Source organism: Anser anser (genome assembly GCF_964211835.1).
Source record: "Anser anser genome assembly, chromosome: 1".
Classification (NCBI taxonomy): Eukaryota; Metazoa; Chordata; class Aves; order Anseriformes; family Anatidae; genus Anser; species Anser anser.
Window position 1 is genome coordinate 192,964,063 of NC_139720.1, and position 429,255 is coordinate 193,393,317.

The 429,255-nt window shown below is 42.2% G+C and overlaps 7 protein-coding genes and 2 long non-coding RNA genes across 27 annotated transcripts; 5 read left to right on the top strand and 4 right to left on the bottom strand.

The window, feature by feature from the left end:
- Positions 1 to 33,733: 33,733 nt before the first annotated feature.
- On the bottom strand, positions 33,734 to 61,989 carry FGF9 (fibroblast growth factor 9). 7 transcript variants are annotated; one of them, XM_083834070.1, is made up of 4 exons: positions 61,701 to 61,989; positions 60,697 to 60,960; positions 54,286 to 54,389; positions 33,734 to 35,429 (listed from the first exon to the last, which is right to left on the bottom strand). In XM_083834070.1, the coding sequence occupies exons 1-4, from the start codon at positions 61,840 to 61,842 to the stop codon at positions 35,184 to 35,186; spliced, it is 756 nt and encodes a 251-aa protein (XP_083690196.1). In that variant the 5' UTR covers positions 61,843 to 61,989; the 3' UTR covers positions 33,734 to 35,183. The 7 variants fall into 7 exon arrangements, with proteins under 7 accessions (XP_083690196.1, XP_083690194.1, XP_083690193.1 ...); XM_083834068.1 differs by lacking the exons at positions 60,697 to 60,960; positions 61,701 to 61,989 and adding an exon at positions 60,457 to 60,475; XM_083834067.1 differs by lacking the exons at positions 60,697 to 60,960; positions 61,701 to 61,989 and adding an exon at positions 59,797 to 60,207.
- Positions 61,990 to 86,385: 24,396 nt separating this feature from the next.
- MICU2 (mitochondrial calcium uptake 2) lies at positions 86,386 to 242,041 on the top strand. Its single transcript, XM_083833955.1, has 12 exons — positions 86,386 to 86,820; positions 175,467 to 175,614; positions 202,343 to 202,374; positions 202,495 to 202,570; positions 207,394 to 207,441; positions 212,073 to 212,155; positions 216,875 to 216,937; positions 226,773 to 226,870; positions 235,174 to 235,345; positions 235,631 to 235,739; positions 238,414 to 238,571; positions 238,880 to 242,041. Exons 1-12 carry the CDS (start codon positions 86,401 to 86,403, stop codon positions 238,982 to 238,984), a joined length of 1,512 nt encoding a protein of 503 aa, XP_083690081.1. The 5' UTR covers positions 86,386 to 86,400; the 3' UTR covers positions 238,985 to 242,041.
- LOC310898709 lies at positions 240,519 to 267,645 on the bottom strand. 2 transcript variants are annotated; one of them, XR_014583570.1, is made up of 3 exons: positions 249,908 to 267,645; positions 245,222 to 248,971; positions 240,519 to 243,835 (listed from the first exon to the last, which is right to left on the bottom strand). It is a non-coding gene; the product is annotated as an uncharacterized lncRNA (long non-coding RNA). The 2 variants fall into 2 exon arrangements; XR_014583571.1 differs by having other exon boundaries at positions 240,519 to 248,971.
- Positions 249,439 to 305,567, top strand: ZDHHC20 (zDHHC palmitoyltransferase 20). Of its 4 annotated transcripts, none has more exons than XM_083834006.1 (13): positions 249,439 to 249,691; positions 275,378 to 275,404; positions 279,286 to 279,380; positions 282,659 to 282,779; positions 284,094 to 284,163; positions 285,311 to 285,343; positions 286,161 to 286,281; positions 292,746 to 292,878; positions 294,448 to 294,574; positions 295,807 to 295,896; positions 296,852 to 296,967; positions 297,395 to 297,472; positions 299,857 to 305,567. In XM_083834006.1, the coding sequence occupies exons 1-12, from the start codon at positions 249,574 to 249,576 to the stop codon at positions 297,430 to 297,432; spliced, it is 1,089 nt and encodes a 362-aa protein (XP_083690132.1). In that variant the 5' UTR covers positions 249,439 to 249,573; the 3' UTR covers positions 297,433 to 297,472; positions 299,857 to 305,567. The 4 variants fall into 4 exon arrangements, with proteins under 4 accessions (XP_083690132.1, XP_083690129.1, XP_083690130.1 ...); XM_083834003.1 differs by lacking the exon at positions 299,857 to 305,567 and adding an exon at positions 298,400 to 299,850; XM_083834004.1 differs by lacking the exon at positions 297,395 to 297,472.
- A 543-nt stretch (positions 305,568 to 306,110) lies between these two features.
- MRPL57 (mitochondrial ribosomal protein L57) lies at positions 306,111 to 307,597 on the bottom strand (the record flags this gene model as incomplete). Its single annotated transcript, XM_083834041.1, has 2 exons — positions 306,111 to 306,589; positions 307,417 to 307,597. The coding sequence occupies 2 exons, from the start codon at positions 307,595 to 307,597 to the stop codon at positions 306,273 to 306,275; spliced, it is 498 nt and encodes a 165-aa protein (XP_083690167.1). The 3' UTR covers positions 306,111 to 306,272.
- SKA3 (spindle and kinetochore associated complex subunit 3) lies at positions 307,594 to 328,258 on the top strand. 6 transcript variants are annotated; one of them, XR_014583501.1, is made up of 11 exons: positions 307,594 to 307,728; positions 309,993 to 310,057; positions 310,939 to 311,104; positions 312,764 to 313,190; positions 315,964 to 316,064; positions 316,851 to 317,023; positions 317,236 to 317,445; positions 317,633 to 317,754; positions 323,129 to 325,575; positions 325,673 to 325,740; positions 325,829 to 328,258. XR_014583501.1 is itself a non-coding variant. In XM_083833970.1 (9 exons), the coding sequence occupies exons 1-9, from the start codon at positions 307,596 to 307,598 to the stop codon at positions 323,196 to 323,198; spliced, it is 1,467 nt and encodes a 488-aa protein (XP_083690096.1). In that variant the 5' UTR covers positions 307,594 to 307,595; the 3' UTR covers positions 323,199 to 328,258. The 6 variants fall into 6 exon arrangements, 2 of the variants coding, with proteins under 2 accessions (XP_083690096.1, XP_083690097.1); XR_014583498.1 differs by having other exon boundaries at positions 323,129 to 326,084; positions 326,166 to 328,258; XR_014583499.1 differs by having other exon boundaries at positions 323,129 to 325,740.
- SAP18 (Sin3A associated protein 18) lies at positions 327,828 to 331,030 on the bottom strand. Its single transcript, XM_083834047.1, has 4 exons — positions 330,870 to 331,030; positions 330,613 to 330,722; positions 329,098 to 329,220; positions 327,828 to 328,315 (listed from the first exon to the last, which is right to left on the bottom strand). The coding sequence occupies exons 1-4, from the start codon at positions 330,939 to 330,941 to the stop codon at positions 328,159 to 328,161; spliced, it is 462 nt and encodes a 153-aa protein (XP_083690173.1). The 5' UTR covers positions 330,942 to 331,030; the 3' UTR covers positions 327,828 to 328,158.
- Positions 331,031 to 333,008: 1,978 nt separating this feature from the next.
- On the top strand, positions 333,009 to 342,198 carry LOC310898718. Its single transcript, XR_014583589.1, has 3 exons — positions 333,009 to 333,594; positions 335,664 to 335,756; positions 339,533 to 342,198. It is a non-coding gene; the product is annotated as an uncharacterized lncRNA (long non-coding RNA).
- Positions 342,199 to 359,091: 16,893 nt separating this feature from the next.
- Positions 359,092 to 406,335, top strand: LATS2 (large tumor suppressor kinase 2). 4 transcript variants are annotated; one of them, XM_083833923.1, is made up of 8 exons: positions 359,092 to 359,502; positions 363,797 to 364,375; positions 392,265 to 392,397; positions 396,000 to 397,537; positions 400,206 to 400,788; positions 401,354 to 401,536; positions 402,823 to 402,929; positions 403,695 to 406,335. In XM_083833923.1, the coding sequence occupies exons 2-8, from the start codon at positions 364,037 to 364,039 to the stop codon at positions 404,187 to 404,189; spliced, it is 3,378 nt and encodes a 1,125-aa protein (XP_083690049.1). In that variant the 5' UTR covers positions 359,092 to 359,502; positions 363,797 to 364,036; the 3' UTR covers positions 404,190 to 406,335. The 4 variants fall into 4 exon arrangements, with proteins under 4 accessions (XP_083690049.1, XP_083690051.1, XP_083690048.1 ...); XM_083833925.1 differs by having other exon boundaries at positions 363,847 to 364,375; XM_083833922.1 differs by having other exon boundaries at positions 359,092 to 359,497.
- The last annotated feature ends 22,920 nt before the right edge of the window (positions 406,336 to 429,255 follow it).

Consider the following 429,255-nt stretch of genomic DNA (forward strand, 5'->3'; position numbering starts at 1 on the left):
TTTACTATATTTAGGTCTTTAGTAGTACACTTGTGAAAAACAACAGAATTTGAACTCACTTTGTTAAAACTCAAATAGGTTAATAACAAAATTTCCAGCGGTGTTTCAGATATGTTTTTTGAGAGTACCTGTATTTCTGGCAAAGAGTTCACTCCAGTGCTTTTCTTTAGTGGGATTAAAGGAGTTCTCCCATATCAAAAGTTCTACATTTTGATGGATATTAAAATTAAAGTCATACTTTATTAAATCACTGTAATATAGTAAATGTAATGAAACATGTTTTGAATTAAATGGTTTGGAAGGAAAATCTGTATAACCATTGTCAAGCAAGGTTCTCTTCAGAAGTAAAACTGCAGTTTTAATATACAATTCTGAGTCCTATTTGAATTGCCCAGTTTTTCTGTAATAAAAGACTGAAGAAAGCATAAAAAGTGTCCATGTGGAAAGCATTCACTTTCTTAATTTTAAAGCATTTTTGTCTAACTAATTCAAATACTAATTTGAAGTGCATAAAACTGAGAGGAAAGTCACTGAACATCTGCAAACCAGGAAGGACTTAATAGGTGGCATTTATTTACATGTCTTCAATGAAACACAATCATCTTTTTCAATGGAAAAGGTTACGAAGCAGCTCAAGTTGCACAAGTGAGTGAAAGCAGTCAGCTTCTCTTGACAAGGGGTTCCAGTCACAGGGGATGAAGCCTGATGTAAATACTGATTTTCTTTTAATAGGTTTAAAGAGCACATAACGGAATTTTATTTCAAGTGGTAGTACTGACAACAGTTAAAATGAGAGAAGAAGCCATTTCACAGTTTTATTGAATGGATCCTATCAATAACATTGGAAGAAAAAATTATCTTAATGTAACTAGCATTTAAAAGCCAGTGAAAGCAAACCACGCACCAAGTGCATTGTGCATACAAAGAAAATGCATTGCCTGTCTTCTGCCTGGTTTCCACAGATGTACCTGGTGTGGTGCCACATCAGACGTGCTCAGTCCAGCTGCCTGGGTGGGCATGAGCACAAAACCCTTGAGGTGGGTAGAGAAGAGGCTCATGGAGTCGACAGTGGGTCGTGCAGGTCAGGGAAGGCACAGACCTAAGGGAGTTTTGTAGGAGCAGATTTGGGGGCATACCTCTGTGCAGCAGTTCCAAGGATGGCTTCAGCACAGAAAGGAAGAGCATGGTAATGAATTCACAACTGACATGATGTTAGGAGGCATGTCATGTGCATAGAAGGGCCTCTCTCCTAAAACGGTTTAGGATAGCTCCAAAAGTCTTTTCCATCTATGAAAAACATGGGCACCAACATCTATAGCAGGCACTGGAGGGCCAGGCTGGGTCAGTGGCTCAGAGCTGTCAGAACACAGCTAACACAGCTGCCCCAGGGATGCTACCTCCTGCCTGTGCATCTTCTTTCAGGACTGTCTGTCACACCAGGTCTTTCTATCATCTTTGCAACCCATTCACCCAAAGAGCTCTCAGACATCACTGACTGGTACTTAGAGGAGTGTTTGTGTCAGTACTTCCCAAGCCCTCTCCTTTATCAGGTACTCAGAGTTAAGCACATGCTTAAATATTTTACTGGATCCAGGCCCATTCTCACACGTAGAAACCAGAGAGAGACAACTAGAAATGGTCAAGAAGTGATGTGACAGTGCTCTCTAGGAGAACACATGAAATGTCATCAAATGGGATAAATTGTGAGAATTCTAAAAAGCACCAATGCCATAATCCAGCTGCTGAGTGGCCAGGTTTCCAACATGCACATACTTCCAAGAAAAATTAAAATGTGGACATAAGGCAAGCAGTTGCCTAGCGGACCGCTGAGCACATGGGATTTATGTTGGAGTAGTTAGGATTATATTACACTCACAAAGTAGTATCCAAATAGCAGCAGCTGTGTCTTGTATCCATTATTTCCCTTCTCCCCCAAATATAAACCTTCTTCACCTTTTTAATTAGAAAAGCTGTTTATTGACTATGACATGGAAACATTTTACATGTTGTTGTCCAGAAATGACATTATTAAATAAGCAGGAAAATATGTTTAGTGGAAAATAGAGATGACCTTTAAAACAATGTCAAGCCCACACACTCCATGATTTGTGCGTAGGTATGTGATACTTTATGAAGAGAAGGCACTGTATATTACCAGTTACATGACATGGAAAGCTGCTATGGAAAGTATCCTTGGTTGAAGAAGTGTAGGGCAAATAAATAATTAAAAGTGCATAACAAAACACAACCAACTTACCTAGTAAACTACCAGATTCAAGTTTGATCATGGGAGGCCTGACTTATATTCACAGTAACTTGGATTAAAAAAATATATATTTTTTTATGTTGAAAAAATATTTTATAGAAGTTAACTGAGGTCAGGACATCTACTTTTTTGGCTGACTCATTCACCGTTTGTACAGGCAGCCTTCTCGTGCGTAACAGAAAAGCACTGGAGTCACACAAGGAGAGAAGTGGCACTGAGAAACCCATGATGAGGGGCTGAATTCACCTGTATAGAAAGTGATGTCATCTTTCAGAAACCATCTAAAATGAATTAGGCAAGAATGTGTCCTCCTCTCCTTCCCCCGTGACCTGCCAGTGAAATGGAGGGATTGTGTGGGGGTTACTGGTGGTGGCACTTAGACCTGGCAATTCCGGGAAACCAGAAGATATTTGCATTTCATTACTGTGTGTGCTGCCATTTGTTTCAGTTTTACTTTGTATTTAGAGGGGAGAGAAGGAAGAACAAGAAAAGCTGTCTTTATATAAGACAAGAGAGCAAAATAGTGACTTTGGTAAATTATTTTAAAAGTGTTGGGAACTTATACCAAGAAGCTTCAGAATAAAGATGCAAATGTAACAGGGTAAGAGATCCTGTGTTTCACATCTCTCATAGGTGGCAATACTGGGTCTGTACGAGTTTTCCAGGAGTCACCACAGGAATATCAGACTTCAAGGCCTGTGATGCTAGGCATCTCTGCCAACATGTATGTCTATCCTTATCAAGGAAACAGTAATATAACTACCCTATAGGCATCTTATTTCGTTAGCTGCAAAGGATGGTACCTGTTACTTCTCTTATAGAGCTGTGGCTGGATGGGAGAAACAAGGTGGGTCATTGCCTTGGCTGCTGCATGGGGCTCACATGAAGGAGAGGACCCTGTGCTTGGGAGAGCACAGAGTGAGGCAGCCAGGTGGGCCATGGGCTGGTGCTCCCCACGTGGTGGCGCTTTGCAAAGCAGAGTTTGGGAGGTTGCTGCAAGTAGCATGGAGTATGCATCCACCAGAGATGGATGACGGATGGATGGGTGGGTGGATGGATGGATGGGTGGGTGGGTGGGTGGGTGGGTGGGTGGATGGATGGATGGATGGATGGATGGATGGATGGATGGATGGATGGAGCTTGCTGTCATGATGTGGACTGACTATGTGGTATCACTGCACCTCCAAAAGTCATCAAGCTGGCAGCGTGCAGCCATTCCCGGAGGAGAATGTCCACCCACAGAAACTCAGGATGTGAAGGAAGACAGGTCCATAAATCTCTTCTTATTTTTACTTTGTCTTATCCAATAGATTTTGAGCTTCATTAAAAAAAAATACCATTTATGTTACCTGTTCAAACCACTCTGCACTTTAGCATCCCTTCGCACATCTTTGGTGTCCTCTGACTGAAGGGAGGCTTCCAGGGAGCCCAACCCAAAAGCCCTGCCTGAAGCAGGGTCCCACCACCCTTGCTCTCCATCCCCCAAACTGTTTGGGTTGCCCAGGAATGGGCACTGCTGCTCAGAAAGCACCACAGGGACTAAGCTGTGGGAAAACGGGTCAGACTGAGCTCCAGCACGCCCAGGAGTTAACCAGACCCTTGTGAAAGGAAGGGAGTGCCAGGGTGTGCAGGTCCTCGCAGACAGACTTCGAGCTCAGCGCAATCCTGACGCAAGAGCTGAATGTTTTACAGGATCCTTGTTCCCAGGCGTACCATGGGAACTGCACATGGAGGGCAAGGGTTGACAGAAGGAGGGAGCAAGATGTAAATAAATAAATGCTCTTCTTTCATAAACATGAGAGGTCTGTGGAGAGAGGGTGGCAGGCCTGTCTCACAAGGGATAGACCAGAGGATAGTGCAGATATGTAAAGGCAGTCCCCCTAAGGTACTTTCTCCCCCAAACCTTTGGCTGTTTTTCAACTGAGCAATTCTGCTCTGCAAAATTCTTATTCAGCAAAAATCACCAGTTTTCATGGAAACTTACCTGTTCTGATTAAATTTCACTCAGAAAAGGGCTCTGAAGCAGTAAACAAAATATGGAGGCAAAGACAGGGAAAGAGCCTTTGCAACGTGTTGGTATTCAAAGCATCCAGTCAGCAGACAAAAAACGTTTGACTCACTCTAGAGCAGAAGTTTGAGCATGAGTTTTCCACCTCATGAGTGAATCCAGTGACAACCATAAGATTCAGGAGAGCTTTTTTTCTGTGTTTTTCCCAAAGAAAATGACAATATATCTTGAGGATATGTCAAACTGGAACGTCTTTTAAATCGCAAAGCCTCACAGGATAAGAAGATCATTTCCCAGCAAAGATATCTGATCTCTGGCAGTTTTCATGCTGCAGGGTGAGTGCCTCTTTGAGCAGATACCCAAAAGCCACAAACAGCCCATTCCCATGCACAAGCAATGCCAGCTGGGGGCAGGATACGTGGACCTGAGGTGTGTGTCTTGGTACCCTGCAGATGTGCAGATAGTGACAGCAAATTTCCTAACCCTATTTTGCAGCTCCACTTGGGCAGTCCTGAATGGTTGCAGGTCACGAGGGGCCGAGGAGAAAGAGTTTTAAGGTATAGGCTACAGCTCGGCACAGGGGGCGAGGGAGATGTTTGTGCTGACCCTGAGACAAGGAAAAATTGCTTTGGCTTTCCTGAGCTAAGTAGGCTGCTTGGGGGGCTGTTTCTTGTTTTCACAAGTGACCTGTGTTGTGAACTGCCTAGCTCTCTCGGTGAGCATCATGTGCTGTGCTCTGGTGTAGGTGAGATGATCAGAAATGGGCTGTCAGTGTGTGCTGTGCCTCCCTCCTCCTGCCATTCCAGCAGGAGGTACCAGCCCAGAGAGGCAGGAGCAAAGGCTGGGATCAAAGGCCATACCCTTCAACACAACTCGTGGAAAATCCAGTAGCAGTCCAGGAGGAAAGTTTGAACCTTGGACTCCTTCAGCAGTGCAAGATGTGAATAATGACCCAGGGGTGACAGCTCATCCTCCTGTGTCTGTGCAGCTGTTACTCCTTCACTCATCTGAAAGAATTTTAAGCAGCCCTGTGGTCAGACCATTGTGGTCGTCAATGGATAAACAGAAAAGAGAGAGGTCCCACAAAAGAGATAGAGATTTAAAACCTTGAAAACCTCCTGGACTTAAATTCTTTGTCTTCTCCCCACCCTCTGGGGCATTTTGTTCTTTCTCATGCGTGTTTTCTCCACCACCCCAAAGGTCCAGGGCAGCCTGACCAGGAAGTCCTACCACTTCCATTGGCTTTGCTCAAGACCCTGCTGCTTTTGCCACACTCCCTGCCACCCTCACCCACTTCCAAGCACCCCAGTCTTGGCCATCCTCTCCAAGCTTCACTTCCCAACACGACAGCCCTCCCAGGCCACTGCATGTCATCACTTTTCTTCTGGAAAGTAACCTCCTCCGAAAATCCTTCCCATCTTAGTTTCATCTCCATTGCTGCTTCCACAGCTGATTTTTTCACCCATTTTGCATCTGCCTGTGCTAAATTATACACTCTTCTGCAAACAAGGCCTCATTTTATTTGCTTTGTAAAGCATCCATATAGATGGATGGAGCTGTATAAATAATTAATACATGCCTTAATTTAAAGATTATGAAGAAGAAGGTGGTGATTGCTGCAGAAAGATTAATGTGCATGAAATAACTCAACCAGACTATAATTTTCTCTGGCTACCCATGAAAGACTTAACCCAAAGGAGGCCCCCTTAAGTACTTTTGCAGATAGCTCAATGAATTCCAGGTATGGCTTCACTTTGCAGTCTTCATTTTCTTCTTTCTTACAGCATATATCTGCCTACTTTATAAGCAAGTATACACTTATCCTTGCCTGTCCCCTGTGGATAGTTTCCTCACGTCATTTCATGCTGTGGCTTCTGCTAAATAGTGTAGTTGTTTTCATGGTGCAGGCAGGGCAGTTGAAGAGCAGGAGGGGTGGTTACCCACTTACCTTCTTGCAGAGACCTCAGGTGCAAGGGACTTGCACAGCTCTCCAAACAAGGCCCCTGAGCCCCGTGGAAGCTGGCTGCAGGTTTGCTTACTGGTCCTGGTCCTCTGGTTTTCTAAACATGTCCTCAACCCTTGAGCTCAGCACCCACTGAGAGGTAGAACAGGCAGAGCAGCACAGGTGGAGGTCCATCAGAAAGCTGCACAGACCTCTCCAGGATAATTTTGTCAGCCCAGTGCTTTGGCCAAGTTAATGAATCTTGCAGAGGGACTCATTAACAAGGAGCAGCCTGGTGCCAGACAAGCTATACTGCTTCCCAGATCCCAAACTTACTACTTCTCTACATACCGTCTTATCTGGGTTCAGCTTGGATCTGCCTAACCCTTAGGGGACCTGAGACAGCTCAGCTGGGTGGGAGCAGTGGGTGTATTGCAGTGCAGAGGTGTTTTGCCACCCAGAAAAAAAAAAAAAACAAAAACAAACAAAAAAAAAAAACCTCCTGCAACTCCCAGCATGACAGCTCAGTGACCATCAGTGGCAGCACAAGTCCAAGCCTGGCTTTTTCCCTGGGATCAAGTGGGTTTTTCTGTAAACCCTTTGTTTTCCCTGTCCTTTCCTCCAAGAAGCTATAAGAACAGATGAGACTGGATGGGCTGCGTGGACTGTAAAGAGGGAGAGGGACAAAGAAAGGAAGCACCTGTGTTTGGGGCAGCTGAGACTGAATCCGTCCAGAAAGCCCAATGCAGCTGTGAGAGGGGAAAGGTCTCTTTTCACCCTTCTGTCTTTCTAGCAGTGCCTTATAGGGAGAAATTAATTTTATAATGGCTGGAGCTTTCTGATGCCAAAGAGGAATGAAGGAAAGTTACTTAAAGCCAAGAGCAGGCTTGTACCAGACATCATGGTAGCAACGACTGAGCGCAGGACTGAAACTTTCCACCCATGGAAAAGCCTTTGCAAGGAATAGGACAAAAGTGCTTAGGGCCCTCAGGGCTGGCGAAGGAAGCTGAGCACATATAAGCCTGAGGTTTTATGACTAGGATGGGAACTGGGTCCTGTTAAGGACTGCAGCCTGGGAGCTTCAGGAGGGCATCTGCAGCTGGATTTGGTGTCTCTGTGAGACACAGCTGCATGTCGTCTGATCACAATGAAGAAATGCAGAGGAGAGAGGAACCTGGCAAAAAGCAGGACTATCCAAAAGGCTTTCAGACAGCCCTGGGGGCCCCTGCACCCCGGTGCCTCTGGGTCCTACATGAGCACATTGCTGCTAGTTCCTGCCTTTCCTTTCAGCAGCACCAGCTCAAGCCTAGTGCAACAGTGAAATGTGAAAAAAGATGCAATCAGAGACCACAGAGAATAATGTAAAGCATGTGGGGCTGCTTCCAGCTTTGTTAAAATCCTCCTTTTTTTTCTTTTTTTTTTTTTTTTTTTCCAGGTGAGGCCTTGCACTGTGTGCAGGCCCATGTCATCCGCTCACCTTCCTGGTTAGCTTAGTCAGGGACACAAGCACCTGCCAGCCTGCCTGCTGGGGACATTGTCACCACAAATCTGTCACTTTCCTACCCCTCAGCAGGAAGCAAAGGAGGCCCAGGGACCCAGCAGTGTAGCTCCAGCAAGCCCCCATTTAACCGTGTCACTGGGGGCTCACCCTCTCTCCCAGGCCCTCCGAGTCTCCTGCTGCTCAAACACCACAGGTTGCTGCTCACAGGATTCTTCTCACAGGATTTTGACCTTCCTTCTCACAGGGTCTTCTCACAGGATTTTGATCTTCCTTCCAGATCTTTCTGGAACTTTCCTCTGGTCTCACAAAAACACCCCCCATTTTTAATGCAATAAACCATTGAAGAAAGCTGATTGAGCTTTTTGCAGATGTTCAGCTTCCATTGATTTTACTGGGAGATGGGGTTATTCACTGCTTTGCTAGATCCTTAAAAGCAGGCTTAATGGTAGTCACTGAAGTTCAGCTTTCTCCTTGGGTTTACATTAAGTGATGGTTACCATTTGTTTTCCTTCTCTATAAATGTGCAAATCTTTACCAAAGACACTAATTTTCATGCCAAGGTAACCCACCGCATTCCATTTATCAACCTATTAAAAAAAGATGGGTGCAGTAATTTCTTATATGGATTAGGTGTCTCAGATAATTTCCAGATACTGCTTTTTGTATTTTGCAGATTTCTGTGCTCACCTGCAAGTTCTGTCTTGATCCTTTTCTCTGCTTGGCTCCTTCACATGAAAAGAGAGGCTCAACTGCCCAAACACACATTCCTCACCAACAGTTTACATTAATGTCTCTCTGCTTATCCTGTAATTGCAGTGCATGTACTCCAGCTCTTTGCATTCATGTTTGTAGAAGTGGATGTATCTTGTGTGTACCTGTTTTATCTATCATAGCGCCAAGAAAACAGAGACACTTTGAAGTACACATTCGGAAAGTGTATGGCCGAACTGTTCGTAAACATGCTGGCTAATCACTTCACCCAGCAGTGAAAAGGGCTGCCTTAGTCTTAAGATATGTTGGGTGTATGGGGTATGCTGTGGATGCAACTGCCTTAAGTTTCAAGATCCAGAAGATGGATCAAGCTAGGAAGATTGTTCTTACATGTAACTTCTGGCCTTTTGGTTTACAGTCAATGCTGGTGTTTGGGAATCAGCAGCAGTAGCACTTTTTGATCACACAATCAAGCTGTCCCAACTGTACAGTAACTGTACCATGTTGCAGTTTCCATTAACATGGTGGTCTTTGTCTTCAGTCCAAAAATGTCTGAATAGTAGTGCATTGAGTTACTGCATTGAATCCGTAGATAACAGCATTGAGTAGCTGCTGGGGTGAATAAAATGGCTTTTACATGAAATGAAGGGATCGGTGCTCCATATGTGCCCGGCTATACCCTGCATTGCAGCACGTGTATGCATGAGTTTCGGAAGGAAAGGTTCGATCCTGAAGTGTGCTACGTGCTCTGGCTGCTCTCCCTAAGCCTTAATTTCAACCAAATGACTAGGAACACCAACAATACAGCTAGGTATGCCATTGTCAGGCTGAAGTTTCCCCAGGAGGGCAGGATGCTGGGCCAGGGGGAGCACACCACACCACGCCATGCTCAGCACTGCAGGCTGGCATCCCACGGAGCTGGGGGGTATGAGGAGGGGGGAGCCTGGTCCCCAAAATAGCCCATGCGCAGGCTCCCGATCGAGTCAGTGACTGGGGATCAGATCAAAAGGGATTTAAGCTATAGCTTAAAAACAGATGGGGAGCTGGTGGGGAGCTGGTGAGGTGGAAGGAGAGAGAGCAGTTACTGCAGACAGCTGGCAGGGCAGCAAGGCGGCTCTGGCCACCAGCAGTGGAAGGGAGTGAGCAGAGAGCCAAGGGACGGCCAGCACTTGTGGGGGATAGGCACAAGAGGATTGGTTTTTAGAGTAGAAAATGAGGCTAGTAAAGCTGGTGGTGGTTCTGATAACCTGTATCCCGTTATGTTGGCAGTGGGAACCTTGTATGTGAGCAATGCACCTAGCTAACGTGGGGCCCCTGCTTTGGCAAGCAGGGAGGGACCCAGCAGCATCTGCAGCAGCCTGGCTTCTGCGGGGCTCTGGAAAAGTGCCCAGTGAGGGACAGGAGCTACAGGAGCATGAAGTGTCCAGCCTGCAAATGAGCGATCAGCAGAGCATGATTCAAGGGAATCAGATGTGCAGAAAGGCAACTTGTGTTGTAGAAAATGGGATGCCAGTCAGAGCATCATCCTGTCACCTGTGTGCTGAGGCTTGCACGAGTGCCACCATGATAGCTGATCTATGAAGCATCATGAGCAAAACCATCTGCAAGAACCTCTCTGCCCACAGGGAGCTGCCTGGGGCACCCAGGAGCCTGTGGGCTTTCCTGGCCTCCTTGGGATGAGCTTTATGTCCTGACAGCTGGAGTTGTTCTTACATAGTGGAATTTCAGCCTTCTTTTTCATGAAGAACCCATCTGGGATGATGTTGTTACAGAGAAAAGCTTGAAAATGCTAAATGTAAAGCAGCTTCTGCCTTTGGCCCTCCTGGGCAATACAGCAACCTCTGATTCATCACTTTTGTGTCGACAGAATGATGGTTTCCACTATTTTATAAATATTAACATCAGCTAGCATGGACTTTACATGTATCTCTTTTGTTTTTCTCCTTCTCTTTTTGATCAGGACTGCACGTGCTCTGCAGTTAGGGTGCACTCACTATCAAAGGCCCTGGGGAGTGGGGAATGCTTTCTGAAGACTTACAATCCCTTCTGAAGGAGACCCTGTGATGTGTTTGTGCACGGTAGCAGAGCAGATTCAGTGACCTTTGCAGTCCTTCTGGTCCTCCCTACACCTTCCTTCCGCAGTACAGCTTAATTCTGGGGTGTTTTATTTTTAAATACAAATTCTGAAGGTTTTTTTTGTGCAACATTTAAAAGCTGCTGCAAACCCTATGAAACTGCAGGTGGTGATCTGATTTGTGAGGTGGACTTCAAAAAAAAAAAATGTGCATCCCATCATCCGATCCATGAAACCGACTCAGCTAATTCCAGCCCTTCAGCAGGAGCAGCAGAGCACTGTGACACTGCAAGAGCATTAAAAGGTGTCTAATAAAAGGATGTGCCAAAGCTAGGCAGAACAGGGAGGTACCTATTGCTGCCATGCTATAACAAACATTAACTCAAAAACTTCAGCAAAACCAAACCAAACCACCTCTTCAAGCTTCTGGTTTCGTGTGGCTGCTTTCGATAAGGCTCTGTAGGACAGCAGGGTTCAAGCACAGCTATTTCCATTCGAAGGTTTTTACTGGCTGAAGCTCACCGTATAAATCTAGATGTTTGGTTACATGTTATTTTAGCATTCTGCAGTAAAAATAATTTTTGGAAATAAATTAAACAAAACCAACCCCACGAGCCTAAATTACTAATGGTTTCTGCCAGCACAATTGCTGAAAGCAGGACAATTAATCCAATTTTCAACAGTTGTATGGCATGAAGTAAAGCGTATATTCTAAGTTGTAAAATCCTTTTCAGTGGTATAAAAATTAAATTCAAGCAAATTTTCTTTTGTGCCACCTATAAGTGGAAATATTTATTTTAAATTAAATCTGCTAAACTCAACACTAGAGGTTTTTTTGATACGTAGCTTAATTTTAAATTCTAATGGCTCTTGCTTCTCATATGCAGCATGTGGAACTTGTTAATTAAAAGCTACTTCCTTGTGTTAGGTCTTGATCATGTTCCAGAGTCTCATACTTAATGTGCTATTAAAATCACTCTTTGACAGCCCGAACCTGGGAGGTGCTGAATACCATCAACTCCCAGTGAACTTTCCAGGTCGCTTTGCACTTTGGAGGCTTTCCGTGGGTGAAGAGTCAGGCCAGACTGTTGTGATTGTCCTGGCTGGTTGAACATCTATCCCCCGGCTCTGCATACTCCCCAGAGCCTCATGTCTGGGGCTGTTCCCTTGCCAAAATTAAATGATGAGTAGTCAGGAGAAGGCCTGGAGTACGCACACACTAGCCACACTTACCTGGTGGCTCCTTGTTTTGCTCATGGACTCCTAAAGGAAGCAGTGTGGATGTTGGGCTCAGATCTCAGGGCTTTCTCAAATAAAATTATTATTTTATCAGCTATGGAGGAAAGCTCTGGGGGAAACAGCCTATGGAGAAATGCAGTTTCCTTACCTTCCTCCACTGGTAGCTGGAGGAGATTTATTCCTTTTATTGGCATCATCTTGGTACCTCTGCCCATACATGCGTCATCAGCCACAGCAACCAGAGACTCTCTGGTCAGACTGTCCTCTCCTTGGCAATCCAGATTTAAGTCCTAACTGTGCAAACTGATGGAGGAAACTCAGCATTACCAGGTTCCTGAGATCCCTGTGTGCCACCACTGCCTTTCCAGCACTTTGCTTGCATCCTTTCATGCCTACTGGCACAGCAGGCATTAGACAGCCAGGTCAGAGCATGGCATTCCCAGACCTTGCTGAGCAGCAATAGCACACTGAACATCTAGCTGAGTGCTTGCATAAAGCTCACCACACAGTTTGCCCCGATGATTCCTCTGTCAAGAGCAATATCTGCCTAGGGAGACCACAGACAGTGTTTTAAGGTTTCTAGAACTGAATTAAAGCCTTCAAATGACGCAGTCTACTACATCCCCTTCACAAGCCTTTCCAATGTTTAATTGCCCATGCCATTAAAATGCCCACCACCTGTAGTTGTTGTCCTAGCAGCATTCATGCTCCTATTTCTTTACTTCTGAGGGCTCAATTCTGCAACCTTATTGTGGTTTTAGTGTATTTTTCTACATGGTTTCCTTGCCATTTAAAAAAGGAAAATGAAGTTGTTCCTGATCTCACACAGCTTCCACTTCCATTTACCCTCACAGATTGCCATTTTTGGTCCCATTGACCAAATTGTCCCTATTGACCCTCAGTCATTCCCCATTCTCCCCCTTCCCCCCTGCCCAGCTCCCCCTTCACCATCCCAACCAGCTTTCACCTTTCCTGATTTCACTAAGAACTCTGTGGTTGGGGTGCTCTCACCCTCAGATCCCATCTTGAACTTACAAATGTTATCACCAGCATGTCAAGTTCTCAACGTGCAGACATCTGAAATGGGTTCTCCAGCCTGCCTGTACAGCTACTCCCCCTGAATGCTCTCCTTGAGCTGGAGAAGAGCAGATACCACTCTGCCATCTGGGTGTAGGGCCTTGGGAGCAAGGAAAACTGGATTCAGTTTCTGCTCCTCTGCTACTTCATGTAAAAATGTGAAAAAGCAACTCAGGTCTTGAACTCAAGTCTCTCCCTGCACGAGTAAATAGGTTCCTCCTCCCTAATAAATAAATAAATAAATAAAAAGACAGAAATGCTGCATGAATTCTTTTGTGATTAACTCTAACTTGTATGCAATCTTCATGCACATGGAGGGCTGAATTAAAGAGTCTGCTTGTGCAGTTTGGGGAGAGGGGTGCCAGCAGGTGTCTAAAATCCACCCTGTGCCTTCCCACTTTGTCTTTGCCCCCCCTCACTTCTGAGCTGCTTATCTGGGGTTATCTGGGGACTTGCAGAGCTGGAGGACCAGGACTGTTGGTGGAAAGGTGGCTCTGCATGTGGTGGTCCTCAGCAACCATCCTCGGGGACCTGGCAGGACGGTGCCCACCAGCCTCGGCACAGCGCGATGTGGGGACTCAACAGAAATTAACTTTTTTTTTGAGGCAAACCTGTGGGTGAGTGCTAAAGGTCAGGATGCTGGCAGGGAAAATCTACAGCGAAGCATAAAGGAGCTTTTCTGCGGAAGCGCTCTTGGATAAATACACTTAGTTCTGAGGAAATGCCAAGAGCAGGCAGTGAGGGGATTGAAAGCCATCCAGCTCGCTGAGCAGCAGGCAGTGGCACCCACACGGGGGGCACCCCAGGGACCCGCAGATAAAAGCCATGAGGAGGGCTGGGAAATGCTGGCTGAGACACGGGGACCAGTGGGGATGTGCCAAGGGCAAGCTCCAAGCACGGACTCGCTTCCCTCCGGCCCCTGAGCACGTGCCATCAGATAGCAATGTTATTTGCCTGCTACTGAACCACGCTGGCCTCAAACCTCAATGCCACCCAAAACCTTGTTTTTTTAAAAGAAAAAAAAAATAGTTACAAAGTTGTATTACACCTGGCAGGTTAAGATTAACACTATCGTTTTCGCCAGACAAATAGCCATACATTGCTAAAGGTCAATAAACTGGCAAAGGAGAACCTCCAGCTAGTCATAAAGGAGCTTTTCTGTGAAAGTGTTCTTGGATAAATAAACACGAGTTCTTGTAAACACTGTGTACTCTCCAGATGTAAATATTCAGAAGGTGTGTTCAAAACGCCTGAGATGGTTCCAGCTCAGCATTTTATTAATAGGAGATGGTGAATTTTTGGTCAGCTATTAAGTACAGCTTAATATGAAAAAGTGTTTGTTTGCCTAAGAAGACTTACTACTTACACCAAGCTGCCTCCAAGGTTTTGATAAGAGAGAAAGATACTTTGGATGTTAGCAAACACCTTGTGCAATATGAGGAGATTAGATAGGGAGCAGGTCACCCAACACAGGCTGGAATGGAGACCGGGGGGGTTTACAGAGTTCAAACGGGGGTAGGATGGGTTTGTTTGGGGGATATTGTTTCCTATCACCAGAAAATTAAAGGCTAGCAGCTAATTTTCTGCTTTTTTCCTTTTAACTTGGAACTTTACTCAAGCCTGAACCGTTTGAACCCAGGGTCTGTGTTTGCTGTGCTAGAGTGAGAGATGGATAACTTGTCTGCAGGAGGGAAACGCCGCTAGGCTGGGTGGGGGACACAAGGTGATGTCCCAGCTAAGGAGCACACCCAGGGCACAGGTTTAGAAGCTCTGGGCTGCTCACAGGGCACAGAGGAGCTTTGAGGCACCACCGGTGCAAGCAGCCCCTGCTTGCTGGCAAGGGCTGGCATCCTCACCACGGCCCCACAGGGAGATTCAGGAGGGGACACTGCCCTGCATGTAGCCAGGCAGTCCCAGCTTATTAAAGTCTGTGGTTGTTTTCCTAGCTTGTCCTCAGAGTCTTAATTGCTGTTGCTCTAAGCACACTGCCATCCTCCTTCCCTGCAAGCTGGACAGAAAGCACCTGCTGGGGTCAGGCGGTTCACCTCCCTCCTGCATTGGGAGTACTCCTACTGTATGCTTTCAGGCTTTTTTTTTTTTTCTTGTTATTTTTTTCCCCCAGGAATAACTCCAAACCTCCAAGCAGCAAGGATGCTGCCCAGTCCTTCGCTGGACTGGGAGAGCTCAATGCAGAAGCTGGGATTGCCCATCCTGTCCACTCTCAGCACAAAAATGGGAGCTGGGGTGGAATCAGGACAGGGACTGTGCAAAAATAACTGGATGTGGTTGGACTCCAAGCCAACATAAGACATACATCATATATAGTACGTATGCAGTCCATAGCTTAAACACAGGGTAGGTGCAGGCAGTGCAGACATGCATCGCCAACAAATGACAATGACACCCATGCATGGTCTGGCACTATGTGTCCTTCTCCAGTGGGAGAACATCAGCCTGGTCCCCATCAGGGGTGTGGGAAGAGACACATATCCCACCCCATGTTGCACGTGTCTGGTCAGGGGGGCACTGTGCATACCTGAGGTCCTCTGTGGTCATCCCTGTTGGGTGCTGCAGCAAAGCGGGGTGGCCCTGGGACACCCCAGGCTGCTGTGAAGGGCACAAAGCACCGGGAAAGGTCTAAGAGCATCTCCTGCTCCTACAGCACAGGCCAGCTCTGCTGTGCAGTGATGGTCCACCTTGGAGGATGGCAATAGGAGAAAAACTTGGTAGATATGAGGTCAGTTTGCCTTTCTTCTTGATGTGTACCAGAGTCACTTTTTGTGCTTTTAAATCCATTTGTTTACCAACCAGAATGGACTTTTTTTCCTTATTGCTTCTCTGCCGTAACAAAAACTCATACCCTTTCCTTTTTTTCAGTCAGGGACAAGAAATATTCACCAAAATCTAAGAAACTCAGATCAGGAGATACTGTTTGATGAAAATTTGTACTTCTATCTTATGAAGTGTCATGCTACCAGGGGTTCCTCTTCAAGGTAGGATGAACGTGTGGCACTGTCCCATTTGTTCCCATCTTTGTTCCCAAGATGAGAGGCCCTCAGCCTCAAGGCAGGCTGTATGTAAGAAGCTGCCAAAAAATGGAAAACTCTAACTAGATCTGGAGAATAAATGGCTTTGCACAAGTCTTCTTTTGTTCACGAGCTCTCATTTGAATTGAAATAAATTTTTTCTCACTCTTCTCCAAGACTAAAGCTGAGTCTAGGGAAAGCCTGAAGTGACAGTGTAAAAGGGAAGAAGCAGGAACAACAAAAGCACAGTCCCCACAGAGAACAGCAAAAAAACAGACAGACAAACTAAATCTGAAACTAACCATTTCTGAAAGCCAGCCAGCCTTCCCGCTCTGGCTATGCACTCGGCCCCTCTGATTGCTGCCTCCATCCCACTCTCAGTTCTTCTCCCTCCATCTGGGGGACTTTCCATTTCTTCCTCCCCAGCATGGCTGTGTGACCTATCATCGCCAGGACAAGCTGCCTTCCTCCACCTCCCTGCAGATAGAAACCACTGGGGATATCACCCACTAGCCCATTCTCTCCTCCCCAGAAAGCTGGCAGAGGCTGCAGCCTCCAGCCTTTTCTCCTAAGCCCATTTGTACTTCCAAAACAACCTCATTTGGGGCATGCCCTGGAGATACCTGCCTGAAGTGGACTGAATTCCACCTCAGCATGAAGCCTGACACAGACTAAAGCAGACAGCCCGAGCCACCTCCCTCCTATTTTTTCCCCTGGGTCATATATTGGTAAACTCCAGACATCCCTTATTATACTACTTTAAATCATAGCATGCAGGACTTTTTAGTTTATTGACTGCTGCCACAAATCCTTTATATACTGTGGCATTAGAGGCAGTTTTTGGCTCATTCTTCACTTCTTTATGTTTAGAGCAAAGAAACAAAGGCAGGGGAGGGTGGAGTAATCTTTACACTGTCTATTTAAAGGCAGAGATGGCTGCATGCAAACCAAAGCACGCAGCAATGGGAATTACACGGCTGGAGAAAACAGTTGGATGGGTGTCTTCTGTGATGATTTTTTTCCTAATGTGTAGTGGAGTAGCAGAGGTGCAGAATTTACACGTCATGCAAACTACCAAAATTGCCTAGAATGCACTAATGAGAACTAAGTGCCAGTAGGTGCTCTCAGATGTCATCTGAGAAACCAAAGTGGTGAGTCCCAGAAATAGGTTGCCAGCTGTCTCTGGTCATATTCTTTGTACAAGAATGCTAACAGTTCCCCCCTCCTACCCACCCAGGGACAAACTCTGCTGTCGTGTAAATCCATGCAAGCCTCCAGCTTCTCCAGGACTGCACAGCTGTAAAAGGAATCTCACAGTTTTATTAAAGGCTGAGGAAAAACGCTTGGCACTGCTGCCTGCTGTCAGCCACCACCTTTCTGGGAAGCGCTGGCACTCCAGCCCGGCTTGCAGCATCTTGCCCCCTGCAGCAGGCTCCGTATGGGCTCACACAGGGCAAAAATGAGATGGGCGCTCAAGAGGCTGGGTGTAAGTTCCCCAGGTTAATTGTGGCTGCATTATTCCTTGTGCTTGCTCTCCCCCTGGGTGGTGCAGCCTTCTCCCTGCTGCATTGCTGTTCTTTGCTCCATTTTGCTGCTGCATGGGGAAACCCAAGCTGGGCTGGCACAGAGCAGACTCTACGCCTTCACCAAAAGCAGCCAGGGCTGTCTCAAGGCATGCATCCTCGGGACCTGCACACATCTGTGCTGAGAAAGGTACTACCAAAATCCCCCTCTTTCTCCATGATGATGGCACCGGCTCCATTCTTACTGTGACAGGACATGTATTTAATTTTGGGTCTGACTATGCTCTGATCAGAAGATGAACTGGTTGTCTTACAAGCACCAAAAAAATCCCCTTTTTTCTCCTGTAGTTTCATCCACTACTTCTGCTTTACATCTTATTTCTAAAGAATTTGCCATCTCTGAATATCCCTCTGCTGTTCTTTAGCACCCAGCCACTTTGTGACTTGAGCGACTAGACGAAGTTCAGTGTCCTGCACATTGTTTCCACTGGGAAGAGAATGACGCAAACAAGGATTTATTTTATTTTCTGCTGTAATCCTGTTTATTTAAAGACCATGCATAAAGCCCTGCTTTAGAAGGACTTGAACCTCAGGCGATGGTTTCTTTGCTTATTGACCCAGTGATTGTACCAACCCCCAAGACACCCCAAAACATGTCTTGCCCAGGTCCCTCGGAGGCTCCCCGCTCACCTGCAGCCCTTACCCACTTCCCTACCCTCTCCCCTCTGGTTTCCATTCCTTGTCCTATGCCCTAGGTCACTGCCTCGGCAGCCCCTTCCCTCCAGCCTTGGTGGTGGCTCCTGGTGTTTTAGGTGGCCGTAAGGCACGGGCTACTCCATTCTCATGGTATGCTTGACTTGTACTTTGTCACACCCACCAGAAGTAATGAGGCTTCTCCCAAGTTATCAATTCCAAAAAATTGTTATCTCTATTGAACTGTTCACCTCTGTTTCCCTGATGGCTTTTTGCTTCATTTGTCAAAATTTTGCTGGAGTCCTCAGTACGTCAATATTTATGGCAAAGGGGACTGCATTACCATGGCTGGGTGCAGCCTGACACACCGGCTGCTGTCTCAGCTCTCCTGCAGTCAATCTGACATTTCTAGAGGCAACGAAGGAGGCTTGCACTGGGCAAGCTGTGCACAACAAACAGAAACCATTTCTTTGATAAAAACCTTTAACAAACAGGAATTGGAGGAAACGTTGCCTAGTTGTTCTTTTGAAAGTGGAAATTGCTGCCTCCTAAAATTAAATTACAGAAAGCTGGACAAAGAAAGATAGCAAACCATGTGCCAGACAAACTGCCACTCAGCTAATACATTACTTTCTAAATATAAAATCAACCTACTGCTTGCAATGACAATTCAGCACATAAGCAAGAAGGGAACGATGTAAAATGCCAGACTGAGCTGAGGCTGCAGAAGCACATACTCGTCTTAGTTTCCTTTCTGTAATTATTTATGGAAGAGTACTGGAAAGACAGGGGAAAGCACATCCAAAGAAAAGAAGAAGCAGCACAGAGGTTGAGCCCATTAACAGCAGGAGTTGTCCAAACCTACAGCTGACACTGATGGCACAGGGACTTCTACCCCACTACCCACAAGATGTCTTGCCCTTGTTCCTTCATCTAACTGCTTACAAGCACTCAGAAAAATAATGTACATAAGCCACAGCAGTAGCTTCTGGCTTGTCTGGCCACAAAGACAACACTGGGCTCTCCCCACAGTTACCCTAAATCCCATTTGTGGAGACAAGCAGGATGTAAAATGCTCATACCCTCAGACGTTCGTACCCTTCACTGTCCCACTCAGCTTATTCAGCACTGCAGATAACAGATAACCTTCCTCACTCTCCACCAATGTCAAGTATAGGACACCCTGCAGACTGACAGGTTTCTCATTTTATTCCAATTCCCTAGTCTCATTCAGCCACAGAGTAAAACAGTGAGGAGAAGAAAGGAGCAGATAATTTCCTTACTCTTAGTTCTGTAACCTCAATTTCCAATCTGGCCAGCCCCAGCAGAATGCCATTCCTACAGTGGGCTTCTCATTCCTTCTTGAGTTATAATAAAATCAATTCATTCGTGTAGGAAGTTATTTTTAGATACTGTTTTACAGAATTAAAAATTAATCTGCAACACTGCTCTGTAGTTGAATTATATTTAAGAAACAGCTTTCTTCTCTGTAGTTGAATTATATTTAAAAAACAGCTTTCTTGGAGACCATGATTCATAATACTGAACCTCACACATAAAATCCAATTGACAACATAAAAACTTATGGAATTACATCCTTTTTTGTTTGAAATTTAAAGCAAAATCTCAGATCTTGGGAGATCTTGAAGGTCTCTGGTTAGCTTACATGTATGTCAATGCAAAGTGAAATCATTCTCCTTATAGGAAAAAATGAATTCACTTTGGCTAGCAGTTCAGGAACTGCCAGATTTTACCCTCCTGCTGCTCCAGCACCATCATACGTTCTCCTCCAAGCTTCACATCTCAGCAAATTTTCAATACTGCACTCTCAGACTCTGAGAACCAGAAACATCATCATTAGGTGCAAGCTTCAGTTTCTGATGCGGCAGCTACAGCCAGGTTAAACTGAAAACTGGAAATGAGAGTGTTAAGGGAGCTGGGAGCAGCCCTACTTTAAAATGTACATTTTTAACAAGGTAAGGTAATAAATTAAAATCTATTTTCACTTGGTGCTGAATTTTAGTGTTATAAAAATTACTAGTTCACAAAACCTAAGTTAGGGTGGGTCCTTTTGACACATCCCTGTGCAAAGCACACAAACACAGATTACTGTGAACCTGGAGAAAGCTGAAAACGAAAGCTGTTCCCAAGCCTGCACTTTGGTGGCTATTTGCACAGAGGCAGGGTCTGCGTGTGGCAGGGTCTCAGTGAAGCCACTTAGATTTGTAGAGACAGGAAACTCAGCAGCTTCTGAATTCTTCTCAGCAGCTTCTGAGACCTCTCTAAATTCCAGGAAACCGTTGATACTTGACACAATTTAGCATTGCAAAAATGTAGAAAAATTATTTTGATTAATTAGACAGCTCCTGCATTTTGAGGCTCAGCGTTGCATAACCTGTCTGGGCTAGAAATATTTTGGTAGATGAGGACAGATAACTTTCAGCATCAGTTTTGACAGAGCAGAAGTGAAAAATCTGCACCACTGGCATTCTAGATCTTTTCTGGTGAACAAACCTGAAAAGGACGAGTTTGGTTTCACGGCTACTTTCAGCAGCTGGATTGCCAGCCAGCAGGAGTGCTTTGTATTAATTTCAAACGCCTGCATCATGATTCGAACATTTTCCTATGCCAAGTGGTTTCCACTAAGTTAACAAACAGAAGTATTCAGCCTCGTGCTGGAAATCTATTTGCATTCCAGAGGACTTGAGTCGATGGGCACCAGGTTGTCATTCACATACTCTGTCTAGCAAAACAACGTTCCCTGCTTACTTACACAGAGCAAAAGTGTTCTAGGAATTTGCAAGTGTGGTGTTCTTAGAAACAGTGACCTGCAGCCACTGCTCCTTAAAGCATTAACTTTACTGGTGGGATGGGGGTACAGTCTCCATAAGGAACATTTGCATGAAAAAGGTCAAGCGAGTAAAGGGTGAAGAGCTTCGAGAAAGTCACACACAGTGCTACTTTTCCCCTCAGGGATAGCTCATGATGTTGCAAGCAGTGGATGCAGGAAAGATTTCCTGATTCATATCAGGATGAGGTGGGGGAACTCACCCCCTCCAGATGTCCCTCTTTCGTTCCACCTAGCTGGACGCTGTAGCTGACAAGGTAAAACTTGATGATACCAGATAGGAAATACCGTATCTATGCTAGCAATTCTCCAAAAATAGAAACATGGTGTCAAACAGAAAAAATATAGGAAGAGAAATCAAGCTCAGTATAGAGCTGGAAGGAATAAACAGTTTGCAGCACTGAGCCTTTTGTGTAACTTCGACTACAGACGTGCAGGTACCACATCTCAGCATTTCCTATTCTGCAACTGAAATGGCATCAAAGTGGGACACATCAGGTAGATGCACTGATGCTGCATTCAGGTGGTTTTCACCTTAAGATAACGTCCAGCCTGTGAGAAATGCCACCTTCTGCTTCCTCTGGTTTTATAAAACATCGCTCAGCAGCGAGGAGAATCATCAGCCAGGAACTGGCAAATTCTCTCTGGGAAAATTATGAATTTTGATCATAATAAGAATGACCAAATAATTCATCATTTTGTGACACTGTCCTTCAGACCTCCTTGTGAGTTGCAGGAACTCCCAAAATCACCTTTTGAATTGCTGAGTCCTATTCTGTCCACTGGGGAAGAAAAAGGCATGCAAAATGACAGTAGTATGTGCGGCCTTCCTTGAGCTTAGACTCCAGTCTTACTGAAAATGGCCAACTTAAATATTGCTCAAACGTTGCACATCCAAAATATATATTCCACACAGGACTCTCCTCTTGAACTGTCTAGTTCAGCTCAAGTTTTCTCATTGAAGACTTTGAAGGCTGTTGTTTTTCCACCACTAGCAAATGAGGACTCCAAAGCTTCTGAGATGGAAAATTTTCACTTTTGAGGGTTTAAAATGTAGAAAATAAATAAATAAATAGATACAATAAGAAATAATTCTTGTTCTTGTGTGATGTCCTAAAAAGTTTTTTGATATCTGCGATATATGTTTTCAGATAAATTCTGTAATGTTCCAAAAAATAAAAAATTAAAAAAAAAATGCACCAGTTCTAAATAACAGGGTGACCTTTGGGTATATTTATAATCAATTGAGTTGGTAGAGTGACTTGTGTAGCTTCCCTCTTTTTAGTTATAGAATGAAAAACTGAGACCCTGCTGAAGTCAACAGCAGAACTCTGATTGGCATAAGCAGCAACAGGAGCTCACACATAATCTATATCATAAAGTCATAACTGGCCGTCTCCATTAGGACTAAAGTGACAGGAATGCTGTAGGTCAGGATGAAGGTGTATTTGCAGCCTGCATAGTTTCTGCACGCATTAATAGTCCTTCATGAGTATTATGTTCACATTTTTCAGAATGTATTTGTGGTATTTTATTTGCTAAAGCCTGGCCGGGTGGTCACTGCTGTCTGAGACATAAAATTATGAAAGCCCCTGGCCTAATCTGCAAACCAAACAGCGTGGAGCTCACTCAGGTTGCTCGACAAGTCATGCCCAGCCAAGAGCAGTGCCGTCCGCTGAGTATCCCTCTTGTTCTGCCTTGGCTGGAACATCAGGAGTCGGAGAGGAGAAAAACCTCTTCAGGAAGGATGTGAGAAATGCTGAAAATGCACAGTACCCACAGCAGCAGAACTGTACCGTTTGCTTAATTTGCCTCTTTTTTTTTTTTTTTTTCTTGTCCCAGCAGGAGAGGAAGCTGAATTTACAGAAGGAAAACAACCTAACAGCAGGGAACATGCTCGCCGAGCCCTGACTCACACTGCTGGTCTTCCCTGGGGTCAGGAGCTCCGCTTTTGCTTACTCACTGCAGCAGCAAAGAAAATCAAACCTGGCGCATGAGACAAGATCCCATCTCTGCCAGAGTGTTGTGCCTGGCAGCTGGCACCATGTTTGACTTTCAGGATCATCAGCTTCGGCAGGTATTTTTTAGCAGCAAAAACAAGGGCAAGAAAGGCTGCCCTGAGCAGGAGGTGAGGCAAAGCCCACCTCCAAGCCTGTGAGACCCTCCCTGGTCCCCCCATAACACCCCAGCTGTGTCCCCACCATGGGAGCTGCCACCTTGGCCTCCGTGCTGGCCCTGGGGCTGGGCTTTGAGGACAACCACACGCCATCCTCCAGCCTCCCTGTGGACAGATGGGCCCATTGGACACAGACAGGCTCTGAGAGCAGCCACTTTGCCCCCCTCATCACAGAGCTGGAGACCTGGGGGCTCAGGAAAGCAGTGCCGTGCACCAGGGCTCTCAGCTGCTGCCATTCCCGCTAGCTGCAGTGCAGAGCCAGTGAGTTTCTGGAGCACTACAGCAATAAATGTCACATACAGGGCAATTATGTGTTCATCTCCCTCTCTCTCTTTTGCTTTTCAGCTACCTTCTGATGCAATTCAGACAGCTCAGTCTGAAAAATGGCTGTTCAAAAGCTCCAGTAAAAGCAACCCATGTGTAGCAAAATGGGGAAAATTCCCCTAAAATTCCTCTGGTCCAGTTTTCATGGTCAGCATGGACTCTTTTTCAACTGCTTCTCCTCAAATATGTGTTGTCATTAACACAAACTAAAGCCAAGCCTGTTAGCCTGCTAACTGCAGATTAATTAACATTCCAGATTAATGTTTTTTGTTTTCAGAGAAAGGACCGAGCTGCTGAAGGTCACTTTGCTCTGAAGGAGATGGGAAAAATGCACGCTGCTGCACCACACTCTGCAGAGAGTGCAGAGATGTGGCCCTGTGAACCGAGCACTTCCATCAGATCTCCACGTCTTGATATACATAAATAAGGACATGATGCGCTAATGCAGTGCTTCAGAGCAGGGACAAGGAAGAGGATTAGGGTTCAGTAATTGCATCTCATGCTATGAAAGGGACTTGGCTCATTGGAGCCCCTGGGGATTATTTTTAATAAAGGGGATGAAGCAAATCTGCAGTGCGTAGGACTAGGGCATACAGGAATGCTGTGTCCAGTTTTGCACCACACACACAAAGGTCAAGAGGGACAACAGGAAACCAGAGAGGGTCTAAACTGCAGAGTTACTGAGATAGTTACAGCAAATGAGCTGCAAGGACAGGTGAGCATCCTACAGCTACCCAAAGGACAGGGGCAACAAGACCTGAGCCAAGATCAGAGCAGAGAATAAACCAAGGGGAAGCCAAGGAGAAGCAAAGGCTGTGCAAATAAACCATTTGGGCCCTTCTACTTCAGCTCACTATGTAAAATAGCGATCCATTTTTTGGTTGCTGTTTAAGTCGGTTTTCTGATGGCTTGGAGGTTTCAGAAGCAACCGAGCTCTTTTTTAATGGAGTTTTGGTGCTGAATGCTCAGTCCCAAAAAGATTAGGAAAAACTTTAAAGCCAAAACTGCAATCACAAAGGGCAATGAAACAACAGTCAGAAAGCACAATAGCTCTTTCCAATGCTTCATTATTTCAATGTTGCACTTTTGGCTGAAATTTTTTTTTTGATTGATTTTATTTAGGCTCAGAAATCCAATGTTCTCGTATGTTTTCATTTAGCATATAGTCAAATATAGGCTGCTTGGCTGAGGTTATAAACAGCTGCCTCTCAGAATTACAAAATGTGTTCAGATACTGGTTCATCAGTTCCTGTTCCAGTCCTCTTACAATTACTCAGTTTGTGCAGGTCATTTCCAAAACTTGTTAGGCACAAAGTATGAACTGTGTGTTTTCACATTTCTGGGAGACGTCCCTAGCCACCTCTTCCCAGAACAGGAGTGACTGGTGCAAAATTCCCAGTCCTTTATCCTCAAAATAAAAAGGTGCAGGCAATTGCATTTTGTTCCCTGTGATTTTCAAAGCATTTCAGGGACAAGTTCTGCTCAAAATTTCTTAATTTGATATATTTAAGATTGCTGTCAAAACAAGCGTTCCCTGTTAGAGATCAGGGCCCCTTTAGCCCTGGTGCTACACTAAGAGCCATAGCCGATCCCAGCAAGATGAGCCATTCAACAGGAGCCATTCTGTTTAGATGACCGACGTCTCCACCTGTGTCACGGAGTGCGCACGGCTTCCAGCCAGGGCAGGAACATCAGCGAAGCTTCATGGCCACAGCATGAACATCGTAAGGTTCAAGAAATGAAGAATTGCCTACTCCTGTAGGAGGTGAAAGGGTAGAGAGTGCTACAGGATCAACGTAAACTGTAGCTCCTGATGAGGAAACAATACCAGAAAGTGCAAGCTTTCAGCAAGGGTCTACGGGTAGTTTCTTTGTTTGCTTTGGGAAGGAGGATCAATTTGAGAAGGGTGAATTCATTGTCTGGATCTTCTATAAAATAGAACCAGTAAGAAGCTGTGCGCTTCTGGTATTTCCCAGCATGGTAACAAAAACTTCCGATATGGGACAGGTGCAGGTAGAAGCCTTCTGCTTCCTGCTCAGTAACCAGCTACCACCTCAGGTTATCAAACACAGCTATTGCTGACAGTCAGTGTTTGGAGAGATCATAAGGAGGATCATCCTCTTCTTTTGGGAAGGAGATGCAAGTCAAAATGCCAGCTTTTTACCTTAATCACATATCTCCTGGTTTGTTCCTAGAAAACCCATGCTGCAGTGGATTTCTGGTAGTCTTTAAAGACTAATTTAGGCACTAGAACTACAGATATGATTAAAGCCCTGCCTACCCGTAGACAAAAATTTTAAGTTTGAGCGTGGGAAGGAAAGGAGGCACAGAAAGCTCAAGGAAAGCTGCTGTTCAGCTATTCTTACTAGGAAGAGTAAAATACAAAGAAAAGAGAAAAAGAGAGAAAAAAAATAAGCTGATTCAGAGAGCTTGAAAAAATAAGTGTGTGGGACATACAGTTTCCCTTTTATTTTAATCAATTTTTAACTCTAGGAGAAACACCCCTTTTTAAACTGGCACTAATTTTGAAACCCAGACAGTTTTGGCTGACAGGGAGCCTGGGGATATTGATTCTGGCATTAAAATGGCTTTGGTCATGTCCACCAATGCCACTGCTTGTGTGCATGGATGTTCAGTGAGCTGCTTTGTGAGCAGGGGTCCATGGCATCCCCTGTGCCCAGCCCTGGCCCCCAGCCCACCAGGGGGGCACAGCCAAGGGCAAGCAGTGCCCCGTGGGGCAGCATGCACCCCTCCTGTTGCCTGCTGCAGCCCACAGGGATGAGAAGCCTGAATGTCCTGCTACAAAGGTTTGATTTTTGGTTCGGGATGATATAGAACTAACGGTTTTGTTTCCAGGTTATATTCAGCCAATGTATTTATTTCTGTGGCAGGCTACAGCTCCAGTAACATATCCTGACTGGCCACTGGGGACCAAGATGTCAACAAGCACGAACCCAGCAAGAGGAACACCTCTACCAAAAACATTGATTCACGTCTGTGAAGAGCAGCATTACAGAAGAAAGGAAAACTTCAAGGTTACTCTCTCACCATTAAGCCTTATTCATTACTCGCACCAGTTATACTGATCACACTCCAGGCCAGGGCTCAGTTATAAACCCGTTTACACAAAGATAAATTAAGAACAGGCTGCTCACCCCTTCACTAACTGCCTGTGACGACCTGGGGATGCCACAAGGAAGGAGCACAGGCATCTCCTGACACCAGGCTCTCTCTGCACTCAGCAGCCACCTTCCTTTCACCACCACACCTAAGCACAGCAGGCACAGCACCTGCTTATGCCAACTGCGAGCCCGTTACAGACCTCTGGACATGGAGAGAGGTCCCCCAGTCCCAGCAGGGCCGGACTGCTTGCCAGCCAACTCTCCTCTTTGGTCTGAGTGCTTTCAGTGTCGTTTGAATCATGGAACTAGCCCAGGAGGACAGAGATCACTTGTTAAAGGCGTGCAATCCATGATCTAAAGCTGCTAAGAAGAAAAAAATCCACAGTATTCCTCTCTCCCTGTTTCTACACTGTGCTGGTATTCCCCAGGAAAACCTGAAACCTTCCTTTCATACCTTCTGAGATGAACCCCGATTTCTCCAGCTCTCTGCAGGGCCAAGGCCTCACCTGTTTGAGAGGGACATTCCCTCAGCCCAGGAGAGCACTTTGCTCCGGTGGAAGTTCAGTCTCACAGCCGGGCAACGGGCAGCTGAGGGGAAGGTTTAAGCAGCAGGTGGGCAGTGAGCACTCCTGCAGTGCATTAAAGGCTCAGCATAGCCACACAACAGCCGGACACAGTCTCCAAGGCTACATTTCTCTGAACAAATCTCGTTTTCCATCAAGAAAGAAAGCAATGCTCATCTGCACATTGCTTCATAGGCTGTGGAGCTATTATTATTATTATTAGCCCTGACTATTATCAAAACTGCAGCTACGACTATAAGGAACACAGCCTTGAATTTAAAGCTTCAGCTCGGGAGTAGCTTGACCGATTCTTAAATGATTATTTAACTAATGCAAGGGCGGAACTGGAAAGGAACTTGTTCACATGTACTCTCAAGCCTGCTGTCCATCTAGGGCAAGTTTTTTAACATGCCACAGCCGTCAAGTTTGCGTAGCAAAAAAAATTTACTGACGACTGAGACAAGAACTTTGCCTGTTTTCCATGATACACTCCAGGAGAATAGGAGTCCCAGGATGGAGTACGCTACCTTAGTCCAGGCAAACAAGAGCCTTCTGGCATACACCAGCAGTGCAGTTTTCAGACTGATAATTAGACCATAAAAATGGAAACATTAATTAAGTGCATGGAACACGGGTGAGGTGGTAAAGATAAGAGGTGCAAACTCTACTGAACCAAGTATGAAGTCCTTCACGTAGTTCCGGAAAGAGGAATTTGTTCTCTTCCCAAGGGAACTCCTTTAGAGTACAAGAAACCGAGAGACAGCATCTTCTGTTCTATACCAAGAAAAAGCCTGGCACAAACACTGTTACAGAGGCTGAAACAAGCAGGGGACACTTGACTTGGAAACGAGCAGGCTGATCTTAACAGACAGAAATTGTCTGTGGCCATGGCATTATATGAGAACACTCTCTTAGCAGAGCATTCAGCATTGTACCAGAACTTTATAGACACTGGAAAAAGCTTTTGATAGGACAACAAAGAATGTCACTTGCAAAATAATAGGGTGTTATCGACCCCCTCTAAAAAGACAGTTAAGAGTACAGAAACTTAAGATGGATCTCAACATAGGCAAGTTCAGATTAGCACTTCTTCAAACCCACTTGAGAGAAGGGGTAATATCATGTAGTCTTCTTTTCCTTCACTGTTTCTTTCTTTCCTTTATTTATTTATTTATTTTACTGGATAAAGACTGGCTTGCTTATAGATAAGATTACATTGGATCTAACCACAACTATTTCAAAATATAGGTTTCATAGACAGTATCTGCCTCAACACCCACATACCACAAAATGATATTAAGACTAATATTGGAAGAAGCATCTAGAAATGTTGGTTGGAAGAGGATAAGAAGGAAAAGGGTTATTACAGGAGAGCAGGTGACACAGCAAGTCCTTTGATAGTGATTTCCATGCACACTGAGAAGGCCAAAGAAACAATTTCCTCTGAAGGATGGTGGCGTGGACTGGCACCTGTGAGGCAAATATCCTTACTGGAACTGGGGACATGTATATGACTTTTGTTCTTCAGAAAACTGTTCGTGCCTTACAACAAATATGATTGACAACCAAACTTTACATCTTTAACATGTGTCAAATCATTATGATTAAGTGACTTGCAAACATGAAGTAATACAAAACAGCTGATGAAGAAACTTGAAGTTAATATGGTGATATCTACACTGTATTTTTAGATATCAACTGATCTTAATAGACGATAAACAAGGGTTTACGCAGAATGAAGAAAAATCTTTGTGGAAGGAGAACTGAAAATGGGTCCACCACATCTGAATAAACTGACATTATGTATGAGACAACCTTCTAATGAGCCTGTGGGGAAGCAAGGAGGAAGACCCAAACCATCACGAAGAGGAAGATATGAGCACTGATTTCATCCGGAGTTAAACCAAACAACATCTCAAGGATGAAAAAGCACTGAGGATAATTACCAGCAAGTCTTCTGCTTCCCTGAAATAAAAAGGAGACTGGACACACAGTCTTGGCACACAGGTTCTTTGTGAAGGTCTGTGAAATTAACTTCAGTCCCCAAATAAGGAAGACTGATTGTATAAGGAAGAAAAGAAAAAAAAAAAAAAAAAAAAGAAAAGAAAAAATAAGGGTCCTAGCTGAGAAGTGTTACATAATATTACTGCTTTGCCTGCCAAAACATAGAAGGATCAGAAAGGGAGAATTAGCTTATCTGAAGAAGACAGTGGTACATAATTCGGCTGTAACTAAGTCATTGTGCGTAGGACATTTATACCAAGCAGTTTCTAAAAAGCAATAGAAATTATATTACGTAAAAAGCATAAAATAAATAAATATTTTTCAAGAGCACAGATGAGAGAGAATATTTTGAGACACTGTTTTAATGTTTATATCTACCCTCTCTAAAAGGTTTGGAATAATAATAGTTTTAATTAAAGCTACACTTCATGTGGGAGGATTTCAATAAAATTAATGAATTGCAACATTGCAGAAATGCTCTTTTCACCTAGACTTACTGTATGCAATGGTAAGATATACATCCAGGCCCTCTGGCCATGGAAAAAAATCTACAGGACATATTTTGCATATCACCATAATTTGATGGTCTGTGATTTCTCAAGAAAACAGAAATGTGAGAAACATGTTGACAGTTCAGTCTAATTCCAGAATTCTTCTGACTATGTCACAGTTGCTACTTGTGAGTATTGCACATAAAAATAAATTCCCCTGACCTAAAGAAAAAGGGATTTTTTTTTGCTATGAGATGAAACCCCTCTGCATCACTAAGCAATATGCAGCTAAATTCAAATTTATACACTCACTGTTGTCCATGATAGAACATTTGTGATTGTGTGTTTAAGAGACAGATACTGATTTAATAAAGCCTGCATGACCAGGGGATAATTTGAAAAGATCTCTCCTGTGATAACAAGAACATACAATGCTTTAAGGAAAAAATAATGTTGTAGCCCTCTGTTAGTAGCTACAACAGGACAAGGTCATCCTTTGGACTACACCACCTAGTCTGAGCACCACAGCAGCATCCAGCAGCATCTTTGTAACGTGCTTGATCCTCTGTCAAGAGGGTCTGTCCAAGAAGCACATCCTGACTTTCCTGCCTCAGGGTTCAGACCAGAATAACTCTGAAAAATCATACATAGAAAACTGAAAAAAAAAATTGAAGTGTCTTTTCTGATAGCATTAGGTAGGACAAAATGCACACACAACCTATTAGAAGTGTATAATCATTAGGAAAAAAGGTAACAGGACTGCTTTATATACTCCATTGCAGTTGGAACTTGATCATTATTCTCATTGTAAATTTCCTGACCATTAAAAAATATTTTCTGTTCTCAGTCCCCATGTCAAGCACACAAGTGAACCATCAAGACACATTGTACAATAGCATTTATCTGTTTTCAATCACTGTCTTTTTTCGTCCTTGATAGATAAATTTTATAAATCCTAAATTTCAGACACTAATTAGCCATTCTCTCCTCACTTCATGACACCAAACTGTTCAGCTGCAAGCTCCTGGGCAGGCCTGTCCAACTTCCTTATAGCGAGAGGTCAGGTTATACCCCTAGTACTGAGTCCAGGGCCAGATGGCAAAACCCCCTGGTCATGGTATTGAAGGTGAAAACTAACACCAAGGCAGAGCAGAACTGAGCTGTGAGCAACCCATGGGGAGCTCTAGCTGTTTAAGAACAGAGATAAAAGGAAAACAGAAGTCTTCTGGTTTCTATTTGCAGATCCGTAAATGATGTGCTGTGTGGAAAATATATTGAGGACAATGTTGTTTGATACTACTTCACCCAGGTTCCCTGCCTCCAAATTCAGCTGCCTACATCTACACAGCTACACGAGTAGGGGCCAAGTTTTCAAGATTTCATCAAAATTTCAAAGAATCCAGAACTTCCCTCTTCTGCAAAACAAAGTGTGGTTGTAGGGTGCCAAATCTCCACATCTCCAAAGCAACGAAAATGTCTAAGGGACCTCACAAGGACCTCATACGAAGTCATGAGCTGGGACATGGGTTTGCACAGAGGTACCCAGGATGGGGACAACCCGTTTATTTCTGCTCATATAACCATGGGTAGCAGAGCCAGAACTTGTATTTCCTTCTTTGCTTGATACAAGAATAAACAGAGCAGAGCATAAACTAAGGAGATGGTGGAAGTGACTCTGAAAGACAAACAGTGAAGACATGGAAGGTCCAGGTGCATCTTCTCTTACCTCCTGCCATTCCATTTCCAGAGAAACTTAAGACTGCCTTGGAAGCAGTCTCTTCAGTTCCCTTCTATTTATGTGTTTATTAAACACACATTTATCTTTTTTCCATGAGGACAGTAGCAGTGCTTGACTTTTTCAAAGCCCAGAGTCCCATGTCCAGCCTCCACACGTTACACCCAGTCATTCAGGAAAGGCATTTTTTTTCCCTTGCAGTTGGCAGGCAGCTTCAGTTCTGCACAGATCGGTGACAGTTTGAGACAATTTTCCTCTGATTTTCCTCTTCCTGCTCTCTGCATTGCTGAGGTTGCACCCACCCAACTCAGCTGGGGAGCGTTGCCTGCCACAGCATGTTTGCAGTCCAAAACCAGACGATACAGTAACCTTGCTCTGGATCTCCAACACCTTTTTGCCCATGCTGCTTGCCCAGTAGTTGACAAATCCATTGCAGGTGAGATGCTATAATCCAATTCTTGCCAAAAATCTTTCCCCTCTTCCTTCCAACTTAGCAAAAAACAGGAATAACATTTTCATGGTCTTGGTCATCCTGGAATTTTCTCACACCCTTTCTAGGAATACAAAGAGGATGTCTTTTCACAATCCCATTCCTACACATACTCACAGTTGTAAGAAAATGCTCCGAAGGCACATCAAGCAAATAATACCAATTTTCAAAATTCTACAGCAATGTATTTATACAAATTACAGAATCCTGTATATATTTTACACTCCATTACAGAATATCAAGTAAATAACACCAATTGCTTTTCTCCCCCTCTCCCTCAGATTTCTCTTCAAGTGAATTTTAGTGCTCAGGAGAGGTGCCAGACCGTCAGAGCTAGGAAATGAAGACTCCTGAGTGTGCACGGCTGAGGGGCAGCGGCACTGCAAGCCTGGCTTTGCCAGTTCAGCTGTTTTCAGCCCTGCTTCAGGGAGGAGCCGGAGGGTATCTGTACCCCTCCAGGCCTTGGCACAGCAGCCAAGCAGCACCCAGGGGGTGAAGGTTGTGCCCATCCTCCGCCAAAAAAAAAATAAAAAATAACTAATTTTACACAACTGACCGAACAAAATCTGTTGTTCACTACTTGAGCCAGGCTGGATTTGGCCCAGTGAGGCTCCACTGAGTGGTGAACTGCCAGCTCCCGGACCATCCAGTCTCGCAATAATGCCTATGTTAAATTACATGTTTCTATATTTACAGAAAGTCAGTATTTACACACCATTATGGGTTATTAGAGTAAATTGGTTACAGTTTATTTATATGGACTGCCATAAACTCATAACATTTTCCTTGGTTTTAATCCTTTCTTTAGAAAAGTACAAAAAAAATAAATAAATAAAACATGTTAATGAGTAGTAATGATTTTCCTATGTCTAAAAATCCAAATCAATTTAACATTAAGACTCAAACCATGGCCTAGTATCCTGGCCTCGACTCCTAGTATTTTTAACCTTTGCAATTCATTTCCCAGCATATGCAAGATTTTCTGGAAAAACAGAGTTGCAGCCTTCCTTCGCTCCCTCCTCGCAGTACAATTGCTCTGTGTAACACTGAGCCCAGCACTTCCCAGGAGCTCACTTACTTGCTCTAGGTCCAGCAAGGCTTTGTGCCTCCTGGTCCAGCGATTCAGCACCTGGTTAACCTGTGGCACATCTACGTGCAGGTTATGAAGGGTTACACACCAACCCCCGGGCTGCAGGTTGGGCTTAGATCCCTTGGCAATAGCAGTCCCTAGTGAAGTCATTGTCTGACTGCATCTTACAAATCTGCTAACTGAATTTACACGTCTTTATCACTCAAAACCAGTTATAACAAAATGCCATGTTTTATTGAAGGTTGCAGTGTCTCCCAGTCGAGGTGTGGCCTCTCCTCCCGCAGAGCACAGGAAGGTCCCACTCGTTCAGGACACCAAGCCATGGGTTATTCCAGAACAGATTCACATTTCAAATAATATCTGTTTATATCACACGGACAGGTGTGCATTAGAGCAAAAACAAATCAGGATTATATAATTACGAATAGGCTACAATTCCGGCTATGCCAAAGTACATTTCCACCCAGCCTCGATGCCTCTGAGGGCAGCATCACAAGCCCTGCAGGCCCCATGGCAAAAGCTATGCTCATTTTAATGGCACCAAGTTCAAACCCTAAGGGATGCAACAGCTACAAAATGTATTTATCATATGGGTCTTACATGATTTTTCTCTCTTTTTTTTTCCCCTTCACGATACTGGGGGAAAAATGACTTTCTATGTGTTAATTCCCAAATGGTAATTGCTCATCGACGTTTTTGTGTGCTTAACATAAAATGCTACAGTTCCTTAAATATTACATACTGCATCTCACTTACAGTTCATGAATATTTGAACATACTTCAGGAAGAAGAAAAAAAAAAAAAAACAAGTCTAATACTTTCCCCCCATTGTCGTTATTGATAGATTTATTAGTTTCATTTTGCAAGTTTTACTTTAGGAAGGGTGCTAATATCATGTATTATGACAGTCACACTGAAAGCAATTTTCCATAAAAGATGTTACAATGACCCCTATGGAACTTGTATAATTTCATAGTAGATAGTCAAGTGCACAAATAAACATGTTTACAAGAGTGATCCTGTTAGCCTGGTTCTTGCCCTCTGAAACCTTTATGTGCTATTTGTGGAATCTTAAAATTAGTACAATTGTTGATATTACTTATGTTGTTTCTGGCATTCTGCTTTAGGAAGAAAAGAAAAAAAAAAAAAGCATATTTATCATTTAGCTTTGGTATAATCTGCAATAGGTTTTAACAAGTAGAATATATTCCAACCCCTATATTTTCCACAGCCGTGAAGTTTACAATGATGTAATAAGTCACTTTATCAGAGAGGAAATATTACAGACACAGAAAAAAAGTTGAAGACCCAGTTTTCTTTTTAATCCTCTGGGGGTAAGCTATGAAACAAGCAGTCAGAAGAGTGAGTACTCAGTGTCATGAGTGGTGTGCATACTTTTACAATAATACAGGCACAAAAGAGATTGTCGCCTTTAGTACATGAGGGTCACTAGAATTTATTATTATTACCTTTTTATTGTTTTTTTTTTCTTTTTATCCATGCACCTTTATATTTACTTGCATGAATTTACCACAGGTTCATAGTGGCCTTTGCCGTTTTAATGCTTACAGAGCCTAAAGCTTCCAAAATGCCTATCTGGCCTGTACATATTTCATTAAAAATAAACTCTATATAATAAATAAATATATAAAATAAATAAAATGTTGCCTTTGGAATTTCTATAAATAAATTTAACTTTTTATTTTTTATTTTTTTTTTACTAAGAGGTCTTTGCTTTAAACTCAGCGGGGTGAGACCCAGCGAGCGATTAACTGAAAAGTCTCTTGTCTAAGTAAGACTGCACCCTCCATGCCTTTTGTAAATGCAGCGTACACTTGAGCAGGCCACCAGCCAAAAATCCCGATGAATCAAAGTATGGCAGCTATGCTGATATATGACGAAGTACAACTGATCAAAAATTTAAAAGCGTGTCCATTCCCCAGCATGCATCAGGCCGTTCTCCTCCTCCCTCGGCTCCCCTCTCTCTCACTCCCATTCACGCTCTCGCGTCCTCTCGCGCTCTCTCTCACTCACTCTCTCGCGCTCCCCCTCTCGTACTAAATCAAGCGAGTGGGCATAGGCTCTCCTCCAGGAGGACAAACCTTTAAGTGCAGAACAAAATCAGCATGTTCCATCCAAGCCTCCATCATACATTATGCATGCGACAAAGTTTGGCAACAGTGGAGCTGATGTGATGACACAGCTAATCAATAAGAACCCACCGCATGAAACCTTTATAGTGGTTACTTTTTAAGGGCTCAAGTGAAGGAATTGTCTTTGTCAACTTTGGCTTAAAATATCCTTATATAGTTCAGGTACTTTCTCAGGGTCCACTGGTCTAGGTAAAAAATGTGTAAATTTTTGATGCCGTTTAGTCCTAGTCCCTTCTCTTGGAGTCCCATCTTTATTTAACGCAACGTAGTATCGTCTTCCAGTGTCCACGTGTTTATATAGATTTGATGAATATGTGTTATACCAGTTTTCTTCAAACTGCTCTCTGAATACACACTCCTGGGTTAATTTTTCCTATGAAAAGAAAAGAAAAAGTGGTGAGGAGCCAGACACAAAAATAATCTATTTTTAAAAGAATTGCTAATTTCACTGCTGAAAATCAGTACCTCAATGCTCACTTCACGGAACAAAGCCTTGCAATATTCCCAATTTTAACTAAATAAAGCCATATTTCTGGGTATTTCATAAAGCATTCACAAGGGTGAATAACTGTACGTGAAGCAAAAATGATTCTCCAAAAGCTTTGTTGTCAAAATCAAGACAGCACTAACAAACATGAAAGCAGGTGTTTTAATTTCTGATCATTTCCAAGCAGCTCACAAGACATTACTGGACTTGTATAAGCAATTGCTCGAATCATGAGTGCAAGCACTTGAACAGACATTATAAAAGGGAACCGTCACTGTTTTGCAGGGTGGTAACATCATTTAGGGTCTTAAAATCTTTATATCCTTTCGTTACAAGGAGTACTTAATGCATCTCATTCATTACGAATGATAGATTTTAATACCCATGATTTGGTTTATTATTTGTACTGCAGAACCACAACCCACAAGAGCCTCAAACAGGTGCTGAGATGATCAAGTTAGGCGAGGAAAAGCCCTCCGGGCTTTACGAGGGTTGTCATTGTGTGTGTTTTCTCCTACAGAAGACACCCACTGAAGGCATCAACCATTTCATCGGCTCCCCTGCCATGGACTCCCGTTCCTTCCAGTTCACCCCCTCACTGAGCCTGCACATACAGCCTTTTGGTCTAAATGGACAGGATTGGCTTAAAAACCAGCCACCTGATAACCTGATTCATTTTGAATTAATTGGGCAATGCTCACACAAGTGACTGAGCAGGGGAAAAAAAAGTGTTAGCTTCTAGCATGGGAAAGCTGAAGGAAAGCTGGGAAGAATAAGCCTGCGAATAGTCTTATCAGCTGGCACAAAAAATATACTGATAATTTAATATTTTTACGTAACTAGCATTGTCACTCAAATAGCACTCATATCTACCAAATCCAGCTTCCAGTTGAGGATCATCTCCTCATTAATACAAAACTCCACACCATGCAGAATTCTCTGCATGTGTTTTTACAGAAATTAAAACAGTCCTTTTAGGCAGATACACAGAGAAGGGAAAACAGAGATCAAGGCCCAGGTGCAGCAAAGCTTTTATGGCACCTACACCCACAACCTGAGCACAACCAAGGAGCCACAGCTCAAACTCCAGTTCCTCCAAGGAAACCACCATCCATGGCTTAATCCAGGAGCTTCACAAAACCTACCATCACCTAATCTTGCAACTCAGTCTGGAGCTGAAAGTATTTTGGGGATCACCTCTGCAGCTCAGGACTCACAGCTCTCAAACTTTTCTCAAAGCAACGTGCTTTGGCAAAGAGGTTTTCCGCTGCTTCAAGACCTGCTCAGAAATGCTTTCTCCTTGACAGTGCCAAGACACCTTGGCTTTCACTGCATGCCCAGTGGGTTTTTTCCACTGGTGTGGAGTGGGTCCAGTGGGAGGAATACCCACTGACCCACGAGAGCCCCTGGCACCGAAGCGCCACGTCCTCAGGGTGAAAAACCACCTTGCTGGCTGCTAGGCAAGCATGATTCTCCCCAGGAGGGGTCTGCACCCCACCGGGACTGGGGCCTGGGGTCCTGCTTGGGCCCCTACATACCTCGTAGGATTCATCCAGGAACTGTCCCACATGGGGAGAGCAGCCAGCCAGAGCTCCCCCTACTAACTGGGGACTGGGCTACAAAGCCAGGGTCCTCCTCAATGCCTAAATGTTTGGGATTGAGGTATGTTTTGTTTTGTTTTGTTTTGTTTTCTGAATTTAAGCTGTGACAACTCTGATAGGCTAGAAAGGCAGCAAGTAAGCAGTTCCTGACTCTCTCTGATGGGTGTTGGGAACCTCATCACCCCTCAGGAAGGAGACATTGCCTCCAGGGCTGGGTGCGGGGACACTGAACACTTGCATATTCACTACGGCAGCAGCTCTGTGTGGATCCAGGTGGCTGTGGCAGAAGAGAAGATGGCCACCCCATCCCTCCCAGCATCTCCAGCTGTTCCACCACCAGATGTCCCTCCCTGCAGGCTCAGCTGAGCAGAGTGCACCAAAATGTGAGCAGGTCCACAAAGCTGCTGCATACAATCATTTATTTCATTTTCTGACTATGACACTTTTACTGTGCGAGGTAGAGAGGTTGTGGAGTCTCTGTCCTTGGAGATTTTCAACCATGGTCCTGGGGAAGCTGCTGTAGGTGTCCCTGCTTGAGCAGGGGTTGGACCAGATGGCTTCCAGAGGTGCCTTCCAACCTCACCCCTCTGTGGTTCTGCAAAGTAGCTCAAACCCAGTAACACCCCATGCTGTTTATAGAAGGAAAAGAAAAACATATCTGTTTACATTAATTCCTCATCTATGGGCCAAATCCTGCAATCAGCTATTGATAATTGCCTCTGTATGCTTTGACAGCTAGAAACAGCAGCAGTAACGAATGCCAGCAGACATCTGCAGCAGCTGAAAGTTAGGCACATTGCAGTAGCCCCTTGCACAGCCTCAAAGTATTAAAAAAAATATTCAGCTGCTATAAAGATCATCTTTAAGTACAGCTCTCATTAATATTTTATTTTGCATGAGGTTTAAAATCACTTTGTTTGCTTTAATGCAAAAGCAGATGCTAAGAGATGTTATATGCTGGGTCTATAGGTCCACCGGGGAAAGAGAAACTAATTCAAATTGTTTTCCTGCTCTCAGAAGGCAATAGGATCACATGACAAGCACTGCAGAAGCACTCTCTACTAAAAATAGCAACATTTTAGGAGGATATTTCAGTCTTGTCTTGAATTCATTAATTATTCACTTCATCTGCATTTTTTTTAGCATCATCATAAATTTCTATCTTTGCACCAACAGTACTTCCCCGTGCCCTAAAGGAGAAATTTTAAAATAGCCTGTCTTTATCTGGCAGGTTTGATCAATTATGACAGTGCAGTGGTGCACCTAGCTGGCAGACCTTGAATAAGGGCTTGCACTGTACCGCATGCTGGCTGAGTTCAATGGATTTCAAGCTCACAAGCTGAATCTTTATTTTACAAGTTCATCCTGTTTTTACTTTTCATCCTCTTATAGCTAGATCTCTTTGGGCCTTTATTAAAATTCTAAGAAATTCAGGTATAGACAGTAGGGAAATACTTCAATATGAACCTCAGAGGGCAATCAGGACACAGGTTCAGATTTGTAGGTACACTAACAGTCACACTTTCAAAGAAGTGAAATAATTTCTTTGGAAATTCATTAAACTGTTCCCTTTTGGGACACCTACAAATGCTGGTTGTAGCAAACGACCACTGAAACAAGTCTATGCCAATGACTTTGGATCAGGCCCCAGAAATAATCTGGGGAATAAAATCCCAGCATATCCTTCATTCCCATACCCTGGGAGATCCTTATGATGATGGTTTAGCTAGTAGCAAGACAGACAGGATCTGAAAGGCACTAGCACACTCACCTGTACTACCACAACATGACTTAACACCCTTTTACACTCATGCGTTGAACACACGTGCATTTTATTCAAGCCAGAAATTAGGATAATATTGGGGTGAGGCTTGTCCATCCTGCCAACACACACCTTCTTGCCTCACTAGCTCAGGATGGGAAACCTGCTGAAAGCCTCCTCTGCCGGCACAGGGAGGAGATGGTGCTTGCTGACTGCAAGGGGTTGCATTTCCCCTTCTGGCTGTGACTTTCACAAAGTCCCTACACACACAGTCAAAAAGTAAGACTTACACCTTGAATTTAGCAGTTTTCCATACTTCTAGAATCAACTGATTATCATTTTTCCAGTGCCAATATTTCGTTGCACCACGCTTGATGCCACCAGACACTTCTGTCGAAGGCTGACACAAATACCAAACATACCCAAGTGAAACAGTAGTGGAAAGTAACCTGCATTCCTGTGGAAGGGGAGGCTGCCTGCCCTGAGCAAATCATTCAATCCAGGGACCAAATAAGGAGGTGACCTCAAAATTATATAAATCAGATGTTGCACCACATAGCACATGTTTTCAATGAGGACTCTTTATAGAGTATTCCACCATAAAGTGATCAATCCCCATTTTACTACACTTACACACTCTACCTGTGTTTTTAAGCTTTTATTTAACTCAAAATGTTTGAATAATTGAACTGTTCAAAGATGCACAAATCAGAAGGACAAACAAACCAAGGTGGGTTTAATTCAGAAGTCTGATAACATCTGGTCAGTGCAAGTAAGCCCAGAAACCCTTTCCCTTCCTTTATTCTCCATCAGCTAACTATGGAGCAAAATAATTATATTATCCTATTTGCACGTAGACCCTTAAAGAGTGAGATAAATTAATAAAGTAGAGAGTTACAGCCACCACAATGGAAACTTTACCAATATGTTTAAAATAGGTACCCCTGTGAAACAGCTAACTGGAAATAACTGGAAATAGGAAAAACACTGCCAAAAGGATGGTTTCATGACTTTAAAGGGTGGTAAGACATTAGTGCTGCTTCGTAAATGAAAGCACAGAACAGAGTCCTGTATAAAACTCATCAATATTATTTTCTTTAAAAAATAACCTTGCAGGGCTAAAACTAATTTATTTTGTAACTTGACAAAAGGAAACCTCTTCTGACCATCATGCCTATTACCACAGCAAAAAGGTTTCATGTTTAGCCAAGTACTCTATGCCACATATAGTTTTACCTTATGCAAACAACTACACTGATTCAATATAGACACTTCACAAGAAAATGCCTAGTCCGGAATACCAAACAACTATTAAAGAGAAGTGTATCTGATGCAGTCAGCACTTCCGACATATCTACTGCATGTTATCACTGTGTTAATCCACCCTGTCTTAATAAAATCACGTTTCAACATATTGTCTCCTAAATAAGTTCATGCAAATCCCTTATTATGGCTATATGACATTAATAAAAACTGCATATGCGGTGAGGAGAAGCAAGCAAAAAAATCCCCTGTTGCCTCTGAAGTGGTTTTCTTTGCTCCTCTGCCTACAAACACATGCATTTTACATATGGTTGGCCCTTCCCACGCCATAATGCAAACAGCCTCTAGAACACGCTATCTTCAGCTAATAATTAACACTCATCCAGAGTGGTCATAAATAAAGGTGCAGTTTAGCATTTGGCCAATGCTTTGTCTGATCTCCCGTGCTAAGCTGAGAAGTCTCTGGCTGCAAGGACAATCTCCCGCCACGATCAGAAGCCAAATCCCAGTGTCTAGGCAGTGCTGCTTTTCCTCCTAAATTAGCAGAGAGCCCTGCAAGGCAAGCACTGCATAGTGAACACCTGACCTAGAGATTGTCACAAAGCTTTCTCTGAATGGTTTCTTTTAGCAGTATTTTTCATAATGCTGTTTATTTAATAATTTGACAGAATATGGGGGGAAAAAATGTCTGCAAAAAGGACTAGTTGGCTTTTTTATGCTTTTGCATCAGTGCTTCTCCATGAGCCCTTAAAGAGATGGCAGGAAACCCTGCAGGGCCATAAGAGAGACCTAGCAAACAGCCAGGCATCCATGCTGCCATTCTCATGCAATTCATATTCCACAGCACTTTTTACAAGACAAGAGAAGTTAGGCAAGGCGGTCATGGCAAAACCACAGTTGGGCAATTGCATTTTCCCTTCCTGAGGTCACCTTGTACTTTGGCATAGATGGAGTGTTCCTCAGCTTCTCCTCCCAAATTTTTAATTCATTCGTATAAGGTTTTTATTATACATACACCCCCACTTAAAAAAAAAAAAAAAAAAAAACTCGAATACTGCTACAATGAAGCAGTTGTGAGAGTGCTTAAAGAGCAATATCTTTCTTACAGAAAGTTTGTAAGACCTGGCAGAACCTGGTCCCCTTCAAAGTCGTATTATAAAAAGCAGCTACACAGACACAGAAACCGTGGTGCTTCCATATCCTGATGGAGGTAACAGAAAAGCAGAGCTTCCTGAACAAAGCAGGCAGGCTTTAGCATCAATAATGAAATCTCAGGAGATGTCAGTACAGCAGGGACTTCATCACTTCTCCCTTTTTCCCTTTTTCCCCTTCTCCCACTCCCATGCCTTCCGCACCATCACAGACCTCCCCTGGACGGAGCAGACAGGGATCCAGCACTAAGTTATCCCAGCTCGCCAGGGAGCTCTTTTGCCATGAGCTGCAAGAGCCAGAGATGCCAATTAGGCCCCCATCCATTTTCACCACTGCCGAATCCGCAGCTCTTGGTTTTAGGGATAGCTGCTCCTTGGAGGTTTCACGTTTGCAGCAGCTGTCATGCTTCACGCACGCCCTCCCCGGACACGGAGCCATTAGAGGAAGAGCAGCCCCGTGGTGCCAGAGCTCGCATCTGCCTGCATAGGCTGCCTACCAGCAGCCACGCTCCTGTCTGCAAAGATTTGCTTTAAATCTGCCCAGCCAAGCGAACTGGAGGAAGCCTTGTTGCCACCTTAACACCTGCGGTCTGCTACCCCTTCTGCGGGAGGTCAGGACAAAATGCCAGGGAAGGGTCTGGGGCCCCACTTGCTGTCACAGCGCCTCTCCTCCGAGAGCTGGAGAGCTTCCCTCTCCACATTGAAACAGCACAACCTCAGGAAGAAGTCAACCTCTCACAACCCAGCAAACAAGCAGGTGTGTTCCCCTCCCTCCCCGCCAGCAGGACCGGACCCATACCGTGCCATTTACTATTCACACTTCTGACCTCTATTTTATTTTTGGTTCCCCTGGCACAATCAAGAACTGCAGTCATCAATGTTATCTAAGCATCTAATTCATCACGCTTGGCTGAACCCTTCCAAGAATCAGAAAGCAAGGTGGTATGCAATCTGATACAGGGCCTGAGCCAATTTTTAAAGACGACAGCAGAAAAGTTCCCATCGGCTTAAATGGAACTTGGATCAGGCTTGCAATGATAAAAAGACAGCAAATATTTTAAGACACTAAAAGAGCCATTTCAGGCACGTTCAGATTTACTGAAAGCTGTAACCTGACCCAGCCCAGCTCCCCACTCCACAAATTCTCTTCCATCATAAGACAACATGTATGTCAGCCCAGGTCTGCTCTCCTGCAGCTAGACGCACACCCTTTAGCCTGTGCAACTGAAATACTAGTCAAGCTTTTCACTGAGTAGAATTTTTAAATAAATCATGCTTTGTAGAACTAAGATGAAGCACAACATCAAAGGGTATCATCAGTATTTTTTTTTCCTTTGCAGTTCTGGAAGCACAGAACACCAGGTTAAGGAGAGAGAGCCCTCCTTGAGCAGAAAGTGCATGGCTTCTGTAGGAGCAGCTGAACTCACACCCTGAAAGACATTACAGCATGGGTGATAGAAGTACTTGATCTGCCTGAGCCTTTACACTCAGCAAGAACCCCCCAAAACCTGATTTACCCATCATTAGAGAAGCACCTGATCTCTCAGCTCCAAGGTGTCATCATAAAAGCAGAACACTCAAGGCCCTTCAAAAAAAACTTTGCCTGGGGGACCAAATAATTATAATGCATACACCGTGATAAAAATTCATCCCATTGAAGTACTTCATGTTTTATTCTTTCAGCAAGACAATTTGGTCAAGGACTGATGAACAAAAGCCTGTCCCCAGATTTTGTTATTGTTTTTATTTAAAGCTATCAGCTAGGGAATAGTTCGGAGGACGGAGACATCGCTGCCCACAGTGTCATTCTGGAAGGGGGGTTGATCTGGATGCACCTTAAATGTCATCAAAGCAACAAAGCATCCCAGGCTGTTGCATTTTGGAAAGATCCTGTCCTCCTCTCTGAAGTGCCATGCATCACTGGGGTCTTGGAAAACAATAAATTTTCCAACGAGGCTTTAAAAGCTGCAATGCTTTGGTGGGTGGCACTGCAGAGGGCTGTTACTCTGAGATTTCACCCAGTGGATTTAATTGCATATTCAGCTGAAGTTGTTTTAAAATGAGGCCTTTTAATATCCCACCTTTTCTGGACACAAGGGAAGGCCAGCCTTTCAAAGAGCAGCTGCTGAAGAAAGCATGTCATATTTGCCCTTTTACACAGCAGTTCTCATAAGCTTTCTCTCCAAAGATGCCTCTTTGGATGCTTCTCCCGTTCCCTTTCCCAGAGGCAGTCCCACCATAAAGTCAAGGGTCCAGATACACAATTTTTAGTATTTCACTTCCTGAGTAGGAAAAAAAAAAAAAAAAAAAAAAAAACATTCCCAGAGATTTCCACGTATCTTTGGTGCTGTTATGGCCTGATTTAAGTTGCCAGTGACACAGCTGACCCGGCGTTCAGCAAATGCTTAGGCAAGTCAAGTGGCTCTTCGGCCACCTGCCCTGCTCCCCCCCAACACACACACACACATCAGTGAAACCTGTCTTTTAATAGGTCAACCTTAAGCCATGCAGTTAATTTCAGCTTTGATGAAAGAAGTTGTCAATCTGCCCAAAACCGAAATAGATATATAGTACCAACTTCAAGAGAATTGGTGAATAAAGAGGTGAAAGACCACACAGTTGGTCTACAGGGTACCAGCACGTGGACCTTCCAAAGAATTCAGTTTTTAAAGTGTGATGGAAAAAAAAAAAAAAACCTCATGATTTTGTTTAAAGCTCACAATATTGTTTTCCCATATCTGTATATTCTAAACCGACCCAAGGGATTTTCCTCAGATCTCCCCAACTAAGCTTCCTGTTCTGAGTCCAAATTATACACTAGACGCTGTCCTAATGAAGGCATCAGCAGGCCAGAAATCTGCCTAGGTATTCAAGGGCTATAAATGTTTATATGTTAAAAGACTATCTTTAGATTGCAGAGTTACTGGTAGGAACCCTGTCTAGATCTAGGTTTTTAAAATGATGAATACAGTAGGGCTCTTATCTTGATTGGGGTCTGCTGACATAACCATAAAATTAATAGGTGGTTTTACAGGAACCAGTCCAATCCTGCTTCCATTAAAGTCAGTGTCATTTCAACTGTAATAGAATCAAGTCAAAATTTCTCCTGAGTCACAATTACAGTGCCTCCGTAATTGTGTTGAAGTGTAAAGTTGAGCAGATGAAAGATGCCCAGCCTGGGCCAGACCTCAGAAGCATGTGGCATCCATAACAGAAGCCAAGTTTTTTCCTCGTCAGCGGTCATGGAGCATGGATTTAAAACTTCATTTTTCGATCAAAAGCAACAGCAGAAGTCTGCCATTACAAAAGGAATGAAAAAGAAGTCGAAGGGCTTTATAAAATGAAAAAAAAAAAAAAAAAAGGATTTACACTGTAACAAGCTTTATTTCTTAGCCTTTCTGAATGCGACACAAACGAACTTCATTGTTGCACATCGCCAGATCAGCCCAAGCACATTCAAACTGCAAAGCCAATCCCAACGTAGACAAAATCCCTAATGAAGTCCCTGCAGGGCAAACATTTTCTACTCTGCCTTTGAAAATGATGAATGGTGAAGTGGAAAAGAGTGCCACGTTCACATCCCACTGGCTCCTGAGTCAGAAACAGAGCACATCAGATCTTTATCTGAAGCAGCGAAAAATCCCCAAGCACATCTCAGTATGTCACTGCTGATGATGCTCTTTTAGTGTGTCACTTCAACATGCTATTCTCAGATCACCTCAATGCACAGAACCTTTTCACACTCCCATATCGCTAACAAGGCTGGCTCCAAAAACATTCAGGGCGACAGTAACTGTGGAGCTATACAACTGCAGAGAAGCAAATCTGAAGAAATTCAAGCTGAACAAGCCCAGTGCTTGCTGGCTGGGTAGGATTCAGGTTTATGGTGTTGTTCTTCCACTCTAAGACTGTCCAGTGTCAACAGCATGGCACCCAAACCCTCTTCAACCCAGCACTGCAGCCAATTCCCCCCCCAGCAAACTGCCCAAACAGGCAACAAGCCAGTTCAGGGAGCTAAAACAGCAGAGAAGCAACCCTGCAAAAAAGGTAAGCCTTCCTCTGTGGCTGTAGGTCCCTGAATTATTCTCCTGACAAGTCTGGCTAGCGCTGGTATTGAGCAAGGAGGGACACATAACTGTTTAGGGGAGGCAGGGAACCAGGGCTGCCCTTCCTGGAAGTGGCTTTCTGCAGCCTGGTGGTGGATCACCTTGGCTGTCTCCTCAAGCAGCACCTCTAATCTCCCATTTCTTAAGAATACAAAATTCTATACTTCTTTAATTAGGGGAAAGCAAATCATTAAAGTAAGGTTCAAGTAAGATCATTAAATTAAGGTTCAAGATCTTTCTTTATCAAAGCTTAGCTATACATATAAATAGTGTCCAACAAATTCTATTTATTTATATATAAATACACCAGAGATATTCTAACACTCTCCTGCCCCAGGCATGTAGTGATAATCCAAGTCCAGCATGGAACTATGGAGACCAAGGTAAGGAGATCACTGAAGGTTTTCTCTCTCACAAAACTAACCTCAGACCTGGCAAGCACCTGCTATGAAGTCCTCTGAGGAAAATCAAAGACCAGAGGAAAAGTGTAACACCTATCCCACAGGGCACTATTAGAAGGTGTCCCTCTCTGGTGACAGGTGTTAGAATCTGTAAAAGTCTGATTTAAAAAACAGACTCCATTCTTACTCTAATAAAACCACGGTAGCTGCAGTTTCACACACAGTTTTCCCAGATTCCCTGTGTTAAGTGTACAGATTCACCTATCATTTTTTTCCTACACCAGTACTCACATTTCAAAAGATCTTTCTTCCCATGGGGTCCTTCACACCTTGCTATCATTGTACTGGCTAGGTTGCAGTTTCTGCTTTCATCCCTAATGCTGGTACCTCTGAGGGTCACCATTTAACAGCACCCAGCATTTGGCAAGCCTGCCCATCCAAATTCAGGGATGCTATCTGTAAAGGTGAAGGAGAGGAGGTTGTAGACAAATTTTCCTAGGTAACTCAAGTTTCAGGGCTTTCCTCAGACCTGCAATCCCAATGAAGAAAGCATCCACAGAGACAAGCCTGTTTCCTACCATACAGTGTTTGGAGAAAGCAGCTGAGGCTTCCCCTCCCACCTCCCTGCAAACATTCTTTGCTAGCTCAAAGTCTCACTTCCTCCTGACCTGAAACTCCCTCATTATCCAGCCTAGGCTTTTCTTATGACCCATTCAAACCAATTCATCCTTGTCCTTTATTTCAAGGACTTTTTTCTCTCTCTGGCATGAAACCTCAACTTATTTACAGAGACCAAGAGTGTATCCTCTCAGTTTTCATTCTGCAGGCTAAATAAGCCAAGATCTTTAGACTCTACCACTTAATAGCATTTTCATCCCCTGTATCACCCGCTTTTGCACCTGTTTCAGTTTCAATTCATCTTCTTTAACACAAGTGACCAAAAGCCCACTTTGCATTTAGACCAGTTGTTACCAGAAGCACTGACAGCTCTCCCTGAGCCCCAAGTGTGCGAGATCACATTTTGTGCACTTCAGGTCACAGAGTCCCTTCCATGAGGCAGATTTCTGGGCTGAAAATACAGCCCGACTTTGCAACATCTGCAAATTTCAATAACACACAACTACTTTTTTATGACAAGATGTTTAATGTCCCTAATAAAAACAGGGCATAAAACCAGCCCAAGGACCAACCCATAAAAACTCCAGTAATAGCTTCACTCCAGCCTAATACCTTTCAACACTCCCCACTGCTGTCTTCTCTTCAGTTCTTTCGTCATCTATCACACAAGTCTTCCACTAACCCCCATTTAACCCACTGTAGCAAATACTCTCTTCTGCTGGGTCATAACTTAACACAGCCCTGCAGATTAGAGCAACCGTATTTCCTACTTATAGAAGAAGAAATTCCAATGGAAAAGAATAAAAATAAAAAATAAAAAATAAAAAATAAAAAATAAAAAATAAAAAATAAAAAATAAAAAATAAAAAATAAAAAATAAAAAATAAAAAATAAAAAATAAAAAATAAAAAATAAAAAATAAAAAATAAAAAATAAAAAATAAAAAAAATAAAGGTAACTTGCCTAAAACTATTTTTCCAACTTCAGTAGACCCATCTCACAGGCCCTCCTCTCTTCTTTCATTCAGTTGTGTCCTCCCATGCCCTGGGCAAAACCTAAGCCAAACCGAGAGCCCTGCAGCTTCCTAGGTCCTGCCCCAGCCAAACACAAACCAGGCAGCCAGAGGTTCACATACACTCAAGGCTGGTAGACACCTGCATTGCCCCTGAAATAAGCAACCCCTCCCCTGGCCAGCTTTGCTCCCACCTTTGTACGAGGTCTTATGGCCATACGCAAATGGGAAGGGGAGCCACTGTGGCTGAACACAACCCTCCTGCGTGGCCAGCCTGATTTCCAGTTCCCTGCTTCAGTTCACCACGCGGCAACAGAAAGGCTCACACCAGCAAAAGGGAGGGAAGGAGTGGTTCAGGGGGAGACAGCCATTTCTTTTAGCAGTGGTGTCTGCTGCCCCCACTTCGTTGGTTCATCAAGTGACAGCGAATCCTCCAGCCTTGTGTTACCAGTCCAAGACATCTATCAGAGACATTCGCTAGCCCAAGCAGTATATTGTACAGCAGCAGCCAGCCTAGCCTGCTTCTGCACTTCACCCTGAGCACACAGGTTATTGTATTAGATCCTCTATAAGTTATACATCATATATTATATACATATGTATTACATTATTTTACATTTTTTTACATTATTTTACATTACATTTTACATTATTTTACATTACATTACATACATTTATGTATGTAATACAGGGTTTGTAAAGACTCCTGTTCCCATTTCATTTATATAGCTTAAAACTTTTTGCCTAACACTTTTTCAGCTTCACTCAGCGTCATCACAGCAGTTTCTGTCCCTGTGCCTCTCTCCAAGCTCCATGCTTTTCTGCAGCTTGCCTTTCTTCTATTCCTTGCAGACCCTCTGCCCAAGGCCTGTTAGACCCCAAATCCCTCCCTGCAGCTTTAGCCTTTCTTGGATACTGTTTCTGCAGAACTTCTGACAAGTTTTGAGTTTCCTTCCCATCCAGGCCCGTAAGCGCCTTTATGAACCCATCCTCTTCAAATCTCAAAGTCTGCTCCCTCAGATCACGTATAGACCTGCTTCTTACAACTCTCCTGCTTAAACACAAGTCACTGTTGCTGGTAACCAACACCACCAGCTATCTCATCAGGGGCTACCACGTCTTTCTGAGCAGTTCTGCTCATGCCAAAAGCCAAAGCTCTCCCCACAGTTCGGCTGCCCCAGGAGCTGCCCTCTGCCTCCGACATCCGCATCATGCAGCAGAAGGCACTTTATTTTACACACAAGCAGAAGGGTGTTTAAGAGACTATTGGAGCAATTATCCCTGATGGGCTTTGTCCACTCTTAACCTGGAAGTCTGCACCTTCACTCGGGGAACCTACATTTCATTCTCCCTCCCAGGCTCACTTCAGGCCCAGGTGCCTGCATGCACACTGATGGGCAGATAATCCAGGTTATAAAAAGAATAAATAAATAAATCGGAAGCCTATGGAATCCCTTTAGATGAGAGGTGTTTAACATTAACAGGAAAGTGTGAATGACTCTGCAAAGTAATTTTATTATCTATCTTATTCTTAGATACCTGCATTGACCATGTACGGCTGCTCCCAACATGCACCTGCAACCTGTTTATTTCTTCGTGTTGTTTCCGTGCACCTTGCCCTGTCATTTGAAGGGCTGAACAATTCCCTTCCCTTGTTTGCATGGAAACATAAAAGGTATTTTTAGAGTGCAGCAACACCTACACCAAGTCATTTTCAGTAAACTACAAAAATGTGTCCCTTTTTCCTCAAAAGCTTCTGCTCACCCATCTCTGTAGCTGCAGAGTCCTTCCAGCTCTGTAGGGACCCAAACAAAGGCACAAAGCCCTGCAGGTGCAGCTGCTGGGACAATAAAGAGGCGTATCGTCACCTCCCTGCATACTTACTAGGAAAACATGTTTCTTCAAGGGCAGCGCTCTCTCTCCCCTCCTCCACCTTCTGCCTAATAGTTTTAGGAGCAAAAGGCAGGTTCAGTGTCCTGAAAACATCAGGACAAACAAGATTTCAGTTCTGAAGGACAGCAATGTGTTACCCTGATATAAGCAACCCTAAGTCTCGCTGTGCCACACGCACCCTCTAAGTCTGAATCTCAGAGGTGAGGAGCCTTGCTCCCCAGCCCCAAATGTGGGCTCCTCAGCTCTCTCCCAGTTGCTCCATGGGCAAGTTGAAGTCTATCTCTACCTTCCCCTCTCCTTCCAAGTACTCCCAGCCGTCTTCAACAACCTCACCTCCTTCTTCCATTCTTCCTCCTCCCCACTGCGCAGCTGCCCTACTTGTAGGTGCTCCAGATCTTCCCACTCCCACTTTTCCTCCGGACCATCCAGCCTGTGCTGCCTCTTGCCACGTTCCAAGGACACAAGGAGCAATGGAGACACCAGTATTTGTGGAGAAGAGGAGAGGGGCAGCTCTGTGACCATGGGGAACTGGTGGGGCAGGGATGCCAGCAGTGAGATGCAGCACAGTTCTCCACTGCAGGAGACCCCAGGAGACCTCTCTCCTAGGGTATCTGGGGTATCTGGGTTGAGGGCGTCCCATGCTCCTGCCATGCAAGGACAGTGTGGGGTGAGAATGATGGGAACCCCATGCCATGGGTGCTCATCAATGCCTGCCATGGGGGCACCAGCTCCCAAGGGCAGAGGTATGGGACAGCGTGAGCTTGGGGACAGCCCATGAAGACATGAACATCATGGGTCTGAGCAGAAAAATCTTCCCCACAGGGCACCAAGGAGCACAGCTACAACACATTTGTTGACACTCTTGCCAGAGGTGTTGGCTAGACCCATTTGGCACTTGGGAAGAAAAAAGGTCTTCATGTCTTGTGTTAACACACTTCGGATCCTATCTGGAGTTTGGATTTTTCCTCCTCTCCAATGAGGAACATGGAAGCTGTTGTGAAACATGATGAGTCATGGCTGCAGGCTGCAAGGGGAAGGCAAGGTAAATGGAGAGCAGGAAAAGAGCTAGACAGAGAAGAGAAAGCTGCAGTCACTAATCAGTTCCAAGTCACCACTACCTAGCCACCACCGGCTTCCTCATACCACACACATGTACCTTCAGCATTGCCTAACTCAGTCCATGGGGTGGGGAGGACCTTGGGAACAGGCACCCCATGTGCATGGTCCTGAGAGCAGCACAACAGTCGATGAACTTTTTGAAACAGAAGATGCAAGAGAACTGCCCCCTGTAAAGGTGGCAAGTTGGGAAGAGCATTTGTTGGGTAGCTAATTCAGATTTACGGGGAAAGCAGCATTTTCAGAAAGACAAGAGCATCATATCTGGATCAAGATATGCTGAAGCTGCCTTTACTGTTGCCTTTCATGAAAATTGGCAGCAATCACCCATCCTGGCTGCTCTGCTTCACCATATGTCCAATCTCCAGCGGCACCACAAATATGCTGGGAAAAATCCTCTTGTGCCAAATGTTTCAAATACATATATAGAAGGACATGTCTTTCAGGGAACTAATTTGATTCACACCTGATATATATATATATATATTTCTTTTTTTAAAAAGAAATCTGAATATAAATTTGATACTGTCACAGACACCAGGCACCTATTCCTGCACTGCCAAGTGCTGTGGTGCTGAATGCCTGCAGAAACACACCTGTGTATATCCACAATGCTGAAGTAGAGCAGGACCAGGAATTTCTTACGTTGCTATTCAGTTGTGAGAGGGAAACAGTTTTCCCACCTTAGAGAACACGTTCACAGCCTCACAACTGTACTTGCTCCATGGCAAAGCTGATGCTATTTGTGCCCTTTTGTGAAGAAACCAAGAGAAAGGCACCCACCGCCCAGCACAGGCAGTGCATGGGGAACTTGCTGGTGCTACAGAGCAGTCCAACTTGGGTGACCCCCCTGCGTAATTCGGGTGAAAACTTTGAACCTCAGTCTGTCACATATCAGACGCTCATTTCAGCAGAACTGATCTTCTCTACCACTGGAAAGCAAGTCCTGTCCTGTATGTTACTTTCTTCTGGCTCAAACTGTAGCATTTATTCCCACCAGAGAACTTCATTTTCAGTTAACTGCCCTTTTTTTTTCACCAAAACCAAAAGCAAAATGCTGTCACTTAAAAATGTCCAGCCATTTCTACACGAAAAACTGCTCAGAGGCCTGCTTATCTCAGTGTTTCTACCAGAGCTGACAGTTGCTGAAATATAGGCACTAGGATTGCTAGTGTTGACAAGGCTTTAAAGCATCATCACACTGAGTAGCCATTAGAGGTTATATTTCATTGGAAGTAATGTAATTCAATTACCATCACTCTTCAGCATGTGCCATCTCTGGAGGCTGACAATGAGCCATATCATCCATCAGACTTTAACCTGAACTTTGCATTCTGGCCCTATAGATTGCCAGTTCTCCTTTATAAATGGCTTCATATTTTTAGCCTCATTTATTAGGGAAAAGAGGTTATCCAATTACACTGTCCATCCGTCTGCCTGCCTGTCAGTCCCTCCTCAGCTTTTCAACCAGTTTCAATTAAGAGGCAAAGATCTTCAAGAAAATTAAGTCCCTATCAGTTTTGCAACTAATCAGGGATCGGGTAAAGAAGAGAAATCATTTGCACGTCCCACCTGGGAGTGGTGAGCTATGCAATCTGTTCAAACCGACCATCCAGTGGTCGTGGACAGCTGACACCATCTCTTTCTAAGTGCAAGACACACAAAAGACTTGAGAATTTGTGTTACTGCAGGGAGAAAAGATAAGGAGACTTATGTTTGGGACTGTGAGACACAAACACTTTGCAAAGCAGGCTCCACGAACACTGCTGTTCATGGAACAACTATTTCATTAACACAATGAGCTTAGTAATTTACAAAGAATTTCTTGTGCATATTCCTTAAGGGAAAAAAAAAAAAAAAAGTTTTGAGTAATTCATTCCAGCAGTCAAACATACTGCAAACATGAAATATAAATTACACTGAAAAGCAATGTAATGTTTGCTTTCCAAAGTCTATGCATTTAAACCCTATCAATAACCTGAGTCATTTCCAAATTTCCTTCTTTTTCTGGACATCTGAAGTGCAGAGTAACTTAACTGATTCACTGACTAAGTTTATCTGTTTAAATAATTACTCTTATTGGTGATTTTCAACATTACTGGTTCCTACTACTCTTGCTCTTCTGCCTTTTTGCTGCCTGCCTGAACTATGCAAGTACTCATGACGTGGCTACCTCTTTATGCCATCGATAAGCTGCACAGGACCCATGATTTATGCCAACTTATCCACTCTTCCCAAGCAATTTGTTTACATCTGCCTTTGCATCCATTCCTTCTCTTTCTTTCCCTTCACGCTTGCAACCTTTTCCTCTCCCATATTGCCATTTATTCCAAATTCTTTTCCTTTCACTTTTTCCACTCACTGGTTCCCACCATGTCTGCATCTCCCCTTTCCCTCCTCATCCACACGTTCTCCATCCCAGCCTAGCCCTTCATTCTACCACCTCTTCTACCTCCCACATACACTTTCATGATATGGACTGGCTTCCCCCTCTAACTTACTCTTTGCTCGGAAGATAGTCACCTTCCATCTCTCACACAAGGTTTTACCAGAAAGGGATCAGTCAACCTGGATACTTTTGTGAAAACACTTCTGCTGGACCTTCCTGGTCTTCCTCACACTCCTCTATGCATTGTACATCGGGAAGCTGGCCTCTCACTTCTGTTTCCATCCATCTGCCCATCACCATCTGCTCACTTCATGTTCCTCCTGCTCTCACCATTGTCCCAATCAGTTCCTCTTTTTCCCAGTTACCATTACTCCCCTGTGCAACAGGGGTCTTCAGCTACACCCAAGGCCACACAATTAGTTCAACTCCTTTCTGAGTGTCTCTCCGTGCAATGTTTATGCTATCAGGCCCTGCCCAATGGCCATTTGACCATCCTCGCCTTGATGCCTCTGAAGAACCCCTGTGCATTTCACACATTTGCCTTCCCTCCAGACCTACCACCCTCTTCCCCTGATATTGACTGCTCCTCTGCTCCTTGTCAGTTGTGGAGGTTGATGCTTGACTGCTAGAAATGGTTGCCTTCCACTCTTTGAGGAGTTACTTACTCAACTTCAGTTGCCTTCTGCCTGTGATCTACCCCACATGTGAGCCCCTGTGTACACCAGACGTCCGAATTGCTCCAAGGAACAGACATTTCACACACACGCACATGTGTACATACACACACAAACTCCTCTGCAGCAAAGCAGCCCATGCTGCCAAGGACGATCACCCATTAGCTCCACATAGGCTGGGTGGCCATTCTAACTCCAAGAAAAACCAAGTTTTACTCCTTCCCAAGCCAGTTACTCATTCCTGCTGCCACCCTGCAGGGAGCACCAGCTGAACTTTCAGGACAAGACCACCAAGCCTCTTGCCCTCATTCCTTTACTCTTTATAACTTTTACCCACTCTTATTTCTCATTTTCTCATCCACACATGCCACCCTTTGCCTCCCCCTCGACTTGCTTTTGTCAATTCCTAGCATGATCTCTGCCTACACACAAAAAGCAACAACTTTGTCTCGTTTAAGCCTCGACTGAAACAACAGTTTTGCAAATTCTATAGTACATCCTTCAGTCTGCAGTGGCCAGCAGTCTCCACTGTTCATACCTACGTTGTCATCAGCCCACATTATCACGCCTTCCAGATTTTGTCACCTTTTCCTCTCCCTTACTTGCACACCACCTGCAGAGTCTGGTTTCTCATTAGACGGCAAGATATCTCAAGCAGAAGCTGTGCGTGTACACAACAGAGCCTTGCAGGAGCCACCAAGTATTTTCACCACAAAACATAAGGATTTAAACTGCCCAGAACAACCGAGGACTTACCGAGCCGTAGAGTTCCCCTTTCTCGTTCATTCCAAGGTAGAGTCCACTGTCTACTCCTCGAATGCTGACCAGGCCCACTGCTATACTGATAAACTCCAGTATACCTAGAAAATACAGGAAAAAGCAAAAGGTGTAGATGTTGTTTCCACTGGAAGATCTTTCCCAGATGTGACTGATCCCTGAGTGGCAAGCAGCTGGTGTCAGAGGTGTGCTTTCCATTTTCAGAGTTATTTGGAGGAAGATGAGGAACAAATGAACACACCTTAAAATACGATCCTTGAACGGTTAGGTTCTTTAAGTCTCTGCTAGAGTGATGCACTGCAGACAGCATTAAGGTATCAAATTAAACATTATTCTCAATCTTTCTCACCGTTTCTAAACAAACCTGAAGCTCAGCCATATTGCACTTGTCAGTCTTCCAATTTGCACAACACCCATGCATTCAAAGAGAAAAAAAAAAAAAGTCAAGTTTTCAGATAGTCAAAATTACCATTATTAAAGAACCTATGAAATCTGTCTTGCAAAGTAAAATTAAAAAAAAAAATAAAAAAAAACCACACTTGAACCAGTATTGTGAGATGAAAATAAAGTAATAAAGTTACACATGGCACCAAAATATCTACTTCCAGGCATCAACGAATCAAGAATACGTGAAAAGATTTACTCACATTGTCATCTTCCAGAAGCTTGAGAAATGGAAATCTGAAATACAGTTCAGAGGCTCACACTGATTTGTCTAGATATTAAGCATCTACTATGATATTTTTTTACTTATCTCAAAATTGAAAATTAAAATATTCTAGAGCTAAGTGATAGCATATAATTGATTGCATCTTCCTGTACACACAATAGCAAGCTTGCCGCAGATTGGAATATTTTGCAGAAAAGCACTCCTGCAAAGCTCCCAGGTTCAGCATCCCTGTGTACAGTGGAGTGAGCACCAACTCAAACACCAGCTCCTCTGCTTCTGAGGTCTGGGGTTTTGTTGGCAGCCTTCCCTGAAAGCTGCTTGCCTCCTCGGTGAGGATGCTACCAGCCAAACCTCACAAAAAGCTAGATTTCTTGTGGAACACGTGGAAATTGCTTCCTATTCTGGAGTTTTCATGTAGAGATCTCACAGGAGTTATCCAGCAATGTTCAGAAGCACACTGCTGCACAATGCTATTCTCTGAGCCACAAAATAAGGCACAGAGTAGCACTTTCCATATATTCTGTGAATTTTCATGTCTAACCACACCACGTAACTATTTTAAAAGCTTATTGGGAATTGTATTTGCATGAAACAATAAAATAACAGTATAGTATGTGTTGAGCCTCACGTGGCCAATAAAAAAGCACTTTCATGGATTTTTTGAACAATTAATTTGGCATCTCCCACAAAATAGTTGGGCACTAATCAATAACAGGCTTGGATCACATAAATCTAACAAAGCACAAGTTGAAGCCAATAGGGAAAATTTATAGCTAAGCTAATGTAAAGATGAAATGTATTCCCTGTAAGGGACTATTGATCATTACCTTATATATTATTCAGTACTACAAACACCATAGTCTTATTGTTTTGATAACCCTGTTTTAAGGCCTGGGCATCTTAAATTATTCTTTACATATGCACTAATCCTAAAATACGGGGAGGAAATATCTAGTAATTATGGATTTTTTTGAAGTAATAAAAAGTGGCAGTGTGCTGTTTATCTGGTATGTGTAGTATCTCAGATACAATCGATCCATTGAAACAATTTAATCATTCCCATTATATCCGGACATGCAATACATCCAGATTTCTTACTAAGGCTTTTTCTGTAAAGCTTTTACCAAACTATCATATTACTTGATACATATTACCAAGCAATTTTAACTGAAGTTAAGTCTTATGTGAAGTGTATATTATACCACACTGCAGCTAAGTCAGTGAGTCTGGCATCTTTCACATCAATATCAATGTAGACTTTAATTGCTGTCCTTGTTTCAAATATTTGTGTGCATGCTGCTTAGTGAGTCAAAAGAACAAGAACAGCACTGTCACATCCCATTGTAAGTGCACAAGACAAATTTAAGGTCCTTGGCAAAAAGCATCCACACATTTGAGATCAGAATAGGGACTTGTTCATTTAAAATATTCAGCAGCCTATTCACAGCAAGTTTTACATGCCATGCTGTTAAGGCTTCAAGAGAATATCTGGGGACAACCATGCAGTCATACAAAAGTTTTGACAGTTTAAGGATTGCATGATTTGGCCCAACACTCCTGTGAATCTTTTCGCTTTATCGTTTCTGTAATGCACCAACAGGCCATAGGATCTGAACCAGATATTAAAATAGATATTCCTTTCAAAATGAGGCTGGACCAAATGAAAATCAGGACAGACCCAACCTTTAAAAGCTAGGTCCCTATTTATAGCTAAAAATGTGGGAGAGAAGAGAAAGAGAGAGGAAATACATCTCTGTACATGGACCCTGAGTATTGTCTTGTCAGGCACTGGACATTTTCTTTAATGAAACCACTTCAAGGCAAAGACCCGCTCCTCCACAAAGAGGTTAGGAAGAAAGTTTGGGGGAAAATTATTCCTTGCATATTGCCATCAGCCTCCTCTGCTGCATGCCCCAACTCAGGACCCGGACGGACACCAGCGGGACACCACCCTCTGACCGTGTAGGGCCGGTCCTGCCACGGGTCACTTACAACACATGAAATTGTCACTTTTGTCCCGTTGAGCTCTGGCGTTGCACAGAGCTACAGGATGCATTTGCCTGGGCTCTAAGCAATGAGCATCTTCCCAACGACGGACCTTTGTGGTTTGTTCCGCCCTTTGCACATTTTTGTCTCTTGCTATATATAGGCCCCTTTTGTGCTGCCGGATTGAAGCGGCATAGCTTCCACTTAGCATCCCAAGCCCCATCTACGACAAGGAGTACGGCAAGCAAGGACCTCTGCCAGCCTCTGCAGGGTTCCCAGAGGCAGCAGCGAGGTGCCCAGCGTGGGGAAGGGAGGCCGCAGAGGCAAGGCCACGCTGCCCTCTGTTCAGTGAAGTGCAAATGGGGCCAGGGTGATAATAAGCGGAGCTGGGAGCAGAGTGGGGGCTTCCCTGCCCCCCCCCCGACCCTAATTTGGGTGCTCAGCTGGAGCAGAGCCCCCCAGCCGCGACGCTTCCCCCCTGTCACAGCTGTCACCACTGCCACACAGGATGCCCATGGGGAGGCCGGGCCGTAGACGGCCACAGTTCCCCCAGGGGCAGCAGGGCCCTGCTTCACGCTTAGGCTGTCACAGTGAGCCCCCAACCCCAGTGCACCCCCTTTTAGGGGGCACCACAGCCTCTCCTTACTGCTGCCACCACACCCCCTCCACTGGGACCAGGCCAGAGACTGGGTGAGGGGTGCTTCTCCCCCACCCTAAAAAAACTGCCCCCCTACAACCTGCCCCCCATTTCTCCCAAGGGCCCAAGAGCTTTGTAGGGGTTTGGGGGACAGAAGCAGCCTGTCCTCCCGCATCCAGCAGTGGACTGGGGGGCAAAAGGGGGGGCTGCAGGGTCCCCCCCCCCGGTACTGAAGCCCCCCCCAGAGCCATGCAGGGCAATGGGGGAAGCAGGAGGGCAGGCGGCTGCTCAGCCCCTGCAGCTGATGAACGCAGCGGGTCCTTGCAGCAGCAGGTCCCGGGGAGCGGAGGTCACCTGCTGACGAGCCCTTTTTTTTTTTTTTTCCCTGCATGCTCCTATTTTTTTTTTAATGCTGTGCATGCAGTACTTGTGCTGACGCACAGAGGCACGCCTCTCCGCTGTTACAGAGTTCCTGAATTTACAATGACTCCACTGTGTGGCAAATGCCCTAGACGAAAGGAGACTGCATCAAAATAAATAAATAAATAAATAAATAAATACGTCTTTTGTCACCTAGCAGAGATAAGGCTTTGATCACCTACGACCGCGTTCCCGGGGGGGTGACACCGAGCTGTGCTCCCCCGGGGAGCTTTTCCCTCCGAGATGGACATCTTGCTGCTGCTGCAGGAATTGCGAAATGCCAGGGCTCCCAGAGCCGGGCGAGTATAGACACACAATATGGCTCGGTTTATTGTATGCAATCGGCACGCATCCAACATAGCATCACAAAAGAATTACTCTTATCTGATGTCTCTCCAGAGGTGTGTGCGTGTGTGTGCGGGGAGGGGGATTCCCACCGGGCAGAGCCCCGAGCAGAGTTTCCTTGCAGCCCCCCCCGGGCTTCTCTTTGTCCTCCTTATTTTCCCGGAGGAAAACTTCCCCCTGCCTCGTTCCCCCCCCCGCAGGTTTCCCCTCGCAAGCTCGGAGGCGACCAAGTTGGCTCCCTCTCCCCCGGGCAGCTCCCGCGTTGGGATGCAGGAGCTTCCCAGGGGAATCGCAAGGCTTTGCCATCACCGAAACCCAAATAGCAGCTGCTAGCCGGTGACCTCCCGACAAACACAACGCTACAAAAAGCCCTCCCCTCTCCCCAAGAAGCCCCGGAGCCCCGTCGCATCCCACGGCTTTGGCGAGCATCCCCCTCCTGGGCGAGGAGTTAGCGCCGGGGTGCTCCCTTGGGGGGGGGGGGGGGGGGGGCAAAGGGATTGGGGCAAAAAAAATCTATTTAAAGCCCAAGCGCTGCAGGGCTGGGGGAGCTGCCCCTCGGCATCCTCAGCTCCCTACAACTGCGGCTGGCGAGCCATTTTTAACCACGGACGCCTCGAATAACGCGGTCACCGCGGAGGGGGGCAGCAGCTGGCGGCCTCCTCCCGAGGGGGGGGGACAGGGGACGGCGGCGGGGCCCCGGGGGTGCCGGCCCCAAGCAGCCCCCGCTGCCGGTGCTCGCCGCCCTACACCTGCTGCCGGCAGCCCCCCCCCACCCCCGGACCCCCCCGCAGCAGCCCCCGGAGCCCCCCTCCCCGAGCCTGCTCCGCGCCCGCAGCGAGCAGGGGGAAACCTGTGCCTGCGGCTATTCGCAGCGTCTCAAAAAATAATTAAAAAAAATAATAATAATAAAATAAATCAAATCAGAAAGCCTTGATGCCGAATTGCTCCGGTCCCCGCGCTACGCCACCGCCTTTCCCTTCCGCCCGGCACTTTCCGCACTTTCTGTGCCCTCCGCTCCCCCCAGCACGCCCGGGGGAGGGAGGCAGAGCCTGGAGCCGGCCTGAGGGTGGCAGGGAGCTGGGGATGGAGGACGAACCTGCCACCATGCGAGCCCTAGCCCTCTCCTCTCCTCTCCTCTCCTCTCCCCTTCCCTGCCTTTCCCTTCCCCCCCCCCCCCCGCCTCTTCCCTTCTGCGCCCTTTCGCGATCATCCCCTGCAACACCGGCATTATCTAAACAGCTTCACCGAGCAATAAAATACGGTTTAGATATGGTTCAACATCTGGCATTAAAACGCGAAGGGGAAAAAAAAAATGAAAATAAAAATAAAAAGCACCACGGGACTTTGTTTTTACGACCGAGTGTAAGCGCTGTCAGGTTGCTTCGCTCCCAAGTTAACTCCTTCCAACAGCTGGGAGCGCGGCTTAGCTAACCTGGTGCAGTCGCCTCACCCCTCCTCAAAACCCCAAAAGAATCGGCTCCTCCGGGCTGCTTTAGGTAACTTGCAAGCTTGCCGGGGCTGGGGGGAGTCCCCCCGGACTCGCGTGTGCGTGGCCGCGGGTGCGTGCCCGTGCGGTCCCAAGCACCCAGGCTGCGGGAATGAAATGGCACGGAGCCGTGAGCCCTCCAGCCCCGGCTGCTGAGTCACAAACAGAAAAGCCATCCTGCCCGGTCCCCGGCGGCTCGCAGCGGGCAGGGAGCGTTTTGCGGCGGGGCTGCGAGCCCCGAGGCCGGCCGGGGGCTGCCCGCCGCCGGGGGCTGCTCGCAGGGAGCCCGGCGGGGGCCGGATCTGCCACCGGGGCAGGTGGTGATGGGGAGAGAAACCGAAAGGAAAGCCCTCGTTCATTTGCGTACAGGGCGACAGCCACTCCCTTCAGGAAACTCGGGGCGTTTGAAATCGTCGTGGTTAATGATTAAAAACCCCTTTAAACTCGCCAAATCCAAGCGTTCCGTAGAAAATTTCTGCTGGTTCCTAAGCAAAAAAAAAAAAAAAAAAAAAAAATCCCCCACACACCACCGCCGCCGCCACCGCCACAGCCACCGCCCCCCTCCCGGCCCCGAAGGGGACCCCGGAGCCCCCCGACCACCGCTACCGAGCACCCGGCGACTTTGGCGAGGGCTCCTGCTCCGCTGCGGCGGTGCCGCCTGGCTACGGCCCCGGCCCCGGCCCCGGCCCCGGCCCCATCCATTTTTCCCCCTCGGCTGCTCAGACCCCGTCGCAAACCCCCTCTCCTCCCGCTTGACACCCCCTTCCCCCCCCGCCGTCCCCCCGCCCGGAGCTGGAGCACATTATTTCATCACATGACCCCTAAAGGGTTAAGGATAATACCTACCAAATCTGCTGTGGTCTTGCCTGGTTCCCTGGATAGTACCATTGGGGAAGATTTCTAAATGAAATCCAGTCCTGCAGTATAGCTGCCTCCGCCTGAGGATCCCCTTTAAATGGTCCAAGTCCGTGACCGCAGGCCCCCTGGGTAGCCCACCTGCCTCAGACTGACCCAGGTGGTCACTTAACAAAACCGGACTATCCACCGGCAAAACGGGCACATTCCCAAAGGGTACTGCATCCTGCACACCGAAATAGTTCCCAACTTCACCTAAGGGAGCCATCAGAAGATTCTGCTTTTAGAGAATAAGAATAAACAATAATGATGGTGCCAAACCCAGGAGATATAAGATTAGGTATATTCCACTCCTCTCCCCTCCCTAGCGCAGTTACAGAGAAAATGTTCTTTCTTCAATCCATTAAATGCATAAATAAAAGTAATATTCTGTTTTGACTGGTACAGGTTCAAGGTCAAACCAGTTAGTCTAAGAAACCACCACTTTATACTCACACACTGACATATTTATAAACATATAGATGTGTATATCTATATAAATGCATATATCCCCAGCTCTTAGCAAGCAATAAGGTCTTCAGCCCATCCAACTGTAATAAAGAAAAAAATCCGTAGTTTCTCCATTTGGTTTAAGATAAGAATGACCATAGCAACTTAAATACCTAGGCGTTATAGGGATTTTTTTTTTTAAGATGCACAGGCTACGTCAGGATTTATGGATTCTGACTCCAGAAAGGCATGCGCTGTTTTTACTCTATAACAGACTGCATACATCAGCATGAATCCTGCAAAGGGGGAGGGGGGAAATCTCACGTTGTTGGCTGAGATAAATCCAAAAAAAAAAAAAATGGAAAGGAAAAAAAGGCAAAAGGCACAAAAAAATTAAAAAATAAAACTTTTGACGTCCAAATCTATTATCCAGAATTCTCAGGAGGCTCAGCAGATGTCCACTGGTTTAGGGTTATTGCCGATCCACAAGCAAAGCAGCAACATACAAGTGCTTGTGCCTTTCTTGGCTGGCTCGAAACAGGTGTTGCTTCTGCAGGGCTCCCTGTGAAATGTTGTACTCCAGCACTGAGCTGCAGCTCTTGACTGTGGATCTCCATCCAGCACGCAGAGTGGCGCAGGAAGAGGCATTGGGCTGGGTTTAAGGTAGTCCTGATTGCTGCTGGAAGGATTCTCCGAGGTCCTAGCGCTCAGCCCTACCTGCTGCAATACAGACGCGCTCCCGGCGCCGGGCACTCTTACTGCTCTGCGGCAGCGCAGGGGCTCGGGAAGAAATAATAAAAGCTGGGGGAGAAAGGGGGGGGGGAGATGCTACGTGCCCCGGGGTCACCCCGCTGCCGGATCAGCTCCGGGGGGTGCCCTCGGCAGCGCCCGCCCCAGGCGCCCCCCCTCCATCCCCCGGGGGCTGCAGCCCCCCGTTGAGCCCCTGCGCCAAGAGGGGTGCAAAGTCAAACCGGCGTGGTCACCGAGAAGTTTGGGAGGGGTTTTTTTCTTATTTTTTTTTAGGGGGGAGGCATGGTCATGGGCCACGCTGCGCGGTTTTCCTCTCCTCTCCTGCTCCCCTTGTCCCCGGAATCCTAAAGCCCCTGTCCCCGGAACCCTGAAACCCCTCTCCCCCAGATCCTAAAGCCCCTGTCCCCGGGATCCTAAAGCCCCTTTCACCCAGGATCCTAAAGCCCCTTTCACCCAGATCCTAAAGCCCCTTTCCCCTGGGATCCTGAAGCCCCTCTCCCCCTGGTCCTGCAGCCCCGCTGTGCCCCCGCACCGGGGCTCGGGGGGCGTTTTGGGGGGATGCCCCTTGTGGCCGCGGGGAACCCCAAGCGCTACGGGCACAAGTCCTTCCGAGCAGGGTGAAGGGGAAGGAGAAGAGGATCGGGGGGAGGCAGGGAGGAAAAATCATCCCCACGGCGCCGAGACGTAAGTAAAGTGTTCTCCTCCCGCAAGCAGAAGTTATTTAAAACCGCCAGGAGAGAGCCGGTGGGGGGCATTAGAGGAGGGGGGGGGAGAGGATTTATGTTTCTTCTCGTGATGCCGATGATTGATGTTATTGTTGTTTTGCCGCTCTCCAATATAGCTGCATTCATTAGCAAAGCGGCAGAAGGGTCTCCTGCCTTTCCAGAAGGATTGCTCGAGCAGAGCTCAAGGACTGGGCACAATGCGGGGGCTGCACGGAGGGAGAGGACGGCTCCCGCAGCCCCCCGGAATTAAATGCAAAACCTGAAGGCAGGCGTGGTTTTTTTTTTTTTCTTTGCGGGGGGGGGGGGGGGGAGAGAAGGAGAGAAAGAGAAGAAATATAGTATCATGGGAGCTGGGGGGAGAGATTGCACGGTGGGAATGATGCTGCACGTCTCAGAGGTGGCGGGGCCCAGGAAGGTCACCCGGTGGAGGCTGGAAATGGAGCTCAGGAAAAGGAGGGTTTTGCAAGGAGGTTAATTAAAAATACTTGACTCTCTGCATGTCTTCCTGAGGGATGGGCATGCAGCAGGGGGAGCGGCTCTCCTGGCCTTCCCCAACACAAAAACCAGCAGCCCAGCTCCCAGCCTTTCAGCAGCCCCCCGCTTGCCACAGTGACTTAACACTTGAGAGGAGGGATAGAGACTTCCAGTTCCCATGTCCGTGGGGGAACCGCAGCAGGGACAGGCTGTGTCCTCAATCCCCAGGGGTGTTCAGGGAATGGGCAAACCCCACGCCAGTGGCACAAGAGCCACCTCCCCTTCATTCGCCTCCATCAGTCATTATTACTATTTGAAAGATGGGTTTCAGCAGCATCAGAGCAGGGTCCCATCCTGCTAGACCCACAAAAACCCACAGAAGAAACAGTTGCTGCACGTCAGTCCGTGCATTTCGAAGTGCCAGGCCAGGCCAGCACCCCCACCCCCAAATCCAGGAGGGACTGCTGCAGCGCTCCCCGGTCATGTTCCATATATATCAGGTTTAAGGACACTGCTCTCACACACACAATGGATGTATCAGTGTGAACAACTGCAGAATGACTTGGGAAAAACTGCAGAACTCGCCATGTCAAAAATCATTATTCTTTATCAACTTGATCACGGCAGTACCCAGAGGCCCCCGCTCAGGGATCACAGTCCCATTGTGCTGGATACTGTAGACACATGTAATCAGAGAGATGGTCTATGCCCAAAGAGCTTATGATCTTAACCCATGATGAAAGACAACAGGTGTATACCACAGACACATGGGGGAAGGATAAGGGAAAAGCAGCGTTGAGAATAAAAAGCAACAGGCCTGGCCAATGACAAGTGTTTTGTGGCAGAAGGAAGTTTTAAGGAGATTTGAAGGAGAACAATAAAGGAGCTTTATGGTTATTAATGGGAAGCTTTTTCCATGCATAATGTGTAACTTGGAAGGGAACATAAAATTGCTTGTTAGGAAATTGGGCTGCTGAGAAGTGAAGGCTTGCGCCACTGGCAAAGCAAAAGGAGCTTACCGCAGAGAGACCAAGGGGCCTGCTATCTGCTGTCTGGTGCTGCTCATTCTGGAAACAGCCTTGCTCCTTCCCAGTGCCTTAAAATTTACAGTTGTAGTCCCAGTGAAAAGTACAACAGGGATTTTTTTTTTCTCTAGCCCAAGCTTCATTATTTTCTAGCTTGTACTTCAGACCAGCATACCTTACGAAAAATATCTGAAGGTAAGGAGGAAGTATTGGTAGAGTTGGTTTTATTTGTTGTTGTTTGCTTTTTTTTTTTTTTTTTTTAAGGAACTCAAACGAAAGCCCACATATTATTGGCTCTAGGAAGTTTAGTGTTATAAAAGTGTTATCTAAGTTGAGGCTTTGATGTCTGAATTACTCATAAGTATCAAAGCCACACATGAATTATGCAGGACATCCCCAAAATTATACCCATCTGTGAGTAGGTGGTGTTCCAACCCTGCTTCACATAAAATCTATGTGTGATGTGTAATGTCAAACTTACCCCTTACAGAAGTATGGCTTTACTGATAGCTCAGGCTGTATTAAAAACCTACACTTTTATCCCCAAGACACGGAGGCAGGAACATCCCTAGCTCCCCTCAACTAGAGATTCACACCCACTTCCCTTATACCCTCCTGGAATTAAAGACTGCATCTGCCACAGTGAGTCATCAAGAGCTTACTCATCAGCTTTATGCAGGATTTTAACTCCTGCTAGCAGAGCTGGTAAGAAGAATCCTGCATTTCTTAAGTAGTTCCTGGCACACATTCTCCTCACATGCACCACACTGATGTGACACCTCTGGCAAGCTTTAAAGTCATGATTTTTTTTTTTACTGTCTTACCTGTACTCTGCGAACCCATTGAACTTAACAAGAACTCTTCACATATCAAACGATGAGTGTCATTTAAAAAAAAAAATCAGCCTACCATAAGAAAATGTTTGTTTGTTTGTTTTTTCTTTCCCACAGATTGCATAATTTCACCAAAAGTACAGAATCCTTTCCTGGACCTACAATAACTAACTCGTTTACTTCCAAGCCCTGCAGATGAAGAATTGGAAGATTTATACTATTAAAAAAAGAGGTTCTACAACTTTCCAGTGAAACGCATGGCATTTGCCAATTTTACTAAAATGTCTTGAGTCAGCAAACTTTAAAAAGCTGCCTTTTCATATATAGAAAATAATACAGAATGTAACGTTACATTCATATTTTTTTTTTTACAAGCAGGAATTCTCAGGGTACTTTGGGAGCATGATATAAACCTGAAGATGACAAGAGCATAATTTATCTCACCTCACATCAGGCTGCTACTGTGGAGACAACTAGATCTAGATTACTTGTTCTTTAATGCAGAGAAATAGGAGCAATTTTAGGGCACAAATCATCTGACCTATTCTAGGCGTCTACTTTAGGATGACATGACTCATGCACTAGAGATGCTTAATTCTTTCCTGTGTATGAAGGGAGCCTATATTAGATGGAGACTTCTCCCTGACAGAGGTCTAGATAGGACTCGATGGATCCCACCTGCTGTGCTATACATGTGATTCAGCATTTCCCCAGAAAGGATGGTGAGGGCATTAAACTATTAATACAGCTGCACAGATTAATTCTCCAAGGAAAACTCTTGTCATCTCAACAAGGAAAAGTTACTGAAACACATGATCATGAAACATTGGGTTACCTGGCAATAAATAAAATATTTGTGAAAACCTATTAGCCATGCAATTCAGGTTGATTGGATTAACATAAGAAGTGCCCATAGGTTTAGGAACATTGATCTAGAAGAATGTTCTTGCTTTTTCAATTCAGAATCAGTAGGAAAAAAAGTAAGGGTACATACTACAAAAAAAAAAAAAAAAGAGATTACCAGAATTTGGAATCCCACGGAAAGGTCTGTTTCATGAGGTACGCTCAGTTCACCAAATTTTCAGATCAGAGGACTGTAAAACATAATGCAGTTTAGGATATAATGCCGTTTAAAACATCAGCATCAGTGTCAGCATGCACATACAGCTGCAGCAGGACATATGACATGGATTTCTTATGCCATTCTGTTATTTTGCTGCATATAAGAATCAGTGAACCTACATTTAATAAGCATGGCAGAATATGATCTTTGGGACTGTACTAGGGAGTAAGCTATCAGGTTACATATTTTAAGATAACTTGATTTCAGTAAAAAAGTAATAATGTCATTATTAGTCAGATTTAGTCCAGTGCATTGACACAGACACAAAGACAGCCTCTTGGAATATATTTGTAGGCAATACTTGAAGGCAGATAAGTGATGAAAGTGTTAAAACTACCAAAGATATTTAAAATTTCTCTGATTCATATATTTGCACAGGGTCCATACCTGCTGATTTTAAAAACAGAATTAACTGATGTTGTAAGTCCCTTCAGCTCAAGAGTGAAAGTGGCATTGACTGGAAGGAGAAAAGAGGAAGAAATCACATTTGCTGCTCATGCATCTGCCTGGAGAGGCCTTCTCATGGCAAGCAGTGCTTGCGGCACAGCTCAGTGTCAGAACTGGTCTGCTATCGCCTGTCCCAGTTTGCATATCTCCTGCCCGGGCTCACTCTGTTTGTGTTCAGAGATTTCTGCCTTCTTCACGCTCACGTGCTGTTGCTGCTCACTTGCGACTGCGAGCTCGGAAGAGTTTGGCAGCAGGCTGCAGTCAGTCGGAGCAGCCTCTAGGGTGTCCCTGAAGTTCTTTCTTAGCCAGCTGTGCTTCGTGCTCGGATCATTCGCTGTCTGAGCGATGGGGTGGCATTCGTACACCAGCCAAAGCACTGATCAAAACCACCCGCTGAACCATACCTCCCAGTGCTGGATCGGGCACGCTGCTGGCAACCTGCCTTGAGCAGCTCATCGCCACCGCCCTTGGGGCCGGGAGAGAGGGTGCCAGCCCTTGGGGGCTGGATGCATGCCCCAACTCACCGCCGCAGCCGGGATGGCAGCCTGGCACCCCTTCATCCCTGTGGAGGACATGGTCCACGCCGAACCCATGCCCACCTTCTGGGATGGCCGACGGCCTCGACGTGAAGGATCGCACCTCCATCGGTGGTAAGGTGGCCACCCAGGGCGTGAGTCCTGCACGCCCCAGAGCCCACCCTCCTCCTGAGGACACCTCCCCGAGGCCGGAGGACGCCTCCCAGACGGGCTGCAGGCGGCTGCTCGCCCCAGCAGCCCTCCACGTCCCCCGGCCACGTCCAGCAGCGCAGGGCCGGAGCTGCGGGAGGGCAGGCGAGGGCCGGGGGAGGGCGCCAGGGCTGCCGGGCAGGGGCAGCCGCCCCGCCGCGCTTGTGCGGGCCTCTCTTGCCCTCTAGCGGGCAAAGCCAGCGGGGCGGCCCCGCAGTGCCCCCTGCGGCCTCCTCCTCCTCCTCCGCGGTCTCCTCCTCCCCTGCCTGGGCAGGGCTCCCTGTGGGACATCAGAGTGTGGGGCACACCTCAGCCCTCACCCCCCCCCCCGTACCAGGGGACACCTGTGATGACCCCCGTCAGCGCCCCACGTGTGGGCTCCTGGGGTCTCCCGGGTGGGGATGGAGGGCTGGGTGCTGGTCCCTGGGCAGGGGTATGCTGTTTTTTGGGGCGGTGGGTGGCTGTGTGCCATATGCAGGCCCATTGGTGATGGATGACCTGGGTGGGGAGGACGCCAAGAAGAGCATGCACTGAAAAGTCCCTAGCCAATATGTCACCACCACAACAGGGACAGGGACCAAGTGCTATGGCCCCAGAGAGCAAATGAGTCCATGGCGATCAGAGGCCATGTGTCTGGGTAGTGGAGGTATCATCCATCTCTGGTGGTCCCTCCAACTGGTTGTGGTTGCCAACCGCCTCCCTATTGCTTGGGCCAGGCGATGGATGAGCCCCAAGGGAAGCACGGGGCTCAGTGCCCCCCACTGCTGGGCAGACATCGGGTACCTGCTGCTGCCGCTGAAGAAAGGAGCAAAAGTTGAGGCCAAGGGTGCCCCAGCCATGGTCCTGCCCCTGGGGGAGATGGGGGCAACTCTGCAGTGAGCCCTTGGCTGAGTGGGGCTCGAGACAAGGCTGTGCTTGGGAAAGGGAGAATGTCCATGCTCATGTGGGACCTTCTGGTGTACCATAGGAAGACTGGTTCTTCTAGTTGTTTAGCCTTTTTATACTAAAAAAATGTCCTTTTTTGCTAATGAATTAGCAATATTTCAGTATCATCATCTCCATCGTCTTCTTCCTTCCCATATACAAATCAATGAAAACTTTGGCTTTTCCTACATTATTTTAAAATTACTACCTCCTTCTAACAAAAGATCTTCTGCCATCTCTAGGAACTCTTCCATTGCAAGTATGCTTTCAAAAATTTTCATTTCTTTTTAAATATGCCTGCATTTGATTTTCTTCCTACAGTTTTCAACTTGAATTTATATTCCTGTTTTCCCTATTTTGTAAATCACTTTATTTTTGCACTCTCCCCATTTTTTAAATTATCACTGAACTACTATAGGCTATTAGAAAAAGTTACCTTTTTTTTCATGAAACACACAGTTTTTATCCTTTTTTTTTTTTTTTTTTGTAATTTCCCATTCTTTGGGAAACCCTGATACCTGTGGGATGCCTGTCCCCTCTCGTCATGGCTCCCTGAAGTTGAGCACTGACAAGAAAGCCCTCTGTTTGCTGGTAGTGAGCGTAGTCAGGTCACTTGGAATGTAATCACTTAGAAACCTCCACTCTCTGCTACAGTATTATAATCCTTTGTAATATTTTGCATGCCTGTGTCTGTTTCATTTGCTTAAACAGTATCCAATTACTTTGTTGATAACTAACATATTTTGCATGTTTTTGCGTGTTGATTTCCTTAATCATTCTGCCACTATTTCACTCAGCAGTATGCAAACTGCACTCTGATTTGGTGACGTGAAGAGACAGAAAATAATATAACCATTTTCTTCAAATAATTACTGTGGATATGTACTAATGTTTTCCTTTTGACCGGCCAAGGCAAAAACATCTCTGACTGCTGTCTGGGCTTGGTGTTACCTCAACTGGGTACTCCTGAACTTCTGCTTTTACAGCGAGACCAGAGACCCTTCCCTCTACAGGGAGGGAAAAGGCTGCTCAAGTAAAGGCAGCAGTCATGGGGAGCTGAGGAACTGTAAGATTACTAAACCATTCCCCATGAAGGACTGCCATCTTCTGTTTGAGCTATTTCTGTTTGCCCAATCTGAAGAAGTTTATAAAGGAACCAGGCAAAAGTATGAGAATAAATGCTTTACATTTTGGAGAGGGTGGGAGGTCATGGAAAATGCATTCCATATTTTGGGTTTGAGAGAGCGTCTGACATATTTGATTGCCCAATTCAAGAAATAACATAAGAACATGGTTATAAGAGACTGGCGTACAGCTATGCCACTGCCTTCTTTGTGACAGTGGCAGTAGGAAACACCAGTTAAGGAGTACCTGTGTTCTTGGCCACCTTGTACAGTTTGTTCCTCTTGTTCTTCACCAGCAACCACGACCATTGGGTTAGGGACATCAAAAGGTACATCCCTGCACATTCTTTCTAGTATCTGCTTGTAGACAGGCTGTTCCTGAATTTGCCTAATCCCAGTTTGACCCTGCCTCCACACTTTGTCTCCTATGAGAACAAATTCCAGAAGTTCACTATCCTCTGTGTAAAAAAACAACTTTCTTGTATTGGTTTAAAACCATTCTCTTACCAGTTTCATTGAATGACTCCTAATCCTTGTGTTGCAACAGTAGAGCAATAGTTATGCCCCATTCCCTTCATGATTTTGTAAACCTTACTCTTTGCCCTTAGACTTCTCCTCTCCTTCTTCTTCTCTTAGGTTTGAAGAGTCACAGTCTATAGAGCCTCTCATCAGGCACCCAGAGGTTCAAGAGTCCTACTTTCCCGTGAGGAGACAATAAACATTTTAAAGATTACTGGAAACTTAGGTAATATCAAGCAAAACTAAGGGGTGATAGAAGATAGGCTCGTTAAGCAGGCTCACATGACATGTTAGATGCAGCTCAAAAGGCAGATTATCAAAAACATTTCAACCGGGAGAATCATGTTGGACATGAGGACATGTTTTTGTTTGCTCCCTGTCAGGTCAGTTTGCCAGGCACTGGTCATGTGTATAGTATGTCAAAAGTTTAGTGGAACCAATCATTGCCAAATTCCTTAACAATACCTGCAATGTGACCATCATCACAGACGGAGAAAGCAGTGGACCTTTCACGTCACGTATCTTGTAGTGTACTAAAGTACCCAGGTGTTGGCCATTATATAACTCTGGTTGGCCATTACATAACTCTGGTAAACACAGTTTTAACCATGCAAACCATATCAAAAATTATCTCAAGTGTTGATTGCTTGGTTAACTATGCTAATGCTGTGTGCAAGTAACTTTTAAGTTTGACCCTGGCAGAAAGACATTAACAGGGCGGAGTGCTGATCCTCAGACAACAGCAACATCAGAGGCAATTAAATGACATTGGGTAGACTTTTTATGTTTGATGGTATTCACTGTATTGCAGTATTATATTGATGGTATACACAGACAAGGTAAAGGGAGAGAGAACGGACTGCACTGTACAAATTGCCATCCGTGTAAGCTTTTCACGTGCCACTGTGTGCCACCAGAAGTATTTTATGTATTATTTCAGGTGCTGGTTAAGAGTTGGAAATGCCAGTGATTTAGCATCTACCCCAGTGTTTCAGACACAGTTTTTCTCCTCTAGACCTTCAGCATGCACAGCTGCAACCCATGTCTGATGTTACTCAGGGAGTTAACCAATGGTAATAATGGTCCCTTCTAGGTTTAAGATGTGTGCAAAATGGGCTTTCAGGAAAAGAACCGAACAACAGTGGTTCTGAGCTACTACACAACCTAAATGTGACTTTCCCTCCCTCTCTCTGGCTGTCAACACACTTTTTATCAGGGTCACCAACACACGTCTGTGTGTTAGACTGGCTTGCTTTTTCTCCCCAGAGGTTGTACCTCCCTATGGAGGAGCTGAACAGAAAAAGTCTCTGCACCTCTGCCCCCAGCCCTCAACATTCAAACTACATTTCCACATCCTGTCCATTTCTCTGAAAAATGGGACAAGGAGATGAAAAGCTCTTAGCTCATAAGAGTTTGCTTCTCTGCCTTCATAGCTGCCCTTGATAAAAAACAGCTTTCCCACCCTGTTGTTGTTTAGAGATTTTGTCAGTCTGCGAACCTGAAATCCACCATGGGGATTCCAATCCTCTCCCTGCAGCTGTTATTCCAAGGGAGCTTAGAAATTCATCAGAGGCTCTGAAAAACATAGCAGCACTGGCAATTCACACCAGAAATAGATGTTGTCTGAACAGCTTTGCCTTCTCTAGGCATTGCAGTGAAAACCCTGACAGGCAACTGAGGAAGAAACCATTCAGGAGGTTCCTATGCTTCCTCCACTTTAAACATCGATCTAGGTTTGAGGAAGAGAATTACAGTGACCATTAAGGATTCTCTGGGACTGAATTTATAGCACAACCAAGCACTGAGAACTCACTTCTGCAGATATGGACAAATTGGCTCGGACTACCTTGCCCTTACTGCAGTAGCACTGCAGCCAACAGAACTACGCATGTAAATGTTGAGACATCAGACAGACCTCTAGTATTAGGTATCCTACTTTTTTTAGTGCGGGCCAGGCTTCTAAAGAAACACATGGCAAAACTGAAGGAAAATTATCTTGCCAAGCCTCAAGTTATGCTATTCATATAAATCTTGATATGAACAAGCAAAAGGAATTTGCTTGAACTTTCTGGAATTCATACCTCATATTCTTGTAATCATCTGATTGTTCCAGCTCTGTATCTGGGAACGTGGTGCTGCTGCTCTGCCGAGGGCTGAGCTACTCAGAAACACAGAGCTTGTAAGCTTGCTCCCTTGTTTAGAGTGCGTCTTTTCTGGTTGTGTCTCCCAGCGGGTTAATGGTCACGCTGCAAGCCCCATTCCTCCAGAAAACTCTGGAGCAGATTCTCTGCTGTGGTAGATTGTCAGAGCACCATGACATTGCTGAAGCTCTGACAAATGATATGAAAAGAGTACAAGCACATTTGGGTCCTTTATTTCCCTAGGTAAAAAACCCTCTTACAGTTCATCATTGTAAACCCTCAGAATCTGTGAGCCATTCTTGGCTGCATTGTCCATAATTATGGAAAACAGTACTCAACTGTAGAAGTGTGAGGACTGAGTCCTTTGTAAATGTTCGTGAACATTCCTTTCCGAAGATTTGATTGTCACTAAGTTTTTCCCACATACAGACTTTGGTCCAGTAGTGCCCATATTTTATTTATAATTTGAGTCACATGCTGCTTTCATAATTTTTTGTCTAGTCATTTTAAACATCTCTGTATAGTACTCGGACAACAATGGCGAATCTTGTAGCTATTATTATATTTGCAATTTCCCTTGGGTGTTAGCAATGTCTATATAATGCAGAGGCTACCTAATACTTCAAAGTTATTGCATTCCAAAGCTATTAAAAAGTTGAAGCTTTTATTAGAGATGTCTATTAATCTAACAGTGGGAATTAGGCTTATTTCTCGGCGTTTTTGAAAAGTGAAAATAAATCTATAAGACACACGCAAATGCCATGCTTGAAAAATAACAGCATTCTGGTAATGTGCTTGAAAAGAGTTGCTCATTTATAAGGATATTTTACAAGTAGAGTGTCTCTGTTCAGGAACACAGAATCAAATAGTTTCCATTACTAAAATGATTTGAAATTTTGTGTTTTATAAGGCCAAGGACAAATATTCAAAAGACGGGATCTAAATTAAGTCTGAAAGGCTAAGATGTTCAAAACAGCTCTTTGGTGTCTCTTTTTTGGCAATTAAGTTTAAAAATTCTGCAGATGCCTCATGTGATTGCTATGTAAGTGAACTTCAGAAAGTGCATATAGAAAATTAGATCCATTAAGATCTCTTCAATATCTTTAATTATTCACTTACTTATATCCTAAGTAATGCTGAGGATTGCAGTGCCTGATTTTAAGCTCCCATTGTTTTAAATTCCTGGCCTCATCCTTCTGTAGTGAGATTACTCTTTCATTAATCCGTGGCATTTTTTTCACATGTGAAAATTTCAAATACTCTCTTTACATCACTTCATACCTCCTTAGCACTTCAGAAAATTATGTCAACCAAGTCTAAATCACTAAAGGTTTCCTATTTCATAGGATATACAGCTACGATGTTTGCATTAGAGTAGTTTGGGTAGTCACCGGGGCTAGTCCTGCCAGGTTATGGAGAACAGACATGAGCTGCCAAGAAGGCAGATAAGCACGGTACTTTTTTATTCATGGTACCTTTTTATTCACATTTTACTTCTTAAGTAAACTGAGAAGAACAGCCAGTGCAGGCAACAAGACAGCACCAAGCCCGTATGCAATGTACACCACAAGACAAAGAACATTCGTTTCACACCAAATTCTGCCTGCACCTGGCCTTCCAGCTTGACCTGGCAAGCAACTCCTTTCAAGACTGGTCCATAGATAAGCTATTTCTCAGCAGAAGGTTGTAAAATCGTGGGGAGGTGGGGTTATTGGTTTTTATTTTTTCATCTTTTAACCAGCATTTAAGCACACAAAGATCACAGTTTTTACCCATCTCCCTTACAGATACAGAGCAGTCCACTTCCTTCACCCTCACTTCAGGTAGGCAGCATGGGCATATTGCTCTGGGCTACTTTGTGCCTGGGGACACTTTCTGACCAGGCTGAATGCAAGAGCTTTGACCCTCGGTACTTTATCTACCTTTGGCAGGCTGTAAGTTCATAACCTACTTCTATGCACTGGGCAAGTATTGGGCAGTGACCTCAAACCTCTTGGTGGTAAGCTTCACACAGGTGGCTTTAGTTGCAACTGGTTGATAGTACAGAACTGCATGAGTTTACCTAATTTCCAGTCTTAATCCGATTGGGAATATGAACAGTACCTAATTACTCCTGACATTGTACTCTTTCTCAAGGACATTCACACATGCAGACACCTCTGCTAGTCCTAACACTGACATTTAGAACATAAGTAACTGCAGAAAAGTAATATCAACTAGGATATACTAAAAAAAAAAAAAAAGTCTGTTCAAGCTTCTCTGGGGACCAATTTGGATACCTATTGAAAAAAAAAAAGTGGGGGAAAAAATCCTGTGTAATGAGAGATATATTTCCCGGTCCACAAAACAAACCATCAGTTTAGATGGATGGAAAAGGATTTTCCTCACATTGCAGAATGCTGGCTGACGCTCTTCTGAGGACTTCTGCCTTCACTCACTGCTGTAGTTGATTCCCATCCCTTCCATCATTGCACATAGTACTAACTGCTGCTGCACGGCCGTTATTGTTGAGTCTGCAGAAACTAAGGCCATCTTTTTGCTGACAGCATAACCCGTAAGACTGCAGTGTCATGCGAGCTGTTTTTCAGGTCATGTCTTTGGGATTTGGTTTTGTTTTGTTTTCCCTCCGTTTTCTTAGTCATTGAAAGGTTCTTACCTTCTCTGCTTCCTTACCTTTTAAAGAAGGTGCAGTCAACTGAACTCACCTTTGATTTCAGCTCCAATTCCATTCCTACTATGAAGCTATATCACCAGCTCCACATTCCACCACAGCCTTGCATTTCATCTTAGTCATTCTTTAACGTGGCTGCTTGATGACTGGAGCAAGAACTACTCATTCATGTATGGAGTCCTCAAGCTCTTAATTGCTGAGCATTTAGAGCAGAAATTCTACTATTTTTGCCCTTAATAATAATACCCAGTGACCTTGCACTGGTGATTACAAAGTTTCATTTTGTTCCTACTGCTCTACTAAGAGCTCATTTAGTTCTTCTCATGTAACAATCTGATCCTCTTCCATTTTGCTTCTCAAATTTATCATCCTCAACTTATGAGATTTCTCCGTGTGTGTAAAAGAGACTAAAAGAACAGAGTGAGACCCTATATCTTCATACCAACTACAGCCCATGCCATAACTCTCTCAGAGCTACCTTCAGCACCAAGGGCTTTGCATTTTATCACACACATCTTCTGAAATGTCAGAGAGAGTTAATATATCCACCTCCTTCCCTTCCTGGTGTGAACATTGCAAGCTCTGCAGAACTAGAGTGAACAGAGCTGGATGAATGACTGACTTACTCTGTCCTGCAGATGATCCACCACATCCACTCAGAGACAAGCCCTTTGTGCAACGAGCTCAGTAGGAATGCTCACGGCTCAAGCTCTTCAGTTAAGCTTTTCAAAATCAAGCAACACTTCATAGGTCTCTGGGGTTCTCTTTTTTTCTCTTTGTGTGAATATTATTCTCAGTGTTTGCTAGGTGGCAACGTACCTTCAGGAAAGAAGTAGTGTGCCATATCCTGGTTCTCTGGAATACCACTTTTTTCATCTTGCTTAACTCCTTTGCCAGTTTTAGTATAGCCAACATTCTTTAACAGAAAATGAATCAAAGAGACCCGCAACTACAGATTTTGAATATACGAAAGTCAGTAGAGGTCTCCAAGAAGAGCAAAAACTCTGCATAAGCTTAAATTGTGTACACAAAAGCTGGCAGCACCTTTTGGAATTAAAAAATCTCCACAGCACAAATGCAATTAAGGTGAGCACAAAGTTACAGCCACATTAGCATCTGTAAATTAAATATGATCTGTGCCACAGACTTGGCTAACTAATAGGAGAGATGTTTCACAGACCAAGACTCAGAGAAGACTAATGTCAGCAATAGGAAAAGATAGCTATTTGTTTTGTTTTATTGTTGTTAGTTGGCTGGTTGGTTAGTTTTGAACAGAACTTTTATTGAGCTTTTTCTGATGTGAGAACCTTGAACTGGAAGCCTTCCAAGCACAGACCTCAGCTGGAATTCTGCAGAAATTCTGTGGATGCAGAACTCGTGTGGTTACATCAGGTACACAGTATACTTGCAGCATACATGTACGTAACAGCATCTGCTTCTCTAGAAGTAGTTTAGGTATTTCTAGGCAAAATTGCAGTGCTAAGTTACAATGGTATGTTGTATGTTATAGAGAAATCTAAAAAGAAGACACTTTCCCCTCAACTGAAGCTTTGGAATGAGGTTCTAGCCTTCATTTCAGCTTGTACATCATATAGAAGTTAAAGACAAAAAAGATCCTCTTTCTCTCATCACTATAAAACTCTTGATCACAGCATTATTAGACATTTTTCAGGCTGCTCATGCAACGCCCACTGGCAGTTCTGTTCTTCTTCAAATGCATCATAATGGTATCCTATCTGAAATTCAAGTCTGGTAAATATAATAAATTTGATTGTAACTTAGATTCCCTAGCTACTAGGGTGTGGGGTCGTTGTTTGTTTTTTTTTTTTCTGTAGAATGCTGAATCTAAAGATGCTGAATCTAAAGATTCAGCAAGAATGCTGAATCTAAAAGAGAAAAAGCTGCAAATTATACCTGACAGTTCTAATGTGCTTATAACTATTTTAATAAAAAGTGTTGTGATTCATCATAGATAACATGTCTTGTAAAAACAGCTTGGGCGAGCTGAGAAAATAATGATAACAGCTCTGCAAAACTTAATATTACAGTTTAAAATAATTTGGGTGATGCGGAAAATGGGGATGACTCTGAAGACTACAAAGTGTTCCAAACTACATTAAATTGACACTTGCAGAATCTGTTTTTGTGTAAAACAATGACTGTAATTTCTACTTTAATAGCTGCCAAGGGCAGATTAATATCAAGCATGGAGAAACTAGGCAAGACACCTTTTGTGAGTAAACATCTTGCAATTTTTGCCATTTGCTAGACTGAAGGATGTAGTTTAAAATAAACACTTTGTATTCATAGGCCTAAAACATAGTACTATTATCAGTAAGAAAATAGGGTTTTATATTTTACAGGGTCAATGTTATAACTCCAAGATTCATAGGAGAAGGCAGGGCAGAGGACTTTGATGGTAAAGGTAAAGGACTCAGAGAGAAATGAGTGGGAACCTGAAGTACAAATAGTGGCACTCTTGTCCTTTGACCCAGGACTTAATCACCTGAACCAAACTGCGTCACTTCTGTTTATAGATGACCTAGAATTACAGCACATCTAGGGGAAGCAACATTTTATTTATGCCATTTAGATAGAAAGCTTGAGATTAAAAAAAAAATCAGCTGCATCTTGCAACCAAAAAATTAATATTATAATCTTCCTACTTCAAGATTTAATTTAAAAAATCAAACTATGGGCTAATGACCTAGAATCTTCCCATTCCATTTCATAGGGGAAGGAATCTTTAAGGATCTATTTTGTATCATTTGCATATCTATCTACAGATTGCATAGAATCACAGAAATTCAAGGCTGAAGGGATCTCAAGAGATCACTTTCTCAAACCACTTCACTGGGGCAAATGAAATATGTATAAAACAGTCCCAATAGATTTGTCCAGAAAAAGTATTCCCATGAAGGTATTTTGCAGCCTTTCTACATAGCTTTTTCCACTGCTTCCCTATATTTGTAATGAAAAGGATTTTGCAAACCTAGAAATTAAACTGATTCCACTTGCATTTTCCTAAGTGGTCAGTGAAGAACAATTGATCACTGTCCTTATAAATAGATGGGGTTTTTGTGTGTGTTTTGTGCGCGTGTACTGAAAAATGCCAGCACTTCCCTCCTCTGTTTTCTATTTACTGTTTCATCAGTATCTTGTAGGCAATATATAGAAGAAGGACATTGGTTTAACATGACCTGTTCCTGACAACAGCATGTCAGCAAGTTTTTATCACCTTATCATGTTTTAGGCATTTAGAAACTGCTTTTTTTTCTTTTTTTTTTTCCAGAATCCAGGAAGTTATTTAAGCTACTTAATTATAATTTATTTGGTTTCTCTTCAATCTTTTTTTTTTTTCTAAAAGAGTTGTTATGTTTCCTTTTTTCAGTCTTGTGTTGTTTCAATTCTCCGTGAGTTTTCAAAGATATCAGAAACATCTGGAAATGGTTCAGAGCTTACTTGGGCTAGTTCCTGAACCACTTCAGGAGGCAGATGCAGGAAGTGTGACTGTATCTTCTACCTAAGTATCTTCTATCTCTTTCTTAAAAGACTATAGTCTCTCCTCTCTCTTCAGAATGTAAGTTACAACAAAATAAGATCAGTATAGTTATAGCTAGGAAAATTTAAAAACAAAAGGTAAGTTGAAGATAAGATAATAGCATTAATCTCTTTTTATATAGTCTCTGTTTTACTGTAAGTCATGTTAAGTGTGTTCAGGCTGGATATCAGGAAGAGGTTCTTCACTGAGAGGGTTGTCACGCACTGGAACAGGCTCAGAACAGATGAACAGTAGCATAAGACAGCCACAGACATCCTTGGATTTAAAATCAAATGTAGACTTCAAGAGATCAAAAGAGCAGAAATTTTATTTTTTTTAAAGTCCTCAATAATCAACTAGAAAATATTCCAATAATGTGATAATATTTGCAAAAAGTTTTACAAATAGCTTTTGTCTTTGAAGATTATTTCCAGTTCTATCTCTGCCTTGCTTCAATATCACAGACAAGTCATTTCAGCCTACTGTGCTTTGTATTACCACAATAACGCAATCAGCCCCTAGCGACCCTCCACAGATGCTATAATGCTTGGTCCTTGATGAGGTACCCCAGTCCTTCAGAGTAGTGGAGTCCCCTGTTGCTCTCTCTGCAGGGAGTCTGGTACATCCCCAACTACCAGTGGTAGCTGAGCTTCTGGTCATCAGCAATCCAGTTACTGAATGCATGGAATCATAGAATCATAGAATATCCCGAGTTGGAAGGGACCCATACGGAACATCAAGTCCAACTCCTGGCTCCACACAGGTCTACACAGAAATTCAGACCATATGACTAAGTGCACAGTTCAAACCCTTCTTAAGCTCCGACAGATTTGGTGCCGTGACTACGTCCCTGGGGAGCATGTTCCAGTGCGCAATAACCCTCTCGGTGAAGAACTTCTTCCTGATATCCAGCCTGAATATATTTAACATGACTTACAGTAAAACAGAGACTATATAAAAAGATATTAAGGAGCAGAGGAACTAAGAGAAGGAAAAGAAAACAGACACAGATTGCATGGGCATTAAGTAATTTAGATCCTACTTCATATGTAACAACTGCCAACCCATAGTTTATTCAATGCAATAATGCTATACTTACCCTTCAAACTTGCTTCCCACTTCCTCCATCCAGGCCTGGTAAGAGAAGTGGGCTCTTTTGGGTGCCAGGATGTCATCAAGTGTCACAAACAGCTGTCCTGTGTAAATATGGGGTAATATCACGCCATGGACAGTCCCGGGTTTCCAGCAGGTGGCCTATAGGCTCTGCTGGTCCTCAGTCCTCCGCTGCTGCCACAGCCTCCTGGAACTTCTTGGTGCTTATGAAGTGAGATGCTCCAGGCTGACCTCAGGTCCTCTGAGTCAAAATAGCAGTCTCTCTTGCTGCTGTGGAGTACAACAAACAGCTTGCTTTCATCAGACCCCTTCTCTCTACCCACAGAGCCCTACTCACCTAAACTTAAGAGCAGCCTAGCATGGTAAGTAGCCCCCTAAATAACTTCCTCTACACCACGCAAGCAGTCAGGCAGCCTCTGCAACACTGGGCTGTCTGCCTTTGCATTACAGATGATTTGCTGTGGATCCTCACACTGTATGGATACCTCTTTTGTGTTGCATAAACGTGAGGCAGGGCCTGCGCTCAAGGACCAGAACCAGCATCATACAGGTGTCCTAGCTGTGCTCTGGCCTGCTCCAACGAAATCTCTCTTTTACAGATCAGAGAGAAGCTATACCTAAGCTATGCGAACATAAGATCTATAAACACTGTGAATGCCATGTGCACACGTGACCACCCCAACTTACGAACATGAGCCAGCCTGTGGGCCTTGGTATCCTTCTATCAGCATAGCTTATGTCTCCTTGGACATCCACAGTTCAGATCCCGGAGCGTACTGACTCCCTCGAGTCCCTCAAGACCCTTCACCTTTCCAGATGGGGTCCGGCAGTGGACTAGAAGTCCTCTGTGGGTGTACTCGGATGTACTCCTCACACAGCCAACAGTTCCTGCCCGAATGGAGCCAGGTGGGGACCATTCTCCAAGGAGCAGCTTCATCCATTGTTCCTGCAGGGATTTGTATCAGAACCACGATTATTATGCTTTCACGAGTGGCCCCAGCAGTCTCTTTTGATATAGCTACAGACTAAGGAAACCTTCACTAGCAAATACACAAAGACTGCTCGCAATATTTATACAAATAGTATAGCTACTTTTCAACTCCCTAAGAGCCAAACGCAGACATCAATGGAAACAGAAAGACTCTGCCAACCACAAGGAACTTTGTATTAGGACTTTTAAATTTTTATGAAAGGATCTCAGAACCTTTTATAGTGAAGGTATGTGTCTACCTCACACACGTACCAGTGCTATTAGCTTAGATCAGACCCTATACTAATTTTAGTTACTACACTACCAAACACACATATTTGGAAAATAATCGTTCCTTCCCCTTATACAAAAATAGGTGTAATCAAAAATCATAAATGGTATTCTGAGCAAAAGAAGTAAACACTACTTAAAATAATGGAATACATTACAGAAAACAGTAATTTAAAGTTCTGTAACTCCTTTCTTTTCCAAAGAAATAATTATATATACTTCACCATCTTCAGCAGTATTAAAGATGTTATAATTTAAAATAACTTTCATTAATAAATCACAGGAGCAGTGCAAACTGTTGTTAATAGTAGCTTTAGGCAGTGGTCTAGGAAAGAAAGCAAGGAAGAAGGTTTATGATGCTTCTTCATTTTCAGAAAACATGTATTTTTAAAGTATTTTACAGATTAAAATACTGATAATTCTACATTTGTTTCTTTAGTAATACTGTGAAGTATTCTTTACCATCTTTTTGAACTACATAACAATAATTATTTACAATTATATCAGTCGCATCACACTTAAAAATATGAGTCTGAGTTCCCAATAAATCGCTCTGGTTTATGAAGCAACACAGATAAAATTAACTTTGCTAATCTTGACTTGTTTTATTGTACCATCTCTCTTTATTTTTAAGTACAGAATCTATACAATGGAAAGTGTTAGGCAACCTTAACTATAGTTATTGCTGCCAACTCTTCCTATAAAACTTAGGGTGAAATACTGGTATAATTAAAATTGATGGCAAAGCTCACACTGATTTCAGGGAATGACAGAAGAGAAAAGAAATGCTCCCTAAAATACAGTAACATCTCCAAAACAAAAAAGTGTTATTTACATGGGAAGTACTGGTAATAATATTTTGGGAAATCCTCTTATTAATATCTTATATGCAAAATACATATACAAATATGTATATATATCTATATAAATATGAAATTAAAGATACGTGTAAAAAGTCCAAATAAGACGATTTCAATTGGATACAGATTTATCTTTTTAATCAGTGCCAGGAACACTACAGAAAAATGTTTAGAAGGGAAAAAAAATGAAGTATAACTTCTTCAGCTGGAACCATGAGGAAAATATTAACCACTAAAGTACATAATGTAATTCCATTACTTAAAATGTTTTCAGAGGACCATGGGACCTCTATTATTGTTGCAAAAGTGCTATGGGATCTTATCACTGAAAGATAAAACAGCAGTTAAACCACAGTTCTCATCTAATAGTGAGAAAGTCCCTAATCTTCAAGGATTTATGTATACAATTTTATGCAGTAGGAGTAGTCTTACTTCAGATCACAGAACTTTTCAAAACACGTAATGTTAGGCATATATCTCTTCACAGAACCAAGATCTACAGCCTAAGCTGCAGAGCCATAGCGAATATACTTATCATATTCCAAGAAGTGCACATTCCTTTACAACAGAGTATTAGTTTTGACCTGCCTTTTTTTATCCACATGAAAGCATTATTTCAATAGTCTACATACCATTTCTTTTATGAATCAAATATTTATCACAAAAAGGTAACTGCCAACTTAGAAACTACATTTAAAAATCTTTCCAAATATGTTACTAATATCTTCAAATGTAAAAATTCTTTTTTTTTTTTACATTAAAAAAAAAATTTTTAACTCTTTTCGCTGATTTTTTAACTTGACTTCAAAAATAGTTCCAAAGTCTGAGGGGACTTGTTACATACAAGGTGCTTTTCAGCTAACAACATCAGAACAGTGTGGGAAGACAGTGTGTTAGAAAGGTGAATATAAATTAATGCTATGAGAGGTATCTGGGGGACACATATCTTAGATAAATTTTAATTCTTTTCCTTTCAAATGGACTCTATCATGATAAGCTTTCAAGTAACTTCAGCAAGTTGAAAATATTTGAAGATAGGCTATATTTATGGCCAAGCTCCTAAATGCAATGATTGCTGTGAACTCTTATTTATGAGATAAACGGTGCTATCTAGCCACAAAATGTTCATATTTATTTTTGCTCTTACTGGTGGATGAATGTTGACTGTCTAGTAATGAAGTCAATATTCATGATTTGCATGTCCTGTAAAATAACTGGACTTTCTGTAAACTAACAGTACAGAGTCATTTTAAGGCTTCTTCATCACAGGAGGATATTTCAGCTTCTTTGAAACTGACCTCACAATGTTTTTTTTCTTTGGAGGAGGGATCGGTAGGAATTATGGAATAAGTCTATCTAGTGAAAAAAGCGGCTTTGGAAATCCCTGAAGTCTCCTCCCAGCCTTCACAATAAACAACCTTGGTAAAGAAAATTTGAGACTCTGGGTAAATATTAAGATATCAGCTGGCCAACTTTAAAGATTGTCCAGTTTTATCCAATCACTTTCTAGTTTTCAAGGTGTGCAAGAATTATTTAGTTATATTACTTTTAACAAAACTTGTCTTCATTGTACTTATATTATGGGCTTTGGAGCATTTTCCTTGTCATCATAGGCAGGCAGATTGCTCTCACCTCTGTTAAAACAAAATACAAGTGATATTTTAAAGAGGACCAATGTTCTCTTGAAGGAGCCATAGAAGGCCTGGGTTTGTAAGACCTCCTGTTTCAAGTCTTCTGTCTGACTTTGGGCAGAATTTAACCTATGCTCCAGTTCTTCACCTACAAAAATAAAACAGTGATATTTCCTGTCTTTCAATTATCTTGTCTGTTCAGCTCCTCCAGGAAAGAAGTACCCCAAATATTGTTAGCGCAGTGCCTAGCCTACTAAAATCTTACATTTGGTTGGAGCTAGCTGTCAAATAGTACACATAGTAAATAAACCAGACCAACCCCACATTATTTCTCCTGAAATAAGACCACATATATAAAGGGGGGCTTGCCAACCCTTCCCTCAATTCACAACCAGCTTGTTGTCCCCTTCCCCAACCCTGTTTACGCAGCATTTGTAGTCCCCAGAGACCAACTAGCAAGATGGGTGGCCCTCACACTGGATGACTGAATCCACCTCTCAACTCTTATTCTATCTAAAATAGTAAGAAAGGGTTTAGATTGAATGTAACAGGAGTTAATTTAAGCCGTTACAACAGTAAATGAATGCTGGCACTAAGCCTAATGCTCTTGAGGGGATTGGAGTTCCAGCAGAGACTGAATCCGTGCTGGAACTTGGCCTAACACTCTTAAAAGACACTGAGATGCAGAATTGGACATTCAGGCATGTGGAGCTGTAGGTTTACTTGGTATTTTTACCCTCTACATTTTACTTTATAACAAAAACATGGAAGAAAATGAAGTTTATGTCAGACATCATTTCCTAAATATCAAAGGAGTTGCATGGGCTTTGTTTCACCGTAGTACGTTTTCACTTGTGGATGTGATTTCACATTATGCTCATCATACCTAACAAGAAGTAACAGCATTTAAGTCTTATTATATAATGGTTCAGTGGAGCATTAAATCTCACAGGAAAATCACATCCTTAAACATTTAAGAAAATCTTTTATTAGGCTTTTAATTTGCTTTTGCAGATTTTCAGCAATGCAACCATCTCTAGAAGGAAGTCTGAAGTCAACATGCAGAAAGCACATGTTACAAAAGCAGGTATGTCGGCTTGCTAAATGTAATGATTTCTGCTTACGAAAGGCAAGGAAGAGCAAACTGTACAGGATGGGAAAGAGAACCTCATTTGCACAGTGGTAGTTGTGTGCTCCTCTGGGACGCTACACGTGGGGGTGAATTTACTGCAGGGAGAGAGAGGTTGGCTAAGGACACCTCACCTCCCTGTCAGCATTGCGTGCTTGCAGTCATAGGAGAGTAGTTGTCCTTTCACATTGCAGCTATATCTGTTTCAGTCAGGAATGTCATCCAAGGAAAGGCAAATGACCTACTTATTTGTTCTTACTCAAAGAAAAACTGAAAATGCCTAGCAAGGTGCTGAACTAAACATGCTTACCTGTGTTGCAGTCACATGTTCAAAATTGTGGGATCTGGCATTCAGAATGCAAATCCCTCAGCCATCCTCTACAATGCTTCTGGGACGTTGCCAGCATCCACAAAGTGCTTGTTATTGGCTTACACAGAAAGGGAAGTATTCTTAAGGTGTTTGTGCAAATACTCTGTGTCAAACTTTAAGGCTGAGACAGAAAATACTTTGTCTGGAGGAAAGGAGGAAAAGGGGAGAGGAATTTGCTGTAAGTTTTACATCTCTGTAAGAGAAATTGGATTTTTCAGTATGCGTTTGTGCATGACAGAAGGATTTTGCTGCTATGTTTTATTGTATCTGAGGATCAGAAAGGATTTTCTTGTATGACTTACTTTCTAGGTCTCTGGGGATAGGGAAAGATTTTGCAATGTACATTACAGCCTGTGAGGATGGAAACCACTCATCCTGCATGTTGCACTCTTGGGTGATTTTGCAATGAGCAGTCGTTTGTGTTTTCCAGAGGTGTTTTTGAAGAGTTTGTATCCTGCTAAGTATTCAGGTGGCACATGCCTGAAGATGTCTCAAACACTTCACTGAATGACATTCAACGAACAACACATGCTAATGGAAGACTGGATAAATTCTGAGATGCCATTAGTTAAATGACTGAAATTAACATGTACAAAATCAAATTCATGACTATGAATCCAGATCAGGAAAGGACAGCAAACTAAAAGTACTTTAGTGGCATGGACGTATATCACTGTATATCAGTGGTGAGAGGGGAAAAAAGGCATTTCCATGTATCAGAGCCGTGTTTCAGATGCCGCAGCGCTTGTAATGCTGACAATACAGTACTTGCTGTTGTAACAGAAAGAGGTGAAAGGTACAGCTTGCTAAGATGAACTGAGTACTTTCTGAAGGCCTTTAACCTAAGCAACAGGAAATCTCACTTTCTCTGCCAGATGCCTTAAGTCTAGAATTGCCTGAAACAGTTATCTCTCCAGTCTTTTTCCAAATTCACCAGGTGAACTTCAGGTGAACTTCTCCAAAAACACAAATCCCAGTACTACCAACCTAAAAAAGGCTGTTAACTTCCTCTCAGCTTTACTTCATGTGCACATATATCATAAATTCCCAGGCAGCCCAATGTTTGAATGTGACTCATTAACATCAAGCTCAACCTAACCAAAGCCTAGAGAGCTTCAGTAGAACAATGGTAGTGGACCAAAAATAAATAAATAAATAAAAAATGGAGGCATTCAGGGTAAATAGTTGTCTCTGACATAAGTAATTACAGCTGGTCAATTCAATCTGTCATGCTTTTCAGTTATCACCTCTGCCATGACAGTTTGTGTAAGCAACCTCTTCTATCGTCTCATTCGTAAGAAACTCCACCCTTGAAAAGGATGTTTTAGACTTATTCATGTTTCTGTTGTTACTTGTTCTGGAATATACTGTGTTCAGTTTTCTGTCTCTCACTACAAGAAGGACATCGAGGCCCTGGAACGTGTCCAGAGAAGGGCTACAAAGCTGGTCAAGGGCCTGGAGCACAAGTCCTGTGAGGAGCGGCTGACGGCACTGGGGTTGTTTGGTCTGGAGAAGAAAGAGGAGGCTCAGGGGAGACCTTATTGCTCTCTGCAACTGCCTGAAGGGAAGGTGCAGGGAGCTGGGGGTCAGCCTCTTCTCACAGGTAACTAGTGATAGGACTAGAAGGAATGGCCTCAAGTTGTGCCAGGGTAGGTTGGATGGTTGGCAATGAGGAGACATTTCTTCTCAGAAAGAGCAGTCAGGCATTGGGTTGGGTTGCCGAGGGAGGTGGTGGAGTCACCATCCGTGGGGGTGTTCAAGGAAAGGTTGGACATGGTGCTTAGGGACATGGTTTAGTGGGTGACATTGGTAGTAGGGTGATGGTTAAACCGATCTTGCAGGTCTCTTCCAACACGAACGGTTCTGTGCTTCTACGCTTCCCCTCCACCGACACCCGACCTGTCACGCTAAGCCGGGGGAGGCCCACAGCCTTCCCCCGCCATCCCGCGGCCCCAGCCCGGCCGCCGCGCATGCGCCCCCCCGGCGGCGGAGCGGCCGCGTCCATGTCGGCGGCTGGCTGGAAGATGGCGGCGTGGAGAGCGGCGCTGGCGGCGGCCGCCCGCGCTCCGCTCCGGGGACGGCTCGCCGGGCTGCGGCCCGCCCGGAGCCAGCGGCGCCCGGCCGGCTGGAGGGTGGCCGCCGCCGCCGCCGTCCTGCTCGGGGGAGGCTCCGTGGCGGCGTGTTACGGCGGCTGGCGGGGGCGGCCGGGGGCGGGCGCCTTCCTCACCGTCCTGGCTCAGGTAAGGCGCCGGCAGCCCCGCTCCGGGAGCCCTCGACGCTCGCCCCGGGGGGCGCCTGGGGCCGGGGCGGGAGGGAGCCGGGGAACTGGGGGAGGCCGGCGGGGTGTGCGGGGAGCGGCCTGCGGGAGCCGAGCGCCGGCGGTGCCTGAGAAGTGGCCTGGGGGAGCGGCTGCCGTGACGGGGTCAGGCGGGGAACGCATGGCTCCGGCCCCCCGGCAGCTGTGTTTGGCCATAGGTGCTCCTGCTCCGCTTGGTTCTCGGTAACTTGGCTTGTTACCTGCGGTGGAAGCAAGCAGGGGTCCCCTGACAGCCCTGGGGTGTGCCCTGAGGGGTTCGTGTAGTCGTCGTGGGTACCTGACCTGTGCTGAGCTGCCCGTCTGCTGGCAGCTTCCAGGACTTGGCTTCTGGTCCGCGATGCCCAGCCTGAGCTTCAGGTGCTCTTAGGCATTAGCACGCTTCCCCCCTTAACAAAGAATATTCCCCCAAAATATCTCTTCTGTATTCCCCCAGAAATACGTGACACGCAGCAGTTAGGGTGATACCAGTTGGTACGTTCAGAATCTGGGCGATGAATGTTACGATGCCTTGGAGCATCAGTATTCATGCAGAAGGTCAAGAACACATACTCGTTATTTACAAAATAATCACCACAAGTTCCAAAACACAGTTATGCTTCCCACTGTTATTCATTTTGTGTAGTGAACTTTTTCCTGTTCTTCCTTCAGGGAAGAAATGGCTGTCAATTAAAGTCAGATAGGCTTCCAAGATGGGAAGACCCAGAAGTGATCTGGGCCAGCAGGTTAGGGTGGGATGGGGTTGGGAGGTCAGTGTATGATTGCATTGCCATTCAGCTGCTTCTGTCTAGGAAATTTTGGAAGAATTCCATGGTTTGTATGCTTTGAGATCCTGTCTCTTAGCAAATATTGAACCGTTTGAACTGCAGGCAGGTAAATAGCGATCTTATTTATTCTCAAATCAAGAGCAAGGAGTGATTTTTTTTTTTATTACTTATTGATGTTGCAGTCTTAGGTGTTGCAGTGGAGGAAACTCCACTTTTAAAATAAGAATGCTTCTGAAATAGGTTAAGTGTTAGTCCTGATTTCTTGGACAGCGCTTGTTAAAACTTTGGTTTTATGTACATACTCCCATCGAGGAAGGCAAACATTATTGCACTAGAATTTCTACTGGAAATGTATCTTCTTGCTGTAATGAGCCAGCAGAATAAGATTTTATATTTAGCTATGACATTTTTCAGCAGCATTGCATTATGTTTACAAAAAAATCCTGTCCTTGAGGCCTATTACCTATATGTATGGGACTCTTGCATAAGTACACTGTGTGTGGGTGTATATAAAATGTGTTAACAGGAAGTAACCGCTTTTAAAGACTGTTGAGTTGAAGGGATATAGCTTTGGTGCTTGTGTGTTCTTGGACTAGCTTCCAGGTAACACATGGACAGTCCTACAAGTACACCTTATAACTCTGTGGGGGAACTGAAAAGCTACAGCTTCTTGAATTGATTCGTTATCGGTGACAATAAGTTGCTGGACTCTGCAAATGTTAAACAGTTTATTCAATTTAAACTTTTTAGTTTCCTGATAAAAGACTGTTGGACATCCCATCGTAGTTGCAGACAAAAGTTCTCCGTACATCTCAAGCTCTGCGTTGCTGCAATTGATGTAGTGACACTTCAAAAAGTACTTAAGAACTGGCCATGCAGAGCATGGCGCTAAGGGCAGTAAATTGAAAGCAGAAGTGGCCTGTAAAATCCGCGAGGACAGATTAATAGAACCAAAGCAGCATGCTGCGTTTCTTTTAAGCAGTTTGGATGCTACCGGTGGCTTCTTACAGACAGAAATAAGAAACAATCAAAAGCATTGCAAAGTGTTGAAACGTGTATCGCCTTTATTTTTATGTCTTGGAGCACTCTTTTTTTCAGTTCAGAGCTTTTGCTTAGATTGAGATACATTTCACATTCTACAAGTGGATGACCTGACTTTATATTATTCCTTTTCACTATAGTGGATCTCAGGCAGCTTGGTTTGAGATCTCAAGCTTTGCTTGAGATTAGGCTTGCAAACAATTATGTACTGTTAATGTTGCTGTAGGTTATATAGGGGAATTGTGTGCAGCATGGGTATTGGAAATTTTATAGATTAAGGTAAGTATTTGAAATTAAACAGCACAATTTCCATGAGCATTGTGGTAATAAAAGTATACGCAGTGGAAATATTTGTACATCTCTCTCATGTACCAGGCCTAGCATATGCTCTTGAGAATGCTGAGTCCTTTAAGCTACAATGCTTCCCTGTTTTTCTTAGTAATACAGTCTTGACTGTTGAATCATAAGAATAAATCACTGCAAAATGGGTGGTAATTATTTAAGATGCCTGACAGAGTGAAGTTGACAAAGTGCCACTATTTCAGCATAATTTGAGCCACCGATTGAGTTTGTGTTCTTGTCCTGACAGTGAGATGTAACAACCACTAATAGCTTTATTGCAGTCAGTGTTCATTGTAAATACTTACTAGTTGAAATTGATAGCTATTTAGGTTTTCCTTTAGTGTCAATCAAACTAGTTTCCATCAAACTAATTAGAAGTTGTTCAGCATTATGTGTGATTCATGTAGTTACTTTCATTCTCAGTATTTGCTGACCTACTGTTTAGAAAGGTACAGGGAATATATTTGAATAAGTCCTTATTTATGATAGTAAATCTCTGCTGTACAAAAATTTTAGAGCAAAATTAACGTAATCTCTTTTTTTTTCCCCCCAGCTTTTATAGATACCAGGCCCTAGTTCTAGATATTCTTGTTATTTACCAGTGAAGCTCCATTGCGTGTCATAGAAGAGATATAGCCTGTGCTGCAAAATCTAGATCAGCTTTTCCAAATGAAGGGAGCGAGGCAGCTTTTATAGAGGGGCAGGGTGGTGGCAGTGAGTGCCTTCATTCTGCCAGTGTGACTGAAAATGGTGATTGTATTGAAGTTCACCGAACGTATTTCTTCTGTTATCCTGAACAACATGCCTGGGTCAAAAACGTACACACTACACTACACACTGCAGTGGTACATCATAGGTTGCTTTTCGGTAATTCCAGAATGATGTGTAATTGGGAACCTTGATCAGACTTGCGGTATTGTCCCAGATCTTGCATTTTCCAATACTAAGGTGGCATTACACGTCCTACAGCTCTTGGAATCCTTTGCTTAAAACACACTGTTCATTGCAAGTCAGTTTGCAGTCGCTCAGGTTGTCTTTATCAGGGTGAAAAATCAAGTACAGGATTGCCACAGAGCATGCAAGTGGATTTGGGATAGAACACATCAGGAAACTGTACCATCAAACCTGGGAACTTGCCAAGGGACCGTAGCTTCGATCATTTGCAGCATGTGTGAGCATGAGATAAGAGAGCTCTGAGAAGCACCAAGCTGCCACAGGCAGCGTCTCCTACCCCTGCTGAGTTTTTTAGGGATGTGTTTAGTCAGTTTCAGCAAGAAGAATACAATTTGATTCACCCGGGAGAAGTTGCCCTCTCTGTAGAGTGTTGCATTTTGTGCTCAGTCTGAGTCACTCTTTCCAACTGAGACTGGCTAAAGTTGTTACTGGTGTACATATATATAATAACAACATGTGGAAGTCCTGTCTGTTTGGTACTGATAAAGGTGATATTGTTGCAGCATTCTTTTCCTAGGAGTATGGGAGCACTAGCTGATAATTAAATATTTGATCCGGCTTCCCTGAGCTAAGCGGAAAACACAACTTGACCTCCAGAGGTCCCTTCCAACCTCAACCATTCTGTGAACTTAATGATAGTTCTTGCTACTGGTTTCTGTTACGTGATTATAGCCTAGTTTGTTCTCTTCATCTTCCCCTTTCTTCTGTTGTTTGTGTTGTATTAGCACTGTGCTATGGTTCTTCCAGATAAGAAGAGACTCGATTCCTGTCCTAGAGGTCTTAAATACATATTGTATTTGATCATACATTTGGTCTTAACGTTTTCAGTTGAGATAATCCTATTCTTTCACAATGGATAACAAACCACTTGTGCCTTTTTTAGTGTCTGATATTGATGAAATACTTATTTTATTTTAAAATGTGGGGGTTTTTTTGAAGCAGAAAATAGCCTTTTTGTGTTTGAAAGTGGGAGGGTGGGGGAAAGTCCAGGAATCTCTTTTGGACTTGTTAAACTGTGTGGAGCGTTTCACCCTTTTCCACTTTTCTAATGATAGTGATTCTTAACAGAGCCAAAGATAGGCACACATGCGAGTGGTGACTGTGTGTGGCCATTTCATGAAAACTGTTACTCCAAACAGCTGTGAGTAAAATACTTTTATTGATTAAAGTTGGAGCTTCAGTTCATTTTCTTGGGCTATGTATGTAACCACCACTAAAATTTACTTCGGAGCTATTGCCTTATACTCTTCGGTGAATGCAGAATACCGTAAAGGATACCCTGAACACCAGTTTTGTTCAGGGAAGGTGCCCTTGGATCTGGCACAGTGGTAAAGACAAAATAATCCACTGGAGGACCTCTTCACAAATCCTGGCTGATAGAGAGCTCAAAGTGCTGCAGTTCATAAGATAATCTAGGGAGACTGCTGCAATTAAATGTAACTCAAAAGTTTATCAGGTTTGTAGGAGAAGTCTTTGGGCTTCCAGATGTGGAAGCTGATAAAAATGGTTTTAATAGTTCTGAGAGCAGACTGTTTCTTGGTCTTACTTTGAGTGCTGGGATGGATTTGTTTCAGACGAGTTCTAGTATATTGTGCATGGTTTTCATCTGGGTAAAAATTTCAATCCTGATCAATAGATGATTCGCAAACTAATGTCAGCTATGCATATGTTACCTTTTTAGTTTATTTTCACTTGATTGGTAACTTCTGGCATAGACATGAATGCGGTATTACATTCTTGGTGTCACTGCCCCTCATTATGTGCTACCAAAGCAAATGACATCAGTTGCATGCATGTCAAAAGCAGCTTTTTGTTTAAATTGTTTGAAGCAATTTCTTTAGAGCAGTGGAAGGAAGAAATGAATAGCTCTGGGATTCTGATATTTTTGCATATTCCATGTATCCTGGACCCCTTGATGACTTATGTTATGCTTATACAACTTTTAGCTCACATTTCCTCAGTTTTATTTATTTATTTTAATATAGATTATATCTAGGAAGGTAAAATGTATATTAACTGCATGTAGAAGGTTTTCAGTATTGGCAGGTAGGATGTACGTGTGTGGTATTTGAATTCAGTCACCAAATAGAAAAAAAAAGCGTATTTTTTTTGTAGGAACCATTGGTTAATCTATAGTTCACATGTAGGTGCTTTAAACTGAGAGACTGGTTGGCAAATCTCGTTAGAATGGGAATTTTTGTGGGGGTTTCTGTGCAATCTGTTCTAAAAGCCTGGTTCATGCTAAGGAAGAACATTGCTGTTAAGATGAGGTGTCTGGATAAATATAGAAGTCTGGATAAAATTGCATAAGGATTTGTAGTGATGTATGGAATTGCTCGGAGGAATCTGGTTCTAAAATAAAACCGGTAAGAATATGTACAGCCTAATCTGAAAAATAGACAAGAAGATTCTTGTGCTTACTCTGTCATAAAAATAAAAAAAAAAAAAGCCAGCTTTTGTTTGATCAAAAGTCCTGGAATAATTTTTGTGTCCTAAGTAATAATTTAAAAGCGTTTGTCTTTGAGTCTTTTTTTCTATTAGAGTTCGAGAGGTGTTTGGACAAAGCTCTCAGACACATGGTCTGATTTTTGGGTGGTCCTTTGGGTACCCAGGAGCTGGACTCAGTGATCCTTATGGGTCCCTTCCAACTGGGATATTCCGTGATTCTATGAAATTAATTGCAAATGCAAATGTAACAGCACATCTAATAGATTACGAGGATGCTCACAAAAGAATAATTAAGCATGTATAAAATACAAGTCCTCAGTGAACGCTTTAACAGGCTTTTGAAATTTAATGCAAATGTTTTTAATCCACATCAGGCATGCTACTCGCTGATAGCTTGCAGGCCTCGGAGAAGCTTCGTGCTGACCTGACCACATGGCCCTATGGTTAATGCTTAAAATCTGCCTGGTGAAACAAGGCCATATAAAAAACCATTAAAATCACAATTACTGTTGTGGGCTGGAGCCACTTTAAGTAAGGCTTATGCTTTTTTTATTACTTATTTTTCCTGCTTTACCTTGTCCGTTCCACACCATGGTGGCCTTGGATTTTCCTGCTGCTGACAGAAGCTGTCTACGTGCGATGGGCCACGCTACGCTGTGTGAGGTGGCCAGGGACCACGTTTGCCTGCCCCTGCCCAGCATCAGGTCAGTGTTGGGGCTGGAGCACGGCAGGGAAGGCGTGAGGGGCTCCAGGCTGCCTTTTCGGCTTCAGCCTTGAACCACCCCTCAGGTGGTGCCTTTAAATCTTCCTCCCACTGAAGCATCTGTAAAACCGTCAGCCTTCAGGTGGGCACCAGGTCTGATTCAAGGTCTTTCAAAGCACTCATGTTTCTTGACAGCAGTGCCCAGTGCTGGGAAGTCTTTTTCTTGGTGAGCAGTGAGTGCAGGCAGCGTTCTTGTCAGCATCGGTAACATCCTTCTATTGGCTTCATATTTTGCCTTCTGATGCATCTTTCCTGCTATATTTACAATGTCAATAAATATGACATATAATTTACAATCTCAATAAATATGACAAAATGATGATCATGACAAGGTAGTTAAATATTGTAGGTAAACACACTGAACACTTCCTATTTTTGAAAGGAAATGAGTACTCAAGTACCTCGAGTACTGTGTTCAGTTTTGGGCCCCTCGCTACAAGAAGGACATGGAGGTGCTCGAGAGAGTCCAGAGAAGGGCAACGAAGCTGGTGAGGGGTCTGGAGAACAAGTCTTACGAGGAGCAGCTGAGGGGGCTGGGGTTGTTCAGCCTGGAGAAGAGGAGGCTCAGGGGAGACCTCATCGCTCTCTACAGATACCTTAAAGGAGGCTGTAGCGAGGTGGGGGTTGGTCTGTTCTCCTACGTGCCTGGTGACAGGACGAGGGGGAATGGCCTAAAGTTGCGCTGGGGAGGTTTAGGTTGGATGTTAGGAAGAACTTCTTTACTGAAAGGGTTGTTGGGCATTGGAATGGGCTGCCCAGGGAAGTGGTTGAGTCGCCATCCCTGGAGGTCTTTAAAAGACGTTTAGAGGTAGCCCTTAGTGATATGGTTTAGTGGAGGACTTGTTAGTGTTAGGTCAGAGGTTGGACTCGGTGATCTTGGAGGCCTCTTCCAACCTAGACGATTCTGTGATTCTGAGTAGTCAGTTTGTCATTGCATTTCTGGGATATCGACAGTCAGTGGCTACATAAGATATTTTAACACAATTCATGCATACACCTTCTAACTGGTGTATCACGCCGGTTTATTCTTACTAATTTTTTTTTCTCGCCATTGCTTCTAGAAGTAAACTGAAGTACTGGGGTTGGGTCTGTGCACATAAATAAATACCTTAATAACGTTGTTGCCTCCTAATTCATCTAGGAGTAAGTTAGAGTTAATAGTCCCAAATATTATGAAAATGGTGTGTTCAAAAACTCATTTTAAAACATCATTCGTCCAATATTTAAGCATCAATAAATCTATGAATCTTATCCACAGGGAGAGCTTTTTAGAATTGGATTAACAGCTCAGACTTCCCTAATCTTTTTTTTTCTTTTTTTTTTCCCTGAAAGATGCTTCAGTCTTTCTGAGCTGTTCCTCTTGCGCAGCCAAAGAGGGTAACCTTAGCTACCTCTTGTTTAATTCTGTATTTCACTGTGTTATGGAAATACTGTGTGTATCAGGTATCCGCTAAGCGGTCTAAATCAATAACGGAGATATTAAATATATCACAAACATCATTCTCTGCATTGGTGACATACAGACATTGTCATGTTGTGTGCCCAAAATAGAATGTGGTATAGAGAGTATGGAATCTGTAGGGCCATGATGTTATAATTAATTATAGACTTAGATGTTGCTTATGGATATACATTTGTTTCACAACTTTAAATATACGGTATCCATTTCAGCCTTTTGAATGTGAGATATTTATATCCTGAAGTTTTTGGCTTTGAAAATATTTACATTTATTCCCTTCTCTGTGTGCACAGAGATTCTTTGTACAGGTGTCTTCATTGATACTAAAACAACATGATGTCAAATGTAATCTTAGGGGTCGAGGTTAAAATTTAACTATCTTTCGTCTGATCTGTCACCTTCTACTTCGATTTGCTCCGGCTGTATGACTTGAGTAATTAAACAAAATTTAACTAGCATTCTTTAGGCACTTTGATACATGTGGACAGATTGGGTGACTTGAAGTTGCATGATTTTATTGTGGTTTTAGCTATTATTTTGATTTTGGTGTAATGAAAGGTTAATGTTACAGTTTGAAAGTCATTGGCTGCTTATGCTAGTGGACAAACATGAATGAGTAAGAAAATAGTTTGACTGCAAGTTAAAAATACTGTTCTGAATAGAAATAATTATACAAAATAATTGGATTTTTAACAAATACCCCAGGAAGAAATTAGTATTTATTTACCGGGAATAATAGACCCTTTCCTTGCACAAAACAGACATTATAATGTTTCTTTATCTCCTTTCTTAGATGGAAGATGTATCTAAAACGATGTTGTTTCTAAAAACTTTGAACAGGCAGAGTGATAAGTAGCCTCTTTTTTTTTTTTGTAAAAAATGATCAGTTGTGTCCAAACAGTAGCATCAATTCTGTTATTGTGTTTGCAGGATGAGCATAAGAGCTCTGTATTACACTTCCTTGTAGATTCTTGTCTACAGACACAAATGGCTAAATATGGCTATTCCCAGGAAGTGGGTTAGCATCTTGCAGCATAATGTAACCAGAAGAAGAGGTAGTAGCTCAGAATCTACAATTAATTTTTGCTCTGGGGAAAGTTACACAGATTTCACTGGTGACAGCTGTGACAATAGCATTAGGGCTGTTCACGTTACGTACATCTGCTTATTTCCTGCACTGGGTGCTTCCAGGTCACTCAGTGTGAGTACTTTGTAATATCTAATTTATTTCTTTTTTTACTATTGTTCTTTGAATAATGTTACTTTATTTGACATAAGTAGGCTTAATTTAGTTTAATTAATATTCCACAAAGACACTAACTAAAGTAATCATCAGAATTAATGACAGAGAAAATGGTGTGAAATGCTCATTCAGAACACATTCAGTTGGCTCTGTCTCCTTACTGTTGCTCCTGACCATTGTTAACTACACTATGGGCCGAAGGACAACAGAATAGTCTTGTTAGCTTTAAACACCAGCCAGCATTTAAATTAGTTCCTCAAGTCCCATTCAGCGTAGGGGAAATTTCGAGAGTGACTGTCTTGCAGTGATGAAGTCTATAAAAAGCAGTTGTAGCAGATGTAGCTAATAAATACTGTCTTATCAGCGCTGATCCCTTCCCTGCTGCTGCGCCAAATCAGCAGTAAAACTCCTTCATCTGCCTCCAAAAACTGCAGACTAACTCTAGCGGAGATGAAAAATTGATATGAACTGAAGGAAATCAGTGTTTCCAGAAATTATTTTTTCTGAATCTCTTTTTTTTTAAAGTAGACATTTACTTTGAATAAGGCCTATTATTGGAGATACTGCCATAGTAATAATATATTAACGAATTATAATGCAATATTAAAATGCAATACACTTAAATACATATATAGCTTTATATATACTTTGTTATATGTAAATTTACATTTTATGCATACATTTCTAAGGATATAGTATTATGCATATGTATAAGATGCGCATAAAACACTCATTATGTAAATACAAGAGAAAGAAAATAAATGTAATGGTATGATAATAATGAAATTATGAGTTTTATTTTGAAAGTTTCTGGTCTAACTTATAAGCTATGCCCAGAACAGGAAGGATGGATTCTGCCTGAAGTTCAGCTGAAGGCTGCTCGTGGTGGCTGCTCACCACCAAGTCAGGCCTGGCTTTGAAACTCACGCTGTGCGCACACTGCTGTGCAGCCTTGCTGAAGAGAAATTGGGAGAGTTCTGTGCTGTCATGTTGCTCTGATGATACAACTTGGTAACAGTGTTATATTCTCTCACAGATTTGCCAAAATGAACTTTATTTTTCAGTGCAAAAGTTTTATGGGTTACGCACTGAGCACATTGCTTGACCGTTTGCTTCTCCTTTTCCAAAGCTTTGGAAGTTAGAAGACAGCAGAGCTGAGTGCCGCAATAGACAGAAGAGTGGTTTAGGGCTGCAGTACAACCTCTGTCACAGTTCTCTCTGGATTTGTTTTTGAAGCAACTCTGGACTTACCTGGTAATTTGGCTTTTTTTTTTTTTTTAACGGACATGCAAGTCAAAATGATGCTAAGATGCTGTATTTTACCATTGCTTCATAACCTCATAGTATTTATATTTAAAGTAACAGTGGTCTCAGTAGCCTGAAATTGTCACAAAGGGAAATGTTTTCCCTTGCTCATTTGCCTGAGGAGATGGCATTATTAGAGTGTGGTTCTTGTTTAGGAATGCAATAAAGGTGGTTGATAAAACATCTGGCAACCCTTTGTACTGAAGAGTATGCTTGATGGCCTTAGGAATATGGAGTACAGTAGTACTTGGGAATAAGTAGAAAAGGACAGGCTTTTGCTGAAGATGGGAATCAGCAGGAATAAACACTAGTCTCCAAAACAAAACCCGAAGTGAAAAAAAGAATAAAACAAAAACCAACAAACCCAACAATACAAAACATGAATCAGTTTAAAACCTAGGCTTCCCAGAGCAATTCAGATACTTTTATCTAATATAAAGTATTATTATAAAATCTAGATTTTTTCATATGGAACAAATGAGGAGAATTAATATATGATTTAGTTGCTCACATTCGATGGACTCCTGTTTCGTAATACAAAACTGTTTTTCATGAGATCCATCTTCACTTAGGAGTAGCTTACTGTTTTTTGCAGTGAGTTGTGTCCACAGTAGAACATGGGCAATTAATAAATTTTGGATGGTTACATGTATGTATCAGAGAACACAAACGTTTGTTTCAGTACTTCAGACAAGTGCAATATCTGGTTTGTCTTCATGAAATGTCTGTGTCGCTAATGTAATTTAGAGGAAGACCTTATAAAAATGCAGTTACAGCAGCTACTTTAAAAATGTGGACAAGTTTGAATATAATGTTTGCAGTGAAAGAAACAGTCTTTCATATTCTGATTCTGTGGTTAGGCCTGGGAGGTTTGTAAGCACGTGAGAAACAACTGAGTAATGGAAATAGAGCTCCTTAAACAAGATGCAGATTCTATTTGTGCTCAGCTGGGTGAGTCCTACAATGTGCAGATACTTTTCTTGTGCTGTGACTTACTTGGTCTGAAATTATTTTCTTAGTCGTCCACCAAATTATTTGGCAGTGCATGCTGCTATTTTTTCCTTACTTAAGCGACAATTTTTTAAGCTCTGAAAACTCTTTTCATTTAAATTGGATATAGCTGGACCTTCCCATATGAAAGCTTCTCCGCAAAACCTTAAAATATGTTGAGACTAATTTACAAGAGCTAAACATGCTCTATGTTGTGGTTAAAATACACATTTTAATTTGCCATTCAAAGTAAATCATTTTCTGTATTATAACAGAGCTGTAGTTCTGTGTAGCTTGCTTGGTTAATGCGTGTGTGTGTTGCTGCTGCAGTACCTTCTGAGAAAAAACAATTGCTCCTTTTTTCACACAGAGCTGTAGTTAAGCACTTCTGTAAATAAATTTGTGCTTGTCTTAAGCTCTCTCCAGTGACTTTATTGAAAAGAGTGCTAAAGACCTTAAAGCTAAATACATTTAGGCTGTGAGCTATGGGAAGGACTCATCATCAAGAACAAAAATGGCAAAATCTAAAGCAACTCTTATGCTTCTGGATTAAAATAAGTTAATTAAACTTCGAATTTTCAACTCGGCTGAAGAACCATCATGGACAGCAAATAGTGTAAAGTATATAAAATTGCTTTTCCTAGAACACAGTGTTTTCTTTTATTGTGAATATGCCTGTTGTATGGAATGTTCCTACTCAATCTCCCAGAAAAACATCGTAGGAAATTGCTGACATACTTTTTTCCCAGCTGCTGTTAAATTTGGAAAACTGACAATGTCATATTGCCAAATGGTGTTGCATTGTTTAATTTTAAGATTCATGTTCTTATTCCTCTTCAGCCTCAAAAGTGTAAAACACAAAGCAAAATAAGAAAATTTCAGTGCACCAGATATGTTGCATGTGCTAGTTGAACATAGTTTGTATAGCACTATATAGTCGATTCTTTATGTGAGCACGTCTATAAAAAATAATGTAGTTTCATCTGTGAATATGCCATCTGTTTGCTGTATGTTTATCATCAGTACCTCATTTCATTGTTTGTGATGAAGAGGTCCCTGGACAGTACTGCTTCTTGAAATGACAGTGATGCATTCAAGATGTATTGTCAGCAGTAGTGAATCGTAGTCAGATTCCTTGCTGTAAAACTCTTAGAGCAGTATATAATGTTACACTGCTGATACCTTTTCCTTCACACTGTACACTCATTCCTAGTGGTAGCATTTCCAGTGTTTCAGAATAGTGATACAGACAGCACAGAGTGCTTATACCAAGTGCCATCGCGTGATTGACTCTTCTGGGAGAGGGATTTCTGAGAGCGTAGTTGCCGACCTGATGGCACATCTATTTCACTTCTTCTTCCCCAGACGGCTAGTTAACTTGATCTTTCTGGGGATCTGGGAGCTTTCCCTGCAGGACGCTTTCCTCGTAGCGGGCTCTACAGGTTGAAGTTGTGCAGAGGGTCCTGGGTCCTCTCTTCTTCACGTAGCGTGTGAGTTGGGTACCTCTCCCAGCATCACTTCCAGGACCAGCAGCCTCCACACCTCGAACTGCCCTGCACTGTCGCTTTCCAGGAGGGAAGGAGCTTGCTTCTACTATCTTCATTGCTTTGTTGCTGAAGCAATGGGTTTAGCTCTGAATACAGAGTTAGAAGGTGGAGGGTAATGTGAGGTAGGTAGAGAGGCTCTGGGGTCAGACAACGTAGGGCTTAAATTCTGGTTGTGGTGTACAGACCCTTCTGTATAGTTCAGTAGAGTTCCCGATTGCATATCACCTCTATAAATTCATGTTGTGGGCATCTCTTTCTAGCCACTGGAAATATCCAGTTGATCTGCTAGACCAGCAAAAGTGGATTCAAAAGTTGTTTGCAGTTCTTTGAAGTGTATTACACTTCATGCATAATGTTTCTTGTCATCCTGGAGGCCATACCTGGGATGTTATTTTGCCTCTTCAGGCCTGGAGATTCTCACATTTCTCATCGCTTCATGCTTGAGGGAAGCTTCCAGCCATTTAGTGTCCCTATGAATGTGTTTGGCAAAATAAAGTTCGTAGAGGCAATACCCTTTATCAGATGAGATGCTGTAAATGGGAAAATTCCACAAGTTTTTGGTCACCACACAAGCTCTTAGATCTGAAGTAAAAGTAAATTTAAAAATTGAGCAAAAGTTGAGGAAAGATTGCTCTGCTGGTACTTCAGAAACTGGAAAATGTGCCTTCTCTGTCAGCAAACCTTGAATAGACAGGTGAGGAGTTACTGGTAGTGATCAGCTTATGTTCAGGTAGTCATGAGATAATAGGGATGTGCTTTTGATTGTGAATAGGGCGTGGGCCCTGGAGCTTGTACATTGCAAAGAGCAGAGTCCAGGAACAGTTTCATAAGAATGTGAAGATAGCATGCTTGCAACACTCATGCCCATACATCAGCTGAATAATTTTTTGTGTTCAGATATTTTGCTGAATGCAACAAACTTCAGCTATAGACAGCTCAAAAAAGCCTCTTCTGTCTTTGCAGGAAAAATATCCTTTATTCTGTTTTGGTACTGCAGTCTTTCTACTTAATGTAATACTTTTATAGTAAGGGAAGCATGGGAGGACAAAGTGTCTCTACTGTCCTTCAGAGTTTGTTCTGCTGTATTTTTGGAGCTAATGTATGCATAAGGCACTGAGTAAAGTATCCTGTGTTATTCCATGCAATAAGTACATAAGATAGCATAATTTAAAAAGCGTTTGTCTTTGAGTCTTTATTCTATTAGAGTTTGAGAGGTGTTTGGACAAAACTCTCAGACACATGGTCTGATTTTTGGGTGGTCCTTTGGGTACTCAGGAGCTGGACTCAGTGATCCCTATGGGTCCCTTCCAACTGGGGTATTCTGTGATTCTGTGATTCCATTATACATAAAATAAGTGTTCATGAAATATCTGACAAAGAAACTAAATTTTATTTTTATATATATATATATATATATATTAGCAATTTACCTACCGCATATCCAACCTATTACAATGCTTTGACTAGAGACTAAGTTGAGCTTTGTGGTGTGGTGGTGTAGTGGTCATAAATGTTCAGTAATCATAAATCATGCCTTAAGATTGGACTGGCCAAAAACGTAAGGTTTTTATTTAAGATCATGTGGTTATTTTTATTGGTTTTGAACCTCCAGGGTTGACACTTCCCAACTGTAAAGGCTAGAAGTTTTTCAGGGAAGTTAAGCTACTTTCTCAGTGTTAGGAACAGTAATGCAACTTTAATAAAATTGAATGTTTTGTTAGTATTCTTGATGAAACTAAGTGGTAGGTTCAATATATACATATATATACACTTTTTGATTTGAGAATCAAGAGTAGTGAGAGTCTTAATGAGTTCTTTGGTGGCTTTTGTTAAATCACAAGGTGAGAAACATCTGTTATTGAAGTGCCAAGTTGCACTACTCACCACCATGAAAAAAGCAAGCTTTTAACAATAGAAAAATGGCTGCAAAAACTGATGACTGCTTTCAACTTGTCGAATTCCTAGTTGGTCATCTATTTTATATGCTGTCTCCTTTCCATGTAAGTTTCTTCCATATGGCTTACTTTCGTCATTTAAACTGAGGGCTAGTGACCCTCAGTTTCTCCAGATGGAAGGAGGGAAAGGATTACTTCCCACACAGAAGAAATTTGAGAAAATTGTAAGTTTGAAGGAAAAAAAAGGGGGGAAGGGGGGTCACTAGCAGCCTAGTGTTAAAAGTAACAAGGCCACACTTGATCATAGCAATAACTATACTGAAAAATCCTGGGCATTTATATTTGCCTACAAAAAGCTTCAGATTTTTCTGTAGTAGTAAGGCTGCTGGAGAACTGGTAGTTCTGTTTGGGGTTTGGGTTTTTTTGTTGTTTTTTTTTTAGTTGAAAAAGGAGGCTGTTGTAATCTACACAACTGATAGAGTATTCAGGAGATTTCTTCTGTGTAAAAGAATGATAAAGAAGAGAGATCATTTTTCAGAACAAGGAAAACCTGAAGATTGAGGTGTGGAATATTTAGGCTCAAACCCATGCTCCAGACAGAGCACAACACAAAGCTCTATAACACAAGTAAGCATCTTACCACCCATGTTACTACATGTGCTAGGATGATCTTTTTAAGTTGAACAACGATAAATAAAAAAAAACTGGGAAGTGATGAGACTGTGATCTTTGTTTCCAGCCAGTCCAGAAAGTTCAGGGCTTAAAACCAAACTTGTATTCAGACCAGTTTACTAAAAAGAACAAGCTTTCTGGAGATTTGTCTTTTTTATTTATTTTTAAGTAAAATTATTTAGGTTGTCATGGTATTGTTATGTGTGCTAAAAACATGATTCTTGTAGGTCCAGAGTGAAAGATAGGCATATAATTTTAAACATATGCTATTTCTCAGCTAGATTTGGATATAACTGGATACAGAAAAAATAAATAAAGGAAATGTATCATGAGCTTTTCTATACCCTATCAGTTTGCAAAGAACTTGCTCAAGAAAGACTGTTTTCAGAAACAGGAAGAGTCAACATAATTGTTTTTATGGACGATTTAAAAGGTTCACGCACAGATAACTTTGTGTGAGAGTACAGTACTGTAACTCATGTAAGCATCTGTGTGAACTATATCATTACTTCAATTTGCCTGTGTTTTTTTTTTAAATACAGTGTTAGATTAGAGGTGGAAAGATAACACAATAATTTACAAAGTGCTAAACTGGGTTTAAAATCCTCCTTGATGGTGTAGCCTGAAGTATGTATCTCAGTTGTGTTAAAGATACCCAAGTTAAAAATAAAGGGGAGGAGGAAAGGCATATCTGTGGTGTCACCGAGGCATGTGGTAAGTTGATGTATAAAGGGAACGTAATGGATCTGCTTGGATTCCAGCCAATGTTGCTGGACACAGGCATTCAGCGAGGCACATTCCGGGGCATTAAGTGCAATCCCTTCCCGAAGCGTGGTGAGCCTTCTGTGTAATTCATCTTCTCTGCAGTCCACTCCGCTAGGGGCTGGACACGCGGCTTAGCCGATTTCATTACCACTGTAACTTCTGTGTAGTCGCTTTTCAATTCAAGGCAGCATTCAACTTCTAAATGCTTACAAATGGGTTAGCTCTATTTGAATATACTATATTCACTTTAAACTTGGTCTTACTTGGAGTAGGGTACTTGAATCTTGTTTCTGCTGTACATTGTGAACGAATCATTGGAAGACGATAGCTTTTCAATCTGCATTTTTTAATTTATAAAAGCTGTTAGTTTTAGCATGCAAAAATTAATTGTAGTGGGCTTTCTTTTTAAATTCTGTCATGTTAGCAACTTACTCTGATACTATGACTTTGCTACCTTGTATAGGGGGAAAAAAATGTGTGATCCGTTTTAGTGAGCACAAAGAGAAGGAAAGAGGAATTCTTCAGTGGAAGTCATCTGTGAATAGCAACAATAAGTGAAGTGCTGCAGTAGAACTCACTCTCTAAAGGTGTCCGAGATGGAAGTTTTCCTCCTCCAGACTTGAAGAAGCAACACTCCCATTTTCCCTACCAGCCTAATTTTCCACGTATTTCCATTTTCTTGGCCATCTAAAGTCAATATGCACTAAGCATACATCTTCTTGTTATGTCTTCTGGAATAAAAACCTTACAGACGTTCAGAAAAATTTTAAGTTTCTTTTGTGAACCACCTGCAGGATGAGCTTGGTGTCACCTCGTGCCGGGAGGTTTGGGTGCTATCAGGTCGTGTGAGGCTGGAGAGGAAGCAGAGCTGTGCTGACACCAGAAGGGTTGCCTGCCTACTCCATCCTATCCCCTCAAAAGGGTGGGTTACCTCCGATTGCCTTAAAATAAACAAATACCATTTTTTGAAATGAATACCCCCAAAGTCATCTTTGACTACCAGGATTATTTGGCCACTTATTTTATGGGATAGCCAGAGCAAGCGTGAATGTATAGACTATAGCTTTGTGTGTTTAATTGTGTGCAACCCATTTATAGAAAAAGAAATGTTATGAAAGCATTTAGCAAAACTATAAATGTTTATAATATTATAGCTTTTACTATCAACTCATCATGCTAACAGCTATGATTACTGTTCTTTGTTAATTAAAAGCTGTTTTGTAACAAAAAGCTTCAGATAAATATTTAATGTCAAGCTGGGCTGAAATTAATCTAAAAGATATTAATATGCGCACAGTATCTGTGACCTACTCTTCGTTGTGACATTGTGCTTTCAAAATATAAAATGACCTGCTTTTCTAGCATATGAATGTTTATATTCACTTTTTAAGAGCTTAATGTCCAAAATCTAATTTTAAAATAGCTTTTTTTTCTGATGTGTTGACAGCAACTAATTGTTATTCAAAGATAATACTGTTGCAAGCTAAGCTTGTTAAATTAAACTGTTTGATTTACCTTTCATTTCTTTTGCCTCCTTAGAAAATCTTCCTAGTTCAGTGCTGCATGATATTTTCTCTAGTTGTGCGTGTGAAGAACTGTAGTCACTGGACCTTGGAAAGTACATAGGAAGGGGTGGTATTTTTCTTCTCTAGCATTAGGCGCATAGGGCACTAAAGTCTCTTCTTTTCTTTGTTCCCTCTACCTTGCTTCAAAAAAAAGCAAAGGTCCAAAAAAATCATTTAATGCTGTCATTTCATATTCTCCATACTTCTGGAACAAAGCTATTTAAGCCTGCGATCTAAATAGCTGTTCACAGCTGCTGCCAGCTTATACCCTGGTGCTAGTTAGAGCTGCTCACCGTAACGCTGGAGAGACCCCTTTTAAATATAGTATTTTGACAAACTTTAAACACTGTGTTCCTTAGTTAGATTCCTTGTCTAAGCCTCTTTGTATTTCACACATTTAGGAGAACTGACATTAAGCTTATCTCTGTTAAATGTGGCGAGCCATAATCACTTAATGAGAAACAATTTTTAAGAACAAATAGAGGTAATTCAGCACTACTAGTATGACATTGCATAAAATGTTCTTTGCACTAGTCAATTTTCCAAACAGCACAGTCATGTTTGGTTTTGGCAAGGTCCTCTGGTTCTACACTGCCGTTGTAGCTGAGCTAGTCTGTACCAGGTTTTTAACTACACTTTTCCAGTAGCTTTTACTCAGCCTTCCTGAGCATTTAGACCATTTCTAAAGAGAAAATACAAAGCTAAACCAAAGGCAGTTATGTTTATATTGGGAAAATATTTGTAACATTGAGAAATAACTTTTCATCATCTCTCTCAATTCTTATCTATTTATTCCATAATCCTATCAAAGTAAAGATAAGAAAATAAATGTCTGGATCTTATGTTGGTGCTCTTGTGTAGAGTATGTAAAGTGGCCCACTGAAACTTCTGACCTACTGGTCTCACTTCCCAGGTAAGGATTTTCTAACTCTTTCTTCCAGTTCACTCTTACGTTGCCTTCTTCTTGACTTTGAGAAGCATCACCAGTCTCTGTTTGTTTTGATTTAAAACTATTTTATTTTTTTTGAGGAAGAGTGAAGAGAAAAATAAAAAGTTAGAGATAATGAAACTTTCTCTTTCTGCATAAAGTAGGATAGCTTAGTATTATTTTAAAGAACAAAAGTATGTTGTCCATGTTTTAACCAAAACAATTAACTTTTAAAAAATTCTTGCTACTAATTTGCATCAATATCGTTGTACCAAACAAATTGTACCACTGTGGGATTTACTACTCATCATCACTGCAGCATCACAGACTTCAAACTTCTTTTATACCAGAATGGATGAGAAGGATTTGAGTATCTAAGTAGCATATAAGTGCAAAATATTCAAAATAAATACTAAGAAATATGCAGAAAATATTAATAGGAAAAAGAATGGCAATTGTTAAGAGTTTGTGTTGACATGGAAAGGAATTATATACGTTCTGTTTAGTGGACTTCTGTAACGCATTAGTTTTTTTTAGCTGCTGTATTAAAGATGGCTTGGGCTTCCCTCAGTGGAAGCTTTAATGACTGGCTTGAAGCCATTTTCTTTTAAGGAATTAATATTTAGACATAACATTAGCTATGGAGGTAATTAGAATAATTAATGAATAAAATTGCAAGGACTGTAATTTGCATTGCCTAATATCAACTTTTATGGCTTTCTTTAAAGGTTTTTGCTAATTAAAATGTTAAATTGGTTTAATTTCAAGAACAGGATATGGAAAAAAGCATTGTGTTAGTTTCTTTGTGGGCTGCATTTGATTTGACGCTTAATTGAAATCAAGCCTGGATTAATAATTCACTCTTTTCTCTAAGCACATACACTGATTAAAAAAAAAATGCAATTGCTTATTTTAAAAAAAATCTGAAATTTAAGTTTGTTTTCCAGTTGTATTTACTTGTTTTTACAAGGATTAAATATTTCACCTTACAGCGAGTGTTGGTGGAGAGAGAGAGAGGGAAGGAGAGAGATGGGCTTCTAGATGGGCCTTTGAGTTCAGTTTTGTGCCAAAACCAGATCCTCCCAAGAGTAAAAAATGCCCTTAACAGGTCTTGAAGTGATTGGCATGCTGCATTGGTGTTTGAATTGAGCAAAGGTAACAACATTTGTATCTGAGAAAAACTAGAAGCACTGCAGATATTTTAAGCGTTGATACTGTATCTAACTTTCTGTAGTTTGGTATTCCTCCAAATTCATGATTCTACTTAGGAAGTTCCTTTCTGGTCCTCGAAATCATTGTAAAAAATGGACATTGCTCACTGATGTGGGAGTGGCATCCCAGAGCTTCTGATCTCTGGTGTTAAACCTTTTGAAGTAGAAAAAATAATAGCTTAGAAAAACCTGGTTGAAGATTACTTTAAGAAAAATGGATTTAATAAGTGGTTGCTTAATTGACGTGTGACCTATAAGGTTAGAGATGCCAGACAGCAAAAATACAGTGAAAGAGCTGGGCTAAACTTTAAGTAATGCTTTCAAATGCTATTACACATACAGATTGTAATCAAAATGACTATTTTATCTAAAGCCCAAGTAGAGACCATAAGAATTGGTACTTTATAATTATCAGTAAATTGCTCAGGCTGTTGTTCAGCCCAGCTAATTGCCTTCTTTTCTATGCTTTCTTCTAATCAAAGAGAAAACAAAAGTATGAGCCAGCTCAGTAATGGCCAACGTTGTGTAGCAGCAGCTGTCAAGCTCATGGGTGTTTGCCTGGTGAAGCAAGTTTGGGGCCGCCTGTCGGAATGGGGTGCTTTTGGGTTTAAGGTAATTATTGTCTTTGGGTACTGCTGGGTATGGCAGGGCCTTCAGCATTTATTTTGGGATACCATACCCTGTTCCTGTCCTTAACTGTGTATAGAAGAGTTGCTTTGCTTGTAGTATGTGTCTAAGTTTTGTGGATAATAGAACTAAATTACCATTTTTTCAATCTTTTAGGTATTGTCATGCTTCTAAAAACATTCATGAGATAATAAAAACCGTTTTTTATTTCAGTGATACACTGACGGTTGTTGCTTTTCTTGAATTACTCGGTTCATGTGTGCCTGTACTTGATACCTGCATCTGAAAAAGGATAATGCCTGATGATTACTAACTTCTATTAGCATTGTTATGTGATGTGATGGCATGTAGCAGTTGCGAGAGAAGATACTGTGGTCTGACATATTAATCCTGACTTAGCTGGGATATTCACAGACCATTCACATAGTCTTCATTACTGATCATTAATCTTCCATGTCACACTTTCTTCAAATATTTTGTTTGTGATCATTCTCTACTTGGAATCCAGATTTAAATATACAGAACATGAAATTAGTAAGTAATGTGCTGCCCAGGGAGGGTTAACGGAGCACTGGCTCCTCTTCATCTGGGGTTTTCATCAGGATCATTTGAATGTTTTGTCAGACTGGGCAACTGAATTCTGCTGCCTAGTTTTTGATGTAAAGTCACAAATAATTGCAGGCTTTCCAGACATTACCTATAAAATTATTTATGAAAGTACAGTTATTCTTATCAGATTTGTGTGTATTTTTTTTAAAAAAGTATGTTGTTTTATTATCAGTTGTTCTATTTCAGTCTCTTAATAACAGTTAAATGATTAAATTGGCATCTGTGAAGTGATTTGTAACTCTTCTAAGCCTGTTCCTCGACCATGCAAAACCACTAAGAAATGGGGAAAAAAGAAATAATGCTAGCAATTTAATATGGAAGAATTAATGTGTATGATACCAATATCAGTATGGTATCATTAATACCATGATTCTCTGGTGTTTCTTGATCGAATACCTTATAAAGTGTTAGAAGAGAAAATGTTTTTTGTGTAATAGTGTTTTTATGAAAAGTTTAATTTTCATTGTAGCAAATGCCTTTTTCAATACCTTTAAGTAACTGTGTAAATTGTTTCTTAAACTATCAGCAGTTTACTTTATATAAAGATCAATATATAGGTGATTACAATTTAAGTATGAGGAAAAACAACAGTGCTTTAAACAGGTGTGGAAGAAAGACATCGGCAACAGGTACATTGGGATGGAGTGCACCCTCAGCAAGACTGCCGATGACACCAAGCTGTGTGGTGGGGTCAGCATGCTGGAGGGAAGGGATGCCGTCCAGAGGGACCTGGGCAGGCTTGAGAGGTGCGCCTGTGTGAAACTCATGAGGCCAACCAAGCGCAAGGTCCTGCATCTGGGCAATCCCAAGCACAAATACAGGCTGGGTAGAGGATGGATTGAGAGCAAGTCTGAGGAGAAGGCCCTGCGGTTGGTGGTTGACAAGAAGCTCAACGTGTGCCACCAGTGTGCACTTGCAGCCCAGAAAGCCACCCGTATCCTGGGCTGCATCGAAAGCAGCGGGGCCAGCAGGACGAGGGAGGGGATTCTCCCCCTCTGCTCTGCTCGTGTGAGACCCCACCTGGAGCCCTGCGTTCAGATCTGAGCCCTAGCACAAGAAGGACAGGGACCTGTTGGAGTTGAGTCCAGATGAGGACCACAAAGATGATCAAGGGGCCATAACAGCTCTGCTAGGAAGACAGGATGAGAGAATTGGGGTTGTTTGGCCTGGAGAAGAGGAGGCTCTGTGGAGACCTTATAGTGGCCTTCCAGCACAGGAAGCTGGTGAGGGACTCTTTGTCAGGGGGTGGAGTGGTAGAACTAGGGGGAATGGCTTTAAACTAAGAGATTAGCTTTAGATTAGACATAAGGAAGAAATTCTTCACTGTGAGGGTGGTGAGGCCCTGGCACAGGTTGCCCAGAGAAGCTGTGGATGCCCCGTCCCTGGAGGTGCTCAAGGCCAGGCTGGATGGGGCTTTGGGCAACCTGGTCTGGTGGGAGGTGTCCCTGCCCATGGCAGGGGGGTTGGAACTGGGTGGTCTTTTAGGTCCCTTCCAACCCAAACCATCCTGTGATTCTATGAAAGGTGGCTGAAATTGGTGCTGCCTGTCATTCCAAGGGACAAAAAGAAGCATCAGTACTGTTGAGTTGGGTTGTGTGTGCTTGGTAGGGCAGTAAGACCTTTCTTATGCAGAGCATCAAATATGAAATTGTGTTTTGGAGCTGGGGGGGACAGGCTGGTGTCTGTGTGGTGTGAAGGTTGGTTTTATCTTAGTACATAGGAAGTAGTTTGTACCTTTTTGTCACTGACAAAAAAAAAAAACACCTGCAGGTGATGAGAAACAATAAAAATTTGATGCAGAGATTTCAGAGGACTTAACCTAAGTTGCTTGCTACTAAGGGAGTATTTAAGTTTACTAGTAACATTGCTAAGTATTTATGTATTTTATTATCTGTGTGCAATAGATCGTTTCAAAATGGAAACGTATCCTAGTGTGTATATGTAGAGACTTGTTATTGGTGAAGTCCCAGTTGTAAGTACCATCGATTTCTAAGTTCAAACAAAGCTGTGAAGCAGACCAAAAAGTAAATGGTATGGATAATAAAATAATAGCAGTCTTGAGGTCTGTAATTCTTGCATGGATTAGATACATGATATTTTGCTGGCATTGAGTTCAAAAACCTGTTCTTTACTATTTGTAATTTGACTTCAGTCATGCATAGACTTGTTGACAGCTATTTACTAGAAATCTACCTTTGCAAGAGACTAGTACCCTGCTGTGTAGCAATAAAGGTATCAGCATACCAGCTGCAAGAACTGTTTTTCAGCTTTATTTATATGTAAGCATTAGAAAATGGAAAACACTTGCACTTTCAACAGAGCCTGCAAATAAACTTAGTTTTTCAGATCAATTGCTTGGCTGCTTGATTATGCTGTTTTCTTTAGGATTGTGCTTTATCTTCTATAGTTTAATAAATGCCAATATTCAAATTACTTTTTCAAGTTACCTATATGATAAGCATGTTCCTGTGGAAAAAGTGATCCTGCCTAACAAGTCCCAAGCCCTTTTTAGAGCCTGTTGTGTTACTACGTATTAAACACTCCTGCTGGCTGCTTGGAAGGGCACGGTTGGGAGTTGTATCTCTCTGTGGCGATGTTATTCTATACAACCCAGTGCAAGTCATGGTATGCACCAGGCAATGCCATTTTGTAGAATACATTAGCAAAACCCTTGAGTTTTCATCAAATAAATGAAAATACTGGTTTATAAAACTTCAGGAATTGTCACGTCACCATTAGGAGAAAGCTGTGTTGCTATCGCCTCCTGCCACACACACCCTCATCCATGTCTTTTGGTCAGTTGTATTTTTGATTACACCAGATACCTTTGTATTATTACCAAGGCTTTTGACTTTCTTTTTTTATAACCAGCTATTATCAGGACTTTTAGGAACTCTAATGGCAAAATCTCTCATAAGTAATTTTTTTTCCTCTGTTTTTGCTCTGTTTTAGCAAGTTAATTTTATGTGGACCTTTCCTTTTGTCCTGCATTAACACAGTTTGTTTGGGAGATTCCTTTTTGTTAGGTAGCTTGTCCAAACTTCTTTGAAAACTCCAGTCTGTTCTGTCAGCAAAATCACGCTTAGGCACCTGCTTATCAAACCTTCAGCTAATTCTAGTAGTAATGACTTCCCTCTACAAAAGGTGTTGACTCTTCCCCTGTATTCATCCATATGCTTAGTTTTGTTATAGTTTAAACTGTTTGCTTTGGTCCAGGCTTGACTTATCTGTACCCAAATTCCCTGTCTCCTCCCAGAGAACTAATTCTTGGTTTAAACTATACAATATTTCACACTTTCATTGCTGCAGTTTTAAGGAATAAATCTCACACCACAAGTGTTAGATAGATAGTTTTCTATTTTACTTTGTCTGGAAATTTGGGGTAAATACTGTCTTACCCCAGACAGTTGTCACTGGCTCGTTGTTAATGGCTTTGTCTAGAATATTTTTTGCTGATGACTGGTTGAAATGCTTTCTCTGTTCTGTCCCCTCTAGAGAAAGACTCCATTGTGCAACATCCATAAGTTCTTCTATAGCGAGCCCCAGAGAAAAAAAAAATCAGTGTAGCTTTTCTGGTACTATTTTTGAGCTCTGCCTTCAGGTCTCGGTCACACACTGACCCTACTGGTCCTTTTGAATCTTTGTACTTTTGATATTCTTGAAACAGGTTTTAACTGCAGTTTCGAGAAAGTTATGAGATTGGATTATTATTAGATTTGATCAGTTAATAGAAAGTTAGTTTTAAATCTTTTTTATAAAGCTTTGCTTTTTTATGACTTCTAGTTAACTTGCTAAAAGTATATGGGGAGTCCTATGCTCCATTTTCAGCATTTAGGAGTGAAACATCCAGTTAAAAAGATGCCTTTATACACAAAATAGCCTTCTCAAGTGTTTGTTTAAGCAGGCTGCCTTTTATGGGCCTTTTTTTTTTAATGCTTGTTTTTAGTAAATGATGCGTGTTTATTGTGAGCTCCTAACAATTTTGCAGATGACCCCTGTCACCTGCAGGGATTTACACTTCTAGATGCTCCTTTCAGCTATCTTCTATGTTAAAATATAGCTTGCTTTTGTGAAATTTAACTTCACAGGAATGGATGTTTTTATTTTTTCTTTTGTTGTTATTCCAAAGATGCTTAATATGAATATATTACAGATACTGTTAGTGGCTCTTTGGTTCAAGATATAGCTGGCTTCGTGAACAGTTTGCTCCTGCTTCAAAAGTTATTTCTGCTTTTTATGACAGCTTGCAGAATGTATTATTTGTCATCAAAAATACTGCACTTCTCACAAATGTATCATATTTACATGTCTAACAGTGAGAGATTTCAATTACTGTGTAGTTGCTCTTCTGCTTTCATAATGTTCATTAGTGTTTAAGATTAGCTCTTGGTCGCATGGTTTATAGTACAGCTGTAAATTATCCTGTTCCTGCTTAGACAAGGAGATAGAGTTTGTGGACATTAAAGCACATATTAATAAAATCGGGTTACTTTATTTGTTTCTAAGTGTTGAAGAATGTGCAGTGTCACTTGTCTGCCAGTACAGACTGGTCCATTTTCACACTGCATTTGCCGTGTCTCACTTGTTGTCTTCCATCTGCTGAGTTTTTAGGATGTTTCTTATAGCCTCGTATAGCATCATGTCTTCTGGTTCACCTGGTAAGTTGTTTAGACTTCTTGTATTCATACAGAAGTTCATGCATTTCATCCTGGTCTGAATGGCTATTTTTATTTATTCCACTTTTAAATCAGTTCTTTATTTTATATCCAGATTTTATTGCCTTCTGTCCTGTTCACCCTGTAAGGAATGCTTTTTGACAATATGCAGAAAGGGAGTGTTATTATGAATTGTGGACTCAAGCTTCTGTTGGTTTTCCCATAGTATTTTAGTTGAAGAACACCTCTCTAATCTGTTAAACTCCAAGTGCAGCAGCATGTTAACTTTAGATAGAATACATCTGTCCAACATGGGTGATACTCTACATGTTTCTCCAGTTCTCTGGCAAGGGCTGAGTGTCTCCAGGTATTTATTCAGATCATTTCAGAAAGTTCTACCATGAAAGCCTTGGTACTTTGTCGCCTAAGTTACAGCTTATTTTTTGCCTCCAGGATTTTTTTACCCTTCTGTATGGTGTTGTTACCTTTGTGGGACCTGACCACTTCCAGTGCTTTGTGAAGTCTGTCAAACATACTTCTGTCAGCCAAGTTGTCCTCTCATCATCAGATCAAGTAGTTTACGTTCTTGCTAACCATCTCAGCCATCCTCCCTTTTGTTGATGGGTAGGATATCTTTCTTCTAGTCAAGTTGAAAGATCATCTACCTGATAGGAAGGTCATGTCTCTAGGACCATTCATTTCTAAGCTAAAACTTTTCTGACTAAGGTGGTCTGGTCTGGACAGGAGTAGATGATGGTAGTTCTGGGACAGATTTCTCATTTCTCTAAAAGTCTCTTAACATACCTCCACGTCAGCAGCTGGTATCACTAGCTTCAAGAGGTCGTACTTTGACTTCAGGAACCTGTGCACATCCGCAGCTTCTACATGCCCATGTCATGCAGCATGGAACTTGGGAAACCTGTTCCCTCCTCCAGCAAGCAGAATGCTGCTGCATTTAGTCTCCCTTCCGTGGTTTGTGAGACAGAATTGTGTGTTCTTTTACTGAGTTTTTAATCTATATACTTGATGCATTTGTGTCTCTCACACAAGTTGAGTATTAAATGTATTAAAGCCTATTTGCACCACAGCAAAATTCCTTTTCACCTGGTTCTGTCACTCATTACCAGGACTTTTTCTGTGGTGAGGTTCTAGGCTGCTTACTAGCTTCAGCCATGGTGGAATGGTTACTTGTTTTTCTCCACAGTGGGATGAAGTGTTCTTAAGCTTGGGCAATGCAGTTCCTGTGGACCTCTTGGCTTTCCTGAGCTCTTTTTTCTTTTCCTTCTTCGGAGCTGTGTCCCAGAGGATACAAAACAATCATCATGGGTTTACCAAGGGTAAATCATCCCTGACTTGACTTGACTGTTTTCTATGATAAAATGACTGGAATTGTGGACGAGGGTCCAAGAACAGTAGGTGCCATATACCTCAATTTTAGCAAGACCCTTCAACACTGTCTCTCAAAATATTCTTGCATCGAAGTTAGGATGTTTCAGTCTGAATGTGTGGACACGATGATGGGGGACCAGTTGATACACTGAAGAGCAGAAACCTACGTAGGCTGAAGCAATGGGCCAACAGGAACCTTACAAAATTGAGAAACGAAATGCAAAGTCTTACACCTTTGAAGGAAGAATTGCAGCCTTATAATGAAATAAGCCTTATAATTACAGGGCTTTGGTTGTCCCAGGGAATTTTGACCATCCTATTACCTGCTGGAAGGACAACACCACAGAGCACAACCAATTCAGGAGGTTTTTGGAGTGCATTGGCCAACACAGGAAGATGGTGTGCTGGACATCATACTTGCAAGCAAGGAAGAAGTGGTTGAGGATGTGAGGGCTGGGAGCAGCCCTGACTGCAGAGACCATGAAATGGTGGAGCTCACGTTCCTGAGTCGGGCACAAGGCAAAAGCAGATCACAGCCCCAGACTTAAGGAGAACAGACTTTGTCCTGATCAGGGATCTGACTGGAAAAAAAATGTCATGGGATACAGTCCTAGAGCAAAAGGAGGCCTGTGTGGATGAATAAGGAGCTCCTGACTGAACTTAAACATAAAAAGGAGATGCACAGGAGATGGAAGAAGAGACAAGTGACCTGGAAGGGATATACAGACGTAGTCTGAACGTACAAGTTCGGGGTTAGGAAAAGCAAAGCCCAGCTGGAGTTGAGTCAAGAGAGGGATGATACGAAAGGCAACAAGAAAGGCATATAAATGCCTCTGAAAGATGTCAGTGAATGAAAGGGATGCAAGTGAGAACAGAAGGAGAGCAATATTAATAGTTACGTTACTTCAGTGACACTCTTGGAAGTTAGTTTCTCTCCCTCCCTTAGCTGCAGGTATCAAATCTGATGGTAGGGAAATACAGAAATTTTTCATGAAGCACTAGTCAATCCTCTTCTGGATTTCCAGGGGAAATACCTGGCACGTAGCTTGCGTAAGTGCTGAAGACTTAAGTTACAATTAAAATTAAACACAATTGTTCTCCCTGTATGGAAAGAATTATAAAATACTAACTTAGCTGAAGAATGGATGTCTGAAACAGAGCTCCCAAACTGAGCATGCATTCATAAAACCAATGCCTCTTGCTAACATTAAAATAACAGTGGTGCCATCTTACCCACAGGGTTTCAAGTGTAGGAGTTAAAGTTTAGAAACATTCTTAGTGCAGCAGGGATTGCACGTCAAAGAAAGGATCGTGAGGAAATTAATAATTACACGTTCAAAATGGATTTAAAGATGTGTTGCACAATAAGGATGAAACACTTTCTGATTCAATGAATATTTTGTCTGTTCTTCAGGGAATAATAAATGTAACGAGTATAGTAGAGGTGCACAGTGGGATTTTACTGCTCTTACACTCATGTTGAATTTTTAACTTTAGTCTACTTGATATGGAAATTCTAATGTTCTTTTAACACTGGTTTTGTTGTAAGAAAAGAAGCGTGTACTGGGAAATTATGGGAATACTTTGGGCTGCTGCTGTTGCCATTAGATGGTATTCCCATTAGAGTGCTGTTCAGCATTCAGAACCTGATAGTATTGTTGGACGATATCGAGTCCTGTGGGTCTGGGGTTAGGTTTTTGCAACTTACATGTCTTGATGTGGAGTGATAACATTTAGAATTAAAGAATCGACAGGCAATCATTATTTCAGCATTAATGTTTCAGCTATTCAGCAAACAGATTTAGAAAAAGTAGAGTTATGAATACAGACACAAAAAAATCTTAACAGAAAGTATGTATTGGCAAAAACAATTCCTTTCAGGCAATTCCAGACTTGCAAAAGTACAAGCCTAAATGGAGAGATGAAAAATATCATTAGATCTTGGTAAGTAACTTGGAGATGTCAAATACACAGGAGCCCTACCTTTATTTGTTGTGGAAAATCACATTATATTTAATCTGTCATTTAATATAGAAACTTTATCCAGACTATTAGTGAAAACTCGCTATTGTCTGAACTGTTCTTAACATGCATAGGCAGTATTACTTCCTCCATTATATCCTTAAACACATTTGTCAATTAGAATTTGGTACTGTATGATAGATCCTCTTAAGGAAGCTCGCTTAATCTCTGATTATGGTTGTATTAGATTGTAGCCTTCTTTTTCTGGAACTTGAAATAAAAAAGTAATATGGGTTCCACTGTTTTTCATGGTTGCCTTAACAAAAGTGTATCGCCTAAAATTCCCTGCAAGATCTATGGTGATTATTGATCATTTTAAGAAAGTGATTCATAGCAACAGTGTATCAAAGCTTTTTTTTTATATGTGTTTTGCTGACTGAATTCCCTAACATTTCTGATTTCACAGTTGAGAAGTGATCCTTTTCTCATAAAAACATGAGAACAGCCATACAGGTTCAGCCAAGTAAAAGGAGAGGAACAGGGCAAGTGTATAAAGGCACTTTTTTCCTGGTATTTTAGCCACCTGTGGTTTGGCAGCCTGAGGAGAAACCATCTTCAGCTCACAATGTCTTTTTTTTTTCTTTCTTCCTTCTCGTTTTCAGTAAACCTCTCCAGATTGCACTTGAATTCAAAAACTTTTTGTGTTTACAGCATACAACAGCAGTATTTAACAGCTTAATTGCTTGCTGTGTCATGAACTATGTCTTGTTGGATTTGAGCATTTAGAACCCCAGACAGTTACCACTTTTTAATATTTTACTTATAAGTCAAATCTGAAGCTAGAAACGGACTTCAAAGTTTTAACAAAAGTCTGTATTTGCAATTGAATACAGTGTGAAGTGTCTCAAGTGTAAAAATTAAATGAAAAACTGTAAAATTAAATCAAAAACTTCTTTGTAACAATAATGTTAGCTTTCATAGTGAATCATATTTCTGATAACTATCAGAAGTCTTTTGGAAATCTAGCAGAACTGATTGCAGAAATATGAAAGAGGTGCTGCACTTGTTTCTGCACCCAGTACCCTGAGCTGGTGGAAGGGGATGGGGAGCAGGATGTGGCCCTCACTATCCACGAGGAAATGGTTGGCGACCTGCTGCAGCACTTGGATGTATGCAAGTCGATGGGGCCGGATGGGATCCACCCGAGGGTACTGAGAGAACTGGCAGAGGAGCTGGCCAAGACGCTTTCCATCATTTATCGGCAGTCCTGGCTATCAGGGGAGGTCCCAGTCGACTGGCAGCTAGCAAACATGACGCCCGTCTACAAGAAGGGCCGGAGGGTAGACCCGGGGAACTATAGGCCTGTTAGTTTGACCTCAGTGCCAGGGAAGCTCATGGAGCAGATTATCTTGAGTGTCATCACGCGGCACTTGCAGGGCAACCAGGCGATCAGGCCCAGTCAGCATGGGTTTATGAAAGGCAGGTCCTGCTTGACGAACCTGATCTCCTTCTATGACCAAGTGATGCGCTTGGTGGATGAGGGGAAGGCTGTGGATGTGGTCTACCTTGACTTCAGTAAGGCTTTTGACACCGTTTCCCACAACATTCTCCTCAAGAAACTGGCTGCTTGTGGCTTGGACTGGCGTACGCTTCGTTGGGTTAAAAACTGGCTGGATGGCCGGGCCCAAAGAGTTGTGGTGAATTGAGTCAAATCCAGTTGGAGGCCGATCACTGTTGGGAGTCCCCCAGGGCTCAGTGCTGGGGCCAGTCCTCTTTAATATCTTTATCGATGACCTGGATGAGGGGATTGAGTGCACCCTCAGTAAGTTTGCAGATGACACCAAGTTAGGTGCGTGTGTCGATCTGCTTGAGGGAAGGAAGGCTCTGCAGGAGGATCTGGATAGGCTGGAGCGATAGGCTGAGGTCAACTGTATGAAGTTCAACAAGGCCAAGTGCCGGGTCCTGCACCTGGGGCGCAACAACCCCAAGCAGAGCTACAGGCTGGGAGATGAGTGGCTGGAAAGCTGCCTGGCAGAGAAGGACCTGGGAGTACTGGTTGATAGTCGGCTGAATATGAGCCAGCAGTGTGCCCAGGTGGCCAAGAAGGCCAACAGCATCCTGGCTTGTACAAGAAGCAGTGTGGCCAGCAGGTCTAGGGAAGTGATTGTCCCCCTGTACTCGGCTCTGGTGAGGCCGCACCTTGAGTACTGTGTTCAGTTTTGGGCCCCTCACTACAAGAAGGACATGGAGGTGCTCGAGAGAGTCCAGAGATGGGCAACGAAGCTGGTGAGGGGTCTGGAGAACAAGTCTTACGAGGAGCGGCCGAGGGAGCTGGGGTTGTTCAGCATGGAGAAGAGGAGGCTCGGGGCGACCTTATCGCTCTCTATAGGTACCTTAAAGGAGGCTGTAGAGAGGTGGGGGTTGGTCTATTCTCCCACGTGCCTGGTGACAGGACGAGGAGGAATGGGCTAAAGTTGTGCCAGGGGAGGTTTAGGTTGGATATTAGGAAGAACTTCTTTACCAAAAGGGTTGTTGGGCATTGGAATGGGCTGCCCAGGGAAGTGGTTGAGTCACCATCCCTGGAGGTCTTTAAAAGACGTTTAGATGTAGCCCTTAGTGATATGGTTTAGTGGAGGACTTGTTAGTGTTAGGGCAGAGGTTGGACTCGGTGATCTTGGAGGCCTCTTCCAACCTAGATGATTCTGTGATTCTTTCTGTTTGTTACTTGTTTGTTACTGTTTCTGTTTGTTACTTGTTCCATGCAGGTTAGTTGAACATAATGATGTGCTTAGTCATTTCATCCTATTTTCAGCAGTTTTGCTAGAGCAAGAAATAACACAGATTGTTGTTGCAAGACAAGGTCACTTCTGGTGTTCTTTATAGTGTGCAAAGAAAACAATGGATTCTCGAGATTGTTCCATGTTGTGATCCCCAAATTGCAGTCTAATCAAGATCTGCAGAAGCTGTGCTTAAATTGGCTTACTGCTAGCCCAGTGTCAATAGCACATTTATTACCACAGCATGAATGTTTGGTCCTGCTGAGAACCTTCAGCAAAAGATACATTAGGGAGAAGTTTGAATTGTCTTAAATTGCATTTAACAAATGAAGAAACAGCTGCACTGGAATTAGGAAGTACTGTATTCTGTGCTGAAGACTTTTTTGCCTCTCCTCAGCACTGGTGAGGCCACACCTGGAGTGCTGGGTCCAGTTCTGGGCTCCCCAGTACCAGAGGGACCTGGGCATACTGGAGAGAGTCCAACACAGGGCCACCAGGATGATGAAGGCACTGGAGCATCTCTGCTGTGAGCAGAGGCTGGGAGAGCTGGGGCTGCTCAGCCTGGAGAAGAGGAGGCTCAGGGGGATCTCATCCGTGTCCCTCAATCCCTGAAGGGAGGGTGCAGAGAGGACGGAGCCAGGCTCTGCTCAGTGGTGCCCACTGGTTTCTGGTTGTACGGTGAGGAAGGGCTGCTGGGAAAGAAGTGGCAGAGTGCTCTGTCAGATCAGGGAGAGTGACCCATGACCTGTTGCCTTCCTGCATCCAATGGGTTCCTGGCAGAAGGGCCAGCAGTGAGCAATTTTCTCCTTTTGTCAAGAAATTAATGTTCTTTAATGTTAAAAGTGATATTCTAATACTAAAATTTCCTCATTTCCCCACACACTGTCACCATCCACAGAAGTACATACAGAGATTAGGGCCATCAGTATGACAGAAAACGATTATATTAATGGGGGGAAAAAATGCCTTCAAACACCTTCTCCACTAAAAGAAACTTATCTTTCATTATCTGTAGACAAGTCTATAAACTTACCTGCCTTTACTTAATACCCAGCAATCTTAGGGCTTTTTCAGGATGCATTAATGCATTAATTCTTCTTTTTTTTTTTTCAGCCTACACATTCCCGTTCTAATTTTGTAAAGCATCTTTCCTGTGTCCTGAACCGTGCTTTTTGCACTGCTTCTGTTTCCCTTTTAAGTAGCACTCATCAGTCTTACATTTGTTGATTATCAGTCACTTACCAAGGCGTAACTTGGAAGGAAATACACTTAGCTGTGCATGATTCTATGCACTTTCTTCTTCCTTTTAATTTGCCTGGATTTGATTTTCCCTTTTGCCAGTGGTATTTACAGGCAGGCTGTTGCTTGCACCATTTTGTTGAATGACAAATCTATGAGGCTGCTGCTGCTACGCTAGAGTTTGTTGCTGAATGAAATCTGAAGCTCTTTAAAAACAGATATGTCTCGGGATGATTGTTTTGTTTCAGCTAGGTGGTCTGACCAGAAGTGGAGAAAGAAATCACAGCTCACTGAAGCAATCCTCTCTTCAGGTCCGTGTGTCTGCAGTAGTTTCTGCTGGTCAGTCAGAACTGCCTAGCTAAATGTGCTACAACTTCTTCAGAGATGCGTGTGGATCATGATTACCTGCTAGCACACAATGGGATAATGTATTGCCTCTGTAGTCTGTTTAAACAGAGGAGTAATGAAATAGTTGAATTTTCTGTGTTTTTTCACTTAAAATCAGCCCTTGGATGTGTTATTTAGCAATTCATATTATTGGTGAGCACCAGTGAACATTCCCTTTGTTATTTCAGTTCACTTAGCATTTCCCTTTCCTCTGTTATGATCTTTCTTATTCCTTTCTGGTTTTATGCATGACTTCCCTCAGTCCTCCTTGATTTACATTGGATTTACATTGGATTTCAGCTGTTAGGAACTTTTTAGTTGCTTGATGCACAATTAGCCTTAGCTTGTGGGGGTAGCTGGAAAAATTTCTCTCAGACTCCTTGTTCTTACTGCAGTCTGGCATGGAGTTTATTTTTTGCCAAAATTATCTGAGTTGAAGAACCTAGCTATACTCACATTGCTGGTATGTCTTGGGATCTGTGAAATTTCACAGATACTTGCATCTTCAGCCACATTCTTTAACCCTGAATACTACCCACCACCTGGAGATTCTCTTCTTCTGGTGTCTCTCGTGTGCCATACAGCATTTTCTGCAGTTGTTCCATTTTTATTTATCATTTAAAATGTTGTATGTAGGTTTTATGGGAAAATGCATATTGATGTTCATGTATTTTTCCGTTCTCATATTTTGTCATATTTGGTTCCTCAGTTACTTCTACTTCTTCCACTTGTATCTTTCTAGTATTGTTTGGTCTGATTTACTGCCTTTCTTATGGCTTTTGCAATTGCCATTGTTAATTTTGTGCTTCATCAGTTCTCTCTCAACAGTGACAATGGCTCAATCAAATTAAAGTGGATGATGTTAATAGATTCACTCGCATTGTTAGAAGTCAAAGAAAGAAAACAGAGCTTAGCATCTTCATTTAGCATTTTATCTTCCTTAAGTACATTTACTCTGTCATTGTTACCGTAGTTGTTTTCCAGAACCTCAGCCGTTATGAACAGATGACTCAACAAAAGTAATGTTTCAAGTACATTTTCTTGTACATATGCCATTTTCGTTGTATGTATCTTTGGAGAAAATGGTACCTAAGTCTATAGTTTTGTATCTTTGGAGTGTGAAGTCATAGCAGTTTTGTATCAGTTAAACTATGTATGTTGCCTGGTCCTACAGTGAAGTAGAGAGGACACTACAGATAACCTATACAGGGAGATCTCCAGATTATTAGTTTCTGTGGGGTGTATTTGGTGATGCTGGGAGGCACGTTGTTCAAAGCTGAAGTATTCTGAAACACAAACTGTCTAGGAGTAAGATGTTGCTGGTTCCCTTGAACAAAAGGGTGAAAAAATTATGCAGGTTGCTTATCTATGTATGCCAATGCAATATACAGAGTCCATTTAAAATTCAAGTGATGCTTTGCCAGACGTCAGTTATAAAGAAATAATAGCAATATAACATCTCTTTTTCTGCATTGTATTACACAGTTTTTATTTCTAATTGAATTTGCTGCTCTGTTTCAAGGGATAGTTAGAAAGCATGTAAATATTTTTAAATACCATTTCGTTTTGTTTTCCATCTTACTGAAAACAAAACACACAAAGTACTTGACGCCATGTATTTCATAAGGTACTTGTTTATACTACTGCCATTATTTTCTAGTCAACAGACTGCGGTGTATAGCTGTTTGTATATAGCTCTGTGTGTATGTATGTCTGTGCATATACATACACACACAAACAGCATCTACCCGTATTTAAGTCCTTAAAAACAACTGTGGTTTTTATCAAAAAATGGGAAATTGTTACATATTTCTTTACAACTAAAATGCTTGTAATTTTGAATAGAGACTGTGTAGCATTTTATTCTCACAAGAGGTCACAGGCAATTCTGTCCTCAGGTTGGGCCCAAGGCCTTGGTTCCTGATGTCCTAGCAATTAGTTCCATGCTTTTAATAATTTTAACATATATAAGCACTACACTTTGTCAGATATGGCAAAGTGAAAGCTTTCAATGTCTCTCGTGCACTGTTTCTGGGAGGGAGAGGCACGCGCTCCCCGGTATTTCACAGTTTAAGCCAACTGCATGTGTGTAGGTTTTGGCCACCTGTGATGTGCATCTAAAACCCACGTTACCTGCAGTGATCAGTCACGTGCAGGAAGCTTGGTGTTTCTGGTCCTGGGCAACTAGCGTGCTTGAGATTTACAGTGATTTTAGCACTTATGATGATCTTTTTCAGTGTTACTTGTCTTAAATTATTTCTGCAAGGTATGAAAGAGCAGAGCAAGGTGTGTATTGCCATCTTAAACTCTTTGTAGTTTTTTACTTGTTTGTTGTAGAGCCTGAAAAAGCTATCCTCGTTGTCACAGCATCAGCTCACCTGTTTACTATTGCCATTTATGCTCCCTTCCCAATCTGGAGCCTTTCTGCATCTTCCTGTTTAGTCTTGCTATGCCTGTAGATTACACATCAAAATAAAGAAGCTTTAATAATTTTCTAGATAAGAACTACAGTAAAATAAATTACTCCATAGTCTTTTCAGAGGGGTGGAATAGATTGAGCTCTAGGTATCTTTTACAAGACAGAATCAATATTTTAGCTCATCTTTGAACCTTAACTGCCCTTATCTGCTGTTTTGAAGGGCGTGGGGAGTGTTTGTGGATGTTTGGTTGTTTGTTGTTGTTGTTTTGTTTATTGGTTGTTGTTTTTTTTGAATGAGTTCCAGAATTAAACTCAAGTTTTAGTGGTTTCATCAGCTCGTGTGTGAAGGCAATCTGATATCCATACTCTTATTCAGGATTTCTGTTGTTCAATTTCCATTGGCACAAAATCTTAAATTTATAATGTTCAGCACTATCTATAAGAAGGCCTGAATCAATACGTTAAGTGGTGGTGAGGAAGCTTTTCAGGGAGGTGAATGAATCTAAATCATAGAATGAGAAGGGTATAGTGTTTGTCTGGAGTGAGAATGGTATATGGGGATACAAGATGGGAAAAAGTGTTGTACTGTGTGTGTTGAGGAGAAATAGATAACTTTTGCCATGATAAATGACATTGCCAGATTGCTGTTGAAGTGATGAAGTGAGTCTAGGGCAGGTTGTGAAAGATGGTCAGAGACAGATGTTCTGGTGACTTTCTATCCTTCTCCATCTCAGAGAAGGAAGGAAAAAATGCAACAAAATCAAGAAATCAGTGGTGGTAATGGCAAAGGTTTGGGACTCTTCAGTTACTGGAAAACGGTCAGGAAAGCGACTCTGATGGATATGTCCCAACTAAATAACTTCTGGATTGCAGGATGTCATGTCCAATATAAACTTAAGAAATAAGTTGAAAGTTTGGGAGAAAGACATAAAAATGTCTTTGTGTGGACTCCCCTGAAGGAAGAAGTCAAACACATGAGAATATAGCCATAAGTGAGTCGTTAAGAGGAGGACATAAATGGCAGAGAGCAAGGACAATATAGAAGCAATAGTTAGATAAGTGGGCAGACTTTATCTTCTGTACAGTTTGTAGAAAACGTCACCACCTCTCATCATTTTTCACCATTCATCAGCTGATGATTGCTCTCCCCACAGTCAGCCCGTGTGAGCATTCCCAGTCCTGCTTCAGGCAAAATCGACTGCAGTCGCGCGCATCCCTGGCAATAAAACAGTAATGAACGGTGGAGAAGGAGGGAAGGGAAACAGCCTCCTTCAGCTGGAACATCTGTTTGCAGGGTGGGTGTCTGTGATCTTAATGAAAGGGCACTGTGTCGGTTTCAAAAGAGACCTGCGATATCCATAGGGCAAAGCATGGAGTCAAGAAAATAACTAGAATTGCTGGGTCAGGTAAAGAAAGCCGATGGTACACTGGCAAATTTATCATTTGTTTGTGAGGCACAAAGTGGGGAGAGGGAAAGGTAATGGCAGAAAGCAGAAAACAATTCAGAAAGAGCAGTAGATATTTAGGAACCAGCAGGGTAGGGTCCTTTGGGACCTCAAATCTAAAACCCTTCTGTAGCAGGTAAGCACATCATGTATAATTCAAGACACAAATTGCTCAACCTCCACTTTAACCCATTATAGCTTGTGGCTTTTGTTTTCCTAATCTCTTAATTGGAAGACTGTTCCAGAATTTCATGTTGTTTGGGACCATCTTATTATTAAGCTACATTTATTTCTGGTCAATGTTTTGCTCTCACATTAACGTTTTCTAAAGCTATATTCATTCTTAATAATTGATACCTTTCCACCACTACCTCAGGTTTTTATATGGAACAATTGCATCCCCTTTAGCTTTCTTTTTGGTCGGCCAAGGAAGCCAAACTTCCCTAATATATTTCTCTCTTGATATATTCTTTGTTCTCTTGATCACAGTAATAGCTTAGCATCGCCTACAACATTATAAAGTGTGCTTTAAACCCTCAGGGTGTGATTTGGATTTGAAGGGAAATATCTCATTGAGAAAGGGGTGCTTACAGGAATCTTGATAAAAGCATTTTCCCCAATTGTAGACTGGCAAACAAATGCTGATAGCAGTGGTAAAGCCCATGTCTTCCTGCGTACAACAGCTGCCACATTTCCATACAGAATATCTGTCTACCCACAGAGGAGTATCCTATCTGTAGACTAGATCTTGGTCAGTAATGAGAACTTTGTAGAAGCTCCACTAACTATATGTACGTCTAAAAATATATTTACATGTAAATTTAAAAAAAAATGCATGAGGGTTTTGGTTTGGTGTAATTTTTAATTCAAATCCAAACCTTCAGAAATGATAAAGCAATAATTTAAGAGCTTAGGAGCTGGGTTATAGAGGAAGTGCAGAAAATAATTGGAATTTTAATACCAAACCAGCAATAGAAACTATCAGGAAAGGACTCCAGACATAGGGAAGAATATAAGCACCTCAAAAAAACAGAAGTCTAGAACAGAAGCTTGACTACATATGAGGTCAGAGGGGATAGTGAGAAATGCTGCAAGTCAAGCAAATGAAGCTATATGGAAGGTATTTCAGGGTTCTTCTGTCTGAAGACAAAGAAAAGGTCAGTGTTAGACTTTTAAAATACTGAAATTAAATGCACATTGGCCAAAACAAAAATAAAAATTTTAGTTTTGATCTTTAGATTGGAAAAGCACAGTAAGATGAGATGCAAAAGGCCAAATGTTTCCATGTGTATTACCACCTTTGAAGTGGAAGAGAAGTTCGGATCTGGATGTGCTCCTAGCAGAATGCCGTTGTCACCTGGACCATAACTATACTAATATAGCTAGTATTTGCTACTGGTTAGCTAGATCACATCCTAAGTCATCCAGTAGCAGCCTTATCTTTGAGAAATGTTGCCGCATGGATTCAATACTGGGGGACTAGAAAAGATAAATGTGCCTGTTGTCAGAAGGGGGAGAGGAGTCAGGGGCAGAGGGTGCAGTCACCTTAATATTGACATTCAAAAAAAAAACAGTTTGTCAAACAGTTTTTGTGTATCTACAAGGTAATGAAGAGATGAATAATTAAGAATAAATAATGTCAAACTCATTTAATTTCTCTCTATGATAAAGCAGTAGAGCCTGCAAATAAAAACAGAGTGGTAGCTGCCATTTATTTTGACTTGGGTTAAAGGTTTTAATAAGTTGTCTTTTGTGACATTTCCATAAGTAATGCAGATAAGTGTGGTCTAGGAGAACCTAGTATACAGTAAGTGCAAAAATGGATTAGTGTTGCTATTGATTAATTGTCAATGTCATGTTCTCAAAATGAAAAGATAGATTTAGTAGAGTTTCTTTAGTCTGGTTCTGCTTTCTGTTTTTTTACCTCGTGAACTTGATGATAAAGTAACTGGAGTCATTCTGCAGATGACACAAAACAGGGAAGGGACAGTGATGGACATCAAGATCACGTTTCAAAATGATCTTCCTAAACTGGAAACGTTATCTGCAAACCAAAAGGTGAAAATCAGTGCAGATGAAAAGGCATGACACTTACTCATGAGTAAATGATAGCAGTCCTGCAGAAAAGGATTTGCATTTTTTTTATTTGAAAGTACCATACTGATCAAACGGTAATCCTTCCACTGGAATGTACCAGTAAAAAAGTGCAGTGAGTAAATTGAGCAGAGTCAACCTTATCCTCAGCTTAGCATTATCAGTCTCTCTGCTGGATCACTGGACTCCATGAGAGAAGTCACCTTTCAAGGAAGACTAGGATTCCTTGGAGTCTGGACAAAGTCATCGTGGGTGAGCAGAAGTGTAGGAAACATCCCTTGGAGGAAGATTAAACCCCGTGCAGTTCTTCAGCCTGCAGAGAAGACATTAGGAGAGTGTAGAGTTTTTTCTGCAACAGCCTTTTACATAATAGAAAATAAAGAAATAATCTGTTTTGTCAGTGGTGACCATAAGTAATAACGGTTCAAACTCTGCCAAGGATTCATGAAGTAGTGGAATGGATTGGATGAGGAGGTTTTGAATTTCTGTTACTGCTGGGCATTGAAGAGCTGGTTAATCAAATTCATAGCTATAGTTTTTCCCACATTTGTGAGTAAGGTGGGACTGCGTTAAAAATATATATTTCCTTAACCTGTATTTTTGTAAAGATTTCTGACTTAATGACGGCATGGAACAGAAGTATTCAGGTTGAGGGAAGATAACTTCAGCAGTTACGTTTACATACTCTCCTGTCTGAATCTACCTTTCTTGATAAAGAAAATAAGGAAATATTTTCTGCATGATAACAAAAAAAAAAAAAAAAAAGGTCCAAACTGTGGAAATCTTTCTTCTTTCAGGAATATTCTTACCCATATTGGATAAGATTGGATTCAGACATATATGTGATTCAAGAGACATTTCGTTTTGCAATATCTTAATATATTTTTAATGCTGTATGAGGAATTTGAAATCTAGCAGTTGGTGACTTCAGATTAGTTTTAGACAATATATTAGTGCTCCTTAGCTTTCAGGCAGAAGTCTGTCACTCACCTTTCTCTGATTTCAACTTGAAAGGGGTCCCTTCAACATGACTGTAAGGATTATTTTATCCTTCTAACACTAACTTTACTTTCTCCATTTCATCAAGGGTGGCCATCTGTGTTTTTTGCTGTAATCTCTATATACAGAAAAAGCCCTGTATAGCTTAATTAAAAATTCATTGCCATTTTGTTTGACAAAAAGCTAAACAATGCATTAAACTAAATTGTCCATTACACTTTTATTCAAGACAGTGTAATTACATGAAAAATAGCATTAACAGTAAGAACAAAATTTATCATAGGATAGTGCTAATGCATTTATATGCAATGAGAGTAGGTTTAATTATAGTACATTTAAGATTGGTATGCCAAAGGCAATAAACTTTACAGCAACATACAAAAGTTTAATAAGCATGAAACATCGTAAGAACAATGTAGACTAAACCTTTCTTGCATCCGAAAAGCTGAAATGCAAAGAAGTTTTTATTTATTGCCTCAGGTAAAAAAAGTCTGTAGAAACAGATAAGTGATGACAAAGCTTTGATGTTAATAAACCCAAATGGAAGTCAAAAATCAAAGTGTGTAAACGGCTAGGTTATAAAAAGAAAGATGACAGAGTTATACCCTGTAATTAGGTGTAATTTGTGCTTTTGGCACAGCTATTTGTCCTGCATGAATGAGAGGTTGTCTTATGTTTTCTTGTCCCTGTATAATAGAATTGCAGTACTGGCACATCCCACTTCAAACCTCCCTTGATATTTTTTTTCAAGAGTATTTGAAAGCTGCATGCATATTGATTCCCTCTTATGTTAGTATTACAGTCAGTTTGCCATTCCTCGTACTTGAAAATAATCATAAGCTAAGTGTTTGTAAAACACATGCAGCTAGAAACAGAGTAATAATTTTAGTAAAATGCAGGCAAATCACAAAATGAATTTCTACCACAAGTATAAATCACGGAGATACTTACATGTTATACGAGTAAATTACATCAAGACTAGAAAATTAATAATCCAATTTTAATTATTTAATGAGTTGTTCTGTTTAGCAGCTGCGTAATTGGCAGTCTCATCCATATTTTAAACTGTTGTGGAACAAATTGCTCTTAATTAAATAATTTCATTTAGTTGATTCCTGTCTTTGTTTTATGGTGTCTCTCCATGAGACATCAAATTTGCAGTGCTAAAACCAATTTTACAACCATCTTTCTGTGCCACACACTGGGAAAATTTTAAAAGAAATAGTTTCCTGTACTTTCAGTATTGCCAAGAATCTGTGAAAAAGTCTATTGATTCAGAGAAAACTGCTAATTTATTAATAGCTATATATCTGTATAGGTATCAGTTCTTAAACTTTCCTGTTTAGAAATAATTATTGTGTTTTTAGACATGCTAAATGCTCTGTGCCTTTGTGAAACTACCCCATGGTTGGGTTCTGATCTGTGGTTTTAATCTCTGTTGTGAAGTTCACAGCTGTCATTTGATGGGATGTGAAATCCCTGGGCAGAGGGGCCAACCTCTCAGTTGCATGTTCAAGGTTGTAAATCCATGATGAGCACTGCAAGGATGGACTGCTCCAGCAGTGCAAAGCCACTTGCTGAAGCGTATTTCTCTCATATACACAGAAATGCATGAAATGAAATAAAAAATTAGCATACTTTTTACCTTGACCTATATATATTTTTGCTTTGTTTTCAATGTCTGCTTTTTTTTTTTTAACTTGAAATTTGAGCCTGCCGCATTCAGAATATTCTCAAATGAACGCTGCAGAGTGGTTGCATTTCAGCATTCCCTGGTGGCACGAGCTGGCTCTCTGCCTCCTGGCCATAACCTTCTGTCTCCTATTAGATCCTTGCGAGGATGTGTGCTTGCACTGCAGTACTTAAATCTGCCTCTTTCTTTTCACTTGCTTTTCCAGTTCGTGGAGCCTTTTTCATGAATTCTACCTTGGAGGACAAGCTCCGTGGTGGGGAAGAGAGCGCTCTCTTGATTCAGGCATTTCCTTTTCGTTTGGGTCAGGGGGCTGCAGTTTCCCTTCTGGGGTCTGTGTTCATTCAGGAGTGAGGTATTCCTTCCTCCCAGCTGACACTGTCATATGCCTGTCTTCCCTCCAGTGTCATATCCCACTCCTGGAACTGCCGTGGGCTATACTGGGGAAGAGGATTTGCCAAGTCTGTAGCCTCTTCTGCTGTTAAAGGAATAATCTTCTTGTTATAAAACCAGTTATGTAAGTATTTAATTTCAAAGGTCACATTTGGTAAGCTAAAGTGGTTGTCTAAAATTTCTGGAAGCGTATATAAGATATTAAAAAAAAAAAAAAAAAGGCAAATCCCCAGACTCTTAAAACTTCTGCCCATGCTGTCAGTACTTTAAATTAGCTTCAGAAGATTTAAGTGAAAAGCCACAGTATATAAGATGCTACTGAAGTAACTTCCAATCTTATTTTTGAGATTAGGTTGGATTCAGTAGAATTCCTAAACCCACACAGACTGTGATGGGAGCACAGCTTTCAGCAGAAAGTCAGCAGTAGTCCCGTGGTCTGGTAGTTTCATATGCAGCTGCCTGCAGACAGACTATAAAATATTTTCCACGTCACTAAGTGATTTCTGTAGCCTTAAAATTTTAGGAAAAATTCAGACGAGCTGATATGCTGTGTATATTCAACAGGTGCCAGAGGTGCACATTCTTCTGCCTTATCTGAAAAACCAGTCTGTCTTTTAAATGCATTCTGATCAGTTTGGGGTTTATCTTTTCTGATAAATACGATATTTTGTAAGTGACGCAGTGATGTGTATTTGTCGTTTAATCTCAGAAGTCAGAAAATGCCAGTGTCCAGGGCAGCTCTGTAAGTGTGGTACATGCTGATCGGTTACTTAAAGGCTTTTTGTTTTCCTCTTTTTCTCCCACTGAGCCCCACTTTTTAATTTGATCTGTAGCCTCTAAGCTGCATTTTCTATCTGCAGTGGAATGAAAAGATTTGACCTGTACTTCTCTGATAAGTCAAGTGGTAGATCTGTGCTCCAAATGGTTTAGCTCATTATCTTTTCTCCTGCTAACATTGTGAGTTAAGCATTCCCAGACAGACTTGTTTAAATCTGTTTCTTGGGCCCAGATATATGCTAACAATTGTCGGGATTCTTGATGTGCCAGCCCTCATTAAGAATTAACGTGATTTTGGAGCTACTGGCAGTGCCCTCTCCCAGCAAGTTGACAACTCACATTTAGTTAGCAAAATCAATGCTAAGTTTTCTAAAGCCTGCAGTCCATAGTCGTAAAAATGTGCTTTAGCTTAGGGTCGGTAATTCTCTCTCGATGTTTCTGACCATTATTTGCTTTCCTCTCTTGCTTCCGCCTTTTCCCCACTTAATTTTAAATTTAAATTTAAAAACTTTCCAGATCTGCCTGAGCTGAGGTCCTTGCTCTCGAGCATCCCGTGCCAGGTTTGTTGTTCCCCCAAGCCATCTCCCGCACCAGTGGGCAGAGGTGGGGCTGCGATGCAGGCGGGACGTGGACCTCCCTGAGCCCGAGCAAAGCCCTGGCCCCGCTTGTAGCAGCTCACAGCCTTGCAGTGAGGCAGGGCAGAAGAGCACAGAGTCATTTAGGCTGCAGAAGGCCCCTAACAGCATCGAATCTCCACACACCATTGCTCTGCGACTCTTCAGGTCAACCCCAGATGTCTGGTGAATCTGTATGGCTGTTGAGGGATGGCTGATAGTTTATTTGGGACTTCCAAGTAGTCTTCCTATGAAGAATTTCATTTGTCTTTTAATTGCCTGAATTCATTATGTTGTGGGGAAAAATCTGAAAATTCTTCTTTTGAAGTTTTCTTTCTGTTTGAGGTAAATGAGCTTGTGAGATTTCTGTCTGTCTATGATATATAAAAATAGAACTATTTTTGCTGGATATCAAGTGGAGCCATTTCAGATTAAAACGCAATCAATTTTGAATTAAGAAGGTTTTCTCTTTTATTTTGTTCCCAAAACTTGGTGCAGGAAGTAGATACTTAGAAGAGTACCTTGCTATGACTTCTGCTGTTCAGAAAAAAATAGCAGTACGTGCATCTGAAGTGGTGGTATTTGACAGCTGTCAAATTTTCTAAATTTGTGTATACACAATATGACAGTAATGTACTCTGTTAAAACTGATTATTTCAAGAGTCTTATTCTGTTGAGGTACTGCTACTCATTGAGAACTGGGAAGATGCTTTAAGGTGAAGGAAGAATTGGGCTCCATGTATGCAGATTGTAGCTTTGCTTAGACACTTAAGTCAATGCTTAAATATATATATATATATATACACTAATTAATCCAGGTGTGGATTTTTTGATACCAATAGTAAGACTTATATGCAGATTAAAACTAGAATAATGGATAAACTATCTTTTTTCAAATGTTTTACTGTAATTATGTTAGATTTATAGATAGGAAAATATTTCTTTCTACTTGTTCTCTGGAGTCTAAATCAGTTCTGGAGTCCTTTGTCTCTTTGTGGTGGTCTGCTTTTGCTTTTGTTTTTTTTTTTAAGCCATTAATTTGATGGATGACAAAGTCTTGGCTTTGTTTAAAGTGTAATAACATCTTTATTTGTGAATGTATGGGGATGTTATCATTTGGAAATGACGGAAGACAGATTTGTGTTCTTTAAAGCACTTTTGTTCCCAATGATAATTACTTTTGTTTGAAATGGTACTTCCAGAGAGCTGCTAGGTCAGTGGCTGCTATTGTCATGGCAAGTCGGTTCCCTCTACAGGGTGATGATTGCTGCAAATCAAACCTGCTTAGGTAATGGTACCAAGTAGTTGGGAGCTGCAGTACTCGGCCCAGTCCAAGGAATTAGGGTGTTCACTGCTGAAGAAGCCTCAGCTGCTTTAGGCCCAAGAACTGAAGGTGTGTGCTCGAGGAGACTAGCAGAAGCTGCCCAGGTGATTCAACAGTAACTAATTTTTTCCACTTCTGATAACTGTGGATTTGATAAGTAAAATTTAATGTCTACTAGTTACATTCAAATTTTTATTAGGATAGTTTTCTTTTTTCTTTTCAGTTTCTTTTTTTCTATGATGGTATTAAAGTAGCACATGCTAGGTGTGCATTTGCATTAGATCAAGTAGTAGAAAACGTGCAATAAATGTGTATTTGAGTAAGGATACATTTGATCCTCTTAAAGTTTTAGATATGGCATTGTATAGTTGAGATATAGTTGAGTTTTTCATAAATGATTTCAAAAAAATCACAATACATGTTTTGGGGCAGAAAAGAAAAAAAGCATTTTTGAAACAATTAGGGAAAGGTAAAGGAGAATTTTGGGTGATGTGAAGTATCCTTCCAAATAGCATAGCTATTTTTTAATGTTTCAGTGAAACTAAAGATTTGAAATGAAGTTATGCAAAAACAAAATGTGATTGATTTCAGAACATTTCTGTACAAAAAATTTTCAGTACGAAGCAAAATCAATAAACTTCTATTTATATTTCCTCTATAAGTGTGTGTTCATACTTCCATATCTGAACCAGCTGAGGAAAAAAAGGCAAGAAACTAGCATTTCAACATTGTCCCAGTAATGTCTGACATGGAGGAGACACCTACATAATTCAGGCTAGGTTAGTGTAGTTGTTTCACCTGCTCAACCTCTGGCTTTCCTGTTAAGAATGTTAACAAAATGGCTAGGTTTTCTTTGTTTAAATAAAAATGAATCTTTAAGATTTAAAAAAAAAAAAAAAAGAAAGAAAGAAAAAAAAAGGATAGATATCCTGTCCTGGTTTTAAAAGCAGAATCTTTTGTACAAAAATTGTACTACGCTTTATTCAGTAGAGTGTAACTTGGCTTTCTCGTGCTTTGATGTCACTGTTCTCTGTTTCCAGACTGTGACCCTGAATACAGTAAAAACTTACTGATAATAGTCCTTTCAGAGACCTTTTGTTTGTTTTCGTTTTGAGAGATTTTTTTCATCATTCCAGAGAGCAAGCATCTCTATTCATCTCTGTCATTGCACCTATGCCTGTAGTTCAGTGATTTATAATCTCCAAAGTCTTTGGATAGAAGCCTAGTAAGTTCTCACAGGATTTTTGCATCTGAGGTTATGATATTTAAGTCTTTTCTAAATCAGCTTTCAGAATTAGCATTTTACTCAGTTCCTTATGTTTGCCGGTATTAAGTCTGCCATCAGTATTCTATTCTGCTTTTTAAAACAGCAACAAATTTTGTCCCCTTTAATGGAGTGAGAACAGCGTTATATAATTGCTGTTGGGTTTAGCTCAAATTTCTGGAGTGCACCACAAAAAATCCTCGCCTTTCTGTGGCCATTGACAATGTCGAGGAAAATGTAACGACCTTGATGATTTCTAACAAACGAGGGTTACTTACGGCAAGGCAGCACTGCTGAATTAGATGCTATATTCCAAGCCTGCTTGTAAGTCTTCACAAATCCTATCACAATGGAAGCCATGGAGTAACAAAAATATTGTGAAACAAATGCCTCCTGGGTGGCTAATTATTGGCATTCTTTCCTTTTTACTCAAAGGGAAGCTCTGTATCTTCCCTGTAAAATGCTGTCTGACTTGAGAGCAAGAATGCTCAGGGGTGGGGAGCTGGAATCTCTTCTGTGGTTTATTTGTGAGGGATTTCTTATTTATGCTTTTATTTTATCCAAAAAAAAGTTCTTATAAGGAAGTGCATTAAATTCTTACTGTCACAAAGGACTGTTAATACCTTGGCTTTCCCTATTAAAATATCATGTAAACAATTATTGCATTATTTGTGCTGGTTCGTGGATGTTGTTCCAGTTTGAAATAAATGTTGAAATCAGAGGAACGGTTAATACACAACCTTAATTTAACATATTTTGTTTAGATGAACTAATGGAGTGAGAGGGCTTCTCCATTTATTATACTTTCTTTTTAAGTGGATGCCAATGCTTTTCTGCTGATTCGAAGTACAAATTTGTTATGTTATTGTTTATTGTGCACTGTAAAGGTTGCAATTATTTCCTGCGGCTGGGCATTCCTGTATTAGCTTGATTATTGAATGTCTCAAATGCCACAATATTAATTACTAAGTGACAATGGTGTAATTGCATACTAATCTTCATGGAAAGTGGCAGTTTCAAAGAAGGAAATAAGTAAAGGCCAGTCTAGCCACCTCCAGGCCGACAGAGGAAGGCATCATGTTATAGGGGCATTTCGATGAGTGTGGAAAATGAGGTCCTCAAAGCTGAGCCAGATTTAGAAACATGATAGAAAAGAAACTCTTAAGAGTCTGAATTTGAGGGAAGAAAACCAAGTTTCCCCAAAGTGTGCTTTGTTTATCTTGGTCACTAAACCCTTTCTCACTCAATTTTTAATTCCGTAGGCCATGGCTGGTGACCCATTAAGTTAATTACCCTACAGAATCTGGAGGAGTGAGCAGTGCCTATCTCTGGTGCTACCCTCACAGCCTTACTTTCTATTTTTGGTTTTCTTCAATTGCGCCGAGCTTCCTAGGAGATTAGAAATTCATTATTGTACATCTGTTCTTCCTCCTTTGTGAAACCTGTCAGTCCAATATTTTGATGGGGTTATGATTTAGGGGAAGAGAGGATTTATTGTTAGGGAAAGGAGAATCTGTTGGTTTCTGGCCATGCTGCAAACAGGTTTTGTTACAGCCTTTTCCTGTCAAGATTTTCCACCCTCCTCTGGAGACGTAAAGCAAAAAAAGACAGAGATCCAGCATTTCTGACGTTACAGAAGCGAAGTCTGGATGTGCTTCTCACAGCTTTGCTATGTATTCTCAGCTTTCAGGGAGCTTTTCATTATTACTTTTCCTAATGGAGAAGAGGAGTTTTTTCCTGCATGGTAACAAATGTTTTGTCTGATTCCATGAATGCACAATACTTGTCCTAAATCTGTTTAAAAATAAATAATAAAATCCTCATATGTTTTATCAGAAAAGCCTAATGACCCAAGTCTGATCATGGCACTGGCTCATTCAAAACTGCACCAAGGGAAGAGAATTCAGCTGTAACTTTCACCAGGAGAAATAGTTCACTTCATCAAGAGCAAGTTGGCAGAGCAACCAAAACCTATTACAAGCAGCTACTGAAAGTCTTAGAATTTCTTATTTCCATGTTTTTGGAATTAATGAAGAAAAAGGGTTATAATGCAAAAGTAATTGAGTAGTTTAATCATGAAATATGAAAGTAAAAAGCCTCCTTAAGTCAGCCAGTGGCTTACAGTATTTAAAAATCCATAACTAATTACCAGGAATTCATTTTTAAGACTATTAGGATTAATTTTCCCTCTTCTCTTAACAGTGTGTATCTATGTGTGTGTCTGTGTTTGTATGTATCTATATATAAATAAAAGTATCGTTGCTTGTGTAAATGATTTGTGAGTATATTTTAGTTAAGGCTGGTTCTCATTAATCTCAGAGTGCTGCTTAATAATCAGTCTTGTAATTTTTTTATATGTTAATAAAAGTGAAATAGATTCTCTGATCTGTACTTAGTATAAATCCACTGACTTGATCTGAGCTTTCTGATTTACACTGGCATCACCCAATTCACAAAGGGAGCAGAGGAGAGCAAAAACTGTGAGGAGGCAGATGGGACAAAACAAAAATGTTTCACAGTCACCTTGAAGATTGAATAAGATCAGAAAGTTGGCTAGGGAAATCATGCTCCCTAGCCTGACCTTGGAATGCAGAATGTTAGGAAAATACAAAACTAGGAATTGGTATGGGCTATGTCATTTTTAGAGACACCAATCTGTGTATATATAGTGAATATCATTTTTATACTTAATTTTCAAATGTGGTAAAGCAACTCGGTGAAGAAAGCACGCTAAAATGCTTTTTTTGGAAATGAGATTGTCAAATTATGCTTAATGCCTGTTTGCTTAAGCTCTGGTTAAACTAACTGAACATAAATACATCCTTAAAGCTGAGCACAGATTTAAGTGTTTTGTCAAATGGAACGAGAATTAAACAAGTTTTGCGTGTGTTTAAATGTTCTGATCTGCTGTGGTCTACTAAGTCCTGTTACCTGTATTCCTGGGTCTAATAATAACACGGCATGTAGGGTCAAAGACGTTTGGCTTTAATGTCCTATGTTCTCTTCACAGTTTGTAGCAGTAGGTTGGCTTTGTAGTATTAAAAAGCAGAAGTGGAAACCTAGCTAAGTGTGTGGTATTTCCATAAACTGCTGTCCTCAACACTTCTCAACTAAATTATCATCATCAAACACCAGTATTTGCAGAGCTAAGTACAAAATAAGTTACTGAGTGAAAATAGAAGAATTTAATACCACTTCCAGTGTCTTTGGCACCTTAAAACCTTCTCTCCAGAAAGAAAATTTAAGGAGTTTGGATTGCACAAGAGCATTTGAATTTTAGGTGAGGGCTGACATGGGTAAATGGTCCAGTTTAATTGCTTGGACAAATGGGGTGAAGAATTGGCGTGTAGTTGGCAGCACATTCACAGGAAACTTGAACAACTAATAATTTGAAGTTCAGGTGAATAATATTGTTCCTTCAAATATTAAACTGATAAAATGATGCCATTTATTGTGTTCTCTCTCTGTGTGTATGTATGTATATAGAATGCAGTACACATGTAGTATTGTTTGTGTGTATATACATAAATATATGTATGAAATTATGAAATCATGAATTGGAAATATACTTTTCTTCCAATAATTAATATTATTAAAAATTATTGAGTAAGTTTCATCTCCCCCCCTCCCCTGCCCTTCTCCCTTCCCAAGTACTTTTATGCTCTGGTATCACTAAATGTATCTAATTCAACATAGGGCAAGTACTAAAATCACGATGATTCCTTTATAGAAGTAACATAACTCTCAAAGTACTGATGATTTGTGGAGTAGAAGGACATCTTTTTATTTTTAATGGCAGCGTTTTCCAGATTCTTAATAGGAGCAAAAGCTCAGTTAGGAACAAGACATTTAAAATATTCTTAGTAGAAATAACTAATTCAAGTGGATGCATATTGTGAAATACGGTGTTTCACTTCCTCCCAGTCTTGCTTGTAGCTGCTATTGATCGTTAAAAGTTATAACAAATTTCACAGCTGCTGCTGCTGAGTTAACTAAGGTAATAGCCTGTGTTCAGCTGTAAGTGCACTCTCCCTGTCACCTTCGCTTGCAGCATTTTAAATTCTAGTTAAACATTATTATACTTGTGACACCCTGTGGCAGCGGGAAGCCATTGCATATTATGTATTGCTGCGGAAGACGTATTTTGGACATCCTTTTTGGGGCAGAGCCTTTACTTTTCAAAACTAGAGTGACTGCAAACTACATTTGGCCTCCCAAAGCATGTGTACCCCTCAATGACATGGGTAGGTGTCAAGTTTATATTCAGCATCCTATGTTTTACAAATAAACGTATTTGCTGGGCCAAACAAACGTGTTGTATTTTGCCTGTCTTGCTTTGAAACAGCTTCTTTATCACTGATGCTTCAGAAACCCCTTTCTGTCTGTGTACACAGTGTCTTTCCAAGAAAGCAGTATTTCTAAAAGGCAGGGTATTCATGTAAAATTATTGCTTTTGTCATAAACCCTTGAAATTATTTTGCACCTTATAATAATAGATGTTGTACTATCAACTAAGCAAGCAAGGAGCTAACAAGACCCCAGAAGGACAGACCAGAGTGTTATATGGGCTTTAAAACCGTTATACTTACAGTGTTTTTCAGGGATTCCTCGAAGGAGATCAGGATAAACACTTCTGTTGCATGTTGGTAGACAGTAGAGGATGGGACAGTGTGGACAACTGTTATCGCATTTTGAAATATTAACCATAATGTTTGCATCTCTCCACTGTAAAGAAGCATTTCTCCACAACGCCATTTTTTGCTGAAACAATGAGTTGGCCTATCAAAATGTTGTATCCACATCTGCTGATGACTGCTCTATTTACTGGTGATTTACTGATTTTTGCTCTCTATCAAAACCAGCAGAAATGTGAGTAGTATGCACCTTTATTGTCTTAATGTTAAACCCTGATACAACTGTTAAGCCCTGATACAACATGGTGAAATACCTGGCAGTTTTTGCCAATAAATACATAGCTTGGGCAAAGGACAGATAAATTGTGAAATTGTATTTATGTATCCAACTGCACACAAAGAATATACGCGTACGTGTGCTTTTAGGAGCTGGGGCAGCAGCTGTGCCCCAGCAGTTGCATGGGACAACGTAAAAGTTAATGTGAGTCCGAAGTCACAGTTTCCAGGTAGCTTCAAGAGCTTTGCTGAGAGATAAGGTTACTCCACGTTTTTCTTTACGAGCCCACTTCCAGTTGTTCGTAAGTGTCAAAAAACCTGTTCTCCCTGAAATTCTCTGTGCCGGGAGTCAGCCTTAAGCTGACTTTGTTTGAAAATGTTCAGTGAGGATGAAATGGAGAATACAGGCACCGTCAGGGAAGACTCTAGGTGCAGAAGACAGGCATGGGGCAGGCCCTGACTGGGAGGTGGAAGGAGAAGAGCAGCTGCTGAGGTGGGAGCTCCAGGGTTGGCAAGTGGATTAGCAAAGGGGAAATGGGGCTGCAAGGGGACAGTGCTGGAAAGTCCAGTCTGGGCACCTTCCTCTGCTGTCTGTAAAATGGAAGCAGTGGGGTTCTGTTCGCAGTCAAGGTAAGATGCTATTGAATCTATCAGTGGCTGCCTCGGCCAAAATGGCAGAGGCCTGTGCTGTTGTGAGAGCGAACTTAGTGCCGTTACGGAGTGAAGGTGGTGCTACGCAGCTGTGTAAGCTTGGGGTTTTCAAGTGTATTTCAGAGCGATGAGACAACCGAGAGAACTTCTAACGTCATATCACTACATTATATGTAGAAGCGGGAAGGCTAAGTTATGACTGAACTATGACTAATAATTAAGGTAATTTCCTGAGTCCTTGATTATGTGACTTTAATGTTCTGCAAAGTGGAGCGTTCAGAAATAGTGCCACCGAAAGGTTAAGAAACATAGGTACAGTATGAAATGTAGTGAGTAGAAAGGTGAAGTAGCCCATGGCAAAGCTTGGTTTAATTGGGGTTTAAAAAAAAAATACCGAAGAGATGATGAGAAGATGGCACTATGCAAAACATTGAGCACAATTCTTAACCTTAGCTGTTGTTTTGAAGTGAAATTGGTAAGCACTGAGTGTTAACCCCCTTAAAAATAGAAGTAGCAAGGGTAGTTTTGTGACATGCAAGGCAGATCTAGGGGATGACTTCATGTTTGAAAATTTGAACAATGGGATTGGAAGAAATGGTGCAAGGAATGAGGTAGGGAGAGGAATTACTGTGAACGGAGAAGGGGCTGGGTGTGAGCCGTGGCGTTCCCACAAAGGTGGGTAAGCATCCAGGAGTGGCTGTAGAGGTCATGATGGAGCTGCAGATTGAATTATTCAAAAAAAAGGTTAGTGGCAGAAAGGTAATAAATGCTTCAACATACCAGGGTGTTTGATGGCACAACTGACAAAGAGGAGCTCAACCAATTAATGAAATAAGACAGGAGTGCCATGGTAATGCGTGCTATGGGGTCAGAGGAGAGAAAAGTGTGTGCCTGTACTGCAGGGGGTTCGCTGGGCCGCCTGTGGTAGCGGCCTGCTCTCTGACCACCACTGGTGTGTTGGGCAGGACTGAGCCAGACATCTCCAGCTCGGACTTCCCCAAGCTCCATGACTTGACCTTTGCTTACAGAACAGCTGGTACATACCTAGCTTTTTATCGCTTTGTACCTTGCCCACCTCTCCTGCTCTCTTTGTCAAAAATGTTAATGCATCGTTGATATGAAATAGTTGTATGGCAAAAAGAGTGTTTGGGAACAAAGGCCACTTCACATTAAGGTATAATTAAGAGTGTTAGTTGGTTGGTTGTGTATTTTGCTGCCTTTTGGGATATGATTTATATCTCCAAAGAGTAACCAGTCTACTAAAACCTACATTTCTCGTTCAAAAATACTTTGTTATTATAACTCCATTCTAGTTTTGGTCATCTAATTTTGTTGTTGGTTTTGTTGTTGTTTTGTTTTTTTTGTGTGTGATTTTTTTTTTTTAGGAATATCACACCACAAACCTGCATTTTCCCTGTGTTAGTATGCTGTTTTATACAAAAGACAAATTCAGACTACGATTAAATCCTTCACTAAGAAGAGCTTGTTGTTAAAACCAAATAAAGGAAAGACTACAGCTGTTAAAAACAGTGGAAGAAAGGATTTATAAGCTATAGTTAGTTGTGTTTGGTCCCTACACTTTAATCTGGTTTTCCCATTTGGAGACTTGCAACTAACTCCATTAGGCTGATAAGTCTTGTGCAAGTGGGAAATGCAGAGTTGTAAAGCAAAAGTTGTAGGCTAGGTTGCTACATTGAAGGAGAACTTGCAGGAGCCTAATTTGTTGCTTTTTCATCCTGAATGTAGATTGATTTAACTGTCATTGGGATTAATTTTCTCTAATAAGCAGAAGAGTGTATTCTGTGGCAGGAATATACAGGTTTTCATCTTACTTTGTTAATGCAATTTACAATCACTTTTTCTGCTGACAAGTACAGTCAGATGAGAAGGTTTTACCCTTTTTCTTCCTAAATATGTATTTTCATATGATAGTAAGTGCGCATAGGTGCATTATCTGATGATATAGCTGTGATGTCAGCTTTTCGTATGACGTCGTAATCACATGAGGCGTTCCTCAGATGTGATGAAAACTAAGGGTGACTCTAGAGCAGTTGCTCTGAATGTAACGTGAAAATGTCATTTAGACAAATTAAGAAAAAAGGGTTGTTGGTACCTTCAGGGCAGAAGGACACATTAGTAGGGATTGTTACTGGCCAGTTTTGTGCAGGGGAGCAAACAGTGAGGTGCACCTGTGGTTAACATGAGGTGGTGCATGGAGGTCTGCAAGGGTCATAAGAGCAGTGTCGGTAATTAGCATCATTCTGTTTAGCGTACAGTAAAATTACAAATCTTAGTTCACAAGCGTATTTTCTGGAAATACTTTGTAAGTATCCTTTGAAGGTCAAGACTGAAGGGTCAGAGATGAAAGAGCTCTGTTTTGCATTTTGTTTGTTTTGAGAAATGGTCTGCTGGCACCTGGCTGCTTCTGTTTTCAGTGTCGTGAGTTTGTCCTGCTGTGCATTGGTTAGCGCGCTTCATTTTATGGTCTCCATGAAATCATTTGTTGCATTTGGTATGTACTCATAAAAGAAGTGTGAACTGTGATTCTGTACTGGGAGGTGTTTATAGTGGTTATTGTGGAGACAGTGAGAAGGTTTGTTAATTCTTGCAAGGTCTTGTTCTGTTCCACAAACCACTGGAGATTTGCTACTGATAATGAGTTAGGTAAGCCGAAAGAAGTCATAAGAATGGGGTTTGGAGAAAATACCTTCCATTATACACCCTTTTCCCAGCCCATATTAGTTTTTCTCTGATGCATTTTGCCCTGCATGGAGTCCAGCATGGGTCAGCTTGGAAGGTTCGCAGGAAGAGCGTGGGGTAGAAATCCTCTTGTGCTGCAGGACGTCCATGTCCTGCACAGAAACACGATGGAAATGCTCTTGTTGGACAAATCCTGCCCTTCAGTTGGCAAGGGTGTAAGGAGGAGCTTAGAGCAGACATGGTAAAGTTGCTGGGTTTATGTAGGCAAGTGTGCTGTGCTGCTGGCTCTTTGCACGGGGGTAGCGAGGCTGTGGCAGAGGGTGGCCTGGTGAGAGGAGGCAGATGTCCCTACAGCAGACATCAGTGAGGTTTGTGTTTCTGATCCAGGTGATGGGAGAAGTCACGTGTGCGTGACTTCACGTGTGCCTAATTTTGCTGGAGCCATTACAAGAAGGCCACTCTTGAGGTAGTCCATTCAGAAATGGCACATTGCAGGTTTGTTCTGGGGACTGCGGTAAGAAGAAAAAGACAGTAATTAATGTGCGATTGGGCTAGTGATTTCTGTGCCTTAGAGTGTGTGAAAGATGTCTTTTGCAGAAGGGGTAAGAGAAGAGGGAGACTGCTTTACAGTAAGTCTTGGGTGCCAAGAAAGTGACTCCATCCCCAAGGAGCACTCACACACTACTGCATGTCAGATAACTTGGCTTTTCTGAGTCCTGCTGGAAATCAGCTGTGTATTACGTTAAAATCTGAACTTAGAAAGAAAAAGATTATTAGTAAGATGCAATATATTTTCAGTCGGTTGCATAATCTTTTCTTGTTGGAGATATCTTTAGCATAATTACTTATTAAATCTTGAGAGCTACCTTTATTTCATGTCTCTTCAGGGAAGGCTATGTTAAGTCACAGGATTTCTTTTACTTTTAGTGTTGCTTTCCAATGATTTAGTGTTGAATAAGATTATGGACACTGATTCTGCTATTGTATAGTTTTAGGCATGAAGTAACCTCTAATAAAGATGTACGTTCTGATAGCTGTGAAGCTCAAAACAGGTGAATATTATTAACTGGTGTTTTACATTTTTCAGCTATCAAATTGTATCAAGTACTGAAAGATTTTGTTTAAATTACTTTGTAAATAGCTGTTAGAGTTGGGCTTTTTGGAAGGCTTTTGTGGGTGTCTAAAGATTAATAATCACAGAAATTTTTAAAATAGCTGGCTGGCTTATTTCTAGCATGCTTTCTTTTGCAGATGGCTTTTGAAAGCATTCTGTATTTAAAACCCTAGCATGGATTTAGAATGGCTTTGAAATAGTTTTCAAGGTGGCAGAATAGAAAGTGTGTGATGTGACTAGTTAATCTCTAGCTGGGGCCAAGGGTTCTTTTTACATAATCCCATCATTCTTGCAATATGTTAATGCAATGTACCTAGTGGCTGAGTAGCAATTGCAAAAAAATTACCATTAACCAATCCCCCATAATTTAGGACCAAGCGTACAGTGTTATTTTTGAGGAGCCTTGTTTTTGGTGAATTTAAATGCGTTCCTCCTTTTTTTTTTAATCATTTTTTTACAGATAACGATTAGGCTAACACCATCCTAAAGGTGAAATTACATATATTATATATAGCATTCATGTTCCTTCTGCTAACTTTTATCAGCTGGTAGGATAAACTGAATCATCAAAATCAGCAGATGCAACACACTATTTAAAGACATACATATTCTATTTCATTGTAAACAAACCAAAACAAAAAACACACCTACTTCTAATATAATTGGGATCATTTAATAAATGTTTGCTTTGGTACAAAAGTACAATTTTCAACACCTTTCAGCCTTGACTAACTTTTAATAAAAGTTGTTTTGCCATTTTTTTTTCTGTAAATGTAAGTCAAGATAAATAGGTTGAAAATTGTCAAAAGAAATCCGCCCTACCCTTAAAAATCAATTCTACAAAGGTGATTGAGTTTGTGCTTTTCTTTTCAAGATCAAACTTCCTGTAATAATTCCCATATAATCCCTGTGTAGTTAAATAGCCCAGTAGTCATAACATGCTTGAAATGTATGCAAAGCATCAGCCCAAAAGTTTAACTCTTAATAACAGAAGGATCAAAGGACTTCACTGACATGATTTTTTTGAAAAATAAAACACGATACAGACATAAATGTTAGTCTGAGTAAAAGGCTTTTAAAGCATGCATTTTGGATATTTTATATTGTAGATTAAAACCAGTTCTCCTTGTCTCAGCCAAAGAAAGAAATCTCATACACCTTCGTTGTTGTAAACGAAATGCTGTCATCTCAGTTTGTTCACCAGTTGATAGGTCTCTGCTAGAGAATGATGGCTCTGAGGAAAGGGAGACAATCTGTGACATGCTTCTTGTTTCCCCATGTGCAAAAATAAAATGTGCATGCTTAAAAATGTTCTTTGATGTCTTTAAAAGGAAAAAAAATCTCTAACAGGGGGATCTTGTATGTTTTTAACTTGCCATCTAACTCAGAATGATTAAGTAAACTTCCTTTGAAACTAACTATGTTGCTGTAGGGTACTGAAAATAATGGAAACTACAATATCCCATTCGTAATTTGAGTGAATTATAAAGACAGCTCAATGGCTTTTTCCTGTACTGAAATTTGTATTTAGAGAGCCCGTTGTGTGGGCTTACATAGTTGGCTTCTGTTCTTCAGACAACTCTAAGACGAACTAGATCACAAAACTGCTTGAAAAAGCTGACTGTAAGCAGCGTCCTTTTTTTTTTTTTTGATTCATTTTAAAATTGACATGCTGTGCCTATAGCAAGTTTGCATCCACTTTTCACAAGCTATTGTTCTTAAATGTCAAATTATTAAAATAACTTCTGCTGTGGTGAAGTGTATTTTGCCTCAGTTCTTAAAGATGTTAAATCTCTATAAGCTTTCCACATCAATAAATTAATATTCTTTCTTTTTCATGCTAATCCAATGTCAAGTTTATGCTTTAATATTTAAATTAAATATTTCCTATCAAACATTCAGAAAGTCATCTTTCAATGGGAACTGATTCATCACTGTACATGTTAACTTTACTGTTGATAACATGGAGAATAGGATTTTTTTTTTTCTGTTTTACCAAAGAATACATCACACATAGTGTGGTTAATTGCCAGGTTTTGTAGTTTAGTAAGGTGATGTTCCAGTGGAGCACAGTGTTTTATCCTTATAAATAGGGGTAGTGTGTGAAGAGTCCTAACAATGCCCAGGTACAAAAACATCTGCAAGAAAGAGAGGAAAGGATGCAAATTGCTCGGAGTTCTTCATTTGAAATGATGTTATGTTTTTATGTACTTGGAAGGAAAGACAGTGGTGTCTGTCAGGCACATGAGTCTGATTTTTACTTTTATCTTCTAATTTTCCAAGCTGAGACTTTGACATTCAATCCTCTTTTCATGGTGTTTTTGAAAAATTACTATTATACTTCATGGATATTTAGCTTGGCTTCTTGTATTCTTCAGAGGGAGGAACACTAGTTGCGCATCCATCAAAACTAGAATCTTAATCTTTTTTTCTTTCTCCCCCAGTTGCAGGAGATTCAGAACACGTCGAGCTCATTTGTTAACCTGCCCAGCAGCCAGGGGGAGGCACACAGTGCCTGGAGGGGCTCTGTCCTGTGGCTCTTCTGCTCCTGACCCTTTCCCAGTGCAGGACCCGTCACCCACCCCCTGGCATCAGCCCACGCCAGGTCCCAGAGTGGCGGATCCCCTGAGTAACTGGGATCCAGGGTTTGGAAAGCCTTAAGATAAGCATGCAAGGGGAGGGACCTTTTTACCTGCATACTGTATCTCTTACTAAGGGGATTAAGGCTTGGCTCAGCTAGATCCTGGGAGGTTTTTTCCTTAGTTCTATAAACAAAACTTTCCCTCTTGGTCTGTTACAGGAATGACTTTTTATATTCCTGTTCACAGATTTGGAGAAACTGAATATGCCAAGAGACCTGCAGTTTTAGATAAAGCATATCGTGCAACTAATTGCTTGGGAGGAATGGAGTTAATGAAATAGAAAACACACGTTACAGTGTTTCTGATACACAGTATTTGCCTGCGTCTTCTGTGAACGACTGGCAGACTGAGATCAGTTCCCTTTCAGAGGACAGGAGAATGATCAAAGCAGGGCCTGCAGTGCCTGTAAAATCTGTTATCCTGCGACAATTGAAACCACCAGCACGAGAATGTTGTGGTTAGGTCTCACTCATCGGCTACAAAAGCAGATTTTCCTGTTTCCTACATGCAGCAGTTGCAGAGGAAGTTCCTGAAGCACAGAACCCATGAAGATGCACTGCTCAAAATAAAAATTCTTGCTTGCAAGGAGTATACGTATATTCTTCATTGTGTCACTGTATGTGAAGTTCAGTCTTATTTGAATGTTAAAAAATTAATCTTTCAAGCAGGATATTACACTGGTTTGACGTTTGAGGCCACAGAGATTTGAGTTGTTTTAGCAATAACCACATCATTTCCATATACAAAAAAGATTTTCCCAAATGATTTTGTGATAAATAAAAGATAAGTGAATTGTACTATGAAACATTATTTCAGTCTGATATCATATTATCAGCCCATCTGGTTATATTTGGAATATACTTTACTGGTGTTGATGAAGCTATGCTGTTACTTAACATATGCTGTTTTCTTTCCCTCCCACTACTTTTTCGGGGCTTTTTCCATCAAAATTCTTCTCTCTAGTGGTTTTTGTACTAATAAGTTAAATACCTGATTCCATTTGAACATAGCAGCTATCTTTCTATAGTATTATCATGTAGGAATTTGATATGTTATTTCTTCCATGCTGGGAAGAAAAAAAAAAAAAGTGGTAACTTCAGATACAATTCAGTGCAACTAGGGCTTGTGTACTTCCCCAGTACAGAAAGGCCAGGGAAATAACCTTTGCATTTGTATGTCTGCAACTGAAAAGGAAAATGGGCACTTCAGCTTTTCTGTGCTCTGTTTTAAAAACCCAGCAACCTGTGTTGAATTCACAAGATTTCAAAATACTGTACAGATAATGTGTTTTATGAAAGGAGAGTTGAGATAAAGCTTTAGAAAATGCTGGGATGGGTCCCTTCGTTTCTTAAGCAGGGAGATGGGTAGAGTAAAAAATCAGCATAGCATAGGGCCTGGGCATTTTGAAGGATTGTGGAGATAATTTGTAATTTGAAACTCTTTCATTTGTATTCTCAGAGAAATCCAGAGGTAATGAAAACTGCTAACACAATGAGTTTTGTTAAATTTATTAGAAACAAGAGTAAGAGCCCTTAAGACTGCTTTGAAGTTTTGCTTGCACACAGTATAGCATCGTGATAGCCATCAGGTGTAACTGGGACAAAAGGGACTTTGATCTTCTTGTCTTTCCAGAGTGGACCACCTTTTGAGGCAGGATCTCAGCTCTTCCAGCTAACAGATGCTTGGAGAAGGGATTAGCTTCAAATTCATTTCAAATTTCAAGTTTGTGCTTTCTTATTTCAGACTTTGTGCATTATAACTGCATTGCCAGTGTTGTAACTGAAGATTTAACTCTTTGCTTTGCTAAAATAGAATTTGTGGTTTTCTGCTTTGTTTGCACAACAATTTAAAAAAGAAACTGTTCTTAGAGAAACATATGTGAGTGATAATGTAGCAGAGTACAGAAACACTGAAATAGCTGCCTGACACTTATGTCCACTCTCAAAGCAGACTCAGTTTTGCTGAGTATTCAAAACTCAGCAAAATTGGTATTCACATTCTCAGCACTCACGCTCATGGGCATATCCATCACAAACTGGTTGCTGTTATTCTTCCTAGAGTGAAATTTGCTTTGTTGCAGTATGTGAGAAACATTTCCTTTTTTTTTTTTTTCTGCATTAAAATATTCAAGTAATGACCTGCCAGCTGTCATTATATAGTCTCCTACATGAAGGGTTCCCAAAATTCATGCCAATGACAACTCAGATATGGGCATACACAGGAGAAGTTTCTGGCTTTGTGCTGCTCTGTGGGCATGTGCAGGAGGGACTGGTCACACCATCCCCTCAGCATCCTGCCCTTCAAATGAATCCAGGGCTACAGACTGCCTGTAATTACCCCGATATGTTGATGGCGGGTAGCTGCCAGTGTGAAAAAAGTGAAGCATGGTCCAACTCTTCACATGGTCCAGCTACCATTTGTGTTCATCTTCGGTCACGTTGGGCCCTTCGGTACAACATGGAGTAATGCACCATTTAAAGGTGTTACCTTGATGCCAACAAATTTCAAATATACCACTCACTGTTTCACATTACAAATCTCACAGGGGTGTTAGGTGTACATGGATGCAGACAGAGGGGCTTATTTTAGTACATATCTTTCTGAAAACATTCCCAGATACAGCTCATGGTAGCTAATCTTTTTTTTCTCCTTAGCCAGTTCCCATTACCCGAGCAGCTTCTTGCACCTTATATTGTGAAACTTATCTGAGATGCATTTTCAAATACTGACACCGTTGGAGTTTGTAAAGTATTGTTTACTCCTCCAGATAAAATTATTTGAAATAAAATTTGAAATATATATTGTAGTGGCTTGTTAATGTGTTAATATAGTAAAGCATAAATTACATTTTAAGTAGCAATTTGTTGCAGAAGATGGGATACAACCCCATCTCTATCTGTTCTGCTCAAGAGTCAAAGCACCTTTTCTGTTTATTATGCAGAAACTCATTTCTATCTCGTCTGACTGTGAAGAAAGTCTCCAAATATAAGCAATGCTCTGCTTATCTTTCATTTTCTAGATTTTCTAAAACCATAAATCTGCAGGAATGGTTTTTCTCTTTTAGTCATTTAAATAGAGTGCTGAATGCTGAAAACACAAGTGTGGGTGATAACTATGTGGCTGCTGATCAAAGCAGCTAAAGAGAGTGAAAGCCCTCTAATGACCTGGGTGATTTTTATTAAAAAGTCCCCAGGAGCCCTAGGCTTAATCATACAAGATAATTGTACTTTGAACACATGTAAACTTGCCTCATGTTGTCCATTCTGACTTCTAGATCTACCTGGTGGCTTATGAAGAAGATAAGCAAAGGACGAGACTTGATGAGCTAAGAGGTCCTTTCCAGTCCTAATTTTTCTGTTTCTCTCCGATGTTAAATTTTTCTCATTTTTCTCCCTTCACTAGAAATGCTGCAAAAGATAGAATAGAGATTTATTTTTTTTCCCAAGATCTTATGTAACTGTGCTACTTTGTTTCCTTGTGGGTATTTGGTTTTTAAGGCAGAGGTGTAATTGCAACTCACTATGTAAAAGAGGAGTTTCTCTCCATTTTTTTCCAATTATAAAATTTTATTTGGCTACAGAAAAGGAGTTAAACGCATCAAGTATGTCAGTCTTAGTTTTGTCTCTTGGAACTTTGGAGGAAGGCATGCTTTCTGCATTTTGTACATCCTGTCAGATTGTAAAATTTGAAAATGCATTGTCATTATCAAAGACGAGCTAAAAACCAAAATATGCTATTTCATGGAAATCATTATGGTGCGTTGTGGGACATGTTTTGCAATGAAAACACGCTTCTGTAGTAAGGATGCTTTGACAAAATTTTATAGGCTTTTAGAGGATTGGTAGAGATGTCTTGATAGGTGAAGTGTTTCAAAGCCAGTTTTTCACTTTCAACAGCATCCTATTTCGTAGAATCATAGAGTCATTAAGGTTGGAAAAGACCTTCAAGATCATCTGGTGCAACTACCACCCTACTACCAATGTCACCCCCTAAACCATGTCCCTAAGCACCTATTCCTTACCAAATCGGCTGTAAGTCCATCTGTTTTGGTAGTGGCATAGGTGTAACAGCAGAATGTTGTCACTGCTTTTCTGGATACCGTTGGAGCACTCGCACTAAACATCAAGACCAGAAAAATCCCGTAACTCAACCCAAGGGAAGCTCAGAATCCATACAACTACCCCATAGCTATGTGGGGCAGCTGAGGCAGCCCAGTTCCTGCAGTTCACATGGTTTCTACCACAGCCAAGGCACATCTGTGTCCTGCTGCCACCTGTCCACCAGTGGGTTCCCTACCACCCATCGCCCTGGTTCCTGCACTGCTGGCACTTAGTGGGGTCTGGTGGTTTTGGACGCAGTTGCAGGCTGAAGTTATGTCAGTCAGCAGATAGCTTCAGCATTTTTACAGTGCCATAGTGGACCACCTCCACACTTCCCGTTACGTAGTCAAAAATGAAACATTTATTTACCTGGCACATTGCTTGGAGCTGCAGCTGATGGCAGTGACAGTTGTATTTCCTCTGATTTCCGGAAAAATAGGGTAAAATAAAGAAAATCAAGACAACTTTTTAGTCAGAGGCATAGGGAATGTTTAAGATCAAGCATCTGAGGAAAAAGAACTATAAAAGAGTAAATGACCTCAGCAAAATAATACACATATCATTTTTCATGTATTTATTATAGACTTAGAAAATATGGCACATACATGACTGTAAAATAATAGTAAAAAAATAAATAAACTTTTAGAAAATTCAAAACTCTTTCTCTGGATAATGGATGTAGGAGTTAATGCAGGTTTTCCTGGTGTTTTTTGATACTTTTGAGATTAGAGAAGTAGAGGACAAAATTAATTCCTGATTTAATTCCATTGTTCTTTGACCAACTTGATCCATAATGGAGAAGCATTTACTTCTAGGATGCATCCCCAATTTATGCTTCCATAAAGAAAAGCAAAACTAGCTTTTAATGTGGGAACAGATTGGAATAGGCGTTCCCAGAAAAAAAAAAGTTTTACATTCTCATTTTCTTCTGTGCCTGCAGAGCTACAGCTGCTGTGATGGCTGTGGCCTGGCTGTTGGCTGTCGCCTAGTCTTTTTCCTGACTTACTGCAAGGGAGAGATAGTGCTTGTGATTTTTATTCTCCTCAAGAAAGTTTTCCTGCCTTTTCTATGCCGTTGGGGTTATCCTTATAAGCCATAGGTTATAGATGAATATTACTGCAGTCTTCCACGCTCTGTCCTATTTTTTTACTACACCTGGTTAGCAAGGAGGTAAGTCAGATGTAGATTTACGTGCTCCAGCCCCTGGCGGTTCTGTGACTGGAACATGCGACGGCCAGAGAGAGACTTCACAAAATGGGGCACGAGCACCTTGGCCAACAGGCCGGCCATCTTGGTGAGGAGAGAGCTTTAAGGTAACGCTGGTGGGGAGATGGAGATGGCTGCCGACAGACCAGTGGGGAAGGGGCGGATCAGGATGGAGAGCAACGGGTGCCAGGCCCCCTCAGCACGTGTGACCAGAGTCCACCCCATCCTGCCTGGGCCTCTTCTCTCACTGTCATGAATTTTGCTTGCCCTGTGCCTCTTCACCCCTGTGCCTCCAGCCACAAATACGTACTTTAGGTCTGTGCAGGGACCCTTTCTGATGTACACCTGCCTGCCCTCCACAGTGATTTGGAAGTCTCCAGTGATCTTGTAAGGTGGGCTGCAGTCTCTGAAGATGGACTGGAGAAGGCCTTGGGGGTGCAGCTAATGATTTGGGGGATTTGAGAAAGCAAAGATCACTTTTCATGGATAGTAGGCCTCTGGGTTATCTACCACGGGCTGAATCCACTTACGGGTTGCCAGTTGAAGAACTTTGTTTTCAGACACTTTTTGGGACACCAAAATTTAGAAGTGTAGTTTAGTCCGGCTTTGTAACAGTGAATGGAGAGAGACTCTTTCAGAGGATAAATCAAATTTTAGGTGTCTGAATGCTATGAGGAGACACCCATCTTTCTCCATAGAACTCAGGACCCTAAGGCAACTGAGTTTTAACTCTTTAGACCGAATCTGGGAGTTTGTCCTGAGCTTGAAGAGAGCGATCTGTGAAGAGCATTCTGGGGACTTTGAACTGTCCGCCATCTCAGTGTGCCTCTTAGCTGTCTTTGACATCCAAAGATAATTCAATCTAATCTTAGGGAGCTAACTCATTTTTCCTTGTTTGCTGGGGTGGCCTGGGAACAACTGGTCCTTCCTCCTCTCTTTATACTTCATTTTTTGAGAAATGAATTTACATCTTTCTTTCCCTAATGGTGCTTCTGCCCCAGTACTGCTGTCAACTCCTTTTTAGGAATTCTTGCACTTTTATTTAATGCCATAAGTGATTTAAAAAATGACACTGATGTAACACTTCAGTGCCCCTGCTAAAGGAAATGGTCTTTGCAGTTTGTAAACTGAGAGGGAGTGAAAAGGAGATGTTAACCAGTCGAGCTCTCTGTTCATTGGTGTTCTGTATTACAGAGGGGGTTGTACTTCTTTTATTTGGAGATAACTTATGCTTAATGGTTTCTAATGAAACACTGAAGTGTTGATTCATGTTTTCCTGTGTTAAAATAACAACATAAAATAATTTAAAAGAATGTAGAAGAAAGCTGCTTCATCAAATATCAGACATTTGACAAGAATTGTAGTCAGGTGGCTCAGATTCTGTAGCCTTAATGGATTTCTGGCAGCAACCATAAGTAATAAATAAGTAAGAAAAAAAATTAAAAACATTTTTGTCAGAATGTTTAAGCACAGACTGCTGTTTCAGATTTCTCTAAGTAAAAGGCAGAGCTCATTTAATTTGGGAGTTTGATTACTATTCTGCAGCATTTCTTTAGCGTAGGTAGGACTCGCCTGCTGCCAAATACTAATGCGACACTGCACGCTGCCTCCAAAGATAATTCAGGTCCCACACCACTTCTGTCAACCAGTCAGTACCAGTTTATATCAGTTTTTAGATTTAACTTGTACTTTATAAAATACTTTCTTGTAATGCCACAGAAGTGTCATTGCAGATGTATCATTTGTGGTTCTTTAAAACATGCCTTTGGTAGTTTCAAGTGTAAAACTACAACAACAGCACAATTTTATCAAAGAGGAATTAATGGCAGAGGATGGGGATTGAGTGAAAGAAATTGCCGAAGCATGCGAGTTTTATAAAGCCTTCTCCGAGCTGAAAGCACGGGGTTTAACAGGTGCTGCGGCACTGTTGAAGTGGTCCCTGGATTGATAGCCTGAAGAGTGGCAGATGCTTCAACTTTGTTCTTTCACACGTGAAGAAAAGGGAGATTATAAAGGGGTGTGGGAGGCTTTAAGCCACTAGGTGAGTTCAGCAGATTGCCCATTGAGTGAGAAGGTGGTAGCGCACTGTTTAAACCACGCGTTTTAACTCCGTGAACTTTGAAATGGAAATGCTGGTAGTGCTTTGCACTAATGCGATGCAAAGTTCTGCACTAAGCTCCCAGAGGTTAAAAATTCACGAGGAATTAGCAATTTAGGGCTTTCCTAACTGAAAGATTGGGCTGTAGGGGTGCTAGCAATTTGTCTGTCCCCCACATACATGCGCTAAGGTGGTCAGTGTTCGCTGTTCACCCAGGATGAGCAGAAACTCCTTTAATGTTACATCAGTAGTATAATCAGGAAGGAGAATTAAAGTCTTTTAATTACAAAAATCGTCTTACACCACACAATGTTGTTGTTTTAAATCGATATATCAGTAGTTTTCTTGCAACTGGGATTTGGAAGCAGATGCTTTGAGTATCTTAAATAGGTAGAGGCTATGGATGTTTGATGAACCTAGTTCACACTTCCATTCTTAAGGGTTCACAAGAAATAGCCATGAATATGTCACAAATCCCAAATGGAATATTGCCGACTGAATATTGAACGTCACGTAAGTGTGATTTGAAGTGGCAGGATTACATTGGGGAAAATAAAAGTTTTCTTTTTTTTTTTTTTTTTTGTAGCAGGTTTTTTCATGGCAGCTGTATGAAGCTGCTCAGGAGCGTGGAGTGCTAGAAGTAGTCCCAGCAGAGATGGATTATTGGAAAAATGCAAGTGAGGTGGGCAAAGCTGCCTGATAGATTGCAAAACCGTATGATAAATTATACTGATCACATGCATATGGCCTCCATATAAGTAATGTATATTTGTGCACAGAGATTTATTCCTCCCCCACCACCACCTTTTTTTCTTCTTCTTCTTTTTTTTTCTTTTTTCTTTTTGGTATTAAAATTCATAGCAATGAATTAGGAGCGATACAATCAGATATAAAAGGATTTAGAACTGTTTAGGTGACTGGGCCAACAGCTGGCAAATGTGGTTCACTGTGGAAAAATGTAAAATAATTAGTCTGGGAGCAAGAAACCAAAGGAAACACAGTGTGTGCTGAAATGGAACAATCATTCAGCACACTGACTAGGAAAAGGATTTGAAAGTTATTGTGGAAAAATCATTGAAACCATGAGGCTTGTGCACAGCTGCAAGAAAGTAAGTTACTAGGTTGTATCAGAGGGATAAAATGCAAAATAAGAGGTGATATAGTTACAGGGGCGTTAGACTCCATCTGGAATATTGTGTGTAGTATTGGTCGCTGCGCCACACAAGGCAGATGTTGTCTGGGAAAGTTCAAAACAAGTAACAAAGATAAACATTTTATGTATAAAGATTATGGAAGATGATATATTAAAACTGATACATATAGTCTGTATGAAATTAAAAATAGGAGTAATCTTAAAAATGGGGCAATGGAGTACAAATGAACAACTTAGAACTTCATAGAAAGAGCAACAAGCATTTGGAATACATTGTTTCAGGAAGACTGCTGGTATACAAAATATACATCCATTCTGTAGAATTCATAAAGAGAATTAAAGGGAATGACAATCAGTGAGAAGTCTGTGATTGAGTTTTTAAAATTAAGAACAGGCATATTGAACCATTTTCCCTTCTTTTCACTCATAGAAGTTCACGAGTTGCATGACCATAGTTTTCAGACTAATTATAGCTTGTAACATGGGAGACATGGACACTGGACTACAATTTCTATGTATTATGCTTCTGTATCTGCTAAGACTGTTTTTAAGTACATTGGGAAGCACCTCAATTCTTCATGCTGTGTATTAGGAATAATGTGTTCATTCTGCCTGTGCTTTTTATATTTCAAAGTTCTGCGACCAGAAGTTAGGGCTGCCTGCTTAGTGCCTCTGCGATGCCATTTCAGGATAATGAGGTACAATATGCCAAAGGTTTGGAAATTTATTCTAGAGCATCTGCTGCTTTGTCAACTTTGGTTCTTCCATTAAAAAAATATGGTATTCAAAATTTATGTAAGTGGTAAAATTATGACTAAGATGAGAAAATATGCTAAAGCAATTAAACTATTTTAAGCGATATATATATATATATATTAGGAGTCAGCACATGGCTGAGTGGGTTACTTAGCTCTTTCTTTTCTTGATACTTACCTAGCTGTCGCAGCTGCAGTAAGACAGCATGTGAATAATACGAGGGATAACTCCATGGACTTCAATTCTGTGAAGAAAATTGCTCTGATTTGCACTTAGCTATCTGTATCATTGGATCTAAAATGAATCCAGTGGGTGATTGGACTGATGTTTGAGAAAGCAACTTGTAGAACTTGGCGAAAATTATTAGCTCCTCCTGGCAACCTTCTCCACTTTGATACCCAGCTTTGCAAATCTTGGACTTGGTCTCAGCTGCTCCTCCATTGTCACTGGCTGTGGTGGTGGAGAATAGTTTTGTGATATTCTTTGTGTTCGATATGCTGGAATTGTTTCTCTCTCAAGATTTCTGTGAAGATATACAGTCGAAGCCTGCACTAAACGTGTTGTGATTCTACTTTTCAGGCTGGTACCCTTGAAATCAGGATACGCTCCCTCTGAGGCCAGTGCCTAAATTCCCCGCACATGAGGTATACATGAGGTATACATTACCAAGGGAGTGGAAGAGCTCAGAAAGGGAGTTACTAAGCCCAGGAGCTTTGTAGACAAGAAAAAGAAGCCAGTGTGAATGGCAGTTGTGCTTCCCTTCCTAACTCTGAATGATAGCTTAGCGCAAGCTGGAAGATAGCCTCTCATTAAAGCAAGCTTCTGCTGAGTGTTGGGTCGTATCTCACTCCTCTGGAAGGCAGCAGACCCTTTCCCCTCAACTCCCACTGACTTCCCAGCCAGCAGAGAGCCTGCCATACACAGGGTTTGGCTGGCATCTGGCAGTCTGTGTGCACCTCCAAAGAGATTTTGTGGGGTCAGGGAGCTGCTTCATCTCACAGCTCTCTGCAAGTCCTGCCTGACAGCCTCGGGGGTGGGACAGTGCCTGGTCCCTGGTCCCTCCTCTCGCTTGGGTTGCAGGGGCAAGGACAGGGATTCAAGGAAGATTGAGGTGGCTCCTGGCAGTATGCAGAAACTGAACCTGAAATGCTTCGGAAATGATGTAGCAAACCTTGCTGACTGCAGTGTGAAGGCCTCCCTTTGGTTTTTCCTCATAGATCATGATTTCTAGGCCTACTTATTATTCTCAGTTTTATTTCCATTTCATTTTCCATCATTCAGGTCACAAATGAAAATACTGGCTAGAACAGGGTTTAGGGTGTTTATGTGATAGCTCCTAAATCGCCAGTGTAGTCCTCAGAAATAATCCAAATATATTGCTTTCTGCACTTAATGCTGACAAAGACACAGATTTCGTATAGATCATGAAAAGTTGTGGGTTTTTCTGTGATTTGTCATCTGTATCGTAAGGTGTCAATCTTGCAGTAAAAAGCTGGTTTTGACTGTCTCTTGGGCAGAGTATTTTGTTTTCCAGCGGTCATCCTCTGTCATGTCAAAAATTGGCTTTTAGTCATCTGACCAGGACCTGCCAGCAGATTAATTTGCTGATGGGGAAAGCTTTGTGCTGCACATTCAGGCAGCCTCATCAACCGGGTCATATTTGTAGTAGCTGCATGTATACAAATGTTTGATTTTAGAATTTAGGGTAAAGTTCATATAAACCAAATTCCTGTTACATTTTTCCTCTCATCTTTTTAACTAATCAGCTTTCACAATACGGATTTCTAAATCCAGATACGATCAATTTAAAGCAGCTCTTTAAAAACTTTGTGACTTGCCAGAAGCAAAGTCAAGCCAGTGAGACCTTTTTTAATTATTCAGTGTCTGTGCAGCGTGCATGATGTGGAGCACAATCTGAGAGCAAACCATAAGGAAGTGCTACTGCAGGAGTCTCCACAAAAAGAGCAAACTGACTTCATTTGAGAAAAAGCTAGAAACTTCAACAGAAAATATGATCAACTAGGGGAGATAAAACAAAGGGACTTGTGCCCAGATCTCCTTCTGTGCCCTCCCAAATGGGTCCTTGCTTTCAACTGGCTTGATGCCTCTTCCCTGCTTCCTGAGGAAGCTCTGTCCAAATGGCTGTGCCATTCGGTGGTACTCTAACTGCACTTAAAAGCATCTCTGGCCAGCAAGAATTTCCTCCCTGAAGACGTGAGCCTTTCTGGGAGCATGTTATGGTGCAGGCACAACGCCGAGTTAGAAGTGGTCCAGGAGATGCATTTTCCCTGACAAGTATGCTCTGATGTCCCTGATTTTTTTCAAAGCCTTGCAGAAGTTTGCCATGCACTGCTACTGAGAGATTCCTGGTGCTTTATTCATCTGCATTTAGATACCTTTAGATGCCTAACTGAGGAGCCTGATCTTCAAGTCCCCCTGGAATCAGTGGGAAGAAGCAGTCTCCTGCTGTGGATCTCTACAACTTCGATAACAGAAATGGATTCTGTTATCGCCATGACTGCCAGACCCCCCTCCCCCTCCCTTCCTCCACCTCCTGTATCATTTCAGGAACATCTCTAGAACAAAGATGCCTTTTAAAATGTAAATCTTTAATAATTAAATACAAGAAAACCTGCTTTTCAGCTGTATTGCTTTTGACCCACTTGTGAAAGTAACATCACTTCAGATTGTTCCCAAGAGCTAAAGGAGAGTGGCATATATAGTTGTTAGACTCAGGTTTGAAGAGCTTCAGATATTTCCTTAAAAACGGTTTGGCAATCATAAAAATGCTCTAACTGGATCGATGAGATCAATAAAGTGTGAGAAAATAGATCAGTTTTGAGTACAGCCGTGTATAGTTTAATTTGCAATGTGCAGCTGCAGTTTTGAAGAAAACAAAATATATAGCAAGCACAATGCTTTTATTCAGCTCAAAGTTAAAGCATTTTTTTCCAGCTATCAATTTACAGCTTAAGATAATGGATTTGGCAGTGTGCAGAGCTATTAAGTAATGTTTATTAAAATGGATAAGAAAGGACTTAAGAGGTGGCCTGTAAAATAGAATTTTTAAAGGACTGGTTAGTGAAATAAAGAAAGAGCATTTTCTCCTGCAACTGAAGTTTTATATCCCAGGATAGATCATTAATGAAAAAGATTGTGGTGATATCATCTCATTATTTAGTAGTTTGCGAATTGATATGGAAACTGCACCTATGAAGGTGGGTTTTTTTACTTCTACTGTGGGGCTGGAAAACTTAGGTGTGTTAAGTATCTATCCTGGAGAGAGAAATAATCGACTGTATTTAAGTTTCCCTTAGCCACAAGGCTAGCTTATAATTTGACATAAACTTGACATTCCCAGGGTCTATTATCCACTGTGCAATTCTTCACAATAGGCACTGGATATGTGAAACTCCATGCCAGAAGTCATTAAAAGTTTGCATGGACTCCATGCCAGAAGTCGCTAAAAGTTTGCATGGACTGAAGGAGATGTTGGGTAAGTGCCAGACAGTGACATAACCAAGGGTTGTTAAATACATAGAAACCACATCCAGCTCAGGATGTCCCTGAGCTCAAAATAGATTAATACTGAGAGAATATTTTTATTCCTTCCTAAGCATTTGTGGATGGCCAGTGCACGAATCGATGCAGACACACTGCTACTGGGTCCTTAAGTACAAAATTTTCTTTATTCACATGCTCTGACCTTGCAGCCCCAGATAATCAGGAAGGAGAAGGGTTAGCGGATGAGAGGGACCTTTGGTCTGAGCACTCCTCCATTCTTCTGAGAGCATCTCTGCCCAAATTCAGAAAAACATCTAAATGTGGTTTGTTTTAATACGTTCAAGATAGGCCTAGATATGCGTGAGTTCAGCTCTGAGCATGAGCTTAAATATTTATGTATATGTGTGCATTTACTTGCTTTTCTGAATAGAAGTGCTTTTAAATCTGTGTGTCTCCTGGCAGGTCACGAATTTGAAATACCCAGGCTGGCAAGTCAAGGCTGTGGGCTCCGCAGTGCCTTGGCCAAAGGTGTGCTCAGGCACTTTTTCTGCTGCTAGAAGAAGGGCATCAGTGTAACTGCTTTAGGTGAATGTTTTATAATGAAATGAGTTTTAATGCCATATGTAGCCTTCAGAAATTTCTTCATTAAAAACAACTATTACTGAGTTTACAAACGGACTTTTATTTGGGCTGGCTATTTTCACTATTTTCATGACTAATAAAAATATTAAAACATGATGATATCCAAGTAACTATGGCTAATGCTGTATGTCTGTTGGCAGTAAGGGGTACTCTGTGACCCTGTTCTTCCCTGCAGATGCTCCCCAGAGGTCACCAACCTAAACAGAGGTGGTGGCAAGGAGGGCTTGAGCTTGACTGAGTACATGCACTAGATGCAATGGGAGTCTTCTCTTTCATTGTTATTCAGAATGGACAAGGTGTTTCCTAAGCACGTCGAGAACAGCCCTTTTACTAGTTTCTACCTATCTCACTACTGGTTTCAGTGCTATTTTTAGGAACTCTTCAAGTTTTGTGGTTGCAGAGGAAATAACATCTCCCTGTTCTTGACAAAAATGGGCACTTACAATCTTCTGCAATCAAGCAGCAGGAGTCTTAGATGGGCAGAGAATGGGGTGTGCAGGACACAGCTAAATACGTTTTCCTCTTTTTCCTTGTGTTTTCCATTCAGTTGCCTGGAAAATATGACATACCACCAGATTTAACAGAATCTGCATCTCTGACAGTCTGGAGCCCAGGTCTTGTCTGGAGCTCAGGTTTTGGTGATATTTGCCTCAGGTTTCCCTGCAAACCAAGACAATACCATTGAAGGTGTTAGTGGAGGAACATTAGGCTTCCTATTTTGAGTCTTAAAAAGCAGAATTTGTTGTGCAATGTGTTATTGAGCACCGGTTAAGCTGTTGGAGGTGGTGGTCTTCCCAGTAAGAAGACGGGAGAAATAAAGATGCTTGGGGTTACACTCTAAAACCTTTGGCTGGCTCCTCTGTCTCTCCAAAACTAATTCCCTTTTATGTAAAAAGCCACTTAATATAAGGCCAGAGCTGCATTTGAAGATGTGGTGGTGTTGCAAGTTACATACTGATTGCATTGTCACATTTTAGTATCATAAAAAAGAAATGACTTTAATATCTCAGATGTTGTAGATAAATTTGTAATATCTCCATTTCTTAAGTGAAGCAAATTCGGCGTTTTTATAGTTGGTCCAGCTAGCCCGTTCTTTGCTCTTATCCTGTTCAGGCTGTATGTCACCCTGAAGTTCTATGGCAAATGGTGAATAGTACATGAAAGTCATTTTCTCTGAAAAACTATTCTGGAGAATTTCAGCAGTGTATTAAATTAGAAAATATTGCTAGCGTGGTAAACATCCTGTCTTCATTGTTTGTTTGAGTTATTTCTAAAGTTGGTTTTATAAGACTTGAGCAAATGAGTGAAAGATGCAATATGTTCTCTTACTTAATGTATGTTGAAATAAGCATCTAGCTGCAGATCCAGAATGAGTCTGTTTTTCATGGACTAGCTAGAAATCCAGTTATCAGTTTGTGCTTTAGAATTGTTAAATTATAATTCTGGATGGTGAATCTTCTCAAGTGGAGGAGGGAGAAACTAACTTGCATTATTTTTAGTTTGTACTGTAAACATTTACAAACAGGCAGTCTGTCTTTGAAAAATGTGGGCATGCCTGAGGACTTAGGATTTCTGACAGGTTATTTTTTTATTAAGAAAAAACAGGTTGGACAAATACAGCATTAATATGACTCAATCTGTTTTTTACCGTTTTATACCTTTTGAATTACATGCTGTAGTCAAGCTATTTCACAAAAGCAGCCTGAGATAGAGATAATCTTAAAAATTTTGAAGAGGAGGAGAAGAGAGAATTGCATCAGATTGAGTTCTGGACCTCCCAAAGAAATGAACTGTTTGTACGAAGAGCAGTCTGCTTCCAAGAATATGGCAGCTTTGATAAATGAAGCAACGCTGATAACCACACAGGTCCTGGGAAGGAAAATCAGCAGACGCTTGGTGACCCACTCGAATGGCACTACAGCCCCTAGAGAAGCAGTTCAAGGTGCAGCCAGGATGGCTGAAAGCAGCTTGTTTCTGGTACAGAGGGATGTAACACAGAAATAGATGGCTGAACAGGTACAGGTTGTGGGGTTGGTTGGTTGTGGGTTTTTTTGGCTAGATTCAGATGCTGCAGAGGAGAAAAGAGTAGTGCTGTGTTGTGACTTGGCTGTCTCGCTAACAGTGCAGCAGCAATTGGCTTTGAAGGGAGGACAGTGAAACATACCTGAGCTTTTGATATGGAAGGAAAGCTCCAAACTGGAGGATGGAATTTATACGCAGCAGTAAAAAAATGGAGGGTCGTTACAGCTCTGCTGTAATCAGGAGCGCACTGGTTTTACACGCTGTAATGGCACCGATCGAAATACGTATTTGTCAGTGTTACAGCATTTACAGCTCTTCATAACAAATTTATTTTGAGTTTTGGGGTAATGCTTACTGAAACTACTGAATGGAAAATGGATTTTTCGCATTTCATAAATCTAATATCCTGAACTAATATCCTTTCCTTGATGCCCGGTTCAGAGGTAGCAAGTCATTTTCTCTTTGCAAATAAAATGTGTCTGTAAATTTAACGAATGTAATGAATGCAAGGTTCTGTAACTTCCTTTTGGTGCCCTTAACTTTCTGTCACCTATTCTAGTTTTGGTTTGTTTTCCTTTTTTCCTGCTAGAAGCTGGCAGAAGCTGATTTTAAAAGTTCTGATCCACACAGCAATGTGCTGCAGCTCCTGGCGTCACGCTTAGCAGGCTGGAGTATGATGCATCCTGCAGTCTACTGAGGACTTGAAATACTACACAGATCTTTGGGAATCCTTTCAGATAATAATGCTTGCTTAATTGGAAGTAAATATGTCAATTTGAACAAGCGGAATTAAAGATTTTTGAGTAGCATTACTTTTTTGAACACTGAGAACAGAGACACTTGAAAGCAGTGTGGATGATCACAGGACTAATTAAAGAGCAGGACTGTCAGAACTGAGATAGGACTTTGGCTGTGGTTTCTGATTTTTTGGGCAATGAGTGGCCCGGCAGAACCGTGCATCCTGCGTGTTTCTCAGCTGTCTCTCTTCATCCACTCTTTCCATGTGTGATCTCGGTGTCAAATGCAAATGCTTTAGGAGAAAAATTCTGCATAGGTAGAAAGTTTAAAAAAATAAGTGAGACTAGGAAAAATAAGTCTAGGCATTGGAAAATACAGTGCCTTTTAAGACATGCAGGTTTTACACACAGCATTGTCACAAGTTCATTCACTCCTCCAGAAAACAAATGATTTGTTTAGAAGCGAAGTCAGCAGCTTTATGGAGAAATAAATATAACTTTACAGCTTAATCACAGTATAAACATTTCTTGCGGTTGAAACTACTTTGTTGTTATTGTTGTATTAATCTTACAGGACACGCGGATGTTTGTTCCTGGTCCCTCCTGGGACCCGCTAAGCCCCCCGAGCAGGAGGCTGACCCGTCCTCTGCAGAGCTCAGCTTGTCAGCTGTTTTTCATGGATGCGACTAAACCTTCAATGAAAAATAAAAGGAGAGGGAGAGAAAGAAAGGAAAGGAAAGCTCTAAAGGGATTCTGTTTTCTTTCTTCTGCATGTCGTTATTCTCTGATTAATTTGCCACTATGGAAGTTTTATCTAGTAGTGTTAGTTCACTGTGCGTAGCAGTGAAGAATTTCACACTTCACAGATGCTGTTTATTGCTTCGAGAGGTTTGGTGGTAGAAGTCTTTTTCTGTGGCAACCTAATCAGTTAACTCCCCATCAGTTATGCCACCTTTTTAAGTACCAGGCTCTCTGAGAACTGAGAAAATATTTTGGTACAACCTAGGTAATAATGGGGTTTAAAATCTGTAAGACTTTTAATAGAGTTAAGAGTGTATTGTGACAGATTCAGCTATATATTGTTTTGTTTTCAGTTTGCTTGTGTAGAAGGACCTGGAGCATACCTGTTGGTTTTTTTTATTCACATATTTCTTTTTACCATTTGCATGGGTCTTTACCCTGGAAAAGGTCATTATAAAACGGCTGGAAAAAAGCCTGAGAAACTGTCCCTCTTCGCCCCAGGATATTTTCAAGTTTTTGGGGCAGCATTAATGTGGTAAGCATTGTAGTGGTCACATTATCACAAAAGGAGATTCTGACTTGTTCTGAGCACAGTATTCCTGTGTTTCCAGCAATCTGTCACGTCTAGGATTGTCATATATATGTTCTTAGGGGTATAACATTTTTTGAGTATTGCCCATTATTTGGGCTTTTCTTTATTTCAAAGAGCACTTTATTTATTTTTTAACTTCACAATACATACGTCAACAGCTATTGTACTTGCATGACATTTTCTATTTTGTTTTTCTTTAAAAAAAACCTGCAAATTTTCTAATTCCTTTACTGGAAGATGTTTCTTAAGTCTCTTTGCTGTGTAGAGCCACCATAGCAATGTACAGTGGGTACGTACATTGGTATGATGTATAGGGACGTGTGATACTGTTAAATGGATGTGTGGGATAAAAGAAGAGCCTTAAAACACCAGTTAGTAGATCCTGTGGTCAAGGAGATCTCTGTTTCCAGAAAGTTAAAACTCAGTGCTCCTGTCTCAGAGCTGAACAGCAGCTCAGAGTTTTCTTCACTGCATTTTTCGACTGAGTTTTCTTTAGGTCAAAACCTTCAAAAAGGGAGACTCTGTAATATGGATAAATCCATAACAAACACAAGTTTCTTTTAAAGTATTTGCAGATAAATAGAAGCACTTATTTATGGAGACCAAAAATGTCTAGCTTATATGATACTTTCACGTTTAAGATTGTCATCTTTTTTTTATTATTATTATTTTTGAGAGCATGTTATGAGCATTTTGAAGCCTTACTTAAGCATCCTGCTTTGTTTGGTTTGAGATGCATTTAATCTTCCATACAGAACTGCAGCTCTTCATCCAGAAAAATGAATTCACAGGGTATTTGTGCTTTTGGGGTTGGTTATCCATGGCAGAGAAGCAATTGCCAGTCCACAGGTTGTGCCTGCTGCGTGCTTGCTTTTGGCCAGCGCTGCGGTGCCCTGGGCAGCAGCTGCACGGCACAGAGGAGTTGCTGTAGTGCAGCCCCAGTGCTGGGATGGACGTTCCCTGGCAGAGCAAGTCCAACGTATCCAGGTTAAAAATTGGCTGGCTAAAGTATTCGCCTTTTAACACATAATTATATCTGGCAGGCAGCACGTATCGGTGACGCCGCTCTCCATGTCATTTTCTGCAAGGCGCTGTTTATTCAGCCACTGTTTAAAACATTTGGGATGTGCAAACATGTGAACAACAATGCTTAAAAAAGACTGGTATTCTGCAAAGTGTTTTGAAAACATGCAAATGGCAGTCTTTTCTGATGACAGGGAGGCAGTTCCTCTGACAGTGTTTCCCTGGAAGTGCGCTGTCCTTATCAGACCATGGCAGTGCCGTGCCTTCTCAGGGCGCTGGGGGCATCCCATTGCAAATGGAGGGTGTGCAGAGCTCTTGGGAGTGCATGCAACCACAGAGTGTATGCAGAGGCACTCTGAAGTTGTTATAAAAGGTTTGCAGGACCAATTTTTCAAAGACATTTCTGGTGGGTTTTGGTTTTAGTTTGTGTTGTTTTGTTTTTGTGGATTTAAATATTTTATTTTTTTTTACTATTCTGCTCCCATTATCACTAAACTAACTCCTGTCGTAATTCCCGTACTATTATATCTACCATTTCTTGATCAGTCCTTACATATCTTATGGTAGCCATCTTCTTTTTAGCCTCTTTTCATACATAGATATGGATATATTTAAATCTGCACAACCATTAAATGCTAACACAATGCAACTGTTACAAGGGTATTTCATTGAAATGTAACCCTTTTTTAACTATGAAATTCTTGACTGTCTACTTGTACACTACTACATCAGATCAAACACCCTTATCCTTGCCTTTTCATCCCTTTATTTTGGTTTTGAACCTGTAGAGCTTATGTTACCTATTGAAAAGTCTTCTCACCTTTTTGTCATCTTCTCCCAGTCTTGCTTTTGGGGTTGCATTCTTTTAGATCAGTCTGCTATTTCTGCCATAAGCCGTTTGTTTTCTCTTTTAGATTCTTACTTATTTGTGGTGTTTCCAGAATTCATTAATCTGCCACTTCAGAGCAAAAACTTTTCTGTCACTCAACCACGTACTATTAAAGCCATTAACCTTTTCTTTCTGTCTCTACAGTTGGTACAGGCTCAAGCACTATGACAGTAAAAGCTTTTAAATCTGTAAAACAACCAGGTAAAAATGTAGCACCTTGCAGTTGGCATGAGGTGGGCCACAAAAATTCCCACAATTTCAAGTTGCACTTCTCAAACTCAGAGCTATACAGTCCCACTTTGAAGGGCATGCGGTTAAACTGAACCATGATGTAGTAAATGGATTCTCTCTTAATGTAGTTTGGAATAGATCAGGTAGAGATGTTCTCTGCCTTCCCAGACAAAGCAAGAAGCCATCTGAAAGGGCTATATGCTTTCCTTCTATAGCACAGACACACATACGAGGTAAACGTGTATTAACTTGAGCAACCCTAAAGATCTGCAAGCACGGGGTGAGCAAAGGCTCTGCGTGGTCCCCTGCTGTTCTGTATATATTTATTTAGTCCTCGAAGACAAGTGTGTTGAGCAGTGTACCAGCCACAGTGGTGGAATTGGTAAGTAGTGCAGTGTGATAACTTGCAAGTCGAGGTGTAAATGTATGGTTTGTTAAATGAATTGGTTCTCCGTCTCGTTAGAGCTTGTGGACCTTCTCTGCCTTTGTTATGTTCTGTTGGTGGAAATGTGTTAGTTTATGACTTCTTCTGAAGTTCGTTTAAAAAGTGAACTCTGCTAGAACTTAAAGAATTGAATAGTGAAATTAGAAAACCTTTTGTAGTGAGGTATTATTTCAGTATTATCCTTAGATTCGGTCATATACTTCATTTGGTAGGGTTCTCGTAACAGAGGAAGACCTGCTGTGTGTACACCAGCTTGGTCTGATCTCCATGAAATAAAAGAGTGGGAGACAAAGACTCAAAACAAAAATTTCAGGATTTTAGGTGCAAATAAACTGTTCAGCTGCTGCTTCAAACGTAACTATCTAGAACTGGCACAGCAGAATTGTCTCAGCAGCTCTTTGAAAGAAAGGAGGGGCCTAGCACCTGTTATTGCCTAGAAAGGGGTGCACCTAATTTTGGACTGTTTATATTCAACAGTGTGAGGAGTGCTCAAACACCAGGGTACTCCGTTCTCACTCTGGTTGCACTAACCAGTTATTTTAACAGCCTGTTCTCTGTCTCAGAAGTGATTCCCAAGAAAGTATTTTTGTCAGTCTTGGGATTTCAAGGCTTCGAGCTTTTAGTAACGTAGTTGTTTATCTAGTTTCACGTTGCTAAACAGTCATTCAGGTACCTAGAACTTTTTTTCAAGCAGACATCAGTCTCCCAAACAGCCATTCTTTTCTCTTCTTCCCTGGTTTATTCTATCCAGACTTGATCTGCCAGGTCAAAAAAAATGTAATGTTGAAAACACTGATACAGATTAAATCACTTCATTAGAACGTTTTGCTTTTCTTATGCCTTTAACTTGATGTCGGTTTTGGAAATTGGTGAATTTGATTGAGATTCTGCATGATATAGGGCTCACGTTCTTTATTTGAAAGCACAAGCTCTTTTGGCAATGCAAGCTTTCTTCAATACTAGAATCCTGAGCTTTCTGTGAGTGACATATTTGCATGGATTTCTTGTCAAAATTCTTATTCATCTATAAATCAGTGCATCGTATGAAACTTTTCAACCTTGAGCTCCAAGCTTTATCATCTGTGCATTTTTCATGCATGCTAGGGATGTTAACATGTGCAGCAGGGTTTGAGGTTAAGTTACATTTTCTGTTATTTTGATCATTTCAAATTGGATTGAGTTGAAATTGATATACAATTATGACACAAGTTCACTGCAAAGTTTTCATCCGACTTAGAGAAATTTGATACAGAGTCGCTAAATCCGTTTGTAGATCTAGTGTGAATTAATGGATCCAAACTTAAGGCTGCCAGAGAGCCTGCTGGCACCAACTGGATTTTAATTACATCCCACACACTGGTTTGGTTATCCTTACAGCAGATAAAATGAGTGGTGCAAATTAACTCTTCCAGATTCAAGCAGAAAAAAACAAGCATTGATTCTCTTTTCAGAGAAAAAAAAAGTTTTATAACTTATTTTTTCCTCCAAAGGAAAGGGAATGTGGAAGAAGGTGTACAGATGATGGAGGAAAGAAAAGCAGTGACAGGATACAACAAGGCAAAATAAGAAAATTATATAGAAAGGAATAGAGTAAAAAAAAGAAAAAGAAAAATTATGTGCAGAAAATCAATTGGAAAATGTAGAGTATTGTGTGTACAGAAAATAGATTAATATGGAAAACATATAAAAGGTGTAGACACACCAAGACAACAAATTTGTGCAAAAGGAACAATATAAAATGAAAGCAGAAAATCACTTTAAATTTAGGGGAGTGATATGTATATAAGCTTATTTTAAGTCACTTCTAACTCATACTGAGCTGCAAATATTTGAGTTTGTACAAAAGTGCATACATTTTGGATGGATGAGAATTTGCTTAGCAATGTAACAGAAGTCACCTAGGTAAGGGTTATCAAGGTGTTATTTATGTAATCCTTCATTTTTATTTAATGTATTGAAAAAAAAAAAGTTTAAAGATGCAGTAAATATATGGTCTTTACTTGACTGAAGCTTGCTATTTTCATTCCAAGAAAAATCAAAGCCAAAAACTGAACACCATGAATTCCTTATTAGCCTCTTAAATTAAGAGACCGATAAACAGATTCCTGAATCCTTACATAAATCTGAAAATTAATTTTAAGAAATGATGTTATTGCCCTTAGGCGTTTCTCAGCGCAGGAAGCCAAGAAGGAAACGAGGTCTTCAGTAATGCCCCCAGACGCCAGCGGCCGACCACTGCTGATCCGTTGCTGTGTCTACCGCAGAGGAGAACACTTGCATCCTTGTAGAGTCCTTCTTGTGTCATTAAATTCCAATATACCATCGGCTGCCGTAGCTTTACCGTTTACATTCTCAAATTAATGCTGGAGGTTTGACATAAAGCCACAAAGGCAACTGAATTCCCAGCTAAAGCCAAAACTTCATTCCTAATGCGTTAGGCTGTGCTGCGGTGCTGCGGGACATGCGGCACGTGGGAACCCCCACCGCTGGCCCTGGCTGCACACAATAGACCGAGTTAAGGATGGAATTTCAGCCCCAGCCTTAACGTTAATGCAGCATAGTTCTCCGTGCTTTAGTTTCACCTTACGTGGCACTGGCAAGGACAAAAATACGCTGAAGTCAATCACAAAGTCTTTTTCAATTACGCTTACAAGAGTCTCTTGCAAAAAATTAGTAATAGATTCTTCTCACCCATTGCCTCTGAGTAAATGTGAATGTTGGTATCTTACTTGCTACTGTGGGAAACTGCTAAGGTGTTTGATTACAGATGTTTTAATACCTGAAGTCCAGCCTTAAATGCGTAATTGCTTCCTGCTGTATACCTCTCCTTGCTTGAAACTCAGTTTGTGGAACTGAATTAAAGAGAACGCTGCCTTTTGCCCCATACATGCATTTTTATGAGCAAAATGAATGCTTTGTCAGTGCTTTTAGAAATGTCAGGAATGTCAAATCATTTTTGTCTGAAGGACTCCTTGGATGACTCAGGAGAAAGTACTTGGAAATTATTCAGGACTTAATTGAAGTGGGAAGGATACTGAAGTGTTGAGAGAGAGAGAGCTCCCCTCTGCATGTTTTAAGTGGGTGCTTCAAAAGATCAATCTTAATTTTAAGTGATTGAATCAGCCTTTTCTTCAAAACATAATTCTAATTCAGTCTTTGGTGAGGTATTTGGAATATTGATTAGAACAGCTACTCATCATTATCCCCCCTCAGATGAAATGAGGGTTATGCTTCTAATCTTTTTTAAAAACTCATAGCTTCTAGCTCCTTCCCACCCATTTTCATCCTTTGCTGTCTTCTGTGAGTCAGTCATCTTTGCTTGCCAAAGGCAGAAGAGATACATATTGATGAAGAGAAAAACAGGGAAGGAGGAGGGATTTACTGCTTTTACACAAGCATGTAAGCTGCTATCTCAAAGTTTTTTATATTTTGAATGTAGCTACATGACATGGCCCGTACCTGCTTCAGGATGCCCACGTCCCCTGATTTCTGACACAGGTGACCTTCTACATAGGATCAGGACTGTCCAAAATCATAGTTTCAGGAATAACTTGATGGCTGGTAAGGGCAGTCCAGAAACAGCAAACACAATTTGGTGGAAAGAAGCGACACAGTTAAAGCAGAGACAGAACACCTCCTGAAATGATTATTTTGGTTTGGAGAACAGTCGTAGTAAACTGTATGTAAGGCTCATATGCTTCTTTTAGGTTATGAGAGTTGCTTTTGTGTGGTGAAATGGAGGCAAAATGAGGCAGTCCAAGGGCAGCAGCTGGCAGTGCAACTCCATTTTCCCCTGTCGCTGTACGGGCTGAAATAAGCTAGCTCAGAGCAGGGAGAGCGAATACGCATGGCATCAAGTCAAAGCCATCGTAGCCAGCGCAAACCAGCCCACCAGCACGGAGCTGATCCGCAGGTAAATGACTGATGCTTCTCTGCACGCCGCTCCCAGTTCTCCTGGGCACAGGAGCAGAGACCAGAGAGCCCAGCTGCCCCTCTGTGCAGCCACCCCTCATCCGACAGGGCTCTCGCTGAAGGTCCCACGTCATGCAAAGCCATCTGTACTGTCTCAAGACCCAGGTTGATTCTCCATCTGTGGTGTCAGCAATCTGCAATGCGTACAGCCAAGCACAGGTAATTGAGTTGACAGTACTCGAGTGGTTGCTCTGTCCCTTGATCAGCTGAATGCTTCTGGAAGAGACTGAGAAAGTCCTTTAATTAGGCAGAGATCCACTGGGAGAAACCCTTTGTACCTGCACAAGCACTAAGTAAGCGTTAGCAATTGAGAAAAAATAAAGTCAGGCTGTTTCAGTACTTCAGTAAGAGTGGAATTGTAGCAGAAATGATTATGGATTATATGATAAATGGATTTATCGATGTGTGTTGGCATTTACATACAGTTGGTTTCATTGATATCGCTGATTTTAATGTGGCAGTATTTATATATCTCCATTCTTTAAAGAATTAAATTTTGTTGTGCAAAATGTCTGATTACATTTTAAAAAAAAAGGTATTTTGATCTTAAAATAACTTTGAAGTGAATGTAACAATGATGTTTGTTTTTTAATCTAGCAGAAATGATAACAGCAGAATGCAAGGACATTTGTTTTGTATCCTTCCTCTTGTTTTACTTAAATCAATTTGCCTCTCATTATAAAAATAAAAGAAAACAAAAAGCAGCCTTAAGTAGATTGCAAGAAAGTAGCATTTCCTTTTTAAAACTAGGGGGAGTTTGACTATAAATTTGTTGCAGCATTGCGACAAATAGATGCACCAAATGGTAGATGCACCATAGCATCTATGGCAGTGAATTTATAAGCCTATATCATTTCATTAGTGTAAGTCAGCTTAATCAGTACTAGGTAGGAAGCACTTTAAAGGACAAATGTCCTGTAATTGCAGAAATAATTGTATTGAATTTATTTGTCAAACTGTGGCTATATGGCTTCCACCAGAGAAGTCATCATGTTTTGGTGTCACTACAACGTGCTTGTGAATTTGTCTTTTCTGATGCCAAGTGTAGCAGGTTCGAGTCCTTACTTGGTATTAAACCAATTCAAACGTATAATTATTGGGTTTGGAAAGCATTGTGGGAAAGATGGTAGTTACAAAGTTCTATGTCATCAAGAACTGACATTTGTGTATTTGGGCATGGATGCAGCTGCCCTCACCCTGGACATGAACTTCTACGTGTTCCTTACACACTTTCCATTCTGGCTGAAACCTCTTACACCCCGACCACTCTTTTTCTCCAAGCTTCCACCCTCCGATTATGTTTGCCCATATTTTCATTCTCATGCAATAAAATTGTGCAAGCATGTTTGGAGTGAAGGAAGGTCGACTTTTTTGTGGCTCTCTGTCCCTCTTTGTGTCTTCTACACTTTCTATGCACACAGCGAAAACAAGTCACTGTAATTGCACTCCAGAACTGCTGTTCTCTCCACTCACTATAAAGGGATCCTGCATTAACCAAGTTTATGTCTGTAAATCCCTGAAGGGAGGGTGCAGAGAGGCCGGAGCCAGGCTCTGCTCAGCGGTGCCCAGTGCCAGGACAGGAGGCCATGGGCACAGCCGGGCACCCAGGAGGCTCCCTCTGAGCACCAGGCAGCACTTCTGTGCTGGGCGGGTGACGGAGCCCTGGCACAGGCTGCCCAGAGAGGCTGTGGGGTCTCCTCCTTGGGGATCTCCAAAAGCCGCCTGGACGTGGGCCTGGGCAGCCTGCTCTGGGTGTCCCTGCTTGGGCAGGGGTGGCACCAGATGGTCCCCAGAGATGCCTTCCTACCTTAACCATTCTGTGATTCTGTAATGAAGATGCTACTAGTGTAGCTGTATGAAGTTAGGTAAGACGAATCCTAGTATTGGTTTTTTTCTTAGGATTTGTGCAGAATGCAGAGATATTTGGAAAAATTTTAGCCTTTATTCTTACAACTGTTTGGGGGGGAAAGTAAAACCTCTTCAACATTTTGAAATACTTTTTTGTATGCTTTCTATTTTGCGTTTACATATTTCTCTCCCAGACTTTCACTGAGGTCTACCTTGCCATCCTTCTTAAAGAGCGTAATCGTGGGATATGAAATAATAGTAAACATTTTGCTTTCATTTCAAACTTCTGCACTCCTGATTGTTGTGCAGCCTTTCCCCTCCCCCCCTTTTTCCATTCGCATGCTGTGACAGTAACCAAACTAACAGGGAGGGAGGGGAGCAGAAATAAAGATACCTGTCATTATAACGATGGTAGGTCAGCTTTGTAACTGGTATGAACTGTGTCTTCTGTTGGTATGCCGTGAATTCGCAGTCTGAGGAGCACATGCTATTCACAAGTAGGGAGCAGGTATGTGTGAGCAGTTGAGCTCTAGTCTAACTCTAGCTCAGCTCTTGATTGTATCTGAAAGGTTTAGAATGCCTTTAACAGATGCCGAGATTCTTGTACGGTGACAGGGCTTTGAAAATTTTGCAAAACTTTGAATAAATAGTAGGAGTTGGTACAGCTGATGCATTTCATCCTTGAAACTCGATGAAAGGAAAGGGGCTTGATGAAGCCAAGTAGTCACACATTATTATCATTCTGCTGGGAATGCATTTTCTTCCAGATACAAGACACTGTTCAGAGTTAATATGTGAACTTGTACCTGTCTATTACAGATAAAAATGTAAAATGTGAATTGCTGAAATTCAGTGCCTTGGTATCTTTGACAAGGTTTAGCTTTAGACAGAATTTGGACAAATACTGCAAGGCTTCAGAAGCTTGGAAATCCAGTTGTTATTAAGGTATTGTAGGATTAACCATTTACTTCTTGTCTAAACTTCTTTATTACTTCTTTATTTTGTGTTTGAGCAGAAAGATTGGTCTTCATTCCATAATTTTAGCTAAAGGACATCTGTGAAGCAATTTTCCAGTCTTAAATTTCCCGTAAGGCAAAAATTGCTCATGTTATTATGAGAAGATGATGATTTTTATAAGAATGCTGCATGTGAATACCCTACAACTATGAACTATTCATTTGATATCTGCAATATTTGTTGAATCTTGTTAACAAAGCAATTACAGAATTACTCGTCCCCCAAAGATGTAGAAAGAAGAAAGCAAAAGCACAAAGTACATTAGTTTTATTTTTAAACTGTATTTTCCAAAATGTACAGACCTGAATCGCAGAACAGCAACAATGCATCTTGTGTTGTAGACCATGATAAAGGCTCCATACTGTGTAAGAAAAAGTGTAAAGCAGTGATATCAGTACAAAATGCTCATATGTAAAACAAAACCTTTGCTTTAGATACTTAGAAGTACCCCCATTCATCTTCCATATTGAATTTTGTCTGTTTTAATTCTAAATTACGAGGATTTTGTGAACAATTTCTTTTTTCTTGTTGCTCCCTCCCCACACCTTCACTGAAAATCCAGTTTAAAGGGAAGCAAACACACTATATTGGGAAACTAAAATTGTCTATAATCGGTGCTCATATTGTTCTGTGAAATATTTCAAATAACTGCGTAGTGCTAATACAAGGTGAAAGAGGTGGGATTAGATGACAGGTTGCAGCATTCTATTTAGAACTATAATTAAGTATGAATGTGATAATCATTGTTTCCAGGATCTGGCTATAGATTTGCCATTAATACCCATTGTCTTTTGATCCCCAAATCATATGACCCAGTTAGGGACCATGGTGTGCAGAAAAAAAGAAAAGCTGATGACATGGAGTTGAAATGCTCCCTTCTCTTCTCGTTGTCCACTGAACCATTTTGTCACACTTTCTTCAATGGACTGGCTACTGGCTGCAGCTTGAGGTCTACCCCCCTGCTCCTGAAGTGCTTCACGTCCGAGGATTTGGCCATTCCTCTCAGACCACCCTCGGTCCTATTATTTGCAGCGGCACGTGTATCAGCAGCAGTCCTCCACATCTTTCATCTACCCCATCAGCCTGACACTAACCCTAACGGTTTTCATTTTACCTTCAGAGCCCAGTCCAAGAGCTAGAAGGTACCATCTCAAAACAGCTTGCATGTTCGTCGTATCAGCTAGATCCCCTGCTGTCTTTGCCACTTCATACCAAATCCCTGGCACGTTGTCAGCTGGCTGGAGAACATATAGCTGCTACTGCTTGATTCTGCAACTGTTCAGACTCAGCAGAGGAGAGCGAGTTGGCAGTCCCCATCCTGGAGGAATTACACGTTAAAACTGACAGTGTCAGAAGCATGATCGCAGCTTTTAAATGAGTCCCATTCCCTTCTCGCTGGCCCTGGATGTGTGTAAAACACACAGGCACCCCATCACCAGCTGCAGTATTTGCAAGGATCTGTGCACATTCCCAATTCTAACAACTTCCCATGCAATTAGATACCTGCTACCTTGCATGTAGCTATCATCAGTGAAATGCCAACTTCAGCAAAACCAATCTGTGTGTTCCCACTGGCCTCCCTTCCCCATCCATGTCGTTTGTGACCCCAGTTTGCCCCATGAACACCCTCAGCAGAGCAGACCCCATGTGTAACATCAGAGATCCTGATGTGCCTGCGGCTGGTTTGAGTGGAGCCAGGAGCCGCTTGTCCTGCCCTGTCTGAAGGCCCCTGCAAGAGGTTGAGGAGTAGCCCTCCTTTGCAGGAGTTAATCCTCTTTTATAAAACACAGCACACACCGGCAGTATTCTGAAATGCTTGACTGCTAAGCAGTCAGTAGGAACAATCCAGAAACTGAAAACTGTGAAAGCAAACAGTGATTGTTTCCTGGAAGGTTCAGTGCTGCCTTTTGGTAGGCCGTGGCCTACCTCGGCTGCACCCACTGGTCTGCGTCAAGTGCTTAGTGCCGCAGGCATTGACCTAGCTGCAGGTCAGTGCTGCTATTTCATGATCGGTTCAAGTATGTCCAAGTTGAGATCTTGATACTCAGCCTTGTTTGAAAGCTTCTGGCTGCTCCATCACTTCCTCACAGCTTGTAGCAGTCCTAAAACTGAGTGCTGCTTCTGGTGGTAAAATCGTCCCATAGTTAATGTTCAAATATGCATAGCATGTTCTGAATTTTACAGTGTCTTTTTTTTCCTATTCTCGCTGTCTCTGAAATCCTAAAATGTAGATGTCTCTGTTTCACTATGAGAAACATAGTGAAGCTGTGTCCTCCCCTTCTGCCTGTAAGTGCTGTTACTACTCTTCGGAAGTACTGCCAGCTTTTATGATTTCTCTCATGAGTCTCTCAATAGTTACGTTTTTTTTTTTGGAAGGGGGTTGAAAGTTTTTTGTTTTCTTGACTTATTGAATCTTTGGGTTTGGTGATAATATCTCTGACTTTACTGTTGATTCTTTAATCACTTTTCCCATTTTTCTAACTTCTCTAGAAGATACATGCATGCTTAAACCAGAACATTATTTGTTCCCCCATCTTAGGGCTTGTTCCATAAATTGATAGTTAACTTCAGGAGTGAATCCTTTGGTGAGCCAGACGTTAACCTGGCAAAACACCATTCACCATTTGGTTGGTTTTGGTTTTTGTTGAGTTAGCAAGCTGAATTTGGCTCAGCAAGAGTCCAACAAGTAGCAAAGCTGGCAAACAGGGAGGTGCAGGACCATATGGCCAGGAGCAAGGGGAGTGGGAAGCAAGGGCAGCCTTTGGTGACAGCAAGCCATTAATTTGGCTCATCTGTGTTCTTAAAGCGTGCTCTCAGTGAGGCCAAAAAATACTGTGAATGTCACATAAGCATGTTGTTCGTTAGGACTGTGCTATAAAAGCTTTAATTTCTGGTAGTCTCTTGTTGTGGCTACCCACTAAATACTGAGGTTAATCAAGATGAGGTATAGGATTCTTTCTAATTACAGAGTTGGTCTACAAATGCAGCCGTCTTTCTGCATGGATTTTTTTCTGTTTCAGAAGGAAGATGTTGCAAATGAGGAAATGGCTGAAAGACTGTCTCTTCGGAAGCATCGCTTTATGCATTTTGCATCACTGGAGTATGAAGGAGAATATTACATGACACCAAGAGATTTCTTGTTCTCAGTAATGTTTGATCAAGTTGAACGTAAGTTGTTTTCTCATCATTGTATTTGTGAGAGAAAAGGAACTTGCAAGTACCCTTAAAGATGTAATGTACAAATCACTGGGACAGGATTCTTTTAAGTGACATCAGCCATCAGAAGCGAATTGATAATTGTGCATATGGATTCTCACAGGCACCACCTTGTACGCTAGTGAAGTGAGGCTGATGATTTAGAAATCTGGTGACTTGATGATGGCATTACGTCTCTGCATAATTTGCATGTCTGATCAGTATGTAGTTCCTCAATTACTTATGTGCCACAGAAAATGGTAGGACTGTAATATGATAATGCTTGTGTCATTCCTGTCCCCGTTATCTGTCTGTCCAGTTTACCAGAAAGTACTCAAGTACTCTGTGACCTTTTTTTTTAGATGAGGCAGTGATGGGAGTGACGTGAATGAGTGTAGTGAAGTATAGAGCTCAGCTCTAGGTTTTTGATTTCAATTCTTTTCTGGTTTATAAACCTAGCTAAGAAAAAATGAAAATTGTTTGCATGTTGTTGTTGTTAAAAAAAAAGTACTTTTAAAAGTGTGTACTTTGAGGAGGAGCTAGGACCAGCATACATTGTTGTCCTTATGGTTTTCCGACCTCATTAATCTGCCCCATTCATTAGGCTTTGTTAATCCATAATGTCCATGTTATTTTTTTTTAATAATATGTCTGTTTTCCCAAAAAAAAAAAGGCTTTTATAGCTTTCCCAAGAATCTTTTGCTTCAGAGTTGTTCAGAAAGGTTAAGTTCCCCAAGTTTCAATGTCACTCAGAAAACAAATTCCCTCTTAGTACATCTGCTGAGGGAAAGGGGAAATCCAAGCTTCAGTAATTGTTTGCTGGATGGTCTGCACATCCTAACTGACCTGTGAAGCATGTTGTATAGTAAAAGCTGTTCACAGCCTGTGATGCTCCAACGCTCACTGCCTAGGGAGCAGGGAGTGTCAGAGTCACTTGAGGGTATCAAGAAGGAAATAAAGAAGGGAATTCAAAGCACTGTGTGAAAGACATGGAGGAAGAAGGAGACTTGAACATACTGTGATTCAAGCCTCTGATTTTAAGGGAAACCTGGGGCAGAGCGGAGTTTACAGAGCTGCCGGTGGTCCAAAAATAGGACACAACAACCTGTAATAAAAATAAAAAATCAAAAAAGAGTTACCTTGTGTCTGCCAAAAATCTATAGCTGATAAGGGTGCATGGCTGCCCTGCTGACACACAATTTCTAATATTATACTAAGCTGAATATAAATCCTTAGAAGGACTGTATGAGCTTGAAGGTCATGGAGATTCTCAAAATAACTTTTGGTTTTTTAAATATATGGCAAATGGAAAGAGTTTTTTTCCCTTCAAGATTTATGTCAGTAAGTTAAAAACCTAGAAGGGATTTTCTTTTTGAGTTTTCCAGCCTGAAACAGTGAAAGACAGTGAGTACTGAAATTTTCAGTGTTGAAGGTGTGGCTTTCAGACGGTTGTCTGTGAAAGCAAGGTTAGAGAAAGAAGTGTTTTTCAGTCTTAGCAGTTCATACATATTAATTGATTACTCCAACTATAATAGTATACGTGCAGATTTTTAATGAAGTGGTATGCGGATAGGATTTATTTGTAATGCAGCCAAGTTAATTTCAGATAATTTGCTAATATAAGTAGGAAACAGCTTCAAACAGAAAAGAAAAAATAATGACAAGAAAAATATGTGAACAAAAAAAATCTTTGCACTAACACATATTTAGCATTTCAAGTTGACGTCTGGCTCACAACAATAACATTGTAGACAATTGGTAGAAAAATGTTAATACAAGAACCTAATGCTCCTAAACATTTTTTTAACCATCATCGGTGTGAGTTCTTTGGCCGGTAGCATAAACACAATGGTAAGCATTTCTCTTCAAGTCATATTGCTTGGGATTTCAGGTTTTCTTGTAGCTGTAAACAGACATAGTATTTGTTGGCTGAGAAATATGGTGGCCTGATTATTTTGAAGACTTGTTCATTTTGTTTCAAAGAGTTTCCTCTGAGGTAAGCATGCAGACTTATGTCAAGACTCTGTCCAGGTATATTAAGAGTAGGTCAAGATGGTGAGCTTCATTCCAAAGCAGTAATTATATTTGGAAACTTCTGGTTTGTATCATAAAATTAATTCCCTTTTAACCCTGAACAATGGTTTTAGAAAGGGAAATGGGCAAGGCAACACTACTCCTAGAAAGTTCTTCACTTACTGGCATAGAGAGATGCAACTTTAAAATGTGATACTGCACTCAAATGGTAAGTCTTCCGATACTGAATTTAGAGTTGTAATGATTTGGCTATTCTACACTTGCATTTTATTAATCACTAATTAAAAAAAAAAGTTCGAAGCACTCAAACATTCACCCTCATAAACATTTGCTTACAATAATTGGAGTTTGCGAATTGGTTGTTGTGTGTAATAATACAGAAGGTCTAGTTCTGTCTGTAGGCTGTTCTCAAGTTTTGTTTTTGCAGTCTTTCTTAAAGCCCATAGTCCAGAACAGGGCATCAGCCTCCATCCCCCAAGCCCCCCAGAAATGTTCTCTCAAATGCGGTCTTTGCGGCAGATTTGGGAAGTTGTTTAATTCTGGCTGTGTCAGACCAATAGAGCAAGCAAGTTCCAAAATGCCGGGTTGCTTACTCAGAACAATCTGCTGGCTGTTCTGTCGCTTACCAAGGTCCGATTGAGACTGCTGACCACAGGAGGGAAGATAGCATCTCAGCAGGGCTTCTGTACATCCTGAACAGTATCTTAGATGTTATCCAGAAGCACCCGTGCTTACTATGAAGCACTGATGTCAATGCTGTTGCTGAAATGTAGCAATTAATGAGCATCAATTTATTTTGGGGAATATAAGAATAATAATGTACAGAAAATTCTGGGTTTGTGGTTAGTATTGATAAAGATTCCCTTAAAGGCTGCAGACCATAAAAGTAAATTGCTGAGATGCTTGAGAGCTATTTTTACTTTTTGTGTGATGATTATGAAGATTGTATAGAAGGTGCTGCAGCACTGCATATGAAAGAAATTACTGCATTTTCATAAGTCTCTTATGTGTTTGCTGCCTCCTCCTTCTACTTTTTTAGGGAAAAAATGAGCTTCAGAGTTATCTTCCTCTTTTCTTTGTGTACTCTAGCCTGTTTTCCTTCTTCACACAGCACTTTCTGGATAATTCTCAGTTTTCTACAGAGCTGTGGTCTTGTTTCTTCTCCTGGAAATGTTTATTTTTTTTTCCTGTCTGCTTTTTTTCCCCTAATATTTTTATTCCATTGCATTCATTTATTTGTCCTTTTGCAAACTAATGGAGTCTGTTGTCACTTTTATTTCTCTCTAGTCTGCTTTGTTGTTTGTTTTCTTTTTTATCCAGATGCCTAAAGAAGTGGTCGGGGAATGTGTCTGTGTCTCATGTAAGCACACAGACAAAACTGAACTGTGGCCAATGCTAGAAGGGCAGTGATCGCTATCCTCTGTACTTTCAGACAGGGAATGGGGAGGATCATAAGGCTTGTGGTTTGTTCTGCGAATCAACGATAAGACAAGGCTGGGCAAACATTGCAAATGCTGCCAGCCTCACAGAAGGGGATCTTGGAGTGTAGGGAGATGCTTGTCCCCCACCAGCAAAAGGGGGAGATGAATACTTGTCCTGCAGTTTCATTTAAGTTATTGAAGATAGAAAACCCACATTGGACTTGAGTGCTGCCGCCTTTTCATAGTGGGGAGAACCAAAAAATGAAAGGAAAACTTTCAGCTAATGCACAGGGAAAAATTTCACAACATACCTCAATGGTCTATCCCTTATTGCACCAGGAATTGTATTTGTCCTATAACATTTAGTGTGCTCCTTTCATTGGGTACTGAAGAGAACATCAGCTTGAGGCCAGGGCTTTTGAAATTAAACTTGAGGTTGGATGTAGACAAAAAAGACTCAAAAGTGGAAGATTGATGTTTACATAGGGGATTTTTTTTACAACATCAGTAGTTAGAATTTAGTTCAGTCCTTGCTTTTCTCAACAGAATGAAGTTCCAGCAATATCTGGTCAGGATATGACAGTAGGCAGTAGTTAGGCAGAGTAACCATCGCCAGTCCATCTTAGTTAGCTGGCTGATGCTTGGGTTGGTGTTGCAGCCTCCTCCCATACATCGCAATTGAGTACAAACCAGCAACGTTGCCCAAGAATCATAGAATGAATCACAGAATGGCTTGGGTTGGAAGGGACCTCAAAGATCATCTACTTCCAAAAAGTGTGGAAGGAGTCCCTCAGCTCTGCCTGGTCGCTTTCACCTTGCGCTGCCTCCCCTCTGCCAGCACAAAAAATCGCACGGCCACATGCTGAGCCCAGCTAAGGGACTAACGTGGGGTGGAGGGAGTCACCTCTTCCTGCTGGCTTTCTGAAGTCAGTCAGTTGTCTCCAGTTTGTTCGAGAGCTGTGTAAGTGCTCCTGGGGATGCTAGAGGTGGGAGCAGTCCATTGCTTTGCCCACACTGAAGCACCTGAGATGAGCTCTCCATGCATTCCTGGGCAAGCAGCAGCTTCTCGTTTCTGCCCCTGAGCCTCAAGGTGCCTCACGCTGAATCACATAAATCTGGTTTACTGCAGTGAGTTTAACTTCAAAACACCTTTAAAAGGTGAGAACACTGAGCAAATAAGCTGTGTGCACCAAGGTGCTGAGGCTAATCACGGCATTCTGTTGTTTTATTCCTATTCAGGCATAAACACTCCCAAAGGAAAAAAAAAAAAAAAGAGAGAGAGAAAAGAGCCAGCAAAAGGACAGAATGAGAAGCAGTCCTGAGTAGGGAATAGTGGTCCTTGTCCAGCAGCCTTGGGTGTTTTTTTTTGCTCCCTGTTGATTTTCGTTGGAGGTTACTTTGTAATCTCCTGTTGTTTTTTAAGTATAATTCAATATAAACCAAAGTACACATGGTGGTGTGTAAACCAGATGGGTAGTTGCATTGTTGGTGCTGGATCAAAAGTGCTGAAGCTGGAAAATACCAAAATATTTTAGCTATGTCCAGATTGTCTAGTGAATTCCTGTACACAGTTGGGTGGAATTTTTTACTGAAACAAAATCTTAGGTGTGCCCTTTGACAAAGTTGCAAAACATGCAATAAATTATGACTTATTATAGAACAATTTTGAAGATAAGGAAACAGATGAACTGTAGTGCAAATACATCAACCATCATAAAATCCAGCCCAACTGATCTTGAACCCTGCTTGATGGACCTTAGTTCCCTAGTTCTGTTCATTTGCTTCCTGGTGCATAGGTTTCTCTGTTAATCATTTTCTGTAATACGGGCCAAACAATTGTGAAATCTTGGCATTCCTATTGATTAAATCACACCTGCAAATTTATTTACTATCAGGGTGATAACGAAGAAAAATATTTACAGTCCTGCCATTTAAGGAGAATAAGCTGATAACAAATGCAGAGTTTTGTGACAGACTTACTTTGTTTTGCATATTGACAAAGTAAAGAGCTTTATAAAGGAAGAACGGCACGATCAAAAAAAAAAATTTGCTTGCTTTTCCACACAGTGTTTCATGCCAGATTACCCTTGTAAATATTTGCTTAATTCTATTACTGTTAGTTGTTTTGAGGAAGGTAAAGCATCCACCTTTCTGTAAACAGTGACAAGCAGTAAATGAAATCTGGTATTCTGACACAGCGTTTGTGCCAGTATAAAACACCTACAGCAGAGTTTTGTACCAGTTAACTCAGTGTGTACTAAATGCACCTTCGGGATGGTTGGATTCCTGCCTCTATGCCATGCAATCTCGTGTTAAACCACGTTACTACAGGGATGCTCAGCAAACATTGCAAAACCAGCAAGTCCGTCTGGGTAATCTGTAGGATGTTAATGGAAACTGCACTATCTGATGCAATGATAAATTAGTGAGAAAGTGTTTTTTTGTCACTCTCCTTACCATGATGTAAAAACTTTTCAATATCTAGTAATATGTAGTAAGGATAATATGAACTTGCATCAAAAATGCTTGCATTTTTAAGATGCCAGGTATACGAAGGATAAGGCTCATCTGACTGACACTGGATTTTCATTAAAATGCACCAGTATTTTTAAAAGACCCTTCCAGTTTTATGTAACCTTGTGTTTTATACAGTAAAGTGTACTTAGGCTTGTATTCCAAATTATGCAGCCAATGTTGTGTTAGAACTTCTCCGGAGAAATACCATCTCTGATGTGCTGTTGTTGTAGAACATATAAGAAAGTCTGTATTAAATTTTGAAAAAGGCTAAAGATACAGGAATGTTTCAGAAGATGAAGATTTTTCAATGCATTAAATCCGGACCGTGTTTATGTTCATTTTTCTGAAGAAGATTATACTATTCCAGAAGTACCTTCCTTTTCCAAGTCGAAGACAAACATTCAGGTTAACTTGTCTGACAGCAATTTACACCTAATAGATAAAGATTTTGATCCTGGAAACCCTTCTGTGCATATTCAGCCCATATTTAATGTATCATAGCATCTTCACTTCCTGAACCACTCCTTTATCTGCAGCACTTTTCAGAAGTTAAAACAGATTTTCCTGTGCTTGGTAACATGAAAATGCCAGAGGCGATATTGGCGTGGTTGAGTCCTAACACAATACATGGCAAAGAATATAAATGGGGTTTAAGTTTGCAGGGAGAAGCTGTTTGACTTAAGTTTTCCTTGAAAACATGGTTGGCACAAGGTTGTAATGTGTTGGCAGGTTGGATATGATGTGTGGCTTCACATTGCTACAGCATCAGTGTGGTCAGGAATGTGAACGAATCTGAGGAGAGGATGCAATGCAAGACTGCAACAACTAGAAAACCAAGTTCTCCATTGTGCTTGGTGGTCAGTGCTGGTGCAGTCAGTGGGGTTTGGAGATCCAAGAGTGACCAGGCACTTTAGGATGGACTGAATCAGTTTTTCTGCCCATATCTTGAATTTCTGCCTACAGGGGGAGTTCAGATGCCTGTACTCCAGTGTCTTAATTTTGACCTGAATGTTATATATGATAACTAATCAAACTGATATGAGTTATGCATGAGTTTCAGATCTAAAACCTAAGATTCAGAGTTGAAGACTGAAGTTGAAGCTTGTGTAAGCTGTGAAGCTCCATATGGGAAGCGTAGATTGAAATGTTATACAGGGAGCCATCGGCACAGTTGGGAACTGAATTCAATCCTCCTGAATTTCTAACGTTATAACAAAGGGATTTTTTTCTCTCTCTCTTTGCATTTAGCAGTTTTTAGTACTGGTATTTTGTTGTTGCTCAGATTCTCCAACCATGACATGCAAACTGGGATATGCAGGACAGACGGTCCCTTGCCCACTGCTAGATGGAAGGTAAAACGAAGCGACATGATGGTTTGAAGTCATGGCATTAATCTCTTCCGAGTTTTAGAGAATCAGCCACTTCTGGCCAAACCTTCTTAGTTGTCATTTACTCATTTCTTAGAGTGGGCTTACAAATGAAGGAAAATGATGTTACTGTCGAGGGTGCTGCATACATAAGCAGATAACCAGGTTGCTGAAAAATTCTGCATTTGTAACCAGCCCATATCGTGAATTTGTCATGTACCTGGTTCAGCAGTTCTTCATCATCCAAACATCATTAGGAAATCCTACCACAACCCTAAGAAACTCTTTAAAGAAACATATTAAGTACATCTGGTGTTTCATTTTCTCTTAACTGTCCAAATACAGCATTGAAATTGATGTATAAAATATCAGATTGATTTGGATAGGATGTTTCACCTCAGTCAATTGTTGTTAAATAGATAAGCTAGTCAGTATCTTATTTTCTTTTCTCATCTGCAGCAGTTTGTTAACACTGATAACTGAGTTACATAGACTGTCTGTTGCAACACTGATCATGTCTACTAGATTGGTTTATCTAAAAATTAATTTTAAATTGTTCTTTATCTAGAAACAGTAGAAATACTGCAGAAAATCATAAAATCTTGGTAATGTGTATTTATGTTTGGACATAAACTTTGTTGTAAAATCAGAATAAAGGCTTCTGTACTTTCACAGTGGTTGCATCACACATCACAAGGTATGAAGTAGCAGAATCTGAATTGGGATTCTTATGGGGAAATGGGATCTTCCCCTGGCAGCAGTCAAATCTGGCCTGTTGGCCAAGCTGCTTTTTGGTGTATTGATCCCTAGCAATTGCACTGACTTATTTTTTCCTCTTGTTCTTCAAGAGAATTTCTTAAGCTGAGAGTCCCAGAAAGAGACAAGAGGTGCTGGGATTAGAGCAGAGGTGCCAGGCAGCAGCCAGGGAGTGTGCGCAGTCCAAGGGGGGAGAAGGAGGAAGGACTGAACGGTGGTGGTCAGAGGAAGGGGAACTGCAGCAAAATCACTTACAAAGGAGTAGGTTTTGCCATCTCATTGCACAGTGGGTGGGTGCCTTTTGGGAATCCCTGTTCCATTTCCATGCCTGCATCCATGTCACAAGACAATACGTGAGGTACCTGGGATACATTTCTTGGAAGGTCAGGCAGGGAAATATATTTTTGATCCTTAAAACTATACTAGGATTATATTAATTACATTTGTCTTTTTGTGTCTATGTCTGCTTGAGACAACAGCAAGGTTATAATAAGCTCCTGGCTTTATTTTTTCTCATTTTTCCTTTTGTGGCAATGCTGACTAGCTGGAGAATGACGCAGAATCAGAATTCTTATCTCTGTGGACTGCAATGCTTGCTGATTAGTTAAAAAATTTTGGCAAGACACCATGATTTGAAGATATTTTGCTAGCTATTCTGCTTTCTGAAGAGCAATAGTTAATGAGGAGGTATATTGCAAGTTCTCAGTGAATGAAAGCAGTTTTTTAAAACCGGGCACAAAAATAGTATCGATACTAAAACTGATCAGACTTCAGCCGAGTTTTAAGCGAGAGGCAAGTGGTCTCAACACACATCTTGAAGGATTTAGTTATTTAAAGTGTGAAAGTTATTGGTTATTTAATGGCACCTGAATGGAAAACAGATTCCTTGAAAAGAATGAAAATATATTGTGTGCATACAGAATACTTGTAGTACAAGTAATGGAAAGATCTGGTTATTAATAACAGGAGCCTGCTTGTTGTATAAACATCGTCTGCCTTAGAATTTCAGAAGTCTTGCAACAGTTTCTGCTTTAGTTAACTATTCCAGTTTCGTGACATGCTACTGTGATATTTAAAATACTTAACAGAGAAGTCACACTTCTCTTTTGTAATACATGTGAGCAAAATTCAAGAACTCCTACAATTGTTCTTGGGCTCTGAATATTTTTCCTATTTGTAAGGACTTTTTATTTTTGTAGAACACCACATATTATTTGGACTGCATTTATAACGTAATTGTTGACATACCACTGAAAATATCTCTGGGATTTTTTCTGCCATGGGTTCTGAATACTTTTTTGACAGATTACTTCAGTATTATTTCTTTAATAAATTCAGTGGAACTTAATCAGTTCTGAAACATCCTGCTTAACTGACAATTAAGTCTTAACAGATGTAGCGTGAAAATCAGACTCAATGAATTTTTATCACTCTTAAATGTATTTTAATTTCTTGCAGCATATGTCCTTAACACTGACAGGTATTGTTTTGTATCTAAAAAGTGCAATCTGCTTATAAAATACCGTGGGTTTCATTACAGTACTTAGAAATGATGGTGCTCTGGCAGACCCCTAGGTCTGGCGGGTGCCAGAAGTGCACGTCAGGTTCCTGCCAAAATCTATCTTGCATTCTGGCCTCATGTTTTCAGTTGTGTGTAACTTTGTGCTCATGGTTCTGTGCTTTCCCTTAGGCCAGAGCAGGATTTTTGTGATATTAGTCATGTGGTTGATTCTTTTTGGAGTAATCTTGATACTTGATAATCCTAAGGTGGAACCACCAAGTATTGCTCTCCTTATAGGCGGTGAGAGCAGGCAAGGTAAGCAGCCTGCTGTGGCAGATGAATGGAGCAATCCCCACTTGCCAAGTGAACGGCTAGGGCCCACAGGGGGACCTTTGAGAAGCTGTATTGCCCCCTCTTTTGAGAGCATTGGCATCCATTTCCCAAGGGGGAACATGCCCACATTATCCACTCGTTTTTTGCTGCCCAGCCCGGAGGCACCTGCAGTGGTTACAGCACAGGTTGCAGTCTGTAGCCTCTCTCACCTACTGTGAAACAAAAGCAAATACCAAGCTCAGAGCTCGTTACCATGCATAAAACACACAGGTTTCTCTTGTTAGAGCCACCTGCTTACATGACGGTGCCCAGCCCAGTTACTGCAGAGGAGGACACGTCCCAGAGCCACGTCTCAGCAAGGGAACCGACCTCCCAACACTAGCCAGGCTGTCGGAGAGCCCTGGTCCTCACCCTGCCATCCCTCACGCTGCTGAGCACCTGGTCATTCTGCTGGCTACAGCTTTCCTTAAATCTTTCCTCTCAGACCTGGAAAAGGCTTGCATACCTGAAAGCCTAAGGATTTTTCAGCCATAACATACAAAAGCTGCCACTCTTCCCAACAAATCCTGCCTTGGTTCTTGCCAGATGGAGTTTGAATATCAAACATGGCCAAGCCAGCTGCCATTTGACTTTGTTCAGAGTATTTTAGTAGTCTTCTGGGAAAGCTGGCGTTTGAAGTCTTCAGTATGATAGAGCTCGTTTTCCCAGGTACTTGCTGCCTCTTTGTGCCTTTGCTTCACGCCCTCTGCACCAGTGCCTCAGATGCTGCTGGAACTGCTGGGACAGGGGAGTCTTGCTGCTGCGGTGATATTGGCACGCACTTAGTAAGTCACCTGTCCCACTGGAGAAACCCTGACTTCTAGAAATCAGAAGACTTCTGTCTTTTTTTGTTCCTCTCCAAATGTTTTTTGGTTTGTTTTCCTGCAGAAGAGCAAGATGTGTTTGTTCTTAACTGTGGACCGAATCCAAACAGTTGTGAGCCTGACATAGCAGATTCTTATAATAGAGAATACTAAAATTAGTCATTTTGTCTCATGTGAATGGGCATCTGCTTTTCCATTGGGCATGTATTTATTTGTTCTGCTCTCTCTGACAACTTCTGAGCAGCCACCCATGCCCTGACACACTGATTAATTCTTCTCTGTGGGTTTTCTGGTGGTGGGAAATGTGACAGCTCACTTCTGTTTCATTGTCACTTTCCTAGGAGAAAATATAAAACCTAATGTTCAAAAATTTCATCTGCTTCTCTAGCTTTGGTCTAATCAGCAAAAGAGATCAACTATTAGCAAAAGGGAGCAACATTTTCTGCAATGTGTCTGATAGTAAAGGCAGACTCCACTGGGGAAAAAATAAGAGTGGCTTTGCTATGGAGACTAGGAACAGTACTTAAGACAGTAACCCATTACCTGTAAATGCTCAATTTACAGTGGGCAACATAAAATTACTTTACCCATTCATTACAAGAAAGCTGCCTATTGCTTTTCATTTGCATTCACTGTGGGAATTGTAAAAAGCCTGCTTAGAATTTGATTCCCATTCCAATTCAATCTCTTTCCACTGCAGCTAAAGCAAATGCTCATTTCAGGACAGTCACTGCTCTTTGTGTCCAGTACTGTTGTATGGAGGAGAAAGGATATCTGCTTAATCATGCCATCATGAGAACATTCATACCTATTACCACAGCTCACCTAAGTTAACGTGTAATATCTTCTAGTGTTTTTTTTAAGCATTTGTATGCTCTGTTAGGGTGATACCTAATGCCTTAGCACTTCTTTTTAGTATTCAATGGCTAAGTGTATCAACATTTATCATGTACCTTCTAAAAGTCAGCTCCCATTTTAGCAGTTTAAAAACTTAAAATATAGACCTTGTATAAATTTTTCATGCTGAATTTAAAATCAGTTGTCACTACTGCTTATATTGGAAAGCAGTGACACAGCATCTTCTCTGTTGCTTGAACACTCTTCTGATATCCAACCTAAAATTAATCATTCTCCGTTTAAACCCACTTGCTCTTGTGCCAACATTTTCTATTACCTAAAATAAGCTTTTTTTACTTTTGAATCTTAACCCCATGATGCATTATAGATAATTATATCACGACTCAGCACTGGTCTTGTTAGGTTAATCAAACCCAGGTTTATTTTCATCTCATCTGGCTTGGGGGAGGGCATCTATTCCATGGCTTCGTGTAGGTAGCTTTATTCCATGGTGGGTTTTTTTTGAATTTGATTTCTTTTTACAAAGCCAACTGCATTCCTTGGCTCAGAGCACAGCCCACCTGCAATCACTGTGTCCTAAGAGGTGGAAAAAGCATTGAAGTTGGGAACTTCTTAGGTAAATGCTGTTTCTGATTGTCAAACAGCAGCATCAGTTGCGGAGCTAAGTGATACAAATCAATGCTTAATAAAGAAATATACTTGTGCTTGTTTAGCATGCACTTCACTCGCAGTCTGTACATGCAGAACAGCTTCCAGCACCACAGGTGCTTTGGTCCTCATTTGTAGCTCTGTGCATATGCCTGGCTGAGAGTATGACAACAGAGCAAAATATGTCAGGTGTTCTCATTTGAACAAAGTTTTAACATAATCATGGAAATGTGGGTAAGACCACAAAAAAAAGGAGAGAGATCGGACCAAGAACATTTTTTTAGATGTGTACAGTGAAGGGGTTAATGCCCCTCAGACGATGTACATCTTAGCACACCTTCTTCCATTTTTCAGTCCAAGGTTGCTGTTGGAGGAGCAATTAGTTTGGTCAGAGAAGATGAGTATGACAGGAAGGAGACAGTACAACGATAATTAGAAGCAGTGGACACAGAACCCCAGCTTATTGAAGACTTCTGCAAGTTAAATGAGTTGCTGTTAGTAGGAATTTTGATGTAAAGTGTAGTTTTGTTTTTACATTTGTCTCCTCCATTGTCTTTACTGAATAAATTCCTCTGTTCTGTATCTATTTTGACAGTCCTAATACAGTGTTTACTATGGTGCTAAACAGGATCAGAATTCTTTAGAAACCTGATTATATACATGAAGGCAAGGTAAAGACAAATGTATTTTGGGGGTTTGCTACATCAGATGAGTTGAAATGAGATGGGGGCAGGTCTTGGGCAAACAAGACAATTCTAGAAAAGATGTGATTACTTTTTTTAAAGAGACTACTGATCATTGTCTCAATATTTTTTTTTTTTGACAGACTTATTTTTCCTCTAGATTCTGAGGAATTTGAGATCACAGGCTCAAGAGAAGGCTTATCTTCACTTCTCTTATTCAGTCTTGAAAGTTCATCCCTTAGAGTAGAAGAAGTGTTCTAGGTGGTGCACAAGACTTTATTTTCTACTGGTATGGAATGCTGATGGATATCACATCAGTAATTTATTATTAAACTTTCTATTAACAGCATTAATTCTTTTTCTAAGTTGGAAATTAACCTTAACATTTTGGCCACTATGGTAAGTCACAAGTAACATCTGTTTTTAAGCTCTTCTATGATTTCTCATCACTTTAGTTCTCTCTTACCTTTCAGGGGAGTTCTCAGACTTTTCATGATCCTGCTCCTGTTTCCATTACCACCTTACCTTCTGAATAAAGGCAATGTTTCAAGTCAGTTTTAGGTAACTGTCTTCATTCTGATACTCTGAAAAAACTAGCCAAAACTAGATCCCTTCAGTAGTAATTTTGTGTGGCAAAAATAAGATAAACCTTTCTTACTTATCTTAAAATAAAGAAGCCTTCTGTTAGCACTTGCATGCTCTTGGAGCCCCTGCTGTATGAAAACTTCCCAAACAGCTGTTAATTGCTATGTGACAGATGTTAATGATGTATAAACAAGTCAGACTCAGCAGGGGTTGTTACTGGTTTGCTCTGAGCTTCTAGATTAGCTAAAAACAGAATGAGCTAATCTTAGAAAGAAACTCCTGGCTAATTTAAAGGTAAAAGCAATAATAACGTGGACCATCAACTGAAGCAATTCAACCACTGAAAGGAACTCCTATGCCATATGAGAAGGAAGAAAGAAAAAACAGCTAGAGATTACAATAATGCCAAAACCTGAGGAGTTCTGGAAATATTGAAGCAGGTCAGCACAGGACCAGTAAAAAAAACCCAAAGCAATAGGCAGCATCTTCTCTAGGCAAGTTCCCAAACAAGGTAATTAGAATATCCTTATCTTCTCACAGTGGCAACTGGAAAAAGTAGTGTCATCACTGGTGTCATCTGCACCACACTGGCCTTCCTAAAATTTTCATATGAGGTTGCACTTCAGAGCCTTATAAAGGGAAAAGGTTCCTTCTGGAAATTCTGACAAGACAGGATCAGCTTAATTCAGCTCTGAATAGCAATTCCATTTACCACTAGTCATCCTTATAATCTCTAGGAATCTAAAATATCTGAAGTTAAGTGCTACAGTGCTGTACCTATGCCAAATGTCTCTTTCCCTCAAATAGCCCTTTTTTCTTCTTATGCCGATTCACTAATCACTGATGGGAGTTAGTTGCAATTGTTATGATTCTGCTGAAAAAGAAAGTGATGTGTTGTGTTATGCTAGAAAAGACATCCAGTAATTCAGTTCATTCTTTTAATAAAACAACTTGCAAAACGGATGTTTCTTTTGTGTGTGTTTACTTAGCCTCTTCTTTCAATGGACAGTGTCAGGACACTTTGGGAAGGTGAGGAACAGATGGATATCACCAATTGCAAAAGTGATAGAATCACAGAACAGTTTGGGTTGGAAGGGACCTTAAAGGTCATCTAGTTCCAACCCCCCTCTCATGGGCAGGGACACCTCCCACTAGACACCATCCTACCTGGCCTTAAACACTTCCAGGAATGGGGCATCCACAACTTCTCTGAGCTACCTGGTCCAGGGCCTCACCGCACTCTTGAGTAAAAAACTTCTTCCTAACGTCTGATCTAAATCTACCCTTTTTTAGTTTAAAGCCATTCCCCTTCGTCCTATCACTACATTCCCAGGGCTACTTACGGCCCACAATTTCCCTAGTCTTCCTTTTATCACAGATATACCCATGGAGGCGTTTCTTGTTGCCTTTCATGTCCCGGGCCAAATTTAATTCTAAAAGGGCTTTGGCTTTCCTGACCTGATCAGACAATGTCTCTGTATCCCTCCCAGGCTATCTGTCCTTGCTTCCACTCTCTGGAGGCCTCCTCTTTCTGTTTGAGTTTGGCCAGGAGCTCCTTGTTCATCCATGCAGGCTTCCTGGCATTTTTGCCCGACATCTTCTTTGTTGGGATGCATCGCTGCTAAGTTTGGAGGAGGTGATCCTTGAATATTAACCAGCTGTCTTGGGCCCCTTTTCCCTCCAGGGCTTTGTCGCGTGGTACTCTACCAAGCAGATCCCTGAAGAGGGCAAAGTCTGCTCTCCCAAAGTTCAGGGTAGCGAGCTTGCTGTGCTCTCTCCTCACTGCCCTCTGGATCCAAAATGCAAGTATCCTGAGTAAAACCATGGGATATTAGCAAGTGGATCTGAAACAACCTTGTTGTGAACTTTATTTTGTTTTGATTCATCACATTATAGAAGTTCCACATACCCACATTCAAAAAAAAGGCAGTCATTACTTTACTAAATGCTTTCAAGATATCTAAAATCTAAATATGTAAAGAAAGTGATTTCATGCCTTTTCGTCCTGTTGTACAAATGTATTTATGGTTTCTTCAAGAGAAGTCTGCTGCAAGGCAGAGGTGAAGAGAAGCTAGCCCCAGTCACCCCATACAGTAACTGAAAACCATCTAGTGCATGTTCAGCTGATCCTTTCATTCCTAAGCAGAATTTATATTGGTTATAATTTAGAAATTAACTGTACTATAACTGTACTGTAACTGTACTGAGCACACTCAGACATCTAGTCAATGTAAATTGCCTGTCCATGAATAAGGCTTATGTTCTGGAAGATAAACATAATAGGGTTCTGAATTTTTGTGGTGTTTACCATGCTCTAGACAGCAAGACAAAATGTCCTAGGCCTTGATCTTAAATAAGGAGTTCTTATTATCAAAAATTACCAATGTAGAACTGTTTCCTTTCAATAAAATGTCCGAATTCACAGTTAAATCCAGTATGTTGTGGTCTCTGGTTTTAAGAATTAAAGCAAAAATAGCTTTTGCTCTCTTCACAAGTTGTCAGTGAGAGGTAAACCAGGATACAGTCTTAAACGCATAGTAAAGAATGTTGTTGCCTCTGGTATAAGCAAGGGGGGGAAATCTTAAATCTCTACATGCAACCTACCAGCTATTGCTTTTACTTAGTGTTAGAGTAAGTTACGCAGGCACCTAAACTGATGTTTTCCTATTGCACAGTCAGTTAGGTGACTGTATTATATTAGAGGGATGTCTTGTGTTCATAGTCCTTGTGGAAACAAATGTCTTCAAGCATTCATTCATAGAATCACAGAATAGCTGAGGCTGGAAGGGAGCCCTGGAGATTATCCCAGCAGGGTCAGTGAGGGTAGGTTGCTTGGGACCGTGTCAAGTTGGGATTTGAATATCTCTGGGGATGGAGACTCCATAACCCCTCTGGGCAACCTGTTCCAGTGCTTGACCACCCTCACCATAACAACAGTTCATTCATATGCTTAAATTAAATTTCTTACATTTCAATTTCTGCATGTTGCCTCTTGTCCATACAGTGGACATGACTATGAAGTCTATCTCTGTTGTCTTTGCTCCTTCCCATCAGGTATTTATACATACTGGTATGATCCCCTTGTACCTTATCTTCTCAAGGCTAAACAATTCCAGCTCCATGTTTGTCAGATGTTCCAGTCCCTTCTTCCTGGCCCTTTGCTTGTATGTCCAGGACGTCCATGTCTCCCTTGTACTGGGGAGCCCAGCACTCCAGGTGTGTCTCACCAGGACTGAGCAGAGGGGAGGGATCACCAACCGGGATGCTTTTGGCCTTCTGTGGTACAATGTCACGTTGCTGGTTCATTATCAGCCTCTGGTCCACCAAGACCCCAGGTCCTTTTCTGCCAAGCAGCTTTCCAGCTAGTCAGTTCCAGCCACTTGCTACCCAGGGTTTAGTCTTCCAAAGGTACAAGACTTGGCATTTCCCTTTGCTGAACTTCATGAGATCCCTGTTGATCCATTTCTTCACCCTATCAAGGTCCATCTGGGCAGCAGCAGAACCATGTGGTCTGTAAACCACTCCTACCAAATTTTCATTTGCAATACATTTTGCTGGAGAAATGGCTGTACAATTTGCATTAACCACTGGGGAACCTTGCTTCACAGATCCTCCCACAAACCCCTCTGAACCTCCTGAGTCCAACTTGCAATCACCAAAAAGATGCTGTTTGTGCTGTTTCCTAGAGTTTTTTTTACCTCTGGAAAACAGATAAGAGCAACAAAATGCTGGGAAGGATGAATTTAGTCTGGGAAGGATGTAAGGCAGCCCTAAAGGAGTCAAATTATGTGTTTGTTGGAAGGACAAGGCAACAGCAGTGGAACAGGAGCAGAGATTACCAGCATCATTAGGATAGTGCAGTGATAGAAATCAAGTATCCCATTGATGAGATTTCCAGAGTTCACGATAGCTGTGTAGGTGGGCGTCAGCCATCCCCCCACCCTTTTTTCTTTTCCGAAGGTCTCACTAGGAATTGCTGGGATATAATGAGCAGAAGTTTTCCAAACTGAGACTTCTAACAAAATTTCATTGTATTTTTCCAGTCAGCTGTCACCCCTGGGAACATTTTTAGCAATGGTTCTGCGAACTTTTACTGCATATTGCTGTAAAAAGAAGTAAGTTAATCTTTAAAAGAAAAATATTGTTTTAACAAAAAAGAAAGCATTAATGATGGTGTAAATAATTTGATATGTCATAGGGTGAAATGGAAAAAAAAAAGTGAGCTACTATGTAAACTGGATCTACACAGCATTTTATATTTACAGGACTCTTGAGAACCCACCCAATTTATGTGAAATGTCAGTGCTCCCAGTTACTTACTCACTGCAGTAATTTAAATTGGCTTGATGCACTGATATGTCAGCTATTTACTGCTTGGACACAGGCGCTATAAATGCCCTACATCTGAACAGAGTTATGGTAACAGCACTGCATTTTCCATGCTGATACCACCCAAAAAAAACTTCAAATTTTTCACAAAATGCTTCCAATTTTATTTTTTTTAAATTATATTATTACATTTCTTTTTTTGTTGTTCCACTAGGAATAAACAATATCAACATTACCCTGATGTTTGTACTTAGTTGAGTAAGTTTAAGAAAAAGCAAACTATTTCATAAGCATGGCAGTTGAATGTCACTATCATCTTTTGAGCCCCAAACTCCAGTTTAGTATTAATATTATCTTTCAAATGTGTGGCCATGTATCTGTGGGTACATAAACTGATAAAAATGAATGAGCAAAAGTCTGCTGGGAGCAACGGGACAAAGTAGGTGGCCCCTATGGTCTTTTCTGGCCTTGTTATCTGTCATATTCTTGCATGTCGGATTGTTTGTTACATATCAGAGCACAATAAATAAACCATTTACTTCATGTCATTTGGTACACTTTGATATGATTTGCAGTTCCTGCTTAGGGTATAAATTATGCGTAGTCAAAAAGGTGAAAAAGAGAAGTCCTCTCTAATAAAAGGGGGGGTTATTGTCCGTAGTAAAAAAAATGCAGTTTGGTTCCCTGCTGCAGCCGAACCGCTTACCCTTCACTGACACAGGCCTTTTCTCCTTATTTCAGGATCAGTAAGGGAGCTTTATGCTACTGATAAATCCCCATGCAAAGGACAAATTCTTCACCTGGTACCTCACTTATGTATGCCAGCATGTGAATCCAACTTGTGATAACTAAATTTTTAATATTCTTGCATTCTTTAATATTGTTGTCTTTAACTGTACTTACATTTTGTGACATTTTGCAAGATGCATGTGAAAAATGCCAGCTTGTAAGTGCACTATAGGTAAGATCTTCAGATACATACGGAAGAGAACAAATTATAAAAGTGGTTGAGTAAGATACAACAGGGATACTTGCTACAGTAGTGACAGCAGCTTTGTATTGAGCACATAAGCTTAAATCAAGTCATATACAGGAGATTAAAATAAATTTCTGTTGCTGTTAAGTTGTTGACCTTTTCCTTCGTTTTGATAGTGGGACGATTGAGAGGCACACATTCTCATTTCGAATCCAAATTCATCTCTGTTTACAATTAAGAGGCAATTTTCTCAAGTTGTGCATGCAGTTAAACTTTTAATTGTGTCATTTTATTGTTGTTGTTCTTACTTTACTTGCCTCTTCATTTTTGTTATACATACCTTCTCCCCGCTTAAAGTAGATTGCAAAGCCCTTAGTCCAGGGATCCTGACTTCCACCACTGTCTAGTAGAGGAACAGAATTAAACCTCTAGTGACACGAGGCTATCTGAGTTTATCTTCATCTGTTGTTTGTACCTCAACCTAGCATGTGCTCCAGCACTGCTATACTTCAAAAACTAGTCTTTGTTAGCAGTAGGAGAAGATGACAGCATAAAGCACAGCAATGCTACAGAAATCATCTCCTCTTCATTTCACAGCAGGAACAAAGTTCATGAATTCAAAGTCTTGAAGGCTTAGTCTAGCTTATGCTGTTTGCTCTGCTAGATAAGAATGACTGCCATCGCAGGGAGCTTTTCCTGAGCTGAGGTTCTGCCTGCGTGCTCTTTGCGCAAGGTCCATGGTTTTGTGCAGGTTCAGGAGATGCCATCTCAGAAGTCTGAACTGCATAATACGCTCTGGAGATTGGCAGGAGTCGTTCTCCACCCTTCTCGTCTCTGAAACATACATTATGGATACAGCTCCTTCCAGGTAGTTGTCCTTTATGATAATTTATTACTCCAGTTATGCAGCCCATTCCACCTCTTGTACCATATTCCACTTTCCCCTTTGCACCTGATAAAATTCTTAATATAACACTTGCATAAGTATTTATCTACTCAGTTTTGATATATAAAAGTGAATGTCAGGCCAGAGCGAGTGGTTGTAGGATCTCTTTAAAGTTAATGGAAGGAAGTAGGTAAGTCCAAGGCCTATAGTAGACGCCTATCTCAATGTGGAATAAATTGCTCTTCCATTGTGTCTGTTCTCTCCCCTGACTATAACGGGAGGCTGGAGTCATAAGTCAGGATGAGGTTTGTAGACAGAGATAATATCTTTTATTAGACCAGCTGCTGTAAACTGGAAAAATTAGACAAGCCTTTGGGCACATGAGCTCTCCTTCAGACCTGAAATAGGAGCAGCAGGTTTTGAAGCTAATTATACACCCTTTTCTACATATGTTTGTAGACCATCGTAGCTATAGCAAAGCACCATAGAGACCACTGACTCAGATTTAGGCATCTAATTTTTAGATATCTAAATGAAGCTAGAGCAACCAAGCATGGGGCGCTTAACTGGGAGTTTGGAGCCTTGCATTTCACCCAACAGAAGTTTTTCTTCTGGATGCTGTCTCCAGTCCTGACCTCAGGACCAGCACAGCGGGCTGGCAGCTTTTCCTGCCAGGGAGCTGCTCATCTGCCAGGGATCTGCATGCTCTGCTTGGCTTCTTGCTCTTCAAGTGTGAAATAAGACCTGTGAAGTCTTATCTCACATCTCTCGCTCCTGCCGTGGCTGAGAGCTGCCATTACATGCAGACACGGAGAGCTGTCAAATTGCAGTTCCAGTTAGCTCTTCCCAGCCTGGATTGCTGCTACACATTTTGGTTGTATTGGAAGAAATCCCTTCCTGTATGCTATATAACACTGCAAGGATTTGCAGGGCATGTGTGTTGGTAAGCCTGGGAGTTTGAGCATATTCTCAAACTTTTCCTGTCTGCATCCTGGGTATGTTATTAGGATGGAGAGCAGACCTGGGAGCAAGTCACCTTCCCTGGATAATACCTATGGAAAAGTGGCTCCCTTGTTCTCCCTGCCGTTCCCAAAGGCTGCTGCTACAGCCCCAGAGAGGACAGAGGTGCTCACATGCTCAGTGGTGAGCAACACAAGCTGTGGTTTTAACCCGATGCCATGGGTTATTCTGGTTAACGTTGGTAACTACATGCCACTGTCTCTTTAACGGGTTTTGGAAATTGGCTTATCTGAAATGTTCAGTCTCTTTCAGTTTCCTAAAAGGCTGTGTCATCCTTTGATGTTCCTCCCTGCATCAGCTTCCCACCCCTCTTACCCCAGGGCGCCTGACTCACAGAGACGTCCTCCTGCACCGGACGGGGCTGATGCAACTGCTCCTCTGAGATGGAGACTTGCCAGCGCTGGCCCCCGCCCAGGACTGTGTATTTCTCATTTCCTTGGAGGGATGATTGCTCTAAATAAAGAAGGACAGATGCAAAGCTTGTTTGGTAAAGCATATCAGAAGCTGCTATTATTGTAAATTGCCTTTTCCACCGGGCGTACTTAGATTTTAATTCAGGTGGTTCAATTCACTAATTCATGTGATTGAAATGACTTCTGTCAATTACATTTCAATGGAGCAATGCCCTAATTCAGTAAAAGCTTTCTAGCTGAAGCGGTTTCTTAATTCATTTAAATAGTGCTCTCATTTATTATTCAGATATTGGTGTGCCAGTAGCTTTAGGAATCTGACCGCTTGGTTTGTCATGCCCTCAAAAAGCTTTCTTTTTTTTTTTTGGCTATCCTTGATTTATCTCTGTCACCAATATTTCGAAAGGAGGCTTTAAAGAAGTAATTACTGTCTTGAGTTGTGCCCTTTACATTATTGGTTTCATTAACAGTAAGGTCTTTAAAAATGCATGGAAGAGACTGTCTTTGCTTTTAAGTGCTGAGTATGTAAAGAAGCAAGGTAAACAAAGAAGAAGTTGCTGAGACAAGTTACCTGTCCAGTATCATATAAAAATATTAATAATAAAAAGAGATGGGAATTCAGTACAATTCTGGATTTCAATAATCTTATATTTTAAACTAATTAAAAAATAATAATAATAACCAGGTCTCCTGAAGGAAATCAGTGTCCATGATTCTTATCTAACCTAGCTCACTGGGGTCCAGGGGTTGAACTTGCAGAGTTTGGTTTGTGTGGAAGTTGGCAGTGGGCTAAAAGGAAGCAAAACAAAGCCTTGTTCCCAATGGCTGGCAAGGCTGCAGCGTGGGCTTTTCTGCAAAGGTCGCAGCATGAGTTGCACACAGCGTTTCTGATTAAGGCCCTGATCCTGAGAGCCTGCAGATTAAACCTGTGCTGAATTCCCATCCAATCTAAAAGGTCCATTTCATCCATCATTTTGCAGAACGGAAGTTTCGTTGAATTGTGACACACAGAACACTGTTATCTTCTTACTTTTTCTGGGAAAAAAAGTAATTTCCTAGATCCCTAATGTGACTTTGAACTTGTCAAACTTCAGCAAGGATAGCAATGATTGCTACCTAATATTTTAAAACTGTGAGGACTTTTTTTTTTTCACTTGGTTATCACTGTGTCTATCTGAAGTAGAGCTGGAGATCCTGGTCAAACCTTCTCAGTGACATTGCTGATAAGAGGGACAGGAGCCTGTTGTTCCCTTAAGAAAAGATCCCTATTTAATACTGTTCCAATTTGAAGTTAAAGTCTATGGAGGAAAATTTCTTTTAAAATTAATGATGATTTCCATATTAGCAAAATAGAGCAATATTGAGACATGCAAAATTCTGCTTTCTCTGCTGTCGTTGATGATAGTAATTTTTCTGCTTTTGCTCCGGCATTTAGTTTTTGTTGTTGTAATGGTGGATCTTAGTGATTTTATTCATTCTTTGGCTCCGCACATCTTTTGTCAGATCTGAGCCCTTCCTGAGCCGTGCGGGTGTAAATGGCTGTTACGCAGTGCAAGTGGGTACTTGTTTAATTCAGCCCTTTCCTAATGCTAATCCTAACATTGATGTCAGGCTCATTCTACAGCTCAGTGTAAAAAATTGATAGTTGATGGAAACCCTTCTATTGTAAGGAATGTATGTGACAAAATACCCAGGCTTGCCGAGGGCAAATTAAAGCTGAAGTAGCTGCTTTTGGCAGTGTTTTCTTAATTACAGTTGTCAGCTAACTTTCTTGGCTAACAGCACAGAATTTGTCTGCTTGCAAGTAGACTCAGCATTCATTCAGCTTAAAAAGCTAGAATGGCTTTTTTTTTTGTCTGTGCAAGGTGTGTCTGTACCTCATGGTTGCTTCATGGATCCACTGTAGATAGTGAAAGCCAGATGATGGCATCTGTAAAATAGGTAGAGACCCTTGAAAATGCTCATTGTACCTGAAGCCAGAATTCCATCACAGTCTTGGCAGACATGCAGGAAAGGAAAAAAAAGAAAAGAAATGTCTTTCTTCCCATTCATTCCTGTTCAAAACAATAAAAATTTCAAGTTTCTTCTTCTGATATCATAGTAAGACTGTTTCTACTATAATAAAGTTTTCTCATATGTCATTAATTTTCCTATTAGCAAAAATATATAAAGGTAAAAGAATAAAACTATAGAAAAGTGCATCATGTAGTTCTTTTACTTATTACATGAAATTGTTCCTAAGAATAATATCCTTGCCTGTATTCCCCAGAGAAGGACTTAGAGCCTTGTATATTTGTGGCCATTTGTCAGGAATAGCAGCACCAAGATCTAACTGATAAAGAGGAAGAGGCATTTTTTTTGTATCTGAACTGGTTAAGAAAACTGTTCCTACATTTGCAGTGTATTTCTTGCAAAGAAGAATTAGGGAATAAAGTTTTAAAAGATGTTGTTCATCAGAGGGCTGCATGTGTGATGTGTGAGTCAATAAATGGAAAGAATAAGCACCAAGAGCTGAATTAGTATTCAAAGAATATTGCGAGTGGTTCAATAAAAGTAGGTAATGTTTGCAAGTGAAAGCTGAGATTTGAACCTTCTCAGATGGTTTTATATGGTGACAGTACCAGTAGGGTATAACTGGATGTAATGCTTAGAAAATATGCAAGTAGTTATTGGAGGAAATTAATTCTACAGTTTACATTATATTATTATATTATAAGACTGTGTTCTAATGCTTTACACAAACTACAATATGAAAAATAACACTAGTGCCCCAAATGTCAGGTGTGGGTTGGTGGGTGTTTCTTTCAAAAAAAAAAAATGCTGGTGTGCCAGCACACATGCTTACTGACATCTGAATGCCATTTTCATTCACCTACGTTATAAGAACTTTTTATTTTGAAGCCCATCCTTCTCCTCCTCCTCCTCCTCTGCCACTCAGCAAAGGCTTCATCGCCTGTGTTGGTCCTCTCCCTTGTGCCAAGCTTCCCCAGTCAGTGGTAGCATGAGCACCTCTGTACGATTGCTGTTACTATCTTTTCACCTCTGAAACAGGTCGGTTGGTGTGTTAAGATCTTAACCTTCCTCTGGAGGGTGGCCGTAGCTGAAAGCAAGAGGGGAGGTGTTGACAGCTGCCACAGGTCTTTGCGTGAGCTCTCGGCAATTGCATTTGTTACTCTACTGGCTGGTGAAAAGAGGGTCCACATGTCTACAACAGATTCTCCTCCCCTTTCCTAGTTTTTATCGAGGTAGTATTATTGTCACTAAGGATATATTCCCTAAAACTGAGTAAATGAGGTGTAACTCAGCACGGTGAAGAGAAGCACAAACCTAACCAAGCCACACTGACTTGGCCAACTAGTGTCTAAGCTGCAGCTCCCAGTGCTTTCTCCTTACCTTGCATCAATTATCCATGCCTTTGCCGTTCCAGCTTGCAGAGTTCAGCTCGCCTCTTTCGTCATCCTCCTGGAAGCTGGCAAACAGCTACTGCCTGCTACAGTACTGCCGTGGTGGTTGTCCTCCTGGAGCTGGTGCTCCTTGGGCCACCAGGAGGATGGAAGGAGCAGAGCTGCTGCAAACCAAATAAGGGTGTGTGGCTGGCTTCAAAACAAATACAAGGCGCACTTTCAGTGAAAATCATCGCAGGGTGGTTTTCCCTTTTTTCTTTCAGATTGTGTTTTTCGTGGACACGCAGCCTGACTCATTCCCTCTTAGAAGGCTTCTTGCCTGGTGGGTTCTCCAGAGATGAAAGGGCTGCCACAGGGCAATTTAATTCCTCGTTGAAATGCGCTGTACAGAGGAGGCGACATTTCAAGGCTGAGATCTGAATCACAGTACTTGCTAAACAGCCATTCATTAAAATGCTCTGCGGTGGTGTTACACTGCTCAGGACTCAGCCCTGCTGGGTATAGGTATTTTTACTTGCTCTCCCAAACTGTTGGTAGTCTGTCTTCTTTTATCTCAAATGAGGCAGAGCAGTGGATTTCGTGTTTCCTTTGAGCTAGAAGGTATCTATGCATGTGGCTTTATATATGTGCCTGTGTAAATACATGTACACGGGCTGCACAAAAATGTATTCATACTCAGTGACAGGTGGTGCTGGCAGCACCTGTTGCTGGGGTCACTCAACACTCCACTTATAAAACCCTAATTTTAGTTGCTTATAACTTTTGTCAAACTTAAACATTTGGGTTGAAATGTTATGTGCCAGGTGCCTGCCTTAGGCTGATTTGGGGGCTGGGGAGAGGAATTTTTCAGCAAAAATGTTACTGCCAGCTCAGGGAGCAGAGACCAAGGCACTGGCTTGCCCATGCTGAAAAGCAGACTGGTGCTGGCTGAGATGTTCCAGCAGCTTCCCAGGTTCGAAGCCAAAAGTTGCCGATGGGGTCCCCCTGCAGCCGGGCATGTCTTTTGCCACTGTTACAGAAATGTGCTGTTTTAGTGAGAACGCACCTCGTTTTGGCTAAGCTATGTGAAAGTGCTTGGCAGAAGGTTGACTGCTGCCCACCAGGCTGCCTCTGTCCCATCCCATTCCCAACCAGCAGCGCTGTGCTGGGGGCCCTGCGGCTGTGAGATGCCCCTGGAGCAGCCTCGGAGCCCAGGCACGGAGCGAGGCAGGCGGCTGCACCCAGCGGCATCGGTCCTGAGAGCAAATGCAAGCAGCTCTGCCTGTGCTGGCACTGCGTCAGTAAGGAGGAGGGAGCGGCTGGCTGGAGTCCAGGCGAGCTGGAAGTGAAGGAAAGGAGCAATGAGAGGGGTAAGAGTGAAGGACGTGGGGCTTCGAGCTCTGTATGAGGAGAGATGCTGAGGAGACAGCGGTGTGATAGGGCGGGTGGCTGGAGAAGTGACGGAGCACAGCGCCTGTCGGTCCGTGGCTGCAGGGTTTCTGAGCCAGCTGAGAAGTCCCACTGATAAAACACATCACAGCTCTGCAGCCGGGTGGTTTGCACGGGAGTACAGCCTTGTACTGCACAGTGACCTCCCCGTGTGAATCTATAGACTTGGACCTACTGATAAACGCTTACAAGTCTGTATGGTTTCATCTGGTGCTGTTTCAGGAGGAAGAGTTGTTCAATTTACTTCTGCTTAATAGAAACATCAAATTTTTCTTTTTTCTCCCTGTGGTACTTCTTAGTTTTTGAATACTCAGACTGCATTATGTGTGCCTGCCAATCCCTTTGTAAATAATACAGTTGTTTCTCACTGTATAACCTTACTGTGTGACCGCACTGGTAGCCCACAGAACGCGAAATCACACCCGTGAGTTAGTCACAGATACCAAGGTGGTTTGGGGTTTCATCAAGGTTGAAAAACGTTTGAACAGACTGCTCAGATTATTTTTAAATGTTGTCCTTTCTGGATCGTTGTGGGAATTAGAAACAAACTGCCTGCTGCAAAATATTCTGTTTCAAATTAGTTAGCATTTTCCCATAAAAAATCTGAAGAAATTCCACAGAACCTGATCAAAGTTTAATGTCAGAGTTTGTTATTGAACGATGATTTTTTTTTTTATTATAGGTAAAGCGTCAGCCAAGAAACTGACAAAAAAGGTAAGCAAAATGTTCCTTTTGTCTTCAAAAGAACTTGAATTCTTTCTGCCAGTTAACCAAATAGTCTTCTCTTTCAAAACTGTTTTTTTTTTAATTATTTTCTTGTTTATGTCTTTAAAGGAGGTGGATGCTGCACTGCTGTATGTTACAAAAGCCAAACCGGGACCGACCTTTTTCAGAGAGCTTGGTGATAAAGGTGACAAGGCATTTTTGATCCTGAAAAATACATCTTGTTTTTTGTCTCATCATATAGTATAAATTGAATATAGTTTTAAAGACAGTTTCGATTTAATCCCCATCTAGCCAGCAGCTGCATCCTTGGCAAGTCTCAGTTACACACAAAGGAGTAAAGAGGCAGGGCTGGGAACTGAAAGCCTTCTGAGGTGCATACAGGACACATGGAAGAAATCACAAAACCTACTTAGAAAAGAGAAAGGGGCTAAAAGGATGACTTCAGTACAAAGTGGACTTTTAAGACCTGTTAATAAACTGCTGTTTCATTATATAACTTAAATGCATGGAAATAAAAAATAGAGAGAAAATTTGTATCTGATTATGTAAAGTGGCCTCCGTGGTTCCAAGGGTGGTGGAATTTATTTCTCCCTCTTTGGGATCTCAGTGGCCCTTCACAGAACCAACGTGCTTGGGTTTCTTTTTACTCAGCACTTTGACCTTATAGCTGGCTGTAAAAGGAAAAAAAAGAGAAAGAGAAATTGAAAGAGAAAACTCGGAGAGCTGGGATATTGTTTGTGTAACAACAGAGAATTAAAGGACATCAAATAAACATCTCATTAGCATAAATTAATTGAAGGGGCGAAAAACAAACAAGAGGATCAAGGAAACCAAATAAATGAGTAATTAACCATTTCATCAGTAACAAAGACTGAAATCCCCAAACTAATGAGAAAGACTGACAGTGCCTATTCACAAACTTTGTGTATCGTAGAGGTCAGCCTGCATCCCTTATCCCGTGGATGTCTCTGGAAGAGAAAGCTGCCCTTCCCGTGGTCCTTGGCAGGCACCAGCCACGCTCCCTGCAGGCACAGCAGACCCATGGCCAGCTTGTGCCGGGAGAGCAACCCTCAGGCTCAGCCTGCAGCCTTTCACCTGCCCTTTGGTCTCAGCAGGGTTGATTTCTTGCATCCTTGTGCAGGCGTGGAGAGGTCTTCAGCTGGGTGCCTTGCTTGCCACAAGCTCAGTCTTTCTGTCAGTGTAATGCAGAGGCTGCAGGCATCCCCTCCGTGGCCATACCTCAGCAGCCCTGTAATCTCTCAGAACAAATGGAAAAGTTTTTTTCCAATCCTAGGGAAGGCTGTTTCCAGCTGAACATTCACTCCCTGTCTTTGCAAATTATTAGTAGCAATCTGCTTTCCCAGGACAGCGTTTAAAGGATTCCCACTCTTCAATTCTCGGATATTCTTTCACTATCACTGATTTTGTAAAGCTTTTCTATTTGAAGTGGTTGACACCGCAGATCCCCAGCACGTTCTGCCTGGGAAAACCAGGAATCCACCAACAGAACGTGAAAATGTAGCGAAGCGATGCAGCCTCCTGCTGTTGCAATACTCCCAGCTGACTGCTTGGCAGAAAATGGAGCTGCTGATACGCTCAGGCAGGTGTCTTTTCCATCCTGGACCACTGGTATTCTCTTGTTTAGGACTTTGGGTCCATATAGTCTGTCCTTCCAAGATCTGGCAGGAGTTTGAGATGATGCAGGAACATGCAGCGCAGTCATCCCTAGGTCTCTACAATACACAGAATCACAGAACCATTAAGGTTGGAAAAGACCTCCAAGATCATCTGGTCCAACCATCCCCCTACCACCAATGTCACCCACTAACCCATGTCCCTAAGCACCACGTCCAACCTTTCCTTGAACACCCCCAGGGACGGTGACTCCACCACCTCCCTGGGCAACCCGTCCCAGTGCCTGACTGCTCTTTCTGAGAAGAAATGTCTCTTCATTTCCAACCTGAGCCTCCCCTGGTGCAACATGGAGTTTTCAAAGTTTTTGGTCATGATGCCCCTTTAATAACGTTGATACTTTTGTCTTCAGACGCATTATTACTACATTTAAAAAGCTATAAATATTTATATATTAAATACTGCTTTTACAAGTACCAAAATAATGAATCTACACCTGTTCCATGATTTAACTGAGATTATTTTAACTACCATCAAATTGTTATTTAAATATCAAGCAGAGGGAAAGCTGTCATCAGTCCAGTTTGTAAAACATAAAGCTAGGGAATTCTGCCTTCTAGTGGGCAGTTTTAAAATTCATGTCATATTTTGTGATATATTTATGATTTATTCAGCAATAAGAATATTGTACTGTTAGCATTCAATATAAAGTTTGAGGGTAGAGATTTCCAGGGAGGCATAGGGAAGTAAAGTAATTTAATGTTAGAAAATTACAATATGTTGCCAATGCTAAATGCAAGTACTTGGCTGCAAGTGTGCTGAGTCATTCAACAGAATGTGAATCTTTTATCTTTTAAATTTTGCTTGGACATAAATATAATTTTCTGGGTTTTTGTTGTTGTTGTTGTTGTTTTTTGTTTTGTTTTGTTTTGTTTTTTGTTTGTTTGGTTTTTTGGAATTTGTTCCATTGCATCTTTTAAGTGTAAAATTTGAGTAACTTTATAATAATTGCTGCACAACAACAAAAAAATTACCAAACTATTTAATTTACTTTATGTTTAAGATAAATTGGCCATTCGCTACGGGTAGTAAAAGAACAGTAGAATAATAAGAAGAATTTTTATGGAAACCAGTCCACAGGTTAAAAAGAAATCATATCTCAGGCGATTTTGGTATAATCAGTCTGCCAGAAAATGCCAAACATGCTATGGATTTACTTTAAGGCACCAAGGCAGGTTTTAAGGAACAATAAAGACATTTTTTACTTATTTTTATTACCTTTACCTTTTTACCTATTTCACTCCAGTGACTTCTCAATTAGTTTAAGATAATATGATGCAGAGTCTGTCTCACCCCTGCCATTTCTTGCAAGGCTCTCCTTCCAGCCCTCTGCAATCAGAGTGATTAATGCCATCATACTTCTCCCTTGAGCCAATAAGCAGGGTGTTTTCTTTAAAATGGTCTTTTCTTCACATCCTACGAACTCTATATAAATTTTGCACATTCTTTCTGCAAAATTTCAGAAGGTATGCTGTTCCCTGTCTGCACATAGAGCTAAAAACCTTCAAGCACTCAGCATGTTGTATCATTTATTACTTTTTTCCTCCATCTTTAATAAACATAACCTACCATGTTAATATCCTTTCAAATGAATTGATAAAGATATTTTTCTTAGATCATTCTTTTGAGTGTGTCATCTCTTCTTGTATACCCCAACACTGGGCTCTCCATTGCTCTATCAAGTGGAAGCTCCTTGTCTTCACCTTCTGGGTCTTCCAAAAATTGTCCTCGTACAGCACATCTTGAGACATCTGAGAGGCAGACTCCCACTTCTACTTGGACAGTGATCTTCACTTACTCGTTACATTCTCATGTAGGGATCTCTGTGCTGATTCCATCGCTGTCCATGACTGAAAAGTATTTTCTATATCAGCTTGAAAAGTTACCTCCTTGTCTTCCTTTATATTCTTCCTTTAAATATTCTTTTACTGTGACAGGAATCTTGATCACTTTCCATCACACTATTTGCTTTATTTTTTTCCCTCCCCTATTTGCTTCTATCAATTTTTTGTCTCATCTTATACTTGGGTGTGTAAGATAAAGAAGAGAGTAGGAGCTCTTTTTCTGATTGTTTGGTTTTGAGTTTGCAGAAAGCCTGGACACTTTGCCTAGGAAAATGATTGCAAGTTTTACAGCAATGCAAATAATTGAAGACCTTGTGATGACCATTTAAGTCTATTGACAATGCATTAACTCTAAAATCCGTCAGCAAAACTGAATCTTTCCGACTGTTGCATTTAGCATCTTAGTATTTCTAAACTCCGGAAATTAAAACTTAAAGTGTTAAGTCACTGTCTGAGGTCAAACACAAATGTTGTTGGCTCTGTGTAACAATTTATCAGAAGTTAAATGTCTATCAGTGAAGCTTAAGTGGATTCTTTATCTATCAATTAGCTGTATATAAATTACAAAATATAGTTTATCTTTACACAGATAGGCATGTCTGAACTTCATTATTTTAAGCAGCTTTAGCATTATACAGCATTATACAATGTTTAGCTCACAAGTTAAAAGTAGCTCAGTTATTTTGAAAAGAAACCTTTACATTTTTTTCTTCAAACATTATTGCAGGGCAGATGGTTCAGATTCTGTTGTTTAACCATCCTCGTTCTGCACTCTCTATCTTTAGCTCGTACGCTCTATTTTGACGCTATCACATCTTTGTGTTTGTTCAGGCTTTTCGTTTAAGGCGGTATTTCAAAGGAAAACACTGGAATTTTCCTTCAAAAGGGGGGAAAACACTTTCACCTTGTAGAAAGGACATGTTCCTATTTAAAAAAAAAAAAAAAAGAAGCCTCCTCTTGGCACGCAGCCCAGCCGTACTATCGGCGCAATCTAGCAGCTTGGCAGCTTTGCGTGTTGCCATGTTCCCCCTGAGAATTAGAGGGAAGCTGTTCTCCGCCCGGCTGAGGCTGCCAAGGGATGGAGTACTTTGATCCGTCAGGGTAACGTTGGAGTAGTTCTCCTCCCAGGTACTAAATGTGACAAAGCACATTTAATTTATTTCCCTTTTATATAAACATTGAATGTTTTCAGTGAGAATCCAGAGATTTAGTGCAGGCCTTTTATTAATGCCAAATAAACCTTGCTCTCCCGATTAGACGTGAGCATTGATGAGTCTCTGGATAGGGAATTTTACCTTCAGAGCACTAAAAACAGAAGTAAAAACTTTATTAAATAATAATGTGGCTTACTTTAATAACCTATTTAATATGATGTTAAACTACAGTTTTTATATTTATGAGATTTGATCTTTCAATTCTTGTTATAAGTATGTATATATTGTACAAGTCATTTTTAACTATTCCCTTTCAGGGTTGATATCTTATGCAGAGTACCTGTTTTTGCTGACCATCCTAACAAGTAAGTATTATATATTTAAAATACATATGCATAAATACTCAGCTACTCAGCTACCTTTCCAGGAACAACTTCTGATATTTTTTCTCTTCTAATTTTCTACAGTATAGTTGGACTTAAAGAACAATTGTATATAGTGTGACAAGGCATTAATATAAGTGGATATAACTTTAGTTGATTGCAGCTTAGTTCCATAATGTCAAAATTGGTCCATAGCAGTGCGTCAAAAATCTTGATAAGCCCTCTTCGAGAATTATTGAATAAAGGGAAGTGTTGAATACAGGACCACATGAAGAGGGGAAAGAAGAACAGTGAGAGAAGATAAATAATTTGTCTTCTGGATAGCAATTTCAGTCATTTTGCACAATGAGATGTTAGCATTATAGTTCATGCAGTGGTGTAAAAAGCTGTTACAGTGTCTGAAAGGTTGTTGCCTTGTATTCATATGGTCAGATACGGATAATATACATAAACAGCAGATTTCTAGAGGGTCCCTTTGTTTAACTCTTTAATCCTTCTTTTTTTTTGTTTTTCTGTTCCTGTTGACTTTATTTCCTTCATGTATTTTATATGTATTTCTTCCTCCTCCTTTACCTCCTTCCTTTTTCTCTCCCAGAAAACTTTTTTAAAAACTTTTTTGCTTGGTAACTTCATGAGCCAGGTTCTCCCATCTCTTGCTTCGGCTAAGAGATGTGAAACTCATGTCTTGTCATGGGTGTAGAGAAGAAAGGTTTGGGCGGCTTCAGCAGAAGTCAGACATGATCATGTGGCTTATTCTTGCAGACAGCTTCATCCAGCTACATAACAGAGCATGAAACAAAAACAAACAAACAAACAAACAAAAAGCTTTCAGTGAAAGCAAGCTCACTTTATCTGCAAACAACAGGCATTTTAATACTTGTGTGTGGAACTGATCTTGGATTTTCTAGGTTTCTTCACCCATACTTGCTCTCTTCTGTGCTTGCTACCTCCCTGTGCTGTTCTGATAAAGTGCAAGTGAAGCTGGAAAATACCAAGACTTGAGAGACAATGCATGCAATGAGCGTTATGCAACAAAACCCATAGACTAGTAGTGAAATGGTCTGCATGCATGTAACCCAGTCTTGTTTGACTGACTTACACAGGTCTGACGTTTTTGTCAAGTGACAAAACCAAGCATACTAGATCTCGTGGTATCAGGGGATGAAGAGAGGAAAGAATCACAGAATCACAGAATATCCGAGTTGGAAGGGACCTACAGGATCATCGAGTCTAACTCCTGGGTCCCCAAAGGGCGACGCAAAAAATCAGACCATGTGTCTGAGAGCGTTATCCAAACACTTCTTGAACTCTAATAGAATAAAGACTCAAAGGCAAATGCTTGTAAATTATTACTTAGGACACAAAAATTATTCTAGGATTTTTGGTCAAACAAAAGCTAGCCTATCCCAACAGACCGTAGATGCCTGAGCCTCATTGCTTCCATGGCCTTAAGGTCCACAGCAGGGGCTTAAACAAATTGACAAATTTTCCTTGCTCCAGAATTCCACCCTCTCACAGTCTAGTACCAAAAAGTATTGGTGTACACAGTCTCCAGAGAGCAGAGAAGATTATGGGCTGTTTTAACAGATAATGACTGTTGGTGTACACCGCTTGCACAATTTAGCCCTTTTACAATTCATGCCATTTCTCAGCAGAATTGCATCTCTCAGAATGAAGGAGGCCTCTCTTAGGAGGTTTCAACTAGTACACAATATTATATAGTATATATAAATTAACATAACCTATTTGCCATATAAATATACTGTTTCACCAGTAGTGACTGTCCAGTGCTGCATGACTTGAGTGTGAGTTATGCCATGTGTTCAAGTGTTGTTTTTTAAATCACAAGTAATAGTAGAGTCTTGACCAATAAAGCTAATTTTAAAAGTACTTGTTGCAAAACAAAAAAAGAGTTGTTTTTTTTTTTTTAAAGACAGACACTGTATAACTTAAGAATACCTTGAATAAATTTGCAGAAATAGGTGCCACAGTTTCTATTTCTTTAAACTTCTGTGGTAGGTGAAAGTAACTTCATGCTGATTTACTGCCTGAAACAATTAGAAAATTGAAGCAGTATCAGAGCACGTTGTGCCACTTCTCCAAAAAATCAAACAAACGCTATTTTTCACAGAGTTTATATAGGAACGTATTGAACTGCGAAAATAAAGGCACGTTTCATTGCAGGATGAAAATGAAGTGCAAATGTTGCTGTTTTGGTTTTACAGAGACCTGACCTACCGAGCAGCGTGAAAGCAAATGTCAACAAGTGTTGGTGTCTCTATCTGTGCCTAACAAGCATGCCACGTTAGTCAGCCCCTAGCTACACAACCTGTCCCTCTCTTGCTAGTGAGAATTAATGCAAGATTTCTTGAAACAGATATTAATACTTAAATGACTTCTGAATCGCCAACAGAGCAATAGGGAAACCAAAAAAGAGTCACCACCGTCCTGGCTACAGTACATTGCTGGCCAGCCCATGCTGCCCATCATATATAAAAGCATTACTTGTAGCAACACTGAACCTCAAAATGTAATTTAGGGGGAGACAAAGGCTTTATTTGCCAACTGTGATCTTTGTTCTCTTTTCTGTGTGCCGTGTATCATCATTGTCTTTTTTCTTTCAGTGCTGGATTGAATTTCATTTCTAGCAATTGGTTAATGGAATTTTTGGTAAAAGCTCTGCCTGCCGAACGAGCCTAGGAACTGAAACTGTCACCACTACTAAAAGCTTTGCTCAATTAGCCAGTCACTGAAGCTGACAGTTTGGTCAAAGTAGGAATGGTTGCAGGGGAAGCACCTAAGTATAACCTGCACTCACAGCTAAGATGAAACTCATGGGCTCAGATTTTGGAATTTTGCCTGATTCTAATTAAATACAAATATATCTGAAGTAGTCTTTGAACTATGCTTATTTTACGAACGCATACCTTTGGGGTTACATCATATCAGATAAGTATGTCATCCCTTAACCGTATAAGCAGCTTCAGATCCTATATTTTCAGTAACAGCTTTCTTATCTGAAAATTGCAACACAGATGGTATGAATTACTATTAAATACATCAATTACTTTTATTCTCTAAATAAGTTATAGGATAGACTCTTCTTGCTTTTGTACTAGTAACACAAATTTAGACTGAGGCATTTCCATGGAAAGGAAGCCAGTTTTGATTATTGTGACCCAGTTGCTGGGGAAGGGCTCTGCTATGCAGATTGCAATGGTATTTATAAACTGTTCTTACATCACAGGGTTGCTTCACAGAGAACGTTAATTGGCTGCTGAAGATGTAGTTATTTCTAAAATGTAAAAATAGTTCTTTGTTTAACCATCTTGCTATCGCTTAGAAAGAACAGGGTAATTTCTTAGACTTCTTGCCTTTCCAGAAAGACTCTAAAAAGAAGCAAGATGTAAAGCTTTGCAGGATGGAACTGGAAGAATGTACTTCCAAAATAAAATAAAATCTCTGGAGGCATTAGTGTTTGTGAAGATACTGCTTCACTGCCCTCATGAGTCCAACGTTGCTCTTGGAAACATGAATATATGCTGCAGAAGATAACTCCATGGCATTTGCTTTAATGCCTGTCATGACTGTGTTGTAGAATTAATTCACCTGCTCCAGAAATTGCTGGGATAAGTGCTGGCTACTGCAGTGAGCTGTAAATACATTTCAGCAGCACACTGCTCCTGTGTGGGCTTGCTAATGAGCAAGGTCACCTCATGTAAGCAAAGTAAGATCAGGAAATTGTGGGAAGGAGTTCAAAACGCACAGTGTTTTTATAATGCCTGCAAGACGCAGAACTCATTAAATGTTCGCGTTGAAAAGAAACATCCACGCGATGAAGGAAATGCAGGGTAAAGTTTTATAAAATTCCCGAAAAATTCAGCTTGATGGGAGGCATACAAAACATGCTTTTGTCAAAAAAAAAAAAAAAAAAAAGGGCCAGAAATAGCAGTTTATTACTTCTCAGTAACATTTGAGTACACTGTTTAGGGAGGATGGAGAAGGGAAGGAAAAAAAGGCCCAGGGCTACCACAATGGGAGCAGGAGCTGGGAGAACTTGGAGCACCTACAAGATCAGTCCATTTTCTAGACTAGTACAGACAGAAAATAGTGGTGTACAGTATCACAGGGAAGAATTACTGGAGAAATACACTATCTCTTCCACACAATTTGGGGATTATTATTGGTTTCTCAAGTCACTTTCCAGTCATGTCAGCTAAAAAGTAGCTTTAATAAAGAGGGCAAAGCGAGACTTCAGAACTGAGCCAAAATGTATAGAGAGTATATGTAAAAGACCAGGACAGTAAGACATACAACATATTCACAGTTGTCTGGACCAGATGGACATTTGTAGCAGTATTTAGGCACTGCTGGCATTTGTTGCTTTGCCATTGCATTAATAATCCCCTTGAAATGGTAGTAAAAATTATTTTTAAAATGTTTGCTTATATTGAAGGAGGTACATATGGTTTACTGGAAATACGAAGTACATGCATGGCTATGGCAAATGGAATCTGCGGGCAATATTCCTTTTAGATTAAATATTTATGTACTAATGTAAATGTGTGTGTGTGTGTGTGTGCACCATAAAGTTCTTTCACACTTTGTTGCAGAACCCCAGACTGGATTTAAGATTGCTTTTAAAATGTTGGATACAGATGGCAATGAGCAAGTTGAAAAGAAAGAATTCTTTAAGGTATGTGTACATATTGATTTTAAAGCATTTAAGTATTTGCATAGATTATATTTGCTAAATGAAGATGCATTAAAATTTTTAAGCCTATTTTTTTATCTAATCTGTGGTCATACATTTACTAAAATACTTTATATGAAAGGAGTACATAGCAAAACATTGCTGTAGAAATGCTTATCATATGAATCCACTTTGAATATTACCTTTAGCTTGTATCTAAACCTCTCTTACTGGGGAGGCAGGAGTTGTTCTACATCCCTTAATCCTGGGAGATAATTTAAATAATTAGCCCAAGCCAGGAGCATGTCATTGAGTTGGTGAACAAGGATGCAGCCGGTGCCTGAGCTCACTGCTGGGCCCAGTTTGGCTCAGTCGTATAGAGGTAGCCTGTAGGGTTGGACAGCATATAGGGTTAGACAGAAGCAATGCCAGAGCACAGTGCAAGAATTCAACAAACTGGCAAAGGCAGCGATAGTTCTCCTGAAAGCAAGTACTGGTGTTAAGGCAACTTGGCCTTAACTTTAAGGCAATTGGCCTTTATGGAAATCCAGTCAACTTGATTTTAGTTGGCAGAAATGCTTTTTTTCTTTCCAGCAGACCAAGCTATGTTATTTCTTACACTTTTAATCAGATTAGACTGTGCTTGTCTTTGAACTGTGTAGGAAAGGCACAGTCTAAGACATGTTTCCCCTCCCCACTGTAATCTCAGTGTGAAGACTGGAAGCTTTCAGTCTTCAGGGTGAAACCTCGTGCAAGTAGGATGGTGATTCTCCAGGTGGGACTTTACTTCTGGTGTTCTACCAGAGCTTCTGGGTGCATTTCTCACAGAGAGAAAAATGGTGTGTAGTTAACTCTTTAAAATGTTTGTGTAAAAACAATTAGAATCATGGAATCATTAAGGTTGGAAAAGACATTCAAGATCATCTGGTCCAACCATCGCCCTACTAACAGTGTCACCCACTAAACCATGTCAAACTGTAACATGGTATAATTAGTGTCTGCTTTTCCTGTCTTGGTGGTAAAATTCTGTCTTTATTGAATTTAAAACTCCTTTTGATAGTCTATTGGTTGTTAATCTCCTTTTTCCTTTGAAGAATCCTAGAGCAGCTGCAGGAAAACATTGAGTAAACGTACTTTAATCAGTTAACCCGCCACTTTAAATAATACTGTTATAGTGATAAAAAATACAATAAATAATGTCAAGTGGTGGAGAAATTACAGACTTCTGTATTTTGTCCCTGTATTTTTGTGCAATGAAACATCATCTCTATTTCCTGTGAACATTTGAAAGTGCTGGCACGTGAAAATATAATTCCTTCCGTAATTCATACTCTCAGAAAAAAATGTCTAGAAAATCTGCTTAATAAAAATAGAGGGAAAAGTGGAGAGTGTTCAGCATAGAGAAAGTTAACAGAGCAGTACCAGTGAAAATACCAGTAATTTCCACAGAATATTTGACAATAATTCTAGGAAACCTAGGTAAGAACTTTGTATTTTTGTTTGCAAAATGTTCATCATTCTTTGAATTGTGTATATCTCAACTCTAATGTGTTAATGGATAAGCAGGCACAAGATGTACCATGTGAATCATTCCAGAAAGGGAGAAAGGCAACAAGCAGACTCTAAGCCCAAGTCCTTAATGCTTGCAACACGTGATGGAGATAGATAAGCCGTTCAGAGCTGTGTGGATCAGTCACTGAAGGAATATGAGATGCAGGATTTCCCAGTGGATTCACTGCTCTTCCCTAATATCAAGTGAATGTTCAGGAAAGGAGATCTTGAATGCAATTCCATGCTTTGAAGGAGAGAGGCTTCTCTTTTCCTCTATAGCCTTTCCACTTCTGTACACATTTTCCTCTTTTCAAGGAGGAGTTTAGGGAAGGGGACAGACTCCTGCTCTCTCTCCTCCCTATCTCTTTGTGTTCAAGCCAGTCTAATTTCTCATTCATCCATGTTTCAGTGGTAAAAGTCAAAATACAAGAGACGTTGCACCTTATTCCAGTATTAGGGCCCAGAACCACAACAATTTGTGTTTTGAGGTGGGCATTTACAAGGATTTTTTGCTTTGCCCTGCAGTTCCAGAATGAAGCAGACTTGGTAGATATGGGGTGTTCACAGACCTTAGTGCCATCCTTGAATTAGCCCCTGCCAGAGTGCCCAAAGTTGTTTCTCAGAGCCTTATTATCTGCATCCTTGCAAGGACTGTATGATACTGGCCAAGGCATTCATATGAGACTTGGCAAGAGGGATTTCAAGATATATGCATCCCTTGAAGTGGATTCTGACACTGGAGCACATAATAACTCAGGCACCTTCACCTGAGACCTTCCATCAAGGGTAAGGCTAGCAAAGATCCAAAAATCCCCATCAAATAAGGAATTTCCCTGACTGTCCTGATGAGTGATTTCTAAGTAAAATTAATGACAGCTCAAAACTGTTGGAAATGGAGATAAGGTAATGGTACATACAAGAGCTATGTGATTCAAATTTAATAGACAGCCTTTATACAGTAGTTCAAAACAGCAGATACCACAAGAAAACTTGTAGAGGCTCATCTAAGACTGAATGAACAAGCACTGTCAGCAGTTGTGGTGGTTTGGTATAGACCACCTGTACAGTATTATAATATCCACAAGCACTGTTCTCTCTTCAACAATTGGAAGATGCAAAGTCACGTTTTTTTTTGGAGATGGATATATCCTCTCAGCCAGCTCATCTTCTTCAGAAAATGCTACTTTGTAGGCCTTTAGTAGAGAGGCATCCATTATGCATAATAGTCCTCATTCTCTTTGAATTAGCCATTAGTATCTTACTGTGATGAACAGATATAAATATTAAATGCAGATAAATGTTACATGGAGAAGTTCAGTACTAGAGGCCATTGCTTGAGGGCAGAATATGTATCCCTCTGCGAGCAGTTGATGCATTGTGCTGGAAAAAATCTGCAAACTACTGGAAATTATCATCATTTTTTCCCAAAGAATAGTTTCAAGCAACATAAGGATTTATATACAGTCTAAGAAAACAATAAACAAGATCTTCCAGAACACTTGAAAGAAAAATTATAATGCGAGTTTTTGTTCCTTAGTATTCTTTGCAGATCTTCTGAGAGTCCTTCAAAAGTAAAACCCAACAGGAAAAATCATATTTTCTCTCATTTGGAAATTTCTCTCATTTTTCTTACTTCAAGTAAGAAAAAAATGAAATTTTTCAGAGAGAATATGGAGGAGCAGATGTATTTTTATCCAGAGGTCTATATTTTTATTTTGCTATCAGGAAGTTCATAATGCACTTACTGTACAGGCCAATCGTTTTTGTAAGTGATCAAAAATAAAAAGAATTTGGAGAAACTTGGAGAAACTGGTACTGTTGAACTGTCTAGTCTGTAGACAAGTCATGCCTTTCAAAAAAATAACAATAGAAAATAACCATCCTGAGGAACTCAAACTGAAGCTATTAAAAAAAAAAAAAAAAGAAGGAAGAGGTGAATTAGTCAAAATTTGAAGGCCATACAAAAGCCTGTGGCAACATGAACAGTACACAGTTTTTTCCTACCCACTACTGACAAGCCCATATTGTTCTCTAAAAACACAGGGAAAAAAAAAAAGGAAAAATATAAAGCCCTAAGAAGAGATTTGAAAAGCCCACAACATAATGGCCATGCAAATTTGGTCATTATTTTTCTCCCAGTTTTAATGGGCAGAGTGAGGAATAGCTCGGAAATGTTTGAGAAACAAGCCAGCAGTGTCAAAAAGCTAGCTTTAAAACCATCTTTCCTAAAGACTTTAAATCCAGAGTGCTCAGTGTAAGTCCGTATCTACACCTGAAATGTAATAAGTCCTTTCTTCTTTCATTTTTGCCGTCCTTTTGAGGATCCGTGCAAATGTCTATGAAAGGTAGGTATACCTTATGCTATGATAAATCACTCATTCTTTGGTCCTGTTGTCCTCCCAGGCTAAAATAAAGTCGTAAGGAAAGCTTGCAGCCAAGATACACTTTAGATGCTTTTAATAATCAGCAAATTAATGTATTTCCTATATTACCTGAAAGCTCTACTTCAGACAGTGAAAGTATGTTCTCAAGTGTGAGTCATTTCAGTACTTCTAAAGATTGTATTGGCCAACTCATTCAAAATTCATTTCATTTATGGGGTGGAGTGGAAACTCAAACCACATTCTGCTTCATTCCAGTCCTGAAAATATGGTTGCTTATTTAATTGAATTACTCTTTTTTGGTAATTGTATAGTACCTCATTTGAACAGGCATGTTTTTCTTGTCTAGAAAAACTTGTCCATAGCAAAAGTCACAAAAATGTGTAGGAGGACAGCATCAAAATCGCAGAATAATTTCTATTCCCCAAGTGACCCTTGATTTTGTATCCCGGAGTTTCAAGATCTTATGGAGTGAATACTAAGCTTCTAGTGCAAAAGCATCTCTTCTAAAAACAGAGTAATCATTGGGCTGCAAGAAAGAGATTCAGATGTGCTGCTTGGCTGTGTTAACCACAATAGATCAGAGTTTCCTGGGAAAAAGTGTGTCTGAATAGCAAAATATCATTAAGTATGCAAATACCTTGTCATGACTAGAGAACCTTGCAAAAGCATTATTGAGTTTATAATTCAGAAACGGTGAAATTAATAGAAGTTTCTGAAAAAAAAAGAAAGCTCTTGTAAGACCAAACTTGTAATTTCCCTGTGTTTTGTAATGTCTGTACAAATACAGCTACAGAGAATCATTGGGAAGGAAGATGATTTGAAAACAGCTGGAGATGAAACAGTATTTCAGGTATGAAATAGAGATACTTTTTTTTTTACAAAGCTATTGTCATATTTCCTGTGAACTTTGTTGTTTTTAGGTGAGTGTTATTGTTTTAATTACATATAAGTGCATGATTTGTCAACTTTTACATTCTAACTGGAAAAGAAAAATGATTTTCATTTTTGAATGTCCTGTTGAAATGTATGCAATTAATATGTTTCACTACTGTGTAGTCACTCCACTATTTAGTTTCTGTAAGCCTCTGTTTCAAAGTAACTCTTCTACACTTAAGAAAAAGGAAAACCTCTGAATTGCCATATAGGAAAAGATGACTTTGCAAATAAAAATTGATACCTTAAACTTACCTAAGTGCTGCTGATGCAGTACAATCACCTTATTTTGAGTTGGTTTGAAATGTAGTTGATCTCATTAAGATGACAAAGGCAAGGATTACTTTAGATAGGTCCATTTCCAAAAAGAAATGGCTTAAATCCAGACCAGAAGAAGAACCAATTTTACAATGCAGTGTTCCAGCCAGGTTAGAAGTTTCCCTGGATTGCAGACCATTAGGAAATGGCAAATACATATCGTCAGTCAAAAGAGCAGGTAAATTCCTGATCAGTTCTGTCTGTTTTTCCCTGAATCCTGACCGCGTAACCTGCCTTTTTCCCTGAGTGGAGTCGTTGCCAGCTGTCATCTTTTCTTCAGTCTCTCTTCAGCACAGAGACATATTCTGTTACCTGGATGAGATTGAGTGAGACTGAAAATAGAGGGGGAAGTTCGCGGCATTCTGAAAACACTTCAGGATAAGCTGATGAACTGGGGCAAAGGAGGGGGAGAGTACAGATGGATTATCTGCATCTATTACTACAAGGTGTTGCTTGCATCAGCAGCACTACTTCTTGCTTAAGTTGGATGGCGTAGATGCAGTGTATTTTTCTCTCCACAGATTTGCTTTCTGTCTTAAACTGAAAATGGATAGTTGGGAATAGGGCAGTGACTGCTAATGTTGGAAGCATTTGATAAGAAATTCATATAAGGATCTGCCTTACAAACCTGTCACGCATCAGCATTTTTTACAGAGAGTAGGTCTGGCTTGTGTTTTACTTTTTCACCAATCCAGGGAAAAATGGAAGTGACAGTATTGGTAACCCCTTTAATATTTACTAGGCATAAACAAAAATTGTTTCTGTTCCATGAAGGTATTGGTCAATATGCATGCAGAGTTCCGCTGAAAATCATTTAAATAAGTAACAACCTTCTTTTTTGAATCATTTCGTAAGTCACCAGATTAAAATAGCTAGCATTAATAGGGTTGTCTACTCCTCAAAGCCAATTTCAATTGCGATTTAACTGCCATGACAGTGAAAGAAGAAGGATCTTTATTCTGCATGAATGCACAGCTGTAGTTTAAAATTTCTAGAGAAACTTTGATACAGTTGGACAGATGTAGCTATAAACATGTAAGCTTAGTGGGGGCTAATTAAATACCTGAGCCTGACTGTCTATTTAGTCATGCTTCAAATTTTATCTTCAGAATTCTCCATTGAAAAAAATCTGAAATTATGGTAACCAAAAATATTAAATACAGTTTCTTAGCAGATTGTAAGTGGACTTTTAGCCTATTCAAAAGATGAATTAAATACATTCGCCTAGTACAGCTATCTTGAAATTCTGTTACAATTTTTCTTTTGATTTTTCTATCCTGTCTTTTGTCTCTCATAACATAGCGTGCTTATAAGCAGTGAATGTGACTATACTAGGAGAAATTTCTTTACTAAAAAGGTTGTGCAGCATTGCAATACACTGCCCAGAGAAGTGGTTGAGTCACCATTCCTGGAGGTATTCAAGAAACATGTAGATTCAGAACTTAGTAGCATGATTTAGCGGTGAACTTTAGTACTAGGTTAAAGGTTGATCTAGCTGATCTTAGAGGTCTTCTCCAGCCAGAATGATTCTGTGATTATACATCTTTGCCCTTTATTTCTGAGACTTATGGCAGTCAGTATTGCTTTCAAGCAAAGCAGGTAAAGCATAAAACATGGCTTTTAAATTGACAGTGTTTTTTGAAAGTTGGGATATTTCAACAGAAATTTGCTGTTTCAGATAGTTCTTTATTTCCATACTTTCACAATTTGCATACAGGTTGCTGCTCTTTCAAAGCATTCCTGGGATTGTTTCTGATACCAGATGAAAAAAAAAATGTTACTGATTTATGAAAATAAGATTTAAATGGTAGTCTGCAACTTCGTTTAACCACCAGATATACATATCCAGGTATTTTCCCTGTCCACCGTGTAGGCAAAGGTCCCAGTCAGTCATTTACTGTTTAGAGATACCATTCAGTACTCATACTGTGTTAGGAAAAGAAAAAGCAGCTGTGCTCCTAGGTCCTTGCATCTCTGCCTCCTTTACTGAGAGTTTGAATACAACTCTAAAATTCAAAATTTTACCAGTTACGAATGGCCCTTGACTGGGATTACAGTGAACTTGGTTATTTAAATAAGCACATTTCAGTTGAAGGATTTACTTTTTCCAATGTTAAAATCAATGCTGGAAGAAAAAAAAAAATCCGCCCAGCCTTAACCAGTCCAGTTGTTCAGAAATCTCCTTGTTGACTTTTGCAGAGCATGTAAACTGATTTGTTCATAGCACAGGCATGCACACAGTGAAGGAGAGATGCAGGCACGCTTACAGAACCATCAGTCTGGTGATCACTAGACTGGAGAAGTGCAGAAGTTAACAGGGGCAGTGACTATCTTACCTGGCCCATCTTCCCCATAGGCCAAAGGCAATGCTGCATCTCTCTTCTTAGCACAACCATTCTCTTTCATGTAAGACATCCAGCTGAGCATCTGATCTTCCTTCTTGAAATGGGAGAGGAATGTTGCAGTGTTATAGGAAAGTGCATGAGCTAGAAGAGTTTGGTATATTTTGAAAAACACGTTGTACAGTTACATGCACTAGTTGGTTCTTTGTGTTGGTGCCCAGAGTTCCTTAAAAAGGTAGTTCTTTGTGTTACGTGCGTTAGCATTCTGGTAGTGAAAACAGTGCTAATGTTTGCAGGTATCTGCTGTACAGCCCAGTGGTCTAGACAAGGGACTTTGCTCTTGGGCCCTTCAATTTAGATTAATTAGTTATCGAGCAGTTTCAATACCTCTAATCTAATATGCTTTGTGTAATGGCTAAAATTAGAAATTAATTTTAGCTATTGTTAGAAAAGGAATGGCAATACAGAATCTTCTGTAGTTGTTCTTAAAATTGAATTACCTGCATTGTTAAATTCCCAAATGATTAAATGTATGCTTCTGAATTCCACAGTGAACACATTTTTATACAAAGTATCTCATTTCCATGCATTTTTTTAAACATTTAACTAGTACTTGGAGACACAGCTATTAATCTCTTCTAAGTGGTATAATTTTAGACCCACAAATGGATATTTTCCTATTTATTGTGTATCATTTGTTTTAGCCTGTCTACTTCTCTTTTTTTCCCCCTTTTTTTTGTCCTAAGAGAGCTGAATGACATTAGTCGTTCACACATTTATCACCACTTATGACCTTCAGGCATTGCAGCATTGCAATGCATCTCCTCAGCCCCGGAGACTGAGTGGGCCATCATAACTTGTCCATCCACTCCTTAGAATTTCTAATTAATTTAAAATTTTCTGTCCATAGCTTCAAAGTCTGCAAAGCCCTGGGCTCATAATAACTAAAGACTAACTAAACCAAAGGGAGGAAGGAGATGATTAACAGCCATGGTCTTCTTGTGCAGTAATACTCTGTAACAGGGGTACCACATGTCTGTGCAGCACATCGAATTTTCAGAGCGCATCATAAATCTTGTCACCTTTCACTTTTTTGCAATACACATTTCTTCTTGAACTGCCTTCTCCAACATACACGTGCATGTTTTGTATCAGCCAATTAACATCGAATTCCGTTGAACAGCTTTTGGATACATTAAAATGAGGATTGTTGCTCTGATCCTGCATGTTTTAAAGGAACCTCTCCAGGAAGGTAAATCCCATAAAGATCCAAGCAGTACGGCATGAAAATATTCAGCTATTAAAAAGCTGCTGGGTTGCTCACAGACAAGGAAATTATTTTATTTTTCCACATAATTTGATGACATTATAGCCTCAAGAGAGATGAATAAACATCCTTTCTGACATCTTTCTAGATGCCTGTTGTGCAGGTACATTACCTTGGGACTGGACAGTGAAAGTCTCTCCCACGAGGAGTTCATCTGGAAGTCTGCTGTGGTCACAGCAGCATTGCTTTCCATTTTACAGACGTGAGGCAAGGTTCCTCCTTTAGTCTCTGCTGTGTAACCTCATCTGAAGCCCTTTCAATTACAGAGCTCGAGATGCTAGATAGCGATGTGGGCTCCTCATAAGCCAGGAAGGACACAGGGTCTGGCCTGACAGCTATAACAGCTGTAGTCCTACAATCAGAAGTTGTAAGAATTTGGTAATAAGGTTGCTCTGCTCTTAGGACTACATAGTGCGTTTACTTATAAAATTAATTGGAACAAACTGGAAAAGCTGCACGTAATTGGGTTCAGTTGGCATTATGAGACAACTGGCACTGGGGGCCTGAATGTGGAACACCTGGGGAGGTGGTGGGACAGCGGGGTGGGGATGTTGGTGACAAGCTCTGGATCTGCCTCAGCGCAGACAGCAGGGAGCTTCAGGCGTGCTGGGAGCGTGCGTGCTTTGCCTCGGAGGCCAAATTAACATTAATCAAAAGAGCGTGCTTCACAGAACTTAATACCTCCTGAGGGGGGTCCTCATTACGAATTCTCTACTTTTTATGGAAATTAATATTTTTAAAGCATGGTGTGACAGAGAGGCAGGGCCTGAACTCCTGCGAAGAATTCACACCAAAGCTGCTTCCCCCCACTGCCACCGCCGTGCCTTTCAGACCTGATTCAGCAAGTTTGGGTCCCTCTCACCCTGCTGGCAACAACTCAAGTTGGAACCTACTCCTACTTTTGTCATAAAGTGTCCCCACAATGTCTGCTCCTGGATTAGCTTTATCCTCTCCACCTGGAAAGCTTTTTTATTCTATATCTCCTCAGGAACAGAGGCAGGCCTTGGGGTGGGGCGCTGCAAGCAGAGGACCAGTGACAAATGGTGTCCCTTGGGGATCTGTCTTGGTACTGGCGCTTTTGAATATCTTCATCAATGACATAAATGATGGGATTGAGTGCACCCTCAGCAAGTTTGCAGATGACACCAAGCTGAGTGGTTGATACCAAAGAAGAAGAAATGTCATCCAAAGGAACCTGGACAGGCTGGAGAAGCAGGCCAGTGTGAACCTAATGATGTTCAACAAGTCCAAGTGCAAGGTGCTGCACCTGGGTCGGGGCAATCCCAGACATGAGCACAGACTGGGAGAAGAACTCATTGAGAGCAGCCCAGCAGAGAAGGACTTGGGGCTTCTGGTGGATGAAAAACTTGACACGAGCCAGCAGTGCGTGCCTGCAGCCCAGAAGGCCAGCTGCGTCCTGGGCTGCACCAACAGAGGGGTGGGCAGCGGGTGGAGATTGTCCTTCTCTACTCAGCCCTTGTGAGGCCCCACCTGGAGCACTGCATCCAGCTTTGGGGCCCCCAGCACAAGAAGGACGTGGGGCTGTTAGAGCGAGTCCAGAGGAGGGCTGCAAAGACAGTCAGAGGGCTGGAGCACCTCTCCTGTGAAGAAAGGCTGGGAGAGCTGGGAATGTTAAGCCTGGAAAAGAGAAGGCTCCTGGGAGACCTTGTTGCAGCCTTTCAGTACTTAAAGGGGCCTTATAAAAAGGTTGGAGAGGAACTCTTTACTCGAGTAGATAATGGTAGGACAATGGGGGATAGTCTTAAACTAAAAGAGGATAGATTTAGATTAGACATTAGGTAGAAATTCTTCACTGTAAGGTTAGTGAGGCACTGGCACAGGCTGCCCAGAGAAGCTGTGGATGCCCCATCCCTGGAGGTGCTCAAGGCCAGGCTGGATGGGGCCTTGGCTAATCTGATCTAGTGGGTGACATCCCTGCCCATGGCAGGGGCATTGGAGTTAGATGGTCTTTAAGGTCCCTTCCAACCCAAGCCATTCTATGATTCTGTGATACTCATGAAGTTACATTTTCCTCCTAGATCAAGCCATTATGGTACAGCATAGCCACTCCATAGCATCAGCTGTCATTAAAAACAGCTAACCCCCAGGCAGTGGGAGTGCTCAATATTGTCAAATGCTAGATATAAATTGTTTGTTGTTTAGAAACTGCTCCTTGGGATTTCTTATCAGATATTGTCTGTTATGCTTTGTATAGGAAAAAAAAAAAAAAAAAGAAAAAAAAACATGCACAGCTTAGCCTGTCTGTACCAGACCTGGTGTTTCTTGAATACTACCCAGTGAGAAAGTGCCTTGCAAAACATTCATGATTTTGTATGGATTTACATGATTAAAGCTGATTCATTGTAAAATTACATGTTGTTCATTCTGGAGCCCTGGCTGGGCTGGCTGGGCTTTGCCAAAAAAACGACTGCTTTTGGAGATCTGGATCTCCCAGTCTCCCTAGCTTGCCTGTTTACAATTTTTCTGACTGGCTGAACATGGTAGGATTAATCATAATGGATGCATCTTTAAAAACTACTTCCCACAACTGAATTATAGTTCTTATAACTATAGAGTTGCAGGATATATATCCCAACAGCTTGGAGACTCTCAGAATGACAAAAACCTTGATGGTCTTGAGCTGTGTTTGAAGGGAAGCTGCTTAGATTGAAGATTAGATGACCTCCAGGGACAGAGAATTCTTCAAACCTAGCATGAAGATTGCAAGGATTTAGTCTTAACTTCAGAAAGATGTGTCATCCCTAGCAGATAGAAATTAATATATTGTTCTCCTTGACCCTCCTTTCTTTACTACTGTTCTTCATACATCTACTCACCATCTGTCCATCTATCTTAACAAAAAAAAATAAAAAATATGTATTATTTTACATTTTCTATTAAAGCAATATATTGTAAAGCAAATGCCATCTCCCAGGAAGCAAGTAAGAGAACAAGGAACATATTACAGATTTTAATCATGATTAATACTTTCCAGTCATGCCTCAAGCAAATTCTGTGATGAAAGGTGGTAAGAATCCAAAGACAGTAAGTCTATTAACATTTCAGATGAGTTTTGGAAATCAGTTAGGTACATTATTATGAAAATCCTGTCTCACTATGTGATACATTTCTCGGTGGCACTTGTTGCTGCTTGCTACAGTATCAGGTCCTAAATGTCAAAAGCTCAGTGTGGAGGTACAGGATTAGGTAGGTCTGTTCCCGTGACTCACTGTTTGCAGCATCTGTATTAACAGTCTATGTAACATTAAAAGGAAATATCGTGTTGTATGATTTCATTTAAAAAGGAATAGTTGCATAATTCATCAGTTATTAGTGCTTTTGTAAAGTGTACAAGGTGTTAAAATTACTCTAAGGACATAGGCTCATGTTTGTAGTATGTACATGCGTGTTCATTAGATGATATAGACTTGAGTGGCACCAGAGCTTGGTCTTCAGGATTCTCCGTCTGAATCAGTGGACCCAGGAACATGTCTGAACTCCCTAGCTGAGATACATGTCCCTGCCCCATTCCATGCTTGCATCAAGATGAGAGTCAGAACACCACCATCCCTTCTGCTCTGTGTGCCTCAGTTTTCTGTAAAGCACACAGCCCCAGAAGTTGCTGTAGTGCACCTTCTAAGGGCTGAAGCCACCAGACACATCAGAATACAAACTTTCACTCGATTTAGATAGTGGTTCTGTGACTGAAAGCTACTGAAAGTCTGATCCTTTTTACAGCTGCAAGATTAGGTTATCATCTCATTCCGATTGCCAAGAGACATTCCAAATGTAAGTTGTTGTTCTACCTAAGCTCAGGAGGGCAAGGTGTTGGAAATATTAATAGAGCTCTCATTATCTTCTAACAAAGATTTCTCGTGTTCGTACTAATTTATAGATTTCAGTAGCAAAAGCTCCTAATGGTTCTGTGGACAAAAAGGAATTATGTACTAACATGTACTTTAATTTAATAGCATTAACTCTAGTAAAAGCAATTTTTTGAAATTTTACCCTTAAGCTGTAGCCTCTCTGGTCTACTATTGCATATTCTGTTTTAAAGAAATGTACTGGTTTCTGGTTTTAAAATACGTTTAGCTCTCACTAACAGAGTGTTTGGACATCTGCCAATTCCACTTTGGAATTTAAACTGATAAAGAGGGTAGCCAACAAGTAGGTGCATATTTGTTATAAATCCAGGGATAGGCTTTGTCATCTTAGATAAGAAGAGAGAGCTATTGTTTGTATGTCTTCTTCTAGCTTGTAACTAGAGAAACCCAAATAGAAGAAAAGTCTTTTTCTGTTGAAGTTTTAGTTTTTAAAATGTTATTTTAAACTTTGGTTTTCAGCTCACAACACAAAACTGATTTTAATATGGATTCATTAAATTGAAAGCATTAAATTGCATAATAAAGAGTTCCGTTTTAAAAATGACATCAGCAAATGTATTCCTTGCATTTTTCAAGTGTTCTTTGTACAAATAAGCAAAAAGCACAAAAAGCAGATTAGAGTCTCAATGCAATGAGAAATACATTGATTCTTCTCTGATTCTTCTTAGAAAACTTTGCATTCTGTCAGTAGTTAGGGTTTGACATGCAAACAAGCATACACAAAAGGTTGACTTTTGACTTTAGAGAAAACTATATGAACATTTATGCTTCAGTCTTCTGATCAGTAATCTGGAGTGATCAAACTTTAGGAGGAGGGACCTTGTGGGTATTGAAATATTCTTTGTCTGCAGTTAGATGATAAAGTTCAATAAGTGCAGTTTGCATATGGCTTGAAAAGTTTTTTTTCTCGGTTCACTCATATGTAGTTTGTATCACTGACATTTAGTGAATTGTGGCTTGCAGTAGAAACGAGGAATGTTACCTCTTAACTATAAAATAACTGTGTCACATATGCAGTAAGCATGAAACACACAGTGGGCTAATGGGACTAGTTACTGATGATGCTGAAAGCTAAATAACCATTAGTATTAAATCTTATGAATAGACTCTTGTCTTTCATCTTACCTCTTCAACCAGATAAAAGACACAGAGGCTATTTAGATGTCATAAGAATAGTTTGTTGAAATCCCTCTGGACTTAAAAAAAAATCTCTCTTCATGTTGCTTAGTGTTTTGTTGCGTTCAAAGAAATGCCAGTATGCTAGTGCTGAAAGAAGAATAGAGCAGAAATCCAGCATTATGTGTGGTTTTAGGCTTGTTAAAGATGCTGTTGAGTTGAAAAAATGTGCATCCTTTTTCTGCAGAAATCTCTTCGTCAGATTTAGAAAATGTAGAAAAAATGAAGAACACTGAAGATTGGCAAGAAGCCTTCTAAGACCATATAATAATAGAATACTGTGAAAGTTTGTGTTTTTCTAGTTTTATTTATAGTTTTTAAATGACTGTAACAAATTAGAAATGCCTGACTAAAAACTTTTTTTTACAGAGATGTTAACTTTATTTAAAGCCCCTATTCACCTAAGCATAAGGCCTTTTAAAGATTTAACTAGCAACATTCTCAGTTCTAATAATAAAATACACCAAAGGTGGTTGTAAATTGTACTCAGCTTTCATACCGAATATTTAGAAGCAGTGCATATACACAGTGTAACCAATTGATGTGAAAGAAGTATTCAGCTTTGAAATTCTTGTGTGATAGCTTTGGGAACAGTAATTAAATTACAAGCATCTCTTGTGAAATTCTCGTTCAAATAAATATTTCCAGATTCCTTGTGAATAGATAGTAATAATCAAATTTTTTATTTTTTTTTTTTTTTTTTAGGGAACAGAACTGGAAAGCTGTGATGTTAATACCATCTTGTTGGTACATTTCTTTGGAAAAGAAGGAAAGGAAAAACTTCGCTATTCTGAGTTTTTCAGGTATTTTTTCAACTAGGCCAGCCTAACAGCAACCAGTCCTGTTCCTACCCCTTTACTTTGCACCAACACTGGCATTAATCTGACCCCACACTGATTTGGATCAGAAAGTTAAGCGGGTAATAATCAGGAGACTATTCATGATTTTGCATGATTAAATTTCTGGTTTATCTCGTTGAATCAGCTGTCTGCAGGAGAAGTTGAATGCTGTGGTGGACTCAAAAGCAGCAGTGGGGCTGGAGGCCGTGAGGGTTGAGACTACCATTCTAGGCAGCTCTGCAATGGCATAGTGTAAGACAGTATGAGTCATGTGTATTTTACTTCTTCTTGATCACATCACCAGTGTCTGCTAATCAATTACACTTTACCAAGTTGAGATGTTCCCCATCCCATTACAGCCGTCATGGAACGATACAGGCAATTTCTCTGCTTGCTTCAAATTCCAACTTTTGTCGAAACTTTCCTTTTTTTCTCATCCTTTGAAATACTTTTGCAAGGGGATAATGCAGATAGATACTTTGTGACACGTCAGAACTCGGAATTAAGGCAGATGGTAAACAGAACATCAGATAGAAACTTCAGTGGCATATCAAGTGTCCATTACTGCTGGAAAGAGCATTGTATGTCAGTCTATTTCACTGTAAGCTTTGCAAAATCAGTTCAGAGAAAGTTTTAAGAATGGGGTAGGAAATCATACAGTTTATGCACCATGCACGTGTCAGAAAGATGCTGTAATACTTGTCTACATCAGAGTACAAAATTCTGCTGTAGTTGGTTCCAACTAGAAAACCCATCTGGGTATCAGCTATTAGTGTTATATTGAAGGAGATCCTTCTTTCAGTGTTTATTTAAGTCAGTAATGATGACCACCACTTACACAGCATCACAACTTAACGCTCCGTTACTTGGGAGATCAATTGCTACTTCTAGTATGAACTCAAGACACATCTTGCTGTGTGAACTTGGGCCCAGAATCCAAATGCACACTTTGAGATAAATACAACTTTTAAATAACTAAATACCTGTGTGAATCTTAACACACATCTTGAACAAAATATCAAGAGAACATTATCTACATTAGTATTATCTTTTCTACAAAAATAATTGGACATTTACAGACTGTGAATGTAAACTGGGATAAATGTTTATTTGAATTTTCAGAATCAGTGGAATCTTTGTCATCCCTCTTAAAAAATGATATTCTTGCAATCAGTAAATGTTTGGGGAAAAACAGAGTGAAAAAGGAAGAGTGACAGTTTTCCTAAGTCTAAAGAGTGTTCCACTCCATTGGCTCAGGCACATACCAGCCTTTAAATAAACAGCCTTTCTCTTTTGAAGGCCTCAACTCAATAGGAATCTTAGTAAAATAAGTTCAAGATGCCTATAGATCCCTTCTCTATAAATGCCATAGATCCTCTCAGTGAAACAAAAGGATGAGAGCACCAGTTAAAGGTTGTGTTTGCATATACAGTGTAAACTGAAATGCCTCAGGTTTTAGATAAAATCCTACACTGACCCAATGAGGTATTACATTGATAAAACTATGTACCTAGTACATTCAGAACGTGTAGGTTAAAGACCTTTGCCTACCACACAGATAGAGGCCTGTAATCAAAATCAAACTCCCACATCTTGCTCTTAAATTCTGTGGGATAAGTGTAAGGTTTAATGCAGGTAATTTTTCAACAGTGGCAGTTATTTTTTCATAGAGTTGGAATGTGCCTCTTTATCACTGCATAGACACTCCATCTCAGTTGCAACATGACAGTGAAGTTTGTTTAACACACAGAAAGGTGAATAAAAGGATCAGTGTCTTTTTAACCTGTGTGAAGATATCACTTTTCACATGATTTTATTTGCAAGTAAATCAAGCACATCATTTCTGGGTTCCTATTGTTCAGAGAAAAAGTGATTTCTATCTGATGGCCTCTCATAACATTTTACCTTACGCGGGAAGCTATTGTTGGCTGTTTGATCAAAGTGCCACACTGTTTTTAGAAGAGATGACTGATGAGCTGTACAGACATAGATCATTGTCAAAAGCAGAAAATAATGATGGTAAATGCTTTTATCATTTTCCAAGTTCTTGCCTAGAAAGCTTTTCCATTGATCAGTGTAGTACCTAGTAGAAAGTAGGGGTGATTAGATTTGATTAGGACACACTAAAACTTGTCACATTAGTTAAATACACAGATATTGCAGTGCTGTAGAGTCACACAGGTTTGAAACTTGGGGGGAAAAAAAGGAAAAAAAAAAGCAGGAATGCTCTCTTTGTAAAATTTCACTGTACTTATACAGGAATTCAGAAAGCTGAGACTAGTGTTCTCACCTCATTACTTACATGTATATTCCTTATGCTCCCTATTCAGTTTGGCTGACTTAAAAAAAAAAATCCTTTTGTAAGTGTGCAACCATCTGTATCTACACTTTCACCAGTGATGTCCAACCCTTTCAGCCCACAGTTCAAACATTTAAAAAATGTTGGACAGCGACAGTCAATATTTCAGGGTAGTTAATTTGCCTTGTTCTCATTTCTTTGTACTCAAATGGCACAAAGAAAATGAAAACTGCATCTTCAGGCAGTGTGGTGCTCAAGCAAGCCACCTCTTGTGCCTTCCATGCCACAGCCCCAAATACAGGAGGCACATTGACTATAGAGGGGGAAAATGGTTAACAATGCCTTCTGCGTTTCTCTCCAGCTGGTACATGATTCTTTAGAAATCATAGTTAGGGGATACACACAAGGACAGTCCTCAAGCTGCTTTTTTACTGGACATAAAGAATGAGACCATGAAACAATATCAGATCATTTTCCAACTTTTCTTGGGCTGCTATGAGCGTGGATGTAAAAAAGTAATCTTTCCTTACATACTTTGTGATACCAGTCAAGCTCTTTTCTTGCTATTGTACAGAACAGTCATAGTGGGTTTTTGAGACACAAATAATTTTCAGTCTTTTCCTTCCAAAAATGTTTCACTTGTCCTTTAAATTCCAGCTATATTGTATGTATTGTTTTTTATTCTGAGAAGAAAATTACTTACTTTTTTTAGGTCTAGCAAGTATTTCTTCTTGACAGCCACCGTGGTTTTTTTTTCTGAAAAAGTCCCTTACTGATCTTATTTAAGTATGTCTAATCCCAAATAAAAGAGGAGACAGTAATTCACTCCCTAAATAGTTTATGACTGCTATGATTTTTTCCTGTAATCTGTCCCCAAGCAAGCTTAAATCTGTCACAGTCTCCTTTAAGGAAGAAAAGAAAAAGTGGAGAGAGTATGGAAAGATTATTCAAAATTGTTCTAATCAGGGTTTGGGTGTGGGGTGGGGTTTTTGTTTGTTTGTTTCTTTTTTGGGGGGTAGCTTATGAAAAACTGCTTTTCAGTACGGTTAAACAATTACCATCAAACAGTCATATAATGAAAATTAATGTTTTAAATCCACCTCATGTCATTTTCTTACCTGATTTGTTGCTTCCAAACCTCTCATCAAATAATAGAATTTTGCACTAGAAATGTTCTTTAATCATTGTTTCTTCTTTACTTTCTTCTTTAGCTCAAAAGTCACTGTTTGTACAGCCATACAGAGAACATGCCTTTCCCTCTCACCTGTCCTGTTTCTCTTTCTTTCAGTGCTTTGAAATTCCTTTGTACATTTCATTTGAAACCCTTCATTTAAGAAACCAGAATGATCTAGACTGAACCACGCTTCTAGGGCTGAAATTTATTTGTGCCAATGCATGGAGGCAGAATCTTACAAGTAGCATCATCAACCAGTGGTGCTTTTGCTGTGGTGATGGTTTGCACATTTCCAATGATTTTCATCTAGCATTTGGAAATGCTTTAACAAAAATACAATTATCATTGTCTCTTTATTCGTCTCAGTACCTATGCTTGTATCTATGTGTGTATGTATGGCTATAGGCCCCTAATTCATGTAGAGATTACATGTCATGCAGCCAGAATCAGACAGTGAGAAAGGGGAAGGGATGAGAACAAAATCTGGCTTTCTGGTTTTATATTCCTGTCACAGCTGAATCTGAGTATTTCCCAAATATTTAGTAATAAAGCTGAGAAGAATCTGTTTCTTCCATTCCTATATACTTATCAAACAAATCACTTGATTAGGTTCTACAGAGTGCTTCTAAATGAAAATGAGTAGTTTTGTTATGTTTGATTTGGAAACACTGAGAACACTAAATCAAAGGGTGTTTTGCCCATAATTCTGAAAATGGTGAAATTGATTAACTGTCTTACCTCTTGCAAAGCTGAATTTATAAGTGTGTGTTTAAATGTTCTGTGAAGGTTAATGGTCAAGCCCTTATTAGATTTTCCATATTCTGTTCTGGAAAAGTCATATTTGCAAAAAAAAGGCAGCCTTGCAGCTCTTGTAGCAGTCCTTTATTGCAGAGAGGGTTATCAAGTCTCCAACATGACTTCAGCGTCTGAAGAGGAGCCAAAATAAAGTACAAATGCTAGGGTGGTGTACTCACCTCTATCTTTGTTGTCAAGTTTTCTTCTTGCAAAACCGTGCCACAAGCACTGGTCAGTTCTACGTTAGAGTATTGAAGCTCTGTACAGACTTTGAATTCAGATCAAGAGGTATAGGAAGGAAAACTTACCCTAACCCTTCCTTTTGCTTTTCATTCTACTACTTTGTGTGCCATAAGGAAGCTAGCACTTCATTGCAACATCTCAGGTTGGAGAGAGAATAGCTGCATTCTTGAGGTCTCCCCACTTTTATTACATTTTCACTTCTATTAAGGCTGAGTTGCCAAAGTCTTGAGAGACTCCCTCTTTCTATAGATCTGTAAAGCACGTTACAGAATGTGGGCTAAATGCTGATAAGGTTTCTGGATGCTGTTGCAACATGATAACAAATTTGGCCATTGGCCTTCAACGTGGGTGTTTCAGAGAGTGTGGATAAAACAGCCTGTCATAAAGAAAGTACTGTCTGTTCCCTGCCTTTTCCCCATCTTACAAATTTATGATTTACCTTTTCTTTTCATTATTTAGAAACAGGACTTGCTTTTCTTTTCAAGCTACTGCAGTGTAAGAGTATTTCCAGTGTAGTTATTCTTGAATTGAAGAGCACATCTAAGATCAGAATCCTTTTCCGTCTTCCTTCAAAGTCCACAGCCATTGACTTTAGGAAAGCAGGAATTTCATCAATATGCTTGTTCTTCCCAATATCTGAAGAAATTTTGAAGGAATTTTTAGCTGAAACTTGCCACACCGTGATCCAGAAGATAAAAAAGCAAGTATCCCTAGTGGTGTCTTGGCATATAAGCATCAGGTTTTACTTCCTAACCAGAAAGTTATTTTTAATAAATTTTAATAACTTTCTCTTTAAAAAACTCATTAGGATTTTTAACTCTCACATCTGGGAATAAGAGTGACCTAGAATACTGATGCGATGATTCATGGTATTTTAATTTTTGTAATATGGGAGACTATCACGTTTAAATTTTAAATTACACATTTCAGCTGCTGCTCCAAGTAGCATTTGGTACAGCAGGAAATCTTCCCACTCCAGCTTGCCAGGAGCAAGCCTACAAGTTGAAATGAAATACCCATTAATTTTTTTCATACCTAAAGAAGTAATTCCTGCTCCCCTCCCTAATCCGATTGGTGCAGGAAGGGGCACGGCTGTTGTGCAACAGTTGGTGTGCAGTAACGCTGCCTGGAAGCAACCGGAGAGGGTAAGAACCCAGGCCTGAGAAAAGGCAATGGAAAACCCACAGTGAGACAGGAAGATACGGTGCTTCGTTCTCTGTCGGACTAGAAGAGGGTGCAGAAGCAAGCATATGGCAAAAATGCCTCAGCCAAACCCTTCACTCTCCTTGGCTTTGCTGCGCCATTCAGCTGGGTGATGTGTGTGGCTACATAGGCCACCGGCTCCTTCTTTGGCATGTAGGAACACTTGGTCTTTCAGCTGTCCTACCTTGACAGGGAATGGCCAGAGGGTGGGTCACCGAGAGTTTTGTCTTTAAGTAGAACCTGCAAATACAATATTCAGGAAAGATGGAAGAATGTATAGTTAGTCATCACTTGTGGCAACTGACCAGAACAGCTAGTGACCACGAGTTATCTCCCCAAGATAAATACCTTATACTTTTAAGAATAGACCTTATGCCTGTCACAAGGTGTGTCCACATTTCACAGAGTAAAAGACAAGAAAATAAAACACTAAAATGAACACTATCCTGTTTCCCTATATCCATATCTTTGCCATATTTCTGAAAGCGACCTCGTTTTCAGCAGCTGCTCCTTCCCCAGACTGGATGTTACATGGTTTGGAGACGACAGTCACAGCTGCAGGTATTGTTCTGCATGGCCTCTGCTGTGGCTTCCAGCCAAGCAGAAGCCACACGTCCCAGATACTTTCCAGCCAAGCAGAAGCCACACGTCCCAGATACTATCCACTCTCACTTTTGGTGGACACTCCCAGGAGGCAGCAAAGTCAGTCTCTGTTGGACCGACTCCATGGCTGCTCTACAGCAGGTCCTGCCGGCGTGTCAGGGAGGCCCCTGTCCCGCTTACCTGGTCACCGTGAGCAGATGCAGTGGGTTGAAAGAAGTGGTCTGAGGATCAGGGTCTTCAAAACAGAGAGCGGCCAGTTTCTGAAAGGCTGTTGAGGCAATGGTGCTCTGAGTTCCCCCAGCCAAAAAAAAAACTGCTGCTGCTCACGCTGTCGCTCCTCCACCAGCCCATCCTGCACACTGAGGGCACGCACACAGCCCTACAAGCAGCCCTACAACCTTCCTCCAGGTGGTGGGACAGGACTGCTGCTGCCAGCCTGCGCTGGGCCATCTCAGGTTTGCGAGCTGCAAGTGAGCTCCTTCTGGTCCTTAAGACAACAGCGTGAATCTTAAATTCACTTCCAGTGTCAGGCTTTCACTTACCTGCATGTCCAGAGCAGTGAAGCACTTGTTGGCCCTTTATTTGCATGTGCAGCTCTAATTATCAGAGAAGAAAATACAAGAGAGAGATTATGCTGCAGGAGCAGTCTTCAGCTAAACCCTTATAGACTTCACAGAGCTTCAAGCTACTAATTGTCCGAGTGATCTCATTAAAGAACTAAAGATAGCTGTGCAGGCTAAAATGCCTTAATTTCAGGGAAAAGAATTCAAATCCAGTGAGGCCATGCAAACTGATGAGCAAATGAGCCTCTACTGCTCTTTGCTACACAGACCCTTGGCTGTCCTCTTCTCCAACTAATTGCTTTGTCCCAATATAGAAGTATTTCATTCCCCCCGTCAGTAATTTTTGCAACTCAATAAAGCACTGTTCTTTTGATGTAATGAAAGGATTCTGGCAGGCATGGTTGTGTTTTTAACGTTTATGTTCACTAAAAAAAAAAGCATTTGAAAAAAAGCATTTGTTTATACATTGCCCCATCTTTAAATGGCTTGCACACTATTTTTTTTCCTTCTCAAAATTCACATCAGGCCAGAAGAAATGATAATGGCCACACAGAGCAAACTGGGGAAACTCGAAGTTATACAGTTCCAGCTTCTGCACCTGCACGTTGTTACTCGTTTCTTGTGTGGCTTTTCTTATTCTCCCTAGAAGAACGGGTGGTTCCTAAAACCCCTAATGTTCACACCGTCCTTTCTCAGACAGCTCTTTTCCTACCTTCCCAAATACCTGCAACATCATTTTCTGTGCTCTTCCAAACCCTCTACATGCCATCTATAATCCTCACTAATCCGTTCTCTCATGAGTGCAGAACCGAGTTGCCAAACCCCCTTTTGCAGTTTGAGGCTTTGCAGTCTGTAAGGCTTTTAGTCATCTTTTCCCATAGTGATGATTTCAAGTTTCCTTTTCTCTTTCACCTCTGTGATTACTGGGGCCTCTTTCTAGGTACTTTCCAACCTTGTCATTCCTCTCTCATTAATATGAATTTTCATAAATCCCGTGTCAGGCCTTTAGCTACCATGTCCTTTTTCACTCATTCGTTATGATACTGCCTCATCGATCATTTTATCTAATTATCTGCACATTTTCAAACATTTCTCTCTGGTGTCTGAACTGTTGTATCTGTACATTATCGTAGCAGCAGAAGTCTCTGTGCGCAGGCTTAGGGAGCACCCTGCTGGTGTCGTTACTGAAATGCAGCGGTGGGAGCAAATCTGCACCCACAGACAGGTGCAGTCAAACCAAAAGCATTTTAAACAACGATGTTGATAGTATCTGTGGTTAGGAGTTAGTCTACTCCTCCTCCCAGGAGTTAGTCTAATGCATTTAGTGTAGTAGTAGTGATACAATGGTGCTGGTATTAACTGCTGGGTAATATTTGTTCACGTTTAGGTTCATGGAAAATCTGCAAACAGAAGTGCAAGAAATGGAATTCATACAGTTTTCCAAGGGTTTGGACGTCATGAGAAAAGAGGACTTTGCGGAGTGGTTGCTGTATTTCACTGATGAGGAAAACAATGAAATTTACTGGCAGAATGTGAAGGACAGATTTGAGGCAGGAGAGGTTGGTACATACGCTATGCTTTGTTTTGCTTCCTCATTTGCATGTACAGGTTTTCATTTGAATACGAGTATCTGAAAATATAATTAGTTTCCAAATGAATTGTGACAGCTTCTGAATCTTATGCAAATAAGAACAATGACAATTTACCAACCGAGAAATGAGAATATTGGCAATGAGTAAGTAATCACAACTAAATAATAGGTCCCACCAAATTTAAGGAAATAGATTTACTGGGGTTTGAATGTATTATTCTATATATATCATCTGAATTCTTTGATTCTTTAGAATATCAGTTTGGAAGAATTCAAGACTTTTTGCAAGTTTACAAACAACCTGGAAGACTTTTCTATTGCCATGCACATGTTTACTGTAGCTAATCGTCCTGTTAAACGGGGTAAGTGCTACTCAGCTTCACCTTACCGTGCTTCATTTATTTCAGCCTACTGTCTGCCTTCTCCGTGTGCTTGTGTAGTGCTATGTAATCATGACAAGAAAAACAATGTAGTAAAGTGTTTTTTAAAACAAAGATTTGGGAAAGTTGCTTCCCATATAATAGAAATAAGGAGCAATGCAACAAAAATTTCATTCAAATACATGCGCTATTTGTTACAATTCTGAGATTGTTACCTGCTTGTTGTACTTGAAAGGCAGCTCTCCTAAGCCATTTGAAAATAGTAACATAAAAACTTCCTGAGGAAAGTTGATGAGACATTAACATTCGTTGAAATAAATAATTGATTGGCTCATTTGAAAAAGGTGAGAGTGATGTGATAAGACAGGAAGAAAAATCAGTATTCTCGAGAGGGAAGCATGAAGATTGTTTAAACCAAAGAAGGCCAAAACTGGGGGGTTTGCAGCTGGTGACTTTCATCACTAGTTAATCCAGCCTTCAGGAAGGGTTTAGTTTCCACAGCCTCTCTAGGCAGCCTATTCAAGTGCTTAACTGTCATGAAGATGTCTTCCCTTGCTGGAGATTACAGTGACTGTGTCTTACCTCCATGCACCCTGGAGAAAAACACAGCTCTGACTTCTCCATAACCCCTTTTAGGTAGTTGAAGGCTGCAGCTAGATCCCCCTTCACACTTCTGTTCTCCTCGGCTCCCTCAGCTCCTCTTCTTTTTTCAGATGCCCCAGTTCCCAACCATGTTCATGGCCCTTCTCTCTTTGGTTTGTCAGTTTGCTTTTGTCTCCTTCTTGTCTGGAAGGAGACAGATTTTATTTGCACAAGATATACAAAGAGTGGAGAAGAAAGAGGATGAATAGTGAGATAATTGTTGTAAGTTAGAGTTTAGCTCACTTCTCTATTATCACATCTTTAAGTGCCAAAGGATGATGAGGCCAATAGGTGATGTTCATTCTGGTGATGTTTCTTTGTAAAAGCTGATTCCTAACCTACAGGCAATTGTGAATTTCTTTATGCTCTGAACCATACTGTGATGGAAAACAGTGTCTGAAGTAACTCATGGATTTTACATGTATACATGTTTAATCCTTTCCTAAATCTCACTTACTAATTCTTATTTTGCATGTGTGTGCATGTCTTTATTCACACACATATGAATATTTATCTAAATATATCAGTCCTTTGGTCCTTCCATTTATTCTAGATTTTTTTTTCTTCCAAGTTCATAGCTCATCTTTTCTCTCTGATAAGATGACCTTTCTCGGTTTGAAGGTTATTATGCTCCAACGTTTCAGAAGATCCATCTCCTTTTCTTCATGTTCTATTCAAAAAACTGCAGTGCCACCTCTAATTTATATTTAGCATAAAGAGCTGAAACAGTTACATTTTTAAAGACAAAATTAAGACTCTACTATAAGCATAACATATTTCACGTTCTTTTTAAATTGTGGTATATCCTTTTACAGACAGATTTTCAACTTAATTATATTTAAGCCGAAGGTAAATGAATCAACTGCATTAACAGAGAAATTGTTCAGAGGTAAAGATGAGAGATGAGTCAGAAGTGATCTTTCCTCTAGTAAGCTTCAAAACTAATCGTATTTATGCCGTTATTTATAAGCAACATTTATCTATGAAAGCAGAACCACAATATTACTATATTTATCATTTAGTGGGACAATTTGCTGCAATGATCTACAATACTACTATAACAGTAGTAACCTCCAGTTCCTCCTTGAAATTCACACATTTGTGATGCCTTCAAAAAATGCATCCAATTCATGAGGTGTGATTGTGTTTGCTGTAATAAACAATAACCCTTTCACTCCTGCTATCTTCTGTTTTATGGCAACCCCAACACATTTTCTTATTTTACGTGAGTCGAAATTCCAAATCTTTATACCACAAGACCAAAAGTGGGGATACTAAATGTTACTGTAATACACTTGGTGTAGTGTAAAGAGAGGCCAAAAAGCTGACGAGGAAAGCAGGTCTCTGGAGAGGTGTGACAGCTTTTTCTGCCCTCAGTCCTCAAAAACTCTTCCATTATAATTCAAGTGAAGGTAGCCTATGTCTTAATAACTCTTATTACTCTTAATAAGTAATAGAGCTACAGGTATATAAAACCATGTGCTGTAAAGAATATGTTAAGTATTTGATGGTGGGTGTTTCTACAGAGTTCCTGAGGGGATTGTTGGAGTATGTTGTGAAATACTGTTCTTCAAGGAGAAGAGTTTTATTATAGAATTAATTCCTTTGAGATAAAGTGATAGTATTCTTTATGGGACTGTAGTGAGGAAAACACTTACCACCTATATACACAGGTGTTATCCAGAAGTATGTAAGTTTTCAGCATTGAGCTACTTCCAGAAAAAGAAAGAAAAGGAAAAAAAAAAAAGAGGAAATAAAAAAAAGAAAAACCACTTGACAAGTACTGCATCTCAAAAGTCTATAATGCGGTTAATAAAGATTGGGAAAAGTTGAAATAAGCTCAAGAATGCATGAACTGAGATTTCCTAATATAGTCCACTAATTCACACGTCCCAAATTCTCCAGTTAAAATAGCTACAAGATTTTGTAAATTGTACAGAATCCTGCAGTTTATGTGCTTTGCAATGTCTTTTCAAGTTCAGTCACCTGTGATGTAATATTATGTCCCTACTAGCTGAGTTCAAGAGAGCAGTGAAGGTGGCAACAGGACAGGAGCTCTCAGATAATGTTCTGGATACCATCTTCAAGATTTTTGACCTGGATGGAGATGACTGCCTCAGTCACAGCGAGTTTCTTGGAGTCCTGAAGAACCGAATTCATCGAGGTTTGAGGGTAAAAAGCCAATATCATCTATTATTCCCCATTACATACTTGTTTATAAATACCAAAGATTATTGTTACAACTTTCTCGTTAACGCTTTATAGAAACACAAGTAAAGATAGTGAATGGAAAGGAATTATATTTTAAACTTAAGACTCCTTATTGCTTATGAATCTGGGAGGACTGCTGCCATCAAGACTAGTTATTATATGTGTGAACTATGGGAGCAGCAGCATTGCTTTACATATTATATTTACACAGTCTGTGAATAAATGTATTTTTTGTGTAAATGCTAAACATGCTCTAACTTCGTCAACAGGTACCACAACAGCAAGGCATTCACGGTTACTGGAAGTGTGTGAAAAGAGAAAGCATTAAAGGAGCAAAGGAATTGTGGAAGCAAGCTGGGAAAAGTCCTTTTTAAGAGAGTCCATTGTTCTTTTGCTATAAATGTTGTTATTTAGTGGGGTTTTTTTTTGTCTGTCCTGTTTACATAATAGTTGAATCAAAAATACTCTTTTTTACTATAGCTAAATTTTAACCCAATTTCTAATGCAATAATTTTATATTGTTCTAGTGCAATCAGTTTGGTTTACAGAACTGTTATCACATTTGACCTCCATACGATAACACTCTTGCTCTAGGGAATAGTGTTGTTTACTCCCTTGTGGAGTCTGACCCTGCACTGTAGCATATGGGATGCGTAGGATTTTAAATGGCCACTGGCAGGAACATCACAGCATTGTCTCCTGCTGGAAGAGTGGTCACCATCTCAGTCAGCCACTAACACGGCAGTTCTTTCCCTGGCAAGGACAGAGGTCCAAAAGGCGAAACCACTTGTACAATCCATGCAAATCAAGTAATCCTAAATCAAAAAGGAAAACTTATATGGCTTGTGCCCTCATTACCGTGAACTGCTTGTGTGTTAGTTCCTGGTGGATGGTTCCACCAGGTCCTGTGTGGATGTCTACCTTCATGATGATACCATTAAACTGGAAATACAAGACTGCTGATACAGGCTTTAAAAGTTATACATTGATCTATGAATGTGCATTGAGTCTCTCAGACCTCTTCAACAAATAGTATAAATGAGAAGCAAAAATCCTGGTTCTGTCACAAACAGTGGTAGCTACAATTTGAGCCATAACTATTTTGCTTTAATTGTATTGCAGAAGGTAAATGTGTAATAAATATTTACTTTGTCTCAGTAAAGGTTGTGACAGGGAATGCTGCAGTATCTCAGGAACACAAGGGTGTAATAAGCAAGTGCTGGGGGAAAAATAAGTCGAAAAGGTAAATAAAAATGTTTATTACTCCAAATGCAAAGCTAGTCATAAGAACTTAAACAGTAAAACAAGGAATAGATCAAAATTAATGTTCACTAATTATAGATGAACATTTTTCAGCTGTAACATGGTGTGTGCATCTATGTATACACAGATGTGCATGATACGTGTGTTTTTCTTAAAACCTCAGGAGCCTCTAGTCCTAGATCCAGATCAGTCTTCCTGTTTGGACAGTGTATGTAGGAGACGGACTTACTTACAAAGCTGTCAAGGTTCTTCCTCTTTGCCCCCCGCAGCTGTCTGACTTGCCTAGGCTGGGGTGAGAGGTTGACCTTTCAAGACAGGTTTGTGATAACGGGCTCAAAAGATGGCCTGAGTAAATGTCTCAAGAAAAACAACCATCTCACCACTCCACGAGGAAGTATCCATTCCTTTTAAGCATGACACTAGCTGTGTGATTCTCAAAGATGTATATAAGCTTGATAGGAGGTGTTTTGTTGTAGTTTGTTTGGGTTTTGGTGGGGGGAGCCTTGAGAAGAGGGGAACCTTCCATGATAGACAGATACCAGAACAGCCCTCACTTGGTTGGGGGGGCAGGAGAGATTGCATTAGGAAGCCATAAAGATCCCATGTAAGGAGTACTGAGATTGCAAATAATGCTTTTGGTATGCCAGTAGCCATCAGGCAAGCTTGTGCTAAGGAGGAGTCCTCCCAAGCCTCAGCACAGTGGTCTTTCTAGAGAGGTTGACCAAGAAGTAAGCAAAGCAGCAACATGCTACTGCCCGCTGCTCTTCCCTGTGCAGCTTTAACTTGGAGCTTTAACTTAAACTGTGTCAAAGAAAAATGCTTCTGCTTGTGTGATCTCTGGACATGTACCCCGAGTCATCCACCAGAACAGGAGCATGCCTTTGTTAGTGTCCTGAGACCTGTCTAGAAAATCAGGTACCAGTGACTGCCAAGGATACCTTTGCTTCTCTCAGGAAACCGTCAGGATGAAATAAAATGCAATAAATGCCTCTGCCTCTCCCCCTTAGACCGAATTGATGGACCTGCTCTGTGGGCAACAAGAAGTGAGGCAGCTGTTTTCACTTTGTGCTGTTGGAAGCTGCTAGTTTCTTCTGGTGATGGGAGCTATGAGTAAGAGAGAGCAACTGGGGGCAAAGGTGGGGCTGTGGGGCTGTCATGGAAGTACCACAGCCAGTTTCACATCACCAAATAAATAATGAAATAAAAAAAGACACAATCAAGCAAGATACTTATGTATCACAAAAGCTATGTGCTCATCCAAAGAGGGCTTTTTTCCAGCTCTGGCTTTAATGCAAAGCTGCCTTTTACTTGTTGCTGTTAATATTTTGGCAAATATTTTTTTCTTTGGAATGGAGATTATTCTGTAGCGTATTATTCTGTGAATTGTTAATAGGCTTATGATGTTCTTTATTGCTTTTGTGGTTTCTTTTGTTTATCAGTGACATGCTTCCTACAAGCTGTTTGGTTTTCTGTTGGAAAAATCAATCCATCTAGCTTTAGTGTATCTAGAAGTGTAATGCCTCGTTGCTCATTTGTATCTGGGTTCATGCAATCAGCAATATCTGCTTTTGGCAGCAAGTTACTAAAAATGGATTTCAACTCTTATTTCTTAGCAAATGATCTGGTGTCAAGTTCAGAGGAAAAAGAAAACAGATCTGCTTATTTTAAAATGAACTTTGTGTCTGTAGTAAATAAGAAATGGGATAATTGATTAGGAATTGAAATGCAGTTAAGAAACATTTTCTGCTCTGAAAGTACAGCCAGGAAGGAATTCCTCTGAAAGCCAGGGAAGACTTGTCCCTGGAAGAATCAGGCTTTGTGTTTAACTTGTAGTCGATTTTTGTTTGTCTTCACTAAAAAGATTTGCAAAACAGTCTTAAAATAATTTCTCAGATAAAATATCTTAGACTGAAAGAGCTGTTTACATAAGTGTTCAGATTGATCCTGTCTTTTAAGGAATCCATCACAGTTTTAACTTTTTTTTTAGTTCCTTGTAGTAACTGTATGGTATTTGCAAGCTGTCTGTCAACATTGCTCAACACCATTTCTTTAAATGGTTATGCCTACTGCCAATATATCAGTTAAATGTATCAATTATGACTTTTTTTAAGCCTTCCTCTGAACAGAAATATATAGAAGAATGAAATAAAATCAGATGTTAAAAAAAACCTCCATCGTTGCTTATGAGTGTCGTTTGCAATAAAAATGTATACATTACATATTGTGGAGGTCTCAAAAATTGATTCAACTTTTTTTAAAAAGATACACAAGGGTGAGTACAAGTCATTTACAGAATTTTAGTTGTATTGACATACCAACACTTTTTACTTTTCTTTCAGTTAGTTTAGTTTAAGATAATTTTTATTAAGAATATTAATTCTTCATTGTTAAAACAAGCAAAGGCAAAAATGCGGTGTGGTATAATAGAACTAAGAGAAACTCGCTGGCTGTTTCTAGAAATCAATTTTGGTTTCTTGATCTGATGTCCATTGTCATTGTTTTTCCCAGCCCACATGTCTGTTGAATCGGTTATTACTGAAAGTGTGAACAATATATTCAGTCCCAATATCGAGCTTTGTGTGGAGAATACATAAGCTTTTTTCAGTCGGTGCCAGTGCCTAGGAAGTACAACCATTCTGCCTCTAGACTCCAAAGTGTTTCAGAGCTCATGTGGAATTTTGGGTGTAGAAACCATGTCTTGGCTCTGAAGAGTTTACTGATTACACTCCTGTGTTATCTAGAAAACAGAGATGAGACAATAAGATAAACAAGCCAGGCCATGGATTACATTTTTGTGGCACTTAGATGTCCTGTGTGTTTAACAAAAAAAGGATCACTACCAAATAAAGGGCTAGAATAGGGAAAAAAAAAATCAGATAGTTAAAGGAAATTTTCAGACATGTTGTCCATACTTTGACTTAGGCGTAGAGATGGCTCAATAAATATACATTGGGATTTTAAAATACAGTTTTCTTCTCGTGGAAGAGTGCGTGCATGTCTTGTGTCTTCAGATTTAATCTTCGCTGTAACACAATCACAGCTGGGTCAGGAAACTACTCCAGCGCAGGAAAAAATCTTTAGTCCTTCTGAAGAAACGAGATGTATCCCAACAAGCAGTGTTGTGGTCATTATTACGGAGATCCAAGCTGACTGAGCGGCAGCTCCTGCAATGCAGCTGGTCGCAAGGGAAGCATGAGGATGAAACTGGTGGATGTAGACTCACACTGCTAGCATCCAGCCACCACAGAAAATCCTCCCAGAGAAACTGAAGATGTTGCCCAACAAGAGGTAGAAAGCCCTCTTGAGGAAAGGAAAGCTGGGAGACCTGAGCATGAACAAAATTAATTCACAAACAAGCTGTACACTTCATTCTTCTGCTTTTCGAAGGTTTCCTGCTGTCTTTGTTGATTAAACAATCCCTAGTTGGTTCAATAACGTAAAAATTATGCAGCATGTGTGGAGGCAGATTTCCCATTAGGCTGGTATTGGCTTAGTTAATAAAGTTTTTGGTTCATTAACCAGAGAGCCCTGGTGCAGAGCTCTTCTCACTGTCCCCAGGAACCACGCTGCTGCTTTGTGTGCACTGGCCTCCCAAAGCTGCTCAACCCACCTGTGAGGTTTGAGAAAGAATGCCTCATTCCTTGGAGAGCAAAAAGCCATGCTTTCTCACACCCATGAACCCAACGGGATGCTTGCGCTTTCCTTTTCAGCCCCTGGCTGAGCATGGTCTGCCTTTCCACACTGACCAAGGCATGGAAATAAAATGGAAGGTGACAGGCTCCGGGAGTACGTCCTCTGCACCTTGCAAAATGTAGGATTTGTCTTGGCCTCATTTCGAAAACGAAGATTTGACAATTTGAGAGGAGGGACATCCTGTAGTCAACGTAGAGAAATGTCTGGGATTTCAGACACCAGCGAGCTGCTCCAAACCACCCTCTGGAGGACCTCTCTTTCTCCATGAGCTACAAAGGGAGCACAGAAGACGAGCTTCGCTAGAATAAACTTGTACTTTAGGAATGCCTGCTTTAGTCATAAATTTTAATGGACCCTGAGTAAGCGTATTTGCATTTGGACACTTTTTTTATACATCAAAGTGGTATTTTATGTGAAGGGTGAAAACTCTTAGAAAGGAGCAGTTTTAAATCTTTTATGAATTGGGACCTTAAGGAAGTAGAGTATGAAATAAGAACCATCTAACAAGCAATTTCCTGGAGAAAGAAAGGACTGCAGGACTGTTGTACTCTATGCCTCACATCCACCACATTAGCAAAAATTTGTCAGTTTTAATATCATCAAACGGAATAACTAGTAGCTCTAAATCATCCCCCTCCCAAAAAAAAAAAAAAAAAAAAGACGTCATTATGGTGGGTTTTATTTCTCTTTTTTTCAGAATACAGATTTATTTTTTTAATTATGTGGCACCTTATCTACTTTGAAATTTACACCACTGGAAGAAGAAACATTATTAAAAACTTTCTGTGTCTCTCTTAAATAATGCACGCGAGGTAATTCCTAGACCAACAGGAGCTGAGTCACAGGATAAATTATTATATTCACTGCTGAAAAGGAATGATACCAAAATGCTCTGCCACTGGTCTTTAGGAAAGGTGGTTTCAAAAGAAAATGAGACAATTTAAATGATAGGTCCTAAAGGTAAAAGAAGAAAAACTCTTTAAATGCTACTCCAAAGAATTATAATTTAGGAGACATGAATATGGCTGAACAAAAAGATGCTAGGAAAGCAAGGAATAAATCAATGCAGCTGAAATTAAATGTTTCAAATGCTATTTGAGCAAAACAAGATCCAGTTCAAACAAGGGCAACTAATCACTCACAGTTAATGTATACAAGATTACACGAGCTGTACTGGAACATGAAGAGCAAGTATTTACACCATCTCATTTGGTTTTATGCATATATCAGAAACATGAAGCCTACAAAAAATGGATTTGTCTGTTATTACCAGGGGCAAATAAATAAGATTACCAATGAGCCACATGATTACTTTGCATCGGCCTCCACCTAAGAGGCTGCTGGGATGCTTCTGCTTGGGGATGGCTTGTTCCTGGAATTTGAGATGAGCTACTCTGAGAGGAAAAAATACAGAAGCAAAATGGAGATGAAGCTATTGTAGATGATGAGTGCTAGATAGCACAGTGAGAAAGTCTGAAAAAAAAAGGAGTGTTTGCAGTGTTCTGCTGTAAGGCACCTTTCAAAAGGATAGCAAATGTTGCTAGTTGTATTTAAAAAAAAAATTGTAAGGGATGATACAGTAATTTACAGTGCAGTAAATTTTGCCACCTGGTCCTGCCAAGCTGTACAAACTGTTAATAAACAGATCAACAAACCTCTGGAAGAAATGAGTGAGGTGAGCATTCTCAGTTGCTGCTCAGATTCCCAGAACCTGCGCCCAAGTGTCGTCGCTTGTCCCTCACCATGCGTGTGACAGCTGACTTTGCACTAGCTGCACTGCTGTGGTTTGAGGCCAAAGAGGCGTGCAGTGATTTCTAGCAGAGCTTGCTTCCATCCTGCTTGGCATCTATTCAAGGAATTGGTTTCTGCCTAGGAAGTCCTTGTAGATGCATCCCGGATGGCTCTGAGAAGTGGAAGATGTTACTCCCTGTCATCTGTGCCACGGGGTTCCTTGTGCAATGCAATTCCTTGGGTGGGGGCAGGCCATCTGGGACAAGCAGTCCCTCACTGCTGCCTCACAACCTTGTTTGATTCAGTTCTACTTCACTTTCTCTCAGGATGGAAAAGCACTGCGCAGAAAGGTTATTGGACAATAGCTGGTCAAAAATCTTTCCTCTCCTAGGTTTATACAGCTGTCACTGGCTTTCCATCACAGCTGAAGCATCGGTCTGATGCAGAACAGATACAGCATCCAGGCACAGGAGCACTTCTGGTAAGACCATGTCACAGCTTCCAGCTTTGCCGGTGTCAGACTTCTTCAAAATCACATGCAGGATGTTTCTGCAGCTCTGTACTGAAACACACTGAAAGATGTTCCTTAAGCACACAAGTGACACCCATGGGTAATGGGTGAATGCAGAGTTACCACAAGTGGGGAAGAGTGCTTTAGAGAAGGTCATGTTGGATCACCTCATGTCGTTCCCAGCATGGTGAATTTTTTGCTTGTGAAGCCTGCTTGTATTAGCAGCTGTGCTTCTTAGTCTCCCTGTTAGGAAGTATGCTTACTGTGGGACAGGTTTTTGTGATTCGTGTTCACTTCTGCTTATCAAGGGTCACAATATTATGAAAGTTGTGGGAGTGGGCATGAGAGTAGTGTCAGTGGACACTAACAGCCAGCCACAGGCGTGGCAAGCTTAGTAAAAGGTATTTGTAGTTTTACCTCACAGGTCCACCTTCCCTCCCTTTAGACTGCAGGCTTGAGAGTACTGTGTTTATTCATTGAATGATACACTACTAAGAAACTGATAGAGCAATTAAATAGTTAAAAACACACACAACAATAAAACTAATTATCATTCTTAAATCTTACAGATTACACCCAACCACTACTGCATTACAATCCTATCCCTCTTCCCTCTCCACTACGTCATGGTGATATCAGGGTTCAAGCCCACTCCTCCTCACTCCACCTTCCCACACCAAGTCTTCTGGGCAGGGATCTGAAGGAGTCCAGCAGGCTTGTCCAAGAGGCTTCCCTTTGGTGTCCTGAGTTTGGGTCTACAGGTCAGCATGCCTACAGCGTGGAGTCATCCACGCTCCTACCGTGATCTCCCTCCGGTGAAGACTGGGGCTCCCAGTCTGCCTTGTTCCCACCGATGTGGCGATACTGTGGACCACATGGCTTAGCAGAAAGCTCATGCTGTGAAATTGTTCATTTCTAACTGTGATTGATTAAACTTAAGGTCTTACTATATGTACCCGTTCCCCTTGTAAATCAGGTTCCCACAGCCATTCACCTGAGACATTCAGTAAGCTAATGCAAGGTTTTATATCCCACTGTCCATACTCCTCCTTTAATAAATCCACAAGCCACCATCCCATTGTCAAAGAACCATCCCGTTGCCAAGCTGAAAATTAGTACCACTCACCTGTTGACCCTCATAACATAGGATCTCTGCTGCATTGCCCATGAGAAAGGAATTAACTCTTCCCAAAAAAAAAAAAAAAGCATCTAACCACAGTTCCAGTTGCCAGCAGTCATGTTTGGTACAATAAACAGCCAGAGATGCTGCTCAATTTAATGCCTGAGAGGTATTTTCCATTAGATTGGCAGTCACTTTTGCCATCTGCCTCTCTTGGCTATCCCGAGTGGTTATCATTGTCACTGCAACAGATAACCACCCAAAATTTGTTATTGAATTACTTTGTATGGGAATCAAAATTCCTCCCATTTTCCTTAGGATAGCTGTGAGCATTTCAGTATCAAACAAATTTAGGACCTTTAAATGTCAGATGTGCCCATGCTTTCTATACTGTTTCCACAATGTACACCAGGCAGTCAGGATGCCAGGCAGTATAGAAGAGGCAGACTGTGAACATATTCTAGAAAAATTCATTCTGACATTCCAGTTCCCAATTTCACCTCATATATTACAGGATTAATACTAGTATTTGTTGGGACATGCTCAGTGGCCCAAACTAACCTGCACCATATGTAGGCTGATATAACTGTGCCCCTATTTGGTTGTAATGCAGACAGAAATACAGAATCACAGAATGGCTGAGGTTGGAAGGGACCTCTGAAGATCATCCGGTCCAACCCCCTGCCGAGCAGGATCACCTAGAGCACGTTGCGCAGGATGGCATCCAGGCGGGGTTTGAGTATCTCCGGAGAAGGAGACTCCACAACCTCTCTGGGCAACCTGTCCCAGTGCTCTGTCACCCAAACCATAAAGAAGTTCTTCCTCACACGGTGATGAAACCTCCTGTGGTTCAATGTATAGCCATTACCCCTTGTCCTATCACTGGCCACCACTGAGGAGAGTTTGGCCCCATCTTCTTTGCATTGTCCCCTCAGGTATTTGTAGAGGTTGATAAGATCCCCCCTCAGTCTCCTATTCTCTAAACAGGCCAGGCTCGCTTACTCTTTCCTCACAGGACAGATGCTCCAATCCCTTCATCATCTTCGTGGCTCTACGCTGGACCCTCTCTAGAAGTTCTACGTCCCTCTTGTACGGGGGAGCCCAGACCCGCACCCGATATCCCTTCGGTCGGTTTAGGTCAGCCCTGGTGGTGTCCAGGGGCCCGGGGCCCGCCGGTGCCCGCGGCCGCCACCAGGTGGTGCCGGTGCCCCGCGGGACGGCGATGTCGTGCGACAGCCCAGCGGCAGGGCGAGGGGCAAGGGCACAGGCTGAAGCACAGGGGGTTCTGGCTTAATATGAGGGGGCGCTTCTGTACCGTGAGGTGACAGAGCACTGGGACAGGCTGCCCAGAGAGGCTGTGGGGTCTCCTTCTCCGGAGATATTCAAACCCCGCCTGGATGCCATCCTGCGCTGCGTGCTCTGGGTGATCCTGCTCGGCAGGGGGTTGGACAGGATGATCTCCAGAGGCCCCTGCCAACCTCAACCATTCTGTGACTCTGTGATTCATAACGTGGCTGTGCAATGTCACGTTGGGACGTTTCTCCAAAACGCCCAGCTGCCGGCCGCAGGTTGCGTTCAGCAGTTTTATCATCCGAAACCACGCGGAAGAACACCCTCTTATTTTGGAGATAAATGGGGATTTTGCCATGTCACATGCCGATTCCTTTCAGTCTCAGGATTCTACCAATAGTGAGGCTGCAGTGAAGCTAAAAATTTTACACATTAAAAATGTCAACATTAAAGAGAGTTGGCACTAAAGAAAGTTGATTCCTGCAAAGCAATGCAGCTGAAGAAATGAATTTCTGGAAGGTCATGGTAGGGCCCACATTTTAGAGGCATTAACTGAAGTTTGGCAAATAGTCTGGTAAGTTCTTTATAAAGAAACACCGTACTTTGCTGTACTCAGCAAGCCATTAGAGCCCCACGAGCACGCTGACTGTGTCAGCACGAGGTCTGGTGCAGCACTGGGTGTCACGGTCTGGATCCGTCCTTTTGCATGACTGCAGGGACAGACCCACACGCAGGGATGGGGCTGCCACCAGCCTGCAAAAAGCACAAAAGAGCTGCAATGAGATTTGAGGTTGGGGTTTCAGCTAGAGGAACATGCCACCAAGCAGCAGACTTGCTGATGCATGACTGCAGTGTCCATGAAACATCGCACATCGGTTACGGTTCAGACTGCTGTTCTGCAAGCCTGACATTTAATGAGCCCACTTTTACGAGACGCTGTCGGGCTGCTGTGAGGCATGAAACCTCCTTCAGCGACTCCTCCAGCCTACGAAGCCCTACAACCAAACCCACCATCCCCACTCAACACCTCCGGGTCCCGCAGCCGAGCGCCCCGAGCACCTCTGCGACCCCTTTTCCCCACAAGTTCTTTATTAACTGTTTAAAGGGGGCACACCTCGGGGCAGGAGGGGGGGGGGGGGGGGATGTAGGCAGCTTTTGGGGAGCTCGCAGCCCGGTGCGGGAGGCGGCGGAGCTCCGGGGCCGCCCATCGCCCGCCCACTGCGGCCCGCCCAGGGCCTGCCCGCGCCGCCCGGGGCCGGCTCCGCAGCGGCGGCCGTTGCTGCAGCCGCCGCCGCCGCCCGTGCAGCGCCGCCGCCGCCGCCGATGCCTCCTCCTGCGGGGGCTCGGCGAGGAAAATGGCGCCGTCCCACGTCCTCAAGTGCTGCCAGAAGGTGCTGGCCTGGGTGCCCGTGGCCTTCATCGCCCTGGTCGTGGCCTGGTCCTACTACGCCTACGTGGTGGAGCTGTGTGTGTGTGAGTGCGGGGAGGGAGGGCAGGGAGGGCGAGGGGATGCCGGCCGCCCGCGGGGACCCCTCGCCTCCCGCCGCCCTCACGGGGCCTCTCCCAGGCGCTTCGGAGAGGGGACAGTCCCGGAGGGGTTCCTTTCCCCCCGGAGGGGGGTTATTTTCCCTCCCGGAGGGGAAGCCCCCAGCCCCGGGGGTGGGGGGGGCGCAGCGGAGCCGGGTTTACCTGTTGCCTCTGTGGCGGAGGGCGGGAGGGGGCTCGGCGGGGCTCTACCCGCCCTCAGGCGCCTCATGGCGGCGGAGGCCCGGCGGGGGGACGGGGCACGGCGTTTGGGGACGGGAGCCTCAGGGGGACGATGAGGGGTAAAGACCCCATCCCCGGGCTCTGGCAGCCCCCCTTAGGATCCGTGCCGGGGCTGTGGGGGGGTCCATGCCCCTCACAACTCCTGCCGCCCGGGAGAAGTTTCCCCTTCTCTTTCCTATTTCGATTATTTGAAGCCGATCCGGAACTTCCTCATGTACCACATAACTACTTGAACACGTCTCGTTGTACTCCTTTCACCCCTTCTAATGAACAGTCCCGGACCCCGCTGTCATTGAGGTGTAAAGAGGCTGGAAACATCCTCCCTAAGCGGGATTTGGGGCTTAGGGGCTTGTCGGGCTGCGTCAAGGCTTGTGGTGGTAGGGTTCTGCGTTATGTAAAGCTTATTTGTAGTCGGTGTCAGTCAGGATGATATTTACCCTTTTCTGGCTTTAGGAGGAACTTAAAGTCTGGTTCAGGAGGATATTTACCTGTGCAGGAGAAATGCAAAAATACAGGGATACGCAACCAGACTTGTTGAACCAGGACTGTTTTAAACTGTGTGCATAGGTGTGCCAGTGGCTTTGGGTCCTTACACTTATCGCTGTTCATGTAAAATAGTTGCTTTGGTAGCCCTAAACTTGTAAAGATATCTGGCCTTTAGAAATAAGCAAGGTGTTGGGTGGGGTTTTTTTGGTCTGCAGTACTTAGTTTTTGGATAACTTTTGGATAATACTGTGGTTTGGAGGGCATGTGTGGTTGTTACAGTAGTCCTGGGGGGGGGGCTATGTGGGTTATATACTTACATTTTACAGTTGTGTTTGAAGTCTGACTGTTCCAGCAAAAGGCAGGGGTATGTGTTTCTTATCATAAAAAAAGAACAGAAATTCAAGAGACGAGGTGACTTGCTCAGGGTCTCTGTCTGAATCAGGGACAGGACCTCGATCCCCCAAGTCCCCGCTCTGTTTCTTGATCACAGAGTGGGTCAGGGCTGGTTGCTGGTGAATCATTTTCTTCAGAAAAATGTCTTTGACCCTGATGTTACGGAAGACCTTCGCAGGCATAGAGGGCTGCAGAAAGTCCTGCCAAATTCAGCACGGTTTCGTTTGTGTGAAAATTATTGAAAGGGCTGGTTCCTGTTTATGTGAGAACTTTCACATCTATAAATCTGGTTTCTAGACGTCTGGCACTTCTTGCTCACAAATCAGCTTTATTTTTAATGTCTGCAGATGCAGGCTATTAAGAGAAAGTGGTCATTTAGTAAGAAAATTACCTATTGATTTTTATTGCTGTCACTGACAGCAGTTGTTAAATGTCAAAATGGTGCTTGGTGACCAAGATTTGTTTTTCTGAGTTTTTTTTTTTCTGATTGATTTTTTATTATTTTTAACCTTCTGTTGAATTTTCTTTATACTTTTGATGAAAGGTCAACTCCTCAAGGAAGAGGAAAGGGATTTTTTCTGAGCTTGTTTGTGGTTGAGTCTCTCCCTTGCCCCCCCCCCCCCCCAGCTCTTTCCTTCCCCTTTTTTGGCTTTGCTATTACGCTGCATTTGAGTTCAAACAAGCACAGAGAGGTTTTATAGCAAAACACAGGATTTTCTGTTTCTTTTGGCAGGTATGTTTACTTTCTCCCCGTGCTCCATATGTTTTATTTTGGCTTGAAAACTACTGCAGTGTGTACTGTGAAGAAGAGCTAGGATGCAATTAATGCACTGCTAATGAATGAAGTGACATTGGTCTCTGCAGATGTGCCTATACAGCAGGCGCAGAAGCAGGGCTTTATGTCTTGTTGCACTTCTGTGGCTGTCTTTAGCAAAGGGCACAATATGCAGCTGATGTGTGCCTGGGTAAAGGAAAGACAGACGGAAGAAGGAAAGTTTTAGAAAAGAGGAAACAAAATAGAAAAAAATGTGTAAAGACTGAGTAATACAGAAATTGTAACCACACAGACACCAGTGGTTTTTTTGTTTTTTTTTTCTCCAAGGTTATTCGTAAAGGTTGGGTAATTATTAAGATGTGAAGCTTACAAGGAAACAGGAAGAAAGAAGGCCTTTGTTCCCTCCAACTATTTCTTCCATCCTGTTTGTTTTCCTCCTTTGAGTCCCTGCTCATGAATTAAAAGTTAAACATATGTATTCAGTTAGTAGGTGTAGTAGGAAGGCAAGTGTAATGTAGTATCAGAAAATATTCTTAATAATCAAAGTAGAAGATGGTGTAGTAAATCAGGGTTGCTTCTTCTATCCCATCGCTCTCTTTTCCTTTCAGTTTTGCTTCCCAGCACTGCTTGCCCCACGCTCCTCCACTAGGACATTCCCCTACTGCTCAGTGTCCTGTGATTGGTGTCTGAAGGACTCAGGCTTACTCTGTAATTCACCACCAGTGTGCATTTAATTGGTTATGCCTCTTCTACAACTGTTAATTATGTTACTGACGTACGGCCTGGGAACAGCAAGGAGGAATGGTATGGGTGAGATGAAAGGAGGCTCTCAGTATGAGCTATTCTGTTGTTTTCCTGCCCTAGAAACATTGTTGTATTTCTCCAAAGCGTTGCAGCAGTATCTGGGTGAAGGCTGGCCGTTTTAGAGCCCTGTTGCTGTGTAGTTGCGATCCAGCTGGTAAGCTAGCTATTAAGCTAACGGAAGGGTGAAAATGCCCTTTTCTCACCAAATGGGTAGAAGCGAGGGAATGTCAGCAGAGTGGGAAGAACTGTGAACACATAACTGAAGGAAGTGCAAAAGGCTTGTGGCCACATCTCATTCAGGTTTTCTTTAAAGGCGTTAAAGGAGAAAAACATGAATGAACGCTTTCTTACTCGATTCTCTTTTCTTTCTGCATGTAACTTGCAGGGAAACTTAGAAAACACACCTAGAAATACGCATGGGCGGTTGTAAAATAGCTTTTCATTAGTCTAAAACCACTTCTTCTGTTCTTTCTTGTTATCAAAACATGTTTTGCTTTTAACCTCGCTTTTGCAAACAGTGGCGTTATTATGTTGTTAGTGAATTGAACCGATTGTTTCTGGTTGCCACATCCCCTCAGAAGCTCAGTGTGAGCAGAGCTCTTCTCTTGGGGCTCGTTTTCACTTCGGGCTGCCTTGCGTCTCATTACCTCTCCCTCCATCCTCAAAACCTTTTTGTGGGTGAGCAGCTGTAACAGACTGGCCAGACCACGGTCAGAAGTCGCTGTTTTGACGTTTGTAGTAAAAGTTAGTGGATAAAACCAGCCTGTTTCATACAGACAACCCTTTTACTGAAGCACTGGCAGAATTCGGTAGTGCGGTCTGCACTGAGAAAGATGTTAACTTTGGCTGAGTTTTCTGCAGATCGTAACTAAGGTTATTGGCTGGTTTTACATATAAAAACAAAAATCTCGTTAAGGGTAGCATTTTACTTCTGTAGCTAAAACTGTATGTTCTGAGAACTCAGCCCAGAAGAGCTAGGACTAGTTACAAGGAGAATGGCTTGGTTTAGGAACCTACTGGTCTTTTATTAAATGTTTCTGTGCCTTAAATTCCTCAAAGCCTGGAAAATTGTGATTTTTGAAAGCTGTGGGAGTAATTAGCTTTGTGTACTTTCATAGCATCTACTTGCCGAGCAGTTTGCTTTTTTTAATGCAGTGTAATGTCTAATGTGTCTAAAATCTTGGCAAACAAAGCAGTCTGTAATTTGGGATTCATAACTTGGTGCTAATGGTACAAACTTAACTGGTTATTCTGAAGGCTGCAGTGGCCCTTTTAAGGAGGGAGATGGCTCTGATTTCCCCAAAGCACCGTCAATATGAGAAGCCCTCGGTGATCTGTTGTAATGCTCCCATTTGAAGAGTCCGTAGCACACAGAGGGAAGGTAATTCCATCTGCCTCCTCAGGAAGAAACCAAGAAGAAATCTCTGCCTAAAATGTGACTGCAGTAGTTAGCAAGCAGTGGCAACGTGGTGTAAGCAGCAGCAGCTCAGTAACTTCTGGTTTCTGCCCACAGCAAAAGCGAAAGTATCAGCACTACACTACAGCGTTGGCATGTTAGGCGTGCAAATCCATTCCCGGAGGAACAGGGGGTTCCTCTTCAGGAGAATGAACAGCTAATTAAACACATCAGATCATTAGCAACAGTTAACTGTGCTTATGTGCCTCTCTTGCGAATTTCAGAATAAGGAAATTAAAATGCTGTGGACACGCTTGGTTCTGTTGTGGTGTCTTGGCTCAGGCACATGGATTGTCGTCTGAAACGAGAACCTCTTCTGTTGTTAGGAATAAGTCGGATTCCTGCCGAGGTGCTCAGGCTGGATACAGATGTGTTGGAAAACTGGATGCTTAGCTTGGGCAGCAAGATTATCAAGCTGCTTATTTGGTGCTTTGCACTGCATTGGTCATATTAGTTTATAGGGCTGGGTGGGCACGTGCCCTTTATATGGTATGAAATCTGCTCTCTGGGCAGTCCTCTAATGAAAAAACCCTTCCACGAGCAGCGGCGCTAGCTCAGCCTGGTTTCTTGGGACATTGTCTTTGCTCTCTGCTTTCCCAAGCGCTGCCCGCGGAAGGGCTCCACCCTCCTCGCTGCCAGCCCCGTGCGGTGCCTGGCCCCAGCCCTGCATTGTCACTTGTGTCACCGAGCCATGCCCCTGGGTTTGGTCCAGGCGTGCAGGGAGCGGCCAGAGGCCGGGCACGAAATGAGGATCTGAGCTCAGAGCTGCCACGTCCTGACAGGGAGCACCAACTTCTCTCCTCCACCTTTCCGGCCATTCTGGTGAAATTTGCTGCTGTCCACTTAGAGTTCTCCTAGCAAATTTAAAAACTCACCTCTGTTTTTAATTAGGGGTTTCGCTTCGTCACTTACTGGTGTGCCAGTCTTCCTACAAGATGCTTTGAGATAAAAGCGCCAGAATATCAAGCGCGTGCTTTCAGCAGACAGTAATTAATTTGAGGTCGCTGACTCTGTGTACCGTGAACTTCAGGTTCTGCGTGAAATTTAAATAATTAAAACGTTGTTCTCTAGCAGCTCGTATTCTTATGACTTAATGGAGGCGTGCTTTCTGTAATCAAAGGATTTACGGCGTTACAAAGATGGGTATCGGAGCTGAGCTCTTCATACACCTGTCGCAGGTGCAGCACTCAGGTGGCAACGTACCTGCCTTCACGTCTGGAGCTTGAGACTGCCCGTGACGGAGAGCAGGGACAGGAGGCATCCCAGCTGCCTGTCGAAACTGGTGCCTGTAAATGCTGAGGGTTTGTTGGGTTCCTGTTTAACCCGATCGATACATCTGTGTTCGTCCAGCTCTTTTCATTCAGCACTCCTCTTGCAGCTGGTAAGAATTCCTGCTGGTTTAAGATGTATTTTCATTCCCAGTGTTACAAACACCTTTCCTGAAACATTTTTTATGGAGTTTTCAACTCAGCTCAGTTGTTAAACATCTCCCCATTGTGTGCGTGTGATGTTTAATAGAAACATTTGACAAGTAAAGACAGGCCTCTTTCCTGCATCAGCTGCATCTCCACCAAGATGAATCAGGTGTGAGAGGAGCAATGAAACCATAACAAAAACATCTGCTCTTTTAGCCAGTTCCCCAACATCATTCCTTTCTGCTGTCAATAAATTGTTTTCTGTAGGGTATGTTTAGCCCCTCCTGTCCTGTGCCAAGCAAAAAAAAATGGGCCTTCCCCCCTCTTCCTTGGTGGAATGCCTCCTCTTGTAACTTTTGACTCTCTCTTCTTATCTGTGCTAAAAATCGAGTTCCTCCTCTGCAGCATATCAAGCACCTGCTTTTCCTTTCTTTGTAAAGACCACATGGCTCATCAGTTCCTTGTTCGTGTTCCCTTTTGGCTATTAAAAGTGTCTTACGGGTACAGGATTGTCAGAAAGGATCTGCTCACAAGATCGTTAGATCACGAGAGCAGCATGCCTTGCCTCTGCAGTTTCTGTAACGCTCTCTCTGCTGCTATATATGGTGCAGCATTGCCTTAAATCTGAGCCACGAAACCATTTTAATCATATGATTAACAGGGAGATCAAGTGAGGTTTCTATGCCAGTTTTTTTGTTTGTGGTCTTTGGGTTGTGCATCCTGATGTCTGTTTGTCTCCAGAGTGGGGAATTCTTGTGAAGCAGTAAGCAATGATACTTTTTCCATCTTTTTTAGCTTCTTTGGTACAAAAAAAAAAAAAAGAGAGATGTAAGTCATAACTCATCTGGAATTAGGCAAGCTAATACTGCAGAGAGGAAGAAACAATTCAGATTAAATGGGAAGCTGAGAGGAACAGATTTGTTTGAAGTGAACTAAACCAAGTTATAAGCTGGCTTGCAGCTGTCTGTGGTGGGCTCAAAACTGGCATGAAATGCCTCAGCTATTGTCTCTAGTTAACGCGCATGCAGAGAATTTGTTATTGTACCATTCTTCTTGGCAAGCAGTCAGTACCTTTGCATTTGTCAAATCTGGATTAAAAAAGCAGAGAAGCAAAACGTATTTCCACAATGCTGGGATAGGTGGTACCTGAGGGCTTTCACAGCTCTGGGGTTGTGGCATGGGATTTTCCTGGGCATTGCAGAGGAGCCCAAAACAACAGAATTTGGTTTCTCTTCTGGAAAATCCTGTGTGACTAACATGCAAGTTTGGTTGGTTGTTCTGGCTCGGTTTTGTTTAATAATGTCTGGAAAAGGATGCAAATTGCACATAGGAGTTTTTGTGGAGGTATTTTCTGTGTGCATATTTTTCAGTTTAACATATTACTCCTTAAGTTTCACCTTTTTATTTAAAAAAAAAAGCTTTAGTTCAGCCAAATAATTACACACAAAGCTAATACTTGCTGTGTTGCAGGGTAGATTCCTGCTGGACTACCTACTGCAGAGGATAGGCTTGAACTTTTTAAATAATTCATAATTTAGACATATTTAAGAAAGGAAAGCATGAAGACAGTTGAGCACTAGATTATCTTCTCTCTTTTGTGTGGCTATTTTCTACTGAGGTTCTCAAACTTGTAACAAAAAAAGGCAAAAAGAGGTGATGCTGCTTTATTTTCTGCATCCCACCCCCAAGACAATAAAAAAAAAAAGTGTTTTAGGAATGTTTAAAGCGAAACAGGTATTAATTTCAGTGGAGGCTGACAGCAATATCTGACTACTTAGAAGCAGCAGAGGAGGCAGCCAAAAGCTGAGAGCTGAGCTTGTAACTGAAACTGCAGGCCAGGGATTGTGGGATGCAGTGGTAATGTCTTGTTCTGCGTTTATTTCCTGAACTGGAGTTCAAAAGCTGGAATCAATTTCTTGCTGGTGTAAAGCTGCTTGTTACATTGCCAGCCTAGCAAATACTCACAGGTCTGTTCTATGGAAAGATTAAATGTTAACTTATTTAAAGGAAGGCTTCCCTTCATCACGTAAAGATCCTGTGAAACTGTTGACTTCCGTGTGCTAAGTGACTTTGGACAAGTACTAGGATTGCCCTTCGTTTAATCTGCCTGAGAGCGGGAATAACAGCAGTGCGAGGAATAAAAGCAGAATCCCAAAATTTACATGAATTTGAGGTAAAAAAGAACTAGCTATCTTTTATTTTTGTTTCAGTTAAGGATGATAAGACAGAATGAAAAATCACAAGTGTTTCAGTGTTCTCTTTCACCTCAGACTGCAGGAGCTTGCCAAATTAAAATTGTTCTGCACGGTCTCATAACTGCTTTCTGATCCAGGAGACCTGGGTAAGAATAAGGAAATTATCTTCCTACTTCTGTAAGGCTTTAATTCATTTCTATGAAGCATATTTACTTATTTATTTTGAAAAAGTCTCACAGGTGATAAGATCTTTAAGCTTTTCTCTGGATGTAAAGACTGTTCATTATTTTGAGTCTTCAAGCATCAAATTTGGCTCAGTTTAGTTTTGTACTTCGTTTTTTGTTTGGATTATGTCCCTGTTCTGGACAGAAACACAGGAGGAGGCTGTGCAAGTATGCACATCTAATACGCACTAACTAATGTGAAATTTGCTTTTCTTTAGGATTAACCTCCTTTAGCTTGAAGCTAGAGGCTTCTGTGGACAGACAGACAGGGTGCTGAACGTGTATTTTAAGGAGAGAAGAAAAAATCAAAATCTGAACAAAAAGGGTTTGTCTGTACATCAAGGTATCACCTCATTACGTCTCTGCGTGCTATAAAGAGGCACAGTTGTGTAATAGGGTTGCAGACCCCTTTGCTATAGATATCTACAGCTAAGTGAGGCGCATGCTACCTCTGTGACCAAAGTAGCTCTGTGGAACGAAGCCTGTAACGCGTACCGAAGCCCTGCGGATTTAGTTCTCTAGTGTGCATCGGGGAAAAGCTCCTTTGAGCTGACATGCAGACCGGTGACTGGACAAACGTCAGTGCTGAGAGAGAGGAGGCGATGCGGAGTGAGGTGAATGGCAGTAGGCAGGGCACGCTCTGTTGACCTTTTGCTCATGTTGATGGCCAGAAACTTAAATTTGCTGTATCGGGTGAAGAGCCAGGAAAAGATCCTTTCGTCACTGACTTTCAGGAATTCAGTGTCTAGGGAAGAGACCCGGCAAGGAGAGTGGTATGAACAAAGTGACCCAGCAAGTACAGCTGCTCTCTGGTCAGTGTCTTGCCTAACTGATGAATGAACTCCAAAGGTTTCAGAGAAGCCTGAGAGCAAGAGGATGTACCAGTCAGAGAGCATGCAAGATAGATTTGAGCAGAAGAATTTGGTGTTGGGATAAAACGAGATGAAGGTGCAGAAGAGGAGGAAGTGGGGAGATTTCAACTGTCTCAAGAATTTGGGTTGGGGGGCGGGGGGGGGAATACAACAGGTTGGCCTGGATGTTGATGTGCTCCAGAAAATGTGCTGGGTGCATATCTGAAGGGCAACATGTATAAATTATGATCTAACTAATGGCTGTGGAAAGGAGTGTGCTCCTCCTCTGCTGGTTAGAGCAGAGAACTGGATCTCTTCACCCCTTCCGCTGACCCACCAAGTCTCAGTGGCTGACAGGAGGAATACTAAGTCCTGTTTTACCCTGAGTTGGGCAGGGAGGCTTTATTAACACCTGATACATGATTTGGAACAAGTCATCTATCTCGTGTCTCACTTTTAACCACATTTTTGATTTAGTACAGATTTACTTAAAACTTTTTTTTCTCTTCCAGTTACTATATCTTCTACTGCAGAAAAAGTAACAATTATTATTTATTAATATAAATAGTTTTGTTGCACTCAAGTCTTAAGGGACATAGAATTTAAATGTATTTCTTTATATGTAAGCTCTCTGTCTTAAGTAGATCATTGCTAAGAAACAAGTTAAATATTGTGAGGTTGAGTATGCTGAGCTCATAGTACCGCTTGGGATGAAGACAAGACCCGTGAGTAAAGTAACTATGATATAGGTTTGCAAATATTTTTAAATGGGTACCTTCTGAGAACAGAAGAGAGAAGGAACTGCAGCAGTCCGTTTTCTGTTTCATCCTGAAGGAACGATGAATATTCATCTTACTAGCCTCCTTGCAACCTCTGCCCAGCAAGATTTTTGGAAGAGGAGGGATTGTTGTACTCTTTGCTGTTTTCCAAACAGCTTACCAGATTCCTCAGAGCCCCATTCCTCAGGACTGCTTAGAACTGTACAAAAAACACAGCCATTTCAAAGGTGACTGCACATTGTAATTTTAAATTTCCAGGTTAAGCGGTTAAGGCCTTGTTTTAACAAACTTTCCTTGCACCTTATTATTGTCTTTGGCAAGTATATGTCACAGTGGGTAGTATTTATAGAGCTTCAAACTCACCAAAGAAATTCCAGCATGCTTGCTGCTTTTAATTGTGAACAAAAACTAGGCTAGAGGATCATTCAATTTCAGAAGTTCAAAATGCTGTTTTTTATAAGACTTTAGGCTTTTTTTCCCCATAGAACCACAAACTCTAGGGATATTTGGAAGTTCATTTCAGCTTAAGCGGGAACGTGAGAGTGGTGATCATGATTTTAAGGTAAGCATGGACTGGCAGTTTCATCATCCACTGAAGGCTGTCTTCAGGGTGTGAGACCGCTGGTAAGAGGCTTTCATCTCTTAAATATCTTTGCAAAAGAGCACAGAACTTGGAGGTAACCCACCGGTTTATTTCCTGGTGGGGAGCATCCAGGAGAAAACTGTAAAAAGAAGGAAACTTGATAGTCTGTCCTCTTTCATCTTTTAAAGAGGTGAAAGAGTGGGAAAACCTCCAAAGTAAACGGTAAGCTGTTCAAGACGGAAGCTGTGTCTTAGCCTGGGCTTTCACATCGCAATGCACAGCTGGGCTTCATGAAGACATCCCAAAATTCTGCAGGTTGCTGCTGTGCTTTTACTGTCTGGTTTTACTAGAAGTAAAGTTTTGCTTTTTAGTTCCTTTCAGAAAGGCAAGATTCATGTCTGTGTTAAAGAAGGCTGGCAGAGCAGTGATGGTGGTGTAGTGTAGCCGTATCTTTGGCTTTAATTCAAATGCAGTGCCTGCCGGATCGAAGGAGGCTCTCTTAAATCTACCAGAGAAGACAAATGCTTGATTAATTAATGAGAACAGTATCTTTGAAAGCTGCCCGTTAGGCTTTTTTCACTTGCACATATTTTGCACTTGAAGTTCTATGACATGTCACAGGCACCCTGCATGCATGTATTTCTTCACAGTGGAGGCTGATCTTAAAATGAAAGGTGAAGTTGTTTTTTGATTTAAAAGTTCCAAGTTTCATAAAGTTCTTACAAACTAACTTCCAATAGCCAGGAAATACCACCTGGAGAGTCAAATGGCCAAAGCACCGGTAATGTTGCAATATAAATAAATAATATGTATACTAGCAAATTTATTTTGCGCCATTTTTCATTGTGCTCTGTTCAAATTCTTTTACTGCAGGTTTTTAATTACAACGTGTAATTCAATTGCTGATGATTTCTTCATCCCATTAAGGCTAACTGTTTCCGTGTCTTCATATTTTCATATTCTTGCGTAGATTTTTATCCATTAGGATAGTAGAATAGTCAGCTCTCAATCTCTCCACAGTATAATTTGGTTTTGTTGAGTATTATTAGCTCTGTAATCCTACTCTGTCCTTAAAGCGGTGTTAAGAATGATGCAGGAAAAATTGTGAGGGGTAAATCTGAGGAAGGCTTAGCATGCTTCAGGAGGATGCTAAGAGCGTATCTTATGACATCGTCCTCCCGAGGGCATAACTTAGGGTCTAATGTGCATCAGTGCCTTTAAAGTGAAGTCACTTCGCTTGGTCACAGCACGGCACCAGGAATCCTGGACGCCCTAGCTTAGCTGGGACTTCCTCACGACTCAAGAACAGCAGATATTGGGGTTTGAGGTATTTGATGTTTTTGTCATGTCTTCAAATTACAAGAAAATAACTGAATAGGAATGAAGCCAGCTTATATTTATATTTGAAACTGCTGTGAGATACTGTAGGGAGTACTGTCCAGAGTGGTACTGGTACCCAAAAGGGATTGGATTCTGGGGGTGAGTTTTATGGACAGAATTTAACTGATTACTGTTTAACTGTGTTTTGCCATGCCCTTCCCTCCACTATATCTTGTTTTCTCTTTCCTCCTATGCTACTCCTCCTGTGCTTTGTATAATGGCATTTCCTTATATTAAATGTGTTTAATTCATCTCAAGCTTGACAGTCACATATATGTGCAAAAGTAGTAAGACAAAAAAGTAAATTTGGGGATACAGTGCTTTGCTAGAATGTAGTTTGTTTGACTTCTGACATTTTTAAAATCAATACCTCCAATGACTGCATTTTTGTATTTTTTAGATACTTTTGACCTTCAAGTAGGAAAACGTAGTAATAAGCCTGAAATGAATTACCTTGCTTTCTACTTTCCCTCAGGCATGTATATGTAGGGATGAGATGGTGGCACCAAAGCTAATACTTGTTGTGTTGCAGGGTAGATTCCTGCTGGACTACCTACTGCAGAGGACAGGCTTGAACTTTTTAAATAATTCATAATTTAGACATATTTAAGAAAGGAAAGCGTGAAGACAGTTGAGCACTAGATTATCTTCTGTCTTTTGAGTGGCTATTTTCTGTTGAAGTTCTCAAACTTGTAACAGTCCTGTTTCTCCCTTCTTCCCACACGTGCCCCACTCTCCAGTACTTTACCTGCCAAATAAGATATTCTTGCAGCTATATCACAACACGTGATATCCTGGAAAGGTGACAGCAGAAGTTAATTCACTTTGCAGGTGTCATGCGTACATCAAATTCTTCACTTGTTCCTTGCTAGGCAGCTTGCCAGTCGTGCTGCGTTACATCCAGTGCCTTGTCACGGGAGCCCTAATGCATCTCGGAGGTGTAACAGGCAGGGCTGTTTCTTCCCTTGGCACGTTGTGTTAGGATCTGTAGTTCAGCTGACCTTTTACTGAGCTCTGAGTTAATGCTTTCCAGGAACATGTGCTGAACAGTCAGCAGGCAGGTAAGCTCTGAGGACTTGCTTTGCTGGTTGTTTTTTTGTTTGTTTTTGGTTTTTTGGAGGCGGGGAAGTTGGGAGGATTGTTTTTTTGGAAGTGTTATTTTAGGGTTTTTGTTTGGTTTTGTCTGTTTCAAGCAATATTTACTGAGTGAGAGCTATGCAGCTTATTCTGAATTACTTTCTAACCTGCAGTATCAGTGTTCTGGAGTATCCAAAATTCCCTTTGTAGTGGCTTGTGCAGCCTTTGTGCTGTCGCTTGTTCATTTTCCTGGCTGGTCGAGCAGTAAAATAAGATCTCCTGGTGGAGCGGGTGGAAATCTTGTCCTCAAGCCAAAACTTTCTGTCCTGTTATCCTGGATGTTTTTTGCCCTCTACAGCACCTGCTTCTTTTGTTATATTCCTGGGGCCATTGGTGGTTTTTTTTTTTTCTTCCTTTTTGCAAGGAAACTAGAGGAAGTATATTTAGCTACAGTCAAGGTTTGTCCCAAGATATTTCAAACTAAGGAAGGTTTAATGAGTGACATTTTGTTCTGCCAGAAGAATGAGCAGCAAAGGCTCCAGCATCACAAGATGGCAGGATTTGTTGTCGGCCAACATGATGAACCATACACGGACAGAATCTCAAAATCACTGTGTAAAATCTCTGAACCTCTATCTAGTCCATAAATACTTTAATAATAAAAATGATACGGTATTAAATATTTAACACCCAGGACTTGTAAATATTAATAAAGACACAAATTCCCCACCATTAAGCTTGCACACAGCTGATAGACACGGTTCTAAATGACATGTTTTTCAAAACAAAGCTTCTTTAAAGGACTTGATTAAGCTTGTAAGCTTGGCTTACTAATATCTTGACAGGAGGTTTGTGGAAGTTAAATTACTGGCTGCTGTGTTGCTCATGTGTTGCTGGCAGAAAATGACCTCTCCTCATCATAGGCAAGCCCATATTTAATCTCAGGTGGCAAAGACCAGCCAAACCTGACCAACAGTACAAAAAAATTGAATTTAAAATTTAATTTGAGGAATTCAGTGACATAATGTATCAAAAGAGGTCTGCTTGCAGGGTGGTTTGATTTCTCCCATTATTTTATAACCTTGGCAGCAGCACGATCTTTGTCTCAGAAACAAAGTACCTAATACTCCGTGTTGAGATTTACAAGGAGATTTTTCCCAGAGTTCTGCAAGGAGATTTTTAATATTTAAGAAAATCTTGCTACAGGCAGGGCCAATAGCTAAGTAAGGAGGCATTTGATTTTGGAAGAATCTGAAGATAAATGCAGAGACAGGTTTCTTACCAAGGAAGTGGAGACCTCCAGTCTTGTGGTTCTCTTGCCACTTCACAATAGTTTGTCTGAAGGTCACGGTAGCTCAGTCTGGAGTTCGTGTCACCAAATGATACATCTGCACACCTTCAGAATTTGTTTGGAGCAGTTAAATAAGGATGGTTTCTCTGTTTTCATTCACCTGGAAAAATCTGTTAAGAGATTGAATTGTGTCGTGGTGGTTTTTTTTTTTTGTTTGTTTGTTTTACTTTAGATGTATTGGTGGTTTCTAGTATCACCTGCAGAATACTTAATCTTGTGGAGAGTGCGAAAGGCAACCCTGTACAACACCTGATACTGGCTCTCTGTCGGCACTAGCTGATGCTCTTATTTGTGTCTCAGATCTCTTGCAAGCATCCTCATTACGCCTTAACTACAGAACCAACCGGAGTTGCTCCTGAGACAAAAAGCCCTTTGACAAGTACAGATGCTTGAGCACGGAGTTACAGTGAGCTTGAGTTTGCCAACCTGAGTATAAATACCCCTCCTTCAACTGTAAGGGGAATTAACTTGTTGTGTGGACATAGGTTCCTCTCAGGTGCATCTGACTTTGTGCTTTTTCTGCCATTTCTGTTTTTTTTTTTCCCCGTTTTCCCTGTGGTCCAGAAGGGGCACAGCTGACTGACGTGTGGAACTAATGGCTCTCTGTCTTCCAAGAAGAAACCAAGCTTTCTTCTGGCTTTATACAATAGCTTAAAGACAATGTTGAAAACAGCTTCTGTGCAGCACTACCAAACTACTGGGCAATAAAGCTGTTATTGCTATGATAAAGTAGACTGGGGGGGAGAGGTCTGAAAGAAGAAATCCAATTATTCTCCTAAGCGGCTAAGAAAAGCATGTAGAAGTAATGCTAGGGTTTAAAATCTATCAAAATGCAAATAGAATGAGCAGTGACACCAGTGATTAAGTAGCTGAAGAAAATCAAGTTACATTAGGTTTCTTTGGGCAATTATGGTAAATTAAAAGTGAGTAGTGCTTTTCAGGGAATAGGGCTTTTCGGGGACAGCAAACCTGGTGAGTTGCTGCAGCTGAATGCTAACGTCAGATGCTGCTTCCAGAAAAAGCCTTTAGTTGTTTGTGCTGATGCATCTTGTAATGCCTAATGTGGACGCGAGTGTGGGACTGAGATTAAGTCCTACTGATGCTTCTTGCTTGCTAACCAAGTGTAACTCTTGGTTCTGAAATCACTTACGATGTGCAGACCATTAGGAGGCCCTTGGTATAAATTTTAAGAATATTTTGTAGAGGCGGAGGTAAAGGAGTCGTTGATAGGATTTTGTGGATTCCCAGAAGTCAGCTGCCTTTGTAGCTGTGCTTTCGAACTGTGAAAGTGGTAGCACAGAATATACTATTCCAGGAATGTGCAGAATAATTTTTTTTTTCAGTTCTCAGAGCTTAATTCATTGCTAAATGTAACTCAGTACCCAAGGACTGTCTTGCATTGATTATGTTAATTTCTGCTGTAGCCCTGCTTGTACTTTTACAACTTCAGTGCAGAGAATATGTGAGTAAGACCTTCCATAAATAAAAAACCTTATTTGTTATTGTGATAAGAGAATGTTTGCTGGGCAGCAAGCCTCTGGCCTCTCTAAGTTACTTGCTGTAGTTGAAGAACTATGTTGCTGTAGTTAAAGAATTATGTTAATATTGTTTTAACCATACAACAAATTGTAACCATGGCTGGTAACAAACAGTAAGAGGCTGCAGTGTATCTTTGACTTCCTTATTTGAAATATTAATGCATCTTACCTATCCCTATGAGTATTCTTCTTTGAATCCTATAGCAATGAATGCGGTGGTCACAAACAGAAAACTTGGTGACATTTATGCTGGCAACAACAGAGCAACCCACTTGCAGCAAGGTGTCTCTTCCCTGGCTGTGTTTTCCTCCTCTCCTCCCCCTGCGATGCCTTTAAAGGCATCATCTTGTGATCACTCGAAGGAAAGGCATCGTCTTGTGATCTCTCCAAGAAGCCAAGTAGCTAGCTCCAGCGGAGCTGCTGTGCACAGCATGGGAGGAGTTCGGGATCTGGCACACGTGCTTGCAGAAATGGCCACACAAATGTAAGACCTCGGTCACCTAAAGCAGGGTTTCTTTCCCCTCTCGTTGCTGTTTGTGACCCAGGGCAGCCAGAGGCCGCTCGCTGCAGTTCACCCTTTGTCACTGCTGTTTGTGTTCTCTCAAACTCGCCTTCAGGGGTGGCTTAAACCTAAAGTGCTGGAAGGAGCTGAAGTGTCTGAAAGGCAAGTCTTTGCTTTTGCTGCCTTGGTCTTGCACAGGGGAGTGGGCAGATAGTTGAGAGCTGACTTCTTGCACCCTGCAGCAGATGTCGCCACGTGCTGTGCCTCTGAGCTGAGTGTTGCCTGGCGGTGGGGCCACCTCTCTTGCATCACTGGTTTGAAAAACGTTACTTCTGGAACAACTTGGGAGGGCAACATGGGGAAAGCTGTGCCCCAGAGCTGGAGATTCTGCCTAACAACATATGGAGATAAAACCACTCTAGGTTCCTGTGGCCCCAGCGTTTGCAGAGGGTGTTTGTTCCAGCTGGTGGCAAGACATATGCAATCCTGGGCCCCCGTAGCCTTTCAGCAGGGAGCTGGCAGCCTCTTATTGTGCTGGCTTTTGGCCACGTGATGCTGTCAACTCAGTTGTCTTGAGTCATTTGTCTAAAAACAACTCCCTGCTGCTTAGGGAAGAAAGCACTAGTGGGTGACTGCCAGTCAGGAAATAAGAAATAGCTCAGTGTGGAAAGGTCACAGAGCCACAGGGTAGAGAGAACAGCGGAGAGGTGCTAAGGACTTCCTTCTGTGACACTGCCCCAGGTCTGTAACAGAAGTAGAGTAAGTGTTTCTCCAAGGCAATTCATTCCTGGTCTGCCCCAGTTGTTTCAGTAAGTGATACTTCTACCAGCTTCCTTGTGAGTAACTGATTACGCTCTGCATTGCACAGGGGAATTACTTTACCAGAAATCCAAGTTACAGTTTCGATTTCACTTAACAAGTGAAAAACTTGAGATAATACAAGTGGTGCTTGCCCGTTTGCAGGCAGGGTAATGCCCATGGGAAGTTTCTACTGAGTTTCAGTACTGGTAACTTTTGGAAATATGTACCTATGTGTATGCAAGTGCATTTGTGTATATATGTGTGTTTATAGATATTTAACCATTTTCCTTAGAAACTGAGAAAAGTTGAAGCTGTACATCTAGTTTAGGAATGCAATTGCACATTTATCATTCTTTCTTCTCTCCATGAGCAATGTCAGCCAAAATCTAAAGTTTACTCTTGAGAGCCTTGGATAGGCTGTGATGCCCAAAGCCTGCCTTTGGTCAGGAGCCACTGTGGGGGGAGAAGGGGGAACACACATACGCAGCACATCAGTAACAAGACCAATCCTTTTCCTTTTCTGTACTGCACTAGTTGCAGTTGGATTTCTTGATCTGCAAAGAATGTATCTGGCTCTCAAAGGGTGGCTTTGACCAGAATATGCCTCTTAGGGAGTAAGTATATGTGGTGTGTGGGTTTGGTGGAGGGTTGTTTGCTTCTTTTTCCTTCAAGGCTGAGGGTGAATGTCTTCTTTTAGCATACCTCTCACGAGGTCTTGGCAAATCATTCCACCTCTTTGCCACAGAATAGAGAGATTTGTTTTGTGTTTTTCTGGTGGTGGTGGTGGTGTTTTGTTTTTTTTCCTTATTATGCAGTGATTTGGAAGGTGCTGGGACACTTCATAGCAATCCCAAAACTAAGCCTGAAACTGAAAGCAGCTCAGCTCCCTCAACGTATTTGTTTTTCTGAGATGTCCTGGAAGGTTTCCTTAAAATATTCTCCAAAGCTTTCTGAGTTTTACATCTTTCAGTTTGTGCTCCAAGAAAAATGCTTCTGAGAAACGACATTTTTCCCCCGTGTCATTTATTATACAACTAATGATGTCCCTGTGTCTGCAGGACTGTTTCCTGTGATAATCTGCAGGCTTCCACTCCTTTGATTCATGTGACATAGGTGAGATGAAAGATAACAGACAACAATATAAGGAAGATTAGCTACAAGGAGGTGTAAGGAACAACGGGGGTCACGAAGGATAAGATATCTTCACAGCGAAGGGTGATGCTCAGTGTCTAAATCAAAACTAAGACAACTTTTTCCTATGTTAAAGTCAAACCTGGAATTTTTGTCCTCCAAGTTGACCGAGTTAAAAAATCCATTTTAACACAGCCTATTAAAAGGCTGGGTTGTGTATTTTGGAGGCTGTTTTCTGTAGGAAGCAAAAGCATGTACTAAGTTTGTCGTGCTTCGTGTTACAGTGACCCCGAAACGCCAGGAGATGTGATGTGTGAGCTGCTGGTGGCACAGGACTGGCCGCTCGAGCCTGTTAGGCCCGCGTGTCCCTGGACAAGCAGCAGCAGCACGAAGTTCAGTGTAGGCCGGCACACCTCCCTCCACAGGCAGGCTCTGTTGAGCCATAGGCTGATTTTGGAAAAACTGAGGTAACCAAGGAACAGCTCTGCGCTGCAGACTAACAGATCCTACTCAGTCGCTTTATTCGCAGACCTGCACAGAGCTGTAACACAGATGTTGAATCCTTTGCAATTATGAGGCCAGCATGGAAACTCACTGAGTGCATACTTCTCAGCTCTCTGCGAGGAAGTAAACTGCAACTTATGCTGTCTAGTCATATTTTTATCTTTCCCTAGCAATATCTTTCTAGAAGTCTTCAAGGCTTCTCTAGAAACCAGAAACTTAAGAAGCCAATCCTAAGAATATTTTTGCTCTTGATCTTATTTTCCTTTTGTAGCTAAGCAGTAGACTGATATGGGGATATATTTTGAAATACTCAAAAGAAAAGTTTATTTGCAGTGCTTACTTTTCTGAAATACGGACAGGTTTGTCTTGACTGTGGTGCTGAAGGCCCTAACAGATTCTGATGTATCTAATCTAATGTATAGTGCTGTTGCATCCTGCAGTTAAAATATAAATCATATGCAATGCTTATTTTGTTCAAAAAAAAAAGAAAAAAGAAGTGTTGCTGCTTTATTTTCTGCATGCCACCCCCAAGACAATAAAAAAAAAAAGTGTTTTAGGAATGTTTAAAGCGAAACAGGTATTAATTTCAGTGGAGGCTGACAGCAATATCTAACTACTTAGAAGCAGCAGAGGAGACAGCCAAAAGCTGAGAGCTGAGCTTGTAACTGAAACTGCAGGCCAGGGATTGTGGGATGCAGTGGTAATGTCTTGTTCTGCGTTTATTTCCTGAACTGGAGTTCAAAAGCTGGAATTGATTTCTTGCTGGTGTAAAGCTGCTTGTTACATTGCCAGCCTAGCAAATACTCATAGGTCTGTTCTATGGAAAGATTAAATGTTAACTTATTTAAAGGAAGGCTTCCCTTCATCACGTAAAGATCCTGTGAAACTGTTGACTTCGTGTGCTAAGTGACTTTGGACAAGTACTAGGATTGCCCTTCGTTTAATCTGCCTGAGAGCGGGAATAACAGCAGTGCAAGAAATAAAAGCAGAATCCCAAAATTTACATGAATTTGAGGTAAAAAAGAACTAGCTATCTTTTATTTTTATTTCAGTTAAGGATGATAAGACAGAATGAAAAATCACAAGTGTTTCAGTGTTCTCTCTCACCTCAGACTGCAGGAGCTTGCCAAATTAAAATTGTTCTGCACGGTCTCATAACTGCTTTCTGATCCAGGAGACCTGGGTAAGAATAAGAAAATTATCTTCCTGCTTCTGTAAGGCTTTAATTCATTTCTATGAAGCATATCTATTTATTTATTTTGAAAAAGTCTCACAGGTGATAAGATCTTAAGCTTTTCTCTGGATGTAAAGACTGTTCATTATTTTGAGTCTTTAAACATCAAATCAAAGCCCCCTCTCCCCCGAGCAGGCAGGAGCTGTGCTTGTGCCATCGCGGGCAGAGCCAGGGGTGCCGGCAGCCCACCCACCCCCTGGCGCTATAAGAGCAGTCCCTAGGGAACGCCGCTAACAGGACCAGCTTGGCAGTTAGCGCAGGCAGTTCAGGCAGGGCAGTTCAAGCGGGGCAGGGAGGAGTACGAGGAGGACCCTCTCCCCCATTTCCCACCTCCCTTTCTCTTCCCCTCCTCTCCTCGGGCAATGCTTCCTCGTTGCACCTAGACCTAGACGGGTGGGCACCCGTCGCAGCGGCCGGTCCGAGGCGGCAACCCAAAGGGAGGAGATGCTGCCTCTCCAGACTCATGTGGGCACTCAGGTGGATCCCCTGAGGGGGGAAGTGGCAGTCCAGACAGGTGACTGTGGGGAGCTCCAGTATCTGGAGACCCTTCTGGGTCCTGAGGGAGGAAAGGGCTGTCGTGGGTACAGGTGTGCCCTGCTGAAGGAACTCCTTGAGCAGGTGGCTGGGCTGCAGCAAGAAATCGGCAGCCTGAGGGGCTCCTGGGAGTCTCTGAGGGTAACAGACAGGAGGTGTCAACCTGCCCCTGCTGATACCCTGCAGCCCCCTCCTATGTCCCTGCCAGCGGTAGAAGCTGACCCAGCAGATCACATGCAGGACAGAGGGCTTGACCACCCACGAGAGAAAAGGGGCTGGACCTTCGTCACAGCTTGCAGCAGAAGACGACGTTTGCCCCCGACACCCACGATGCCACCAACCGCCATGGTGTCCTTGGGAAATAGATTTGAGGCTCTTAGGCAGGAAAAGGAAGAGGTTGAGGGTCTGGACAGTAGTCCGAACCCGGAAAGCAACCCGGAGAAGCGTGTCAACACTGGGGGAAGTACTCAGCGTAGATCGGGACCGGACGGGGCGCTGCATCACAACCAGTGCCACAAAAAAAGAACGGAGAGTCTTAGTGATAGGAGACTCCTTGCTCAGGGGCACTGAGGCTCCCATTTGTCGACCAGACAATCTATCCAGAGAGGTGTGCTGTCTTCCTGGGGCACGTGTCAGAGATGTTAGGAAGGCTCTGCCACAACTCATTAAACCGGAGGACTACTATCCTCTTGTTGTCATTCAGATTGGATCCAGGGAAGCTGCAACTAGAAAAATGAGGTATATTAAAAAGGACTTTGCATCCCTGGGAAGGATGTTGAAGGGATCGGGGGTGCAGGTAGTATTCTCCTCTGTCCTTCCGCTGGGTGGCTGGGACCCAGAAAGAAGGAGGAGAACGGGACAGGTAAATGACTGGTTGAGGGGGTGGTGTCCGGACCAGGGATTTGGGTATTTCGATCTTGGTCAGTCCTTTGAGAAGCCAGGTATGTGGGCTGATGACTGCCTCCAACTCAGCAAGTGGGGCACAAGTGTGTTGGGGAGCGAGCTCTCTGGACTGGTTACCAGGGCTTTAAACTAGGTTTGACGGGGGAAGGGAGGGGAGCTACAAGTGACAGAGAAGGGCTGGGGGAAGTTGTCACTGCTGTCACTGTTGAAGGCAGAAGGGAAGCACCTCTGAGTTGTCCCATACGATTGTCGGAGGGCTCCTCAGAGATGGTAATGATCCCGATACCCCATCCGGAATCATCATCTTGCATCCCTCCAGAGGTAACTGCGTCTGCTGCTTCCCTAAAGTGCCTGTACACCAATGTGCGGAGCATGGGAAATAAAAAGGATGAGCTCGAGATCTGCGTTCGGTCGCAGGGCCACGATCTCGTTGCGATCACAGAGACGTGGTGGGACAGCTCGCATGACTGGAACGCTGTCATGGAGGGCTAGGTCCTTTTTAGGAAAGACAGGCTGGGGAAGCGAGGGGGTGGGGTTGCCCTTTATGTGAGGGAGCAATTAGAGCGTACCCAGCTCCACCTGGGAGAGGGTGAAGGACAAGTGGAGAGCTTGTGGGTGAGAATTAAGGGGTGGGCTGGTATGGGAGACACTGTTGTGGGGGTGTACTACAGGTCACCAGATCAGGAGGATGTGGTCGATGAGGCCTTCTACAAACAGCTGGTAGTAGCCTCACAATAACGGGCGCTGGTTCTCATGGGGGACTTCAATTGTCCAGACATCTGTTGGGTATGCAACTCGGCCAGGCACGAGCAGTCCAAACAGTTCCTACAATGCACTGAAGACAATTTTCTGATGCAGGTGGTGGAAGAGCCGACAAGGCGGGGGGTGCTTCTGGACCTTGTCCTTACCAGCAGGGATGGGCTTGTTAGGGTTGTGAAGGTTGGGGGCAGCTTGGGATGCAGCGACCATGAGATGGTGGAGTTTGAGATGGAACTTGGTGGAAGAAGTAAGGCTAAAAGCAGGATTGCTACCCTGGACTTTCGAAGAGCCAACTTTGACCTCTTCCGGGACCTGCTTGGAATTATCTCCTAGGCTAGGTTGCTAGAAGGCAAGAGTGCTTGTGAGAGCTGGGCTGCATTTAAGCAGCACTTCTTCCAAGCTCAGGATCGGTGCATCCCTAAGAGTAGGAAATCGGGGAAGGGGGGCAGGAAACCTCCATGGATGAGCAAGGAGCTAATCGATAAGATCAAAAGGAAGAGGAAGGTCTATGAAATGTGGAAAAAGGGCCTGTCCTCTTGGGAAGAGTATAGAAGTGTTGTCAGGGCCTGCAGGGACACGACGAGGAAGGCTAAAGCCCACCTAGAGATGAGGCTTGCAAAAGAGATAAAAGTTAATAAGAAGGGTTTTTTTAAGTATGTAAACAGTAAAAGGAAGACTAGGGATAATGTAGGTCCCTTGCTGAACGAGGGGGGTGTCCTGGTAATGGGAGATGCCGAGAAGGCTGAGATACTGAATGCTTTCTTTGCTTCAAGGACTCCTCCCCAGGACTCCTCGACCTTGGTGGGGGGAGAAAGGGACTGGGAAATGGAGGGCTCCTCCGTGGTTGACCCGAGGGTAGTTGGGGAGCACCTGAGTGGGCTCAGCGCACACAAATCTATGGGTCCCGATGGGATGCATCCACGTGTGCTAAGGGAGTTGGCAGAGGTGATCGCCAAACCGCTCTCTATCATCTTTGAAAGGTCCTGGAGAACAGGAGAGGTGCATGAAGACTGGAGGATAGCCAATGTCACTCCGGTCTTCAAGAAGGGCAAGAAGGAGGATCTGGGAAATTACAGGCCAGTCAGTCTCACCTCTGTCCCTGGAAAGGTGTTGGAACAGCTTGTTCTGGATGTCATCTCCAAGCAATTGGAAGAGAAGAATGTTATGAGGAGTAGTCAGCATGGATTTACCAAGGGGAAGTCGTGCTCGACCAACCTCGTTGCCTTCTGTGATGACATCACCAGCTGGGTAGATGGGGGCAGATCAGTGGATGTCATCTACCTTGACTTTAGCAAGGCTTTCGATACTGTCTCCCATGACATCCTGATAGCAACGCTGAGAAAGTGTGGGATAGAGGAGTGGACAGTTAGGTGGGTTGAGAACTGGCTGACTGGCCGAGCTCAGAGGGTGGTGATCGGTGGCGCAGAGTCCGGCTGGAGACCTGTGACTAGCAGCGTTCCCCAGGGGTCGGTGCTGGGTCCGGTTTTGTTCAACATCTTCATTGACGACCTTGATGAGGGAATAGTGTCTGCCCTCAGCAAGTACGCTGATGATACGAAGCTGGGAGGAGTGGCTGACACGCCAGAAGGTTGTGCCACCATTCAGCGAGACCTGGACCAGCTGGAGAGATGGGCAGGAAGAAACCAAATGAGGTTTAATAAGAGCAAGAGTAGAGTCCTGCACCTGGGAAGGAACAACCACACATATCAGTACAGGCTGGGGGACGACCTGCTGGAGAGGAGCTCAGGGGAGAAGGATCTGGGGGTCCTGGTGGATGACAGGTTGACCGTGAGCCAGCAGTGTGCCCTTGTGGCCAAGAGGGCCAATGGGATCCTGGCGTGCATTAAAAGGAGTGTGGCCAGCAGGTCAAGGGAGGTGATCCTCCCCCTCTTCTCCGCCCTGGTCAGGCCTCACCTGGAGTACTGTGTCCAGTTCTGGGCTCCCCAGTACAAAAAAGACAGGAAACTCCTGGAAAGAGTCCAGCAGAGGGCCACAAAGATGATACGGGGCCTGGAGCATCTTCCCTATGAGGAAAGGCTGAGAGACCTGGGTCTGTTCAGCCTGGAGAAGAGAAGACTGAGAGGGGATCTTGTCAATGTGTATAAATACCTGAGGTGTGGGAGACAGAGGGATTTGGCCAACCTCTTCTCAGTGGTTTGGGGGGATAGGACAAGGGGCAATGGCCACAAAATAGAGCACAGGAAGTTCCGCACCAACATGCGAAAGAACTTCTTCATGGTGAGGGTGACAGCACTGGAACGGGCTGCCTAGGGAGGTTGTGGAGTCTCCTTCTCTGGAGATATTCAAGGCCTGTCTGGACGCCTACCTGGGCAGCCTGCTCTAAGGAGCCTGCTTTGGCAGGGGAGTTGGACCCGATGATCTTTCGAGGTCCCTTCCAAACACTTCGATTCTGTGATTCTGTGAAATTTGGCTCAGTTTAGTTTTGTACTTCGTTTTTTGTTTGGATTATGTCCCTGTTCTAGACAGAAACACAGGAGGAGGCTGTGCAAGTATGCACAACTAATAGGCACTAACTAATGTGAAATTTGCTTTTCTTTAGGGTTAACCTCCTTTAGCTTGAAGCTAGAGGCTTCTGTGGACAGACAGACAGACAGGGTGCTGAACGTGTATTTTAAGGAGAGAGGAAAAAAATCAAAATCTGAACAAAAAGGGTTTGTCTGTACATCAAGGTATCACCTCATTACGTCTCTGCGTGCTATAAAGAGGCACGGTTGAGTAATAGGGTTGCAGACCCCTTTGCTATAGATATCTACAGCTAAGTGAGGCGCATGCTACCTCTGTGACCAAAGTAGCTTTGTGGAACGAAGCCTGTAACGCGTACTGAAGCCCTGCGGATTTAGTTCTCTAGTGTGCATCGGGGAAAAGCTCCTTTGAGCTGACATGCAGACCGGTGACTGGACAAACGTCAGTGCTGAGAGAGAGGAGACGATGCAGAGCGAGGTGAATGGCAGTAGGCAGGGCATGCTCTGTTGACCTTTTGCTCGTGTTGATGGCCAGAAACTTAAATTTGCTGTATCGGGTGAAGAGCCAGGAAAAGATCCTTTCGTCACTGACTTTCAGGAATTCAGTGTCTAGGGAAGAGACCCGGCAAGGAGAGTGGTATGAACAAAGTGACCCAGCAAGTACAGCTGCTCTCTGGTCAGTGTCTTGCCTAACTGATGAATGAACTCCAAAGGTTTCAGAGAAGCCTGAGAGCAAGAGGATGTACCAGTCAGAGAGCATGCAAGATAGATTTGAGCAGAAGAATTTGGTGTTGGGATAAAATGAGATGAAGGTGCAGAAGAGGAGGAAGTGGGGAGATTTCAACTGTCTCAAGAATTTGGGTTGGGGGGCAGGGGGGGGGAATACAACAGGTTGGCCTGGATGTTGATGTGCTCCAGAAAATGTGCTGGGTGCATATCTGAAGGGCAACATGTATAAATTATGATCTAACTAATGGCTGTGGAAAGGAGTGTGCTCCTCCTCTGCTGGTTAGAGCAGAGAACTGGATCTCTTCACCCCTTCCGCTGACCCACCAAGCCTCAGTGGCTGACAGGAGGAATACTAAGTCCTGTTTTACCCTGAGTTGGGCAGGGAGCTTTATTAACACCTGATACATGATTTGGAACAAGTCATCTATCTCGTGTCTCACTTTTAACCACATTTTTGATTCAATACAGATTTACTTACCATATATCTTTTTTTTTTCTCTTCCAGTTACTATTTCTTCAACTGCAGAAAAAGGTAACAATTATTATTTATTAATATAAATAGTTTTGTTGCACTCAAGTCTTAAGGGACATAGAATTTAAATGTATTTCTTTATATGTAAGCTCTCTGTAGTAAGTAGATCATTGCTAAGAAACAAGTTAAATATTGTGAGGTTGAGTATGCTGAGCTCATAGTACCGCTTGGGATGAAGACAAGACCCGTGAGTAAAGTAACTATGATTTAGGTTTGCAAATATTTTTAAATGGGTACCTTCTGAGAACAGAAGAGAGAAGGAACTGCAGCAGTCCGTTTTCTGTTTCATCCTGAAGGAACGATGAATATTCATCTTACTATCCTCCTTGCAACCTCTGCCCAGCAAGATTTTTGGAAGAGGAGGGATTGTTGTACTCTTTGCTGTTTTCCAAACAGCTTACCAGATTCCTCAGAGCCCCATTCCTCAGGACTGCTTAGAACTGTGCAAAAAACACAGCCATTTCAAAGGTGACTGCACACTGTAATTTTAAATTTCCAGGTTAAGCAGTTAAGGCCTTGTTTTTACAAACTTTCCTTGCACCTTATTATTGTCTTTGGCAAGTATACGTCACAGTGGGTAGTATTTATAGAGCTTCAAACTCACCAAAGAAATTCCAGCATGCTTGCTGCTTTTAATTGTGAACAAAAACTAGGCTAGAGGATCATTCAATTTCAGAAGTTCAAAATGCTGTTTTTTTATAAGACTTTAGGCTTTTTTTCCCCGTAGAACCACAAACTCTAGGGATATTTGGAAGTTCATTTCAGTTTAAGCGGGAACGTGAGAGTGGTTATCATGATTTTAAGGTAAGCATAGATTGGCAGTTTCATCATCCACTGAAGGCTGTCTTCAGGGTGTGAGACCGCTGGTAAGAGGCTTTCATCTCTTAAATATCTTTGCAAAAGAGCACAGAACTTGGAGGTAACCCACCGGTTTATTTCCTGGTGGGGAGCATCCAGGAGAAAACTGTAAAAAGAAGGAAACTTGATAGAGTCTGTCCTCTTTCATCTTTTAAAGAGGTGAAAGAGTGGGAAAACCTCCAAAGTAAACGGTAAGCTGTTCAAGACGGAAGCTGTGTCTTAGCCTGGGTTTTCACATCGCAATGCACAGCTGGGCTTCATGAAGACATCCCAAAATTCTGCAGGTTGCTGCTGTGCTTTTACTGTCTGGTTTTACTAGAAGTAAAGTTTTGCTTTCTAGTTCCTTTCAGAAAGGCAAGATTCATGTCTGTGTTAAAGAAGGCTGGCAGAGCAGTGATGGTGGTGTAGTGTAGCCGTATCTTTGGCTTTAATTCAAATGCAGTGCCTGCCGGATCGAAGCAGGCTCTCTTAAATCTACCAGAGAAGACAAATGCTTGATTAATTAATGAGAACAGTAACTTTGAAAGCTGCCTGTTAGGCTTTTTTCACTTGCACACCTTTTGCACTTGAAGTTCTATGGCATGTCACAGGCACCCTGCATGCATGTATTTCTTTACAGTGGAGGTTGACCTTAAAATGAAATGTGAAGTTGTTTTTTCATTTAAAAGTTCCAAGTTTCATAAAGTTCTTACAAACTAACTTCCAATAGCCAGGAAATACCACCTGGAGAGTCAAATGGCCAAAGCACTGGTAAATGTTGCAATGTAAATAAATAATATGTATACTAGCAAATTTATTTTGCACCATTTTTCATTGTGCTCTGTTCAAATTCTTTTACTGCAGGTTTTTAATTACAACGTGTAATTCAATTGCTGATGATTTCTTCATCCCATTAAGGCTAACTGTTTCCGTGTCTTTGTATTTTCATATTCTTGCGTAGATTTTTATCCATTAGGATAGTAGAATAGTCAGCTCTCAATCTCTCCACAGTATAATTTGGTTTTGTTGAGTATTATTAGCTCTGTAATCCTACTCTGTCCTTAAAGCGGTGTTAAGAATGATGCAGGAAAAATTGTGAGGGGTAAATCTGAGGAAGGCTTAGCATGCTTCAGGAGGATGCTAAGAGCGTATCTTATGACATCGTCCTCCCGAGGGCATAACTTAGGGTCTAATGTGCATCAGTGCCTTTAAAGTGAAGTCACTTCGCTTGGTCACAGCACGGCACCAGGAATCCTGGACGCCCTAGCTTAGCTGGGACTTCCTCACGACTCAAGAACAGCAGATATTGGGGTCTGAGGTATTTGATGTTTTTTTCATGTCTTCAAATTACAAGAAAATAACTGAATAGGAATGAAGCCGGCTTATATTTATATTTGAAACTGCTGTGAGATGCTGTAGGGAGTACTGTCCCGAGTGGTACTGGTACCCAAAAGGGATTGGATTCCGGGGGTGAGTTTTATGGACAGAATTTAACTGTTTACTGTGCAACTGAGTTTTGCCATGCCCTTCCCTCCACTATATCTTGTTTTCTCTTTCCTCCTATTCTACCCCTCTCACCCTTTTTGCCCCCAAAGCTTTGATTTATGCAGGTGTTTCCACGAAGATTTTAGGTCTTTCTCCTCTTTTGCAGATTTCTCACTTTTTAATTGCTTAACCGTGTTATGTTTGAATGTGTGTAGTATGTTTTTAATAGAACACAGTTTCTAATTATGTAGCGCCTAGCATAGTGAAACATAGGTTCTCTCCTATCAGAAATAGGATTCAAGTGACAATTTTAGGATGGTTTTAGAAAAAGGCTTTGCTTCTTGCTTCCACGGTTGAAAATTTGCCAGATCTATGAAGCTGAAGGAGTCAGAGGCAAAGAGAAAAAGCAGAATTCTTTGAAGGAAGCTCAAGTTTGATTTGTTTGTGTGGTTGGTTGGTTTTGTTCTTTTCACTGTAGTGAATAGTAAAAATCCTGAAAGATGATAAATTAAGACTATGCCTGCTGTGACTGGGTACCTGTTGTTTGTTGTTTTTTTTTTTTGAACTGCTGAAAGGTCCTTAAGTGTAGGGTCTGTTCTGCAATCTATGAATTATGTAATATGGCTTCTTAAAGAACTCTGTATCTGCATAGGACAGTAGGTCAGGTTTCCTTCTTATTGCAACTAAAGAAATGAAGATAATGTAAATATTTGGCATGACATTTTCTAAGACTTGCTGATCTGGCATGACCGATCCTTTTCCTCTTTACAAGTGGTAAAAGAAACCGTTAGAGGAAACAAGATTGGAAGAAGCTTCCTTGGTCATAAGGTCTGAGCCTTTGGTATTTAAGGCAACTATATCACATACACCCATTCATAGATTGATGGGACTCCATAGTACTTGTTATTGCCGTGGTGGCTGTAGTAGCAGGACTCTTCCAAGTTATGTTCCTCTGAAGATTTGATATAAGATTTCCAAACAGTTTTAACTCGTAGCAAAGTCTCATCTTGGAGTTTAGTCCTCTCTCTTCTTGGTTTGGGGTTTTCACTCCTATTGAAAACCAGTACATTCTACAATGGCACAGTACTATGCTGTTTCTATTAGAAGTACATCTCTTGATGCATACTAAAAAATTAAATTGATCTCTGTAGGCCAGTTATCACATAATCTAGAGTAGAATTGTAGCATCTTTATCTAAACAGGTTAATCACTTGCATGCCTTAGGTGAAACTGTATTCACTTCTGGTTTTTTGTGTTTTGTTTTTTTCCCTTCAAAATCTGCTGTAGAATCTTACATAAAAACATATTATTTCCTTGATGAATAGCAACTATGACATTTAGTGATTTGTTGGTGGTGTTATGGAGGCTTTTTGTGTTCTTTTTTTTTTTTTTTTTCAAGTGGGCACTGCCAGAGTGCTAAATTTACCCAGGCAAAAGGTTTAATATAACTTATCAGCTGATTCATAATGTCATAGTCTAGCCCTCATCAAAAATCAGGGGTTTTATCTCTTGCTCTCTTCAGCTATATTCACCAAATTTTTATTTGTATTTTATTGCAGTTGTGTACCTTGTGGTTTTTCATCTGTCATTTGTCATGTTTGTATGGTCGTATTGGAAGACAATTTTCACATCTCCTGCATCCCCCTCCAATGAGGTAAATCTGACGTTAGAAAAATGTCAATGCTTTTTTATAAATAGATGAACTGTTTTCAGTGATGAAACTTGTTTGCAGTAATGCATGATTCACCTTTCCCTTCTCATTATCTAAAATAGAACAGCTTGACAGCATATCATGAATGCAAATCATCAGATTACTCCTACAATACTGCATGCTTTGTATAATGGCATTTCCTTATATTAAATGTGTTTAATTCATCTCAAGCTTGACAGTCACATATATGTGCAAAAGTAGTAAGACAAAAAAGTAAATTTGGGGATACAGTGCTTTGCTAGAATGTAGTTTGTTTGACTTCTGACGTTTTTAAAATCAATACCTCCAATGACTGCATTTTTGTATTTTTTAGATAGTTTTGACCTTTAAGTAGGAAAACGTAGTAATAAGGCTGAAATGAATTACCTTGCTTTCTACTTTCCCTCAGGCATGTATATGTAGGGATGAGATGGTGGCACCAAATTTGAAATACTTCCCTTGGTTTTAAAAAGCTTTTAAACTGGATAAACTGTTTGAGACTTTGTTTGCACTGTGGGAGTTGCATTTTTATTCTATTTTTGGCAAGACTGACTTTCATTGCTTATGTCAGTTTTAAACATTTTTGTAAAGAGTTAAAACTATGCTTCTATGGAAAAGCAAACACTGCTCTGTAGTGCATAATTATGTCTTAGATATTCTGCAGCTTTCTAAGATACATAGTGAAAAAAGCTAAAGACTATTCTGCATTTTAGTTAAGTGAAAAGAGTAGTACTGAATAGTTAAGCCTACAAATGCAAAGGAGAAAAAAGTCAAGGACATTTCATCCTGAAATGTCTTCAGGGTGGTATGATTTGTCTTTGTTTAGGATGGTTCCGTAGGCAAATGATAATGTTAAGCAGGTTAGCTGGTTACGATGTGGTTGCAACTGTAGTTTTTGTAAGGTATGTGAACTTGGGCTGCTCCTAAAGCAGTCTAATAACTTTCACTGTCTGCTTGGGTTCTTCAGTAGTAGAAAACAATTTCTGACAGTACTTACCCTGTAGTTGCAGTAATGTTGTAGCAAGCTTTTGATATTTGTTGACTGAAAGGGATGGTTTCAGCATATGGCACGTAAGGAATGTTTCCTATATTAAGTGTGGGTATAGATCAGATCAATACAATTCTTTCATAGGGGAAAAAAAAGCTACTCAGGGAACATTCTCTCTCTCTCTCTGTGGGGAAGTCCCTTCTGTTCATGTATCAGTGAGTAATTTTTGCAGTTTTTTTTATTTAAAACCAGACTTCAGAATCTCCTCATTGTATGAAAGTGTAAATGTATATATTTTTAGTCATTGAAGTTAGGCATTCTTGTGAAACAAATAGCATCCTGTGATCACACTATTGAACTAAAAAAAGATCCTGCAGCTGCTGTTGTTCTAGTGTAATCCCTGTACGTTTGTCATAAGAAAGAACAATCAACATTATTAGATCCAGAAGGAGGAAGGAAACAAAGGGACTCATTCTGTTTTCGGTAAGAACTAGTGGAACCTCATTGGAAATTCTGTTAGCTGTGTGGTAATAGACAACTTTTGATGTCTTTCAACATACATATCCTGCCATTGTCTAGCAAATCTGTGGTTTCATGTCCCTTTTAATTTCTGAAATTAGAACAGAAATAATTACTTCAGAAAACCAAAATCCTTATTCAGTTTTTTTTTTGAGAGTTTATTATTATGCTACTTGGAAAAAATCAAAAAGTTTTAAATTTTGTATTTTAGTTCCCTTCCTGTACATCAATGACTTACCATAGAAGTGTCATCTAGAAGTAGCGTTTTGTATATGCAACCTCTGCTTGATTGCAGGTCATGGAGACAGCCATTCGCTACCCTAGCAGACTCTTAAAGAAAAGGGCAATAGGGAGTAAGGCATGATGCTTCAGATCTGTCTTAAGTTTTTGATGTGAGCATCTCCAGTTTTTGTATTTCAGTAAATACCTAGGCTTTTAGCTTAGAGACAGATTTAAAAAAAAAAAAAAAAAGAGGTCAAACTCTTGATGATGACTGAAGTATTAAACTTCATTTTCATTCTTTGCAAAGATTGATACTAATTTCTGATTATTTAAAAGGAAACAATGCTTCATGTTTCACCTTTTAATGATGGGTAGACTCAATAAATGGAATGCTACCATATGTAACAGGTGACAATTAGATTCTGTGGGATATGGGGCAATTTATTTGCATTCTAGATTGGGAAATAACACTGAGAAATTACAGCAACGTCTTACTGCTTCCTCCTTTTCTGTAAGTCGAGTCTTCACTGTTGCTTGCCAACCGACTCAAATCCAAAAGAGGAAAAAGAACATGATGAGATGAAAATCCATGTGAACTAGTCATATACATATTCTTGGTAGGAAAATATGTTCATGTTAAGCCACACTAAGCCAATTTTTGTTCCAGCTGCACACACAGCATTTTCCACTCACTGCTATGAATACTTTGTCTATGTGTGCTCATAAAAAGGGTTCTTGTAGTCCTTGTGGGAAGCTCAGAGTTTAAAAGTGCTTCAGAATAGAAAATACCAGAGGAAATTGTGAGTTCAGCCCCCACTCCACAGGGACTCGTCAGCACACTGGGTTTTGTGGGGCTTAATGGTAAAGCTGTAATTTCGGTGGATACCAAAGTGTTTTGCAAGTGAGTAGAAGCTCTCCAGGTTATACTGGTAAAGCCTTACATTTTAGTAAGGCTTCAACAGGAATGGTCCTCATACTACACCAAGGTTTCTAACTCTGAAGCTGTACAAGCTTTGTTGAAGTTGCTTCCAATGCAGGTTAGGGATTTTGAAACCAGTGCTGACTACTCCCAAGTAAAAATTCCATTTAAACTCTCTCAAATTCTCTGAGGAAGCAATGAAAAGTTCCTTGTCGCCACCCCGAACTCCACACACACCCTCTTCACTATTTTCTCTGGCTTATGCCCCTCTCTAAGTCAGAAAGTGGGATAAAAGAACTTTACTCTCATCAAGAGTTAAGTTCCACCTTCTTAAAACTCCCCTGAGCTTATGGCTTCCTTTGTGTCGAAGGGAAAATGAAGCAGATAATGGAACGGAGACAAAGGTGATTCTCTTTAAAATATGCTCAGGACCATCATGTAGTTTTGAGGGTCTCCTGTAGCATTCAGCGGGAAGGAGGAGGTCAGGGGTCACCCAGAGACAGGATTAAGATATGTAAGGTTCTCCTTGGAACTTGAGTAGGACACAAAGTAGTAATTGTTCTTATCCCTTCATTCTGTCTTTTTCCTTCCCAGTTCTGCTTGTCAAAAGCTGATAAAGAACAATATGAGAAGGAAGAGAGACCAGAATCCCAGCAGGAGATTTTGAGAAGAGCTGCTAAAGACTTGCCTATCTATACGACAACAGCATCACGAGGTGAGATACAAAGATAATTTTGTGATCCCGAAGCTGCTTAGTTTAATTTGGTGAGATTCATTTGATGTTAATGAATAATCTGTTAAGCATGTACTGCAAAGGCCATGACCTTGTGGTGGTTTTTTTTTTTTCTTTTGTGTGTGTGTGTTTTTTTTTTCCCACCATGAGAAACTCGAGTCCTTTGTCTGGGGATCTCTACATACAGCCAGTACATGGAATAACTTTTTCAAAAAAAAAAAATTCCTCTTCTTGTGAGCAAACAAATGACAACATTTATCTCTACTTCTGGCTACAAAAAGTAACCACTGAAAAGAACTACATCTGGAAATAGATGAAAATTAAACTTTACACTTAATTTTACAATCATTTATATCCCCCTTTAAACTACTTTTTCTGAGCTATATCAATTCTGTGGGAGGAGAAACTTCATAGTTAAAGCTAGAATTTAAGAAGGATCAAATGTTATTTCACTCCCATCTATAATTCAGTACAGAGCTTTAATATGTATAAACATTTTTATTTCAAGTTATATATGAATGATCTGTGAAACTGTTGTCTTATGCATATGTATATATTTTTTAAATATACCTGTTTCTCTTTCTTGAAACTAGGAATGTTGTATTTTTCTCCAAAAATATAAAATATTTAGGATAGTAGGCACCTAAGTCGACTGTGTCTTTTCAAACAAAGTCTATGGATACCTGGCTTTTTTTGAATACAAACCTCCCTCTGAGGGAATCCCAGTCCCTGGAGTGGTCTGGGAAGCTCTTGCCAGCTCTTAGCAGTTCTGCTCAGCTGTAGGTGTTGGCTTTCCTCCTCCTTTCAAACTGACTGTACTGGTGTCTTGTTTCCATTGAGAAGAGCTTGAAGGCTTATTTAAAAATAACTTGGAAAAATGAGGAAGAGCTAATTTGCTGAACAGTCTGCTAGATCTCTGTTTGCTGAAGAGGATAGAGAAGGCTAATGTTGAAAGTTGGCTTACTGAAAGGTTGTAGTTTCACAATGGGATGCCCAGGTACTCTCTCCAGAGGTGAAAGAAAACAAAAGATAGGTCATTGCCAGAGGGTGAAGGACAGGAAAACTGAGCGGGTAATGAGTAAATGGAAATGGACTCCATATAGCAGTAATTGACAAGAGTTTTAAATACTTCTATATGTTTCTTTAAAAAACTCAAACATATATATTGTATGAGTAGGTCTGTGAAAACAGGTGTGATTGGGAGGGAGCTCTCTAAGATTCAGTTTGCATTAAGAGGGAAAGTCTTTGTAAAATTCACCGAGTTCTTACAACTTGACCCTTGCCACTTGAATGCAGCCATCAGATACTGTGATCGATGCCAGCTAATCAAACCTGACCGCTGCCACCACTGTTCTGCGTGTGACATGTAAGTTACTGCATCTGAAATGATGGAGTTTCTCTTTCCTTCTACTATCACTTCAGTGTGTTCATTTCATCGGTGTGTCAACCCCTGCATAACAGCAGATTTTACAATTTGTTCCCTTCTCAGACCCTTCATACCATGATTTCAAGAAAGCAAAGTTCCTCCCATTAGTGCATTATTATTGTTGCAGCCCTGTAGACCAAAATGGCAGAACTTTCTAGGAAACCTGCAATCTGCTTATAGCTTTATAAAGCAGTGCTTATGTAAAAATAAATAAATTCGCATTGAAAGCAAAGAAAGGCAAGTCTGAGATACCAGCATGTGGTTATTATAGAGCTCTTCTATTTTATCTTGCTTCTGCAGCTTTGAAACAGATGTGTGCTACTAATACTGCTTTATCTCAAAGAGTGACAGTGGAATTGCATGTCTTTGCTGTTTAAAAGACACCACTGTTGTTCTCTAACCTCGTTCTGAGTCATCAGAGAAGTCTGTAAGGGCGCTGAAGCTGTGAGTGAGACTTTGTATGTCTGAGCTTGAGGAAATCTACTTAACTAAAGAACCTAATGCACATCTTTTGGCTAAAATCAAATTTATTAGCAAATGAATGTCTGTCTGAAATGTCTAGCATCCGACTTTTTACAAAAACTGGATGAAAATGGCCTGTGAACTATTCAATTTACCCACTGTGCTGTTTTTTCCCCTCAATTACCATAAACAAACGAGCAAGGAACAGACAAAAAGGTAGCAAAAATAGCCCTAAGGTAGACTTAGTTGAAATGAATGACCCAGTGACATACCTTATCCACACAGCTGTGAAGGGTCCTTTGGATTTGTTTTCTTTCATTGCACACGTAAGACTAGTGTGGCTTAATGAACTATAAATAACATGGTTTGAGTGTTGCTCAGTAATGCTCCCCATGTTAATTTAAGAGGCTCTCTTCATAACTCTCTTGTATCTCACTTAGTCCTTTCGGTTGAAAGGATGGCTGCTGTAATGTGGAGACATAGCATGAATGAGAAGACCTGTAAAAAGTTTCAGTGAGGAAATTACAAATAAAAAAAAAATTATAGAAGGTAAAAGCATACGTCTTAGAAAGCAAATACACTTTTTGCTTTAACTTGCTGGAAATATCCTCTGCTCTTTTTTCAGATGTGTACTAAAAATGGACCACCATTGTCCATGGTAAGTTCATTTTTAAAAAAAAAAGGCAGTATTATAATGATTAATTAGCTCCTTCATGCTGCTTCAGAAAATGAAACTTTGCAGTAAAATTTGATTTTCACAGAATTTCTTGAGTCTTTATTACATGAAAATAAATTTTGTTCATGTGTGTTGCAAGTTAGCATTGCAGGCCCAGCAGCCCAAACCATACAGTTTTTCCTTATACAGAGAAACCATGGAGTTAACAAGACCTACGAGAAATGGCATTTCATTTAGTTCAGTGGTGTTATCAACAGAAGAGGCGATAACCACTACATTGTGAAAATCAGTTCTTGGTTCTAGATGATGCATAACATCCCCTCAAATGGTTGCTCTTCTGCAGTTTGTGTTCACTGGTAGTCAGTAAAAATATTATCTGCTGTTGTTACAAAGATACTGCTATCAGTAGTTGACTTGAAAGTGTTTTTATAACAAAAGCGACATCCACTGAAATTGATGGAGAGATTTGTGTTATCTTCTGCAATCGCTGTCATTAGTTCCTAGTATGCGAGATGCTTCCTACAGAGACTGTTTGCATCTAATGCTTTGACAGCTCATGCCTTGTCCTGTAGAAATTCCTGGGAGGGAGCAAAATTTGTGGGAGGGGCCCAGCTAACTTGGCCTTCATTCAAAATGATGGCTTAAAATGCTTCTGAAACACTAGTGCCAAACTGTTTTGGACATACCACTGACATCATACACATTATGCTCTGCAAAAACAGCTGAGTGTACTGGTTTTTTTTTATTATTATTATTTTGGTATATCATAGTAACCTCTTTCTCTTTCCCCTCCTTCTAGGGTGAATAATTGTGTGGGATTTTCTAACTACAAATTCTTCCTCCTGTTTTTAATGTATTCCTTACTGTACTGTCTGTTTGTTGCTGCTACAGTCTTGCAGTACTTCATAAAGTTCTGGACAGTAAGTTCTAAGGCTTTTTTGTGTTTGTTTGTTTAATCTTGCATGTGTTTATTGAAGGCTGCCTCAGCATGTTGTCACTCACCATTTACTCTGTTCCATAGTTCATTACCATTAACAGCATCGATCGAAGTGACTGAATCAGGAGAACCTTCCGAATATTAATTAAATTTATTGCACTGCCTAGGATGAATAATTGGGGGAAGAAGTTCCGATGAGGACACTGCGGTTTCTCTGCTCCATCAAAATCAAATGTCACAGCTCAGGTTTCTTTGAGAGTATTGGTTATAGATACGTAGATATAGAAAGACCTGGTTTTATCAAACAATTACGCGTGTGTATGCATGAGTGTATGTTTATATGTATACACACACACATACATCAAAATACCAACAGATGTGAAATACAAAATAATCTTGTGCCTTTGTGGTTACTCTGCTATTGGATAAGGCAGGTGAATTTTTTGGGAACTCACCAGTCTCTGTTTTGGAGTCCTTATGTAGGCATGTCTGAACTTCATACTAGTGGGTTTTATTGATCTGATATGGGTAGATATGGTGCTAAAGATATCCGTGTTCCTTGTAACCATTGTCAGTAATAATAGATAAAATAATAGATACATATACGTGTACCTTACTAGATTTAGTAGAATATATGTGAAAGGTAAACATCCTTGCATGTCAGCGTTATTGCTCCTATCACTTTTGTTGCAGTTATGTTCCAGGCTGAATAGAGCATCTTCTGATGTCATTTCCTTTCATCTCCGAAACCTTGTACTGTGCCTTCCAGTCTCTTGAGACGGAAGAGCTAGCATCAGAATTCTCTTAATCAGATTCCATTAACTAACATGGGAAAGAAAATCGCTGTTAAGTGGAAAGCTTTCCATCACATGTTTATAAATAAACGACAGCACGTGTTTCTTAGACGCTACTTGCTGTAGCTGTGAAGAGCAGTAATTGTCTATAGCAAAAGAAAGACTCTTTACTGGAGAAAAGTGCCATGTCAGGGTAACGGAAGCTTGATCATGTATTCAGAACAGCTGTACTTTGAGACAGATGTCATTAGACAGGTAAGATAAATGGTGCAAACACATTTGTTTGTGTTCATCTGAGCCTATGGGTCTGATCTGCCAAAGTACTATGTTTCTCGTAGTCTCTGAGCTCTGTGTAGCAACCCATCACTGGAGAGCAGTGTGTGGGAATTGAGCTTTTGGTATTGTGTGAGATGAAAGTCACAGGTGTATTTATCACTCAGAGCTGTGGCTTAACAGGTGTTGCAAATGAAATGATCTGATTCTGCTGTTCAGTCTTGCTTGACTGTAAATAGTTAAATTTTTAATTTGTGAATGTGTCACTTCCAAACATCTGCCTGGCTGCTTTACACTGTTTTGTATGCAATTTCCAATGAAACTGTAGATGTGCTCTTACATATTTACCAGTCAGTGCTTGAGCAAGGAAAATGAATTTGCTTTGTCACCTCACTTCATAACTGTTACTGCAATGAAAGTCAGTAGGACATCTGACCACAATGAACATTTAATACCAACATTTGCAGCAAGCCTATTCCAAAGCCCATTGGACATGATACTGAAGTGGACTCTTCAGCAGAGGAAGTGAACTTAAGAGGGATATATTTTTAATGCTTTAGATGCTTAAAATGTTTTATGCAAGAATGGGCTACTTCTGAAATGTGACAACAGGAAATGTAGTTGTGTGCTTGCATTTGTTGCTTTCATTTCCCTGTTACTTCCAAGACAAAATTTGATGATACCATGATCTTATAATTAGAATAGATCTCTGACTGATTTTATTCACACTAAAACACTCGTTCCACAAAGCTAATATTCCTATGATTTTATAATAACTTGATTAAAGTGGAATTCCAGAAAGAGTTGGTGGCACCATCATCATGTGGACTTGCAAAATTTAATACGGCTCTAGTATGTAAGCGTTTAGATGGGTGCTGATGACTACAGAATAGTCCTGGAAACTTCTCTCTACGTCTGTAGATCAGGGTGGCCTACGGATACGTCCTGCGTGTAGATTGCTGAGCATTAGCAACATAGTGAAGCAGTGTTTGCTACAGCATCAGACAGATAACTGTTAGGGCTCTCTAGATTTGTTTTGTTTTTTCCTTTATAGCTTGACTGTGAGAAATGTTATAGTTTGGTTTTCAGAAGGTAGCATTTCTTTTTTGCTTCCTTATAAATGTTTTCAGAGAAAGCGTATATAGCCATTGCCAGGTAGAAGATGAAATACTTGGAATGTAACCTTCAGAAGTTGGAGTAATGAGATTTTAAAGGTGTGCATGCTACCTACACAAATTTTAGCAGTCCATTGTTTTGAACTGTTGATGGAATTTGTTTACAGATGCAACATGCACATGCAGATTCTAGCAAATATTGTGAGACATGCACTTCTTCTGATTGAAAAAAAAATAATCTGTCACACCAAAAATCTGTCACACCTGCAAGACTTGCATAGCATCTTTCATGCTCTGTGCAGAAGTACTGACAAAAGGTTTTAATACTGTTCATGCTGTGATGGAACAGCCGTGCTGGCTCTAAGTGTTTACCACAGGCTTACACTCTGCTGTGGGAGTTTAAATCTGGTTTGTATAGATCAAGGAAGTATGAGTGACACGTTGTTGTTGTTGTTATACACGTAACTCCTTTTCCTATACTCATAAAATTCTTATTCTAATACCTAGGAAGTTGTTAAAGATAAGCAGATAAATCCACCGCTTAACAAAATGCATTTGACACAGGCACCAGTCTTGGCTGAACGCCCAGTTCTTGATGCCTTGTTTACATAGTACATGGTAGCACTTCCCAGTGTATGTTTGTATCCACTCTCTTTGTTCTGCTCCCTCCCACCTTGAAACCTGTTTTTTTTCCAGCTGTTTCCAATGTCTTTCAGTGTCCTCCAAATTATTTTGGCAATCCTGAGCATAGTTAATTTAAGGATACAGTATGTGTTCCGGGACAGATGGTACATACTTCTGAAAAACTCCACTTCTATTTAAAATAAAATTAAAGAAAAGTAATTCCAGGTCCTCTGTTAGAACTGAGTCCTCCTGTCTGTACACATAGGGATGTATACTAGATGTTTGAGTTTCTTCTAGATTTAAGATGAGTAACAAGCTGAGCTCTGATACTATTTTTTCTTATTATTTTTTAAGTGACCTGATACGTGCTCAAATGACTCAGTGCTTGTCGTGTTCAGGAGGTTGTGAAGGACCCTTCAGAATAGTGACTGCCGTCAGGCTATTATGTGTGCTAAGTAGACCAAATTTTATTGGGCATATCATTTCCCTTTGTAAGCTCTGAAGTTCTCCCATCTACAAGTCTCTTCTGTGCTGCTGCTAAATGTACAGATTTTAAATAACTAATGACTGAAGTTTCACTCTTTTCACATGCTGTGGCATGTGGATTGCTGCTAGAACACAGCTGTGATTAAGTCTGTGATAAGTGCTCAAAGCCTGCACCCTTCTTTCCGGGAAAGAATTAGCCTTTTTTGAAAGATGCTTGAGTTCTGCAACTGTCATTCAAGAACTTAGAGCCAGTGGCTCCAGCTGTGTAATCAGAAGAGGAAAATGTTCCCAGGGGATCAGGCAAATTAATGATGTATGATTTAAAAAAAAAAAAAAAATCCTTCTCCAGGTTATAGACCTACTGTTCTAGGGAGATGCAACTGAAAGAAAGTTTTATTTTCTGGCCCAAACACAAAGACTAAGCTGTCACTGCTCTTCTGAGCTCCAAAATCAACTGGCCTGAGAATTGTCCATAGAGAACTACTTCATTTAAGTAAGCAGTTCCAGAAGAGTCCTATAAGTAATACTTTGTATTCTTAGTAGGATTTAAGGATCTAGTTGCATATAGTCTCTCTCTCTCTCTATGATTGTGTAGTGAAATGCCTGAACCTGGAAGCTCTGGTTATCTTTTTGTTTTTGTGTAAATTGCAAACTGACAGTGAAGTATTGGCAAGCATGACTGCTTGGGTGTATGTATGCCATCGAGAAGTTACAAAAATTAATCTGGTAACCATGTTTTCCAGGAAACCACAATGTGCTCAGAGGTAGGAAGAGGCATCACAGTTTTAACACAAAGCTTAGAAGCAAGCAGCAGTTAGAGTATGTCTTTTGCTAGCCTTCATTTCAGGGGATCGCAAAATATTTCACATCCCCATTCACAGCAGTGAGGAGAGGGGCTGTAGCACAAATTGTCTAAGCAAAACTAGAGCCAATAAACAAGTAAATAAAGGCAATAGATAAAGAAACTGGATGTAGATGGCAGTTCAAACAGCTGGACTCTTATCATTTGCTTACTCTCGCATGATCAGAAGGTAGCCAGCATTTTTGAAATTGCTGTTAATATATGCCAGACTCCAGGGTAAAAGCTTGGGCTCTCCCTAGGCTTACTGAAAAGCCATACGTCTTATGTAGGACAGATTTGTGAAGTGCTAGCATCTTAGCTAAGGTGGTTAATAACATTCTTTAAAATTTGGAATTTGAAGTCTAACTTGAACTAAGCTTTCTTGTTTCTTTCTTTCTTTTCTTAAGTACTGGTTGAATTTCAGGCGTTAGACTGAAAATATCTCTCACACAATTCTCAGTATTGCAGGACATTGGGAAGAAAAAAGACAGTACTGATGTGTTACGTTTTGTTGTTGATGGTTTTTGGTATTGTTTTTTTTTTAAACAAAGTCGTGGAAGGAATGGTATCTTATTTTTTGTGCTTTTGACTGAACGTACATCTAATGGTAATAGTTATGTTCTGAAGTCAGATTATTTTGTTTATTTATAAACCATTGCTTTATGGTTTATTCTTATTCTCTGGAGTATTGTTAGCTTTACAGAGTTGTATGAATGGTGTCATCATAGACAGTGTCACCATAAACCTTACTCGTGGAGGAAACTAGTAAAGAACGCACCCAGTGCAGTCACGCTGCTCAGGACAAGGAAACCACTTGAAAGTGATCCAGCCCCAATCTGAACAGCAGTACTTCAGAAGAAAATCACACGCCTTGGGAGTTAGTCATGTGCTCTTGTGTACTCTGTCCTCCATTCTCTTGGAGAACGGGGGCTAAGGCTGCTGATGGGCGTTGGAACTTGGCACGTCCGAGAGCACGTGTGCACACCAACCATTTCTTTCTTAACAAAGCTCATGCTGTTTTCAAACATTTGGTCTTAACATAATATTAGTGTTTAATAAATTCTTTGTTTGTGCAAAGCTTTGCCGCAGGAAAGCTGCAGAGAATTGTCCAAAGGTAAAATTCAATATTGATGTAATTACTTAAAAAATGTTCCTACTATAGTTTTTCTAATCCAATCCTTCGTAGTAGCTATTTACACCAAACTATGGTGTAAATAGTTTGAAAGGGAGAAAATTTGTAATCTCTTTTGCTTATGAATATTGGCAGTGTATGTGGATGTAGATATACCTGTATGCACTTGATCTCAATCGAAATGTCTTCTAGATAATCTAAAAAAAAAATAAGCCTCAGATAAGTGTGTATGCTGAATGAGCTAATGGAAAAAGTAATGGCAATAATGCTAACTAAACTGCTGAATAAAAATAGCATCTCTGCTTTCATAGTGCTGCTAAAGGTCAGCCGCTTAAAAGTACTGCAATTTTGAGGATATAGAACTAGAATAGTATTGTTACAAATCCTATTGGCCTCTTGAAAGCGCAAGCCTAAATATGGTTGGGGCTGGGGGTGGAATTGACTATCGCCTGTGGGTGGGAGGTTATTTTTTGGTGGTTGGACTGAAATTGTTGTTTTTTATGTAGATATTCTGGTGAGTAACTTCTGGCTTGTCAGAGATGGCAAATTTGTTCTGCTAGGTACATGCTGGTTGTTTCCTAAACCTGAGAGATTATCAAAAATTGAAGATCAGTCCCAGGAAACTGATCTTGTCTGGGAGTTGTTCAGCCTTGGAAACACGATATAACTAAGCCACTTCCCATTCATGTTCCTTATGCCTATTCAGAAGTATTATTTCAGTATTTCAGTATTATTAAGTTGCCAGGAGAGGGTTTGGAAGTTTTCATTGTATCTTCTCTTGAAGAAAAGCAATTTTGGATGTGTTTTCAGTGTTTCTTTGGCTGTGGCTGCACAGTGAATGTTTTTTAGTACATTTTTGTGTTTTTTTTTTTACTTGCCCCTTGCTGTGCATTTAAAAACTAACCTGGTTATATACAGTGCAAGCAGACAGATGAACACGTGCAGTGATGTAACTAAAGTCAGGTGGAGGGGGTACCCATCAGCCTTCGAATGCTGTTATATAGACACTGGTTTAACATGACATGGAAGGAAGGCCCTGCTTGTGCTGCTTTTCGTTGTGAAAAATGGGGTGAAATACCTATATCAGAATGGGCGTAGCAGAAAATGTTTGGTGATAATACTGCATTAACTGCTAAAGAAGTGTTAACATGTTAATCTCGTTCTTTCTTTCTTTCTCCCCAGAATGAATTGCGAGACACCCATGCAAAATTCCACGTACTATTCCTTTTCTTTGTGGCAGCCATGTTCTTCATCAGCATACTGTCGCTCTTCAGCTACCACTGCTGGCTAGTTGGCAAAAACAGATCAACAATAGGTCAGTTAATTGGAGTACAGAACTGTTCCTTGTCCCAAAAAACAAGTTGCTGATGATGGAAGGATAAACTTTCACGTTTAATGGGATTTTAAAATTCTGTGCAGCAAGAAGAACTTTTGGTGAAAGCAAAAAAGGTCAAACCTTGTCTTGCATTTCCTAGTGTAGTGGATACTCTGGTGGAGTCAAGTGTGGAGATTCATGATGAATGTCAATTTTTTGGTTTTATTTGTATTTTGAGACTAATGAGGCACATTTTTGTTGTGGTTTTTATATAGTGTTAAGTAATGTAACAGAATTGCTACTTACCAGTTACCCTGTTGTTACAATACTTTGAGTAGCTGGGTGGCCCCACCTGAGGTGAGGGCTGTCCTGTGTATGAATATAATACATTTTGCTCCAGATCTGAAAGAGTATTCTTAAATCCTGCGAGATAAAGTGGACTTTGGTATTAGGAAGTGACTTGTAAAAGCACTGCAAGAAAAATGGAAACACTGATGCACATGTCCTAAGTAATAAAAGAATATGGCTTGCAGGTAATTTCTGTGCCTAAACATTCTAAATGTCATTGATGAGTGTAAGGAAGTTACTTGCATTAGTTAAAGTATCTAAGTTCCTGCTAAAGCATTTTTAAAGTGTTTTTTTTTTTTTTTTTCAGGGATGTGGTGGGTAGTGCCACAACTAAAGTCAAAATCTTCTACCTTTTTTTGGAAGTTAAATTTGTGTCCCCAAAAACAAATGAGTTAATTGAAAGAGATACTACTTTCTGCTTGTTAGAATTTTTCAATAGAAGAAAATGAATTTTTTTGGTTGCTTGACAGGATGGTTAAGTCATTTTTCCTCTGTGTATCTACAAGCTAAGGAATTTTCACGGGATCTCTTTTAGCTTTGAAAGAAATGTTAACATGTTCCTTGCCCAAAAGTCATTGTAGGTCATTGACAGCACAATCAATATTTACTTTCTGGTTCATGATTGTGAAAAGACATGGTGTTGGTATGGAGAGAGGAATGAGTCCTCTTGGTTCTTGGCCAAGTGTGTAACCTGTCTGACTAGGTAAATAGTAGGTCGGTCAAGTTTAGGTGGTTTGCTGTATCTCATGGTGTGTCTGTTTCTCTAATGTAATAGATCTCATCTTTCTCTGATACCGTGGTATGATCTTAGTTTGACTTCAGCCCTGGACAGAGTGGAAAAAACCTGTCCTGTATGAGTTTAGGTACAGTAATGCTCAATGGTAAATTGCTTATTTATGCAGAAGTCGTCGTCTGCTCAAAGATGTGCACAGGTCAAAGAGAGCATGTGGTATCTTCAGCATGCTGATGGTATTTTGCTTTGCCTCAGACCTTAAGTTAAATGTAAAGAGAGAAAGATGACTGTTCTTATGTGAACATTAACGCTTAGATTTTTTTAATGTTTTTTATTACTTAAGGTGGCAATCATTTTTTTTCCCCCATAATACACATCCAAGATGGTCTTAGCTTGCCTGAGACTGTTCACAGTAGAGAAGTTTGAGACTGTCTATTTTCCCTGACTGCTTGGTGCTTTAAAGTAAGTTGCGTGTTTTTCTTTTACAGAAACATTCCGTGCACCCACATTTCGAAATGGCCCTGATAAAAATGGCTTTTCTCTTGGATGTGGCAAAAATCTAAGGGAGGTTTTTGGAGATGAAAAGAAGTATTGGCTGCTCCCTGTTTTTACCAGGTATTTGATCTGACTTGAAATGAATTGGGGAATAAATTGATTACTTAATTTTCACCTTGCTTCCTCTTTTCTGAGAAAAATGAAGCACAATTGAAAAGCCAATTTGGAAATCTTGTGTGATTGGTGTGAAGAAAATCTGGAGGAGAAAACTGAGAAGACTCTGCACAGGGTTTTCATTCAGAGATGAGAGTCTCATTTACAAGGGCCTTCTAAATACAGAAGTTTGGAAAGTTTTGAGAATTGTATTTCAAAAATTCTACACCTTTTGATTGGTAGTATTAGTGCCTGGTTATAAAGCAGAAATCAACAGCACAGGGGAGACACAAATGCTCTTTGAATTTCAGCTACACTGAAACAACATCAGTTTAAAAACACCCCCTCTTATCCCCAACAAACTTGACAGCTTTTCTTGTGCTGTACATGACATATTCATTATTAAAAGCCTTCTGAGAAAGTGAATGTAAATAAGCAGCAGTGAAAAAAAAATGTTGATATGTTGGAAAATAGCAGTTTTAAAACTTCATCTGAACCAGTGTTAGGAAGTTGCAGATGAATGTCTGAGAAGCTCGATAAAGTAAGGCTGACCTGTTGCTCACTCCCACCACTCCAGAAAATCAGCAGAACAAAGTAGGTGCCATGTTTCAGCACTGCTTTCGGAGGCTTGTGTATCAGCTTAAAATGTGGGTGAAGCTTTTTGCCAAACTGAGGTCTGGTAGCAAACAGCAGGGGTAATAACAAGATCTAAAGTTGCCTCAGCCATTTACTCAACTGATATGACTTTTCACATGATTATAAAAAGGTGGAAGGTATATTACAGGTGGGTATTTTCCCAACACATTCTGTCTTGACTGAATTTGCTTTAAAAGAATGCTTAGTTAATCTTACAGTGATGGGAGGAAGAAAAAAGTATGACCACCAGAATATTGTTTGTGCTTCTGGGATTATGAATACTGGATAGTCTGACTACCTGTGCCCAGTGCTTTGGGAGAAGACCAGGGCTACATTGTACAGAAACACGATGTTGTTTCTGAAATACGTAGGCAAGTGCTGTGCTCAGCAGCCCACACCGAGTGGTAGGGTGGGAATTGTTTGAGCTCCAAAGCTTAATTAACTGGTCATGGGGTTTAGTGGTAGGAACGCCTTGCTCAAGTCTGCAGTTCAACACTGCACTCAGTAATTGATTCCAGCCTGTCAACTGCAAACAGTGATTTGAATCTTTGTTTCTGGTTTAGTTTGGGCGATGGGTGTAGTTTTCCAACTCGTTTGGTGATTATGGATCCAGAGCAACTAACTGTCTCAAGCCAAAATGAACCTGCCAAAAGGTAACTATTGCACTTAAGCTGTACTGTGCCATAATTCATCTGTTAAAAAAAAAAAAGTTTCAAAATTATTTTTTGTTTTAATTGTTTAAACTTGTTGTTGGGTTCAAAGTGAATTCGTAAGTCTTCAAAGAAGGATAGAATGAATCAAAACTAATAAACGTGATGCTGCTTGATACAGAAGGGCTATTTCTTGTTTTAGACTTCTAAAAGGACGTGGCTCTAAGGAAACAGAACAGTAGTGAAAGTAGAAGACCTTACAGACTCTTTTAACAAGAAGAAAAAAAGTCCTAGGGAAGAATGAATAATGGTCCATGGAAAAAATACTTAAGATATTTTTTCAAATGAAAGAAAGGGTGAATATTACTTGCATTTCACTTCCTCCAGCATGCCTAAGCAAGGGATGCTGAGTCATAGTTTGCATGAGGTAAATAATGTGGCTATTGCTGGGTTTGAGCAGTGGAGTTCTTCTAGGTTGTTTCATTTTAAACCTCCAAATTTGCATGGTTTGTATTTTCAGGAAGCTTGCTTCAGATTCAAAGACACATGAGTACGTGAAACTTCTGAGGACGTTTATGTGAAGGCTTCTGTGTTTGGTGAATGGCTGAAGGTTGTTGTCAACAGCAGCTACATGAGTTATCAGGCATTAGGGCCAAAGGCAAGACTGAGAAGTCACTTCCAGTACCACACAACCTGTGGAATTTACACAAGAGCAGTACCCTTGTGCCAACAGCAGAGTAGCCTTTTGCATTAAAATGTTCAGCAGCACACCCTAGCTTTTAGTGATGGAATACAACATCAGGTTGTTCTTCCAGATAGTACTGGTTAGGTTTTCTTTGTAACTGTGTGGCAGTAACATTGTTGTCAGTATACCATTTCTTGTCTATCAATCTAGAAATGTCTGAATTAAGCAACTCTTGCAATTACAGAATTTCTGTTGACTTTGCTTGCTTTTCAGCTCTGGAGCCAGTCAGCCCTTTCCTCCTCGACCTCTCAGTGAATCACAAAATCGATTGCTAGCCAGTGATGGTCAATGGGTAGAAAGTGGCCCTGAAGAGGAAAATGTTAAATCAGGTAGACTGCACCATAACATTTCTGATTACTCTGTCATTTTGTTCATGGTGGGTGGGGTGTGTTTGTTTTTTGTTGTTGTTGTTGATTTTTTTTAAGCCTAAAAAGCCCTTAGGAATTGGTTGGAGTCCGGTAGAGGAAACCTTGTTACATAGAATCCAGTCAGCATGTCTATAAGCTAAGGCTAACTTGTGTCTCGTGCTCTGCTCCAAACTGAGTTTTAAGGCTAAGGTAATGGGTAGATACATCTGGCTTTCTCACTCCCTCTTCTGAGACATTTTGGATTTATTTTATATTTGATTAGGGGGAGGAAAATATTACTCTGAAATAGGTACAACACAATAAGCATGGTTTCTGGTTTGAAGTCTTTGGTATTTGCTGTGCAGATCTGAAAAAAAAAACACATAATTGAGATTCTCTCATATTTTAGGTACAAAAAAGCATATTATAGTTTCATTGGAAAGCTGATCTCAGCTTATTACTAACCAACCATCTCAATGAGAAACAGGTAAGACTAACGTAATTGATTGCTATTTCTTTATATATATGAGTAAACTAAAATAGACATCTTGAGGTCAAAAGTCACTAGTCATGGAGTGCAGAGAAGTCCTCTGATGTTGGATGAGTCGTAGAAAATCACAGAATCACAGAATTGCAGGGGTTGGAAGGGACCTCGAAAGATCATTGGGTCCAACCCCCCTGCCAAAGCAGGTTCCTTAGAGCAGGCTGCCCAGGTAGGCGTCCAGACGGGCTTTGAATTTCTCCAGAGAGGGAGACTCCACAACCTCCCTGGGCAACCTGTTCCAGTGCTCTGTCACCCACACTGTGAAGAAGTTCTTTCACATGTTGGTGCGGAACTTCCTGTGCTCTATCTTGTGGCCATAAAAAAAAAAAGTCTACATAAAGCTCAGAATGGCTCACCAGGAGATGAGAGTGGGAGTAATGTACTGTAGGAAACATTGGTTGGCTAGATCTAGGATGAGTCGGCCTAATCCTGTAATTTAGATTGAAGTGTGTAATGTTGTATTTTTACCTGACCAGGGAAAAGAATCTCATCTGCTAAACAGGCAATTTCAAGATGAAAGTCTTGATACTCTCTCAAGGAACAACCCCTTAACTATATTGTTATTGTATATTGGTTTACCGTGCTCTGCTCTTATACTTCAAGAAAGTGTGTGCACAAGGAATGAAGGTGTCGGTAAATATAGGTGTCTACATCTGAACTGCTTTGTGTCACTTGTGACACATCGACACATTAACAATGATCTTCTTTTGTGTAAGAGCTTCTGCGCACACTGCACACTTTGCACTAGGGAAATGTAGCAAATGCTGCTGCTTGCCCTGGTGTATTTCCAGTGACTGAATTAAATTTCTCTTTTATGTTGATTTCATGCTGCAGTGAGTTTATAAACTCCTGTTAAATTTTTATTTCTAGAAGAGGAACGGATCTGATTTCGACAACTAGCAACCATAGATGCTGAGGGCTGAGTCATTACCCCCCACCTCCCTTTGTTTCTTTTAAAGAGTTGTAGAAGGCCTGCATGAAGGAATTTATATTGCCTCTCTGTGATCCCTGACACAGAAGTACAGCAAAAGCTGGAAACAGGGACCTTACAAGGAAGTGCCATTTTGTTTGAAGAGAGAACAATCTTCAAGATCTTAAAGCTCAGTAATTTTAGGATCATCTTTTTTTATTATTTATTTACTAAGAAATAGTCTATCTAAAAGGTCTCTGCAAGGGATAGCCAAAATTACAGTAGTTAGTAGTACTTTTCTTGACACTCTGTATAAATGTTCAAACAAGTACCCTAGTAAGGGATTCCTTTCAGCCTCTAGTTTTATAATATCTGATTTGATCTAAACAGGTTATTCAGTCATTTCCTTTCTATGAAAAGTAGAATAGATACTTTCTGAGATCAGTTCATGCCAGCAGTCTTTGACAGGGTATTATAGAATGTACTTAATCCTTCTTCCCACTGACCTAGAGAGAGAGCACGACTGACAGCTTAGACCAGACTATTATCTGGTAATAGTTTGGTGTGACTTTCCTTTCCAAGCTCCCTCCCTTCCTAAAGTCAGACAAATTTAACGAAGGAAGATGGTGTGCCGTGTACCCCACTTCCCCAAGCTGCATAGTTTTAGAAGTTGTATAATTAAATGAGTCAGAGTCACACCCATCACAAAGCATTTTGGTACGTGTTATCTCAAATAATACTTAACTCAGTACCACAGTGTTTCAGCTGTTCTGAGTCTAGTTGGATCTGATCGGTTTCTGATCGCCTAGCTTGTTAATTCCAGTCCCCTACAACTGGAAGCAGCCATGCAATAGCTGTGAGATCCAAAATATCCATTCCATGCACTTTGCTATGCCTTGTAATAGACTGATAGCTGTATTTTTCATTTTTTCATTTTTATACCTGTAGCATGCAGTAGAAGCAATCAAAGTTATGGCTTAAGTAAAATTCCCATGTCATTGTACAGAAAAGACAACAAATCTCCCAGCCAGCAGTCCCCCAGACTCACCTAGAAAAATATCATTTGTGTCTCCAAATGTGTCAATTTAATTAAAAATGAATGAGCAATTCTTGCCAACCAGACATCCAAGAGACTTTAGCCACAGGTCAATGGTGATGGATTTGACATTCTTAGTGGAGATAATCTTATAAAACATGAGGTTTAAAAGGAGAAGAAAAGGGAAGAAAAAAAAAAAAACACCTCCCAGAAGGCTAATTATAAGTTGAATTTAGCTTAGCTGCAGTCCCAATCGGGAGGCAGTAAAATACCTGTTATCTAGATATTCCTGTAATGCAGTATGATTTGTTTCGTGTTGTGTTTCTTTTTTCAAAGCTAACGGTGCAATTCCACTAATGAGGTTTTGTTTTGTTTTGTTAGGTTTCTGCAACACATTTTGTGCTTGAATATTACTTAATTTTGTTTGGAAAAAGTTGATCAGTAAAAAATGGAACATGAGCATTTTAGGAAGAGACAAGAAATTCAAGTTTCTGCACAGTCCAATGGATTCTTGTAAGCACTATTGCAGAGCAGGGAAGTTAAGACAGATGCCTTAAGATTCTTAACGTGCATTTATGCAGCACTGAATTATATATATACTGCTACCAAAGGGCCAAATCCTGAAGTGCCCTGCTTGGATGCACAAGGTCCAGAGTGGGAACTATGCATTTCTGTTATGCTGCGGTGATGGGGGTAGATCTGCAAGGACTCCTACCTCCTCACAGGCGATCGTCATACCTTAGGCACTGCAGAAGTCACTTCCATAGCAGGTTCTGCAGAGAACAGAAAGAAAGAAGAAAAAAATAAAAAAGAGGGGGAGGGGTTGGATTGTGGGGGATTGACAGAGTGTGGCTGATGAGTCTGAAATGCAACTGTCCATAGCACAAACACTGGGTTTTGTTGAAAGGAAGGGACTGGGTGACGTGTTCATGGTTGTAGCACTCCCAAGTATTTCAGGACTGAGGATTCCTTCTACTGGCTGTGCTATGGAACAAGGCAATGCCAACAAAGCAAAAGCCTTTTACTTGGTGTTGCTTTTTTGCTATAGAATTGAGCCCCCTCATCCTTTTAACTTGATTTATTTAACCATATCAAGAGCATAGCTCAAAGAAGTGAACTGTCTTTTAGCTGCAAGTACATGGATTATTACTTTTCAACAATTGCCTCTCAGCATACAAAGAAAAGCCAACCCAAGAAGAAATTAACAAACTGTTACATTTTCTGTTAATGTCGGCAGCGTTCTGTATGAAGCAGTAACAAAATGGCAAAGTACCCCTGAGAAAAAGGTTAGTGCAGTTGCGTGTTGTTAGCAAATGGAACTGGAAGAGTACTGCTTTTTATATGGGACTCTTGATGGTTTATAAATACTGTTTTATACTTTTGTTTTATCTTTTTAATAAAGGCACAAGTTTTTATTGGTTCTAAAGTACCATTTAAACAAATTTCAAGTAATTATGAGAAAATTAGCATTGGATCATGCACTCGTGTTATCACACCAAAAATTTGTATGCTTTAGTCTGCCACTTTCAAGTCTATTTTAAGTGATACTGAACTGCTAAAGATGAGTGCTTTGTGTAATAATGTACCTTGTTCACAAAAGGCAAAATGTGTTTCCTGTGTGAGGAATAAAGTCCATCGTAAGCTCAAGTCCAACAGCAAAGGACATGATTTTGTTCATTTTCTCTTGCTCCTCTATAGAGAAGACTGCTACTTCATCTTTGTGTGTTATTGACGTTTTGCACCTGGCAAACGTGAAAAATAGTTGTACTGTCTGAAGCTTTTCTGATGTTCAGCTGATGCTGATTACAAATAGATGTAAACTGTTTTGATACAAACTGAAGGGGGTAGCTGAAGTGATGATGTGGACGAAAGGAACGTGTTTGGTTTCTCTACCAGACTGGTTGCTACTTAAGTCCAGTATGTTTATGATGGAAATACAAGGGTATCAATTATACTGTAAGGCTTAAACAAATGTTTTCTTTGTCTTTGGAAATAATACATTTTCTTAAATGTTAATCTTCTGCAACAAGAACACTTCAAGAATCTATGGGCATGTTTTGGTCACTGTGGAGTATTGTTGACACAGAAGTAATAGTCCAAACTTGGCATGTTATGTTTAGAAGTTGCAAAATGTGTCTTCAAACTTTGTATGATAAATTTTGCATTTGCTAATTTTCAAACTTAAAACATTTGCTATGCATTAATCTGAAAGATTTAGCTATTTTTTTCCTCAAATGTCAAGTGCAAAGTGCTCATCTGAATATCAGCTTTCAGCAATACTGACATGTTGAGCTCACAAAGAGAGAATGCATCAGCAAAATTTCTTGGGAAGAGAACAGAGACGAAAGACAGTGAGCTCAAATTGCTCACTCTAAATACCAAAATGTGCAGCCCCAAACACTGGTGGAATTGTAATTGAGGGCCCTGGATATAATCTCTTTTACTGGATCAGTGTATTACAGCGGAGATAAATACATGCATAGTCATTCCCTAGCAGAATTAGAAGCAAAATCTCTGTAATGTGGTAAACCTCACAGATCCAGCAGTATAGCCTCTGTCCTCTCCCAGCCCCTCAAATTGCTCAGTATATATTCATATGAATGCATGTATACTGTAGGCTAACATCAATATAACTTGTTTGATTTTTTCAGCCAGGGTAGTTAATCTACAGGAAAAAAAAAAATGCAGGTAAGCAGGCTGGGCTAAATCCATGTGTATTCTGTAGCAAATTGGTTCATGTTTTGGTGGTGTTTCTTCAAGAGCTGATGGTTCTGACATCTTTATGCAAATCACCGATACATTTTGTCCCAGATTTCTCTCACGTTTCCAATGACAAAAGTCAGAGAGCATTGTGCTTGGGGTACTCTGGAGGCCAGAGTTACTGTTGGTAGAAAAGCAGATGTTACTGAAAAATCACTTGAAAAATATAAAATGTGGTAAAATGGTTCAAATGTGATCCTTTCAAATGCACACCCCTCTGGTTTTTTTGTTTTGTTTTGTTTTCTTCAGAAAACTGAGTACTAAGAGTAACCCTAGGCTCATAGAAAGGAATTAAGTTCTCTAAGTGAATTGTATTGGTGAACTGTTTTAGGGTTGCCCAGTGAGTGGGATGGTGAGTGCCAGGTTTTTCTTGCAGGCACTGGCCAGGGAGGAGGCATTGCTAAGGCAGGTCAGCGGCTTTACTTGTCTTTGAGTTCCTGTCCTGCCAGCTCCCTAGCCACAAGCAAGGGCATTCTGTGCTGTATCTGAGCAGCGTGACAGGCAAAAAGAGGGAGCAAGCCAGGAACTAAAACCAACTTTGGTTTAAAGGACAAAAAGCTGCTGGGCTGTTGAGTTGCCAGCAGACTTACATATCGCTGCTAGCAGAGGCAGGCCGTCTGTCGGAGCTCACCACGAAATGGGGCCTTTTGGCTCACATCTATGTGCTGAGCTGCTGCACACTTCCAGGGGAGGCAGTGAGCAGCAGACCTGCCTGTTCAGGAGGCAGGAAGGGAAGATGGATCCTAAGAAAACAACAGTTGTAGGGTGCTGGGTTGTGTTGTACATGCTGGTTCTATGCTACATATCAGCAAGTCTTGGAAATAACTTATGTTCATCACTAAAAATAACAGCGCTTAAGCTTTTAGATCCCTCAAAATAATTACTAGCCGTGAGTAGCATTGTAGTTACTGTAGGATAGTAAATATTAACTGCAGTCAGAAACTGTGCTATAGTATTTTTTTTACTGTTTTTTTTCTTTAAAAAAAAGTCCATATACACACAACGGCCATGCACACAAAATGACTTGAACTCCCAGTGTTTAAGGCTGAAGCCTGACACAAGACAAGATTCCAATGTTTTCTCTTCAAGATTTCTGAAATGGAAGTTGATAAAGCTCTCCCTGTGAAGATGATGCAAGGAAATATGTGAATAGGAAAAAAAAAAATAACTATCTTAGAAACCTCAACTAATATATATTTTATTTTCCCCAGACAATTGGTTTATTTACAGACTGTAAAGATACACCTACCTGCTGTTCCTATCAAGGGCATATTATGGGAAGAGGGCAGGACAATGTATAGGTTTCTCTAATAACTGACAAGTTAGATGTACCATAAATGATTGAAAAATTCCACTTCCAAACTTCAAATATTCATAGGTTTATTTTAGAAGGACTTCTGACATTTCTGTTTTTAGTGATTTGAGTAGGAATCATGGTAACATTTTTGTTAAACCTACCCTTTGAACGGGGAATGCACAGGTACCAAGCTACTTTTGGTATGCTATCTAGAAACTGGGCATGTTTTCTAGTGTTATAAATGCCTACATTTTTCAGGTAGTTTCTTCCCTCGTTTGATCTTGTGTTGCTTCTCTATCTTTCTAAATACTTTTAGGGGGTTTTGGAAGTTTTCATTAAGTTCAACGCTATTCAGTATCCGCTCAAAGTACTTCATGCTGTAGTTTGAAGTCCGTCCAGTTGTAGCTCACCAGAACCCCAAGAGGAGGGAAAAAAAAAAAAAAAGGCAGGATTTGTAGTAGGATTAATGTCTGTGGCAGATGTACCAAGAGAAGCATCGACTCTGACACAGACGGACCAGATCTGCCTAGATCTGGAGCACTGACTGATCATATTTATTTAAAAATAAACACATAAATCCTTTGAGCTTCACGGTATATGTTCTTTGAGGACGCTGGCTAAAATTATACATAATTGAGGGATTCAGGTATACATTTAAAGAGGTTCCAAGGAGCTACTTTAACTGTAAATGTAGATCAAGAATACATTTTTCATAGTACATCAAACAAATTAAATTAAATAGCTGGGTATGCAACATAAGAGGATCTTCTCTCCCTAAATGGCACCAAAGAGAGCAGCTGCATATAAAGTTGTTATAATACTGAACACATTTACTACACTCATTTCTATCAATTTATTTTGTATATATAGACAGTTTTTATATGCATTTTTCTTAATTACATAACTGTCACAAAATGTAATGAAACTGCAAGTTGTAGTTAGTGCTAATGCTGATTTCAACTGGTGTTTGGCTGTTTTGTTTTGCAGCAATTACTTGAATCTTGTTTCCATTATATTGCTAAGTCTGATGATGTTTACAAAACTGCTTTCATTGTTTTTGGGAGTATCCCCACCTTTCCTTCCCCTTGCCCTGCCACAAGAAATAGAGAGCACATGCTTAGCAGTCAAGCACATGTGTTGGGGATGAAGTATCCATTATTATTGGCACCAAAGCATTAATGGTGATATGTGATGTGGATTCCCTTCTGTTTACATTATTTAGCTGACAACTTAAATGCTTAGCATGTTCCTCTCTAATTTCTCCTGTCCCTTAACCTGTTGCTGTCAGCTTTGTTGTGAGAAACTTAAATCTTTCTGAACTGCAAGTGTTTAAGACCATAAAAGACATCACAGAAAGAAGCAGTAGTCCTGTTGTTGTTAAAGCGTTCAACCTGCCCCTCTGTCCCCTCACCCTCTTTTTAAACTTACCTGAACACCCCTGGGTTCTCACTGCAGTTCCTTTTGTATTTGCCAGCAAGGGTTATCAACAGTTGCACTAATCACAATGTCCTCGCTGTTCTACTTCCACAGGTATTTTTAATTGTGCTGCCTAAACTTGTAATGAATTGTATTTAGGTTTCAGGTTAAATGTAAGATACATGTAATGACACATTTATTATATTTTTTTGTATGCTGCAGATAGGACTAGTCCTATGCACAGAAAAAAAAAAACATGTTGCCATTTATAGTTTAATACTTGAAGTAACTTTTTAAAATGGGCTTTTATAAATGAATTACGTACAAAATCACATTACTTTGCCTGGAAGTTCCTTCGTGTTTTAATCGCATTGTGCAATTTGCCCATATGTATACTTTTCCATATGTTATCTCAAGCCATTTATAGCCATTAGAAAGCGCATTTGAGATTTTGAACATCAGTGTTAAACCTGTTCATCCTTCTCTGAAATGTAAGTCATGTTTAAATACAAAGTTGTACTATTTTAGGCCTATATTTCAAAAGTGATAAAATATTAATGTATTTGACACAACTTCATCAGTGAATGCAACATTGACTTAATAAAAGTATGTGAAATAATCTGAAAATGGTATGTGTGTATTAGATCAGCAAGAACTGCCACGTACCTGGGAACGTATCTGTAACTAGTGATGGAAATAATTTTCACACTCTAGCTGCAACGACCAAAGATTATACTCACTCCTGAAACATGTTCCAGGTTGCTTGGTTTTTACAGGAAAAATAAAAAACTTAGCTTGTGGCTGATGATGTTCCTTCAGGACATGAAACAACATGTAGAAATCACGCTGCTCAAACAGGAATCAGTAATGTTTCTTTTTGATCAGAATTAAGTTCTGTAAGTAAGGGCAATTAAGACTCAGTGGGACACTGCCATAATGATAACACTGGCATTGAAATTCAACAATTGAATCACGGAATTATAGAGGTCTTTTCCCGCCTAAATGATTCGAAGATCACCAAGCCCAACTAAATTCTTTCCAGAAAGTTTTGAAAATGGAACATTTTATCTTCTATTAGCTGCAGCTTCATATACCTGTGACTTTGTAATTCTGGTTCATCTTAATATATATTAATATATATATATAATTAATAAAACTAAATACTGTTCTGTAGGATTACTTTTAATGTAAGATTTTTGTGTACCACAGCAAAGTGTCACTTATCTGCCCATATTACACTGTATTACAAAGCTACCATAACAGGTACAACAACATATTTTGTGGCAGTGCACAACAGCTGCCAAATACAAGTACACCCTGTTATTCAAGATGTCCATTTCTTTGAGACATTTAAGTGGTTCAAGTGATCGCTCATGTATCTATGCTCAGGAAACTTAGATGTCATCGTGCTTTTGAGAGTTTCCCATTTTGCACGTCTCCCTTCTCTGTTATGATTGTATTCTTGTTCCCGTGTCAGGTAAGGTCGACTCAGCCAGTACTCATTCTCTGCTTCAATTTCCAACCTTCGGATCATTGCCTGCTTCATTGAGAGGGTAACCACCCTTGGTCGCCTGTATTTTCCAATCCATTGTTTTCCAGGAATTCTCTTCCGGAGCAATACTGTTGTTAAAAACATGGTACCTTAAAATATAAACAAAAAATATGAAACACCCATTACCTTAGGGACAAAAATAAAATTAACAAGAAAAATGAAAAACATGCATGTATTTATTACGCTGCCTTTTAGCTAGCTGTTATAAGGTTCAGACCCTGATACTAGCAAACAACCACTCTGTACAAGACAGTACAATGGCAGATATGCTGGAAACATAAGACCAGAAAAGGAAAATTGAAGTTTTTTATTTAACTGGAGAGTTTACTCAGTTATCCTTAAGGAACAGAGGTATTATTAAGACGTTAATCCTTGAGATTTAACATTTTAAAGCATGTCCTCTGTAAATAAATCCCGAAAAAAACAGCCAAATACTGTTAAAGAAAGGATTTACTTCATTCCTTCATGCTACAAATGGATATCAGCACTGTTAAAATAGCGTATTTCCAGGTCCATCTTCTGGATCTCTTTTTTATCATGTAATATGTTCACTATGCCAGTATTAAGTTATCACCTGGTCTCTCCGTAAACTTACTAATATGACAATATCCACTCTTGGTTTTGAACTAGGGGGAAACCAGGCTTGTGGAGAAAGACAAAACCCTGCGTTAGACCAACCAGCAGCAACACAAAGCCCAAATACTGCTTCAGACATAACCCCCGGCTAGGACAGAGGCAGAAAAGCCCAAGCCAAGCCCAGACGTGACACGCACGCTCCTCATTAACCCGTCCGTTAGCCCTGACCGTGCCTAACCCCGCCGTGTCGTTCCGCAGCGCTCCCCAAGCCGCCCGAGCCCGGCGCCTCCCCGCCGTACCGCTGAGGAGAGCCCCGCTCCCGCTCCCGCTCCGCGCTCACCCCTCGGGCACTGCCCCGGCCCCGGCCCCGGCCCGGCGACAAGATGGCGGCGGGGGGGGTAGGGCCTCGCGCGGCTCGCGAGAGCTGGCGGCGGCCGGGCGGGGCCTGGCGGCGCCAATGGCGCGCGCGGGCGGCGGTTTGAAGGCAACGGCCGGTGGCGGCTGTAACGAGCGGCGGCCATGGCTCCCCCCGGCTCCTCTCAGCGGGCCGCGGGCGTCTCCAGGGAGTTCTTCGGGAAGCTGCGCGCCCTCGCCCTCACGCTGGAGAGGGAGGCGAAGCAGCTGGAGCGGGCCCTGCGCCGGGAGGATGAGGGTGAGTCTGTGAGGCAGGCTTCCAGCAGTGAGAGCTGGAACAGACTAACGCCTCCCCCCAGTGGTGCAGGGGAACGGGGAACGGGGGCTGCGGTCAGTCCCTGACGCTTCGTCTCCGCCGCTCCCTCACGGTCCCTCCCTGCCCCTGCTCCCCGTGGGGTCCCTCCCACGGGATGCCGTCCTTCCCGAACTGAGCCTGGGGGGCTGCCCACAGGCCGCAGCTCTTCCAGAACTGCTCCCACACGGCTCCGTACCACGGGGTCCATCCCCCAGGAGCAAACTGCTCCAGCACGGGTCCCCCACGGGCGGCAGCTCCCCCCAGACCCCCTGCTCCTGCGTGGGCTCCTCTCCACGGGCTGCAGCTCCGGCCCGGGGCCTGCTCCTGCGGGGGCTCTCCATGGGCCGCAGCCTCCTCCAGGCCACATCCACCTGCTCCACCGGGGGCTCCTCCACGGGCTGCAGCGTGGAGATCTGCTCCGTGTGGGACCCGTGGGCTGCAGGGGGACAGCCTGCTCCACCAGGGGCCTCTCCACGGGCCGCAGGGGAACTTGTGCTGCGTGCCTGGAGCACCTCCTGCCCTCCTGCTGCACTCACCTTGGGGGCTGCAGGGCTGCTTCTCTCTCAGCTCTCACCCCTCTCTCCCAGCTGCTGTAGTACAGCAGACTTTCCCTTCTTTCAGTCACCTCACCCAGAGGTGCAACAACATCACTTATTGGCTTAGCTCTGGCCAGCACTGGGTCCTTTTTGAGGCAGCTGAAACTGGCCCTTATCTAGCATGAGGCAGCTGCTGGGCTCTGCTCACAGAGGCCACCCCTGCTACCAAAACCTTGCTGTGTAAACCCAATACATAAGTGCAGGTCTGGCCTCGCCTCCTTCCTGGCACAGCTGAGGTCCCAGAGGCGGGCTGGGGGCCCCGCATCCCTCAGGTCCCAGCCCTGTTCCAGCCACAGGTGCAGGCCATCACACACAGGGCTGTCTGGCATTGCCCAGGCACTGATGGCTGACCCACTTCTGCCCACTAGGGACCCCCTCACCCCTCTGCTGACTTCAGCCCCTCACCGGCTGGTCCAGCCCAAGCTTCATCACAAGCACTCACCCCAGTAGCTGCACCATGGACGTTCCGGCACTCCCACCTGTGGACTCAGCCCAACTACTGCACTCACGCCCATGTACACACACAGCATGGAGAGCCCTCACCCAGGAAAGACATTAGGAAGGAACTTAATAAGAACACAGGATAGACTTTGCAGCCAGGGACAGGGCACAACTAGATGAGAGTAACAACCACTTAACCATTTACAAGCGACAGGCCCTTTTTATCCTCTCACCCCCCTGTTTTCCCATTCTTATTCCTCCCCAGATCATCACTCCCTTCCCACTCCTCTCTCCCAGATGCTGTTGCACAGCATTTTTGTTTTTCTCATTCTTAAATCTGCTCTCCCAGAGGCACAAACAACATCACTTATTGGCTCAGCTCTGGGCGCCCCCTTCCCTACCATCATCTCTGAGCACTTTTGAGGGTGTGCAGATGAGCTTTTATCACACAACATACATAAATAAATTTGAGTCTGTATGATAAAGCAGGACTCACGTTCTTGCTTTTACCCTTTTAATAGATCAAGACAGGAAAACACATTTTCAGGGTTTGTTCTCTGTCTGAACAAATAGTTCAAGGCTCTAATTAAATTTATCGCTCTGCTATGTCTTGTCACACAGCAGGTGTCCTCTTCTATGCTATTTATTCGCATTAATCTTAATTTCCAGTGAAAGAAGTAATGTCAGCTTTTGACTGCTGCCTGTATAAGTGAATAATACTAAGACCTGTCTGCATATAAATAAGGCAGAAGAACTCAGCTTTTTGTGAAGTCTGTTTGTCAGTGGTATCCAGATCATTTTATAATTATTATTTCAAAATCAAGCTCTGTAAGGATGAAAATTTAGCAAAATAATGCTTTGCTCTCCACGCACCTACCTACTGCAGTGATGTCTGCTGTAGGTTATTTTTTACAATATTAGCTGCAACTCTAAAATAGAAGCCTGGGCAGTTTCTCTGTGTAGTTCAACACACTGTGCAAACTGCAGTCTCATGCAGTGCAAGGTACCCAGTTATAGGTACATGGTATGAACTAGTTAATCTTAATTTTCTGTCTCGATTCTTTCTCTGAGATGTGTCTACATTCTGATGTACAATGTACTCATGCTAAAAAATACTAAACCCCCTTTTTTTCATTTCAAAACCATTTTATGTGAATGTGTATATCAAAGACTATGAAGAAGAATCTCCAATAAGAGTCTTACAGGACCTGCACAGTGAAATCAGGACTCTGAAGGTAAAGTCTTAACTTGCTTCCTTCTTGAAAAACTGGGGGGGATGTGTCCATAAACTGATGGCTGTATTTTGATCCTTAAGCCACAATGCAACTCTTATTCAGCAATTCTGACCCTTATTTTTATTCATTTACCTCAAAGTCCTCATAATGGCTGTGGAAATACAAGGCAGAATCCAAAAATTTGGGGTGACTTAGAGCTGCGTTTATAAGTTTGCACTTGCTGTTGTCAGTTGGGTCCACGGGGGACAATGGGAATGGGGAAGCTGTAGCCATGCCAGGGCATAGCTGTAGGGGAGCAGGATGCAGGAGCTCCCTTGGGAAGAGGCATACCTGTCTTTGTTCAATGGCTAGCATTTAGAATAAAGGAAGCCTTCACAGGAGAGCCTGCGCTTTCAGCCGTTCAGTTAAACTTGTAGATAAAGTTCTCCATTTCTTTAATAGAAGCAGAAAAATAGGCTTTAGAAATGGGCATGAAGTAACTGAGGGGTAAGTTAAGCTGTAAACTTGAAGTTTACCAGCTGTTTTGCCCTACATTCTTTGTATGTGGAAGTTAAAGTCCAAAACCAATTGTTATGTAATTTTACTCCTATTTTTAATGGAGCAAAAGCACATTTTTGTTTGATGGGTTACCGGGAAGTAGTTATACTGTGAACTGTCGCCTTAATTTAATATTTGTACATTTTTTTTACACTTAATGCCCTGTATATTCCTGATGTTTTGTAACCTATTTTTTGGGTATAAAGAAGACCTAAATGTGCTGCTTATCCTCATCTGAATTGAAGTTCACTAATTCTTCCCAAAATGCTTAATGTGTAAACAACTACCAGGTGGTGATTTGAAAACCAATATTGTTACATTTCTCCTTTCCTCCTCCACCAAAGGAAGATGTTAATGCCTGTCTTGGTAAGAGTTGTTCTGAAAGGCAAGAAATTAATGATTTTATAAAGGCAAGTGAAATATTGATACGAAGAAATGCAGCGGATCTGGGAAAAATAAGAGAGCTGTTCCAGAAATATGGCTACAAACCACGTGTCAAAGTCTCTACAGGTAATATTTTTTGCAATAGAATGTGTGAACATAAATGAACTTTCTGAAAAGGTTTCTCTTTTGCTATGGGTATGTTTTTGTTAATTAAAAAGTCAAGTATATCTGTTATTTGCTTTATAATAACCTGAAGGTAAAAGGTTCTGTTGTGATTGGTGCCCACAGAATAAATTAAACACCAAAAGCTTACAGTCCGATCTCCTGACATGCTTTTAAGTTTGTGCGTGTTTCTCTTCACTAATAGCTATCCTGAGGAAATGTGTTAGCAAATGTACTCTCATAACCTAGAGAGCTACGCTGCTTCAGCTTCTCGTGCACGAGAAACTATTGTAGATACATCTACATTAGTTTATATTCATACGTGGTTACATTAGCTTAAATCACCACAGAGAAAATCTTAAATTAATGCACTGCGTAGCACAAGTGGGACAAGAGAAGCACATACAGAGTTTAGGTGACACATAATAGTCTATGAAGTGGTAGTAGCTTGATCACTGAGTTGAAGATGCTTAATCCAGTCAGAAACTGCATACGCACCTGTGTGAAAAATCCAGCTGAGCGAAATGAGTTTAAAATAATACCATGGTGTGTACCACACACATTCCTTTCTGTATCAAGGGCCCAATTGGTCTTCCAGATGCCTTTGGCAGGGCGCACCTGAACCTTCTCCTGAGTGTTATCCAGTAATTACACAAAACACCATTGTGGTCATGGACCATGTTCACCCAGAGCTAAACTACTAAGTGTTTTACAAAGCTACCGCAGAAGGCTCTAATTTTATAGTGCCTTACTTCCCTTTCTCTATACACCTTTAATGAGGGCTTCAGATACAGCTACAAGGTTAATTTCTTTTAAGATGCGTCTTTTAACTAAGTGTATTTGCACATGTAACCCCCGTACACATGCAAAGGTAATACCTCTGCCATATTATTTTAAATGTTTTCCCCTGCTGCTTATGTCATGCAGAAATTCACAAATGCTTCGGGGTGTTTCAGTTTATATAGCTACAGAAATGTACAAGTTACTCCTGTGTTTATTTCTGCAGTGGACTATTCATGTTATCTAAAAAATAAGATTTTGTGAGTTTTTAGTTACTGCTTTGTAACCTTTCTTCCATGCAATTTTTCTGAATAAAGAGCACGCTAGTACTGCATGCAACTTTTGTTTTTTTCCCCAAAAACATTTTCAGTTCTATACAAAATCTGTTTTCATTACCATTTGTTGTACATTTTTAATGAATGTCTACTCTTGCAATAAATAACAAAAAACAAGTAATATAAATAGCGTGAAGCAAAACCAAATTAATGTATTCAAGATTAATACTTTGTGTCTGTTCCATGCAGAGGTAAATTCTGTTAAAAATATGTTTGTGTAAGAAGCTTTCAGTATCATTTACTCCTAGAAATAATATTTAACAATAGATAATTCAATAAGTGTGTGACCTGTGTTATAAATGTAGCTTAGCCTGACATGATACCTGTTTTAGCTTCAGGTTTCAGCATTTTAAAATGAAAGAAGGAATCTATTTTTTTAGAATAATGATTTTTTTTAAAGACTGTTGGGGGAGGGGTGAGGATTCCTAACTTCATAAATTCTTAAAAGAGAAACTTCTGACATAATTTTATTTTATTATTTTAAAGTGGTTTTTTTTTTCTCCAACAGAGGAGCAGGAAGAGGAAGTTAACAGTGATTCAAAGGTGTCTGCCCAGAATAAATCTGATGAAGAAAAAGCAGATGATGTACCTCATCTTCCTACTTGTACTGAGAACCCACTGGTGCCCAGAGACCCACTGCGTAACCCCCAACTTTCAGATTTTGGTCTTTCACAATATGCTTTCTCTAGGCCTTGGAGTGCAGTAAATGGACAGCAAGCAGCAAATTCACAAAAAGAAGATTCAAAAGCCAAGACTCCACTAAAAACACGTACCCCCTGTATTTTGCCCAAAACACCAAAATGTATGCTCAAAATGGATGACTATGAGTGCTTAACACCAAAACTTGAACACTTTGGCATTAGTGAACATACCATGTGTATGAATGAAGATTATACAATGGCACTTATTCGTAAAACTACTGAGACAAGCAAGAAGTAAGTAAATTATTTAAAGTTCAGATTGTTTCTCTGTTGAATTTTCCGTAGTTTTTTCTTGCTGTACTATTTTCCTGGTGCTATTGCCCGTCTTTTCTTCTGCAAACAGGTAATTTGTTTATTATCTACCAGCTGGTTAGTCCTGTGTCTATATCCAGCTCTCTACATGTATTTGCATGTACGCTTTGCATGCCAGATACTGATATGAAATACATCTCAGGTACACTCCTTCCCTTGACTGCACCACGGTAACAATCTCCCATATACAATCTGTTTACAAGGGGAAAATACAATATATAACTATGATATTTTACATTACTTAACCTAGGATTTGTATTTGAGGATGCATTGCCCGAAGTAGACGTTACATTACCAATTTAAAGTTTTAAAAATCTTTAGGAATATAGCACTGGAAGTTTTTGAAGCGTTTGGTTAAATGCCTCACTGTAGAAATACGCTGTACTTTCTTATTATTTCCTCAAATAATATTTTGTAAATAGCTTCAGCTTATTACACAACTTAAGATCTTTTATTTTCTTTAACTTTAGAATTCTTCTTTACTATTTTTTCTGTTTAATGAGAAGTTTTTTTAGATGTGATCTTCAGCTTTAATTATGGCCACAATTTCTAAATGGATACATCCACAAATGTACAGTCCCTGTCTGTGTCTTAGAGTGAAATGATTACAGGGCCCACTGGAGATGTGATTTTTTTTGTTGTTGTTGCTGGTGGTATCGTGTATAAACACTGTCAGTCTTCCATACCCCTAATGATAAATATCAAAATTCTGTAGAGAATTAGATACAGGATGGTTGGTGCTTGTTGAATCACTGTCAACATTAATGGCCAAAAACAGATGGACACGCAAGCAATAATTGGGCCTAAAGTTAAAGCTGCACATGGACTCAGAATCTCTAAATCATTAGAATTAAAATATGTTTAGCCAGCGTATTTGTTTATTTTGCAATGTTGTTAGTGTTAGCATGCAATTTGATTAGAAAGACTGAAACAGTCTAACTGCTTCTTATCTTCAAAAGGCATTTGTCTGACCCCTTAGTGAGAAGGTTCAGCATGTTAAATAGGTAGAACATTAAGCCAAAAGAAACTGAAGATAATTTTTCTGGATAATGGGTATAATCTTTTTAAACTTGTCTGATACTCTGGGAACAAACACTAGTTCAAATGGAAGTGGCTTTATACATGTTATTTCCAGAAATAAAGACAGGTAATAATTCTGACTTTCTTGGAGACAGCCTTGCCCTATCACGTCCCTTACTTGTGCCAGCCAGGTCTTACACCTAGCTGAAATCTGCCTAGCAGCTGTGCATTGTGTGAAAACCACTTTAAAAACACATCCCAAAGTTCATTTATATATATATATATACACACACACACACACACACATATATATATAAATAATTCTCTGTGTATAAAATCATACTTTACTAAAACATATAAATATTGAATAGATCTCAATTCTCCAGCTGTTTAGTTTTTTTCAGATTTTCAGTTCTGAAACAGGTAAAAACAACATACTCTACATGTACCTACTACAAAGCTGAAACCAAAAGTAACTAGAAAAGAAAAAAGTGGAAAGTGTCTGAACAAAAGTGTTTACAACAGAGAAGAGCAAGTATAACAAAAACTAAAAATCAGATGGTTTCAGGTATCTGTAATATTACCAAAGAAAAACTGACTTGAAAAAGTACATTGTTTTCTTTAATTAGTTTTTGTTGTTGTTTTTATAAGAAAGAAAGACTCAAAACTTGAGGCTTGTTCATCTAATTAAAATATGCTGCCTCAGATGGGTTTTCATAGTCATAGGCTTTTTATGGAGGAGCTCCAAATCTGGTTCTCGTAACAGAGATAATACCAGAGAAAAAGTGGAAGATTACTTAAATACTACAAAGAAATGTGTATAAAAAAGGTATTTTAAACATTTAAAATACTTTCACTTAGCTGTCTACACGTTTTTCCACTAGAATGTCTTGGATGTTAAAAAAGAGTTTTCAAAATTTGTTTCCAGTTTTGTGGAATTGATATTGAATGGTTTTTCCCTCAGAAGTCAGTTAGTGATTAACATAATAATCTAACTCAAACTTTAAGAACTAGTTAAAAATCGTTTAGTATTCAGAATACCATTAGTAGGTTTAGAGTCAGGAACCACTAGCCAGGGTGAAATAACTCGTGTCATGGTTGCTATGAGAAAGTTACAATTTAATAGTCAACAAAATTGCTTAGTCTGTAAATTATGTTTCTTCTATGATGGTTGTTCTATGTTGGTGTTACTACAACTGAGAGATTGCACAGAAACGTGTCTGTGTTCTTAATTTGCCCATTTGTGGCTCAGAAACCTACAACAGCATGTTAGACATCTTGAAATGCACAGACCTGAAATACCCGTGAAATCTAGTTGCTATGAGATTTTTTTTGCATGGGCTTTCATTGACAATGTTCTCCTGTTATTTAGAATTTGCAGGCAGCAGGCAATTCAAAATGAAGTAGGCTCTACCCCTCACACATTTGATTCTCATCTGGGAAAACATATTATTTTTAATACCTTGGATTTAAGTCTCAGTATGTTTAATAGCGTGGTTGGACTGAATGTTCACATGCTACAAATTACAGCCGTAGAATCGGAGATAGTAAAGTATTTCAGGAGAAAAATTTTAGACTCATGTTGATGAACAAATACTAGGCTGACTGGGTTGACAATATTCCTTTCATGGTGATTTCTTCATATTGAGAGTTAACTGAGGTTTTTGGGTTTCAGCTTACTTAAAAAAGATGATCATGAAGTGAATGTAGCAAAAACGACATCCAAGGAAATCATGGTTACACCTGGGCCAAAAGCAGAAACAACAGACAAGAATGGTAAGTTGAAAAAAATTATAGTAAATGTACATATGCGTTTTTCTCATAATGCATATGTTAACACATAGTAATTTTTTAAACTATGATTCATCTTAAATATAGTTAATTGAGGCCCAGTCATTATTTGCATATTAATGTCCAGAAAATGTAAAGTTGGTGGCTTCTATGGGAAATCTGTTCACTTCAGTATAAATCATTGCTCATTCTTCTACTGTTATCCATCTAGAATTATTCAGAGGCATCCATCATTTCATAATTGTAATTTATTTTTATTAACAATAAAAATACTATTATGCCAATTTAGCCTTTTTCCAATAATATTGCATCTATTTCAAGCCAGGAAATTAAAAGAATAGGAAAGAAACTGCTTTAAAAGATGCTAACCAAACAGTTACTTTGAGCTTTCAAGAGTAGCACTAAGATTTTCTTCGAGAGGAAATGTAATATACTCTCTTGAAAATGTATGAAGGTCTTGGAACAAATATATGGACTACTGAGTATATGAGAAACTAAAGTGATAGTGATTTAAGTTGGGCTTTTTCAGTTACATTCAGTAGCAGGACTGGACATTTTTTTTGTATGTTTGCGTTTGCTGCCATTAGAGCTCTGCAGCTTGGATGTTTCTTCATACTAGAAGTGTTGTCAACTAAAATGATACAGGTGTTCTGGAGTATGCAAATAAATCCATATAAAGCTAATAGATTTGGGAAACTAAACTGAGGCACTGCAACTGGCAATATGTATGTATATTTATCAATTCATTTATTTATTTTTTCCTAATTTCAGCAGCGGACTGTATGGCTTCTCCTATGGTACCCGTGTTCTGTACGCCTGGTTTGAAAATCCCTTCCAGAACAGATAGTACAGTGTTATCCAAGTCACAAGAGATAAACAAACTGCTTCTTCCTAATCATGCAGGAACACCACCGCTTCCAGATTTTGAAACAAGATGGCTAAAGGTAGAAGCTATGGTAGTAAATAGCAATTACATCCTTCGATACGCTTTTACCATAAATTGTTTTTCAAATGTCAATTTGGGATTCTTTTCCTATGCTACTTTTCTGTATGTCATTGTAGATCTTTCTAATGGTAGTTTTGTAAGAACATTTATTAATACTCCACCTAAGATAAATAAGTTAACTGAAGGCATCTAATACTTCTTTTGCAACAGGTAAAGCTGGGGGAAAAGAGTGAGTCAGTGACAGAAAATGATGCAAAAATAAAACAAACCATAGAAGATAGCGTTCCTCCTACTGTGAGCTCTGATGAGTATCTTAAACGTTTGGGAGACCCTTCTCCTCCTAAAATAAAACAGTATGACCATTTGCTCAGTACTCCGCCACCTCCAGAAATAACAAGGATACCAGATGATGTTCTACAGGTCAGCTAATATGTATTTTTCTGAATAGCTTTCATATCAAAACAGTAGTATTAAAAGAGTTGAATTCTATCAAATCTTGTTCCTCAGAAAGAAAGGATTCTCTGCTGCTTATTGAAAATGTCTAGACTGTAATCCTGTTTTGAGTTCTTAAATAATTATTTTAATTCCCTTTTAATGTTTGCTGTAGATTCTGTCAAAGTATAATCATAAAGTAGTAGACTCTTCTAAAGCCAAGAAAATGGAGACTAAGGCAGGAGGCACTACAAGATTTGAAAGTGATTTCACTGATTACTGCAACAAAGAGAACAGGTATGATCAAATTTTACAAATTTGATTATATAATTGAATTTGGAGGAGCTAGAGAGAGCATTTAGAGATTAACGCAGTTGCTTTTGCTCTTCAGCTACCAAAATAGCTCTTGTTTATGTGACTAAATATCTAGTCTTTGGCGTGATATGTCTGCCTTTTGTATAAAGAACAAATACTATAATTAATTGTGTGTTTGAATCATCAGAAGCTTTAAAAATTGAAGGAAAACAAAGTTTTTACTGGTTTTAGCTGTAGGTATATTTTGCTTTTTGGTAATCAAAGCCTCCGTGAGTGTTTTATGCTTTATTCTGAGTAAATTTAGGCAATAAAGCTAAAGAATGGAGAAAATTATATAAAGTGACATAACCAATTATGGTGGTCCTTTTGGCATAAGGCAGCAGGCACCTCAGCACCACAGAGCTGTTTGCTCACCCCTCCCCCCAGTGCCAATGGGATGGGGTAGAGAACTCACGGGCTGAGATGAAGACAGTTTAATAAGGAGAGGGGGGTGAAAAAGGAAAAAAAAGATGCACAGTGCAATTGCTTGCCACCAGCCGATCAATGCCCCGCCAGTCCCCAAGCAGTGGCAGCTCCCCCTCCCAGCCAGCCCCCCCAGTTTGGAACGGGTTGCCCAGGGAGGTGGTGGGGTCACCGTCCCTGGGGGTGTTCAAGGAAAGGTTGGACGTGGTGCTTAGGGACATGGTTTAGTGGGTGACATTGGTGGTAGGGGGATGCTTGGACCAGATGATCTTGGAGGTCTTTTCCAGCCTTAATGATCCTGTGATTCAGCATGACACCCCATGGCATGGGGCATCCCTTTGGCCAGTCTGGGCCAGCTCCTGGCTGTGTCCCCTCCCAGCTCCCTGTGCACCCCCAGGTACCTCACTGGCAGAGCAGCACCAGGAGCTGAACGGTCCTTGGCTCTGTGTGAGCACTGCTCTGCAACAACTGCAACAGTGGTGTGTTATCAGCATTACTCTCATCCTAAATCCAAAACACAGGACTGCACCAGCTACTAGGAAGAAAATTAGCCCTATCCCAGCCAAAACCAGTACAGGCAAATACCAATTTCTTTGAAATGCAAAGCCACCTGATGAACAATATGTGAGATGAAATTAGTCTACAATAAGCGTTAACTAATCTTTGAACGATGGAATAATGCATTTTAAAAATTGATCTAAATAGAAGTTTTGACAACTTGATCAAGTGTAGATATTCCTCATCTGTTATACTTTTTGCTTATCTGTTAAACTTGAGGTCACTACGGATTATTTGGGCAAGAGGTACAAGGAAATTATATGAAGTAAAATAATCACAACAATTCAGAATGAGATGAAGAGAAGTAGGTATCTTAATATACTTGGAGTTGGAATCCATTTGATTAATCTGATATAGTATAAGGTCTTGTTTTAGTTGACCTTTTTTTTGTCAGGCAAGTTTTCAAGGTTTGTGTCTTCTGCTAATTCAGAATATGATTGAGGTGATAATAGGTTCATGAACTCTTCTGGATATATTTGCAGAGCCTATCCTGGTTTTTTCAAGCCAAACGTTTGAAATCAAGCTGAAGACCATATTTCACCTTCATGGATCTTATCACTGAATCACAGAAAGCTCAAAAAGCAAAAAGAAATACCTGCAGAAAAGACCAACAAAAGAAAAGTGTGTTGTTTTCCTGGAGAAAACTTGATATGGATTAATTCGAACTAATGACTTTACACATAATGTTTTGTTAAAATTAGTGACAAAATAGATTTTGTTTATATTTTTTAATATTGCTTCAAAGAGGACTAAGGTCACGTATTATGTAATACCTCAGTTGTTCCATGTGATTCTTGTGTTTGCTGTGGATATATGTGTATATACATTTGCAGTAGGCTGTAGAGAAATGTAATTAAGTTGCAATAAAGGGAAAGTCCAGTACGCTGCCCAGAAAGTAGGCATCTCTTGATGTTCTAGTGACACTGCATATCTCTTTGAGGCTGAGTTTGAAGTGTAGTACTCTGACAGTATTTGGCATCTTCAACAGAATTGCTATTTATGTGAAGAGCAACTCCTGCTTTACTGTTTTAAAGCATTCAGACAGATATTCCTTCATCAGGCTGTCTGATGAACGGGCATTTCTAGCGCTTCTCTTTCAATTATAGCTTTCTTACATAGACATCATATTAAGTACTAGGCATCTGTTTTCCTTTTGGCAGTCTGATAGCTATAGCCATAAAAGGTGACCGTCTTGAATACGAATAACTTGAAAATATATTGTGCAATTGCTACTCGTTAGAGATCTGCTGTCTTTAACTGCTTGAAAGATTTGTTGGCAGGCATGTGAATGATTGCTTTCCTCTCCCATGCACCACGGCCATGTGTGTTCTGTAAGTGGTGCTGTCATTTCCAATTGTGCAAACGTATCCCTGCATAGCTGACCAAGTTTAACTTCTCAGAGTTGTTTGGCACCTTTTGGATATCTGGTAGTCACAGCAGTTGAGATGCAGGTTTTTTTGGTTTGTTTGTTTTTTCCACCAGAGATTTTAGTCTTGTCCAAAAGAAATCCCAACTATGTATTCCTGCTTGGAGCCAGTTTGCTGTTACCAGTGTCAGCTAATCCTCTGAGTGACTTGAGTACTGCGTTTACCAGCTTTATATAGTCTTCCTCTTGGCAGCTAAAATAGTGTTATTTTAGTGTGCTTTCCTGAATTTTCTGAACACAGCTGGACATTCTTTGAAATCCTCAGGATGTGCACACATCTGGAGATGCCTGAAAGTATTTTCTTGATTGCTAGAGGGACTTGTCCTGGCTAAAACCTAGTAAATGTAGGAGAATTTTCCATGTTATCCCAGCCACTTCCTGGGATGAGCGTGCATCAAATTAGCTGGAGAAGCTGATTTTCTACCAATTCTGGCCTGAGCACAGTTTTTTCTTTCCTAGCTTCTGTTTAAAAGTATATATTTTATGTCACTCTTTTGAAGTTGACCAATACTTTGAATTCTGAATAAATCTTCTGTCTCAGCTGCTTTGTGTCTGCTTGGAAAACTAATCATCTGCTGCTTATAAAAACTCTTATTCATTCTACCCAAGTCTTTCAGGGAATGAGGACCAGATCTCCTTCCCCCGTCTTCACAGACTAAAACCACTTAACGGGCTGGATGCTGGTCGTGGAATTTCATGGTCCTAAAAGGGTACAAAATATTCTGTTCCAGAGCAAGAATCCTTCTGCCAGACAGATTCACCAGCACTAAGCAGGGGGGGTTTCATAGCCTCCACTCACCCTGCACTTAATGGCTATTTGATGAATGATACTTTCTTGCCCTGAAGCAATCCAGATACCCTGGAAGACTAGGTTTAGCATCAAATGGAGCAAAGAGCTTGACTACCCAGGACCTTGATGGATTTCTTTTTCCTTTCAACTAGTAAAACTTATAATAAGGCTTATAACTGTCCCTTCCCTAAATGTGAAAACAGCATAATTCTGTTAACATGTAGAGACAGAAGTTCTCTTCAGGATGACACTGAAATCTTAAAATCTTATGGTCTTCTCATTAAAATATCCTAAGATGGAAGACATCTACAAAGACCGTCCACACAGGACCACCCAAAAATCAGACCCTATGTCTGAGAGTGTTGTCTAAGCACTTCTTGAACTCCAGCAGGCTCAGTGCTTTGATCACTTCCCTGGGGAGCCCGTCCCAGTGCCCGACCACCCTCTGGGTGCAGAACCTTTCCCTAACACCCAGCCTGACCCTCCCCTGTCCCAGCTCCATGCCGTCCCCTCGGGTCCTGTCGCTGTCCCCAGAGAGCAGAGCTCAGCGCCTGCCCCTCCGCTCCCCTCGTGAGGGAGCTGCAGGCCGCCATGAGGCCTCCCCTCAGCCTGCTCTGCTCTGGGCTGAGCAAACCAAGGGACATCAGCCCCTCCTCATATGTCTTCCCTCTGGACCCTTCACCATCTTTGTTGCCCTTAAGGTATTAGGACAGGATGCTGGCATAAGACAATGATTTGGGATCTACAAATGAAGTTTTACAAGTTCATTTTGTTGTTTTTTTTTTCTTACAAAATTACTCAATACAAGTAGAGTTACTGTTTGTGCTAACAGCCTCTTGTAAGGAGAAATACTGCTATGAGGTGGATATAATCAGAGCAGCAAAAGCTAGTTTTAGTTTGTCATGCATGGATTTCATTCAGTAAAGTGGTAGCTTGAGTATTGGGGATGGGGGAGGCACAAGTGGAAACAAGCAGTGTAGGAAACCAATCCCTGTTCAAAATCAGCTGGGAAAGGTGGTGGTGGAAAGTTTTTGTTTCCTCAGTTCATGGCCATGTGATAAACCACACACTCAAACACTGGAACAATCATGGATGTGGGCTGGAGGAGGTTAAGACTCTCCTTAAGCCCGTGTTGCTGCTGCAGAAAGGCTTGTCCCGCTGCACATGGAAATAAAATGACAGGTTAGAGTGGGAATCATACAAAAGAACTTAAAAGTTGTGTGTTGTTTTGTTGTAGGGTAGATGCAATAATAGCACTGGCCTGTCAGGAAGTGCAGTTTGGATAAACAGCAGCTAATTAAGCAGCAAAGGCCTTTATCTGTAAGGGACCATTGTCACCTGAAAACGGGCAAAGTTGACTCAGAGCATGTTCTGTGCTATTCTTAATCCTAACTGGGGGCTGCTTCCCCTAGCAGACGTTTTTTCACTTCTTTTGCACAGAATTTAGAGGTTGTGTGGTTTTACAAGGGATTGTTTTCACCTGCTGAGCCACTGAAAGCTAATTAATTTTATTTTCTAGTTTGTCTTCATTATGGAAATTAGTAATCTCAGACTCAACTTCTGCCTGGTTGCTAGATCAGATGCGAGGGAAGGGTGAGAACGGGATCCCGTCTTCTAGCAGTAGCCTGCAGTCAGAACAGATTGAGCACAGCACGAAATTGCACTTCAATAGTTGGGACATCTGGGAAGCAACCAAAAAAACATGGCCTTTGGTTTGGCTTCATTTGCTACAGTTCTTAATGTTTTTGCATTTGTTTTAGGATATAAAATGTGTCAGCTAACAGAGCATTTGCTCTATAATTCTATTTGTTGTCTAAGGAGCGTCTCAAATTGTTCTGCCTCGGAAGCCCCTAGAAGTGGTAAATGCTTTCTTTTCTTTGAAATATTTTGCCTGAGGTTAAATACAAATATAGATCTCACAAGGAAACGAAGCTTCCCAGATGGCTGTCAAGTGGACAAATGACAAGCATGGCTTTTAGTGCCTCCTGCTGTGCTTTTATTGGTGTTTTTATAAATCACTGGAGCAATAACTGGAGCCCAGGCATCTTTGGTTATTTAAAGCATCATGGATGCTTTAGATTTTCCTTAAGATGTGAAATTTATTTTGTTCTCTGTTTTAGAAAGCCAGTTGTCGTTACTCAGATGTTCCAGTACCCATGGTGGTTGCGTGTGTCCCATCAACATCTGTAGCAGATATTGGAGCTGCCCTGGATTTTGGGAGTACTGTTCACAGTCCCATGCCTTGTTGCTCCATGGGAGAGTAATACAGAGATTGTGGCATTTATAAGGAGCAGTGACAGCATCCAGTGGCTGCACTATGGAATCGCATGCATGCTGTTCCACAGAAATACGACTTTCTACTAAAACTATATCAATTGATGCCGCCTAATTCTCAATCAACCAGAAGGTAAAACTTCCTGCTATTCCTATGGTAATACCCACTTTTACAAGGGGCAGCTGACAAAATAGCTAGGAGCTGACTGGGTCCATGCACTGCTTTGGCCTTGTCTTGTCTAATTCAAGTTGAAAGGTTTTAAAAAGGTGGCACAAATATGGGAAAACGGTCCATGGAAGAACATGCTCTGCTACATGGGCATTTCTCCTAGGAAAAGATCAAGCAAAGGATGGTCGCATTGCAGAGTACGCGGCAGGAAAGTGTTCAAATGCCTTCATGATGCGTTCTTGGTTAAAGCCCTGCAGTTCTGCTCCCTACTGATTGCTTATGCAGTTGTTGGAAACCGATATAAGCCCTTGCTGCACAGTCCTGCCTTTCCTCTCCCCCAGTTGCAGGCTCCCATGCCCTTGGTTGCATCACTGCAGTTGCTGCTGTGGCTGCCTGGGAAGGCATTCCTGCTCACCCAGCCGCCAGAACTGATTGTTGTTTTGCAAGGTTACATTACTCCTGGGCTCTGCGCTGACCCAAATCACTGCTCACCTGCAAGGGCACTGACTGGTGCTGGGGCAGAAGGGAAAGGGCCAGGAGGAGGGCGAGCACAGGTGTCCTTTCTCACCAGCAGTTTAAGCAGCTCGTGAAACCACATCCTTGCATATAGGCATGGAGCTGGCTTGGCTGTCTGTACAGCTGTTTTGGTAAGGTTTTTTGTGGCCACAGCTCCATTAGAAGTTCAAGGGCAGCTGAAGCAGCTCCTCTTCTTCACTCCAGCACCCATCACTCCTCCTCCTGAGCCCACTTGCAGATAATACTTTTTTTTTTTCTTGCTGTGTCACAGCTGAGCCTGCTTTTGACCAGAGCTGTAAAGCAAAACTTAAGCCTTCTGAATTGCTCCACTCAGGATAGCTTGGTGATGGAGCCAGGAACATCTCTGATGCAACAGAATTTACTGACAAGGCAAGTGTGGTTTGTCCTCACCTCTTAAATAAGAAGGGACTTAACCCAGACGCCAGCTTCATCAGCAGAAATGCAGCCAGCCTCTCCCGAAACCTCTACATAAAAACTTTTATGTGGGTCAAGGTCATCACAGAGACACAGCCACCCCTGGGGTGGGAGCGAGACCCCATAACAGAGGGGCGGTGAAGTGAGAGGGGGGCTGTGGGAACAGAGCCCTTAGTCTAAGGGCTGAGAGGAATATCAGAGAGGGATTTGACTTTTTTCCCATTATGTTAAATGAAAGCCTGACAAGCAACAGCATCAGCAGTTGTTACGCAAGTTGTAACAAGGTAATGGTGAGGGTTTTGGTGTTTAAATAAAAAAGCATTTGTTGCGACACACCTTCTTTCTTATTAAGTTTTTAAAAAACATTGGTTTAGATGGATGAAATGAGAGGGAAAAAGTCGTTCTAAGAACCAAGTTTGCTTGGGGAAGCAGAACAAAGTCCTCCAGGAAAAACAAACCTGGGGTAGCAGGAGAGGTGTGCCAAAGGAGTACAGAAACATGAAGCCACATCTGCGGGAGCAGAGCAGCTGAGCTAGCTGAATGCAAAAAGGACAAATTAAGGGAACAGTTTCCTGGGTTTTCTAGCTGGAGCCATTTCATCCTGCTGCACCCTGGCACAGGATGGGTACTTCCACTTGTGCTGCCAGAAAAATAAAATGAGAGGTTGGGTGCTGGTGAAAGCCCAGCTGTGACATGAGAAGCTGTCTGTTAGTGCTGTGAGCATTGAAAGAGACAAAGGAAAACCCCACTTCATGCAGCAGCCTTGCTGAGGGACAGAAACTCCTTGTGAAGTCTCGGCGTGCAAAGCAAGTCCTGCTAACTGCCAGCTCCGTGTGTAGTGTTTGCTACAGAGTGCTGCTTCCTGAGCATATGGCATTGCTCACTGTTGTTGAGCTTTGAGACCGTGTTTTAATTTCTCCAAACTGCTGCTTTGTACATAATTTGTTCTTTTCAGCGACTGACTTCCCTCCTCAGCATTTCCAGGAGTTTTGAAAGAGACGCGGGAGCTGCTTACTCGTGCAATCACCAGGTGACAACTTTCACTTGCCCTTCCACCTCTTTCAACATCTGGATGGTTGTGTCCCAATGTCTGGCTTCGAAACAGCTGCTGTTGGACTTGATTGCGTAACAGATTTTTAATGTGGGGAACCATGCACTGCACTGATTTCTCAGGTATGTTTTTTAAAAAGAAAGGTACAGGAGTTGAACTCCCTTCACTTCTGCACGACATCTGTGTGAGTTTTTGAAGGACAAATCTCAACCCCGACAGATGTTTGGCCAGAGGCACTCAGGGGCGAGGTCAGCTGGGGCTCATACCTGCGTGGAAGTCATGCGAAGGTGAACTGCAAACCTAAGCCTTCAAACTGAGGGGTTTGCTACTGAAGGCAGATCTGTGTGTTCATTTCCTTGTGATTTTGCTTCTTAGGCTGCCGAACGTAAAACTGAGGGGTTGTTCCCATTTTCCCCCGAGGTGTGCACAGACCTGCTGCCGGCTGGGAGCCTCACTGGGCCATGCCTCCTGTCCCAGCTGCTTCTCAGAGCAACTCCAAGTCACAGACGCCTGTATATTGGCTACATTTAATTTCTGCCAGTTATCCGTAAGGACATCAAAAGCCCAAGCCAGTACACAAGGAGGAGGAAATACCAGTATTCCTGCAACTGAAGGCCCTTCTCTGCCTTTGGTAGGAGGCTGTTCAATGCCCTAATTACACACTGCTTACCCCAGCAGCATTTATATTCTTTTCTTAATTTAAAAAAAAAAGGTGGGGAGCACGACATCCCTGCGCACAGCTTCTCCTGCTCCTGCCCTTGCCTTTCTCTCAGCACCAAGCGGACACAAGCAGCGCCTGCCCTGCGGCCCCTGGACTGCTCGGGACCAGCCAGCAGAGGAAGGCAGCCCAGGAGAGCCGGGAGATGCCGCAGAAGCGAGGTACCTTCATGTCTCAACGTCTCCCCCTGCAGTGACAGAAGGAAACAGGCAAGCGCTGGAAAGCCTCAGGTTCGCTTTCCATCACGGCCCTGACTTGTGGGGAGACGGCCGGGTCACCTCTTCCTTCTGTTCCTCAGGGTGCGAGGTGGCGCCAGCTGCTTCACCCCGACAGTTCTGCAGGAGAGCAGAGAAGCCCCGAGCCGCCCCTTCCCCTCCGCTGAGCTGCTGGAAGCTGGCTGCTGGGTGCCCACTGAGCTGCTGGACGCCCACCACCAGCCTCCAGCTTCACCAGGGAGTTTTAAAGTTTCGGGACACCCTTGGACCATACCTCACTATCACCCGGCTTTGTCCTGACACCCAGGGATTACAGCAGCTTGAGAAATCAACACTCCATACAAGCCCCAGTTACTTGCTAAAAATCATCTTACCAAGGACTAAGCAGCAAGATTTACCCAGTTCAGGCCAAAATAAAGCCCAAGATTATATCTATTGATTAGATTTGGATAACTAAGGGAAAGAGGAAAGAGTATTCACCTGCCCAAAACTTATGAAGCCAAACCTGGACTTTGTCCTCTTGGTCAGGAGTATGTATTTTCATAAATATATTTTCACTATGAAGTAGTTTTGCACATTACTTAGACATCCTCTGCCTGACAATATTGGATTTTTTCTGGCCAGGTCTCTGCAGACATTCAAGTCTTCTGACACTGGTCTCCAAAGCAGGATGTGCAAGACAAACCATGTAGGTATAAAAAGAAGGTATTTTTTGCATTATTAGAGGTAACATTAAAAAAAAAAAGATGAAAAACTTATTTGTGTAGTTTTATAACGCACATAATACATTAGTAAAGTAGTAGATGTGTGTAACTTAGATGGGGGGAAGGATAAATGTTCAAAAAAATTGTTAACAATGGAGTGTGCCATCAAGGAAGTTTGGATCCATTGTGCTATAAAAAGCGACATTCCAAGACAGCTTTGTATTTTCCATTTTTGAAGACAAAACCAGGTATTTCCAGAATTCAGGGCTGCTGTGCAAGTGTGCCAATCCAAATCTGCCTCAGCAGCTCTGCAGTGTGCTGAGATATCCAGGGGTCACCAAGACCACTTCTTGAATTCATCATTCAAGGCCTGTCCTCTTCTTGGAAGAAGATGGAGCAGCCCCAGGAAGCCACCATCATTCTGCTCTCTATCCTGCAGCCTTACACCGCTCACCTTTGACCTTCCCCAGACAACGTACCTACAGCAGCAGCAAGAGGAACACCAAGTCTGCCCGCTTACAGCCACATCCTCCATGATCACCCTCCAAAATTCAGGTACCAGTGGTTTAAGGAATCCTGCTGTAAAAGGCCACCTGTTTCTCTAAAACAAGCCCCAAAGTTACCAGATAAAGGCCGTGACCTTCCTGTCACCGATTTCAACTTCTGCTTAAAAGCAAACTTCTGAATTTCTCTGCAGAAACACACATTAAAAAAAAAACACTCTCAAATTCAAAAGATTAATAACATCAATCTTTAATCCATACAAGACAGAACTACAGAACACCTGCAATCTTCTTGGTCGCATTTTATGGAGATCTTGAAACTCTGGACACACCAACTTACTTTGCAAACTAACAGTCAGGGAAAGAGTGATGGCACCTCTAAAAGAATAAGCGTTACTTCTAAGCAAACTAAAAGTTAAGGTTTAGAATTTAACTTTTACTCCTGACGCTTAGCTTTGCCTTCAAGTGTTCTTGCTTAGCAACAAAAGCAATAAAAAAAAAAGGCCTGCTTTAGAACAGCAAGTAAGAATAAGCACAAAAGGAAATCATACAAAGAAGCAACAGCTTAGTATGGTCTCATGCGGCTTGACGGAGGTGGTGCGCGGTTGGGAGGGGTAATTGCTATGTCCAAGTAGTCTCCGATCTGGAATTTCTGAGACTGCAACGTCATGGAATCATCTGTGCCCTTCCTGCCCGACATGGTGCTGCCGATCTCCTTCACCCTGCACGCAGGAGATAAAAGGCAGGTTAGTCAGAGCCCAATCTCTCCGGATGTACAATACATGGCAAAAACAGGGACTGCTTTGGGTCGTTACAGCCTTCCCTGGCCACCCTCTATACTATATTTAGCTTTTAGCTACATTCACAGGGTTTTTTCCCCTCCAGTACTAGGTGGAGGATCCGTACTACCCCACGGACTGTAGGGCCGTGCCTATCCACTGGTTACCAGCAAACGCTGGCTCATACAGTTCTGGAAGGCAGACACCTGTAACGAGATCACTCCTAAAACTCAAACAGTCTCAGATACATGACCTACCACTCCTCGTACCATAGAATCATGGAATATCCCAAGCTGGAAGGGACCCACGAGGATCACTGAGTCCAACTCCAGGGTCCCCAAAGGGCCACCCAAAAATCAGACCCCATGTCTGAGAGTGTTGTCCAAATGCTTCCTGAACTCCATCAGGCTCAGTGCTGTGACCACTGCCCTGGGGAGCCTGTCCCAGTGCTCTGTATCACCAGAAACAAGGCCTCATCTCACACAGTACGTCCATATTCTGGTTGGTTGCCAATCAAAGTCTTTGAGCAAATACACTCATTGTTTTGGGAACACAAACTACAACAGCCGCCAACCAAAATGTAGAGTTTGTAGTGGTGACCATGTAGTCTGTTATCAAGAACTTTAGAAATTTGTTTTGTGGGCACTGGACTTTGTTAATAAAAAATAATTAACTGCTCTGGTGCTTCCAGTCTTCTATTAGTCTGGAGAAGAAACGCCACTTACCTATACCCGGGCCGCTTGAGATCTGTAAAAACAATTGCAAAATTGAAGTGCGTGCCCTTCTTCCGTGCCTCTGGGTAGACCTCTTTCACTAAACTCGTCAGCTCCTTCAGGGTTGCATCCATCCTAGGTTAAACAAACAAACCAAAGTGGTTAATGTTCTCAAAGCAACAACAATGGAAACAGCTTTCCAAAACCCACTTAAGATGGGACCAATATATTGTAATTATTTAAACAAACATCTCCTTGCCTTCGCATGCCTTCCGCTGGTATCTGAAGAAGAAGAAGGTTTTACATACTTGAGCTACACAGGGAGCCACCTACTCCACAACGACATGGCATTCCCAACAACATATTTTCATCTGGCAATCAAGCAACAAGAAGTCGCTCTGGTCAGTGACAGCACCCCGCAGAATTCACCACCTACGGGGCACTGGAAGCAGCACGCTCTTGTGCATTAAGAATGTGGACAAAGGTTTGACAGATGTGGGTCCAGAAGGAGTTTATCTTTTAATTTACGGTGACATGGGACAAAGTCTCTTTACCTCTCTTTGCTTCAGCATCTGCTTCTCCAGGTCTCTCAGAAAAGTTACAATTTAAACAGTAATTTTATTTTAACGCATTAATGCACTTCCACAATGAACAGCGAGTCTTCACATCTAAGTTGGTATTTATATTAAAAACAAGGGAGGTTCAGGGATAGAAAACAAACAATCATGAACAGAGTTCTCCATTCCCGCCCTAACAGAAAGAACCCTTCCTTTTCCCCACCCTTCAACGAGAACAAAAGTTAGAATCCCAAGAACAAAAGGACCCAATCATCACAACCAAAGCAGCACTAATTACATTCACTCGAAGCTTTAAGCAACCAAAGAGCAGTCTGTTGACAGACAATGCCCATTCTGATTTCTGCAGATGACAAACAGCTCAGACATCATCAATAGCCTGGGCTGAGTCCATAAACCCCATTAAGCAGTAAGTCAGAAGTGTTTGCTTTGTTAGCCACAAAAAAATGGATTTATTCAACTGTACAATGACAAACAAGTTAGAACTCTAGCAGAAACCTTTAAGGAAAAACAAGGTTTAAAAAGTAGCATAATTCACTTTCAGAGCGATTCTAATAATTCACTTTCAAAACAGCTCTTTGAAGTGCTATAAGCAAATACTGAAGTGTTACCAACAAAGACTAAAGGGGTGTTCTGAAGTGTGACTGAAAGCAATAAAAACTGGCTGGTAAAGCAGTGCTACCTGGCCATATGAAAAGAAATGTGCTGCTTTACTCTCAAGAGGCTCCGAATTAAAGCGACAGAGTTCATGGAGGAGCTCTAGACTTCTGTAACAACTGATGCTAGTGGAACGTAGGGCTGTTGGGGTGAAATTAATTAAAAAAGAAGAGAACGCCGAAAAAATGCCAACAGACCAGCCTGAGCCGAGACGCGGCCGCCACTCAGCCCCCCCCCCCCCCCCCTCCCCACCCCCCCGGGTCGGGGAGGGGACGCGGGGCCCCTGAGCACTCACCAGGTGTAGATCTGCAGCTCGCTGGAGGGCACGTTGCCGCGGGAGAACTCGTCCATGCGGTGGTGCCGCCCGTTGTTGGTGGTGAAGACGCGGAGCAGCAGCGGGCACGTCTGAGGGGGGAGAAGGAGGCGGCGGTCAGGCCCCAACGCCAACAACACCACCCCCAGAAAGGCCCCGCACCGCCCCGCCGGGACCCCGCACCGCCACCCCGGGACCCCGCGGAGTGAGGGGGCAGCGGCACGGAGCCGCCCCGGCACCTTCTCGCGGTCGATCGGCTTCTCCGGCTCCTTCTTGATCTCCTCCTGCGTGACGCGGGACTCCACCGCCATCTTGTCGCTGCTCGGCGCCCGGCCGCGGCTCTCGCGAGAGGACGGGGGGGAGGCGGGAATGGCGGGGGGGGGACTGAGGGAAGGGAAGGGAAGGGAAGGGAAGGGAAGGGAAGGGAAGGGAGGGGAGGGGAAGGGAAGGGAGGGGAGGGGAGAGGAGATCGGATCAGATAAAGTCCCTCATCTGAACAGAATATCACACTTTTCTCATGAGGTTCAACACGGCTAGGTGCCAGGTCCTGCGCTTCAGTCACAACAACCCCATGCAGCACTACAGGCTTGGCAGACAGTACCTCGAAAGTTGTGCAGAGGAAAAGGATCTGGGAGTGTTGGTCAATACTTGCCTGACCATGACCCAGCAGTGTGCCCAGGTGGCCAAGAAGGCCAACAGCATCCTGGTTTGTGTCAGGAATAGTGTAGCCAGCAGGGCCAGGGAGGTGATCGTCCCCCTGTACTCTGCTCTGGTGAGGCCGCACCTCGAGTGCTGTGTTCAGTTTGGGGCCCCTCACTACAAGAAGGACATCGAGGCCCTGGAGAGTGTCCAGAGAAGGGCTACGAAGCTGGTGAAGGGCCTGGAACACAAGTCCTGTGAGGAGCGGCTGAGGGAGCTGGGGTTGTTTAGTCTGTGGAAGAGGAGGCTCAGGGGAGACCTCATTGCTCTCTGCAACTGCCTGAAAGGAAGGTGTGGGGAGCTGGGGGTCAGCCTCTTCTCACAGATAACTAGTGATAGGACTAGAGGGAATGGCCTCAAGTTGTGCCAGGGGAGGTTCAGGTTGGAAATGAGGAGACATTTCTTTTCAGAAAGAGCAGTCAGGCGCTGGGACGGGTTGCCCAGGGAGGTGGTGGAGTCACCATCCGTGGGGGTGTTCAAGGAAAGGTTGGACGTGGTGCTCAGGGACATGGTCTAGTGGGTGACGGTGGTGGTCGGGGGATGGTTGGACCAGATGATCTTGGAGGTCTCTTCCAACCTTAATGATTCTGTGATTCTGCGGGTTTGGCTGGGGCTGAGGTGGGCTGCTGCAGGCTTCCCTCCCTGTGCTGCTGGGTGTTGTCACAGACCCGAAATCATTGCCTGTGTTTTCTCCTGCTTAGAAAAGCTTTTAATAAAGCAATGCTGATGCCTCTTGGAAAAAGGCAATTCCTTCTGCATAGAGAAAGACTTAAACATAAGTAGATAAATAACATAATCCACCACTGTAGCTACTAGTAGGTTTAAATAAATTAGAAAGGGGTAAATTATGTTTTGAGTTTAGCCTCCCTTAATATCATGTGTTGGAAGGACCAGACCCGTAGGCTTTCCATTTATGGTCTTCTGTTTCCAAGAATAGAATCTTGTATTAGATTAAATTCGAGTCTGCTGATTTGTGTTACACTACAAGGAGATGAGAGAGGTGTGTTTCTGATCTGATAACTTTTTTTAAGAAAGAAAAAAAATGATCTGGATGAGGGCGTCCAGTGCACCCTCAGTAAGTTTGCAGATGACACCAAGCTAAGTGCGTGTGTTGATCTGCTCGAGGGAAGGAAGGCTCTGCAGGAGGATCTGGATAGGCTGGAGCGATGGGCTGAGGTCAACTGTATGAAGTTCAACAAGGCCAAGTGCCGGCTCCTGCACCTGGGGCGCAACAACCCCAAGCAGAGCTACAGGCTGGGAGATGAGTGGCTGGAAAGCTGCCTGGCCGAGAAGGACCTGGGAGTATTGGTTGATAGTCGGCTGAATATGAGCCAGCAGTGTGCTCAGGTGGCCAAGAAGGCCAACGGCATCCTGGCCTGTATAAGAAGCAGTGTGGCCAGCAGGTCTAGGGAAGTGATTGTGCCCCTGTACTCAGCTCTGGTGAGGCCGCACCTCGAGTACTGTGTTCAGTTTTGGGCCCCTCGCTACAGGAAGGACATGGACGTGCTCGAGCGAGTCCAGAGAAGGGCGACCAAGCTGGTGAGGGGTCTGGAGAACAAGTCTTATGAGGAGCGGCTGAGGGAGCTGGGGTTGTTTAGCCTGGAGAAGAGGAGGCTCAGGGGTGACCTTATCGCTCTCTACAGTTACCTTAAAGGAGGCTGTAGAGAGGTGGGGGTTGGTCTGTTCTCCCACGTGCCTGGTGACAGGACGAGGGGGAATGGGCTAAAGTTGCGACAGGGGAGTTTTAGGTTGGATGTTAGGAAGTACTTCTTTACCGAAAGGGTTATTAAGCATTGGAACGGGCTGCCCAGGGAGGTGGTGGAGTCACCATCCCTGGAGGTCTTTAAAAGACGTTTAGATGTAGAGCTTAGCGATATGGTTTAGTGGAGTACTTAGTGTTAGGTCGGAGGTTGGACTCGATGATCTTGAGGTCTCTTCCAACCTAGAAATCTGTGATACTGTGATACTGTAAAAAGAGAGTTGTCATTTTTATCAGAATGAGGGGGCATTCATTTGTTTTCAGAGAACTTATGCTTACATCATTTCCTCAAATGCTGTGAATTTATTTCTTATTTCAAAAGTAAAACAACATTACATTTGTCTGTAAAGTGATGGGAGCATGTATGTGTTTGTAGGTGTGAAACAAGTATCAGAGGCCCAGAAGTGATGAGGTCAGACAGGAACTCCGGAGGAGACCACAGGCTCCAAACCCCTGCTCAGTGCAGGGTCAGCAAGGACAGGTTGTTCCTGGCCACGTCCCGTTGGGTATGAATATCTCCAAGCACGGAGACTCCACAGTCTCTCTGGGCAGCCTATGCCAGTGATTCAACACCCTCCCAGTATAAATATTTAATTTAAAAAAAAAAGTTAATATAGTGTTACAAATGTTGAAATATCTGTGCTGTAAGGGTGGTGTTGCAGTTTGATTTCACATTTCCAAATGCTGTAGATACTTGCTTTCAATGTATTATTTATTAAAAAAATATATAGGGTAGAAAAATATATATATTATATAAATTCAAAATATAAATAATATATAAATTATATAAATAATATAAAAATATAAATATAAAAATATATAAAATATAATATATAAAAATATTAAAATATAAATAATATATAAATATATAAATAATATATAAATTCATAATATAAATTCACCCATTCACAGCCTTCTGTTTCCCTTGTAAAGAAGAAAAAGGGTTGCAAGTCCAAACTTAAAAAAAAAAAAAGTCTTGCAGTTCACCTTTAATATAACAAACAGCAATTTGTTTAAAACGTTGATTTATGGCACACCTAATACAAGATAAGAGAACCAACAACCTGAGGAGTTCACCCTCAGCTCTTATTAACTTTCTTTTGTGGTAGCCTGGATAGTATTGTACAGTTTTTAACCTATATTAAGTTATAGCATCTCATCATTTTATTATCAAAGGGAATGACTCAGCCTTGCCACCATTTACAGGATTTGATTTCCCAGGCAACAATACAGTTTATTACACTGCTAGAATTAATTATATCTGCCCTGTTAATATATGCTTTGGGCTCAATATGTGCACCACCATTTTCAAAACAAAGGAATTTATGTCTAGGATCAGGTATCATAAAAGAACAGCTGTAACAAATAAAGCACAGTTCTATATAGATCTAAGTAGTTCCTTCTGTTAAACGTTTTGAATGCTTTATTTATGTGAAAAATGACCTAGTGTGCTTGAGTCTTAAGTAAATTCAAGTATGACTTAATTTATTATTTGTGAGCTGTGCTAACAATTGCAATTTATTTTCAGTCTAAAATTTCAGATTCTTAAGCATTTGGAAGAGAAAGTTGGAAATTATTTGGAAATGAGAATGCAGTTATGCACTCTGTAAGCTGGCGTGCAGGACGCAGGTTTTACTGGAGACAGCGCTGTCTGGTGAAACCAAGCACAGCACTGCAAGCTGCATTCCCACCACTTTAGGCTGAGGTCCCACGTGTACCTGAGTTAGTCTTGCAGCTTGCTGTCCCCAAAAGTGGGGGGTTAGCTCCCTGTTGCCTGCCCTTACTCTCAGCCATGTGATTTCTTTTTTCCTCCCTTCTACTGGATGCTTCCAAGAACAAGATGAATTCCCTAATTTAGGAGGAAACTATCCAGTTGGGGGCTGCTTTTCTGTCAATTTATTGCATCTGACATGTTTCTAAGCAGATTCCATGATTGCTAGACCTGGTGCAAGGTGAGGGGTGGAAGTGTGAGCCCAGGAGTGACTGGGAGAAGGAGAAGAACAGGAATGGAATAGGTCTGTCGCGTTAGCGGCAGTGAGATGGTCAATTGCTTCACCTGCTCATTACGTTTTCCTAGATTTTGGGTAGTGAGGGGTCCCCTCTGCTTGTCATGGATGCTGTGTTTATGCAAACTTCCCCTGGTATACACTAAAAGAAAATGAAAGCTTTACACTGAGATAAAGCAAGACTCCTTATTACAGGCAAGTCTCTAGCCTTTGTTGTAAAGGAGATAACCAAAATATGAATCAAAGATTTTCAAGTATGAACGTTTAGAGATCTGAAACAAGTGGTTTCAGAAGTGTGAATTTCCTCTTGTAGAATTGTTAACACACTTAATTTCCATTTAAGTGGTTATTCAAATAGTGAATTTTTAATTGTTTACTGGAACATGAAAGGTATGAATGAGAGTACGTGTTGGTGCCATTAGGATATGGGACTAGGAAAAACTGCTGCAGCTATTTAGAGAAGAGTATTGTAGGTCAAGTAACCTGCTGGCCAATTAATCAATTACTGTAAGTGATCGAAAGGGGAAAAAAAATTGCAAGTTGATGTTGTGTAACTTAAAACTTTCTAGGCAGAACAGAGAAGATGACAGTAAATGAAAAGTGCCCTCGGGAGAAATACAGCAAGCAGTGGCACAAGTGAGCCTGGAAAATCCACCAAAAAGGTAAACCTTGCAAAAACTACAAAACTGTAACAGATGACTAGAACAAGGGATTCTGAATATTTCAGGCCTGTGGGTATATTGTGTTTCAGTTCAAAGGAGCTGCACTAACCTCACCCTTTGCAGCATGCGATGTTCACGTTCCCATGGCTCCTAGGACTTCAGGCATATGGACAGGATTTGTGAGTTCTTGCTAACTATGACTACATACTGCTCCTTAATTTTGAATGGTTGCATATGTGTCTAGAAAAGTTTCTTCGGTAGAGGTCTTGGTCTTTCTCTTGATTGTGGGAAGTTCAACTAGCCTGTTTTGGCAAGAGCATAATCATCTTTTGAACATCTTTACAGTCAATCTGGAGAGCAAAAACTCAAATTTGATGGAGTTTTTACTGCAGACAGGCTTTTAACTGCAAGTAGAAGAACACCGTTGCATTTTCTCTGCAAATACGATTGCTGGTATTTCGTACATTTTGTGTCCTGGTAACATCAGAGATACATTTTATATTCAGAATGTTCTGTGTGCATTAGTTTTCATTACAGCGTTTTAATTTCCCGTGTTTTGTACAAAAGTCAGTGTGGATTTCAAACAGCCTGTAGTGCTGCTAGAAAATAACACTGTTTTCATTAAAGCCTCAGTTGAATAAGATGTTCTCGCTCACTGTCCTGTTTTGTATTGAGGTGAGTTGGGATCATAAAATGCTCCATAATCGTTGGGCTTTTGTGGTCCTGTTCAACTTGAGTGTACAGTCAGGAGGGGAATGAGTCAGTGTGGTCTCACAAGAGCCCTGTGCGGATGATACTGCAGCCAAGCAGCTGGGCACTAGAGTGCATTCAGGTCACAGACGAGGTGTAGCCATTTCACATCCCAAAGGAAAGGAAAGCCAAGGAAGTTGAGAGAGTTTGAAGCTATGGTGCAATCTGCGTTGGCCAAGAGCACATCGATGCCATTGGCCAGATAGCTTAGGAGTGCTCCTGGATCCTCAGCCCACGCTAACCTCTTACATGCCAGCATTTGTCAGTAATGCTGGTGTAATTTGGGTGGGAGTCTTTATTCAACCTTTGAAAATGGCAACCTGGCCTCAGAATTTCACATTACCTGAGATTTTCACATTAGCTGAGAATGAGATGTTCAAAAAAGGGGGTTGTTATGTGCATTACAGTGTGCTCAGGTGTGAGTGCTGGTAGTACTGACAACTTTCAAAATTACAAGAAGTGCCTTTCAATTTCAGTGATAATTTCCTGCTGATTAAAAATCAAGTTAAAGATCCTTTTGTGCTTGTTCTCTTGTGGTCTGGATGCATCATATCTGAAAAGTCAGGCAAAGCTTTGTGATGAAAGTCAAGCTTAATTATTTCACCCTGTCAGTGAAATGCAACTTTCTGTAGAATTAGGGCAAAGTTACTCCAGAGAAAACTTCCTTGAGGAACAGCTGCAGGCAGTATGTGCTTCCTAAGGCGCTAAGAGCAGTCATCCAATGTTAGCATGTGGCCACGAGTAGCTTTGGAGTCTTTTATTAAAAAAAAAAAAAAAAGAGTGCTATGCAGCAGAAAATCCTCTCCAACCCATGGATATCTGTGGTGGGGGTTAGTTGTACCAATAAACGTGTTGCTAGGAAGTGTTTAACTACTGTCCTAAGTGCAGTGTGAGAAGGTACGTGGAAAAGAGATGATCACCAATGTCGTTTTGGACTGTTAATCAGACGCTGCTTTTAAACACTGGGTTAGAAACAATCTGCAGGATCAGTTATTTGTAGCGTAAATCAGCTTGTTTTATTATTAAGTGGGAGTGTGAGGTAAAAGATCAGCAGGAATGGCCTGCCAGTTTGAGAGACATAAAAGGACTCTGTCGCTGTATACATAAGCATGCAGAGACCCCGAGGCAGTACGCTAATTTAGAAGCACCAAGACTTGACTGCCTGGGAGGAATCTATATTTGTCTATAGATGACATATATGCTTTTTTCTTTCTCTGTAAAGTCAACAGAAGGACCACAAGTCGATAAAATGTCTCTGCAGTTGGTTTTCTGTTACACATAATTGCAAAGTTGTTTTTTAACTGCTATGCCACACCAGCCCTGATCAAGCTGCACGGCCTTGGGCATGTTCCAGGAAGGTAGGTGTTGTGTGGAAGGCAGAGCCACTCGTGTGCCTTGTAAACAAGCTGCTTCATACTTGCTAGTGTGAGACCCTGCTCGTAGCTGTTTGTGGTGCTGCCAAGCGTTATATTTCTGCCATTCGGGTGGAACTATTCCAGATCAGGTGTTTCCTGAAAGAGCATCCTCAGGATGCTTTTTATTCGGATTCAGAAAAAAATACTTCCAAGAATAATATTAGGCAGATTAGAGTTATCGCTCCCATTTCTGTTATTTTTTGTTCATTTCAATACCTACAGCTGTTTGAACACCTGCAACATCTACGTACTTTTGAGAAAGAAACACATTTTGGCAGAGGTGTTTACTCCTGTGTCAGAAATGTTCCCATGAAGCAAATACATTAGACTGAACAATAATCTCTTTTTAAAAGCCGATTTATCCGTAGTCAGCAGAGACATGCTAACATTGGGCAGCTAATTGTACCCGATCCATCTCGGTGTGCGTGAGGGATCCAGAAAGATGCTCAGCGTGCTCCTGTGCTCTGTGACAGGCCTGGGCACAGCACCTGGGAGCACTGGGGCTCTGTTTGTTAGCTCGAGGCGCCAATCCCAGCAGCAGGCACCAGGAAGGGACACAGGATGTGATCCTGCCCACCGTCCTGAGCAGTGGAAGGAGAGGGCCGGAGAGCAGTTCCACAGCACTTTGGTGCAAAAGTGCTTGCTCTCTGAATCCACAACAGAGCTATGTATTACGCAAGAGAGGTCCAGCAAAAATAGTAATGACCACTTGAATTTCACCTGAAAGGGAACAGAGCAAAGTAGAGCTTGTAATTGTCAACAGAGGAAGACAGAATTCGGTTTCAAGTAATGAAAAAGTAAGTCCTGTTCTGTCACGTAGTTATTTTCTTCTCTATACAACTCTACATCAAGGTGTGATGGTGAGACATACTAAACATTCTATTGATTTTTCCTGGTGGGGTCGTAGACTCAGTCACAAAATATAAAATTAAGGGAGAAAAGTTGCCAGAATCTAAACCTGGTTTTCATTAAAATGTGTTGTCATTTCACTATAAAATACATCTGCTACAATGTTCCAGAAATTTTAGGCACACAATAGAGTAATAAACCAATTTTATGACTTGGGTAATACTCTACCATAGACTCTTGTTTTCCCCCCCCTACTGTTTGTATTAAATTACCTCAGTACCGAAACGTTCGTACACTGTAAGAAATAAATGGGTTGTCATTGCAATAAGTGGAAATTTTTTTAATGGTGTATGAGATGTGTTTTATAGAGAGGACAGCCAACATCAGAAGCGTGTCGGGCTGTAAGTCTCCACAGGCAGTTAGCCTGGCAGTGTGGGCCCCTTCCTGTGCCCCTTCGTAGTGGCGTGTCCCAGTTCTTCACTGGGTCAGCTCCACTACTGGGGGCAGCAGTGGGAAACCCAGCGTGGAGGTTTCTGTCATCGCTGGTGCTTTTCCCAGTTGCAGGCATTGCTGCTACCCCTTGAGCTAAACCAGTCTGAACTGGGAACGCCGATGCTGTCTGACCAGCAGCCCTTGGGCCGGCTGCTCTGAGGGCAACAGCACTACTCTCAGGCAGCCCTTTGACAAAGCCAGCGTGTCCCCTCACAGCACCACCATCTGGTACAGATGGCCTTACCATTGTCTTCCATGTTTCCTCTGCAGGCAAAGCCCTTCCCCAGCTGTTTCCTAGACCAATGTGGTCCCATCCTTGAACAAGACACGAAGAAGTGAGAGAAGGAGGTGAGCACCTACATCGGATAAACACAGTCCTGCTCGTATGTTGGTGGGAACGTTTCTGTGAATAAGCATTAACAGGCTAGGTTGATGGTTATTCCAGCACCTTCCCCCTAAATATCTGTACTTTTCCCTTCCCATATAGAAGAATGTTAAGAGTCAAGCTTTTTCTTCTAAAGTAAAAAATTCCGAGAGATCTGAGTATCTAAGCGCATACATTTTATTTACGGCTCCCTGGGTATGCTGCTCTTCAGCTTGCCATACATCTCTGTAAGTTTCCAGCCTGTGGTGTGCACAATTCCTACTGAAAATAGTGGAAGCATAAAGATGAATCCCACACACCCAGACGAGATATTCCCTTCTCTTTTCTGGCCCAGGATGACAGGTCTTAACACTGAGAAGCTCCCCGTGTCTGTGGCATGTCACGCTGATTCTTTAATGACAACTTAGCTGTTGATACATGAACCCTGTCTCGTCAGACTACAGCCACAACAGCAGTCATATTTTATTCAGCTTTGTTCTGGGGCTCCCAGAACCGCGCAGAAAGTTTATGAGAGCAGTGCCATAGCCTTCATAGCAGAGGGTGATGTCGTGTAATCCGTTACATGTGTCCTGCTTCCAAAAACATCACAATAAAGAGCTGAGCGAAACTTTTCTCCAAAATAAGTAGTTCCATGTGGCAAGCCTTGTCGAGCATAAAGTAAAGCTTCAGCACCCTGAGACAGCCCATCTGCATCTCAGGAATACCTTTTGTGGCTCAACATGCAGGGCAAAAAACACAACTCTGTAACTTTCCTTTTTTTTTTTTTTATTTTTGCCACTCAAGACCAGAACGTTCTGGCTGCTATAAATTACTTGCAACGTTTTGAATAGTGCAATATAAACCCAAATTCCTTTCTGAATGCAGTGTTTTATGTATTGCAATATCAATTAACTCGATTTTTTTTTTCCTTGAAGAAAGGAAATATCCATCACTGGGAATTTACAGTATGTGAAGTTTGAGCCCAGAATGAATTCTGACAGCTTGGTTACCATAAGCCCCTCAGAGACACGGCGCTTAGTGGAAACACTGACATAATCTTAACGATAGTGGCGGGAATGGTGCCAGTAAAACAGAACGTCCCGGAGGCACGATGGAAGGCAGAATCACTTTGGCTCCCCAGATCACAATTTCTTTGAAAGAAAACCTGATGGAAAATTTGTGCACGCCTGTTCCTTTGACTAGGAAAGAATATTCTCTTTATGTACTGGTGCCTATTGTTATTAGCTGTGTTATATTACATTTGGCACATGGCAAAAGATGCTGGGGAAATTCTCTCCCACAGGAAGTCAAAGGTGCACACTGCTGCCAGGGTGCCAGCAGGAAGAAGCCGCTGCTTTTGCGTTTCTTGCTGTTCCCTGCCTCACCGCTGCTGTTACGGTCTCGGTCCGCTCTCTCGCCTGAGCTGGTCGTGACAAGCTCTCCCCAGACTTATTCGTGTGAAACAGGTTAGCACAGACTTCATATTTAAATTGTTTACAACGATCTTGCTGATCTTGCCTGGAATGGGCGAGGAAGGGGAAGGGTTCGCACGCGCAGCTCCGCTGGCACATCAGTGGGCCAGAGGGAATGGTGATAAAGGGCATCCTCTTGTGGTGGTACGGCTGGAGCCAGAACACGACATCTGCCCATAACCTGTGCTTTCCAGCGGCAGGCTGGACATTGTGACATTTTATGTGGCAGCGTGACAGACCGTGACATTTCAAACCGCTCTGTGCAGGGCTCTTTTTTGTTTTCACAAGCTGTGTATGAAAGCGTAACACTCCAAAAAATAAATAAGCGTCTTGCTGAATTGCTGGGGGGGAATTCTTGCAAATGAAGAAAGTGGAAGGAAAGAAAGCAACTATTTAAAAAGAAGTGAATAGAAGAAAAAGAAAAAAAAAAAGAAGACCTTAGCTTGACACTACTTCACAGTCAGCTTTATACTTTGTTACCCCTGTTACAAAGCTAAGACTACTTCACATCCATTTATATTAAACTTTAGGGCATAGAAGAACAAGAGAAATGGCTCTTCCACACCTCTTAGATTTGATCTGTCAGGGTGAAGCAAGATAAAATATGCTCTGGTGTTTTGTTTGGGCTTGAGGAATGCAAAGGCGTAATAATTGCCAGCTGATACACCAATTTAATGCAGTGTTCAGATTTTTTAAAAGATTGTTATCACTTAATGCTACCTTTAAAAAGGAGGTAGCTGAATGAAACAATAGAAAAAGAGATACCGTATATGGAAGGAGGTGAAACTTTCAAATACAAGAATTGCAAAAATTCTATTACTTGAGGTACAGCTAGATTTACTGACTGTTAGAGATCAATTAAGTAAGCACAATGTTTTAAGTACATAAAAGTGAAATATTAAGAACACAGGGCACAGTTATTGCTAAACTTTTATGTTCAAATTCTGGTGTACAGGCCAGATTTAAAAATGCTGTTAAAGTGCAGCAACTCTGCTGCTGATTGCTTGTTTCAGACTTGGGTCTGTCTTCACCCAGAGCAGTAGGGAGCTGCTGACCAAACACGCCTCAGGCAGTAACAGAAAGGAGATTCAGAAAGGATTTTAGCCAATACTGTAGCTGAAATGATAGTTTGTAGATGTTATTAATTGGTTTCTGATTAGAACCCATGAGGAGTTGTCAAAATGAGAAATCCATGAGTGTTAATCCATCCTGGGCTGCAAATGAAGCAGGGAGATTTGTGTGTTTGTGTTAATATGTCTCGCAATTCTTTGAACTACGGCCAGTGGATGCAAATGATTTAGCATACGAAGACATTCCATATTTTTCACAATTTTCTGTTTACATGGCAGATGAACTCTCCGGTCTGTCATGGAGAAGTTCTTGCTCCGTCTTGCACCAGGAATGCCTTGACTTGGATGAACACTTTTTCATTTCACTTTCTTTGAGCACCTTTCCTTCAGCTGGTGATTCATGGTGGGGTCAGTGATGGAAGGCCACCAAGAAAGGGCTGTGCACCTGCTTCTGGGCGTGCTGAAGTTCATCCACCTGCTCTCCATGGGCTGTGAGTTGTACAGCTCCTTTATCTCTACACACACTGGATGCTGACAGCTGAACTGAGGGAGGTTTTACATTTTCTTCAGGCTGCTTGAACAAGACCTGGTTTCCTGCTGGGATTGCAATGCCGCAGTCCCAGTCATCAGGACCAGGGCTGTGGTTGGCTTTATCGGAGACTTGCTGGCAGAGATAATAGATGGTGAACAGTGCTTGAAGAGCAGCTGGCCCTTGGTAGGTTTGGAAGATGTCAGGTGGCAGTGTTGTTGGTCCTACCTATGTGTCACTGACTGAGCACAGAGATACTGCTGAAATGTGGGAAATTATTCTTTTGTGCATGCTGTTTTCTAGCCCAGCCAAGAGCAAAGACAAAGCCATGACAAACAGCAATGCAACCTCTTATTTAATCATAGAATCATAGAAAGGCTCATGTTGGAAGGGACCTTAAAGATCGTCAAACTCCAACGCCCCTGCCATAGGCAGGGATGCCACCCACTAGATCAGGTTGGCCAAGGCCCCATCCAGCCTGGCCTTGAACACCTCCAGGGATGGGGCATCCACAGCTTCTCTGGGCAGCCCGGTCCTGTGCCTCACTACCCTTACAGTGAAGAATTTCTTCCTAACCTCTAATCTAAATCTCCCCTCTTTTAGTTTAAGACCATTCCCCTTTGTCCTATCATCACCTACCTGAGCAAAAACTCACTCTCCATCTTTTTTATAATGCCCCTTTAGGTATTGGAAGGCCACAATGAGGTCTCCCCGGAGCCTTCTCTTCTCCAGGCTGAACAGCCCCAGCTCTCTCAGCCTTTCTTCACAGGAGAGGTGCTCCAGCCCTCTCGTCATCTCTGTGTCCCTCCTCTGGACCCACTCTAACAGCCCCACATCTTTCTTGTGCTGGGGGCTCACACCTGGACGCAGCACTCCAGGTGGGGCCTCACAAGGGCAGAGCAGAGGGGCACAATCCCCTCCCTCCACCCGCTGCCCACCCCTCTGTCGGTGCAGCCCAGGACGCAGTTGGCCTTCTGGGCTGCAGGCACACACTGCTGGCTCGTGTCGAGCTTTTCGTCCACCAGATCCCCCAGGTCCTTCTCTGCAGGGCTGCTCTCAATGAGCTCTTCTCCCAGTCTGTGCTCCTGTCTGGGATTGCCTTGACCCAGGTGCAGCACCTTGCACTTGGACTTGTTGAACCTCATTAGGTTCACATGGGCACAATTCTCCAGCCAGTCCAGGTCCCTTTGGATGGCATCTCTTCCTTCTATTGTATCAATCGCACCACTCAGCTTGGTGTCATCTGCAAACTTGCTGAGGGTGCACTCAACCCCATCGTCTATGTCATTGATGAAGATATTGAAAAGTACCAGTCCCAGGACAGACCCCTGAGGGACACCACTCGTCACCGGCCTCCACCTGGACATAGAGCCACTGACCACCACTCTCTGGGTGTGGCCATCCAGCCAATTCCTTATCCACCAGATGGTCCACCCTTCAAATCCGTATCTTTCCAATTTAGAGATTAGGATGTCGTGTGGAACTGTGTCAAAAGCCTTACAGAAGTCCAAGTAGATGACATCAGTTGCTGTTCCCTTGTCAACTGATGCAGTCACTCCATTTTAGAAGGCCACCAGGTTGGTCAGGCACGATTTGCCCTTGGTGAAGCCATGCTGGCTGTCTCAGACCACCTCCTTGTCCTGCATGTGCCTTAACATTGCCTCCAAGAGAATTCATTCCATGATCTTCCCAGGCACAGAGGTGAGGCTCACCAGCCTCCAGTTACCTGGGTCCTCCTTTCTACCCTTTTTAAAAATGCCATAGCTTTTAAAGAAAAAAAAAAAAAAAAAAAAAACACTTTCCTGGGTATATAACAAACAACCAAACATATTTAATGCAAAGCCACCTCTGTTTACTGTCAAACAATAGACAACCCCTATGACCTCTTAGGGAGGCATGTGCTGGGCTCTGTGTGACAGACATGAAAGCCTCCTCTTGCTGGGGCACTGGGGCAGAGCAGGGCACAGGAGAGGTCTCCGTGTGCAGGTACTGCAGCTGTGGGATCTCCCCTGGGAGCCTGCAAAGTGGCCCCAAGGCACACACCGGTCCTGCCACACCAGCACAGTCCTGGGGACAAGCTGGGACAGAAAACCGCCCTCGCTGAACAGATCGTTCAGCTCCCGTGCTGTCCTCATTAAAAAAAATAGCACAGTTTTCCCCCCCGAAATTATTTCACATTTCTCTGAAGGCTTCTTAAAATATCTGTGACACAAAGCGTAATTTGTGTCCTGCTGAGAACAAGGTAACAATATGAAGGATGTGAGGCAAGGTACCTTTTCATTGTGCTTACTAGCGCTCGTAATTTACATCTCATCAGCTTCAAGGCCTCTGCTGGTAATATTTCCTTCTTCTAAGAATAGAAGTTGAAAGTATTTTAAGAATTCTAGTTGTCGTGCAATTAATAGCGTAACACTTTGTTCTGAGTAACAAGATTTGCTTGTTTGGAGTACTAACAGTATTTTGCATGTAAAAAAGGGGAATGGGGGATGTTTTATTGCCAGCACTTTTCCTTACAGGAGGATGAATCACTTACATTCTTGGCAACCGAGCTTAAGTTCACAAGAATGCTCAGTTTGATCAACTTCCTTCAAAACACTAAGCCCAAAGTAAAGAGGAAAAAAGAGAGAAAGAAACTTGGATGGGCTTGTATGCAGAAGACATTACAAGATGGACATCCAAGCAGGAAGACAATAAATCTAGTGTACAAATTGTTTTGCCCAAAGCAAGTCACTGACTTGCTGCTAAAGGATGGTCTAGACTAAGTTAAGAGAATAACAGTGGAAGAAAAAAGAAAAAGAGGAAAAGAGCCTGAGAAAAGAAAGAAAACCCTCCCGATCTGGCAGACATGGCGGATGTTGTGTCAAACGTTAGTTTATTTGCTAACAAAACAATGTGATTTTTCAAGAAAATTTGCCACCCATCCCTTCAGTGGAAGGCTGTGCTGAGAAATTAAATAGGTGAATATGGTTAATTTAGGTGTGAAGAAACTGCTGCTTTCGGGCTGTGGTTTCACACGGTGAGGCTGAGGCTGATGCGGGACTTTGTGGCAGCAGTGCAGGGTTACCCAAGCTGTCCCCTGACAGCTCACCCCACTGGGTGTGCTGCCCGCAGAGCTGCCTGGGGCTGGTCGGGGCACCCTGCTGAGGGGGTGATGGCGCTGGAGATGCTCCTTTCTGCTTCTGCTCTAGTGGACTGGTTTTCAGCTGGATGGGTTCGACGAACAGCCACCCATGTCACTGCGTGATATACCCAAGTGGCAGTGGAGGGGATGGCAGGGAGGAGGGGATGAAGGGTTGGGGGGAATAACCAGAGCTGGCTGAGTGACCCTGCTGCTGCTTCTGGGGCAGCCTGCATGCCGTGGTCTTCATCGCAGCACCAGTCTACAACGCTTTTGTCCCAGCCCCTCACTTCTGCTGTGAGGCAGCCAAATGGCAGCTTCGGTCAGACCAGCACAACTGCTTGTTGGCTGGACTAAAAACAGCCCAAGCAAAAAGCAAAATATTATTTCGTGTGGAATTCCCCTTTTTCTAGGTCGCCCTGAGGTCATGCAAAGAGCCGTGCCTTGGTATAAAAGCACAGCCATGAGGGGTGCTGGAAGACAAGGAGGGAAGCACTGCTCCCCAAAATCACACGTTCCTTCTGCGCATCTTACCTGGTACCTTCTGGTTTGCCCCCCCTGCTCAACCCAGAGCTCTGTCCCCCCACACCAGTGGGGCAGCAGCAGTGGGACCAGTATGTCAGGGTGCCTAAGGTAATCATGAGTGTGTCTGATATGGGGAGGAAGAATAATTGGGGAAGAAAGAGAAGGTCGAGGCCCAGAAGGGCTGCAGCAGATGAATGGGGCTTGAAGCAGGACACAAAACCGCAGTAATGTCAGCCCGTAAGACCCTGGGCATTGCAGAATTGATGTTGCATGTCTTTAGGATCGCAGTTTCGGTGTATATTGCCTGCTCCTGTCATGCTCTGCAGTGCCCACGCAGTAAATCCAGTGCTTCCCCTCGGATTCTGTAATCAGATATGCTTTTGGGACGCCGTGAATTTGCCGTGTTTTCAGCAAGAAACTGCATCACGTAGAGTAAGAGCAGTGCTTCCTGGTCGGGTTTCCTGCGCGCATGTTGGACAATAGGTCAGCACAGATCCTGGGGATACGTCCAATTTTTCCAAATGCGTAGCCTTCCTATTCAAGCTACAGCACAGACAATCCTCAAAACTCTGTGCAGGCATATTTTTTTTTTCTGGGCAGCAAAAGAAACCCCCTAGATATCTGCACATGGGGAAACCTCAAACACAACGTGAAACACTAGACCAAGCTGCTGAGGAGAAATGCAAGGAATCTTCAGCGCTGGAGTTTTTAAGACCAGACAAAAATCTGCCAGAGTGAAGAGGGACAGCCTACACTAGATCCTTCCCAGCCTTACATTCCTGTGATGCTCTGTGAGGAAGGACTGCGTTGACTCTCACTGGCATGAGGAACAGCAAGCACAGTCTGTTCTCGGCTCCGCAACCTGCCCTCTTTCGCCAGCCTCTTGCTGGGACCAGTACAGACCCGGGACAGGCACCGTGCTCAGCCCAGTAGGGCTGGGCATGGAGAAAAAGGAGATTTGTATGCAATCAGCCCCTTTATTCATGCATGAGGGAAATCGCGGCGGCAATGGTGTTCACCCATAGTAATGGAGAGCAGGACGGAAATGCGACAAGGGTTGGGGTGGTTTTTTTTTTTTTCAGGATTAAAATAGGCAGAACAAGAGCCAGTTGTTGTTTTGGGGAAAAGGAAAGCAGTTGCTGTCAAAACGTTTCACCGACTTGGCAAAACTGCCAGGCTGGCCCTGCCTGCAGCGTACACGCACTTCAAAGGGCTTATCTTGAATAAGGATTAGTGGGAGCCAGATCCCTGCTTCCTACACGCATTCGGCAGAGGCCGACCGATATGCAAGCCAATACCCAAAGGGTGTGTTTTCCTTCTGAAGCCAGCCAAGCTGCTGACACCTCTGCCGGCAGGTTTGTGGGATTGATCTAGCTTCAGCCGCGTGTGCCCAGAGGGAGCAGCGCTGACCTGGCACCGGGAAGCGTGGGTCCCCCCCTCACAAGCCAGTGCTTCGGGAGCGGGAACACGCCGAGACGCACGGTCAGGCCCCGCACCGGCTGCTCAGGAGGGGCGTGTGGCTCCCAGACAGGATGCAGGCTGAATAACCCTCCATTCCTGAAGAGGGTGGTCCCTGAAGGTCAGGGCTGCCTTCAATGGTGTGGCAGCGGGAGAGGAAACTGCCTCAGAGGGCGCTTTCATAATGCTCGGCCCGTGAATAAGTTCAGCCCGGTGAACTCTGGGTTCCCGAGTGTTAGTCATCAAAAACGTGACTAGGAGAGAATAAGGTTAGGGAAAGAACAATTCTCCAGCTGAACTTTCGTGCCAGGATGAATGGGGTTCCTCCTCCCCCCACCCTGCTTTGACTTCAGACAAAGGCCTTTGCAGCCCATGTAGGAATTCTCTGCTGTATGTAGGTGATACAAACCCGGGCAGGGCCCAGCTCCTAGAGCCATGGACTATCTGAGGAAGGAAGGTCCTCTTGAGATCATCTCTCTACTTCTAAACCCTGCTCAAGCAGGGTCAGCTAGAGCAGGTGGTCCAGGACCAGGTCCAGTCAGGTTTTGAATATCTCCATGGATGGAGACTCTACAGCCTCTCCGGACAGCCTGTTCCAGCTCCGAGCGGACAGGCGGTGACCAGAGACCTGATGTCAGTGCAGATCACCTTTTATCTTCATGGTAAATTATTGAATTGCTGTACAGCCTTACTAAATTTACTTCATATTCGCTCACTGACTCTGGTTCTGGTGAGTCTGGGTATAACAATGTGGGCCAAGGCTGACCCACACTTTGTCCAGCTGCTTAATTATGAAAACAAACAGACGAACAAACAAAACCAGCCAAAAAGAAGGCCAGATGCTACACGGGATTAACACACCGTGGCCCTTGGGACCTTCCTTGGCTCAGGACAGAAGTGACCATTACCCCAGCCAACACTGTGTTTAATTTAGTTGAAGGAGGCCCAAGGGCCTTTGAACCTGTCAGGGCAATAAATCCAGAAAAAAATGAGGGAGGTATTTCAAACTTTAAGACACAAAGAGTTTTCTGGAAATATTTAAGGCCCCAGAAGGTGAGGGGACAGACAGGGTCACGCTTTCTGTTCCTGTGCTTCACCCTGACTGTCGCTGTTACCGGGGCGTCTTGTCAGTTCCGGCAGGAGATCGTATCTGAAATCTTAACTGAGGCACATGTAGGCTATCCAAGGCAGTTTGATATTGCTCAAGCTAAAGTCACTGAAATGTTTTAATTAACGAACGAACGCAGCCTGTCGCTTTCTTCTGCGTGACGCACGGAAATCTGTCTTCTTCCTCCCAGAGCACAGCACGGCACGTCTGAGCCACTGGCTACTATAATTATGATGGGATAAGCATTTATATGGCACTATAAAGGTGAACTAATCTCATTCCCAAAGAATTCAGAGTCAAACACGGTCAGGAAAAACCATGAAGCAGTTGTCTTGAGAGAAAAAATAGATCCTGCAGAGACCAAGAATCAGCAGGGCAGGAGGCTGAAGGATGGAGCTGAGGAGGGAGAGGCCAGGGGCTGAAGGACGGGATGCCGCTCAGAAACACCGGGGTGTCTTTTCCAACCTGCTGAGGTTCTCAAAGATGATCTTAAGGAGTCAGGGAATCAACCTGTGTGTAAGTTCTCCTCCCTGTGAAATTGCTGTTATTTCACTGTATACACATGCAGCGACCAAAATAAATGCAGACTACCGAAGAGCAGCTGGGAGGAGCCGAGAGGTGGTGTGGGAAGCGGGCACCGGAGGGGAACAGAAGAGGAAAACTGAAGAGGAGAGAGCTCCCTGTGAGTGAGGAGGCAGAAAGCCAATGAAAGGATTAAGAAAGGAGATGGTGTCCTTAAAGTGTGGGGGAGAAGGACGTAGATTACCCCCTCTTGGTTAGGCTAAGGACTACAGGGGAGCCTGCGGCGTAGCTACGTGCAGATTACAGCAGCTGCAGCGAGGAATGGCCAGAGCACAGAGAATAATCGTAGCCATGGTGATCGGAAAGGAAGGGCCACTGCAAGAAGACGAAGATACCGAGACAGAAACGACAAGCCTCAGATTAGACCTTTAATGAGAGGCTGGTTATGCCCAATGAAATGAAAGAAGTGAAAACAACTCAAGTACCAAAAGCCAATTTAGAGAGTACTGATACTTTTATACTGGGAAAAAAAAGCCATTTGAGGCAAAATGCATATGTAATAGCAACAGGGACTTCAAGAGAAGAAACTAAAAACAAAACAAAACAGGAATATGAAATTGGGCAGTCACGGACAGGATACAAAATCATTTCCCCACTAGAAAGACACAGCTGAAACGCCGGGGCATGCTGGGCAGGAGAACGATGTTCCAGGAGCCACCAGGCAGCCAAACATCTCCCGCTGCACCGATACAGCTGGGCACAAGGCTTCTTAAAAAGTGACTTCAGGTTTTTACACCCCTATTGCTTCGTACACCACGGGCAGTTAAACAGACCTGGTGTGCACAGAAGCTCACAACATCCTGAGCCTGCCCTGCTGCTACATGCACGGCAAGGATTTGGCATTGCAGAGTGCTATAGAGCACTTGGAGTTAAATGTGATCATATGAGAGGGGGAAAGTAGATGAAAGAGCAATTAGACTGAACTGGTAGGCTAAAAGGAGCACAAAGAGCCCTGGAGAGTAACTGTAAACACCTGAATTCACAGCACCTGGAGCAAGTGGCAAAGAGTTGTAGTCATGGTGATGGAAAAGTAAGGGCCACTTGAGGTGTTTTCACGCTGTCACGAAAAACAACTTAAAACAATCTGTTGTGACGTGTGTCACTATTCACTTTGTTTTACAGTATAATAATTCTACAATTTTTGAGTTTACAATATCCCAAGCCTCACAGAAGACTACTCATTTAAGTTACAGAGTCAGGCAGCTGGTGATGTTCATTGTTAACCAAATTCTGCATTTTAATTATTTGCAAATCCCTTCATATCCATCCTGCAGTTTCAGTGACTGGTGATGAATAAAACTACCCCTGCCATTCAAAGCCTTTTTCCTTTAATCACGGACTTCAGGTTTTATGAGCTCTTAACACAGTATGCAAAGGTAACGTACAGCATAGACTGAGAGAAAATAGCAAAAAATTGGAAGTCTGTCCAGGACTGCTGCGGAGCTTTTTGATAAGCCCGTGCGTACTCCTGAAGCGAGCTAAAAGCAGTGGCTGGTGTGGGAAGCAAGTTCAAAATAAATGTAGGTTGAAAGACTGGGTGGAAGACAGACAAGCGGGGATAATGATAGTCATCAAGTGGGAGCCCACGGCTGTGAAGCGTTTTTAGAGTGAAATGTCTTTCGGTCTGGATACTGTTTTCAAGTTATGTTATTCCGTGATGATATTCTAGTCATTACGGACAGTTGGGGATTTTTCACAGGCTCCTATGCAGACCTCACTCAATTTCCCCACAACAGCATTTTAGGGGCTGTAATCCCAGGCCTGATTTCCATAAAGCTTTATTTTTGAAATGGATGACAAGTCCCAACATGCAATTTTATGTTTCTATTGCAAAGGCCATCCAGGGAGATAGTTACCTCCATTCATCCCAGTTGTGATTATACTAACTGATCTGCAGGATTCAGGCCGAGACATTTTATTCGTGCAGGTCACCCATCTCACAGCCATTAGTAAATACCTTTTCTCAGTTTTCTGCTGTCTTTCTTTGCTGATAAAGGTATGTAAACAAGCACAAAGCATGCAGGACCTCAGCACCCAGAGTACACAGAGGTGTGACAGTAGTTTTTCCTCTACTCAGTATTTTTCTCTCCCCCCCAAGAAAACACGTGAGGTTTGTTGACTGGAGTTTCTTATACTGCTTTAAGGTGCTTTGATGAGTTGTGTGTTACTCTGTTTATTTCCTGCAGACGATCCAAACAGCAGAGGCTGCCTCTGGAGCTCATGCAGACTCTGGAGCCATCACAACTGCACCGGACAACTGCTCAGCTCTCAGGCCCCATCTTAGAGCCCCAGAAATGTGGTGTCTGAGCACTGGGCTCAGCAGCAGCCCTGAGAACTTGCCACTTTTTTGAGCAGAGCTTGAACAGGAGAGTGCTGCAACCCTCCAGTGCTCTGAGCTCCGGAGATGCTGGCAGCCAGCAGCCACGGCCTCGCCCCGCTGCGCTGCACGGCTGTGACAGGTATGCCAACACAGGGCCAGCTCACTTGGCACAATCACCAAGAACAGCCAGTTTATTTAGGCAAATGAGACGCAGTGCTGGGCTTACAGCACAACTGGAAAATTACTGTGTGTCAAAGAGGCGAGGAGGATCGGAATTTCTACAGGCTGCCTAGGACAAGACCTCAGCCTTACAGGTTTCCTTAGAGCTTTGTGTCCAGGCAGCAGCCTGGAACCAAGAGACTGGACATCCCCTCTGGCTCTTCATACTTGACCCACAGTTGTCTGCAATGTTATTGCCCAGTAGCTGTTCCTGTGTGAGATTGTCTTGTGTTAGCGTGGTCTTAATTTATGGTCACTTCTGTCACCTATTTCCCACACACTTTCATACAAAAGCAGACTTAATAAAAACAGAGACAAAATAGTTTTTTTAAAAGCTCACCACTTCTGCCTATAGCTGACCTGTATCGCTGTTTCCATGGTGGTCTTATTCAGTGTATATGGAATATATGAGTGCACGTAGTTCAACCTCTCTTACAGCTGAACTTTCTACTTCTATATTGGCTCACCCTTTTTCCATTGTACATTACTGATGTCAATCTGCAATCTGTCTAGCTCTCTTCCTCTGAACTATGTGTCTTTCTCTTATCCGTGGTTGTACTTCCTTGCCCATCTGTACTATTATTTTAATTGTCTTTGAATACATATTAATAGCACTTCACAACACATGTCAGTGCCCATTTTTTTTATCCTATCCCTTCCTTTACTCTGTTCCATGTCCAGTTTTCTTTCAGGATTTAATCATTTGAAATTCTATGTCTTTTTTTTTTTTTTTTTGATCTGATTTAGTCATAATAACAAGGCTTACAGGATCCAAGTCTTGTTGAAAGATCTGATCCAAAGCTCATTACCATGGTCACTATTTTTTGATAATCTTCCAACTCTGCTTCCCTGCTTCTGTAGATTCTGGCTGATCCAAGGGCATCTTAGAAGAGGAATGCTTTAATGCTTTCCTCCAAGTCCCACATCTAGCCTAAAACGTGCATTATGTCGGGAACCCAAAACGTGTTCAAATATCTAATCTGGCACATTCTTTTTAGGATGTCCTTTTCTGAAGTGTTGCTTTTCCTTCTATTGCTTCTGATAAGACAGCCTATTTAAAGCCTATTAACTTCTGACTCAATTCTACCCTTTAGCTGGGAGAGAACCATTTATATGTTTGTAAGTTGAGATGGTGGTAACCTGCCTAGTTTTAATTTTCAGGGATACTGTACTGACAGTCCTCACTGTTAAAATCCTTGGTTAGTACCTTTATTCTCGCTAGCAATACCTTCAGCCTTGTCTTAGGACAAGGAGGATCTTACCAGCTTCCAAGATGTGAACACCCTGAGGCTTTCTGAAAAGGTCTTAGTGTTTTGCTCTTAGAAGGGTTAGGAGTAATCGTGGTTAAATGCCTGTGACTCAGTCTAGTTTGCAACCAAATGGATGTGGGTTCCTAACTGACCCTGAGGATCTGAGCCGTGTGGTTGTGTGCATCCCCCTTCTGCGACAGCTGCATCTGTATGACATTTTGCTGACAGCCTCCCTACTGGCAAACTCCTGCCTGGGTTCTCTGGTGAGCCACCTAGTAGGTACACTTCTGGCGGTGCTTTTGGGGAATGTGATGTTTAGCTTTACCGATTGGGCATTAATTGCAAGCGGGTAACTAACTGAAAGTACCTGCTTTCAAGAAAGTTTTGTTCACTTCTGTTTTGGGGCTTAATTTGAGAAGATTACAGCCTCTGTCTCGTGTCATCTTTGTCTCTCCTCCAGGGTCCTATCTAAAAAATCTCAGATCTCCCCTATGTATGTGCTGTTCAATAAAGTATGTGTCATTGTATACCGACATAATAACTTATGTCTGTATTCCCAGTGGAATGAGACACCATTTTTTCTGCTTTCCAGATTTCATGTTTCCTGTAAACCAAATTTATCAGAGGAATTTGGAGATTTTTTCTCCCATACTCCAAGTCAGTAACAGAAAACATCAAAACACTGACTTCAGGTTAACAGCTGAGAAACATCAAAGACATCCTTTTCTTGATAAACTTGCTTGAAATATGTGCAGTTTATTGTAGAGGTGGCAATATAAATTCCCTTACAGTCAACAGTTTTCAAATTCAGTCATTAGATCAGTCTAACGCAAATGGTAGTAGATAGAAACTTTAAAAAATGTATAATTTTCCAGTGGGTAGTGCTACACAGGACTTTAATACCAGGCTTCTAAGTAGGTACACTAAATTATCGTAGAAATGAACACAGCTTTCTATTAAATCAATGTTAAACTACGCCACTGGGCTTTGAGGCATCAATTTAAAATAATGATAGCTCACAGGGAAAGCCATTCATCCAGAGATTTCCTAGTCCTTCCAAGACGTGCAAATCATTCCCTTTTCCTTACAGACAGGGAAGATGAGGTGCAGAAGCGAAACAGTTTGCTGACAGTCCTAAAACGTGTGAGTGAATGGAGAAAGCTGAACTGTGCTACCTTTGGCCCAACACACCTGGCTATCACCCCCTCCCTCATCATCGGTAGGAAATGTTTTAGTAGGATATCAGCCTTTTGAAGCCTTGGATGGTCTCTGTATGGTTGTAAAATGCTTTTGCGCTGGTGTCTGTAGAGGACAGGGACAGTTTATAGTCTCCATAGGCTACACACATGGCTCGTTCCTCCCCACGTGCCCTGGTGCTGCCTCCCCACCCTGTACTCCTCTAGGAGCTTCCCAATCCCCACCTCTCACCTCCATTCCAGTGTCTCTGAGAATTTCTTGGGATTTTCTTCTCCCAGGTACTGGAGAAGGAAGGTGCCTCATTAGTTCCCCAGGGCAGGGTTTTCTCCCAGCTCCCTCATTTTTCTCCTGCTCTTTCCCTCCCCACACAGCCACTTTGCACAGGTACTTTTGTCCTCGCTGGTTCCAGAGTCCCTCTCTTTCTGCACCATGCCAAGACTTGCATTCCTCCCACACCTTTTCTTTCTGTCTCGGGTGTGAATCATTCAGGCATCTGTGGCAGGAAGGGCAGAGCCCTGGTGGGGGTATTGTTATGCTGGGAGAAGCTAACAGCTACCGTGCCAGGCCTTTGATGAAAAGATAATTACAGGCCAGATTGATGGCTGCTGGATGCCCTCACCAGATGCCAGGGCTTCATGTGTCCTGCATTTCCCCCTTCTCATTTTCTCCAGGATCAGAAGGGCGCTGCCTGAGAACATTTCCTAACGTTTTGGAATTGGTTGGCCGTGGTGTTCAACAGCCATCTGGACTGCATCTGAAGAAAGGAATGTCACCAAGCTGACTGCAGGGACTTGAAAATTTGGCTGATTGATTCGCAAATGGAGAGCACAGCTGGCTGATGTTGGTGAAATTCCACACAGAGTCACGACATTCCTGCTGCCCTCTCAGGCTCCGGCCGAAGTCAATGATTGATACCAAGTCTGGGGCTGGGGGCAGAGTACATAAGAACGTGGGTCTTTGTGAAATTCAGAGGTTTGAACCCCTCTGCATGAGGGCTATACAGGCAGTCTGAGCATCCACAATGCCTTTCCCAGTGAAGTGAGCCTGGCTTTGTGTTTCCTCTGCAAAGCTGAGTCAGTTTCAAAGTAAGATTTGTCCTATTTCATCCATTTTGTGTTGAAATCAAATGTATTTCTAAAGAACCAGCTCTTAGATTTGCTACCCCCTTGACACCCAAAACAAATGCTGTGATGGATCTCATAGACACAGTCCTGACTGAGAAGAAAAAAAGCGTATCTAAACTGTGGTTAGAATTTAGTTAGAATTTAGGGGTTTTTACCCTCCCAATTACTGAACACATAAGCCTGGCTTTGCCTGTCACGACTGTCATTTTGCATCATTGGTAAACATACACATTATATTTACAGGTTGCATTGTCCATGCCATGTTGGACTTTGAACGCCTGTTTCTAACTGGTTTAGCATTGGAAGTTTGGGAAGATTCCCACTGGTTTAGCATTGGAGATTTTGCGTACTGATTCTCCAGTACCACTCTGCAAGCAAAATAGATGTTCTTGTTTTAATACATTTCAGTGATGTTTACCTCAGTCTTTTTTCCTTGCACATCATTGACTGTGTATCACCGTGGTTTGTTCTAGACATGTTGTCCTAGTGAAGGGTGTCGCTGTCAGCAAATTCTTTGTGTCTGTCTGCTCACACATACATGTTTACATGTTCATAATCGTTTTGTGTGTGTTTGTTCCTGTTTGAAAAAAGACTGGCAGAGAACTAGTCATTGCTGATGATCCTGCTTTATCTTTCTTTTCTGTTTTCTGAATGGGTTCAAGGTTTTATTGACTACCAGTACTGTGCAGAGAAAAGTTCATCCACCCACATCACAATTATTTGGTTGCTAAGAGTATTTTTAGCAGCACAATTTGGTAGTTGGTTCCAAATATAATAGTTCAGAAGCTCACACCGTGGCCCAGCTAGCGGTGATACAAGAGAACAGGGGGATGAGGAGACTCACTGCATTAGAGGGGAGGGGATGGGAGAGAGCTGCACAGAGCTCCTGCCTCCCTTGCTGTCTCAGGTGGGAGGAAGAAGAAAACATGGAGCCGTGGAGCTGTGCTCCCTCTCAGCGTACCCACACAGTGGGGCAGACAGCTGCTCAGGCAAGGGCTGGATGCTGTAATGATCATGGAGCCAGCAGAGTAACTCATTTAAGTGGAGCCATGAATAACACACTAACCCTTACACATGGCAGATTATGATCTCATGGTCTAGCCTGTAAACGGATTTGCTGGTACAGACAAATTGTATTGTTCTCTTTATGTAGCATCTTTCCCTGCGGCAATACCTTGCTCTGTAGAACACAGGCTGGGAGGAAAGATGTGACTGATACAGAGTCATCTCCAAAACCAGAGATCAAATCATGTTTTAACAGAGTTGTTTTATCGTGCTACAGCCCAACTAAATTCCATTTTTTTAGTATTTTCAATGAACTTGAACTAATACTTTGACTTTCTAAAGGCAGAAATAGTCTAAGGAGTCTCCTCATCTGTGGTGGACCAGCCAAATACAGGTACTTTGTGGGAGCAGATGTAACCTCTCTCTCTTGTACCTGATGCTGCTGGTAGGAATTCAAACCCAGCAGTTCTGTGCAAATGCATGAAATTCAGAAAGTGCAGCTGGCTGGAACCGGGAGGTGAAATAGTGCAGCTGAGTTTCATTCCCAGGTGGATTGGAATGCTAAAGGAAAACAAACAGCTCCGATGGAGAAAAATAAATTAACAGATCTGTTTTACCTAGATTTAAGAATATGGATGACAACCAAATCTTACGAAAGAACACATTAGCACAGACTAAGCAATTTTTATCTTGATGCTGTTCCTTTAAGCCAGCCTGAACTTTGTTGGGAAAAGGTCTCAAGCCATTGAGCAATCGCTGGTTTGGGCAATCACGTTGCTATGCTTCATCGGTTAAGCACAGCAGTAATTCAGAAAATGAAGCCATGCTGCATCTGTCGTATCATTTAAAATTTACTTCAGTTTTGCAGGTATTTGAAGATTGCAAAATGAACCACTTTACCCTGCAATACTCTGCCAACACTGGAATCTGCTCTGAGTCTAATGGGTTTCTTTAGCTCCCCAGAGCCAGAAGCTCCCTCCCCCCCTACTCCCTGCAATATATTCCAGTCAAGGACACTACTGAAATTCCGACAGTAATTTATATACAGTAACTGGCTGCCCTCAAATAAGACGCTAAACAATTTCCGTGCACCAGGCTGCATTTTTTCTCATGAAATACAGCAGTCTATTTGCAGCCACTTAACATTCACCGCCTTCTTCCAAACCAGCGTCAACTATAAGCTATTGGCAGATTGCAAGAAGAACATAAAAAAGGATGATAAACAATCCCAAAGAAATATCTTTAGATAGGACCGTCCATAAGTAGCATTACTCGCCAAAATAGTCCCCATGGCTCAGAAAAGACTGCAAATATAGCTCCCATACTAGAAAGAGAGTTATGCACAGACTTCTCTTTATACATGCTCTCAGTCTTGCTGAAGACAGTGGGACTGCTCATGTAAGTAAAGATAACCATGCATCTTAAGTGTTCACAGGACCAATATTTCCCCTTCACACAACAGAGAAACCTTTCCAGGCTGAGAAGAGAGCCTTTGCAATGAATCAGGCATGGAGCTCCTACTCCCAGTTCTGCAACAGGATTTCAAGGATTTTGAAGTTGTATTTCAGGACTGCAGTCTTCTTCCACGTTAATGATCTAACTATACACATATGTACAGAAGAGGTTATTTTCTTACTGTTCTTAATCTTTGTTAGTATTCCCTGGTTATTGCTAGTGTCCTGTCACACTGAGGGGGCCAAAGCCAGCCTTCTCACCTTCTTCCCAGATCCAAACATTGCTATATTTTTGGGGTGAGCTGTTTCTAGTTGACAATTGTCTTTGTTACAGACCACAGAGATATCTGAAATTAGAATATTCAGGCTTCCATGAAAAACAGGCTCGGATCCAGGCAGTTCCATCTGTAATGAGCTCAAATATGAGCTCTGCATCCAAAAATCCATTGCAGCTTGGGTCTGAATTTTTGATCCAGATGTGAATTCCCTGGCTGTCCTCCTCTGGCACCTCATAACCCTCTTGTCTCCTCATTGTTGATGAAAATAAATACATTAAAAATAAGCAACCTCCCCCCCCCCCCGAACAAATAAGAGCCCACAGTCCTGAAGAAGAAATGCCCAAATAGGTGTTGATAGACATGCTGTGCTTTGTGAATGTGTGGAATGAGTTGAGAATAAAAGGGATAATGATAATAATAGAGCCTCACTGCAAAATTATTTGATTTAAAACAGTTTGGGGCATCCAGCCTGTTGACAAACACCACGTCGGCTCTCTTCACACCTTTCCCCAACCACCTCCACAGGCTGAGGCAGTGCCATTTCCCTCACACCTCAGCGACCCTCAAGCCCCTCTGCCAGCGGTCCGGGCTCCCATCGCCATCACCATCGCGGTTGGGATAACACCACTCATCGAGACCACTTTGGGGCTTTATCTTGAGGCGGTTGGGGAAGAGCGGAGGAGAGGGGGCAAGTATCGTGAGGCGGTTGAGGGCCCGTCGGGCGAAGGAGAGGGGGGAAGAAGATGGCGGAGGGGGGGGGGGACACGACGACTTGTTTGTGAGGAGAGCGGCGGAGCGGGGGGACAGGAGGAGTTGTTTGTGAGGTAAAACCGAGATTTTGGGGAAAGGACCACAGTGCCACACGGTTGTTACAAACACAACCCCCCCTCACGGGGCGCTGTAGCGGCCGTTCCCGCCGCCAAGCGCCTCCCCCCGCTGGTATGTGGCGGGAGGGGTGCGATGACGCGGGCGGCGCGGTCACGTGCCGGGCGAGGAATGCTAACAATGCAGCGAATGTCCCGGCTGCGCCCCGCACTCGGCGCCCGGGCCGGCCGAGGGGGAAGATGGAGGAGAGCGCCCCGAGCCCTCGGGGACGCGGCGCCCGTCGCCGCCGAGCCGCTGCGTGACGGAGCCCGGAGGCGGCGCCGGGCACCCCGAGGAGGTGAGGTAGGGAGCGAAGGGTGACGTTTGTTTTTTTTTTTTTTTTTTTTTTTTACCTTAACCCGGCTTCGGGTGCTCCCCCCCCCGCTTCTTTTTTTCCCCTTTTCCCCCCTCTTTCTGCTTTCGGTTCCCTGAGGAGAAAGTTGGCAGCGCCCTGCCGAAAGGAGGCGGGAGGTGCCGTGTCCCGTCTGAGGAAATATTTGGGAGGGGGTTGTAGAGGCGGCTGCCATGTCCCTCACCCCCCCCTCAGCCTCCCCCCGGGGCCAGCCCCGCCGCCTGCCCGACATTTTGTGTCCCACCCCCCCGTGACAGGAGGCCGCTGTCCCGGGCCGGAGCCCGGTCTTAATATTTTTTGGGGAGCTTTCTGCCCACGAAAACAACGGGGTTGGGGCTCCAAGAGGGGGGCTTGAGGTGTCCAGGCTGGGTTTGAGGCCCCCCTGCCCCACCGCCGAAGCAGCGGGGCTCCGGCTGCTGCCCGCCAGCTGAAGGTCACTGCCAAAATCCAGCCCTTCGGCCTCTCCCCTGGGTTGAAGTGTGTCCCCTGCCCTTCCCAAGGCGCTCGCCCGAGTGACGCAAAAAAAAGAAGGAAAAAAAAAAAACCAACAAGTTGTGCGTAATGTCCAGGTCCTGCCGTGGATTGGTTTGCTGGGGATGGGGAAGGTGAGCTGCTTCCCCCAGTGCCGGACTGGGACGGTGCTTAGGGCTTGCACAGAGTTACTTCTGGGTGGTTTTGTTACGTGATGAAGGAATGGTTTTGGGGAAGGTCCTCGTTTCGGTGCTCCTTGCTGCTTACAGCATGCCTTTGCTTGTAAAGGGGGAGCATGGTTTGTATTGTGGTGGAATTCCTGAACCCCCCTTCCCTGGATCTGCCTCAGACCTTCGCTGCAAAGTGGCCAGCGTGTTTCCACGAATTCACAAGCAAAAAAAACAGTGCTATGCCAGTAAATTGAGTGGGAGATAGCAGTTGTGTCAGTTTCTTAAAACTTTACTCCTTACTTCAGCAGACATCCCTAGTTCCTCACCGCGGTGCCTGCAGAGTTACACACTTGGAAGCAGCTCACCAGCTCAGGCTTTGGGACTTTGCTCTTGAAACAGATCTGAGCTGTAGTTTCTTGCCCGTGTCCCAGCCCTGCCGAGCCACCAGCATGTGCAGCCTCTGGTGAGACTGCTTAGTGCTGCTGAGAGCACAGACCTCAGCATATAAATTCACTGTGGTTGCTGCGAGAGCAGCTATTGGTATTTCTCAAATGAGGGGAAAAAAAGATGCCAGTTATTCAAAAATTGTTCTACTGTGATGTAATTAAAGTGATGCTACTCTTATTTGTAATATTCTATCTTAAGAGTAACGGACAAGCTTCTAATCAGCACAAGATATATAACATTTTGAATAGAAAACACCTTAGGAGTATCTAGTCAGAATGAATTGAAGCTGAAAAATATTTCTGGTGATGGCAAGAAGTCTACTGATATATACATGCTGTAGGCAAGGTGAGTTTTAGAAGGATTTGGAGTTAGCCAAATGCAGATGAACAGTCAAATACTTACACGCTCTGCTTCTTTTAAAACATGCAGCCCTTTTATTCACAGGAAGATCTTAAAAAGCAGGCATCTTGTCTTTCTTTGTAAATCATCTGTAAAACTTAATGTTCTGTTTTCTTGGCTTGTCTTACGTATCTGGTTTTATGTTTTTTTTTAAAGAAGCACAAAAACTTCTGCAAGATATAAAGTGTGCTTACAGTTAGCTCCAGTACTTGCTGCTGTTGCTGTTCTCATTCATGCTGTCTAAACAATCAACATTTCTTTCTGGTTTAGCAGTATTGTGAACGTAAGCTGAAGAAGCTGCCAGCTGGCTTGACCTAGCATTATTAGACTCGAGCCTAGGCTAAAGGTCACCGAAGTTCTTTATGTGAAGCATGTGTGTAAGTGGGAAAGCAGTCCTTTGTGGGAAAAGGGTGGGGGGGGTCGCGAGCTCTTCCCGCACGTCCCAGGCCTGAGGATTGGCACGGGGTCTGAAAAGAGGAAGAACAACCCGGATTCCTAAACCCAGCCATATGGTGCCTGCTGCTGTCAGAAGAGGAAGGACAGTCATAGACCAGTTAATTGCTCTGTATCTTTTAAGTACTGGCTAGTTATGATGTAGTCCTAAAAGGCTGCAATACCATCCTTTTTTTTTTTTTTAAACACATTACTGAGGCTGTGTACTGTCTGTTGCTGAACTCTTTAAGTAGACAAAATTCTGTCATTGTGATCCTTCAGTTGGTTTTATCTTCACTGAGAATAGTGAAAACTTGATCTCTCCTTGACTAATAGCTGATTTGTTTTAAAAATATCAAAATATAAATGTGACAAAGCTGTTCTTTCTTTAAAACAGGTCACAAACCCTGTCCAATGTGGATGTCTCTGTCACTTCCAGACCTGTATGAGAGTTAGGGTTGCAGGCAATACTTAGTGCTCAAGATCTTTAGTACGTGACAGGTAACCTCTAGACAGCTCGGCGTTTCAGCGTTAGCAAGAGGTTGATGTGGGTGTTCCCATGTGTGTGCCCTCCTCGTGTGTCCTCTGGCAGTTTGATCCTTCAGCTTTCGGTGTAGACCTCTGCCACTGTCAGCAGAGATGTGGTCCTGGACAGGGCTGATGTTAAGCTGTATGGAAACTTCCCAGTAGAGCTGTGCATGGCATGTGTAGTTAGGAGCGTAACGTGGACAATATCTAAAGTGATTAGATTGGGGGCCTGTGTTTCAAAGTGGTGAGCTACCATAAAGGAGTCCAGGGGCTGGCCTCGCTGTTGCTTTTCCTTTTTTCAGTGCTTGGTTTTAGAGGAAAGCTTGACCCCATCTCAGCAGACCCAATGCTAGTGAGTAAGTGATGATGGGCTTCAGCAGTGAATGTGTCCAGACCCTCCGCCTTCACTCTGTTAAGCTGTTTGCTCGTCTGTGAGAAGTGGTGGTAAAAGTATGGAAACGGGCATTTTGTTGGGAATGCTGTAGCTAGCACAGGAATGGTTGCTGCAGTCGAGTTTGATTGTCAGTGTGTAAAAATAGTGGAAAATACTTTCTGAAGAAGCTCTTAGTGATGCCAAAAATGCAGTGATCAGAAGTGAAGCCCCCTTCTCAAAGCGGGGGGAAGGGAACAGCAGGGGAGAGTTGTCGTCTTCTGAGTGACCAATAACATCCAGAGTTTTACCATCTTCTGTGTCTGAGGTTTCAAAACACCTGAACAGAATTCCAGCCTTTTCAACAAAGCAGCTTGAGCAGCAGCATAGAGTCACTTTGCAAGTGCTAGCAGCAGCAGCAGCAGAAGTGAACTTGTGGAAGCAGCATCAGTAGCATGTGACACTTCTGATGAACGATCTCCTTAATCCTCTTCTGAAATGCATCCTTGGTACCTATGCCACTGTGTGAGGATGCCACAAAGACTCAGGAAACAAAGGATTCTTTCTGTATCTTCGTGCTGTAGGGATATCACACGCTACGCAGTAGCTCAGCTCTGCTGTGTGGTTGTGTAGCTGTCCTCTGCCGTACATAGAAGAGATGCGTGCAGCTGTATCTCAGCCTTGCCTTTTGTCTGCTTTAATCTTAACTGAGCTGGCTCTGGCTTTCCTGCTGTTACTGAAGAGCTCCTTCTCCTTGTCTTCCCTTTCTTCCCTATTAGGCACAGCTAAGGGAAATATCAGTCACACCCCCCGCCCCCTTTTTCTCCCCTCTTTCCAGTTCTGGGGAGAATTCTTACCTTCAAACTTCTCTAAGATACTCATGTGGAGTGGCAAAATATCTTGTCTTTCTGTTACTCACTTTGTTATTGAAATCCTAGAAGTTGCTATGGTTAGAGTCATCAATATTTCCATTATAAATCTTTTTCATAAACGTCTGAAACTGAGCTCAGCTAGTGTAAAACAAACAAAATCTGAAGTGTGGGGGGGAAATGTTTCATGAGCATACTCTTCCCTAATTATGAAATCGGATAGGCTTGTCCAGGACTTGGTTATGCAATTGGGTGGGAATCTTGCCACAGTTAGGTAGTGTATGAAATTCCTAAACTTTGTAGTTTTTGAGGTTTTTATTTTCATTTATTTTCAAAATAGAACTTTAAAGACAAACGCTTCTTTGATTATGTTGAGAAAGCCTTTTGAAATCCTATTCTTGAAAACAGATAAAGTGATAATAATTAAAGGGAATCCAGCTGTGACAGCTTAATAGGTTAAACTGATTCACTTTCACTTGATTAATCATCATGCTGTCCCTTCAGAGGCATTTACAATATCAACTTAATTGCATGTACTTTCTATTTTATTTTGTTTCAGACACTGTCAGTCTGCAAAATGATGATTCCAAGGATTTTCGTTTTCTGTAGGAAACGTGAAGATCGTGAGCTGAAGTAAAACGTTGGCAGAGATCTCTTCGGGATTTTGCCTTTTTTCTTTTCTCTTTGAAGGATTATGTTTACAAGAAATTGATACCATCAAGCGCCACTTTCTAGAACTAAAGTAACTGAAAAACTAAGAATAAATCTGTATTTATGCTCAGAGAAAACTGGATTAACAATGAGGCCAAAGACTTTTCCTGCTACGACATACTCTGGAAACAGCAGACAAAGATTACAAGAGATTCGAGAAGGTTTAAAGCAACCATCCAAATCTTCAGGTCAGGGGCTGCCTATTGGACCGGGCAGCGAAACTTCTCTGGACCCTAAGCTTTTAGTAGGGAAGGATGCTGCAAGGCAGCAGCAGATGAGACAGACACCCAAGTTTGGACCTTACCAGAAAGCTCTACGAGAAATCAGATATTCTTTGCTGCCCTTTGCGAATGAGTCGGGCACTACAGCGGCTGTTGAAGTAAATCGGCAGATGCTTCAGGAGCTGGTGAATGCAGGTTGTGATCAGGTACGTACGAGTTTGGGGAGGGGGGATTGTTGCTCTGGTCAGAACAAGGTTATACTTGGGGCTGAAGAAAGGGTTTTGATGGTGGTTATCAGGTGTGCTGGTTGACGAAACACACTGACTCTTCTGGCAGTCCTGTTGCTGTAGGAGGTGAACTTGCAGCTGAGAGGCATGCCTAACACGGGGGCAAATCCGTGTTAAAGATGGCCATGGTGACCTGTGGGATTTCTGTGACTTCTCAGCTTGATGCATAAGGCTTAACAGGGTAGCTTGTCTTTTTTCTTTTTTGTCCTCAGTACTGTAACAGGTTCTAGCTACGAGTGTTAGGGTGGCATTTTGTCTAGCACATCTAAACCGCATTCACTGTCAGAAGCAAGTGGAAGAAATGACAGAGACACTAAATGGTCTTTGGAGAATCTCCCTTGCTGTTTGCAAGAAGCAGGTGGAACTGGCTGGATGTCTCTTCTTCTCTGCTTCTGTCAGGGGCTGGTAGCCCTGTCTCAGAGAAGAGACTCAGCACATAAATACATGGTTTTGCCATTCTGGGATGGAGAACGTGTTCCAGCACCAAGTCAGCAACCATTCGCCTGGTGCAGAACATGGGCTTTCGGGGTTAAGCTGCACATACCAGTACTTCCAGTTCTGGTGTTGACTTTCACCTCTGTCCAGGAACAGTTCAGCATTTCTCTTTGGAGAGAGAGTGAGTGTGCTGTTTCTGGTCTGGGTTCTGGTTGTTGTAGAAATAACATTTTTCCCCCGTGACTGAATGGCAGTTGTTTGTCAAGCTCAAGTATTTCAGTTCACAGTCCTAGACGTACACTGGAGAGACTTAAACCCAGCGTGCTTTCAGTGGTATTTCCTTGATTTCAAAACTTAACCTTTGTTCATTCATGGCAGCGTCTGACTCTCGTAGGTCATATTCTGAGCCTGTGTAACCAGGCTAACATCAGGCATTATTACAAACAGGCAGCATTTCTTTGGAGCTATACAGACGTTGATTAGGGCTGCTTCTGTTCCAGAGTTTATGCTATGGGAGATGATCAGAGCCAGAGTAGATCGCAGATCCAGTGAAAACTGCGGCAGTACACCTAAACACTTCCTGGCCCCGCGAAACAAGCCGCTGTGGTGAATAATTCAGCTGGTGGAACTGAGGATTTTCTCTGTCATCTTAAGCGTGCCATGAAAGCAGTGTTTTTCAGAACTCTACCCTCTAAATTTCCCTAGCCGTTTGGGATGAGAACACTCCCCGTGCGTATGAGCCAAGGTTAAATGAGCACAGCTGGATTCTGGATTGGAAATGTACATTTGGTAGGTTACAAGGACAAATCGTTCACACACAGAACAAGCTTGTTGGACTGAAATCTTGGAAAGCTTGTTGAGCACACTGCAGCGCGGAGACGTCAAGCCAATGCATAAAACAGAGATACCTGAGCACCTGCTAAAATGTCTCGCTATTGAGCATGGTGTAATGCGCTGTACGTGTAACACTTTTAATATCTTTAGCTGTTTTGCCTTGAATATTGCTAGAATGGTATTAAATCTTACAGAAAACGAGCACAGTTCTGATGTGGAGATTTCTGCAACCTCCTTAAATTTGGTTTTGCGTTTTTCCATCTTTCCTCACTGACTGTGATTCTTCCATCCTTGCCTTTAGCTTGCTTCCTTAGCTGTGACTTGTTGCTTGGAAATGGAGTTAGTGGGGCCATCCCTCAGGTGTACTTTGAGTTCGAGCCGAAGCATAAGCAGGATCATATTTGGCTGGAGTCCAGACAGGGATTCCAAAACTGGAGCCTGGTGGCTAAAAGAGCTCTGTTTCCTCCTGCGGGTCCAGGCCGTGTGAAGCTTGGCTGTCTTGGAGGGCTGTGAATGAATGAATGGAGCTTCTTGAGTTGGTGTGAACGGGGTCTGGCCCTGGGGATGGCGTGGGGTAGGGTGACAGGCTCGATTACTGCCTCCAGATTCTTCCTTTCCTCCTGGTGCCAGAGCTGTTTTGAATTAGCTGCTGAGCTGTTGCAGAGCATGATGTGGAATAAATTCATCAGCCGTCCCAAGCTCCCTCGTCCCTGCTTGTGAACTGAAACTTGTAAATCCCTACTGTGGGGACATCTCCAGTCCAGCAGGCAGCCAACGGGTCTCTGGCTGAACAGAGTCAGATCAACCTCGGGTCCTTTGAGGGTGGTTTTAGTCCCCTCTGGGCCAGTGGGTGCCGTGCCAGGACCCGCTTGTTTGTTGGGTTTCTGGAAGGGTGGAGGGGAGCAGTGGCAAGGAGGAAGGAGAATAAACTGTAGGGAATGGGAAAAATATACTTGAATTTGTTACTCTTAGGAGCCCTGCTCACCTAGCATACCTCCAGTTAGCTTTCCAACTGCAGTCACTGGGTGTACTGCAAGAGATGCTCTCAGGTAACATGAAGGCAGGGTTTATAGCTCCCCGTTCCGCCCAAGGACTCGGGGTTGTGCCTGTTGGGAGGGGAAGGTGCAGAGGGAGAAAGGATTAAGATCAATTTGAAATTGGCTTAATTAAAGAAAAAGGAAACATCATAATGTTTTACTACTTTCCTCGCTCTCTATGAAAGACTCACGCAGACAGGAAATCGGTTACGGGCTGGCTGGTAAACTTAACAAGGGTATAAAATGCAGGGTAATTCACAAAGTAAATACAGAACTCTTGTGTCTTTCACTTACAGTCATCAGAGATGTTACACGTGCAGACAGACTGTTAAACTGATCAGGGAGCCACAAGTGTCCTTTTAAGTGGCCCGGGTGCCTTCACGAAGCCTTATTTTCAGCCATTGTGTAGCTTGTGACTTTGTGGTGACATCTGGCCCCAAAGACTTAACAGGGACTTGGCTGCTGACCTGAAAGGACCCCGAATGGCACCCTTTCTTTTTTAATTACAAAGAGACAAAATCGCACACGTAATTAGTCATAGTTGTTCTCAAATGGAGCAACTTGCCCGTTGTTTGCTGAAGTCATCTTTTCAACAGTAATTATTTAGCGAGTTTCAATCAAAAATAATTAGCGCGGCATAAATTGTTTTGAAACTCATCGAACATGACTGCAAAAGGCCCGACCTTATTTGTTGCAAAAGCTGGAAGCCAAAAGCACTGCTGATGCGCTGTTCTTTAGTAAATATAGCTCCTTGGCCTCGACGGCGTGACAAGGAGGCAGCGGGGCGCGGGGTGTCCGTCCTGCGGGCTGCAGAACCGCTGCGATCACCTGGGGCAGCTGGATGGGGTGTGGAGCGTGGCGGTAACTGCAGCTGCTGCTGTGCGCAGGGTTTTCCTGATGAATAGATGCAATTGAGTGTGTGATCCGCGGCATTCCACCAACCTGAATGGGCTGCACTGTACTTACTGTACTTCCTCCGAGCACAAACAGCCGCCAACACTGTGATTTCGTGTGGGCTGCAGCAGTCCTAGATGAACTGAGGCACGTTATACACTTGTCTCTTCCTCAAGCAAACCCTTTCTCTGAGCGGTGGTGGGCTTTCTGGATGAAGATCTCCAGGCAGCTATTTTTAACAAACAAGGATGTTTTAGGATTTTCTTATAGGCTGCATATCTCCAGTAATGTGCAGCATTACACCCTGAACGACAGTGAGAACGTGAGGCATGGAAGTCCTCATGCTTCACTTTTTCTAGAGGCTTTTTGAAATAACTCTGTAATAAAACATGTACACCCCACCTGTGCCAGTATCAGCACATTCCTAAGGGGAAGCTCTGTCCTCTGGGCACTAATTACAGGGTCTTTCAAAGAACTGGAATGGTGTTTGTGGCTACTGTAATATATAAGAATATCAAGCTGACCATCTTGTTGTCTGTGTTACATTAAATTCTTGGAACTCAGCTTGTAGAAGTATGTGGGTTTTTTTTCTTCTCGCATTCCAGGATTCCTTTGGTCTCCTTATCAGGGATTGCATCCTTCTTGTTTAACCCATTTGGCAAGGATTCCACCTGGCTTTGTGAACTGCACTTGACTTGGGGAAACTTTTGGGATGGGGAATGCAACATTTATCTCCATTAGAACAAATATTTGTGCTCCTTTAAGTGAGGGAAATTCTCCTGTTGCAAACGAAGCTCCAGCAGAAAGCATTCTTGTTACGCACGTGGAATTGGTGTTCTGGTTTTTCTTTTCTATATGGGGTTTTATGTCCTACATATTCTCATATAATCCATGTGGTATCCAGCAGCGTGTTAACGAGTAGTATGACTTGAGTCTTTTTATCCAATCCTTGGAGCAACGAGAGGAAGCAGACGAAGCACCGTATTCTGGTTTTGTACAGTGTTACAAACTGTTCCTGCCTGGAGTTCTGCTTGTAGTAAAGTATCTTGTGCCATATATTCCCTAAAGAGGGCAAGGCTAGGAAATACAGTCTGCCTTCAAGGTCAGCAAATCTTGTGATAGTCCTTAGCAAAGGGGGGGGAATTAATTTAATAACATTAGCCTGTCCCATGGCAAAATTGTCTCCTGCTTGGATGAACTTTACCTGTGTGAGAGCTCTGCTTGCTCAGTTACATACCAGAACCTCCGGGATGAACACCTTAGTCATCTTCTGTGTGTTTTGGGTGAGATTGAGTTGTTAATGAAAAATGACTGAAGAATGAGCTAGTAGAAGATTACCTGGATTATTTTGTGGGGCATGTGTCAAAGGTGGCAACAGAGTCATCTCGAGGTATTTTGCAGGCCAGGAAGGAGTAAGTATTTTTGGGTTATGAGAAAAAAAGGGCCTCCAAATGAGGGCACTCACTGCTGAATGCAGGGGGAGAATTTTATTTTAGCAGCTGAAGTAGATTTCATAATTGAGGCCAGTAGTCTCTGGTGTGCTCTTTTACTACCCTCATTCGAAGGTAGGTTGTTCCCTCTGTCTTCTCTCTGCTAGCTATGTCAAGAGCTCATTTCATAACCTTCTCCTTTAATTTTTCTTCTATTTCTTTTTTTAATTTCTGAGAAGTTTCTGGTATCTTGCAGTATTCTTCCATCAAGGCCTGTAAAGGGATGTGTTTTCCTATCCATTTGCCTGAAGTTGGACACTTAAGTAATTTCAGCTTTTAGCTGCTTCAGGGAAAAAAAGTGAGTCATGGCTTTCCAGGGGCTGAAAGCAGGAGGCAGGGATTGCTTTTGAGCTGATACCTGCTGACATTTCTCTCTCTCCTATACCATTTCTGTTGTCTCCAGCCTTCCCGTGCTGCTGTTACTTCTTGATGCTCCTGCCTTAGTGAACATACTTAAATCCTCTAAGTGTTACAAGGCAGTTCCTGCAATGTATTTAGGAAAGGTGCTCTGTGGATCTCTTGTGTGCAAGCGTGACTTAGTCCTGCAGAAGGGAAATGAAGAATTTTGTCTCTCCTCCTGAATTTTCATGGTGGAAGAAGTGTTCTTTAGCAGTAGTAGGTGATTGCTTCTTTTTGCGATGAAATGTAGTTTCTTGGCAGCTGGACACTAACATGGCACTGAACAAGACTGCAGGAAATTTTAAATTCTGCCCTTTATTCTTGCTGGTCTCCTTTCTTCTTTAGCAAACTACACCAAATAAATTGGGACATCCTTGTAGGGCTGTTTGAAATGACAGAACAGGAATCAGATGCCAGATTTCAACTGTAGGTCCGTATGAATCCTGAGTTATATTAAACTGAACTAATTCTTCCTGTCAGATAATAATTCTAGAAGCTTGGGGTGAGTAGAACAGTAAAGTTTTGTATAGCTGTAGCAGGGTACAGGGTTAGCTTGTATTTATGGAAATGTAATTGCTAGGAAAAGGGCAAGCAATGAATCTTTTTAATAAAAAAGGAAATGGCTTCATCACTGTCAGTAGAAATTCCGCATAAGCATTAAGCTCAGTCTCTGAATAGAAAAGCCCTTGTGGCCAAAAGTAAAGGTTGCCATTAGTGTAACAGGAAGCTGCTATCACAATAGTATTAGGGTGTAACTGTTCCTTTCACAGGTTTTGTCACTCTCAGCCGAAATCTCTGCTGTCATTTTCAGCGTCTGAGAGTAACCAGTGTGATTTTATTCCGAGCCTGAAAAATAACATCTCTGCACGTGTGTTTTTAAAAATAAAAATGGGAAGAAGATTTTAAACTTGGAGAGGGATGGCAGTAGGAAGGCCTAATGCAAAGGCCTTTGCACGCTGCAATCCTTGTTAGAGGTAAGCTAAGGGGTTCATTATGGAAACTCATTTAATTCTAGCTCCCTCAACTAAATTATTTTTTTTGATAGTTGCTAAACTAAATAAGTTTATTTTAAAGCTGCAAATTGAATATCAGTGGAAAGCAAATAAGTCTCTGGCTGCTTCTCATGTGGTATATGCCAGTAGCATGGAGCATTTTTCTAAAGCACGGCTGAATATACATAGAGCAACTTAAAATTGCAATTCTCCTCGCCCTGTTCCCCCCTCCCTTTTTTTTTTTCTGTATCCACAGGAAAAATATTTTGCAGACACTTTGAAGTTATTTGATCAGCAGAACTGAAACCAGGTTAACTCTTAGTTAAAGGGGAAATTTCATCGATATGCTGTGTAGAAATGGTAATACTGTTGCCATATTCAGTTGCATAAGATAATCTAGTACATTAAAAGGGACTAAACTACTTTTTTCCTGTATTTTGTTTATAAAATACAATTACCTGATCTTGGTATGCTTGCCCAAGGGCAGAACGAAGTTACTGTGACTCTACACTTTCTGAAAACATGGTATGTTACAACTGCATGTCGATCTTCTTGCAATACTCAAGATGCTGACCAAATTCTTACCAGGGCGCTGCTGGAAGGACAAGCAGTGAGCGGTATGGCTGTGCGCAGGAGGCAGGGGCTGAGAGTCACACCGCTGCTGCTCTGAAGGTGGGCGAGCTGCGTGGCGCAGCAGCAGCAGAGCTGGTTTGCTGTATGGTCGGTCCCATCGCTCTCCAGCAGACCATAGCTTGGTGGTGCTTCCTTGGGCACGGAGCTCAGTTCCTGCTGAGTGACTGGCGCGGTGGTGAGCTCTGTGCCCTGCCTGCCTCTTCGCCACCCCATAACACTCCGTAAATCCGGCTGCAGCCTAAATATCCCTTGTTCCTTGGGTGCTGGCTGTCTCTGCGACTTGCAAATGCACATATGCAGTGCTACCTAAAGTAATAAGGAGAGAGGAAAGGGACCTTCAAGCTGTGCTTACTTGGTGATGGCAGCTGCTGTTTTTCTTACTTATTGGGTACGCCCATTAGGTATGCTTTCTACACATCAGCTGCTGGCCACCAAAATACTGACGCTCCTGGAATATTTTGACTTCCCATTACGCGGCAGCTGAGGTGCCTTCCCTGATACACCTTGCCTCTGCCGAGGTGGTTCTGTTGACAATGAAGTGGTGGAGTCACCGTCCCTGGTGGTGTTCAAGGAAAGGTTGGACGTGGTGCTTAGGGACATGGTTTAGTGGGTGACATTGGTGGTAGGGGGATGGTTGGACCAGATGATCTTGGAGGGCTCTTCCAACCTTAATGATTCTGTGGTCTTGATGGGGTCACCCAGCTATGGTTGCAGTGCAGCAAAACTGATTTAGTTCCCATGATGTTGTCCTGCCACCCAGATTGTCACTGGCAGTTGATCAGAAACTGTTGTCGTATACAAGTTGGTATGCAGAAATCAGATTTCACCCAAGAGATGCATGTGTTTGTATATGCATTATGACAACTGCAGTGTCTGGATGGTACCAGCTGTTAACAAAGAACTTAATCCGTAGGATTTGTCACTGCTCTGAATGTTTCTTTTTCAGTCTGATTAAATAAGATACTGATGTTTGAGGCTGTGTGCTGCTTCCCTGCAGCGCAAGAGATGGACCGTCCCTGGTTAGAAACTTGTACTCTTCATTTTAACTGAATCCAAGCAATTAAAAATAGTTCCCCAGGAGGGAAAGGAAGGAGAGAACAGGAGAGGATATGAAAATAGTTTTTGCTAAATTATTTCTAGGTCAGTTGTGCTTCAGAAGGCTGAAGCCGAAGAGCACTGCCTACCAGTTACTTTGAGTCAGGTAACAGCTGTGGCAGGACAGCCTGTGGAGGTGCTGCCTTGCCTTTAGTTGTTACTGGCCTGTGTATATATGAAATTGTTGCTGCAACGGATCATTCTCTATGCATTTAGAGAAGAATGAATGCAACATGTGGAAAAACATCAAAATTTAAATGTAGATTGCTTAAATGACTGAGCATCTTGCAACTGTTACCCATACCCTTCGTTCTTTTATTGCATGATTTGTAAATAAGTCATTTCATCAGAAACACGCAGATAGTGTATCACTCCTTACACATATAAAATGCTAGAAAGGAGGCTACTGGTACTAAGTGACAATATGGTTAAGTTCCTACCCTTCAAATAGATGGACTTTAGGACAAAGAGCAGTGTAAAATTACTGCTATGGAAGTGTTTATATGGCTAGGTTTGGGTTTTTATCCACTGCTTATGAATTGATGCACATCTGCTGATTTCAGAACAAAAAAATGTGGGTATGGGCTCAGATCATTGTTGCTGCTGCTCTGCAGCTTCCTTCTCTTGGTTTTGTTCTTCCACTGTGTGAAATGCTGAATATCTTCAAGGCTGTTCAATTCTGTACCTTCCTCTACCGGTTGTTCTGCTGCATTGTTTTTGCTCGACTGGTTTGAATAGCTAATATTCAAGACCTCCCTCATAATCTTCCCCATATGCCTCTGGATACACCAAATTAATTACACTTTTATACTTCTGAAGTATTAGGAATGAACTCTTCTCTAAAAGAAGACTTCAACTTTTTTAAGATTTTATGTGGCATCTTAAACAATTGTAGATGCAACTGGACTGTGACAGTATGTCCCATGTCTTCATTTCTGCATCTTCTCTTCCATTTGGTGTCATAGCCTATGCTTAAACTAGACACAGTTACTCCAATCATTCTCTGTTCCTGCCAGATGTCAGCCTAATAACGGTGTGTAATCCCATCAATTAATGTGGCTGAAACTTTGGGCGTACTAATACAGGCAGGGTATCTTGGTTTACTAAAATAAGTCTTTGTCGCAGTTAATAAATCTGAGCGAAGACCAGTCCAGTCTGTACTGAGCTGTTTTTATCCTGGCGCCACGTAGCTACTAAATAATGTGTATTCCACCTGGCTGAAGCCTGTTTTTGGGTTGCAGAGCTCATTTTCTTCACAGTGCCTTCAGATGATCTCCTGATTGCCTGTGTGATGTTTGCTGTCCAGAAGCAGGAGCGACCAGCTGCCTGGGTGCTGGAGCAGGGCTGAATTCTTTTCTTTCAAGCACTCTAGCCATTGCTACATCAAGTGCTTGCTTGAAGATGTGCTCTGAAGAACCAGTGAAACAAGTCTATGGTGTCGCAGTCATGCACATGGTGGGGAAACAATGATGGTGCCGTGCCCAGCAGCACAACTCAAAGACCTGCAGCACAGAAGACATAAGTGGGCAAAAATCATCAGTTTGTTATAGGGCACGCGGAGAGCCAGTTCCCCATGCTACAAAAGCAGGACCTCACAGGGGAATGCCAACAAACTCAAAAGCAAGCCACAAGAATTCCCTTTTGCATTGGTTTCCACCCCCCTCCACCCCCATCGCTGTTTATTGAGAATGGAACCTTCAGGGTTTTGAGCCACATGAAAGCAGCCTAGGAAAAGTATTCCTCAGTGCTGCTTTGGTGCTGTAAAGCCTTCTGTAACCCATCGGTTCCACTTTTCCAGGAACTTCCATGCAGCACGTCAGTGTTAGGAGCAGCTGGAGGTTGAGAACCTGCTGTTGCAGGTCCCGTTCTGTATTTGCAGGAGTTCAGGGTCACTGTCACTGTGTCACTGTCACCTCCTGGGCCTGGACCACCTCCTTCAGGAGGAGAAGGACACTCGGAGCCGCAGCACACAGGCTGTGCACAGCTCTGGTGCCGGAGGTAGCGCTGCCTTCTGGATTCCTGGGAAGGTCAGAACGTCCTGCTGCCTGCTCAGCATCTCCAGGAATGCTATTTTGGGCAATTAGCAGCCCTTCGTGCTTTACAGAAACAGAAGAATACCATTAAGGGACATTTTCTTTCCATCCCCTCATGGAGGGGAGCGGCTGTGCCCCCGAGCAGGCCGCTGCTTGCCGAGTGTGAACTCGGTTGTCCCCTGCCTGCCTGGGCCAAACAGCTACAGCTGGAGCATTAGCACCATGTCGAGGGGAGGCCAGTTATGTTGCTTCCAGCTGAGCATAAAATTTCGTTCCTTTCCTCTGTCCTCCAGCCTTGGAACAGGACCATGGCTCACCACGAGACAAAACCCCAAGTCAGCCTGCCAAGGTGCCACCAACCTTCCTCGTACACAGGTTCTCGAGGTTGTGAGTTTGGGAGAACCCCTGCCACTAGACCCCAGTTCTGAATTGTTTCTCCACTTTCACATGGAAAGTTCTGTGGTTTCCCAGTCTGGGAAGAGCCTTGGTGGAACTAATTCTTAATCCCTATTATTTTTTTTTTTTACTTCTTTTTTGACACTATGAGACCGTGGCAGCTAATGGCTAGAGGAGCTCTTACTGCTGAGGAGGAAAGCGATGACTGGCACCAGCAAGGGCAGAGGGGAAGCACAGTAAGGACGATGCCCCTGCTAAAAAATAAGAAGCAGGATCTGGCTGGGTGAGCAGCACGATGTTTGGTGCTCATGGGGAGGAGGGCAGTCGGGTCACAGGGCTGCTAGCACCAGGCTCAGCCATCCGTAGCAAACTGGTTTTAACTGAAGGGGTGTTAATCCTGATGAAATACCTACCTGCCTTGAAAATTGGATGCAGTTCTTAAGGGTGAAAATCCTAATTGTGCCTGCTGAGGTCCTCCTTTGGTTTCTCAGCACCCAAGCTGTCCGCACAGCCGAAGCTGCTGTGTGTTTGGTGTGGAGGGACCAGCAGCCTGAGCCAGGGAGAGGCAGAGGCATCTTCCCCCGCCTGCCCAGCCCGTTGGGTTTAAAGGCTCCGGGTTGCTCCCTATTTCCCTCTGTTTGGTGGTTTTTTGTGCGCTCGCTGTCTAAAGTCAGGCTTAACCACTCATCCTGCCCACGTGCTCAGCTCTCAAGGCTTAATTGCTTTTTGTAATTGCGGGTAACTCCCTCCTCTATTCCAAACATCTCGCTCCCGTGCTTGTTGCAGTGGCTGTTCTCGCTTTGGGGAAAATAAAGGATTTGCTTTTCATGTAAAAATAGCCTTATTATTTCCATGCGCAAGTAGCAATTGGGGCAGGCGTGTTTCCAGCTCCACGTGGAGATGGGGCTGGAGAGCGAAACCCTCTGTTCCAAAAATGGGCTGGAACCAGTGGCAGATCTGGATGTGCTGAGCAAACCGAACTGGCTTGGAGAGAAGTGGGATCCCTTTTTTGGGTGCAATCTGCTGGTATTCCTCCACTGGGGAGGGGCACCGAGCACCGACATAACGAACGCCTCGCTCTGTTGAGTGCTTAGGTTAGTTTCACGTTTTTCTCATAATCATCTTTTTTCAGTAATAGTGGGCAAGTTTTTTTTAATAAAAGGTTAAAAAGGAAAATTTCTCAGGGCATAGTCTTGAAAACGCAGCTGAGCATCGTGCCTGTAACTGTCGGCGCTCAGAGTATCTGAGAGGAGGGGATGCTTGCAGGAGCAGGCTGTATTATTCCACAAACTTGTGCTCGGTTGGGTACTGAGTAAATAAACAGGCAACGTGCAAATCTTGGATAATGTTGCTCTGTGCTTGTTTAGATAGTCCAGCTGCACTTTGGATTTTGTTCTCGGCGCTAGCTGTCTTCTGAGTCCCGCCTGGCCTGCTGCCATCAATTTCTTGGTTTATGTGAATGCGATAGAAATCTTTTTCATCTTCGTGTTGCGCTAGTTCATGTTTTTACTTCCTCCAGTTGTATTTTAGAGGTATGTTTAACGCTTTTAAAAACCATCGAGCTCAAATTTTCCCTTTATCTTCACAAAAGTCACCACAGCAGTCAGAAAAAAAGCCCAGAAAGGGAATTACAGGCACCATTAAAAATGTTCCTTCAGAGCAGAAAAGCAGATTTAACATGAATTAAAAACTCAGCTCTGTTTCAGAGTTGCAAAAGCTCTTTTATTCACCAGAGAACTGTTAAAGCTAGTCATTTTTGGCATAGTATCGGTCAGGGAAGCGTGACAAAGTGCAGTGGAATGCACCGAGCTGCGATCCAGCTCGTAGTGGTATACGACTGGAGCGTATGGAGCATTGCAGGAAGCGCTGGGGGGGCGGGGAGGCCTTTGCATTTCTTCAGCTACTGAGGAGCTGCGTTCTCCTCCCTCAACCCCCACCTGCAACAACAGGGGGTCCCTCGGATGCTGTGGGACAGAAGACAAAAGGTGAGAAGTCTGCACAAGCGGAGTTGTTGTGCCTTGAGCTGGGAAAGCTGGGAAGAGAAACGTGTCGGGGACTGCAGATCAACTGCACCTATCCAGACTGGGGCTGCGTCCCCAGCCCCACTGCGCTGGAAGATTCTTGTGCTCCAGTGCCGTCTTCTTGGAAATCAGTAGTGAAATCCCCATCGATTTCCTCGGGCCAGAGCCTTGCTTCTTACTTGGAGCAGTGAGAGTCCTCCCATTCCACCAGTACACGCATACCAAGTCTGTTTAATTGGAGTTAGGTTTTGGTACAGATTTTAGCCTTACATGGAAATCTGTTCAAATTCATCTGCTATCTGTAGCTCAGATTTCAGATTACACAGTTAATTACCAGCTGTAGCTATGTTTAATAACCAGTTAAGATATTTCTCTCTTCTGAAGCGTTCTGCTATTTTCCCTCTTTAAATTTTGATGTTGATGCCCACAGAGTTTTTCAAGCACTTGTAATGATGTATGAGAACGTGATGGTACCTCTCCTGGCTGGCCAGGATCTTTGCTTTAAGACCTGCATGTTAGAAATTGGGGAAAGTTTGGTGTGGTACCGCTCACGTTACCCACGTAAATGGCTAACAGGAGTTTGCCTTCACCTACGGTTTCACGTTTGCAACACAGAGAAAATAAAAGGTGATGATTTTTAGTGTGTTTTTATTGTTCTGCGTGGATATCTCTGCCATTCTACTCAGCACTCTTGAAGTGGAGAGCTTGAGGATGTTTTGAGAACATGGGTAAATGTGTGGAGCAGGAGTAATAGGGAATAAAGTAACAAATAGTGAATAGGGAAAAAAAAAGTAGCTGGTGGGATGTCCCCACTGAGTGCTTTGTTTGTGAGGGAATGCAGAAGTTGGTGGGCAGATGGATCACTTGGATGTGAGCACTGTAACTCTGATTTAAAGCTCCTGTGGCATTTATAGCACAGATCCTGCCTAAAATGTAGGTGTCAGGTTGTTACAGGAAGGGATGGGGCGTGCGTGGAACTAGTGTGACTGTGTTACTGCTTTCTTTGCAGGGCGCTCCTTCACGTGGACTGTTCAACGTTTCAGATATTGCGTATTCTGCAGTATAAATCCTGCAAGTTTTAGTTGTAGGAGAAATTGCCTAAATTCAGGTTTCCCCAGGTGCGCCTGTATTTGTATGTGCATGCATATTCCAAGCTCGCTTATCCGTGGCTTCTGCGGTTGGTCTCTGAAGGCGGTGGCAGTTACTGAAAAGCTTGATTCACAGTGAACTGTTATCTCGGTGATTTTAAGAGGTGGTGGATGCCTTGAAGAAAAGGAGCAGGCAGTCGCAATGCTAATTGCGAGAGGTGAGTGCTGACCTTGGAAGGAAAGTGTCGTCTCGGGCTCTGCTGTTCGGGGATCAGAAATCTGTCATCCTGCGCCTTGCAGCGTCAGCCGCCGCAGCACACACAGAGGCAGGAGCCCACAGTAAGACACGTGGTGGAAGTGAGGAAAGTGCATTTCTCTGGGGCTGTACAGATCACTCCAGGATTTGGAGCTGATTGTGTTTTGATGTCTGAGTTCACACACCGACCAGAGACCACCTCCCTGTGTCCCTGCTGTGGGTGCTAAGCTTTGGTTGGGACTTGGCGTGCTCCGGGAGTGTGAGCGCAGCTCTTTCCTTGAACCCGCAGTGCGGGGTGATGCAGCACCTGCTTAGCAGTGCATGGCAGCACACACACAGGCTGGAAAGCAGCAGGAATGCTGCCTCCACCCAACTCTCCTCGGGGAAATTGAGGGATCTGGGACCTGATCACCTAACCAGGCGCAAATCCTTACCTTTGGGAGCTCTGTAGAACACGTGCATGGAGAACCTTGTTCCTTGTTCTTAAGAACAAGTTCATAAGTTCTTCCTCTTTCTTGAGGAAGAAACGTGGTTACTTGTCTCTAACTCGTTTCTTAAGGCGTGTCCCATAAGGATCTCTGCAGAAACATAGCTGCCTCTGAACAGCATTCATGCACCTGAGCGTGTGCTGCTCTAATAATAATGAAGCCTGGAAAACAATCACCGTTTGTCTTCCTATCGCATGGCGTGGGTTGAGAGCGTTGGAAAACGGGTCCCCTAAAAGTTTGAGCGCAAGATTGAAAGAGGGAGGTGGAGAACATCTGGCCACTGCCAGGGTTATTGGTAAGCAAAGGTGTCAGCACCAAGCTTCTGGCTGGAAGGAGCTGTTTGTTTGTGGGCTTGAGCCTTCTCAGACTTGAGCTGTGGAGGAAGGATAAGGGGAGTCATGTCCTCTGCTCGTCTTTCCTCCATCTCTTTCCTTTCAGTTTAACAGAATCAAATTCAGACCTCTTTAGAGTTCAAAACACTGTATTTTCCTAAGAAATAGAGTTGTTATGGAATAGGTCCAATATCTTCCAGAGTCAGTGCTGCAGGGTTTTTATTGGCTTGATACAGTGAGGTTTTTTTCCTTCCTCCTGTGGTTTAAAATCGTCTAACGTGTTGATTTATATCCTGTCGTGTAAGACTGTTTCCCCTTGGCTATATCTTTTTCAGATGATCAAATGTAGTTTTGAGAAATGCCCTGTTGTTACCTTGAAATATTAGGTGATAACTGCACGGCTAAGAGAGGGATTAGCTTGTTAAACCTAACATGACACCGACACACAAAATACTGCAATTAAGAACTTTCTTAAGGCAACAGAGAAGGGGGAAAAAAAGAAAGTCTCATGGTCTGAGGTACCAGGAGCTTATCCGTTTGGCAGCTGTGAAGGAAGGAGAGGAGCCCCTGGGCTGGGGCCCTGGCAGAGCTGCCCTTGGGTGCTGCCGGAGCCGCTGCTCTTCTGCTCCATCCTCCCCAGCTGGTTCCCGTGAGCTGTGCTGGCAGTGTGTCACAGAGCTGAGTGGGGACTGCTCGGGGGAACCAGTCCAGGTTACAAATAACGTTTTGGGTTCGGTGGGAGAGACGTGAGCACAACTGGGGGGAAGGCAGGGGGCTTAGAAGGAGTAGGGAAGCTGAGAGCTGCCTTCCTTGGCTGTCAACCACCATCAGAAGAGATGGTGAGAGCAGCTCAGCCTGTGCTCACGTGTTCTCCTCTTTCCAGCTGTGCTCCCCAGATGCCTCTGCTTCGTGCTGCCTCTTCTTACTCCTCCTCTCCTTGCCCAGGTTTTACCACCCCAGCTGAGCTTGAGTTAACCCCTGCTCTCTTGGGTCAAAATGAGCTGAGTTAGCTCCAACAGCTGAATTGTAGGGCTCTGCAAACCTGTGGGCTGACAGCGAGGGGGCTGCAGCGTGGTCAGGAGAGAGGCAGTAGGTTTTTGCCAACGCAGTTGCAGCTGGAAGATAATCTGTGACTCCTAAGTCACCAGTGCTGAGTATGCCCCTAGTAGTGCCACGGGCATCTTTCGTGCTGCTGTGGTTGATTTCGCTGATAGCTGATGGCAGGTTTGTGAGGAGATAATGTTAAAGGGATGGCTTCGAGGAGGATCTCAGAAGAGGATGTCTTTTCTCATAGCAGGCTAAAATAGACAACAGCCTTTGCATGTAAATGGAGCGGAGCAGGAAAGATGATTCTTCAGTGCTACGTGTGAGTCCTACGTGTCTTCATTACTGAGGTGTGCCACTTCACCTGTAGCCAACAGAAATAACATCCAGGTGAACTGAGTAATGGTACTGCTAAGGAAACACAAGATTAAGAGGACAATTTATGAGGGTTGTTGTAGAAACATGGAAAGACAGGGATTTGCACTTGCAGAAGATATTTTGGAATTAGGCAGTAAAAGTGAAGCCAGATAACAATTCCTTTTAATTGTCCCGTTCAATATTATCTACTGTTTCCCCCTCTACTCTCCTGTGTTTAACCAGACTTGGGTGTCTGCTTACGCGGTTCCTCTAGGCCATCAGTGACACTGTTTGTTACCAGCTGGCTTTGTGTGTTGCACTCCGTAGAGCAGAAGCAGCCTTTCCTTTTCTTCCCACTCCTCGTCCGTTTCGGGGACCCTGGCGGGCACTTCTCCCTCCCCCAGCAGCTCCGGAGCCGAGGAAGATGCAGCTGCTCTCTTGGGCGAATTGTTTGCCTCTCCTGGAATCTCGTCCCGGTCAGTTATGTGCTAAGAATGTGAATAATGCTGCTGCGGCTGCTTTACATGTAAAAAGACTGACCTTAAGATATTTTATCCAGCTGGGGTTTTTCTTTCTTTTTCTTTTTTTCTTTTCCCCTCTAGCACTGTTAGAGGTGAGTTTTATCGTGTGACTGCAGAAAGCTGCAGTGGCTAGTAGTCAGACAGATCATTTAGCACAAATGGGTGTTTTTGTAGTCTTAAAAATGATTCGTAGTCAGTGGTACTGAGCAATTCTTGCTTTTGGACCTGTAGTTGTGAGTGTGTGTTTGAGTTAAGGAAACTATGCAGAGACTTCTGGAAAATGTCTAATGAGATCCTTAGTGCTGTGGGGCTGGAGTATCTTGTAATACAAAGTCAAGTATATTGATTTTAAAATCTTAAAGGTTAAATGCCTTTTCCATATATATAAATGAGAAATTAAAGAGAGAAAGAATTCCAATTAAATAAATAATCCAAGTTGCCAGCAAATTTTAAAAGTGTTGCATGTCAGAATCCCAGCATACTTCTTCCTACTCTTCGAAGAGTGAACGCGCCAAGCTGTCTTGCCTAACACGCATTGTGTGTGTGTGTGTGTGCTGAAAAATATTAGGAATCTCCAGATAAAACCCAGATGTTTCTCCAGTCACGTGAGCTGTGCTGCGTTGGGCTGTGAGGCTGGGAGACGCAGCCTCCGTTTGCCTCCCAGCAGAGCTACGTTTCTGGGATTATTTCTTCTCTCTCCGAACGTGCGTTACTGCTGGGTGTCAGCTGGGGTCTCACTGTGGTGTAAATCCTGTCTTTATATACGTTTGTCTTGCCTTGGAGAAGAGTTTTTAAACAACACCTGAGAGCTGTAGTGTTTTAAGGCTGAATAAAACTATGTGAAGTTACAAGAAAAGGAGGGCAGAGGGGTATTGGTCTTTAAATGTTAAAATCTTATGAAATATAGAACTTGTAATGCCTTAAGCTGGCAGCGCTCAGTAAATCCGACAGAGGCACAAGGATGGGTGCAAAATGCAGTTAGTCGAGGTGGGTATGGAGAAGTCCTGTCGGCAGCACTAACATTTCAGATCCGCAGCACCACGTGAGTTCCTGGGGAGCAGCTGGCTGTGGCAGCGCCAAAAGCTCCTCCAGTCCCTGACACAGTTCTCTTCTGTGCTTTGGGGCCTTATTCCTGGACAACAGAGCTCATAACTCATCTCGCTGACTCGGAATACCTACTTTATAAGTCCCTCGTATCCAGTTTGACTAAGAAATGGTTTGCAAGCTCTGAATATTTGTAAAAATCTTTTATACATAATTCGCTATGTATGTATCTGTATAGTAGAAGGAAGGAGCGATGAGAACCACTCGTTTTAGTGTCTGTGGCCACTGAAGAGAAATGCTTTGATACACAAACAGCAGCATTGTAAATGTGGTGCCAGGCAAACGCATTTTGGGCTAACATGAGCAATAAAATTAGCAAACACATCACTTGCTGCTAATGAAGGGGAATAAGCTCATCATGAAACCTTCACTGAGCTGCTATTCTATCCAGCTTGATTTACTTGCCCTGAGAGGGTAAAAAAAAAAAAGGAAAAAAGGGATGTGGGAGCTATCGGGAAGGAGCTGTGGCATCATTGACAGCTCGGCATGTCAAAAATGGGGCTGGGGGAGCACAGGGATGCCTGCTGCTCTTGCAGAAGATGTGCCTGGTTGATGGTGTAAAATACTAAGGGTACAAAACTGCCCACCTGGGAGAAAAGAAGTCCAGGAGGCAGCCCTTTTTAAACACCAGCTGGCCTTTGCACAGCAAGGTGCTGCTTTTGCAGGAACTGCCATCTTAATGCGTCCTGAGTGACTGTAGCTGTTCTGCAGGGACTGGGCTGCTGCTCGGTGTTTTTATTTAGGACTGCGTGCCCCGAGCCTCGGGGCGCTTCTCAGACCCCCTGAGCACGGAGCAGCAGACACCACTTTTTATTCACAGGACTTTGTGAGACTGTAGTGGAATCGATAAATTCCTGAAGGCAACTTTTAACATATCCCCCCAGTAGCTTGTTTTGGTTCTTTGCTGGGTGCTGCGGTGTTTATTTCCTCAAATTGGCCTTTAATACCCAGGTTGGTGTTAATGGCAGCACTGCTGGTGATCATGGGGCCAGGGCCAAAGCAGGTGAGGAGCAGGTAGTGTGGCTGACTTCTGCCCATTCCCCAGCCCTGACTGCACTGGTGAATGCACAGCACCTCTCCTGCTCTTCTGGCACTGTAAGTACCTCTCAGTGTACTGGAAAAGCGATAGAAAAATGTTTCCTGTTTTTCTTCTCAAGCTGAATTTTTTCCTTAAATTGACCTTCTGGATCCAGTATTGCTTTCTGGATGTAAATCCAGAGGGAGGTTTCAAATGGCAGAAGAGTATTTGAAGATTCTTGCACCACATGTGTCCTCCTAGTTATAAAAGGCTATACAGCCTGATTTTTATATTTTTATTTTTTTGGTCTGCTAATGGCTTTTGGCAAACCCTGGCAGTCCTCTCAGTGCTGCTGCCGACAGGACTGAGGCCGCTGTCAGCCTTGACTCACCTGGAGCAAACTGTTAGGGGAAAAGGAGGTGGAAGGTGGGGATGGGAGGTGGTGTATTCAAGGCTCTAACAAACTTCATTCACAACAGAGAGGGCCGGCATTCAGAGCAGAGAGGGCCGGCAGCGAGCTCTTCATTGCCTTGGTTTCTCTGCCCCGTACAAAGGATTTGGAGTGCTGGATGGGCAACGCTTGTTCTTCGGGTCCCAGGCGCAAGCCTCAGAGCTGGCCTGGTGTTGGATGTGGTGTCAAAAGGGGGTGGCGTGTGGATGTGTGGTGGCACCTTACTTATCCAGAAGTGTGACCAGGACCCTAGAAGGGGTTTCACATTTCAAGATGCGTGATGACGCTTCATGGTTTGGGACAACTCGTGTGCTTATACTTCAATTTACTTTCTGATTGCCCTCCGTTTCCTTTCCTTCAGAGGTCAGAAGCTACTCTGGGTTGTCGTGGTACCTTTGCCACCCCAAAAAGCATCGAGGAGTGGTGGCTTGGTGTGGCTCCTGGCACTGGGAGAAGCTCTGCAGCCTCGCTGGTTGCTGCAGGGCGTGTGCCTGAGGCCTTGTGTGACGGAGCAGCGGTCATCACTGCGAAGGGTGCCGGTCAGGAGGGACAGGAGTGAGCTGGAAGTGGGAGCCTGCTGCAGACCCTGCCCAGAGGGTGGGAAGTTCCCTGTTCCTGCCCCCAAAGTGCTTGGGGAAAGTAAAGTAACGCCTTAGAAAAGGTGCTGTGCGCACACGTGTGCACGTATACAACGTGCATGAGGCAAGTACGATCTTCCCTGCTGCTCTGTAACATAAACCTGCTGATGCAGTCACTTACAAAGGCTGCTCAGATAACGTAATTTGGCCTGAGACTGTAGGATTTCTGATTTAGCACCTAACAACACTTCTGGTTTGAGTTCCTTCTGCTCCAGTGCTGAGTAAAGATCAGGAGAGATTTGTAGATCCTTGTCTGTTTGTGAACCGGTCATGGGTCACTTGGTTAGGCTGAACTCTAAATAGTTTAAATAGCTCTCCAAAGAGCAGGCTTAGAGTAATGAGGAACAGCTATGGCTGGACATGTAATTGTTCTGGTTTAAATTAGAAATCTCTTTTAGGGTAGGACTCTTCCCTTGTGTATGCGTAGGGCTCGGCACAGTGCAGGAGGCTTTGGGTGCCATGACACTGGCCTTCTACCACCATCTCTTTAGCCACAGAAGTGTTTTTGGCAAGGCCAGGTGGGGGCAGGGGAAGGACAGGACTCGGTCATGGCCCTCAGGTCTATCGACCAAGCTGCCTCTGCAGTGGGGCTGGCTGCTTTCCCCCTTCCACCCACACCTGCCTCCTGCTCGGGATACAACAGCTCAGCTCTGTTCTTGCTTCTAGCCTGTTTGGCAGAAAGAGGGGTGAGAAAAGTGATATTCATGGTAGCTTTTGATTATTCTCACTCCCTTTTCGTTGTTGTTAATGCCGTGGTCACTTTCCTTGCCTGATTTTGGTTATTCTTTCATGGCAGTTGGGCTTCATGCAACGTGCTGATTTGTTTCTTGGGGCAGGACCTTTTCGGTTCCCTGCAGACCTTCCCCATTCCAAGTCCTTCCCATGCTACCAGAAATGCTGTACTAAATGTAAGTGTAAATTCCTTGTCTTGTCTGATGGGCGACAGAAAACCCTTCTTTCTTCATGAAAGAACATGTAGTGTCTGTTAAAGTGTCTTTTAAAGCCTTTCAAAGGGCTCCCAGGCTTACCTGACGTTAGATTAATATTGACAAACTCACATACATGCACTCATTATATGACGTGCCCATGTGCTTATACATAAACACACACTCCGAGACATTAGCAGGAGCTATCTGATTAAATCTGATAGGATTTGAGAATTGACACCACGGTATGTGTGCGTTTTTTCTAGAAACAGATTGGATCTCTGTAATAGTTCAGCAGAGCTCCTTGAAGTGTTTACATGTGCGCTCTTTGTCTGGAGCTGCCTTGTTATAAATACTCTGTTTTACAAGCATTTGTTTGGAAGTACGTTGAGCAGCCACGCTTGGTGTGCTTCCAAATGTCTTAACTTGGGGACCTTGGGCTGGCTTAGAGCCCGAAGCTCGTATCTCTCCTGCTCACACGAAGAGCCATATTTGCCCAGCTCGCGGAGCGTGAGGGCCGCAGCGTGAAATGGCGGCGGCCTCACACAGCCAGTGGCCAGAAGCTGCGGGGGGAGCGAGCCCTGTGGTGCAGGTAAAATGCCAATGTCATGTGCTCCTACCTGATGTGAGCTGCACTGTGTTCAAAAAAAAGTATTTGGATGCAGTTGCTGTCTTTTGAGGCACCTGCTAGGGAGCTATGTCATTTTTCCAGTTACTGTCTTCAGCTCTTGTTGCTTTCCTTTTATGTTTTTGTTTTTTAGTAGAATCGCTTTGGCTGGAAAAGACCTCTACAGTTATCAAGTGCAACTGTTAACCTAGCGCTGCCAAATCTTCCACTAAACCATGTCCCTAAGCACCACACCCACCCATCTTGTGAATCCCTTCAGGGATGGTGACTCAACCACTTCCCTAGGCAGCCTGTTCCAATGCCTCACAACACTTTCAGTGAAGAAATATCTCCTATTTTCCAACCTGAACCTCCCCTGGCACAACTTGAGGCCATTCCCTCTAGTCCTATCACTAGTTACCTGTGAGAAGAGGCCGACCCCCAGCTCCCCACACCTTCCTTTCAGGCAGTTGCAGAGAGCAACGAGGTCTCCCCTGAGCCTCCTCTTCCACAGACACAACAACCCGAGTTCCCTCAGCCGCTTCTCACAGGACTTGTGTTCCAGGCCCTTCACCAGCTTCATAGCCCTTCTCTGGACACTCTCCAGGGCCTCGATGTCCTCCTTGTAGTGAGGGGCCCAAAGCTGAACACAGCACTCGAGGTGCGGCCTCACCAGAGTCAAGTACAGGGGGACGATCACCTCCCTGCTCTTGCTGGCCACACTGTTTCTGATACAAGCCAGGATGCTGTTGGCCTTCTTGGCCACCTGAGCACACAGCTGGCACGCATTCAGCTGGCCATCAAACAATACCCCCAGGGTCCTTTCCTCTGCACAGCTTTCCAGCCACTCTCCCCAGCTTGTAGCGCTGCATGGGGTTGTTGTGCCCCAAGTGCAGGACCCAGCACTTAGCCTTCTTCAACTTTAACAATCTTATCTCTTGCCCTTTCTAAGTTGTTGAGGATGTTATGATGACTGTTCTTTTTAAGCGTACCCTGCTGCTAAGTCTATAGATCAGGGTTTTTTTCATTTGGAACAACTTAACTAGCTTTGGTTAGTCATGATCTTAAGGAAAAACAGCTGGGGAAAAAAACAGTGGAGAAGTGTCATGATGATTGTCTTATGTTTTCTTTTTCTGTAATAGTTCTGAAAGAAAGCTGCGTATTAGCCGTAGGGCTAGTAAAACACAGGAACTAACTACTACAAACACTTGATAAATTTCAAATTTTTTTATTTGTCTTGTTTGTATTTTAATCTTCCAGAGCTGTTTTAAATCTGGACAGATGCTGGAAACATTTTGAACAGCTATTATTTTGATCATCAAAAGATGCTTCTCAATCTCCAAATTACTTTTGTTTAATTTTACCTCATTCCTTCCATTAGCCACACTAAATGTGCCGTGTCCTGTGGCTTAGAGGATTAAGGTAATCTTCCAGAGCTGGTCTGTGGTGGTGGCAACACGAGGGTTTCTGTCCTGGGACCCAGGAGCACTGACGCGTTAGTTGGCCAGCATCTTTTTTGCTTCCTACTCTAGGCTGAATCTTTTGAGCATATTTCATTGCTTGAATCCAGGAGCACAAAGGGCAGAGGCCTGCAAGCAAGATCTACAAGCTGTGATTAAAGCCCTGAGCTCAAACTTCTTGTGCTGAAATCACCAAAGACAAAGAATGGCTTTACCTCAAGGGTAACTTCACCACCCTGTGCATCTCACCTAGAGCGCTGTGTGCCGCTCTTAGCAAAAACCACCTTGCAGTCCGATCCTTGATACAGAGGAGGGTCACTGCAGCGATAAGGAGAATGAAGAGCCTGTTCTACAAGAGAAAGCTAAAGGAATGTGGGCTGTTTAGCCCAGGAGGCCAAACAGCAGCCCGAAGGATGAAGGGGGCTCCCTGTAGATAACAGCAGAGCTGTGGAAGTTTAGTTCCCTCTGCCTTTAGTTTAGATTGTCTTTAACTGACTGTGCATAATAAGAGGAGCCTATGTAGCCATCAGAGCAATGTAGCTTCGGAAGAGCTTTCTAACTGGAGCAGAGAGGGCAGAAAAACCTTAACTAGCCATGAGGTTTGTTCCCCTTGGTTTCTGAATGGATTACGTGGTTTGTGAAAGGACTGAGTGATCCTGCGTCAAACAAACAGGCACTCAGAAGGTCTTTGCCTGTGGTATTTTCCTCCTGCTTCTTTGGTATTTTAAAACTGAGGAGCTCTAATGATTCTCAGGACAGCTCTTTAGTCATGTATCTGGAATATTTTAATTGGGATTTTAGTTACACATGGGGATTTGTGGGCAAAATGGAGCCCCTCGTACTGGCAGCCTGAAGTCAAGCAAAACAGTAGACGAAGTGTTCGACTAGAGAATAATTACAGCTAGGGAATATTAAAAAACACAGTTCTCTATTCTGTGGGGCAGCAGTAATCCCAACGAGGCGTATTGTACACATCGTTTCCTGAATTTCTTGGGTTTTGCATGTTTAAAATCATGAATGAAATTTCCTACAATGGCGGACTATCTCTGAAAGGTTCGTAATCAATTCTGGATCATCTCTTCTGGCATGAGCCTTAGTTTTCTCCCTTCCGGAGGGAACCTGTATCTGTTTCCTGCATCTGTTGCCCATCCTCCGTTGTGAATGGAAAGCAAGCAATTAATTTTTTTGTTGTTGTTAGCAATTAATTGCCCTTGCCAAATCTTTGGAGGACCTATTGTCTCCTTCAGACACAATGTTCTTGGGAAAAAGTCCTTGCTTATTGTAACCTCTTGTGCAATCTTCCCTTGGATGATAAATCCATCTTGGCAACTGGGAGCTTTCTGAATGAAAAATGTTGCTGGACAACCCTGGAGTACAGCAAGAACGCCTGCTGCTGCCAGCGCTGGTGGAGAGCAGCCAGGCAGGAGGGTAAAACGGGGAAAGCCTTTCACGTTGCCTCCGGGGCGAGAGGGAGCCTGTATGTGCACACATCCAGCTAGCTGTTTACCATCAAACAAGGATTCTCCCTGGTGAGCAGCTGAGCCTCGAAGGTGGCTTTCCTTCTAGCAACATCTTGAAACGTCTTGGCGAGCTGCCTTCCACCGGAGCAGGGATGGGGAAACTGCTGAGCGTGTCGACCGTGCAGCGCTCTGCTGCAGGCACTGGCTGGGGAGCAGCCCCTCTCCCCTTTTTCTCTGCAAACCCACAAAACTGGGATCCTGCAGAGTTGCCTCAGTCCACAAAAAACTGAGAGTCTCTGCATTGGTGTTCTTGGCCTGACGCTGCTTTTCCATCCGATCTGTCCAGAACCACAGCTGCCCACTGAAACCTCATTTTTAATATTGCAGCTGTCACGTTAATTATAAAATTAGAGGTATTTGTAAAAGCACACTTTCCCATTGTAGTTTTTTCTTCACTTTTTTTTTTTCCTCCACCGACAGCTAGCAGGATCTGAAAGCAAAAAGGTGCCTGAACTCCCTGCGTAGAGATGTTTGAATCCTCCGAGGGGAATACACAGAATGCGAAGAATGAGCCGGGGCCGGGAGCGCTCTGTTCCCTCGCGGTTTGTGCGCGCTGCCAGGGGCTTGTGTTCTGCTTGGAGCCTGACAGCTGGCCGCGGGCTGAGCCCAACGCAGCCAGCGGGCAGCCTGCTCCAACCACGCTGCGGCTGACAGCGTTTGGCCCGGTGAAAAGGAAACAAGCAGGGACAGAGGGCCTGATGCAGTACCTTGCGCTTAATGGAAATCTCTGTCGACCTCAGTGGGAACTGGATTTGATCCTGTGCCTGCTTGAATGTTTTGGCGTTGGATACGGCTCCAAGTGGATCTTTTTTTTTTTTTTCCGTGCCTCATTTCTGGTCTACTCCTCCTCCCGTTTCTAAAATGCACTCATCTTAGAGTGGTGTAGCATCAAGGCAGCCCTGGCTGTGGCAGTGCAGCTGTGCACGTTCATCCTTGCCCAGTGTCTGTCCTGTTGTTTCCCCTTTCTTTCTACCACCTACAGGATTAGTTTGCAAGTTGGCATTGATTTCTCTCCTTGAGCCCATTCTGCTGCTTCTCACAAACACCCTCCATCTGACTCAAGTCTCTGCCCTCAACCTCCAGCTCTCCCACGAGTGTAATTGCTGACACTGTTTAATCCATCTTCTGCACTCCTTCCCCTACCTTAAACCAGGCTTTATATCGATTTCCATAAATTCCTGTGTTGTTTTTTTTGTTGTTGTTGGAGGCGGTGGTGGTGGTTTTTTTTGGTCACTCTCCCTTTTCGTAGAGGTGATGCAAGGCTTTGGGGAAGCAGTGTCACAAACAAGGGTTATTTGTCTCATGCTGTTTATGGAGAGGAAAGGCCAAAGCTATGGGATTTGGGGAACACAGGTGTTCTTTTGAACCACAGATAAAAACTTGCTTAGGTTTTTTCAGCAGTAATGTAAGTGCCAAGCAAACAGGGTGGGCAGTGAGGAGATGCTTCTGAGAGCGGGCTCACGGAGACAAGAGGCTGAGAGCTGGGTCCAGGGCTGCTGTCTGCACCGAGGGCTTGCAGGGGTGAGGTTGTTGGTGACACATCTGCTGCTCCTGAGCTCTTACCAGCTCTCTGAGGTTACCACACAGCCCTGAGATGTCCTGGGCTTTTCCCCTCCCATTGTTCCCCCAGGAGTTCGCATCTGAAGCCCCATCACATCTGCTGAAGGCTGGACGTGCAGCTTTGAGTGGAGCCATTTCAATGCTGCTGTTCTGGCAGTAGCAATGGCAAAAGGTGAGAACAGTAGTGCCAATATAGGGGAAAGGTTTGTTTTCAGAGATAACATCACTATGGTGGTGATAAAAGGCAAACCTCTTTTAGGCTCGTTGAATTCTGTAGTACTAACGCCCTTAAGAGGGGGAGAAGTGCATTGTGTGGGCTGGCTTAGTAATCATTTAGACAGTTGTTTACCAAGCATGTATTCTCTTGGTACCCCGTTGTAGACAAAACCAAAGAAGACAACATCGAATCCAGCACACAGACCTCTCAGTTGTGCACATTGAGCACGTTTGATTTAGGAACGTGGTCTTGGGGGCCAAGGCAAGATCCAGCTGGTGTAAATGGGCAGAGCGTGCTAGCAGCCCAGAGTCCCTCGACGATGAGAGTGCTGAGCACTAGGATGCGAATTTGCTAATGCTTTAGAAATGTATCCAGAAGAAGGAGGGAAAAAAAAAGGGGAAAAAAAAACATTGTGGGAAATTCTTTCCTTCGTACATAATAGTTTTTGTTGATTTAAAATTGCCCTTAGTAATGTGTTGATGCCAGTGAAATAATTCAGCTATAGGAAATGTGAAACCAACTATTGCCTTTCTATGAATTATGAGTCATAAATTGTATGAAAAATATTCAAACTTGCTGTAGTTATTCCCCGAGCAGAACCTCTGAGTAATGGAGCAAATACGGCTGTTTTGGGGGGAGTGGGAGGGGGCTGAGCTAAGCGGAGCGAAATGCCAAGTGCCAGCACGTGGCTCTGTGCGAAGTGTGAGTTGGTGACATCTGAGATGCTCCCCTCTTGCTAACAGCGCGTTGCACCGCGCGCAGTTCGCGGAAGCCAAGTTGTTCTCTGCTCCAGACGCCCTGGAAAAGGGGAACGCGTGCCGGGGCTACCTGCGTGCTCTGCCCCGGGGAGAGCTGAGTGCCTGTGCCAAGCCAGCCTCACATCTGCAAGCCAAGAAGGCACCAACTCCATCTGATTCAGCATCCGTGGGCAGGTTGCAGTGACAGCATTCCCCTAGAAATGGCAAAAAAAAGTGGCAAGATGATAGGATACTTGCAGGCAAGTCCTTGATGGTGACATTTATTTCAGCCAACTTCAGCCAACTAAGAGCTAAGTTCAAGTTAGTCTTCTGATCTTCCGTCACCAAAGGTCGGTTTATCTCCTGTGAGATCTGTTTTACCAATTGCCTTCTGGAGTAACTATGGCAAGGTTCTCAGCAACTACTTCAAGCTAGTTAATCTAGCTGAGATGGCTGAAGTTCGGTGAGACTAATTCAGCATTCAAGCCCTGGAATTTCAATTTCTCCATCATCTCAGAAAAGACCGTGCAGCCTTGGGAGGATTTGTGAGTTTTACTTTCCAGCCAGAGGCTCGAGTCATTGTTGAAAACTATTCCGTATACCTAAGCCATAAGTAAATGTATAAACAAACTCCAGGAGAGTGAATTCCTGGCTGTAGACCAGGGGACGCTAATAGTGTTGTGATGGAGTAGGTCAACTGGAGTATTCATTTTTGCACCGGTTTTAGTTTTTGCGTTGTGTCTGGCACCACATTATTTTTGCAGTCTTCCCCCATTGACCCTAAATGGGGCCAGGATTTGCTCAGGAGAAAATTTTGCGGCATTTAGAAAGTTTGAAGTTGTGCTTGCTGCACAGAAACACGCAGGTGTGGCTGAGATGCTCTCAAATACCAAAAGCTGAGTAGTTCACTCTGTTTCACCCTAATTCAATTTACATTGCCTTTCCCGGATCTGACCCAAGTTTATTTTAAGGATTCTTAAAGCACAGGTTTCAGTTTGATACTTCTTGAGTTATGAGAATGTGGGTAGGCGGAGTTTTTTTTTAATTTTTGAGTTGTATAAAGCATACAGATGTTTTCAAAATACGAGTCCATGTGGCTTCAGGCAGCTGTTATCTGGTGGGAGTTACAAAATGTTCCTATAAATGTAAGAAAGCTTGCTGCTTTGTAGCCTGCAGTGCTCGGGTTTGGTCTGAAAGCTATTCAACTCTTGTTTGTCTTGTGCAGGAGATGGCTGTCCGAGCACTGAAGCAGACGGGTAGCAGGAGTATTGAAGCAGCTCTGGAGTATATCAGCAAGATGGGCTACTTGGATCCTAGAAACGAACAGATAGTGCGCGTAATTAAGCAGACCTCACCAGGTAAGCACGAACTTTTCTTTAAGTTGTGTTCTTTTTTGCAAATAAGCCAATTTTCAAAGTAGACTTGCTTGAAGAAGGGGATCAGCAGCGTTTCATAGCAGTCTCGTAGGAGGCCGATTACATGAAGATTACCCTGCAAGCTGAACACCGCTCACTTGCATCACAGCAGTTGTCCACGTGCAGCTTGTTCTCCACCTTACTAACTCAAAGCTAGTTATCCGTCAGTGCAAGTCATCTCAACTGTCCCAAATTCACCACAAGGTAAAAGCTTGTACGTAGGTAATGGCTGTGAGTTGTGAGATAGGTCACTTCCCAGGAGCTCATTCACGTTAACATCCGTGTAAGTACACTGTGGAAACACCTCAGGCCAAGATGGCAGAAGCTGTCCACTCATCCTTGCTAGTCTACAGCTCTGTTTCACGTAAATTAAACGGGAGGATTTGGGCTCCGCATTTGCCTGATCACAAATATCAGACCGCAGCAGACAGAAGGCCTCTGAGGGTTGTTTCCATTCAGATGTTAGGGCTTGTGGCATGTTAGAAAGCTTTTGATCGGTAATGGGGATACATTCTAGCTCAGATAGCTTGTTACTTTTCATTCAGTTTCAGAAGATGGCCAAGCAAATAACTGCCCTCTGGCTGGCTGAGCCTGCACAGTTACTCGGTAGCGTTATGTGCTGCAGAGGGGTTAGTGGGAGAAGGGTTGGGTGTGTTGGGGAGCTGCTGTCATGAGCATGTTCTGTTGGACATGCTCAGCTGCTCTTTCTACCAGCCTTAGTCGTTTCCTAGAGTTTTACCCTGCAGGATGTCCACCTGAGAGAAGTAGCAGTACTGGCCAGGTTTGGTATTTGCAGAGTTTTTCTGTAATACATGCACAAATGTGGCCTCAACGGGGCTTTAAGGAGGAGTTAAAGTAACAGAATTTGTCAACTATATTTTGCTTTATATTATAAAGGTTTTATTCCTTTAAGTAAGTGAAAGAACACACCCAGTCCTAAAGAAGAGACATTTCCTTTGAAAGGGTTGAAAAATCTTTCCAGGCAGAAGCTTTAATTGTTCAGTTATATTTTGTTTGTGTTTGTTTTTGCTTTCTTAATATTCCAATGCATACAACTGTTTTGAGTACTTAAAAATCTGCATTTATTTTTAGGGTACATAAAACATAAACATCAAGCAATTAATGTTTGCTTGCTTGAGGTGCAGTAGAGTCATGTTAATTTGTTAGGTGTTGTATTGTTCGTGCTAGGATAGCACAGGTCTCCTGCACTTGATTTGGAAGCATATAATGCTATCTGCTAACTTTTCATTTGCAGTTTGCGAATTTAAAACATGCTTTTGAATTCCATATATTGACCTGTGGAAGTAGGTTTTCAAATTACTCATTTTAGTCCTGTTTTAACTTTAAAGCTAACGAGTTTTAGCATGCTGGCAAGACTTAAATAAAACTTACCAGATATTACAGTTGGACAGAGACTCTGTATAAAACCCGTTTATCTGATGGGTATAGTTGATGAATCTTACAGAATACACTCTGATCTAAAATGCTTCACAGGCAAGAGATAGTTGCAAGAGTTGTGTTGAACAGGAAGGGGGGTGGGATCATCTGCAACTATTACCTTAAAGGAGGTACAGTTACCTTAATATCTAAAATTAGATCTGTCTAATATATCCAAAATTGTAGTTACCTAAATATCTACAGTTACCTTAAAGGAGGATGTGGCATAATGGGGATTGGGCTCTTCTCCTAACACCAAGTGATAAGAAAATGGAAATGGCCTCAGGTTATGCCAGGGGAGGTTTAGGTTGGATATTAGGAGAAATTTATTTACCGGCAGGGTTGTGGGGTATTGGAATAGGCTGCCCAAGGAAGTGGTTGAGTCACCATCCCTGGAGGTCTTCAAGAAACGTGCAGGTGTAGAACTCAGTAGCATAGTTTAGTGGCGGACTTGTCAGTACTAGGTTAAAGGTTGGACTAGATGATCTTAGAGGTCTTCTCCCACCTGAATGATCCTATGATTCTATACCATGGTTGGTATCTTCACAGTTCCAAATATTCCTCAAACAGACTAGGGCAGACTTGCTGGTACACAAATCCAGGAGGCGAAGGTCAGACCTCTCTTGACATCAGTAAGATACCTTGCACAGCTGAAGTATGTGTCCCAGACAAGGGCAGACATTGCTGCTGCTTTCCTTCATAGCTCTGACAAAGTCAGTTTATCCTGAGGCTCAGTGTGAATCCTATTGACAGGGATGACAAATGGGTGATACGGCTGTCTCCCATGTCCAGACCAGAGCAGCCACTTCTTGGGATGCTTTGCATTGCCACAGCCTTATCAGTGCACCTCTTTGTGTCTCAACAGATCAGCTTCCAGGGAGCAGTTATAGGTACAGCCTTGATAACAATGGCCTTATGTTATCATAGGAAAAATTGCTGCCGGTTAAGAAATTGTTGTTCTTTCAAGATTTCGCCTGAAAGAACATTGATAATTTGTCCAGGCTGATTCCATTTCAAAACATTGCATTGTTTGTGAAAGTGTCATTTAGCATGGGGACAGCTTCTTCAGCGTGCAGAAACGGTGCAGAGACCTGTCTTAATGAAGTGTGTGCTCCTGTGACCATGTATATAGTAGGGCTTGTAAGTATGCAGGGACGTGCTGTAGTGGAAATAGCTGGAAATGCTTGCAGTTCAGCGTTCAAGTTCTCGTCTTGAGGGCCTTGTGAAGGTTTTAAAAGGAAGTTGTTTAGGTGTACGTGGGTCAAGTCCTGTGATTCGTGAAAGCTGAAGAACCAGAGGGGGGAACAGCACAGGGGCAGCACAGAGTGTCTCCCTGTCTGTTTAGCACAGCCAGTGCTTTCTACACCTGCAATTTGTACGTAGATCAAAGAACTGACGAAAAGTACCCTTAGCACATCCAGCGTAGGAATGCTGCTATCTTGTCCCTGCATATTCTTCAAGCTTCCCAACGGGAGGCAGATAAGTCATAGGAGGGGACACTCTGTGCCCAGCACGCTGGGAAAAAGACAGGGTAAGCTGCATGATGCCATCGTTGTAAATGAAAGGAAGCAAGGGTTTTCAGAACGATGGGACCAAGATGCAAGCAGATCCCCAGCGTGAGCAGTGAGCGCACTGTGCAGAAGAGGTAGACTAATTGATTATAGTAATGTTGTCTTAAAGTTGTACTGACAGTCGTTCAGGGAGCTTTTTTTCTCCTGTTGGTGCTGTACTTAACCCCTGCTCTGTTGCTTCCTCCTCCTGTCTGTGAGTAATGACTGGTAACACCGGTCCGGCTTTAAAAAATACAGGCTGAAGCGTAATATGATGACTTCACAGTACAGGAATTTGTGCTTCTATTTTCATGATTTGGTAGAACTCCCTGATGATTCCTGGCATGAGCAGTATTTTGGGCCAGTAGCTCGTTATCAGTAGCAATACTTGGCACCTATCACTTCAAATGTCCAGAGTGCTTAATTTAGGTTTTAGATTATTTCTTTTGTAACACATATTCTAGGCTTTGTGTGTGTAAGGATGGATGGATGAGTAATGCAAAGTAATTGGTTCACCTGAATTGTTTCCTAACATTCTTCTGTGTTCTTTTTACAAAGGAAAGGGTATTGTGCCAAATAACGTAACCCGCAGGCCAAGCTTCGAAGGATCAAATGAATCTTTTCCGTCCTACCATCAGATCGGTAATGCAGCCTATGAAGGGACAGGCTTTGGAGCAGAAGGTACAAATATGCTAACTGAAGTTCCGAGGCCATACATGGACTATTTAATCTCAGCTTCGCAGCCTACGGCTATGAACGCTCCCGTACAGCGGCCCTCCGGAGTAGGCACGCACAGCACACCAACAAGCCATCAGCAGAAAACATACCCTGCAAATATCGAGTCTTCTGTCATTAATTATCCCGTGGCTAATCACAGCAGCCCAGCCTTGCAGCTGCAGGCCTCCCATGGCTCCAACAGCCAACACTACAGTAGGCAGCACATGATGGTGCAGGGGGAAGCCATGGGGTATGGTGTTCAGCGGAGTCCTTCCTTCCAAAACAAGATGCAGCAGGAGGGAGGATACGCCAACCTCCCGAATAAAGGGGCGGTTGTTCAAAATAACTCTGGTCATGCATTTCAGCAGGCACCGGCAAGCCTGTATATATCCCATTCTCATCACAAACAGGCAAGTCCTTCCTCTCATCAAATGCACGTGATATCCAGAGGTCCAGCATTTGCTAATGATTTTTCAGACAGTCCACCGCAAAATCTGCTAACTCCATCTAGAAATAGCCTAAACATGGATCTCTACGACATGAACAATCCTCAAGTTCAGCAGTGGCAGGCAGCAACGCCGTCACGGCGAGATTCTTTACAAAACCCAGGAATAGAAACATCTCCACGGCAACACGTATCCTTCAGACCAGATGCCACAGTGCCGAGCAGAACAAACTCCTTCAACAACCATCAGCAGCAGCCCCAGGTGACCGTGTCGATAAGACAGGTTCCTCCAGGAAAACCCGATCCTTCGATTACATCTCCAAATACAATCACAGCGGTCACCTCTGCTCACATCCTCCAGCCAGTGAAGAGCATGCGAGTGATGAGACCCGAGCCTCAGACGGCGGTGGGACCTTCCCATCCTGGCTGGTTACCTGCACAGGCACCGGCTGTGGATGGCTTAGAGATCATGGAGCAGCACGTGCCAACTGTTGGAGCACCCAACGCCTATCAGCTGGAAGTGGAATACGCTAACCAGGAGCTGCGGTGCCCGCCACCACCGTATCCCAAGCATTTGTTGCTTCCCAGTAGCTCCGAGCAGTTTGATATCAACTGCTTGTGCATGGGTGTAGAGCAGACCCTCCGCGTAGTCCCCAACCCACCATGCAATAAGGCCGAGGAGAACAGCGAGCGAAATGACAAAAGCAGCAAGAACGCTAAAGCTGAGAAACCCAGCAAGGATAAAAAGCAGATCCAGACGTCTCCGGTGCCCGTGAGAAAAAACGGCAAGGATGAGGAAAAGCGGGAATCCCGAATCAAGAGCTACTCACCGTTTGCCTTCAAGTTCTACATGGAGCAGCACGTAGAAAATGTCATAAAGACCTACCAGCAGAAAATTAACAGAAGACTGCAGCTGGAGCAAGAAATGGCTAAAGTAATTCTTCTTTTTTTTAAATAGTAAATCTAATGAGGTCAAATTATTACTCTCACTCCAAAATGTATAAAGGTATTCAATACCTCCCTGTACCAGACTATTTCACTGAGAAGCCTGGATGCACATGTGGGAGGCTGTTTGAAAAACCTGAGAGAAGAAATAATATACCTTCATACCAGAAAAGTAAAATGAAGCAAAAACACCCTTAGTAGGAAAGTATTAGGTTTGCTTAGGAAAGAACGCAGAAGCCAGATTTGAGGCCAAGATAACACTGGCAATATCCAGCTCTTGCAAAACTCTGGAAAAGGTTTTCTCTTTGCTCCAGCTCTTCCTACCTATTCCATGATAGCAACTGCTTATTCACCAAAGCACAGTTTAACTTGGCAGTAGATTTACTATGCCATATTTTCAGATGAATACTTGACTAAAAGTTGTCTGTTGAACACATGCTAGTAATAATATCATGCAAGTAATCATGTCTTGGCCAGCTTTAAACGGTCTTGGGACCCTTGCTGGAACTTGTTCTAGAAACAGGTCTCAGAGAGATGCACTTTGAGCAAGAGCTGCTTTTATGCCTAATGGTAGCACTCAAGCCCAAGCTGATTCCCTGATAGGGCTGTTTAAAACAAAGCTGCCAAGTTCTAATGGTTGCTCTGACAGTTCTGGTTTAAATCTTTAAATGTGGATTTTTTTTATTATTTTTTTTTTTATTTTTCTCAGGCATGACTAGAATATGACTAGTCTACTTTTGTATTTAAGGATAAGCTCTAAGGAAAGCTGTTATTAATGCATAATGGCTAATTAACTACCTGATCTTCCCTAGCACAGTCAGTTTCCAGAGCTGATTAATTTGATGCTCATGTTGCTCTAGAAAACCCGGCAATTCATTTGCTGAGGTTAAGATAAAATGAACGTGTCTCTAAAATCTCTTGAAAGGTCAATATATTTTAGTGACAGTTAATAGTTTGACCTCACCACAAGTATAGATGATGTTGCACTGCTTGGATTTAATGAATGTGTTCCTGAGATTGATGATCTCCAGAGAAGGAAACCAGCAGCTAATTGCATTAGTTCTTCTCTTTTCTGGCTCTTCAGCTCTCCTTCTCTTCATAACTCAGATAGTTCAACGATAAACACAAACAGCTCCTTCCCCTAGCAACCTCATCACTGGCTGCAGGAATGCACTGCGAACTCAGGAGATTTTGGCTATCTGAATATTGCATTATTCTAGAATTAACCAAGAACACAGCACACTAATTATTTTACCTTAAAACAATAAACGCTTCTTTTAAAATGTAAGGAGAGTACCCCGATCTATAATAAAAACAGTATTATTAGTTTTGATTTGGCTTTTGCCTTCAGTCTGAAAATTCATCCTACCTGTTGTGCAAGTTTCTTCAGACCTCCTCCATCCTTTATTCATACAGATTTCATTTTTGTACCATGTGGATTTTGCTGTGCAGTCTGGCTGCCCACATTCATCTTCAAAGGCCTAGACTACAGGTGTGAAATGAAAAATTCAATCAAAGCAGCAGCCTTGCGGGTGAATGCTTGGGTCTTTAGCCTGCTAATCAGTCAGCTTCAGCTCCATCCACCGTCTTCCCCACTGCCCCTTCTCATCAGGCACTAATCTTCCTCTCCAAATGCTTCCGTTGATGTCCCTTAATTCAGGATTCTGGAACCAGGTTATTCATAAAGAAGGGGGCTGCTAGAGCAGCCCAGGGGCTTCTGTTGGTGGAGGCCACCAGTGGCCCTCAGGAGAGGGGATGGGCACTGAAGACAGAAGTGTGCAGGCTCTGTCTTGAAGGGTGGGGAAAGCCTGGCTGCATACTTCTTATTCCCCCCTTTTCCACAAGGTATCTCCTTGCAGCCATGTGAAATGTTACCTGCAATTGCTCAGAGGCTCTCTGGGGGTAGGAGGTGGCTGGACAAGCCAGATCTGTTACAGCTTAGGTTCAGAGGGGAAACAGTAAATTAAGGGGGGGGTGGGGGGAACAGAACCAGGGTCTAGGCTGCAGTAGCTGGAGGGAGGCCAGAGCTGAGGGTTATATGTGTATATCTTGTGAAGGAAGAGGGGAGAGATCTACAAAGCTTGCGAGTGGAAGCTGTACATGGTAGAAGAAAAAAAATTTTCCAAAGAAGAGGGTTCACAAAGCACTAGGGAATGTGTAGGTCAAAACCAGCTTCTTAATTACCATGCAAAAAGCAACAATCAACCAGCACTGGTAGATAGGATCGTGTGAGTTCCTCTGGAGAACCATTAATGAACAAAGTGGGCTGCTTCATCTGGATATCAGTTTAATTTGTGCTGCATTGTGCATATGTATGGTGGAGTGCGGTGGCAAAGTGCACAGTTGAAAGGTATAAACCGAACCCAGGTTTGTTCTGTTCTTTTCCCCTGACAGCATTGCCCCATGCCTCCTAGCTCAGCAGAATGAGAGAGAAAGGGCAATCTTAGAGACAATGCAGGTAACCTGGTAGGGCAAATGAACTTGCAAGTATTTCAGAAATACCTTGGCAGACAGACAAGAGATTATCTCTCTCATGAGTATCTCTTTTCTCGTTCTTGGTTAATTTTTCTGAGACGTGTCTTGGGAATGCTGGTTCATTGTTCTGTTGCTATGAATATAACCTCACTAGCTCTCGTGGTTTGCTTTCTCTTATCTAGGCAGGCCTTTGTGAAGCAGAACAGGAACAAATGAGGAAAATTCTCTACCAGAAGGAGTCCAACTACAACAGACTTAAAAGGGCCAAAATGGACAAATCTATGTTTGTGAAAATCAAGACTCTGGGTATTGGTGCGTTTGGAGAAGTGTGTCTGGCCTGCAAAGTGGATACCCATGCCCTTTATGCCATGAAAACTCTGCGAAAGAAAGATGTCCTGAACCGGAACCAGGTGGCTCATGTCAAGGCAGAAAGGGACATACTTGCTGAGGCAGACAATGAGTGGGTGGTTAAACTCTATTATTCCTTCCAAGATAAAGAGAACTTGTACTTTGTGATGGACTACATCCCTGGTGGGGATATGATGAGTCTACTGATTCGGATGGAGGTCTTCCCGGAGCGTCTGGCCAGGTTTTATATTGCAGAGCTCACTTTGGCTATCGAGAGCGTGCACAAAATGGGATTTATTCATAGAGACATCAAGCCTGACAACATTCTGATAGACCTCGATGGGCATATCAAACTGACAGACTTCGGACTCTGTACGGGATTCAGGTGGACTCACAATTCAAAATACTACCAGAAAGGTATTAGGCTTCATTTGCTCTGTTTATCCTGAAGTAGTTACCTCTTGGCAGAAATGTCAGGTGAATTACGGTGTGTTTGTCTCTGGCAATTAGTTTGTTTCTAGTCTTTTGTTTCCAGTACTGTTCAAATCCCTGTCAGTAGTCTGGCTGACCGTAGCAGTAGCTGTACTTCTTCAGTTCATTCTTGTTCAGAGGGGCTCTGATGGTGAAAGAAATTAATCCCAGATTTAAAGTAATCCAGGCACCTTCTGTGCTTGCCATTGAGGGGTATTGGAGTCTATCAGTGAAAGGTAATACACAATTGCCGTAGCTAATCTAAATATACTCCATTATTCTGTATCTCCCATATGGCTGCGTGCTTCCCTGCACTGAGACAGAGACACTCTGCTGGTTAAGGAAAATCAGTTGTGAAGAAGAGGGCAGAAGTAATTGCCTTAGGTTTAAAGCTTAAGTGCTGTTCTTTAGTGACAGAGGAAGACGGCAAAACTAGATCTAAATAAATTCTTTCCTTTTTGAGGGTTGTGTTTTATGAGTCTAAATGTAAACTTTCTCTCCCACTTCAAAGGGAGCCATATCAGACAAGACAGCATGGAGCCCAGTGATCTTTGGGATGATGTGTCCAACTGTAGATGTGGAGATAGGCTGAAGACATTGGAACAAAGAGCTAAGAAGCAACATCAGAGATGCCTAGCTCACTCGTTAGTTGGAACCCCTAATTACATTGCTCCTGAAGTCCTGCTTCGTAAAGGTAGATAACCTGGATTTTCTACTGTTTAAATGAGCACCAATGTTTTGAAATACTTCATTTTTTTTTCCTTCAAAAGTTTGCTGCTTTGGAAGCTTGACGTTCTGAAGTCCACAGACACTCAGCTCAGATTAAGGAGCAGCTTTCTGTACATGCTCCAATGATGAGCTTCATATTGCGGACATTGAAGGTTGTCGTGCTTTGTCTCTTCACTCGGAAGCCTTTGATGAGACTGCTAATAAATATGTCAGATGGTGTTGGCAGCTACTGTTTCTAAAGTACAGAGAAGATTATCTGTGCTTATGGCCACTATGAGGATGACTGTGGCCACTAGCAGGCTTGCATAGACCAGCAAGTAGCCAACTGATGGTTCTGAGTGACTCAGATTGGTCACTTAAATAAGGCTGTTAGAAACTTGTGGAAGCATTCACCAGATTCCCATACAGAATCTCAGGGAAATACAGCAAAAAGTCTTGTACAGATTACGCTGGGCACACTGCATTCAAAAGCTCCGCTTCAGGAATGTAGACAACATTTGGTAGCTATCCATGAAATACAGACACAGTCACTGTAGTGAGATTAGTTGTTCAAATTTGTCTGCAAGCCTGATCCTAGACCTAATCTCAACTCTTTCTCAATTCAAGAGATTTTTGGATTAAATCCTACATCATCTGATGGCACAAATCTGCATAGAACTCAGTGTTTTAAGTCCTTCATTCCTTTCAGAAATCTCAAACATATACCTCATTTGTTTTATCTGAGTAATTAAATGATTGAAATTGTTCCACTGCTTGGAACTTGCTCAGAAAGTTATCCGTATCTTTCTTATGTCTCTAGAAATAGGCTGTATCTTTTCAGCATCTTTTCCAACCCGAGGTGTCACCTCCACTGAACCAAGGGGAGGACATCAATCACTAAGCCTTTTTTTTCTCCTTTGAGGACCAGTGTGTGCTGTGTAGGGATGTAGCTGTGGGATGGGGTATGAAAAAAAACTTCATTTGGTCTAATTATGTGATTTCCCCACACACTATTATTGAGAATCAAATTTATTCAAAATGATTCCCAGACAACACTATTAGATCTTCACTGACAGCAGCAGAATTTAGATCAGCAAGCAGAAGCAACTTGGTGGTGAAGGTGGATTGGGAGTCCTTTGGTTTTAGGTCAGTTGTTTGAGAAAAGACAGAAATTTGTGCTGTATGTTTTGATGCTTAATTGCAAGAAGAAATAGTAGCTCTATGCATATTCTCCTTGGTTGATGGAGGACAACCTTTGGACTTGCCTTTCAGGATACACTCAGCTCTGTGACTGGTGGAGTGTTGGTGTCATCCTCTTTGAGATGTTAGTGGGACAGCCTCCTTTCCTGGCTCCTACACCCACAGAAACCCAACTGAAGGTAAGTTGAAACAAAATTCCGATCTGTAGTAGCAAAACGTTAATCTTTTCCTTTTCCTCCTCTTCTCTGTACAGACCCATCCCCTCTGGTTTTACTAGAGAAAGGAGCAGTGATTACAAAATCGTGATTTTAAATAGCTTTACACCAGGGACAAACCCTTTTCCAATCAGTGAAGATTGTGAATATCAGACCAGAATTGACTTGTCCAGCCCTCATAGATATAGTTACCAGCTTTATGAATCTCCTCAGCACAGTTTTGGTTTCTGAAGCCCAAGTTCATCCATATAAATTTTTTAGGGTGCATATCAGATTTGAGTAAGCTGATACACCGATGATAATTTCAGTTGGCAACGTGTTTTAAAGCCAAGCAGTAAGTAGTATTTATTAGAAAGAATGCATCTCATAATCACTTCGCTATTTTTACATTTTGGAGGCTAAATGAAGCAACTCCTTGAATTCATTCTGTTAAGTCATGTATAAACAATGTGTTCTCAAATCTGGCAACAGGAGCTTTCAAGAGGAAATACGTCTTTTTTAAAATGTAATTGCTTCTATCTGCTCTCTGGCAATCTTTCTTGAATCATTAAAGAAACCTATTAACAGCTGATGCAATCCCATCACTGGGCTCTTGAACCTCTGAAGTAACTATACAGAATGTGGCTGGACTAGCTACGTGTATACTTCTGTACAGTTAGCGTTGACAGAAGGATCAGAAGGATCCTGTTTCCAGGATTAGAAGTCATTTAATACCTTTCTCATCTTCAGGTGATAAACTGGGAAAGCACACTGCACATTCCCTCACAGATCAAGCTAAGCCCCGAGGCAACTGATCTCATCACAAAGCTCTGCTGTGCTGCTGAGGACAGGCTCGGAAGAAACGGAGCAGATGATATTAAAGCCCATTCTTTCTTTCACTCTATGGACTTCTCTACCGATATCCGCAGGCAGCCAGCTCCCTACGTTCCAAAGATCAGCCATCCAATGGACACTTCAAATTTTGATCCAGTTGAAGAAGAAAGTCCTTGGAATGATGCTAGTGGTGACAGCACCAGGACATGGGATCCATTAGCCTCTTCCAACAGCAAGCACACAGAGCATGCCTTTTACGAGTTTACTTTCCGAAGGTTCTTCGATGACAACGGGTATCCGTTCAGGTATCCCAAACCTTCTGGAATGGAAGTTGGCCAGTCTGAGAAGTCCGATGTAGAAGACAAAGATGTGGTGGATCAGACTGGAGCTTGTCAGCCTGTATATGTGTAAATTATTGTATAGAGTGCTCCAGATAAGACTAATCTCAAATCCAGTAGGGCCCTTAACTGATCCTTTAGGAGTTGATCCTGCAGTGCTTGGTCAGGTGTAACTTCGGCTGAGACTGAAGTCATCCTGTGGAGTCAGAAACTTGCAGGGCCAGGTCCCAAAAATGGCACTCTTGAAAGTTCAGGTCAGTTTTACTGTAAATAACTTTGTTGATAATTACACTTGAAATCCTGGTCTTCACCAAAATCTACAAGGCCAGAAGTCTATCATTTCTAGGCCTATTTTTGTTTGAGGTCAGCTTCCCCCTACTCAGATAAACATTTACAGACTTCTGCAACTGTCAGCGTTATTTTTTAAATGAATAAAGAGCACTTATATTTTGTTTATAGCAGGGGTTTCTTTTCCTACTAAATTATAGGGATTAACTTTGACAAATCATGCTGCTGTTCTTCTTTTCTACATTTTTATTTTATCCATAGCACTTATTTCACATTTAGGAAAATGCATAAAGCTGAAGAACATGTGATGAAAGGTCTCTGTGCAATAATGTAAGAAAGAAAAAAAAAGAAAAAAAGGAAGAAAAAAAAAACCACCTCCACTCTCTAATTTTCTAAATTTACTGATGCCATTGTATTCGCACCATAATTTTTGTTTGTTATATGTATTTTCCACATTTCAAAATTGTGACATAACCTTAAAGCTGCTTTATTTCCTTCTGCTTATTGGAGTGTAATAGAAAGTGTGAGCAAGTGACTATATGGGTGTGATTTCTTTGTCTAGTGTGTGAAGAATGTTGCATGAGCAGTGTTTTTTCTATTTGAAATGGCCTTTTCTTGCCATTCACAGGCAGGTCCTGTGGATCCATTTTTACTGAGGGTCTAAAATTAGACCATTTTAAACCATGTGTTCATAATGTATCGTGTGGATGGTTTCCTCTTATGATTGTATCCAATATTAATTTTGTAAAACAGATTTGCAAAGATTATAACAATAGTGATTTTGTGGTCTGATGTAGTGGATCGTTTTAGTAACCGTTGATCGTTGGCACACACGTTTCCCCACGAAGGATCAATAGCCAAGACCATTACTACAAAGCTGATTCGTGACAACAGTCTAGACCTGGCTCATTCACATAGCATGCAGCACAGTGTTCGTCGTTTAACGCTGTCAGTAACGCAGAGCACCAGTACTAACAAGTAGCTCAGTGTCTTCAAACCAGAATGTCTCGAGCTGTGCTCCTGCAACACACCGAGATCCTAAACGAGATGAGGCTGATGTGGTGAGTACGTGCAGCCCCTCTGATTTCTGTGGAATCTGGAGGGACATGGCTTTTCCAGACATCGGATCTCTGCACGACTGTCTGTGTATCCATTTAGGATCCTAACGTTACAGGCACTGACGTCTGAGAACGTTGGCGTTGTTCATAGGTCATTCTGTCCTGTTGTCTTCAGATGAAAATGTTGCTGTGGTGGAGCACAACAGTCCTTCATTTCTGTCAGATTATAAGCATACTTTGAAATATCAATTCTTAACTATGTTAAAATAAGCATTTTTCTTATATGTATAAGTGAGACTTATTCAAGGTGATATCAGAATACTAAAGTAATTAAGCCATACATATTTGCATATATATTATATATAACTAAGTAAACACACACAAAAATCCTTAATTCAGATTAGTGTAACAGTCCTATTTAAAGTGATTGACGTAATAACATTTGAGGAAAACACTCCTTTAAGGTGTTTTTGCTTTATTTTATTTTTAAATCTGGAACTTCATTATTTTTTCCGTATATTATTCCACATATTATTCCTTAATGTTTTAGCATATCCTATCCAGTGTTTAGATATCTAAGCAACAACATATAAATTCATCAGCCTAAACTAAACAAAAATGATTGTGTATTTGTTTACATTTGTATGAAAGGAATGTTTTGAGGTATGCAGTGCTTGTGTTGTGACAGTTCATGTAAGATTCAGTATTACTGCTTTTTTATATAGTAATGCCATTTTTTGTTATTTACATCTATCTGACATTCTTTCATGTGGTAGGTTCTTTCTCAGGAACTCAATTTAACTGTTATTTATTGATATATCATTGCCTTTGAAAGCTTCTACTGGCACAATTTATTAAAAATCTGAATCAAAATCTAAACTGCAATATGTGTTCTTTGAAAGGGTAATTTCTACTTTAAGGCAGAATTTTCAAGGGGTTTGCTTTGTAATGTTAGTGATGGGTTTGAGCTACAAACACATGATCCAAATCTCATCTCTCTTTGTAGTGTTTGGCATAGAATTTCTGGGTACATTAAGACGATTTTTAGCGTAACAGAGTCAGTAGATAACATAAAATTCAACATCATCACTTTCACAGCAGTGGCAGCTGTGCCAGGACAGCCACAAAGAGGTGTACCTGCCCCTCTGGCTCTTTCCTCTGCTATGTTTCGAAAAGGTAAGTATTTCACCTTCAAATATGGTGTCTTTGCAATTGAGTGAAATGAGAAACTAGCCCAAAAAGAAAGCAGTGATTCCCTGCTGAAAGGATTGACTCACTTAGAATCTCTGCTGCGGGGAGTAAAAGCCAACTTCCATTTCACCTGAAGAACTGAACTGGAAAACAAATCTTTTCAGCTTACCAGGTACTGTCTCTAGAAGGTTCCCATCCTTCTCGTACATCTCAGGGGTGAACAGAAAGTTGGGAGTAAATTTTATGAAACTTGGACAGGTAACTAATACAACATATATTGGGACTGGTTCTAGGCATTCTCAATTCTATTGAGCTTCCCCCCGACACACACACAAAATATTTTAAGCATTTTAAACATTTTAAAAATATTTTAAGAAGTTATTCAATGTTTGTTTGTTTAAAAAGAAAAACCTTTAGATGTATGTATTCCTGATTGAAAGTAAGGAGTTCATTAATTTGGAAGTAGAGCACCATTTGAGACGTAGTCCTACCTTGACTAAGTCAGGGTGAACCTGCCGCTGATCTCAGTGGGGCAGGAATTTCATTCCTGGCTGTCAGCAGTGACACATGCACAGCAACAACGCGTACTTTGTGTGCAAAAGTTAAAATAATCACCTCTGAAAATTTAAATAATTGCTGTTTCCAGAATGGAAACTTCATATTGTAGTGGTGCCAGTGGCACAGAAACAGAAAGGGCCTCTGCAGCCCGTCACATCTCCATTCTCCAGGGCGTTCAGATTTGCCAAGGAACAGCAACAGCCCTCAATAAGCAATATTATTCCTGGTTCACCATGAAGGAATTACCAGTGGAAGTTACAAGCTAAGAAGTTAGAACCTAGCTTGAATAACATGAAAGCTAAATGAGGGAGAAAAGCATTTGACTTTTAAATGGCAATGGAAGAATGAAATTAGCTGTGCAGGAAGCGGGGCTATTGCCTGGAACTGGATGGAAAATCGGGCTCATAAACTTAAGAGAATTCCGATCTCTTCCCTGTAGCTTATGAGGTACGAAATAACTGCTTTAAAAGCCTTCCTAGAGAAACTGCAATGAGAATAGGAATTTAGAACATATAATTTGGTCCTATCCCAAAATACAGAAACGTTGGCAGAAAATAGCAACTGTTACTAAAAATATTATTGGAATTAAAAATATTAAATCTTTCCCACAGGAAATAATCTCAGGAATAGATAATGTAGGAATAGCAACCGTTAAAACACACACAAAAAAAAAGTGTAAAAATGTTTTTCCTGGCAAAGAAATCCACTGCAGCAAGAACATGGAAGTTGTGCCTTCCTCTGGCTTCTGGTCTGAGCAGGGAATGAGCCATGAGCAGCATTTGGTGAAACCAGTCCTGGGCCCATTCTTATCAAAATAAACTCAGGATCTGATCCGTAAAGCTGTGGTCACCTCCTGCAAAGGCAACAGTAGCTCCCAGCCCCAGAGGAGAAAATGGAGCCTGGTGCCATGGTCAATTTAAGTTCAAATGGACTGACAATTTATGTTCGAATCGTCAGCTCCTAAGCTGGTGGGACGGCGCCGTTCCTTCAGCAGGAGGAAAAATACCCGAGCCTGTATCTTCTCCTTTAGGTATGTAAGGAAACTGCCCCTGGCATCCCTGTTAGCCAGGAAAGCCCCAGGCACTTGGTCTCAGCAGCTCCTCTGTGAAGGGGGGATTGAACGTGTGAGGGGAATGAACAGGCAAGAGGCAACAGCTGATGGCACCAGATCGTGAGTGGGAGCCAGGAAAGTCTTCAAAGCTGGTCCAGCCTTGCTGCGCTGTGCAGCCATTACCCCATGGGTGTTGGTGTGTGTTGAGGGGAACATTTATACGTGATGTCTTGTATTTTTGGGAAGCATACAGCCAAAGACACCCTATTCTGAGAGTGCTGCTGGGCAGGAGGGAGCCTGCACGTGTGCGTGGAGCAAGCCAGACCCGCAGCTCCGGGGTCACACTATGGGAAGGAACCATTCACCTCCAACACCACCTCCACCCCTGGGCTGCTTTAAAGGAATTCAGAGCAACAGCTTACTGCCATGCTCTGCCAGCTGCCACAAAGCAGCTTGCTGTCTGTCATGAAGTACTTCCCAGAGATAATCATTTTTTCCTCTAAATTCCTGACCGTCCCTCTGAAGGCCACATCAACCATCCTATAATTATCCTTGTACTAAGTAGTAACTTTTCTTTTTTTCCTGCTTTTGTGGTGTTGGACAGCTATCTTTTTTTCCTGTGCTGCTGGCTAGGAGGTGAGTGCCTAAACCTGCAGGTATGTGCATTTGTTAAACCACAGCACATACCAAGTCTTTTGTCACCTTGGCTGCGCACTTGCTCCTTCCAAAGAGAGCACTGACGGCTCTGTATGCATCCAAAGAGCTGCAGTCATGGCATGAGACCCCACCTGGATATCACATCTAGTTCTGGGTTCCCCGGTAGAAGAAAGATGGGGACCTGTTAGAGCGGATCAGACATAATACAACCATAAAAAAGGAAAGAAAGGAACACAGATTTACTTGTTATGTTCATAACTTTGCCACAGGATCATCATCACAAGGACAAAGGTTCATTAGCAAATACTTACAAAACAGTCATCAGATGAATATACACATGCCTTGCATGCGTTCATCACCTATATGTATAGTTTGGGCTTTGTTCAACATCGCAGGATTAGTAAGTTTTTTTGTTTTGTTTTTTAGATGTTTAAGAGGTCAAAATTTAGGACCGATTTGCAATAAACTACTTCAAAATCATCTGAGCAGTGTGTGGCTTGATGCGATGCTGTGACGAATCTCCTTTTTTAAAAGGAGGAACTCGCTTGGGTGGAAAGCGGGGAGACAGCAGATACCCAAACCAAACGGAGTGACAGAAACGGCCGTGGGTATTGAGGCTTTCCAGCTGCATTCGCTTTGGATGGGAGCAGGGGTGAATAAAAAGGACCACAGAAGTGCCGGTCGGAAGGCACCTCTGGAGATCCTCAGTCTGACTTCCCGTTCCTGTGGGCCTGCGGCCAGCGCTGGCTTGGGCTGGCCACGGCTCCAGGCTGGCCACGGCTCCGGGCTGGCACGTCCTGTGGCGGTGTGAGCTGCAAAGTTGTGTTTGTTGGCCAAGAATTGTGCTGTTCTGGTAGAAATGCACAAAGAGAAAGGGTCCACCCAAAAGACTTTGTAACAAGGTATGGCTAAAGGGCTGCAGGAAGGGTCATGAAGTTGTTGAGATTTTGGCATGCGTGTGGGAACACTGGTGGTGATGGTGCCGGTCTCCTGCAGGCCTCGAGGGACACCGGTGGCATTTTAACAGCAGGAGCGGTGCCGTTGCTGCACTCAGCTTCCCAACGGGTTCCTTGTCCTGGCTGCGGAGTAGTCCCGGAGCACTGACACAAGCTAGTGCTCTGCCCCAAAGTGCTTAGTGCTAGAGGGATTATTTAAATAAAAGGGAGTCTGTCCCAGCAGACAGTCATCTTTCCGTTCCCAGGAAGCCAGTGGGGATGGGCTCTTTCCCTCAGGGAACTCTATTTGTGTCGCTGAAGACCAAGCCACTGGGGCAGAAAGAGGCGAATCCAGATCAGTGACTTTTTTTTTTTTTCCCCCAAAGAAAATGCTTCTCAAATGCCAAATGTTGGTTTGACAGAATGGAAACACTTTGGGGGGAACTTAGTGGTGTGTTTATAATTATACATTAAAAAAAAAAAAAGATAAAAATATTTTGTTTCCATGAAAAAGAAAAAAAAAGTAATAGAAAGGCCAAGGGCTTGTATTGCATATAACACATTATATTCAAAATTATAAGAATAAAAATGAACTGCTGTGAATAGGTCATTTTGATGTTTCCAGAAGAGATTTTGGAAATATAATTTCTTGGAAATTTCCAACTGTGTTCCAATTTAAGACTGAAGGATTTTTTTTTTTTAACGTTCAATTTCCCACATAGCAACACCTGCCAATTTAAACAGGACCTACCAATTTAAACTAGCTCTAAAAATAACGAGAGAGGTCGAACAAATTGAGTAATATCTGGAATAAAAATGAGCTTAATTGGGAACCTCATCTCGCATGCAACGCTGATGCCATCGGTCTTCTTGCCCTGCTTTTAAATCCGATCCGTATCCCACCGGGGCTGTAAGTGGCGCTCACAGCAGGTTGGCGACGTGCTGTGTTGGTGTCCACACCATCCCGTGGTGGAGGGTGCCGTGTGCTGGGGGGACACCTCCCGTGCCCCCACCCCAGCGGTTGGTACCTGTGACCACGGTCAGTTCTGCCGGTGCTGGACCTCCTGCAGCGTCACTTTGTAGCCTGCCAACATGAGACTGGGCTAGGGGCCGAGGGACTGACACAACTGCACACATGGTTTGCTTCACTTTACTGAAACGCCATGGTTTGCTCATTTGCAAGTATTTTTTTTCATTGTTATGTTCCAGCTCGGGGTAATGGTGGTCACTGGAATTAGTGTCCCGAGTGGCTTCGTGTTTGAATTAACGCAGGAACATTTTGTTCGTGTTGTGTCCAAGATGAACTGTAGCCCAGTTCTGGTTTGCTGCCTCACGCAATTCAAGGTAAAAGCCAATGCAGATGACAAGTAGTGATGTGAAAGCATTTCATGGCCAGTCAGTTTAAGGCTTGCTGACCTAAGGCCACAAGCAGACTGGAAGGAGTGAGCATGATGCATGGGAATGCAGCAGGAAATAATGTCTATAGCTGTCCTGACAGAAGTGGACCAGGGACCGATCCCAGCTTCTGAGGTGGGGTGGTACCTGTAGGCCTGTGTCCTTGCTGATTTGGACGTGTATCCCCTCCCCTGAGGATGTTTTTTCTTGAAGCCCAATAACTGGGACAGCCTAACATAGGGCCAGCAAGTAGCCAAGCAGTGTGGGTGATCATGGCCCAGGAGATTTGCCATCTTGCTGTTACAGGAGAAGGAAGCAGCACTGGGGACATGCAGCCATCCACTGGTGGCAGACAGGCCTTTGTCTCTGCTACCACTGCTGAGCACGGCGCGTGATGCCTGCAGCAAGCAGTGTTCTGGGCACCTCCATCTTTCCTGTCCCCACAGACTGCTGCTGGGTTACAGAGGCCTCCTGGGCTGCCTTGACTGAAAATGAAGATCATAGTCATGGCCACCGAGAGACACCCCTTCCATACGTAGCTCCCTAGCCAAAGCCAGCTCCATGTTCCTAACCGTCTTGCCCTTGGCCCTGGTAATTAATGCAGTCACGACCTCGAAGCCTAATTACTCAAAATCACAGTAAAATGAAGACCCTTGAGCAGGGCTGAGGAGATGTCCTAGCACCAGTCTGCTCAGCAACAGTGACTGGGGTGGCTGTGCGTCTACGGCCTGTACCCAGTGTTCAGGTTCTACTAAATTTAGTCTACTTCAAAATCTACACAAGGTGAGAAACCTGGTTGGAAGCTGCAAAACTGTAATTGCTCGGTGTGGAGGTTGCTTAGAGGGATTTTTAACAGCTGGTTCAGTAATCAGCTGATTTTAATAAGTGGTTTGCCAAAGCAGACTGAATTGCTTTCAGCACATTCCTGCTTTGGTTTCTGCTCCACCTCAGCTGTAAGACACCTTGAGGTGACCTGAGGTTGCCCTAAGCTGCCCGGTCTGAACTCAGTATGGATATTGCCTTGAGCAGGAGCTTGGTCTAGAGACCACTGGGGCCTCTTCCCACCTGGAGGAGTCTCTGGTTCTAGGCCCACGATGGCCAGGACCTGCTGCAACACTCCCCAGGCAGAGGGTAGAAGTCACAGCAGCATAAAAATGATGGAAAATATTGTACCTGGAAGGAAAAATCCCCTTGTTTAGAAACTGAGAACTAGTGGGGAAAGTGAAGGATGTCTGTGCCCATCAAGAGGAAGAAAACAGTGATGATCGGTGGGCTCAGGAGTGACTTTGTGGCTCCCTGCTGAGGATGAGTTGTGCTGTGGTATGGACAGCCCCAGTGAGAGCAGCTGAAGTCCATGGGATGTGGAGGAAACATCCCGAAGCACATTGCAGATCTATGGCTTTATTTCCTCTTTCCCAACACATTTAAATTCATTTTGCAGATAAATGACTGACTTAAATTAAGAGATTAGCAGCCTTACTATTGCACAAAGCTTCTTCATCCCCTTATTATGAATTTAAATGTTACTTTGCATTTTCTGAGTGTCAACATAATCAGGCTTGAGTTCCTTTTGAGACATACCAATAAAATAACAGCTTATATTGTTGGGCTCTGGCAGTGTTCCCAGTTATTGAGCTACTTGAAACAACATTTTTCATTGCTGAAAACCATTTTTCATTATAGCACGAAATAGGCCATAGGAGTTCGACTGCTGCCCTCTTTCGGGTAGGATAATTACTGCTCACGTCTGTCAAGATAATACCACCAACAGCTTCCGAATTATCTCAGCTGGGGAGCACAACGATGGGATGGTTTTACACGCAGCATTATGTCCTATAATAACCCAAACCCCAAATGTTTTTTCTCGTTCTCTTTACAATTCACAGTGGCTTGTCTATGGAGAACTTCAGTCACTGACAGTTTTCTGCCTCCCCGTTCTTCTGCGGTTCCTGTGGGCACTGAACAACTCCACACCGCAACGTGCTGTGGATCACAAACCCATGCTATCAGCATGCGTTTTAATTGCTTACAGAACACCAGGCAGAACAGCATAGGTTTATCCAGTTTCCCCAGCCCGATTTGCAGACAGCTTTCTCCTGCCCTGGGAAGCCTAGAGTTAATATGTGCTTTTATTAACATGAACACATTGTGCTTCTGTTAAGACTCTTTCCCCTAGTGTCTGGATTTATTTTTGAAGTGAGTAACAGCAGGTGAGTGGTCACAGGAGGGATACCAGAATCTGACAGAGCATTTAATGGTAAATGTCCCAAGACAAGCAGTGGAAACACATAGGCAGAGGATGTTCAAAGCCCAGGGAAAAGACATTAAAGAATACCGATGCCTTTGCAAATCAGCTTCTAGTTTATTTTAAAATCCTATGATATGAATCAAAGGCGAAGCATTCCCCTTTGAGTCCACGCATGCAGCAGCTAGGGCTGGTCATCCCCAGTGAGAAGAAAGAAGAGGTGGCCAGTATGGGGCCAGTGGAGATTTTGGGGGAAAATGCCCATCACTGGTGGCATGCTTTGCTTCCTCTTTCACCCTTGCTGTCAGTGGACACAAGGTGATGTGAGGAGAGATGGAGGGTCAGAAAGTACCTTGCTCTGTGATCCCTCCAGTCTGCCATTAACTTTGGCTTCATTTTTTTCTTCATACCCAGAAGAAATGTGAAGGCTTGTCACTGGGATTACTTTCCTTCTCCACCATAACTCTCCCTAACACATGCTTGAGCAGTGGGTGGATGGATGGATGTCTCATTGTCATATCTTTGAGCAGGAACTCAGTTCCTAAGAGGTGCTCACATGCATCTGAGATACCAGTTGCCTCTTGTTATCATTTAGCCAGCTCTGGCAACTCTCAGATTGCTGCACAATGATCACAAAAGCCCCCACAAGTCCAAATCCCACAGGATCCTTGAATTCCTGGGACGAAGACATGCAAACACCAAACCCTGCTTCGCTCCTTACAAGCTGCCAAGGGTCCTTCTTCAAGTTAATGCCAGGTTGACACAAAATGAGATTCCCAACCTAGACAAGGGAGTGAGTACCTGATCAGCAGAGCCCACTTAGACATGTTCTGGGTAGCTCTGAGACAAAGGGTGGCTAATTGCAGCTTGCTCATTAGGGTACTGGAATAGGATGTAGGGTGAGGTTTCTGCTTCAGAGCAATAATTCTTGGTTTCTTTCCTCTATATCTGAATGCAAATGCTATTGTATAGTTTATACTAATTTATACGTTTTTTGTTGTTGTAGTTATTGTTGTTTTGTTTTGTTTTGTTTTGTTTTAAGAGGTTTCCCTTTCTAGGGGGGAGGCTGAGAGAGCTGGGCCTGTTTAGCCTGGAAAAGAGAAGACTGAGGGGAGGTCTCATCAATGCGTATAAATATCTGAGGGGAGGGCATCAAGAGGATGAAGCCAGTCTCTTTTCAGTTGTGCCCAGCAACAGGACAAGAGGCAACAGGCACAAACTGAAGCACAGGAAGTTTTGGCTGAATATGAGGGGGCACTTCTTTACTGTGAGGTGACAGAGCACTGGGACAGGCTGCCCAGAGAGGTTGTGGCGTCTCCTCCTCTGGAGATATTCAAACCCCGCCTGGATGCCATCCTGCGCAATGTGTTCTAGGTGATTCTGCTCAGCAGGGGGATTGGACTAGGTGATATTCAGACCTCGGCCAGTCTGTGATTCTGTAAGAGAAACTTCTGGCTCCACAAAAGGCTCACCTTGCAGATGAGCCCTCCAGCCACGATTGTCCTGACCACACTCAAGTAAAGCAGTTTCCTATTTGCTCACAGGCAAGAAAGACTGGTTTTGGATGTCTCCTGCCCATGAACAGATGCCAGTGTCTGGCCAGAGGTACCAAATTAGTAACATAGTATTTTTTTCTCTGTTTAATTTGGCTATCTATCTCAGGTGACTAACCAGATCAAAAAAATATATATACACATACATATATTATTTATATTTATAAATATATATGTTTATGTATAATATATAAATATGAAATATATATGTGTATATATATTTATATGCATATATAATAAAATTCTAATAAAATGCCCGCCTCACCCTAAGAATTAATTGTGAGACCTATCTATGTAATTTAAGGCTATAGAATACAAATGACACCACAAGTTCAGGCACTGAAGTCCCCTTTGTTAATCTGCCCTTGGCTATCTTTCTGGTTGAGGTCTGGATGTCCTCAGCAGCCACGGGTACTAATGAGAGCTGAGAGCACCCTGTGATCTCACTAGATTAAGTGCTAACTGTTGATCTAACTGTTCTCACTCCAGCAGCCAAGGAGACAAAAATATGTTCTGTAAACTTAATTTCATCTCCTAGGGTCAGTGTCCTGTGTGTGGCCTCTTCCCTCCACTGGGCCCTGTGCTCCTGGACTGCCTCCTCACAGAACATCTCAGCCTTCACCTTCCTGAAATCTATTGACAAGGGGCTCAAATTTCATCCTAAATCTGATTATTTTAGACATCATCTAGTCTTCACATAACCACAACAAAATAAGCTGTGCAAAGTATTTAAAACTGTGGCTGCTGAGAAACTCTTGAGCTGGGCAGAGAGTGCTTGGCACATAGAATTAAACTACTGTGGAGCCGAAGGATGATTGCTTCAAAGAGGCTTGATAATTTTGGAAGGGCATTTCTCACAGGAACACTTCATGACAGTAATTCCTGGACTCATCAAGACATGGAAGGGAACAAGCAGCATCTTGGTACTCAGCGATGCGGCCTTCATGTGTGTGAGCTGTGGTTGGTAGGGGCCATCTTGTGGTAAGACTTTTGCACACTCATTTTAAACCAAGCTGTAAGTAGATGATGTTGGATTTAAAAGAACAATTTGAGCTTCCCCCAACCTTTTTGACTTACTGACGGTATTTTAGGTGCCTTAAAATGAAAAGAGTGTGTAATAACCATTTACATTACGTGCAGACTGGGCAAGGGCCTGCCAGCACTGCCAAGTAAGTCAGGTCCTGGTATCAAGCCTGGTGGGACTGAAAAGAAAAAATAATTTTATCTTTTTCAGCTAGATTTTAGAAACTTCTCAGATTTAAAACTTAATTGACTGATAGTTTTAAAAACTGTGACCAAGAATAGTTTTATAAAATAAATATCAGTTACAATGACTCCACATAAATGCTAAAAGAAAACTGTAATGGATTTGCAAAATTCAATCTGTTTTGACCCCACAAGACCATCACAGTCCATAATATCACCATAACATCACCATAACATCCTCGTGCCAGAGCACAGCATCCCAGACTGTTGTACTGACATTTGAGGAAGTGAAACTGGTGGTGTCAGACCTGAATGACCTTTGAAACTGTGATGGAGATATTCCACTGCCGGGTATTTCAGCAAAAGAGGAAGGACACGTACAGCTCACCTTCCTCTGGACAAGAACCAAGACACCTGTCACCTGAACAGAGGCTTAAAACAAAGATATACTGTTCCATAAGCAGAAGTGAACTGTTTGTCTTCTGGAATTTTCCAAACGTTTAAAAGTAGTTAAAAAAAAAAGAAAAAAAGTTCTTTTAAGTTTTAATTTCCTGAATTGTGCTAGTAGAGCCTTGAAATTGAACTACATTGCGTATTATTCTAATACATCGTTCTTACTGTTGCACGGGCTGGATCGTTCCTTACGGCTTAACTTATGTTGATGTCTAACAAGTGGCACATATATCTGTTTTTTTTTTTAATACTCAGTTTTCAGGGAAGCATCCATTTGTGAAGCTGACTATAAGGTAATCCTCTTTTTCAAATAACTAGCAACTGCAAAATGTTCAAAAAAGAGTTCCATTAAAAAAAAAAAAAAAAAAAAAAAGAAGAAGAAAAGAAAAAGACACCTGGAAAGGGCATCTTATCTTCCTGCCAGAGAAACTGGATGAATCACTGGCTTACTCTTGGGACTGCTGCTGCTAGATGAATCAGCCCTATGCTGTTCTTTCCCAGTTTGGAGCACAGTTCTGGGGTGATTGTGCCCACGGTACTCCTTTTCCATCCATGGTCATAAAGTCACAGAATCACAGAATGGTTTGGGTTGGAAGGGACCTTAAAGACCACCCAGTTCCACCCCCCTGCCATGGGCAAGGACACCTCCCAGCAGCCCAGGTTGCCCAAAGCCCCATCCAGCCTGGCCTTGAGCACCTCCAGGGATGGGGCATCCACAGCTTCTCTGGGCAGCCCGTGCCAGGGCCTCACCACCCTCTGAGTGAAGAATTTCCCCCTTATACCTAATCTAAATCTCCCCTCTTTTAGTTTAAAACCATTACCCCTTGTTCTATCAAAGTGGTTGATAACCAGGCTTGATCAGTCTAGGGTGCCATTGATCAGCAGGGAAGCTTGCATGGCTCTATCAGTGTGCGAGGGACACACTAGTGTTTTAGTTTTGCTAAAACTGCCTCGTGAGTGGAAAGAAGGTGCACCTGAGCACCCCGGGATGTCACCTCTCTCTGAACAGTGTCACGGCAGTGCTTCATGAGAAGTAGCCTCCAGCAATGGCAGCTGTTGAATTAATCTTTGTACTCCATCCTGCTTCCTCCTTCTTGCTCTTGCCATTTGCACGGTGTCATACAGCGTAGCTGCCATCTCTCCAAATGCCCTCTCAACAGCAGTGCCAGTCCCATTTCACTGACACCATCTTCACCTAAATAGTTGGGGCAGAGAAACTATATGTACTTCCTCTAAATAAAGGTGGATTTATTTGCAGGGTTGGGTGAAAAAAAATGCAATTGGCTGTTCTCAGACAAAAGTTAATGTAGTTGGCATTGTTGTTCCAATACTTCAATGACACTGAGTAAAGCTGACCGATACGTAGAGCTACGTCGGAGTTGGTACATCAGCCTCTGGCACATTTCCTGCCAATTTGGTAATAACCACTTCCTGGCTAACAAACATGGTCTCAGAGTTTATTTGCCTTAATCATCTTGGCCTTCCGCTTCAGGGTTTATCCAGTCCAAAACATTGCTGTTGCATTTCTTTATGTGTAGGCAGTTCTTTGTGTCAGAACAACAGCTAGCAAGGGGACAGGAGGGAGGACATTGCACCACTGGGTCTCAGAAAAGGGAGCTGCTGCTGGTGGCCCTGCTTCAGCTCTTGAAAGGTTCCTGTGGTGGATCATACAGACCTGCTATTTCCCATTTTTCAGCATATTAGCAATGATACGCTTTTACCTTAGATTACTCTGGATGAGTTATTCCTAAACACAGCTGCTGATAATGAGTTATGATGATGGCAGCAAATAGAAGCTGTCCATACTAACACCTTGCAAGAACGGAGTTGCCAAACAGCACCACTAGAGCAAACCAGGCACGGTCATAATACGACTCTTATCACAGGTGTCCAAACATCCAGGTACAAAACCTCCCTCAGCATTTTGTCCAGCACATAAGTCCCTTAAATGCCCACCAGAAACAAACTGAATCTGACTCAGCATGACACCTTCTTGCTATATGTGCCACTTCCCCCTCCTTTACCACTACCATGGTTTAGGATTTTGCCTTGATGATACCATTTTCTCACTCTAATACAAGGTAAAGGACAAATTTCAGTCAGCATTTCTGTGCAGAAAATGGCACTGCCAAGCTTCAGAGACGTCTGGCTCCTCTGCCACCCTGAAACTTGTCGTCCCCCCTCCCCCCCCCCGAGCAATTAGTGCCTGAGGGAGACCCTCCTCTGAGAGCAGCAGCAGCAGCACTATCGCTGAGGCTAGCGAAACTGTTTATTTCAATAGCTCTAGTCATTTAGGCAGACTGTTTACCCTGATGCTCACTTTCAAATGACACTTTATGTAGAATTATTGAAAAATGTGCTGGCAGATGCTACAGCTAAGAATAACGTGAAGCAGTCAGGTGATTTGCATATGAAAAATTTCTGCTTGTGAAGATGAGTAATCCCACAGATCATTTTTGTTTTCTCAAATTAAAATCCCAATTCGAATATTTTCCTGATGGCAAATTATTAACAGATTATCAACTTGGTTTTGAACTTAAAAGTTTTAAAATAAGCTGTCAGAGCACTTACGAGTGATGTATAGAGACTGATTATAAATTAGGATCACTGCCTTAGTTTCTCTGAAGCAGGAGCCTTACCTACGCTTTTAGATTGCACAGGACAATTAGTTTCACTATTTAAATTTTACATTGATTGTTTGCTCACAAAGGTTTTTAAATTAAGAGTTAGGCTGACTTTAAATTTGGTATTTTTTCATATACTGTGTCATCAAGCATGCTTCTAAGGGTAATGTCCCCAGAATCCCCAGACCAAACCCCATCTGACCCCAGATGAGTAACTGGGACACTCATGAGTACAGTCTAGACCATCATGAGTCCTCAATCCCCGTGTTAAGAGTTTTTCCTCTGGAACAGATCGCATGCTGATTTCAGGTTATCAGCTCTCATCTCTGATCCTACCCTGTGCAGGGACATCCTTGGGGATGACACCTGAAAGAGGTCTCGAGGTTTAGCACACAAGACGAGCAGGTCACCGAGAAGAAAGACTGGTTCTCAGATTCAATATTATGGATGTTGTCTTTATTCACAAAATGCTTGCAAGCAAACCACAGTTTTAGCACGCCTGGTTCGGGAAGGTGTAATCCCAGCAAATTGACTTAATTATTTACTACAGCTATTCCTTTGAGTAGTTAATACAAAAAGCTGCTCCTCTAAGAAAGGTGTTGCCTTACATCACAACGTAATATTTCGGTGTGTGACTGCCTAAGCAAATTGTTAAGTATTTGCTTTTTCGGTCAGTGCAAATGTAATCACAAAATAAAACAGTTCTGTGATTAAATATACCTGAGCCTTTCTCCAAAGAAACAAATAAACGCAACTTCTTTCATCTGAATTTACCTGAATAACCATGTGAATGTAACTTCACTGACAACATCATACATGGACAACTAATAATGAGTCATTGCTGAAATACTTTTAAACATTCATTCCTTTAATACTCTGCTAATTGGGAAAGAAAATAGGGAAGTCTATAAAATATGCATCTTTTCACTTAACAATTCTCTTTGCTTCTTTCTTACTTGACTGAGCTTGCTAACATTTAACTAGCATACTTCCTGCGCAAGACAATCATGTTCCACCAATCTCATAGTATTTCTTAAAACTTGTGATAAAATGATGGAAAAGGGAGAAGTAATTTATATTTATTCAGACTTTCAAGAGACTGTTTTAAGAAATTAAGTGGTTCTGAAATGAGAATTCAAATAATCAAATGGAAAGGAACTAGTTAAAAATACAAAAACCTAACAGAGATTTATGCTGTAACTGATGAAATTAAGAACAGGTGCCTCAAGGTTGTGTATTAATTCCATTATTGTTTAAGATAGTACCATCTGGAAAGGGAAATATTAGATAACAAATCTGTAGACATCACAATTAAATTAATTATCTTAAAAAACAGGAGCAGGCCACGGTACTCAAGGGAGATTTAATCAGAATATATGAATGGACAACCTGATATAAAATGAAAATTCAATAGTGACAATGCAATAAAACAAGCACTGGAGACAAAAAAATATAAATTATCTATGCACCTTCAAAGGGTCTAAATTAATCTGATCATCTCAAGAAAAGCACCTGAGCATGAACACAGGCAGCTTATTGAAGCTCTGGTAAACATGCAGCATAGCCGTGTAAGCATGTAAAAGGTTACAATGGTCAGAGAACACAGAACAAAATAAAACAAATCTGCTGAGCATCTTCACATGGCATCTTTCACCCAGCGCCACATCCGCTCTCATTTTTTTTTTTAATTTATTTTTGACAGAGGTGAAAGAAGCAAAGTGAGGGGGGCATTTTGAAGGAGTGCCGTGGGGCTCCCATGCTGCACTGACGATTGGAGGTGTCTTGGCAGACCCCGTACCACACAGCACAGCTCTGAGCAAGGCGCTGAGGACACAGATTTAAGGAAAAAAAATAAAATAAAAATTAACTGTGTATAAGAAAGAAATTAACTGTGTATAAGAAGAGTTCACAAGTGCTGTTGCATATTTCTACACCCAAAAGCTAATACTAAAAAGTCTTCTGTCTTTGGAAAGGATAGTTTTTTCCATGTCTAATTGATAAAGATGGGGATGGCATGCACTGAAGTCAGATCAGTCCCTATCTGCAGCTGTTTATTTACATCCCATTTCCTTCTGAGCATTTCATCCTCAGCAGCTCTAGATATAAGACATAATATTACATCTACGTAAGGTCTAATCCAAAATGGTAATGGCTATGTACCTATGCATTTATTCTGAAGAACCAAAAAAACTATGGACTCAAAGCATTCATTTATTCCAGACTAAATTTTCTGGAGTTCAGAAATGATTGCTCTTTTGTCGCATACAAAATGATTAGTTAAACTAGAGATGCTGAAGGCTGTTAGAATGGAAACTGTCAGAGAAAACTGATCGTATTGGAAAGAAAAGGGAGCAGAGGTTCATCAGTCTTGACTGAATGCTTCTAGACCCATAAAGATCAACCCACTAATACCTTTCCTCCCATTTTCTTGTTAGTGGCAGCTTTCAGCAGCCATAAAGTAGGTCGTGTCTCAGCAGTGGAGTAAGCGTACCCCAGCTAGGCTGACCAAAAGGGTGGGCAGCACCTGAAGCATGCAGATGGGGAAAAAGCAAGCAAGCAGCAGCAGCCACGTGGGACTGCTTGGCAACTTGTGGGAGAAAATATCTAACTGGTATATCGTGAGGTATCTATGGGAAGAACTGTCTTAAAACATAATAATCGTACTATAACCACTTGGAAAACCCAAGAGACGCTACAGACTTGTCCGTTGGCCTCCCAGAACTGGAGCTCCAAGTCTGGGGGACCAAAGAAAATCCTAACAGAGGAAAAACAGCTTGAAAGATTTATCCCCTGGTTCCCCCATGCTGACAGACAAGAGGTAGAGTGGCGGTGGAAGGATTTGCAGACCACCTTCTTCAGAAAAATCACGGAGTTGGCTGCCAAGGTACCCACTGTGTCAGACCTCAGAGGAAGCAAAGTAGGGGCAAGGCTCTGAACTGCTGCCCGAGGGGCTGGCTGGAGGTCTCACAGAGCTCCCACTAGGAAGGGCTGGGTAAATAAACAGGAGTGGGGTACTTAAATGGGATGGGGGCAGAGCTTTGGAAAGGGTGGTTAATCTGAAATTTTTATAGAGCTGCTTGAGACTCTCAAGGCCCTCCTGCAAGATGGAGAGAAATGGAATTCCTGTCTGGAATTTATTAGAGGGAATAGGAACTTCATTACGGTTGTTTACCTGAATTGCCCTGAGCAGGGCTGATTCTACCACTAAGACACTCTGCAGTGAAGTCCTTGAAGGGCTGCTGACGAAACGTAGAGATGGTATTTCTGCCACATAGACCTCATCGCAAAGGGGCATGTCAAGGGGTGGAAAGACTAAAAATAGGCCCAATTTTAATACTTTTACAAATGGCTTGAGAACAAAAAGTAGAGCATGATAATGAAATCTGCAAATAGTATTCAGGCACATTGAGTAAAAGACTACTGAAAGTACAGTAAAAGGAAAAACTAAATTACTTTGAAGCATGGAATAATAGAAATGGAATGAAGTTTCTTATTGTAAGACTTCTGGGATCAGCACCCTAAAATTCCTGCTGTAATGTATGTACGCTTATCAGGTGATTTTAAGAGTAATAAGGCACTAAAATGATGCAGATGCGAAACCAGGGAAGGCAATTTTACAGCCTTGGTCTATGCATTTTTAAGAGAGCTACAGAAAAAGTAATGTCCTTGTAAAGCTCAGCCTGCAATATCACTTACCATTCTGGTGGTCATTTTTTGAGACTGATCAACTCATGTTAGAAGAGAAGTGCTAGTAGGATCAAAGAGACAGAAATTACTTCTGGGAAGGAACCTGTTCTAATTCTATATGAACTAGCAAAATGATGAATGAGGGCAACATAACTTTCTAAATATACCTGGAATAAACACCAAGAAGGAAGAAAATCTAATTAGGATAAGGAACAGTATCGAATCCTGTGTCAGCAAGCTGGCTGCAAATAGAATGGAAGTAAATAAGCTGGAAGTCAGAAGAATTGCACCTCTCAGAAGTCACCCTCTGAAACAGCTGCTCAGTATGAGCTGTGAGGACAAGAAACTTGGGTTCTTGTTTTTTCTGCAGGACCAGTGAGAACCTGGCTGTGACTTGTAAGCTACTGAGAAGAAGGAAAAAAACATCTCCTAAGCAAGTGGCTGTGGAAATAAATTGTTGGAGTAGGAAGCCCTTTGCAGGTATCCTTAGAGCAGGGTCAGAACAGAATGATCTCACAGAGGAGAGACTAAGGCATCAGTACTATAGCCTCCACTAATCAAAAGGATGACTTAATCTTCAGTGAATGACACTTAACATGAAACAAGTGTCTAGAGACAGTAGCCTAAAACACTCTGGTGCTACATCGATCCCATTTGGGTTGGCAAGCTTCACAACAGTCTGGGACGAAAGAAGCAGTAAGCTGGCAATCTGAGTCAGCATTTTGTCTGCTTGAACACAGATATCTGCTGCATGAAGATTTTTAAGTGCTTGCTACGGACAGATGAAACAGGCTAGCTTAAACTATCATCCTAGTATATAGTGTACCAGTAACGTGTTCCCAAATAGCACAGTAGAGTCAGCACGGAGGCTTTGCGAAGGAAAACATACACATTTTCCAAATACTTACAGTTACTGCTGATAAACTTCCAAATGTGAGTTATACACAGCATATCTTAGTCAACTAGTCACAAATCCCAAAGATAACTCTGAAGGTCAAAGCAGCTAAACTCAGTGACTGTCCCGTTTTACACTTGTTTTAAACAACACTTATGCTCTTGCTATTGTAGTTTTGAATACAGGAATAAGTGTCACAAGATGCCAAAAGCAGACACCTAGCAACACTGCTGCCATCCAACTATCTTACTTTTTTTCTTATACTGATGTTTTGACTCCTGGTGTCACACAGATTTACCCCCACGTAATGCCTTGCTGGTGAGAGGCCAGGTTAAGTGTGAGACCTTCACTTAAATCCTTAATATTTCACCTCTTCCCAATGAACCTCACACAAAACACACCCCATCCGTAGCCAAACTCCATTCTTAACAAAACCAAGAATTCCAAGGTTTGCTCATGGCTCTAATAACAAGCACTGAATGAGTAATCTGGCTTCGCAGCATTGTGTACTGTTGTTTTGTAAGAAATACACTGAAGAGCCAATGGTCTAATTCAGAGCACAAAAAACTTGAACTAAGGGATCTCTTTTCTTCTTCAGATACCAAATAAGTTTATTTTTAATTGCTCCCAATGGATCTTGTTGTCTACTTGCAGTTGTGAATCTTCAGTGCTGCTACAAATACACCCCAGAAACCAAGTCACCCTTGTGAAACAAAACAAACAGTAAAAATATGAAGTCTGGTTTAAGCCCCTCAGCAGAGCAATGCAAGAGCAGACAGACAAAGACAGATGCTCTCCTAGAGCAAATTCCTAGAATTTGTTTCATCATTTTGATTCATCCTGCACTTCCTCAGCAAGGAAGGTAAGGTACCTCCGACAGGCAAGTTGCTTTTACTACATTTACAGCTGGATCTTAATTTATTCACTAAAGAGTTTGGGGGATAATAAGAAGTGCACTGTTCTCTGTGTCCTGAAAGGACACTGGAGCAAGGGAGAAGTGGATGGTGATTACATGGCTTCAAGCCACGAGCAGAAGCTGTGAGGAGCTGGAGCCTGCTCTGGATGATGAGACGTGCAGCCCAGGCACATGTGAGAGCTGTGAGGGAGAGGACTGATCTGAGGTCTGCTGTGAACACCAAGATGAATTTTCATTCTTAGGCTCAATCAGAAGCCTACAATTGCTTTATCAGCTCAAATATGTATAAACTTTCCCAGTTTGTTAGTTCAAAGGTAGCCAAACACAAGTTGGTTATCAGGTATGGGAAGAGACACTTTCGAATCAAAAGTTTTGCTTTCTCAAACTTTGAACCTATTTTCCAAATAAACTGCTTTTCTACAAAAGCCTCAGTTCAATCTTTCAACTTTATTTTTCTCTGTTCTCAGCAGTGACTACCATTTAAGTGTAAATATATATATTCTTTATGCTACCACAGGTACCTTGCACAAAAACTATATTCCAAAAAATTTACTGAGGTCATTTGTATTGAAATCAACTGAGGTCATTTGTGTTGAAACCTAGCTAGGGTGCCAGAAGGAATTACAAAGAACTGTTTGAAATGACCCTGCCAAGTAATTCACAGTGGTGGAAGATCTCCTCTGTCACTGGAGATGAGCATCTCTTGGGACAGCTGGAACAGGTAGCACCGGCTGGAGCCACCACTCTGAGCAGATTTCTGACAGTTGCTGGTGAAAAGACAGCAATAAGCCAGAAGATATTGCTGGAATTTACTGCAGAATGTATTTGCAGCTTATTTGCAGTATTTATTACAGGACTTGTTTCAGAAATTTGACCATTGAAGTTAGAGGAAAGTTGCCTAGGAAAGCAAGCAAACGAGACATCCTGGCCAGAGAAATGACGTCCACTGAAAAATAAGCACAGGCTATATAGGAAGAGATTGCTTGAATACATTTGGGAAATGGGAAGGAAACAGTCTTAGGAATACTAGAGTTTCAAGAGTAGGAAATAAGATACACAACGTGATAGGGGAGGATGGTTTCAAAAGCTTCAACCCAACCAGAAATGAAAGATAAATGCCTCCCAAGCTTGCCTCTTGCAAGCTTGCAATTGTTATTGCTCTTTCATACCAGTGATTCACCTCCCTACTGAGTTTTGCTTCCTTGTCTCATCCAACTTAGTGCTCAGTCACTTCAATTTCTTCACCGTAGACTTTCTCAGATGGTCTCAAATAAACAAATCGTATCTGTAAAACAGGGGAAATCTTATCAATGTCTATAAAATCCCTGAAGGGAGGGTGCAGAGAGGACGGAGCCAGGCTCTGCTCAGCGGTGCCCAGTGCCAGGACAGGAGGCCATGGGCACAGCCGGGCACCCAGGAGGCTCCCTCTGAGCACCAGGCAGCACTTCTGTGCTGGGCGGGTGACGGAGCCCTGGCACAGGCTGCCCAGAGAGGCTGTGGGCCTCCTCCTTGGGGATCTCCAGAAGCCGCCTGGACGTGGTCCTGGGCAGCCTGCTCTGGGTGTCCCTGCTTGGGGGGCCTCCAGATGGCCTCCACCAAGTGGCCTCCAGATGTCCAACCTCAGCCATCCTGTGATTCTGTGATCTTTCTTGGTGTTACCGTGTGTGTACATATTAATGTTTGATCAACATATATTTTATAATATTAATAAACAACTATTTTATTGGCTCATTTGTCTCAACATTTTAATCTTTGACCAAAGCTAGCACAAGTTGGATGTTTTCAGCTATGAAAGAAAGCAAGACAGAGAACAAATTGCTAAAGCAAAAAGCACAGGCTCCATTACCAGCAACACCCTTTCTGGCCTGGCTGTGAGTCTAAAAGCTTTGAACTATTTTAAGAATATTAACACCACAAAAGAGGGAAGCGTTAAGGAAGAATTTGATGCATCTTTTTTAGCCAACAGCAGAAATAGCTTCAGCATTCCTTCTGACAAGATAAATGGACAATAAGCTTTTCTAAGACCAGCCAAGAGAACATTGAGATTGTAATGCAGCTGAGACAAAATGTGACCACTGGAACATGTTTGTTTTTAATGCAGATTACTCCACTCAGTCTTTCCACTGGAAATATGGGCAAGATGCACTTGATGACAATGTAGTAAAATGCAAGTTTTTTTGCTGCACACATTGTATACATCTGTAAAAATAAATAAATAAATAAATAAAAATCAGAGGATTTAATTAACATACTGCCTTCGAAGTATGCTGAGATAGAGAAAAAAAAACTGCAGGAGGAGAAGGGGAAGACCAAACCACTATGCCCATGCAAGGAACCAGTAGATGGGGCCCTAAGATGCGAAGCAAAGTGCTGTACCTGAGATGGAATAACCACTGCGGCAGTGCACGCCGGGGACTCACCGAAAGAGGACTCTGGAGGCCCTGGTGTACTGTATGATGGCCAAGAAGAGCAGGGCTGCTCCTTGAGGGCAGCTCACCAGGGCAGTGCCCTTAGGATTTGGGCAGGACTGGGCTGGTGATGCTGTTGTTGACAGTCCAAGCACAAGGTGAGATAGCCAGGCAGGTCCAGGGTTCTGCCAGAAAGTCTAGTCAGGAACAGCAGGATACAGAGACAAGGTCCATGCAGGAGAAGGGGCCAGAGACAAGGCTACATATTGCACAGGTCCACCTAGGAAGGCCAATTAATGAACAAAGACGGGAGACAGCACTGGGCACAGGCAAACCTGCAGCATTGCACATGCTAAAGTCTCTGGTGAGGCTGTCAGGGCAACCAGTCGTGCAATCTGCTTGGCCCTGGCAGAAACCAAGCTAAAACATAAAGCAAGCAGCACACCACAGCAGCGAGTAAGGCTACCTCCGTAAAGACACACTAGGTTATTTTTACAGGCATGAAGCCAGTAGATCAACAGACTTATTAGTCCTCTTCACTCAGTGCTTGTTAGCTCATGTTGAAAAACTACCTCCCATATTGTCCCCCCAATGCAAAAAAGATGTTGACAAATTGCAGAGTGCAGCTGAGAGCAACCAAGATGGCGAGGGGCTGGGAGCATGCGCCCTGTGAGGAAAGGCTGAGAGAACCACATTCAGTCAGAAGTCCTGCAGGGGAACCCAAGAGCTTCCTTCTAGTACCTGAGATTATCATGAAGATGGAGCAAAACTCCTTACTGAGGTGCACGGCAGCTGGCTGAAAGGCAATAGTCATACAGGGAGGTTCTGATTTAAGGGGAAAAAGCTACATTGCGGCAACCATCAAGTACTGGCACAGACTGCCCAGATGGGGCATGCACTCTCCGTTCTTGGAGGTTTTCAAGACCCAGCTGGCCAAGCCCTCAGCAACGTGGTCTGTTGAGCAGAAGCTTGGTGTGGAGACTTTCTGAGTGTTCCCAACCTGAACAATACAATGCTGTTTCTATTGATCCCATGGCTATTTGAGTGTGCTGCTGAACGCATGAATCCACAGGAGAATGGAGGACCTTTAAGCAGGCTGCAAAAGTTGTTGAAGAATCTCATTTTGGATACAAGTTACAAATACAGAAATACTCAACTGAAGTAGTGCCTTACTGAACCCAGAAATCCTTAAAACAGCTTTTCCAGTGATCATTTTTTTTGACATTACTGCTTTGTATGCACATTTCTAGTTCCTTAGCTCATTTTACCATTCTTTAGACTCATTGCATATTGCAGTTTGCCCAATAAACACACTTCAGGACCTAAGTGTGTTGTCACACTCTCACTACCTTTGACGTCCTCCATCTCTGACTGCTGGTTCCATTTCCCTTATACCTCTCTCTCACCCCTAGTGCAGCCCTGCTGAGCTCCCCACACTCTTCAGCAGTGAAATTAGGATAGAACAGCACCCTGAAACACGTTTAATGTTTTACATTTACAATTACATTACATTCTCGACAAACCACAAAATCAAGCTTTCACATAGTTTGACTGGTATTTCTAATCTTGTTGAGTAGTAAGCATTGCCATGCCCTCTTGAGCCTTGAAAGCTGCCCCTTCTTGGGGAAAAAATACCGACACCTTTCATTCTTCTATTCAATAAGTAAGTCGTATTTCTTCCTGTCATCCTATTTCCTTGATGCATTCTTCTTCCTTCCATTATTATCCTGCATCCCTTGCATGCAAACGCTGGACATTTACACTCATTTCACACTACCAGGTCCCAGTGATACCTTCCAAACCCCAAAATCTTCAGCACAGCGGAGCTGTGAGGACCAGGGCTGCAGACACTGCACTGTGGCCGGAGTGGGGTGGCTAGGGAGGGTCTGTGTGCCGAACAGTGGGTGCTGTTACGTGTCTGGCCCACGAGGGACATACGGCAGGAGCTCCAGTTGGCCCAGTGCACTCAATGCTCAGGGCAGGTCTTCTGATTTAAGCTCATCTGAAGGTATCAAAGCT

Excerpts from the sequence above, each read along its gene's own strand:
- SKA3 (XM_083833970.1), top strand. The coding sequence starts at position 307,596 with ATGGCTCCCCCCGGCTCCTCTCAGCGGGCCGCGGGCGTCTCCAGGGAG. Across the intron at positions 310,058-310,938 it reads GTGAAATCAGGACTCTGAAG|GAAGATGTTAATGCCTGTCT; the intron begins GTAAAGTCTTAA and ends CCTCCACCAAAG. Across the intron at positions 317,024-317,235 it reads TTGAAACAAGATGGCTAAAG|GTAAAGCTGGGGGAAAAGAG; the intron begins GTAGAAGCTATG and ends CTTTTGCAACAG.
- FGF9 (XM_083834070.1), bottom strand. The coding sequence starts at position 61,842 with ATGCCTCTTCCTGCGCCACTCTGCGTGCTGGATGGAGATCCACAGTCA. Across the intron at positions 60,961-61,700 it reads CAAGAAAGGCACAAGCACTT|GTGAAGTTGGGAACTATTTC; the intron begins GTATGTTGCTGC and ends TGGCTCCCTTAG. Across the intron at positions 35,430-54,285 it reads AAGGGGAACTCTACGGCTCG|GAAAAATTAACCCAGGAGTG; the intron begins GTAAGTCCTCGG and ends TTCTTTTCATAG.
- ZDHHC20 (XM_083834006.1), top strand. The coding sequence starts at position 249,574 with ATGGCGCCGTCCCACGTCCTCAAGTGCTGCCAGAAGGTGCTGGCCTGG. Across the intron at positions 282,780-284,093 it reads TACGACAACAGCATCACGAG|CCATCAGATACTGTGATCGA; the intron begins GTGAGATACAAA and ends ACTTGAATGCAG. Across the intron at positions 292,879-294,447 it reads CAAAAACAGATCAACAATAG|AAACATTCCGTGCACCCACA; the intron begins GTCAGTTAATTG and ends TTTCTTTTACAG.
- SAP18 (XM_083834047.1), bottom strand. The coding sequence starts at position 330,941 with ATGGCGGTGGAGTCCCGCGTCACGCAGGAGGAGATCAAGAAGGAGCCG. Across the intron at positions 329,221-330,612 it reads GAGCTGCAGATCTACACCTG|GATGGATGCAACCCTGAAGG; the intron begins GTGAGTGCTCAG and ends TGTTTAACCTAG. Across the intron at positions 328,316-329,097 it reads CTCAAGCGGCCCGGGTATAG|GGTGAAGGAGATCGGCAGCA; the intron begins GTAAGTGGCGTT and ends TCCTGCGTGCAG.
- MICU2 (XM_083833955.1), top strand. The coding sequence starts at position 86,401 with ATGGTTAAACCGATCTTGCAGGTCTCTTCCAACACGAACGGTTCTGTG. Across the intron at positions 86,821-175,466 it reads TCCTCACCGTCCTGGCTCAG|AAGGAAGATGTTGCAAATGA; the intron begins GTAAGGCGCCGG and ends TTTCTGTTTCAG. Across the intron at positions 216,938-226,772 it reads GAGATGAAACAGTATTTCAG|GGAACAGAACTGGAAAGCTG; the intron begins GTATGAAATAGA and ends TTTTTTTTTTAG.
- LATS2 (XM_083833923.1), top strand. The coding sequence starts at position 364,037 with ATGAGGCCAAAGACTTTTCCTGCTACGACATACTCTGGAAACAGCAGA. Across the intron at positions 364,376-392,264 it reads TGAATGCAGGTTGTGATCAG|GAGATGGCTGTCCGAGCACT; the intron begins GTACGTACGAGT and ends TGTCTTGTGCAG. Across the intron at positions 401,537-402,822 it reads TGAAGTCCTGCTTCGTAAAG|GATACACTCAGCTCTGTGAC; the intron begins GTAGATAACCTG and ends CTTGCCTTTCAG.